The sequence below is a fragment of the Anopheles arabiensis genome, chromosome 3 (assembly GCF_016920715.1).
Source record: "Anopheles arabiensis isolate DONGOLA chromosome 3, AaraD3, whole genome shotgun sequence".
Lineage (NCBI taxonomy): Eukaryota > Metazoa > Arthropoda > Insecta > Diptera > Culicidae > Anopheles > Anopheles arabiensis.
This window is the reverse complement of record NC_053518.1, coordinates 86,126,803-86,612,062: the sequence shown is the minus strand read 5'-3', so window position 1 is coordinate 86,612,062 and position 485,260 is coordinate 86,126,803. Positions and strand designations below refer to the sequence as shown.

The following is a 485,260-nucleotide window of genomic DNA, read 5'->3' as shown; positions in this document are numbered from 1 at the left end:
TCCATTGAACAATATGATAAGCTAAAAGTACATGATTTTGACACAGCATCAGATTTGATGCTTCAGTGAGGAAAGATCATCAAAACTTTCACATATTTCTTTTTATTAGGTTGCACTCAAGGCTTTGTACCAGAAGTTGACAAATATAGTTCATTCACAATTTGCATAGCTTTAGGCGTCATTGCCGTAGGTTTTTGAAAAAGAATATAAATATATATCTGCAATATATTATTCCGTAATAATATCTGATTGCTTGAGATGAAATACCTTTTAGGAACAAATTAAGGCTTTATCCCTTTTACAAGAAAACAGATTCCCGTATATATAATGCTTTCAATGCATTTTCTGTATGTTTAATGGCTTATTATAATTAAATCATATCATTTACCAAAATGCATTGATCAAAATCCGAGCTCGACAAATAAAACATATTTACTAATAGAACAAAAAATATCATTGAACATGACCAGAAACCGATCATATTAGGTGTAGCAACGCATTTTGCATAACCACTAGGGGCAAAGCAGAAAACGCATGCGTCTATTTTCATTTCAATTATCTCAAGGCATCCATCCATTCAAATAGTAGTGTTGGAAACCATTAAACAATCATTAATTGTTTCTAATGATGAAAACTATTTCGCAGATGATGGACACGTGCGTTTCTTAAACGAATGTCCTGCTCCATAACCTGAGCGCCGAATGAACGTGGCGAAAATGGGCTGGGCGAAACAGCGTCCGGCAGGTTGCCTACCTTTTGCGCTGCGTGCAATGCGGATTGCCGGTAGCAAAGGCGCATGAGTTCAGCGGATAATTCAGGGCGTGTTGAGTTTTGCTGATCTAATTTCGTTATGCACCGTACAAAAAATGTATTCATTTGTTTTTTTTTATGAAATTATTTATTTGATCTTCAGGAATAAAACAAGTAATGGGAAAAATAAGACTATTCCAGGAATATATTCAGTTATTTCTATAAAATGTTTGCCTCATGTAGTTTTAGGAAACATTTAAAATCAATCAAATTCTTTTAATACGTATTCGACTATTCGACTGCATTTTACTTAAAAAGTCTCGAGACCCTATGTGGCTCGACATGACCGCGTTGGAGCAAAAAGAAGAACAACGTTTCAATAGCAGACCGCAAATGTAGAGGCAAAATAACACTCCATCCAATGACAAAATGTGTAACTTAATCAGCAAACGGATAATCACCCAATCCTCGCTGGAACCGTCACATGAAGTTTTAGCAATACGCATAAATAAATTAAAGCACCTAACGTTGATTAAACAACCGTCAAATGTTATCTACGATCGATGGTCGTTTGGTTGCTCTCCCAATCGATGTCATGTTAAACATCAATCGACACCACATTGACTGACGCAAAAAGGGAAGACGAAAAGACACGACAATAAATCAGGAAGTGGTCCAACCGACATTTACAAAAAAAAAGACAAACAAACCACTGTTTTACTGGTCGCCGGACAATTTACAACCAACACGTGCATGCAGGCGCGTAGTGCTTTGCAGCTACAAATCAACCAAAGTAACACCTTCTTACCGTACCGCGAAAGGAGGTACGTAGCATTATTCCTTCCCTTCAACGCCGTTCGCAGCGGCAACGGTAGCGACAAGACATTGAAAACCTTCCTGAACATTCGCAGCGAGCCTTTTGTCGGCGTGCGAGCGGGCCACTACACGAAGGCAATCCTGCATACGCAGCAGCAACGTTCGAGACGATGCAAAATGAAAAGACGTTCAGCATCCGAGCAGCCTGAGACAAAGTTCTCTCCGGTCGAACCTTCACCGAGCACCATTTCACTGTCCAGCGATGCAGAGAATACTCTCACTCGCTCTCTCTCTCTCTCTCCTCTCTCTTCCCTCACTTACAGCGAATGTAGATGACGGAGATCCTGAGGCAGGCGCAGACTTGAAGCGCAAGCGTAATGCGTTGATTACATTCGCGCGGCCCCAAAGCAATGCAATTATTCGTACGCCAAACAGCTTCAGAGCGATCGGGTGCCAAAGGCACGGGTAAACAATGCGCACACTAAACAAGCACACTATGTCGGTGAAGCAGATACACTACGAGGACAGGGGCAAAGCTTCGCCGAGAAGCTTTTCCTTCAGTGTAAGTCATTTCGAAGTGTTTCGTCATTTGCCAAGAGAACGAACATTCATTTAGTGTGCGAGAACGGCACCTGTCTGTTAGTTAATAAATTTTCAAAAATAACAGATGCACAATGCAGTAAGCAATTCCGCACCGTCCAAACCAACCCTGCGCACTGTTGGAGTGGGCATGTGTGTGTGTCCACGTATCCCGTAATGTTTTAATTACTGTGCGACCTTCTTTCGCTCCGAACCCAGCCACCCAAAGCGGATGAAGCGGCCAGCACGGCCTACAGTGCCGTATTGTTCCATTGACACAGACACACACACACACACACAGACGAGAGTGGGAAAGAGAGAGTGAACGAGCGAGCGAGTGGAGGAAGAGCGTAAGAAACACTTTTCCCGGCCCAGGTCGCACCAATCTCTCGGGGTGGTGCTGGCTTGACGATTACTCAATACTTGTTCGGGGATGATGTACGCTCTCGCGCACGCTGGTACGTGCGTGTGTACGTGAATACATATGCTCTTATGCTCTTCTCGAACAATCTTTAAACAGCCGAAAATTGCTCAAACAGCACAAAATAATGCACCAGAGCGCGCGTTAGTGTGTGAGGCAAGCCCGCAAATGGAACGCGTTCTATGCGATACGCCGGTTTTGCAGTGTCAACTATACAGTATTTCTTTTTTTACTAGACAATTTCTATAATTTAAAGGGAAACATAATCTAGAATTGTGTTAAGATCTTTACAAAACTAGCATTTTCTCAGAAGATACTCCAATGTATATTTGAGACAGTCATAAATAAAATGCCGGATACAAACTACTGTAGGTCAAGAACGTCATGGTCGAAGCTAGATTTGATCCATCGTCCAATCATATAGCAGGCCATACGTTTACCTCGGCACCATGCGGACACTGCGTGGAAGAGACGCTAATAATCCAATAAGATCACTAGAAACGAATACGAATCGTTTTTCGTTGTACCGTTATGATTCTAATTACGGACAGCTTTAAATTTCGGAAATTCGTCATGTTTTTGAATGAATTTCTTTATATGCCGTAGGTGTCCGTATTTCGAAGCAATACGGTAATCCAAACCCCTCAGTTTGAATTAATTGCCACAATCTAGCTGTGAGAATTTTCCTCAAAATAATTGAGAGAAAAAAACAGCAAACCTGTGATGCCTTTCTAAGTCTCAATTATACACAATGACCAGACAGACTAACAACGTGATAATGGATGTGTTGTTCTGGATAGTTCCAAACTAGATCCCTAAACTGGTAGTTATGATGCAAGAGAGCGCTAATCAGCTTACATTGAATAAATTGATACTTTGCGTGTAACTCAACTGATTACGGTCGAATTTGCTCTAACAATGCCGATAAGTTGATCCGGAAAAAGGTCATAAAATCATGCTGCTGTCACGTTGAATTTACGTTCGACTTCGATTGGTTTACTGATAGTGTAGAGTGCATTTGCGGAACAACAGTCGGACGGAAGCACAACTGTAAATACGTAGCACTATCTCTCCCGTCATCTTCCAGGAACTGCGCTAATATTAAGTTAGCAATCGTGCGCATTTCTCTCCTTGTTGACTCCATCCATCCGATACAGTTAATGGTTGAAATCACAGGACCGTTTTGGAGAATCATGCGCAACAAACAACAACGACAAAAAACCCCTCGAACATTGCGTTCTGGTACGGCTGTATTAAGAATCGTTTCTCACGGAAAGCAGACCGTTATTTGCTTTGTTAATAGCGTTTGCGTACGAAAAGCTCGAACCATTTGTTTGCTTTTCTCATTACGCGTTATTCTCGTTGGAGCGTTCTGCAAACCGAAACCAAATTATCCAAACAGGTACGGTGTGATTGGGAAATATTTGTAGAACCAAATTTATTAATTCCTTTTTCCGGGCTAGTGCACCTGTCCCCACAAACCACGGTAAGGTTCAGCCGTTTGCGTTCAGCAGACAACATCCCACCGTGGTAACCTAAGACAACTGAAATCCTCTCGACCGCGCAGCTATCGGCACCGTGCTTCGGGTACAGTGCGACCTTACTTTCAATTTTTCGAACGCCACCCACCGTCACCGCCACCGCCAGTTACGCACCATTCAACACTCATCACGGGCGCGCAAGGAATGCACGGGAACGTGGCGGAGGTCGAGTGTGCCCGTAGGAGCGAACCTATATCCACACACAGCTACCAGGGACAGCTGCAAATGGCTGTGCAGTAAAAGTGCACGAGAGTGCAAGTTCGATCGTACGATCGAGCGTCTTTTATTTCGTTGTTGTTGTTGTTGCTGCTGCTGAACCATGCACGATGGCCATTATTGCGGAAGTCTCACTTCTCACAGCTACAGCCACACAGCACAACAGATTAATGATTCTGAGCGATCTTTCTTTACTTGCGCAGCAACACCCCTGGCGATCGGCATGAAAAACGAGTTTTCTTCACAAACGTGAACACACACACACACACGTGGGCACAAGCCACACAAACATACCGATGTACATAGGTTGAGCATCATCTTCGGCAAGTGATTCCAGTTCGCGCATTAGCACAAACCCATTATATAATGCACGTGCGGGGCTCGCAAGTGCTCCACAAGAGAGCCGGTGAGTCGGTCGATTCGATTCCGTCGACGGAGACCAACGGGACCAAACGACCGAAGACAGAGAGATAGTGATCCTCGTCATCGGGGCTTGCCCTGCCGTCTCCGCTACCCATCTATCGCCATCCAATTGCGACGATCAGCATTTAAAGAGCCATTGCAGCAACCGTGCTGGCGATCATCAACCCGCCAACAACCGCTCTTCAAGCAGTTGGCTTAGGATCCGCGCGTGCTTCAACAGCATTCAGCATAATATCCGTACACCCATCGACACTTACCAATTCACTTACACTCTCTGCAATGCCCACCTGTACCTGCTCGCCCATCGTACCCGGTGTCATGTTTGGCCGCACCATTTATGCTGTGTGGCTCTTTCTCTTTCACTCACTCTCTGGTGGTCCCCGTACTGTACCGCTCACGATAAATAGACAGCGATGTGCGTTAGTGAGCTACTCGTGTGTCCCTACTCGCGGTAACGTGCAAATATTGACCCAATTCCGTCCTCGAGAAGTCTCGCGCGAGATGTCACACACGCCGTTCCTTCTTTGCTGCTTCTCTGAGGCTAGCTTAACTTGCAAACGCCAATCATGGGGAAAAGCCCCAACACACAAACCTACACAACACGCGGGTGTAGGAGGGAAAAACAAACCACTCCAACGATTCTGCTAACAAGCGCCAGCGCGCCGCTGCGATCGAAGGGGCAGAGAGGGTTCGTCGCTTAAATGTCGCTTTCGTCTCCAAAGCGACGCAATCTAATCGTTAGCAATCTCAACCAGCGGCTGGGAAAGGAAAAGAAAACAACCACCGAAACGAAAGTGAAAAGCAAACGTTTGTAACTTTTATCTGTTTAAAAATTCATTTTCTTTAACCATCCCTTCCCGCGACTCCTCGTCCATTTTACCCACCAGCGATGCGTAGACGTAGACGATCAGCATCAATGCTTTTTTCGGCTGTTGCAAGCAACATATGTTTCTGGTTGATACGCACAAACACACCCACACCGAGCGACTCCTCTCGCCAGCCAAAATTCATCCATTAAAGATGAACCGATCGTCCGATCCTGCACGGGGGCTGGCAAAAGCTCCAACCAGCTCAGTACGCAGTTCGCCCACCGCCAAACGAAATGCAGCACTACTCCACTACAGCTGCTGCGACCTGTCTCTCACTCTTTCTGCAGTGCTTTAAGTACAGTACCGAACTTCTGCTACCCACTTTCACAACCCCTTTTCCCTCTCCCACAGCCATACAGCCACACCACAACAATAGCCACGACAGTCGACAAAAGATGACCGCGATCCTGCCGTTAACGACGCCAACAACAGCAAAAAAATCACACACACACACAACCACACACCAGAGACGGTACTGGGTGCGGTGTTGATCGAGGAAGGGAAGTGTCCAAAAAAAACGACCCCCCAACCACCATGTCGCGCGACGTTTGCGGGCATCGTGTACCCCGATCGTGCGATCGACACAGTATTTGATTGACCAGCGGCCGCAACGGTCGCAACGCAAAGATTCGCACGCGGTTCCAGGTGACGAACCCCGCAACCGAAAGGTCCGCATCCGATCGATTTCGGAGGCACTTCAGTACGCGCGTACGCTCTCTCCCGCTCTCGCGTTGCTCCATTCGCTCTCGCTCGCGCTTTCTTTGCCGTGCCGTGCGGACCCACTCTATAGCCGGTCCGGGTCCAGTGTGGCAGCAGTGCCGTCCGGCTGACTGTAGTCGCCGTTTCAGTCTTTAGCCGATCGTCACCGATAGAGGATCAGCAGTCACAGCAGTGTCCCTGTTGGATGGTAGGTGGACGACGACGACGGTGCAGAACGCGGTGAAAACGTTCTGTCCAGCATGTGCAACAGTCTGGGGATGGGGGAGATCAAATTTGGTTGTGTCAAGTTTTACGTGACAGGAAATCGATTGGGACAGTGAATAGTGCATTACGGTGATTACGGTGGCGCGTGCATAATAGGACGATGGACATATTTGGGTTTTGGAAAGCGAAAAGAATACAGCTGAATTGGTTGCTGGAATAAGCGATGATAGCATTTCAAGTGTCTCTTAGTTTGTGTGTGGGATAAATATTTGCAAAATTTTCAAGCCAAAAGTCAAATTTAAAGCCACTAAAAGCTGCAGTGAAAACCGAGCATTGTAGGGATTTAATTTAAACGCTTTTTCCCTGTATTAAACAGCCCAGCTCGCAGCAAACAAGGAAGTGAGAAGATAATTTCAATCTTGTCGACCCTAGGCAGATCATATCCTATAATTGATACGTTCGATAATTATTGTCTCCCTACAGGGCAGCCAATAGTTCACCCTTCATATAAAGCCTTAATGGCCAATCATAATCGGCGCGACATGGTGTCATAATCCACAGCCCTCCCTTGCACGAGTCCACTTGTAACGATCAACTGCTTCCGCCACAGAGGCAAAGTTACACACGCGACACAGTAGTTGATTGTGGGGCCAGGTTCCACACGTGAAGCGATAATCATTCTCCACCTCCGAAGAGCTTTAATTAAAAAGAAAAGAAAAATAGATTTCAAGCTGGTTTGGGTGCGGAAAGTATCCGCAACAACCAGAACCAAGGGGTATGAAATTATTCCTTCCCAGGAGGACTTGTTTCGACTCGTCGTCGTCTTAAGGCTGTTGAGCAATAGCAATGGACACGGTACAGATGCCGTGCAAAATGTTGCTGTTATGTAAACACAAATAACGCTCGCTAGATGCAAAAGATTAGAGTTTCCACGTGAGATGTGATAGTTAGATTTCCAGCGCAGACTTCACGATGGTCTGGACGCTTTTTGCCCTTTTTCTCGGATCAATATCATAATATTTATTTAAGGCAATCACTCTTTTTAAACTTAACAGATAAAACATCTAAACTCTGTGACTGTTTTTTTCTCCCCCATCACAACAGAAAGTGCAGTTTACCAAAAAGAAGAACAACCGCTAAACCCAAGTGTTGCAAGTGAGCTCTGTGTGTGTGTGTGTTGAGTGTGACAGTGTGACAGTGTGACAGCGTGACGATGACGGTTTCCATGTACGACGATGAGCCGCTGGCACAGACCGGTGGCCAACCGGACCAGCCGACCCCGATGACGACCGGCAAGATCGACGAGCAGCTTACCGCCATCCAGCAGTTTTACGACAAATGTAACGTCTTCATTACGGGCGGAACCGGATTTCTCGGCAAGAGTGAGTATACGAGCTTTTTGCGCTCAACTTTATTTCGCGCATTAAAGGGCGCACTACGCCATCCTTGCCCAAATCGTATTGCCGATCGGCAAGCATTTTAATGCAATTGCGCAAAGGCACCACTTAAAGGATGCTCGTTGAGTGTTTCGTCAAGCGCGCGCGAGAAAGCGCGTGAACCCAACCCAATGCTGCGCGCGTACCTTTTGTTATGCAGCCCTGTTATGTTCCGGCTGACCTCATTGAGGTGGCCGACTTTGTAATTGACAATCTGCGCAACCTAACCTAGTGCGCACATGAAGCAGAAGCGGAGGAAGAAGCAGTGTACAAAAACATTACCGCGGGTTTCCGTTTGGCCGGGCGTCATATTTAATATAGATGTTTACTTAACACACCGCTGCATTACACCATACGAGAGAGTGAGTGTGTGTGTGTGTGCTTGTGTTTGGTGTTGTAAACGTCGCCCTAAGGGCGTTTGCTTTTATTTATTCTTTTGCCCGTTCGGGTGGGCTTTCCGTTTCGTGCGGGTGGGAAAACTACGAAAACGAACCCTCCGAATTGGACCTCCCGGAGGCGATTTAGTTGCGATTTTTGTTTTATCTAGCTTTGGTCCAAACCGTTGCATTACGCATGTGCAGGGCAAGAATGCACGACGGCCACACGACGTAATCGGTGACCCTTGGCCAAAGCGGCCAGCGGAGCGATCCTCCGCCCTCCACCTTTCACCCACATACGTGAGCAATATAACACTCACACTCGGCACGGCACGGTTCGGCGCATTGATCGTTCAATTGCACTAGCACGTTAAATTACGCATAAAACTCACCATCGACGGCTTGCAGCTAAACAGTCCTTGAAATGTTTTACCCTTTCTCTCTTTCCGTCTGTGTCCTTTTTTTTGCTGTACGCAATTTCGCCAAAAATAATGGCGTCCCGAGTATTGTCGTCTCTCTTCAACCGTCCAACCTTTAAATCTACCGTTCGTTCGCGCACCACCCGTTCACAGTGAACGTGTAAATTTTGTTTACATTTCACCGCCTTTTCCCATTTCCCATCCCCCTACCGGCACATCGACTGTAATGGTTTGACTCTGGGAACAAGCGACGAACTCGATGAGAGGTTTTTTTTCTGTGGGTTTTTTTGTAGCTGTTTATGAGGTTCAATATTTGTTTTTGGAAGATGACTAGACCGCTCCAGTCATACGATCGACGACAGATCATCATCGAAATCGTAAATCGTATCGTACTGCATTTGCTGTGCCTACTGCAGCCTAAAACTTGCGACCATTCAACAAACGAGTCGTTTCAAAAAGCTTACTTGAACCCTCTTATCGGTCATTATTACATACCAATGTATCCAGAAAAACGTTCCTCAAACCAAATCTCTCTCACACAACGCTCACTCTTGCTCTCCCCATGATCCTGACCCACTGGAACGGCTTGTGCGCGTACAATGTTATGTAAAACGCAAAATACCGCCCCACGCGGTGCATGTTTACCTTTGCGCGTCGGTATGATTTTTGCTTCATCTTCACCTTGACCGACAAACAGAATTTTCGACAAATACAGGGTGTGCGCGCGCGCGTAGAGGAAATAGTACAACTATCACTTTCCTTACAATGCTGCTACTTCAGCCAATTGGTAAGGCTGGCGCGCAGATGCTTTGGGTGATTTGGGTGTTTGCTTTTTTTTTCTGTGTGTCCAACTACCTTTCACCAACCCAGTGATAGTAGTATGTGTGTGGTATCGTTGCACACGAAAAAACGCAGTACAGGGCTATTGAACATTAACCGCGTGTTTACAGCAGTAATGGGCAGCTATAAGTATCTATAAGCTATTTATGCTCGTTGGCAGTCATACGCCACGTGACGCCCTTATCCAATACGCTTTCGTCAACAGACACACCAAGATAAATGAATCATCCCATAAAAGGTACAGTTAACGCTGGAACGCAAAACCGATCAAGCAAATTGTCAGCAATTTGTTAAATCTTGAGGTGAGGTGAGCGGACAAATCTGTGTTTCAGACGTCTTACAGACTTTGTCCCCTCACGTATAGACGTCATAACGACGTTTGCTTGTGGTAGTAGCCGTTGTACAGAATGTTCAAGAAGAATTCAATTTTTGGGAGGCATTTATACCCGAAAATCACCTTCAATTTGTTTCACCACCATCAATTAAACCGGGGAAATCAAACAGGGGAAAAGCACACGCGGTTTGCACCAATCTTTCATCCACCAAATTGGTATTTCCCTGTACGCCAAACGATACACTCATAAATTGGGTTTTTTCTGGCCACCGAGCTCCAAAATATTCCCCAAAATTTCCCCCGCCGATCGATAAACCTAATGACGACAGCAAACACAGGTGGAGTTTATGCAAATCCTTCACCTTGAGAACGATGACGTTCGGGCGGCCGGTCGCGTTGGTCAATAATATAATTCGCACTAGACTTTACGCACGCAGATGGTCGTTGGCGCGTGATTTCGATTCTGATCGTTGCTTTTTTTGTGTGTCCAGCTGCACGTTGTACGTCCACCGTTCTTCCCATTCTACTGTCTTCCTTCTGTGTGCTTGGCAGCCATGCTGGCACCAACGGGTTACGTGTACGTGTGTGTGTGTGTGTGCGTGCTCCTACCAGTCGCCCGATGTTCTCGTGAATGAGCTCTAATTGGCTGCATTGAGAGTGGGACAGCAACAGCTGAGTGGTACCGTTTAGCATATTGTTATGCAAAACAAAAACCGCGAAAACCAAGAAGTTCCTTTGCTCTTGTAGCCACACGAAAGACGTTTTGTTCTGTTGATTAGTATGTTAAACAATTTGTCGTTTTTTTTTCCTATTATGACGTCAGATGTGTTCAGACGGATTAAACGGAATAAATTGACAAAATAGCTCAGTACGAATTGACAGCTTTTCCTCGGCGCTGATCGAGTACTCATGGGCCTAAGATGCTTATGTCGCAACATACCGTACCAACTTTGTCCTCAGCTGTACTAACGGACACGAACGGAGGCGTACTGGCCACAAGCGAACGTAAATATGCATATAAATTCCAACGAAACATACCGTGCACCTCTCGCTACGCTCAGCAGCGTCCTGTGGTGTTCCAGCGTTCCCGTCCCGTGCAGCGTGCAGCGAGTGCAGCGTGTCGACTTCAAAACCTGGAACGAAAACCGAAAAAGGGTGTGGAAATTTGTAAAACGAAAAAAAGCAACAAAAAACTCCCCGACAGCCCGGTTTTCATTTCTGGTTTTCGCACAGTGGCACGATCTGCACAGCCAATTGACCGCACCGATTGAATTGAGCCACCGTCCCTGCCACTCGGTTCAAGAATTGTCACGGCACGGGCTTACTCGCTTCTCTAGGCGGTACGGGGCGATTGCAAACTGATTTCAAAGCTTCACCAAACACTCACCACACCACCAATCAGCTGTTTATTCTGCACCAGCACCGGAGCGGCTTGGGACCCGTCCAGAGCCGGAGTATGTTTTGAAAGGGGGGACCCGAGCTGCACCCGAGCTTTCACCGCAAATGAGTAAAGTTCATCCAAGTAGACCGAGGGACTGGCTGCTGCTACTACTACCTACGGGTATCAGGTTACATAATTTGCACCATGGTTACGGTAGGATGGCAGCATGCTGCAACCGCACGGAAGATTGGCGACACACAGATGCCGTGTGTGTGCATGTGTCTGTGTATGGGTGAGCAGGCGAAAAGGAGCCACACTACACTACACATACCCATTTTTGTCGGCACTTTCACACATGCACACACGCTGAACAAAACAGTGTTGTAGCGCCCGCGTACAACAAAGTACACGTGTACTCATATACGAAAGACTTCAATGCAGGGCACGAAAACGAACCCTTCATTATTGGTAACTCTTTTTTCAGTTTCCAATCCTCTTTTTATCACCCACAAAATATCTTTACCGCAAAAGTGAACATATTCTCCCTCTTTTCGTCCCACCAAACTGATCGCGGCACCGATCGGAGAGGATCAATTTTATTGTCGCAAAAGGGCGATTACGGGGTGGCCCCCCATTTATTAGATAATTGCCTTTCCAAACGGCCTTTCCACGTTCCAATTGGCACGACCATGCACGCCAAGCGAAAGAAGTGGTGTTTGAATCCGTTTAGTAGCGTTTCACATACAGGATAGTAAAGGGAGAAAGATTAATGCCCTTCAATAGCATAGAGCCCTCATGCGGTATTTCGCATCCTAGGCTTAGGTTAACAACCCGCTTTGCTCTTTTCTCTTTGCATCCGATCCGAGCCATCATGTAAAGATGTAGCTCATTATACTACACCCTACTTCTAGTTTGGTCTCTTCTGTTGATTGGTTTTATTGCCATTCCGATGGTAAATGATCGCAAAGGGATTTACATCCAATGATAGAGACTTTTCTCCAAAAAGAAAAACAAACTAGTAGAATCAACCCCAACTCAGCGGACTGGTGCTGCGGGTCGTGAATCATAAAAGCTCCCCCAGAAGCAGCAGCAGCAGCAAAGAAACGGCAAAACAAAAGCGCTCGGGGCACACACGTGGGCATTTTATCGGATGCCACCCCTAGATGCCAGTGTCCCCAGCATAGTTCCGGCTGGTTCGCGCGTTGTGTGTAACACATGATACTTTTGTTTGCAGAAAAGCTGGTGTCAGCAAGAAACGGCAAGCGAGAAACTATACAATATTAACTAGCCAAATAAATTCGCTGTTTAAAAAGCAAACCAGTTATTCAAATGAGAAGAAGAAAAAAAAAAAACAAAGAATGCCAAACTTGCCAAACCCGAAAGAAAGGGGACGCATCTCTCGGCGGGTGGGCAGACGCGTCTAGCCGCACGATCCCGAGCAGAAAGCTTATAATGATATGCCAATCGGTGCTCGGTGCTCGGAGAGCACACCTCCACCGGGGGAGGGTTGAAAACCCAAAAAAGTCCACAAAAGTCTTCCCAAACACCTGCACGTGGCCTCCCTCGGTGGCGGGATTCGGATACGGATGACCATGATTTTGGGAAGCTTTTGCTAGATCCTTCCCCAACTGTGCCTAGTTCAGGGTCAAGCGTGGAACGGCATTCGTGCTGGTTTTTGGTTCGACAAACGTTCGGCTCCTTACCGTCTGACGTTCGACCCGTATAGCGTTGTTATCGCTTCCTTGCGAACAAAAAAAAAAGCGTATGTTTCCCGATTCTCCCGATGCGACCCGAAATCTTCAACCCGTTTCTATAAGGTATCATCCTCGCCGTGAAACATGGCTGCGACTAGCGATCGCACTCCCAAGAGTGCGTGACGAAACCTGTTTCTTGTTTTGGGGGAGATGATGGTTTGATGTCTCCTTTTCTCTCTTTCTATCCCTCGGTCTTCCACCTATTTCACAATATATTCCGGTGTCCCTTAGCAACAGGAAGCGCGGACAGGCATCATCCGATTTGGGCAGCATCCGGTGCCGGTTTTTGAGGTGCTTCCAAAACAAAAAAAAAGATGTCCTCCGCTTGTAAATCTTTTTAAAACACGACGAATTCGACATAAAAAATAGGCGAGTTTCACACGAACAAGCTAATTTATCGCCTTTCAATGCTGGCCTTTCTTCTCGCCGTACGTTTTGGAGATGAAGAAGCTGCGATTATCTACTTTTACCCATGTTTCGTGGTAGCTGATCTGCATGAAACATGCAGCTATGCAAAAAAAGAAAGCATTTTCCATTTCCAACAAACTAAAGACTACTGAAGACACTAATATATTTCTCTCTCCTTCTCGCCCATCAATCTCCAGCACTCATCTACAAACTGCTGACCAGCTGCCCCGGGATCGAGAACATCTTTCTGCTGGTGCGAAGCAAGCGCGGCAAAGACATCTTTTCGCGGGTGGAAGAAATCTTCGACGATGCTGTAAGTAGGCGCGATGCATCTCCGCAACCCTAAATAAATACAAAAAAAAAAATACAAAAAAGAAAACCCTCCACAATTAATCGCCTACGGGGTTCGTCGCCTACTTTTCCCCCCATTTCGCAGATGTTTGACAAAATGAAGCAAGCCTGTCCGAAGTACGATCACAAAATTCGCGCCGTCGCGGGCGACTGCATGCAGCCGGGCCTGGGCATCAGTTCGTCCGATCGTGAAGTGCTGACGGAGAATGTATGTGTTCGGCCCACAGTGTGTGTGCTAATGCGGGGAAGACACAAACTTATGTGACGTTCTTTCTTCTTTTTTCCTACCCCCTCTCCCCCAAAAACAGGTCAACATTGTGTTTCATCTAGCCGCCACGGTGCGATTCGATGAGAAGATGAAGACGGCAATGCAGATCAACGTGAAGGCGTGCCGGGACGTGCTGGACCTCTGCCACGACATGAAGCACCTGAAGTCGGTCATCTACGTCTCGACCGCCTACACCCAGTGCCCGCAGAGTGTGGTCGACGAGCGGTTCTACGAGCCGCCGCTCGAGTCGGAAAAGATGATCCACCTGACCGACTGCGTCACCGATGGCATGATCGAAAAGATCACCCCGGTGTAAGTAGCTTCGTGACGCAATCGGGATCTGTTTTCTCCCAGCTGTCCTAATACGCCTTTACCCATCGTTATTCTTTCCTCCATCCCCCCCATATGCACAGACTGCTCGACAAATGGCCCAACACGTACACGTTCACGAAGGCGATCGCCGAGGATGTGGTGCGCAAAAACAGCCGCGGCATGCCGGTCGGAATGTTTCGGCCCGGGATTGGTAAGTTGTTTTGCTTGTTTGTTTAATTGCACACGCAGCAGCGGAAATTTTGCACAATCGCCCAAATGACGTACACCTTTATCACACAATCATCATTACGCGCCAATATGTTTGCAATCGGTGACATCGGTGAGATTGCAGCCACACACCTATGTTGATTGTAAACACTTCAACAAACAACTACTCCCTTAACAGACAACAGCCCTGTTCGAATATCCGCGTTCTGCTCGCGCTGCTCGTCGAGTCTCGGGGTTTGTCGTTTCGCCATCATGCGTAGATTAATCTAGCAGCTGCACTTGCACCAGCAGCAGCAACGATCGACCCCCCCCCCCCCCACACTCTAAATGCGCACCAGCAGGTGTGTCCTTCGTGTCGACGACCGATGGCCACTCGATGCTCATGCCCACGGACAGCACCACCGATTGTGTGTCTTTGCGCATTGCCAAAGGTCGCGCGATCACAGAAAGGCCGGCGAAATTGGCATGCAAAACCAGTCGCCGCGGACGCGAAGGAGACGCGACTTTGTTGCCGCCGCCACCGCCGCCGTCCGTTTGGCAAAGCGCGAGCGCCTGGGTATTAATCGCCAATCGAACTGGTTGGCTTCTGCTGCGTTGCGCCATTATGCATGGTTCGGGCGAGGCTAGAGCGGACACATTTCGACACATTAACACGGTGGGAGTTGCCGATAATGATTCTAACGGATGTGGCGCAAAACGAAGACAGGGCGTCCTTCTGGGGGGCAGGTTCTTGTGCAGGAATGTGCGTTGCATAACTAAGCCACTTTCTCCTGACGTAGAGTTGGTCAGTTATGTTACTCCACTCTCCGATAATGGTGATCGTGTCTTGATACAGAAATTAGCAAAGCTTACACCTGCTGCATTAGAATGTCTGGGGGTAGTACGCTGCAGGGTTTGTCCGATCCCTAAAAGCACGTGGTGTGAAAATTAACAACAAAGCGCGAGAATAGAATTAGCGTGCGTGCGTTCTGGCGAGTTGTTCTTAACTGCACGTGTACGCGGGCCGGGTTGGAATGCAAAAATCTGGGAAGGGCCACCGCAGCAGTGTTTGCATTTAATGATATCCCTGCAGAGCCTGCCATACGATCATACGATCATATCCCGCCAAGTGACTCACCGGGTTTGAGCTGTGCAGCACTTTCAAACCTTCAAGTGCTGCTGTTAAGTTGTCTTGAAGGCTACAGCACACAATAGGCGGCCAAACGCGAAAACACGTGACGTTCTAGTAAGCACACAGACGCACAGGCCTCGATCAACCTTGACGGTCGATGGTACTTACAATTCAAACAAGCAACAATCATCATCATCATCATCATCCTCCTCCTCTCGCGGTCAGCATCTTTCACCATCTCTGCCGTTAGAGATCACGTAGACGCGTACAAGCCACAACGCCTCCCCATACAAAAAAAAAGCTTGTGGCAGTGGCCACATCCGAAACCTGAACGTTGTTTTCGTTGCGCCGTTACCTGCTGCCCGCCTGCCATTGACATTGAAAACGGGCGCGGGAATGGTCGGGGTGAACGTGTCCCCAAAAAAACGCACAAACGCGGCCTCCTCCGAAGAGAGCCTGTTTTTCCTCCCGGTGCGTATGATGCAACCACATCTTCAGCGCAGCCGTTTGTTGATGCTGCTGGATTACCTCTGCCCCTGGGGCAGTGGCGGAAACCATACAGACTTTGGCGTTTAGTGAAGGATCGATAATTTGACGCGCGTTGCGTATTTTTGGGGGTGACTTTTTCGGAGGAAGTTGTTTAGTGCACTTTTGTGTCGGTGCGGGATTTACCCTGCGTACCATGTGTTTGAAGTACTGGTTATTACATCTGGCCTTACCAGCGACCCAGGGGGCGGGGAGTTGCCGTCCTAATTGTCGCAGCTGCCGCCGCCGCCGCCATATCCGCGCAGCGATGATTTATGACTGTTTGTCCAACGCGTTAGACGGTCTTCCGCGTCGACTTTTTTGTTTTTTTTTTCAGAGCCCACCGCAGTGTGCGTGCTCTATCATACCAAGGTTAGATCTCTAACGCTGACACTCCATGACCCCACCTCCTCTCCCCAAATCATTATAGGCGTGTACGCGCGAAGCCACAATTATCCTAACACTTGAGCTTTCCTTGAGAATGGCGCTCCTTGCAGCGAACAATTAGTCTGTCAGCGGTAACGCGCATTTCTTCAAATTGCAATCGAACGTCCCTGATCGAACGGTTGCTACCCCCTTCCTACTACCTAGTTTGCGGGACAGCAAACGCGGTGCTCTGCGCGGCAGATGCTAACGATTAAATTGACCGTCAATTTACGCCACCCGATGATCCGATGATCGGGTTTGCTCAAGGACGGCCTGTATTCGGCGCAGCGGCTAGCTCTCCATTTTTATGGGAAAGGTCACGGTCCGCGATGAGCATTGGGCTGAGCCGAGAGCATAACTGCTATCCTTGTAAAGCATATCTTCTGCGAGGGATGTTTTTTTTTTTTTTTTTGGTGTGTACAACAAATAAAGGCATTAAATGGCGGTGGCTGCTTTGCATACGTTTTGATTAGTAGTTTGAAATGCATTGAGTGTTGATTGGTTCCGGTTCGAACCGGTTGCGTCAATATGTTGGTCATTTATGCGCATAAAGATGTTGGTTTGATTCGTCGAGTTACGAAGAGTGATTAAACTGAGCAGAGGAATCCTGCTACAAGCTAGACTCAAAGCAGCAGCAAACGTTTACATTTTCGACCATCATCATGGACATCATCGACTCCAAGCAGCAGCAAACGTTTACATTTTCGTCCATCATCATGGTCAACCTGACTTTCTGCATTGCTTTCTTTGCCAGCTAAATAAACATCCGTTTATGTAGCGCTAGTATGAAGGAATTAGTACTACCTTTTGAGCCTTAGCAAAAGCTTACTGATAACAAAAAAAAAACAACTAACTTCATAACTAACCGACAGATCACGAAGCATTAGCCCCAAAAGAGTGTGGTCATCATCCGGGCGCAACTAGTGTGGGAATGATTTACATAAAAATCGTTCCCTAAACATTTCTACTCCCGAAATAACAAGTTTTTCTCACAAACCAGTTTTTTTTGAGGAACCGGATGAGGAACCCACCAGGTTTACACAGATAGCTGCGCTTATGAATGATTTTTAGCAGGCCTTGACCGACTACGGTTGGATTTTGTTAAAGAAGAAGAAGAAGAAGAAGAAGAAGAAGAAGAAGAAGAAGAAGAAGAAGAAGAAGAAGAAGAAGAAGAAGAAGAAGATGGAGAAGAAGAAGAAGAAGAAGAAGAAGAAGAAGAAGAAGAAGAAGAAGAAGAAGAAGAAGAAGAAGAAGAAGAAGAAGAAGAAAAAGAAGAAGAAGAAGAAGAAGAAGAAGAAGAAGAAGAAGAAGAAGAAGAAGAAGAAGAAGAATAAAAAAGGAAGAAGTGCAGAATTTTAGGAAATCTAATAGACCGGATTTGTGCAAAAGAAAGCTTCTTATTGATGCTCATTGGTTTGAAAACAAAAAGGAAATTGTTAAATCCCAATCTTCAATAATTGAAATTTTAATCCATATTTGATTATATCCCGGCTTTAAACACAAAGAAACATGGGAACAATCACACACATTATCTTGTGCTACAGCTCAACTACTGATGCAATGTTGCATCCTATCGGTTCTCGACTTATAAGATTAATGTGACGACTACTTCAACGAATATGCGCTGAAGTTGAATATCACGATTCTCGCCTAAAATGCATATCATATACCGATAATGTTGTAGAGATTGGTAGACAATTGATTTGAGATAGGGCAAATTATTCATCAAATCAGAACACTTGGCTCCAACAAACTCCCACTGGCTCCAAGAACCCGCGTAACTCAAGAAAAGACTGTATTTCTAAAAACATAACATCCAATATTTAAGCACAATTTTAAGTGAAAAGTTAAAAAAACACAACAATTCAGCAGGAAGAAATGATCGCAATGTATGGATTCAAGTAGACAAATTTGGTCACATGTCAAATTTAAAAACAAGACGATAATCCAGCTTCGTTAGATAAACAACATAATTACAAATCTGAAGAAGTACCTTTAATTTGAAGCGCAGGTGAATGATCTTTCAAAAAAAAAACTTGCCCGCCAGAATGTAAACAAAATCATAATCATCCCCAGTCACGCGAGCTTTTATATATAAAAAGAGAACAGATACACTAAAGGTGTCATGACATGCTTTAATGAAGACATTCAAAGCTATCTTCCAAACAAAAACAAAAAAATAGCATAACGATGTAAAAACCGCCTCCTAAGACTTTGGTTCCCATACCCCGTTGGCTACAACAACAACAACAACAACAAGTCTCACCACAGTAATCACCCACTTCACCCAGCGTACGCTACAAACACACCAAATCCTCCCCTCGTCCCTCAATCGCTCCCAACCGAACGACAGTTTCATTCATAAATGTTTACCACCGTTTGGAGGCTTTTTTTGTTGTTGTTTGCTTTTTGCTGCTTCGGTCATCTAAGAGAAGAAGGAAAAAAACCGCAAATCCAAGCGCCTCGGGCAAATCAAGTGTTTGGAATTGAAGAGTTGGGTGTACAACAACAAAAAATATATAACCCCTCCTCCCACCCATATATCGCTCATCGCACTAGTTAAACGATGGCAATTAATTACCACCAGTCGCAAAAATAGCACCTCCCCGCAGCACGATGATTAGTAGTATTGGGTAGGTTCGTTTACTACTATTGTCACGCATGACGGAACCGCCCTCATGCAAAGGAGCAGGGTGAGAAAATGGTATAAAACGGAGCGTTTGTACTGATCTGTTATTGTTCCACAAAGTGACGAACAGAAGCCCCAGCGCGACCGTGACTTTGCCATGCTCGATTAGCTACTTAATCCGGCGTGACTTTGAAGAATAAAAATCAAGCGCCGGCAACATGCAGCAGCCCTATAATAGCCCTATCGAGCAAAACATGCCTCGTGGCGCAGAGATGGGGCTTCATTTGAATACTGCCCTCATGTCGGTAGAATTGTTTCTAGGTTACCAGGAACTAAACGGCTTCACTTGTTTGCGACACTGTTTTGCTTCCCTGACGTCATTCGAGCAGCAATTAATTTCCTCCAAACAACCATGAAAAAGGGATTACTTTTTGTTGCTTTGCTTGCTTGCTTTCTTGTCGGGCACCGCCGCTAGAACTTTATGTTGACGGAAGTGTGAACTCCAGACCGACCGACCGTGTGCGGGGTACGTACCGGACGATGTCGCAAATATTTTCCCTCCGCAAAACGTGAAACAAATAACAGCCGGACACCCGGATATTAACGGAAAGTGTCCTAAAACAACGTCAAACAGCAATGGCGATTTAGCAAATTAAGGTGCGACGACTGGCCGAAGCTTTTCAAACATGACGCGATCGCCGTCACCATGTTGATCGTCACCTTTGGTGAAAACGGTGTCGATTGTTCGCTTCCGCAAACAGTGTCAGCCTTAGCCGGGTTGTTTAAGCTCTCAAACTCGTTACTTGGTGGGTTTGGTGTTTGATGGTTAAATGGCTTTTGATATTGTAATAACTGCAAACATCAAACCATCCTGCCAATGATCACCGCTGCCGTTCAATGCAGATCGCTCACACTCGTTTCTAGCGCATAATTCAGCCCATAAACCGGTAGTGATTACCCGGGCACGATCGAGATTATGTCCCGTAGTTGCCCAAGCCGACCGGTCACCGTAATAACGCGCAAATACACTCACACACGCATAGAGTTTGGCCAAAAATTACAGCATTTGCCAGCGTGCCAGCCCGGTGGACGCTTCGGACGCGCGGGTCACTGATATCACCATCACCAAAACCGATCTGCTGGCCGGGTCTGGCTTGCATCATGGTGCGCACGGCACTTGTCCCACGGCCGGTGCATATGTTTGATTATACAATCACTCGGTCGGGGTACCCGTAGCCTGTACCCGTCTTGTCGTCGTCAACCTGTCCCTGTCTGGTGTTGTCCGACCGACCGAAAGCGGTTGGCGCACTGTTTGTGCAGTGTGCTGCTGCTTCTGAGTGCGTTCCGAGCTGCACACACACACACACACACATACAGTCGAATGACACATTGTGCCCGGGCTGGTGGCTTCGAGATTGATTACCGCCGGCCATTGCGATGCGATTGCACACACTTTTGCTTAATTGTATTCCAGTTACATTTGGCACTATTTTTGTTTGTTGATGACTGGTGAGGTGTTAACCGAAACGTGAAACCCCGACCCTGAGCTGATAGTGTGAGTTTAGCAGCTTTGAAGCTATTGAAGGAATTATGCAAATTGGGTTTTATGTTTAAAAAATATCCAATAAATTACCACAGGCCATTTTGGATATGTGATGTATCATTTTGTATAAGCCGCGAAAGTTCAGCCACACATGTTTTTAACATTAACTGCTTTCTGAATTTAAATCCATCAGATCATATTCACGAATTCAATCTTTGAGGATGATTTCTTATAATAAAGCCAGAAAGGTCCATCCAAAAGATATGGAATTAGTAGCAACAACCTAAGGTCTAGGGTCAAAGGGCCAGGATACCTTTCGATGATTCACTACGGTGATTAAACCTTTTTGTCATGACAGTTTCAACTCGCCAAAAGAATAAATGTCCCGCGAAAGATCTGCAAAAATTACAGGGTTTTCCAACTTTTTGTATTTGCATCACAATAATGTTCCAGTTCTTCCACATGATTTTCAACACGTCTCAAGCTGTATTCAGTTTGACAGTTCTTTGTGATGTGTTAAAAATCAGGTGTAAGAACTGGAACAAAAACTGAAAAAAAAAACATCTTGGAGGAGGTGAATCTTGATGTGCACATTCGAAAGTGTCTTGGAAAATCCTGTAAGTTCTCTGAACTGCACAATAATTACGTCAGGAAAAATGTTGAGTTGCACAGGAGAGTTCAGATCTTTTTAAATCCTTTTTGATTTTTGGGATAATATTTAATCTGAACATTTCTTCAATAGTATCTGTTCCTAAAAATGGGTACAGTATACAAAAAAAAGGTTCAGTATCTTGTGGCCTCAATATGACCCAGACATTTAACCTAATTGAACCTACTAGACAACTTATACCAGACCGGTGTCGTTGGTATTCTCTTTCAATGCCCCCAAAATATCCCAAAATATCCCGTATAGGTGATTATGGGTGTCATTATGAGTGAACCAGTTAATGACACACAATAAACCCAACAAACAAAAAACACCGAAAAGTTCTACAAAAAGCATGTTAATGACAGCTCATCTCATGGATCTAAGTATAATGCAAAAAGTTAATGTCCCAATATCTAACAATGTCGCCAATAGATGACGAACATCATCAAGAGGATATGACCTACCATGATCTGTATCCAAACTGTGACTCAAGTCAAGTTCAAACGAAAGTCTTCCCGTTTTCACTGCAGAGTGAAGTCGAGGACACACCGTGTCTGCTTGATGTCTTGAACGAACTGTCTTGAACCCACAGGTGTGAAGTTTTTGAGCTGTTGCATTGGGCCATTTCTGCAGAGTATTCAGTTAAGTCCTCCGCCGACTAACCCAATTCCTCACATGATACATAACGACGACCTACCTTGATCCCGTAGCGCTGTTAACGGAATCGATTTATTGCAAACATTCTATTGATCAAAGATTTGATTTCGGGTGGCTTTGGTAGTAAAACAAACAAAAAATATATGGCAAATAATCCCACGCTAAGTCACCGGAATTAGGAAAGTAAGTCGTAAAACCTAAAACCGCAAGCGCAAATCCAGCGACCTTCGAAAGATTCGGCTGCCCGTTGGATGCCATTAGCAGCAACCAGCGGCGCTAGTTTCTACGACACAGCAGCCCACTCATCCAAGCATCCAAATCCATGTCAAGAGAGAAGAACACCTTCAACCGAACCACACGGCTTCGATCTACTATGGCCTCGGGAGCGTCCGCGCTACCGACCGGCCGGACCCGATTGGTGTCTCCTGAGCAAAACGGAAAAAAGTCAATATTGTACCAGCGCGTGTGTACCGAAAACCGGGGCGATAAATGAGCATCGTACATCGCAAGCAAACATGCCAAACCCCTCCCCCTGCAGCCGTGCATCCATTTTCACGAAGGACTCACGCGTGATGGCGATGACGGCCGGCGATAGCACACGCGGGTCGGTCAAGTGATTACGAACGCGCGTGTAACACACACCGCGGTGAGGTCGTTTGCCCACGATGTCCCCATCGATGTCCCCACTCGTCCAAGCTGTGAACCGGGCTGGCTGCACTAGGGAGCGTTGGGCAGATTTTGCACAACCGTTTGCCGTCCCTTTTGCGTGTGTCAATAATAGGCGACCAGTGTGGATGGTGACGCATCCATCGCCTGGCTGCTCCAAAGGCTGGGCCGCACAGGTGTCGCTCCCAACGTGTCACTCCCTTCCCAAACGGCCGGCCTTTTGCAGAGCTGAGGCCTGTGTGCACCAAGCAACAGCAAACAACAATACATACGCCCCGCCGAACGGTCGTTGCCGACTCGTCACATAAAAGGGGCCAAACGGCCCCATACACACAGACACTGTAAGGCGACGCATCGCAGTGTGCTTTGCTTTGGCTGGGTTTTGCAAGTGTCGCAATTTCGGCACCGTACGAGCGCGAACTAATTGGTATGTATCGATGGGTCGAGCCGGTCATTTCAACACGACGTCCGCCAATGCTTTGCTGGGGAGTCAGGCCCATGCTGCACGACACGACGCTGCCCTTCGAGCCGTTACGCGCTTCGTCCAGAATTGGACGTCCGATTGTGACGGTGACGACACGCAGTGGAGAAACTGCTGCTGGTGTGGATTTTGTTCATTCTTGCGGTTCCGCTGCAAAAAGAAAAGAAAGGAACCATGAATTGGAAAATTCTGCAACGGAACTTGGAATGTTCTCCAACGTGTTAGAACGGTTTTAAGTGTTTTTGTTACGGCCTTTTTTTGTGTGGTGAGGGATGGTTTTAGACTGCTTTTACCACCCCCGATGTAGACGGCCTCCGGTGGATGATGGTGAAGGTAACCGTATCGTCATCGCCTACTATCGCAAAACTGGTTCAGTAGGCAAATTTTGTTCCTCCATTCCACAAAATTCGGCCGTCCAAGCAGGCCGGCCGGGGAGTCGCCGATTTTTTTGCACCGTGCGATTCTCAACTCCCTCCACCAATGTCAACCGTCCGCCCCGGTTTTTGGCAACAGTTAAGCGCATGCGTTAACCTTGAGCAAAACCGTCTACCACCGGGACCGGAACGGCACCGAAGCCGAACCCAACATCCAGCAGCTTCTGCCGAGGATGGATGGAATATGTTTTTATGCATATGAAGCTGTCGTTATCGGGCGAAATTCGCACCACAGACGAAATGTCAAGTTTAACCGCAAAACGGGGTGCACAAGCGAGCGATTTGAAGGTTTTAGATGCGCATCAAGCATAATATGACCCACCATGATGGCCATGGTCGTGCGGGAAGAGACCCCGTGTGTAGTAGCGGATGAGCACACACACACACACACACTCCCACCTGAAAATCTAGCAAACAGCTCAGGGGCAGAGGGAAAGTAGGCACTGATATTGGCTCATTAGCTTCCCCGAGCACGTGACGGGCATAACTCACCACGTTAAGCCTGCAACGTGCATGTGCCCGAATCGGTCCCGGGTCGATCGGGCCAAACAATTGGTGCCACTGGATTGGAACCACGCGCGCACACCCCGCAGAATGGTGGCGGGCACGATTCTTTCAAGCGACACTATGGCGTATGCGCACGAGCTTCGTGCGCACGCCATGTGAAAGCGAAATTGGGCGAAATTTTTGGAAAGAGGAATTCTTCCCAATCGGGTTGTGGGTGTGACGACCTAGATAAAAAATGAACGATTGAAAATTGATTTTTCTTCTTTTTCTCCCTGCCAACAGTCATTGCCACCTACCAGGAGCCGGTGCCGGGATGGATCGACAACTTCTACGGCCCGACCGGGGTGATTGCCGGCGCCGGAACCGGTGTACTGCGGACGCTGCGGGCCGACCCGACCAAGGTCGCCAACATGGTTCCGGTCGATCTGTGCGTCAACGGTATCATCTCATCCGCCTGGGACATTGCCGAGCGGTTCCGAACGTAAGTAGTCCGGCCCGGTAGATCCAAGCCAAGCTTTGCTTGATCAACACTGAAAAAAAACTGGACACCAACTTCACTTTCAATTTTATATCTTTTTTCCAGCGAGATCCTGCCCGATCCGGAAATTCCAATCTACAACTTCTGCACCGAGCCGAACAATTGCATCACCTGGGGCGACTTTACGCACACCACGATCAAGTTTGGCTCGATGTACCCGACGATGAAGGCGATCTGGTACCTGTGCTACGCGAGCAACCCGAACATTGTGCTGCACTATCTGTCCATCATCTTCCTGCACTATGCGCCCGCCGTCGTCTGTGACATCATAGCGGTGCTGATTGGACGCAAACCGAGGTAAGTGTGAAGGGGCATAGGAGCGGGAATATCTGCGATGAGAGTGTGTGTTTAAAGGGTCTAAAGGGAACGCTGACAAATGGTCCACTGCCAGAGATATTCCGATGTGTATGCAAATGATGCGCGAACAACTTACGAAACGAACTCATCAACTCCACACCTTTTGCAGGCTGCTGCGAAGCTACAAGAAGATTCACCGCTTTATGGACGTGATCGAGTACTTCTCGATGCGCGAGTGGGAGTTCAAGATGGACAACATGAACGGGCTGTGGCGCAAGCTGTCGAGCGCGGACCAGAAGCTGTTCTTCTTCGACATGCGCCAGATCAACTGGGACTACTTCCTGGAGCAGTACTTCTGCGGCATCCGCCGGTACCTGCTGAACGATCCGATGGAAACCGTCCCGCAGGCGGTGGTGCGCTGGAATCGGTAAGCGAAAACGGTTTAGCGTACACACATATTTCTGGTTTCAATTCTAATGAGCTTTTTGTGCTCTGTTTGCAGCCTCTACTGGGTACATCAGGCCACGAAGGTGGTCGTGCTGCTGCTGCTCTACAAGCTGATCATGTCCGTTTGGGGTATGATGAGCTAAGCGGGCGGCACCATCGCTCAACCGTACAGTTTTTCTGGCTTTATATATATAGTATGTGTATGTACTACCTGCATAGAATGTAAGGTATTTCACCAGAAGGAAAGGGAAAGGAAGACAAAGCGACAGATATGCTATTTATGCTGCAACCACCGCGTTGCGTTGCACACACCGAGCTGGACAAGGACGAGCGAATGCTGCATTTGCAATGCATCAATTTGAAGTTGTACATTTAGCAGGACCTTGCGTGAAACGCAACTCAAGCGAGAGCCGCGCATACCGATTTCAAGCAGTTTCGGTAGAAGTTAAGATTAAGTTAAGACAGACATAGAAGCGTAAGAAACGGTGTGGTAGTACAGAGAATACGAGTACTCTTATCGCACGTCCACGGGCCCCGGCACAAACCAATCAATTTCAATCAAGTAGAACTCATCCACCACTAATACTCTAGAGCAGGGAAAGGGAATATGCTTTACCTTTTTTTCACATAAGAGTTGGTTTTGTTTTCTTTCTGCTACATACTACAGCTTGGTATACACAAACGTTATCTATATTGCATCGAGGCAGGGTTTATAGAACCATACACAGGATATGTACCACCATACACACAGTTCGCTAAGGGTTTACAGTAGCTTTTGTTGTTTGTGGTTGAGTTTTCTATTTTATTACCATTTTAGTAGTAGCAGTAGTAGTAGCGTTTGGATATGTGATTGGATTGGAATGACGGGATTGCGTAGTGCGAGATCGTACCGAACATAACTGACCGTTATTAATATTGGCCGAGTTTGGAGGTTTGCTAGTGTGTAAGCGAATCTTTGTACAAGTATGTGAAATGCAGGCGACTTTTACCAATAATCAAATAAAGTGCGTACAAAACATTAAAGCTTGATTTTGCTCTATCTCTCTCTCTCCTTTCTTAATTCTTTCTTAATGTATCTGTTTTTCTTTCTCTCTCTCTCTCTCTCTCTCTCTCTCTCTCTCTCTCTCTCTCTCTCTCTCTCTCTCTCTCTCTCTCACAACTCACTTCTGAACAACCGATCATCCGATGGGAAGACATCCAAGTAACATGATTGACGCAATACATCCAAGTAACGCAGTTCACATACAATTCATCCAAGCAACGTGGTCGTTCAACATTAACTCTTGAGTCGTTGAGTTGGTGAGATTTTCAGAGATATTCGGATCAATCAGAGATTTTCAAAGATCATAATCGAAACGTATAATGGATTCGTGTGATGCCGGGTCCCCTTTCGACAAGCTGCCTCCGGAGGTGAGTAACTACTTTTAAATCAATCCTAGGCAGTGTCAGCTCCAACTCTATTTCGCATTCCAGCTTATTTGCACCATATGCGATTATCTTGATTTGGAGGCGTTGAAGGCATTGTCTCTTACATGCCACCGGTTGGAGCAAATATGCGCGAACCAATGTGCTCATCGGTTTTTCTTGTGCATCCGCGAGAATAGACTGGCATATTATAACTATCAGCTGGGAACAATTGCCGAAAAGGTGGAAGAGGCAGCCATTTTGCTGAAGACTACAAAACGTCGCTACCGTCGGGTTCATCTCGATGTGCAGTACGAGCCTGAGGCCGATAGTATCGAGCATATGCAAGCTATACTCGACAAGCAGTTGTTGCAGCAACTGGCCGTGCTGAAGCTTGATCTACCGGCTTTATCGGGAAATTTGGCCGTACATCTGTCGGACGCGGTGGCCAAGATGGACTGCTTGCTGGAGCTAGACATCTGTTATCGACATCAGTTGACAAATGTCAATCTGCCTTTGTCCAGTGACTTGAACCTTATCAACCGTTCACTGCATAATCTGTCCCTAGACTACGTTTGGCCGGCCAGGATCGATTGCCCCAATATGCAGAGCCTTGCCGTTAAAGGGCCATTCGATATAGAGGCTATCGTAGGTAAGCAGTATGCGCTGCACGGTGTTCGGGAACCTTACTGGAAGCTGAAGCACATAAAAGAGCTGGTAATTACTAAACATTTACAGAGTAATCCGTTTCCCGATTCTTCGGCATTAGCTGCAAGCTATAGGGTACAGTTTTATCGACAGTTGAAACACCTTAAAAAATTGTACTACAACTTTAACGGCGCGTCAGATTGGATATTGCAGACCATTTGCGAATCTTGCGTCCAGCTGGAGCTCCTATATTTCCTAATGCTAGAAGTGGAAGACCGGAATTCGTTACGCTTCCTTTCGAATCTGACCAACCTACGAGAATTGAACATTTTAATCGCCAGAAACGTCATATCATTCGCTGACGTTCGCTTGCCCAATCTGAAAAGGCTTCTATTAGACTTTGTGGAAATTTACTGGCCCCCAGTCGAAGGATTTGATTCAATCGAATGGCTGAAGATCAAAGCCTTTCCTTGGCAGGAGAAGCAAATATGTGATCTTTTCGCTGGGCCCTTGAACCGTCTCCGCTTTTTATGGATCAAGCTATCAATAGATTTAGAGCTCTCGTGGTATAGAAACATATTTGCAGCGCTCACCAAACTGCCTGCGCTGAAAACGCTCGTACTGCACAATATGCCATCTTTGAATCACCTCAATGTAATGAAACCCTTACTGCAGTTAACTAAACTAACAGTTCAACTTTCTTTCGGCAGCGACGGAACGACTGTTCCGGTCGAGGTTCCAATACTGGTGCCCAACGTTGAAAGAATCAAAATTTGTGCAGACAAGGAGTTAGAAAAGGTGCGTTGGAATAAAAACGTTGCTTCAGTACCTAAAATATAACCAATCAACCTATTCCGGCAAAGGTTGGAAATGCAAAGGTTAAAGTCTAAAGTGAATTATTTTGTGCAATAGAGGCAAACTATCAGCAATTTCGTTTGGATTTCCCCGTATCGACTGGTGGGCCGAAATCGGTCTACCGAAAAAAGAAACGTTATAATGCGTTATATTTCATCCGATTTTTTTCATTACGGTGATTTTTCGGTGTGTCTGGAAGTGACCATAACCGCCAAAATAATCTGGCCATACTGGCCAGAACCATCGTTTGACAGTTCGTGTGGATGAAATACCGCAAAAATTGGCCACAATTTTTTTATATATGGACTTTTACGCAAACTATTCCAGATGTCGCCACTGTGGCGCTGGCAGACCGTCTACAGTAGGCGGAGTTTCTCGCCCGCGAAATTCCAGTTCGTGTGTTTATGGCCGAACATGGTTTTATGACCAAACACACTGTCAGCCAGATGTTTTAAACCCAATGTTTTCGCAAAACCACATCTACAGGAAATCACCCCTTGACGCTAGCCGAATGTAGCATAGCAATTCGTCTGATTTTACAGATACATTAACAATCCAAGCGTTAATAGGAGCGGAAATATAATGGAACCCTCCGATGCCGGATCCCCTTTCGACAAGCTGTCTCCAGAGGTAAGAATGCAGCTTTTAAATAATTCCTGGATAGTTTCATGGTTCCGTTTCACCTTTCAGCTCATTTTCTTCATTTTTGACCATCTGAATCTCGAATCATTGAAGGCAGTTTCACTAACATGCCACCGTTTGGAGGAAATGTTTGCCGACTACAGTGCACGTCGGTTTGTGCTGAGCAGCCGCAAGAAAACCAACCGAAAAGAAGATCTTCCGCCACTGAGAAACGTTTTAGAAACGATGGAAGAGGCAGTCACACTGCTGCAGCGTACAAAACGTTCCTACCGCCGCTTTCATCTCGACGTGAGGTGTCACCCTAAGCCAGGCAGTCTCGATGATGTGCAAGCTGCCCACGACAAGCTACTCGCGACGCGCTTGATACAGCAATTGGTTGTGCTGAAGCTAGATCTCGGGTATGAATTGCACAAAATTGCCGTAAAACTTTCGGGTGTGGTGACTAAGATGGAAAGTTTGCAAGTGTTGTACATCGGACATGAAGCTACGGATAATCCGTACCCGTTTAGTCAGCTGAGCCTTGTCAACCGTTCACTGCAAAAGCTGTTGCTGAGCAACGTTTGGCCCGGCAGGATCGATTGCCCCAAAATGGGGAGCCTGAACGTTTCGGTGTTAGAAATAGATCTGGGGTCCATCATTGGTAAGCAGTATGTACAGCACGGTGGCCAGGAACCGTACTGGAAGCTGAAGCAGCTGACAGAGCTGGTAATGCAGACACTATCGAAGCATCGCTCACTTTCCCTGCTCGTGAGAGCCAATTCAACGTATGGGAGTCAGTTTTATCGGCAGCTAACACAGCTTACGATATTACAAGTTCACCCTCTGTTGGTGACGGATGAGACGCTGCAAGCCATTGGCGAAACGTGCGTACAGCTGGAGCGCCTGTCGCTCTCGTATCTGCGCATGATAAACCCGGCATCCTTCCATCACCTCTCCAACCTAATGAACCTGCGACATTTGGCAATTAAGGACAGCAACAAAATGTTATCGTTCGCTGGCTTTCGCATGCCACTTCTGGAAAGACTTGAGTTGGGAGACGCCACCCAAATTGATTGGCCATCGTTGGCGCAGTTTGCATCGATAGAATGTCTCCTGATTAGATGTGATTCCTCACAGCTGAACGGACTGTGTGATCTGTTTGCAGAACGCATGCGCCGGCTACACACGCTATGGCTCAAGTGTTACTCCTATTCAGATCGGCCGCGTTATCGAGAGCTAGCTGCGGCACTTCCCAAACTGCCTGCGCTGGAAACGCTCGTGCTAGAAACTTCTGTATATTCGAACTGTTTTATTTTTCTCAAAACAATCGAACCGATGCTTCGGCTGACTCGACTAATTATATGCTCTTTTCCTTCTCGGCGGCATGACATTGGCCAACAGGTTGCAACACTGTTACCCAACGTTCCGAATATCGAAATTCGTGACTTACATGATGTGTACGAAGTAAGAAAAAGTTTGAAATTTGTAACGATGGATTAGATTTGTAACGATGGAGCTAAGGTTCCAATTGGAACCTTTGAGTGCCTTTAGTAGGTTTATTCAATATTAGTAGGCGTTAGTAGGCGGATTTAGAATATCAGGGGCGCTAAGCGGTACGACGAATGGAGGCCCCTATAGATGATGATAGAGCAAAAGGGAGGGTCAGAATATCGATCTACGGGGCCCCTACATCGACGGGCTCCAGACGGCCGCTTAGTCCGCCTACCGTTAGATCCGCCGCTTAACTTTATCTCTTTATCTTTATCTTTATTTAAACTTTATCTCTAATCAAAGCTCGTTAAACGATCACATATTTAAGCGCCATTAACAACTTACCAATCAATAACAACTGCTATATGAAACTATATCAACAATGTTACTTAACAATTATAAATATTGAATAATAATTACTCAATAAATAATTAATCTGAATTAAAAAATAGTAATAAAACCTCTTGAACAACATGATTGAAGATCCCACCCCATCCACCCCAACCCTTCCCCTTATCCTCTTTCCGACACCGCCTCAGAACCTACCATAATCACGTGCTGCCCTAATTTTTGTAAGGTTAGGAACGTAGGTAAGAAGTATTATTTAAGTATTTTAGAAGGTAGATAACTAAAAATGAATATGAATATGAATATTCTGTTCCAGACCTTGGTCAAGAAGATTACTCCTCGGCAGATGCTCCAAAAAACGGGACGATGATCTCGAGGTAGGAAATATCTTCCACTTTCTTTGCACAGTGTATTAACATTGGATATTGTTCAAGGACATTGAGCCTACCACTGATTCCTCAGTATATGGAGATTGTGCTAAAGGAGCTTGTTGAGCTGCTAGGGACCTATATATATAACGGACTTGAGCCATCGGTCGACTCGTGCCGTGAACAGAATGTGGCGCCATAACGCCCGGTCTTGTGCTGCAAATCTCCAACTGGAGACACCAATCCGGCGCAAGTCTGCTTCGAGTGATACAGGGGAAGGTATCTGAGGTGTTATCCCTCTGAGCTGAGCTTCTGACTTAGCTCCAGCAAGTGATCTACTCAGTACGTTATTGCTGGTTGATTCAGACGGACAGACATAGTCAATGCGGTTGATGACATTGGACAAGCGATTCCTGCTCTAATTGCGCCGCTCCCCGGATTCTGTCCCCGGATTCTGTGAGGTTTCTCATCACTCTGTTCACTTCTGTATCTATCCAACCGAGCTCAATTCGTTCTTTCGTGTTGTTTTTCCTTCTCTACCATCAAAAATGTACCTTAGCGTATGGAAACAATACTAGTACTTTTATTTTATCGCTATATTCCCATCACCGTGATTCGACGTTCTTGTCACTTTGCGCACGCTATCTTCCACGACCCACGGCACGACACAACCTTCGACCCCATTGGGCGCTGGGTGAAATATTGCATCAGTGCCGGCCCGTCCGACAGCGCCCGTTGCATAAATGCATAATTTAACGACCTCCTGCCCCGTACGCAATCTCTACTCTTGCTTGGCGCCAATCATCGGCAGATAGCGGTTGTGGTAGATAAGACCGCGGGCAAGCATTGCGCAGGACAGCACGCAGATCAGTCCCGGCGGCATGAACTTGCCCGAGCGGGCCCACCGCGACCCCATCATACCGGCCAGCACCAGGGCCGTGCCGATCTGCAGCAGGGGCCGGGGCGGCTCGTTCGACGACAGCAGCGCACCGTACCCGAGCAGTGCGCCGAAGGTAAGACCGGCTGCCAGCGAGGGGACGGAACCTGTACCACAAAACAAAAAAGGAGCAAAACAACAACAAACGTGGATGAAAATAAAGTCTTTCGGAGGATTGCGAAACATCTCCCCCCGACCGACCCTTCCACACAACAAACCTGCTTTCGCGTATCCGACAATGCCACCGGCGGCCACCGTTGCTGCGTAAGCGAATCCAAGAATATCGGCCGGCATTTTCACAGGTTAGAATTTGTTAAGCTTTACACACACAAAAAATCACTTGTTTTACGATGCGCAACTGCTGAGGGATCGTGTTTTTCGGGAGGTAGAAGACGGCATGTAAATAAACTTTCCGCACGATCCGGCTGTCACTAGCCGCGGCAAACGTCAACGTCAGCGGGACCGCGTTTGACAGCTGCCGAAGGGTGTGATTGGATTTGAATTGAACGCTTTCTTTCCGTTGCAAGCCCGTTGGCGTTGGCGATTCCTACGGATTATGTATTGTTTATCTACTGTTTATTATCTTTATTATCAATACATTATTGCCTGTGCTTTGTGGGTGTGCGAATAGAAGAATGGAACTCCAAGTTTTTTTGGTGGTTAACGTTTAGATACTCTATTCCTATATGTACGGCTATATTTTGTGTTTGCCTCTGCCTGGTTCGTATGTTCGCCTAAATGCACCATCGAGGCCCCCCTTCGGGCCCAGCATTTAATAAAGGGGAAATATTACACATACAATGGGGCCCGTTTTCTTTAAGGTGGCCTTATATGGTTTGTAACTGTTTTCCGATTGCTTAGGAGCTTTCTCCCATTCCTAACGATAGTGCGTGTGTGTGCGCGCGCGCTTGGCCAAACCGCGTGGTCGGAAGGGTGAGAATCGTTTTGCAAACACTCGTTCTGCTCCTCACTTTCCGCGGGGGCCACAAGGAACAATAAGAACAAGCGAGCTGGAAGAAGCGTTCAGTTAGTCCTAAATTGATGCTTTTTTGTTTTGTTTTGTTTCGTGTGTGTGTGTATTTGTTACTGGAAGAATTTACAGCTCTTCCGCCGCGCACTCGCTTAACCAGGTTTGACCACCCTACTGACTCTCTGATTCTGGTACCGACCGTGTGCCGGTAATAGTGTGCATGCCGTCCCCGTTCTGCACAGAGGATTTCTGCTGAAGAATGACTAGAATGTTTCAGAACGGAATACGATTGTGAAGGAATAGTTCGGTAATAGCGAGTGGGGTTAGATTAGCTAACGGTTGAAGTAAACCCTTACACTGTTGCGGAAAGCTTATCGTGCGGATTTGATAAACCAATCAATCAAACTGTGCTGACGATCGAAAGGGCCCAAAACAAAGCGGGATGAAATTTCACAAATGGAAAGACTTTTGCAAAAAGCTGAATAAACGACTAAGAACGATCTACAAAATCAACACTCTTCTACTCGCAAAAGGGACGGTGGTGTTTTCTCTCTGTGTATGTGTGTTTAATTCTTCTCCCTATAAGTTTACTCCCTGAATATAGTACTTCATTAGATAGCAGCTAACAGTTTAGCAAGGATACGAGATAGAGCTCACCGCAGCGTTGATTAGTTTGCATTTGTCCCTCCCCATTTTCGTCACCTCACTCCCGCCCAGTACTTCCACGCACACATATCGGGTTTTGCGGCACGAACAACGAAACGCCGACCCTCAGCACTGGCCAACAGTTTTCTTTATAACACTATCTACATGGATTTCGCTCTAGGTTAGGATAGTGAAATATACGTTTGGAAACACAACTAGCAACAACACTTATTGCTTGATTTTGGGCTGGATCGATAATGGTTTCATTTGTGACGGCGCTTAATGATGGCGCAAGGAGCACGAGCGATGAACAAAACGGAACCGTTTCTCTTCATATTTTTGTTTTGTTTTTTTTTACACACCGAGCACAATGGGAAACGGGATAGTTGGATGCAATCAATACACTTTACAATACAGTGCGTACGTGTCACTTGCTTATGTCTCTTAAAAGGATGCAAATGGTATGCAATACACACAGCGGCAATCGGTCAGCCGAGTGACCGAGATGCGTTTTGTGTCCTGTGACTTTACAAAGGTTCACTACAGGCTCGTTTCCACCGCGATCAATGGAATGAATTGTAATCTTTTGTTTCTGTACGCATAATACGCCCATCCTACTACGATCGACCGTTCTGTTTGGTGTGTATGGGGGTTTGTGTGTCTGACTTTTAAATGTTTCTTCATCTTGCCCTTAATCCTACACCCTACTCCTTCACAGTTTCAATATGTTTTGCTTCTTACATGCTAGTAATTTGTGTCTTTCATTTGTTCGTTTTCCTTCTCTTTTTTTGCCGAACACGTGCTCTAATTTTCCCTTTTTTGTCCCCGTTTGTATAGCGTACTTATTTCATCATCATTGGTATGGTTGGTGTGTCTGTGTGTGAACGGGGCATTGTTCTGTGCTTTATGTTTTTTTTCTATAAGCGTTTCCTGCCCACACTATTTGCTGCGTAATCTTCTTAACTCCCTATCTAAAGCCTTTCGGTTCTTGCGCACTCCCACACTCATGTTTAAAAAAAAACAGCACAGGAAAATGATTACCAAAATACTATAATTAATTCTACGATAGTGCGACCACCTGCTTGCCCTATCCCATCCGCCGTCTGCGTAAATAATGCACAAAACGAGGCGGAAAAATGCACCGACGAAAATGGACGAAACGGGGAAAGGAAAACTTTTAACTGCTTCGCTAAATCACCAACACACTTTCACCATCCAAACTCACTCAGCTATCACTGTTTTTTTGCGTAAAAAGCCAGAGAGAGAGAGGAGAATCGATGCAATCGATGGGTACTAGAGAATTTGCTCAACCGCCACCTTGGTTACCTTCACACTGCTGCACCACGGCCTTCGCCGGTCGCCTGCTGAACCATCAGTACAGTTTCGACTTGCTGCCACACTTTAGCATCGCGTTGATCGTTTCCGTCCGCAGCAGCGTGGCCAACTCGCGCTCCGCCGGGTTCCGGGCGGGCCGCCTGGTGCGGTTCCGGTTGCCGGTCGGCGGGCTCAACGGGCTGCTGTCCTGCTGCGTCTTCCTGTGCGTCCCCTTGCTCGCTGCCGACCCGAGCTCAGACGTACTGAAAGTTGTCGGGCCGCAGCAGTGGCTCGTGCTCGACGTGCTTGTCGAACTCGAAGAACTGCATCCAGTCGGTGCGCTGCGGCTGCACCAGCCCGAAGCAGCTGCACTCGAGAAAGTCGAACAGATTTTTCACCGGCCCACGGTTGAACGGGCTCTTGCCGCCCTTGGCCTGGAAGTGGCGGTAGCGGCCCCGGTTCAGCCGTTCGTTCGTCGTCATGCCCAGACAGACGACCTGGTAGCTCTGGCAGATGGTCAGCACGGTCACCCAGGACATGTGCAGCAGCGCGTTGCCCATCACCCAGCCGACCCACGGATTGCAGGAACCGATCGCTTGCAGTGCTGACCATAAACCTGAGGTGTAGAGGAAATATGTATTAGTTCAGTGGTGGGAACTCGGAAATAGACCTACTCGATTCCGATTCCGTGTTCGGAATCAATTCCGGAGCCGATTACGATGCTGGAATCGATTCCGATTACGGAGTTGACTTCGGAGTCGATTCCGGAGTTGACTCTGGAGCCGATTTCGATTCCGGAACCAATTCCTGAGGCATTTAAGGAGCCGATTCCGATTCGGAAGTTAATTCCGGAAAAAAAATCCGGAGCCGATTCCGGAACCCATTCCGGAGCCGATTCTGGAATTGATTCAGAATCAATTGCTGGATCGGAATCAGCTCCGAAATCAAAATCGGCTCTGGAATCGGAATCGAACAGGGAACCGCAATTTGCACCGGTAACGGAATTAAGTATGGATTCCAGAAATGGAATTAGCTCCGGAATGAGAATCAGTTCAAATAATCAAATAAAAGAATCAAATAAAAAGCCCCAGAAGCGAAATCAGTCCGGGAATCTCCATGAGAATGGATCGTTCACACGTAAATTTTGACTCTTTGCGATTATAAATACGTAGCATCATCGAATCCAAACGTTTCTTCTTATGGAGATGCAGAAACCGAATCCGATTTCGAACCCGATTCTGATTTCGGAGCTAATTCCGATTCCGGCGCCGAGTTCGATTCCGAAGCCAATTCCAATTCGTTTCCGATTCGGGTGCTAATTCCGGAGACGATTTCGGAACCCATTCTGCAGCCGATTCCGACCAAGGAACTGATTCCGGAATCGATTCCGACGAAAACTTCATCTTTTCCATCACTAAAATAATCATTTCTCCTTTTTTCCTTTGATTCTGTGCCCGAGACCCCCCCTTTACCCTCATCCATATTGATGGAGCACGTTTGCACGTAGAAATTGGAGCCGCCGTACAGCATCCAGCCGCACATGATCAGCAGCATCCACAGGAATCCCATAAAGTATTTGTGATTTTTCGCACCTGCAACGAAACGAATTACGTGTTACACAATGGTCGCAAGGGGAAGCGCAATGCGCTCCAATACACACCGATACAGTTGCCCACCCACGGGCAGTGATGGTCGAACCGGGCGACGCACCGATCGCACACGGAGCAGTGCTTCGAGCGTACCGGCCGCCGGACCAGACAGGCGGAGCAGAAAGCCGACGGTTCAAATCCGCTTGCACCACGCTCTGAAAGTTCAATGATGGTCTGGAAATGAAAAGAAAAGACAAACAAACCATTAATTGCCTATTTTTCGTACAATAAACCCTTCTTTTCCCAACGCACCCTAAACCGCTGCTCTTGTGTCGGCTGGATGACGCCCGGGTTGCCGCGCCACGACTTGAGAAAGCACACCCACAGCCCTGCACTGCACGCGAGGAACGCCAGCGAGGCGAGAAACGAAACCGTCGGCGCAATGTACGTCAGCCAGGTGACGTAGAACCACAGCTTCGTCGCCATGTAGACGCTCAGCGGCAGCAGCGCCATCAGATTCTCGTCGAACAGGTGCTGCCCGATCGTGTACGCCACGCTGTACAGGCAGGCGAGCAGGAATATTTTGATGATGATCTGCGTGTCGGCACAGAACACCAGCCCGACCAGGTAGAAGACGAGGAACGGCGTCGCGATCATGCTCCACCAGCGGAACCGCTTGTCGAGCGTCATGCGGACGAGCGGGTTGCGCCGGTGCGACTGCTGCGTGGCCTCCCGGATCCGGTCCGACACCTTCGTGCCGATCCAGATCGAGCCCAGGTGCGGCTGCAGCATCGTGAGCGGCGTGTCTCCCCGCAGGTTCGGCACCTCCATGTTCGCCTTGCCCTTCAGGACCAGCGTGCTGATGGCGGTCGCGTTGCGCGCCAGTATCGCCCAGTGCAGCGCCGTATTGCCGTGCGTGTGATCGGCCAGGCTTGGATTGGCGCCGAGCGTCAGCAGCAACCGGACCGGATCGAGGGCGGATATCTTCCACGCCGCCCACATCAGCGCCGTCATGCCGCCCCGGTCCTGCAGGTCCGGATTGACGCCCCGCGCTATGAAGTACGCCACCAGCGCCGTGTGGCCGAACTGTGCCGCCAGATGGATGCAGGAGCAGCCCTCCGCGTCGCGCAGGCTAGGGTCGGCACCGGCCGCCAGCAGCAGCACGACCGCCCCCAGATGGCCCTGCCGGGTGGCCCAGTGCAGCGGGGTCGCGTTCAGCTCGCCGCCCACCGCATCCACTATCGCGCCCTTGTCGAGAAAGTACTTGATGATGTCCTTGCGATTGTTGATGGCGGCCCAGTGCAGCAGCGTGACCGTTTCGCTGTCCGGCTGGTTCACATCCCAGCCCGCCTCGATCAGCTCCTTCACGCGCGCTATCGCCCCGTACTGGGTGGCCTTCACGATATCGAACCCGCTGTAGTCGTGCTCGACCGGGGCGACGGCCGTCTCGTGCGTGATCAGCCCGTCCCGGTCGTGGCGCTCCGGCTCGGAGCAACCGCCGGCGGCCGCCGCAGTGCAAGCGCTTTGGTACATGCTTCCACTCGCTTTAGGCGGTGGCGTGTTTTGGAGCCAAACGGAGCCCCTCCCGAGTCCACCCCGTACGTTGCAGTCCGGCCCACAGGGGAAGATGCTCTCTTTCTCTCTCTCGCTCTACCTATCGATGTTTGGGGATTAATCTAATCTCAGGCGGAAGGGCGCCCTAATTTATTTTCACGCTTGGCGTACTGTGGAAACCGCGCGATTAGATTCCGCACTGCACTGAACCGGAAAATGATATGTTCGTCCCAACACAACACAAGGGTTCGTCCTCTTCCTGCTGCTCCCCCGCAGTTCGAGGGTTGTTATCGCACGGAAGGATCACTTTTCGCGGCGGCCCCTCACTAATGTTCCGAAATTAAATTCATTCATCGCACTTTTTATCAATCCGCAGGTTTCGATTTTTTTCATCCTCTTCGTTATTGTGACAGTGGTGACAGTTGTGACAAGTTTGTGTTTTTTTCATTTGGGAAAGAAAAAGAAATAAAATGCAAGAGATTGATAAAAAGCAGCGGTTGGAACATCGCGTGGATGACAACAATATGCATGTTCTAAAGATTCCTTACCATTTTGTATAACAAATTCTACTTAAATTCCTGCACTATTTCGTCTGCTTAATTCCTACGCTGAATTTCTACGCTGGATTCCTACACTATTTCTACTCCGCACATTTACCACCGACAAACCGACGTGACACTTCGAACAAAATGAGCTTCAAAAGTTGTCTCCTTATTTCAAATGAAAATACGTTAAACACTAGCGCCATCTCTATAATGATTCGCTTACTACACTGACACAGAGAAGAAACTGCTAAATCCCCTTTTTGTTTTTCTTCGCAAATTCCAATGCGTATTGTTTTATGTACTTCTGACATCTTTTGCATTGATTTGGAAACTTATAAAATGATTTTCCTGGGTGTTTTGTCCAAGAATTCTCACAAAATCTTGCCTCACACTTCCTTCGCAATTTGTATTTAGAAAAGTTGTTTACATCGAAGCAGCAGTGAACAGAGCTTACTTTGACAGAAGTGATCGCCTCACTGGTAAATGACAGTACTTTCGTGTGGGACACTTTTGTAACGCCAGTTTCACGTCGGTTTGTCGGTGCATTTACTACCGGGTATGGTTTGTTGACTGGAACTGGAACTGGTTCAAGTATCGTTCCAAATAAGAATCCGGAACAGTTCCTGGTTCAGGTACTGTACCAGGAAGTAAATGAATTCGCGAGCTATTTTTGGATCGGTTTTGGGTTCTTAATCGGTTCCAGGGTAGCAATGGGTTCATGATTGGGTCCAGGACCGAGATGAACTCATGATAGGATCCAGGACCGATATGGGGCCATGATAAGGCTTCCAGGGCACTTATGGGTTTATGATAGGTTCTAGCACCGGTATGCATTCATGATTGGTTCTAGGGCTGGTATGGGTTCATGATTGGTTCCAGGGCCAGGACAGGTTCATGATAGGTCCCAGAGCAGGTATGGGTTCATGATCGGTTCCAGGGCCGCAATGGGCTCATGATAGGTTCCCAGACCTGAATGGGCCTATGATCAGTTTATGGTGTTAGGTCTCTTCAGGGGTCGTCACATGTACTTCATTTTAATTAATAACTGAGGCCTTTTGTTTCGGCGTACTTTGCAAAGTGAAGAAGATCTTTGAAATTTAGATGTGCAGCCCTCTAACCTTGTGAAATTAACTAGATTTTTTATAAAACTGACTTTTAACCAAAATCAAAGCAAAACATAATCTTCCGCTATTTTCCCAAATAATAAATACAAAAAATAATTGCGCGATTTGTAAAATATCCAAAACTTGTGCAACTTTTTTTAACACTCAAAGAGGCAGCAAAACAACCCACCGACAGCTGTCACACTCCGTTTCGATGACAATTCGATCGCGCGGAAAATACAACCCAAGCCCGCGCCGGTGTGTATGTGGGTCGTTGGATAAATATACGTTGTGTGGTTAAATTGTTGTAACCGTCGGCATTAATCAAGTAATTTCCTGTATCATTGCCGACCAGAGGCTGTCGGTTTGTGTTTTGTTTCGATTTTTTTTATTGAACCGTCGCGGTTGCTGCTGAAGTTCCTCGAACGTTGTGACTCGCAAGTCGGTGTGCTTCCGCATACTGTCTATGTCCCTCTGCCGCCGAAATGAACACCAAACGCAAACCATTCACCAAACCCAACGAAGCGGCATCGTCCAGTGGGCCGAAAAAGTTCCGGTAAGCATCAAACAGTCGATATTTCCACTTCGTTTTCACGTACACAACATAAAACTAACGTGCGCTTAACCTCTCTTGCCAACACAAGCGGTGGCGATGACGAGGAGGAAGAGTTCGAAAGCTACTTCGAGGCCGAGCTGGCCAACCTGGACGACGATGCCGACACGGCCCGCATCGGGCTGGGACCGGAGAGCGAAAACACCTGCGCGAAGTGGAGCCGCCCGGCACCGGCCCCGCTCGATCCGGCCAGGGATGCGCTCGTGTTCCAGCAGATCGACATCGACAACTACATCGGCCAGCCGATGGCCGGTATGCCCGGGGCACAGGTCGGTCCCGTGCCGGTGATGCGCATGTTCGGCGTAACGATGGAGGGCAACTCGGTGTGTGCGCACGTGCACGGCTTCCTACCCTACCTGTACGTGGCGGCGCCGCGCGGCTTCAGCAAGGCCCACCTGCAGGAGTTCCGGGCCGCCCTGGACAAGGCCGTCCTGCACGATATGCGCACGAACAAGGACAACGTGCAGGAGGCGGTGCTGGAGGTGGAGCTGGTCGAGCGGCAATCGATCATGGGCTACAACGGGGAGGATCTGTTCACGTTCATCCGCGTGACGGTGGCGCTGCCGAAGCTGCTGGCCGCCGTCAAGCGGCTGCTGGAGCGCGAGCAGCTGATGCCGTCGATGGACTTCCAGGACTGCCGGGTGTACGAGAGCAACATCGACTTCGACATCCGGTTCATGGTGGACACGGGGGTGGTCGGGTGCAGCTGGATCGAGCTGCCGGCGGGCAGCTGGACCGCACGGCGCAAGGGCGTCCAGCCCGTGCCGGAAACGCGCTGCCAGCTCGAGGTGGACGTTGCGTTCAACGCGTTCGTCGCGCACGATCCCGAGGGCGAGTGGGCCAAGGTGGCCCCGTTCCGCATCCTCAGCTTCGACATTGAGTGTGCGGGGCGGAAGGGCATCTTTCCCGAGCCGCAGCACGATCCGGTCATCCAGATCGCGAACATGGTGATCCGGCAGGGCGAACAGGAACCGTTCCTGCGCAACGTGTTCACGCTGAACACGTGCGCCCCGATCGTGGGGGCGCAGGTGCTGAGCCACAAGACGGAGCAGGAGCTGCTGGACCGGTGGGCGTGCTTTGTGCGCGAGCTCGACCCGGACATACTGACCGGGTACAACATCAACAACTTCGACGTGCCGTACCTGCTGAACCGCGCGAACCATCTGAAGGTGCGCAACTTTGAGTACCTGGGGCGCGTCACCAACATCCGGTCGGTGATCAAGGACACGGTGATACAGTCGAAGCAGATGGGGCGACGGGAGAACAAGTTCGTGAACTTCGAGGGCCGCGTACCGTTCGATCTGCTGTTTGTGCTGCTGCGCGACTACAAGCTGCGCTCGTACACGCTGAACGCGGTCAGCTACCACTTCCTGCAGGAGCAGAAGGAGGACGTGCATCACAGCATCATTACGGATCTGCAGAACGAGAGCGAGCAGACGCGGCGCCGGCTCGCGATGTACTGCCTGAAGGATGCGTACCTGCCGCTGCGCCTGCTGAACAAGCTGATGTGCATCGTGAACTACATGGAGATGGCGCGCGTGACGGGCGTACCGCTGGCCTGTCTGCTGACGCGCGGCCAGCAGATCAAGGTGATGAGCCAGCTGCTGCGCAAGTCGCGGGTCGCCGGCTACCTGATCCCGTCGTACCAGAGCTCCGGCTCGGAGGAGCAGTACGAGGGCGCGACCGTGATCGAGCCGAAGCGCGGCTACTACGCCAATCCCATCTCGACGCTTGACTTTGCCTCGCTGTACCCGAGCATCATGATGGCGCACAACCTCTGCTACACCACGCTGGTGCAGCCGAACATGAAGGACAAGCTGGGCCTGAGCCCGGACCAGCTAACGCACACGCCCGCCAACAACGTGTTCGTGAAGGCGTCGGTCCGGAAAGGCATCCTGCCGGAAATTCTCGAATCTCTCCTGGCGGCGCGCAAGCGCGCCAAAGCCGACCTGAAGGTGGAAACGGACCCGTTCAAGCGGAGCGTGCTGGACGGTCGCCAGCTGGCGCTGAAAATCTCCGCCAACTCCGTGTACGGCTTCACCGGCGCGCAGGTCGGCAAGCTGCCCTGCCTGGAAATTTCCGGCTCCGTCACGGCGTACGGTCGCACGATGATCGAGCAGACGAAGCAGGAGGTCGAGCAGCGGTACACGGTGGAGCACGGGTACGAGAACGATGCGGTCGTCATCTACGGCGACACCGACTCGGTGATGGTGAACTTTGGCGTGAAGACGCTCGAGCGCAGCATGGAGCTCGGCAAGGAGGCGGCCGACTACGTGAGCGCCAAGTTCGTCAAGCCGATCAAGCTCGAGTTCGAGAAGGTGTACTATCCGTACCTGCTGATCAACAAGAAGCGGTACGCCGGCCTGTACTTTACCCGCCCCGACCGGTACGACAAGATGGACTGCAAGGGCATCGAGACGGTGCGGCGCGACAACTCGCCGCTGGTGGCGAACCTGATGAACAGCTGCCTGCAGAAGCTGCTGATCGAGCGCAACCCGGACGGGGCGATCGAGTACGCGAAGCAAACGATCGCCGACCTGCTGTGCAACCGGATCGACATCTCGCAGCTGGTCATCACGAAGGAGCTGGCGAAGAGCGACTACGCCGCCAAGCAGGCGCACGTCGAGCTGGCGAACAAGATGAAGAAGCGCGACCCGGGCAACGCGCCCAAGCTGGGCGACCGGGTGCCGTACGTGCTGATAGCGGCGGCGAAAAACACGCCCGCCTACATGAAGGCGGAGGATCCGATCTACGTGCTGGAGAACTGTGTGCCGATCGACGCGAACTACTATCTCGAGAATCAGCTGTCCAAACCGTTGCTGCGCATTTTTGAGCCGATACTGGGCGAGAAGGCGGAATCGATCCTGCTGCGGGGCGATCACACGCGAACGCGGGCGGTGGTCACGTCGAAGGTGGGTGCGCTCGCGGCGTTTACGAAGAAGCGTGACGCTTGCCTGGGCTGCAAGGCACTGCTGGCCGTTGGGCAGGAGGGGAAAGCGCTGTGCCCGCACTGCACACCGAACGAGGCGTCACTGTATCAGGGCGAGCTGGCGGCCCAGCGTACGCTCGAGGAACGATTCTGTCGGCTGTGGACGGAGTGCCAGCGGTGCCAGGGGTCGCTGCACGAGGAGGTCATCTGTACGAGCCGCGATTGTCCGATATTTTACATGCGCACCAAGATCAAGATGGAGCTGGAGACGCAGGAGAAGCGGGTGGCTCGGTTCGGTGTACCGGCCTGGTAAAGATCTGAAGTGTTCGGGGGTTTAACAAAACATGTGTTCTTCTTCCCCCACATCTAAGCTATTAGATTAGTATCGATTAATAGGGTTTTCCAGGAGTTCTCATAACTGTGGGACACTTTATTGATTTTTCTTATGTGAAATGAACTTTATGTAATGGGAATTGGACTCTATAGCATCCTTGCTGGACAAATCCAACAGGAATTTCCAATGAGAAGTGCCATAGAGTCGAATTTCCATCATATGAAGTTCACTTCCCATTAGAAAGAGTCAGGGAAGTGTCTCACAAATATGAGAACCCTTGGAAAACACTGTAAGGCTATCGTTCGTTCGTTTGTTTGTTCAGCAGAAACGCAACTCCTGTTTCCAGCATTCACTTGTGAACTTAAATCCGTCTTGTATAATATTTGTTTAATGGTACATACTTTTTCTTTTTAAATATAAAATTAATGCTTTTCAATCTAAACGCGCGCGCGCGCTCATTTTCGTTCCGTTGTCCGTTCCGCTGCTGCCACCACCGTTAAACGCCGATTTTTGCCAATTCTAATGACTGACTGTGACTGGAAGGGGAGCAAAGGAAACTGGCAAATGGTGCTGATCCGGGATCGTCGTCCGGTAAAAGCATATTGCAAGAATGGTCTGAAGAGCAAGCGGCGATGATGCGCCTACTCCATTGTGAAGCGAACCGTGTTGCGCATATAAAGCGGGGATTTGCCCTCGCCTGTTGCTAGGGGAAACGAACAGGAAAGCATATTAACACCCAGCAGCATGGGACAAAAGGAAAGCTTTTTTCGTGGGTGTGTGTGGCTTGGAAAGCAATCGGTTGGGCTGTCCCATCTCTCGGTAATGTATATATGTATGCCATAGCGCGTATCTAATGTGTTTGTCGCGCATCGCGTCGTCTAAAGTAATCTTGCATAGAAAGGGATCCGAAGGTCGCTGGAAGGGGGCAAAGTGTAATAACCCCCAATCTCTAATCTACAACAGAAATTGCGCACTGCATCTTGCTCACGAAAAACTTACGAGCTACACACATCGTTCACACGCCGCACGCCACGAGGCCGTTGATGGCGAAACGCACCATCCTGCAGCGAACCGGCAGCGTCAGTGGGCAGGTAAGAATGATAATAGAGGGGAAGTGAAAGGAAACAGGGGGTTTGGGTAGCGTTTGGGGCGGAGGAAAAAATGGGAAAAAACGGGGTCCAGCTGCTGTTGCCGGAGCTATTTCCGCGCCTGTAACGCGTTCGACAGCCAGTCCATCGCCTGGTCGAGGCCTTCCCCTTTGGTGGCGGATGTTTTGAATATTTGGAACGTTCGGTTTTTCAGCGCTTCCAGCCCGAGCGCTTGGTGCACCTCCGCCACGCTCATGCACCCCTCCATGTCCTGCTTGTTGGCCAGCACGACCAGTATTGCTCCGGCAAGTTCGTCTTCCTGTAGAGTGGTTGGGGTGCAGGGAAAGGTGTGAAGAAAAAGTGTCCATTTCGGGCCTGGTGCAAAGGCTCTCGCCGTCCCGCACTTACCCTTAACATGTAGAGTAGCTCATCTTTTGATATGCCTATCCTATCCTTATCGGCGGAATCCACCACATAGATGATGGCGTCTGTGTTGCTGTAATAACAACGCCAATAGGGTCTAAAAGCGAAACAAAACAAAAAAACGTAAAATCGCCGTGTAAAATCCCATTTCCCTGCTTCGTGGCACCGCTTTTTACGCCCGCTTACCGTATGCTGGTCTGTCCGCCGAGGTCCCACACTTGGAATTTAAGGTTTTTGTACGTCACCTGCTCCACGTTGAAGCCGATCGTCGGTATTGTGGTCACGACCTCGCCCACCTGCAGCCGGTACAGTATCGTCGTCTTGCCGGCGCCGTCCAGCCCGAGTATCAGTATCCGCATCTCCCGGCTCCCCAGCAACCCCCGGAAGTAGCTGAACAGTCCGCCTGGCGGTTGGGAAAGTAAAGTGAGGGAAAGCGTCAACAAAACATGCCACAGAGGGAGCACAATATTGGGTCCACCATTGCACGGCGGGTGGGTGGAAACCTTATCAGACACCAGCATTCCCCCTCTCCCAGCCAACCAGCCACCGTGTCAGACGTACCCATTCTTAGCACTGCTGCTGCTGCTGCTGCTGCTGCTGTGTTTTTGTGCACACGTACGGTGTCAACACAGGACAACCGCAACCGCAAGGTGTAAGGGAGGAGGCAAGTAGGTGTCTCGGCACTTTCACAGCCCTGCTGCTCGATTGGGACCCAGTGGAAAACGATTCTTCAGCCTACAGTCTGTTACACGGTGCGGCACCCCTCAAAATGGTCCACAAAACACGCACGGGAATACACTACAAAAAAAAACCCGGACGGGTCAGACACAAATTTGCTGGCGAAAAAAAAAGTCTCATCCCCATACTTGACATCTGTACCTGTTTGACGTGTAAATGTCAGAGTTGCGGGCGCTGTCAAAACAGTTCGCGATGACAGTGGTGGCACCGGTGGTCATTTTGTTCTGGGAATCATTTTCTCAACACTCAACAGAAAATCTATTAAATTGTAAATTACAGAAAAAAGCAGTTTAAATCATTGAAGCCTGTGCATATTTAAAGCATTATAATTTTTAAAATATTTGCTGTATTATTATAGAGGTGTGTCAAATGAATCAGAACCACATAGTTCATTCAATTCACGTAAAAAAAAATGAATGAACTGGTCCCAAAGGAAAGTGTGATAGGATTATTTTGATACAACAAAACTAAGAAAAAAAATCCAATCGAAATGCCCACCTCTATTACAGACGCCCAGGTGGGAGCAGGTCCAAGTCCAGGCTAGTTTCGGGATCAGAACCAGGTGATAAAAGGTTCGGCATCAGGAGATGTGCTAGCATCGAGATAGGTTTTGGTCAGTTACTGGGATCACAAATAACATGGGATCAGTTCCAGGACCGGTGTGGGTTCAAGACCCGTTCCAAGACTGGTAGGAATAGGTATCAGTTCCTGGTTTAGGTTGAGATTCAATTGGAATCAGGAATGGAATGGGGCTAAATCAGTCCCGGGACCAATAAGTATTCAGGATCAGTCCCGAAATTAGTGTGGGTTAAACATTTGTTTTGGGTTGCCTGAATCTTTCGTTGAGATTCATTCATATGAATCTTCAGTGATGAGTGATTCGAGTCTCCAAGGATTCATAAATCTCGAAAGATTAATGAATCTCTAAGGATTCATGAATCTGGAATAAATGATATCCTTCGCGATTAATGAATCTCAAAGGACAAATGAATCTTCAAAGAATCATGAATCAAAAAGATTCATAAATCCATTCAAATTAATATATATCAAAGGATTCATGAATGTTTAGAGATGTATGATTTTCAAAACATTGAATTTGCGCTATCCCACCTAGCAACGTGCCCGGCGTGGGTTCAAGCCACACATGATCCGTCTCCCCGTAGCAAAACAAACTATCTGGCTGTGTGATACTTGCCAAGAAGCCTCGAAAGCCTGTATAGGCTGGCATGATGACCACGTTGGTTGCTACGCCAACAAGAAGAAAAATGAGAAGCTCACGCTCTTGGAGTTTTGGAGATGTGTAAATCCCTTGAGATTCATGAATCTTTGCAACTGAGATTAAGATTCAACGAATCATTTAAAAAAGTCATACAGATTCATGAATCTGAATCAGATTTACCCAACACTATTAAGAATCTGGTTAACTACCGGTATTGGCCCAGTATCTCTGACTGCCTTTATGTGCCCGTGTGTTTTCAGGGACTATGTTATTACTTATTAATATTATGTTTATTTATTGAAACAACCATCGTTGTTTTATTGTCGTCGTAAAGATCGTTTAACAGTATGTAAAAGCAATCAAATAAATGTAAAATCAAACAAACCATCTACATAAGGCACACTTGTTCGGTATCTCCTGCCAATTCCAGCCGCTTCAGGCGACCGTCTTCCAGCACAGCTCCTTAAACTTGCCCTCATCAATATCGTCGATGATGCGCACGTGGCCCGCGCCAGCACCGCGGTGATCCAGCACCATCTGACCGCGGGTAAGCGCACCGTGCAGCTCCACGTCAACCGTATAGCTGTGGGCCTTCAGCACACAGTCCGGTTGAATGAACGCCGCCACCAGGTACGCATCGCACGGCATCCAGTTTGGCCGCTGGCCGTACACTTTGCGCTCCACTGCGTTCAGTATCCGCAGCATCGGTTTGGTTTCATCCGCACCCAGCTCCTCCATTCGCCAGGCCAGCGGAACGGCGTGCCGCTGACACGTCTCCCACGGTACGATCGAGATCGGGCAGCAATCGCTCTGCAGCACAATATGGGCCGCCTCCGGATCGGTGTGGAAGTTGAACTCGGCCGACCACGTGATATTGCCGACTCCGTGCCGGTTGCCGCCCATGATGTAGAGATGGCTCGCCTGCTTCAGCAGCCCCGGCCGTAGCTTCATGGCCAGTGCCAAATTCGTCAGCGGACCGATAAAGATCAAATCGATGCTTCCTTTGTGCGCGTTCAGCAGACGCTGGATGGCAGTGACCGCGTGTTCCTCTTGCAGGGGAGTGCGGTTCACCTCGATCCCGAAGTCGATATCACCGAGCCCATTCTGGCCGTGGAAGTTGCCGTCGTATTTCGTTCCCCGCGGATGGACCAGCGGTTCGTGGGCACCCCGGTACACGGGCACATCCGTACGGCCCATCGCGGACAGCACGGTGAGCGTGTTTTCCACCACATTCTCCACGCCCGTATTGCCGTTCACGCACGTGATGGCGATCACCTCGTAGCCGTACGTCTTCTCACACTGCAGCAGCATCCACAGGGCCCATGCGTCGTCTGTACCGACATCCAGATCGATAATTACCTTCCTTGGTGCGGCCATGTTTACTGCTCTGCTCTAACTCTGCTCAAGCAACCGTAACGAACTGAAAGGGCCCCCAAAAAACGCAAATGTCCTCTCTCTCTGCTGTCCTATCTTTGATAAGCGCTCGCGCGTCCGGTGACTGATTCTGCAAGTTAAGACAAAAGTATGCCACACTTATAACGAATTGAGAAGAGCTTTAACAGGCTTGGGAGCAGATGGATTAGAAACAGCAAACATACCGTTGTTATCAAAATGAGCAAATTAGACCAACCGGCGTGTTGTAAAGTTGACCCTGAGCAAACAAGATTTATTCCGTGCTCTCGATTTTGTTATTGTACGCAAGCTGATAACAACCAAAACAACGGTTCACTTTGACAGCTGTAGATGTGCCTAGTGAGAAGAATCGCTCTGAAAAGGCGCAGGGCCACGAGAGTGACAAAATGCTGACAAATTTTCAAAACACAAAGATGTTATAATAGGGACGTCACACGAAGCGGTAGCTTTGGCGTAAATTGGATTTCACCGTAGCAATAGACGATGCGCAATCTCAGATTGCGCATATATTTATCTGTCAAACGGATCGGTTTGATATATTTATCTGTCAAAAAATATCTATATATCTCGGACATAAAATCTTGAAAATTTATGCGCAATCTTGGCGCAATCTGAAATTGTATGAAAATGACGTTTATGGCTCAGGGTTGGCTACGCGAAATGACATATGTTTTGATAAAACGAATATATGCGCAATCTGAGATTGCGCATCGTGTATTAATACGGTCAGCCATAATCTTTTGACAGGAAGTTTACGCTCTTCCATACAAATCAAGCGTCATCTTTTTGAGTTTTCCTATATATTACTGTCATCTCCCGGGAAACCGGTGAAACATTTCACAGTAAATGAAACATTTTACAGGCACGGACTATGGGCTGTATTAACTCAAATGCCTAAACAGTCCCTTTATAAGAATGTTTTGTTAAGGCATTTGAGGTAGTTGAGACTGCAGTAAGAAAATATAGCCCCAATTTCCCATTTGGCAAGCGATGGCAGGTCACCGAAACAATGTTATACCTAAGCTAACCTGCTGTCGCAACAAGTTGTTGTTGTTGGAATAGTTTAGAGAGGCTTTGTCTGCTGCGGAGTTCTTTCGCCTCTATATGTCGCAACAAGGATGGATATCTAGATAATAATCAACCAGAGGTCCTCTCGCGATCGGCTGAGTACTTTGATGAACTACTCAACGACCAATTTAACGAACAGCTAGAGGCTCCACTAGCAGATAGTGTCATGCTACTACCACCAAGCATAGAAGAAACACAAAATGCTATCCGCGAATCGATGAGGGATAGCGAACCGATGCCTTATGATTGGATGCCTTATGATTGGATGCCTTATGACCTCGCCATCATCTACCCCACATACAAGAAGGGAGACAAGTTGGACTGCAACAACTACATGGGTATTACGGTGTTGAATACCGCCTGTAAATTATTCTCGATGATCCTCCCTATTCAGGGTCGTCTTACCCCGCACGTCGAAGAGATAGTCGGAAACTATCAAAGAGGATTCCGAAATCGGAAAATCAACCACTGATTAGATCCTCACCATGCGGCAGATCTTGGAGAAGATGGCTGAATACAGACACAACACGTACCATCTCTTCATTGACTTCAAAGCCGTATATGATAGCATAGCCAGGGTAAAACTGTACGACGCTATGGGCTCTTTTGAAATACCGGCCAAACTGATAAGGCTAGTTAGACTGACATTGACCAACGTCAATGCCAGGCGAAGGTGGATGGAAGACTCTCAGGGGGTTGAGTTGGCTTGTCTGTCTCCTATTTAACTTGGCGCTAGAGAGGGCCATCCGCGACTTGAGGGTGGAGACTACTGGAACCTTCTTCTATAAGTCAACCCAGATCCTGACATATGCTGATGATTACAGACAACATTGGTCTGCGGCTCTACTATGTAGCAGAAGCCTCTCAAGGGATCGAGCAGGTAGCAGAGAACCTCGGATTGCAGATAAACGAGGCAAAGACGAAACTGTTGGTGGTAGCTGATAGCTGAGTTGCGCGCAAGGATGCTGGTTGCCAACCGATCATTATATCGCCTGAAAGTCGGACGCCGCTTCGGACGTAGCTACCTATATTGTACCGGTCCTCACATACGCCTCTGAGACATGTACACTGTTCAAATCTGACGAAACTCTCTTAGCCGCGTACGAGAGGAAGATGCTCAGAAGGATACTTGGCCCCGTATGTGTGGAAAGACAATGGAGGAGCCGCTATAACGTCGAGCTATACGAACTATGTACGGCGACCTCATCTGTCGTCAAGCATTTGTCATCTATCCTCATCTGTATCAAGCTCGCCAGGCTCCGGTTTGCTGGCCATGTTATGGCGTGGAAGCGTCCGCCATTAAGGCTGGAATCAAATCCAAGTGTCCGACAATGATTATCCTGTACTTGCTTATTTGTAGACTTTTCGTCCTTGCAATAGAAAACATCAGCAAAGTTCCTAAAATAAATAAATTAAATAAACGTCTCAGGAGCTTCTTCATGATTTATTGTCATGAGAGATTTTATAGCTAATATGGAAGTGTGCGAAAGTATGTAAAGTTTGTCTAGGCCATCTAAAATGATCTCCAAAGTCCGTAACAACTTTTGATTGCTATAAACGTTATCAACACATTCCACACAATTACTTTGCGGAGAAAAATAGAGTCATTGTATTTTAGTAATTTAGAGAGAAACGCACGTTTTCTCAGTTTGGATCGAGATCGCTAGGAGGATCGAGATCCAGACATGGGTTGCGATGAATTAGCATCCCAGGAGATGTTGATGAACTCCGAGGCACACATTAAGCTCGAAGAAGGTGTTTTAGAGAAGCTATTTCTCCTTCTAAGCTGAATTCTGTTCCAGTTACATCGTGGCTAATATTAGTGATCGTAAATCCTACATTTCTAGAGATGATCTAAGAGGTTTAAATCAATAAAGTCCAACAAGACTAGGAGAATGAAGAAAGTCCTTAGCGTTTCGGACATTACATTAATAAGTTGTATATTATTTTCCTAATAGCTGGTTAGTATGTTTTTATACTAAAATAATTTAATTCGTTAACTTCCCTTTCCTTCCCACTAACATGTGAGCGGAATAAAAAGGTTTGTTTATTATCAAATGTCTCACTTCTCGCTCCCCAGCAAAGCCTATCATTTTAGACACAATCCTCATCTGAACCACCATTTTCTACCTCTTTTTTAAGTTCTCTTTCTCTCTCTATGTGGACCGTTAACCACACAAATGGTTGCTTATCGATTATTTTACCAAGCATCGCTCGGTCGCTCGAGAACGCAGTGTGTAGCCACATTTCACGCGAGTCGTCATAAAACCTCATGCCTCATCATCTGCAGAAGTTGTCCCCGGTTTGGCGCGGGAAGGTTTGTCCTAAATTGGTGTGAATAATTTTTCAATAAAACTCGCCCAAGGCCACTAAGCACCGTTGCGTATTATCTTTCACTTCGATGCCCGATGCTCAACTCGACTGGGAAGAAGCTGGAAGCGTACGCAAAGCTGGTTGCTGTTTCGCGCCGTTTCGCAACCATACTTTCTTCGCGCGTGTTTTTTGAGAACGTGACGTGTGTTTGGAATGCGCATTCCACGTCCACGCACTACGGCCTGGTGACCGTTCGGCTTGTGTTTTGTGTCAGTCTACCCATGTTGTTCGTAATCAAGATACAATTTTCAGTCTTTCAGTAGTCTCTTAGTTTCCATTTCATCAGAGCAGCGAATAACAGGCTCTTTTGGAAATCGCAAACGCAACTTGAAGTACGATAGAATTCCAATCCTACTCTATTTATAGCTCGGACGCGCTCGTATGACATATCTCGTACCGTTCCTAGTCCACGCGCTGGGCAGATACTATTAATATCATCAATTTTTATCGCAGCATGACCAGGCGCAACCCTTACCATTCCGCAGCAACCGAAGCAGTTTCCTGTGCATAATAAATGAACATATTTGCACGAATCGGAATCAGCTTCCCGCTCCCTCTGTTTGCTCTCTCTCTCTCTCTCCTCCTCGAGCAAACGAGGGCCACCACCCCATATCACAGAGTCATATTTCAAAGCGCGCTCTAAACCACTCTCCGCTCCTTTTCCGTCCGTCGGGCACAATGGGCGAGGGCCAGCGCAACGACCAATTCCTCAACCGAAATGACATATTACTTTTCAGCGTTATTTTGGCATTATGATAATGTCCTTTCCCGGATCCTCGGAGCGCTGCTCTCGCGGTCGCCTCATCTTCGCCCCTGCGGTGGCCGCTTGCCCGGTTTGTGTTTTTTTTTTGCTTGGAATGTATCATTTTCAGCGCAAACCATCGAACTCGCGCACCTCGCCGCACACACGATTGACAGTTATCATTTTCTGTTGCGTTTTTTTTTCTCGTTGTGTTGTTGTGTCTTCGTTTTTAGCGTTTCGCCCTTTATAGCGTACGCACTGCACGAAGAAGAGGAAGCAGAAGTGGAAGAGGAAAAAGCGACACCAAAAAAAGACAATAACAAGACAGAAACAAAAAGGTTCAGGAAAAACAAGCGCAAACACAACCAAAGAGAGGGGGAGGGGGGGATGGAGAAGGTGGAGAGTAGTGGGGCGTCTGATCACCCGTCGATCGACGCCGGCTTCGATGCCTTTCTCCCGGAGCGATAAACAAAAAAAGAATGTATGGAAGGGTTGCCTTCAAGAACCGCCTTAGAATTTGGAGACCAAAGGGGGGGGGGGGGGGAAGAACACCACAACTGTGGCAGCTCTTGGCTCAGTCCCTTTTTCCAGGGCTGCCGCCTGTGGGGAGGAGGGGGTTCGTCGCTTTACCTTTCGGTCAAGGCAATGAACCTGTCCGAAAAGAGTGTACACCTCCCTTTCGCTCTCTTTCTCTCTCTCTCTCTCATTCCATCTCGCTCATTCTCGCAGGGGTCACACCGCGCCTCCTGCAAGATACGAAACCGTCAACCAAACAGCGGAGACTTCAACGAGCGAAATTGTCTCTGCCTACTGCGTGTTTGGTGTACGCTACACATTCATCAAACAACATTTCGGCAGCTCACCACACCACCGCACCATCCGAACAAAAAGCGGTAACCTCCTCTCCTTATCAGCGCGCCCCAAAGCCAGGAAGCAATTGCGGCAAACCGGCCACACTTTTTTGGCGCGTCCCCCCCACCCCGTCCCACCCAGGGTGGTGGGTGTCCCAGTTGCACAAAGTACGCTTCACGCACAGTCTTGGGGAGGCTTGAGCGCGAGAGAATGGAACCAATAGAAACCACTGACCAGAAACCTTGCGTTCCGTTCCCGGTTGGACATTGTGCTAATGCTGCTTTCGTGTCAGCCATCCATTCTCACCGTGTTCTCTCACTCTCTCCCTTACTATTTCTCACTGTCGCTCTCTCTCTCTTTCTCTGTGAGATCTTTCTCCTGCGCGAAGGCTCTCTTTCGAGTCTAGTTTTTTTGCTGTTTTGTTTCGCTGCTTGCGCCCCTTCTGGGATGCTGGGACAATACATGGTGCGCTGGTGTGTTTGGATGTTTTGAAGATGGTTGTGGTGCTTTTTTTTTTGTTTAAAAAAAAAAGGAACCCCGCCGTTCGACCGAGAGTTCAAACCAACGTTGGCGAGATTGTATTGAACACATATTAGGGATCGCACCAATACCAAGCACCAGCAACTGGAGAGTGATGCGGTGAGCGAGATGAAGCTGTAGTCAGAATCGTGTCGCGGTTTTGCGCTTATCTACAGGGTGTAGCAAAGGTAGATTATTTATGTTCGTGATCGGCCCTACGTTGTGATATTTTGTGTTGAAGTGCAGTGAAAAATGCTCAGGGTTTAAAGGTGACCGTTTGGCGTACGCGTCAGTATATTCCGAATCCTTTAACGACAATGGTTGACAATTTTGTTCTTAGCCTAACGGACCTAACACTAATACATAGACAATTCAAACGAACGCTAACGCTTCACCCAGTGAAAATACGCACACAATATGCTGGATGAACGTAGCCCTAGCTGTCAAAACGCAACAATAACAAAAAACGTAAACATACTCCTCGCCTTGATGTACCATCAACACTAACACTAACACTAACTCAGACCTGACATAAACCGCGTGGTTTTCTTTATACAACGACGAAGCGCGGTGCACAAACATTAAATCGACAAATACGGACATTTCGGTTACGTAGCTGCTGGCAACGTGTTATTTCCTCTCTCTTCTACTGGCAAAGGACATATTTTGGCTATCGGACGCTTAATTAAACCTTTTATCGTACGCAAGGTAACTACTCGCACCAGCCCGTCCGGACCGGGGTGCACCTCTATCACACGCGCTAACGGCCAACGGGTACTAGGCAGCAACTCGTCCATCAGGATAACCATTCGACCGGGTTGGATTTGATCTGCCTGCCTGGCAACGCGCGGGTCCTTTTGCAACTCCTGCAAGTACTCCTTTTGCCAGTGTTTCCAAAACTTCTGCACCAATAGCTGCAGCTTCGCCAAGTGCTCATGTGCATTAGTGTGTGCCATCGTCATATCAGGGTCCGGAAGTGCCGTTAATGAGGAGCCTATCAAAAAATGAGAAGGTGTTAGTGCGGCTAAATCATTGGGATCATCCGTAAGCGGTAAGAGAGGACGAGAGTTCATAGCTGCCTCGATCTGGTGCAGTACGGTGTAGTAACCCTCGAAGGAGAGCCGAGTACTTCCGAGGTGACGGAACAGATGACGTTTGGCCGTTTTCACCGCGGCTTCCCAAAGGCCGCCAAAGTGAGGAGCTCTCGGTGGAATCATGTGCCAAGAGATTCCCTGGTCCGCGCACGATGAAGCGATGGTACTCTGCGCAGCTTCACTCGTCAAAGTCGCAAAAAGCTCTCGTAGCTCATTCCTCGCTCCCTCGAAGTTTTTCCCATTGTCCGAATGGAGATGATCCGGAACACCTCTCCTCGCCGTAAACCTCCGTAGAGCCGCGAGAAAACCGTCAGTTGACAGGTCTCCCACTAGCTCCAAATGCACCGCCTTTGTTGCAAAGCACACGAAGACACACAGGTACGCTTTCAACGATGCTGCGCGCCTATGCGCAGGTTTTAGGTACAGGGGACCTGCATAATCGACCCCGGTAACAGCAAAGGGCCGGCTTGGTATAATTCGGGCAGCGGGCAGCTGGCCAGTATGCTGCTCTGCAAGAGTAGGATGGTACCGAATACATTTTATGCAGCTCCGAACTACGCTTTTGACCAACATTCTTCCGTTCAAAGGCCAAAACTTCTCTCGTATGACTGACAGCAGCAACCGTCCTCCTCCATGAAGAAGCATCTTGTGATCATGCTCAGCAATCAATCGAGCCAATGGATGACCCTTCGGCAGCAGTGCGGGATGTTTCGACTGATACGGCAGCTGTGACAAATTCAGTCGTCCACCAACCCGGATGATACCCTTTTCGTCCACAAACGGGGTGAGTCTTTTCAGCTCTGATTGTTTTCTGACCCTCTTTCCTCCTTGCAGATCGCGTAGCTCCTCAGCAAAAGACTCACGTTGGGCAAGGCGTGTTAAGGCATTAACTGCTGCTGCTCGCTCCCGAGCGCTGAGAACTTTACGAGATGAAACGTCCTTCAGTTGCGCATTCCCCTCGGAGGATCGTAAAACTCTTCTTCCTCTTAATAGCCTTAGATGAGGGAGCATGGCAATGAATCGCATGCAATAGCTGACAACGTTCACCAGGCGAGTATAAGATGACCAATACAGAAACAATTCGTTGTGGCATACGGTAACTGCCGAAATTAACTCCTTCCTCTCTTGCTCTGCCACTTCAGGAATGCTTTGTGGATTGGGCATGGGCCAAGCATCCTGCGAATGCTCAAGCCAAGCTGGTCCATGCCTCCACGCTCGACTGTTGTTGAACTCGGACACCTCCATCCCACGCGATACCAAATCAGCAGGGTTTTCGACTCCAGCTACGTGCCTCCACTTGGCACCACTAGTGAAATGCTGGATTTCCGCTACACGGTTTGCCACAAACGTTTTCCATGTGCTCGGTGGCGCCTTGATCCAATGCATGCAGATAGCTGAGTCGGTCCAAAAATATGATGCATTTACGGCCACATCAATGGCACCTTTTATGCGGTGATGCAAGTGCGCGGCTAGAACGCAGGCGCACAGCTCCAACCGAGCAATAGTCAGATTTTTCAACGGAGCAACTTTACTCTTCGACGCTAAAAGCATGACTCGAACTCGCCCAGCGTCTTCACACCGCACATATGTGCAAGCACCATAGGCTGCAGAAGATGCATCAGCAAAAGTGTGCAGCTCGATGTTTCGCGCCTCAGGAAGCAGTATGAATCTGTCCATTCGATATTGTGATAGAGATCGTATCTCCTTCTGAAATTGCTTCCACTTGCATACGATGTCTTCTGGCAACGATTCATCCCAATCACGTGACGACACCCATATCTCCTGCATAATCATCTTAGCACGGATGATTATCGGCGCTATCATCCCCAAAGGATCGTACATTTTTGCGATGGCAGATAACACAGATCGCTTGGTGATCACATCGTCGTCTGGCTGGCACACACCTTCAAACACCAGCCAATCACCTTGTGGAACCCAACTGATGCCAAGTGTCTTCACGGCTTCGTGAGAATCAAAGCTCATTTTGGTTGTGGTTCCAACCTGTGCCTCATCCAGCCCATGCAGCACATCAACACAGTTCGACGTCCATTTCCGCAGCTCAAATCCGCCCTTTTGTAGTAGCTCAGCCAATTCAGTTCGTAGGCAGGTGGCTTCCTCAACTGATTGGGCTCCACCGATGAAGTCGTCGACGTAAAAATTCTTTCGTAGAGCGGGGCCCGCTCGTGGGTATGCATTACCCTCATCATCAGCCAGCTGAATAAGAGCGCGCGTAGCGAGAAAGGATGAAGGTGCGAGACCATACGTTACAGTATTCAGCTGGTAGGTCTGCACCGGCTGCTGCGGCTCGAAGCGAAACAAGATTCGCACCAACGGTCGATCGTCAGGATGAAGAAGTATTTGGCGGTACATTTTTGCTATATCGCCAACTAATGCCACCTTATACGTGCGGAACCGCAAAAGCTGATCTAGCAAGTCGTCCTGCACCACTGGTCCCACGCACAAAGCATCATTCAACGAGTACCCGCTGGTGGTTTTAGAAGAACCGTCGAACACGACCCTGATTTTCGTTGTGGTGCTAGACTCCTTGAACACAGGATGATGTGGCAAATAATACGACTCAGCAGGTACTGCATCTCCATCCCGAACTAAACTCATGTGCCCGAGCTCAAGATACTCCTTCATAAACGCATGGTACTCTTCCTTCAACTTGGAATTTTTAGCGAACCTCCTCTCCAACAGATCATATCTTCGTACTGCGCTTACCTTGGAAGCACCCAGTCTGATTCCGAAATCGGGATGACGGGGTAAGCGTACGATATAACGCCCAGTCTCATTTCTCGCCGTTGTATCACGGAATATCTGCTCGCATCTTCGTTCCTCAGGCGAGTAGCCATCCTTCATCACTAATGAATCTGTCTTCCAGAATCGTTCGATGCTCTCTTCCAGCGACATCATACAGATAGCGTTTGAACTTGTTACCTGTGGTTCCGGGCATTGTAACGTAGCCGAACCAGCAACAATCCAACCAAACACACTATCAATCAACAGCGGCAACTCATCACCCAAATGAACTCTGGCTGCACTGGGGAAGAATGAATAGTAGTGCTTGACACCTATCACCAAATCAACCGGCTGCGATGTGTTGAATTCGGGATCAGCTAGCTCGAGGCCTTTTGGGATACACCAGTGACCGACACTTACAGTCTCAGAAGGCAAATTGGATGTCAGCTTGTCCATTACCAGGAACTGAACACCACAGCTGAATGGTTGCCTCTTGGAGCGTATCTCAGCAAACACTGATCCCCGAACGTCACGAGATATCTTTCCAGCTCCCGATATTTTAACGTTAGAAGGACACCGTTGTAGCTGCAGCAATTTGACAAGTTTCTCTGTCATGAGGTTGGGTTGAGAAGCACAGTCTAGCAAAGCGCGTACCGAATGCTCTTTACCATCAGCATCAACTATGCTCAAACGAACAGTGAGCAAAAACACTTCCTCCGATCGAATAGGATGCTTAGTAACGTTGAGCGACTGTGCTTGGTAACGATCATTCCTTCCTGTAGATTCTTGTCCTTCCGCATACACGAGTTTCGGTTCCGTACCGACTGCAGACGAACGATGCAAAAGAGAGTGATGTCTCTCACCACAGTGTTTGCACCGGGACGATGAAGCGCAGTTCCTTGCCAAATGACCTTTTCTTAAGCAATTATGGCAAACTTTCTTCTCAATAGCTATCTGAAAACGCTCAGACAGAGGAAGACGGCAAAACTTATAGCAACTGCTTAAGGCATGATCATGCTGGCAATGCGGGCACCTTTTGAACTGCTCGCCATGGTTGAGCAGGAAGAAAGGTGCTGTGGGGCTCGCCGTACAAAACTAGGATGAGTAGCTTCTCTCGTTGCCGGATGGTTCATAGAAATCGATTCTAATGTTCTCATTTTTCTTTGCAGGAACTCAATTAGCATGCTGTAGTTCGGGCTGCTGAGGGTGGAAGCATAATCTTCCCACGTCCGTAGCGTCTCATCGGGAAGCTTGATGCACAACACATATTCTAGCACGGTGCTCCATTGCGCTGTTGGTTCGCCAAGCTGATGCAGCATCTTAACGTGACGATCAAAATCGTCAACCAGCCTGTGCAACGATGCGTTCGATTCCTTGGTCACCTTGCCGATGTTGAACATTGCCTGTAGATGACGCTTCTTTTGTAGATACTCGTTGGCGTATCTGTCCACCAACGATTTCCAGGCAATGTTGTAGTTAGATGCACACAACGGAATCGATTCCAGCAACTTTGCAGCTTCACCCTTGAGCGCAGCTCGAAGATAATGGAACTTTTGGATAGTTAGCACCTCTTCGTTGCAGTGGATTAGTGCTTCAAAAGTGTCCCGAAATGTCGCCCATTGCATCTCATTGCCGTCAAATTCTGGAAGAGAAATGGTTGGCAGCCTCACTCCAGATGTAGCAATGGTCGATGAGGCGGGAATAGCATTATACGATGGCCGCGACAACGCTTGTAGGCTGGCCCTCGCGGCCATTAAGGCGTCCTCAGTCGTAGCGCGAAAATGGCTCTCCATTTCGCGCGCTTCGGGTGCTGCTCCATCCTCGATCAACTGCTGCACTGTATCGAACTCTGCTGCAACACGTTCGGTGTCGGAGATGAACAAGCCAAGCCTAAATTCATCCCGCTCAGGCACAAAATTATCAGCAAATGCTATAACTCGCTGAATTTTTTCTTCCAGGGTTCGCCGTCTGGACAGCAAATTTACAGCGTTAGCCATATCAGTCTCGTAATGGCAGATGGAACGATGGCGCTAAAAACACAGGACACTGAACACGAAACACAAATTCACAAATGTTCTGTCCGTGCGTATGATCAATTATCACACCAATCAAACAATTACACAATGTTCAACAATCAAGTCACAACACGCAACAAGCACTGGACAACGAATTTCGAAAGAAACTGTTCGTTGTCTATGGTCGGTGACGAAAAAACGTAAAGTCAACAGATTTTTACACGCAGCAAAATCACAAAAAACGAGCAACAATTCACTTCACAATACACCAATCCTGGTCACGGCACCAAATGTTCGTGATCGGCCCTACGTTGTGATATTTTGTGTTGAAGTGCAGTGAAAAATGCTCAGGGTTTAAAGGTGACCGTTTGGCGTACGCGTCAGTATATTCCGAATCCTTTAACGACAATGGTTGACAATTTTGTTCTTAGCCTAACGGACCTAACACTAATACATAGACAATTCAAACGAACGCTAACGCTTCACCCAGTGAAAATACGCACACAATATGCTGGATGAACGTAGCCCTAGCTGTCAAAACGCAACAATAACAAAAAACGTAAACAATTTATTTATTTATTTATTTTTATTTTATTAATTGCTCGGCCACGTTGGGTTACAGCAATAGTGCTTACTGACTATAGTATAACAATTATTCACGAAGGAGTTGGAAGGAGTTTATGGTACGGAAAAGGAGCGAAGACGGGATCGGTAGACAGGATAGGATATGTTGAAATCGAACAGATCATAAGTACTATTAAAAGACGACATAGCTCTTACAAAAGGCTCATTGCGAGCAAAACGTGTACGACATATAGGTAACTGGAGACGAAAACGATAACGTAAGGTGCGACAAGGTGCATACAAATGTAAGCGCGACAGAAGTGAAGGGGTATCAATCGTATTGAGCAATATGCCAGCGACGAAAGAAGCCTGAGCGACCGAGAAGCGGTGCTCCAACTTGGCAAGGCCTAATAAAGTGCATCTATCCTCATACGAAGGAAGCGGAATAGAGTGATGACCCAGCGACCTACGAAATACGATCCTTGTAAAACGTCTCTGGATCCTCTCAATCCTTTGGAGCAGAGATAGTTGGACAGGAGACCAGATGACACAGGCATATTCCAGTACGGAACGGACCCAACAACAATAAAGGGACTTAAGACAAAAGGGATCACGAATTTCAGTGGACATGCGACAAATATAACCAAGACTTTTGTTGGCCTTGTTGATGACATAGTCCGTGTGCTCCTTGAAAGAAAGACTCGGGTCAAAGAAGACGCCAAGATCCTTAGACAAGGACGCACGGGGAATAGGGGCATCACAGACACTATAAGCATGAGTTATACTTGTAGAAGATCGGAAGAAAGACAAGACAGAACATTTTTCAGGACACAGGACTAAACCGTTAGAAGCACACCATGTAGAGAATTTACAGAGCCAGGATTGAAGGACTAGACAATCAGCTGTAGAAGATACAGGAAGAAAAATTTTAACGTCATCCGCATATAGCAAGAAGCCGTTAGGAGGAAGGATCGAAGTACAGTCATTGAGGAAGAGAATGAACAGTAAGGGACTAAGGACACTACCTTGAGGGACTCCCGAAGAACTAAGAAAGCATTCAGAGAAAGAGCCACAGATTTTAACTGCATAAGAACGATTCTCAAGATAGGAGTTGAACCACGGCAATATAGAGCCACCGAAACCTAGTTTTCGAAGCTTAGCAACAAGTAATGATAGAGGTATACTGTCAAATGCCGCTTTGAAATCGGTATAGATAGTGTCTACTTGCTTACCACTAGACAGATAGTGATATAGAGAAGACAAAAAACACATTAGGTTGGTGGACACTGAGCGATTGGGCATAAAGCCGTGTTGTTCCGTAGAAATATAATTTTTTACACAAGGCATTACAGATAAATGGACAATTGACTCGAGGATTTTAGAACACGCACAAATAATAGAAATGCCTCTGTAGTTTGATGCATGCATGACTATAGGCCGAACTTATGAAGCAAATTTTAAAATATTATTTTTTTATATTAACATTTAATTAGTGAGTAATGAATAATTAAAATAAGACTTATTCAGGTGCAAATTGAATATTTTAATATAAGTGCAAAAATCAACATGCAAATCAATAAACTTCACACAAAACGAACAATTGTTGGTAAAAATAAATCAAAATAAACAAAAATTCCTAAAAAACGGAAACAAACACACACACACATACACAAGCCGCAAGAAAACGTAACGATAAAGGTAAAGAGCAAAAAAAGAAAAAAGAAAAACGGACCAGAGCAGAAAAGGGCAGATACAGCGTATCCTCGCTCCTCGCTCCTGGAATGTCTTACAAGTTGGTTGCTGTAAGCAAACCAAAAACAACAACAAAGAAAAGACTCGAGCCACGAGGTGAGCAAACGTGAAGGTAGGAGGAGGCCAAGGGAAAAGAAAGAACACCTTCTCAAAGGAGCAAAGAGAAAAGGTTAAGCCCTCCCGAAACAGCAACCGCAGCAAACCGGCCCTCAGAAGCGCGCAAGCCACTCAGCCGCTCAATGCTGTTGTGCTCTTTGCCTGGCTCAGAAAAGAATCTGCGATGATAAAACGAGAAATCATCGTACAAAACGCACACTCACTTACATCCGAGAGCCAAGAGCCAAAAGAAATGAGTGCGCACGTGTGTGAGAGAGAGAAAAAATGCGCGTAAAGTATGCTGATGCTGGCGTGTATTGATGAGCATACGCACCGAGCATAACATGATCGCAATATGCATGCTGAGCCGATCTCGCGCGACGTGAGTGCGCCCGCGCGCGCGCGCTCAGACACTCGCGCTCCATTCTACGCGTAGTCGCCCAGTTTGTGGCTCGGGCGAGCGCTCGCGTACAGTTCCCTTCGACGCGTCGTGCCAGTCGGGAGTGCGCGTTGCCTGTGCTGTTCGCGGCAGAGTTGCCCTTTTTCTTTCTTTCTCCCCCATCCTCATTTATCCCTCTGTGGGTGTATGTGTTCTAGAGTGAAGAAGTGAAGTGCAAATTTGTGTGAGAAATGAACTACGACAAACACTGAACGTGAAAGAATAAACAAAACATACCAGCGCATCCAGTGCCTTTGGTTTGTGTAAGTTGTGCTGATATTGTTTTAAGTGCAGTTTGTGTTGGAAGCTTTGAATTGAAAAAAAAGGTGATTTAAAGTATGTTTGAGAAAATTGTGTGAGATTCTGTGGGTTTATAAAGAGTGCTTTAAAAATGTTGCCAGCGACCCCGACCGTAGTAACACACACACACACACACACGGACACACACGGACACACTTCACGGTTCAGTGGCCCGTTTGGTGCCAGAACCTGTTGCAGATTTCGTTTTTGTTGCACTTTTTTGTTTTACAATTGTCAAATTGATGGTCGCCTACCTGCCCGCTCAACTCCTTTTCCTCTCGGATGGTCACATTCCTTTGACACTCGCATCCCGTTTGCTTGTTGTATTTTTTATATTTTTTTGGTTGATTTGTGATCTTCGGTTTTGTGTCCGGCCCTTACTGACAAGATAATGGTGATGTACAACAACACACTGTTTCGCTACCGGCAGCAAACGGCAAGAAAGATGTCTTTCCGATTGGCGACTGGAGAAGCTGTGGAATGTGTGTGTGTGTTTGTGACGAGTTGGCAACGTAAATGACATTTCGAATTCGCTGACAAACGGCCGAAGAGGCAGAAGTGCATCCTACAGCCTACTGTGACCTTTTATTGGTGGCGTCAATGGTCGTTGAATAAAATGTTTTAATTAATTGCCTCGTCTTCTATGCAAGCAAAATTTTCTAAAATACACTAAATTTTCTATGCTAATCATAATATCCTACTGAATGTTTAATTACATCAGCAGTTCTTAAATTTTTGTATATTTTTTAAAAAATGTTTTAAATATAATTGGTCATTATCCTCATTCAGCCTTCCGGCTTAAAAACAATCGCTGAAGCCCCACACAGAACCCCCCCAAATGTAGTGCATGTGTTTGATAAACAAATTCAAATAAACCCAGCGCGGCCCGAAACGACGACACAAACAAACAGTGAGCGAAGGCACGAACGTCTCGAGCGCGGGTTCGTTGCCTGCGCGCCCGCTCAAGTCTTTCGTCTAGCAGCGAGCGTTCTGCGATTTGCGCCGAGACTTCTCGGCGTTGGACGTTGCATATGCAACCAAATCGTGTGGAGGAGGGGTGGGAGAGGGGGTGGGGGAGGGGTTAGGTTACCACCATCAGGACCGTGTGTGTGTGTGTCGGTGTGTTTGTATACGTACTTTTGTGAGTGTTTCCCTTTGCCCATAAGGGCAAAAAACACGAATAATTGTGTGTATGTGCATGTTGACATTGGGTTCGTTTCTTCTTTGCCCGTTCGCTTCGTTTTGTTTGAGTGCACTGAAGGTTCAAACTTCGACCTGGTGTGTTAGTTCGCCCACCCAACGATCCTGATCCGGTGACGAAGGAGCACATACACCCGCAAACACACACACCGTGCGCTTCTTCGGATTTACCACGGACTGTGGTGGCAGGACAGAGGCTCAAATCAATTCTAATTTCAACTGCAAACATCAATTGCACAACCGCGGCGGAAGTTTCGTGTGTGGGAAAAAACACCCCATCAGCTCCTTTTGCCACCGTAACGAGCCGCCACGAATTAATGGCCACTTTAACGGCACAAGTGCACACTACACACACACAAACACTACCCTCCGTTGACATTTTCCGCGTGACATCGCTCGTGGATTCACGGCCCTTAATCAGCTGCGCTTAATCTGTTGTCTATGTGTCTTTTTTTTTATTCCACCTTGGTCTTCTCACAGCGTGAATAGCAAGCGAAGAAGTAAAAAGAAAACAAGCAATACTGTAACATTACAAGCTTTTCAGCACAGTGTGATTTGGTGTGCTCAGTGAACAGTGAATCAAGTGAACATACCTTACGGATCATTGGTAGGGGAAAACAAATCCAGTTTCTCTAAGCGATCTAGATGCCGTTGTGAAATATCGTTGTGCAGCAGCAGCAGCAGCAGCAGCGGCAGCAGCATCGTGAGTGACATCGTGTTTTGATCGCCATCAAGTGCTTGGTTGCCTAATCCCTGTTCAAAAAAGTGCGTAAGGAAAAGAAGAAGAAGAAGAAGAAAAACAACATAACCTGCAAATTTATTTCAACCGTGTGCTTTCTTTCCCAAGAGCCAGCGCGCGCCAGCCGCTCTCCACGGGCCAACATTTAATTGGCAACATTTATTACTCATTATTTTGTGCCTATTGCGTGTTAGTGTGCGTACGTGAGTTTAGTGTTTATGTGAGCCTGTTCTCTCGCTTCTTAGTGCGTGTATGTGTGTGTCTGTGTCCCATTCCCAGTCAGTGAGTGCTGAGAAAAAAAAACCCCGCGCGGCAGAGGTAAAGGTGTTAAAACATTTTCAACGCATTACGCAAAACGTTCATACGCGCCCATTCGGTTGTAGCAGCAGCAGCAATAGATCCCTTTTTTTTCAACCGTACCTCACACCTCAACCGTGCTCCTCCGGACGCGGGCACTGTGACCTAGAAGAGGAAACCCATTCGGCAGGGCAGGTTTAACAACGCGAAACAGGTAGGTCCCGGTAACCCGGGTTCGGTGGGATTAGTGGTGGGTTTTGGTGTTTAGATTTTCCTGCTTCTGACTCGCTGCCTCGTGATTCATTCCCGCGAGGTCCGTTTCATTGCGAGGGGCTTTTAAATGGATCAAGCGTATGGTAGAAACACAGCAGAGTAGCGACACTTTATGTTGCACTTAACAACACACATGGACAGTGCAACACGATCTCGGGTCTTGAATGTTACTTGTGCTTGTGCTGTTACATAAAATTTGCATCCCTCATTTGCAGACAGCATTTGTACCATGTCGACAGTACGTTTTCGTTTGCCATGTAAACGATCGGTTTCGAGCGATAAACGCGTGCGCACACAGGTTGATTGCTAGCTCTGCACTAATTATCGTACCGATCGTACACTATTACCCGATTTGCCGTTTCGAATCGATCGATACGCAGTCAATAATTGCCATCAAGTCGACGCTTTGTCGACGCTTATCTATTGAAGTCTACGATCTGATGTATAATAAAGTCGTACAAGGTTGACGTGATTTAGATGAGACAGAGTTCTTGAGGGGATTTGATGGTGGTTGAGTCATAAACACATGAACTGCTGCACTAATGATGCATTGCACGGACAGGCAGCTCTCTTTGTGCTACGAGTAAAATGGTCGCTTAGGAACGGTCACCGTTTGTGGAGTTCTTTAGCAACAGAGACGACCATTGATTGCCATTTTTTATTAGCTCCAGCGCTCATCCGCTGCACCGGAGTGGTCCGCATCGGCTCAAGTTGCAATACGCACGCCCCGCAATAGAGCACCATAGATCACCCCCCTCTTCGGGTGCTTTGCATCGGGTTCGATAAAATCTGCATACTTCACCGCTCCTGCCCCGATGACGGCGTACTGAGACGTACCGAAATCGTCCAAGCCTGTTGTGTGATGAGGAAAACGCAGAGGATGAATTAATGGAACTCGTTATAGACAGGAATGTCTGTATATGTGTGTGCCTGTGGGTGAATATCTGCCAAGCCCCCTTTGGGGAGGTTTGATGATAGTCAATGTATAAAGCTCGTGTTACACTCCACGTCCCTTTCGCGGGCCGGTGGTAATCTCTTGAAACATGAAAACCGCTCGTATAACTTTACGCCTTATAACACTCCTTTGAGGGTAGGAGGCTATGGCCATTCTTCTACTTATTACACCCAAAGAATGGCGGATGAGATGCTGGAACCGGTAGCTGGTTCATAAGAAAAAAGAAACAACCCCCCCACACTCTGGCTAAATTGAGAAATAAAGCCATCCTAATCCATTTAGTAGCCGGGGCCGAACTGTTCAAAACTGCGGGGCTTTTGGGGCGGCTGTCACACTGCTAAACACTGGTAGCACTGTTTTGGGACGTACACTCACCAGCAGTGGGAGATGAAAGCATGCCACGATCGCAGTTTCGTATTGATAGGATTAGCGTCCGGCGTTTTGAAATCGGTGTGTCTCCGTTCGGCAACACCCTGCCTGCCTTCAAACGGCTTATATCGCGCCGCGGCCGCGGAAGAACAAGCAAAGCGCAAATCGAACCGATCGCGATTGGACGACATCTTCTCGAGCAGGACTTCTTGATCACTAGAGAGTTTGATAAAGAGAGAGAGAGAGAGCGAGGCACAAAAAGAGGTTGAATCATTTCAACGATCGTCGTCTTCGTCGGCATGTAGACAAGCAGGCAGGGCAATTCCACACCGGCATTATATGTAAACGAGCTTTAATCGGATTTTCTCGGCTTCTCGGCGAAACTCGGGGGAGACTGCAGGGGGGGGGGGGGGTGACATACACGTTGGAAGGGGGGTGAAAGTTAGACGCGCGGAAGATGATTGGTTGTCCAATGATGTGCCGCTCCTTCCTAAGCGTCCCTTCGCTAAGAACTCCGCGCGCACACGCAACGCAACAGGGCCTCTCCAGGAAGAATGTCGTCGCCTCGTCGAGCTGACGATCGCTGCGCGCTCAACTTCGCTCGTTTTATTCTACATTAGATCTCGTTTCCGTTTGCATTCCGCTGTTGCGTTACAAATCCCCCCGTTTGCGCAAATGCGGTTTGCTGCTGCTGCACCAACGACCCGATGGTAAGACCTTTTGGGATGGGCAGAGAGGTACATGCCAGAGGTACTAATTACGTCGCGCTTTTGACCGCGTCCTGCCTACTTGCAGGAGCAAATCCAAAACACATCAGCGCAGCATCTCTGCATCTCGATAAAGGTAAGGAAAATCAATGCCTCCAGTCAATTACAGTGGTCGAGCGCGCGCCCGCGTACGGGTTTGGCGAGCCGTCCTCAGCGGTCCCAAGCGACCACTTTTTCCAACCGTACCGCTGGTGAAAGATTTGTGATAGCCTGGCGCGCGGGGTGGCAAGTTTATTGCCCGTGTGCCACTCTCCGAGGCAAATTAGATTGCTTCTACCCGCGGCACCGCTCCTCCAGCGCCAGGATGGTCGCCCTCGGGCCTGCCCGTTTCTGACGGCCGCAGACACGCACCTTTTCGTGCGTATCCAGTTGGAATCCAATGGCATCGCGGGGCGAACGCCATTAGACGAACCTGATCACGAACCGCCCTCCACCCTGATTCGTCGCTTCGGGAACGCGTGTTTGTGTGCGTGTGTGTGTGTGTGTTCGGCGTCCTAACCCTTAATGCTTGGTGGATTAAGCAGGGTGATTTGTTCACTTTGGCACACTCTCTTGGGCGCGAACCTTGGGTGGAGGATGAGCGCGATTTTTAATGTGACTCGTCAAATGTTTATACACGCGCTCCATCGGTTAAAACGTTTTGGTCTCTCTTGCTATCTGTTGTGCAAAAAAAACTGCTCGATTTCAACCCCCCCCCCCCTCTCCCCCCATTCCTGACAGGTTGATCTCTCTTTGGTGCTCTGCCACGGGAGTTGCGCTGCTTTCCAGTGCAATTAGACACGAATGCGAATGGCTCCGCGTGTAAGCTAAGAACCGTTGCCTAAAACACGCTCACAAACACACACACACACCGGCTACACTCGGTGTGATATTAAAAAGGTATTAAAAAGATGCTTGGCAACAGCTTCACGGAGTTCACCAGCAGTGTGAGTGTGTGTGTGTTCAGGCTGACACCATTTCCATTTCCGGCGCGATGTCAAGCTCCTCTGCATGACTTGTAGCTCTGGTTGCGTAAGAAGCGCACGCGCGTCCGATAATTTCTCGAATCTCCTTCTCCCTACTTGCTGGGGCAGTTTGCATCGGATCAGCTTAACAAGCGAGCGCCATATCATCATCAACGAGTGCGCTACATTATCCTCCTCCGTGTCTAACGAGCCGAGACGGACGGCTGAAGTCGTCGTGCAGGCATCGCAATGGTAACACACACACGCGCGCGTGGCACATTGTTTTGCTTCCAAAAGTGTAAAACCAAAAGCACCAAAAACGAGGAAACACTACTCCCGAACGCAATTTGCTCAATTTCCAAAAACCATGCGCCGCAAATGCAGCACATTTTGAACCCATTAAGTAACCGCACTTCGATGCTCGTTGGTGTGCGGGCACACACCGTTTCGGCGGAAGTGATTGCGTGATCCAGTTTTGGTTTGACGTGGAAAAAAGGTGTGCAGATGTAGTTTGTTTTTGGTATGGTTCTGCTATGTACATCATGCTCGTAGTGCTATTGTGTCACTGCTTAGGCGTTGGAACGTGTGTACAGTTTTGATGCAAAGAACTCGTCTTCATGGCATGGTACCTATTGGCAGAACTGAAGATCACACGCTGTGGCCCTCATTGAGGTAGGTTAATATGGGATTTTATTCATTTTTTGTACGCATTCATACCGGCTGGAAGTTGCACGCTAGCCTGTCGGGAACTTCTTGGAACTCAAAGCGCACGAGATACACTAACGGCACTCCCATAAGCCGAGTCATCAAGATCCCCCCAAATAGTGTCGGGACAAGTGCGTGACCTTGCAGGCTTTAGATCGTGAGATCAAAATCTTATATCTGGTCTAACGTCTGGCAGTAGTTTCACCTCTTCCAGACATGGCCTCACAGACACATCATCCTCCATTTAGGGCAGACAAGAGTACGGTGCGAGACGGGCACACATAAAACGGAAAGCCTCGTAGACGCTACGATTATTACATGCCTTTCAGTTAAACCCATGGCCATCTATCCTCAGCCAGTTACTGCAACATTGTATCTTCCACGAGTTGTAGTACCGTCGTGAGCTAATCATTGCGTCGTTAGTAACGCAACCTGAACCGAAACCCATATATGTAGACCTCTGTCGGCAGTAAATGCAGAATCGTCACCCAGCGCGATCCCTTCTTGATCGCACCTTTAGATTGGCATCCGTAGGCGTTGTCCGCATCCGGAATGGTTCGCATTCTTCCAGCGTCAGTCTCGGCGCGCGTGCACGCACACACAATGTAGAGAGAGAGTGAGGGCCCTCCAAGAACGCGATGACTGCTCTATCGTCATCCTAGGCCATTGGGCACGCGGAAATGGGATCTCATCGCTCCCCAAAGGGAGACGTGTCGCGATGGACGATTGAATTCATTTTCTCCACTCCGATCTCCACTTTTCATCCCCGGTCGGGATGCGCGGGGCACGCCACTGGATGCAACATTGTGATCGGGTTTGAATAAGAATTAATCAAATGCGCCCCGCAGCATACGTTAATAGAAGTGCGTGGTAATACACCCTTACACTGTCCGTCTGTGCTCCGGTGATGGTTGATAGGTGGAAAATGGGATGCGGAAAGTGGACGCAGTGAAGACGAGGCCCTAAGCTGAGATGGTCCGAGAGGAGGAGGAGGAGGAGGGGACCATTCTCCTTCCCTATACTCCCTTGTGTCTTCAACCATTTAGGCTTTGCGGGGGTGCTAACTGACTGTTTAATGCCACACTCAAGGGGTCCCTGCGAGCAAGCGGCTATAATCCCCTTATGATCCTAACTCATTAATAGACGATCTTGATAGATGGGCTGTTTAGGACCATCCGCTAATACGGTCGGTGTCCGAGCGGTCTGAGTGCTTTGTGTCTCTGTGTGTGTAAACTGTGTATGATTTACGGCCCAGTTGTTGGTGTTGTCTATCGGGGAAAATCATTGACCGTTTACATAGTGCAGGCGAGTAGATTTCCGGAGGTTTATTTAAATGCTCCTGTCGGACTCAAATGGTTCATTAATCATTGTGTCCCATGTGCCCTATTTCCCAGCTAAAATATGTGCCTAATCCTGCTTACGCGATAAGATGACATCACATTTGTAGGCAAAACAGGCAGTTTCAATTTACACGCCCTATTAAGATTCGGTCAATTCAATGCAGAATTGATTTAGGTGAGTTTAATCAACTGAACCTCTTCTTACCCTTGAATTCCTACTACAAATCTGATCAAGCGCATGTCGAAGAAATTATTCCAAATGAACTCCAATCGGAACGGTTTTCACTCCAACTGGAACAAGTTCAGTCCATTCGCTTCGATCCCATATGGAAGCGAGAAGTAAAACAAACGGCAGAAACGCAAGACTCATAGCTACGCACGTTGTAGTGGAAGACTCGTTGCAAATCATGAAGAGCGCAAGAAATGAATGCAACAAAACAAAAAAAAAACCAACAGTCAAAGACTTATCCGTCCCAATTGTGTACCGTGTCCGATCGGCGAACGAGAAGCGTAAGATAGCGCACAACCAAAGCCGCCCCGGGGAGGCTGTCGATCGTGCCCATCCAGCCCTTGCTTGGAGAGTCTTGACGGGGACGGAGCATACTATGCGAAATGCTTCGCATTCCTCACCATGTCCAGTGAGGTGATATTTCAATTCCCGACCCGACCCGTCCATCGCCATCTGGATGCATGCGCTCTGATTGATAAATCAAATGTGAGCACATCTTCGCTTCGATTTATCTTTTCTTTGATATCGGTCCCCTGTTTGCCTGCGACTGGCTCGCGATGTCTCTTCGTCATTGCCAACCACGGCGAGCCCGTGATAGATCTAAGCCCGTGTGCGTTGAATGATAGTGGCCGTGCGCGACTTGTCTGCATGTGCTTAATTACTTACGCCCGGGGGCGCGCAAAAATCGCGATTCCCCCGCAAGTTCGCCCAGTTTTGCAAAGATCTGCGAAACTGCGGCGAGAACGGCAGAACGATCGGTTGTCTAGTCTTCTGTCTCGGCGTCGGTTGCGCTTGTGCGTAAGATGCGTTCATGCGCGACGAATCAGACTCGCATGGAAGAGGCTGTGACGATGACTCAAAGGCGGGTGAGGGCACAACGACGGAGCAGGAAAGAATGTTTATCATGATGAATTAATCTTTAAGAGCATCGCTGGGCGGAAGTGACGTCTGTGTTGGTTTGCGTTCGGTCGGATTATTGCGTGAGTGATGTCGAGTGAAGTGGATAGATCCATAGAGAGCGTTCGATCGCGATCCAATCCAAACGATCCAAAAGGGGGCCGTTACGGTGGGTCCAAGACGAACGCATGTGCGGGATGAAACGTTACTCAAATGTCTGTTCCTGTCCTTCCATCCTCCCCAAACCGCGGCGGCCCGATCGATCTTATCCTCAATAAACTGCATTCGGTGCCACTCCGGTTCGGAATCGGATCGCACATCGATCGATCTCTGCTCTCGAGCCCGTCGTTGTGCCTCTTTTATTGGCCCCAGCCATCGACGACGATCCACGGACGTCGAGTGGCGTTTATGATAATAATAAAAAATTAAGAAAATCAAATCTTCCACATCTTTCTGATCGCTGAGTAGTGACCGTTTCCTTTCCGCGCGGAGACGATCTAATGGAGGACAGGGAGGTTTATGGGTTCCTTCGCTTGTGGGGGGGTTTCCCCAACCCCCGCATACCAACCCAATCAGAGGTATCGTTCACTTGTTTTGTTGAGGATTTTGTGCTGTTTTCTGTTGCCTTTTACAGACATTCAGAGAGTCGCGCGTGCGTGTGTGTGTGTATTTTTATGTTCCATTTTCTCAGACGGCGACGATGAAGGAATGTCAGATAGCACACACAGCCACACAAGCACTCTACTCTTTCACGCTCTGATGTGTCCAGCTTCGATTATCACTGAGTCATTTCTTGCGCTCTTGCGCAGTCTACGCAGACCTTCTTTATGCATCCCAGACACGCACGGGAAGCATATTTCTGGAGAAGAACAGAATGAAAAAAAAATGCAAACCCGCTGCTCCGTAGACCCTACCACATACTCCAGAGCAAATCATTGGGAGTTGGATGAAAAATAGATTTTAATCTCTTTTTAATTATGGTACGCATCGGGACGGGACGGGGCAGCCTTTTGGGCATAGAATGGGCCCTTCTTCCTGCTTGTTGTGCGCATGGTGCCGTGGGTTGCAACTGCAACTGCAACATTCTATTCCCTGCTCGCCCGATTTCCCAACAATGCGATTGCATGAATGCATTTCAACGTCCAACGAGAGCCCGCAGGAAGTTGGATTTGGCCAATCGGACGATGTAAACGTCACTCACGATCGTGTTTAAATTTGCATACCGGGCCCAAGCCCCTCCAAGGAGGGGCTGCGGAAGCACTTTCCAGTCAATGGCAACTAGATGACTGTATGCGTGTGTGTGTGTGTGTGGGTATCTACTTGAAGGGCACATCTATTTTGTACGCTGGGCGCCAGTAACGAGAATTCAAACACTCTCCTCCACATCGAGGTTCGAGAAAGGACGAGACACGGCCAAGAACACTCGGCGGCTCGAACGAGGTTCCGAGTGCATAATGATCATTCCCGAGAATGGACCCCCCCCCCCTCGTTCCCTTAGCCAAAGCAAATGGACCCCATACGAATGGGCATACCGTCGAATTGGACTAGAACCAGTTCATAAAATGCTATATTATGGGTGCTGCGCAGGGCACTTACATTGCACAGCCCCTGCCCAGATGGGGCTGGGAGCGTGTGGTGTGCTTCTATGATAAATACCCGCTTAAAGGTTCTTGCGCTTAAGTGAGTTGTATTTGCACAGCAAACGGCACGGTACTTCGTGCGGTAACTTCTTCGCTCGGAGGATCTCTGCCCATGGAATACCGGGTGCAGTGCGATCGTTTTCCTTTGGCGATGAGGCAGACACAGGGTATAGCAACGGGAGGAAAACAGGGAAACATAGCATGCGCAGACTTGCTACATGACGATACCAGTAGTTCTGACGGGAGTGATAAATTGTGAAAATTTACATGCACGATCGGAGCGGATTTGCCTCGGACGGCGGCTGCGGGATGGGCACGTCCCAGAACAAATTGCGTTGCCAGCTTAGGCAGTGAGTGTGCAAATACGATTCTTGAGCAAAGAGAGAGAGCGTAATACTGATGTTGGCATATTCTTGACGTTTGATTCATAGCGCCTGCGCCTTTCCGTATGTGTGTGTGTGTGGCATTGTTTGCTATTGTTTCGTGATATACTGATCAGTGCTTTAGAGTTCATTGGCTGACATCTTCCGAGCCACCACTAAACCCACCGTCCGTCAATTACCTTCAAATTGAATGCTCCAATGCTACGAGCTCACCAGAGCACATTAGACGTGCGAGCTGGCACGGAAAGTAAAAGTTTAAAACCCGCTACTTCACGGTGGCACAACCCATTAGCCGTGCATCAATCCGGGTGCTACCAAATATGTGGAGCAGCAGCAGCCCGTCCGTCTGTCTGAGCGCGGTACCATTATTGGGCCTGCGCTAATGTAGCTTTTCCTTTAGCGGAGTATGTGCCTCTGTGCCATGGGAGGATAATAGCGTTTGCGGCAGTGAAAGTACAACAGCAAACCACGAGTTACAGGTCGGAGCGATTAGTGAAGATCGGTGGCCATTTCTGCCGCTCGCCCGCATTTGTAAGGTGCCAGGTGCGCATGGCGGGCTCTGCACAGGTTCTTTATGGTGCGGAGGAAGGCGAGTCAGCTTAAACTGCCCGTACACTGCGTTAAGATGCATTTATCTTGGCGGTTTTTCTCCGCAGCACCCGCTTTGGCGATAAGCGTGAAATGGTTGCAGTACCGATCGATATCAGCTGATTGACAATAGATCGCTCTTGGTGCGCTCTTCTAGTTGACAGGCCGCGCTACCATAGTTTGCATCATTTCTAACGACCCAATAAACAGCTCGAGAGTCGTTGGAGAAATGCATGCCAAGAACCTTCCCGTCACTGCCAGTGACGCGATGGAAAGTGGTACATTTTAGTGGCGCCCGTATCCCTGCAGCGCCCCGGCGTTATCGACTTTCTTTTTTATTGCCTCACTCTGGCGGCCACGGTGCTAAACTTTCGATTGGCCGTGATTGCGCGAATGTGATGTGCCTGTCCCGTTAGCTCCCAGACCAGTGGTGTCCGGGTTTGCTGAGTAGCCGCCCGAAGATGCAGAAATTGACGCCCCAGAAATGGGAAGACTGTCTTTGGAAGAGTGCGGTGATTGGTGGGGGGAGGGAAGTGCGAAAAGAGGTTTGCAAAGTACGCGTCAAACCAGTGCAAACGCTCATTTGCATATCGATTGCCCACCGCAAGCAAATTGAAATCGCACTACTGCCCTCAGAGACGTTGGAAATGTTGCTGACATTCATCTATATCATCTATTTCCCCTTGCTCAGTCCATTCGAGCCTAAACGTCTAAGATATCATCTGCTTTCTAGCTTTGCTGGAGATACTGGCACACATCGCAGAGTAGCTGTCACTAATTTTGACAAACGGACGCAAAGCGAAAGTGTGCGTGTGTGTGACTGGGTTGTTTGGCTGTCTCGGGTCTGTCTCTTTACAGGGTTTACCAAGTCACTTTGCGATGTGAGCTGCACAATTCATCTCACTTGAGACGTATTTCTATTCTGACGTGCTACTTCATTTGGCCCGAAATAATTTTCTATTCCGCCGCATTCATTTTCATCCATTATATGAAGTCTTTTCACAGGGGACATATAATGGACAACATTCTAGCCGAAACATGGGTTATTAATTGAGTTATTAGCAGATTTGACAGAGCAGGTTCAACTGCTAATATCTCAACGATTAATCCATTTTTCGGCTAGAATGCTACAGCGGAGCAAAGATAAACTTCTATTCTTTGTTAAACAACATAGTTGTATCACAAATCAGCACTAAAAGCCCAAAAATTTATTTTTGAAAAAAATGTAAACATCGCGGACGGCTCCAGCTAACATCCCCTGTGAAAAGACTTCATATAATGGATGAAAATGAATGCGGCGGAATAGAAAATTATTTCGGGCCAAATGAAGTAGCACGTCAGAATAGAAATACGTCTCAAGTGAGATGAATTGTGCAGCTCACATCGCAAAGTGACTTGGTAAACCCTGTATGCTTGATCACCTTCTCAGGAGATCAGGACGATGAGAATTTGCCAGCAAATTCCCGAGAACACCCACAGTGGACTCATTTCACTCTACTCCCATCCCGTGTAGGAGGAGTTCACCGAGGGCGCTGCTGGGTCTTTGAACTCATTAAACTCTTCCCATTCCTGTGAGGGGTGGCCACAAAGCGCTACCCTTTATCGCTGCCTTAAAACAACAACCTCTGGGTCCTCTGTGAATGGTCCTGTTTGTTCCTTTTTCAGCCACCCGTACCGGCTAATGATTATCTCATTAGAGCACGAGCTGGACACCCACGCTGAGAGATGTGCACGAGAGCCGCGAATCGCAACGCTGTACGCTAAGAACGGCACGCTAAGAAGACCTGAAAGCAAAATACACAAAACGATCTTACAGGAAATGCTACAAATTTATTAATGAAAAAGGGATTTAATTAAGTCGTGCGACGGGACGATGCGTGTGCTACCTACAGATGTTGAGCGTTCTCCGTCTGCTGTGGGGCGTAATCTTTCACAATGTTATCGGTAAATATTGGAGCAAAACGAATGTCCCAATGCGTGTGGGTCGTCTCAAATTGGTACGAAAGGTTTTTAAATGTATCTTTCTTTCGCTCTCGCGCCGTCGATCGTTCGTTTTGTGCGTTGATAAGTTCATGAATAAATCCAAAGCTGTCTGCTTTGCCCATGCTCCAAAAATGCAATACTCTTTTCGTTAGAAAGCAGTTAACAGTAAGATCGACTGAGTCATCCCTGGAGGGAATCCTGCGCTGTGCGTGTTTTTTTGGCTTGTGCATGTTCTTCCATATAACCATATCAAGCGATCGGAGAAGAAACACCGAGACATGCTGTCAGCGCACCAACAAAAACAGACTGTTTACAGCAAGCATCAGGGCACAATCATAACAACAACAGCGAAAAAAAGTACCCCACAAGCGAGAGAGAGAGAGAGAGAGCGAGGGACACCGGCGAGGGCAGAATCAATGGGACACGGACGGAAATGGTGATGAAGATGATGTTGAATGTCCGTAGATGGAAAGCCGCAGCCAGCCGCACAACACAAGGCGCGGATCGGGGCGAGCGAACGAGCGAAAAATTGGCGTACGCCGGCCGGTTTCGGTACTCCCGGCTATCGCCATGAAGTTCGTAAATTTGTTCCATTTGGTGATGCCGACAGGACTGGCTGTGGCTGTGGCTGGGGTTACATACAGGGACAATCCCTTTTTCGGCGATCACAAACCAATCGCACGTCCCGACCGATGTCTCGGACAAGAGTCTGCCCAATATTGGAGCAATAAAGATGCGACGGAAAGAGGTAATACGTACGCTGGGACATTGTGATAATCAAGCAGCAAAAACAAAAAAAAAACATTGCTGGTTGGTCCAATTTTTGACGATGCGGCTGGATGCTCAGCCAAACCTTCCCCTAAACTAAACAGCATTTAAAGTGCCCCACGATTACTTAGGGGATGCGGGAAAACGATGGTTCGGCAGAGTCAGGGGGTTAAAACAAACTTCCCGTCCCGTATGTTTTGTCTACCTCGTAGGCTTGTTGTGCCACCATAATCCATCCTGTAGCCTGAGCGAAGGAAAACGCTCCAGGTGTCCGGCGTACCGGCGATGCAGGCTGCTTTTGTCCACTGAACCGCCCGTTGTTTGCTCGACGCTTTAACTTTACTTATCCACCATCATGTCAAAGTCCCTTTTTACCAGCCTCTCTCTCTCTCTCTCCCCCTGTGTGTGTGTGTAAATGCGACGCAACCTAAACGCTAAAGAGGCGACAGGGGAACAACCACCTCCTCCTGGAGCGGCATTGGAGAAGCAACAGCAAACAGCAAGAGTAGAAAAAAGTCGGGTGAAAAATATCGAACAAGTAAACAAAAGGAGCTAGACGAGGGAAGGGACCCCACCGTGGGCAGTGGGGGTTTGTGGAAAGTGTTTGTGGATGAAAAACATTGCACATCAGAACATCAGCGTCCGATTATTCATGGTCCACTGGGACGTAGAGTGGCCCAGGTGGACCTTTCAACTGGAGTTGCACGGCACGTCGTCCGCAGAGTTCGCGTTGAGCTAGGCGAGCTGGCGCAACACCGTGTGGGTGTCACTGACCATAAGAACCAAAAGTTGGAGCCTTAGTTCACGCTATCTGCCCGCTGATGATAACAATTTTTCTCCATTACCGTTCGTACCGGCCACGTACTGCATGCCGATTCGTTCCCGCGCAGCCCTGTGGTGGTGGTTGTTTATGGTTTGCGCGATGTGTTATTGACCTCAGCCGTCTACTAATGGACGGCGTGTTAGGTGGCGATAGCACGAGTGACTGTGGCGCGGAAATAAATTCAAAACACCACGGTTCAAAACGTGGTGTTGGCCATAATTTTTACTTCTCCACCGATAACGGTCAACTACCTTTGGGTGGGTACTGGGAGCTGGACTCCGTAACTTGTTGGAGTGCGAGTTACTTATGGTGGAATGGGTGATAAACGGCAGATTTATCAATAGTTCCTACAAATGTCTGAAGATTCTTGAAGTTCCGCCATATTCTGGCCAGTTTCCCAGACAAACTTGTACGCTATTTAAGTCCTAATGGCATTTTAAACCTTCTTCCCTTCAACAACTAATAATTGTCTGGTCACCCTGTTCAACAGGAGGCGGGCCAGGTCATTTGGATAGCAAATAATTAAAGCCCCTTGCGATGAGACTTTGCGGCCTACATTACCCATTTCCCATCGCCAATCGCCACGCGGAGGAGCCATTATTTCTATTGTTTTGTATCGGACGGGTACTTAGCGCTGAGAAAGCGCTTCCGTACTACCTCGCCTTCTTCTGGCACAGTGAGTTCTAGCAACGGCGACATCATTGTGGGACAGCTCACAGGAAAGGGGAGGAACAGAGTGCAACGAGCAAGTCTATGCATTACCAACTTGCAGCCTGCATCCAAGGGGTCTGCAATTATGCGCATCCAGCCTGCGAAGACCGTGAGCTACGCTGAACTCCCCCCCGATGGGATGGCGGCGTCCGGCATCTCCAGCGGCATGGTCAGCATCAGAAAGCGCACACAATGCAGCTCACCACGTGAGGGAGGGGGGGGGGACTTAACATAACTGTCTCTCGCTGGGTAAATAATAGTCGACACTCCAGCCAGCTTGTAGGGCTTCCCTCGCGCCCGCATTCTGGCGACCCAGCAAAGGAAGTCTTCGTAGGCCTCTCCGGTCTCGTAGGTACTTCAAAGGAAAAATGCATGGAATTGACTGTGGGGCGGTGGGTTGTTCGGGAAAATTAATTCTAGCCCGCACCCGCCCTTCCCTTCTCCCACGTTTTATTTCTCTCTATTTGATGTTCTTTCAACCACCGTAAATCGTTCCCTCTCCCAGTTGAGGGGATCACCCTTCCGGACATGGAACAATTTCCTACGGATAGTTGTGGTGCAGAATCGAACAAAAACACTAAACACACACGCCAGCAAAGCAGGCGTGGCATTTAATTAGCGTTGCATTAATGCGCAGTACCTCGAGGAGGACTCGTTCTGGTTGCGTGTCGCCCAGGAAACGGAGCGACCCCGGAGGGGGATGGGTAAGGTGTGCATATCATCGACAACTGAGCGTTGCGTGATACCGCTACAGAGTTTTCCTGCCAAAGGAGAATGGAGTCTAGGAAACCCACGCATAAGTAGGTCAGCCGGCTCGCCGCCAGTTCCAGATGACCAATCGCGGGCTTTATTCAAATCAGCAAATAGGCATTCCGGACGCCCGCAACTCTCAATGTCCGGCTTTTTTTTGGAGCCGTGCGTGAGATTACACAATATTTGGAAAGTGAAATGTACTCCGTCACGGAAAATTACATCCCTGAGGGGAGGTAAATCTGTTCCGAAATAGCCCGTGTGTCGTAAATAATTATGAACTGTATCGTATCATTCGCTGTACGCTTGAGAAGATGTTGAGATCGAAACATCCCAATAATTACAACCACTTCAGAGATTCGTTGTACCCTTCACTCTCTGCACACACAAAACCAAAAAAACTCGTTCCATAACAATTTTACCTCGATTGTTTTGAATGTCCCGTTCTTGCCGCATCCCATATAGAGCCTTCGAACATAGGAGGACGTCTCCGGGAACTTTCAAATGTGACGGCACAAGTCACTCGCGCAAGTAGTTACGCGAGAGGGTCTGCTCTGTCGCCCTTCCTTGCGCTCCCGAAGAGTGTCCAAAAGTGGACACAATCACTTTAATAATTTATTGACCGTAATTATTAACCGACTCCATGCTCGTTGCTTCGTTGCGTCTCTGCCGTGTCTTAAGAACAAAAGAGGGTCTGCTCCTGCAAAGCCTGAGCTCTGTGTGTTGTTTAATGAAAGTAAAAGAACAAAACACTTGCTCTACCCGTCTCTGGGAGTGATTTCATTATGCCGCTTCGCTTAAGCTTCTTTTTTTTCATACAGACCGTTACGGGGAGGAGGTAAACCTTGTCCTGTATTGCTGCCGGCAATTTGTAGCCACCATTCCGGTGCACGAACGATTTAAGAACAAGCTGAAGAAAGAAAAAAAAACCCATAGTTCGTCAATCGGAGAAGCGATCGGAACGGAGATGTTGGGTACAAAAGTAGAAGGGAATATAGCAGTTGTTGGTACAGCTCACATACAAACACACACACACACACAGATAAATTGGGCAGCTTTTGGAGGAGTTGCATGAATTGTTTGTTTGAATTTCGAAACTTTTATTTTGACTCTGGCCTGGCTGTCCCACTGACGCCTCCAGTCTCTTTTGTGGGACACTGGAGCATTCAAGGGGGCAGACATTTGGCAGACACATTACAACGCAAGGTACCGTTTCCTTCGCACAATTAAGGACCATGACTCGGTGCAAATATTGATGGCTATCGAACAAATGCGACGACTGCTACACCAAAGCTCTACTGTGCAGTGACTTCGACAACTACCTCCTCCCCCTAAGGACCAGCGGTTACAGTGATGAATATCCACAGCGTGGACTGAGTGGACGACTAGAAACAATATCCCCAAGCTCAGCAGGCCATTCCCGGGCGCAGGCTCCCACGCACCGTCAATAAATTACGATACAGTTAACTACTACGAGCCTACCGACGCTGCGGGCTACTGTGCACGAGTCGGTTTTTGCTAAATACCGCCAGCATCCATTATTCCATCGCGGCACAAGAATCGTTTAAAACGTGCCGTGGCATCAAGGCGTCCCTTGTTTCGTTGTGAATGGAACTGAGAAGCAATGGGGGACGTTGTATCTAAAAAGCCGATTACCCTGCGATAGAGCTATTAAGCAATTAGCTTATCGCGTGACCTTCCCTTACCGAGAATATGGTACGCTCGGGTTCGGGTTTGATCGTATGCAGCTTAGAATGTGGGTAAAGCCTTTGAAGCGGATTGGATTTTTGTAGTTCTTTAATCGGTGTTCCTATCGAACCAAGACAATCGCTACTGTTACTATGGATGTTAAGACTTTGAATCCAACAACCGGTTAAGAATTCACCATTCCCGGAAGCACGATCCGAAAGGCTTCCACCTACTATAAGACACACATCCAGCAGCACTCTCCACGTATGGCATTATGACACTGTGCATCATAAAAATCAAATGTTTACTGCTTCTTCCACCCCTCCCCCCCCCCACCATTAGCTCGTGCTGCATGATACACTGCCACTCATGGACATAAGGGTCATGCAACCATAAATAATGGACCCATGGCAAATCGGCGCAAACGAGCACGCAGCGGCGCACCCGAAATGGAAGCATCGGGAGAGCCGGGAAAATGAAACACCCCAAAATCTCGTACCTTGCTCAACCACCCTCGGTCTGTAGGATGCGTTCCTGCGCCCTGAATGCACTCTGCACTCTCGTCAGACAAGAAGTTGCTCCTTCTTTTGTGAGGAGCAAGGTTTTGAACAAAAAAAAGAAGAACATTGCGAAAAGGTATACACTGACATACACACAGAAGCACCACAAATCACCGTCGCCTTGTATTGCATCGCGCTGGTAACATCGGTTAGCCGCGTGTTGTGACCACCACCATCATCATCATCATCATCAACAGCAGCAACAGCAGCAAATAATGTAAATTCCGAAACGGTCATGCCTTCTTTTATCGAATTTCTCTTTCATTACATTTCCCGTAAGAATAACTGTATTTTTTGGCGAAGCCGGCAGTGCGGATGGTGTGCGTGCCCCTTCACTCGTTTTGTTCGCCAGTGTAGTAAGGCTTCGTCATGTGTTCGCATTCGCAGGATGGTTTTGCAGGAGCAAAGATCTTCCTTCTCTGGTTCCAATCTGCATGCGCGGGCTGGCATGAGGGCCTTCGACAAAAAGAATCCCCCCCCCCCCAAGGGAAACCTGAATACCTCCTGCAGCAGCAAACACGACGCTCTCGCTCTCTACGTCATCCAGCATCGCCCAGCCCAGCCCGTGATCGCGATACCCCCAAAAATGGCAACGCGCTGGGGATTCGTGGAATAAATCTGCTCACCGGGCGAAGAAGCACCAACCCGATCCCGGGAAACCCACACCACGCCGCTCGAAAGAGTCCAATTACGGGAGCTATATTGGGCTCCGGGATCGCTCGAGCAGCAGCTACCAGCAAGATCGAGTTTTGCCTCCGAAACTCCGAATCACGGGAACTGCTCACGTTACACCAACCGGACACGTGCTGGGCGTTGTAAGGAATTGTAAGGAGGCCCCTCAGCAGGCCAGCAGCAGTTTGCCGGTTCGTTCCGGTTTGCCATGTTCGTGGCGCGCGCGCCCGAGCGCTCGCTCGCCTCACCATTATCGATAGCAGGTCAGCCAGGCTCCCCGTCGACTACCGGGGACCTACTGACGAGTGACCATTGTACGTGGCTGTCAGACCACGCTTCCTTCACGTGAAAAAGGGAGGACGGGCGGGTTGAGAAACAGCACAACCCAAGTTTTGGAGCACCCGTGCGTTTTAAAATGGCTGACAACGGGCTCCTGGGCTTCTACCGGCTCCCACTCCCCAGAGCAGAGTTTAGCCTGCAGCGGTGAGGTATGGAGATGAGGCGGGATGGCTTAATTTATGATATTTATTCAGAAACAATGTTTTACTTTTCGCACCGAAACGGAACCAACCGAAACGACCGACTTCAGCCTCCAGAAGGAGCCCCCCCCCCGGCCACGGCCTCCCTTCGATCGACAAGCTCCTAAAAACGGTCAGTTAATCAAAGTGCCAACGTTATGGTGCGAATGGAATGAACATAATCGATTTAATGAGCCTTCCTTCCCTTGCGGTGGATTGATTGTGTTGACCGACCGTACGGTGCCTTTTTTTTTGTTGTTGCGAAATACCTTTTTAACGAGCAGATGTTGCACAGGCTCTGGTGTGGCGAGCAGTTTGGCTCTAATGGAATCCATATTTTTGTGGAGTGCCGTGTGTGAGAGTGCCAAAAAGTCTGCTAAATTGGTGCAGCCGGGAGATATACGGCTCCCGATAACGCGGTTGGTATTTCTACTCTAGATATATGTTAGTCCAAATGCGGGGGTTTTTCACTTCTGGGAGTTTGGAGGTCACACACCAAGCTACCGCCATGAGTAACAACAAGTTTGGACAAGCAAAAGCAGCATTTTTTGTGTCCGTGTGTCTGTGTGTGTTCTGTTGCATATTTAGTGCCTCAATCTTTTACGCCTAACCTACCGTGACTTGGGGCGCGTTAAATAGCATGCAATATTTTGACAGGCCTTATTCATGGGCCATCATTATTCTCCTTCTCCGGGGGGTGTTTGCAGGCACCACCCCGGTGCTGTATACAATGCAACTGGAACATTCAGAATCAGGCATTCGACTTTCAGTGGGCATTTGAAATCAGTGCTCTGCAGACTGAATATCCAGTAGGTTCTCAGGGTAGGTTATCTCCTCCTGTGGAGTTGGGGACTTCAAGTTTTTTATTCAATTAGGTGGGCCGCGTCCATAGAAAGTCATCTTAATAGCTAAGCCAAGAGTTGGAAGACTCCAAGCAACTCAAGCTTGGAGTATCAGAGAGCTACCAAGAAAATCTCCACTCGGAACGATTTATATAAATGTCTAACTTCTGCAGGTCCCTGTGCCGGTGACTCCCCAATGCCATCGATCTTTGTGATCTTCTAAGCACCTCCTTCCCAGAGGCGCCAGTTCCACCATGGAGTGTGTGTGTGTGTACACTCACCGTAACCCTCCAGCCATTGCGCTATTCACACCCATATCAGTACGCTTTAACTTCGTTTCCTTGTCCCCCACCAAAACCGTGTAAAAAGGTGGAACGCTCCACGGAAATCGAACTTCCAAGACTCACCCACAGAACACCCATCCCCTCCTATGTCTGTACAGCAGCAGCAGCAGCAATGGCTCTTCCTTCGCCAACCGAACCGAAGAAAGCTCACCACACAGCACGAGTTTTTGTGTTATGTATGTGTGGTGAGGTAGCGTCGGAAAACTTGTTTCATACCCTCGGGCATCGTCGTCTGCCACGCGGGATCTTCTCTTCCGCTTCACAGACAACAACAGCAACAACAGCAGCCGCACATCCCGCTCCGCAGGAATAGAAATATTTTCACTGACGAAACGTCCAAAGCCTTCCCAAACCACGCCACGCCGATGTGGCAAAGGCTCAATTCAAGTCCCTTCTGCACCACACCACAAAAAGGGGGTTGCGGATCTCGTCGATGGATCCGGTGGTGCGTATTTGTGTGCGGGTAGGGAGAGAGAGAGAGAGAGACTCCACGCCGGCTCCACAACTCGGCTATAGAAAACGCTTTTCTTCATTTACAACTCCCCCGGTAAGATTACGAATTTAGGTCGAACCTCGGAGCAGCAGCAGCAGCAGCAGCAGTAAAGATTTATTTCGATGTCGCTTTTTTTTGCCCCAATGGGTGGGGAAACCTCCCTATACATGCTACACACTCTCACCACCTCACATGGTGGTTGGGACTCGGCAGGAGCACGGGCACGGTGCTATTGGGATATAAATTTCTTCACCGTGCTGACAGGTATTTGTGCTGACTACTTTTCGGTGTCGTTTCTTCCTCCTCTAGCCTGGCTCGGTTGGTTTGAGATTTCAGGCTGCTTTTTTCCAGTTCGATTTTAACGTTTATCTATTGGGCTTTCGCTACACGAGAGCATTTAGCTACAGGGAGTTCCGCTGGGTACAACGATACCTGGTAAGGTTCAGCGGAATGACCTCAAATGTTCGGCGCTTTCCTAACCTTGACCCAATCGGTTCCGATGTGTGCAAACGGGTTTTTGGCTATATTATCTTGGGGGGAAAAGTTGCCACCTTGGGTCGGGAAATATTTGTCTCCTTAAGACCGGAGGCTAAACTCGTGACGATGGGAATATCTTCCTCGCCACTGCGTCCTCTATCTCTCTATTCCTCTCACTTCGTTTTCGTTAAATCGCTTGACCTTAATTATTGAGTAGGTCATTCCAAATCGCAACCCTTGCCCATTTTTGTAACCCATGGATACGTTCCTCGCTGTACATATGTGTGTGTGTGTGTATCGGTTTAAGGCGAGATATCTACAGGAACTGCAGGAATCGCTGACTCGGCGGACACGGTCACGGATTCAGGCATTGGTTACGGTTCCAGGCGTGCAGAAAGCGAGCCGCAAAACTGCATCATGCACAACGCATTTCTTTTATTCTCCAGCACTCTCTCACACACACACACACTCTTTCTTTCACTCGCTCACTTTCTGGCGGCGACCTCTCCCTCTCTGTCTCTCCGCAAACGCATTCCTCCGCACGAAATCTAGCTCCTAACGTAAAGCTCCTCAACAATGTGACTGCAAATTGCATTCACACTCGGCCTCATTTTGGACGCGAAGCGGCGCAACACTGCAACGGAGCGAGGGGGTCGGGAGTGGGTTGGATTGCAAACTTTTAGGAGCCCTCTCCTGTGGACCCCCCCCCCTGTGAGCGGTCGCTCGAAAATCCCCGCACAGGCGAATCCGAAAGGACGAGACACCGCCGGCTTAACGCTACTGCAGCATCGACTGCACAACAACTGACAGCGCCGTCCAGTGCGCGCGGGCCCAAAAGCGGAGCAGAGAATCGAAAGATCATTGCTTCTTGTGCGCTTTATCGGAGCCATTAATCATTTGCGCTTGGGCCCGCTTGCCGAAAGGATTGCTTGCTACTACTTCTTCTTCTTCTTGTTCTTCGTGGTGATCCGCTCAGCATGATCGACGCACTTCAGCGCAAAAGGCAGCAGCAGCCAGCAATCTTTACATCCCCGACCCTCGCACATTTTTGAGCACGCTGATGATTGTTTTATGTCGCGTTTTTTTTTTGTTGTTGTTGCTCCCTCGTGTCTTTCTCTTTATTGTTATTATTATGTGCGCATCGCAAAGACACACACACACAAACACACGTGCATGGACAGACACTTGTCCGGGGCGTACGCCTGTGACGATGAGTTTTGGAATTTCGGTTGCAAAACGAAAACTACCCTCCCAACAAAAATGTTCCCCCAGCACTTCTCGATCGTACGCCCGGCGGCACTAAACAGCACGGTCAGTTGAGTTGAGATGCTCCAGCTGGCACTCTCCAGTGATGGTTCTCGCATGGAAAAAGACATTCCCGAATAAGACGCGCACACTGCAAAACCTCCATACCGCCGCCGCTGACCGTTTGGAGAGCATCTGTGGGCATCTGTTTTCGCTGGTTCGCTGGTTTTTATTCGTTTTCTGTTTGTTTGTATGTGTCAAATTTTGCCAAAGCCCAAAGCGGTCCCGCCGGGAAGCAAAGCATTTTGCGCGAGATCGCCGTCCGCGCGCTCAAGTCCGCGAGGCGTAAACACGGTAGCCCTTTGCGGGGAAGCGCGCCTGTCAATTCGCGTGCTTAATGTACCACCGAACGTAATTTATGTTTATTAGCTTTTAAACGCTTCGCTCCCTCTCTCTCTCTCTCCGGTGCTGGTGCGATTTTGCGGTACGGAGAATGAGTTTAGCGTTAGAAAGGGAAGCAAAAGAGCCGGACGAAGCTGCAAGGGTTAAAGACAATGCGCTAAAGCAGATGGAGAGGGGCTAATCGGTTTTCGGACCGGAGGCGTTAATAAATTCTGTCTAATTTGTTCCCTTCTTTGTGCTACAAGTTTCTACATGGCAATTAATGAGTGAGTGAGTGTGAGTACGTATTTTATTTAAACAATTTGTTTTAAAATTGTTCATTTTTATTTTATGTTGGATGTAACGATTCGTAGTTTGGACAATTACGCCATAAAGGAATTTCAAGCTTTAATTTATAAAAAAAAAAAAAAAAAACATCAAATGGAAGAAAACCGATGCTGAGATTGAGCTTTCGTCACGTTTCTAAGCATCTTGAAACACCAAACAAGTCACTCATCTTAATGACATTTTTATCGATTTCTCAAAAATTTTTGTATGATTAGGACAAAAGCTCCTTTAGATTATTTGCAAGTACATTGACGAATTTATGTTATCGCCATCATTACATCATCGAGCTGAATGGTTTAAGAGTCGAGGATGTACTACATAAATATATCAATAATACTTTGAGTTGAAATACGAAAGTAGTTATTTGAACTACGCATCGATGTATTTCATCTCATGAATTTCCGACAAAGTTTTGATTAAGAATAATATTTTAAATTAAAAAGAATCCTCAACTCTGTACCAATCCTCTTCGTTTGGGGTATAGCGCCATTACTCAGCTCAGCAGCAGTTGATTGTCAAAGATAGAAATGGTTGATCTATTTTAATTTCACTAAATCGAGTACATCTGTGATTCACAGAGCCTCGAACGGGACTAAAACACTGTTACGCATACACAGTTGTTGCCATTACGTTGCCGATAATCAATCATTTGCCAGACCACTACCCTTCGTAAGCGTCCAAATCAACGTGCTAACTGTTCCACCAAACTTTAGGCAGTTTTGATCGATTTTTGATACGCCCGGATCCCGTTTCCCGCTCAAGAGTTGCAGTCCGCATATATCGGCAATCTGGTTGCCAGCCAGTAAGCCTTTCGCAGGCCACAAGATTGCCATTGATCGTTCACTCGCACCGGCCAAAGGAAAGCGTCCAAAGCGTCGATAAAGCTGTGATTGAGTGTGTCCGAGAAATATTACCGTTTCTCATCGCAACATGATTTAAAAACAATCAGTGTGAATTTTTGGTGCAAAAAATGAAAGAAACTTGGGAAAAATTTTTCGGGATCGATAAATAAACCAACCCAAAATGTCTGATGTACATCTTTAAACGTTGCGAGTGATCATTACTCTGCTGAGACTCGAGCACTCATTATCGTTACGATCATCTGCGATCTGTACACTCACACACACACACGCTGTACAGTTTGCGTGTTGTTTTTCAACATTTCATCTTTGATTTTGTGCGTTGTTTTTGTGTGTGAGCCATATTTTGACTGCTAATTTTCATGTTCCCTTTCAAGTGCATTCAATTTCGCATTCTCTCCCCCATTTTAGGACGCGTTTTACTCACCTTGGTATGCCCCGGCAGGCACACGGACGAAATAACTTTGTCAAAGCAGAAGTATACAGCATCATAAAATTAGACTAATTTGTTCGACTGAAATCGTTTCGCCCCGTTTTGCGGCGGGGGTTTGAGTTTACGTGTCTCGTTCGTTACTGAAAATTCGCACACACAAAAAAACACATTAAAATGACTGCCTTCGGGTTGGGTGTGCGTGTGTGTGTGTCCGTTGATGTGCGTGCGTGCCGTTGGAAATAAACGGTTGGCCGCAAGAATCAGTGAGTGAGGGAAAAATCAATCAGTCTCTGGATGGGTTAGGCAGACAGAGCGCGTGTGTTAGAGGCGATAGGTTCAAAGTCAACGCTTCAAGAACGTCTGAGCGATTTGGCAGCTGCGTGTGACGACGCTCCAAAGGAAAGCAAAAGAAGAGGGGAAAAAAAGGACAAGCAGATACTTCTTGCTTTGAGGGACCAGCAGCAGCAGAAGCCTTAGTGTCCGTTGGTGATGCTGGAATAGCGCTGTCTTAATGCCCGTGCCAAGCCCACCACAGTTCGACCGGGGCTTTCGTAGCGTGTCTCTGCCCCGAGGGGGTCATAAGTGTGTGCGTCTTTTTCCTCCTCTTCTTCGTCTTCTTTTTTTTCCTTGCCCGTAGTGCTGGTGAAGAGTAAAAATGTTAAAATATTTCAACTATGCGATGCGCAGGTTCCGAAACGCCGATCCTTTGCGAGACGCGCGTCGACGCTGACGACGGCCTGGTACGGGAGGATGAGGATCGCCCCGGGGCAACAGAATGTTTTGTACGTAGAAGGGAGGGAGAGAGAGAGAAAGCCAAGCTGGTCATTGCGAAAGGTAAAGCTTGTGTACGGCGCGGAATGGGAGATGAAAGGAATAGGAGAAATGGGACAATGGGGGGGACGCAGAATTTAAACACTCTTCGTGTGCGTACGCGCCAGTGCCGCCTTGTTCGGAAGAAAGCTTTAGAAGAAGAAAATTATTTTTAATTTTTCATATCTTTTAACACACACATTTTGTGCAAAATGTAAAGTTATTAAAAACAAAATATCTAATTGAAATTCTTAAACAAAAAACACTCAAAAATAATGCTTTCTTCCCACTACAAAACACACTCCCCAAGTAAGCATAGGTGGATAGGAGCGCATTCCATTCCACTTACTACACAAGAATCTTTCAATCACCTCGCCGGAGGGCATACAGTATTTTTTTTAATGGTCTGGACCTGGTCCTGGGCCGCAACTCGCTTCAGCTTCAGGACCGTTCAGGGGACCTGTCTGTGTGCGTTGTTTTGCAACGCTTTGCGCTTTTCGGAGCTTGCGATCTTTCACTGCCCTTCAACAAGTTTAGCAACATTTCTTCTGGGCTCGAGATTGGGGTTCATTCTAGCGCATGTTTTTTTTGTTTAATGCTACCTTTCGTTACTTTTTTTCGCGTGTGTTTTACTTCACATTACGTGCCCCCACAGAGATAATTCGTACTGTACCGTGGTTTCTACCCTTCCCGTCGTGAAAGGCAGTCGCTTTGACCGGCAAAAAAACCGTACCTGTTTCACCATTCTTCCGGGGGTGTTTGTTTGTTTGTTTACTCTCGATTTTATTACTTTTTTTTCTCTCACACACACACTTTGGCCGATGCTGCGCATCTACGACTTTAGCGCATTAGCTTCACGCCATCAGTAAAAGTTAATGCCAGCGTGAAAAATGCGCCATAGACTTACATCGGATGGCTTTTCACTTCTCCGCTAAAATCAATTAACGGAATGAGAGAGGGTTTTAAAAACAAAGCAAAGAAAAAAACAATCTTCCTCTAATTTCCCAACCCGATCGCTCATCACTTCCGTGATCTTGATCAAACACGGTGCAGCACGGTTATTGAGTGCACCAGTAAGTAAAAACGTAAACAAGCAAGCTATGCGTCTGTATGTGTGTGAAAACAATCAACACAGCAGCACCCCGATGGTCATATGGTCTAGTTTTGTTTGCTTTTTGTTTCGTTTCGATATTGTCTTGCACAAAATTCGTTAATGACCAAATTAAGGCGCATTCGTTTGTCCTCGATTTTTTGCTCCGTGTCGGACCGTGTGTCTGGACAGTGAAAGGAGCTCGAAACGGAAACTTCCAATTGATTTCCGCAATATGCGAGTGCTCCTCCGCGGCCACATATACGCACACCTGTGTGTTTCACTCTGCTCTTGTGTGTTCCCTTGTTGCTTAGCGTTGGAAAAGGTTCGACGCGGTTCGTGCGCTGTTGAGTGTTGAAAAAGGGAAATTTAGAGCAGAAGAAATCAAAATGCGTTACCGAAAAATGATTCCGTCTGGGAAAATGGCAGCACAAATTCGTTCTGCTTTTTTCGCTGTACGACGACGACGGTCAATGCCAGCTCTGTTTGGTCTGTTTCTAGCAGTAAAAGCATAAACACATATCGCGTAGCAATGCGTACCATATCGACATAAATTCAACCACAGCTTCCCCTTCCTTCTGGGCTTGCGGGGCAGCTCTAATAAAGTGGCCAACTTTATGTGAGATTTGCACAACGAGAAGAAAACAACTCCACAGCGCCTAATTCGGGGATGAATTAAGATACTCGCCAACTCGTACCCTTTAAACTATTAGGCAGATGTTGTGTGCCGCCGCTTAAGGTTGTTAACCGTGCTCTCTGTCTCAAACGGAACCTACCCGATCCGACGCTTCTTCCACCCGAGCGCCGATAAGCATCACAAGACGAAGGTGGTTGGTGTCGGTTGGATGGCTGGCTGGCTGCTCCGTTTTCTAGCCTTCCCAAATTTACTACCTCTATACAGTAGAAGAGGCGGGGGCGAGAAATTTGCATTTCCTTTTAGTCGCTTCGCTCATTAATAGATTCGTTTCGACTGTTTACACCCGCGGATGACCACAAAACCCCCTGTGTATAGAAAAGCTGTAGAAGAGGGTGGCATCCGAAACAATGTAGTTAAAATAAAATACGATACTTAAAACATTAGTTTATGAACCATTTTCAAGTGGATGAACAAAACCAACACATGTTCTGCTAGTGCGAAATTGTGTAGGTAAGAAGGAGGACAAATTTATGATGCTCTCTTAGTGGTCGCGGATTTTCATTTGCCAACTTACCGTGATTGCTGTTATGGGAGATTTGGGGGAGAGATTTAAAGCTGAAATCATTTTACCTCTTTTTTATTTCAGTTTTTGGAGAACCCACAAAGCGTAGGAATCGCAGTAATATGTTAATTGAATTTGTAGCCAGCTCCTCTGCTCTACCCCCTTTTTGGCCCGAGCAATTACAAATCTCAGGCTGTTTAACATCCCGGTTTGTGTTTGTGTTTCTACCGCACGTATACAGAGTGGGGTTTATCCCGAAAATTTCATCATCTTCAACCGTCCGTGATAGCTCCGCTTCCTGCACTGCTGGGAAAGAATGCTTTTTTTCACACCAACCTCACAGGCTAGGGACAAAACAGGGAACCCGGGAAGCATCCACCCGTGACGAAGTTGCCAGTGCGTTGTGTCGGAACGGTTGAGCAGCTAATTTATGGACCACCGCCGTTCCCGTATGCGTATGACGGCTGGGCGGGAACCTTTGTCGCACCTTTTTGATGGGAAAACGAGCTACAAGGTGTACAAGTGGCAAGCCGTAACAAGCGAACTTTGACTACGTTCCTAACCCGGTCTAACTACTCGTGAAGCCGTGTAATCGTTCTAATGAATATATTAATAACGCGCCCGAGAGAAAGAGAAAGAGAGAGAGAGTGAGAGAAAGAAGCGAACGACACAGATAAGCTCTAACCAGACTATTCGTCTGCGGGGCATCGAAAAGAGATACATAGAAAAAGAGCTTTACGCTCTAAAATATTCACACGCCCCACTACTTAAAACTCATCGCGGAGGGTGGTAGCGTTTCAATTTCGAGCTAAAATAAGTCATTTCACTTGATGCTACCGACGAAAAACGCCACAAAAAATTAGAGCAACCGGTGTTCGCGCAAAACGAAAGACTGCGCGTGCGCTGCGGGGCAAGCGACGAACCTGTGTGTTTGGCTGTTTCCGCAACCTGCCAGACGGGTTCAAAGGCTGTGCCCAGACGCAAGCTGTTTTCATTTAGGACAACACCCACTTCGCGTAATAATGGGGGTGAGAGCAGGCAAGGAAGGTTGTAACATTTTGATTGCTTAGTCCCTGGAAAGGGAGGTAGAGAGAGAGAGATAGGGAGGCAGAGGTCAGGATTTTTAGAAAGTGGCAGCCAGCCGTAAAAGACGGATCCACGGTTCGGGGGTGTTAATTTGCCGTAAATGTTTGAGCGCGCGTAATAATATGCGATCGATTCGGGCTACCGGGCAACACACCGCGACGACACACCACCGGCGCTGACCCGCCAAAACGCACGATGAGTGGGAAAGTTTGCAAACGGAGTTTGTGCTGCAGGGTTAGTTTTGTTTGCACGGCGAATAAAATGCCGAATATCGTAGCGTGGTGGTAGCAATCAAATGAATTTAAAGTGGAAAATTATTACCCATTGGCGGATCGATTATGGAGCTGCCACTGGCAGGTTAATAGTGCCAGTGTCCTTATTAAGATTTGACTGGCGATAATGCCACATCAATTGATTGTTTGCATATGGGGGCTTGAAAAAGGGGTTGAGGTGGTTAAATAAAATGTGTGTCTTACAAGGGTTAAAGCCGAACAACCAACGACTGATTTTGGTTTGTGTGAAGGTTGGCTGGAAAACCAGTGTCAAAGTATTTTTAAAAACACATAAGTCAAGTTGACACACTTCTTATTCTTCTATTTGACGTAATGTCGAAACTTGTTCAGTACCACCTAGCCGAATAGTAAGTTCTTGCTACGGGGGTCGGTCCAAATGAGGCTTGAACCCATGACGAGCATGTTATTGAGTCGTACAAATTGACGATTGTACCTTGGTACACTTCAAGTATGTTATCCAGTAATTTCCCATCGCTTGAAAGCAAGGGAAATTGTGCACAAGGTGGAAAATTGGGCGTTATATGGGAATTGACCAACAAGCGACGAACCCTGTTAATTCACTTTTTAATGAACTGCTCGTAGGGCATCCATCAAAAAATACTAAGAAATTCTGAAATTGAAAGTATTATTAATCCCGCTGTGTAGCCTAAACATTGAAGCTTCAGATTGTTGTCTAATCTACTCAATCGAGCAAGATCTTTGTCACAATTGTCACCATAAATCTTCTAAAAAACCACACGAACCTACTTATAGTCCATACATTTTCCAAAAAGGTTTTGACAAAATTTTGAAGTTACAGTCTATCATTACAGAAAGCTAGAATAAACCGATGGAATTCGATGAAAAATGAGTTTTCATTTCTTTTTTTCCAATTTGAATTGATTTGATGTTCCTAATCACTTCACCGTGACGTGTTGTGTTGTACCTTTCATTGACAAAAATGAATCCTCTTCACCGATTCATACCGTACTCCAATTTGGCATTGATTGATGTCTTTTGCAACGGCAAAAGGACCGCATGGCGAACCAATCTCCGCTCGTATGTTTTCAATGAATCTACGCATAACACCACCACTAACGATCGGTTTTTGTGTTGCCTCATCTCGTGCCCCATCGTACTTCGTGGTCGGTGCAGGGCTGGCAGCATCTCAGCACCAAAAACCTTCAACCACCCAACAGCAGCGACTCGTGCCCATCTAACAGCATCCAAACCCGCAAAACGTTAAAACGGTGCATCGATTGAAAGAGAAATTATCTTCACATTTCACGCGTGGCACGCGAGAGCGGAGAGGTTCGAGGTCAACGCATCAAGCACACCAGCCGTACGGAGCTCACGAGTGAAAGGCAGCCTATTTTTTTGCGTTTTTTACTTGTGGGCAAAACAAGGCCAATCGGGCCCAAAGCATTGGGCCGAGTGATGAAAAAAGCGAAGAAAGAACCAAAATAACAACAATCCTTCCCGCATTCCTCTTCGCACGCACGCAGGTCACGTCGGGTGGGCAGGAAGATCCATGTAGCCCATTCCTTATAAGTCACCCGTCGGCGGCAGTAAGGAAGAATACAAAAACGCTTAGTGTCTATCAAAGCAACCCACTCGGCGCGCGTTCAGAGCGTACACGAGGCCTCTGTCAATATAAATCGAGCAGGACCTGGAGGTCGTCCGGTGCTTCGGGACGCGTGCGTGATTTATTACCCCTGATCCTTTTCTCCACATGGAATGTACATGGACTGGACAAGAAAACGGGTTGTTGTGGCTAAACAGACCCCAAAACCATTTGTTCTACTTTGGTTTTTAGGGTTAGTTTCGTGTTTTTTTTTTCAGACACACTACAAAAAAATATTGAAAATATGCTCCTCCAACTCCAAGCGGAGGTCTTAAGAGCTTCCAACCTCCCTGAAACCCCTGCGTCAAAAGTCGTGTCAATTTGCGTACGAACGGGACGAGCTGTTCCAGGCCCCTAGAAGGCTTTGGAATTGTTCGGGAAGCTGCTGTACCTCGCCACGGAATTGTTTCGATTGCGCAACACACCGGTTCAACCTTCCCGGTGGCAAACTGGCCACTCTCTCTCTCTCTCTCTCTTTCTCAGATAACTCCTCGAGGGAGCACTTATTTTTTTGCATATCTTGCAGATTTTCACGCAAAGCCACTCCTATTCGCCACCCGACAGGAGACGACAGCTCGTTAAAAGCTTTAGTGCGCAACGGCGCAACCTTGGCCACCCTCGACACTCGTGCAGGGCGATTTCGTGCCTGCCCCTCCCCCATTCACCGCACACACACACGGATAGATCATTAGTAGGGTGGTTTTGGGGTTGAAATTTAAGTTGAAAATACACTGCGGTGGCCATGTCGTCACTGCTCTTACCCTCTCTGTGTGTCAACTGGGCTGACCTCTGAACACACTACTGATAGCATCCCAGGCATTTGGCATGACGGCTACCGCATTAGCCTTTCGCCATACGAGCTCACCCCTATTTGGGTATCGGGCTTGTGATCCACAGGCACACACCCAGCTGAGGCTCTGCCTACATGGACATCTACTGCATGTGACGCTTTCTTTCAATTAATTGCAAACCCGTCCTGGGGAAGCTTACGTGGTGGTAATTGAGCTATTACCGCATCGATGCGGTACGGCCAGGCCTGAGCCTTTTTAAGGTGGTAAGATGCATATTTCTGCCTCTTTTTTTTGCTGTAAATATCAATGCTGTGGCCATGTCATGTGGGGATAAAGGGAATAAAATGCATGCCAGGGTCAAGCTTGACAGTCGCAGCAAGGAATGTGCTTGCATGGCGTTATGCAAATGTAATCGATACGTCATAAAGGAATGCTGAAGGATGTTTTTTGTACGGCTTGGCGTTGGGTAAACCTTTTCGCCATAAAAGGAGTTTTTATTGTATTTTACGATATTTTTGTTTTTTTTTTTTATTGCAAGATTATAATGAACCATCAAACTCTCTCTGCCTGTCCAGGCCATATTCAGCTTCGCAAACGAAACGAGACAAATTTATGATTGCCTCACGCACAAGAACGTTTCTTCAATGCCAATTCGCTGCGCAAACAGCATAGCGATCTTTCTCAAAACGTTCCATAGCTCACCATCGCCACAAATCGATTCCCAACCATGTCGGGTACATCCTCGCATTTGCCGAATTTCATCATCGAACGTTACAAATACAACGTGAGCTTAAAGCCACATCACAAGAAGGTCTTCACACAACATCCACACAAACAAAATCAAAGCAACATAAAAACACCTTCCCTAAATCTCTCACCTCGTTCTGAATTCGATCCGGCACGGAACCATACTTCCGTTCGCGGTTCGCGTGTTTCTTGCAAGATCTTTTTCGTTTTTTTTTTGCTCCGTGTGCCAGGTGTACCGCGGCACGATCCCTTGCGGCACACGCGATCGGCGGGTTAGTGACAGTGAATCTAAAACAAAAGACCCTTTTCCGAAACCGGTTTGTAGGATATAATTTACACATCACAAGCGCAAGCGAACTGTACATTGTCCAAGCCCAAGGTATGCAGGGCCGTGCTCTTTGCTTTGAAAGCGGTAAGCTGCATGCAAGTAGCAGCAGGCAAGCAACAACCACAACAACAAAAAAACAGAATGTTCGAAGATTCCAAACTGACTTGGCTGCACCATTACACTCACCAACACACACACTCCAACGGGCAGGGTAAATCAAAGCATAAGCTTCAGGCCTGGCAGCATCATAAAATATGCAAGCGCGCTGCGCTCAGAGGAGCAAGGCGAACCGAAAGTGCGCGAGCGCGCGAAGGTGAAATAGCTGCGCGAGAGATACACACAGGAAGGTGCAAAAAATCACGGCACCACCTCCTTCGGGGGGGTTTTCTCTCGCGACCGGGGTACGCGATTCGCGATCACTGTCGTACATTCAGCTCTTGGAGAGGAGCACCCAAACAAAGACACACACACACACACACAAACGGTACGGGTAGGTTCTATGCTGCTGTGGTTGCGATGAATTGAATTTAAAAGGGGGTACAAACAAAGGGGTAAGACGAGATGGGGTGAGTCTTGATCAGAATGCTCGAATCGTTACGTGTTGGACCTTCATTTGTTTAGCATCGACAGTGGAGTTCAGGCTCTCCTGCCCAACCCCCCCCCCCCCCCCCCCTTCGATCACGTATTCGGTGCGCTACTCGTTTTTTGCCATTTAGTGGTCCCCTTCGCTGGCGGTTCGTTATTGTTTTCTTTTTAGATGGAGTATTTTTTGGGGTCAGGCAGCATAAAAATGTTAGAAGAAAGAGAAAAAGTTGGTGAATGTAACAAAAAGCTCGCGCGGATAACCCTTGCATGTTTCGGTCATTTTAGACAGACAAACCAAACAGTTTAAATAGTGCAGTTTAAACTTTGGTGTACAATTTATGTTTTGTATAGCTATGGAAACTTAGATTCTATTTCTGAGGAACTTGGATGAGGTAGAAAAGAAAAGCATTCAAATTAAAAAAAACTTGCGTAAGCAGCATCGATCGTTTCACACACAACAAATACTTGAATCCCAACTATGTTCCATACTCTGTCATGTTCTGATGCCAATTTGCATCTTTCTAATATAATTTACATGAAATTGCCATCAGTTATGAGCAGTATTGAAATGACAATAGTTAAACAAAATTAGATTAAATATATAAAACAAAATCGTTAATAACGATTGCATTCAAAAAAATGGACATATATTGTCGATATTTCATGGGTTTATATTCACCCGCACTAACGAACCGTTTATTGCACTCTCAATAAAAGTATCCTAAAAGTCAGTAGACAAAATTTGGCACCTCTATCTAACTCAGCCAATGAAATTTCAGCCTGTCAGCTGTTTGCATTGTATTGCAGTTTTCGAGCAGCTATCTTAGTCGGTATAATATACAGGTGGGCTTATCCCAAGGTGCATGAATTTAGAAGACTGATTTTTATCGATTCTGTTTCTGAATGAGGATTTTAAGAATGTTTTGTGCATTCGTCAAGCCTCCAGAAAGCCTGTTTGAGCAAAAGTTCTCACCCGTTCTGACAAAAAGTGGTGTTTAAATTTGGTTATCAAAAACATGCTGTGAGACCACCTGGACTATATGCACTTTGATTCTGGATTCCATCACCAGATCTCTTTAATGCACCTTGGGATAAAGGTAAACACCACCTTGTTTTGCCATTTTTCGAGGAGGTACTCGAATGCAATTCTTGCTTTGAGGCTAGAATTATCTAGACTGAAAATTGCAGGCTAGTTTTATGTGTGGTTTTGTATGGAGTGTTTACATGATTTCAGCCTCTAATTGTCAAACTTCATATAAAAAAGCTGACTGAAATCGTGAAGGGCCCCTTTAACAGAATATTGACAGATATTTAAAAATATTCCCACAATAAGAGTACATTTCTAAACCTTTAATGACGCAATACTGATCCATATGACGGTCAAAGCATGAAAATACCGAAAACAATCGAAAGTAAAGTATTTAAAATGACTTCATAATTCTAAGAAAAAAAAGTCATTGAACACTCAAGGGTTAAGTTTCAAACTGGCATAGAATTGGCATCAAAACACCAACCAGTCAAACACACATGCACTCTCTCACCTCACAACGTTGTATATGTTGTATGTTTCTACCACCGTGCCACTTGCTACGAAATAATAGAATGTAAAAAGCACCTGGCAAAAAACAAACAAAAACCCAATCCCCACGACTTCCAGAGCTTCGCTGCAGAAGCGGCGAGCAGCTTCAAACAATTAAAGTTTACTATTGAAATTAATTAAATTTAATTTCTCAACGGCGCACCACGGCGCACGGATCACCGATCACCTTGAGGTGGCTGACAGTAATTTGCGAAAGAAATAAATGGTACCATCGTTAAACCCATCCGGCACACAGCAACAGAAACAACGACTACAACAAAAAACCCTTTCGATCGAGCAGGAGGTTGCTTTAGCGCAGATTCTACCCAGGAATTCACATCAAATCGTCCCTACCGAGTGGCGCACAAAGGTGTTTTAATGGCTGTTTTGCCTGTCCCTGGTGCACGGCGGCCTCCTGGGCAATCAGCACAGGCAGAAGGGGTTTCCTAGCAACCGTCGCGAATGTCTTCCGCCGAGCTGGGAAGGTGAATTGGAAATTAATTCCCATTATGCTTAGATCGAAATTTAAATATTTGTTTGCTGCCTCGATCCGGGTTCGGTATCATGTTCTGTTTGCGCTGTCCAGCCACACTAATGCGTAAAGCACGCCAGGCCCGATTTCACGGGTATTATCCCGGCAGCGGTTCGGGTGATGGGGTGGGGAGGGGGAGCAGTGGGCAGCTTAAAATTGATTCCTTAAAAATCACCTTTATCAGATTATCGTTTTGCTCAGAGTTTTTTGAACACCCGCCATGGTGCTTGGTAACCGGCTTAAGCGCGCAAACAAAACGCTCCAGCGGCGGTCCCAGGTGACTGAACTTGACCAAAGCACCAAGAGCAGTTCTACACCGGGAGGGGGGGATGTGCTGTTTGTCTTAAGTTATTTGTCACCGTGTGGAGAAGTTTATAAATTCTCACCAAAATCAAACGAGCCAAACCAACCATCAATCGATTAATATCCCTTTTTGCCCGTTTTGCGCACAACGTGTACGATTGCGACCGTGGCAAGGAGGCTGCGCCGAAGAGGCTTTAATTAACATTGCCATCAATTTTACGAGCCACACACACACACACACACACACACACACACACACAGCCGGGGTGTGTTTTATAATTGCCCTGTCACAGCCCCAGGACGTGTTCGAGCATTCAGGTTATATTGAATTTAATATGCATCGAATATGTCACCACCAGCGTCGATCTTTCGAGAGGGTTGTGTCTGTGTTTTCTGTTTTTTTTTTTTTTTCTGGGGAAATCTTTCAACATTAAACCGTCCAGTCGTCGTGACCAGCTCGGGCCAAGAGATTCGAGAATGTTGTTGCGTAATGTTTGCCGTGCTTTATTGTACATTCTGACAGCATTCGCCTTCCCTCCTCCCGCGATCTTAGACAACATAAAGCCGCGTGGTGTGCACTTCAAAAATTAATACATTCATGTTATGCGTGCGGAGGGTTTTTTCCACATTTTTCATCTCGACGCTCTATCACTGACTCATGATCTTCATGGTTTCAAAAACAAAACAAAACCCACTTTCATTCACTGCACAGTGCTCATGGTGCTTGGCGTTGCGGGTCGTTGCGAGCGATACAAATCTGCTAAGGAATTTCAATCCAACTGTGTGCGCACACACACATGTACCCAGCAGAATGACGAAAAACGCTCGCAATCGGACACGCTTTGGGTGAGTTAATTGAAATTCATTTGTCAGCTGAGAGCACTAAATCGATCAGCTGGCTCTGTGTGTGTGCATGGTCGCCCTCTTTCCGGGCTTTGTGTTTGACTGCTGCTGCTGCTGGATGCCATCGAAAAGAAGGAAAACGGTGAAAAAGAGAGCATGCAATCTAACACAAGAACGACACGACGGATCGCTTCTTCCCTGAGAACAACGGACACACAGAGCGACGCGCGTATCAGTGCGGCCGTTGGCACGCGGCCCAAAATGCCCTGCCGCCCTTGCGATACATATCTTTCTCGCTCCGAACCGAAACCGATCAGAGCCGTGGATTATGCAGTGTTCTATGACAAATACGATCAGTGGTGTCTGCTCCATACCGCCGTGACGCGCGCGCGCGCTCGCTCTCATGCTTCTGCGGAATCTGCTTTTGTCGGCAGCGCACACGAGTCTCGAGCGAGTTGATTTATTGGTGGTTTTTTTTTGGCCTGGGAAGGGGAAAATATTTAGACCACCATTCGGCTGGCCGAGGGACAGCAAACGGACGCGTCGGCGGTTCGTTTGCTCCTTCTTTCTTCTCCTTCCAAATCTAATCTCTTTCAATCGCTACCAACTCCGGTGCTCCGGTTCTGATCCGGCACCGCGTATGCTGTCGATACGGGGACACACAAGGCTGCTTTGTTTGATTTCAGGCTGGTGCTGCGGCTGCCGCTACGCTTAGACGCTGAATCATACAGTTTTACGAAACGGTCGCACTGAACCGTGGCTGACGGGGTCACAAAACAATGGAAGGTCTTTTGCTTTGTTTTGTTTCCACCGTTTTTTTTTTCTCTTTAAACCGCAATCGACATGAGCACGAGATTGAACTGCAGAAGAAAAATGTTTAGACGACAAAACGTCACGCAATGTTACGACGAAAGACTTGAACGACGGAAAAGCGACGAACCCCCGAAAAAGATTTATTTCATCATAGTTTCTTTTTTTTTGCTGACTTGTTGCGTTCTTTGCGTAACACAGCAAATGATGGGTTTGATTTGAAACACTAAATGTTTGACAAATTGATTAATTGTGCTGTTTTGTTTTCTATCGTTCCAGGTACGTACGCTCCTGTACGAGGACCATCCACAGCAGGGCCCAAAATTCGAGCAGTTTGACAGTGAGTAGCTTTCGCTGGTGTACGAAAAATTAGCCACACATTTTAATGGTGTGAATTCATCACACCTTACTGACACAAAAATGGCTCGATCGCTCCCAGCATACAAGGAGAAAGATTCAGCCCAAGAGAACAGCAAGTACAAAAAAAAAATCCGGGACACGACAGGTATCCTGATGCTGGGCAAACGAACGAAACACAGCCCAGCCCCAGCGCCACCTCAATTTCACTGACGAACGCCACGCGGAAACCTGTTTCGGATGGGGAGACCCTCAGGGCACAGTGATTTGTTTTTATTGGCCGTTGTCCGTTCTTGTCCGATGGCGTTGGTCGTGCTTTTTAGAGGCCAACCGTTTTCCGTTTCGTTCGCGTGAACGTGCACACAAATAGGCAAACCGATCGGGGCGCGTTCGACTTTCGCGGCCGCCAGTGGGGCTCGCAGGGGCTCCAAAACTATCCTATAAACAACGCCGTTTTCGAAGCACACGCAAACAAACAACACTATCATTAGCACCGGGCCCAACCTGCGCGGTGGGACGAGATGCGGCTTATCTATTTCCTTTCCGACTTCCGTTGAGCCCGGGTCAAACCGAACCGCGGTCCTCCCCAAAACGGCGCCCGTCCGGTTAGCGCAGAACGCGATCGGTACCGGGCAGCAGTAAACGGGCAATGAAATTGATACCCTGCCACAAAATAGGATGTATTTTCCGAATCCCCTTTCGAAGAGCTTGAAAAAGGGCTCAATAAAACCTAAAACCCATTAGGCCAGATGAGAGAGAGATGGACAGATCCAGACATCCACACAACATCGGTTTGGAAAAAAGTAGAAGGGCGAGAAGGAATCGAACACTGCCGACGATCGAGGCAGAGGTGGCTGGAAGGTGGCAAGCGGTAAAATTTGGTTTTAATTTTCAGCTTGGACGGTTCCAAAGACCAAAAATCAAATCTATTCCTCCTAGGGCAGCATAACTACAATTAGCCTGCTTGGGAAGACGAACAGAATGTCTATAATGTTGATTTTTCCCTTCTTTTTTCCGTTCGCCTGCCTCAGCTATCCCATAACGTTTCCTTTACTTCGTTTTATCCGCCTGTCCCTCACTCAGCTTAAGCTGTCTGTGTGTTGACTGTGGTGTTCCATCCCGACGCTGCTCCATACCATCGTACGCCCGTTACCGCATCGGATTCGGAGCGTACCGGGAGCATAATTGGTGGAAACGTTTAATGACTGTTTTGTTTTGATCGAAAGTCTCGCGCACCACCACTCCCCACCGCCAGCAAACATGCTAACGAACACGAAGGTGGGATCGTATGGTACACGTACGAGGGCAAAGTAAACTGTTCGTTTCCTTCGGCACTTGGCCGCGCAGGCACTCTCCTGCTTTATGACACTCTTGTGCCTGTGATGAGAACGGGCTGCATGTTCGATTAAAATCACATTTTGAGCCCGGCGTTTGGACGGTTTGGATGTAAAGTTAAACAAGTGTCCGATTGTAATTAGGAAGATTGTGTTAATTTTGTAAGCATTATCAAGATGTGTTTCTACCAGCTAGGGCTGCGTTTTCAAAGAAAAAATTTGGGTAAATTTTGGGTTATTTTCTTCTGAAATTCTAATTTTTGATAAACATGAAAGAATTGATTACTCACCTTCATAATTACACTGTGAAAACTACACTGATTTTTTAAATTATCAGTACTATAAAACCATAAACATTAAAACTAATTAAATAAGCACCTAACTAAACCAGCAAATTTCCCTCAAATTGAAATTTTAAAAATAATTATAAAATCATAATAAATAGTTATTAAAAAATATCTAATTGGTGGACAGAAGAACTGAAGAAACTTTTAGTTTGATTTTAGATTTAAAATAATATCAAAACATACTTATAAATGATACTTTCAAATATAAATAGAGCATAAGAACTCATTTCAAGTAAGAAAAGGAATTTAAAATGAGTTTGTGGCTTGCATTAGGCAAGTTGCAGTTGCCTAAGCAAGACTTAATTGTCTTAAAGTACACAACTTAGCTTGATGAATGAATTTCGTTTTTTAATTTAATAATTGACTACATTGACTAAAATTTACAACCTTGCACAGTTCAAGATGGAATACTACAAACAATATAATAATCATTACAGCCAATTCTAGATTTAGCACGCCAACAAGTGACACAATGCGACTTTCACGCCTAACGTACTATTTTTCAATTTACATGCACTTTTAATAATACATCCCCTTTTTTGTCGCACAAATGGACATCGTTGGAAAACCTGCTCCTTATCCGTTGCTTAACGTCGCTCCGGCTCGTTCGAGCTTACGGCAATTTTCCGTTCATCCGCGTGGCGCGCATACACACGCGCCTATTCGCAAATGCAGACGGCAGCCGGCAGCAACAGCAGCGTGACCCAATTCCAGGGTCGAACCGTTTGGATTGGAGCACAACAAAAAAAAAACACACACCACAAAACAACAACAACACTCACCAGTAATCAGACGGCGCGGATCGTGGCGAAATGCGCACGGCCATCAAGAACCGGAGCGGTTAATGCCCGTGATGCGGGAAACGTGAACTTATAATTTAGCTCGGATTAATCGTCTCCCGGCTCGAGCACACCGCTCCCCCACTCTGGTGTCCGTGTGGTTAGTGTGTTTTGTCTCCCGAGGGGGGGTGTGCGATGCCGGGGTGATGTCGCAGTGATGTCAGGATAAATGGCGCCTAATAATCAGCAAAACAACCTATAATGGCTGGTGGAAGCCCCATCCCGTCCTTGTCTGGTCACAGGTGATCCGGTAAAAGTGCCTCAACACGACTTCCGTGAGCTGCGGGCGAGGCGTTTGATCGGTGTAATCGGTGGTGTACGCTCGCTCGCGCACTTTATGTACACCTTCTGGCGGTAAAGAGGGTAAAGTGCTGGAGCAGTGATACGGTAGAACGTATTGTTGGCGACTTGCCGCAGGAGAATGCATTTGTTTGTCCAATGCTTATGCAAATCGCTTGTAGGCAGCAGCATTCTTAAATCCTGAAGTAAATAAAGCTCTTACGGTTTTAAGCAAGAATAACCGGACTTTAATACACTTTGTGGATTATCGCCAACATTCTAACGTTTCTGTTAGAATAGACTTGAAGTAGACCTGCTTTTCTGAGTCGGTACGACATTTTGTGAGTTACCAGAGTGGTCGGCTTGGGTCCTCACTTCATTGATGTTCATTCCTTACGATTAAGGATATTCAATAAGAATTACAATATTCGTATAGGAGTTGATGCTCCGATTGTAGAAGATCCTACACAAAGTCAGTCAGTCTGATAGTAATTCAGAAAACTGGACTTATGAGCTTTTATGGTAATTTGTTGGAAGCTAACATATTGTTTAAGGCTCAATTAGGGCCTTTTGATTTCAGAATTGTATAACCCTATGCTTAACAGATGGTAATTTAATATGTCCCTGTTTGATATTATCTTCAATTCACTAACAAACAATTTCACTCATTCATTCATAAACATTCATGAAATTGTTCACAACATTATGAAATCTTCCAACAGATTTATCCACATTCCAATCATTAGGAGCAATCATTGTGTCGAAAATTATCCCAAAGCATCATACATTACCCGAAAATGACTGCTGACCCGCTGGCCAAATGTTAATGAGGTGATGCATCTTTTGTAATGCGATTGCTTTCGGCCCCTCCCATTTTACACTAACATCCTTTATTCGTCAACACCTCTGGCTAATATGGGTTAGTTGGAGCGATTACGTACGGGCTCCAATTTACATTTGAGCGCATTGTTCAAACCAAAATTTCCCAGAAAACCGTGCACAAATAGCACCGGCATTTCGGACGACTGACCAAAGGTAGCCCTTTGTACGTGCCACAAAAGAAAGAAAAAACTCCTTTGCCCCGGGGGGTTATATACATTTGGCACGCCATGCGCCACCGAACAGTGCATTCAAGTTTGCCGGAAAAACTATTCTTTTTTTTGTTTTGTTCCTCTTTTGCACACCATCAGGTGGTGACGTATCCGGTGCAGGCGAGGAGACACTTACACCTGTTGCCCGGAAGCTAAAAGTGCCATTATGTGGAATTTTGACTGCTGTCCCGGTGCACAATGTTGTTGCAAATGTGTAATTACAATGTGTGGTGCTGCATCCTGGAAAGGGAAGGGCATCGAAGCCAGCAACAACAAACATTAGACTGAGGTGGTTTTTGGTGAAATTAATTGGGGACAGGGACTGGGCGAGGCATTGTGAAATGGGAATAATTGCTACTATGAATATGTTTTAAACTTGTTCAAGCCATAAATGAATACCTCAACGTACCCATACATCTACATTCCAATAAAAACCAAATGCTTTCCCTTTATGATGTCAGACTATGACTTAAAACGATCACTTATCTGCTATTTAATATCTGTTTTGGTCACATTTAGTTACGGGTTGGTTGTTAAGATTGAGATTTCTCAATCCAAACACGTCAACTCAAGTGCACCGAAACCTTGCGACCGGGTTCTAAAGATTCCCCTCTTTTGAATTCCTATTGACCTTGGCTTTTGCGGTTTCGTGTTGAATTTTAGCAGCAACATGCGAACCTTCCATTCCAAAGCGAACGCTCACAACCAACGAAACTAATGACACCACAACGTGTCTTCTTCCGAAATCGGAAAAGTTGTACTTAATTGACGTTCCTTGCTGCTGCAGATGCTTCGAAGGCGGTTTCTAAACCCTGCACAACCCTGCAAGCTGCACAATGTGATGATGCTTTCGGGTAAGGGATGATTTAATAAAGCGTACTTTTCGAACCCGGCACAACCTCCTGTTTTTTTGTTGTTTTACACCTTTCGTTCACAGTTCGTTCTCACTTTTAGTCGATGGCCGATATGCGAGCGCAGTTAATTTGCTGCCCCATTCCAGCTGAAGTCATATGCCAGCGCTGCTCTTCCTTCTTTTTCCTAAACTTCGCTGCTTTGCTGTTAGAATGGCTCGGGCATGATTCATCATTAACATAAAAACATCATTTGCAACGCCATTTTTCTACCCATCCCCGGGGGCGCACCATGGACCTTGGTCCCGATCCCGGGGGGCCAGATGGCAGATGTCTTGCTGCAGAGGGCCTATGTCATTGCAGGTTGGTTGATTTTGTTCTGTTTCTCATCGCGACGGTGGGTTTCTAAGAACGAATTTTGGTTTCGTTCTATGGTTTTGGGTCTTATTTTCATTCATTTTTGAGCCGTCCGTTGCATCAAGCTTCCGAGGGAAAATATTATGTTTTTGGTAAACAAATTTTCCCCGACGCAACAACTACAGCTCATTTCAATCGTCTGTCCGCAACCGTCTCGAATCGTTCAGTGCTAGACAGTTGAGCGGCGTAGTAAAATAGCGAAAAAATGATATCATAAAATCTGTAATTAAACTTAATTAGGCGTGTAATGTTATTATTAATTTCTCACATTATACCGATGCGTCTAGCGTGTCTGCCCGCCATGTGGGAGCCAAAGCAATTTCTTCCTTTCTATCCACAGCAAATAGCAAAACTACGATGGAGAGTGTTTTCTCTCCCTTTTTGCTATCACCGCCAGTGCTCTCGGCTATCGCCGTCGTTTCCCCGTTCCCTCGTTTTTCAGACCCCCAAAAACCGATTGCTATCGGTAACCGGGCCTGATTCCAGACTCTCTATAGCGATCGGGTACGCTGGAGCTGGAGCCTCCTGCTGACAACACCCGCTGTGCTTTCGTTTCGTAGTTAAAAAGCTCGAGAATGGCCGTGGCTCGCAATCTGCGGGCGAATGACTTTCCTAACCCGTGGCGTCCCAAAACCTGTTCCGGTGCGCGTTCGAGATGACGCCCGTAGGAGACGCAGGCGCGCTGGGAACGGGGTGGTGTTTCTCGACTGTGTAATATCGATGCCCATTGATTGTGCGGCGCTGATAAAGTGCCAGGAATGTATGGTCTAAACAGATGTACAACAACCTGGGTTTGGTTGGTTAGGTGCGTCACGAGTAGGAAGTTGCACAGAGCTGAACTAACCTCGCAAGGAGTGCCGTAAAGGGTTTGCTTGGTTTGTTGGTGGAAAAATTAATCAAACCGCAATTGTTCTGTGGTTGAACGACGCAATGGCTTTTTCGTAGAATTGAGCTACCGAGTAATTTAATTCCTTAGAATAGTTCCATTCTAAGAGTGTTTACTCTTTATCTGTTTCATACATCTGTGTCTCGATATCAATGGTCTTGTGTATCTGTGATTTATTGGGGTTTAAATGTCCATCGTCCTGAGTAGTCCGATAGTCTCATGGCACAGGTGAACGGTCTTGCAAAGCCGGACATAGTTCCATTCTTATCATGGATAGATCACAACATCAAATGGAATTGGATCATTCCATCTTTGTGACAAGAGTTGGACATATCCTCTGACAAGAATAGGTAGAAGTCTCCTTAATTGTTGTCTTCTTCATTGCTTATTCTTATTCATTTGGCTATGGATATGGTCCTTTAAAGAGAAGAATAAGTAGAGGTGTCTCCTTAGTTGTTGTCTTCTCTTCTTCATTACTTAACAACAATCTATGGCTAACCAGATAGTAAAGTTATCATGCTTAAGGAGAACTACCAGGATGAGAACCAAAGTCATTCCAGCCTTGTAGAAAGACTGAAGAGTAGTAGGTAGAGCTAAATACAAATGCCTTCTGAAGCAACTGTAATGAACAACTGTACACATACAATGTATAGAGGACCGCCTTTGACTGAGCTGAGATTTGAATTCAAGACGTTTCAGATGATACGCTAAGCTTTATTCAACTGTGCTAAATACCCCAACCAACACGACACACTGAAGAACTCCAATAAAAGGTAGTTCCAGTAGCACAATATCCCATTTAAGCAAATTGCCGTAGTTCAACCACCATTAAATGAGTGTTGAGCAGAGTTTTTAAAATGAAATCTTACCAACCCCTCATCCGACGTATTTATCGCACTACACTTAATCTTAAATCGTTATCTTCCTGCTTAAGACTACTGCGCGTGTGTCGCACATCAATTTGCGCTGTCGCTTTAGCCCGCACATCCACCTCATCCACGCAGGCTCGTAATCATATCTCGCGACAATAAAGCCTCTGCACACGCGCGCACAATAAAGAGATACCGATCGTTTTGAAATGCTTCATCGGTGACATTTCTTCTGCAGTGCAAGGGTAGCCCAGCTGCAGCTATTTAAACTGTCTCGCCACACAGTTAAACGCCAACTTCAGTGAAGAAGGCAATGGACATGGTTTTGCTGCCCAGTTTCCGTTCTTCTAAAACGCCTCGACAAGCGTAATAGTTTGCATCAGCATCATCATCATCATCATCACTTTCCCGTGGATGTTGTACGTTGGAGGGATTGTTCTGCCCTCCCGTGTGCTATATTGCGGCCAATTGACTTTGTCCAACAATTTTGCAGTATCTGCAGTAACGCGGTGCAGCAGAGCGCTTCAATTTAATAACTTCCTCTCGGGCTGTTGTGTCCCCCCGCATCTTGTTGCAGCCTGCGGTGCCATTCACGGTGCCCTTCGACGGCTGCGAGGGCATCCCAGTTGGCGGCAGATCATTGCATGCAGACAACGGAAATGTCGTGAAGTCAAAATGTCAAAATCGTTATGGTTCAGTCAAGCGAAAGGATCGCGAAAAAGAAAGGCGAGCGTTGTGGTCGGGTTGTGAAGCAAATTATGAAGCTTAGATGATCGTTAATGTTGTAGGTTGTTATTAAATACTATTGTTATAGATGAGCCAATATTGCTTGAAATTTAAGCCTCACTCCAAGGATTGGTCTGCCAGAGTATTAATTACTTATTTCAAAACACTCCAGTATTTATTGGAGTTGAAGGAATTACTCAGAGCCGAATGGAATTCCATGCGCAAAAAGGATACGCTTCATCCGGAATGTCTGTTGCATACTGCAATTGACCTCTACTTAGTAGGCATTACTCTCAACACGTTCGACAGCGACCTATTCTATTTTCACCACCAATCCCTTGCTCGTTGCTCCTGCCGCGCTCGCACGGGCCAGCAACCAGAGTCCGTATCACAGCCGACGAAATCTGTCGCAACGAGTTCCGCTAAGCAGGGCAAGGTAATAAATAAACGGACCGATAAATTTATGGCTTTTCAATTGAACATGAAAGGCGATCCTATAATTTGAGCCTCGGCCTAGGCTCCCCCCAACAGTCCCGGGTGTGTAGGGACCGCGACTTGCACAAAGTGAACCTGATGCAATATTGCCGCCGCTCAGGCAATTTCAAAACGGCACGTTCCTCGCACGGGAATAGGCTATTGAGTTTCTCACTAAATGTGTGTGTGTGTGCTCAAGTCCCTGAGCCGACACGATAGAGGGTGGAATCATTCTGAAGGCCCGCAAGTCCACGAACGCGCCGAGTCTTTGCGCCGAGGAAATAGGAAAAGAGGCTGTATAATGCGAAATTCTGCACACAGTATGGACGGTAAGTCCAGTAAGTGAGCGACTGCGCAAAAGGTTCGCAATCGCTAGAGAGGCCGGCGAGAGACACACACACACACGGGACACACGGTGGGAGTTTTTAATCGAAATCTAATCGCAATCGCCACCACAAAATTGCAGCAAATTAATGGACCGTTCTGGTGCGCGTGCGCACAAACCTAAACGCCGGTTTCCCAGTTTTCCGGGCACGCAAACTCCCCACGGTCGATATTGAGCTTTGGGGAGCCTACCTAAGCCTCATTAAGCCGTTTGCTTTCAGGAGGGAATGTGTAATTAATATTGGTACACTCATTTGATACTAATTTTAAACGATTCAGGAACGTTATTTCATTGCTTTCTACACTGAAAGCTCATTTTAGCCTGTCCTCCTTACCTGTTGGCATCTTGTTAGAATCTTCCCCGTCCAGCGCAGCGTCCTCACTAATGGATGTGCGATAGAAGTTGGGAGATAAATTACGCGATGTAAATTGATTTATTGTCGGGAATGTCACGCTGCTAAACCTAATCCCTTCGCGCAGCGTAGGGTTTCGTTGTCTTCGCAGCCATGTCGTCGACTGCAGCGTGTTCTGCGTTGGTCGGTCGCGCGAAATCCTGACCGCTGGACGTGCTTTGGGCCTCGGGGGCCCAGGACGACGTGCTGACGTGCTGTACTCAGCGTGCGTTAGGTTCAAGCGGATTATAGCGGCCTGCCAGCCAGCCACTTCGCCTAGCAGGGAGATCGTGCACTGCAAGCGTCAAAAACACTTTAGACAAATCATAGCTTTGCGTGTTGTTATCCTCTTTTTTTGCAAAAAAGGGGTAAAAAATGACAACAACGACAAAATCTTGTCTTGGACACATGTTAACGACGCGACTCGCTACGGTGTCTATTTTTCCCTGTTTCCGTTGTCGTCCAATTATCCAGCGCGCAGGATTCGTGCAAGACATTTCTACGCCAAACGGTTCGCGCTGGTTTGGCATTAAAAAGTGGCAACCCCACGGTGGAGCACCCTGCCTTCTTCGCGCAGCAAAACATGATTTACATCTGATCTGACTTAACGAGAGCATGTCCGGCGGACGGGGTGGGGTTTTGTGGGGATTGCTTTTTCTCCTTTTTTGGGCGATGTGATGCGAAATTTACATTTTCAACCCGGGTTTCTACCACGGAACGCACCTCGGTCTCATCGTAGCGCCGAGAGTGACCACTGTCCCGGCCCACGGATGGACCGTTCGGCCCCATGTGGGTGCATGGGTGGTTTCCATAAATTTCCTACATCGCGCGCGCGTTTGTACCAATCGCCTCCACCGGCTGAGAATGGCTGTAAGGGGGAAGATTAGACATCTTCCTGCCCCAAGACGACATCTGCTTGGAGTTTCACTTTCTCCTTGTGCCCCATCGCTTGTCTGGGTGTTTCCATGTCCACTCCTCGTACGGTTGACCCTTTTACGAGTGCAAACTTCCTCGATCCTTTATCAATCCGGACTCGTTCGCGGTCGACCTTCATTACCATAACTTTCCGGTTGTGTTCGGAAGGGGGCTTCAACGGCTCAAACTTTCACCCGTCCCAAAAATATTGGTAAAAAAGGGCTCCTACAACGCGCCATCGATGGAAGAGACGGGAAACAAATCGATGTCGTTTTCAACGCTTTTCCAGCGACAACCTACCAAGACCTTCCCAAATACGACACAAATTCCGCACGCAGCCCTGTGTGGGATCGTCCACTTTGTGTGTGTGTGATTCGGTCGCTTAATTCGTCTGTTTTTACGGTTCACTGACGTTCGTGCTGTGGGCGAGTTGTGCGAGGGCATGTTCCCACTAGTACAAGAAACACACGGTAAGGCTTCTCTCTCGGACGTGGTAGACACATTCTAAGCTCTGTCCAAAAAAAAACCTCATTCTGAGCTGTTGCCATCGAAGAGGATGTTTGGGTAATGGCTGGAACGAATTCCGCACCCTGGAACAGGAACGCGACAAATTTGATCACGTTACGCTTGTTACACTTCGTTATTTTTCCTGCCCCCGTCAGCGTGATTTGCTCTTTGTTTTCCGCACAACGAGAATGGAACGATTTCCGTTCTGACACAAATTCAATTCCGGCACGGATACGCAACTACTTGAAAGGGGGTGTGAAGGTGCTTGATGAGGGTTCGTTCTTGTGTACTCGTTAGTAGTGGTTTAAGAATAAATGGTTTTTGTAGTTTATGCCAGTAAGTAATTTTAATTTTAGTTATTTCAACGATGTTTCAACTTATAGAGATTCCCATAGTGATTAAGCGTTCTTCCTTAATGAAGCAATATTTAAATTTGAAATAAACTAACCTCTTTCACGACTGGCCTCGTGGTACATTCGTCAACTCGTACGACTGATGACATATTGCTCCTTATGAGTTCAAGCCCCGAATCGACCGTGCCTCCATATGTAAGACAATCTTCTTATCCTACTATGAGTAATAAATAGTAGTAGTGGTACATCCAAACAATTGACCCGGTTGTGTTGTGCCAAAGAAGAAGAAGAAGAAGAAGAAGAAGAAGAAGAAGAAGAAGAAGAAGAGAGCCTCTCTTACTTCTACGTTGAGGTCAATATTTGAAGCCATTTTCGTTCCTTGCAACATTTAAAAAAAAACACGCTTTATGACACTGTGACGTTTGGCATTGCCATTTCACATCCGTGTGACAGCTGTCATAAAACACAAATTCCAATCCCGAATCCGATTTTCGTTTTGTGTTTGTAAACAGTTCCCCCCCCCCCCCAAAAAATAAAATAAAATAAAACAACAATTTCAGTAACAGCAGTTCGATTAGCCACTGTCCATAAATTCCGTCCCCGTGAGAAAAGGAAAGGTCGCAGAATGGAGTTTCCGTTTTCGTCACCTTAACCACACCACCACTCACCACTCACCGGTGGGTTTACTTCCTACGGTACATTATTTGGCAAATGTGTCATGTGTAAAAAGGCAGACGCAACACGCCTACATAAATTCCGACGCAATCAGCCAGCAATCCCTCCGCAGCGTTCGCGCGAGCGCGCACGCAACATTCCTTTAACAATTTTCCCCTACCGCGCGCGTCCCCGCTGACCGCGCGTCGCACGACTTTCTCCCAGCCCGTGCCGGCCTAAGAGTGCACGGACAGCAATAAAGATTCATATTTTATTGCACCATCTGGGACGGCGTAGCTTCCTTCGCTTTCTGCCTCCGATGCGGCCTGAAGCCAAGCGCAACCGGGATGCATCGGATTTATCAAAGGCATTATTGGAAGCTCGGTAAGGTACGGCAGAAAAGAAATTCCAACCATATTTATCATACTTCACCGCCGCCCATAAACCCGCACGGTCCAGTACGGGCAGCACTGAGGCAGCAAAAAGCAGCATGGAAAAAAATGAAGCCATACAAAAGAATGCTCTCGGAGGGAATGGGGGGGGACACAAAAAAATGCATCGGAATGACAACGACTTCACACCGCACGTGTGTCCATATTCATCAACATATATTTTATCCGCCCCATTCACGCACTCATAAAGTCGTCAGTCGTGTTCATATGTGTGGGGGGAGCTGGGGTAGCCGGAATGCATCCCGCGCGCTCGAATTCGCAGCGGAATTAATCTTTATCAAGCGAAATGTCACCCGAAAGGGCATAACATCCCGCTTTTAAAAGGGGTGCTGCACTGTAACATGAGTTAATAATTTAGATGACTATCAAAATTCATGCCAGCATAGACGTGGTGGTTGGGACGATTATTAGCATCAATTAAAACAGACAGACCATCAGCACGCATGAGAGCGCGCCGGCTGGTCGTTTGCGGAGGATGGAACGTTTCAAAACCCGAACCAATGGGCGCTGGGCGATGCCGGGACGCCGTTAATTATAATAATTACGTCCGGAAACCGTTCGGGAACCATATGGTTTGGGCAGCATCACAGCCCGCTCTGTCAGCTAATAACTAAACGGTTTAGAATCCGTTCGATCGTTTACACTTGCCCCTGATGTTACAACATCAGGAAAACAGGAAGGAAGAGTTTCATTTCGAAATAAACTTTCCCACCGCATCACCTCGCAGGCGACGTCTGGCCGCGTGATATGCGATCCTGGTTAACGATATTATTGGAATTATAGTAAGCCGTATTTGGGTTATGAGTAATTTAATCATAGTAACCTATGAATTTGTGTAGTTATAAGTTTTGGTATGAAATACAATTCATTCTGTTTCTAACCGTACACCAAGCTGGTTGACTTCACTACTTCCAATAGGTTATGGGCCCAGAACCCAGAAGCGTACAGTGATTGAAGCAGAATCTTTTCGCCGTTATTCCGAAGAAGTTTTAAGATGAACCCGAACTCCACCGGATCCTCAAGCGCTGCAGGTAGTAGCATTTCAACATCAAGTCTTCCTGGCATAGAACGACTCATCGGGAGAGAAAATTGGGAAACATGGAAGTTTGCCGTGCAAACGTTCCTGGAACTTGAAGATCTCTGGTGTGCAGTAAAGCCGAAGAAAAACGACGATGGAAGCTACGAATCCGTCGATACAGCAAAGGATCGAAAGGCACGAGCGAAAATCATCTTACTTCTTGAACCAGTGAACTACGTTCACGTGAAGGAAGCGACAACAGCGAAAGAAGTTTGGTCCAAACTAGAAAAGGCTTTCGATGACTCTGGCCTCACAAGACGAGTCGGATTGTTGCATAAATTAATCAAGACAGATCTAGAATCATGCGATTCTATGTCGGATTATGTTAATCGTATTGTATCAACGGCGCATCAACTGAATGGAATTGGTTTCCCGATTTCAGAGGAGTGGGTCGGAAATCTATTACTGGCTGGATTAACAGAACAGTATCGCCCAATGATCATGGCCCTTGAAAACTCCGGTATTGTCATCACTGGGGACATCATTAAAACGAAACTTCTACAAGAGGTTCCTCCCACATCAGTTGAACCTGCGTTTGCGGCAAGGACGAAGCACGTTAATGCTGGTAAGCAAACTAAAAAATCGAATACAGCTAAGGGACCGAAATGTCGAAAATGTTCGAAATTTGGCCATATAGCGAAGGATTGCTACAGCACGAAGGGAAACGATTCGTTCTGTGTAGTGCTTTCTACGTGTGGATCGAAGGAATACGGAAAATGGTATTTCGATTCCGGAGCAAGTGTCCACATGACGAACAATAGCGATTTTTTGATGCATGCGAAAACATCTGGTGGAACTGTGGTAGCAGCCAACGGGGAGAACATGCAAATCACCGCGAAGGGATCCTGCGTTTTGAAGCCTTCGTGCCAAAAAGGTGAAATTCCCGTTGATGACGTGCAGCTAATCCCGAATCTATCCGTGAACCTTTTATCGGTAAATCAAATTGTGAAAAAAGGCTACTCCGTTACGTTCACCAATGAAGGATGCGAAGTGGTTAACCGAAACGGCGATATCATTGCTACTGGTAGCCATGACAACGATCTGTTCAAGCTTGACGAACGTAAAGAAGGTGAAAACCGCGTTGACAGTTTCTTCAACAGGGAGCTTGGAACTATGGCATCAAAGGATGGGCCATCTTAACATCAACGGTGTCCGAAGCCTTGCAAATGGAATAGTGACTGGCGTCAATATTGTTGGAGATACCATGGCCGATTGCAAAGAATGTCCAATGGGCAAACATAGCCGTCATCCTTTTAGCAAGATAGGATCGCGGGCGGCTGAAATACTCGAATTGGTTCATTCTGACATTTGCGGGCCGATGGAAGTCAAATCTCTAGGAGGAAGCCGATATTATATTGTATTTGTGGATGACAAATCACGCCGGATGTGGACATATTTCTTGAAATCCAAGTCGGAAGCTGAGGTAAACAAAATTTTCCAGGATTTTCACAAGATGGTAGAACGGCAATCTGGACGAAAATTGAAGGTACTCAGAACAGACAATGGAAAAGAATATGTCAACACAGGGTTCACAAACTACTTAAAGAAGCACGGCATTGTTCATCAAACATCCAACGCATACACTCCGGAACAGAATGGCATGGCCGAACGAGCGAATAGGTCGATTGTGGAGCGTGCAAGGTGCATGTTACACATGGCGAAACTTTCTAAAAGTTTTTGGGCGGAAGCTGTGGCTGCTGCTGTGTACCTTCTGAATCGTTCTCCAACCAAAGGCCATAATGTTACTCCGCAGGAAGCGTGGTCTGGTAAGAAACCTAACTTGTCCCATATTCGGATCTTTGGTACTAGAGCGATGAAATTTATTCCGAAGCAATATCGCAAGAAGTGGGACGCTAAATCAGAAGAGTGCATTCTGACCGGTTTCGATGAGTTTACCAAAGGGTATAGATTGTACAACATCAGATCGAAGAAAGTAACAGTCAGTCGTGAAGTAAATTTCATTAATGAAGGTGTTGCTGTTCCTATCCAAGAAAAATCAAGCAGAAGGCATATGATTCTCCTTGAACATGAAGAGACAGTTTCTCTTTCACCGAACGCTACATCACAAATGGAGGCAGTTTTGAGTGAAAATGAGGACGAGGACAGCGACAGCGAATACTTCACGGACGCGAACAATGAAACTTCTGAAGATACCGATGGAACTACTAACGAATTTGACGAAACAGTGGTCGATAATGATGCAGCTGTGAACAGCGAACCTCTCGTTATACCAACTCAATCGCAAATCCTGAGGCGAAGCAGTCGGACGCGTAAAGTCCCAGAGAGGTATAATGATTCTATAATCCCACATGGCTCTGGTCTTTTCAGCAATGTTACCAGTTCAAAGATCATGAGCAACAATTCAAGCGAGGATCCAATCACACACCAGGATGCAATGTCGCGTAGCGATTCAGAACGTTGGAAAGTAGCGATGCAAGAAGAATATCAAGCGTTGATTGACAACAGCACATGGAGATTGACAACTCTTCCAGAAGGTAGGAAAGCAATCAAATGTAAATGGGTGTTTAAAACAAAACACGATGCGGCTGGAAAAGTCAACCGCTACAAGGCGCGCTTGGTGATAAAGGGATATTCTCAGCGAAAGGGGGTAGATTATAACGAAACATATTCACCCGTAGTTCGTCATAGTTCCCTGAGATATTTATTTGCACTAGCGGCCAGAAATAATCTCTTGGTGGATCAGATGGATGCGATAACTGCTTTTCTACAAGGAGATTTGGAAGAGGAGATATACATGGAGCAACCACCGTGTTTTGAGCAGCCTGGCAAGCAAAACATGGTATGTCGATTGAACAAAGCGTTGTACGGACTAAAACAATCAAGTCGTGTCTGGAATACGAAGCTAGATGCAGCACTGAAACAACTGGGTTTGGAACAATCGAAGTATGATCCATGTTTATATTTCTATAATGGCAATGGAAATATGCTGTTTGTAGCCATTTATGTGGACGATTTAATGATTTTTAGTAATAATGAAGAAATGAAGAATCAGCTGAAGACGAAATTGAGCAGCATGTTCCGGATGAAGGATTTGGGACCAGCTAAACATTGTTTAGGGATTCGTGTGAATTATTTAAATGACGGAATTGCACTTGACCAGGAAGCCTATATAGAAACTATCCTATCCCGGTTCAAAATGCAAGACTGCAAAGCTGTTGCTACTCCTATGAACTCTTCCATAAAGCTAACTAAGGAAATGTCGCCACAGACAGAAGAAGAAAAGGAAGAGATGTCAGCGGTGCCTTTTCAAGAGGCTGTAGGTTGCCTGATGTACCTAGCTCAATGCACCAGACCAGATATCCTGTTTGCAGTTAATCAGCTGAGCCGATACAACAATAATCCTGGATCGCGTCACTGGCAAGCTGTAAAACATCTTATGCGATATCTAAGAGGAACGGCATCGATGAAACTCAAATATTACAGAAAAGGTAACGAACAAATAACTGGATATTCAGATGCTGATTGGGCCGCTGATACAGAAGATAGGAAATCCACCAGTGGATATATTTTCTTGATGCAAGGAGGAGCGGTGTCATGGTGTTGCAAACGACAACCAACTGTTGCATTATCAACCTGCGAGGCGGAATACATGGCATTGTCAGCAGCGGTACAAGAAGCATCGTGGTGGAAAGGATTGTTAGAACAATTTGGTAAGAAGCAATCGATTCAGATATTTTGTGATAATCAGAGCACTATCTGTATTGCAAAAAATGGAGGATATACACCACGAACGAAGCATATCGATATAAGACATCATTACATCAGGGATGCTTTGGATCGAAATGTTGTGAATCTCCATTACATTAACACTGAAGAACAAGTTGCAGATGGTCTTACAAAAGCATTACAACGAATCAAACAAGAACGTAATCGACGATCTATGGGAATTACACAACAATCGGCTTAAGGAGGAGTATTGGAATTATAGTAAGCCGTATTTGGGTTATGAGTAATTTAATCATAGTAACCTATGAATTTGTGTAGTTATAAGTTTTGGTATGAAATACAATTCATTCTGTTTCTAACCGTACACCAAGCTGGTTGACTTCACTACTTCCAATAGATATCGAAAGCACACGCAACGCATCGACAAAGCAGGCCGCATTATTATAGAAACATAAGCTATCAATCCCTTTCGAAGCACTCCCTGAGATTCTTCGACTAGCAACTCCAACCTAACGGCAGTCCAGTGCGGAAGCAGTGTGTTTTTATGTGCGGAAAATGTTACCTTTTTTGTTCATCCCGAAGGCGGAAGAGAACGAACGGACCCCCCCCACACACAAACACCAGTTCACATCATTCTTTTCATTTCATGTGTGTGTTTTTGTTTTTTTATGAATGCCCTAATGCTCCATTATCACGGCATATCTGCACATAACATTTGGAGCTGGGGAGGTGGTTCAATAATTGTTTTGCACCCCAGGAAGGAAGGAAGTTTTGCACCATTTTTTGTTGTTGTTCATACACGCTTACGATTAAGGGGCAATCATGTTTATGATTCGGTTATGTTTACGCCTTTTGCTCGGTTTTGTTATGGAGTGCGATCGTTCTTTCCTTTTCTTTATTGTTTCGTTGAATTCACTGGTTTTGTTGATGCACAATTCATTGTTACCAGTTTTGCAAAGCATTTCCTTTTTTAATTTATTTTCCTTGTTGAATGCATTCGTGCTTTCTGTTGATTTTATTTTAGTTGTTTTTTTTTATTTCGGTTGAGTTTTTGATTTTGATGTTTTTTATCATTTGATTTAGACAATTTTTATGATTTTTAGCGTTCTTTTGTATGTCAAGCTTTTTCGAAGTTTTACTGTGACATTATTGTTAAAAAAGACATTTTATATTGAATGATTTAATTCTATTTGAGTTTATTGAACAGAAGTATTTTTAACACATAATTTAATTTAATTCACATTGGAGAACTTAAAGTGCAAATTTAAGAAATCTTACGTTGACGCTTGTTAAATGTCTGGCCATGAACTCATGTTTAGTTTAATAAAATTACAAAAAAATAGAAAACCACAATAACTGACTTTATGTGATACATATAAAAATCATAGTATTTTGTAACTTTTAAAAAGACAACTAAAATTTGATCTTTGAATCATAGATTCAATGTCAAAAAACTAATAATTTCAATTTTTGTATAACTTCAGGCGCTACGGGAACACTATCAAGGGCCACTGCAGAGCTAAGACCTTTCCCTCATAATTTATCACATCTAATCGAGCTTTTCAAACATCAACAAAATACTTTTTCCTGTAAAAACATATTTTTTTTAATTAAACAATTACAATTCCATCTTTACTACAATTTAAATCGACAGCAATCGAACGCCACACATCACGAATAAAAGATTAGTTGACCGGCCCTTTTACGGAAGCAAACCCGACCCGAACTCGAACTTCCTTCTCCGAGCTGATCGGAGCCCTTTCCCAGCCCCGGGTTGACGGTTTCCGATCGGGCCCTGTCCCATTAGTTCTTCAATTTCACCCTTCTTCCGTCGGTGCGGGAAAAGCCGCCCTTCATTAGAACGCACCCTAATATGGCACAAGCCCCAAGAACTACTTAATGACTATTTGGTGTTATTTCAATCGTGACCGGGCGCAACGTCACTAGCCCACTCTCCCGCCCTGAACTCAATGGTGCGAGAGCCCATGCACAACTCCCCACAACTGTTCTATAAATGGGAACGATGCTTGCGATGCGTTCCTTGGCCGACAGACAAGGTGGTACGATAAATTTTCCGATAACAGGTTTTTGCGGAAAGGAAGGGAGCGTGTGGACCGAGAGTGAGGCAGTTGTTTAAGCTTCCCTAATGAACCCACTTGATCATCGGCGAACCTAGTTTCGATCGAATGATGGGATGGATAGGAGAAACAAAACAAAAGCGGGCCAAAAATTCCCTCCTGGGGGCAGGCAACCCCAAGGGAGCGAGACACCCAATAAAAAGCACCACTAACAAGAGTCGTCTTACGCACCCGCGGATAGAATTTCCATTTCCTTCTTATCTAGCCTGCCGAGCTGGAACGCTATCACTCGTCCGGGAGCCCCAGCCCCAGCGTTCTGCCCCCATTGCTTGGCACGCATTTAAATATGAATAGCGCCAATACCGCGGGAGATACCGATCGGCATAAAACTGTATCGTCGCGACACACGCGTATGGCGGCGGCCTGCACAAATCGTCGCACTTAAAAAAACGCCATAAAATTCACCGTTCACAAGAAATGGTGCTGCCCGATGCTTCCGTCGGTCGGTAATTCTCACCCCTCAGCCGGTCCGAAAAAAAACCTGTTCGAGGCGCGATGCTAATGGGTATTGAAATTCGACCGAGCCTGGATTACTAATCGCTCGATGGCGGAGAAATTCTTCCCAACCGATACGGAAAGCCAGTGCGACAAAATGCAAAATGCTTCAAGTCAGTCAACGAAGTTCAAGTCAGGTAACGTACACTACTGTGATGATCAGCGGTGAATGTCAAACAGTTAGTGGATCATTTTTGGTGACATTTTTTGTAGCACTCCACTCTTGATCACTCACTTGATCATGACATTTTCTTTCTATGATTTCTATGGCAAGTATTCCCAAGCAACAAAATTGACCTTGATTTTTGTTTTGATGGAATGTTGGGTAGAACAATTAAACATTTCAGCGGAAAAGCATGCACATTTTGTTGCTTTGGACTACTCGCACGCACCATATATCTTCCATGACTATCGTGATGATCACCGACATAAAATGTCACGACCAAGTGACTGTCCAAGAGATGGTTGGACAAAATGTCAACAAGTGCGTGATGGTCACACCAACTGCGAGAGTCTCACCTCTGATTATCACAGTAGAACTCGAGACGCTGACGTGATTTTGTTTCAGTCAGGATTTTTTACGAATGCAGTGACATTTTGCAGAACTGATCACATTAAAAAAAATCATGACAAAGTGACTGACCAAGCGTTGGTTGCTAAAATGTCACTAAGCATGTATTGATCACACCAAATTTTTGAGCATCATCGCTGATTATCACATTTGAGTACGTGACGCTGACATGGATGTTGTTTCGGTTGTATATATTTATGACATTGACAGTGACATTTTGAGCACTGAAACAGATACGCCGTCATTGCGGTGATTTGCGCCTGTAAGGTAGGCTTTTGCCTTACACCTTCCAAGGGGAGGAACTGTCTATGGTTGTGAATTTGATTTTTTATTTATTTCTGTTATAATGTTTGCAATTTAGGAGTAAAGTTTTTCCCATCCTTATTTCCGTTCTTCAGCTTGCATTTCATTCAAAATTATCTGAAACAAGGGAGCAATCACATAAATTAGTACCAATTTGTGTCCGAGCACCAGCGATGCCCAACAGCAGAAGCCTTATTTTTATTTTTTATTCCCATCACTTTCGTTGTCTATAAATTGCTTTGCGTTTTTTTCCCTCTCAACACAAAATAATAAAAAAAAAGCTGAAATGGAGCAACAACTTCCCCTTTTATGCTTTATGCCACAGAGCTTAAGAAAATAAAAGAACCCTTTCAACCCCTTCGCGATGAAAACAGCTCAACTCGTTTGCTGCTTCGTAGCAGCACCAAGCAGCAGCAGCATCATCGTTCGTCGAACAAAATACGACCACATCCCTTTGGGGTATTTTAACCGTGCAGCAGTATCTGCGTGGAACAATTGCGCGTGAATCAAAACGAAGGTGTGTCACGCAATCGATCAAACGTTAATGATCCTCGCTGCCCGTTCTGTGCCCGTACGGTTTGTGCATTCCACTGACGTGCTTCGCCTGGAAGCCATCAAACACATCAAACCCCGTCGCTGACCCGTCGACGACAGTGAGCGCCCGTACGCAACGGGCCAGACAGGCTGGCGGAAGAATACTTATGCTCGCATAAATTATGCTCCCAAGCGAGCCGAGTGCACCGTCAGAACGTTTCGAAACGGGCCAGGGGGGTGATGCAGATGCAATAAGGGCTTCCCAATTTACCTTACGCTGGCTGGCTGACTGGCTGCCTGATTGCCTTTCCACGATGATGCGCGCCCCCAAAAGCAGACAACATAATTTTGTCAAAAAATGCTTTCTCCTTGTGCGCTCATCATCGCAGTTGCTTGTCGACCACAAACTCGATCGCTGAGAGCTGGAGCTGGTCCTGGAACTTGTTTTGAAACGCGCTGCTTCCCCGCTCGCTGGGCTTGTTTTTTTTTTTTTGGCAAGAGAATTTTCACGCTGCAGGACGCGCGCATTAGAATCCTGTACGACCGAGTTCCGTTTATGGAGATTTTCATCTCGCCAGCAAACGGTTCAACACAACAACATTAGGATGTTGCCGAATCGTGGTGTTTTTCGGCAAGGGACCGGTTTGTTCCTCATCACCACCTTTGCTTTCTCGCCCCAAACGCGCTTTCAGCGCGATCGGAATGATTACTTCGGTCCTCATGGCTTGCAAGGGGTGAATATTGTCCGAACTTTACATTCTTTGCCCGTTCACCGTTTCGTTCGCCCCAAAATGACCTTTGGGGCGATATATCCTTCCGCACTGTGGTGCAGTGCGGTCGTAATTGCCGCTGCTGCTGCTGCTGCTGCACAAGGTAGCAAGACACTTCTTCACCCTTCACACGGAGCAACTCGGTGCACTCGGCCGTTTTGGATAGGGAGCGTCCACTATCTAAGAGCGTAATCGAACTGATTCACCGGCAGCAGCAACAGGGCGCGTACAGCAAACCGGCCCCGGTTCACTCCACCCCTCCGGGTAGATGTACCCCGTTTGATAATCACCACGTATCTGTTGCCTGCATAATAAAATTAAACGCTGCCAGCGCATTCTGTCAAAGCACCCGGGTGTGCGCCGGGGCGAACAGAGCCGTCGGACCCGGCCAGCTGCCGTCGGGTGTCCTTCACCTTTCAACGGGAAGAATAGGGTGGGGGATACCGTGGTACGAACGCAATCGAACCTGCGTCTCAGCTCAGACAGCGAATGCAAAGGAAGTAAAGATGACTTTTCTCGATCGATCCCGAGCCCCAAACCCAGGGGCACACGCGTGTGTGTGTACGTTGAACTGTTGAACACTTCGCCCGAGGCCAGACGGTTATCGTGATTTTGAAACTCGATCATAAACAAAAAGTTCCTCCAGAAATCCAGACGGCAGACGGGTCACTGGAGAAGATGAGGCGGCAAGATTACGGTTGAGCTTTAGAAGAAGATTATAAGACAGTTTTCAAGTTACCCAGTTCTTAGGCGATACCATGATAATCGTTCTACAATCAAATTGTTTTACATAGCGTATCAGGCAACTTTCGAGCAAAGATAATAAATAAAATAAAGATGAAGACGAATGTGAAATCAACATTAAAAAGATCAAAATTTTGAAAAATTAACCATAATAGGAGGAAAACCTCTATGCGCTTATAGGAACAAGAAGCCACCACGCTGCAGTACGATCCAAGAAATTCCATCGGCTTAAGCAAGCTCACATTGCTGTTGTAGAGCTCCGTCGAAAAAGCTCAGTAGCGTTAGAAAAACAACGAAACTCTAACTTTGACGAAGCCTTTCGCCGTAGACTTTGCGCTTTCTTCGTTGGGTTTTTTGAATGTTCAACGGAAACTAGACCAGGCAGTTTAGGGGTTCGTTTTGGTTCGGGGTTCGGGTTTTACCTACCATTGATGTTATGACCAATACTCAAAATGAATATTTCGGTTGTTGAATATGATTGGAATACCGTTCAAGTTGATGAATTTTATAAATTTCTATGATGAAGAATATCACTTTAATTCTTGTTGTATAAAGGTTTTCACATTGGTTTTCTATCCGGAAACCAAACAAAACATTACTGTACAAATCCTTCATTAACAGTTATTTCTTACCTTTGGCAAAAAGGTTCGTCACTTGAACAAAGCTCTTGGCATGGTTTCCTTCGCAGAGCAAGCAATATTCGACAAAATGTCCAAAATTGTTTACGACCTTTCATCGGTTTTCAGAATCAAAAACAAAACCACTGTACCAAAGTGCTGATGTTTCTATTTCATGCATATTCAAAAAATCAGATCGCATTAAAACTTAAAAATATATAAACTCTTGCTAACAAATAAAGCATCCATGACCCACGCGTTTGTGTGTAATATTTATAGCCAGCGTGCTAATTGCAAACAGGCTCCTTCTGTCCATTGCAGCTGGATGGCTGTTTCACTGCCCAACAGTTCGCTGCCTTTTATTGAATCCAATCCGGACTGCAGTAAATAAAATTTCACTGACTTTCTACTCGTCCCTTAAATCACACTCCATCGCTTACCTTAACAAGCGCGCGTACGTCCTTCATATCAGTTCAAAGGTAGTATACAACCTCACCAATCATCATCATCCCCGTCACCTGAGCCGTCAACCTGAATCCGTTCTGTCGTGTCCCATTTTCTTCGTCCTTCTGCAACATAATGTACGGCCAAACCGCTCGCCTGCTCATCGTAAAACCATCGCAACAGGGACACACGGGCAAGGGAAACCGAACCGCCCTGCCCGAGCAAATGAAATGTGTCGTTACCGGGCACATTTATTTGCTCGATTGACCCTGCTCCTGACCGTCAGCAGCCCGGACTGGCCGAACCGGTCGACACGGGCGGCAACAGAAAAAAAACCACTGAACAAACCTGAATTATTCGGGTGGCTTTTTGGCAACTTTTGTTGGGTCCCCGTGTGTATAATTTATGTTCATGTTGCATTCGAATAAATTGATTTTTGTCCCTTCCTTTGTCCGCTGCCTCCGCCGTTTCGGGGGTTGCCGAAAAAAGGGCACAGACACAGATACATACACACGCGCGGAAAGTCCGCGACTTTCCGTCCCTCGGTGAGCCGGATGTTTGTGTATTGCTTTGTAAATTTACTCACCTCAATTTCAATCGTATTCTTATTTACGGTTTTTGTTTGTTTGTTAACGTTTGTTTATTCCTCTTCTGCCCACCCATCTGGGGATTGTTCCAATTTCAGGTCCACGCTGCAGTATCCCCGAGACAAGGAACTTCAACACCAGCGCGCCCCAAGTCCAGGTCAAGTTAAATTCTTTTGCACCCTTTTGCCAAAGTGTTCTTGAGTGGGTGCGGGTGTGTCTCCAGAAAAGGGCGGGAGTAGTGAAAGCGTCTGATTCCCGAAGACAAAACAACAGTACAAGTGGCCCTAATTTGGAGTAGTGCGCTGGTAAGAGAGCCTACACACGCACAAGCGAGCAAAACCACTGCCCAACCATTCCTGCCGGCATGGACACCCGGTGATAGTGGTAACAAAGGAGAGACAGAGAGAGAGAGCGCACGAGAGCGCATACGCAAACAGGCCAAAAACCATGTCACCGCTATGAGTCATACGACAGTATCTGCGAGCGTCATCCAGGCGGTCGGGTCGCCGGGTACGGCGGTGTCCACGCCGGGAGGACCTCCACCGGTCGCCGCCACGTCCGGTTCGGGCGGGAACGGGAACAACCATCACTGGACGTCGCACGCCGGCCGACACAGCTGGGATCCGGGCCGAATGGTCGGTGTGGAGCATCTGGCCGGTGCCCTCAGCCCGCTGTGCATCACCGACGCCAACCACGAGATCGTACGACCAAAGCCCAGGCGGTAAGTGTGCGCTATACCGTAGCCGGTTGCAGGTATATATGGTGTAAGGGGGGTTGCGTTCATGTTCAAAGATGCGCCTGGCGGGTAGGCAACCCGCACCACGTTTCAAACGGGTGAAACGCTACAAATGTTTAGCGCTTGTGCAAAAGCTCGCTCGGTTAGAGATTTGCGTAAGGTTAACATCGTTTGTAAAGTTAGTTTCATATTTGGTCAGTAGTTATAACGTTGATTTAAAATAAAGTAATGGCTGTTAAGTGTTTTCTCCACCACAACGCATTAATTTGCAAGTCCATAATGAAATGTGCTCAGTAAATGCTTCTAACGGAGCAATTTCAACAATCCAAGGTATTGAAGTGAGAAAATCATTTCAATTTCGATGCAATCGTTAAATATAGTTTGATTAGAAAAATCCTGTCAAATTATCCATCTACAGCAACTTCAACAATGTAGATGAATTGGACTAGGCATTCATCTAGGTAGAATTGTGGGGGTAGAGATTAAAGTTTTGAATAACAGTGTTTTGTAAAATAATTTAATAGCAACCTTTGCTAACACCATAGCCTCATTAGTTTGGTACTGTAAAAACAAACCGACCATTTGGACTCAAGCTGGAACGACCACTATGTCCCAAGTGAAACATTTTAGAATTTTTAACTTTAAAAACTTTATATTAAATTTTTTTTAATTCTTACGAAGACGGTCAAAATAGCACCGTTTTGACCAATTATTTTATTTCTTTATTTATTAATTTATGTATAAATCTTAGGTTAAGAAATATTCATGGCGTGCATTTAACATTGTATTTAATCTTTTTTCAATGGTCAAAAGTCATCTAATACGTGTTAATTTGCCAATATTGGAAGTGACCATTTCGCCCCACTTTCGGCTAAATACTTCAAATGAGGAGGTTCGTAAAATAGATTTTACGTATCCAACCCACATCTAACGAAAAAGACTATTGATCATTTCTTCTTAACAATATGTTATAGAATTTCCACGTTTATGAAAAATATAGGACGCCTGGTGTCCTTGCTTTAAAATTTCACTTTACATGCAGTCTACGATTATCGATTAGCAAATGGTTTTAAGAAAAAGAAAGATCAACAGCTTGCACAATTAAAAGCAATGTAGCAATGTAACAATGTAACAAATAATTATTTGATGGCAGACCTTACATAACCTGCTGCTATCATCAGGTGCCATCCAGCCCAAATGCATCTGCATGTTAAAACAACAAGCAATTAGCTAGCCTGAATCCATATGCACCATCAAACAGCCGCCCGAACATCCCATCGAATTAAATTTGACACACTTTTGGATTCTATCTCGCTTGTTTTAGTAGTGTAATTAATAGCCCGCTGCATTGTCCGGTAGCTGCAGCCGTTCTTGCTGTACACTTTAACTATTATGCAAGCAACAATTTCCTCCACTTGAGCTGCAGCTTGAGCCTTGGTACTGTTCTACTTCAACAGTTGCTCTAAACTGAATGGTTCTTGTAATAGCAGGGTATGCATCACGAACAGTGCACCACGGTTACGCGTCATCCTAGTTGCAGGTCCAACGTACTGACCTAGAATAATCCCGCCACAGCTGGACAGCCAGCACGTGCGCCCATTTGGCGCACCAGCTGATGCGTAGTAGAAGGATTCTGATAACCCTCGAACGCTGATGTTCTGCTAATAGCACATTGCGCACCGCGTAATATGTGACAATTACCCCGAAAAATCCGCCCGACACCGGCGACCGTTACGCGAAGAAAGCAAAAGCGTGCGCGAGTAAGCGACGAACCCTATCATTAACTTTCGCTCGCGAAAAGAGACAAGCACATGGGATGACGTTGCGCACACTGCCTGCGTTACCACCAGCTGGATGCGAATCGATGGCGAGCGCTAATTGTTGCGACAATGCGCTCTCAAGAACGGCCCGAAAGGAAAGTTTATTAAGCGCAATTAACCGGCAAGTGCGCGACCGGATTTGAGAATAAACTCCCACCACTCGGTAACAATTCGGTAACTTCGGTGCAAATTGAGCCTAAACGTAAAACGATACCGGTCGCAGTACACGGCTGTGGCGAACCAGTCCCAGCGATGAGCAACTGTCACGGCTCGGGCTAACAACTCGTCCCGGCTAATTAGTGTGATAGCACAGCACCAACAACAAAAGGCAGCTCCTGTCACCCATCGCTTGCGGGCGTCTATGGCTGCCATGGGATATGAAAGACGTTTCTCGTGAAACCCCGCAGCGGGGGGGGAGCGAAAGAAAATAATTAAACCCCAAACCGTCCCCAAGCGCGCCCACAAACACGAGAGCATGATAAACAATGCTGAGAGCCAGCGAGCGCGACTGGGAACAACTGCAGCAGCACCAAATGCAGTGCCAGTATTTCACTTTCGATTTTATTCCTTATCGCAAAGGGAAAAACTTGGATGGTGCTTTTTTTCTGCTTAAATTTTCCTGCTAGTGGGGTGGATTTTTCGGGTGGAAAAATTGTGCACAACTACATAACTCTAAAATTTTCACACAAAACCAAGATTGTATAACGGATGTGCTTTCTCTTTTTCGATTACGGTGCTGGGTTGCTTCCAGAAGCGCATCCCCCGGCGTGGGGAATTTTGAATTATCATAAACTTTGACAGGTCGACAAACATTGGTTTGACGGTTGATGGAGCGACCCCATTTGCCTTTTATTTTATGGAATGAAAAACTCTGCCTAAATTAAACCGAATTAGATGATGATCAAACAACGCGCAGCGTAATTGTAGCGCCGTTGATGCAAGCAAGCAGAGCAACAAAAAAGTTTGAGGTAAAATATATTCTTTCCTAAAATTGCCTCAAAGCCATCAAACCAGTCACCACCACGCAATTAAGGTGCCAGTTTGCATTAATAATGCGAAAAGTTTTGAGCCGTTCTGTAGCGAACTAAATGAGCGCGAGCTTTGGGCGCTCACAAATGGGACCGTTGCGTTGTTGATTTAATAGTACACTCAGAACCCCATTCCCCTTGGGACTTGACTGGATTCTTCCAGCCCATTTCAGGGTGTAATAAATGGTGTAGCTAAATTACGACTACAACTGCCGATTGTGCAATGAATAAAACATTCATCAACCGATCAACGCATTCGAAATGGGTCAGTAGCGTCGTTACTGCGCTGCTGTAGATGATTGTTTTACGACTTACCCCACGGGATATCCAGGGGGACAAAGCGGAGGTTCTGTTAATACCTCCCGTGACAGGGGGGATCATCCCTCAGGAACAGTTGGGCTGTGATAATGCGACGAGGAAGCTGTAAAATTAAAAGAATAATGCTTTAGAGCATAAGAACGTTGCTGCAAGTGAAATAAAATGCAACCAATTGCTATGTTTATTGCGCTTCCCAGAACGCTTCTACGTTCGCTTGAATACACTGACAAATTGTATGGTTTAATTTTGTTGTCCGTAATAGCTTTATGGTAAGAATATGCTGTTCTTTTACTGTTTATGATTCTGTGTCATGCTGTGTTTATGAGTGAGAAATAATAAAAAGCCTTCCACAAGACAACACTAAACAAACAGGAACAAAATTCATCTATCACTAATGCATAGAGAGAGGATGCAATGTTTTAGCTGAAATGGGGAGTAAAAGGCTCGAAAAGAGAAAAAGGAAGATTTGGAAGCTTCTCTAATTTTATGCACTTTTTGTAGCTTACCAGAATAATATGAGACAAATATTATACTATGAAAGTAATACTACAATACTCACTGTTACGACTTTAGGACTCTCTATGACATGAAGACGAAAGCTCCGATCAATGAAATGCCATGACAATGGTATTGTATAAAGAGGAAATTTAGTAAAATAAATTAACAATATAATCCACACTTCTCAATGAATTTTCCCAGATCGATTTACTGATAAATTATAGTCATAAATTAACCCGACTGTGCATGCTCACGTATTATTGTACTGCGTCACTGATCGGTATGTGCAGTTCTTGCGTTCAACGAATTTTTGACTTAATCCGCGATAGAAGCCTGAATTTGTCTCAACATATGATTATCATTGCTAGAAAATAAAGAAAAAGATAGAAATGATTGAGGGAAAGAAGCATGTTGGAAGCAATAAACAAGATGGAGAAGAAGAAGAAGAAGAAGAAGAAGAAGAAGAAGAAGAAGAAGAAGAAGAAGAAGAAGAAGAAGAAAAATAATAAGAAAAGGAGAAAGATAAGGGAGAAGATAAGGGAGAAGAAAAGGAAGAAGAACAAATCAAAAAAGAAGAAGAAAAGGAAGAAACAAAAGAAGAAGAAGATGAAGAAGAATAAAAAGAAAAAGAAGAAATAAGAAAAGAAGAAAAATAAGAAGAAAAAGAAAAGAAGAATAAATGACTCCAACAACTCGGCTGATTGCAATTGTTTAAGCGCTATTTCTGACGTAAAATTGAAAGGGCAAGATGCTTAGTAAACAATGATAATGTGATAGTTCTATCAATCACTTATCAAACTGGCAAAAAAAAATAAAGCAAAATGTGCGGCGTTTTAAGCTGACCTCTGAAAACTTTCTTCTATATCCTAGTGCAGTGCAATTCCAAAATAAACACAGCTGTCAAAGCGCCAACATCAAACGCTATCAACAACGTGGATCACTTCCTCCCACGTGAGCCAGCTATTCAGCACTGGGAGAGTGTCTTTCATCAGCCCCACGCCGATGCAGCCACCATATAATTTGTTGTTTGCAAATTGTTATGCTCCGATCTAAACAATGCATAACAAACTCGCGAATAAAAAAAACCCCGGGGGAGCATTCCATCATTCAACAAAAGAATCTCCCAAATCCGGTTCGGGCATTGAAGGTTTAGTTGCTGGTTTTTTTTCTGTACTTCACAAGACGATTTGTGTGACCTACCCGCACGCTGGAGGGACCACCAACATCCCGCCGGGTCGTCCACCAACTTAGTCGGAGAACAAAAAGCCCGCGATCAAAAATAATGAAACATTCACCGGCACACGCAAAACAAGCGAACCCATTTCACGCTCCTTTCAATGGCTAATTTTGTTATTACCGAAAAGTCAAAAACACAAGAAAAAACACGTCAACTTCTTACCTACCCTGAAAAGAAATTGCAACCAACGGATCCACCCATCATCATCATCGTCGGAGGCTGCACGCGTTACATCATGCGCGTCTCTCGTCGTGCTGAAGGGAGGAAAACGCGCAATGCCCTGGCGCTTTTGTTCGGCGGTCATCCCCTTTTTGCTCGCAGTACCAAGCAAACACAGCCCCCATAATACACAATACTAATTTAGTCTTTCCTACGCGAGGGCGCGCGCCGAAAGGAAAGTGAGAAAGTGTGGGAGTTTTGCGGATTCGAATCCATGCTTGCCCGATCGCCCCGGAACAGCGCCGGATTGGAGATGATGATGTCTCCCAAAGCAAACAACGCCTGTTGTACATTTTCCCGGCGCCTGCTGCAACTCTCATGCGCTGCCATAACCGCGTCACGTCACCCCCGAAGGTTTGCTGGTGCGCTTTTCCGCGCAGGGCGGGTGCTTTTCCCGACTCCCCACAAGGCTGTGATAAGCCTGCCTTCGCTTTATGCTCCATTGTGCAGCATTCTTGGCGTCGGTCGTGGATCACTTTCTTCCAACCGAAGACGCAGAGCATCGCTGCCCGCCGCCGCACCGTACTTACGCAATCGCTGAGAAATTGTGTATGTGTTTGCGCGCTTGCCTTGGGCGCGGCTGTTCAAGTCACGTGGGAATTTTCATCCAAACAAATCACAAAAAAAAAACGGGAGCGATTAATATAATCTACTATCTCTCGGAGATCGAGGGAAAAAATGAAAATGTTCCGATTGCGATCTACATTATCGCACAACCGAACGCGCACGCCTTCTTGTCTCTTCATTTCTCCCAAGCCAAAACCCTTGGTAAGGGAAGGGCGACCCCCGGAAGAGGATTTGCCACCATGGGCAATTCAAAACACACAAATCGATGTACTTCTCTTCTTTCCCATCCGGCTGTAACAGTTTATCCCATTCCAACACCTTTTAAATCCAGCACACACACACGCGCATGCGGTTGCTGCTGCTTTGCATTTGGCTCGTTTTCTCACTCTTCGTTTTAATTATTAGCCCGCCCCGCCGAAAACAAAAACCCTTTTGGCAGGAAGGGCGCACCAGGAAAAAAAAACAAGGCGCGTTTCCCTCATTCTGCCCCATTCTTCCGTATGCACAACAACAACTCACATTTGTAATGGAGTTGTTTTTCGCTTCCAAGCAGCGATTTGGAGCGCTATTTGTTGTCGGGTCTCATCCGTCTTTACCACTTTTCCTTTCGCACTGCTGCCTTTGTTGCCTTTGCGTTCGCTTCCAGCTCGGCCCGCGGTCTGGGGCGCACGTGCACGCGCGTACGGTGCGCGGAAGACACCGCCCGCCACAGCTAAGGGCACTATTTCATGCCTGTTGCCTGTGTGAGGAGTGTGTAAGGTCCGCATGTTTTTTGTTTTGCCACCCGGTTGTTTCCTTCCACCCCTTGCTGTCCCCGCATTTAATTGGAGCCTTCCGTTACGGTACGCGGGAGACCGTGATGCGTTCAATTAGCGCACCACCACTCGCCCCCAAAATGTGTATCTCTCCCACCAGCACACACCCAACGCTCACTTTCGTTTGCGGTGGAAAAACGCTTCATTTACATTTGACCATTAGTCGCTAGGGCTATGATTAATGGCAGTGGGGTGGTAGGCGGATTGGTTTTTCCTTTGCCGCTTTGTTCGATGTCTATTTGTTGCTGCAATGTTAGGGTTAGCACTGCTAACACTTTCATTCAAATGTTTTATTTGGATGGAGTCTCTATTAACGGTTGCTGGTTAAAAAGGGTAGAGAGTGAAAAAATATTTATTATTATCGATTAGAAAATTAAATCTTCAAAACAGCTGCCAATAAATCACTACAAGCTTGGATAACTGTGGATATCAAGATGATAAATGGTGTAGCTTTGTTCTTATTAATGCTGGTGACCACCAAACTATCCATTGAAATTAATAAATATGGCGATTTTATTAGCACTGTGTTCCGAACTGATGGGCCGGTCTGGTGGTACAGTCGTCAACTCGTACAACCTATCAACATGCCCGTCATGGGTTCAAGCTCCGAATGAACCGTGCACCCACATATCCTATGTGTACTCTTTAAGTCACTGAAAGTCCAGCCCACTAGCGGTACAGACAAGCCTTGACAGACAACGGTTGTCTTATGTTGTGCCAAAGGAGAAGAAAAAGAAGAAGAAGAAGAAGAAGAAGAAGAAGAAGAAGAAGAAGAAGAAGAAGAGTAAGAAGAAGAAGAAGAAGAAGAAGAAGAAGTGTGTCGTACTGCCATTTGAATTGATTTAATGATCTGCTTCATCAGCAATAAAGTCAGTCATATTTAGTCTTCCTATTAGACTATTAGTAGTACCACATAGTCATATAGTCCTTGCTGGAAGGGCTAGAGGGGGAACGAAACCATCCAGATTTGTAGGTGAGCATTACAAGTGTTTGATGATATGAGTATAACGATCATATTCCAAACATCTGTCAAACGCCACAATCAAAGAATGCTTTTCTACTATTGAACTTTCGTTTGCTCTATATTAGTATTTCAGTAATTTCCATTGCTTGTCAAGCTTCAGTCTTTTAGTTTTATTAGATTTTTTTTCCTAAGATATGAATCTCAAGATATTCATAAGTTCTAGCAGATACTAGATACAGCAGGTCAGATACGATCGCTTGTTGATAACTTGTTGAACAAAATTCAAATTGTTTTCGAGAACAAACATTAACTAAAAATCTATTGCAAGATACACAAGGAACTATCGTTCCTAATCGCAAAAATCGCAAACACCACCAAAACGTTACTGGATTTTAAATTCCTTTTCTTAAACAAAACTATGGCAATGCACTGCTGAGATATTTTTTGTATAATTTCGAGCCAGACCTTGGCGCAAGAGATGAGAAGGATCCGGATGAGAATTGAACAAAGACCCGCTATAACAGAACCAGACGCGACAACTATTGAACCATCTAGCCGTACCTCGAGTTGTGTAGCTATTAGTCTAAAAAAATGCTATAGATCACGACGATATCAATCAATTGTACTTTCGTACTCATACACTTTCGTCTCTTTGATGTGCTCAAATTCATAGAATTTTACACCAAAAAATTAAAAATATGATTGTGTATTTCTAACTGATAATGCATTTAAAGCAGCCATCATAACATCGTGCTTAACGACTGTGAAAACATAGATTGCTCAGTTGACAGCTCAGAACAACAAAAGTGTTCCTAAACCCAGGAAATGATTCAAAACTAGGTTTCCTCAAAATGTTTTACGGACCATAATGCATATCTGCCAAATCATACTTATTTGCCCCATCTCCATTACTAAAGAAACAAGATCAAAGTCCTTATCTAACCATGTTTACGCCACCGCCAAATGATACCGCTCCATCGCTTAACACATCAACGCGCTAACAACACCCTCGTTTTTTTTGCGGAAGCAAAGCGCCAAGAATCTGCCAACGAAATATGAGCCGCTTCCCTGTGAAGATGAGCAGCGATCGCTCTTTCGTAATAACAAACCATCTCCACCCTCTCGACGGCAAACAATAGACGTTCCGTACAAAAGATACTATTTCGCCGAAGTAGGAGGTAGTAGAGGGCGAATTTAATGCCACGACAATCGCACTTCCCCGCAGAAAACAGAACTACTCTCAGGATCACCAGGTTCCCGTTTCCGATTGCTGACGATCATCATCAACACCGCGCCATTCTCGGTGGCTCCACTTTTCGCGCGCACCACACCTTTACATACGTTTCCATTTCTAATTCGTAGTATCAACTGAGGAAAATCTTTGCCACTCTTGTCCCTCTGCGTTCTTCCTCTTTGTGTGATTGGTGTGATAACTTCGCTAACGAAGAAAAAGGGAGCAACCTCTCGCATGGGCGCTCTTTCTCTTGCTCTGCTTACACTCAACACCCCGACTACGCTACCCAGGCCCGATGATAGTGATTTGTGATCGCGATGATCTGGGAGCTACCCGGAGGCTCTGTTGTGCTGTACAAAACTGACGGAATTTACGCCCAGCCGCCTCAGGTGAGCTAATGAAGATCCGTGAGAAGAATGCGCCGCTCTCATCCTACCGCGATGCTCGCGCCTTGGATGGCTATCGGTGTGCTTCTCTAAGCATGCCGTCATCGGGGATCTAAAACAATAGAAATGAAAAGCACACCCGCCGTGAGTGGTTGCCACCAGCCAGAGGGTTGCACTTTCCAACCGAATACTCCCAGCCAGGAACGCTCGGGATGGGAGAAAGAGGTTGGAAGCTGACAAAGAAATGCAAACGTCGTTGCTGCTACTTCTACTCCGTAAACCGTCCCGACAGGCATTTGCGCTTCCCGCGACATAATTGTGGCGTTTAGGATAGAGACAATGTTGAGCCCATTCGTTGATTGTGTGATTGTTTTATTTGCTTTTCTTTTTCCCCACTCTGGGCAAGATGGGACGGTACAGTCGTACTCCTCCTGTACGGGGCAGGTAATACCATGTACGTGTGATTCTTTCGCACAGGTTGAATCGCCGTGTCGGAATAAGTTTCCTCAGTCTTGCAACCTTTCATTTGCAGAAAAAAAACGGAAAACGACACACACACATACACATAAGAAAGCGGAAAATGCACAACGATCTTATCGGTTCATCGGGTTTCGGGTTTGCGAATGGGTGAACTTCGTGACGTGGGTTACGGTACTTCGTGCACCGGTGTACATCTCTCGCCATGACTAATTGATCGTTGACAGCTTCATATAATGTCATATTTGCTTGACGCTGTCGTTTATTATCGGTAGTTTGGCTTTGATTACAGTGCGGCATACAAATAAACTTCACAGCAAAAAGAAAGCAACTGTGCTGTAGGATTGTGGAAGTGATATTTTAACCTTCTAATTCAGCTAGAAGTTTCTGGTGCTCTCTTCGAGTGCCGTTAGTGGGCAGTCAGTGTAAATTAGGACAGATCTGAAGTAGATATTTTATTCACTGAGGGGTTAAATGGATACATTTTCATGATTTTCTACAAAAATCCCCCCGTTACAAAAATGAATGAATAAATTGTAGAATTATCTAAGAAAGCTCCGTAGAAAAATATTTGAAAATATGTGGATTACATAATGGAACAATTGAGCTAAATAAAAACAAGCTATTAGACCTATCCACGAGTCATTCAATCTCAATATCAATTCAAGTCCAAAGGAAATATAATACTATCTTGTTGTGCCGTCAGCTGTTTGGGCTAATCTGTAGTTGATATTGACAATCAACATCATCTTCCAAAGGCGGTTCGATAGTGCCATTGCTAACGCGTATCAATACATAGCGAAGGTCATTAGTTCAAATCCATTCCAGGCCCTACCGCTTTACATGTATATTGGAATAGCTTACATGTATATTGGAAAATAGCTACAAGATAAAACCATTTAATGTTTCAACGTATGATTATATTGAAAGCATGTACAACACTTACACGCACACTATGTACAATCATATGATCATGTAACATTTACATCGATAGGCCAAAATCGTCTATAGCTTTTAGAGATGCACAGAAGCTAAACATGTATGCCACAAATCACAAACGCGCAAAGTAGGGTAACGTCTGACACACACCGAGACCACGTCATTGCGCATCCCTTTTTGATACACATTACCCCTTGTATTCGTGTTATTAACCCTAGCCCCCTTATACCTCTGGAGACTACAAGGCGCAAGGGTTAATTACGGTCGACATCGCATAATACACTCACACTTGCAGACCGTTTTTAACACAACCCTAAAAGACACCGTATGCGTCTCGGTACAATTGCACCAAAGAGATCGATCTTCTCCCACATCGTCCAGCGTGTATCGAGAGCGAGTGCGCGAGCGCGCCTCGATCATTATGCGTTTATTATGCCAAGCTCCACACAGCAGCCGATCGCCCCGCTCTAAGTATGGCCCGGGCCGGTGCGTAACGCTTCCATTGCTCGTCGCGCTTGCGTTATGAAATCGATGCCACAGACCTCGGCCGCTCGGCGCGATCTGGGGTAAAGAGTTCAGCCCGAGTGTGGGCAAAGCTGATCTTCCAAGATGCGAGAATGGGGAGCAGTGGAGACACGGCGGAGGATGCATTGCTAGCGCAAGTGCTGGGATGATAATTGCCATTTTTCACCATTTCACCGTACGCGGAATGTGTGTGTACGTACCGGGATATTGCGCACATGAGGTCCATCCGCGCGTTAAATGCTCGGGCAAAGAGTCGTGGTTGTTCTGGTTTTTTTTTTGTTGTGTGTTTTGTTTCTTACTGCTCCATTCGGAATTGTTCACCGAAATGAATGGACTCGCGACCGTCCGTGCAATGCTGCAATCGGGCCGGCGCATATTTCTTCTATCCGGTGCAACCAGTGCACCATGGTGCACATGGTTGCACCAGCGGCAAGAATCTATCGGACAGCCATGTGGAGCGTATGGAATTGATCCCATTTTTTGATGTTGTTGTTTCGCTTTGTCTTCTTTGGCTCGCGCAATTCACAGCCAAGCGCGAAGAAAGAAACAGTTGAATAATAGTTTCTCAATGAAAATGTTTCGTGGTATTCGTTGCATATGACAATTCATGTTTGCTTGCTTTGAGATCATAGAAATTTGAATGAAAACACGAAACATGCCCAATCTCATAACCGCTCCTCGCCCGTTTTCTTGTCGTTAATAAAATCAACCAATTCCCAACGACATCTCAACGACCTAACAAAACATGATTATTTTCCTTCCCTAGGCACACTCTGGCCCTGTCAGCTGTCCGTTCGGCAAAGCTATCAAACCGTACAAACGATCGCCTATTTATGCATATTCATAGCTCAATCGATTCCGCCACCTAATCGGTGAGCGTGAGCATGCTCAATTTGCATTTGAATTTCCCGTACATACAAATATTTGCTCCAATCTCGATTTTGCCATTCCAAAAAAAAAAACCCACCAACATCATCATCATCGGCAACAGCACTTGGACGCCCCATATCGCCAAGCTGGTGGTGCTCCCCTCGAAGCATGATTTTAATCGCACGTTTGCCGTTACACTTGCGATTATGTTTGGAATATTTTAAATAAAGCCCTGTCTACATTACATCCCGACTCAGAGGACCTGGATAGCCGTTCGAAATCAAAGGCTTTCATCTTTTGCACACGCAATGGGGGAGCGCACGAAGCGGCACAAACGCACACACACCCGCATGCAGAACACGATTCAGTAATCGGTCGAATTAAGATATAAATCTTTACGAAAAATCGAATCTAAAACGAACTTCGAACAGATCACGCTTTGTGCGGTGTGGGGACGTTGTTCGAGACTGACCGAGACCACCGAGACCATTCGAATGTCGCGTGAGATCGCTCTCTTTTTCTCCTGTTAGGGGTTATAGTTTGAGGTACGGTTTCAAAGGGACACTCGTTGTGCAGGTTCGGCTCCACGTCTCTCTCTCGTGTGTTGCCACCGGCATCGATGTATAGATGGAGATTATCTGATCATAAATCGGAAATATGGTCAGCAATGGCAGCCGCTGGGTTTTTGTTGGTGATGCTTGTCAAATCGTGAGCCTGTTTAGCCAAAAAATTGTACCCTGTGCGCGCATTGAGGGGAGAGGGTGAGTCTATGATGTCTTTATTTCGCAGAACAAGTCATACTATGACGTCAATTATGATGTGTTAATGGCGGTAAGGAATAATCTTCAAATTGAATTAATATTAATATATTAATTATTACGAAATGTGTTTAAAACCACAAAATAGACAAGTAAACAAAAGATAGCAAAATGAATCATACAATTATAGATGCTGTATTTTATAGTATGTGTGATAAAACAAGGACAAAATCTCATTTTACCTCATGTATTAGTATTAATATTTTCTACGTAAGTGTGGGGAAAAAAGGTCTACCCCTTGTCTTTTCATTAAATTTCTAACATTGATAAATAGGTGTTACTTAAAAAGCTTTCTGCTTTCTCAATCACGTACATCGAGCGCTCGCTCGGTACGAGATTTGAAATCATGTTATTTCGTTTGTTGTTCAATCCGACGGCTTGCCGACTGTACTACAGCCATCGTTTATGAATTGGTTGATGAAAAGCTAAATTTAAGCTATTCGAACGTACACTCCGAACAAGAGAGACCATTGCTTTTGTACAAAACATTACGTTTTCCTGTTATCATTTGAAAGTTACAACAATGGGTTTTTAATAAAATAAATGCAAAATTACCGAACCAAATCAAAATGGCAACACGAAAACAACTATTCAGCGCTGAATTCGAGCCAATTACGCCATAGCTTCCTAAACTTAAATCAGCAACAAGAATTTGAAATATTTCACTGCGATTATGATACAATCCTCCAGACCACGACACAAGAGAAAACAATCAATATGTCGCTAATATTTATTGCTCACAACTATTTCCGTTGAAATAGAAATTGATTTCCCCGTCTCGAACAGCAAGACAAGCATTTTGATTGGTACACCCACCTACACGACTTATCAAATCCACCTGTCATGTAAGACACTGCTGCCCAGAAAGGAAAGTAATTGCCCAACAGTGCACCCGCCATAAAAAAAAACCCCTAAAAGCCTCTGTACAACAAAATAATAGACCATAAAATAAACGCTAAGCGACTAACTCCTGCAGCAAGCAGCAGGAAAGTGGTTTTGACATTTTCTACATTTTTAATTCCAACCGCAAAAGTATTTTGCAGTTCGAGTTTCTTAAAAAATGCGTTCAAATTTGCAATTGCGGAAGTGCGGAAAAAAGGCATCCAGCACACTCTTGTTGCGTACCGTCATGCGCGACGCACGCCGAACGTCCGATTTGTTTTCAGTACCTTTGTACTGTACGGCTCCCCTCATTATTATCGGGTGACTTGCGGTAACGATTTCATCTATTTCGTACGTATCTATCTTCATTCAACCTCGCACTATCACTCTATTTGTTGTCTCGGTCGATGAACGGCAAGAAAGTGCACCGAAAACTGCCTCCCGCAGCTAGCGGCAAGGTGAAAGAAAGGTCCCCTTGAAGCACGGTCTGGGACCTGCTGCAGCAGTTGCTTTATACTGAGCTAATTAATTAACTTTTTAATATCTTCAACTTTTCCGAAACCTTTCAGAGAGTGAGAGAGAGTGAGAAAGAGAGACGGTAAAGCCAATGCACCCGAAACAATAGTGGACGGGGTTGGTGCGTGCAGCAGCAGCAGCAGGAAAACAATGGAACCGCGCGGTATGCTGTTGCGTGTCATCGGGCACAAAACCCTCGCAAGGGGCCATCAAGCACTCTTCTCATCGTGTAACATTGTTTTTTTCGTTCGTTGTTTGTCGCCTATCACCGATGAACTTTGCAGAAAGTTCACTTTCATCGTCGGTTGAGGCGGTGAAATTAGCTGGCAGAGTAGGGAAAAAAATAACACTCCAGCAGGACCGATCTGAAGGCGGCGCAACTAAATTAAATGTGGTTGTGTCAGTATTAACGAGCTTCGTTACGATCGTCGATGAGGCACGACTTCCAGCGAGAATTAAAGCAAGCAACGCTATCAGAACAGGAATGTCCAGCTCGTCTAGGATGAAGTTTGATGTGTCGATTACCCGAGCCCGAGCCTAAAACACCGAGAACTGGAAGAACTTGATGCGCTGGCAGCCGGGCCGGGATCGTTGGATCGTTTTCGGTTCTATTAGCCGCGTCTAACCAACCAACCCAGAACGATCCATCACGATCTGTGCCAGGGTTCTATCTCACCTAGCGGTTGTTTTATGATTGTAAACTCATCAAAACGGACCCCGCCCCGTTAAGTCGCCGATAGTTTCCTTCTGTACGCAAACGGTCATTACACACCGACAACTCCTGCTGCGCGCTGCTTTGGAGCCCCTGGACGAGAGACTTGGAAGACGATTTGGATCAAAAAATGAAATTTTTATTTTGCGACTTTTGCCCTCCCATTGCTTCTGCTTTGCCTTTGTCTTATGCTTGTCTTAGGATTTGAGATTTTTTCCATCTAGCATAAACGTACCCAGCATTCCAATGTTAGTGTCAATTTGAAACGTAGGCCATACTTGAGCAAATGGCAATAAAACACTTACAATAAGCTCCAGAGACTATGGGATTTTTCGTTCTGTGGAAGACTACGCAAGTAGAGAAGGTTTGAATGCTACTTGTCGCTTCAGAAAAATGACGCTTTGGTCTGCTATTTAACGGCATAGATTTTTTTAAAACATAACTTTACGACATTACGGTATATCTGGCACGAATTAGAACAGTTGAGCAACGGTTGAAAATATTGGCCACTAAACTAGGTTTATAAAGCAGAATCAGAACATTTCCAGCAAGCCATTAACTGCGTGCTGAGTTTGGTAAGAGTCACGAACGTAAGCCGTCATTTACGTTAGGATGACATTGACATCATTGGTTGAAGAAGTATGGTCACAACAAACCTTGAAATTGAATATTCGGAATGATCGTAACATCTTCAGCAAAATCATGAAATACATAATTTTTCTTGTTCTGGAGCCTCAAAAACTAAAGCTTCTACAACTCAAAACTTCAGAGGTACGCAAGGCTTCGATAACAAAATATAACGAAATATTGCACATTGAAGCACCCGGTGATCCTATATGGACATATGCCTTAGACATCCATCAAGAAGATACTCCAATCAGTATGGACTCTTACACAGGGATGTTTAATCGTTTGGCCAATAGATTTAGCGCCACAAACAGCCTCAAATATCATCCATAACTTCAGTCTAAGTGATACGTTAATATTACAAACAACTAGATATTTTTTCAGTTTTAATTACACAGATCATCCGGTAGAATCACTTATAACACTTTAATTATACATTTTCATTAATTTGGAACTGAACTTCCAAAAACTAATTTCTATACTTCAAATAGAGATTTTCACTGCCAAGCTCATTAAATTATGCTCATTCATATTTTAATAACATAGCATGGGAAAGTTATAAAAAGCACCAACTACTGCTCTTCTACCTGTGTTTGTTTTGTTGCGTACAAACGAAAAGCTCTGATTCAATTAATTCACATTTTCTGCCTGATGAATAGCTAAGTAGCGGCCTGCAATCATCTCCGTTTAATGAACCATACGCTACTGCCTTTTTCCTTAAACTTGCTTTCACTTTCAATTCATTAAAGCTGGCGAAGGAAGAGGCAAACTAACGAGCATTAGTGCCGAATTTAAAGAAATGGTTTGCGTTTTATCAAGTCGGGTCAAAAGATTTATTTGACGCTTGCTGGAACCCGCAAAGTATCTCATCTTGAAACAAAGCACAATTTTGTGGCCTATTCCACCTGCGTGGCTGATTCTAGCAAAGATTCTGCCTATCAGATCCTCCAACAGATTGACACACATCCTTATCTCGGCAAAGCCATCGACGGGCGTAAATCGTCCGAAGCCGAAGAGGAGACCCACATTCTGACAACTTCTACTTCCCCGCCCCATCTACGGAGCAACGGTGACATATCTAAGACCTGGGAAAACATCTTCCACCCCAACAGGCCAGCCATTCTTACAGGTGTGGGCGCATGGTGGGCCTGATGATTGCACGACTGTGAGTGTGCATTAGCAATTTTCTCCGGAAGTTCCAAATTCCGTTAATGATGCAACAATGGTTGAAGACGGTGGTTGAGAAGCTTCTCGGCCTGGGAAGCCCTAAGCCCCTCAGCGAAAAGCCAGTGGGCGTCTGAGAAATAGTCCGGCCAAGCAGCAAATGTCGACAAAACATTTGCCCACTTTCAGCCCCGCTCCGACCGACCGTTTTGCTCATCTCGGCATCTTCTCAGGTGGGAGATCTTATACCGAAATTGTAGGACCCGAACTAGATTCCAATTATTCTAACGGGTGGCCGGTTAGAGATGGCCCGGTTTGTTTTTTGGCGAGAAGACTCCCTTCTCTTAGGGCGTTGCTGTTTTTTTCTTTCTCTCTCTTTTCCGAGTGCGTTCCAGAAGTCTTTCTGGTGTTTCTGGACACGGTCAATCATATCGGACGTAACTCTTTTGTAAGTTATTTTTTGTCTCGGACACTCCGGAAGGTCCCATGAGTGCGCAAATGAAAAATAGGTTAATCAGTAATTACCGATGATGAAACCGGGCTTGTGATTGATGAGGAATTTGGGTTCGGGTAGGTTGAAAAAATCGTAGCTTTTTCCTTGTGATGTACTGAGATGACGCTTTTCACGATGATAATGGGCAATGATGTAATGGTTGCTTGGGCATTTTGTAAAGCTGCTGCTCGGCGAGCTTGATTCCAATCTGGAGCAATCCGATTGGTTACACGTTATTATTATTGCATTATTTGTAAGATTTTGGTTCAGTTTTTGGGGCATAGCTGTATAGCCTTGTTTAGATGTACAGAAAAGAGGAGTCCTCAATAAAAATGTTCTTTCCCAAGAGATCGGAAAGGAGAGCTCTACTGTAAATCCTTTCATTTTGGAGATTCAGTTTGAGTTGTCTAAAGTCCATCTTTTGGCACTCTTCACTGAGTCATCTCGGCATTAAAACATCATAAATATACAAAATCCAACAACTCCAAACGTTCATCAACTTCGCAACGCATCCATTTAACGCATGGTTTCGTTTGAAACGCGTACACTATTTCCTCATTTGCATTTAGCAAACGCTAATGGACTCGAGCTAATTTCGATCAATGAAAGTAAAACAGGGGGCACAGTAAACTGTGCACCGATACCTTCGTCGGAGGTAAAAGGTTTGCTCTCCTACCACGCACCGACCCCACGCCGAACGAATTGTCGATCAAAAATTTAAAACATTCGAAAGCCTCCTGCTCCATCTGCACCATTAGCACGGATCTTTGGGTTAAAGTTCGCATCGTTAAGGTGCCGTCGCATTCGCACAAACTCGCTCCCGATCGCACTGCACATGAAGCGATCTCCGAGATGAGGTTCCGAAAATCGTCGGGAAAATTCGCTCACTCCCAGACTCCCTAAGATCAGTCCCCGCTTCGTCTCCAATTCGCTTGAGCGGTTTCTTTTTTTTGCGCGCGGTCTGAGAAAACAGCACCCCAGACAGTGATCGCTGAGAGAAACCTCAGTCGGAAAACTCAAACGCTGAACTAACCGAACGCCGAGAAAAAAAAGAGAGCCCGCGCTGGTGCTGGCGCGAGAGCATAAACAAACAGCCATGGCCTGCGGTGCTGTGGCTGCAGCAATTTATTACAATTTCACCCTTTTTCCAGTTCGGTTGTGTCTGCGAACGTGGTTAGACCGCTCGCCAGTCACCACACATAATACGGAGGGGTTCAGGGCGTTAGGGCGCCTGTTAACGGTCGCCTCGGGCAAACTGGTTAACGAAACGGTTAGTGGTTTCGGAGAGCTCCGGACAGTGTTTGAGTGGAGTTTGGATATTCGTAGTAGTGCCTTGAAGAACATCACTACTTGGGGAATGTGATCAAAGCAGTGATCGTATATTTCAGTATGATAAGACAATCTATTCGGGAAGTTTCGGATACTGAAAATCAAAGAAGAGCTATTACCAACTGATTCGTGCCTCTCGGGGAGGTTACGTGAACTTCAGCGACGACCTCGCTGCTACGAGAAGTAACCACCGCATCTAAGTGTACACCTTCCGCGTGAAAAGTGCGCGGCGGTGGCTGTGGCTCCAAAATCGAATACTTCCTGTGGACGTACGTGATCGAGGTGTAGTTTGCGTCGCGTATAGTGATCGAGCTTACGCGAGACGGGGCTCCCGATCAAGCCTCCGCGTGTGTGTAGTTCAGTTACGTGACGCAGCGCTCGACATAGTAATATATGCGCGCAAAGACGCGCAAGACACGGCACGAAAAGCCAGTGGCCTGTGCGGCAAGTGTGAATGATAATTACGCGCGTTATACACGGCCCCCTTCGGAGCTTTGGAAAACTCCCCATACCGCACCAGCGAAATGAAAATGATTGTGCCCGTGATTGGGTTGTGGATGGTGTGTTTGGCCTGGGTGAAGGAAATCAAATTTTAATCACCCTCGTGCACTCTCGTGCGCACCCGCGTCCAGCTAAAATCATTCGTCGGTGCGTCGCCCGGGTCTGCGAAATCAAGACGTGATTTAAACTAAGCCCCCCTCATATGTTTCTCTGCGTGTGTGTGTCGTGTGTGTGTTTCTGTGTGATCCAATCCGAACGATCCGTGGTGAATGAAAACAGAAAATTATTTTGAAATCAAATTTCCATTTCCCCGTTCGGTCTAAAGGTGCGAGCGAAGTGCAAGCGTAAAGGCGACACCGGGCCAAAGAGTGTAGCCTCGAAAAGAAATGCCTTGATGCTATGGGCAATTGTTGGCAACGCCTGTTTTGAAGAACCTAATCTACAATCGATCGTGCAACGCATTCGCGGCAGCGGCCAAAGAACCGTATCGGGTGTGATCGGGAAATTAACTCGGGGTTTTGGGAGTGTGCCTAGGGGGCGTACTGGACTCAAAGTTTGAACCCCGTGAAGGTGCGATAGTGTTGCGCGGGAGTGTTCAAGATTAGTTTCTTTTGTTGATGGTGGGTTTTGAAGGTTTCCCCAAAAAGGGAAGGTGTTGAGCGTTGTATGTAAATTTTGACACCAAACGACAAGCGGCATACCATACCTTTACTACCATTGCGGGGGACATTCCGAATGGGAACAATCATCATCGTCGTGGGTTATTACATCTTGCGCACAGTTTGGAACCGATTCGGCACGATTGATCACCAGCGCGACCAGTGTCACACACCGCCGTTGGTGTTACGGACGGCAGCGCAAAAACTGTTCACCACGTGCGCAATGTCTCGTGGCGTAATCTATCGGCCGCAGCAGCAGCACCGTAGCGGAAGGACTTAATTGATGGGCCTTACGTATTCTCTTCCTTCCAACCGGGTGTCTCCCGTATTCGGTTCAACGTGCTCACGCCGCGAAGTGCAACGCGATCATTCCCGATCGATCGAGCTGAAGACCTGCCGCCTGCGTATACGGGCCCTTCGAGCGCGCGCTCGCTTCCGGACTAGTGGTCGATCGACCCGCTTCGAGATCGAGGCTGGTTGATTGAAGTATAATGTGTGTTTGACTGAAGTGTGTTTGCGTGATTTGTAGCTAACAACGAATGGTTTATTTTTCGCCCTTCCAGTGTCTGCGCAGCCACGGCGAAACCTAATCCCTTCGTGGCAGAAAGGAAAGAGATTTAGCGAGCACACAAAGTGAGAAGTGAGGTGAAGAATTTTTGCAGATTGTGTGCATGTGTGTGCATGAGTGCGTGTGTGTGTCTGTGCGTTCAGTCTGTCAGCATCAAATGTCAATTAGTTTTTCGCTCAGAATAGCTGACCGGAGAAAAGGAAATCCTCCCCTACTTGTGATCCAAACGTTCTCTACCAAGTTCGTCATCAGTTGTGCGATTCGCTCCGTGTGTTGCACTTGATCCTAGAATAGTGAAGCGTGACGTGTGAACAAAGTGACCATACACACCATACACACACACATACACACAAAAAGAAACACCAAAAACAACAAAGCCCCGAAACGCTTCGAGCAAAGTATCCCACCACAAGCCTGGAACTTCTGTGCTCTGGCCAGCACCCAGAACGAAAGTGAACGTAACGAGATACATCCGATCCGGGCTCGGATGTCGTCGGTCGACCGTTTGCCAGTGGTTTGCCAGTGGCAAGTGTGACGAGTCCCACCGGGAGCACCGATCATTCACCGTGTGGCAGACGTCAGAACGTCCAACTGGCCTGAAGCGACCAAAACCCGCTCTAATTGGATTCTGTGGGTGTGCGAACGTCCACGTACATCTTGGGACGGCCGTGTCTCGCGGCGGATGTGTGCCTTTTCGGGTACGTCATTGATTTATGTAGCGGGCTTTAGGCACCGTAACGGAGCACACGGCCAGCTCTGAACGAAACAAAATACGAACGAAAACGAACGGCTTCTGTCCATCACAGCGAGTGAGTGTGTGTGTGTGCCAGCGCCGAACAACCAACCAAACACAGACACCCATTTCGGGGATAACGCTTGATGATGAGATGTTTTATAACAAGGCCCTGTCAGCTGAAACATGGTGATAATTGGATTTGGCACACTGTTTTTTGCAATCTTACCCTGTCACACGGTTAGGCTTTGATGTATCAAGGCATTTGAGGCGTATTTTGGACGTGTTAGAACCAATTGGGGAATCGTTAGGACCACAACATTATAGCTATGGAGTTTTATGATGTTGACTTTCGTTTGGAAACTTTGCCAAACCAACTCTAAATTCAGAGATTCCTTACCAGCCGAAGGCTCTGATTCTGCTTGGAAAATCTGTTCCTTTTCCAAAATCCCTGAGATATTTGGACTATACAGAGATTCCTTACTAGACAACTTCTAAATTCTTGATATCGACATTACAGTGTCGCCTAGAAGTGGTTGGGCCTTGGAAAATATAGATCTTCTTCTTATTCTTCTTATTTGGCATAACATTCTTAGCTGATCAAGGGCACTCTTCTGAAGATCTTGTCTATTTTAATAACACCTATAGGATATAAAATCCTAATGTAGTTTCTCAGGTCTATGTGTCTATGTCTATGTGTCTATGTGACAAGTTGTTTCGTTAGGTTGCATGACTTAATGACTGAGCTAAGGGACCTCGGGAATAGTTATAGATACAAAATAGGAAGGCTATTACACCAAGCAGTTCACCTTTTCTGGGAGCCCTATTATTGCTCTATTTTGACCCAAATTATTCAGATATTTGGTTCAATTCAGATATTCCTTTCAAATTATTTACATAAACCATCCATTTATGACTAATTAACTTCCAATGTACTTGAGTTATATCTCTCATAGCTGTACAGCTTCCGGCTCATTGTTGCATAATTCGGCTTTATAGCATCAAATCCACATTCAACCAGAAGGAACGGTGGTAGTGTCTAGTCATCTCCTACATTATTGGCATAGTCCCTCCTCATCCAATTCCAATAAAACCAAAATTGCTAACAAATTGCCCTCGCAAAACATTGCCAAAAAAACACAAAAACAAAACAAATGATTTATTAACTGATTTGCGGCCTCGTTATCTCCTGCGATTGGGTAATACGATAATCTGCGCCCCCCTTCGATTTCCGGACACGGCCTTCCCGCACACTCCTCCGTGTAGTGATGTTGATCAATAAAATCAAACCCCCGGCGTATGTATAATAAAGCAGGCGGAGAAAAAACGGCAAACAGCAAAATGAAAACAACGCCCCGGGGGCAACATAACTATCGCCAGCTGTTTCCAGCTGCGTCGGTGGGCACGGGCCCAAAATGCATGCCCAGTGTGTTGTGCGGTAAACCTACCAAACCTACCTAACCGGGCTGCAAACTCCGCTCCGTATTTTAACCGTCCCGATACACCGAACGGTATCAATAAATTGGCCCACCACTGCCGATGAATTGTTTCGCTAATTTGACAAGCCGAGGAAGAGAGAGAAACAGACAACACACAAAAAATGCACGAAATTGAATAACGAGATTTGTAGTCAAAAAGGAGTTCTCTCCTTTGCGAAAAGGGATTCGGGATTAGAAGAAATCCTTTTACACCGCCCGCTTTATTGACTGATAATGATGCCGCGGGATGCTAAATTTGTTGCCCACCTTTTCAACAACCGACTTATTCGCAACACACAGCAAGAAATCAATAATATCTCCTCAGCCAACAATGTGCATGAAACGAGCACACACAGAGATCCCTGTTCCTCCCGCATCGCCACCACTACCACACTCTAATTAAGTGTAACAAATAGTATAATTTCGTACCTCCCGGTGCCATTTCATTCACTGTAGCATTGCATTGCAATAGGGAAAAAAGTGTGCCACGAATTCTCTTTTTCATTGCACCTCGGCTATTACTTAATCCACGCTCTGGCACAGATTGGCCAATGGTGTTTGTTTGAGTGGCCTTCGGTTCATGCTTTATTCCCGAGTCCTCACGGCTGTTGATCAATTTTCAAGCTCCAAGAGCATGGATCAATGAGCAGACCTAACTATGCTCGAACCACATCACAGACAGCAAAACCCAGTACCTCCCAGGATTAGTGATAGGGTTAGGGTTAGTGTGGCTAGTTTTTTCACGCTAACGGTTGTGGATTTGCGTGGTTTTGTATTTGTTGTGCTTTCCTGCATGTCATGGTTCTCTTTGGTGAAGGAGGGCGTCCATTTCTGCCTGCACTTGGACATCTCTTGGACAGCCAAACTCAACAAAATAGCTAGCTTCAAGCTGTGTAATCATAAATCGTTGCCCCAATCTAGTGCCCGTACCCCGTTTTTTACCCCGCAGTATACAAAAACATGAGTATTGCAGCTCGATTGGGAGAGTTTGCTGGGTCGCTTACCGAGGGGGCATTTCGCTACCGTACTACACGCCACGCTCTCCCCAGCAATCTGTATCTCCCCCAAACGGCGAGATGAGATCATGAAGTAGGGCTTGAACTGCTTGCAATATAAACTCCAGTTGGATCAACCGACCAGATGTGTTGTATCCACAGCTCTGCCAACTCCAACACTCTATGTCATTCGTTCGTGTGCAGTTTGACGGTGTTGTGCTCTCCGTCTCAATCCCATGGTAGCAAAATGGGAAACGTTTCTTGGGCTGACTTTTATTACCACCCCTTCCCCGGTTCGCCCCCATTGGAGGTGGTTATGGCCAGCATAATCGTATCATTTGCTCCAAACGATCGACTTCACAGTGCGCCATAGACTGAATATATTGAAAGGTGTGTGTGTGTGTGTTGTGCACCATTACAAAAGGAAATGCACATGTGCCCATGCACACACAGCACATGCAGAGAAGAGGGGCGACTGCTGCTGCTGCAGCCCGACGCAAATGTAATGCGCATGTTGCTGTCTACGGCATCCGCTGGACGGGGGCATCACGAGTGGCAAACGGCAACAACACCTAATGAAGCGATTTCTGACCACAAAAGCGTCTGACGCAGGCTGACAGGGCGTGCTCTGCCCATAACCGGGGGGCACAGATCTATCAACACGGAGCAGGGGGCAAGAAGTTGGTCTGCAAAATCAAAACTTATGGCACTATTAGTTTCAATTAGGCGACCTCCCTTCCGAGCGCGTACGCGCGTAATAAACGCGCCCAAATGGTTCCACGCCAGTCAAACGTTTTCCAAACGCTCCAAATGCTCTAATGGAGCGCCTAATCCCTGCCCATAGTGGTGGTTGGGGTAGGGTAAGGCAGGTAAAACAGAATATTTACAACTGCTCCCTGTGTCACCCTGTGTACAGGGGGTTGCATGTAAAAGGCTGTTTTCGGCTGGACTAATTTGTAGCTGCACTAATACTCTCCCCGCTCGTGGTGCTCGTTACACGTGGTTGGGTCGGGCGCATACGCAGCATTTCTTGTTTGCCGGTCGCGCAGATTATTATCGCGCGGTCGTGCGGGACGATTGATACAGGCGCAAACCCTGCGCGGACACAAATGGACGTGGTTAACGATATTACGAAACTGAGTGGTAGGTCCTGCATACCGGCGATGCGAAGATGCAGAGATAACGACCAAATGCATACGAAAGTTTGGTAATCTGTTGAAGGCAGCTGCTGACTGCTGACGATGTTAGAACCGAACAGAGGAGCTACTAACGTATGTGTGTTTGCGTGGAAGCAATGACATTCATAACATGATTATGATCACAATTCCGTTTGCCAAGACCGTCCCTTGTGGCTGGAAACAATTGCACATTAGAATTTATTTCAACTACGTTCATGGTTCGTGAGTAACCCGGCAGCGAGTCTGCCCGGCGACTCATCAAGCAATAACAAGTATTGACATAATGATGGCTTGTGCGCGACTCACTCGTTTGCGCTAATTAAGAAATAGCGATGCTATCTCGCCGAGTGAACGTGTTGTGTCGTCATCTTCTGGTTGCAAATTCCAGAATTGATAGACCAATTCGCTTAAATTGGTTGTGTAAGTGCACATAGGTCCGGATGACCATGTGGTCTAAGCGATAGGCGGGCTCGATTCTACATGGCGGTGGGAGATCGATTCTCAACCCAGCCGTTATACCGTATCAAGAATTTAACTTTATTCGGTTCCTTTGTGGTGGTGTTCATGTAAGTCTAAAAAGAGCATACATAAATCGGGAATGTCCAAATGAATATTAGTATGCTCAAACACTCTTCAAAGTTTCTAAAGAATTGCCTAACATCTACTTCCAACAAAACTCAATTATTGGTCCAGCCCCAGCTCTCTAGGTTCAGGGTCCATTATTTATCACTCACACTTCGTTTTGCCTGTGGCAGTGTCACAATCTGGCTAACAAACACGACAGGAAACACACCTGCGCGCATTCGCCACACGCTTTGGGGTGGTGTAATAAAGTCACTTCAAAATATTGCCGACGAAATAGTTCAGCTATCCCAAACAATCGTTTGCAGCGGCTGTCCACAAATCGGAACAAGTAAAACCTGACCTGACAAACGGTGGGGCCCCTTGATTTTATTGCTTTTCAAACTGCATGCAGCATGCGAAAAGACAAGTGTAGGATTTTGGAATCCAGCTTCTGGAGCTGGAAAGCAGGAAGTAGGGGAAGGCAAATCTAGACCAAACGCCACAACCAATCTTGGTATTGGGCAAAGATATCATGCCGAATTGACTCCACAGTTGGCCAGGCCCACACCAGTCATCAAGGGACAGCAGACTTCGTGCCTTCGTTCGTATTGTGTTTCGTTAGCTTGGTGTGTTGGTGTGTCTTAGGGGTGCTCTTACCTCTGCAACCAAAACTCACCTAGTCGTCATTAACGCCCATTTCTCTTGCTTTATGTTTCCCTCTCTTGCAACAAACGCCCGATTGTGCCGTGATCACCCAACAGACCTCATAAACAACGTCCACAATCATAACGCAATAATAAAACAAAAAACAAGCTCCGAGGTAGTGGTCTAGTGGCCTCATGCAATACCCGAACAGGGCCCACACCACGGAAAGGGTCGAGGACCGGCACAAATCAATCGCGTGCCGTGGTGTAGTCCAATCGCTCGAACGGACGCGCACCATCGTCTTGACGCACCTGCATTGCTTAATGCACTACACACCTCGTAACGGAAGAGGTTTCGCGAAGCTCTCACGCAGTACCGTCCCGCCCTCGCAATGATCTGTACGGACGACTGCACCTGCAGCCTGTGCCGGGAGTTGCGCGGCTACAAGCTGAAAGTGAAACCAAACAAAGCGACCGACCAGCGCCCCCCACCGTACGGAGCCGACGCCGGAAGCCACCAGCAGTCAAAGTACTGCAAAAACTCCAAACTAACGCGCAACGATAACTTCATTCTGCGACGACGCACCTCGAACGACTACCCGGCTCGTTCGCCGGACGGTCGGCAGGCGTCCCTCAGCGTTCTGCCAACGGGTGATGATGAAGATCCGTACGATCCAGAGCCTGGCTATACGCAACAGGTACAACAGCAGCAGCAGCAGCAGCAACAACACCACCAGGGACACCGGGATCCTCGGTACGGTCCCGGCCAGAACGGCAATCGCATGAAGAAGGCCCAAAGCTACAACGAAATACCGAGCGTAGGGAATGGTGGCGGCCGGCCCCGGTATCACCCGGCCGCCCTCAGCTCCAAGATGATCAAGAGCACCAACAACCTGACGGAAGAGGACGATTACTACAGCTATCTGCCACCGTCGCCGCCGCCCCCCGTCACGGCCGGCGGCCCACCGGTGAAGAACAAAATCGAAAAGCAGAAAGACCACAAAGTCATCATCTACTTCGGCGACTCGATCGCGCACCGGAAGAGCGAAAAGACGCGCCCGGCACCGCCACCGCCGACCGGTACGCCACCGCCGCCGAAGGTCAGCGAGCTGAACGTGTTTCACGCCCAGCGGCTGTGCGAGGAGACGGCCGAGATGCTGCAGCAGCGCAGCAGCGGCGGAAGCAGCAGCAGCGCCGGCAGCAGCAGCAACGGCAGCCGGCCAACCGTACGTGACGCGCTGGAAAAGAAACCCGAACCGGGCGGGGGTGGCAAGCCGGGGAAGGAGTTCATGCTGCAGCTCAAGTCCGTGCTGGAGGAAAAGAATCGCGGAGTGGCGTCGAGCGATGCGCCCGTGGGTGGCGTAACCGTACCGATCGGGCCGGACCAGGACGGGCCAGGTCGGGCGAGTGAAGAACCAAAGCACAAGCGTACGGCGCCACCACACACGCAGGTGGTGGAGATACGGCGCGTGGATAAGACGGTGGCGACGGCCGACGGTGTAACGGACGCGTCGCTGCCGTCGTTCGTCGAGAGCGTCATTAACGGTGTGATCAACATCAAGATCGAGGAAAGCTTCAAGGTGGCGTCGGACATTGTGCAGGCCGTGTTCGAGGATGGTGGACCCGACGGTGGTGCAGCGGAGTATGGTTACGACGATGATGACGTTGGCGATCCGTTCGATTGGAGCTTCGTGCAGAACTGGAGAGCACGGTACAGTGGTTTTTGCCAGCGATCGATTGCTAGATCATATGTCATATGAATAAGTTTGAAGTCTCTATTAGATATCTCGACGATCTTTCAAGAAGTTGTTACATTTGGAAATAGAGAAAAGGAATAGGAATTTCTCAATATTCTAATTGAACAAGATATTGGGTCCGTTGTTATCATATGTCATAAGAATAATTTTGAAGTTTCTATTGGACATCTCCAGGATCTTCCAGTAAATCCTTCACTTAGAATTTTACTACAAGAATAGGAATTTCTCATGATTCGCTTTAACATATGTGAACAAGACGATCAATTCTTTGATCGGTTTACCCGTGATCGCTTGCATGTCATGTCAACAACAGCTTTAAATAATCTTTTTGATATCTTTTAGGATCTACCAGTAGATTTTAGTATTTCAGAAAGGATTTCTGAATTCATTTAGGATTTCAGAATTGAAATGTATGTCTCACTTATCGTTACATTGGGTCCTTCTTCCAACGATCTTCACCCAGATACGATTCTATTTAGAATTGCAGCATACAAATAGGAATCTTACACTCTTGACGTCTACTTCTTTGATCATGACATGGGGTTCATTGGACGTCAAAGTGGTTTGTCAGAGGATCGCTTGCGATCAACAACATCTTCCAGGATATCCCAGTAGAACTTCCAGTAGAGTTACATCTACATCTTTGTAGATCTTTGAACAGTATATCTTTGAACATGACCGTAGGACCCTTGGATGCTTGAATAAGACTTTCTCTTTCAAAACGTCTCTAATACCGTTTTCTTCTCCTATTCCCCCACCAGACCTTCCGGTACGGCTGTAGCGAACGGGCAGGTAAGCTCACCGCCCAACACGTCCAGCAACCAGAGCAGCATCGGTCTCGCCAACAACCCGGCGCACAATGGTTCCAGCTCGGCCGCCGGCGGTGGAACCGGTACCGGAAGCGCCAGCAACTACCCGGCCAGCCCGAACGGCCTTTCGCCCGGGAACCACTACATAGCGTCATCGAACCCGGTCGCCTCTCCCGGGGCCCGCATCCAGAGCCCGGCAGTAGCAACGCCGGCTCCGCGCGTCTCGAAAGAGATCACACTACGACCGGCCAATGGGAATGGTGAGATGCGCAACTTTAGCCTCTCGCCAGTACACCAGCAGGGCGGAGGTTCAGGCGGACAGCAAAGTGCCGACCCGAACGATAGGAAGTATCACGCACTGCCGACAGGACAGCAGGCCGGCCCGGGGGGACAACAGCACGGGCAGCAGCATCCACTAGCGCACCATCAGCATCATTCCCAGCAGCAGCAGCAGCAGCAGCAACATCCCCAACATCATCAACAGCAGCAACATCATCAGCAGCAGCAGCCACATCAGCAGCAGTCAGGTCCGCACCGTTCGGTCGCAGGTCCGACCAAGCTGACCGTGCAAAGCTCACCAGTGAAGGCCCAACCGGCGATGGTGAGTGCCGGGCTGGACAAGTCTTCGGTAGCTTCCAACTCCAGCCACAACAACAACAACAACAACAGCAGCAACAACGAGCTGAACAGCAAACGAACCGCTAATGGTAACGTGATCAGCAGCGTCACCACCATCAACGAGCAGCTGAACGGAAACGGCAGCTCGAGCAGCAACAGTGGCAGCAACGTCAGCCACCTGAAGCAACACTTCTCCCAGAGTCATCACGCGGTGCCCGCGTCGTACCACCATCAGGGAATGTCCGGCTCGGGCGGCAGCAATGGTGCCGGGTCGGGCCAAACGCCCGGCACCCATCTGGCCAGTCCCGTCGCGAAGGGCGGCGCACCGTTGGGCATTACGCGAACGCACCACCACACCGGGACGCACGATTTCCGCGGCCTGCAGCGGGTGAACGAGTGCCACAGCTCGTCGGACGAGAACCGGTCGTCCGGGCACGCCAGCATGTCCGACACCGGGCACGGCAGCAGCTCGCCGGGCGGTGTCGGCCCGAACCGTGCCGGCGGTCCGCTCGGACCGCTGCCCGAGGACCGGCTGGCGGCGGGCGTTACCAACCGCAGTGCCCGATCGCGCGCCAGCTCGAACCATTCGCGGTCGCGGCACCGCGCCACGCCGGCCAAAATCCCGTGGGCCGGCGGCGGGCTGGAGGACATCAAGATGGCCATCCAGCAGCTGACGATGCGCTCGCACACGTCCACCTCGACGTACAGCAGCCTGAGCGCGGGCTCGGAAAGCTCGGAACCGGTGCGGCGGCTCGGCCGGTACAGCTCGCTCGAGACGGTCAACACGAACGTGACCAGCGCGGACGAGTTCGTGTGGGTCGATTCGCACAACCGGCTGGTGGAGCTGCAGCACCCCCCGTGGAGCCAGCACTGCGTGCTGCGCGTCATCCGCACGGGGCGCTGCCGGGAGTACGCGGAGCGCGTGTCGGTGGAGGCGGTGCCCCGGCTGGGCTACCTGCTGCAGCGCGCGCTCGTGCGGGTGGCGCGCGAGGTGCAGCGACTGTCCGGGTGTTTGGGCCTGTGCTCCAAGCACGAGGTGGCCGGTGCGTTCAAGATCGTCCTTTCGCCCGCGCTGTCCGACTCCTGCATCAAGGCGTGTTTGCGGGCGGCCGCAATGTTTGCCGTGCCGGGCGACAGTGCGCTGAAGCAGAGCAAATCGGCCCGGGCCGGGTTGCAGCTGCCGGTCGGACGGTTCCATCGCTGGATGGCCGACGCGCGGCTGGGCCGGTTCGTGCACGAGTACGCGGCGGTGTATCTGTGCGCCGGGCTGGAGAACCTGCTGGAGGAGATATTCCTGCAGTGCCTGCCGACGGATCCGGGCGCGGCCCTGACGGCGACCGGGCTGGAGCATGCGATCGCCGGGTCGGGCGACCTGTGGGGCTTGCTGCAGCCGTACGCCCATCTGAATGCGGGCCGCGTGGCGTCGGGCGCACTGACCATGCCCCGGTGGGCGAGCCAGTCGTCGATCAACTCGGGCGGTGGCGCGAACGCACTGGAGCCCTGCCTGCTGACTACGTGCGTGGGCAGCTTGAACGAGCTGAAGGATTTGGTCGGGCGGGCGCAGCAGCGCAGCCAGCACATACCGATCTCGCAGACCGCGTTCCGGGTGCTGTTTTACTTCATGCGCTGCTCGCAGCTGGAGCACAACGATGTGGGCGCGGCCACGAACGGCGCGGTCAACAACATCCAGGAGCTGTGCTACGAGCGGGCGTACGTGGTGCTGCCGCCGCTGGTCGAGTGGCTGCGGGTGTCTTCGGCGCACGCCGAGTACCGGCACGCGCTGCTGATCGACAAGGACGACATTATGCAGGCGGCCCGGTTGCTGCTGCCCGGGGTGGACTGTCCACCGCGGCTGATCGCGTCCGAGGAGGAGCTGCCGGCCAAACGGACGGTGGGACTGTCCGGTACGCAGAGCATCAGCTCGTCGAACCATTCGGGGCAAACGCAACCGCTGCACGGTTCGCTCACGTCCAACTCATCGACGTCGACGACGGGTAGTATTGTAAGTGAACTGAACATTGTATTTAAAAAAAACGCTTTCAATTTACAATTTCTCTTCTATTTGTTCCCTCCAGGAGGACTCGAGCGAGTGTGGACGGCGTGCGACGTACGCGCTAGCCTTCCGGCTAATGCTGACCGGCCGGCCGGAGCTGCTCATACAGGCGCTCTCGCTCGTACCGCCGACCACGCGGTACGACACGCTCAACCATCAGGGCATGAGTGCGCTCATGATAGCGGCGGTGCGCAACGACGAGACGGCGCTGCAGACGCTGCTGGACGCGGGGGCCGACCCGAACATCGAGGTGCCAGCCTCGGGCCACCCCAACTGTCCGGCCATCCATCCGGAGACGCAACACTGGACGGCGGTTACGTTTGCCGCGTGCAAGGGCAACTATCAGGCGCTGCGCATACTGCTCGATCGGGGCGCTCACGTGGAGGGCGGCGCACGGCTCAGCGAGGACAAGTGCACGCTGACGCCGCTCCAGGTGGCGAGCGGGTCGGGCATTGTGGAGGTGGTGGCACTGCTGCTTGCCCACGGAGCTCACGCGTTTCTGTCCACGCAGCAGAAGGATCTGCTGTGCTTCTCGGGCACGGCCCAGCGGGGCTGCTACAGGTAAGGGGTGGAATGAGCTGGTTTGCGAGAGGTAGAGTGGACCTGAGGGCGCTGAGCTTAGTGAGCTCGTGAGTGGATTTGAACTCTAACGGGCGAGTTGAGTTTTAAGCTTTTATTTATAATTTGAAAAGCTTCGTAAACTTATTTATAAAAAAAATCACGTCAATCACATGTTTTGGTTGAATCAATGGAGGGAACCTGATTGCTCTCAGCTTAGTGAGTGCTTGGACAAATTTGAGCTCTTAAGAGCGCATTGGCTTTTGAGTGAAGTACGCATGAAGCAAAGATAATTCAATCTACCTTTGAAGTGAGTTTTGAACAACCTCGCGCATTAATTTGATTTATTGAGTGAAGCGACACTGGTTGCTCTCAGCTCAATGAGTGCGAGAGCGGATTTGCGCTCATTCGTAGAGCAGAGTTGAGCTGGAGGACGAATTGCACTTTTATTCATAATTTAATCTGCTTCTTTTGTGTCAAAACAACCGGTAATCTTTTATATACATTACATTGAGTGAATGGAGCGAGTTAGTGAGCGCGTGAGCGGATTTTCACTCGAATGAGCGAATTGAGTTTTAAGCGAAGTGCACTTTTATTCATTTTTGACAAGGTTCTTACGCGATTTTGCAAAAAAAAATAGATAATCTTTTTAATATTTGTGCTTACATTAAATGCGTAAGTCAACCTTTGTCGCACTCATCTTGGCGAGCGCATGTACTAAAACGAGCTGAATTGAGCTTTGAACAAATTGTTCTTTTACTCTTAACTTAAAAAGTTGATGAAACTAATTTATAATGAAAAAACATACAGTCAATATATAGTTTGGTATGTTAAAATTGAGTGAGTGGACCGAATCTGGTTGCACTCTTCTTGGTGAGCTCTTGAGCCGAATTGTGCTCAGGAGAGCGAATTGCAATTCATAATTTAATAAGCTCACAGCTCTGTAATTAGACACAAACAGAGCGCCATAGGGCAGACTCATATCTAATTTGAGCACTCACCTCTAGCTTGTAACTCAGTAAACGTTCTCTTCTCTTCTGAAACTACGCTATTTGACTCATTCAATGCTCAAAACGCAACACTAAAACCTCATCAATTCTAAGATCATTGATCCCTAACGCTTCTCCTATTCGTACCTCTCATTTCAGTGCTATCTCTGTGTCGGCCGCCCACGGTCAGCGTGTAACGCTGCGGAAGCTCCTGTCCCATCCGCTGGCCCCGGGCAGCCGGGAGGTACTGTCGCTGGAGGAGATGCTTGCCGAAGGTGACGGTGGCAATACGCGCACCCAGCTCGACCGCCAGCCGGAGGCCCCACCGACCCTGAACAAAACCCAAATCAAAAGTCTTCAAGAGGCCATGTATCATAGTGCTGAAAATAATCATTTAGGTGTGTATCAGCATGCCTCAGAAGGGGGGGTCGTTTGATCGGATAGAGCTAGTTGATAACCGTTTGATTTCGCGAATCACCCATCACAGATATTACCATCGAGCTACGAGCGTTAGGCGTACCATGTACACTGCACTGCTGGATGCATGCCCTCGCGGCCGCACACGAGCTGCGCCTCGATGCCGTCATCGATCAGCTGCTGCAAGACTTCCTGCAGGTCTGCCCGGACGACTACAGTCAGCAGTTCGTGACCGAGTGTTTGCCGCTGCTGTTTAACATTTTCCGCTACAGCAAGGTGCGTGTCCCAAGAGCTAGGACCTGTGGCCGTTGACATATCGGAGATTGAAACAAAAAAAAACCGAATAAAACGTTTCCCTCTTTTGCAGAAGGAAGGCACCACGCTACTGTTGGCCGACATCTTCAGCACCTGTTTCGGCTGGGAACCGATCAAACAGATCAAGGAGCCGGTCCTGCAGCCCTCGAACGGATCGCGCATTGATCCCAAGTTCGTCAACAACCCTGAACTGAGCGATGTCACATTCCGGTAAGTAGCAAAGGACACCCCGTTTAACGTCTTGCCGACCCTTTACACGAACGCAATGTCTCTCGCCCTCTTACAGAGTGGAAAATCGCATCTTTTACGGGCACAAAATCGTTCTCGTCACCGCATCTCCGCGTCTGCAGAGTATGTTGAGCTCGAAGCTGAACGAAGGCACCGGCACACCGACCGTGCAGATCAACGACATCCGGTACCACATATTCGAGGTAGGTCAAGCATTGCTCGTTCGCTTAAAACACACGTTCCTTGAACCAATTTTCTTTAAAATTTGACTTGCAGTTGGTGATGCAGTTCCTGTACAGCGGTGGATGCAGCGCCCTCGATGTCGCTGCCGGCGATGTGCTGGAGCTGATGGCAGCGGCCAGCTTCTTTCAGCTGGAGGGGCTTTTGCGCTACACCGAAGCGCGCTGTGCCGAGATGATCGACATCGACAACGTGGTCGCCATGTACATACATGCCAAGGTAGGGTGGTCGATCTCCCCCAGTGCCTCCCGGAGGTTTTTTCGGCTTGACTAGCTTCACTCACGCCTATTGTATTCTACCACCACACCAGGTCTACAACGCACAGAAGCTAATGGAATTCTGCCAGGGTTTCCTGCTGCAGAACATGGTCGCCCTGCTGACGTACGACGACTCGGTGAAGCGGCTGCTGTTTGCGAAGAAAATTCCCAACCACGACGTGCTGACCGGCCTGCTGACCACGCTGCAGGCCCGCATCAAGGCGCGCCGCAACAGCACGGCCGCATCAGGCACGGGCGGTAGTAACGGGGGCCCTACCACACCGACCGGGGCCCCGGCACAGGCGAATCGACCGTCTGCAGCCATCGGAAAGTCCCCGAAGTAAGACGCGCACCTCTCTTTTTGTATCCATTTTATCCACCGTTCGGGGTTATGCGCCGAGACATGGACAATTAAATAAAACCATCCCCACCCCCCTTGCACACCGTCGCTCCAACCGTACCACAAAGTTACTAGACCCCTTGGAGCTTAACATACCCAGGGGGGGAGTGGGTGAGTGTTGCTATAATTGTAAGCGATTTACTACGCACGTGTACAGTACTATTCTACTGCTTAGTTAGCTACTACCCGACAGGCAAAGGATAGGTTATACCCAATCGAGAAGCAAACATAACATACACCGTTCAACAAAGCAAAAACAGTAGTTATTACGTACCTTACGACTTAAATATACATATAAAGTTAAACACCTCGGAGATTGAAACGTCTTTTGTTTGTGTGCAGCTAAGCGGGATTGCATTATTTTTACAAAGCGAATCCATAACGTCTCATATATTGATTATTAACGCAGCATACTTCCGAAAGTCTCTTCCGTCTATAAATTATATCACAAGGCTCAGTATCTACCAGGGAACTGATCCTTTTAGTCGCAAACATCTTGGTCGCAAATCAAATGCCCGTTAAATTCTTTGCCACAAATTTCATGGTGCCATTTAAGTTAAAAGGGTACGCCAAAAGAATCGATTAGGGCTAGCTCCGAGTTAGCTGGAATCGATTATGAAGTGGAAGTGGCAACGAAATCACAATCGACGTCGAAATCGGAGTCGCTTTCGGCATTTCCATAAGAATAGGCATTTGGGTTCAATGATGCTACGTATGGCTAGCCGGAAATAATCCAAATCTACCAGTAACCGATCAATTTTCATGGGGATTCCCGGATTGACCACGCTTCTGAAACTTCTTATTTTAATTCAAAAGCTGATTCTCATTCCAGAGCTTATTCTGATGCCAATTCTGATTCCATTTCCCGAGCAATTGGCGAGGTCGATTCCGATTCCGGAGCTGATTCCGACTCGACTCGAGCTGGTCTCAAAATTATTGGTCGCAAAACAAACCGCACTGGACAAGGGTGCTATTCGCCAAAACCAACAGTATACTTTAGAACAGTGCTTTGCAGCCTTTTCAGAATCGCGGACCACTTGGCTTTGAAAATGCATATTTGTGATGGGTAAAGCTGGCTAAAAAAGCTAAAAAAAAAAATCCCGGAGTCAACTCCAATCTGACTCTGATAATTTCGGAACCGACTCCGGAAGGTAGGTCCGCTCAGTATTATCCAGAGTTCGGAATCATTCGAAATCGTTCAGAGTTGTCGAGAGTTGTGTGGAGTCGTCCGGAGTCATCCGGAGTTGTTGGTATTCGGAGTTATCCGGAGTCGCCCGGAATCGGTTGGAGTCGGCCTCCGACACAAAGGTTTGGGTGGAAGATTTCACCCACAATCTCATGCAGCTTGGCCACATCCTTCTGCTTCACCTTCAAACCAAGAGCGGAAGGATTCGAACTCTGCGCTTAAATCAAACGTTGATGAATTCCAGACTGTTCTCCAGTTCGACTATTATATCGTCCTCCAAATCTTAGCAAAATTCTTCACAGCGACAGAGTAGGTGCTCTGTGGCTGTATCAGGTGTCTGTACCTTTTTTCTCACCAATCGCTGCTGCCACGGATGTGGTCCACTCTATCGATGCCGTGATGTCCGTTATTAACGTTGCTAGCAGCGCCAACGCGTACTGTTCCGATTTCGAGATTGTTAATTGACATCGGATTTTCCTTATCACCGTTGGTCTGTTGTGATCGCATGCCGGCAGAAGCTAATTTCCGGCGGCGAGTCTCTTTTTCCTCAAAGGATAGAATTCACAACAGCAGTGTGCCGCTACACAAACAAAACACATTTTGATTGTTTTGCTCCGCAACAGTTTTTGCCGATCAACAAGTGGTCAGCGCAGACATTCTGTCCTTTTTCTACAAGCAAGCCAACCCAAGGCTATAAACGAAACAACTCTTGACAGGCTTCGCTTCCGATTTGTAAACAAACACAATCGCTGAAACAACCGGGGCCGGTACGGCAAACAGCTGATCACAGGAACTGTGAAAGCCAATTTCGATTGAACTCTCCGAATATTTAGCATAGCTTAGCAAACGAGCCCCAGCCCATGCAAATGCCGAAGGAACAGGCAGGTACAATGGTTTCCTCTTCGTCCGAATGCCCCATCCACAGGCTTCCACCAGAGGTGAGTAATGTGTAAGCAAAGTGCAAACATCAACCCAGCGACTGGTTCCCACTAATCTCCATTCGCGTTTCAGCTTGTATTTAAAATTTTCGACTATCTTGATCTGCCGTCGTTAAAATCAGTCTCACTAACGTGCCACCGCTCGGAGCAGTTGTTTGCAGAGTACTGCCCGCGCCGGTGTATACTGTACATTGCCAAACGTCCGCACGTTCCCATCGTGGAGCATCTGAAGAAAGCTGCTAAAATGCTGCTGCGCACGAAACGCACCTACCGCTCGCTGCAACTGCACGTAGCAAAGCCTCGCGGCAACAAGAACATGCAGGCCGCACTCGGCCAGCTGCTGGAACCCCGGCTACTGCAGCAGCTGGTTGTGCTGCGGCTCGATCTGGCCCCGGATTCGCTCACCTTCGCCGCACAGCTGTCGGGTGCGGTGGCCCACATGGACCGCCTGCAGGAGCTAACGATCCGCTCAACGGTGGACTGTTTCAGCCCGCTACAGTTTAGCGAGCTGCGGCTTGCTAATCGTTCGCTGCACAAGCTGGTGCTGGGCCACGTTTGGCCGGGTGTGATCGATTGTCCCAATCTGCGGCTGCTGGAAGCTACCGCATCGCTGGATGTGGAAACGATCGTCGGCAAGCAGTACGCACAGCACGGTGGCCGGGAGCCGCACTGGAAGCTGAACCAGCTGGAGGAGCTCGTGATTGTGGAAGAGCTTTGCATGGCGCTCGACATGGAAAACCGGCCCGGTTACAAGGTGCACTTCTTTCGCCAGCTGACACAGCTGAAACGACTGCACTGTAACACCGGGTACATATCGGAGCGGATATTTCAGGCCATCGGCGAATCGTGCGTGCTGCTGGAGGATCTGTCCATCGCCAGCCTGCACCTGGTCGATCCGAGCTCGCTGCGCGTCCTAGCGAACCTGACCCGCCTGCGACAGTTGGCCATTTCGCACAGCTTCAAACCCATACCGTTGGCTACCGTCGTGTGTTTGCCCAGCCTGGAACGGCTGCTGCTAGGCAGGGTGGTAATCGACTGGCAAAAGCTGCCAAACGTTCAATCGCTCCAGTGGCTTAAGATCAAACCGTATGCGGAGGGGGTTCGACAGTTGTGCGATGCACTCACTGGACCGCTAAAACAGCTACACTCTCTGTGGATTGATTTTTGCTACGCCATGGATACGCCCACCAGGGAGGAAATACTCGCCGTGCTGCCCACGCTGCCTGCCCTGCAAACGCTCGTGCTGCAAAACGTCTACCAGCTACAGTTTTTAAAAGCAATGCCACCACTGGCCGGCCTGACGCGGCTAGTTGTGTTCACAGCGAGCGCATATGAATTCGAGGAAGATTACACGATCACAGCAGAAGTGCTTGCCCAGCTGGTACCAAACGCCCGGCGGGTCGAAATCGGTTCCAGCAAACCGTTACATGACAACGTCTTTACGCAACCGTATCAATTTTTCAAATCGAGGACCGCTTTCGGTTATCTTTTGCCTACCGATCACCATAGCAAGTGGGAGTTGCGCCAATACAACCATCGGTACATACTTCCCTTACGGTGAGGTAAAGAAGTGTCCAATATGTGGTGGGTGACAATTCAAAGTTCGTTACAATATAGATTGTACCTTTTTCCACAATGAACATTTGTTATGTTCATGTGCTGCCATGTCTAGAAAAATAGTTATTCAAATTTGTTCAACAAGCTTTAGGCGTCTGTCTTCCATCCATCCAGGAAGGTTGCAAGTCAGAAGATACAGGATTTTCCAAGTCACTTTTTAAGGTAAACATTTGTTTTTCGCAAAGTTATTCCACATTCCAACCCTGATGTTTCATTTTTTTTAATGATGTTTAATTTCCTAAAAATAATTTTTAATTTCCCAAGCATGATTTTCAACACGCCTCAAGCTGGACTGAGTTTGACAGTGCTTTGTGATGTGTTGAAAATCATGTATAAAAACTGAAATTTCATTATGAGGCAATTACACCACTTGACAGCTGTTGAAAAACATCTTGCTGGCGGTGAATAATTATGTGCACATTCGAAAGTGATTTGGAAAACCCGGTAATAGAGTATCTCGGGGAAAGTCTGTGTTTTTTTTTCTAAATTATTGTGATACAACGGCCTGATCAATTCTTACAGTATTTTCCCAGCAAATTTCCAATGTCAACAACATCTCACAACACTTGCGAGATGTTTTTCAGCAAACTGTCAAATATTGCATTTGCATCACAATAATGTTTCAGTTCTTCCACATGATTTTCAAAACATCTCAAGCTGGATAGAGTTTGACAGCTCTTTGTGATGTGTTGAATATCATGTGGACGAACCGAAATTTTATTATGAAGCAAATACACCATTTGATATCTGTTGAAAAACATCTTGGAGGAGGTGGTGAATTAATGATGTATACATTCGAAAGTGATTTGGAAACCCCTGTAATAATTCAATCGTAAGACAGGTACTGAACTCATTCAAAAAAATTGTAAAAATGCTTTTCGATATCATAAGGTAACCGCATACATTAAATTGCGTGATTTGTTGAGCTAGCAGGTAAGCTTCCCAGTACTAAACGATACAATCGACACTGGGAATCACTGTATACGATTATTTGACTAATAATTGTTCGCACGCTGGAAATGTGTTTCAAATTTTACAGTAAAAATTACCGATTAATGGTTTAAATATATAAACATTATCACGAAAACTGACCACACCGTTTAGCTAAGATAAGGTAAGGTAGGAAGGTTTATTTCTCTACTACGCTCCCGTACATTAGCGCATAAAAGGTGTACGTTATTGGACTCCTCCCTTCACACTGCTCCCTTTACCGTCTCGGTTCGATTAGATTGAATAAGATAAACGGATAAATATCGATATCATGCACGATACACGATAAAAGCACGTCCAAATAGCAAACGCTCGTGTGCAGTGCCGTGGACCGCGCGCGCGCGCGCGGGCGAGATTCGAGCAGCGTACCGGAATCTAGACTGCATTACTAAAAGGAGATGATTACATGTATGTCTTACGCATCGAAACCAACCAACAGGCCTACCTAAAAGTTCCTTCTTTAAGCCACATACTGCCGGTAGTGAACAGCATTAATAATGTGTGTGTGTATTTGTGTTTGCTACGTGATTCGCTAACGCGGTATACTTCTGCCTCTAACCTGTTTCGACGACTTTTTTTCTTCTCTTCATAAGTTAACTTTCAAAACTGAATAAACACAACGTCGCACGCGAGAAATACACATTAAAAGATATGTCAAAACAAAAAAAAGGATACGCCATCGCTCGACCATAATATCCTCGGGTAGCCCGGAGGACGAGCCCCCGTTACGAAATCCCACAATATCCCTCCCAAACAAACAAAACAAACTAAAAAGGAAAGCATTTTGCAGCATTCTTAGCTTTTCAGCTTCGAAACAATAATGCCGGTCACCACGAGGCCCAATATCACAGCGACGATCAGCAGGATCAGCACCTTGCGCCGGTACCGGTTTTGGTACTCGGCCGCCTTGACCAGCTCCTCCGCACCGCTCTCCACGTTGTCCACCGTTCGGCCGATCGAGTTTTCGATTGTGTCTACAGTAGCAAAAGTGTAAAAAGAAGGATTTTAGTAAAAAAAGAAAGGAACAATAACACCGCGTCCACGAATGTGCACCCTACCAATCACTTCGCTCTGCTGGGAGGTGATGTTGCTTAGCTCCTTCATGATATGGTTCACGTCCAGCACGTTCGCCTCAATCTCCCGGAAGCGCTGCTCCCGCTCGAGCAGCATGTCCTGCTCGAACTGGAGGCTCTGTTGCAGCTGCCGCTGCCGCTGCAGCTCCTGCTGCTGTTCGGCCGTGCCCGGTATGCCGGCGTCGTTCGCCAGATCGTCCGCCTGGGAAGCGTTCACCAGGAACACCTGCTTCATCTTGGCCGCTATACTCTGGGGGACAAAAACGAAAAAAAGGCGGGCGTTTGTTAGTAATCATTTTCATTTTTTCCCCGATATTTCGATAACCGTCGTGGCATTGGCAAATAATGTGTAAAACTCACCTGCTGGCTTTTGGAGTAAAACTCCACCACCTGCTTGAAGTCGGAGGTGAGCTTCTCGACCTGGAGCTTCTGCTGCTTGTCGCCGCCCCGCACGACCACCGTCAACCGCTGCAGGTCCTTGGTGGTGGTGCCTATCCGCTGATTCGTGCCGGTTTGTATATCATTGCTGGAACGAACGAAACGAACGGTTAAATTTCTCCATCATTTTAACCTGGACGGGGGCAGACAGGCTTACATCTTATCCCTTAGCGACTGATTGTCCTTGGCCGTGCCGATCGTCCGGTTAGCCTTCTCCAGAAACTGCCAGCTCTGCTTCACGAAGATTGTGTTCGCCGCAATCGATTCGCTCAGCGAGATGAACTCGGTCGGGCTGAACCCGCCAAAGTTTCCGTCCGAGCCGCTGCCGGTCGCTGCCGCCGACGCCGTACTGCTCATCGCACCGTAATCTCGTTGACCGATTCCTCGTGGCAGTCCGAGACCTTCCCTTGACATGGCTGACTTGCTGGCTGTCTCCGGGGACACTCCCGGTGCACTGTGTTTCGATGAAGAAAAGAGGGGAACTTTCTGCAGTGAGTTGCTAGCTAGACCACCAGCACCACGCTCTCAAAAAGCGCACTGAAACCTGGGGGGACGATTCTTCCGGCACCGTACGTAAGGCTGCCTGTTCCTGCTCCACCTTCTCCCGTGCGTCCGTTTGCGTCCGGCAGAGTGCGTGCGTGTGTTGAAGGCGAGAGCAGAATCGAAAGTGAAGAACAGATTGGGTTAAAGTGAGAGATAACACGCGCGTTCCACGGCGACACATTCCATCCTCATCGGACGGAAACGAACACACAGATGCGCCGCTGGCCGCTGGTGACTAATGCTCTCTCTTCCCGTGCACGGATGGATTATGATGCTTATCAAAAAGCAGCAAACGAGCGCACACACAGGCCTACACACACACACACAAAATTCGGGGTGAATTGTACGAAAGGTTACAATGTTGGTGTGTATGGAAACAGAAAAAAGCGGTTCCTTCTTTCGACACATTCGACAAACAAAAAAGGATGAATATTTGCCCCCATCAACCCGCAGAGCCGAAGCTGACGATTGGAATGGGAAGCCCTACGGGTGCTGCTCCCGATTCTCCTTTCGATCCGCTGCCCGTTGTCTCGCTCGATTTGATCGCGGCGCACCCTTCCACCACCACCACCACCACAAAGACACAACATAACTTACCTCACTCCCGTCGGGTGTGCGTGCGGTTGCGTCCTCTACTTGGACGAACGGTGTCCAACAGAGGCGCGCTCCTGCCCTTTTCTGCCTTTCCAGAGGAACGGTGGCCAGGAACACCAACAGCGAAAACGGAGTGCAAGCACAAAGCACAAGAAAACTGTCGCTCTGCTTGTGCTTGGTCGGCTGACGAACTACGCAAAATAAAGGAAACTGCAGCCCCTGCTCGAGGTCAGCCCGTTGACAGCGCTCGGGCACGGAAAACACAACAGCTGAGAGAGAAAGAGAGAGACAAAGGGCTTTTGACTAGTGATGGGAAAAATGAAGTTTACGTCGGAATCGATTCCGGCAAGCTTTCTGGAATCGATTCCGGAAAGTAGGTGCGAAATCGTTTTCCGAAATCGGCTCCGGATTTGGAGGCCAATTCCGATTCCGGAGCTGATTCCGGAGCTGATTCTGATTTCGTAGCCGCTTCCGAACCTGAAAACGATTCCAGAGCCGACTCCGGAGTTAACTTCTGGAATCGGATCCGGAATTGATTCCGAACAGGGAATCGGAATCGGGTAGGTCCGATTGCGAGCTCCCACCACTACTTTTGACAGCAGGGCAGCGGTTGAGCATCCCTGGCCAGGCCCCGAGTCATCTGTGCTGGGTGGAGCGGATGTTTTGTATTTTTCATCTGCACTGAAATGGACTTTTAAAAAATTGTTTTAAATTGTCTATATAAATATGTGTAATATAGATTTTTTTTTTTTAATTTACAAACAACCATGAAGGGCCGACACTCAACTGTCAAACATGCAAAACGTCGTAAATGTCAAAATTCGTCGTACTGGGCGAAAGGGCGCAAATCCCATGTAAACAAAACAATGGTGTAAATGCATGCGGAGAGCCGTTTTTCAACTCATGCGGCCGAGCTGAGTGAATATTTCACTTGCCGAATGCTAAAAAGATTTATAATATACCTAATAACAGAGTTTTCCTCGTGTGGAAAGTCAGGCAATTAAGAAGCAAAACTGGTTGGTGCGTTTTTTGTTCGTCCATAACGGGAGAAAGATAATAAAAATTGTAAATAATAATTTGATGTAACTATTACAACGCTAAATCATTTCTTCGCCGACATATGGAGCTTCGACCTTTTAGGAACAGCTTCCGGATCATATATACGCTGCTACCGAGTTTCTACCCAAAGATCTGGAAAACTATTCTGGAAAGCCAGAGGCTCAACTGAAAATGAATAGCAAATTACGTCAAAGACGCGGTAGATTTAATTTGAAGACTTCAAAATCACAAACGGAGCGGCACCGGACGCCAAGACACGATGGTAGGTCAAAGTATTAACATTAAATTCAAAATTGCTATATTTTTCGTGTTTTTAACACCATCATAGTTCAACAAATCTTTCTATTTCAAATTCACATAATTTGTCATTAAGAAATAATTATCTAGCGTAACCTCAGTATTTCACGTATCCTCCGTAACCCAGACGACGCGATCCCGCCAACTAACATTCAAAGCTGTCTTTAATTCCACGCTCTTCCACAATTTTCTGACCCGCTCTAATCCACCGAATGTCGCGCACTAGTTTCGCAAGCACCTCGTTGTTGTAGTACCGCTCGTACACCTTCTTACTGCAGCGATAAATAATAAGCCGCTCTAGCTGGGGCAAGGCTGGCAACGTTTTGAGGGTGCGTAGGTGAACAATGTTCTCCAGCACGAGCGTCTCCAGCCAATGCATCTGCAGCAGCTGGGCCAGTAGTTCTCGCGCTACGCGGGTGGTATGCACATCGATCCACAGGAAGCGCAGGTGGGCAAAAGTGCCACTGAGTGCGCGACAGATGGGCGCATCTATAACCGGTCCCGGTTTGATCTTCAGCCAGCTGATCGATCGCACGGAGGCGAGCGATGGCCAATCGATGGCCATACAACCGAGCAGAAGCTTCTCCAGCTTGGGCAGCTTAACGGACGCGAACGATAGTGGGTTACCGTTGAGGATCTTCCATATGCCAAACTGTCTCAGGTTGGGCAGGTTGGACAGGTAGCGCAATGCGTTTGGATCATCCATCTGCAAGTTGCCAATGGTGAATTCTTCGAGCTGAACGCACGACTCGCAGATAACTTGCAGCGTCTCCTGCGTTAAGGTGTGCCCGTACAGATATAGCCTTGTCACATTGCACAGCTGCCGGTAGAATCGCAAGATGGAGGAGCGTGTTGTCAAGTTGAACTTCAAATCATTCACTATTGAGAGTTCGGTCAGCTGGTCGATCTTCCAGTAGCATTCATGCCCAGTAAAATCTACACCTCGCTGCAACTTTCCACCGATGATGCTCTCCACGTGCAGCGATTCCGCAACATCCAGCTTCCACAAGTTGGCGCAATCAACCACGTACGGCGTAATGCCTTTGATCACCAGCTTCTGCAGCGTAGGGTTTACCAGGTGCATCGTGTAGCATTCCGTAGTGTGTGGTGTTCGTACGTTGAACGCTATGTACAGCTCTTGGAGATTTTCCATCTTTTGCACCGCACGCGATATATCGCTAGCATGCATCACCGGATCATTGCCCATGTCAAGCTTCAGCACGGTCAGCTGCTGTAGCAGGTGCGGTTTGAACAATCTGTTCAGAATTTTTAACTTGTAGATGACCGTGGCTAGCTCCAGGTGGAAGTCGATATGAACCGTACGGTAGACACGTTGCGTTTGCTCCAGCATTATGACCGCTACTTTCATTTTCTCTTCGCAAAGCAAATATTTCTCCATTCGCCGATCTTCGTAATTCATAAAAGCCACGTCCACGTCTAGGGTTATCTTTTCATCGATGCGCAGCACAAACCGGCGCGAACAGTACTGGAGAAAGAGACGCTCCCATCGATGGCATGTGAGAGACAGCGATTTAAGCGACTCTAGATCCAGACGGTCGAATATCATCTCTACAATCTGCGGAATGGAACGGTGTCGGTGAGCTCTCAAGCTGACATCGCCGATGCGAGAGCGATTTACCAGCAGCACATTACTTACCTCAATTGGAAGCCCATCCAACGGGCAGTACGATAAAGATGTATCCATTTCACTAATTTAAACGGTGTTAAGGCGAGTTGGGCTTCGGAATAGTAAGAAAAATGGCTTAAGATGCTTGCTCACAACGCCATCGGCCGCTACACCTTGAAATACTGCGGAAAGTCTTCAGTTCGAGAAAAAAAACACGAAGCTGTCAAAATGTTTAGCACGTATATTTCATTACTTGAAAGAATTGTGGAGGTGTGGCTTTTCCCTTCGCTACCCAAGCACAAAATCAGACCGCAAGTTCAAAGTGTTTTAACCCTGTCACTGCCAACCAAAAAAACATCATATTCCACAAGGTGGATTAAAAATATCAGGTGGTGGATAAGGGCCTTTGAGGGGTCGCCATAGTTGAGGGACTTTACGTCATTTTGAAACCGTTAAACATTGGTTTCCGCACACAAAGGTTAGCAAATATAACAGATTTCTTTGTTATTATGTGCATTTTTGTGTGTCTATAGATTTTTATCGAAAAAATGAGATATATTAACAAAAGATTTGATGATTTGTTTATGCACGAAATTTAAAATCATGTGAGTATGATTTCTAATATCACGTAAATTGTCCATGCGGCTCGTAGATAAAAAGGAATCAATGTGAAAATCGAAAAAAATAATGATTTCTTAGTTTTTATCATCAAAAATGTCGAAAACACAATGAAATATAGAAACAAATCACGGAATAACACAAAATAACAAACTTAAATCGATGTTTTAATGTTAAATAAGAGCACGCAAAGTCCAAACTATATTTTTAAAGAATATTTAATCGAAAAAATGGGATGGATAAATTATATGAACAAATTTAATAAATGTAAACAAAGTTTGAATCCTGGGGACCTGACATCAAGTGACGAATTGTCAAAATGCACTAGAGTCCACCACCTGATATTTTTAAATCCACCTTGTACAACCCTATATCTTTTGACTGGAAGTTTACGCTCTCCCATACAAATCTAGCGTAAACTTTTCGAGTTTACGCCTCGTGTGACGTCCGTATAAGCGTGAGTGAGTCGTCGCGTGTGTGTGTGACATTTGAGAACTCATTTTTTGCTCTTACCTGGAACCCGCATGTTCTACATTTTTCTGATTTTAAGCAACCAAAGTAGAACGGGAAGTAGAAGGCTACTTCATATTCTATTTCCCTTACTACTTTCGAGCGTTTTGAATCGCTTGGGCAAGGTGTGTTTATTAAGGAGGTGAATTGTTAGCGCGTTTTCCGGGCGCCATCATTGAGTATTGTTATGTCAAATCGCATACAATTTTCTATACCCCCCTCCAGCCTTCCCCGATTTTAATACCGGAGCCCCCAGTATTGTTATGTCAAGTCGTGAAATGTCAATTTGCTCTGAAGCACTTCACCTCCTAATATCCATACACCTTGCGCTTGGGGAAGCGGATCTGATCAATAATCAGCTGCAGCCAAAATTTGTTGCTTGGGCAGTGGACAAAGCAAACCTGGAACCGCTCATAGCGAAGAAAAGACACTCTTGCTCTGTTGTTGCAAGTGAAAGATATCCTGTAAACAGCGCAAGATTTTGACAGCTGTTTATTTCAAATCAAACAATCACACGGAGCACCGCGTAAAGTATTTCAGGAAATCCAGCCGATACGGCATAGTGAAATAATTATCAGCTCTACTCAACATTCTATTCAACTAAGTCGTTCCTTAGGATGAACCTTGAAACACGTAAAACTGATTCGCCTACTTTCAAATGCCTTATCGAAAGGCTACCACCAGAGGTAGGCAGCTGGTGCCAGTGTTTAAGCCAATTCATCAAACCCATTCTTCTCGTGTAATGGTGATTTCACCACTTCACTTCTATTCGTAGATTATGTACAATATCTTCGACTATCTGGACCATGAATCACGAAAGTCGGCATCCCTCGCATGTCGTCGTTGGGAGCAAATCTACTCCAACTATTTCACCAAACGACTTGTGCTGTGCAATTACCGCTGCAATGATCAATCCGATTTTATCCGGTACGGAGATCCTACCACCGGTGACCCGGCCAGTATGCTGAAGCACACGCAACGCCCTTACCGCAAGATGCATCTGAATTTGTTTTTCAAGGATGAACAATCCATTCTCGTTGACCGTAAAGTGTCTAATGCACTGGGCGAGCTGTTCCAGCCTCGCTGGCTGCAGCAGTTGGTCGTGCTAAAGCTGGGAATGGCTTTGTCCCCGGAAAGATTTACCGTACAACTATCGGATGCGGTGGCAAAGATGGACCATCTGCAGGAGCTGCGCCTTCATTTTATGCGAGAGGACAGCGATTGGCCACTGTTCAGCAAGCTGAAGCTGGTGAACGCTTCGCTCAATATGCTGGAGGTCCAAGACGTTTGGCCTGGTGTTATTGACTGCCCCAATCTGCGGTCCTTTAGTATTGGGTTCCCGCTGTACAACAATTGCAAACCGTATGTATTTCACCGAGGACAGGCACCGTTCTGGAATATGAAGCAGCTGAAGGAACTCACTATTTTTGATCGTTCTTTGAACTTTCATTTGGAATACAAGGACCTGTTCACGGGCATGGAACAGTTATGTAAGCTGATGCCTCAAATTGAAAGGTTGAACTGTTATGGTTTTGCGATATCGGAGAGGGAGCTGCGCATTATCTGCGAGTCATTTGTTCGTTTGGAGACCCTGATGCTGTGCTCCGTGAAAACGCATGGTGCGAATGTGTTTCACCATCTACGAAAATTGCCCAATCTGCGTAAGTTAGGGATTTTTGACATGTTTATGAGAGAATCGTTCGTTGTACGGTGTCGTTCGCCTCTTTTAGCTTGCCCATGCTCAAGAAGCTACTTCTAGGCAGGCTGCAGTACGACGCCCGAACGATGCCTAACCTTTTTATGCTGAGACGTCCAAGCATCAAGGGGCGGAGGATGACGAGAATGCCAGTTTTTGTTAATTTTGCTAAAAATTTCAACCGCCTGCAGCTCCTGGCGGTTGATTTACATCTAATTTATGAACCAGCGGCACTCCTGGCTGAATTGCGCCGAATTCCGGACCTGGAAACGCTCGTCCTAGATAACGTGAATTGTGTCGGCGACCTTCAAGACGTGCCATTCTTGCCACAGCTGAGGCGACTAGTTTTGTATTGTTGGGAAAATTTTGATCCCTCCATGCTAAAAGACAATTTTGCCGTACGGCTCCCGAATGTTAACTCAATCAAAGTTATTTTCAAATTTACGCCTGAGTGTGAAACTCGAAGCATTGGTCATGCTTGCCGCAGAATATGCGCATGCTGTCGCCCATGGTAGGAATTTAGTTCGTTTTGTCTTCAGAACTGAGAGTTTTTAGCTTAAGTTGGCTGACACACCAAGGTTGATTAGAACTTCATATGAAATAATAAAAAATGGGAATGTAGAAAAACGATGTTGCTAAAGAGTTATTCGTGACCGTTGGCGGTACCGGGCGATTTGTCTTATCTAGGTCGGTTCTCATTTTCAGCAACTGTGCGAAAGTTGCGTAAAAAAAACTCTTATAAGAAAATTCTTGTTTCATATTCGAATTGATCTAGTTTTGATTGCAAAAATTCAACTGTTCTTTGTTTTGTGAAATGTCGATACTTCGGAAAGCAACGAACAGACATACCTTCCCAAGCCTTTCAAGTAATCAGAAACAGTAAGTAAACGCAACGCTTTGACAGCTAGACGTTTTTTCAAATAAAACGACATTCAGCAGTATTCGAGGAATTCGCGGTCAATGGCATTGTGAAGGAAAACTAAATCCATCGCTCTGAATACCGCTTTTCCGGCATTGTAAAGGTTATCCAAGTGAGAAACGAAAGAAACCCGTTGAAATGGAATCATCCTCATCCTATTGCCCTTTTGATGGGCTTCCAACAGAGGTAAGCAATGCCTCAAGCCTGTAAATCTAAACAGAAACGTTCCATTGACACATCCATTTCGATTCGCAGATATTAAAAATGATATTCGACCGTCTTGATTTCGTATCGCTAAAATCAATCTCCGTCACGTGTCGCCGTTTCGAGCGACTCTTTACCGAGTGGTACGCGTGCCGGTTTACGCTGCGGATCGACGATGCAACACGCAACGCTGGGTGCGACGTATCGTATGACTACGTGAACGCTATCGAGAAAATGCATGCGGTCGTCGAAATTTTGGCCCACTCGCAACGCCCCTACCGCAAGGCACATCTGGATTTGCAGCAGACCTTGGTGACTTCTGTACAAAAGTATGCCGTACTGTGCAAGCTGCTCGAACCGCGCTGGCTGAGCCCGCTGACCGTGCTGAAGCTTGAACTGGGTCGGGAGTCGTGGATGTTCGCTGAAGATATTTCCGATGCCGTGCCTAAGATGGACTGTCTGCTGGAGCTGCACCTACGATTCACCGAGCTCGATCCGGGCACGAACGAGTGCAGCACACTGAAGCTGACCAATGCCTCACTTCAGAGGCTGGTGCTAAATCACGTCATACCCTACGTGGTGGACTGTTCCAACATGCGGAAGTTGGATATAGCGCACTGCACGGATGTGGATTCCACCATCGGCGTGCTGGGTGTGGCACAGAAGGTGGGAAGCTCTTGGTGGAGGCTTGAACCGGTTGAAGAGCTGTGCCTTGTCGACGATCTGAATTCGTTTTTCCGTCCAAACGTGTCGATGGAGTGGTTTTATCAGCAGATGCCGTACCTCAGGAAGCTACACTTCAACGGCTACACTCTGAGGGAAACGATGCTGCGCTTCATCTGCGGGTCGTGCGTTCAGCTGGAGGAATTGATCCTTAGCACCGTGCTGGTGGATACCCCGAACGTACTGTGCCACTTGTCGAAGCTGCCCCGTCTGCGAAGGTTTGGCATTTGCGAAATCATTGGCAGACGAGAGCCGCTGACGTTCGCCTCCGTTAGGCTGCCCAAGCTGGAGGAGCTTCTGCTAGGCAGACTGCCTCTTGACTGGCAATCGCTTGCCTCGGTGCAACCGATCAGCTGGCTAAAGATCAAGCTGGGATCGCAACAGGTAGCGCCAATATGTGAAGTGCTCTGCGGGCAGTTTGTCCAGCTACGCTTGCTGTGGATCGACTTCTACACCTTTCGTCACTATCGCGAACTTTTGGCCGAGTTGCCGAAGATGAACTCGCTGGAAACGCTCGTACTGGAGAATGTGGTTTATTTGTGCAGCCTTAAAGCGTTGCCACCCTTGCCACAGCTAAAGCGGCTTATTATCTATCGTTGTAGTAAGAAGGTGTACGAGCGCTTCCATAACAATGATGCACTGCTGGCTAACCTAGTACGCGACATTCAGTGGATCGGAGTGGGTATGAACACTTCGGACGAGCGCGGAATTACGGACACAATTGAACATAAGTTGCCAGAGCACAAATGTTACTAGCTAGAGCTGTTTTGGTGAAGATGTTGTGAAATAGGTCATAATAACGTGTAATGAAAAAGTCGCAGAATCCTATTTGGAAATTTATGGTTTAAAAATATTAACGCTTTTAGTTAAATAAGGCAAAATTGGAAAAAACTATGAAATATATAATTGGAATGAACAAAGCGACGCTACATTCGCTTAATCGTTTCCATACGCACCCGAAAACGCATTCGTGCTGCCGTAGTCATTGGGTGTGCCTTTGTTGGCGTTTGCGTCTTCATCATCTAGCTTCAAAGGGTCACATTCAAAGGGTGGACGGTCAAAAAGGTCCTTTAGCGCTTGATCGAACGGTACTTTGCGCATTGCAGGGCCAGCAGAATCTGATGAACCGTTTCAAATAGAAGCACAGACAATCTGCTCAGTTATTTCAAGTAATAAAAACGACGACGTAAACCAAACAAACCTTTTTGACAGGTTTATGTGTCAAACCAAACCGACGCCAGGAGCACCGGGAACAGTATTCCACGAATTGCGGTCAATTCACTCGGGCAAAGATTTCTCCACAGACTACACAACTAACCAAAATCACTGTGTGAGCCTTGAAAAGCTGCGATATGGATTCATCTGCTTCTCAATGCTTTTTCGAATGGTTACCGCCAGAGGTAAGCAGCTTTCTACATGTTTTGAAGTCGATTCATCACACTAAATCATCATAGAAACTACGATTAATTCGCCTCTTCATTTCGCGTTGTGTAGATTATGTGCATCATCTTCGATCATCTTGACCATCGATCACGAAAATCGGCATCCCTCGCATGTCGTCGTTGGGAGCAAATCTACTCAAATTATTGCACCAAACGATCCGCACTGTGCAATTATAAGATCATGCGTACCGGTTTGTTCAAGATAGGACAAAATATATGTAAAGACGCGACCAGTATGTTAAAGCACACTCAACGGCCGTACCGCAAGGTGGATCTTGATTTGTGTTTTCATGATCATTACTTTGGCCGGGTAGACGATAGAGTTACCGAAGTGCTAATTGAGTTGTTCAAGCCGCGCTGGTTGCAGCAGTTGGTCGTACTGAAGCTCGGAATGCGTGTGTATCCGGAGAAATTTACCGTAGAGCTATCGGATGCGGTGGCAAAGATGGACCATCTGCAAGAGCTGGACCTTAGTTTGATGAGATGCACCAAAGATTGGCCACTGTTCAGCCAGTTGAAAGTGAAGAACGCCACACTGGATAAGTTGAAGGTCCATGGCGTTTGGCCCGGTGTAATTGATTGTCCTAATCTGCGGGCGCTGGAGTTAGATTTTCCGTTGCATAACGAATACAAGCAATATTTACTGCATCAAAAAGAAGAACCTTGCTGGAGTATGAAGCAGCTACAAGAGCTCTGCATTCGTGGTGGTCTCACGTTCCGTGAACAAGAGGTTGTAGACCTGTCTACGGGCATGGAACAGTTTTGTAAGCCGATGCCTCAAATTAAAAGGTTATACTTTGATTACTTTATTGTATCGGAGAGGCTGCTGCGCATTATCTGCGAGTCGTTTGTCCACCTGGAAAGCCTGATGCTTCACATCTTGAAAATGGATGACTCGAACGCGTTGCGCCATCTAGAGAAACTGCCCAATCTGCGTGAGTTTGGTATTTGGGACATCGCTGGGAGCCACGCAATGTCGTTTGCTTCCGTCTGTTTGCCCAAGCTTGAAAAGCTGTTACTAGGCTGGTTGAAGTACGACTACGAGAGGATGCCTAAACTTCATCCGATGGGAAAGACTAGCTTCAGATGGAGGTTGATTAGGTCATCACCAGTGATTGACGATATTGATAAAAGTTTGAAGCATTTGCGGTTCTTATGGGTTGATTTACATCTTATTAATGATCATCTCTTGACTAAATTCTCCCAGATCTCAACGCTGGAAACGCTTGTCCTAGAGAACGTTGACCAGAAGGAAAGTGTACTGGCTGTGCCATTCTTGAAGCAGCTTAAGCGACTAGTATTGTATTGTTGTGAAGATTTCGATCCCTCTACGATCAAGGGAGATTTTGCAAAACGAGTGCCAAACGTAAAATCAATTAAAGTTATTTTCAAAACTCCGTCGTATGGCAAGCTGTGTATGGATTACAGTAATGAAGCAGTACAAAAGGTCAATTATTTTCCATCGCCCATGATAGAGTAAAGTTCAAAGCAAGTGCCTTTTTATTGAAATTGTGCATGTGATAAACTACCACTTGGTAATGCGAAATGAAGAATTTTAGAACTAAGAATGAAAGAATTAAAAAAAGAAAATACAGAAAAATTAGTTTATACTGTTTTCGATGATTCATTCGTATTTACGGAAACAGCGTGTATCACATCTGTGGGGTCAACTCTCTTTTGTAACATTGTTCATCTAAGCTCCATTGAACATCCCAGGTGTAGTGGCTAGTTGATTGATATGTTGTACTCAGTGTTTGTTCCGACTTTTCGATCTGTTCAAATAGATATAGTTTGTACCGATCTGAATCGTTCAATCCACACCTATGCGTATATCTAAGCTGCGAGTATTTCGATACTGTATTGTCCGGTATGCGCCGTTACTGCGTTCGTTCTTCTGTTCGCAGTCTGCGTCGGACGAGCTTGATCTCGTGTTGTACTGTGGAGTCTTTGCTTGGTGCAATAACAGAACGATGCAGGTTTGTTTAGAAAATCGTATCTGCTTGCAGGATATTTACGGCGCAACCCATTCCCGGTGGCATTCGTGGCACGTAACAAAGATGCAGAAGAAAAAAAATCGCCACGCATGACAACCGTCCGTTGATGTCATTCGTTCGGTAAAAGCAAACTCCAAGTGCTATACTTTTGCTTTTTTCCACACAGTTTTAAACATTTTACTACAATCAAAGATAATATTTCAACAGAATTTTATGCGTACTCGATCGGTATGTTGTTTTTAGAAGAAAAAAATACATATTTTTCCGCTTTATACCGATACAGTCTGTATGTATTTTTCTCCTGTTTGTGGCAGGAAAATTAGCTTCCTAACCGCTCCTACTAACTCACTGGCAATCGGCGAGAGCATGCAGTCTAGCGCAATAGATGATTATGGTCGGCATGGCAACGGTACCATGCTCGCGCGAGCGTACCAGATGGTTCGTGTTATGCTCTTGCCTCACTATGGTGCAAAGCGATGGGAAGCGGAGAATTGATTTAAAATGATAAAAATAAAGTAAATTCAAACTTCAATGACTAGCTTTTTAATCCCATTATGTGCAAGCACATGAAACATAATCAAATAGGTAATCTTTACGATTGAGTATGCTTACTATAAAGTGGAAATGCTTTGCGTAGAGCAATGAAGCAGATACTTAAAGATGAATGAAGAATGTCTGTTATCCCGATACTCTATAAAATTTAATTTATAGGATAATTTGCCGATTATTGCTCACTTAAGGGAACAGCCAAGGTATTTCATATGTTTGAGATGGATAAAACAAGAATAGTTGTGTTATCTGTGTGTTTAGTATACATCATTATTGTTTAAAAAAATAGTTTGTATGTTCTATTTTTGGGATAGAAATGATAAAAAATGTCAAAAAAAAAACTACTGATTTTTAACTCTAGTTAAAATTCCATTGTTGCACGCTTACAAAAACCAGTACGATTTGCTTCAAGTTCTGTATAAATTGCATTTATACCAATAAATTGAAACCGCCCAAAACTCAGAAATGTCAGAAGCAGAAATAGAAGAAATCAGAAATAGCAAAAAATAGTAAAAAAGAGCCCTGAAATGGATTTTTTTTTCTATCGAAAAGTGTTTAGGATAGTATGAAACGCTGTTACATTACAAGTTTGTCCTTGGTTCAAGCCGGAATTCCACTACATAGTAAGTGGTGGAATTCCACACATTTGGCGAATATTTGGATAAAGAACAATTTATACGGGTTGTGTAACAATTGGCCAATTTTCTCATTTCTTTTGTTAGGAAAGAAAACTAAACCGGAATCTTATTAGTTGGGGAACGTATCGACCTTTTCCAATTGGAGAAAAAAGAAGGCTAACCACATACTGAGTTTTTCTGCGCTGGTTTTTAAATACATTTTAAATAAGAAAAAATAGAGTGATAACAAATTAATCAATTATCAATTTACTTATTTGATTTTGTTTGACATATATTTTGCATTAAAAAAAAAGTTGTAGCAGAAAACTTATGCTTTATCTATCTTCGATGCTATGCTTTATCCGAGGTCCCTCCTTCACGTGGAATTCCTTAACATTTTTGAAAATGCATTTTATGCTATTAAATAAAATTTAAATATAATTGAAGAATTAGCATGAAACTACTAAAAATCGCCTCTCTCTCTCTCCCTCTTTCTTTCTCTCCCAAAAATGCAGATGCAATTTCTCTCTCACTCTCTTGTTTTCTCTCTCTCTCCCTCTCTCTTTTTGTGCGATCCAAGAGAAAAGCATTCCCGACAGACAAAGAGAACGAAATTTTCAGGCGAGGGGTAGGTAGAAACATGCGGTGGGGGTCCGGCCCGAAGTCGGATCCAAAGTCCGTTGTTTTGGGCTCGAAATTAAAAATGGCGGATGGAGCGCTACCACGGAGAGAATGCGCTCTCTTGCTTGCCTTTAAAATACACGAGGCGCTCTCGCTGTAAAGAACGCTCGCTCGCGCTGTTTCATCGTATTTTCCTCATACCCCTTCCTTCCCGTTTCTTTCGGCTTGCGCAGCGCTGAACTGGCACCCCCTTCCACTTGATTCCAGCGAATTGCGCTGCGCTGGACTGACACCCCCTCCCGCTCGTTTCTTTCGTAGCGCGCTGTGCGCTTCCCTTCATTCGGACTTGGTGCACCCGAATCAAAACAAAATCTTGAACACATCAAACTTGGTTTATATTTTATCACTTTTATTGCAAATAAAGGAGCATTTTCACACATAGCTTCACACAATCTTGCCACAAAATCACACAAATTCTTAATATAATAAAAATCGTCGTATTTCAAAGAGCCGTCTAACCGCGTGGATCCCGTTGTTGATGTTCGATACAGCAAAAATAAACATTGAAATAAAGCAGCGCAAATCACACATTTAAGATAAATGGTGAAAGAAAAGCGCAGCTTCATTTCAATGTGCACAACACTTCAACACTTAGCGAAACTTCGATCGCCCGGGACTTAGGCTAACACGTGCGCGGCCTTTCACGGCGAACGCTTGAGCTGAACTGACGATTTCGTGTGGTGGCAAGAAAGGGAGCACAGAGAACACTCGCTGCACTAGTGCGAGCGAGACACCGATACCCGCATGCCGCTGCAAGAAAACCAAACTGAGCGCGCAGGCTGAAAGAGAACGCACACATCCACACATGTGTAATTGTGTGAGTGCAAAAACTGTGTAGAAATCAAAACACGCTCGCGCCGCCGCGTAATTCCGCGTATTTCCAACCGTCTCCCCATGCTTCTACATGCCCTTCGCCTGAAAGTTGCACACTTTTTCATTCTCATTGCTAGTAGGGTTCTGCCCCACCGAAACCACAAAACCTCACCCTACTAGCAATGAGAATGAAAAAATGTATGACTTTCAGGCGAGGGGCACAGACGGTTGAAATTCGCGGAATTGCTCGGAGGCGCGAGCGTGTTTTGGTTTCTACACAGTTTTTGCACTCACACAATTACACATGAATGTGTGTTACCAGCCTGCGCGCTCAGTTTATTTCGCAGCGGCATGCGGTATCGGTGTCTCGCTCGCACTAGTGCAGCGAGTGTTCTGCCCCCTTCTTGCCACCACACGAAATCGTCAGTTCAGCTCAAGCGTTCGCGTTGTGCACATTGAAATGAAGCTGCGCTTTTCTTTCACCATTTATCTTAAATGTGTGATATGCGCTGCTTTATTTCAATGTTTTTTTTGCTGTTTTGAACATCAACTACGGGATCCACGCAGTTAGACGGCTATTTGAAATACGACGATTTTTTTATATAATGAATGTGTGTGGTTTGAAGCAAGATTGTGTGAAGCAATGTATTTAAATGTGCTTTTATTTGCAATAAATGTGATAAAATGTAAACCAAGTTTGATGTGTTCAAGTTTTTGTTTTGAGTCGGGTGCACCAAGTCCGAATGAAGCGCACAGCGCGCTACGAAAGAAACGAGGTGTCAGTCCAGCGCAGCGCAATTCGCTGGAATCAAGTGGAAGGGGTACCAGTTCAGCGCTGCGCAAGCCGAAAGAAACGGGAAGGAAGGGGTATGAGGAAAATACGATGAAACAGCGCGAGCGAGCGTTCTTTACAGCGAGAGCGCCTCGTGTATTTTAAAGGCAAGCAAGAGAGCGCATTCTCTCCGTGGTAGCGCTCCATTCGCCATTTTTAATTTCGAGCCCAAAACAACGGACTTTTGGATCCGTGTTTCTACCTACCCCTCGCCTGAAAATTTCGTTCTCTTTGTCTGTCGGGCGGGAACACCGCGAGCATCATCGCGCGAACTCCAACCGAACCACGATCGGGCTCTCGCCGCTCAGTATTTCCCAGCCAGCGGTGCAGCAAGCATACGTCCCGCCGTCGGTGGTGAACGCTGAAACGTGCGTCTCGTTTGCGTGTCTTTTGTGGAAAAGGAAGTGCGTGTTGGTAGAGGATGGTGGCCGGTTTTGTTGTCGGTTGAACATTCTAGTTGTATTTTTTGGTTTTTTTGGAAGTGTCTGTGTTGTGAATTAATAAAAAAAAGTCATTCAAAATAGGTAATGCAACATAAAGTGTCTAATATTTTTGATTAAAAACAAAATGAAGCTTTAACCGTTCAATCGTATGCTCCCTGTGCCTGATGGAATGCCCCTCGTACCGGGTGTGTGTGCGCACTGTATGTGCTGCGTTCCGAAATTAACGGTTTGCGTTTTCGCGTGGAGGAGCTGCGCATTTCCCGGATCGGCACACACGCGGGGGTATGATAAACCCCTCTCGCTGCTTCCTCCCTTCGCGAAAATGGACAGCCAAAGCAAAAGGGAAATAGTACAAACCTGCCAAGGTGCAGTGGACGGAGTGTGTGTGTGATTGTATGTACTTTGGTTGGTTTCGTGGTGCTTCGATTTCGTGTGTGGCGATTTATTCGAAGGTAAAATTGGATCGAACTTTTTTTTTTGGATATTTTTGCTGCGCTCATCGCGCTTGTACGCGCTGTGTCACTCCGAAGGCGGAATTTGTTTGTGCCATCACACACAATCGCTTGTACATTCCATGCCGGTTGAAGGAATTTCTCTTGAGGAAAGGAATTTTCCCTAATCGTTGCGATTGGGCAGCACGAAACACGATTAACGACGATAAGGCTTCAATGTCGACACTTCAATGTCGGAATTACCCGAGCTACTTGGTAGGCATGACTTATCCCTAAACCTACTTGCCCTTCAAGCAAATGCTTAAAAATCTGTTTAACCTCTGGCCTTGAAGGATCGACCAACCATCCACACCTCATCAATCGTAATCCGTGACCCGAAGCGTGCCCGCACAGAGTTGGGACACATTTTTTCTGGTCAATTTACGCGCTCTCAAGTAATGGGCAAGTTCGTTGGTAATCCCTGCTCCGGTCGGTTGTTTGGATGCACCTGAAATCGTACACAACAACTAACAACCGGGATTTTCGTGAATGAATACAGAAGCTCCACTGAACCGACCGACCGAAAATATGGCTTCGAAGAATCAGCGACCACCTAGAACGATCCAAGTAACCGCCGACTCCCCAGAATAGCCTCTGAGCGGTACACATTCAGAAAGAAACACTTCCCCGTCGTTCGTTGCCGTGGTGTGTGTGTTTGGTGGGCGTGATGGCGAGCGGAAGAAAGAAGACCTATCCGGCTTCCTTTTTTTATTATTTTGCTTTTCCCTGCCCCATTTCCGACAGGAAGCGAAAGAGGTGTGAGTGAGTGAGTGCGTGAAATTGCGAATGGAAGTGTGAAAATAGTAATAGCGTGTGTGTTGTGGGTGTAGGGGAAAGCGGGGCAAAATGGGCATGTGGGGCAAAATGGGCACCCTCTATTTAAGCATGTTTTGACTACAAAGATACTTTCCAATGCTCAAAATGTGTTCATTAGAGTGTTCTATAAACACCATGTAGTTTTCATAACCCTTACATAACAAATAACTAAGAAAAATGCAAAATAAGGTTTAGCAGCATATTGATGTAATTTTTGCCACTTCGAAAATAAGCTTAAACTAGTGACATAGGGATGCGTTGACGTTTTTCATGATATATTTTTAAAGATATGATATTTCTTTACAATTTGTCTGAAGAAAGCAAGGCGATTGAATGCGTATTTTTTAAAATATAACAAAAAATACAAAAATGCTTCACGTGGGGCAAAATGGGCAGTTACGCTTGGGGCAAAATGGCCAGATGCTTTTGACATACGGCGCTTGGTGAGGGTATGGTGTTGTATTTGTCGCCTCAAAATGATAACAGACACAGCTTCATAAGATTCGATTTTGTATATTTGAACGTTTAAAAACTGTTTTAATCTTGATAACATATTTTTGGAAGAATTTTAAGGGCTTTTCTGACCAGCAAATCAAAAGATAGAACGAAAAATACATTTCACGAAACGTGCGCAAAAGCATAGACCATTACCTAAGCGCAGTTGTTGTGGCCCAAATTGCCCCAGTGTTTTGACGTTTCACAGTTTGTTTACATATGTCCATTTTGCCCCAGGGCTATGCCCATTTTACCCCGCGTGTCAAAAAAGCTTCTCGTAAAACATCAACTTTTACTTTACATTATTTTCATCTATTTAAGTTGTTTTCGTTCTATGTGGCAATTTTAATCCATAGATAAATGGTGGAGGCATACAATAATGAAAGAAAAATTGTGTTTTGTGGCATATTCAAAGGGATATTCAGTAAACTGCTTAACATGCCCATTTTGCCCCGCTTTCCCCTACGTGTGTACATAAAAGTTTGGGTTCGAGTTTGTCCGGCAAGCTACTAAGGTTCCTGAGTGTTTTTTGTTGTTGTTTCTGGCAGGAATTAAAGTGTCAAGCTCCTAGTGTGTGTCTGGGTGTTTTCACGCTTACGCGCTACTTGGATGTGTAGTGAACGGGAAGGACCCGGTGCCTGGACATTGCTCTTCGACTAACAACGGTAAGTAAATTAGGCCTGCTGCAATGATTACGTAATTAGACGGACAAGTTCCTTGCGTGGTATCAGAATTATATCTTTGATCTTCCAAATCCTTATCAAGAAACTTTTTCAATTTTTCTCTACATCATATGCTCCAAAAGCTCATCTTTCATTTTTTGGGATGACTCCCAACATTGTATACACCTGTGAATTGGATTCGTTCCCACCACCTGTAACCTACACTGATGCCTCAAAGTTCGCCGGGGAATGCTTTGAAGAATGCTAACAACACACACACACAAAACTCCAATACCGTACCGTTTTCTTTATCCCCCCCATCAGTACAGGCTAGGACCGGGAAAACCGTTTCTCCAAGCAGGCGGCGGTGGTGTGTGCAATCGGTCATTTCCCGGTTTGCTTGCGGCCTTCGGGTATTTCTGGTGCTCCACAGTGCACCAGAAACTGTAGTTTCGGTGAGCGGTTCTCCCGTTCCATGAACCGAACAGCACGGGGCATCCCAACCATCCCGATACACACGTAGTACATCGTCAGATATCGGATCACATAGTGGCCCGTGTGTAAGCGCGGTTCAACCTTTCGGCTTGATGTTTGGCAAAAGAATGCGAACCGAAAGGGGTAGAGCAGCTACACTAATGGAGGGGTTTTTTTTGTATGTGTGTGGAGGAAATGGCAAAAAGATGCGCTTCTACATCTTTTCTGCTTTGCACGCGGTTGTTGCGCGATCGAAGGTGAATTTTCCCTCTATGTTATCTTCGTAGAACGGTTTGGCCGTGTTGATCGCTAACGCTTTACGTCATAAAATTTGGGAATGGGTTGCAAAACGGGGCAAGATGGTGTCCCGTAGGGGGCTGGCATTACTACAGGATACACTTAAACATACAGGGTTTCTCTAGCCAGCTCAACACCAACAATTCAATCCCGTGAAATACATTTCAACAATAACAATGGAAACTCGAATGATATGTCATTGGTTGCTTTGGATACGTTTGACAAACATTTGACAATATTGCATTGGGATTTTACGAATTTGAAATGAAGCTTACAGTGTTGAGTTGGCTAGAGAAACCCTGTAAAGACATATTGAACATTGTGTAGGTTTAACTTAAATAGTGTGTTTAAAAGACAAACAAAAACGGTTTAAACGATGATTATATCCTTTAAATGAAATACAAAACAAAATTTAAAGGCAACATTGGTAAATATTTGACCAAGGATGATTCAAGGGAATTTAATTAATAGACTTATGTAATAAAATAAGTGATAATCAATTGAAAACTAATTGAAATAATAAGCTATCTCTTAGAAATAATAGTGAAAGAGTATTAGTTAATGCGTATTCAAAGGGCGTATTCAAAGGGCGTTAATGCGTATTCATCACAATATCATGTGATGAACTTAAAATATTTGGCTTGGCTTTCGGCATATTTTGAATACTTCAATTATAATCTAAAGAATAAACTTTAAATGTCATTTTGACCTACTTTTTGATGTTTTGATTAAAAATAAAGCACCAGTTTTGGTTATTTCTCAATTTTTCTTGTGACTAATCTTACACTAAATTTAATCAAAATATTAGTTTTCTAGTTTCGTTGTCATTGTTGTGGCTCTCTGACACTTTTGCTGAAAGAATATGATATAATCCTACATTATAGTAACTACTTTAACCTTCATGTTTTGAATCAAAACCTTACCATGACCACTGTGCCCCAGAATGCCCCACAGCAAACGTTTGTACCCGCCGGGACTACATGCTGCACCCTTTTCGGTGGTTCAATTTTCGGCATTTCCTTCTCACAGCAGCGCACAACACAACCACTTTTTAGCTTCAGAGAAGGGGATACCGTTGTTGTTGTTTCTCCTTCTCGCTTCTCGAAGTTGTTCTACGTTGAGTGCGATTCTTTATATAAAGCTCATCAGCAAACACACGCGCAAACAACACGAGGGAACTATTCTTGCAGAGGGCCACAATCACTTCAGCTGCATGTGGATGGAAGAAGAAGATGTGTGCTAAGCAACCGAACTAATTGTGGGTCTATGGCCCAAACGCTGCTACCGGGCGGGCGGGACTATGAGGCGCCAAAAGCAACGGCAACGGCGATGCTGATGATGATGACGATCAAGGTTGATCAGAAGATGACCAGCAGCGCGTGTAAACTCAGTCAAAAGGCGGCTTGTGTTCCCACTGCTAATTGAAAAGCTCTTTACATGGGTTGTTGTGGTTCAAGATCGCAAAATCTTGAAGAATGCAAATGCGGGGAAATGTCTCCAGTTGTTTCCACGAGTGTCTAACACTAATTGTAGTGGGCAATCGTGTTTTGCGCTCAAGCACACGACGAACACACACTCACTCAGCAAAGGGATCGAAAGATCCCGCGCAGTGTGCGAGAAATTTGCACAGACAAGCCGCTGTATCACATTATGCTCTCTTCGAACCTCTCCCGTATGTACGGCTGGCAGAGAAGTTCGCCTTATGCTCCTATGCTTTGACCACAGACCCTTTTCCTTTACGAGCGAAACCTGTTTTTGTGTGTCTGCGTACCGCGGGACGTAACAATGTACGCTGGGAGGCGTATTGGTGCCTCCAGAAGTGCACCTACCACATAAACGTGTTTTGCTGCTCTTTGAAGAACCATCGCGAATGTTTCTTTTTTTTTTTGCGAACTCAGTTCCCCTCAGTACCTCTGTACCCTTTCGGAAGAGGAGAAAAGGGATACTGGGCTCTTCTGGCCCCGGATCGTGAAGGAAATTTGTCTGTACGTGTGTGAGTCTGTTAGTAGAGTAGAGTAATTGTTGTGCGTCGGTTTTGACCGAAAGATGTAGCGAATGCTGCTAAGACAGTAGCCGAAGCCCAAGCCCGACCGATTCGTAGCAGATGATCGGACTCTCGTACGGCTATTACGTACCCGGCACCAGTTGGCACCCTGCCGGAGGAGCTGCAGGGCGAGGAAGCTGCTAGCCACTGCCCTGATGCAGATGTCGTTTTGTGGAGAGGTTCGGGATCGGAATCGAGGTGCTTTCTGGTTTTGCGCCTCTAATTGTGTTACCGGTGTGTATGTGTGCGTGACTGTATGTGAAAAAACGTTTGCGTAACATCAGTCAGGTTGGTGTGAGGCGAGTCTGTTACTCCCAGAAGGGGGTTCATGCAGCTATTTGTAGCTCTCCTGACAAGACAAATTGTGCTCTTATTATATGAGTTTTATCGACGGTGGCTGGAGAAGTGTGCGGTGGTCTAGTGGATAGAAGCGCTGGCTTTTGCAGGGGCGGACAAGTCCTATTCCCATTCAGACTTCTGAGTTGCTTCATCTGAGCTTTGACATTCAAGTAGTTCCTGTGATCCTTGTGTGTAATACCAGTGTATTTTGCAGTTCATTGAACCAATAAGAATAAGGAGAAGTTCTACTGTTGTGTATCTGCTGCGAACGATCTTCAATGTTATGTGATGACTCCAATATATATAAATCATCTCGATGGTTTCTAATTACTTTAAATTTCAGCTTTTAAAGTAGCTTTTAGCGTGTGGTGCAATCTTCTTAATCTTAATCTTAATTCAACCCCTAAAATGCGCTTCATTATTTGTGCGATCTAAAGTAAATCGTGCTTAATCGAATCTTCGACTTGAAAAAGAGCATCCCAGCATCCCGCAGCAAAGCCTCCCCGGTGGGGGCCTCTTCATTTATCAGCTTCGATCTGGTGATGGTGATGGTGGCGGCTAGATCGAATCTACCGTTTGTGTGCGCAGATTACATTCCAAATTTAATTGAAGCTTTTTCTAACGCCTGTTGTGTGTACCTGCGTACCTTTGGTGGTGTGATGCGAATGTGAAGCCAAAAACCGGGAAAGAAAAATAGTAGAGAGAACAAGAGTAGGAGCCATGTGTGGTGTAAAACGGGGCAATGGGAATACGTTTGGGATGGAATGTGGTGCAAATTGGGCAACGATCAATCGGCACACAGCAGAGCAGCGCAGCTGTTTTGTGTGTGTTCGGGACAAAAGCTTACGCAATCCATTTTGGGAATAAGTCACTGAAAGGAGTGAGAAGCCGAGCTTCGAAACGAAATTGGTCACAACAACGTGAAGTTACCTGTGATGCTTTTAATAACGTGTCTAATCTCCCTCTCTCACACTCGCCTTGCAAGACAATTAATCCAGGGCTTCTAGGGCCAGTATTGAAAACGTCTTGGATAAGTCGTCCCACCTTGTCTGTGGCCTACATTGAGACATATACAAATGACCCACCTTTTGGACTGGAAAAAAACAACGAAGTTGCCGCCCTGCTACAAAATCTGCCCTAAAAGCATAAATGAACGCCTAACGCGGTGGGGGTATAAGTCACCGAGAGACAGCAAATGTTGTATTCCTCCCATAGCGTCGCGCCGTACTATTTCCGTCCATAATACCCTTAGCAAAGCAGTTATTTGATATGACTGCAACTCTCCCCTGTTCCTTGTTCCCTGTTGGAGTAAAGTGCGTTTCTGTGTATTTTTGTTATCCTCCACATTGACATAGACCGATTGAAATGAATGATAAAACGGAACCAACTACAAAAAACCGGTAGGAAACGGTCGTGTTTGTTTCGGAACTGGTTGGAAGAATTAAGCCGCTGATTTCGAGCACTTTTCGATCGCATCTTCCGAAAGTGAAATGGGGCTGATCACCACCCCCCCGGGGGTGGGCACGAGTTGTACTGATCTTCACCCCGTGAGTGGATTGCAATAATAAAAATCGAAAGCTCGCGCGCCTGATGTGCGATTATAAACGCATCAAATCGTTTGCATATTAAATAAAAAAATGGATTTCTTACTGCCCGACGACGTCATGCTGTGCGCGCGGACTGTGGTGCGAGAAAGATGATCTTCCGCCGCACAGGTTTCGTTTCTTTTCAAGGTTTCCAGGTCTTTTTTTTTGTTCGAAAGCAGAAAAATAAACGGTAGAAACGGTGGTCTTGAAATCTGGCGTGTGACGCTTGTTTTGTTGCTTTGTTGGACCACCGTTCAAGAACGTACGAATAGGCTTGCAGATCATGCACTTCTTGCTGCCTCTACTTCAACTTGATCTTTCGGCTCTTGGCTGGTGGGGCTGTTGTACCCCCACGAAAAGGCCAACCAAATCATCCATTTGCGAAGCCCATCTTTGAAGATGTGCACTGTACAGTGGTTGCGTTGTTTGGGATTTATCCACGCTTGCGGAGTGTACAATTTCGTCTCGTTTGGTCATGAGTCATTCACGTGCGTGTATTTTACATTATTGCCATTCAACTTGTACGCTCATTGCCTCGATTCGTTTTCTGAGACCAAGGTTTTTGCGCCTGTTGGGTCTGCTTGGTTGTGCCTTTAGAAGAGAGAGAGATGAATTTTGCAAATCGAGCCATTTTTTTATTGGATTTCGCATGTGTCTACGCTGAAAGACGCCTTTTTTTAACGCTCAAGGAGATACGAAGATGCCAAGTTTTACTCTCAAAAATGATACATTTTTACAAATTTCTGTTTGGGAATTTGTTCTCCAGGCGTTTTAAACATGGTTGGACTGAGCAAAGATAGCAAAATTTTAGGTTCTAAAGCAAAGCTCCAATCTTCATCCAAGGCTTTGTCCGTTTGGCTCCGTTCCAATCAAGGGTTTTATGGATTTCCTTCACTTGCCTGCGGGTTCTACAATCATCTCCATCATCATCATCATCGTCCACTGTTGATGACGGTGACAGCAAAACTGCCAAGGCACCGCAACTCGCACCATTTATTGCCGTTGGACAGCATCGTTGACCGACCTTGAGTCTTTCCTCCCTGACCGCTAATGGCGGAAGTTGAGTTTGCCAATCGGCGTCACACCGAATGCCATTTAATTTGTACACGACGCTGGCGCCATTTGCCGGTGCCATAAACACTGCCGGAGAATCTTTACGCGATGACCACGAAAAAAAGATTAATTTCTTTTCAACCCTTCTTCATGATTCGCACACGGTGGGTCGTGTTTGAAGGCTGAGAAACTGTAGAAGAGTTTTGTGCAAAAATGAAAAAGGGTGCGCCAGCGTGGAGCCGGCTGCGTTAGTTACTGCAACTTCCAGCAGCGAGTACCGAAAAGGCCATCGGGGAGTGTTTTTTTTTTACTGCAGCGCACAGTTTGCCAGATTTGCGTAACGGTTTGGGTTTTTTTGGGGTTAATAATGGAACGATGGCTATTACTAAACCTTTAGTTTGGCGGGGTTAACCTTCGGCCGGGGAAGCTCGTAATTGCATGGCAATTGCAATGGCCACAGTTTCGGTCGTCTTCAAAGTGTGAGATCTCAATCACAAACTAAACGCTTTTTTGTGTTATTTTGCTAACATAAAGGCACAGAAATGATGGCCAAAAGGCACCGACTGAAGTCTTCGAAGTAATGCACCAACGCTTCGCTTAAATCAATATTTTGCTCAAACATACACACACACACACTCATCGCCTGTGACTTCTTCCAAGCTGATGCTTTGCGCAAACTTTCTGTTTGCTAATCCTTCTCTGGGCCCCGACTTCTCTGCTCCAGTTTTTACCAAACCAGACGAGTGCACTTGAGAGCAAAACAACAACAACAAAAAAACCCTCCATTGTCGAATTGACAATGTTGAATTTAAAATCTGTGTGACCCTCGGTGGTCAGATCGGCCAAAGACGGCCGCGCCTGCCCGGTCACTTTCACCCGATTTCATCGCGGGCGCACTTAAAATTCCGCGTCAACGTCAACTTTTCAGATGACAGAGTACTCTTTCGCGCCAGACTGCACACGCGCATGGCGTCTGCGTCATGGTGTCAGATCAGGCCCGTACCTTAAAGAGGAGCAAAAAGAAAAAAGAAATAAAACAACGGCATGGTGGAACCACGGATCTGGAGAAAAATGAAAATGCCCTCCATGTCGTCGTTCCAGTTTGTGCAGAAAATTCGTTGCCCGAAAGCATCTGTATGCAGCACGAGCAACAAGCACGTTTTTAGTGTGGCTTTCACTTACCTCGGCGTAGACTTTCTTCGCCACACTCATTAGAATAACCCATCCTGGATCCTTCTCAAGTACTTTGTGTAGCTTTTTCTCTTCTTGTCAGCAGCTTGTTTGATAAACAAGCAGCGTACAATGCGCGGATGTGCGGACTATAAACCGAGAAGCCTATATTGAAACTGACCCCTCCGAACGTAAAGGGAACGACGTGGAACGTGGAACGACTAAGTAACAAGGGAGTGGTCTGCTTGTTGCTTCCTCGAGTGACCTCGTTCTGTCAGGCGAAGAGCCCCAACAGAGAGAGAGGGTCTTTTTCTGTTTTTGCAATGATACGTTGCCTTTGCATCACGGTCGTCGTGGTGCGATCTTGGAGATCACCGATACATCGATCGATAAGCAACTAGACGTAACTAATTGCCCATCAGATTTGTTCCGTGATCGTGTTGATAGCGTGGTGGCTTTACTCTCTGAAGTGTTTGATTGATTCACGATCACTAAAGCTCGACATCTCTGCACAGACGGAGACAGTGAGACGTTACTCTGCAGCCATTAGCTCCGTCGATGCACACGTCCCTCACTCGAAACTCGTTAACTCAATCATTGTGCGCTGCTTATGGACGCGCACGCATAGAGTGATCTGGGGCGGGGGGGCATCGTCAAAACAATAAACACTCACAACAAAAGCGACCAAATCGATCTTTCAACAGGCCTTCTTCCCCTGCCCAGCTATGATAAATTATTCCTCTCCCCCAGTATGTTGTGTGCACAGTGTGTCAGTAGCCCGCACGCGCGCTATCCTGCTGATCAGCCCCGGTCGCCATCTTATTTACATTCACAGCAGCACCCTACAGAAAGCCCCCACAGCCTGTGATGCTCGCCCGGTGTTTTGTTCGACACCTTTCAGTAACAATAAATCATCAACACACACAATCTCTTCTCTGTCTTCACCATTGTTTGGACAACTGCAATGAATCGCGTCTGCGTCTCTCGGTACAGCAAACATCGATCGGACCTGATCGTGTTGACCCAAATACAGTCGAAGGGTTCCGAATGGGAAGAGATGGCCCACAGCAACGCAACCCTGCAACGTGCTAACAACAACATTGTCACATGCATTTTGTTGATCTTCCAAATGATTCATTTTCGGTTAAAGCCTGATGAGCAAACTACTATTGCTACTACCGCTGCTGCTGCTGCTGCTGTAGGCTGTTTGGCTCGGTTGAGCTTAACTCCGTTTTGTAAATTATGCATCAGCAAACGGGTCGCTAACGACACACCACTGGCTTTATGAGTCACTAAACGGAGACGATGGTATCGATACATCATGCGTTCGTTAATCTCCTAAACCTGTTTTCAGGCTGTCGCTGTGTTGCCCGATCTTCAGCCCGATCCAGCTTCACGGGATCATTTGTTGGTAAAAGCAATCAATCCACAGTGCCGTAGAAACAAGGCATCTGTTGGATTTTTCGAAACATGTCAGTTGATGTCACTGAACATTGTGAGTCATCAAAATTAATCATGCCAAACTCCGGACTGGCAGATGACTTCTTCCTGTTTCTCCTGGATGAGTGTGTAGATTAGTTTGCAATATTAATCGCTGTGTATCATTGAAGCTTCTGGAAGTCATCTGCTGTACAGCAGGCGTCCAATTTCATGACAGTCGTCTTTCGCGTCGTACAAGTCGGGCGGACGCCGTACTAGGTCACAAAAGCGATACATTGTAGTTCACGCTTCCCGAACAAGCTTCGGCAGCAGCGTGTGCCCGCTGGCACAGTTAGTGCTCGTAAGGTCAGCCAGAGAAACTCCAGACAAAAAGTAAAGTAAACAAAAATCAGATAAACATGAAAACATTGTCATTAGTTCACGCCCGTAGACATGGTGAACGTGACGATGGACGTGTCTCTCCCCTATTCCCCATGGTAGACACAAAAACAAAAAGCACGACAAATCAGTTCGTGTGTGTGTGTGTGTGTTACTGGATCATGCCAGTTGCTTCACCGTCATAATTTATACCGCGAGGTTCGAATAGTGAGACACCTTGAACGAAGCACGAGCCTCCAGACACACTTCATAAATATAGAGCAGTGGGGCTTTGCCATTTTCTTTGTACCTTTTGGAGTACATCTCATCCGTGTTGTATGATGATATCTTGGGTTTGCTAGTACACCTTCCGCAACCTGGATGGAAATGGAGGCAAATTGGATCGCAAAACATGGGTAGTGTGTGTCGTTTTGCCTGGAGGAATAGATACTCAAGCGCCGCCGCTGTTCACCTCCACCAAAGCATGTGTTCTTTTCTACTGAAAATCGAGTATTCAGTGGCTCCATCGTGCGCGAAGCGTCAAATTACCCTCAGGCTCTTTCTTTCCAGAAGTTGCTGAACTTGAACTGCTTCCCGAAACTTGTGGGCTTGTAAAAGGAAGTAAGGTGATCCCAAACGGAAATGACAACAGACAAAAGCGCTTTCCAGCAGTTCCAGCGAATACGCTCGTTCCGGAACAAAGCTCCAGAATGCTCTTACTCCCAAGCTATGATATACGATCTGTGAAGTACTCGCTTATCGTAGCGTAAGTGATCTTTAACTTCTGCTCCGTTTGCCGGGGTGTAGGCACACGCTGATTGTAAGTCATCTCCATTTCCCTGTGCGCGTGATGTTTGCATCTCTCTGTCAAACACTGGGATTGGGTGCACTCACATCGTTAAGTTTGTATAATTTACCGCCAGCACACATGTGAAGGAAGCTTCCAAACGATTATTTTATTCCATAATCGCTTAGGAAAAAGGTAAGCCATTTATTCATTATATGCAAATGTGCACACCGAGCACACGATGTGGGAGGTTTCTACAAGGGGGTTTGTTTTGGTTGGGGCCTTACCAAACTCAGAACAGATTAGGGCCGATCGAGGGGTTGATCTTCGTCTTGAATTATGATCTAATCCCTACCTCAAAACGAAGGGTACGACGCAAACGCATCTGAAGCAGAAAGTTTGAGCTGTTGTGTGGTGCCCCGTTTTGGAGTGCAAGGGACTATGACATTTATATGGAACCTTGGTAAGAATAATTGGTTGCACATTTCGCTTTGCTGCGAGGGTTAATAATACAACGGGCAGTGGTTGCCTCCTCCTATCTTTGGTTACGTGCTTTCCACCCCGTTTGCAGCTTTAGCTATTACCGTGCTTCGTACTTAATACACCGTTGCAAAACTAAATTAGGGCAGCAGGGCTATGAGAGCTTTGAAACTGAACCTAATGTCCTAATGTCCACGTGCGCGCTGCGATACACATCAGAATTACGTCAGCCAGCTCGCAAGAAGGGAAGGAGCGGCTATAGTTGAGTCATTTGCGATGGTCCTCTTTTTTTTGGGCCATTTGCACGCATCCGTCGTCTTCGTCGCCGCCGCCGCCATCGTTTCCACCGTAAGAAATCTCAAAACGGGCCGGACGAAATCGGTTTTTTGGTTGGGCAAGCATTAAAACAACATCCCTCCGTCGCCCGGCTCTCTGTGTTTTGTCTCGCCAGCGTTTGTTCCAGCGCTAGCAAAAGGGTGAAGAAACTAAACGTTTTGCGCTGCTGGGTTGGTTTTGCTAAATAATGATGCAGCTTAAATGCGACGTGGCGTGACATTTGAAGCAACTACTGCTGTTTGTAATGGTAGAAGATTAGGTGTATTTTTTCGCAGAATGTGTTAGCCACGAGTTGCGCTGTGTGTTGCTTCGTTGCGGTGTTTAAAATATTAACCCTAAACTGAACGATTGAGTGATCTTTTTTCTTCTGAAACCTCAACATCACGCAACATGATCAACCATGACAGGGGAGAAGTGTGCTGCGCCTAATGAATTGCTGGTTAAATAGCTTTAAATTAACACCTGTCCGGTTCGATTTATCCTCACGCTTTCGCTGCAAATACCGGTAACCTACCTCAAGCGAGAAGAGCACACAGTCCGTTGGGCAATGAAGATTGCATTTATCATTCCGATGGCGGGCGAACTTAACCTGTCAGCCATAAAAACCATCTCAATTTCAGCCCGATATTCCGGTATATGGCGGTTAAGTGTGTTTCCGCTTGAAGGGTTCAAGTGAAGTCGAAGAATTCTCTTCGACACTCGACGTCGTCGTCGTCGTCGTCGTCCGGGAACTGACCTGTGTCAGTACGATCGTGGTCCGTTCTTGAAAACCCCCTTGCGTTGATTTATCGCATCCCGGTCCTGCAATTAGTCGGGTTCCGCTGTGCCGTGCTCGGCCTGCTCTGAATGTTTGAGCTTGCTGTTGTGATTGCTCGTACCAATGACCGTCCAACGACGGTGCGAAGGTCTCTCCTCGAGATCGGCGTCCGTGCTGTTTTTGCCGATCTTTCGCCGGCGAGGTTCTATTTTTGACAGGCCCTGGAAAGATGTCCAGTCCTCTCGGTTGGGTTTTATTGCAGTGCCAGAAATACGCTGAAAGATTTGCAACCTTCAGCACAACCCGATCGCTTCGATCGAGTTGAAGGCAAACCTCGAAAGAGGGGATGAAGATCATTTGATTCCGTAAAATAGTATCACTACATCTTGCCGAACCGACATCGACGAGCGATGGTCGCATCATGGTTTGGAGTGGTGGAGAGTCTCGACCCATCGCTTGACAGCTACCGGGTTCTCGTGTTGTTGGGAAATAATTTTAGAGCTGTCCGCAAATGGACCGCACCGCGACACAGCCAGCACGTGCACGAGAGAGTCACAGCAGGGTTTTTACGCAAAGTAGTAGCAACTTCTAGCCAAACTGCCACCAACGCACGCGTGTGTCTTGCAGTGAAGGAAGTATTTTTAGAAAGCGCATCCATTCGGGGAGAACGTTTTGGCTCGTGCGTTGGGGTTTGGCTTGCGTTTGTGCTTGTGCGTGTGGGATGCAAACAAGAGGGAGGAGTGTCATTGGATCCCGGCAGGCCCTCCAGATTCTTCTCGAGTTTTTGGAACCGGAAAAGACGGGAAGAATACGCGCTATAACTCATCTCGTCTATCTTTAAAGCTGCAGAGAAGGTAAAAGGGTGATGACACTTGATGGCAACGAAAGAGGAAGCTGTCATCCGTTTTGTCAGTAGAGTCGGAGTAGCTCCTGGGAACTTGGCAACCAGAGTGACTATCAACTCGGTAGAATTGCTCAATTTGATACACAGGGCAGCCCTTTTGTTTCTTCCGTGTCGGCCGACTCTTCTTCATCAAAGATTCACCCCTCATTAGGGACCCTGGCTGCTGGGTTGCTTTCATTAAGGTTAAATACCCGGTGCGCTTTAATGTGATTCCCTCATGTGCCTGATGGTTTGCTGGCTGGCGGTCAGCTTCTGGGAACGTTTCAGTTTATAGGTTAATGGTTAGATAGTTAGATAGGCACACTCATTAATACACACTAGCACTCGATGTGTAGACAGTTCCCTAACAGAACAGATCCCACCAGTTTGTATAGCAGCCGTTCACGTTGATGCCTCTCAAAGTGCATTGTTTTCACTATAAAAAAAAGTAGCTCCGATTGTGTCAACGCTTTCCACTCCTTACGCCGCTACTAATACCTTACGTTTTCACTAATTAAAACGTTAAATTTCCTGCCATCAAAAAGGGAGAGTGATGGGTTTTTGAAAAATGGCTGTGTGTGTATTTGTTTGTTTGGTAATTGGTGCGTTATTTTTTGTGTGAGTCGTGTCCTACCTTTTTTTTTTGTTGGCGGCGTTCAACGATCGTCCATTGGCTGTCAAAACGTGTTTACAAAAATATCGACACGTCCCATTTCCTACTGGGGCTATCTTTGTAGAAGCGCGCACGCACATTGCCTGTGGAACGCTGTTGATGGACGTTTCGTTGCCTGGGTTTTTTTCTGTTCAAAAAGGTTAGCGTTAAACAAATATCTATTTTTTACTACAAACCGAACGAAAAATCGGTGTCATAGCCTAGGGTCATACATTTTTTTTTGTCTTGAGTGTATTTGACATTAGGAAAATATACGATCAACAATTGATCGCTTAGGTCAGTGAATGGAAATCTTTTATGTTGTGATTTCCAATTCAAGTCTATTGCTTATCAAGAAGATGTTATTTAGTAAGTTTTTTTTTTCAAAATCAAGATTTATTTGTTGTCACATAGGTTTGATTCTGTTTTTTTTAATTAAAAAATTCTATTATTAATGAATTGTTCTAAAAACTCATAAAATTGTTTGCTTTTATTGATATTGATCTACGAGGGTCGAATAAAATGAATTAATATATTATATCAATATTTAGAATCAATCAAATGGAACACTTTTTAAAGATGGTTTTAATTGAAAATGACCTTCAGTTTCAACATACGATTGCTCAACCATAAACATTGTTGTTTGGCCCTTTAATATCACTTCCGTGTGAATGTATGTTTTGATACTTCTGAAAACAGCCCGGAAAAATATGCGGAAAGTGATAATGTTTGTTTTTCGCTTCCATGGCTAAAACGCATTTACAAAATTTATTATTCAGAATAAAATCCCTGATGATTTTGAACAAAATTCATAGACCAAATTACATTATCTTAAAAATGGATTTAAACTGAAAAGGTTGCTAACCACTGACTTTAGCGACAAACTGGATCAGTTTATATGTTTGAAACTTTCATATGATTAGTTTTTTTTAATACAAAATTAACCACATAATACTTTGCACAATAACATCAATCAATATAAAATACGCGATCGACAAGCGATACTGTTAGCGATCATCCAATCACCAATGCTACACTACCCCGTTAACTTCCTCGTCCGAAAAATGACTTTGTTTCGCTTCCCAACCAATGCAAAACATGCCATAAATTTAACACCATAAAAATTGAAAATCAAAATAAACAAATCGCAATCGGAAGCAGGAGTGGAGAAGTTGGCAAACATGTGGACACGATCGTCCGATCGCATTGGAATCGAGAATGGGATGAATTTTAATTTCCATCTCCCCACGGCTCATCGAAAATGTGGCGGACACCGAGCGCGTGTATTTGTTTATTTCCTTTCGCCTGTCTGCGCGTCTGGAAAATCGGACAAAACCTGCCAACCATCTGTACGCCGTGTGTGGCGTGGACATAAGCGAGGGGGGAAATAAACTTAATTTAGCACGCACAGTACGCGCGCACGAACACGCAACACACCACCATCGGCGGGTTGTTTCAGTTTCATTTCCTCGCTCAAACACACACACACACGCACGGCCCTCGTTTAATTACGGTTGATACTTGCGCTTTTCCGTCCATCCGTCCGGTATCATGCGTACTGTGAATTTTCACGTCATAGAGGAAAGAGAAAATAACGCACGAAATTGTCGGCATATTTGGAGATCTTTACCAGGTCTCGAGCGAAGGGTATCCCGGAACGTGGGCGCGGGCAGCTGGCAAACTGTGTGCGATAACATGTTTGCATTCCTGACAGACATATGACTCGATGGAAGGTGACCTCGAGCACTCCAGGTTCCTTGCCAGGGAAGCGGAACGGGAGGCATATGTGAGTTTTATGACAATTTCCTAAGGCACACAACAGACTGCCATCAAAATAGTTCCCCTGGAGTTTGTTTTGAGGGACGCTTTTATGGTGGTGTACTAGCATTGTGCGGGACAATAATAAGATAGCTTCCAGCAGGTCGGGCAGATATCGCACCGCTGATAGCTACTTTATGACATTCAACATCAGCACCAACAGCCGGGACAAGCCACGCTGGAATGTTATGTTGACATGGAAAATACACACATAAAAAGCTGTAGCTGGCACAACAAAACAATAGGCCGGAAGCTTTTCTCCCCTATTGATGTTGAAACGCAAACACTTCAGTCTATCTTTATCATCGATCAGAGACAGTGTGATCGATTTCAAAACTGCATTCGATGCAACCGACACTGTGCTCTCTCTAGTGCACAGCATCTCCAATCGAAGACGACGACGTGGAACGTTACCCGTTCGCTTCAAGACAACACCCTCTTGAGTTGAGTGTGTTTACCTACACACGCATGCATTACTGCAGAGCTAGAAGAAGCTCCACACCACCAAGAGCCTCAACACTTTTGGGGCACACGGGAGGTCTCCGATAACCGAAATCAACCTGCGTCCTCCGAAACTAAATAAACGAACGGGTTTGGTCGTTGGTCGGTCCCGCTTCTTCGCGATAAAGTGCTCGACACACTGATAAGATTGCAGGTCGGTGATTGCCGGCTGGTGGGGGCGCTTTTCCTGTTGAAGCAGAAGATAGTCGAATCAATCGATAAGTGGCAGGCGAAACCATCGGTTCAGTTATTTTTGCTCTGCATTCTTTGTTGGTACTCCAATTAGACTTTTGACGGGGCATGAATGCTGCTGCTGGTGTAGTGTGAGAAGAGTGATTTTATCGTTAAAAAGCAAACGGAGATACATCTTCCAGGCAATATCCTTGCAGAACAGATTTGATTCTGTGTTGGTGTTTGTGAGTGTTAAGGTGAGTTGTGACTTGTGACTGTGATGCTATATGAAAAACAAAAAAAAACTTCCCTGAAAGTGCATTCTTTATAAGACATTGCAATGACACATTCTACAAACAGACTGGAACGTTTGGAGCATCAAACGTCACGTAAAGTTGCGTCAAACCTCCCTGAAAAACTGCCTTAGATAACTGTTGGGAACCAAACTATACAAAAAAACTCACACAGAACTCCCATCCAAAAGATGACGCATCAAATATAGAACCGTCACACCGCGGAAGGACACTCTCCTTCTAAGGATGGCTGTCAGCAACCTTACTGCAAAAGTGGATGACTAACAATCGAACTGGTTGATGACTTTACGGTGCAAAAACAGCAAAAAGGGGTGTGTGTGTGTGGTTAGACTTTGAATGAACTGGAAGCAGGAAAGGTGTGAACGATGACTTCCAAGCTCCAATATATGTGTATGCATATTAATATTGGAATTGGTCATTCGTAACGACTTGATGTGATGAGTCACTTGATAGTGAGCGAATCCTGCCATGCAGCGCCTCGGAGTGTGTGGTGCAGGTGGTGGTGGTGAAAAGTAATACCCTTAAAACTGCCATCTATCTTCCCCATCTGACATCACTGACATCATCCATCCAGTGGCAAGGTCCAGTCGTTGAAGTTGGCAAGGTGTAACTCCCGGTAGTTTCCGTGTCAAAAGAATCCCTGTGTGGAGCGTGGCTAAGACCTGTTAGATTAACATTAACCAATGAAGGGGATGGGGTGGGATTTATTAACACCCACTCGCCCTCTGTATCCGCACTGGTACATGCGTCACAACACACACACTGTGGTAACCTTGTATGCACCGATTATGAAAGTACTTACTCGCGTGTGCTAACTTTTTTTCGCGATTTGTTTAACGATAGTCCCATTGAAATTAACTCAAAGGGTGACGGCGGAGGGGATATTTGAAACAGAAAGCACACAGACACCAACACCCGCCTAATACAATGCGCTCCTCGATTGCAGTTATCGCGAAAAACCCCGTTGTTGCTACTATCGGCTTTCGCGCTGATAATTATCTCAACCGTTTCGATGAAGTGTGTATGGCATGGCGTTTATGTGCATATTCGCCGCATCGAGCGTGCGATAGGGCTGCGGCCACTTCTTGAACGACGCAAGACTCTCCCGCTACTTCGTTCGGTTTCACTAATCCTAATGATTGATTTTGGCCGCAAATTTTGTAACGCCAGACTGCACAAACCTTCTGCCTTTAATGTGTGTCCGTCTCCTCCGATCGTGTGTTGTTTTTTTTTTGGCGGGGAGTGTTAATGTGTGTTTAGCAGGCTATCATTACAAGCGACATACAAGAGGGACGTTGTCTCTTATCTTGCGGAGTGGAGAGTTAGATTAACGATGTTAAACAACCCGATACAGCTGTGGTTTTGGACAGAAGACACGGGTAGCTAGGCCAATTAAATGCGGATTGGGTGAAAATTGGTGTTTTTTTTTGGAATATTAATGCCCGTACGATTGTCATCTTCCGAATTGGAGTTTGTGCTGATATATGGGAATTTCTCTAATTGAAGATCTTTGGGGTTGTTTTGGGAAAATGTTTTTAATTTATACATTTTGCGAAACACGCGCACACAAAAAAGCGTATAATATGCTCCAAGTTATCGCTTTTTTGTCCCTGACCGTGGCAATTATTTTTGTTTTGCGACCAATATCACACCATTACATTCCTTCCTATTTACTATTACACTTTCGTTTGAAGGGAATTGTAAAACTGCTGCTGGTCACAGTCACGGTGAGGAGCAACGGACCTCTCAAGGTCCGCCCGCAACCTCAGATGGTTCTGGTGGATGCTTCACTTCAAAGCCTGATTGCCTTCGTCGGAGGTTTATACGATCGTGGACGACCGGTGCAATGTGTGTGTGTCATCACCATCGTCTTTCGAACTCCTTAACCTCCTCCCTCTGCCCCATCCACAAGGGTTCAATAATACTTTTCCTGTCGGGGCAAACGATGCGATCGTAAAACAATTATTTATGACCATAAAACCCCCGCGCGCACGCTCCGCTCGCGTACGCCTTTGCGTGATACATATGATGTTGGAGCACAGTACCCAATCAAAACAGCTGGAATTGGAGGCAATCTTGATATCTAATGACAAACTAAATGTATGAAGTATGATGAGACAGTAAAACTTTGAACGGTCTGCGATTGGCGGAGGACAAACAGGCCAGACAAGTGTTGGATGGTGCCTCCTACCCCGGACAAGAGTCCATCCTCTTCCTAATTGACAAAAAAAAAACGTCAACGTGACAATCGTGTCACGTTGCCTTCTTATCGGTGCGTGTAAATCACGACAAACGAAGGAAGGAAGTGATCTAATTTCTGCGACGATCTAACTTCCACTTGGGAAATGGTACGCCACTCCGTACAGGATAAGAGTTATTGGGTGCAGTGTTCAGTCCCTTATCAACTCTCACTCTTCTCGCTGTCAGCTGCTAATTCCATTGCTGGTCGATTATCTCTAAAGGGTGTAATTTGTATCTACCTTTCCCTGGCCAAGGGACGCGTTTCATTGCCCACGAAAGGGAAATGCACCGGGTGGGTCAGCGCTTATCTCTTCCCAACCAAGCAAGTGTGCATCACTACTCCGATCATAAAACCATCACGACGGGGGAGATTTTGTCGAACCGTTTTTCTTTAACGCTGTTGTTTACGGTCTCCCCCTCGTCTTCTTCACCGCGTGAGGAGGGTGAGAAATGATTCAATAGCACCAACAACAAACCACCTCCCGGAACTATTAGATGCGCCTCGTTTGTCGAACACCACACGAGCGGCTCGAGCTGCTAAATAAAATGCATTTTACGCATCGCGAGATCACGCGATGAGATGACGATGGTGCAGCTGCAGGTTGATGGTGCAGCTACGCCAGTACAGAGTGAGCGTGTGGGTAATTATGGGAAAAAACGGGCGCCCTCTTATCGTGCAAGCGCTTTGCTTGTTGGAGTTTGTGTAGAGGTACTGTTTTTATCTCAAATTTGTTGGTGTTAGTTTATGATCAATCATTACGGGTTAACACCTTCAGTAGGTAAGCGTTTTGGGGTACGTCCTGGTAATAGAGATCATTTGGAATCGGTATAAAGATTCTGATGATCTTCTGATCTTCTGATGTGTGTCCCTTTTTTACTCTCTATCGTATAACTTACCAATTAGGATGCCCTCGTTAGCTACAATCCTATCGTATGCAATAAGGTTTCAACATCTCTGTGTCATTTCCTTTCCGAAACAAAACAAAAAGAATCAGGGTTGAGCAACCCATGGTTGACGACGTTGTTTTTTTTTAATCATGTGAAACATTAAATCGTTAATTAAAAATAAATCAGTTTTGATAAAAAAAAAAACAAACAAATGTATTTTAGCTGAAATACATGAAATTCGACTTACGCGGATCTTCGAGATACGTGGATAGGTTGCTCAACCCTGTATTGAACCTTCCATGTTTACGATTTGCCGTTCGCATAGTAAATAGTAAACAGCGCACTGATACACTTTACCATAGCAGCACTAAATGCATTGCTGTCTCACTTCTTCTTTTGATTCTGATCTTTTTTCACACACATTAAAGATTCACAAATTGACTTGCTCATCCACACAGCCGATCGGTAGCCGATCTGACTGGACGTTGCTCTTCTAACGTGTGCTTGTGCTGTAAAAAAAACCTTGTTCGGTGAACGATGCTACTGTGAGGATAATTTTCGTATTAAATCAAATCAGCGTGTAGTGGCAAATGCCGTGCTGTGATCATAAATTTATTCATCCTCAACGGGGGCCACACGGTGATCAATCAAAAAGCAGTGCAGAGAAATGGAGTAAGATGATCTGTGCACTTTACCTCTCTAACTTACAGTGTCTGCGTAACAGCCATAATAGCGTGCGTTTTGTTTGGGTATGAAAAATGACTGTGACCAGGTGTAATTACACCAACGGGGATATTGCAGCTAGGTGTGTCTCTTTTAAAAGGGATTGCGTCTATTAAGCTCATGATTACGGCGGTGGATTCATACAAAAACGGGAAACGTCAAAAAGCTGAATAATTATGCACTGGATGCTAACGTGACTACAATAAAAACCCCGTCTGGTGGAATGTCTGGTTAAGATGTATTGCCCATATAAGTGTGGTTGTGGGACAAACCCAACCACGGGTCATACCATCACCATAATAGTGTACAATTATGCTGAACTACACCCCGGAGAGATTATTTACAACATCGTCCATTAGAATTATTAAACCTTTTTGGACAATGACTGCTCGTTGGCGAAAGGAAAGTAGTAATAAGGTAATGCTAGTAGGTCGCATCCAAAAATTGCATGAAATTGTTAACAAAAAAACTGTTAGAAGGTTGCCCTAGTTTGGACCTACATTGCCTATTTTGAAATAGATGGCAATGCTTTCAACTAGAGCAAATCAACGTCTCCGTTGCGATATCTATAGCAAATCATCAAACGTCTTCAAGTGCTTTTTCAACACCTTCAACAGGCAGCGCTGATAAGAGCTGCGCGTGATCAGGTTTGACAAACACCACCGAAGTGGCGCACTTCACACACTTGTGAAATGAGCAATTGAGAAGCTTGGACTGATAAAGACTGACCGCCGCTGGGTGACAATCAAAAAGCCAATTTGGTGACATAATCGGTCCAGGATCGGCGCTGACTATGGCATCGATTGGAAGAGCGAGGAATGTCAGATCACGCTTCCAAAGTCTTATATTGGTTTATTAGTGGTAATCGAGATCCGAGTGATTGTTTCCATATCAAAGCTAAAACCCCCTTTTAGATATGATAAGGATTTCAAAGTAAGGAGTGTCCCGTTTACTGATTGGCTTTGTTTTATTTCGCTTCGTTTTGTTTCAGAACACTAAACTGCGGACGGTGGAAAGCAACCGAAATGGAGCGCGGACTACACGATCGCGATCGGGTAGGCCTGCAGGATCAGGTGCTACTGGAGGACTATCAAAGTGAGGACGCGTTCATCGATAACCTGCGCAAGCGCTTCCAGGAGAATCTTATCTATGTGAGTGTTTTAAGGCCACAAGAATGCTTTCTCCTCTGTGATAATCCGAGTTCGGGACGGGTGACGCCATCATAAATCATACGCTCGCTGCCGTCTCGGAGCTCGTCTACTGGTATCGATTTCCTTCCGGACGTTACGTTGGACTGTATGCATCGAACTGACCTGGATGGAGCGGGGGGAGTATGAACGACAAGCGAATTATGATCGAAACATGATACTTTAATCCTTCAGCTACTGTGTACGGTCGACGATTGGGGTTGCAAACCTGGAAATTGGGAAATGGTACGACGACCCTCCGACATTAGCGTTCAGTCCGGCCAAAAAGCCAACCGATCAAATTACTTTACAATACATTGTTTAAAGGGTTGCCTCTGACTGTCTGTCCCATATGCCGTATCTCGTATCACTGCTAATGCGTCTTTCTTTTTCGCTTTTCTACAGACCTACATTGGCCATGTCCTGATCTCGGTAAACCCGTACAAGGAGCTCCCAATCTACACCGAGAGTGACGTCAAAGAGTACCGGAAGCGACACTTTTTCGAGGCCCCGCCACATGTGTAAGTGTCAACGAACCCAAAAAAAAAACCCCTATTCTCTAGCGTACTCTCCTCGCGAGACGGTATGGCGTCGGGCGCGTTCCTTCCCTTGAAGGTTATTTAACTGCAAAAATAAACTCACAAGCGGTGCCGCGATCTCTTCTTATTCTTGTGTACTTCTACTTCCTACCAGCTTTGCGCTGAGCGACAATGCGTACCGCTCGCTGACAGAGGAGAACCGCGGCCAGTGTATTTTAATCTCGGGCGAAAGTGGTTCGGGCAAGACGGAAGCGTCGAAGAAGGTGCTACAGTTTATAGCGGCAGCCACCGGCCACACGCAAAATGTGGAGGGCGTGAAGGATAAGCTGCTGCAGAGCAACCCGGTGCTGGAGGCGTTCGGGAATGCAAAGACGAACAGGAATGACAACTCGTCCCGGTTCGGCAAGTACATGGACGTGCAGTTCGATTTTGCCGGCGTCCCGGAGGGCGGCAACATTCTGAACTATTTGCTGGAGAAATCGCGCGTCATCCATCAGAGCGGTGGGGAGCGAAACTTTCACATCTTCTACCAGCTGCTGGCCGGTGCGGATGACAATCTGTTGCGGGAGCTGCACCTGAAGAGGAATCTGGATACGTTCTACTATCTGAGCGATGGGGTAAGGACTAGGGATGGGTAGTTCTGATTCAGATTCATGAATCGGAATGAATTTTTGAACTGATTGAGTGAATCTGAACCTCGAAGTTTGAGATTACTGAATCTCCGAAGAATTACGATTTTTTGAATTCGAAGAAGATTTATAAATCTCTGAGGATGATTCTCTGAAGGTTTATTAATATGTGGCGAATTATGAATCTCTATGAGTCATGAATTGCTGGGGCTCATTGAATCTTTGGAGATTCACCAATCTTCAGAGATTTATGAACCATGTATCTTCCGAGATTTATGAGCCATCTATCTTCAGAGATTTATTGATCTCTAGAGATTCATGAATCTTTAGAGAATCAATTCAAGAGTGTAATAATACGAATGAATCGCATCGAAAGATTGCGAATCTAAGAACGATCTAAGAACTTAGATTAGATATGACCAAGAGCTGTTTTTTAATAATTTCGTAACCTTCCAACAGGCTAATGGAAATGTCCCGAACATCCGCGACGCGGACAACTTCCGCATGGTCCAGAGAGCGATGACGGTTATTGAAATTCCGGATCAGGAGCAACGACAGATTCTGGATATTGTGGCCGCAGTCCTTCATATGGGCAACGTCGGCTTCACGGAGGAGGAAGGCAAGGCGAAAATCCTGAAGCCGGAATCGGTCACAGCGATTGCAAAGGTGAAATGACCCTTTCTTCGAAGATGTCTAGCCACATATCTCTTAGGTACTAATTTCCAACGTTTTGGTTTTAGCTTTTGGGATGCAACGAAGAGCAACTAACGAGCGCCTTCACGCACCGTACGATCGAGGCACGGGGCGAGATAGTGACGAGCCCGCTGAACCGCGACCTTGCCATCTACGCGCGCGACGCACTGGCGAAGGCGGTGTACGATCGGCTCTTCACCTGGCTGGTGTCACGCATCAACACCTCGCTGCACGCGGCCGACCTGCCGAAGAAGAACAGCGTGATGGGCATACTGGACATTTACGGCTTTGAGATATTCAAGAAGAACAGCTTCGAACAGTTCTGCATCAACTTCTGCAACGAGAAGCTGCAGCAGCTGTTCATCGAGCTGACGCTGAAGCAGGAGCAGGAGGAGTACCTGCGCGAGGGCATCGAGTGGGTGCCGGTGGAGTACTTCGACAACAAGGTGATCTGCAACCTGATCGAGGAAAAGCACAAGGGCATCGTGGCGCTGATGGACGAGGAGTGTCTGCGGCCGGGCGATCCGACCGATCTGAGCTTCCTGGCGAAGATGAACGACAACCTGGGTTCGCATCCGCACTACATCTGTCACAGTCGCGCCTCGACGACGGTGCAGAAGACGATGGGCCGGGACGAGTTCCGGCTGGTGCACTATGCCGGCGACGTGACGTACAGTGTGCACGGCTTTCTGGACAAGAACAACGATCTGCTGTTCCGCGACCTGAAGGAAACGATGGCAGAGTGCAGCAACGGCATCATACGCAGCTGCTTCCCGGCGGCCGACATCGGCAGCAAGCGGCGCCCGGAGACGGCCGTGACGCAGTTCAAGAACTCGCTCAACAACCTGATGGACATACTGATGTGCAAGGAGCCGTCCTACATCCGGTGCATCAAGCCGAACGATCTGCAAACGCACAGCCAGTTCGATGTGGAGCTGGTGCGGCACCAGGTCAAGTATCTGGGGCTGATGGAGAATCTGCGCGTGCGGCGGGCCGGGTTCGCGTACCGCCGCACGTACGAGCTGTTCCTGCAGCGGTACAAGTGCTTGAGCCGGCAGACGTGGCCCCACTATCACGGCCCGGCCCAGGACGGCGTGCAGATACTGGCGAACGAGCTGGGCTACGGGAAGGACGACTATCGCATGGGCAAGACGAAGATTTTCATCCGCTTCCCGAAGACGCTGTTCGACACGGAGGATGCGTTCCAGGCGCGCAAGCACTATCTGGCCTCGATCATACAGGCCCGCTGGAAGGGACGCCGGCAGCGCAAGGCGTACCTCGAGATTCGGCGCAAGATTATCGTGGGGCAGACGTACATCCGGCGCTATCTGGCAGTGCAGATGCTGAAGCGGCGGCGCGACGCGACGGCCAAGATACGGTTCTTCATCAAGGGCTTCATCACGCGGCACGACGAACCGAACGAGTGCAACCGGTCGTTCATCCAGCTGACCAAGCGCCACTGGCTGCTGAAGCTGGCGAAAAGCTTGCCGACGTCGTTCATGAACCACACCTGGATAGCCGCACCGAAGCACTGCCAGGACGCATCGATACTGCTGCGCCAGATGCACAAGCTGCACCTTGCCCGGTGCTACCGGGTGGCGCTGAACGCGGAGAGGAAGCGCCAGCTCGACCTGAAGGTCCTGTCCGAGGCGGTGTTCAAGAACAGCAAGCGCAACTACCCGGAAAGCGTCGGGCCGTGGTTTGTGGACGATCGCATCGCGAAGCAGCACGCGACCCAAATCTCCAACTTTACCGTCACGCAGATGAACGGTGAAAAGCTGCATGTGAGTTGTGTTTGCTGCCACCTAAAATGGGAACGTTCATTTATTAAAATTTAAAATTCGCTTTTCCTTTCCCCCCAACCGCTTTGGCAGTACTCCACCCCGGTCGTGAAGTACGATCGGCGCGGCTACAAACCACGGGAACGGTTCTTCCTGCTGTCCAACAAGGCGGTCTATCTGCTGGACGGGAAAACGTACAAGCAGAAGCATCGGCTCCCGCTGGACAAGGTGGACTTTTGCATCACGAACGAGCGGGACGGCATCATGCTGATACGCATCCCGCTCGAGCTGAAGAAGGACAAGGGCGACCTGATACTGGACGTGCCGGACATCATCGAGTGCTGCATCTGGATCCTGGACGCGACCAAGAACCGCAGCATCATTAACATCGTCGATACGGGCTCGTACGTGTGAACACTCTGCCCTTCTGTCAATCAGGCGCAGCATTTGTTCGCGCTAATATTAATGTGAATTTCCCTTTTTTTTTTTGTTTCGCAGACTGTCCCACAACCTAGTCAGAGGCAAGACTGGCGTCATCGAAATACAGACGGGCCCGCAGCCGAGCATTACGCGGGCAAAGAGTGGCAATTTGTTGGTTGTAAGTATGCGCTTCAGCGTGCTTCTTGTCCCTGTCACACACACACACACACACACACTTACATTGTATCGCTTCATTCTATTTTGCAGATTGCTGGCCAATAATCGGGTGGGGAAATGGCAAGCTAACAGTTATTTAGATACGCCGTGCGCGCGTGCAAATCGCGTGCAAATGTGACAAACGCGCGCTACAAAACGGGAACAAAGTACGCTCATATACATGTATGGGATGAGGGAGCAAGTACGCCTCCTGGATCTGGACCAGCAGCGGAGAACTAAACCGTCCCGCTCCCAAAAGAAGGAAGAAAGAAAGCAAAGCGTGATGTGATTATTTTGCCGTTTTTCTTTCACAATCCAATGCGAGCAAAATGAAGCAAAAATCGTTGTTTTTTCGCGGCAAAAAAGGGATCAAATATTGTTTAAAAAAAAGAGTATCGAACTTTAAAAAAAGGGGTCGGTTTATCAGCGGCCCACCAAAATCATACACGCGCGCACCGCGGCCACTGTGCTGCGCTGGTGTCGGAAAATTCGCAACAAAAAAATGAAGGGGAACGAGTGCATAAAGAGGTGTTAAAAAAGGGATTTTTTTGCATGGGTTTATATATTTTAAAATTTAGAAAGCAAAAAAGAAAAAAAGCAGAACGCGGTCGTCGCCCTCGCGGAAAGCAGAGTGTGTGGCATGTGTGACACATTTCGCAAACAACGGACGTGTGTCGGTCGGCCGGTTTGAAAAGGGGGAAAAAGCAGGAGAAAAATGCAAAGCATACCATTCAAGAGCGCGCGTGTTTTGTTGTCCATGTAAAATAGAAAAGTGCCATTAGAATTAGGAGTTGCGTTCGCGTACCGGCAAAGAAGGGAAAGAAGTATTCAAGGGCGCAGAATGATAAGATAGCAAAAGGAAAGGATTGGAATTGTTCGAGTAGTGGACGGTTTTTTGTAACATTTAACCATTTTTACTTAAAGAACGAAAAAACATAATGAATAGAAAATGAAGCGGATGGCAAATGATTCCTATATTGCATTAGAGAGAGAGAAATAGTAAGAAAAGCGAGGAAAGAAACTGATGCACACAACACTTCTTAGTGGCCTTGCAGCAATGTGGCTTACGGTGAAATCCGATAAAATCGAACGAGAAATGTAGAATGATAGCGTTAAACAACATTATTAGTACTTAAATTTGCGGACCATTTGGCAGCTGCGAGCTGCGAGCGAGAAAAGCGTGTGCTGGAAGGAGTAGGAGGAGCAGTCTTTCTTTGTTTGTCCGGGTTGTTATCCACGTGTTATGAAGAATTTAGTTGTTTCTCTTATTTTGTATACCTCCTATACACATAGCCTTCACAGTAGTCTAACCGGGCGCGTACGAAGCGAACAAAATCTGCTGAAAATTTCCATGTATTTTCCCTGTTTTTTATTATTATTTTTATTACACTTTTTAAATTAAACAAAAAACATACATCACTTTTGTTTGCTTTTCCTTTTTCGCCTTCCGTGGCCTTATCCGAACGAAAAAAGGAATTTTGGTTTAAATTCGTGATCGTACGAAAAAGAAAGAGGGGGAAACGCGGCGAGTTTCTCGATGCGCTAATGTTAATGTAATGTTGTATGTAAAGTAAGGGAGTTAGACTCTCCTTCTCGCTCTGTGTTCGCGTCGCGTGCCCGCGTGCTTTATCCCTTCCTTCGGAAGGGTATTTATCTTACCGTAAAGGAAGTTCCTACCACACCCATGCGTCCCGTGGATAAGGTGTTGCCTTACCTAAACTGCCTTGCCAGTGCGCCTCCCGACAAGGATGCTGTGCCGCAAGTGCATCAGCGCGGCGCCGGGGCATCGCGTGCTGTAGAGGGGGAAAGATTGTTACCCCTCGCAATCCCTCAATGTGTGAGGGGTTATCAGCGATTCTCTCCGTGTTTTTTTTTTTTTTCAACGACGAGCGCACGAGCCAATAGAGGGTTTTTTCCCTTTTCGTTCCATTCCTTTTTTTTACGACCTCGGACGGACTAATAATGATGCCTCACGCGCTTTGCCGTGCTTTGGGAGGAAAAACCAATATTTCCTATCAATAAATTTTCTTTTTACGCGTATACGGGGCTTCGTCCCCCTTGCTATCTTTTTCCGTTTTTGTTTTTTTTGTCTGTTGATCGCGAGATGCCAGTCCCCAAATGGGAAACACACCAAGCGGCACAGCCTTTGCGGAAGGAAATGCTTGTCACCTCAGTAGGCTGCAGCCCAGGGCCGAACGCATTAGCAGCAGCAGCAGCAGTAGGCACTGGATGCGTTATGAACCATAACAACCATTAATTATAGCGTGTGTGTGTGTGTGTGTGTACGGCGGGGATGGGCTGTCCTTCCAGTTTTCGGGTTTTATTCCACCATCCCTTCACGATAAAGCAACTTCCCTTCCCTTTCGCGTTTTATTCATTTGTGCTCAAAACGCGCGGACCGTTTTTTGAAGGACATTGGGATTGTTCACACAAAGACCAACGTTTTTTTTTTAATAATTTCCATCCAGCAGCAGTACAAATTAGCCACTGGAAAAAAAAGCTGTGCCCGTGTGTGTGTGTGTGTGTGTGTGTGTGTGTGTGTGTGTGCTCGTGTGGTAATGTAATATTGCTCGTACGTGTGCAAAACAGCATTCCGTGTCCTCTTCTTTAACCAACACCAAGCGAAGCCGGCCTTTCAAGGGCTCGGAATCGGTTATTGTTTCACAATTGTTTTCGTTTCGGGTTTTCCCTACGAAGTAACAAACCAGTTCCAGTGTTTCACCCTGCAACACGGCGTGCACGATCCCAGCGTTTTTGGCCAGCGCAGCGTTAAGGTATGCGTTCAGGTTTTGCTTACAGTCTTCCGAGGGCGAGTCCTTCGGGGCAGCGCATCCGCTTTGTCATCAAGCGGTTTTCTTCTTCTTCTTCTTCTTCTTCCTTTCTTTCTTTCGTCGATAAACAAAGCAAACGAAGGGAAAGGATATTCCAAGGCACTATAGGCAGCAGCAGCAACAGCAGCAACAGCAACAATCAGCAGAACCTAACACGGAACGGAAACATGATGGATGATGGATACAGTTGATGAACCTGGGAAGACAAAGTACATACGTGTGTGCGTGTGTGTGTGTGGGGAAGAAAAATACACGAAAGTGTCTGGACAGACACGGGCAAAAAGGACATATTCTTGAATGGAGAAGTGCACCGGGTTGTACGGGGGTTGTAAAAAGCTGACAGAATGATCATTTTCGGTTTTCGGGTTCGGTGAAGCTTCACCCTCTCCCGGGAGCGATAAAACCCCGGGAGGCCCCGAGAAGAAGAAAGAAGAAGGTGTGAACGAAAGAGGAAAGCAGTAACCAAACACACACACAAGCACACATACCAAAGGTAAGCGACTTAATGTTTCATTATGGCCCTGTTTCCCATTGGTTTTAGTGTGGCCGCTTTCTTAAGCATTAATTATTATGGAACAAAAATCTGTGGAATCCGGTCCTACTGCTGGCTTCCTTCCCATTCCCAGTCGTGTGAAATGATGGCTGTAGGTTCGTGTGTGTTTGTGCCAACAACGATCCTAGAGCCTTCTAGGCTCAAAAGCTGTTTCAATATTTACAGTGCATCCTTCCTTTTGGGAGCGATTTTTATCTCGCTTGCACAAAACGTATCACATTACGCGCAGTCTGTGCATATCTTGCGCAAAGCGCATTTGGGTTGGCGGCCGCGATTGCGTATTGGATGTTTTTCTTTTTTGTACACAACATTTTTAAAACCTTTTTTCCATTATCATTACCGAAGAAAGATAAATGGATTCGATGCAAGGCATGAGTCGTTATCGTGTTGGTTGCAATCTCGAGAGAACGCCGTAGAATAAAAATGTTCTGTGACGTTGCTGCGCTAATGATAGAACGTGTTTACCCTACGTACAGTATGGATTGTAGTTTTTGTGTTTTACTGGAATAAAAAAAGCACCAGGGGGATGTAGCATGAAAATACTTAACACATTTGGGTAAAATTAATGATTCGACAGAGCGCTTAACATCATTCATCATTTTGCTCATTCATTCCATTTTGTTAGAGGCTCGATTGGTTGATTTTAAGGTTTCAATTATCATGTTTTGGTAAAGTTTTATCAAAGCAAAATTGTCTTCAGCACAACCGTTTGTTTAGTCAAATAGTTAATATTTTTCATCTGATTTTGTTTTCATTTTGGATGAAATAATTGTTGGTTTTAAAATCTTAAACGTTTTTACAGTTGATGTGCAACTATTACTTTATTTACAGAACCCAATAAGAAATCAAAATAAATATGAATTTCTGATAAATTATGAACAGCTTTTAATTAGAAATATCAGCTTCATTATTGCTATACAGTGTAGTATCACTGGTTGGATCTTTTTTAGTAGGGTACAGTGTTGCAAAAAGTCACTATCAATGTCATAAAAAATTCTGACTGAACCAAAATCCATGTTGGTATGTCCAATACATGCTAGGTCACATTTTGCTAGGTGTCACTGTCAATGTCATAATAAATTCTGACTGAAACAAAATCCATGTTGGTATGTCCAATACATGCTAGGTGACATTTTAGCAACCAATGCTTGGTCAGTCACTTTGGTATGACTTTTTTTTACTGTGATCAGATATGCAAAAAGTCACTGACATAGTCATGACAAGTGTTATAAACGGATACTGTTTTAAGTATCGCATTCTAGATTCACTACACTTCAATTAACAACACTGGTGATGACAAATTCCGACTGAAACGAAAGCATGTCACTGTGATAATCAGACGTGACAGTCAAACAGTTGGTGCGATCATCAGATGCTTGGTGACATTTTTGTAACCAACTCTTGGTCAGTCACTTAGTCGCCACATAGTCCCAAATTCCAATTGTAATTCCAGATTAAATTTTTATGGAAACACGTGGCAACTAATAAGCACATATTCTATAGATGGCAGGCAATCGAAGTTCAATCTGTGAGCAGTGGCAGATTAACACGAGTGGAGGCCCTAAGCGGCCACACTAACGTAGGCCTTTCTGAAGTGTGAATCGAGAAATTGTAAGAGGAATTCTAGAAATTAGAGTAGGATTGAAAAGCAATTATACTTGTGAACGGGGGCTGGGTCCCCTTTTTTGAGGTCCCACCTCGACCACGCGTCCGCTTAGTTTGCGTAGTGATTAATCCGCTTCTTCCTGTGAGATCAGACTGTAATACAATTATGTGAGACTTATGTGTACATTAAGCTAGCATGCATAAATAATGCTTCTTTCCATTTAATAAAAAAAATCATCATTCTCGTATAGTATTAATAACAAACGGGGTTCAAAATATTCAAAAGTTACTAAATATTAAAGTTACTTAAAAAAATGTTTTAATTTTCTTCTTCTTCTGGCTCAACAACCGTTGTCGGTCAAGGCCTGCCTGTACCACTACTTGTGGGCTTGGCTTTCAGTGACTTTTTGATTCTCCCCATAGCAGGATAGTCAGTCCTACGTATAGTGGCACGGTCCATTTGGGGCTTGAACCCATGACGGGCATGTTGTTAAATTGTACGAGTTGACTACTGTACCATGAGACCAGCTAGATTTTAATTTTATTTGATAAATAATTTCACGCTTTCGTAGAGCTAAAAATGAATTCTGAATTAAATGTTTAAACATATTGCAAAATTTAAATAGACCACTGCCTTTATGTTGCACGCGACATTTGCCAGAATTGCATTCCTTTTTTTAGAGTCTGAGCCTGCAAAAATTGATGTTGATTAGCATTTGAATACATCTATTTCTGAACTTGCAAACAACGTGCTCATTTAACTCATTTTACCTGCCTTTTGGATAATTGTACCACTTTTTAGTATTTTATAATGTCAAAGAAAAATAAATCACATTCACCAACATCGCGCTAAACCCAGCTGCCTACAAATGTAACAAAAACAATAACAAACTTCAGGCACCAGTACAAATAATTTCAACTCACAATCATCACACAACGGTCAGACCACCGCCTAACTAATGCCATTCAGCAGTGTGCGTCTGTCCATTCACAGGCAGCTCTAGCAGTGTGCGTACAACCGTCGTATGTATTGGTTTTTGTTCCACAAGGGTTGAAAGTGCGTCGCGAGCGGGGGTAGCAAAACGAGAGAGAAAGATCGAGAGGAAGAGCGAGAAAGCGAAAGAGCATGCTCCATCCAATCAGAAAGTAAGAGACGGCAACAAACCGCAACCGAGAGTCGACTGGCCCGCCCGTACGTGTGTGTGCGCGCGCGAGAGAGAGATTCCATCAAAACAAAAAAATCCTTCGACGCGGACGGACGTGCGTCCGCTTGTTCGCTCTCCCTGTGCAATTTCCCATTCAACACAGTGCAGTGTTCTGTGTGGCGCTCGCAGCCGGCAGCCCGTTAAGCAGCCTCCATCCAAGGGGCCCTTGGTGCGAGACTGTTTTTTAATTAAACAATCGCACAAAAGAAGGTGTGTGTTTGTGTTTAGGAGTGAAAAATTATCAAAAGTGGATTAAGTTTTGATTTTATGCAAAAATCGACAGCAACAAAATCATCCATCCAGTGCGCGTCGCATCGGCAGTGTGTTGTGCCCGTGAGTGAGCGGTAGAGCATCAATCAAAACCACCCCTCTCCTGTTGGTGGGGCTGGTGCTGCTGGTGCTGGTGTGTTTTGGGGGTGCCCCATTCTCCTTCTTCTCCTCCGCCGATGGTGCTGAAGTAAAAGCTAAACGGGAGTAAATTATCCAAATTGAATGGGGGCTGCCCGCGCGGCTGCTGCTGCTCGAAACGACGAATTTTCGTTGCGGGAACATCGTTGCTCTGGCTGGTGTGAATCAAATTAACGCCCTTCCCGGGGCCCCGGTGTGCTTTGATGTGTTTGTGTGCTGCATGCGTACGTGTTTGATGTGATAGAATATTCAAGAAGTTTAGAAGAAAATATTCCATTCCTGTGGTGCTCCCAAAAAAATAGCCAAACGCAAGACAACAGCTTCTGGGGCGTGCGTTCGATTCTTATCCATTTTTTTATTGTTTTGAGTTCGAAATTGAAGTGTCTGTGGCCTGCAGAAGCAAGCAAGAAGTATCTGTGGATATGTTCGTGTAACTCTGTGTGTGTGTTGCGTGTGCGGGTGTTGTGCAGAATCAAAAATCAAGGTGAATATGCTCCGTTTCCAAGATTAAGAGCGCAGAGGCAACGGTAGACGAGAGCAAAAGATACACAAAAAAAGAAGAAGAAAAAAAAAATCGGGAAACAAAAATGGCAGAAATATAAAACGCGCGCGCGGGGGATTAATATTCAAGTTGTCCTTCCTTCGCTTCTCCACCCAGGCAGAGGCGAGGGGGGTTTGCATTTCCTCGCCATCCATCCCTTGCAATACAGGCACGCATACACGCAAAATCAAACGGTGCGAGAGACGAGGGAGGATAAAATACCTCTCCCCCCTTTGCCACCATCATCACCACCGTTCGTCTTGGTTTGTTTTATTTTCCATTGAAAGTTTTGCTTCAGATGCGTAAGGAAGAAGTAAAGCAAAAAAAAAGCGCACATCCACACTCACACACGCACAGTGCACTGGGAAAGAAGAGCCAGTTTGGCAGCTTCGATTCGCGTTTCGCGATGTGTGAGCGAAATGGCAGTTCGCTCTCTCACTCGCACACGATTCGTTCTGCTCGCTCGCGCGCTCGTATTCTTTCTCGTTCTAGCTGCTTCTTTGTTTAAATTTTGTTGGCTGGGTCGTTTTTTTTCTTGTCCGCTCTTCTGCTCTTTCTCTCTCGTGTTGATGGTTGCGCTCTTCTCTCTCTCACACACTCTTGCTGCTGTGTTGCTTTCGCTCTAAAGTGCAAGTGTAGCGCAAGTCGAGAAATATCTCGCTCGGCAGTGCGTGTACATACAATGCACATCCGCGTCTTTCTCTGTGTATGTGTGTGTGTGCGCGCTTGTGTTGGGAAAAAAGTGTAAGTGTGTGTAAAGTGCATGCATCAAAGTGTAGCAAAGCCGAAAAAACACGGTGAATTATTTTGCATAAAAAAGAAACATGTATTGAGAACAAAAACTCTCATAAAAACGGAAGTTTAAAAAAATAATGATAATTATTGGAAAAAATCGATTCACAAAAAAAATCATAAAACAAAGAGAATACAAAATCCACGCACCTGGGAAATAGGGATGCCCCTGCAACCTTCCCTCCTTACCCTTCCACCGCACCTGGTTGCCTAAGAAACGCCTTTTGCCTCGACATTTTTGCGTCCCCTGGAACAACCGCACACGAGTTTGAAATATTCGCGAGCACGCACACACACACGCATCCAATTTCAATATTCCATATTGCTGCCATGTGTGCAGTTGTGTGTGTGTGCGTTTATTTCGCTTTAGAACGTTTGTTGCCGGGCTTTTTTTTCTGTGCAGCGGCGTTTCGCAGCCCTTCATACACCCCGGAACACGGTTCTTTGGCCCTCGACGGGTGCGCGAATATATACATGCGAGTGTGTGGTGCAAATAATCATAACGGAAGGTGTGTGTGTGTGTGCGTGTGAGCGGTACGGTGTAACGAGTGCGACATAAATCGTGTCTTCGACAGCATCGGTTTCCTGTGTGGCCGTGTGCTGTTTTTTTTTTGTTCAATGCTTACTGTGTGTTGTGTGTTGCTCGGTTCTCCTACATTTGTTTGTTCGTCTTCATACCCCGTTCATGTGTGTATTTTCTTTTCACCCCTTGGTTGTGTGGAACAGTAAGGACGACGCTTTTTTTTTTTTTTTGCTCATTCTGTCACTTTCCTTCACGTTTCCTTCTAATGTGCTGTATTTTTTTGTTTGCTGTTTTGTTTTCAAAAAAAAGGGGTTAGCATTTATGCGTGAATCTTCTTCGTTTCGTTTCACGTTTCGGTCCCCGTCCGCGTCCCTTCTGATTCGGCGATGGTGTGCGATTTTTGCAAAATAACATTTTACGAGCCTTCCGTCCAACTAGCCGGAAGGGGTAAAGGTTGCCCGCGGTGGTTGCCCAGGGGAACGAGAGCTTCTTGGCGTTCGCGTGCACGCGTGTGTGTGTGTGTGTATGCTAAGGAAAAGAAATGCGAAATTAAAGGTTGGGGGAGTGCAACTTTAGGGAACTCCTTTTTTCTCGTTCGAATTCGCGCAGAACTACAGAAAAATAGGCCCGGCAAGGAAAGACAAGTAAGCCGAAAGGTCTGTCCGTGTGTGTGTGTGTGTGTGTGGATCGTTTGCATACTGGAATGGGGAGTCGGAAATAGGGGTGAGATGGAAAAGGGGTGAGGAAATTTCGCGGAACTCCACTCCCTCCGATCATGTGTGTGTGTGTGTGTGTGTGTGTGTGTGTGTGTGTGTGTGTGTTTGAATTGTATTTTTTTGGAATAAAAATATCGTTTTTGTTCGTTTTCGGTTGAATTTTAAATGGATTGAAAAAGGAGAATTAAAAGAAACACACAATAAAGGGGTTGTAAAACAGAGCGGAAGGGGTGTATGCAAACACACGGGGGGACTGGCTGTTAGGGGTTGTGTACCGGGGGTGGTATTGATTGACAATATCGAGAAAATACATCGTTACTGATTGAGAAGCGAAAGGGTCTCGTTTAAAGCACGACGGTGGTGGTGTGAGTGAGAAGCAGCGAGTTAGAGCGAGAGAAGCAGTGAAAGAGAGAGGGGAGAGAGAGAAAACTGCCCTAGAATGAGCAGGATGGAAAGACGCATGGAAACGAGGAGGACGACAAAAACGGAAAAAGAGACAATTTAGAGATCTTCGATGAGTGTGTGTTAGTGTGTGTGTGTGTAAGAGCTAGAGAGAGAGAACGAGAAAGAGCAAGAGAGATCATTTTTTTGTTTCTTCGATACCTTATTTTAATGTTGTTCTTTTCCACACACCTCCTCTCCCATTGCCGGCCGCCCAAGCCGGTCTGTTTTCTCAATGCAAACGGATATTTTTCGATTGTTGTCTCATCGGGATCCCTCCCCTCACCCCGTTTCGTCGTCCTTGTGCCATACACCACCTCCGCCCTCGAACGACACCGGCTTGTTTCGCCTCCTCCTGGCTTTGTCAATTTATTCATTTTGAAAGATTTCTTCTCTGCGCTTTTGCTCTCTCCTCCCCTCCCTTATGGCCGGTTGCCTGTTTTTCCCCCCTTTGCGTTCTGAAAGTATGTATGTATCGTTAAAAAGTTTTACCTTACCCACAGCTTACTCCACCCCCGCTGGCCCGGTTTTTTTCTTTTTTTTTTTTAAATCGAGGGTTGATGGAAATGAAGGAGGATGGCGTACGAGCGGCGCAAAGAACGGCGAGAACGGGGGGAAAGTAGCGCGAGAAATGCGCGAGATGTGTGCTGCCCCCAGACTGGGCGGGCTGGCCGTGTTTGAGGGTGTGTGTCTGCTAGGGGTTTATTGACTGGATATTTTAATTTAAATTAGTTCTCCACACCTTCATGCTGATTTTCGGAGGAGCGCGCGCGTGATGTTGTAGGAAGCAATGAAAAAAACTGTGTTTAAGCGTGTGTGTGTGTGTGCATATGTTTGTGGGAGGGAAATTGGACAATCTCCCCCTTCCCCCCGGTCCCCAAATGACGTTCGAAATGACATCGTCTCTGCGGTGGTACGCGAGGGGATGTTTGTGGGAATTGATGCGTTAGTTTCTCTTCGCGCAAAGCTCGTGTGCTGGTGGTGGGGAGAGAAGAAACCGTTTTAAAATGAATATTTTATGCTCGGTGGGGTGGTAGGTTTTTAATCAGGGTTGGGAGATGGAAAAAACACACATTAGAAAACCCCCTTTCACAAAATAAAACGGAAGAGAGCTAATCGGTTCGAGGGGATGAAGACGATTAATGTGCATTTCAAGTTTGCGTTTGAATGTGTGTCTGTGTGTGGAATCTAATTTGTATTAAAAATTTAATGATTCAAAATATGTTTTTATTAAATCATATTAATGCTATAAATGGTGAGGATTTGAAGAAATTCCACTAAAAATTTGCACAGTTTTGTTGATCATCTGTCGGATGATCTTGAAGCGTAGTTGTTTTGGCCCTAATTTGGCTTAAAATCGGCAACGATGGATTCAATCTTTTACACTTCTGCATTTCAACAGATAACATCTTGAACAACATTCAAAATAAATACAATTTTGCACAAAAGGCAAAAAAATTGACTTCAAAGAAACATTTCCTATATTTGAAGGATCTAACTTCTCAAGGCAATATGAACTCTGGTCTTCCCAACATCGCTAAAGAAATACACAGGCTTAATAATATGCTCATTTGAAGTTTAGACCTGATCGCTCTGGAAAGTGAAAAGTCATGGTAATACTTTCAGGATGTGGCTTTACCTTTTCATTGTTCTTGAAGATTTGGAAGGAATTTGTTGGACACTACTGGACGAAGTCATTCACGCACACATACATTTTTTTCAACTCATATTAATTGCCACTTCAAGAAGATGTTCACAGATGTTAAAGAGGTCTTACTTCTTCAGATAGACGTTAGGTTTGAGATTCGCGTAAAGTACTATCCTCAACACATGTTGGATGCAATTAGCAAACCTCCAATTAACGTTATCCGCATGTCTCTGGGCGAGTATAAGGAAGTTGCATTCAGACTTCAGGTTTTTGTAAAAATCTCCTTCAACTTTAATAATTACGGATAAGATAAGATGTCTTCTGGATTGAGCTCAGTTCTTACGTTAACTGTTGTTGGGTGATTCTCACGGAAAGTAATCTGAACATTCTGAGCGTTCCAACGATGTATCAGAAGTGCGCGAGAATAGCGTGTAATCACGTCCGGCGGCACGAATCTATGTCACGACAACCAGTGGCACGGACATCATTATGGGTCGAACGCCACTTTCTCTCCTTCTCAAGGACGTCTGCGGATTATGTGCAATATTGGTCGTTTTGGTTAAAAGAGATCAACACGATCGAACGGAACAGAGTGTGCAATGCATTTGTAAGAGTGGAGCTGCAACTTAACTCTGGACAATATCATCCAAGGGTTCCAATGTCTTGTGAAATTGCTGAAGTCTTTCAGCTGGTTGTATCAGTTAGTTTAATGTACGGATGTGGCTTGGTAAAATCTCAAGTTTTGTTAGAACTTCAACTAAAGCATGGCAGCACGTGGACATTATTGGACATTAGGATTATTTTGACTCCAATCATCAAGTAGTAAGAACTTGCTTTACATCTTTGGAGCTCAAAACAGACTCTGATCATATGATTGCTTCAAATATACGAATATTGGGATACTAACATCAAATGTTTTGAAGATGATGTCATCTACTGGATGAGTAAATACAACCGATTAGGCCATTAACATAAACTACTAATAACCTTATTCCATGGAACCTTCCGAAGGTGTGCCATGAGAGCCACATGGTTGTAAATATGCGCACCCTCACTCTCAATGTGAAAAGTGAAGAAATTTTATAAATGACATCAAATTAAAAGTAAAAAAAAAAACACATCAAGATTCCCCGACACACATGGCTAGGGATGATGATTTTGTTTTCGGTTGAATTGTGCATGTGAACCGTGAACCGTCTGACACAATGCTGCACATCCGACCCTTCGTGTCCCGCCACGTGGGGGGAAACGTTAATGGCCGTTAAGGGCCGACGACGACTGGTGAGTGGGGGAGTAGAATTAAATTCCTCTTCACATGCCCATCCCCGCCTTTGGAGTACACACACACGCACCGTGATGTGACATTTGAAGGTAGCATATTCGCTTTACACGCTACCAATTATCTCCATCAACCACAACCCACTAACCCTTCCTGCTCGTGTGTCAGCCTGAGGGGAACCTCTGGGGGTAGATGGGATGGGTGGTATATAATTGTCTATGGCTGCCGTCCCATGCGTAGAAAAGACAGTCTTGCTCATTTGCGGTGCTTACTGCGTATGTACAGACACGCCACACTAACAACATTGTTGTTCTGTAATTTTGTACTGAAACAATCAAAATCATTCCTATGGGGGGAGGAAAGGAAAGACTAAAAAAATACAGATACAAATGCAATTCGATTTAATGTAGGGCCTCTCACCCAACTTCCACTTTGCCATTCTTTCCGTAGCAAATGGCATTTGTTTCTTTTAGCGTCGTTTCCACCTAACGGAACGACGACGATAAAATGACGATTACGATTGTTTTTAAATCATAAAACGAACCGCAACAGAAGCAGTTTGCTACTCCAGTCCGTCCAAGCAGCGGTGCATGACGCGCCACCGTGGGGAGGAAAGACAACTCTGGTGGCAGGGATAGGAGGTCAGAGAAGAAAAATTGATTATGCAGAATTGAAATTCTTTCTTCTGTGTGTTCTGTGGACGAACGGGGACCGAGCCTGGGGGCGATCACTGCTGCTCGCAAGGCTCTGGTGGCACTGTCAAGCGTGGTTAAATTATGATTCCATTGGTGTTCACCAGGAATGTCCGGCAAATTTTACGATGAGAAAAACAATCTTCTTGCCAGCTTATGCTAACCATGTTCGGCGTAAATCACTGCATCTAGGTGGAACCGGTAGCAAGCACAGTACCTTTAGGAGTAGCCGTAAGGGTTGTGTTTACTTTGACATCTGCTTGTGTGATGAACTTGGTTTTAATGTGAAGAATGACCTTCTTCCTGTGGCATCCTTTTTTTTTTGCATCGCTCAACAGGTTATTCTCACGTCAATTTAAATATAAATCAGAATTATATTTAATTCCTTTAAATGTTAAGCTTATGACATAAAACATCAAATAATAACTTACTACCAAATGATCCCGAAATTTTACTCGAAAGCCGGTAACAATTGTGACACTTGATATGATATGACTTTGGGATATGATCTAATGAAATTGTAATGGTTCTCTGTTAGAATGACAACATAAAGACGCGCATCGAACATTCCACTCCATTCGATAGCCTGTCGATGCATTGGCGAGGTAGTAGTCATGTACTTCAACTTGATGGTAATTTTGGGATTTCATCCGTTGAGTTCTTAGTCATGATTCGATTCATTATCACAATTGTAGCACAACAAATATCAACCATTTACAGGGGTTTTCAGCGTGTTTAGTTTAAATCACAAACAAGGCTTAGCAGTATCGCCTAATGTACCAAAAGTGTACCTGTTTTATCCGATCATATGTAAATCCTCTGTATCTTGCATGTCTATGCAGTAGCACTGAATTTGGGTATATTTTAGGACCCTTTATCTATTCTAGCTAGAAAGCTGAAAATTCAGTCTGTCAGCGGAACAATATGCCATCATCCGGGTTGTGCTTTCCATACCCAATTGACAGTTCCGCACTCCGCCATATTGGATTTCGACAAAAGTATACAAACAAAGATAAATTACAACATAGTTTTCTGTTTGAAAGGAACTATAATACTTTTCATACACTTTAAAAAGCCGATTCTAACAGTTTTTAACGTTTTTTTCAATAATTATGCTCCAGTATATCAACCATTACATACAATCATACATGAGCTAACCTCTTATTATGAGCCTGTAACGTACCGGCTACGCCTGGTAACAATCTTTAGTGAAGTAGCTTTGTTAATTTCATTTTATTTTTTGTATTTATAAGGGAGTTTTAACAAAAAAGATACATTTTGCTTAATAATTGCAAATTGGTTACAGAAACTCTTCAGCAATGTTTTAATTTATTTCGGAAATAGTGTAACCCTTCATCTTTAATGCTGCTCTATCCTTTCTTAAAACAATTCGTCGCAAATGCCTGAAGATCATGTTGCATCACAGCACCAAGCACCAGGTGAAACGGAAACAGATGTCAAAGAGATGGTTTTGCTGATATGTTACCAGCAAGATTGCAACATAAAGAACTAAAGACTGTACGTTGCGTCCTGTAACCCTGCTTGCGACGGGTGAACGTTTAGGCGAGAGGTAACGCTTTGGTCATAAATTAGCAACTAATTTGCAAAAATTATACCAAACCCCAAAGGAGAGGGACATTGCAGAAGCTAAACGATCGTTAGCAGAAAAAAGGTGTGAAACAAACAGCGCAAACGGTAGGAATCGTGTTACTTTGCCAGCTGCTGTTGCCAGCTGTGAAGGAGCTGTCTCGTTGTGGCCTTGTGTGTGCGTATAAAGAGTGCCACTTTCGTATTGAAATTAGAAAAAATGTATATTAAATAAATTTCAGTAGAAAAATCAAATCATTTAGTAGCAGCAGCAGCACCAAAAAAACCCTTAACGATGTCTGCTCGGTCAGCTTGTGCGCGACCGCCCTAAACAATTACCACATCCGGGGTATGGGGTAGGGTGTACGCTCTTCCGAAACCGAGGTAAATGAGGATGATGGGCTCTACTTCCCATTTCCCTCATGGCCACGTTATATGCTGGTGCGTACAGTTCCGTGGAACACGCACGATTCTCAAGTGCTTCCAGGGGCTTTTCACAACAAATCACAATACATACCCACAGCGTGTGTTTCGTCGGGTGCCAACCGGCATTGCTTGGTGGCTGTTCCTGGGGTTTAGTGAAAGGTCCAAACATTCAAATCACTTCCCCAGGGAGGGCGAAAAAAAACACATTCTCTAATCTTTAATTAACATCAATGCGTGGCAGCGCACGTTTAGTGACCATAGTGCAGAACGACACTACTGGACTAGAGAGAGAGAGAGAGAGAGAGAGAGAAAGAGGTGGAGCGCGAGAATGGGAGTGTTAATTATCATAATTTGATCAGTTAATGAACGACATCCGTTTTGTACTGGACCCGGGCAGAGCAGCATGGTGCGCTGAATATTAGAAGTGTTATTTCACACTTTGTACACGCAAGCGTGTGTGTATGTGTTGCAGTGTGACGAATGATGATGATGGTAGGAAGAGTGGACAAGCGAACAGCTTTTTGTGAGCTTGTTAAATCATAAACATAATTATCGCAACCAGAACGAGAGGGACGTGTTCCATTTTGAGACGAGTGATTTTCCAGTTGCGACGCTTGAAATATGTGGTTTATGGTTTAAGGTCCATTAAGTGATCGAGTGAATACTTCCAAGTGATCAAAATAGTTCCAGAAAAGCAATCTTTTATCTCCTTAACTAAACCAGTAACATCATCTCACGAAATGTCCAAATTTCGACCCATTTTACGACTCAATTTCGACGCCGAAGATTCTTCTACACTGAGTCGCAAACCGGGTCAATAGTCAGTTCCTTTTAAGCATTTTAGGCTCAACCGACAAACACGTGGTACAAGAAGTAGGCTCTTTTTTGTGCTAAATTGATATCCACATCCACAAGGATATTACTACAGGTTGGTCCATCCTGTGTACTTTGACAAATCTTCATGTGACAGCTAGTTTCATTCGAAGTTTCATACAAAGTCCTCAGCAAACATTTCACTCGCTATCGCTGCCAATCTCCATTGAATTCTCCATCCATCAAGAACTCACCTGTAGTCTATTTAGGCACCTTCTTGATGCACAACACATCCAAGTTTATCTTACGACATTTCTATATTCAGCTTCTAAAAGTAGATCTGATCCCAAGGATTGTGAAGTTGGAAGTAACAGAACGGAAGTCGAACTTTCGCATTGAACCATCGTAGCGGACCTTAAGTGATGGGTTTATGATGCGCTTTTGTGGAGACTATTGTAATGCATAAAAATAGAATGATGGAACGACATGGATATGAAAAATCAGTGGAAACCATCTTTACCGAAAATAATGTTCATAATGTTCTCATGTCAAATTTTATTACGCGCCATTAGTGTGTGGACAGTTGTTTATTGGACTAGTTTGCCGCGTATTTCTCGCGCTGACATCAAAAACATTTTGTAAAGGTCTGGGGAACGAAATGACAGTGGTTTTCATGCCATTTTTGGAATGTAAACTTTGCTATTCGCCACGTGCAAGATGTTACAGGATTTTCCGAGGCAATTTAGAATGTCAACAACATTTCTCATTGCTTGCAAGATGTTTTTCAACAGCTGTCAAATGTTGTATTTGCATCTCATTGATTAAATCAGTTTTTCCACATGCTTCTCAACAAATTCCAAACTAGATTGAGTTTGACAGTTCTTTGTGAGGTGTTGAAAATAATGTATAAGTACTGAAACTTTGTTGTGATGCCAATGTATGACAGCTGTAGAAAATCATCATATAGGCGGCTAATAATGATGTAAATCTGTAATCCATATCAATCTGATATTTCATTTCCATCCAATGCAACAAAATGTATCAAATATAATAATTTTGAAAATATTGTACAATTTTTCAACATTGTTTATGCTTGGGTTGAATATCAATAATTAATGTTTAGAGTTTAACAATTTTAGCATTTTTAATAAAATGTCCTTAATTTTATATTTTCTTCCAGCTTTTAGGTCAACATTTTCATCAACATCAACTACACCACGATTGAGTCATTAATAAACCCGCAAGACAAATTCGAGATTCACGCACGGATAACGCACACTGTTGAAGGAACGTGACACCGGAGAGAGACAGATACGATCAACATCGATCACACGATCGCATCACTCACAGCGAAGCAAAGCAGTCCGGAAATAAAGGGATAAAAGCGTCCTGCACTTCCTATCGACCGTTTCGGCTCGGAAGGTACGTCCAGCAAATATTAGAAAATTAATAAAACCTTTCCGCCCCTTCCGCTTCATCGAACATAAATTCCCATTTCCTAAAAGCGTCCTTTCGTGTACCCTCTAGGTGCTATAAATTTATTTTACGATCGTCACGGTGGAAGGTCTAGGCGTGCGCCCAGTGGTGTTGTTGCCGTTGCGGTTTAGATAGTGCGTATACCACATACTCACACGCACAGTTGACAGTTCGAAAGTAAACAAAACCACCCCCTCTGAGCAGACACATGCACACATACACCCACTATCTCACCTCGTTAAGGGCCCGAAACCAACAAACCATAAAAAGCATGCTAACCTCCTGTTGGGTCCTCACCATGTCCAACCAGCAAAATCCTTGCACACCATCCTTGCAACGAATCGAAGCAAAACGGATTTTTTGTGTATCTTTTTGTTTTGTTTTATCGGTCGCTTCCATGGTGTGTGTGTGCAGTTGTGGTGTGTATTTTATCGGTTTGCTGCTTTTGCTTTTCCTTTTTTTCAAGGGGTTTTGCCCTTTTTTCTATTCCTTTTGGCACTATCTTTGCCGTTTCACATCCTTGTTTTAACGTTTGCCTAACGTGTTTCCATCTGTCCTGTAACTATGCTTGTGTGAGTATTTGTATCTGTTTGCCAGTCCTCCCTTCGTTTGGTCCTTCCTGCCTTCCCAGTCCAGTACACACTTGCGTTCGGCCACAAATTTCGTTCGTCTGGTATTAGTTTTGTTGTTGTTTTTTGTGCCCTTTCGATACTTATCTCCCATCACTTTCCTTCGTCACTGTTTTGCTACGGAGGGCCGTTCGATCTCGATTTTCGGCTGCACTCCAAATGTATCTGGCCAGTAGTTTCTTCGTCGCTTTTTTTTTCTCTCTCTCTGTATATTCCCAGAGTTTTGTTGATTTGTCGATATCCTTTTTGGAGTCGCCGTCGTCGCCTCGTCCCCGGCCAATGCCAGTTTTCCTTTCGTTTGGTTGCTTGCTTAGGGGTTTTTTTTACTCATCTCTTACCTTCTGGCTTCGATTCACCGCGGTTTATACCACCATTCCATAATCGTGTTTTTGGTTGCTGATCGGAGGGTGGTGGTGGTGGTGGTGGAGTGTTGTTGTAACAAAGCGAAATGAAATATAATTTATGACCTGCCCGTTGTCATCGGAGTCGTTTGCGGAGGTGAGGTCGTCTCGGTATTCCCACCCGCTTTATCGGGGTTTCCCTGCTTCCACTCCACTTCCAAGTCCGTTCTTTCGGCACCATGCGGGAAGAATTTCGTACAGCGTGAAGAAGGGAACAGTGTGTTGTGTGTAGTGAAACGGTCGACTAATTGATTATTTGCTCACGAGACATACGGTGGAAACGCACAGGGACGCCCGGAGCAGTGGAGATTCCAGAGGATGGTGAAAGAGAAACGGTGGCCTCCGGAAGGTGACAGATGCGCTACCGGAGCGAAAAAGGGAATGTTCTTCCATCCAGTCAAAGGTCTAGCCTCCGGACGAACCTTACCTGGGCGGTCTTGGAGCATGGCAGTTCCGTTCAGTCATTAACTCAAGCGCGGTCATTAAAGATTGTCCTGGTAGGTTCGGTTTAAAACAACTGCACAGCGACAGTTGCTATTCGGCTGGTGTGTTGTCCCGTTGTTAAATTTAAGGTCCAAAAAAGTTTTGTGGGCACACATGGCGACCGGGACAACAGGTTGGACGTGTTTATTAGATATTGCAACTGTTTTACGGTCTGCCTATGTCTGCAACAAGATTGTTTCTTGAAGTCGAACGTAATCTTATGACAGTCATTAATGCATTAAAAAAAGCTCTGGTCATTTAATAAGTCTTTGGAGAATGTATTAAATAACAGCCATTGTGTGATATAGTACTTGATTGTAGCATTGTAGTTGTCTTCCAAAGTCTCATCTACGAATATCACAACTGAATAGCCCTATGAGCCTATTCCTCTTGCGGATGTCTACAAGAAGTTATGCTGAACTGCTCAGAATATTCAAAAAGAATCTTTCAAAATCATATATGAATACTCAAGCTATACCATTAGTTAGAGTCCTTGTAAATCGGAATTGCCTATCATAAATTTGATCTTGACTACAATAGATTATATGACCTACTCTATTCGCTCATTGATTTCTATTTCATAGAGTCATAAACTAGTCAGGTCTTAGTTTGATTCTGGAAAAGTTCAACAAAACCATAACCTCGTTTGCGCTCAATTTAAGCTTCAATAGCTACTCGTTCTACAAGTTTATGAGCCACTGACGAAAACGTTTTAGTTCTTTCCAATGCCAAGATATTCAAGATATTCGGAGCTTGTAGTTCGACAAGAATGTTTAGACTCTGGTATGTATTCTGGTTAGTTAGTATTCTGGTACTCTAGTATTCTGGTTAGTATTCCATACAATAAATCATATGACCTATTCTATTCGCTCATTGATTTCTATTTCTTAGAGTCGTAAACCAGTCAGGTCTTAGTTTGATTCTAGAAAAGTTCAAGAAAACCATTATCTCGTATAGGCTCAATGTAAGGTTCAATAGCTACTCGTTCTACAAGTTTATGAGTCACTGTCAAAGCTTCCTATGCCAAGATATTCAAGATATTCGGAGCTTGTAGCTCGACAAGAATGTTTAGACTCGCTGAAAGCATTGCCAGCAAGGAGGTCTCATACTCTGAACAATGTATGTAGGATATTCGTGGCTTTGGTCGTGTGTTCTTGAACTCCACTATATACATCTCTCCAATCAAAGAAATCTTAAGAGAATCATAACTCATAACTAATGTACTTGAACATCTAATAGATATGGCGGTTTGATACCAAGCAATAGAACCACAATTATATGTAAGGTCCATTTTCTGAAGTTGTTCAATCATGCTTTAAACAAAGAACTTTTAACAATATTGTAATTTTAACACCAAGATGTTTGTGGAAATATGGAAAAATAGCTACAAAAATACAAAAAATAACAAAAAGCTTATCTTGATATCTACAGAAACCAGAAATACGCGTCACGTAAAGGATGTAAAAATATTTCGTTTTGCTAACCCCCCAAAAAATGCTAATCTCAAGCAGCGTGATGATGTTACGTACGTGTTGGTTATATCATTTTAATACCTTCTCATAACATCCGGCTGTATATTAGAATCGAACCACCAAAAAACCTGCCTCTAATACTTCCACACATGTAAGCGTGTATGTGTGTTTATGTTCGGGTGGGTGGGTGGTTGGTGTGTGTGCGCAAAAAAAAACAAAATTTGAAAAATGGAAATAAATCATGCTGCGAAAGTATATTGAGCACGACACGCGGCGGGCGGGTTTGTGGTACGATGCAACACACATGTGAAGCTGTGCAAAGAAGCAAAATTTTCCTTCCGTTCCCGTTCATTTTGCCGGACGGAGTATGCATGTGTGTGTGTGCGTGTGTTTCTGTGTGCATGTGAAGGGATTTTCCTCTACTTTCCATACACCAGCAGCAACCGTCGCTGCTTGCTTTGATGGAAATTCAAGAAAGTGTGTTTGATTTCTTCTCTTACAATGTGCCTCCCTGTACACCCTTTCCTTCGCTGTTTTCCTTCCGTTGGGATAGCAACGGGCGGCGGCAGAGGTAGGGGTAGATTGGATGAAAAAAAAAAACGCTAAAAAGAGTAAGCAACAAAGAGAAAAAAAACTCCAAGAAAATTCCCTTATCACTTGAAGCGCGCGCGTTCAATTTATTGGCCAGCGGGGACAAAAGCGAGGAAAGCGAAGGGAAAGTCTGAAAAAGGAAAAACACACACACACACTCACACCAACACGCGAAGCAGAAGAGAGAGAAAAAAAATCAGCAAACGACAAAGCGAGATGAATGATGTTGCTTCTCGCTTCTCGCTTCGTTAGCATCCCGCGTCGATACGCTAACGAGCAGGAAAAGGACGTTGTCCTCTAATGGTGGCAATAGGAGAGGGTGAACGACGAGAGAAGTTGTTCGTGTAGATGCTGATTTTTCCTTTTTTTTATAGCGTTTTTCACCGGGGAGGAAAATGCAGAGAAAGTGGAAGGAAAGCGTGGGTCGGTTCTCTGTAATAAGATTGGCTCATTTTGGTGAAGCGACGAGCGACGGGGAAGCAGATTGCGCAGGGGACGATGGTTATGCCCTTTGCCAAGGATGCTGTGGCGGCGGCCAACGCCAAGCGGAGGAGGGCACACAGCGTACAAGCGAAGCTCGCGGAACGAAGGATAGTAGAGAGCGAAAGTAAATTTAAATTGGATACGAAATACTTGAAAGTTTCCATGACGGGTGAACGCGACGCGTTCGTGTCGTTTTTTTTTTCCTTCTACTATTTCGTGTCCTTTTTCTCCTCCTGCGGCACATTTGAATTGCAAGTGGGGTGAAGAAATCAGCAAGGAGAAAAAGAAAACTCGTATGGAAAATAAGATTTTTCCTCTCTTCCTTCTACTTGGCGTGAAGGAGGTGAAGAACTCAGGGAGGAAAAGAAAAGGATATTCGTGTATTCGCCAAGTCAAACGCACACACACACACATTCAAGGTGACACCCACTAACCCACCATCCCCTTTACAACGTGAATGTGATGGCCGACGTTAAGTACTGGTACGCTGTTGCCTCGAGCACACAGAGCCCGCCCGTCCGTGCGCCAAGAAGATTGTAAAGTGAAAAGCTCAAGCATTTCCGGGCAAGAAGTGGTTTTGCATCTATCTCGCCTCAGGTATGCAGCAGTAGTGGAGCTATTGAACTTGATCAGGTGTGTCAAAACGGGGGATTATTATTGATTTATTTATGTTTATAGTACGTGGTTGATATTGTACAGTGTGAGTTTAGGAGATATTTGGCTTTTAAGTTTGATTTAGGATCATTATTAAACAAATTCAGTAGAATCTAACCCGAATTTAGCTAACAGAGCTTCAAGTAGACGTGTCTAAGATTATAATAATATGCAGATAAGCTTGGGTAGGAAATTCTCAAATAATTTTGTTGTCATAGTTGAAGGATTTGATTTTCCAGGATTTTCAAAAAAAACTAATATTTCTTCTACCAATAATCTTCAAATCGGAATGATCAGTACGACGTGTATTCTGAAACGCGCTGTTTCCAAAATGGCTTTAGAATTAATTATGTTCCGCATCTATTAATCATGCCGTTGAGTCATACTCACTCTACCCGGCCACTCGGTGCCTCAAAGACACTCGAGCAGAGATTAAAAGACCGGCTGTGCTCTTTTCGGTTCTTTTTTTCTTGGCTTGTAAAAAGACTTTTTGTCGCGATGAGGACAAACGGCGGTAACAGCGACGACCAAGACGACGACGACGACGACGACGACGACCACTACCAAGACGCGGCGAAGGACACACTGTGCAGAGTCTGCGCAATCGCATCCTTTCGCCGGCGTTTCTGGGCAATGGGTACACTTGGAACATCATCGCGTAGTCGTTCGCTGCGTTTCGTACGTCTAATTACGACGACCTCGTCGGACGGGAAGCACGGAACTGATGCGAGATGCTCCTCCAAGTGTCTCAGCGCCTTATTATGGCAGTTGGTTTTAGTTCTAAGGAGAGTCTTAAGAGGTTCTCGAGGACTTATTAAGAACTTAATCAAAAGTAGCAAATTGGACTGTTTTGTTTGAAGTTCCTGCAAATCTTGAGGACGCAAAGTGACAGTTGTCCTGCTGTGTGTGTTGCTGTAGTGCCGTAGTGTGTGAGTGTGTATTGCCGTGCCGGGAACTGTGAAAAGAAAAAAAAAGTTTTGTGCGAATAACCGAAATGTTTTGTTCTCGATGGGTTTTAAATTCCTTTTCGGTCGTACTTCCAAAGCTACTATTACGCACGTGTGAAACGACACCGTTGTGCGTTTAATGGTAATTTGAAACACCGAAACTTCCCCAAAAAAGTTAGACAAATGACAGCGCCCGGCAGTGGAACAAAGTGATCGTTTAGGAGAAGCGTCGTAGGCCGAAAGAAGACGCCGACAGAAGTTGATTTCTCTGAAGACTCAAACCCCCCGTTGGAGGATACCCGATAGGAGTATACAACTGTGAAGAAGGTGAAGAAGATGAGAAACAACCACACACAAACACACGGATTTAATGCCGTCCCGGAGAGCCTCTGCCAAAGCGACGGCGGCCTGGAAGGTGGTCGATCTCTCGTCTTGCATTCTAATTACCCTTGGGGATGGTGAACTACGTTAAGAGGAGAGAAGCCTGTCGGAAGGCATCGAGAAAAGGTGTTAACCGTTAAGCGTGGTTCAGTGCTGTGCTACTCCAGCCTTAACCTCAGAAATCGCCTCGGAATGTGATTGTAATGAAACTTCATCAATATCAAAGCAGGCACTCTTCGAAACGGCCCAAAGGCCGTACGGTGCGGGTGTGGGTGCGCTCCTTCAACCCGCCGCTGATGGTGTTATGAGGCAGGGGATGGTTCGCCGTGATCTTTTGGAGTACCTTTCGTGGTGTGGGATTGAATTAGCTGATGAGGAGCTGACAGCAGCGGAAAGTGCGAAGAGTTCGGGGCGGTGGAGGTGAAGACAACATCACGCTAACCTTAATACCATGGCCACTTCTTCCCCTTCGCATACACCGACCACACGAAGATCTGGTTACGGGAATCATTTTTCAATTTCATCGCGCTAATGAATTAGTAAAACCAATAATCCGCGGTCTTCACCACCGCCCGAGAACGTTGGCTGTAGGAAATGGGCTCTCTCGGAAGGCTCGGATCGGATAAGCGCGGAAAGAGAAAAGGAGAAATATTATTTACCCTTTCCACGCGGGGCAAGGGTGGTACACATCCGTGTATGGCTTTAAATTGATGGTGTTGGTGTGCGCGCGCCCGTCGTGTTTGTCCGTGTTTGCTGCAGTTAACGCCGATGATGAGCGCTTTCTTTCACGACTTCACGAAAGACGGATTATAGTATGTACGGCCCTGGCATACGGAGTGAGGCACAATGAAGAAGAAGAAGAGGAGGCACTCGTACGCTGATTCTTTCTTCTTCCTTTTCAATGCCTGATTTGCTAGAGGTTGGAGGGACGGTTGGACGCTTGTTTGGAATTTAATGCTTCGGTTCTAACTGTGGTCTTCTGCTAGCCGTCGCTAGGTCGTCGCGCAAAGTGTTGGCAGGTCTCTACACCGTCTATATATTCTAGACCCGTTTGAGGAATCATTTCTTTGAGGAACCATATCCTCCAACCACTTGTAACCTTTGTCAAGCAACTTTCCAGCCAACCTAATCGCACCAGTGACAGCTGAATGTGTCTGCCGAAAGAGGTGCCTGCTTCGATTTGCGCAGCGCAGTGACAGACCGTTCACTTGGAGTAGAGTGGAAGAAGTTGGTCCGTTAATTCAACGCAATTCCTGACGCCCCTTTCTTCCCGTTTGATGTACATATCTTCTTCTTTCCTTCGCGATTTGGAACATTATTTATTTATCGAGCTGTTATCGGCGAGGTAGCCAATGTTGACATTGGGCATGTTACGGGGTTGGCAAAAACCTGGTACCAGATAGGCGTGCAAAATTGCGAGTCACATTTGGGGGACATTCGTCAAACTACACTAAAAATTTTGTAGTAAAGAATTCCTTGAACATCAGTTTGTCTCAAACATCGCGTGAACTACAATAAAGAGTTGTGTAGAGCTCACCAGCATGTTTATTTATGGCCTCACTGGGCAAGCGGCTTTGCTAGATCCTCTGAACACTTTTGCTCTTGTGGCCGGCCCCGGAGTTCGATGACTGTAATTTCCCTATCGCGATCGCCCGGACGGCCGGATTGGATTGGATTGTGGATGGGTGATGAACGTGTACCGTACGCGGGAACATATAAAATCCTCAATCATTACACACCATAATCGCCACTCGAGTGTGGTGGGAAGAGCAACAGAGAGCAAGAGAGAGAGAGAGAGAGGCCACAATTTCGTTGGATCAACATGGTTCTTATTTAGCGGGAAGATTACGTGGCCTCCTCCTTCCGACACCGTAGAAAGGGGTGAATGAATTAAAGCGACGGATCAAGCATTGCAACACACACACAATCTCACACATTACCCCCCTAACGAGAGGGAGAAGCCACAAGGAAGGGTGGTCTGTTCGATCCATTTTAATTCAATCTTTCACCCACTTTGGGCCTCGGCTGTGTATGTTCTATCTTGTGACGGGCGTAAGCTTAAACGGAATCATCGATGCAAACACGTTTAAATCATTTCAGTGCTCTCTTCTTCTCATGCCTGTTTTGGCCTATCATCTCCACCCTCACAAACAAAACGGGGTAATGGAAGGGTGGAGGATATCTTCTGGAGATGTATAAAGCCCTCCTCCCCAACAACTTGAAGTTGCTGGTGAACCTTGGATATTCATTATGAGGTCTTCCCTTCCCGAGGCACCAGCGGCATTGCATTTCACCCTCTTCGGGAAGGGTGAGGGTTCATTGGTGTGTTTGGTTTTGGATCGTGCGCATTGGTATTTCTTGATCTTTTACCACCTCGGGCACATCATCATCATCAACGCGTTGCGCTTGTGTGGGACCTTGGAGATTGGACATGGGGGACGACAACGACGAGTTTTGTTTAATGTCAGCACGAGTCCCTCATTATCGCAGGGGCTCAGTGTAAGGAACTCCAGTACTCTGGAATACGCAGCTTTAAAGATGGAACCTCGTGTCCGCAAGAGAAATCAGCCACACGAGGTGATGCCGCTTCTATTTGTCTATGCTATTAATATTTCCGTATGATTTATATACCACGGGTCCCATGTCTGAGGCGTTCGTTACGTCTTTCGTTTGCATATCGGTTCTTCTGGTTCGATTTTCCATCCCCTTCAACGTATTCCCCTCCGTCCGGTTCGGTGGCATCGGTTTACCAATTAGGTGTTGCTTTAATGGGTTTGCCAGGGGTTCGTCGCTTTCCTTTATCGCAACACACTTCCAACTGCTTTCCTCAAAGAATAAGTGAGAGAAAGAGAGGAAGGAATGGGAAGGGAGTAACATTCAATCGCACGACCCAAAAGGTGCTCCAAAACAGACCAACCCATTTATGTTGCGCACCTCTTCGGGAAGGAGCGAGTGTTTTTTTCAACACTCTCTCTCTCTCTCTTTCTCTCTCTCTCTCTCTCTCTCTCTCTCTCTCTCCAGCTTTCTGTTCCAAACATGCGCACGCATCGACGTAATGTGCGCAGTTTGTTTGATTTAGCACTATTTATTAACATCCCGCCGATCTTCCTCTTCCCCTGCCCGAATTGTGCCTACAACACATCTCAATGTTCCGATTTGCTTGAACTTTTTCCCACTTCTTCCCGCGTCGCTAACGTATGTTCTTCGTGTTTTTTTTTCTTTTAAAATTTTAGATAACGCTCGTCAACTAACGTTGCGCCGCGACGCTCAAGGATCCGAGTACATCCAAACAAATTAAACACCGTCCGACGCATACAACACAACACATCGAGCAAGCGCACCAGGCGGGGCGGCAGCGGTTCGAGCTTGTTCGCAAAGGGTCAGACTAATTTTTATTGAACCGGCCGGCGAAGGGATAGCTGCTGCTGCTGCGCACGATCGCTGTACAAACACTGGAAGGGGGGAAAACAGTCTTAAGGCTCAAATAAACGGCCACGACCGACCGGTACACGTCTGCTGGAAGCGCTTGCGCAAATAAGAGTCGTTGCACACCCAGCACCAAAACGACGACATTGGGTCGCAAAGCTGAGCAAAGTAATCGTTCGTGTTTGGTGGAGCCTTGGATCTTGGATCACATCCTCAGCAGTTCAGCAGGATCAACTTCAGAAGGATGCATTCAACACCAACCACTCTGGTGTAGCATGCCTGGCGAGCTCACAAAAGCTTTTGACTATTGCGCACGGTGTGTGCGACTCCGATGGCAGCACTTCTTCCGCAACGGCAACGCAGGAACGATGGCAACGATGGTCACGGCAATGGACGCAGCACCCTTCCAGCAATGAGGCGCAAACAACTGCACCACGGCGTCAGTAGTAGCATTAACATCGGCAGTAAACGAAACCGCAAGCGGAGCGGCAACTTCTACCACGACGAGAGCACGGACAAAGGCAATGGCCACCGGGAGCCACATCTTACTACACGAACTGTTGTTGTACGTTGTCGTCAGGCACAGCTGACCGGAAGCGATCACGTAGGAGCAGGCGTAGCACAGAGCTACTAGTGTGCAGGAAGAGCTCTGCACACCATTCTGTCCTTCCCCATTCCCCGAAGGGTGTTTTATGTGTGATACAAAAAGGAATTGTAATACGACGATCAACCACAGAGTGCAAAACAGAGAGAGAGAGAAAGAGAGAGAGAGAGAGAGAGAGAGAGAGAGAGCAAACACAACAAGAACGAGCAAGAAAGGCGGCGTTAAAGAATGACACAACCGAGCTACTATGTCAGCAAATATGCCGGTGAATTCTGCAAGCTGGTGGTGGAGGGCGACTTCAGCAAGATCAAGTCCAAGTTTAAGGAGTTTGTGCTGGACTACCAGACGCCGGAAGACCTGAACACCCCGCTGCACCTATCGATCATTGCGCAGCAGAATCGCAATGAGATTATCCAGTTCCTGGTCGAGTCCGGGGCGGACTGCGACCTGCGCAACTCGATGAACCTGACCGCGTCCGAGCTGGCCATCAACCTTAACTTCATGGACGTGACCAAGTTCATGCTGGCGGTCGAGTTTCGCAACCTGACCGACTACCGGTGCTTCTACCGGCTGATCAGGCGCGGCTCCGTGCCGCTGCTGCAGCTCTTTCTCGAGCTGAAATCGTTCGACATCCACCAGCAGATCGCGTACGTGTCGAGCGTGTGGCACGAGCTGTACGTGAAGAATGTGCCGCTGACGAAGAGCATGGAGAACTTCCTCGAGTACCAGCTGCAGAACTACAGCTACGCGTACCATCATCCGCCGGCGCAGCCGCGCCCCGACCGGCCCAAGTTCGACCGGGAGCTCGAGCAGCGGATCGAGCTGATCGTGGAGTACACGCGCTACCTGACCAAGCACTACGGCGGCACGGACAACCTGAACGACTACGACGACAAGTTCCTGCTCGCGATCAAGATCGTGTACGACAATCTGTTCTTCGTGCGGGAAAAGCGCGAGCTGGTCGGGTCGGTGCCGGTGGAGGAGATCTGCCGGCTGCTGGCCGTTTTTTTGGCCATCTTCAAGAAGGCACCGCACTACGAGGTGTACAAGCTGCTGCTGAACAAGCGCACCGTGCTGCAGTATCTCGGTGCGGTCAGCGACGAGCTGGAGCGGATCAAGGCCGAGCTGGCGGAGAACCGGGGCCGCGAGTCGACGCGCTGGTCGAACGAGCTGCTGCTGTATCTGCTCTGCTGCATACGGGACGCGGCGCCGGCCAAATCGACCAAGGCCATCAATGGGCTGTGGCGCAAGAAGTGCGTGCTGAAGAAGAAGCTCATCTACTACGTGAAGGGCCGGCTGCGGGCGAACCCGGAGCTGGCCGCCATCCAGGCGCGGTACGTGAACAATCTCACCAAGCCGGAGCTGGAGGTGCTGCGGCAGGAGCTGCGGGCGCCCGAGTTTGTGGAGCTGACGCGCGCGACCGGCCGCTGGAACCGGGTCACCTTCTGCCGGCTGCGCAAAACGTACGACCACGTGGCGCAGCTGTACGCGATCAAGAAGATACTGCGCTACCTGGACGGGATAGCGCGGATTCAGCTGCCCCAGTACCAGGTGTCGGGCGTGCTGGCGATCAAGCGCACGCTGCAGGTCATTGCGGAAACGGTGGCTAGCACGCGGTACGCGCCGGCGATCGCCCGCAAGCTGGACAGCGTGGTGCACAAGATATTGCCGCTCAATCTGGACGTGGACGTGCGGGACTTTTACCAGCCGAACGTGTCGCTTTACAAGGCGTGCTCGGACAGGGCGGAGAACGGCCGGCTGGTGCTGCCGTTCGCGGAGGTGCAGTGCAGTCTGAAGTCGGTGCGGCGCTACTTCGCGTACGTGCACGATCTGAAGATGCTCGAGGCGTACAAGTGCTATCTGGGGAACGTGCATCAGCTGAAGAACTGGCGGCAGGTGGCAAGCTACAATCAGTTCGTGGGCGACGCGAACCGGATGTACTTCGAGAACCACACGCTCGACGATCTGCACTTCGAGCTGGAGGACTGCATACGCGTGGTGGAGGAGCTGCAGGAAACGTTCAGCCAGCAGCAGGACGAGAAGCTGAGCGATCTGCTGCGTTGTGTTTACCGTCCGCTGGCCCAGCGGTACGAGACGCTCACGAAGGGGGACGGTGAGCGAGCGGCGCTCGCCTCGATCAGCGCCAACTTCAACACCGTGATGCAGCTGTGCGGGACGGAGATCGAGATGGCGAAGGTGCGCCGTATCGTGGGGTCCTTTTTGGCCGAAAGCTACCCCAAGTACGACATCTGCAGCGACGAGCAGCTGCTGCTGCTGAATCCGCTCATGCAGGAGCTGCTGCACCTGTTCACCAACTATCTGTACCAGTACCAGATGGACGAGCGCGTCACGAAGAACTTCGTCACGATGGTGGAGGTCCTGCACGTCGGGCGGTACATTGCCGTGGATCACTTTGTGCCGGAGCGCACGAAACCGTGCGACAGCCTGCTGCACCAGAACTACACGAACGACATACTGAAGAAGTTCAACCTGCAGAACCTGAGCTCGATCGAGTTTGCGGTGCTGCACGAGCAGCTGTCCCAGAGCTACTACGACAACTGCTACAACCTGGACAAGAAGTACGCGGTGCTGACGATGTTCTTCAAGTCCACGAACCGGCCGGTGAACGACGCGATCGTGAAGCGCAACAAGCGCATGGACCGGGAAGAGTTCCAGTCGTTTCTGGACGCGAAGCTGAAGTTGATTGGGCAGTTTTTGCCGTGCAGCGATTTCAACGAGGTGACGCAGTTCATCAACGAGGCGGCCCCGCACGTCGAGTACGCGCTGGAGCACTGTCTGCTCGAGCTGTGCGAGATACTGACCGATCTGGGCGTGTTCCAGGACAATCAGTACGTGCTGAAGCTGCAGTCGGCGAACGTGAGCGGGCGCAACCTGCACGACTACCTGCGGCAGGATGCGCTCGAGTACGATATGCTGACGCTGACGCACAGCACCAAGGTGAAGGTGTTCCTGAACGGGCTGATCTTCAAGAGCAACGAGTTTAAGCTGTACCAGCCGCCGACCAGCCAGCGGGCCAACCCGGACGAGCTGCTGGCGATCAACGAGAATCTGATCAACAACTACAAGATGCGCTGGAGCTGGGTGGAGCAGCAGGAGCGCTTGTTCAAGTCGGTGGAGACGATCGATCTGAAGCTGCTGCAGGCACTGACGCCCGACTATGCGGACATTCGCGGCATGCGGTTGGGCGTGCTGTGCGACGGCACACCGTCGACGGAGTACGAGATCATCGACCATACGATACGCAACAATCTGAAGCAGATGGTCGACTACCTGTCGGAGGAGCTGCAGGCGATCTCGTACGAGAAGAAGCAGTTCTTCCAGTACGTGCTGGTGCGCAGCTCGAACTCGCTGTTTATTGATGCGCACTTCAGCCTGACCACGGTGCAGGAGCGCCAGGCGACGATCCTGTTTATGGCGCTTTACTTCCGCGCGTACGACGTGTTTCTCGAGTGCGTGAAGCGGTTCGAGCTGACGGTGAACCTGGGCAAGATCGTCAAGTATCTGAACCTGGAGTTTATCGAGAAGATTGCGAAGCAGATGAAGGACATCAACTGGAACTGTCAGGATGGCAATGGGACGACCGTGCTGGATCAGTGCGTGCAGAAGGGCGATCTGGCGGCGATCAAGAAGCTGATCAAGCTGGGTGTTGACATCGCGTCCCAGACGTCGGATGGTACTTCGGCGCTGCACCGTGCCTGTAGCTTAGGGCACACGGACATTGCCAAGCTACTGGTGAAGCAGCAGGTCTCGCTTACTTCGCTCAGTGGCACCGACCGCTTGCCGCTGCACTACGCCATACAGTATCAGGAGAACGAGCTGCTGCCGGTGCTCTGTTGCGACGACATCGACATCAACTCGGACCGGCACCGGCTGGTGAGGCGAGCGATCGAGTACGGCAATCTGGAGGCGCTGAAATACCTCGTCGACACGCGGCAGGCAACGCTGACGTTCGTCGATCAGCAGCAAAACACGGTCCTGCATCTCTGTGCCACGTACGGGCGGTTGGCGATGTTGCGCTACCTGCTGGACGACCATTCGGCAACGATTGACGGCGAGGAGAGTCTGCTGAATCGACGAAATGGCGCTTCCAAAACCGTGCTGCACATTGCCGTTCAGCAACGGCACACCGCAATGGTGGCGCTGCTGCTGGAGCGTGGTGTCGACGCGAGCCCCGCCGACGATACGGGCCGGACGGCGTACGAATGGGCTGTCCAGGGGAACAGCTTGCGCATTGCGAAGGTGTTTGCGAAGCATCAGCGAACGCTCCGGTCGTCCGGTGCGATCGCCTCCCATCCGCTCACGATCGCGATCGAGCAGCGCAACGTGCGGATGTTGAAGTTTTTGCTGCGCAACGGTTGCAGCTTCACCAGCGAGTCGCTCTGCCTGATCAAGGCCGTCTACACGCGCTCGCTCGAGCTGGTACGCTACATCGTGGAGCTGTGCAAGCCGGCCCTGCAGTATCGCGACCCGTACGACAGCACACCGCTGCACGTGGCGATCGCGATCGAGTGTAACGAAATCGCGGCGTATCTGATCGAGTCCGGCGCGGACATCAATGCGATCAGCAAGTTTGGCGACACGCCGCTGCACGTGGCCGCCCGGCACGGCAACATTGTGGCGGCCCGGATGCTCATCCTGAAGTATGCCGCCGTGGACGAGCGGAACGCTTCCGGGCTGACCGCGCTCATGCAGGCGATGTACTCGCGCCAGCTCGACATTATGAAGCTGCTGATCGGGGCGGGCGCCAACATCGATCTGCTGAAGCTCCATCTGGCGGAGATCGAGCAGCTGGCGAAGCTGCCCACCATCCACATGTTTGTCGATCATTACGGGCTGCTCGAGTTCATGATCCTGCAGCTGCAGTACGATCCGAACGTGCGCGACGGCCGCAACCAGCAGAGCCTGCTGCACAAGGCGTGCTACGCGAACAATCTGCAGATCGTGCAGTTTCTAGTCGACTGGTGCCGGCTGCAGACGGAGCAGCAGGACGCGAACGGCCGCACGCCGCTGGCGATCGCGAACGAGTGCAAAAACTACGAGGTGGCCGAGTTTCTGCGCAGCAAGAAGAGGAAAAAGTCGCAGATCGCACCGCAGCGCTACTTCGATCCGGCGGGTATGATGTGAGTGCGAGGAGCCAGAGATAGCAGCAGCACCACCGCCAATCCAGTGTCGTCCAGTGACCTTTAGTAGAATGGAAATGTGTTCCCGTCGCTTTGCAGACGTGCGCTGTTCGGTGTTGCACGATTGAAGCCCCACAAAAAAGGGACTTCTTAATAATGCAATGGATATTGTCGGTGTTTGGAGCTGTATCTTCGATTGGAAGAGAGCGGTGGTGAGCCTCTGTCGATTAGCACTGTGTGCTGCACAGCAGAGGACTCGAGCGCACCGTGACGTGACGTAGCGCTGCAAACCGATGGCCATACACATTTCTGATATGCTCCAGTGAAAATGGTTTCCCTTTTCCTATTTTTTTTTTTTTGTTGGAAGGCTTCCCACAAACAAAAAGTTCCTCGCGTCCCGAATTTGTCTGCGTTTAGCTGGCTTGCGGTATGAAGAACACGATCATTGGGCGGGTTTATTTCGATCGAATGGTTCGAAGAAGAGCAGTATGCGTAGCATTTTTTTTTAGATGGAATATTTTATACTTCTTATCATTCCTGTCGTGTAGTACCACCTCACCCGTGGGGGCAGGGTTTCCCGTCTCATATTCTGGTCAGACTTTCGTAATCGAATTTTGGGACGCAACTAAACTCAGAAGCCAACCCACTTTGCTCTAGCTAAGCTTGAGTCTCGTATATCCTTGTTTTTAATGACAGTTTTCTTTCAATCTCAACAAAACCCCTAATAAGACATTTGGTCCCCCACCCCTGTATTTGCTGTTCTAGTCAGTGAGCTACTGTTGTTTTTTTGGATCTACATCCGACGATGGATCGGGGAAAAAAATCAAAAGAAAACACAGAATTGGATCATAGAAGCACAAACGGAGGAAGCAATAATTTTGAAAAAACACTAAAATTAAGCTTCGATTTGTTTGGTGAATTTTAAAACCACTACGTTTCCATTTCCTTTTTTTCTCTAAACGACACTGATGGTGCTGGGTGCCTGCTATTTTTAAAGTAAGAATGCAACATTGTAAGAAGTTTACAGCATGGTCAGCTAAAGCTCAAAATTGAGTAGAATATTCGGTCGCGAAAGCCAAACGAACGCAAACAAAAATAATCAATGAACAAAGGATTTCCTTCGTGATTTTAGATGCAAAAAGGAAAGTATGTGTGATTTTAGCCGTTTACTACTACTAACAACAAGAACAACAAATACTACATTCCTACTACCGATTGGAGGACAACGTGATGAGATCGACATGAAATGCGTATTTTAAAGAAGAAGAAGAAGAAGAAGAAGAAGGGAAAAGGGGACCGCACGTGTACAGACAAAGCCGGGGTCGCCCACAACAATCTATGCGTGTATTGTATTCGGAGGATAAAAGCTAGCCTAAACGACCATATGGTATTGTATGCGTGTGTTTAAGTAAACTGGATGTACTACTTCCTACCTTACTCTACTCTACTACCCTTTGGTGTCTGATTATAACATAGTGATTAGTGGTATTATGACGTTGAGTGCGGTTGAGGATGAATAGGAGCAGCAGGGACAGGATCCTTTGTTGGATGAAAAAGTGGGGGGACATACCGAGTGTATCGCCAAGACGTAAAATAGATGAGGAGCACGCGCAGTAACGATCAGCCCAGATCCAACTCTGTGGACATTTCTAGAAGTATAAGATAAAATCTTTTATTGTACCTTTCTAAGTAACGAAACCTCGCATATTCCTTCACCCGCGTGTGTGCGTGTCTGCTCGCCAATGGACATTGTCTGTTAAAGTGTGAGTGTGTACTGAGCCTGAGCCGGCGGCTGGGGAAACCGGACCCACGCTTAGTAGTAGGGTTTAGTAAGACGTGAAAAGAAACTAATAACCTCGCATTTATTACACGATTACAAAACTACCATTATAATATATACATATACACACGTTATATACACTCACAGGCAGACTGTATGAAGCATTGCTACATTCTGCATTGAGTGACGTAATAAGGTCCCCTTGAGTCTCCAGCGCAGAAGTATAAACATCAACCGAAGGCTCTTAGTACACACTCACACAACAAACGAACGCCCATTGCGGTAGACTGCACACGCGGGCAGAAGCAAATAAATAACTACTACTACTACTACTACTAAAACCCTTAGCCATTAAGAGAGCGGTAAGTGCAGCAAGCAAAACAAGAGAGAAAAACAAAACAAAATGCCAGTGCAGAAGAAGGGGAGAAAGTAAATTATTTATTAGGTAGACACTCGTTATGCATGCACCAAATTTAATATAATATATTAAATGGCAGTGCAGCAGAGTAACACCGTCACGCCACGGGTCGCGGCCACAGGCATTATTGGAGTAGGAAAATTTGGAGAGTAGTAGTAGCAAAAGAGGAGAAATAGAGGGGGAAAACAGAACAGCGCACAAAACTGCAGATGGAAAGGAAGAACGTGAGAGAAAAAAGAAAAAACGATGTTTTTAGTTTGGTTACGGCGCTATATGCTAGAACAAATGCTACGGATAATCCTACTACCCCCTTCCCGGTCATCCTCCGGAAATCCAAGGGGAGCGGGGGTTTCCGGACGGAGTGTGCAAAGGCAACGCTAAACCTCGCATGGTTTGTGAAACGTAATAAGAAACATATATATAAATATATAAAGAGTAGGAAGTTAAGTTAAGGAATATAACAACAACAACAAAAACACACAAAACAAAACACTGTGTCCTGTGTGAAAAACTCGCAAAACACGCAAAAGTCGCCATCCCTCGCATTAGTATATAAGGAAAAACATGAAGAAGAAGAAGAAGAAGAAGAAGAAGTAAAAACGTACTAAATATCTAAAAACACATAGCGTCAAGTGGTAAAACAGAAAACGAAAATGTGCAAAAACACCCGAATATCAAAACACGAAATGGTAAAAAACAAAACAAGAAAAACAAACCCAAACGAGATTTATATCTGTTCAATGTCTAAAATCGTTAGAATCAATCAAAGCAAGGAGTAGACAAGAGAGAGCGGCAAAATTAAGCTGCAAAACTGCAAGAAGCACCATTCCACCTCAACGGATAAAAAAGCCATTCCCCATTTTTGCAATCGATACAACTTCAGTGAAAAACATTTCAAACCAACTGTTGGTGTCAAAATTTTGTGTCAAACAAAAGCGAACAAAAACTTAAACGTTCATCTTTGTGTGTGTGTATGTAGTGTGTCTGTTTCCTTTTGCGTAGTTGATTGTAAAAGACTCTATTTAAATTCGTTAGTGCAAAACACACACACACCCCCCATTCCCGGAACGACTCGTCAAATGAAGTAGAACGACACTGCCTTATAGTGCGAGCAGTTCTGGGGACGGTTTTTGTGTATGGATTTTTCCTCTTTTGGGGATTAATGCTATTTTTCCCTTGCCACTCATTTGATGTTTAACGTAATCTTATTAACCATTCCATTGCCAACAGTTGTAACGCACAACGTGTTAGTTTTCGTACTTTTTTTTGTTTGTTTGTTTTTGGTATACGTTTGTACGGACCTCAGTTCCACGTACTATTCGGTAAGCGCGTGAAGTGTAGCAAATTCAATCCTATCTTCCAAAAGTACTATTACATTCCTAAAAAAACAAAACTCGTAGCAGTAAGCTAAGGTTAAACAAAAAAAGCTAAAGAAAGCAACAAACTCTGTTCTTTGTATACGCAAAAACGCATCCCCCATCTCCAGCAGGTTGCAAACATTTCAGGATTCAGGATCGGTTTTACTTTTCTTTATATCCTCACCAAACCTCGCATTTTAAAAAACAAACCGATGATGATATAGAGATAAAGTGAAACGTGTCTGTGTGTGTGTATGTGCAAACCTGAAAGGAATTATTTCTACTGCAATATGAACAAATACAAACATAAAAACGCCCAGTTTTTAGCACCACAGCTAAACACACAAACCCGATGTCAGATTATTTTGTTAACAAAATAAAATGAATTAATTTTTGGAGAAAAACCACCGGATGTACCGACGTTTAATGTTTGTATGATATCCGAAAAAATGTAAAACTTCTTACCAGTCGTCCTGGTGGGTGGGTCAATTCATAGGTACAGGTGCTTGATGTTTAATAATTATCTATCTCTATGACATGGCCCGGTCGACAATCATTCTCCAGAATGCTCGGTCCCTGGCTGAAGCCTCCCATCCATGCAGACACCCGATCTCCGTCAGGTCTCGTTTTACCTGGTCCAGCTATCGAGTTCGCTGTGCTCCCCTGCGCCTTATGCCGAGCTGGGGATTGCTGTCGAACACCTTCTTGGTAGGGCATGAGTCCGGCATCCTCATGACCTACCTCAGCCAGCGTATCCTGACAGCCTTCGCCATCGTCAGGATCAGCAAGCTCGTGATTCATCCAAACGCAAACCCTAAGATGGTTCGGAGGATGCGTCGCTCAAACACGCCCAGAGCGTTTGCGTCCTCCGCTCGAATGGTCCAGGACTCGTGTCCGTAGAGACCACCAGGTGAATCAATGTGCGATATATCTCACATTTCGTGCGGGCTCGAAGTCTGCGGGATCTCAGCAGTCGGTGAAGCCCATAGTAAGCACGATTCCCCTGAACAATGCGTCTCCAGATTTCGCTACTGATGCCGTTGTCCGAAGTAACGACCGTCCCGAGATAGCAAAACTCCTTTACTACCTCGAGATTATCGCCGTCAACTGATACACTGCTTCCCAGATGGTCGTTCAACAAATCTTGTGCCGCAGTTATGCCAGTTTTATCCGTTTTCCAGGCTTGACCACTGTCTGAGGATGTCTGATGTCTCAACACTGCCTCAGCCTTGTTCGGATGGCATCCGACAGCTCGAACGAAACTAAACCCTTGTCTTACTTTCTTTCTTTTTTCCGGTTTGGTCTGTTCAGTTTCTTAGCGGAGGTCCGATTAGGTCAAAATGATAGTGTACTGCGCCTTGAAATCGATACTTCAATTTGTGTAGTTTATCACGCAAAACTGGTCAACGAACTCACGATATGGCCGCAGAAAACACTGGCAATGTTTACTATGATGTTTACTTCAATTACTTATATTGTAGGGCAGTTTCGAAGAGAATGAACTCGACTTCCAGGTATAAGTCTGGTTCGATTTTCAGTTGAAAACAAACAAACATTGTGTGTTCAAATTCATGTGTTCGATTGTCGTTATTAATTTCGTTTATCATTCTTTTGCAGTAGAAAACAATTGCAAATTCAATTTTGCTGGCACTTTGAAAGACAGCATCCGGCAGCACAGCACAAGGGGGCGGAGCTACGTGCCACAAGCAAAACAAACGGCCGGAAGAAAATTGATCAGATTAGATTTATTTCAAGCAAAACAGCATTTTGAAAAACCAGTTCAAAGAGTAAAATATTTTATAATTTACATTTTAATTAACTTAATTTAGTGAATAAATGGATCATTGAACTGTATTATACATAAATAAAGCGTAAAAAGCTTTGAGATCCGATCCGAAGAACGGAACCGATGCGATAAACCAAACCAGCAACTGACGTGGAATTGTTTATTCGCGATGTGTTGTCATTTGCAAACAATGTCAACAAAGGAATTGTGAGCGATTTTTTCGTTTCGGGAAAGAACGCGTACGCGGCTTAGTTAGAGGCGAAATGTTTTTGAAGCATAATTAGTTAGTTCTAATAGTGTAGCTGGAAAAGGCTGAATATTGTTTGTTTATTCTACTTTGCGGTAGTTCACACGTTCACAACAAACACACACACACAAACAAATAGAAGCATCTCCAGCATCGTGCTAGCAAATCCCACTCGTGTCGGCTTATCGGTGCTACGTGTCGAATGGTTTACCCCTTTTACGTTGTAATTAAAGCACTTCCACCCCGATTACCATGCTGAAGGCAGTCATCTTGATCGGTGGCCCCGAGAAGGGTAAGTTCACGTGAAGCAAACCGGCATCGAAGCGCTCTTATTCACCGGCTCTTTGCCCCTCATTTACAGGAACGCGCTTTCGCCCGCTCTCGCTCGACACACCGAAGCCCCTGTTCCCGGTGGCCGGCAAGCCCATCATCCAGCACCATGTAGAGTCGTGCGTGCGCATCAAGGAGCTGAAGGAGATCCTCATCCTCGGCTTCTATCCGGCCACGCAGATGCAGCAGTTCGTGAGCAACATGCAGAACCTGTACGATGTGAACATTCGCTACCTGCAGGAGTTTACCGCGCTCGGGACGGCCGGCGGCATGTACCACTTCCGCGACCAGATCCGGTCAGGCAATCCGGGCGCGTTCTTCGTGCTGAACGGGGACGTGTGTGCCGATTTCCCGCTGCAGGAGCTGTACGACTTTCATCGCAGCAAGAACGAGAAGGCGCTGGTTTCGATCATGGGCACGGAAGCGACCCGCCAGCAGGCCGTCCACTACGGCTGCCTGGTGCTGGGCAAGGACGAGGAGGTGACGCACTACGTGGAAAAGCCCCGGTCGTACCTGTCCACGCTGATCAACTGCGGCGTGTACGTGTGCTCGATGGATATTTTCGCCAAAATGGGTGCGGTGTTTCACTCGAAGCAGCAGGACTACAGTATGCTGAACAATGGCAACGGCAAGGACAGTGGACACATACAGTGGGAGCAAGAAATTCTGACGCCGCTGGCAGGGACGGGGAAGCTGTATGCGCTTCCGGTCAACAACTGGTGGTCGCAGATTAAGACGGCTGGGTCGGCCATTTACGCCAATCGGCATTACTTGGCGCTGTACAAGAACGCACATCCGGAACGGTTGGCTAGTGCGGGGTTGAAGACGGAGAATGACAATGCAAATCTCGTTTGCAACATCGTACCGGACGTTCACATTCATCCGACTGCTTCGGTGCATCCAACGGCAACAGTGAGTAGTGGCGCTTTCTATCCAAAGGACGCATTTGTAACGTTTAATCTTGAAATGTTTCCTTTAAGCTCGGTCCTAACGTTTCCATCGGCCCAGGCGTGGTGATCGGTCCGGGAGTGCGCGTTCGCGAATCAATCATCCTCGAGAATGCCGTCATCAAAGATCACTCGCTAGTGCTTCACAGCATCGGTGAGTATAGAGTGCGGAAGCAAGATTAAATCAATATTAACCTTTTTTGCTTTTCCCCTTCTTTCTTGCAGTTGGTCGTGGTTCGCAGATAGGCATGTGGGCACGGGTCGAGGGCACACCGAGCGATCCCGATCCGAACAAACCGTTCGCCAAGATGGAAAATCCACCGCTGTTCAACACGGACGGCCGGCTAAACCCGTCCATCACGATACTGGGCTACGCCGTCAGTGTGCCTTCGGAGATGATCGTCCTGAACTCGATCGTACTGCCGCACAAAGAGCTGAGCCGTAGCTTTAAGAATGAAATCATCCTGTAACGGGTAGTAAAGTGAAACGTGAGGAAAGTGAAAATCGGAGGAAAACCCGCAATAGAAATGAAAAGAAATGGCACGTTAGAAGTACGGGTAGAGCAATATAAATCCCTTGCCACAAATGAAACAATCGACCAGGTTGAAGACGTACAATCGATGACTAGCAAATGGCAATTGCCAGAGTTGTTTTGTTGCGATAACACATTTTTTTTTAAATTTTTGTCAAAAATTGCCACTTCTAAGTTTTATACTACCGATAGAGGGAACAATAGAATAGAGAAACGCCAAAGCGCAGGTGAAACGTTGCCATTAACAAGTGTGAGGATAAGGAAGACCCGTCAAATTGGCATAAATCGAATGGAAAAGCTCGTGATACAATAAACATGTTTTTTTACTGGGATCTTAACAAACTTGAATAAAACCTTTACCTTATTATACCATATTTAGCTTTTTTATATTTTATACATTTTAGCAAATAATTTGCTTTGGGCGTTTTTGTAAAATAAAACCAAGAAAGAAAATAAATTAGGCAACACCTGGAGAATGTAATTTTGTCTAAAAAAATGTAAAATGAAAACAAAAAAAAACTAAAAAGATGACAAATGTAGTAAAAAAAAGAAAGAAAAGCAAAAAAGAAAAACTGAGCTACAAAATCAGGATTGGAATGCAGTGGAAGCTTTTTATCCCTATTCCAGGCAATCGGCTACATGGGTAGCCAAATCGATTTCTTTTGCTTATTTCTCTGACAAAAGGAATCCGATTGGCTTGAATTTGGAATCTATATGTAAACCACAGCCATTTTTCTCTGAATTTTTTTCGTAGAGTTTTTTTGAGTATAATAACTATGTTTTTTTTAGAATTAATGTTGGCAATACCCCTATTCCAGGAAACCGGGCTACCCGGGTAGCCAGCGACTTTGGAGACTTTTATCTTTTAAAAGCATCTTTTATTTATGGATGCAATATTCTGATGAAAATTAAATAAACTGATACAGTTTCTATAGCATATATTGGTTCCACTCGCGGCCGTTTCTATGTTATAGCATTTCAAAGTTGAAAGGATTTTGTTGCAAACAGTTACAAAACGTAAAAAACCATTTATTAAATTATAAACATTTTCATTACGAAATGGCTCTTATAGTTTTGAGAACTGTATATTAAACGTCTAACATTTTTTCAGATTTTTTATATGACTCATAAAAAAGATAAAGGAGTTTCAATTTGAATAAAAACTATTACAACACACCTGCCCTCATGATGTTATAAAACGCGTGATTGCAACATATGTAAAACTTCATTAAATGGTCCCTATTGATAAGTTTTGTTGAATAAACGTAGTAAAGAGACGGAATTTAAACAATGTGTGTGAATTTTCTCTGACTTTAGTGTCTTCTTACCAGGACGGATCATAATGTAACAGTTTTTATTTCAATCGAAACTCCTTTATCTTTTTAACTATTCCTAGAAGTTTTTTACAATTTTTATCAGAATAATGCATCGTATAATTATTGCATTATTGCATTTTTTTATTGTACTGACAGGGTAAACCAAAACTAAAAAGAAGACAGATGTTATCAAAAAAGGAAGAAAAAGCTTAAAAAGAAAAATTGAGCTACAAAATCAGTACTGGAATGCACTGGAAGTCTTTTAAAAAGAGACTTCCAGTCGATGCACCAAAAGTAGCTCAAACTTTCCTAAACTGAGCTACCATTCTCCCCGTAGGGTATGCACTGTGCACACTAAACGTTAAGCATAGGCGACCATGGACATAATTTTCTTTTCAAAATTCCACCAAAAATCCGTTATAAGTTAGATTGAATTTAACAATTTAAAGCAAACCATTTGCAAGTCACAATAGAATTCACATTAATTTATAGCACAATCTTTTTCATCCTTCTTCACGCAAAAACTTTTCCAACAGTGCGCCAACCACAATCACACACACACTTGCACACACGTGGAATCGCACGGGCAAAGGTAGCGCGCACGCACTCACGCACGCATTCGTACACCGACCACGCATACATCGCAGCACTCAGTGGAAGTGAGCCCGCTGCTGCTGCCGCCAGGTGCCGTTGTGTGGCACTGTAGTGTGCTTGCAATAGAAGCTGCCCGTCTGTGCTCGAGTGTAGACGTGCTTTTCGTACGCTTGCGCCCAACTTTCGCCTCTCAACCTGTTGCGCGTTCGCCGATAGAGTACTGATTCGTGCCTTCTGCCGCGTTCCACAGTTGATTGTGGCCATCGTGCGCCGTTCCAGTGAATAGTGAAAAAACAATTTAAGTAAAGGTGAAGCAAAAAAGTGCACGGTGCGTGTGTGTGAGGTGTAGTAAAAAGGTGCGCGAGTGTGTTGCTGCTGCCGCCGCATCCTTTTCCAGCAACAGGACAGGAGCAATACAGGATTCCATCACACTGCGCCTGTGTGTGTCGCTCTCTTTCTCTTGCAGTGCGCCGAATACTGACCTCCTTTTGCGCCGTACAGTGTTTTTGATATCCTTGTTGTGTGTTGAGCCCGCAGTTCACTTTGGAAAATCGTGTGTCTCGTGCTGTTGGCTGCATGTGCCGTGAAGCGGAAAACAGTGAAACATCGGCTCGTTGTGTGTGTATGTGTGGGGGAAAATTGGAGTGTATTTCCACCAATTTCGTATCAAAAGTGCGCAAATTGCGGAGTTTTTTGAACGTGTTAACTGATTAAACTACTTTAATAAGAACATAAAGGTGAGTAAAGTGAAAAGAGTTGAACCCCAGTATGTTGAATGGGGAAATTAACAATTCCAAACGGAGAGAAGAGGGGTTTTTTTTACTTCAAACCAACACTACACACCTTTTGCCACATCAAAGGTGGCTTGTGTGTGTTTATTTTCTTTGCTTCACACGCACACATCATCGCTCACCTGCTCGCTGACGTATTTCGTGATTGTGGATGCGCGTGAGCTCTAGACAGATGGTAAATGGGAAAGGTGTTAGCAACACTATTCAAAAACTACGATTTTCCCTCTTTAAAACTAAAAATTAAAGAGCGGCAAAACATTAGGACACTCCCGTCGGTTTTGTGCAAAACTGTCCAAACCACACACTCCAAAAAGAAAAGCCAAAGTGTGTGCGTGCGTGCGCGATTGTTTTGCTTTCCGAAATTTATCGTGTGTGACAGTTGGTTGAGTTTGTGTGCGTTTGTTTCACCGTGTCTCACCGAGCCAGGGCCAATGGTTTTACCTGGAGTGCTGTTCTCACCACCTGTGTGCGTGTGTGTGTGTGTGTGTTCTCACCTGGAACGGTTTCTCACCTGTAGAAGAAGCGCCGAGTTTTGCTGCCTTTTATCACGAGTTGTCGTGAAATTTCCCATTTTTTAAGTGAATTTTAACACACTTAAACCTATTCTGTGTGTGTTGTTCTTTGTTCGGAGGGATTTGGATGCAAAACAATTAAGCAAAACCGCCTTCATTAAAAGCCACTTTACGTGCGCGGCGCGCTGCACACGGTCTTTCGTTTGTGTGTGTTGGTGAGATCGTGCCTCACACCCCGAGCTCACCGATATGAGCGAGTCTGTGGCAGGCCTACCTGGATCGATTGATTTTGGTGGCACACACAGGTAGCGACACGCAAGCTCCGGGCACACGCACACAATCACAAACGCACGGCCATTGAGTTTTCTTGGCCCTTGAGGCAACATAAAAATGCAGCTTATGCTAGGTGTGTGTGATGATGGGAAAAAAGGTGATGATGGTGGTGTGTGCACCTGCAGCAGCAACAGGCTTTACACAGCAATGTTGGCGTCGCTGCGTCAGTGTGCGTGAGCGGGCGATAAAACGGGCAGACGCAACCTTACCTCATTTACACACAGCACAGGAGACTCCTCTTTCTCCTGTGTGGAAGTGGAAGTCAAAAAAAGAGGGTCCAAAGAGGGAATGCAGCTTTTATGATAGCACCTGTTGCGGGGAGGGTAAGAGAGAAGGAGAGAGAGAGACACACAGAACGAAGCGATTAGCGTCTCGCCCTAGCACTATTCTTTCACTCATCCCGCGCAACCCCTTTTCTTCTTCTTTGTAGGTTAGAGGGACGGTGCACCTGCACCACCGGTGGTGCTGCTGGTGAAATTATGCTTTCGCGCTCTAAAGAGAAAGAGAGGGGGAAAAAAGGACAAAAATTGCAATTTTCGTCAGAACACGATCGTCACCAAAACGGTCAGTCCCGTTTATCGGTGGAAGAAATGAAGTAACACCAACTCTGAACTGAAGTCTGAACTCTTTCACGAGACGACGAAGGGCTGGGTGATGATGACGAAACAATTAGCACACATTAACGAAATTCGGTCTAATTTCGGGGCCGAACGAAATTGTGTCGTGTCTATGCGACGGTCTACCAGGGAGAGCAGCAGCGTGCGCACTAGAGACCGTTTGCTTTTGCAGCACAACTTCCTTCGGCGACGATTTGTTCTGCCTAATGGTAGCATTAATTTGTATTCCCTTTCAATCAATTCTACAGACACTTAAAGGCATTTTTATTGCACTCAAAAGCCCCTTAAACGGTAAACAACCCCCTCCCCCTGGGCATGCCTTAAGATGGGAGTAGGTTGGTGTGTGGTTTTTAAAATTCAAACCCCTCGTTACGGCACAGCACACTCTGTCATACGCCAAAATGATTCAGCAAGTTTTGTGATGTTTGGCTTTATATGATTTGTGTGATGCATGAGGAAGAAGGTAGCAGACTTTGAAGGTCCGGCGTGTTTGTGTGTCCGGATTGTGCAATCGGCATTAGAAGGGATATGGCGCGCGTTATTGTTCGTAACTGCTGCGTAAGTCTCGATTTTTAAATTAACGTTGGACAAACAACAATTTAATGCTTTTTCTTTGTAGGAATGTGTGCATTTGTGTGATGCCGGTTTTACCTAATTAATTTGCAGCATTTGGAATCGATCGATCGGAATTTCATCACAAAATCACACACACACACACTTGGGTGGGAAAGCTTCATGTATCTCACACCCCTGCGAGATCAATTAGCGCTAGTTTGATTTCGTCGAATGCGCGACAATTCTCCACGAATAGTTTAGACAATCAATCGACCTAACGTCAAGGGGTACCTAGAAGAAGAAAAAAAGAAGAAAAGCCCATGTGAGTGATTTAGGACCAAATTAAATTCCATTCCCCATGGACAACTTAATTCCATTATTTTAGTGGAACAAGATCGTATGCGCTGCAGGTGTTGGAAAAGAACTTCGGCACTTTTGTTTGGATTTCTGTTTTCGATTTGTGTGTCACCATGTATCACACGTTGTGTCCTTGCCCATGTGCCGTGAGATGTCCGGATTTTCTATCCTGGGCTGCGCGATCGGCAGTACACTGTTTTGCATATGGAAATGCCGATAGCATATGATACTTGGCTTTCAGTTCCTCTTCAGTAGGCATCTTTTTTTTTTTAAAGGAATTGTTGATAGTTTACAGAGGTTGATATGATGGAGTCGAATGTAACTTTGGTAAAGGAACGATATGCTGTAAGTCGTACATTTGGACTCATTTTTAGCATGTGGCCCTCGAGAGCCTGTATTGGAGCCCGCAATGATTATGTTAAAATATATAGTCTATTCTTGTGACTAACATAATCAAAATTTTTAGGGTTGAAAAACAAAAAACGAGCTTTTATAGAAATAGGCAAAAAATTGATATATTCAGTTAGTATTTGATTATAAAAAAACAAATAACAAGAATAAGCTAACGGCGAAAAATCTGTTGCGTCCTTTCATTAGTTTTAAATTTTAAATAGCTCACTATTTTTTAATTCACTTCTGAGGACATTTAAGATGCTTGTTTGTTTGTTTTTCTCCTCCGATCGGACGGTTCCGTATTTAGGCTAAACAAACAAGAGCCCCGTTTTTATAGGAGAAGCACATTCACAACACTCTCTTTCGAATTAATTTGGATCTTGCTTTGAGGAGATTAATTTTCTAAATTAATTCCACGCCCTTTGGAAGCGTTTTCGCTTCCCTTTGATCTCTCGTGGCAGATGTCCCAAGTAGGTAAAAACAGATAGCACTCAAGCTGAGGAACCGTTTTAAAATGGATAAGATGGAAAGAATTTCTTTGGAAGATTAAATGAGCCTTTTAGCGAAATATTAAATATTCTATAATTTTAGCAGTTTTTAGAGGAGAACCCAGGAGCAAAGTTTAAATGTATTAATTCCCAGATGGAGTGACAACTCCCGGTCATAGATCCCGCCGTTTTAAGGCCGTCTGTGAGGAAGTAGAACACCCTTGCTGCTGATCATTTTCGTACAATATTCAAAAAAAAAAAAAAAAAACGCACGCACACCCGTACAGGTGAAAGTCTCTGTCGGAGCTGTTGTTGTTGTTGTTGGTTGCCATGGATACAACGCAGCGCTTATGGAATGTTGTAAAGGAGTGGGGCGGAAATGTCTTCTCGGTAGTCGTTTGGGACGACTTGTTTTGATTCCGCGATCTGCTCTCTCTCTCCCTACCTCCTCCTCAACCCACAGTCCACTTAGCGCAACAGGTGACACAAAGTTGCTGTGCGAATGGGTGGCGGGAATGTTAGCCCAGGACAGCGTGCGGTGGTCCCAAAGGTGTAGAAATGGGGTGTCTCTCTGTGTGTGGAATGCAAAACAGCCATGATAAACGAGCCATGGTTGTTCAGTGGAGAGCATAAAGAACTGTGCGTGTGTGTGCGTGTGTGTGTCTGTGTTTGCACAGGGGTGGCAACATTTTTTTTTGGGGGAGAGAGAGTGAACAACAAAAGTTTGCATTTGCCAGGGGAGGTCAGAAGCAAGTGTTTTCGTCAAACACAGATTTTTGGGGTGCTGTTGCTGTCGAGGGGTTGAATTTTCCCACACTTTTTACTATGGGGTTAGTATGTGTGTTTGTGCAATCAGTCAACACAATGTTGTTGCACATATGTGTGCATATTAATATTTCCTCCCCTTTTTAGATTATTACACTACGATAAGTCACCCACAAACTGTCATAAGTTACTAGAGTGTAAGAACCTGTTTTCGGGTGCGGATTTGAACACACGAGCTGCCGTATGGCAAACCGACGACTTTGTCACAGCACCGTTGGGATGGCTTCCCAGCCTCGACGCTAATGTCCCATTTGTTGCGGACGCTAACAATCCAACGACATGTTTCTAATGATCAAATATCAATAACTCCTAACCAAACCAGCCCTCCGCTCTGCTATCTTTTGTAACGGTTGCAGCAAACGCCGTTATATGGTGGCTTAATACAGGCAGCTCTGAAAAGAACATCTTTTATGCTTATTTGCATCCGGTTTGTGCGATGCGGCTCGACCTGAAATCCAGTGGCTTTGGGTTTGAATCAGTTCAATTTCAGTTCGATCCGTTGATGATAATAAATCTATTTTGCTTTGCTTTGTAGAACAACAGGTTTGAAGATAACCTAATCTGCAATAGGATTTGGGGGCAAGAAAAACAACCTGTTAATAGAATACAGATCAAGGACAAGGCAAAGACGGAGCAGCACGATCGGTTTCGTGCACTGATATGGGAAAATGGAGTGAGAAGATAATCCACCACACACACACGCACACGGGGCCGGCAACGAAACGGATAACGAATCTCGGAAAACGGCAAACGGGTTAGGACAGACAAATTTAATCAAGTGTAATTAATTGGTATGGCGTGCCGCTGTGTCGTGCATGCGAGCACAGAAAACCGGATGTGTTCGTCCTTCCCACCCGATTCGCCTATATGAATCGTGTGTGTCGTCTGCCGATTAGCTAAATGCATATTTCTTGCTTGCTGCTCTGCTGCACCGTATGTGTCGCTTACTGTTATTTCGGTTGGATTAATGATGGTGGTGGATTTAGAGCCATTAATCTGCTGCACCAGTAGTGTCACTTGCGGGAGCGTCTAATTAAATTGGATGGATTTATTGCTGTTATTGGATGGATCTTTAAAAAAAATGTTTTAAAATTGTATGTGCGCGCATTGAAGTCTCTTTTGAATGATTTTATTTACTAAATTTACTAATTGTTTACTTAAAACGTAAAAAATAGTGTTCAACACAGACTACAAAAACATAGAACGAAATCCAATTATTATGGGATAAAATAAGGTTCGTCTTCTCCTGGTGACACTCAAAAGACTTGTCAGTGCGCGTAAGCAACGAACCCCCTTCTGTTTTGGTTCTTGACTTTTCTCGACCAATCGGTGATCATCATCGGGTCGACCCACTTGACTTACGGTCGGATCGGTTTATTGCTTAGAGGTTAGAGTGCGCGCCCTGCTGTACACGCGCAGCATATTTCCACGCCCGCCTGTCGAAGGTCGTCGGTACGCGCGTGCGTCTACGACGGATTCGATTCGATACACCACTGTCCCTTTCGCGCTCTCTATTTAAAGATTGATTTTATCATCATGTTTTCCCTTTTCCACTGCACACACACATACACGCAGTCAAGTTGGAGAATTAATTGAAAAAAAAAAAATGCAATCGCAGTGAAACTACGCGCGCGCTCGCACGGGTGCGTTTGATTAGAAACGTAAGCACGCCAAAGGGAGGAATCAATTAGCTTTATGAGCCCTCATTGCTCTCTCTCTCTCTTTTTCTCACACACATACATTTTTGATTCGGACTCTCGCGATGACTGGATGGAATACGATCCACTGCGGTTGTTTGTATCTGTGTGTGTGTGAAAGAGGGGTTGACACCCCCCCCCTCTCGCAGGGTAGAAGAAGATGTGTTTGGTCAACGCGCGAGCAACAACCCCCTTTGGGTGTGTGTGCGCGCGTTTTGGCGTCATTTTTGCGAGGTGACACCTGTCCAGTGGACGTCGTCGTCTCCGCTTTGGGTGGTTTGTTGATTTACTACGCGTCTCTGTGTGTGTGTGTGGGTCCGATCGAGACCGAAAATGGCGACGATGAACTCTTACTCGATCGGTTGTTGTCCATTAAGAGTTTTTTTTGGGGGGGTTTAGCATTTTTCCTTGCTTCTTGATTTTGTTTGGTCGGCATTCCAAAGTGATCATCCTCCTAATAAAACCTGTTCTACGCACTCTGTTGGAGTTGGGATTCAGTTGGGGGATCGATGTTGGACTAGAATTCGATTTAGAATTCGGGAGCTTAATATGTGGGAAACGGTACTGTTGGGGGTCGACCCTGGGCGTTCTGGGCGGTTAAGGTCCAGCCTAGAATGTGTTCGGTCGTTCTGTGGACGCCAGAAAATGCGCGTGTGTCTAGCTCTTCCGCGCGTCATCCTCCGTGACACGTGTACACGGGTTTGACTCGTTCAGCTTGATTCCTTCCCTCTTTGCTCACCTCTCTACCGTCGGCTTGATGTTGCTTTGTGTAAGGAGAAGGAATGAAGATGATGATGACGATGGCGATGTGGTGACTCCAGCGTACGCTCGAACCGGTCGCTGGTAAGTCCGGTTTGTGGACATTCCGTTCCGTGTGTGTGTGTGTGCCACCACCCTCGGTGGTGGCGTGTGATGAATACTTTGATGGGGAGGATGCTCGTGTAGCCCGAACGTCTCTACCGATGATGGTGCTGCTGCTGTTTCTCTGCAGCATTCATTCAATTCCCTTCCCTTTGCGGTTGTGTTGTAATTCATTCTTTGGGCGAGAAACCCTTTTTTGAGCGCCAGAGGCAGAGACAATCCAGCGGCGCAGCAGAGGAATCCCTTGCGTGTGTGGAGTCTTGGCAGAAAGTGCGCCAACTGCTTGTTGCTGCGATTTGTACTGATGATGCAGTTGTGGAGAAGGTAGAGGAAGCAGTAAAGGAGAGAAGAGAGGGTTGGTTAATCGAGAGAAATGGAAAGAAGTCGAAACGCGTGTTGAAAAAAAAAAATGCTTTTTGTTTTTCGGCATCGCACGATGCTTTTTTTTTGTTTCATTTTTTATTTGGTACGTTTTGTTGCTCCTTTGCTCGTTGCGCGCTTACGTTTATTTAATTTCTCTTCTCTGCTGCTCGCTTCCTATTGGCGGCGGTGTTGGTCACTGGGGTAGGGTAGCACTATGGGCTGATGGTATGCTAGAAAACGACGAAAAAATAGATACAAGCAAATCTCTAACATCTAAATATCATTGCTAGGAGTGGTATATTATGATTTTTAAAGTGTTTTTCATTCCTAACTAATGAGAATTTTACATTTGGTTTAACACAAATTTAATCTTTTGTTAATTTTGAAACGTCTAATGGCAAATTTCTGCTTCAATGAGCTGATAATTTGCTGTTTAATTATGTGCATGGAGTGAATAGAGTGAATGGAGCATACTGACCATGTCCAGGCTCACGTTTATTTGTCATGAAATAGTGTTTTTTTTTTTTTTATTTAAGCACTGTAATTTACTGCACTTACATATAATTGTTCTTTAGTACAAGAAAAAGCATTGTTTGAAATTGCTAAAACAAATGTTAATAATATTTTTGTTAGATATTAAGGTCTGTTACGACTTACGAGGTCTGTTAAGACGAATTACGTAGTTATAGTTGAAAATTGAAATGAACATTGACATCATTTTGAGTTGTTTTTATATGTGGAATCAGCACATGATATCTGAATAACTCCTTCCGCAGAGTCATAATTAAACATGATAAATAAGTAAAATTAACGAAAATGTTTTGTGAAAAAAATGTGTTTACAGCGGCACGGTATGCTTGGAAAATTCCCCTTTTCGGTCGCAACACTCCATTGTGTGATTGCAAATTTCCACAGTATGCTTGCAACATTCCACTATCGATTTGTCACTATCGAACATTCCGCTAAGCGTCAGGGGTCCTTTTTAGTTTGCGGAGCCGCATACCTTCGCAAAGAACGATGTTGAGGGCCAGTTTTTCCGTTGTTTTTAGCTAGTGCGAACGTTTAAATCTCGTTTTTGTGAGAAAATGCTAACAGAATATACAAAACCTTTATAGCTTTCCATTATTGAAGCTTAGTCTAGCGTCTCGAAGCGTCTCGAAAAAAAAACAACTACAAAATTTTCTATACAAATAGTCACAATAATTAAATATTTACTTGAACCTTTACAAAGTCATCGCATTTAGTTTGGAGACCTCTGCCCGAAGTTATTAAACTATTCCATTACATGATTCAAACTCTTCATTTTCTTCAATTCTTATCAAGGTCTTACAGGGTTTTTCGAGTCAATTTACAACGTTTTTTTTAAGAGCTGGTAAATGTTGTATTTGCATCACAATAATGATTCGGTTCTTCAGCATGATTTTCAACACGTCTCAAGCTGGATTGAGTTTGACAGTTGTTTGTGGTGTGTTGAAAATCCAGGTGTAAGAACTGAAATTTTATTTTAATGCAAATTTGCCATTTGACAGCTGTTGAAAAACATCTTGGAGGTGGTGAATAATGATGTGAATATTCGGAAGTGACATTGGAAAATCCTGTAAAGGTCTAAAAGGCTCTTCGTAATGATTCTTCGGCTTGTTGTAGAGGAAGTTTGAAGTGCACATGACTATTTTTTTACGCTCTTTTCATATTTTTGCATTTCTATGATCCGAACTCAAGACTAAAGTTGGCGTCAGAATAGGTAATGAAATCCTCGTCCTCCGTGATACCCGAACACTTTGCAGCGAACGAAAAGGGCACCCCCAAAAGCAACCACCCCTGCACCAGGAAATACACAACAGCAGCGGGGTGTGCTGCGCGCGCTATTTTTCTGTCCATTTTTCCACCGTCTCGCACGCACATTGGCGCTGGTCTTACACCGGTGGCGCGGCAATCAACACCACTTCCCCGTATATCGTATGATACGAGTGACGTGATATCCACGTCCGCACTCGGGGTCCATTCCGAATCGGTTTTGGTTGGCTACATTTTCGCCAGCACCACCACCACCGTCTTCATTGCCGCCGCCACCACATCGTTTTTCGCTGCCGCAAAGGAGAGAAAGTTTCCCAACCGACACGCACCTGAAGAAGTTATGCACACAAACACACACACACACACACATGGAGCCACGCACTTACAAATGCACAAACACACACACGCTCACACATACACATACACATAGTTAGGGTGGTGTTAGTAGTGGCCGTTGCTGTTGTTGTTGATGATGATGATGGCGTTTGGCTTTCGGAGCTTAATTTCCCTGGACTTCTTCCCTTCGCTCTGACACGCAAGCTCGCACACAAGGCCCGCGGGTTGGCCGCCACCACCACCACCGGTACCGATCGGTGATCGCTCTGGACATCTTCTTCGTTTCGGGTCGAGGAAGATGACTCTGTTTTTTTTTTGGTTCTATCCTCCGCGCCCGGTTCGTTGTTTCTTCTGTGTGTTTTGTCCGTACGGGAACGCGCTGGTAACAGTTAGCACATCGACCGAGCATCCTTTTATTCCATTCTTTACCATATTGCTGTTGGTTTGTTGCTGTTTTCCTTCATTCTTCCTGCACAATGATGCTGTCGAGAAAGAGTGGACAATTTCGGTTTCCCACTTTTTTTGTCTGTCCTTTCACGATGGCATATAATGCCGTTAGGTTTGAAGATGTGTTGCAAAAATATTTCCTCTTCTTTTCCCTTTTTTTTGCGCGCTGAAAAATTACAACTCAGGGAAAAGCAGTTTTGGCTTTTGTTTGTATTTTTGTACTGGAATTTTGATCGGCATTTTGTATGTGTGTGATATGATCGCAATGTCTCCGCAATGGTGTGTTGTGCTCTGCAATTAATGTAACATTTTGTTTTATCTTTCCTTTTCCTTCACAAGCAAGATGTTCTTGCAGTTGGGCTTTCTTTGCTTCACTCAGGAATTTTATCATTTTCATCCGTTTTAATGCTGTGATTTTATTTTATTTTTATTTACAGTGTGACGCTACCATTCGTAAATTTTGATATCCAGAGAGACAGAGAGAGAGCGAGAGTCTCTCGAAGCAAGAATAACTGGTGTAAAACTAACAATATAAATAGTTCTGAGTACCTTTTGTGAAGAGGTATTGAACAGAAAACATTCCAAAAACTACTTCCAAGGAAATGAAGTAACGATTAGCTTGCCAAGAGCTCCGGCTGCATATCCAACGGTCATGCTTTACCACACATCCGAGGAACTTTTGTGCGCAAGAACATTCGCTATTGTGCGTTAGTGCGTTAGAGTCCTTTCCTTTTTCAACATCTCCCCATGATTATGCTGTTTATTTGTGTATAAAGTGTGTGTCTGTGTGTGTGTTTGAAAGTTCCGTTTGTGGACCATCCCGCTTACTTTGTGCTGGTTCGCAAAGATCCCTATCTAACCAAGTAAAAAGTGTGCTACAGAAACAAAACAGTGAAGTGAGTTAGTTTTGGGAGAAAACATCAGCTTCCACCTTCCAAGTTGCGTCATAAAACTATCCTCCCCTCACTGCTCACTGCCAAGAATTTGGCAACCGTGTAGACATCAAAGACGAACCTCAAGGCAAAACGGCTCCCGAGAAGTAGTAATACGCTCTCTTCTGTGTATTTGCACGACGTAACCGCCTTTTAGGATATGCTCGCCCAAAGCAACATCCAGCAGCAGCAGCAGCTGCTGCCCGCGGCAATCGTCGCCAGCAGCCCGGCCGCCACAACCACCACCGCTAGCAGCACCACCGTCAGCACCGGCAGCCCCAGTGCCGCCGCCGTGATTCCGGGCGACGGCACGAAGCCGCAGCAGCAGCAGCAGCAGCAGATGCTACTTCCGGGGCATGTGGTGGTGCTGCATGTGACGACATGCGGCCAGAGCGGGGCCGGGCTCGGCTCGGACGAGAAGGAGGTCGTGCTGCTGATTTACGTAATCATCGACGTGCAGACAAATAATGTAAGTACACGCGGAACAACACAACCAACGCCTAAAATTAGCAAACGCAGGGGGGAAGGGGGAGAAAGAGGAAGGAGAGGAACTTCCATCAGGCAACGAAAATCTACGTTGATCCGCGACGAAATCATTTGCTCTCCCCTACCCTTTGGTTTTGGGGTGGAGATGTGTGTTTGATTGCTCTTTTGGCTGTGTAGTGTGTGATCTTCACCCCGATGATCACTGTTTACACACGCGGAGGGGCGGGTTCCTGCCAACATGGGCAACACAGGAGTCCGCGCCGGCAACCTTGACGTGTTCAACCCGAACGCGAGTTGCAGAGATATTGACGATGTTGTAGGATGGGCATATTGGGACATATTGGATGTTCGTACATTTGGAATACGTCCAGACAATTATTTTGTTGTTGCTGTTGAATTCAACGCAACAAGCTTCTGGAATTGGTGAAGGTCACGGACACTCCTTCATTTAGTTGTTAGCACCTTGCCATTAGCCAAGCAACACGGGAGGAGGATGTCTTTCTGTTGGGATATGCGGTGTGTCCAGTGAGAATAAGTTTCACATAGGACGCTAGAATAATAGTTCCCGGAAATGGGAGAACCAATAGCGTCTATTGCTATTGCTTCTGCGGAAACTTAGATCAAATGAGCATACAGTTAAATTAGCTAGTGGGATTTACCCAGACATTCCTCGTTGATTTTCCGCTTGTGAAGTTAATTGTTTATGTAACAATACAACCCAAATAGATCCGAATCCAATATTGGATACAGAAAGGTAGATCTCAAATTCATTTAAATTAGTCTTATTCACACTATCATAAGATATACATGGTCTAATAGTGAGTCCATGTAAATCCTCATTTGAGTCAACATTATTTGCACAAATTGTTTTAAAGAGACTTCAAAGTATCCTATATGTACTGAAGCTTAATCATGATAGTGTCAGCATATTTTAGATTCAAAATTCTAAACATTGGATCCCTTTTAAACTCCTCAATTTTTTGAATTCTCCTTCTTTGGGATTAAAGTGGTAGCGGCATCTAGATATTTCCATGTAATATGTTTGTTGGACTCAATCGACCATTAGTTAATTGTTCAACTCTAAGTGACAAGAAGATCGGCGAATATTTACTTTTAAAACAACAACTGGTTACTTCAGATGTTGTGTCAGAGCATCAGGAATTCCCAAATAATTTTGGAAGATTCAAGAATGCTTGTTGAAGAATCAATAAACAATTCCTCTACCATCATTTCTTCTGACATGTGAAAAGACGACTAATGATGTTCTTAGATTGAAGAAGCACAAAGAACCCTGGAACTTCAATAGCTCCTAATTTCTGTAAAACATTCCTTCAAGCGTTGAATAATGATATTCACAATAATATCTAAATCAATGACTCTAAACCAGGGCAATTTTTTGTGTTCTTTATCGCCAAATAACGGACCTCAGTACAAAATCCCTTGTTTGAAACATTCCATAGCACACTTCTACTATCTTCAGTTCCTTGCCGATACAATAGATTTCCATGTGGAGAAGAGATTAAAGAAATGCGTGTTTATTTTGCAACAACCAACAGTTACGTATCGATCACTGTCCCCGTACACTGGCGAACCGTTTCGTGGCTACAGTTCGAAGTTCGAATCCGACCGGAAATCGTGCGGCTCGCGAGGTACAGTTTTAATTCCTTTTACGCGTTCGCGTAGGGTTTTTGTGTGTACTTGGCGCGTATTGCCCGAGATGTAATCTTCCGCTGGATGGAAAGGGTACTCTTCCTACCGTTGGTGATCTAGTTTCGACTGCAATCGTACCCAAAAATTGGCTCCCATTGTCATTTTCGACGGGGAGGTTTTTTCGGTACGCGCCGGTTTGATTATTTTACGTTTGGATTAGCTCTTCTCTACGTGCCAGCAGGGAGCGCGAACCGGCTTTGGGATGAATCACGAGAAAAAAAAATCTAGTTTTATATTTGATTTACTGTTTTCTCGATCCTTTTATTGCTGTAAGCGCCACAAACACGACGCCGCTGGTCTTTTGAATAGAAGGTGTCGATGGTGCTGCTGTTGGAAGTGTTTGATCGTAGCCGAACTCTTCTCTCCCGCTGGTAGGAGGAGCTGGAGGTACGATCGATCAATCTATCGGTAAAAGTAGAAAAACAAAAGAAAGAGCCTGACTGTTTGTTCAACCATCGGGGAGAGACGGATCCGATAGGGGGGGTTGAGGACACACCGTGAAGCATCTTTTCTTTTCATTGACGAGCGGATTTTGGCCCCGATCTCGACCGTCTTTGGAATCACCCGCTGCTGGAGCAGGTCGACTCCGCTTCGTCTCAATTCCCAATCCGCTCACTTCGTTTGATGCGTATTATCTAGTCTTTTCTGGTTTTGAGTTGAAAATGAATTCGTTACAGAACATAGAGCGCCGCTGCTAGTCAGTGTGTGTGTGGTGCGTGCGGAGGTCATTTAAAGCAATAAATTATTTTGATGCACAGCAAGATTGAATTGTTAGCCACTCTAATACCTGCATGTGTATTACTCGGGGCAGCTTTCGAGTCTTGTGTGTGTGTATGCTTGTTTTTTACCGTTTGGTTTTGCAACAAAACAGAAGAAAAACCGGACAGCGGTAATCGGGAGGATGGCCGATTAAGTTCAGTGATAAATGGTGCATTTATGTGTATGGTGCCGACGAGATATGACGACGGCTTGCACTGCTAGGCATCCATCGTTCATTAGCTTTAGATTATGGCGGCTTGAAAGGTGAACGGTGGGGTTGTTTTTTATATCTATTGTTTGCCAAGCTAGGGTTGGAATTTGGATTTGCTTTGTTTTTGTAATTTTATGCTGATTGAACGTTGCTTGATTGATTTTGATTTTTATTCTGATGTAGTATATGTAGTGTTATATGGAACAATAAGATTGAAAACTCTTTGGCGAACATTAAAAGAGGACTATCTCGAACTATTGGCACTGATGTTCAGTAATATCAGTAGCGTTCTGTAAAATGTCGATCCATTGGAATCTTGTAGGCAGGAGCACATGCTTCTTCAGAATATGACTTGGAGAACATTCATAGAAAAAGAATTAGTTGTATCAGAGAACCTGAGAAGACAAACAATCCAAAACGGCACTGGACGTAGCTTTTTTTAGTAAAGAACTTGCTGGAATTGGATGTTGAAATTAGAAATCACTAGATGTGTTCCTCCAGAGTCGATAGACATACATATCATATTGTGAATTCAAAATTATTGGAGTGTTCTATCCTTTTGGAAAAGAAATTCTTGTTAGGATTTGTTAGGCTTTGCTGGAGATGTTAATACCTCATTCTGAATCTTGTTTTTCGTTCCTTTCTTGATATTCACGTGCACGCAAGAATTTAGTGAATTGTGCTGTGGTGTGTCGTTCTCTATTTTCGACAAGCTTTTAGCAGCATTTAATGCATTGTCCAACAATGAAGTTATTTTTCAACTTGCTTCTGTTTCCTCAGTACATTCTTGATATTCAATATCATGTTGAACAACCTTTTTAAAGACTGGTTAATCCTTAGTTGTCGGGTCGTACAGTATTATTCATCATCTTTTTCAGTTATTTCAGAACTGATACACTGATGCTAGGAACATCTCTATTCTTCTTCAATAGAGTCCAGTGGCCTAATATCTTGTTAAGATCTAAGACTTAGAATCTGATAAATGGAATATCATCATCATCAGTATCACAGAGTTTTATAAATAGTAATGTAATTTTCAAATGTATTGGAAGAAATTCTTGTGGGGAAAAAATACTCCAAGATTGCTTCTTCAAACAAAAACGTAATGCTTTAGATCATGCAGATGGTACTATAAATAAAGAACCGTAAGAAACACTACAGGATATTGAACCGATCGGAATAATGCATATCCTAGTGGATGGGCTTTTCAATTTCCTGCCCTCCTTCATTCGATCGCGTTCGACTTCCGTTGCGATAAAAAGAGGTCAACTCGGTGCAGTGGCTTAGTGCAACACGCTGCACGCAGTCTGACATTTGTTTTATCACACGGTTCCGATCGATCGTATGCGAGACAGAGAGGGTAGGGTCACTTCCGGTCGGGAATAAGAACCGTTCAGGCCGGACCGAGAACAAAGCGCTGACTTGTCCTTATATTCTTAGAACTCCCGGGCGGATCTTCAGGTTATTTTAAGAAGATGAGAAACGGTTTTAGCTGCGCTCATTCGCTTTCCTTTTTTATCATAAAAAGTATCATAAATTGTTTCGAACACAAAAGAAGCGCTCCGAAAGATGCATCAAAAACTGGGGTACAAGATAAGGCTGGAAAGCTAAGCTCCTTGCTTTCCGTTTATGTTCTTTGCGTCGTTTGTGCGCGTTACCCGTTCAGAATATGTCCCGGACGAGCACCGAGAACCCCGGAGGGCAGTCGTTTGCTCTTTCCTCGTGCGTGTTAAAGTTGGTTGCGTCATGTAAAATTCATGATCACCATCACCGCATCGTCCGCTGTGTGTCGTCCGTCGTCGTTTCGCTGTCGTCGGCGGGGTCGGGAACTATCGTCGCTGACCCCCTGCAACGTACGTACGCGGGGACGGTCGCACTCGACTGTCGCACACCGTACGGTGTACTTTGCCGAACCACTCTTCTTCCGCGCTCTAGTTTGAGGTCAGCAAGCTCCCTGTACTTGGAATGCCTTCGAACGCTAGCACGCAATGGCCTAAAAGAGAGACACATTACAAAGCCATTTGTGTGCAACAAAGAATGATGTGTTACTTCACGTTCGGAAGCATTTTGTGGTGCTAGCTTTGAGGACAGGAATCGACACGGAATCTTTGGACGGCTTTTGTTGCATAAAATCTTCCCCCTTGCGCGCGGGAGTGGTGCATCGTTCAGTGCATCGGTCAGCAAAGTTTTGAGGGAGCGTTTTATTCCCTCAAAAGTGAGACATCAAAATATGTGCATAATGATTTCACTTTCCTCTGTCTCCCCCTTCCGACTAGTTGCCGCCTGGTCGTGTTGCGGTTTGCGCTTCCGTTTTCAGAGCACCTTCAGAAACTGCTCCTGGGGCCTAAAAAAGAAAAAAAAAACACCCATCGGTGGTTGTGTTCTCCCCCTTCTCCCGCTGCTTTTGCATCGACATATCAGAGGTGGTAAGGGGGTTCGGCTGAATGCTGAAGCCACCGAAAAGGAAATTACCGTTTGACACCAAGGTCAAGTTGTCGCACCACGGTGTGTTGTGTGGTGGAAAAGTTCTACACTACGCCGGCGCGGCTGGGTGATGAACCGGTGAACGCGCGCTCTGGACTTAATCGTATGTAGATTTATGATTTCCATCGCGCCGCGCGTTTATCGTGCACTCGTGCGAACTTTCCGGTCGTAGGTTGCCTTTTTTTTTTGGTGTGGTCACTGTCGGTGGTGGACACAAAGATTTGAAAAGAGAGCGCTGATGGCGGTTCCCCAGAACCGTGCAACACATTCAGAAGTTTAAACCTCAAGGGAGTCGGGGTGAAAAGCCTTTCAAACAAGTAAGCTGATGGGACAGATAATGACTCTTTATGCTGTGTGATAAGTGGAATTTTTCAATGGTATGAATGTAATATCGTTTGTTGTCTGATCGATTTCATAACATGTTCTTTTGATGAAGTAATCATCGAATTTGATTTCCATAGCTTTTGCTTTTGATAGCTTCAGTTTTGTTGAATCTCTGCATCATTTCAATTGTATAGATTTCTATGACTGAAAACTACTTATTTCAATTGATTTTAACTCTCTTCTGGAAACTCTACAATACGGCTCCAGCTAATGATCACGCTGTGACGCTAAAGTATTATATTTTTATCTTGTGATGAAACAATGATTCTCATGTTTTATTCTCAATGATTGGAAAAGCAAACATTCATTCCAAAATAACAATATTTGTTTAAAATTTATCTTGCTTCTAATTATCCCATCATTATTCGTTAAAATAAAAGGGGGTTAAATTATCTTGCTTTTAATTATCCCATCATTATTCGTTAAAATGATTAAAAAAATGATTCTTCAAATTATGAGTAAAAATTGAAAGAATAATATATTTTCGACTGCAAAACTGTTAAAATAGATATTTGCATTTACGTCATTAACTAATATAAGTAGTTGTACTAGAGTTTAACTACACCGCTTCGTTCGTCAAGCTATTTTTGATAATAATCGCTCCATGCTCTTTCCACTTCCGCGAGCGAGTAAATCAACATTTTTCGATCATATTTCATCCGCCGCCTCTCAGACGTGTGCGCCACTAAAGCGCCAACTTTGGCGGACAGTGGGAAGCTATGATTGGGCGATAATGGTTTCGTATCCGTAGCGTTTTTGTAGTAGTTTCGCAAATCTCTCCAGCCCTGCTGGCTCATCCAATTTGGGTTCAGTTTTAACTACTGCCAAAAACATCACTTGAACGGCGTGATAAAACTTCATTTAAGAAACGGTAAATCCTTGCCATTTTCTCCAGCCCTGTGTGTGCCGTGTGTGTTCCCCTCCACACATGTGCGATTAAGAGTGCACAACTTTTGAAGGAGGAAGTACATCATCTAAATCGCTCATGCCCCCCGACGGGGGTCATGTTGGGTGTACAGTTTTGACCAGTTTGCCACCAATGCCGGTCAGGCTGGCGGCGCCCGTTTAGCTTAGTTGAACTCCGCTTCGAAAACTCCTCGCTCTCGACACTCGCCGATATATGTACGCGTTGAATAACGGATGATGAAACGATTTCGGCTGCTGCTTGTGTATGATGATGGGAATGGGTTGATAAGCGCTGCCGCAAGTCACTGGTGTAGGATGTGCTTTTCGAGTGCTTTGGCCGTTTTTTTTCTTCTTCATCGTTGCTTCTCTCCTCACAGGGGTTTATCTTATCGTGTGCATATTTCCTGATACTATTTTCATCTTTCAGCTAGCGGTGTCGGTGGGTTTTTGTGTGTTTTTTTTACTTCTCTTTTCAATGTATGTGCATCGGATAGAGAAAGAGCGAGCATAGCTTACAGCTTGCGTGACTTTCGTCCATAAGTTTGTAGATTTTCATAATAAACTCTGACACGACAGGTTGATGTGTGTTGCACGAAAAGGTGTGCACTTCATTTGGAAATGCTTATCATTTTAACTTTTAAAACATCATTCAGATGCATCTTTCCGAAGCATAGATGCAGCAGCAAAATGACATACGGACTAAAAATCCAATTAAATCTTAACTAAAACGCACTGCAGATGTCATTCCAGGTGTCTTTTCCAGGTCCAGGTTACATTTTCATGAAATGAATTTGTTCCGTAGAAAAATGATAAGAAGGTAAAGCTTTAAATTAGCTCCACGGACGTCAACTGTGTGTCGTGCCACCATTGTGTCATGAAAATCCCTTATCACTGCTTTCTAAGGCCTCTTTTTATACGTAAAGAAAGCAAAGCAAATGAGTAAATCATTAGCAAACTTACCTACTTACCTCTCTACACCGATTGCTATTGCTACTATTGGCGTCTGTGTCTCTGACCCCTCACCCTCTTTTGCAGTGTAGTGTGTCTGCGATTAGAATATAGATATTGAATATTTATAATGGCTTTCTTTTTAACAATGCAAAGCACTGGAAATGATTACATTTCAAAGCATCCCGACTCATTAAGTGACTCTTGTGTTTAAGTATTTAGCTCACGTGGCGTAGGCTTTTGGCTATCTTTTCGCCTGTTTGCCTGATGTGTGTTTGACGCGCCATAGTGGATCGGAATGAACAGTTTCTAGCCACGGTTCAGCAAAGTCTTGGAGGCAATACATTTGGAGCTGAAAATAAGGCACACATAGCACTGTAATGGATTTCACTCGGAAGGATGTGTGCGGATGTGTGTGTTGTTAAATCCGGAACGAAACAAAAAAAAAAGCTAGACAACTATTTGGAGCTAATTGCTAGACTTACTCTGTTCTGCTGGTTCCGCAGCCAAGCCTCCAAACCGGTGCGCTGTCGACGAACTCTAAAGGCACACACTTTATGTTTGCTAGCGCTAGAGAAAACGCACGAAAGCATAAAGACACCAATTAGTTGCGAAAGTTTGCACATTGACTAGCGGCATGGGTTGGTTGGGTGTTCCGTGCTAGAACACTGTGCGTCGTCGGGTATGTGTAGAACAGGTTCTGCACCTTCTGGCAGTATGCAGTGTCGTAGAATTATCTACGTGTGTCCTCCGGAAATAGGAGTTCCGGGGAGAGGCTAGCAAAAAGCCTCTAGACGTCATAGGAACCCGCGAACCCCTTAATGCTTATCTCGGCAGGCAACAGTACAACAGTGTGTAGTGTTTTGTGGAGCGCAAACCACAACTCCGTAGGCTCCGTAACTGCTAACCGCTAATTCCAAGTCATTGTGGAATAGATGGCGTATCCCCCATGCCAGTCTAAAACGCTTCAGCTCCCGGTAATCAATCTTTCGGATGGGTTTTGCTACCATCTACTATGGGGATGGCTCTTTTTGTAATGTTCGGTTGATCTTTAGGTGTAAAGTAACGAACGCCAGTGTCTGTGCGGAGGTAACGGCAGTGGATGGATAATGATAGCCATTGGTATTATAGCATACATGAAGGCACTGCTGTGTGCTCTCCTATATTTGTGGTCGTGCATCTCTCGCTTAAAGCGAATAAGAAGTAGCACAAGCTTGGGTAATTACCAACTCTGCAAGTCTGAATCTTACATTTCAGGCAAGAAGACACTCTGACACATTGTATGGAGGAATGGTCAGAGCACAACTTCATGAAACAGACATAAGAAATAAAGTATTGTCCATGTGATGGAGCCCCCAAAGAAGAACACAATTTCACACAGATGCAGATGATGAAGAAGAAGCTCCAACATTCCTGAGATGATGCTGTTGTGTGCCTTCCTCTGTGCGATTGCCTGCCAAGCTTGGACAAGCTTCAGGTTGCACTTTCCCAGCTCCATCCCAGATCCGATGTCGGTGGTGAAATCGGAAGTCATGGAAAGCCGTATTGATGTCAACAGGTTGATGCAGCTCTAGCTCTGTGTGTGCACTTTCGCCCAGTGTTTACCCGGTAGAGCACTCCTTGTCTAGGATTTGCGAAAGATAAACGGCCGTTTCGATTTATGCTGAACACTTGACCTTATTTCGTGCGGAAGATGAACCGAAACCACAGACTTCTCCTCTCCAGGAGTATTCTAGGACATGGGAGACTTCCCGGGTCTGATGATGGTTTCTGATACGTGCGTATCTTTGTTGTGGAATTTCTTTGCATAAAGTTTCTAATTTCATCGACATTGATTTCAACCTCAATGTGTGTGTGACACCAATGTGTGGTGATGTGAGGTTTTATCGTATTGCGTCTTATATTTGGACTCCCACTTCGGCTGGTAGCAGATTGAACGGAAATTGATTTTTGGTGGCTGTTAATAAATCGTTTTGCTGTTTAATCAGGCACTGCAAATGATTGACAGGTTATGGCGAAAAAAAAAAAACAGCGCTGGGAATTAGAGGACAATATGGATGAGAGAAAATGAGGGGAAACCCAAGGTTGGTTAATTAATTTTTCCTGAAATTAAATTTTGATACTGCCTCACGTTTTTGTTTCGTTTTTCGGTTGAACCCGATAAAACAGACATCCGGTGACTTTACACTTTTCCATCGCGAAAGAAACTGCATGCTCTCTCTCTTTCATTTCTCTTCCAGCTTCTCTGCTTTGTCCTCTTCAATGTGACCTTGTGTTTGTTTGTGTATTGCGGTTTTGAACACTTCTAGATTAAGAGCTCCCCGTACCTTGGGAAACTTCTCCAAAAACGCACACACAGAGCACGTGCAATTTTCTTCGGCTGATTTGTAGGCATCCCTTCCCTTTCGCTGCCCGGCGGCTTCCAAAAAAGATGCTAATCATGCTGAATGGAAAACACAGTTTTGCAGCGTCGTTTTCATTAACCGTCGTTGCCTTTGGCGTCACCAGACGGAGGCGCACACCTGACGAACGCGGCCATAAAAACGATTTACAGCCCGTTCCGGACATTAGTGTCGCTCATTTAAATGTGTCTGGACGCATCAGGGCAGCGGGCAGGTACCGATCTGCTCGGGTGACGCGGCCACAGCACTGTCCCCTCGCAGAGTGCATTATTACGAGACAGAGAGAGCGGTGGTTGATGTGTAGACAAATGAGAACGAAAAAAATAAGTCCTAATGCTACCAACGCAAGGAAGGCAAATGAAGTCATCCCCGCAAATGGCGCACACTGGCAAGGACACTTCATTAAAGTGCGATTAATCCCTGGCGGCCTCCTCCGACGTGTTCTGGATGGCATTAAAGAGGGGACTGGTGTTTTTTTCGGACATTTGGTCACCTGCACTGCCGCCTGGTCATGGAGGTTGAGGGTCGGTCGCGTCATTGGTTGCGGTTTTTGTTGACGCCACAACCGTAAATGATGCAAAATTATCCACGGAGTGGTATACGCGCCGAAATTACGAACACACGACGGCACTGGTTCATTACCATACGACGTCGGAGTATGACGTTGATGAAGGTGATGCGAAGATCCAGAGCGGGTATCTAAGGTTTGTTTTGGCGGGTTGGGTTTGCTTCTGGGGGTTGTGACGACAATTTGAAAGGGTTTTTTTGTGGATGGTTTTAGGTTATTCTTCAAATTGATTTATGTAAAATCAGATGTATTATTTCATTCATTACAACGATTACCTTACGACAAAGAACGGTGTTACCGTGTTTGCTTTTGCGGTTAACATTATTTGATCTGTGCTCCTTGTTTCCTGTACCATTTGTTATTTGTCATTTTCCTCTCTTGAGCTTCTATCTTTTTATTAATGTCATGCGCTCTTGAAATTGAAATTGAAACATTTTCATTCGTTTTGTATAGTTTTTCTATTTCTGTCAATTTTATATTTATTTTAATTGAGTTCTTAAAGTTTTTATTGATTTATTGATAATTTGAATAATCGTTGGAATAAATAATACAATCAAATCTAAACAGAAAATAAGAAAATCGCAAATCTGCAGCTCGCAACACACCAAAGATTGTTAATTAACTAACGCCATCATCGGCGTTTGTGGTAGAATCGAATTGATTAAAGATTTAGTAAAAAGAACACACAAAAAAGACAAAAAGAAACAAACGCCACAGGTGGTCGTCTCCTTACACGAACCAAAAGAGAAGGAGCAGAATGTTGCCCCACATGCTTCTAGCAGCTACTGCAATTATCGTTTTAGCAAAGAGCAGAAAGATAGGTCTAATTGCAAAGGCAACTGGTGGACCCGCCAGTCGGTTTGCTCAAATTTTGAGGGGGAAGGGGCGTGTGGAAAATTGAATTTTCTCCCCCCGCTAATGATTGAATTCAATTTTCAGCAATTAATGCCGCCATTGTTGCGGGTAAAATCACTTTCGCTGCGCGGGTCCAAACGGAGGCGGAGGACGAGTTACATCACTTTTATTTATAAATACGTCGCCAATCATGCCGCTCAGCGCTCGTTAATCGCGATGGGGTCATGGGCAAAGAAAGAAGCTCAAATCGGGTTTTTTCTATTTAAAAATACTTTAAAGTACCGTTTGAGTTTATTATTTTGAGACTTTAGAGATGTTTACTCGGTACGTATATAAGGGTTCACATTTGTTTGTGCTGAAGGGCAACGCAAGAATTTATTGGATAAGCAACGTTCCCTTCTCGGCAAACGGCAAGCCCGCTGTTGCAAGGTTCTAGCGTGTGTCTGTGCTTCGTTTCCATGCCGTGGCGTTCGGTTCTAAAACTTCAACTTTAAGCTTGAGTGCGCTCTTGAGCGAGGTGGTACTTATTTGCCGGACCTTAAAGTTTACTTTTCGAGCGGAGGAAGCAACGCCACGGCAAAAAAAAAAAAAACACAAACACACACACATATTCGTGTATGGGTATCGATTCCATCGTGTGTGCTCGCCCCTAATGGTATGAGGATGAAAAAAAAAACAAAAATCACACAACTGTGTAATATGCGGTATTGGCGTGTATGTATTGGGGATGATGGTTGGTGGCTCCCCAGTTTGGGCGCGCAAGGTTTGTACAGAATCGCGAACGTAACGACGCTGCGCGTGAGAACGAGGAAAGAGGGCCACCATGACCATCATTTCATGCAACATTGCCACCGTTTGTGTATGCAAAGAAGGGGAAGCAGGAGGGGCCTCTCCACAGTTTAAGCTACTAAGGGCTAGGGTTTCGTTTTTGCTTGATAACGAACCGGAGAAGGGGTCGAGGGGGATACCGAAGGGCGATAAGCACAATTAGCAATGCACTGAAAGCGTTGGAGTGCGTTTTTGTTGTTGTTGTTCTTTTTCAAATCATTTGTGCAACTGTGCTTAGGGGCCAGGTGCTGAAGTAGTAGTATATTAGCGGTGTTAATTGCGCCGTGGTGCCGTGACCAGGATAAGTAGCCAAATAAACGCTGCAGAGGCGTGCGGAGAGCTGTTGGTGTGGTGTGGAGTGAGAACACGCGAGGGTAGAACCTACGATGCATTTGTGAAGAATGGTTAGGAATGATTGGAATTTCAAATCGTCGAGGGGCGGGATGTTACACGTTATAGCTTATCGTACAGCTATGCCGTAGCTGAAATCCGATCTGCCGTTGAAAGTGAAATTGGAGAGACCGGTGCCAATGCCGTCGTCGACACTGAGCCGTTGTGGATGCATTCCTGCCGAGGACGCTTGCTAATGTTGCATTCATGCTGCCAATTTGCTTCCCTTTCGTGTTTAACCCCCGTGCAACCCACCTGCGTTGCCGTATTGCTGCTGCACTAGCTGACGACACAGCCCTCCACAGTGTCGGTATTTCCGTCTTGCATTGCTTTTGCTGTCTTCTCTATTGAGCTTAGTGGGGGATGGGTTGTTTTTAACCCCTTACCGCCGTCGGATACTATTTCTTTCCTGCTTCCGGGAAGTTTTCGTGCTCGCAGTAGGGCGAGATGAGCAATACACCCATAAGTTGCGTTGTAAATCAAAGTGGATCAAAACAACGAATGGAATCTGATCGTATGAAGGGGTTCGGGTGGCCGACGCGCTATCTATCGGAGTAACTTACTGTCGTAATTTTGGTTGAAGGAATTTGGCTCTGCATTACGAATTTATTTGTTTTGTAGCCTTAGCTACCCTATATTTTTTCCGCTCCATTTAATTGGTGGGTTTAAAAAGTAGAATAGCAGAAATATATTAAACTAGGTAGATAAGGTTTTAGTTTCAATTTTATTTTAATATTCCCAGATTTAATTTCCGAGTCAAATTATTGCCAACATATGAATCATATGCCGCCATTGTTGAATACTTTTGTCTTTTTGTCCAATTTTAATAAATATTTTTCATTTGTTTTGTTTGAAGTTTTGTTAAATATATGTTAAATGTATTGCCCGAAATATCCGGTAAGCTTGAGGAATGTTAATTAAGAAATTCTGCGATCCTCTTCGTGTTTTACCGCTTTAAAGATACAAACCCACCTTTGATCATTGATCTGTAGCGAAGAATCACTGACCGTAACATAACCTTCAAATATATTTACAACAACGAATGAATGATGTCATTGTTGTACGATTTTTTTTATTGATTACTCTTTTGAGTTAATTTGAATAAAAAAAAAAAAGAATGACAAGAGAAGAGAGCAATTTCCGTTGAATTAAAGTAGGCAAGTAGGTGGATAAAGCTCTTTGCTCTAAAATTTTAATCATAAAAATGAGCCAGACTTGAAAACGGAATAAAATTCAGATTTAATTCTTAAGGTAATATTTGCTCCTTTTCGCATTCGTCGATATTTGGGGTGCAAAGAAATGTTTAGTAATTTCCAGTTATTATCTCAGTTGTTATTTGATTTGAGTTTGTTTTGAGAGGCCCTCTCCAGCTTAAAGTCTTCACTTTGAGCACAACGAAAGAGCACTTTGCGATTCGTGTATATTTACCAAATAATAATTTAAAAATTGTGTCCAACGGAGATAATGCAACTGTGCTGTGTTACAGCAAGCACACACAAACACATAAGCACTGTTTCCAGCAAATCCAGTTGCACTAGCTGCCTGATTCATTTGCGCTGTGGACCAATGGTGATAGTGCCGGCCGCCAACCGATCATATTACGTGTTGCGCCTGCTCGTCCAATCAGGCAGCACAAATCATGTTTAATCCGTCAATTTACTCCCGCCGAGCGGGGGATGGGGTGGGAGAGTAATAGCAACAAATGTTCCCATCCACCACCATTCGCCCACCATACCCCTACAGACACACATGCGCACACTTCTAGACACAGCATCAATCAGTGAAAGCGAACGCAACGCAACCCGAAACCGTCTCAGAACTTCTCATTGCACACGCTGAGGTGTATGCGCATGACGGACGTTCTGAACGCGCTCTTAGTTGTTCTATTGCTCTCTTTTGCTCTCTTTCTCTCTTTTGTGTCGGTTGATGTGTAGTTGTTTTTTCTTCTTCAAATGGCGCTCTCCGTCATTTCTAGACACGACCGTTTGTGCACTTGACGGCACCGCTAGAGGATGCAACGCGTGGCAAGCGCGCGAGGAGGGATTTGGGTGATTTGAACGATCGCGTGTGCACGAACCCACCGAGTTGAACCTGTTTGCCGCATGCGAAAAGCATTTCTGGGACGATAAAAAGTGCGCGCGCAGTACTACCTGTAGGTGGTCATTTGTTCTTAACGTTTTTGTTGAGGCTTTGGAAGCAATGTTGAGAAATAATATTGAACATATTTTCTTCACTATTTTGTTGATGATTTAAAGACAAAGCATCATTTTCATTGCAATTTATCAAAAAAATTGAAACAATTGATGAGGTCTGACAAGCAAGAATAGCAAGATCATAAGTTCAGGCCCTCGTTAGTACCTTCTCGGCCATGTAGCGGATGGGCAAGAACTACACCGCACTGTGGACTGTTGGGGTATATGCATCTCTAATCTAGCACTGGAAGGTTACACCGTGTGTGACCTTAGACCTCGAATTATTCCACACCAGTTTGTGAATGCAGATGCGCGCGCATTTGCGTTGCGCTGATTTATCGCATCAACCACAAGTGCGCGGGAAGCGCCGCGTCAGCATGTGCGTATACGCTAGTGATTGCGGGATGTGGACGGTGGTTGGTAATGGATGGTTGTCTACTGACTACAACTAGCAATTTATTTTGTACTTGGCAGCGTGCCGATTGGCTGTTGCTGTTTGAGGATGTGTGCGAAATCATTGATTGGTGTTTTTGCGAGCTCTAGTGGGAACGAGTTTGCATTTGTTTCGAATCCCAACTTGTGCTAAGAGACAGTTTGATACACATTTCCTTGCCCCCTATTATTTGGTTCGAATGTTATGAAAGAATTACAAACCTTTTGGAAGAGAAAATCATAATCCCTTTAAATTAAAACAAAACCATCGAAATCATACATCGATTTTCCACTTCAATTTTGAACGGAAATCAGTTTAGTGTTGGGGGCTTTTAGCCGCCATTGCATGCTTAATGAATTGCCACCATCGATTACCGAAATGTCTGTGGTGTGTTGCCCACATTTAGTGCTATAAGGGTTGGGTGTGTGGCACTCGCTTTGTGTGCAGGTGTTTCTATATTACACTGTTGCGGCGGACCTAGTTGAAATCGATCGACACAGCACTGTGTGTGTGTGTGTGCGAAGGGAAGGGAAATTCGTATTTGCTTCGGTGTGGCGATTTCACGGTTGATGCAATTTTTCCCTCCCGCAGCCTCGGGCACCAGCAGCTCGACCGTGTACCGTGCGTTCGGTCCTAAAATTCAAACCGTATCATATTCGACTCATAATTGCAACCGTGTACAAACACTCCATCACAACTCACACACACAGAGATAACCTCTTATACCAACAACAACGCCTGGGCGTTAGGTGAGTGGCAGCTTTCCGATGCAGTTCGTAGCGAATGCGCGCAAGGTTGGCGTCCAAAAAGGAAAACACAAAGTGTATAATCGCTACACCCCCCTCCCACCGACCATCTAAAACACGATCGCTAGACCAAGCAGGGGGGTGATGTTGGTGGCTTTGCGGTGGAAGAGGAAGGTGTTACAGCCGTGTGTGCAGGGCGTGGGGGTTTGCTGGAGAAGAAATTGAAATTTCATGGAAAAATCGACTGAAAAATCGATGAAAATTTTTCTGCTACTGCTGCTGGTAGTGGTGGTTGTGGTGGTGCATTTTCCTTCCCTTTTGGGTTATTTCACTTCACATGGTTTGTTGTGTGTGCATTTTTTTTTCTTGCCTTCCCCATATCTGTTGTGTAATGTTGTTTTGGTTTGTGCGTGCGTTTGTGTGATTTTTGGCACAGTTTAATAAGAAAAAAGCGAAGGGGGCACGTGATTGTTGAATCAAGGTGGAAGTCTTAAATGGGTTGGTCTTGCCCGTTTTTTTGGCTCCTTTACATGACAGGAAACGATGGCGATTATTTCCATCTGCTTGCTCGGCGGGCATTTTCTTCAATTTGCCTATCTTTCTCCAGTATGGATGCAATTTTCCGATGGCTTACCTCCTGTTTTTTTGCTTCTTTTCCTTTCCATCGAGTGCGAGATTACGAACGCAATGGCGATTCGATTTCATCTCGTTACTTTTCGTTCGTTTGGGATTAATTGGCGCATTATTGGGCGCTAGTGGGGCGTAGAAATTGGCTTTTTTCTTCCTTTGTTGAGCCGTCAAGATGCTACTTTAGAGGAGATCCCTTTGCATCGATCCACCGGTGTGATGTTGTGTGACATAAGCGAACCGTGCCAGCGGCCGGGGCCTTGTCTTTTTCTACCGCTGCGCAGCCGAACGCGCGATAAGAGGATGGAAACAGATCCGGATGACTACAAGATGTTCAATTTCCGCAAGATGCCGCCGAAATGGCTACAAATTGCTTACAGTGCAGTAAGAGTGTTGTGTGTGTTTGTTTGTGTGTACTTGAACGTGGATGTTATGAGTTGGGTTAAATTATCTACTTTTGTTTTGCTATTATTTTCTATTCATTCGCACTTTTGTTGTTTGGTTATAGCAAAGGAGGTAGAAAGTAAGCGTGTGATTGAATGCGACTCGTTGGACAAGATGCATAATGAAGGATATTTAATTATTCGTTTGTGTTTTTTGCGTTTTTTGGTCGTATTTTTGCGGATATTGAATTCATTGGTTGTTGAACAGAGTTTTATAAAATAATTAACAACAGTTAATGTTCAATTACTTTTAAAATAATAAATTTTATTGCAAATATTCTAACAAATATTCAAATATTCTAGTCCCTATTATATGTCATATTAAATGCCTAAGTTGAAGTGTGCCATTTTGTAACTAGTTTTAACCGCAGCAAATTATTAATGTACTTATGTTCTGTCTATATTTGCTCCATATTTTATATCACACAACAGCTGTCACACAATGTATTGACATCAGAAAAAAATGTCACTTCTTACCCATGATTTTCAACACATCACAAAGAGCTGTCAATCTGCTACGTCTTGAAAATTATATGGAAGAACTGAAATATTTATTGTGATGCAAATGCAATATTTCACATCTGTTGAAAAACATCTCGCAAACAATGAAGTATGTTGTTGACATTGGAAATTGACTTGGAAAACCCTCGGATTAATGGTATAATATTGCGTTAGAGTTTGCATCCCTAGACACAAGGATGACCTCACTATAAGCATATTGGTGTAAGTTGTGTTCTCGATAGAAACTAGTTCTTGTCTCAAAGCTTCAAGGTTTCCGTTGTCTTTCATATGCGCTCAAACTAGTCTGATTTAAATTTATTTTCAATCACGATTATGAATTCACTCCAAATTATTCAATTCTCCGTCTGGCCTTAAGGATTGTTAATCGTAATCGTCATGTCGTAATAGAACTTTAGATCCTAGTACATGTTTTTTCTATTTTTCATTGCCGTAATTTTTCATCTATTTGACAACATTTTCCATTGTCGGCAAGAAACGACCGTGCAGCATACAAAGCAGGCTGACACGATGAATAATAACACCACGTGCTACCGTTCGCTTACAATCACTTTTTAATTCTGTGCCGCCGCCACCACATCCAGTTTCTTCGAGCACAAAACAAATAGAAACATACACACAACTTTCCAATGTGCCCACAAACCGGGGTAAATGATGAAAAAATGGTTAATTTGCCTATTTTGTGTTGCTTCTCTCGTGTGTGTACCATTCACCATGAATGGCATTTTCGTCGTTGCATTCGTTACTGGTGCTTGGAAGGAGAAGGTCTCCGTCGTTGTGCCACCCACCCCTCTCGACACGTGTAAAGGATTAAAAATTGTGGCCTTTTTGGGGTGCAACCAGGGTGCACACAACAATGGTGCCCCCCCCAAATCAAAGCGCCCAATCATCGTCCATTCGACGGGCCACAATTGTTTGAGCCGAGAGGTTTGTGTCTACACCCTCCGGAGGCTGGAAAGACGGTGATGTTGATAAAATAAATAATACCTGCCCAGAGACCGCGCGGTACCAATTTATCATCTTAATAGGTACAGAGCTGTTGCTGCCACAGGCCGTCTCAATTGGGGAAGATTTAAAGCTGTCTTTGAATTCTTCCTCGAGGCTGTCAATACACAGACAGAGAGAGAGAGAAAGACCGCGGTGGCGGCGGTCTGGCTCAGTTACGGGAATGATTTAATAATCTATTTTAAATGGAGATTGCATGGTTCGTAAACGGTTCGGAGGACTCTATTATGTTGGTGCACATCCCCCCTGGCTCTCGTAGGATGGCGCAGCGAGTTGCGAACGAAGTAGCGCCACACTTTTTGCTCCCGGGGGAGGCACTAAATTTGCGCCCATTTGATAGCCCACTAATGTTTGACGCCTCTGGCACTCTGGCACCAGAAACCGGCTGTGCTGTGTGTGTGTTTCGCTCGGTTATGGAAAGCTAAATTAGCGATAATGGGAAAATTGCTGCAGCGCACATTGAACCGGTAGCGCTCTCGGTCCCTGCTTGTGTTTGGGTCATTTTCCTTTGCTCCTGCGGAGCTCGATGGCACCAATGGGATGGTGTTGCACTACCAGAAAACATCTTCGCTGGAATGATGTAGCTTATCGAGGACAAGAAACAATTAAAGGCACACACAAACTCGTGGTCTCTGTTTCTGCTTATGAGCTACTTCCCTTGGGGGGTGAGCCTCCTTGAAGGGCCGATGCCACGTGCCAAGGACGGAGCGAACGCGCTCGCGCTACTAGCACTAATTTCATTTTCGTTTGCCTGCACGCTTCATATTTCCCTCCTGCCAGCGAGCGATCTGTCATCGGCATCAAGCTAGCACTGCAACATAATGTCGTATCCTAGTTTGTGTCCGTTTTTTTTCTTCTCAACCCCCGGGGGGGTGGCTGCTGTGTTTGAGTGGTAAATCGTTTATTTCTCGAAACCACACGTGTGCAGATCGAGCGGGGAACAGAGAGCGAGAGTACTGCTGCAAGGAGGGAAAAGCGGTGTTGCAGATTATCCGTAACATCTCTGTTTGATGCGGTTTGCGTAACTGCTGGTGTGCACGCGCCGCCACCCCACACCAGTCAGCTGAGGAGAGAGAGTGTTTTGTTGTGGTGTGTGATGTGTGTGGACGGCGAACCTCTAGCCGGAAGGTAGTCGAGAGGATGGTGGTGGAGTTTTGTAAGAGGTCCAATAGCGCACACACACACATTGATTGATCCGTTGCAGCAGCCATTTTTCAGATGCATGGTAAGACAGGTAATGCGTCTAACAAAAGGTAAATCAGACGCAAGAGGCAAAAAGTACGACCATGAGGGAAAAGGACCATACCATGAAGCTTATAAGAGGGATACAACGATAATAGCCAGCTGTTTTATATTAAATTTGACACTTGGGGACTGAAATGATAGTCAAACACTCCATACTAAACAATACACAAAATCTCGCAAATGATTTAAATTGCTAACATAACGTAACTGTCAAATTGATAGAAATCCGGATGATGTTTGTTTGTTCCACTAATAGGATAAAAATTTAAGCTCACTGGGGCCCTTCACGATTCTAGTAAGTTTTTTGTTTGGAGTTTGACAGTTGGAGGTTGAACTCATGTAAACACTCCATACAAAACCACACGCAAAACTAGCCTGCAATTTTCAGTATAAATTATTCTAGTCTCAATGCTAGAATTAGATTCCTACCTTGGAGTACTTGCTCGAAAAATGGCAAAACAAGATAGTGTTTACATTTATCCCAAGGTGCATTAATGAGATCTGGTAATGGAATCCAGAATCAAAGTGTATTTAGTCCAGGTGGTCTCATAGCATGTATTTTATAACTCAATTCGAGCATCTCTTTTTGACAGGACGGGTGAAAACTTGTGCTCAAACAGGCTTTCTGGATGCTTGACGTATACACAAAATACTCTTAAAATCGTTATTGAGAAGCAGAAGCGATACAAATCCGCCTTCTAAATTCATACACCTTGGGATAAGCTCACTTCTATATTATACCCCCTTAGATAGCTGCTCGAAAACTGCTGCTATACAATGCAAACAGCTGACAGGCTGAAATTTCAGCCTACGAACTTAAAACGAAAAGGGCCCCTTTGGCTTGAAATAAAAAAACCCGGCGAGTGTTATTTATTGAGAAAACATGCACTATAAGTTTCAATTTATTGTGTGATCTAGCAAAAGTTGGTGTGCTTTTTTGCTGAGTGTTGGTAATTATTCATTGTTTCCAACAAATATTTAAAATCTAAAGATGTAATATCTGCAGTAGAAATGGTTTCAAATAGTTGAAGTGTATAATGTCCTTCGATGTCGTATCTACTGCTCTATAATTTTTATCAGCATTTTGCTAGTTTCGACAAAAACCTAGCCTGATGGATCTTAAGGTGTTTGTTTTACATTTTTTTAAAGTCATTAAGCCAGTTCAACAGTTTACATGACTTGTATCAGAAATTGCTGCTCAATTTTGGTATTCTTTTCCATTATTGTGTTTTTCCGCTTATCAATCAACCTCAAACTTTACAATCTTTAAAGACAAATCAAATCTAATAACTTTTTAGACAATGTTGTTAGATTATATGCCCTTCATTACTTTAACTTTTTGAAATTGTTAAAAGTCTGTGTAAGTGATTTGAAAACATTTTCTTCAATATAAACATTCAAATGTGTAAATTGCGCATTTGGTGTAAAAAAAACTCATCTTACAATAAGAGATGTACATTCAGTAGCGCAGCCGATTTTGTTGATGTTTGATTGCATCACTATTGTGCCTCTTGGAGCATACATATACACACACGCACGGACGCACACATCACCCAGAGGGTTGTCGATAAGAAAGCATATTGCTGCTGCAGCTTCGGTGTGTATGCATCGCGGCAAGTAGATGTGGCCTGCCAGCAGCAGCAGCATACTTCTTTTCATCGCAATTTGCTGCTGCAACTTTCCACGCTCGTCCGCGTACTATGCGAGCGCAGCCCGCAGTGAAAGCAACGCGGACGAGTGTGAACGAGAGAGGAGCTTTGGATTGCATCAGAGGAACGACGAATCGAAAAAAAACGCCAGTGCGGAATTGAGCCATAAAGCGGCCAAATATGAAAATGATTTTAATCGACAGCCAATTGGCCTTACGCTTACTACCGACAATGTTCGCCTTGTGCGCGAAGAGCTGAGCAGAGTGGTAGCCCCGCTGTTGTGTGCAGTTGTTATTGCTGTATGAATGTTTATTTCCCTCCGTAGGGCGGGAGGTTCTCTCTTAGTGGGGTACCACCGCGAAACAGCAAAACGATTCCAGCGAATGCGAGCTTTACGACGAGATTCTTGTAAATGTTGTGTAATTAGTAGATAATATTCTTAGCCCGTAACTACTTCGCATGAGGCACATGAGAGCGCACTATTTAAAGATTTCGATGAGTTCCTGTACGCGCGGTGGATAAGATATAATCATAACTTTGGATGAATGTCGTGTGTGTGTGCTTGCAACCGGTGATAATGACGTACCGGAAGTGGGTGGTAGTTTCAACCTGCAATTTGAAATCTCAACCATATAACCGACTGAATGCTTGTAACGGACGTCAGAGAGGGAAGAGAGTGCTGTGTCGCGCACGATGCTGGAACTGTCATCGACACGAGCCTGCAAGTGTAGCTGGTGGTTGGTTGGTGGTTCTTAGGTTGTTTGGTATGGTTTCGCCTGAAAATGGATGTATTTGATTGTCGCAAAGGAGGACGAGAAGAGGGTAGGATAGGGCAATGATTATTTCGTTTCGAGCTGATCGAGATCATTTCTGCTGATTGAACGTGTACGGACGTGGTTGCAATTAAGAGTGCTACCACCCCTTTATGGTATCTGGCAATGTGCAACAATTAAATCATATTATTGCTTGTATGATCCATGCAATGAAGTATGACGCTTTTCAAAATTTTGCTGTCGTTACCTGTGTGCTGTGTTAATTTGGATATTCTATGACTTAAACGATCTCAATCTCAATGTGGAGGATGTTAGATGATGATTTATGGAGTAAAAACACAAAATAGAAAATTAGAGGACGAATAAAAGGGGAGAATTCTTGCAATGATCAACAGAAGATTACTTCACTATCCTCGCTCCACGTTCTTTGCCCGTTCGTCTTCGTCTTAAGACAGCTTTGGCGTTGCTTAGTGCGCCGTAGTTCCAGTATTTCTGGTTTATTTGTTTGTTGTGCGAGTACTTCAGGATTTTTTTTGTGTATGTTGCTGTAGCAGCACCTCGGCTTCTCCCTCCGCCGGATAGCTTCCTCAAATACTTTATCGCTACGGCTGAACGCCTCCAGGAGTGGAAATACATCTTTTTAGCATCTCCAACGGGCGCTGCTGCTGTTGCTTTTCAAGTGGTCAAGTCTTCAAAACGCCACGGCTGGAGGAGATTTACTTTGTGCAAAACAAAATAAAAAAAACGCTGCTGCAGGTACTTCAAAAGCCTCTCATACCACCTGTGCGCTCTTCTTAGACGGTAAGGTGCAGTCTCTCTCTTTCTCTTCTCTGCACGCAGGTCGACAGGCTTTGGGGCGAGCCACGGCGCAGGTACGACGTGCAATTATCTTCACACGACACAGTTTTCCTACGGGGCTCTTTTTTTTTTGAGGGCTTTGGTGCTCGCTGAAGAGCGCGAGCCGTAGCCGTACTTTACCGATGGAGAATGGGGCTTGTGTTGTGTTTTTTAGGTTTCGTTGCACGAACGCACATGCACACATATCGCATGTCATCGCGTCCGCGAAAAAGGGCTGGCGATGATGGGGTGGCGTGCTTCGCCACAACTCGCCTCTCCCCAATCCCGAGGTCGCTTAGAACGAGCTCTGAAGAGAGAGATACTAAGTGTAAGATTTGTTTATGTTGCATTTCGGAAGATGGACTCACCCTTCACTCTGTCTCTATCGCTCGCTCTCTCTGTGATGTCTGTTGCATTTGGGCTTGATAATGCTCGCATCATTAGCATCGAATGGAGGCGCGCGCGCGCGGCGTATCATGATCGGTGTTAGAAGGGGCAGCATGCGATGGTTGCACCCGTCGACTAATGGATGCACAAATAATGATTTAAACTGACGTCCGCCAAACCGCTGGGGTTGAAAACAAAAAAAAAAACATATACAACGCAATGCAAATGTGTGTATGGGTACAGATGCATTGTAGTCGGGGGTTGATTGTTGCTGACCGTAGCACAGCACTGTTCATCCTCTTGATGGGAACCTTCCGGAAAATATCTTCCAAATGCGTTTTAGAATCGAGAGGATGCTGTGTGCTAATGTGACCATTAGACAAATACCGACTCGCGTGTGGGACAGTCGTGTGTCTGTGCTACTAAGAGGTGAAGGTTTTACTTCTCCGCATGCTTAAACACCATCTGGGGATGACGAACACCGAGGGAAGAAGATTCTCTTCACGATTTGTTCGCGCGTGGATGGCTCTCGTTATTCGCCACTCGCAACACAACCCCGAACAATGTTTGCCGTCATCGATTTCGCGATGTCAAGAGACCATTTAGACTGTGCAGGCGCGACTTGAAAAGCCATCTCGTCCAGTACAGTCGCCGAGGGTTCGTCGCTTTTGTGCTGTTCATGTCTCTTGTTGGCGGGTAAGAGATTTCAACGCGTGGTTAGCACACGCAAAGGCACGAAACACAACTGGTGGACGTTTAGGGAATGGTTTAGGAAGAATTTGAATGGAAAGGAGAGTTTATTTCAAGAACTTTTTGAATAGGGAATGAAGAACTCTATAGGTTTAATGAACAAAATGAGCGAAAATGCTACTCCTGGACGAAGATACTCTTGTTAAGAATTGTCAATTGTATTTCCGTTTTTCTCTCCTGGGAAATGGTAAGCATTCCGTTACAGGGGCGCCAAGTACTTGGCCGGTAACGGATCGTTCGACTAATTGCTAAGGTGAGTGCTGCTGCGAATGTGTGGCGGGGGACAGCTCGAGAGAACATACCCATTACGATGACCCTTCCGATCCAATGTACCGGTTGAATGAATGAACCGAAGGGTTGCCCCCGTGACGAAGAGGTGTCAGATTATTAGGTGTGCAGCATCACACCTCAGCTAAGCCGGGCGCAATTGGCAGGCAGCGCCCCTGTATCGTGAACAACACAGCGCTCCGTTCTATCTTGTGTCCTCAGCCGGTTTGCGATTGATGTATAATTACGAGCAAATTGCCAGCGAGTTCTGGGTACCGTGTGCCGCAAGGTCACACTGTCGTCGGGGTGAAGAAAAGGTCGAACTGCTGCTGCTAGTGATAGAGTTGAAGAGGAGGTGGGGAAGGAATGTTATAGAAAGAATGCCGTTTCTTTGGAGGAGTTGCACGAGCGGCAAAGTTGAATCTTTTTCAATGAGACGTTATGGAGGAAATGTGTGGGACAAGTGTGAGTGTGGGGTACTGCTATGGCCATAATATTTGAGAGTCAGATATGAGGGAGAAAAACTGTGTGGAACAAAAGGTTAGACACGTTAGCTGCTATGTTGAAATGTTAAAAAAGATATAAATTTGTAAAACAGATTTTTAAAAAATCTAAAAATAGGTCAACCTAAATAGGTATTAAAAAACTCACTGAACGATGATGTGCTTACTTCCTATGTTGTAATGGAACTAGTGCAACTGCGGTTTTTGATCATCAGCATCAATCTGCATACAGAACCACACACAAGGAGGAAAAAAAACCAATGAAAAAAACGAAGAAATGATGGCATTATTATTTTCTTGATTATACTTTTTTCCTCTGTCTGTTATCGTTGTTTTTTTGTTTTCATGCATGGTTGTGTATGTGTATGTAATAATAATCTTTGAAGTTGGAAGTTTTTCTCTATATTTCGATCATGCAACGGGTTGCTCAGCTGTACAGAACACAGGAATAAGATAGGGAAAAAAACTGCAATGTGTTGTTTGATCATCATCGGTCGTCATCATGATTGCAGTATGTGCACCCTCTCAGGTACTGTGCGCCGCGTTGAGGACAGCGGGAGTTTATTTTCAAGATTCATCATTTTTAATAGGAAAGTGACCGTTTTGCTTGGCGCGCTCTGCTAGTGCATGTGTTGGGGTTGTGATTTTTTTTATTGCGATTGGGGATTTTTTGCCTGTTTCCTCCTCTCCACTGTCGTAGATCGATAGAGTTTCTGGAACGACGAGATATAAACAGAACCAGAGTTGGCAAGGAATAGTAAAAAAAAACACACACACAATTGCAATGATTACGCGTACAACCGGAAGACACGTTTTGTGTGGTCGCTCGATACACAAGCGATGGCAAAGCTAATCAGTGACCTACGGTTGAACAATCTTGTGGGGAAGCGTGCTTTACTCACCCCAGTTCGACGTCGCCACTGTGCAATGGCGCGATATGCATTTTGATTGGCTTTGAGATTAAACTTTCTTGCGTCGATATTTGTGTGTCTGTATGCACTTTTTTGCCTACACTCATCTTCTCTGTGCAATGAGATACATTTTTTTCCTCATTGCCTCTTCTGCGAGATGATGTTGCATAAAACGGGAGCAAAGGGGTGGCCTCCGTCTGTGCAAGCTAATCACTAAAAGGTAATTACCATCCTAACTATCGGGAGCATTATATATTGGGGCGCTCAAAGCTACTATACCGACCGCCTTCCTCCGCCTTTGGTAATTACGTGATCATCGTCTTCGATGAGAGACAGATGGAGACGGTCCGATAGGAACGCCGGCTGCACACACGTGCGTGGCCTTTGCTGTGCTGCGGAAAAGACCGAAGGTTAACGTGTTTGATTTTTTGTTGCTGGTGTCCCTATCGTTAATCGGAATTACTGATAGAGGTTGTATTGAAGTGTCAAAATAGAGAACGAAAGCAAAAAATTGGCTCTTTTTTGTTGGCAACGCAATAATAATCAATGCACCACGTAGTATGCAACTGCAAAATGGGGTAAAAAATAAGGAAGCTTAACGCTTGTCTGCTGCCCAGATGACACCGATTGACAAGGAAGCAAGCAGGGATTAATTGTTCGGGAAATCATAGCACGCGGGAAGCGTGACTTTTAACGGCATTTTGGAGACGGAGACGAAGCAAAAGGGAGCGACGAGAACGTACTGCCTCCTCAATGCAAAGATGAAGATGCTCATTTTCCAGCCACCACCAGTGGAGTTGGAGCCCCATAATCAAGTGCGTTTGTGTGTGTGGTGCACTCTTATTACACGGAGGGCGGCAGCTGCGGTGGGGAGACAAACGTCAATTAGAGTGTGTCGGGGCCTCTTCTGTGAGGCGCCTTTAAGAAGGAGAAGAAGGTGTGCATGGTTTGGTTCCACTTTTGGTGCGCGAAGCCGTTTCGCGTTAGCTCCCCTGAAGACATGGGAGTAAAAAAACACACGAATCGAAGAGGATGCTCTAATGTCTTTTTAACAATATCCATACGGAGGCGTTGAAGATGCGCGTCAGTTAATCATAATTAAAGTCGGTGTGTGTGTGCGCCTCAAATTCGGATGAAACTGGGCTTGAAATGTGCGGAGAGTTTATAATGTAATAAGGATAGGATAAAAAAAACAGACAGAATTAGACTTCCGCTTTTCGTTTTTGGGACCTCATAAACAAGGAACTACAACTATGAAGCTTCACGACGTTTTTAAATACCAAATGAATAAAATAAAGTTGTCGTCGAGATGAATACATTAAAAATCTCCATCAATGTTAATGTTCCGGCTACCAGGCTTCTTCATTATCGAAAAGAAATTACTGGACAATTCAGTGGTTCTTACAGAATTTCATAATAGTTTAGCGAAACTATCAGGTCTCATCGAGATCTATTGTTTAGACCAGGGGTCTCCAAACTACGGCCCGCGGGCCGCATGCGGCCCTCAAGAGCTTATAATGCGGCCCACGATGACTTTGCCAGAGTTAAAATAAATATTACGTTATTTTGACTTTTACAAATAAAATTGTATTTTTACTTTTCTTAGACAAAAATCAAACTTTAGTAACACGAAGCTGTACAAGTATCGTTAGTATATTGTTATAAAAACGAGATTTAAACGTTCACTCATCAGTTAAAGGTAGCGTCAAATGGCCCTCAACATAGTTATTTTTGAACCAATGCGGCCCGCGAGCTGAAAAGTTTGGAGGCCCCTGGTTTAGACTACAATATATCAATTCCAGCATCTCTGTAAGTTTGTTGGTATTAATAAACACTCTGATTCCTTGATAATTCAAATTTATTATTGAATTTTTAAGGTCCTAAATCTTCAATGATTGCTATACAATATGCAGAAAGCACTGCCTGAAGAAAGTATTAATTAAAGTAAAGGCTCGTTAATGTGGTTGGTTCAAATGAAGCGTCAATTTAAAACATCATCAATCTCCAAGGATTAAAACTATAATTAACCCTTTAGTTATGCGTTCCTCTACACATAAGCATCAACAAATTCCGTAAGCGGCGGCAATCAGTACGGGAAATATTAATGCAACTATTTAGCAGTGGTGTACGGTAACTGCAGGCTACATCCGCAGCGAATGCCACTTGATGTCATCGGATGTCATAGGGCGGCTGGCCCTAACATTCTACCAAGCTAATCTTGTGCTGAGCTTTATTGGACACGTGCGAGCGCTACCGGGAGTGCTTTATTTCCCGCGGAAAGGGTTTGCGTGTGCGCCAGTGTACCAGTGGCGCAGGAGGTCAAGTAATACGGGACCTGCTATTAGAACTGACTAAAAGAGTAATTCACCAACCGACGGGGTCAGCTGTTAAAAGCTTTGGAAATCATTTGTGGCCTCGTAAGCGAATGCAAAGGGAATGCAGATAATCCACATCAAAGGCGTAGAAACAAAGGGGAGGTGAAGATGTTTTTTCAATCTTCAATGGGATGCACTTCTCTCTCATCAGTCAATGACGACCGTGCTCGCGGGGAATAACATAATAGCACATCGTGTTCTACGATTCTGTCGCTGTTGGGATTAGTGTGTCAGAAGACGCGACGACCTTGTCGGAGGCTTTCGTGCCCAAGTTAACGATGAAGTTCTACCACGAGAAGGCATTGTTTTTGTGTGTCTTGCGTGTTTTTGATTTCCTGAAAAAACATTACATTGAAAGTTTGTTCCAAAACAAAGCAAATTTTGTTTCGTCTGGCACGTTGTGGCATGTTGTGGTTACTTGGTATCATCTTGGAAGTCTCCTAGCACATATTCTAACACAACTAACAAGTGGGCTTGCTTTTGCGCACAACAATAGGTCGTAAACAAGGTATTGCTATTTTGTATCTGGAGAGTCGCGGAATGAGCTCTCAAGATAATCTGGCGCTACCACTTGTTTTGTGGCTGATTTCCATCTTTATCTTCCACCGCGCATCTACAGCTAATAAGAGATGGCGAGTATAATGTGTGTTCACGCTGCAAGATCATCTTTTGGAGGAGCAATTTGAAAGTTTCTTATTAACTGTGTAGGCATAATAACGTGAACGGGCAGACAGCCGTCGATGTCAGTATCATCTTTAGATAAGCTGGTAGGAAGTGTCAAAGCGTGAAATGTTAATCATTAGTGATGGGTTTGCTAGCACCTGATGGATTGGCGTTTACATCAGCCTAGCGTAACGTTTTTACAAGTCAAAACTAATCCTATTACCCTAATGTGAAGTGCCCCTATTGTGTATACAGATCAGAGGTCGGGACAGTAAAATGTAACTCAAAGGAATGGGAGTCTTTATGGTAAAATTGAAATGCTCTATTATGTGCCATTCATCATCCATCGGCAACGTCTGGGAGCCTTTCATCTCGTACCAATCGAATTGTGGTCGTAAAATTGGCAGTAAAGCAACCTTGAAGGCTATAAAGTTTTCCAATAAAACTAGCGTGTAAAACCGCGTTAACAAAACATGTCCGGACACGTATAAAACCGTTGCGCGACATAATGGTTTATTCATGATACATGATGCTGCTAATAGTTTCATTGCAAATTATACATATAAATTTACGTGTGAGAAAATGAGGTGTGAATTTATTGCAGCGCGTCGTGTAGTTCATCGATTGGTGAAGGCCGGTCGGCAAGTTTTTAATTAATTTTTTACAAATCATAACCGTTTTCAATTAGAATGTTGTTTTTGTGTGTGCTTTTATGAAGTAATGCCTTCAACCGAAACAATACGAGGTACTACTGATGTTTTAAAATAGAAACAAATAAGTTATCAATTTTAATAACCTGCATTGAAGACTTTGGGCTGTACATTGGATTGCGTGCGGGCATACATTCTATATCAATATCGTGAGAATCTTCCACTTTTCCCGTTCAAAAAGCGTACACGAATTCAAATGCAAATGTTTTAACGCCCTTTGCACATCGATTGAATAGCCCAGAACAGTTTTATACGGTTTCGCGGGCGTTTGTGTTCACGTAGATTGATTCCAAAGCTCTCCCTGTCGCTCCTTTGTCTAGGCGTCATTCTTCACCGCATAGTTGCTGGAGACATTGGGGGAAGATCATTCCGTAATATTTACATTCTTTATAGTGGTTACACAACTACCCCAAGGTATGCCAACTGCGGTGCGCGGTGTTGCGTCTATGTGACTTTGGAACTTTGTAAATCAACAAGACATCTACGAAACATTGTATTTTACAGCGCGCTTTTCTTCGTATTTTTTTCCACATTCCTGCACGGTAGACATTGTTGAGGTGGGAAGTTGCGATTAGTTTTACCATCGCGAGATTTTTGCGATCAATGTCTGGCCGGATTGGGGAACGGAGGAGGGCTTAGTGTGCAGTGGGAGATGTCAATCAAAGCGAATTATGGAAGTATACTTTGTAAGAAATAGCGCAGAACGAAGAATTGACTAATCAAAAACTGAATACTCATGCTTACATTAAAAAGCAGCGTTACTCGTTGTGTAATGCAATTTCCTTCATTGATAGATCCGAATCCCTTCTCAAGCATCCGTTGCGTGCGTAAGCTGCTTCTTCTCATCAATAGATAGAGCTCACATGATTAGCATATGATGTGCAAGGGAGGGCAAGGGAAGAATCGTTCAAACGCTTCCCCCTGGCAATGGGCCGTTATCTCTTACAGCTCATTTTTTTCCCAACAGTGTGATTTGATGGCTTTCCGTGTTTCCCGTCTTATCGTTGCAGATAATTGGCGTAAAGCAGTATCTAGTCCGGCCGAGGAATTCGACATTCCGCACCGAGTCAGCACCGGGCGGCAGCTCGATCGGTGCCAGCAACAGTCTTACCGGCAGCAACAGCAACATCAGCATCACCAGTAGCACCAACAGTACGGCCAGCGGGTGTCCCGCCGGCATTAACACGCCGTCCGCGGCGCTGGACGGCAACAGCACGACGGCGATTGCGACCATCCCGGGCGGTGCTGCGTCCCCGGGTGCCGCACCGTCGCCACCGGAATGTGCAATAACGCAGGAGATCCCGGCAATCGAGTCGCTGGTGCAGACGAACGGGCGTCCCCTCGAGGAAGTGATCCAACAGGTAAGTGTCGTTTCGTAGTAAGTGTGCTCCAGAAACGAGTGAGGCAGGCCTGGCAGGCTCGAAGACATTTAAGACATTTGCGACAGAAGCTCTGCTGCTGGGAGGCTTCTCCAGAATTGACAGATTGAACTGCACACGCGATCTTCGCAAAATCATGCAAACGCCGAGTCCTCGAGATAAGTAATGCGAGCCTGATTAGTGTGCGTTTGTGCTACTACTCTATCAATTCCGAACAAAACTGGCGTAAAAAAGTTGCAATTATGCCTAATCCTCCCCCCCTATAGAGACGTCCAAGAGCGAACGCACCGCGGTAAGCTTTTCCGCTGCACTTTGGACCCAACATTGGCATCGAGTTTTCCCCTGTTTGAGCACTGCGCGTGCAACTTTCACAATCCTATCCCCCCCTCGCCGCCTTTTTCTTGGAGGTGCCGCGCACGTCTAAAGCCGCACTTACGCGACAGGTTTCCATTTTGTTTAAGTAGTCATTTTTTCTGCCTTTCTTTCCCTCTCCTAAATTCATTTAAACTACCACACCACCTGAATGTCCGATTACATGGCTTGTTTCTGCTCTTGTCAAACGAGCCCTACGGGGCGGGTGGTGTGTGGCCCTTGTGGCGCACGTCATTTGGGGAACAATTTGCATCCATTTTCCGCTGCGCTGACAGTGCAGCATCCCGTTAGTGTGTGTGGTTGTAGCCGGTTTTTCGGGATCAATGCAGTCAATCCGGGCTCTGCATATGTTGCGGTCGCGATTCTAATGCGTTGCTTTCGGGAGCCTAGAGCATCTCACCCTGGAGCTTGCCGTCTTTGACAGCCTGGAAGGTACGGGTTTAGCAGGTGTCCAGTAGGCAAAATTGCAAACGCAAGGTGATACCCCGTATGCCGACAAAACTGGTTAGATTTCCTGCTTGGTCGCGAATATTGAAGGCAAAATTAAACACGTTCGAACGAATCGGCAGGTGGGAATAGTACAGGCTCTCCTCAACTCCTTTTGGACACAATTTATTTCCTGGTTTGGGCTGGAAATTCTAGACTGGAACTTCACCATCCAACTTCCTATATCATTGCGCGCGTGTGTGTCATCATGAGTTATCAGATATTCCGCTAATCTGATGTCTAATGAACGTGATGCAATTACGGCATCGTTCGGAAAGGATTGTTCTCATGCAGTAAATTTCAGACAACCAGATCCAACCGCCGCTACATCCAGCTATATCGTGTTTGATCCAACCGGCCCGGATGAATTGCTCAATGTCATCATTCAGAAGTGCTCCGAGTAATCTCTCTTCAAACGCATTCAATCTTGATTGCCGCACGCGCCTAACATGCGTACCGCAAATGGGCAGATCAAGTAGATCCTGGCACAAACTGACTTGAGCTTTAAGTGCGTGTGATTAATTTTTCCGTTCGTCGTTGCTAGTTGAAAAAGGGAAAATCCGTCCGAACGAGTACTTTGAATTCGTGTCAATGGACGATCGCGTTGGAGTAATGCAGATCGTGTTTGAAGCTTGATTTCTCGCTCGATCCATCGAACGCACCTCACGTACTATTTCGTATCTGTCGCACATCGTGCACCTGTCCGGTCTGGTTTGTGTCAACTCAGAGTTGTGTCGCTCCTCAGCTAGCTGTGTGTTTGATACGGATTTGCTGATTTTATTATTATTTAATCGACTAAACGACACAACGTCATAGCCAATGATGACAGAGGGGTGGACCTGCGTCTGTTGTGTGTGCGGGGCTACATCTTGTTTTCTTTGCGCATGCATATGAGCAATAGAAGTAAATGGAGGAAGGGTTTAGCACAGTGCTCTCTCGGCACAGTGCTTGGAACGAGTGCAACTAGGTCTCTCAATTAATCTAGTTTGAAAACTCGTTCCTTGTGGGATGCTGCTGATGTGCGGCGCAGGTTGTGTGCGGAACCTATAGCATTCCTAGAGGGGCCGCTGGCCCGTGATCGATAGGTAGTGGCGATATCGCGACGGCACCTAGTTGCAGTTGCTGTCCCTGTGATGAAAGACAACGGAGCGAGGAAAAATGGGAGCGCAGAAACGGCAAGGTGTACTACACGGGTCATTTTAAATTCATTGAGATCAACTTCAGTTTGTCTCTCGCATGGTTGATTTTCTTGTGCTTGCCTTCCTGTGGAATGGTTGGATGGGACATTTGCCGCTTGACTGGCGTCATTACATACTCGTCGCATCGATTTGTGTCGACTTTCCTGTACAGGAAGTGTTGTCAGCAGCACAGCATCAGCGAGATGGAGTATCATAATGACAATTTGCATACATTGTAACAAGGTCGTTTATAAATAGTTGTGTTGAGAGAACATGTATTGGATTCAATGGAACATGGAAGTATGCAATGGAAATATTCAAATACAATGCAAATCGTTACTTCATAGCGAAAGTTGGAACATCAAGGTATCGAATAATTCTGGGGTTTTGGACATTGTACTAAAATTGTCTTGATTTAATTTCTCTCCTATGTCAACGTTGGTGGCTTTGTCTAGAATTCTAGGGATTACTTTCTCTCCGAAGTAACTAATTCTTCATGCTTTTTTTAAAGATAAGATATGCTAGTTTGCCTCGGACATATAACATGTCAATGGGTTTGCTTAGTGTGTGAAGTACTCTCCGATCTAATGACTTTATAAAATCCTCAGACGTCATTGTGACAATAACAATATTGTTTGGGGAAAACTGTAGAGTGTTACTTGGGAAAACCAGCTTAGATATCTTTTTCAGAGTTTGAAAGAAGCGTGTCGTAGCGTTCGTTGGGTATGTCATCAAGGGTACAAGGACATCGGATGTTCCATGGTGTGCAGCTACGAACAGATCGTTCTGATCGTAGTGTTTAAAGACTTTGGGTAATTTGGGATATTTTTGGAAACCTCAATGGTTTCTGTTGTACGTCATCTTGATTCACTGTAAACTTCAGTCGTTTCAATTCTACTCCTTAGTGTTCTAGGAATAGTTGCAGTGTTTGAGTCGTATTTTGGAATTCAAAACTTCGAAGTTGACTTTTTCCACGAAAGAAAGTCGACTTCAGAGCTGACATATGTAATCTGGCTCCAGCGAATAAAGAACATTTAAGTTCAACTCCCTACAAAACCCCGCTTTTAAGTGTTTTCACTCTCAGCGGGTAGTTATTTCTTATCCTAAGACACAACAAAATAGCTTTAAAAAACGAACCAGGAAAACACTGGAGCATTTAGGCGGGGCTTACTGCACACCTCGTTTAGTTTTCGATCGCATACAATAAGCCAGCGGAGTGGAAATTCATCGATCACTAATCACTTTTTCCACCCCGTTCCGTAAGGTAAGGGAACACAACCTGCCTGTTCGCGTCCATCACCACCGTTGTTCGAAATAATACCCATTCGTGCACATCACAACCTCTACCGTCCGATGATGATGATGATGGGCGAACCGAAGAAACCATTACGTTTTTCTAACAAAACCCCTCCCCGTGCCCAGCGTTCCGGTATCTCCGCTGTGGAGTTGCGGCCTTTTCAATGTGGAACGCCGCCACGAATGATGGGCAAACCGAATGCAATTGATGGATACCGTCCCGGTTACGGTTCGAGGATTCACCCAAACACCACGAAATCCCCCCACAATTGCCTTCAGGAGGAAGCTATAGCAGCAGCAGCAGCAGCTCCGAATAGACGGCTTTTAACCATCGCTAGTAACCATCGCACCGTCCCATAGCACCCGCTTAGCCCGTTCGTGCTCCCCCTGTGTCTTGTTCGGTGCTACTGCCACTGCTGGAGCTTTGCTGCTGCTGGTGGTACACAACCCAATCAATCCTTGGCTTAATTTATGATTTATCCGATCCGCCGAGCCGAGAGAGGGCAAAGGTGTTGCCGCGCGAGAAATCACAACAACACACGCGCGGCGGCTCGGCCTGGCCCTGCGCCTGTGCAGCAGGGCGTTAATTAATGCTCATTAAGATGCCAGCCTTTGGCCTCTTTGGGCGCGGGCGAGGGGATTCTTTGAGTATAGTTAGGTTCGCGTTCGCGTGTATGTGTGCGTGCATGCGTGGCTCTGTTCACCTGTTGGCTGTGGGCTTTCCGACGCCCTACTGATTGCTGTGCTCTTTTTCTCATTTGTCTGTTCATCTAGCACTGTTGCTCGATGTCGATATATTGCTTCGGCTTCGGGAGAGTAATTTCAAAAGATATGCAAGCGCAAATGGCTGATTTTATAACAAATTGGTAACAAATGTGTGCAAAGAGGGGAAGGAACAGGGTTATGCCCTAACAAAACTGTGTGCATGTGTGCCTATTCTCCCCTGAAAGGTATGCAAGGTGCGTGGCATCTGTTGGAAATTATGATTCCAATTACCTGGCAAATGGCAAACCACCCAATCCATAAGTAGAACAAACGTACAAAGATCATTGGTATTTCACATGCGCGCACATAAATGAGCGTGCTGCGTCGTCTGTTGGAGGTTGCTTTTACCACCAACCGGTGTTTGATTGTGTACCTCCTGATTTTGCGAGCCACCACACTAGACACCTGCAACTGGTGTGAGGCTGTGTTGTAGTTACGAGAAAATTGGTGACCCCACACACACACCGGAGGAGACCAAGACCTTTCACCGGGCAAGTCGCGCAAGTCCCCATAAGATATCGATCAAAATATGCGCGCGCAATGGTGCTTATAATTCTAGTGATTTGCGCACGGGTCTGAGCGACGAGCCTCTCAATTCGCATACGCCGCCCCATCCCTTTGGCGCAATATTCCCTCAGAGGCGTGACCTTCCAGCTGCAACGCGCTGCTCCGGTGCTCTGCCTCCAAGAAAGATTGCTTGCCGGCGTCAGTGTGGTGAGGCCAGTGCAAATGTCATCGTGCATCCGAGTGAAGACCGATTGCACACTTTTTTGAGAGGGGGTTCGTTTGGCATCGCTCGTTGTAGTCTTTTGTGATAGATCTGAAATGCTGTAAATCCCTTTTTTGCTGTTCGCTCTGTGGTGTGTATTCGCGTAAATTCTGATAATTATTGACACGATGTGTGTCATGCATTGAACAAGCAGATCCAGTTTTTTTTTGAATTTATTTTTAGTCGTCACCAATGTTACCTTGGCAATGATATGCTGTGCCAGTGTTTGGCCTTTGCAACGACCTCTCAGTAAGAGTACTACCACTCAAAACATTCATCTCTCGCCTTGGCACGATACTCGACTGTTCCAGTTACTTGAAGCTGGTTGGTGTTGGGTTGGGCGTCCCTTTTATTCGCGCACAGGATTTCGTCCTCTTCTTCCTCCCCTTTTGGAGCTAATTGATGGATTTGGCTTGTCGCTCGGGATACATCTTAATGTCCATTTCCCGATGCCCTTCGCCAAGGGTAGAACCACTACATAATTGAGCAGCAGCACAGGTTGTCGGTGTGCACGAAACTGTTGCAAAAGTGAAAGGTAATTTCTCGAGGACTTTCCTTTCTCTTGATCTTCAGGTGGTGGCAGGTAGTTGGCAGCCGCTATTGTTGTTTTGGTTAATTTTTAACGCCTTGAATAGAATGGGCATGCTTCTTCCAGGTCGTTTATTTTGGGACAATCGGTTCCGGCCATTTAAGGCGCTGCTGCGCTGACCTGAAGCAAATTCGATTATGTTGTCTTATTGGTGTGTGGTTTTTGAGGTGAAAAGTTTATCTCACGGGGGGGTGTAGAGCTCATGGTCACCACTTTGACCGATGACCGATAAAGCTTGAAATGTTTTGTACAATTAATTAAATTTACATAACGTAGAGTGTGAAGAGTGTCCTCTATCAAATAGTGCGGAAATGCCATCCTGGTTTTTTTCGTTCCCTCGGTAATGATACATCTCTAAAAACGCTGCGTTTTTTGTATTCCATCTATTTCCACCACTGCAATCCACTGGCGCATTAACGATTGTAGCTCGGTTGTTAAGTGCTCGTTATGCACGCGAGGGGCTCCTTTTTTCTCCTGGCTTAGCTTCATCCTAGCTTTGACGACCGGAAATTCCTCATCTTCGTGTACCGCGCGTGGAGGAGAGATCTTAACGATGGTGAAACACGAGTACTACGCGTCACTCATAAAAACTAGATCGCTTTAGGCACTTTTACGGAATCTGCATGCCTGGAGGGATGTCTTAAGCCGGCCGGAGCGTCGCCTGAGGTGTAAAAAAGGTCTCCAGGGGACAAAAAAAAAAAGACAGAAAAACATGAGCCAAAGAAAGCGAAAATGGTGTTTATCCAAACACATTACGGTCGTTGCGAGGTATTATGTGTCTTAGTTTTTTCATGTAATGGATAATTGTTTAGCATAGTTTTTGTGTGTGTGTGTCCCTATGGCACGGAATAGATGTAAAATGTATGCCTAAAAGGGAAATAAATTCCCCATCAAGCGGTAAAGGAATGCATTTCACTCTTCTCCGGTTAAAAGGGGTTGTAAAAAGAGGTTTAATTAATTTACAGTTTCATGCCGTCATTCAACTGCACAAAAATCCACTAAAAAAGAGCATTGAAATTAAAATAGCGAACGAAACGACGTGCTCTACTTTGGGCTAGTACGCAAAAAAGCATGTCTGTCCTTTCAATGGTCTGGTAAATGCAATGTAAAGTATTACCATTATCTCTTGCACCACACAATCATTCGCCTTCGCACAGTGCCACAGATCAGAGCGTTGTTTATTTGTGTTCCGTTCGTGTACGGAACACCGAGCAAGGTTCCGCGATCACACAAGGCGCGATCATCATGACGCTGATCGCTATGAAGACAGTAATTTTCGATAATCTCTCAGGAAAAATGCTGCCCTACCGGGTACAGTAGCTAAACCGACGCGGAAAGCTGCCAACCAACCAATCTGCCCCGAAGGGTGGCGCTCGCCCATCTTCGAGAACAACTTTTACAAATACGGTTCGGTTCTATTCACCGCCGCCGCTGCGGTATGATCCGCGTTAGCGGCATACTTAGTTGGCATACGCTACAATTGTTACGAGATCCGGTCGTCCTTAGTGCCCGGGATAAAAACGATCTGAAGCGATGCTGGTGGATGTGTTCGCACGGAGAAGTAAAGAGACTCCTTCCTTGCTACTGCACGAGGGGGGAAGTACTCTCCATCTCACGATGCCCTAGGACCATTTCGTAATAATATAGTGCCGGCCGTGTGGCGCGCAAGGTAATGACAGGAAGAGCTTAGTTTAATTAATTGGCACGTGCGCCAACCACTGCAACAACGGTGTGGCGCTGATGAGGGCAAGATTAGCTGTCTAATGAAGCACAGCACACGTTTGCGCGTTTGTTGCATCAATGTATGTTTGTCCGTGTTTGGAGATGAAATGATAATAAGATATTTAAAGTAAAGGTATGATGTTGTTGAAAGGAGTGAAAGTGCTCTTCTATGTGTTTGTAGAAAGATCTAACTATTTATCGGGTTCAGTCTAGATTCGATCGTAGGTTCTGCAGTGTCATGTTTCATGCACTTGCACTCGGGTCTATTTGACGTCACTTACAATGAGATGTGTTTTTCCAATTTAAAACACTTTGAGCCTAAAAAGGGTTATTTTATGAATCCTTATGTTCGAAAGCTCTTTTTGGGTTTAACTTTGTCATTTCTTCTAGAAACAAAATATATATTTTAGAGTATTTCTTAAAAAGTTTTATTTATGTATATACTATGCTTTAATTGCTTATTTATTTGCTTTTCTAAATCCACTATCGCATTATTTTGACGTGATGAATAAGATGTGGCTATGGATTTCCCATCTTTCGCGCTGGCAGATTATTTGCCGATCAAAATAGCAAATCAAAGTCTTGATTCACCTACCTTCAGGTGAGCTTGGAATTAGCAATTCGAAATTCAGATCCTCCACTGCCTTGAAATCTTTCATTTGCCTATCTCCTGTCCAACTCGAAACCTAATTTGGATTTTGTCTTGTATGTTTTTTTGTCCCCTCTATGGACGGATTCATCCACAGGAGAAGTTAAGCGAACAATTAGCTGGTAGAGGTTGTATCAGTGTCGTTTCGTTCGTTGATTCCTCTCCCCAAGGATGTAATGGCACTGCTCGGTTGCTCCCCAGTGTGCGCATGGGGGAATTAGGTTGCAAAGATATGCGGATACGCTTTAGCTAACCAGAGGAACTTAAAAGGAAAGTCCCAAATCTGTGTCATGTTTACCGATGTTTGCGAGACACTGGGGGACAACCTTCATTAGCATGCTCCGTCAATTATGGAATAGGCTACGTAATTCACAACCTCACAATGGGAGGCTGTTGTTGTTGTTGTTGTTCAACGGGCGATATGTTAAGCGAGAGCCAATAAAAACACAGGAAACGTGGCAGTTCCTTCAGATGGTGCCTTTGGCACAGCAACAGCATCCTCGCGAGGGAACGCAACAAAGCTAAGCTTCGTAAAGGGCAATGCTAAACGATGGGTTTGTACAAATATTGATGAATAAAATGTGCAACATTTGTCACCCTGCGAAAAGTGCATTCCTTAAATATTGGTGGCCGGCGTCCTCGTATTTGAAGTTTCCTTGCTGTAAGAGCGCCATGTGTACAAGTGGTGTAATTGGTAAATGGTGTAGAGGAGGGCGTTAGTGGTGGAAATGTAGCGATGCAATTAATTTCTTACTGCTACACGCAACAACTCGAGAAAAGGACCATCAACGTGTTGTTCGCCGCACTGAAATGTAGGCTTTGAGACATTTTTGTGTACTTTGTGTAGACAAATCCAAACTGCAAGCTACCGTCCGCCCCGTCACACTCTTCACTTGTTGATATAACGATGTTTTAAAGTGACAAAATAACTGACATCAACCACAGCAAAAACTGAATAGTGAATAGCAATTATTGTGAAGATTTTGTAGCCGCTCTACGACGATATATTCATGGTTTGTTGGCTCACTGTGTGCCTTCTCCTCACTCTGCACTTTTGTTTAGTTTTATAGTACCTCCGTCATGTAACAGACGTTTAGCTTGTGCCCGAAGAAAAACTTACAAAAAAGAAATGGATGCCTGTTTAGCGTCCGTGTGTATTTTAAGACGCGGAAAGTCCGCGCAAAACGACTCCGAGCGGGACAAATGGGTCTTTCGGAGGTACTCTGTGGGTTTTTCATGATGTGATGGTCACTGGCTGCTGTGTTTCATGTGTTTGAGAGGGAAGTCATTTTTTCGTTATAAACTTTAACATTTTTTAACCAGTGGTTTGGAACTTGGTTTCACAATTCTTTCGTTCATCTATTTCTTCCCCTCTGTGTGTGTGTGTGTGCGTGTTTGCATGAAACTCGTAAAACTTTCATCAACGTCACTTTTCTCCTTCGGTTTCTTTTAACCGGCTAATGCGTGATTGGCGTAGGCCAGGTAGGAGAGTCGCGACAATAAATCACTCTGATAGTTATGTTGACAGTTTTTTTTTGTAGGGATCTCCGAACACCAAAGTCTCTAAAATTAGACCCAATTTGGAGCACGGTCGTCGTTGCGTGTGTTCTATCTCAAGTGGTGGTGGTGGTGGTGCTGCCGTAAATGATCTACTTCTTCGGATTGCACGCCAAAACACGCTCCACTTGGCAAGATGAAGAAAGCTTGGTGGTGGACGGTCTTGCTTTGTAGAGTAAGAAGGGCTTTCATTGACGTGGACATCGGGGAAGCTTGATGACTTGAAGTAACACAAACTGTCTGTACCTCCATTTCATAAACGTAACGTGACACTCGCTCAAACGGAAGTTATGAATCTGACAAAGTGGCTTGTAAAGGAGGACCTCTGGCTGCTTGTAACACAGAGGACCTTTGCTTTTAATTAGCTCGATAAATGGATGTGTAACAAGAGTTTGACTTTCAGCGGGCCTGTATACCTCGTGACGCTTGTGACGACACACTGGCACAAAAAGTACTACGCAGGTCTAGAAACATGTGTGGAGGTTACTTCGCAGTGTTAAAAGTTGTGCATAATGTTGTTTTTCTCTGGACGGTCTTGTAGCAGCAGCAGCAGCAGCAGCAACAGCTACAAGTCATGACGCAAAGTGGCAAGTTTTGGATTAGAGTCATCGTGACGGCAGCTCCACGCCGTTTCTGCTTTCCTGCTCGAAAGCAAGTGTGTGACGATTGTGTTGTATCATTGTCTGAAATCGCTTTGTCATAGTGGCGAAAATGCTAATCAACCAATTCAAGTACATCCGTCACAACGGTGTGTGCCTTTTTAGATCGAAACTGCTGGAAGTTTGGGTTCTTGTGATGTACTTATGCTTTGACCGTTCTTTGAAGCACTATGCACTTAAAAAATAAAGATTTTGGAGCAAGAGTACAACTGCTTCATGAAATCATGGTACATTACATTCAACTTTGTCAGAGCAACTGTATTGTTTAATCGATTCTTGATATCACTTTCAGGTCTTGTTCCTTTTTGATAAGACATTGTTTTGTGAAATACGCGTCGAGACGACCACACGCGTTGGTGTTAGTCCCTTGTAAGACTCGGCAGTGTAATCGATAAGAGCTCCTGCCGTCTTCTTGCCCTCTCCTTTTTCCCCTTTTCAACTGATCGTCACCCATCGCAAGGAGGTAATAAATATCTCAAATCTCCCGCAATAACACACCAACCATAATCGCTTTACGGAACGGGGCGGTTTGATAAAACGTCAAAACATGCTCTCCACCATACTATGCCATGCCCAACGTCTGTAGGAATGCTTTTGAAGTGGAGAAGATGATTATATGGACGTTTCCCTTGACTCCCAGCAAGGTTACTTGCAATTTTTGCCGGCAGGGGCCACTCCGATTGCGCGCTGCACGTCAGGGCAGGTGTCGAACAATGGTTCGAAGATAAACGTTCGTACCCGCCGTTGCATCTACATCGGCGTGGCGGCGGCGGTGGGATGGTGCGCATGAGTGTCCCGCTGTGAAGTGTGTCGCTTGATGTGATATGTGTGGAGCCTTGCGCTCGCTGCCAAGAGCAGGGCACAAAGTTCAAGTAAATCCGCAATTCTCGATAGCATTCCGGCGTCGCCGCGGGTGGCGACGTAAGCAGAGAAATGTGCATCCGATTCGTCGTCATCTTCGGAATCGGGATGGTCAAAGGTTTAGACGGTGGGTGACGTAGGGTGGCATCCCCCCAGTGTGTACACCTGCAGCGGTGCGCTCGCCTGCTTAAGGCTTATCTGTTTTAGCACCGTGTTCCTCACCCACGGTTCTTATCGGTTTATTGTGTATGCTCAGCATTGTTGTTGTTGTTGTTGTTGTTGCTTGTCTCTTCAGAATTGCTTGTCTCCGTGAAATGGACGCTGGTGGACGATAAGAAGGAGTGTAGCGCAAGAATTGTTCGCAACTAATCCTCATGCTTTTTCTCTTCCTTTCTCTTTCCTTCTTCCTCTTTACAGTTTGATGAGTACACCAAGTCGCTCAACCTGGACCCGCACTGTGCCAGCTTTCGGCTAGTCACCGACGGGCAGCTGCCACTCCGGCAGTGTCTCCATCCCGAAGCGAGTGCCAAAGTCATCGACCTGCCCCAGTACTATTGGCGGTTTTGTGACCTGCGGAAGGAGTTTGTCCGCTTCCGGGCCGGCGATCTGTCCCGCGCGCTCGTCCCCGTGGCCGAGGCGCAAAAGCTCCAGTCGATGCCGAGTCTGCCGCCAACGCCGGCCTCGGTTGCGGAAATTATTAAAGGTAAGGGAGAGAAGGAGAGAGGAGGGTTTCGAAGCGTGCTAAGGTTGTACAATTCGTCTGGAATAGCCAGCAAAACCTAAACACCTAAACTGGTTGTAGGCTCCAAAACACCACACCTACATACAAGATTTAGAGACGATTGCGATAAGGGTAACGCCATAAATTGATGTCCACACACAGTCCCTAAACGCGTTCTCAGTGTGTGTACCACGGTGGAGCAATTACGATGAGCAAGCGGTTCCTGGATCGGCGCATTAGGTTAGGGCGTACCAAGTGTGTTATCACATAAATCATAAGCGTTAGGACGTTAGGGCTAGTACCATTCTACGGTGACACTTCGGTGTATAGAACAGGACGCCATAGGTGATGTTGATTGAGGGTGAGCTACTGGAAATTGATGGAGTCTATTACCATGTCAATCACTTACTCGTGAATGTGGCGTTTACAAGAATGTGCCATGTATCAACTGTTGGAGCGCCAGTCGATAAGATTAAGAAGTATGCACTTTTGCGTACCTGCTGCTAAACCTCTCGAGTAGCTTATCTTGATGATAATAGCTACATGTGAAGCTTATGTTTGTGAGTCACTTGAACGTGAATGACTTTGAACATTTTTATACAGATAAAAGTGTAGTATAGCAGCAGCTCCAAGAAGAAGTTGCTGTCGGTTAGTGTAGTCGCACCTCTCCCTGTAGCGTGTGCATGTACCCGGCAATGACATCTGTGTGAGCTCTGGAATCATTTTTTGGGCGCTATTGACAACGACCCAGACAGCAAGCTGTCAGGTTGCTTTCGTTTTTGCCGAAGGTAGATTTATTTGTCTATAAATAATAAATAATTGTTTTTCTTTACGATTCCGAACATGAAGGGGCTGAAAAAAACATGGTCCGATTGTACCGTATCCCCTTCTCCACCTGTTTTTGTTGTTGGTGCTTTCCTGAAGCAACAATTGTCGCACACACAAAAAAGAAAGCAATTTTTTGGCATATGTCAAAACTGACACAAACCATCGACAAGTGGGCTCCGCTTTGTTTCGTTTGCGGGAATAATGCTTCAATCCAGCTCAAATCTTCACTCTTGCCGCTCCCCCTCCTGGCTGTGGGCCAATTGATTGATGGACTTATTGAGTTGAGTGTGAGCCCAAAGTAATTTGCGCACACCGAAATATGCCGCTGGCCTCATTTGCGTGTAGCGATCGTCGCACGTGTGCTTTTGTTTTTTTATTCGGTTTGAACAATCTTTTTATCTGAAAATTGGCCTGCGCAAGAAGGGCAAAGGACATTTGGTCTTACCAAAATTGCTATTGCTTATCGGTGAACCCAAATTGAACCTTTTTTGTTACGGGCTTTTGTTGGTGGTGCTGTCAAACAGCGCTTTAATTGGATTTGTTCACATCCTAAAAACGCGCGTATGAGGATGTCCTTCGTGCAGTGTTTTGAACCCCGCGGGCTTAATATGTTACGAGTTTTGAAGGTGTCAACAACAAAAAATTGGGAAATTATATTAAAAATCATCGTTAGTGCGCCTACGAGTAGTGTGTTCTGAAATGTCTTACGGAAGTTTCTTATCGATGGACGTTCGTTGGGTTCAGTCGTATCGATTAGAAGTTTTCGCTTGTGTATGTGTGTGTCTGTGTACCTGATACATTGCGCTAGAACCCTTCAAACAAAGGAACAAAAAAAAAGGACATTAAGCTTGACAAAAAGCAAATGGCATTAAAGCTATGTACAGCGCGTGTGGCGTCATTTGTTTGGTTCACGGTTACGTACTTCACTCGACAACGAAACACAACGAGCTCCTCGGCAGCAGCAGCAGCAGTAGCAGCAGCAAGGAGTCAATGGCGATGTTTCGCGCAAGTGTGAAACAAATGATCGTTTTTCTTCCCGTTGTCTGTTGTGCGCGTCGTCGTGGACATAGTCCGACGTGATCGTTATTACAAGACCACGATGGTGATTCGTTACTGACGATTACCTTGATGTGGTTGTACGAAGTATGTTTTGGCGGTGGTATAAACAAAAAAATGACATTAATATGCGCAACCCATAATCGCCTAAATTTGACGCCGCCGTTTCACTTAAGATCACGTCTGGCCGGTGTCGTTTTGAGCCTGGACAGCAATTGCGATTGTACTTGCCAAACGCAGATAATTGCATGCTAAAAGAAAATTAAAATCAATTTGTTCGCAAATTTGTAGTTTATATTATGTGTAAACTTAGCTACAAAAATAAAAACAATCTGAATCATCTTAAAATCATTTAAAGTCAACAAGCACGACGGTGTAACTTTTCACGATCAGAATATTTTCAAACCCGTTCTTGCGTAGTGTAGTTCTCGAGCTTCCCGCTTGTGTGAGCGCTAGTTTCAACACCGGCCACTTGGCAGCGCAATGGCGCTAGTGTGCTAAGCGCACAACGGTCATATAGAATGAATCTGCGCGGTCAACTTTTGTCCATCTTTTACTACTTTTATACATTTGTTTGGATAAAATTGTGCCACTTTATGTTGAATAACACATTAAGTTTGTTAACGTCAATAATTTAATTTTCACAACAATTTGCTAAATAGCTTTTTCCATTCGATTTTAACCATTTTGTCTGATATATTTCGAGCTTAAATGGATTTTTTGTTATAAAATGAAATATGGTTAGTGTAATAAAATTAGCATATTGCTTCACTAACCTTACAAAACGTTTGGCTTCTACAAGTGTGCTGGATCGACAGAGTAGTGAGTACAGTGTTGAGCAAACGATCTATTCTGTCGCCATAAGAGATGAGCTTCTTTCCTTTCGCGCAATGCACTTTCGCTGTTTGCGCGCGACCGGAGCGGAGTTCGAACGCGCAATGTTTACAATTATGTTGCACCAACACACTCGCTTGCATCAATGCTTACAGCAGGCACACGCCATCTACGGATCTGACCGTACTAGGCGTGCGCGCGCGCATGTGTGTGTGGTGGATGCATACTGATGCACTGCCGTCTAGGGATTAATCGGTCGTAAAATGGGCTAAACAAACGAGCGGATTGTTGCAGTCGTGTCCGGCCTTGGTGTGATGTACGGTGTCCAGCAGTGCAGCACTCAGCTGACCGACATGAGTAAATGCATCCATACCCGAACCGAACGGAATGCCAGCAGCTTGCTAGGGTGAAGATATCTTAGAAGAAGAAGGTCTTAAAGAGCGGAGAGGGTGCATGGTGCGTACCGCATTACCATCATCGGGTGACACACTGGAAATGCATTACCACTCACGTCGCTCCTCTCGCGGGGGGAAAGGGCGCTCAATGTGCACTCGATTAGGTAGCGATTAAAGAAGATTGTAACATACCTAAACTAACCCCTGAAGGTATGATGACTCAAAGAAATAAACGTAGACTTAAACCGATTGAGCATTACGATTCAATCTTTTGATCTGTACCATAAAGAATCATTTTGCTCCAAAAACGTTTAAATTTGCCAAACAGTAATAAATCATATCTTACAAAAATGCAACTACATGTGAAGGGTTAACTGCATGCAATTGCTACAAACTCTCGGACAGCCAGCGAAACCGGATCATTTCCTATTGGTATCACATTTGTCTCGCATGCTGCCTTCTTTGGGCGAGCCTCCCTCGTGTCAACGGACGACGACGACGGGCACCCTAATCCGTTCCACCATTGGGCCCAGCGTCAAGGGGGGGAAAAGCCGACAAGTGGCTGCCGCTTTCCCTCACTTCCTTCACTGGCAGTAATTTTTCGACAGACGTTTCAAACGTTTTGTACCTTTCTTCCTTCTCTTTTACGCTATTTCTGCTCCCGGCGGTAATTACGCACGCACACACAAACAGGCGCTGATTTTGGTGCGTTGTGGTGTTGTGGTGGTACGACCCAAAGCAAAGAGCATAAAGTGCGCTGCGTTTTTTTAAAGTGCCTCCGCTCCTCGCGATCAATTTGTCAGCCGGTGGTGCGATGCAAAACCGAACCGGCGCGAACAACGAATGGTCGGTGACAGACACACCACGGACGAATGTGGCTCGATTGCGCTCGGTGGCGGCGTATTAGGTACGTTAATGGCATCCACGCGTAATGCAATCATGTGTGCACCTTGTGATTTGACGCTGGCTGTGTGTGTGTGTGTGTGTGGGGCTACCCGATTTGGAACATAATTTTCTAGCATCATATTGTCCGAGAGAACCGGTGCCCGGGTAAAAATGAGTTTATAGATGGAGACGGGGCCCGTTTTAGGACAGAAATTACACGCTGACGAGTGTTTCATGTTGCGTTGGGCGCTGTTTGAGTGGGTTTTAATGTATAATTCTATGAGCTTTACACTAATTTGTATGATTCACGTGCTCTATTGTGCCTTCTCCGTTTGCAGATCTGGACCTGCCAGCCTGTCAGGATAATAATGAATTCTACGTCAAGGAGGCACGCGACATGGTGACGATCGTGAAACATCTCATCTCACTAGGTAAGGTTTAAAAAGATAGTTTTCGACAACGTTTTTATTCATATTTTCCCTTTCAAATTCTTTCATTGTAGGACACAAATTTGAAGCAAACGAAATCATAAACCTTAATCTGGAGCCGGGCATATGGTGAGTGTAAATGGGCGACCCAGATTGACCTTTGCTTTCCCAGACACACTGCTGCGTTTTCACACGATGCGCTTTTCCCAGAGAGCGCCAGAACAGAAAAACCAGATTCGTTTGGTGATGTATTGTACGAGCCAATTGGGGGGGCAACCCTCCTATTTTTCACTCATTCAAACCAGATGAATTGTGGAAGAATGTTGTGATGGACCCGGTTCCACAAGCGATCGCAGCTTGTTTTGATGAAAAACTGTCGCTTTATGGCAAATATTTACCAAATAAGATAGGAATAGTACCTCTGAAGTGGTGTCGGCGTTGTTTCATTCGTTTTCAATGTAGTGATAAATGTGATACGAACAGCCACTCCAATGACTCAAATGCCATTGAGGCAAAAGGAATTCGAGGTCATTGCGTACTTTTGCGAAGAGTGTTGTGTGATTTGAACAATCGCGCACTTCTCCTATCTGCTATCGGAAATAGTAAACAGTTATCGAACGGTAGGGGAAGTATCTTTACCTTGGTCATTTCAACTATTTTCTAGTCCACAAAGATTTATGACATCTCTCCATGTATCAAACGATTAGAATATGTATAGAGCAAACGGTTGAATCTGTTTCCTTGTTCCCGTTGCAGAACACATTTGTAAATGAATAGAAACATTTCATTTCGTCTGCGGAACGATGTGCAGACATTTTCATTTGATATGTGGTGCTGTGCTGCTTCTGCGCCAACCCAACACGCTCCGCCAAGCGGCAAACGCTTATCGCGGGCAAGCATTAGCGGGAGAGCAAGTATGAGAGGCGGGCGGCTTTTCCCGTGTGCCGTATTGTAAATTTAAGCAAAGCGTTAAAGTAAGGGAATGGGCAAAGATCCGAAAATTAATTGACCCATAAATGTTAATTTTATTCCTCCCCACTCTATCACCCCAACAGCTGGTGGGCTTTTTCACCCTGCCATTTGCCTGTTATTTGTGCCGTTTTGCTAAAACCTCGGCTAAAGTTGCCGTTTGCTGAATTAAATGATAAACTCGTAGTTCAAAACATTAATTCCAACAATCGCAGTGTAGTGGGGTGAACGTTTTTGCACAGCTTTGCAAGCGTTTCGCTACATCTTCTCTCATGTCGGGTGCGGTTGAGTTAATGCACTTATCTTGTATCGGGAGCCTCTGGTGGAGGTATCCTATCGGATCGGCAGTGTCATGTAGCGTAAGAAAAGCAACTAATTATGTTATAAATATGCAAACATTCGACAGAATCTATGGCATGGTAAATTTGGACAGACTACGAACCTTTACCACCACCGCGTGGAACGTTTTTCAGCATTGTAGCATTGCTGTTCAACTGTTTTCGCTACCATTTGCATCAGTTAGGCTGAGCAAAACGGTTTCACTTGTACTTTTTTGTTTGTCCGTTGGTTGGTGTGCTTATTTAGGTTGTAGAAAATTAGAGTGAAGGCAGAACCCTGTAAATGATTAGCGTGTGCAAGCAAGCATGCATACTAATGCTTACTGACACACTCAAATACACGCGCACACACACACGCACACATGACTGACAAACACAGTCAGCGTAAAATGGTAAAAATGGGTTTCTAAGAGTCGTTAATCGTTTCCGACATGGTGTAGAACAAATTGCAGTGATGAGGTTTACCTGGTAAGTTGTGCCTGCGGGATTGATGATGGCTCATTAAGGGGAGAGCCGTAGAGAGCAATAGGTTGAGGAACAAGGGTACACACCAATAAACATGGTTCAGGCCATGCAGAGATACAGAGATGTGTTTTGGCAGAAAGAAGAAAAATCAAAACAAAATCAAAAAAAAAAAAAAACACGAAACTGTGGTTCTTTTTGTCATTAAATCAGTTGCATTATGGTGTGCACCAATATATGGTCAATAAGGTTGACATTTATATTGTTGCGATAATGTCAAAGGCGCGCGTGACGTGGTGCTGTTTTATTTTAATGCCTTTTTTTACCAATGCTTAATCGATGCAAAACCAATTGCAATTGCAACGGAGATTATTATGCAATGTGTCAGCAAATGAATGAAAACAAATAAAGAAATGCGTAAAGAAAGATAAGCACATAACAAATTACCGCGCGTCTACCTCCTCCTCCGCCAGCACAACCACTCAGCATTTATCTTTGACCTTCAGCAAAATGCTGTTTCGTGGCGGGTAAAAATAAAGCGTGCTGCCTGTATCCTTATCGCAGTAATCTGCTTAAACCGTAATCGTTTTGCCCTGTGGGAGGAGGAGGATCAGGAGCAGTAGGTATGATAAATCGTAATTTATTGCTCGATTTAATTCTGTGCTCGTTGCACTACTTGCAGCAGCAGCAGCGGCGTGTAATAATGATTTAGCATAATGCAAAAGTCCTTGGCAAAGACTCGCTCCGCTTGTGGTGCGCACCTGAAGGCGAGAGAATATAAGTGTGCATTATTATATTCCCATTTTCATCCCCCCCCCCCCTACTAATCTCCGTTTGATTGCTCACTCATTGAACACACAGTGATGTGATCGTGCTTATCATCGGTTCGTTCAGGCCCGCCTCACACTCGGAGCGATCTTGCGCTCTCTTCTACAAACGATGGAGGACACATCGGACTCCACAGGGGGGTTTTCTCTTCCCCTAACAAGCATAGGAAAGGGTTTTCCAGCTCCACAACGATCGTTCGATCTGTTCTCTGCTGCATGTGTTTGGTGTGCTCACGCGAGAGAGCTGTTTGATCGGAAATTATTCAAAGCGACAGCTAATACCCTCGTCCCGCTGCAGCTGTGCCCGTGTGTGTGTGGTGGGTTTCGGGTGTACGACATGCGACCCCCGGGTGGTGTAGTCTCGTCACCCGTCTCCCTTCGTCAATCAGTTTGCCCGCATTCCTCTCCCTCGACCCCGGGAGGGCTCTCACCAGCCGCTCGCTCAGACTCGCACACTCTGGCTGGTCTCAGTGCAGCGTTTGAAGTACTTGTCGTTGGGAAAATGATACGACCCTCCAGTACCTCGTTGAATGCGCGATAGGGCGAACCGACCGAGCATAAGGAGCGCGCGCGTGTGTGCACAGTGTGTGTGTTTTTTTTGCCGCGATCCGCATGGTCGGAGCAAGACGTTTTGTGCTTGATCCTTCGTAAAGAATCCGACGCGAACGTATCCTGCCGTAGTGTTGTGACTGGAACCTAGGTTTGTTGTTTTGTTCTTCCAATTGGTTGTGTTGCCTGACAGAACAAGAACACGGGGAATGGAAGACGTGAACTGTGAGAAGAGTGAGCCGATCGTACGTGACTCGAGTGAGGTTTTTTTTTCGGTTGAGCGACAGTGCGCACTCTGCTTAAAGTCTGAGGAATCTCGGCTTCTTAAACTCTGGGAGCCCTGGAGTATGAGCACACATTGTCACTTCATTACTTCGTCTCGGGTAATTCATTGGCACGTCATTGCTTGGCGTTGGTGACGCCTAGATCCATAACTTAATACATGCCCCTGTTTTTGCGCGTGTTGACGACCCTTACTGTTGCGATTTGATGCCACCATCGGGTGGGTAATTCGATGACCGGAGTCGTCACCGGCGGGTTCTCTACTGCCTCCTATCCCTTCGCTTCTCGTCGTCGTCGGTTTAATGACTTCCTCGAGTTGACTCTCTCGAGTTCAGTTGAGGTAGTCAAACGAACGAAGGCACAGTCACCGGGCGGGGTCATAGTCGTGAGTGTGTGTGCAGTTTTTAATGAGTTTGACTGTTTGTGTCGGGGGTGTGTGGGGTACGGAAGTTTCGGTGCAAAGCAAAAGGTGGTTGCAAAAACAACGAAAAAAAAAAGCACGTTGCATCGAACGGTGTCGTCGACTTCGGATTCGGAGCTCAGCTTGCAACTGGAGGAGTGTGTACGTTTGCAAAAATACACTTTTTGCCACTCGGAACCAATAGTTCAGTGTACTTTGGGCCGGAGTTCGCCTGGAGGTGTTCCAGTTCGAGGGCAAGTCTACAAGAATTTCTGTAGGTACACAGGATGGCGTCAAAATAGGGTACAGTCTCGACCACCGGGTGACAGGCTGTCCGGTCTCTGTACCGCTCAAAGATCAATTTGGTCAGGGGGTCAGTTTGTGTCTGTAAAGAGGCGGCAGCATCAGAAGCCTTCGTGGCGAGGCTGCCACCCGTCGCCGACAGTGTAATGAGGGCTTATCGACGTGGCATAATAACCCAAACGAGGCACCGAGTGAGACAGAGAGAGAGAGACCACCGTGCCCTGTGTAAGCAATCTTGCTAACGCCACTTGACTTGGCGTGTTGTTGCGTTGGTGCCGTGTTTCTTCCGAGTGTGTCTCGCGCGTATATAGGGCTACAAGGAAGGGCCCGCCGGTGTGTTGTGTGGAGTCGTAATAGAGTCGCCGAAGGGTGGGTTGGTTTGGCACGTTGTGTTGGACGGCGGGGACTTCTTCGATTGCGCGCTGTGCTCTTGTGCCCACATCGGTGCTGCTGATTAGCTTCCGTCGATCGCGGTGCGCGGTATTAATCGCGGTATTACATGCGATAGAGCGATGATGACGCGATGGAGGGAAAAGGGAGAGATAGCAAGCGTGCGAGTGAAGTTGTTGGTACATGCACACAAATCTTTCGGCATGCTGAGTGGCACGTCCGAAGTGTGTGAACACAGGGGTGTCTCCGTTTCTGTGAAGGAAGCAGTGAACAAGTGGTGCGTGTGTGCCTTTGCGTTGGTTTAGCGCGCAAGGGAATGCTTTTCACCGTTCGATTCTTACTTTTACCCGGCTTTTCTTAGGTTCTAATCTGCTATAAATAGAGTGTACAAAAGAGTGTGCCTGTGTTGGTGTGGCCTACCGGCGGCCTGATAAGAGATTAAACCCCCCGACAGCAATCAATCGCTGTGTGCTGTGTTCTGGTGTTTGTTAGTGTGACTTGGGGTCTTAAAAATGTGCTAGAAGCTTGAAAATACGGGTCGACTCTGCAACATATAAAAAAGGGGAAAATCAATTACACCTGCGTGTGCTACTGCTGCTCCTATCGAACTGGAACGGATTACGCGGGCATCGATAGGGGATGCGATTGCACCAACACACTGGCAGCGAATCGCCCTGTATTAGCCATCTTTATTGGCTGTAAAGCTTGGTGCGCTGTGCCGTGTTTGTGATAAGCAGAACCCCCTGGGTAAGCATTACTGGCGGATTTCATATAGGGGTATACCACAAGAGGTGTCGTTTGGGAGTGGTGGGTACTACTGGGGTTGATGGATTGGACAAGTTGCACATGCTGAGGTGGCCTTCCTTCTGCAAAATTGTACCTGCGGTTTGCAAATGTGTCGTGGTTGTCATTAGCCACTAGACTCTAGAAGTTGATTCAGAATTGAAGTTGAAATTTCGTGAAGGTCTCTGGACATTCACAGCATTTGATACTAATGAACCAACTATCGAGAATCACGATGATGGAGGAGATGTACCAAAAACTGGAACCACGTAAACCTCAGTTTGAGACGGTAAAGAGACGGTAACTAAGAGGGGGAATATGCTATTAATTATACCAGCACCTAATGCCAGTTCGTGCGCGTGTCTGTCTCTGTGTGCGCATGAAGAATCAATTTTCCTTCAACCCCTGCTGATCAGACGTTCTCCTTGTCTCAGATAGTGAATCTACACTGGATCTCGACTTCGGAAAGCTAAGTCGTCGTCGCCGTCATCGTCGAGTGGTTCTGATCTGTTGGACGATCAATTTGTCACATCTCGGGTGGAGGCAATGAGGGCGTTCTATCTGCTAGGTGACGACCTGTTCGACTAAAGCTGTCTTTGGAGTGAGAAACGCTACATATTCTTTTACGTTGAGGAATGAGTCTGAAGTATGAGAAAGGTTGATGTGGGAAACAAGTACTAACATACATTTTAAGAAGCTCTAACTTGTTTAATGTCTTACACACTGTCACCACACTAGGTTACCGAGTGATATGCCTTAAAAAATTGCATTGAATATTGAGCCAATATGTAACTACATTGTGCACACAACAAAAAAAGTAAAATGCGCTGATATGGGAGAGAAATCATTTCAATCTTGCACCCCGATCAGCGACGTGTCTGGTTGCTGACGGGAGACAGCCTTACTTTTCCTGCCCAGCGCGCTATATCGTTAAAACTGGTAGTTAACTGCTGTGTTGTGCTACACTGTACAAGGCCTGATAAAACACATACAATGTGGTTTTGTTACTTACCACCACCCTGTGTGTGTGCCGTTCGTGCCATTTTCGCATTTACTCCTCTCCCGCTCGTAACCGTGTGGCTTGCGCTGGCGCTGGTTTTGGTTAGTTTGTGGGAAAAAGTCGCGCACTTTTGTATGTTGGTAGGGTAATTTTGTTGCGCATTGAAGCGATTTGAGGATAAAACGTCATTTTTGTTACCGCCTTTTTTTGTTTAGACTAAACTCTAGCTTCATTTAAACGGGGCACACGAACTACACTGTAAAATAAGTGACCGAAGCTTGTGAGACGGAAGGGGGATGATGATAATCAGTGCGCCGGAAGACAAGCTCTCTAACGACCGCATTTAAAACAAGCATATCGATACCACAAATCGCTAATTTTTCACTGTGGTTTTTGATGTTTTTTTTCTCGTACATGCGAGATGAGTTGCAGAGAGAGAAGAGATGGAACCGCGCCAGAAGAGTGAGCAGGGAGGGTGGATTTATTTTCACCCTTTTGCAGGGGCTTTTCGTTACCGGTTCGATGGGCGACATACAACACGTCATATTGCATGACACAGAAGCCTCGGTCATGCTGCGGGATCGGTACAGAATCTGGGTTGTTGTTTGTCATCGTACATTGGAGTTGAAGGGGGGGTATTCGTAATGGTATGGCTTCAGCTGGGGCTGAAGAAGTATGGGTGTATCGGGAGATGGTGTTGAACAGAAACACTGAAACCGCTCAAGATATACATCGGATGGAATCTGTTCAAACAAATCTATAATGAGCGTTATCGTCGAATAGAGGATTCAGAGGATTTGCGTTCCAGAGTTCGGTTGTTATTGGGATTGGTAGCTGGGTTTGATTGTTACACGTGTGTTTACCTATTCTTTGTTCCACTAGGCTGACACGCAAATGACCCTGAGAGTGTGTTAAAATTGGAAGGCCTGAAAATCAGGTTCAATTGTATACATTTCGCTTATATTCGATTTGAAATAGCGGAATTTTTAAAGATCTGTTTTTTGTTTAACATAACTGACATAAAATCCAAGAGTCTTATTAGCATTTTAACTGACCTCGAAAGTGGTCGCCATATAGTGCCGTGGCTAAAGTAAGGGGCTGGCGTATCGTGCGTTGTTGGTTCGAACCTTAATGATATCTATCTTATGAACACTTTTTAGATACCTTGTTTCTTAGAACAATACTATTGTATTCTTTGGTTTTAACTGCTATGTTTTAATTTGTTCAACTCTCGTTTCATAAAATGTACTACCCGCTTATAAACTTTAATTGCTGTATATTTCTAATTGTTCTTCAACGACTTTTCTTCCCGCAGCTCGATTGATGACGAAATCGATGGAACGTGTATAGTGCGTGCACGTGGACTGCCGTGGCAGAGCAGCGATCAGGACATTGCCAAGTTCTTCCGTGGACTGAATGTGGCCAAGTGAGTATAACCAACCGTTTTCCGACAAAGCTTTTGTTTTGTAACGCCCCTTTTGTCTCTCGTAGAAGTATGCAATTCTACCCCTAGCATTCTCTAATGGCCACAACAATTCACCGTAAAAATCGATGAATGTTCACCGTACTAGCTATACAATAGCTTTACCATTCGTTTTTAGTTTATTACTCAGCAGCAAATTCCACAAAAAAATAAACATTTTGTGTCTTCCTTACCGCGTTGATGCAACAAGTTGGGATCGATCAACTTGAAACCGTACCTCGGCTACGAAAAGCGCAATCTCTATAGCGCCAGTAGGTAGCAGCTTGGAACACTTTCGAACGGGGGATCTCCGTCCGGGCGGTCCTTGTCAGCTGTTTCGTAGTGTGTACGATTGTGGAAGAAAAACAATTGATAAATCGATGACCTATTCGACATTGGTCGAGGAAGAAATCGACGGTTTGGCTGGGATCCTGTCGATCTTGCCAGGTTTCGCATGCGTTGTTGATAGTGCAGTTTGAAAAGCTGACATAGTAACTCTGGACTCTGGAAAGCAGCCCAAAAAATAGAGCAACTTTTTAGTAATTGTTTACCCTAGGTACCATCTCAACTGGTGCCGGTCGATTTACAGTTCGAAGAAGTAAATATCACACTTCATTTTGATTTGCATATTGCGACCCCTTTTAATTGATGTTTAAAAGAATTTGTTGCTGGAAAGCACCGATGATTAATAACTGTGTCACTGGCGACTGTGCGCTCTGTTATTGCCACCGCGATCGACCTTTGGAGTGTGTGTGTTGCCGTAAACTAACCCATCTTCCGTCTACTTTTTCCTCTTTCTCCTCGTGCAGGGGTGGTGTAGCTCTTTGTTTATCACCGCAAGGACGCCGCAACGGCGAAGCATTGGTACGGTTCGTGTCACAGGAACATCGCGATATGGCGCTCAAGCGGCACAAGCATCACATTGGCAATCGCTACATCGAGGTAAGTGTGAATTGCCTGGTCCGTACATTCTTGAGAGCCTCTTAACTAACCGTCCGTTTTCGCATCGCGCAGGTGTATCGAGCCAACGGGGAGGACTTTCTGGCCGTGGCCGGTGGTGCATCCAACGAAGCGCAAGCCTTCCTGTCGAAGGGCGCACAGGTAATCATCCGGATGCGTGGATTACCCTACGATTGCACTGCCAAGCAGGTGGTAAGTAACGAGCAAACGGTCCGGTGTTCGCTTCCCCAATTTGCTTAACATCTCTTTCTCCCCCCCCCCACTCAATAGCTTGATTTCTTCGCCAACGGTGAGAACAGTTGCAACGTGCTGGACGGTGCCGATGGCATCCTTTTCGTGAAGAAACCGGACGGCCGAGCGACCGGGGATGCGTTCGTACTGTTCGAGCAGGACTCGGATGCCTCGAAAGCACTGTCGAAGCATCGGGAATCGATCGGGCAGCGTTACATCGAGCTGTTCCGCTCGACGACGGCCGAAGTGCAGCAGGTTTGTACAGCAAATAGCGCGCAATTGCTTCTCTTACTCTTGCAATGCGAATAACTATGTTTAACAAAACTAACGTCCTTTAATGCTAACAACACTTTGAATTGTTGGACGGACGAAACAGACGCAAAGTGGGTAAGAAAGTAGAATCATGTTTAACAGCATTAGGTACATCTTTGGTTTCTGTGTGTCGTGTGTTTGCGCAACAAAAAAAAGTCCAACAAATCGGCTTACATTACTCATAAACGTTGTGAAACACCCTCCACAGGTGCTGAACCGGTCCATGGATCCGAAGACGTACGAGCCACCGCAACCGCCACTGATCGCACAGTTACCACAGATGCAGCTGCTGCCCCAGCACGTCATTACCAGCGGTGTCGAGAAGAACTGCATCCGGTTACGCGGGCTGCCGTACGAGGCGAAGGTGGAGCACATACTCCACTTCCTGGACGACTTTGCTAACCACATCATCTACCAGGGCGTACACTTGGTGTACAACGCGCAGGTAAGTCTGTGTGTGTGTGATTCCTGCAGTGCAAGGGGAAAATCTTCAGTTGCTCCAGAGCAGAACCTCGTTTGTTGGCGGATTATTGGCAATGGTTTCCTTCCTGCTTCCCAGGGCCAGTTTAACGGTGAAGCCTTCATCCAGATGGACTCGGAGACGGCCGCGTACCAGTCGGCCCAGCAGAAGCACCACAAGAACATGATGTTCGGCAAGAAGCAGCGCTACATCGAGGTGTTCCAGTGCTCCGGCGAGGACATGAACATGGTGCTGAACGGGGGCTTCCAGCAACCGGGCAGCCTCTCGAAACCGTCCCTGCTCTCACCGGGTATGTTACCGACAGCGGCCACACAGCCACCGACACAATCCCCGCAGACGCTCTCACTCTCCCAACTTTCGCTACCGATTCCGCCGCCGCTCGCCCTCTCGGTGCCGCCGCCCAGCCATCAGCTGCTGGCGCAGCAGCAAGCACAGTACATTGCGCAGCAGAACCTGCTCGCCCGGCAGGCGGCCGCCGCCGCCCAGCACCAGCAGCAACAGCAGCAACACCACCACCACCCGCACCACCACCACCATCACCACCAGGAGCAGTTGATGCTGCAAAACCTGGGCATGTACATGGGCGGGCCGGCGACCAGTGTTGCCACCTCGCTGAGCGTATCGCACGGCGCGGGCGGAGCAATGGCCGCTACACCGACCTACGTGACAGCGGGCGGAGGTGGTGGTGCTGCTACTGCTGCCCTTTCGTCCTCGGTGACGGGGGCCGCCAGTGCCGGTGGGCTGGCTGCCTACGGGCACAGCCCTGCCACAGCGGCAGGACTAGCAGCGGCCGGGCTGGGCGCTACTTCGGCAGCGTCCGGTGCCGCGGCAGCTGCCGGCGGTTTGCCGCCCCATCTGGCCGCCGCACATCCGGGCGCCCAGTACGCACCGCTCTACTTCATGCACCGCCACGCCGCCATGCTCGGCTCGAACGGCGGGGGCATACCGATGAGTTTGATGGCACCGTCCCATGCCGCGGCGGCAGCGGCACAGCATGCCGCCGCCTACAGCCAGCTGCATCACTTTGGTGCGGGCGGCCAGGTGGGTGCCGGTTCGGGTGCGTCCAGCTCGCTGGCGCACCACGGATCGGCCGCCCTGATGCACCATCCCTCGCAGCACCATGCGATGCAGGCGATGGCAGCGGCAGCCGCCTCGCAGTCGGCCGCCGCCGCCGCCGGCATGCTTCCGTCCAAGCGGTCGTACGACAGCGCGTTCCGGGGCGACCAGTCGGCGCTGGGAAGCGGTGCCGGCAGCAAACGGCCGTTCCACGGTACGCCGGCGCAGGGGACGGCTGCTGCTGCGGCGGCGGCCGCTGCCGCTGCTGCACTGTACGCTCCCTACTACCATCCGCATATATGAGCGGATATAGAGGAGTACGTTGCGTGACACATTTTGCGATGTAAACTTCGCACAGCCTGGAAATATTCGCATCAGATGCACACAGACACAGGCAGCTTTACAATTTTGCTAGCGTTTTTTATATGAGATGTACAAGGATAGGCTCAAACTTATTGTGTCAGCTGACTTTTTTGACCCGTGGCCTGTGTCACCACCAGGGGTCCGGGAGGAGTGCCTTTACACACCACCACGCCGTACCATTTATTTTTTAAAACATACTTACCGTCACTGAAAGTACTTATATTGGTAAAATAATGAATTATCTACCAAGCGCGTTGAGTTGATTGTGTTGAAGAGTTTCGCGAAGACGACATGTGCTTGCTGCTGGTTGCCGGCTGTAGGTTGAGCCTTGTTTTTTGGCGGCTGTGTTTCCTTATTTCTTTCAATATACAACAGGACAATAATTTTCTTCACTCCCCAACGAGCACTCATTATGTTCCTCTCTTTTGTGTGTGTGTGTGCGCTCGTCCCCACCGTTCCTTTTCTGTTGTTGTACCCTCTTTTTTCTCTCTTCACTTTAACGCCCAATTTCATTTCCATTTCTGTTTCTGGTATTTCTTTGCCCGTTTCGTTTGCTCTTCTTAAATTGCTTGTTACCTTTTAAGGAAAGATGTTTGGAATGTATGGAAATGGTGGGAGGATGATGGTTTTTTTCGGTGACAAGGGCGATGCGCTGGTGTGTGTGTGTAGAGAAAGAGAGAGAGCGTATGTAAGCGTTGAGGAAGCTTTCCTTTTTATACTTTATCCCCACAAAAGGGGAACCGATTCACCCGAATATCCCATCTTTCCTTTCCTTTACACAATCACACGTACACTCCATCCACTAAAGGACGCATTGAATAGATTTATAAGTACGACCACACATACCTTCTTCACACTCTTGATCTTCCCTCCATCCTTGCTCTCCCAAACACACACACACACACAAACACAACAAAATCGGGACTGCAATATAGAGACCGTGTTCTGTAAAGTACTCTAATAGGCTAATCGCATTGTGTATTTGTGAGCCGTGGTGTGGTGTGCGTTATAAACATGTGTTGGTAGCGAAACGGCTGGGAAAGATAGCGGAGATGAGCAGGAGGAGGAGGAGGATGATGCGATGGGATGATGATGGGTAGGAGAAAATTCAAACGGTGTTGGGTCGTGGCAGTTTGCGTACCACCAGAGGAGTACGCGTTTTCTTTTTCTGTTTAACATTACCACCTCTTACCAACCACTCCCTCCCCCCACCCCCACTGTATGTGTGCGTTTATGTTTGTTGTGTGTGTGTATGTAGCGGGAGGAAAGCGGTACACGATCGATCACACTATTATAGAGCAATGTGTAAAACAAATAATGGGCTTTTTTTTAGTAGTAAGCTGCAGGAGTAGGAGCAGGAGCTTCTTAAAACCAGACAAAAAGGGAACGTCGTTGTGTGTAATGTGTAGTGTATGTAGTATGCAAGTATGGGGACGGCCCGGGTTCGGTCGCTCTTGTTCGACGGAGGAAGGAGGGAGGTGTGTTTGTGCATCTCTGCTGACTCTTAATCCATGCTCACAGTCCGTTCCGCTTTGTTTAACATTTAATGGAAAAACAAGCACAAACAGTTAATTATTTTCCTTAATTCATTTGCGGTGCAAAGTTAACAAGTGTTTTTGGAACATTTATTCTAAATTTTGCAATTACTTTCCATGTTTAACGTACCATTCCCGTAAAGAATTATTTGGCGTGACGCTTCTTTCGTTCCATAAAGCTGTAAGAAGAAGGACAGAGTATATAACTGCATTACGCTGTGATCGCTTTCCACACCTTTCTTAATATGTTCCAAAACGGGGAATTGGGTGTGTGGCACCCAATCAAATAACTCATTGTCCCTGAAACAAAACAAGCAAAACAGCTACAGCAACAAACAAAAAAGATGTCGACAAGAAGGTGTAGTAGTAGTAGTGCTAGCAATCATAATCATAATTTTAATAATAATACATTCCATTAATCGTAAACAAGCGCGGGGGAGCGATCGCGCGCGCGCGCGTCCAGAAAGAGGCAGATGGAAGGGCTTGCAAAATGATGATGATGGCAACTTGCGGATGGCATCCGTTATATATATACATTTTTTGTTTGTTTAATCATTTACTATTCATATATCATATGTTATAGCAACTAACAACGCACACACCACGTGCAGGTTCGATTCCTTTCTTAAAACGTCCATTAGGCATGCTAATTTACTTCTGTTTTTTTTTTTGTTAGTGATTAAGTGAAACATTTTTAAAAACTCGATTTACACACAACACCTTATATCCCCCCCGGAAGGCAAACTTATCTGTTGTTGTACTTTTAGTGTAACACCTGGCTATAACTATAATAGTTAAAATATTATTTAGTATGGTAGCTTTTATCGGCAATTATCATTCAATTGAGTGTATGTATGTATGTGTGTGTGAGTGTGCTGGATTCCATGTTTAAAAAAATGGTTTCATTGTTTGTTGCAATAGTGGTTTGATGTTGTTTTTTTTTAAATTAATTTATAAATGATTCAAAAAAAAAAAGATGAAAAGTCGATGTAATAGGAATCCGAGGAGAGGTTTGTTCTTTTGGTAATTGGATGAGGACATAGGCGCTTCTTCTCGGTTCATAACATTATTTGATGATTTTTGTTTAGCACTTTCACTTTAATATGCCTAACTTTAAATGTTTCATTTTAGCAATATAAATCCTTTTTTTTACTTACCACAAAACGAAGCAACAGTTATTAGCACACAATTGCTCGGGATATGCTATAAATGCTAATAGAAACACGGGTAATATCGTCGTTCTAAACGGGTCGGTTTTCCGTCATGCACACATACATACAATCACACCAACACACACACACACTGAGCTTAATCAAACACCTATTCACGGCTAAAAAAGCGAATAAGGGAAAAGGTATTGAAGCAAAGGAAAATCTAAATCAAGTGCACGAAAACGCTAAAACAAACAAAACAGGTCAAGAAAGGTAATATCTGCTAGCAATTATTATAAAACAGTGGCTCACTCATGTGCGGAAAATAGACGGAAATAATTTAATATATATATACATATACAAACATGGTGGTAACCGCGTTGAGATGATGGAATACACACGATTAATATAGCGTATCTCTCTCTATCTCTCTCTTTAGGCTTAAGATCATCGACAATAATATAAGCGAGATTTTGTTTCTTACCTTTATTTGTCTGGTAACAGCTCCCTAATGGTCGTTTTTGATGAACTCTTCGTTACTACCATTTAATTGTAGGCTTTACTTCTTTCTTTCCCTTTTCTTCTCTGTTTTTTTTCCATTTCTCTTGTATTTTTCCACCTTCATCTCTCAATTCGGGTTACGTTCTCTTATTGTTAAGCATATTCATGTGTTACACACACGGTACGTGTTTGGTGTCTGGGATCGTTTTATTTGTAGTTATTTATATATTGTTTTAGTTTACAATTATATTATTGGTGAAGCTAGCTCTATTTGGTTTGTGTTGGGTATTGGGTTTCAAATGTTGCATTCATTTATTGCGATTTCATTTACCATTTTTGTGTCTTTCTGAAAGCTCCAAATTTGATTTATTTCTTAATTGTTTTTTATTGCTTTTGAGCTTTCCGTAGTATGTTTTAGGAAAATTATCCTTTATTGAATGATATTTTTGTGTCCTTGTTTTTCATGCTACAAACAAATCGATCACTTTCTTTCGCACATGAATATGTTTAGATATTAGGAGCAACAACCTTCGAATCGGTTGAGATCGTTTCATGTCAAATTTTCTTCTCTTCCTTTTCTATGTTTTTATTTTGTTTACTTCCCTGGTAGGGTTTGTTTTGTCCGAAACTGTTGTTGGATGTTTAATATTCGTGTTTCTTTTCTCTTGCTGCTTTCTCTATCGTCCTTGTTTACCACTTTAACTACTAGCTCTCTGGCTGGCTTTAATCTTTTGGCTGTCTCTCGTGAGGGTTCGCTGGTTGGTTGTGTCGTCCTGTACGATGAAAGAATTAAGCTAAGCTGCGGCACAACAATAACCCACGGTTTAACACACACGGTTCCACACACACATCTACACCCAAATTTTGTGCAAATTTTGAGCCATTAAATTTCAATTCTAAAGCATCGTTTAGGGAGGTAACGCTTCGAAACGAGCTTGACGTTAGGCTTTTTAAAAATGGATACAGCACGCTAACTTTCTTTAGTATCTCTTTTGAACGGCCTATATTGTAGAGTTTTGTAGTTCATGGTTGAAAAAATATGTCAAAATGCATGGCCAATTAATGATGCCGGGTGTGCGTGGATGTGTTTTACGATGTGTCTATGTTGTGTTTCTTTTCACCAATGTTTTCTTTTCTATGCTGTCACGGTGTGCTCTCTCTTACGGTGCTCATTTGTATACGTCTTTTAGCTCCACTAGTACGCTTCAAATGCGGTTGGTGCTGTCGGCTGTGCGCTCGATCGTGTTGTCCAGCGCACGCGGCGTGACGCAGGACCTCTTACTAAGCAAACAACCGCGGTGGATAATATATGGGGTCTGGTGTATGGGTACCATCAACGCTCTAGACTCTTGTGTAATAAAATTAAAACAAAAGCACGCATTTCATACAACGCCAAACAACCAAACATGTGTGAAACACGACGCTGGGCTGTGTTGGAAGGTAGTAGTAGTGGTGCCGCCAGGTGTAACGGCTGGTTTGGCTGTGTGTAACATAACATCGCAACGTCATGTGGATGTCTGCTCTAACCCCCTTATCCACCTTGCGGGAAAAGGACCCTGTAGGTCGTTCATCTGCACTGCCGTGAGCTCGCTGTGGTGTTATCGATCGCAATGCTGGTGGAGATTACTGTGTAGTGTTTTGTCACGTCCTGCTCATCTGCTAGGGAAGCTACGAGATCCTTTCTATATGTCCCCTCTAATCTGCGATCGGCGATCGGGGTTTTCTCATAGTCCTTCTCTGTCTGTGTGTGTGTGCGTGGTGTCCGGATGACGTAGCTGGCTGGAAGGATGATAGTGTAAAAAAGCGCGCACACACACAGACACAAATACATGCCTGTATACTGTAGCAAAAGCTCTCCATCCAACAACCGGCATCTTACCCATTTGGTGGACGGCGAACCTGTTCTTGTTGTTGTCGTTGTCGTTGATGTGATCGTTGCCTCTCGTGGTCGTGGGCCTCTCACTCTCTCTCTGTCTGGGCTAGTGCTGCACTAGTGGAAAATGCTGCTGTTGGCGTGCTATAATTACTACCCCCTTTTACCTTACATATTATTCGTTGGTGGTTTTGTGGTGGGTACACAACACTGTGTTGAGACGGAGCCGGGGCATTACTTAAGCTCATTAAAAAGCAAAACAAAAAAATGGTAATCATATCTCCTCCCCCTTTATTTTGCATTTCTTATACGGTGAGTGTTACGAAATCAGTTTATTTTATATGTTAATTTAGTTGTTTTCCATCGCTAACCCATCTCTGTCACACCACTTGTCTGTTAATTTTTTTCATTTTTTTGTTATTTTATTTGGCTTACTAACATTTGCTTTCTTTTGGCGTATTTTATTGTTTGTCTTAAGTTTTTTTCATTTTTCTTTTGTTTAGTTTCATGTTTAGCACCAATTTTATGCCGTTTGCGTATTTCTTACATTTGTTTTTGTTGCTATCTTTTTCGTTGTTGTATCTTAAGGCATGTGTTCTATGTTTTATTTTTTTTTCTTTCTAAATTTTATGTTTTGTGTTGTAGTTATTCGGACATTTCAGTTTGCGTCAACTTTGGACATTTTAGTTACCAAAACTTTGGTTGCGAGATATTAAATTATAAAATTAGGCTGATAAATAATGGTAACAAATAGCAAAACTTCATGAAATAATGGTCGACCTAATCGTACACATAAAAAAACACTAACTCGGTGCTTATTAACCAATAAAAAGGAAGAAGACCAAAGCAGAAAGTAACAATCGATCATGCAAATGTTAGCAGAATCAGCTGCTGCTAGACCAGTAAATGACGACAATATCGACCAATCCTTTGCCGACCAATTACAGTATAGTTTTTCGTCTTCTCTGTTTCCTGTTTTATGATTTTGTTAGATTTTATTCTGTTACCCTTTAAGTTTTCCCGTTTGTTTATTTTCTTTCCCGTAACACACGTTTGTTAACGTTTAGCATTACGTTAGTGTGATAGTTACCGTGCAAGAGCCCCATTTAACGTATGGCCAAATGTTTGTTTCTCGTTCTCCCGCCAGGCGGTACAATCGTAGGCGCACCGTTCGGCGGTTACGCTCCGTTCGGCCATCCGCCGTCAGCAGTGCTGCCGCCGCCCAGGCACGCCGCCTTCTACCCGCAACCGATTCTCTACTGGGGCTACCCGAGCCCGCCGGTTTCGCCTACGACGTACTACAGTGCGGCCCCGCCCGGTGCGCCGCACCATCTCGGACCACCGCCGGGCCATCAAGCGGCAGGCATTCCCGCCCACAGTCACGCACAGCCTACAATGGTAGGTGTTTTGCGTTGAAATGTGCAATAATAAATAATAAAAAGAGAGACTCATTTTCATTTTCTCTTCTCATTTTCACGGTCAGCTTGCGCTCAGCCCCGATCAGCGAAGCCCGCAGCGGAGCGCTAATCAAACCGTTTCGCTCGTAACACTGCCCCCGAGAGCGGCCGCGGGCACTGCGGGCAGCCCTTCCAGCGGTGAATCGTCCTCATCCTCTCCACCGCTGCTGTCGCCCACCGGCTCCTCCATTGCCACGTCGGGCGGCGGCTGCTCCAGCTCCGGCTCGGTGACGAGCGTGTCGTCTGGCACGGCTCAGCGGCACGGCGCCGGCACGATCCGCACTTCACCACCGCCAACCACTCCGCTACTCAGCCTACCGCTTGCCGCGTCTCAGCCGCTAGCGATCCCAGCGGCGGTCACTACCCCGACAGCTGGTGGGCTTGCCGGTGCGTACCCCGGCTCACAGCTCTCCCCGATACAAGCGATGGCACCGCCGCCACCACCGTCGGTTCACTTTCCGCACGCTTCCCTGATGGGAACGGCCAGTCCGCCGGGCACTGCCGCCGGTACGGCATTCTACGACCCCCATCCGCACCTATCCCACCACCACCATCATCCTTCCCACCATCACCATCATCATCACCATCATCATCCGCACCATGCGCCCCATCTGACGCACCATCATCATGATAAGCTGGTAACGACGGCTCCCAGCATTCTGACACCATCGCTCATCCCGAACCAGTACGTGGAGCTGTTTATAGTTTAAGTATTGGCAGGGCAATAACATTCCTACTCGAACTCGAAACAAACTACCTACAACAACAACAAAATGCAGCAAAAACCATTCCGGTTGGTTGAAGACGCGTTAAGAGGACGCGCACATAGCAATGTTAGATTTTATTCGCATTACTCGAAGAGACGTCGCAAAACAACGGATGTCGTTAATGTTTTTGATCGGCGCTGCGAGAAAAGAATCGGCTTTACAACCCGTTTATTAGAATATAAACCGAGAGAGATACACCTATATTGCTTTCGGCCAATGTGCAGCGGAGTTGTAAAGGCGCTTCATTCCCTTCGAGCAGCTCGATCATTATCCTAACCAAGACAAGCAAATCAAAGTTAGTAAGGTAAGCTTAGTGAGGACAACTGTCCCTGTAGGGTGTACATTTTAAGCTAGAATCTGAAGAGAGGGACACAAAACACAGAGACAACCGTGTCAACCGAGTACTCTACCAGACAGTCGTTATATACAAAACAAAAGAGCTGTATTTAATTCCTAAAGATGCGGGTGCATCAACTGCAACAGCACCTGCAACCAATTGCTCAGTACCGACGCTCAATGCTAGGGAGAATGAATTAGAGGAAAACAGAAGGCTGATTGGGTGTTTGAGACGTGAATAGTAGAAATTTGAAAAGGGGAATCGCGATATATTATATTGCACATGGTGCAATAATGAGGACAGCTTTGCTGGAAAGGAATGCTAACCATATCGCGTGAGATGTGTAAAGGAAATGCCGTGTTCGGCCAAGGGCTGAACGGATCAGATATTTTGTAATTTATTTGTTAATGTTTTTTTTTCTTCCTTTCGTCATGTGTGTTTTGTGCGTTTGTGTTATTTTTGAAATCTTTTTTTTATCGAGAGTATATATGTTTATTTTTAGTTTGTTGTCTAGGTTGTTCCATATTACCATTTGTTAGAAAATGTTGCCTTTTCCCACGTCCCCATTACCACCATTCCGCTTGAACGTTGTTATATTCGTCATGTTTATTGTTCTTCCTATTCTCATTTGTCACATGCGTAACCGTATTTAATCTGCCTAGAGCTACCCATTGGGATATTATCACACACATAAAGAAAGCTAAGACGAAACGTTGTATGCGAGATAGTACCGACAGCTCTTGTTAGCGTGTTAAAAGAAGATATTGAGTTTTTGTTGTAGCGTACTGCAAAACTTCACTTTTACGAACAAACCACAAAGTTTTCATGTGTTGCAAGTTGGATAATGTTGTGTGGTGAAGGCAAAGTAGAGCCTTGTTTTTATCATACCATGTTGACCAATTTCAAGGAGCCTTCTTTTTCGTGTTATTGGCTCCAGAGTTGTTAGTTGGCGTAGAAACAACAACCCCTTTAGCGTTGTTCATTAGATTATATTCAGTGCAATCAGCGATCGACCGACCAGCGATCGAGCTCGTGTTACTTACCAAGCACCAAGTTGCGTATGAGTTAATGATATTTTCCACCTCCCCACAACGAGTGTGGTGTGTTGTAATGTATAAATGTAGTTATTATTTTTCAATTTTTATCATCATTTTGTAAAAAAAAATCAACAAAAAACCAACTCACGTTTACAAGCGTTATCTTCCAATCGTTCCTTTTGTAAACGAGAACGGTAGTCAGCACCATCCTAAGCGAATGGCAACGAGAGAGCATTTATCGATATTGTTAGCCAACTTGTTTTGCCCTTACTTAAATGTTATCACTTTACCATCAAAGCGCACGATATACTGCCGGCACGATAGATATGGCACGCTGGCCGATGGATAGTTAAAAACTTAAAAAAAAACAGCAGGAATATGCTGCCGCTGCAGTCTCTGAACAATCTCTACCTTTTTGTAATCATTTGCTCAATTCAAGTTCCAGAGGTGGTATCGAGTTTCTGCGGCATTCTGCTGCAATAAGCAATAATGGGGGAAGCCATTTGAATGGGGAGCAAAAGAGAGAACGAGAGAATGAAATAATAAAAAAATAACCCGAAACCAATATAATCCTTGCGTGATAAGCAGAAACGATTAGGATTTCAAAGTGTTCAAAATGAAGAATGTTAGGTAGGGATGCAAAATGGCTCGATGCGTTAGGCAAGATCAGTAGAAGACGAAGAAGAAAAAACACACGTAGGATCGGGCTTCAATGTGCATTCCATAGATTAGGCGACTATTTAGTTGAAAATTTCAATAAACTAACCATTGCAAAGTAAATTGAGAGTTTTGAGTTGATTTGGAAAATTTGGGACAATTTTGTTGTTGATAATATCACATATCAATGCTATCTGAGACTTTTTGACGAAACATTGGAATATGCAGTCCTGTGTATCAATCTGTGCCTATTCCACATAATTTCACATTAAGTCTCTTTTCTGGTATCATTTGATAATTTATTTGGATGAGCGATTCTTTCTCCATAAATAAATCATGGATTGAAATATTGCTTCTTGGCGTAATCAGCATTCGCATAGATCTATTCAATTTTGTTGCCGAGGTAAGCTGTTCATCGCATTATGTATTTTAGGACTTTTTGATGGCTCTTTCTATGATTTGCTTATAACCTTCATGGTTCAGATTTGGTAGTTGGAATTGTAATTTGCCTATCAAAACCAATTCAGCTAGCTTTATGCCATTCGAATTCTTGAATCTAATGTAATAACGCGCAGGGAATCTGAAATGAAATTTGTTTAATTTTTTTCTGTTTGAGCCACTTAAACGCTTGTTAACACGTTGAAAGCATGCCTGTTTTTGTTCAGCCTCGCTTTTAATTGAAAATGGGCTTTTAGTTACGTTTGTTTTAGCTCTCTGACAATGAATTTCCTCTCCGTGCAGAATCTACATAGGGCAATCCGAATTAATATTTTGAGCCATGACAACTTCTGCTAAATGCGCTTTGACATATCGATTCCAATTCGATCTACCAAATCTAATAGCACCATTAAAAAACAAAATATACAATTGACTTAAAATTACAGGGGTGTTTTACATAAAAATCTGAGATATGCGCTAAATCGCTCGATTATACTATTCACTAGGGAAATTCCATTGAATCGTACATAAAAATGGAACTTAAACTCACCCATATTGCCAAGTTCTGAAGACAACATTCTTACTTTTATCGCAAAACCGGAAAAGAACAGCAACCTGAATTACAAATCTAAACCGCTCCCGTTAAGCATCACTATCGGGCTTAGTTTGCTATTTGGGAATGTCCATTTTTGCTCTTTGGTTCAGTTGTTTACCTTTTGAACTCCTGAACCCCACCGCCTAGTAAACACGGCCAGAACTGTCAAACAGCCGATTTGCCGATTTTCGTACGTCCAGATTGACAAAACTTTTGCTGTTTTGTATTTCGTGCTGACTCGAAATGATATTTTAGTGTTTTACTCACTTTCCTGCGTGCCAATAGTTAGTGCAGTGTAGATACTTAACGTTAAGGCTGTCTTGTGTGTGTGTGCGTGTGCTTTGTGTGGGGCCTGTTGAGTGGCAAATCATTGTGCTGTGTTTTGTTGTTGGCTGTGAATAGGACGGGGAAAGAAATGGAAAACATTGCAAACATGGATACGCTCTGCCGCGTCTGCTCCAGTGCTGGTTCGCACAGCATTTTCGGCCGCATACCGGCCTACTGCCACGAGCACTATCGCGAGTACGCCCGCTGGAAGCAGCCCATCTTTATGCTGATTGCTGAGGTGACTGGCGTTGAGGTAGGGACGCGATGATTGTTTACGTCCGCATATGAATTGACGCGAATAATTGAGACCCATCTTTGCATTTTAGATTACGGAAAACGATGGCCTACCGAAGCGCATCTGCGTGCTGTGCATTTCGTACCTCAAGCACGCGTACACCTTCCGGCGGCAAGCGATCGACAACATTGCGGGACTGCTGACGGCCAAGTACCTATCGAATCTCCGGCCGGAAAGCAAAAAGTCCGCCCTGGACAGTGAGCAGCAGCATGTGATAGGCCGGGACGACATCATACCGACCGGCGACGGTACGGGCTACCGCTCGGTCAACCTTGCCAACGCGCCCAGTACGCGCAGCGCGGCGAAACAAACCACCAAAAAGCCCCCGGCCATGATGCATCGGTTCGTGGCCAAACCACCGAACAACAATGCGGAGGAGGAGCTGGACAATGTGTTCGGCGAGCTGGACGAACCTACGAGCAGCGGGCTGTTCGGGTACCGGGAGAAGGAGTTCATCGAGGACGACGTGATGGAGCTGGACGGGTTGCAGGAGCACGGCGTCACATTTACGCTGCCGGAGGACTACAAGGAGAAGAAATGCTTCGCCTGCCGGAAGCGGTTCATGTTCTCGGAAACGTACTCGCAGCACCTGACCGAGTGTCTGCTGTACAAGCTGACCGAGGCGATCCGGGCCCTGTACCACATCATGTACCTGCGCGAGCAGAGCGCCATCTCGGCGTTTGAGTTTATCCGGCGGGCCGTGTTTACGGTGCGCAAGTGCTACAGGCTGGTACTGTCGTACGACGGTGAGCTGGACGAGGACGAGACGGCCGGCGAGCCGACGGACGGGCCGATGACGGACGACGGTGAGCCGGCAGTGTCCGCGATCGATGCGAAGGGGCACGACGGCTCACTGGGGGCATTTTTAACCCGTCAGACTTACGGAACGATCGAGCTCGATTCATTGAGCGACAGCGGGTCTGGCGGGTCGCCCAAGGACAAACCGTCGCTGGTGGACACGTTCCGCTTTGGGGCGGGCATGAACAACGCACTGTCGGTGGGGAGTGTGATGGGCACGCAGCCCATCATACTGCGCCCGCCGGACTCGTTCGTGTCGCACACGAACGTAGACATTATCAAGAACCGGCTGATCAAGTCGGGCGCCGAAGAGGTGAACGAGAGCAATGTGAACGATCGCTACAAAACGATCAAGTGCAAGCAGTGCGAGGCACGGTTCTGTACCATCTCGCATCTGGATGAGCACACGATCAAGGTACACCAGCGGCCGGTGAGGAACAATCCGTTTGGTTTGTAGGGAGTGGAAGTGTTATCGGGCTTTGACATAGGAGCTAGTAAGGCAACAACAGTGAGGGATAATGACTGAAACTCGAGTTTGGCAACGAATTTTGCAAAGCCCACCTTTTGCAGTACTTTTTTACCTTTCTAAAAGCATTCGCAAAGGAAGTGAAGGACAAAAGAAGCCTTTTATTTTTTTCTTATGCTTTTAAATTTGAATTTGACGATTTGTTTATGTTTATTTTTAACTTTTTAAACAAACTGACGCTGCCTAATGCCGGGTATTTAGCGCACTTGGCTTCATTCACGTTAGTTACCGGTGTATTAATTTAATTTCTGTCGAATTTCACATCACATTTATTGTCATTTTCGTTTCCGCTTGGTGGCCATAGTTTCGTTTTTTAGTTGTTGTCTTCCCCCCTTTTTTTCTCTCGCCTCACAAAGTAGTTTTTCTCCATTAAACTCATACTCAAAATAGACTGAATATCTTCTTATCATACGCATACGAGTCGTTCATTGTACATGCAGCATTGAAGGAAGGATGTAAGGGAACTGATACCATACCTTAGAAGGATAAAACATTACTCACTTAACAGGCACACACCGACACCGCACAAACTTAACACGAACGACGAATGGGAAGTTCAGGGAATTCCGGATGTAGTATCATTATTTAGCTAGGATATGGATGAGCAAGAGGAACGCTCTTGTGTGTAATTGAATTGAATCGAGTGGATTGATGATTGATGAGAAAAGTATTTAAAAATAATCCTATTAAAATAATTTTTCTAAACAAATTGATTTACCAATTTCGTCTATGATTAAAATATATTGAAAGAAATTTTATAAATTGCCAGCTTTAAAACATGTCTTTTCATTCAATTCAAAACCGTATTAAAATCTCCACTAAATGCTCTTTTAAAGAGGCATTTTTCGTTAGTGTTGCTTCAAAAAAAAGGATCCAAAACGGATCTTCTGGAATGGCATGTTGGATGGCGTGAAGCAAGCAACCAAATTCCACAACCAACCGCCGCACCAAACACGTCCAAACAGTTTCTAATTCACTGGCGAAACGCGTCAACGCCAATCGTTGTTTTGTGAGAGTGAAGTGACACACAAAAAAACCGATTCACCACACCATTGGACGCCACATCGAACCCGTGTCCCGTTGTGAGGAGAGTAGCGTAGTAGTAGTGGTGCCAACATTCTTCTGTGTCTTCCTACCATTATTCGCGTTTTTTTTTGTTAGTCGTAATTTAAATACACATAAAGACAAAAAAAAGCGAGCTAAAACAAGCGCTGCCTCCTGCGACCCATTTTGGGAACGCTCAACACAAAAAGGTTTTCTTTGTTTTATCCGGCTAGAACCTTTCCTCTCCCTTATTCGTTGTCTAGTATCTATTTTTTTTCTATGTGTTCTATTTTGTTACCTTTGCGTGTCCTTCGTCCTTCGGTATCCTTCGTCTTCTGATTATGGTAGGAAAATGAAATTTTAAAAGTTGCAATATTCACGCGTCGAGGGTGGCGCCTATGCTTCCGCTTTTCCGGGAATGTTACAATTAATTTGCCACTAGCATTTTGTTTATTTTATTGAGTGTTTTTTTTCTTCATTTGCTCTGTTTTAATAAGACCTTGAGCAAACTGTGTAGCTAAAATTAAAAGGACTCCTTTTTCATCTTAAATATATTAACTTTTTGGCATAGAGTCTTTAGGAAAAAAGGGAAATATTACAACACATTCATTTGAGCTAGTATGTGAAATCCTTACATAATGAAAATATAAATAAGAAGTCCCTAAATGTATTAGCAATCATATTGAACTACCTATTCGGGATAATCTGGTGATCTATTGGACCCTGTACGGTTCAATGGACGTACAGTTGTTTCGCTTACGGGTCATAACCCCTCTGTTATATGCACCGTAAGCTTGTCATAAAAAATAGAACAAACTAAACCTCAATGAAAAAACTTTGGAAATAAATATCGTCCATAAAAAAGTTTAAAAAACCCTATGAAACTAACGAACTTAATTAATGAAAAGATTAAAAACTGAAGAACTAATGGCTGGAAGTACTGTAGAAAACATGTTTTGAATAACTAATAAGATAAGGAAATTAAAGGACTGAAACTATCTTATAGGTGAACGCACTGCAGCACTATTGAGCTATTCAAATAATAACATTAATAAATAAAGCACTAATACACTTAAATACTACTGTATTTTTGACATATGTAAAATGCTTACTAACAAAAATGAAATAAAAATACTAAATAACTATTAAGCTTAATAATTGAAAAACTAAAGATATACTACTAGAACAAGAGAAGTAATAAATAAACGAATTTAACAACCAAAGAACTAAATAATTGAAGAACCGTAAGAACTAAAAAGCTAAAGGGCCAAAGAACTAAGGAACTAAAGAACTAAGGAACTAAGGAACTAAGCAACTAAGGAACTAAGGAACTAAAAAACTAAGGGACTAAGGAACTAAAGAGCTAAAGAGCTAAAGAGCTTAAGAGCTGCAGAACTAGAGAGCTAAAGAACTACAAAACTATAGAACTACACAACTAAAGAACTAAAGAGCTAAGGAACTAAGGAACTAAAGAATTGAAGAACTAAAGAGCTTAAGAGCGAAGTAACTAAAGAACTAAAGAACTAAAGAACTAAAGAACTAAAGAACTAAAGAACTAAAGAACTGAAGAGCTATAGAACTAAAGAACTAAGGAACTAAATAACTAAAGAATTGAAGAGCTAAAGAACTAAAGAACTAAAGAACTAGAGAACTGAAGAACTAAAGAACTAAAGGACTAGAGAACTAAAGAACTAAATTTAAAATTTAAAGCTCCTGCTTTACAATTCCTTGCTAACCCATTCCGGATGAAACTTTACCACACAGTAAAGAGAACATGCCAGCCAGCTGCATCCGGCACGGATGGGATGTTCCGTGTGCACATTTCTATTACCAACTTTTACTTCCTGACTACAGACGTCAAAACGTCCCACTGCCAAAGCCGTTGTGTTTGCACACCTGCACATCAAAAAACCCCCCCGGGTCGAACATACCCATCGCAGCTGTTCGCTACCATTCGTGCAACGAGTGGTAAGGCAGTGAAACCAAGCAATGACTCTATGTTTTCATTAGTGGCCCCGTATGGTGGGGTGGTGGTGGGGTTTTTTGTTGTTGATGTTTACTTATGTAACACAAACTAGATTATTTCTCGCTTTGTTCGCATTCCCGATGTGAGTGTGGTGCGGGGGGTCGATGATGGTGGTTGGTGTAAAATGGAGTGAAAGGGATTGTAGCTTTATTTGAGCTGTGTCTTCATAATTCTTCGTTCGACGAGGGGTAGACAAGGATTGGGGAAAGAAAACATGGAGCTTAATTATTGTACTACATGGGAATTGATTGAAGTTGACAGGGTTGTCAACAACACGTGTCACGAGTCATTCGGGTTGCTAAGAAATGATGATTTTGTTGCGTTAGATAACGTTACGTTACGTTGCGTTAGATAACGTTATTTGTAATTTATGGGTTAAAACTAGTGTTCTCTTATGCAAGAAGCTCTATCCTCTGTTTGCCCATCCACTGTGAGCAGTTTTAATGCACCGGTTCGTGGGGAAATCTCTGCCAAGGAAAGATACTCTCCTCACCACGCATATCCAATGGGACTTTCAACTGGTCAGCGTGAGTCGGTAGTAATTAGTGCCCAATTCTGCTGAAAATGGTCACCACAACGGATCTCCCCAGTGACCGTGGTTCATAAGCCGTATCTACAACTCCCGCACGCTGCTACTGTGGCGAATGGAAATTATACTCACATTTGTGGTTTTTGTGGTATGCTTCTCAGGCACAGCATTCGCTTCGTGGTGGTGGTGGTGTTGGTAAATAGATGCACATTTCGGTCAGTCACTGTCCAGTGGCTTGTTTCGGGAAAGGCAGGGGGGAAGGTGGCACTGCAAAGATGCACTTTGTTCTGTGGTTTCGTCGTGGACAGTACAGTCCATGTACCAGTCGAGAGACAGACAGGCGGAGTAAACACAGCACAGACCACACGAACTTTCGCATTTTTCGTCAAGTAGCAGCTACACTGTGTGTGTGTGTATGTGTGGTCGTCGAGAGAGGAAAGACACAAACCGTGCTACTTGGTGGTGACCATTTCTTTCCATTTTGGTGAACATTCCGAGATGGTTAAGTGTGTAACGCGACGTTGGAATGTTTTGTTTAATGTGCTTGCTAGCATTTTTCCCCTTCGAAAGGAATTATCTGTTAACTGTCGAATGGTATGGGAATCGAAATGGCATAGAAATTATTTGGAAAGTAGTGAAAGAGTATAAAATAAGCATTAAGCTTACATTTTATAGGAGTATTGTTACAAAAAATCGTAACACCATCAAGTTGGCATTGCAATGTCCTTAAAGCAAGATTGAATTATGATCAAATAATTCAAGAATTTTGAAAGAGAACGGGTCGATGCAAATCCACTTGCTAGATTGCTATATTCATCTCGCTTTAGATTGTTTCATGAAAAAATATTTACGAATTAATAGTTAAAGCGGATAGCGAATCAATGCCTTCTGATTGAAATCTCGTCATCATCTACCCCATATACAAGAAAAGAGACAGGTTGGGGTATTACGGTGTTGAATACCGACAATAAAATATTCTCACTGATCCTTCAGGATCGTCTTGTCCCGCACGTCGAAGAGATAATCGGAAACTATCAAAGAGGATTCCGAAACGGAAAATCAACCACTGATCAGATCTTCACCATGCGGCAAATCCTGGGGAAGATGGCTGAATATAGAAACGACACATACCATGCCTTCATTGACTTCAAAACGGCATGTGATAGCATAGCCAGGGTAAAACTATACGACGCTATGAGCTCTTTTGGAATCCCGGCCTATCTGATAAGGCTAGTAAGAATGACTATGACCAACGTCACATGCCAGGTGAGGGTGGATGGCAAACTCTCAGGGCCTTTTGCTACCACCAAAGGTCTGCGCCAGGGGGACGGGCTTGCCTGTCTGCTATTCACCTTGGCGCTAGAGAGAGCCATCCGTGACTCGAGGGTGGAGACTACGGGAACCATCTTCTATAAGTCAACCCAGATCCTGGCATACGCTGATGATGTAGACATCATTGGTCTGCGGCTCTCCTATGTAGCAGAAGCCTACCAAGGGATCGAGCAGCCTGCAAAGAACCTCGGATTGCAGATAAACGAGTCAAAGACGAAACTGATTTTGGTAGCTGGTAGCTGAGTTGCGCGCAAGGACACTGGCTGCCACCCGATCATTCTACAGCCTGAAAGGTACGCATCGGACGTAGCTACCTTTATAGTACCTGTCCTCACATAAGCCTCTGAGACATGGACACTGTTCAAATGTGACGGAACTCTCTTAGCCGCGTTCGAGAGGAAGATGTTCAGAAGGACACTTGGCCCCGTATGTGTGGAAGGACAATGGAGGAGCCGCTATAATGACGAGCTATACGAGATGTACGGCGACCTCACTGTCGTACAGGGTAACAAGCTCGCCAGGCTCCGGTGGACTGAGATAACGGACTGGCAGACGAAGGCGCGAGACCGTGAGCGGTTTCGGACACTCCTTCTGACAGGCAGGCCAAAACAGCAAAGCGGTTGTAGCGCCGGATAAGTAGGTAAGTAATTTAAAGTGGAAAAGTAAACAAATTTTCAGCAAAACAACAGTTCTAAAAACAATAGTCGTTATATGTTTATTTGTTTCATATAGATATTGAAAATGCCCAACATTGATAAGAACCGACTTTTTTTTAATAAAAAAATCGCCTTACTAACAGAAAACTGCAATTTTCTAACTGAATACATTAAACATGTCAATAACAAAATGTTAAAAAAGTGTAATCATATTAAATTAAGACAATGATTGCGTTTACCGCGCATTTTTTGGGAAAGATTTATCGTTTTCCATTTCTTCTTGGTATTGGAACGGGTGCCCTATGGGACGGTGGCTTTGATTGTAAGCGATATATTCGCTGGATGGATATTTGCAAAAAAAAAAAAACAAAAAGCTGACTTCAAAGTGGAACAAAGCGAAGCGGCGGCGTTGGTAGTTAGTGCTTTACCTTGCCCACCGGTGCGCTCGAAAGCCCGCATCGTTCGATAAGTGGATTAAAATTGATCCTGCACTTTCTCAACGCCCTGACCTCGGTGCCGGGGCCGGGTAATGGAAAAAGAAACGGACCACTAGTGCCCTGGTTGGATGAGCGTAATGGAGAAATGTGTTAAAAAAAAGAATATTTACTCAGCATGTGCTGCATTGCGTTTGGGATGATTTTTTAAAGTGCGAACGGGTGACAAGGTTCAGGGTAACATATTGAGTGGTTGAATTCAGCACTTTTGCATTAAAGTATTATCCACCGTTTTAAGCGATGACTAGATTAAAAAAACGGATTTTTTATGGATTGGTTTTTATGGAACCACGCCAAAAATTGAATATTTGCTAAAAGTTAATGAAAAATACTATAAATACGCACCAGTAAAGCCAAAGTGCACCAACAGCATAAACCATTGCTCACTGCAAGGTACGTCGCAAACGAATGACTAGGGAAAGAATTAACTCTCCACTGGGATCGGTTCGAAAAGGAAACACAATGGTGCTTATTCGTTCGATAATAGAAAGCGATATCTTATGGTCCATTCCTGCAAACCCGTACCATGCAATTGATTGCATTCGAGATGAAACCAAACCAAAACATACAAAAAAAGAACGTGCCAAACAGGATAGAAACCATCCGGAATGGGGCAGTAATGAGCTTCGCCCTTTGTTTCACTGTGCAGTTTCACGTTCCGCACGATTGGTCACCGATAATGAGGTTTGGGTGGTAAAAATGTGGTCTACTGTCTAATGAAGAAGCGGATGGACTCACAGCCAATCTCGTGCCCCGATCAGCAGCGTGCTACTCCGTGCACGGTCAGACAGTTCCAATTGGATGTTCAATTCGGGGGAAAAATGAAGGTAAACGATGAGTAATGAGTTTCGTGGGAATTGCGATAGTTCTGGAGGGCAACGAACGAAATGAAAGATCTATCAATAATGGGGCGTTTATTTTCTGGCTCAGTTGTCGCCGTAAATTGGAGAGAATGAAAGAAAGGAAGCAAAACAGTATCAAAAGAATCCCTTTTACTACGTAATAAAAGCGCGCGGTTCTATTAGAAAAGGTGCTTTGTTCGGTGTCTTAATTTACCACCAACTACTAGTGCTCGATTATACGGTCGTCTTTGGTCGTTGCTTTTGCTCATTTTCATTCACAACTCTTCTGGAAGACTTTCTCTCTACGAACACAAAAAAAATAACACACACACACGCCTTGAGTAGCTCTATTTGAAAAGGTAACGGTTATTAACCAACACCATAAAGACATACAAACAAAGGTGCCGTAAAGAAAGCAGCTCCACATTGAGTTACCGCTATCATTGCCTTTGTGTTGTTTCCTCTCTCTCATACAAAAAAGGCACTAATTAGAAAACTTGCTCAGCTTGTTTCGTTCGTTCCGTGTAGGGGCTTTGCTATACCTTGCGGCATATTTGGCGATACATGTGTGCGTGTGTGTACATGTGTTGTATGGTTTGTTGCATCCGCCCAAAAGCAGCGTCGGGTGCCAAACGTCATCCCGCCGGAAAAGGGTGGCACCAACACTAACTACCATTTGCGAGCTCCCTTTTTTGCTGCATGTAAGCGTGATCAACGCCCTTGAATCCAATGCGATCTACTGACAGTGGGTAAGTTGTGAACAGTCTGTGGTTATAATTATTTATTACTGATCTTTAAAAAAAAGTATAAATATTTGTGGTATTAATCAAAAGTAAAACAATAAAACAATATATTCTTGATAGACCAATCAGATTTATTTGATTAGTACTACATTAAGTTCAAGTTGTATTGAAAGCTCACGAAGCTTCCCATTTCCACCAAAGATTAGGCGCCTCCATACATAACTCTCATAATAATTAAGATCGTTGTAGCTATTTTTTTTTTAAATTATTTCTTCTTGTAGCTTTCACACACCTAGAAGATTTAAGAATCCTAAAAATATATATCTTTAAATTGATAGAACGTTTAGATTGATTTGATTAGTATCACACTGAGTTCATGTTTCGTTGAAAGCTCTTAAAGCTTCCCATTTCCACCAAGAACTAGGCGTCTCCATTTGTTAGGAATACAGTCTGAATTCAACAATTGAACGCTTTTTAGTTAAACGGTCGAGCGTTGTCTGGCAGTTCAATTAAAAAGCGTGCACTTGTATTAGAATCCTGGATTTTGAAATTTTCTCAGAATCCGTATGGTCTTTTGAGAAAAATTAAAAAAAAAACTTTGGCAAAACGTACCAACTAAAAAGCCAGTAAGTTTAGGCTGTATTCATAAGTCTCAACATATGTAATTAGGTTGTTGTTGTTGTTAATGAATCTTTAGTTGAAATTTTGTTTGGCCATTGTTATGCTCATATTTTTAAAATATAAAACTGTTATGTACATGAATGTTTATGTTAAAAATCAGTAAAAAAAAATGCATCAATCAATAAGCATTACATGTGATGAAAAAGTAACACTTGAAAGCTGATAATTTGATAAGTTTATTATATTTTATCAATTTTGTTAAATTTTCTAAAGCAATTTGATTGATTTCTCGAAATTTGACCACCCTTTTCCCCAAGGTACCATGGTGACTGGCGTTGACGCCTGCTTAAACAAGAAAGAAGCTTACGATACAATGCACCGAAACAGAGCGATAGAGCGAGCGCGAGAAAGCTGACTCGTTGACAAAGCAACAGAAAAGCACCTCGTAAGGTGCCGCTTTTTAGCTCATTTGTGCAAAAAGGGAACTGACTGCAGCAGTGTTCGTTGTAGAAAGGAGGGAAGAAAGAGACAAAAAACAGTACGGCAAAGCAAGCTGCCTGCCTAGTACCGTACACAGGAAGCAATGGAAGGTATCATCCCGCTTTTCGTGTGGCGCCGGGATGGGAATCATAAAGGAAACAACCTCGACAGGGTATGGGACTTTATCTGGGAGCGCTTGGGCTGGGATGATGCAACAGCTAATAAAGAGCTGCACTTGGCGCCGTCGGAGGTCTGCGGGTAAGCGAAAGCTTCTTGCAATCTTGAGGAAAAGTCGGTACGGTGTAAGCGAGAGAGCGAGAGAGAGAGAGAGAGAGAGAGGAAGAAAGAGACATGGCTCGTATAAATAACAGCGTTATGAGTGCATTAGAGGAAAAAAGGAGTTGCACTGAATGTGTCTTCAAGGGATCAAAAGCTAGCAGCAGCAAAAGCAAGTAAAAAGGCAAAATGGTAGCATTTTCACGGTATTAGCAACAACTGACTGGTGGTTGGTTGGAAGAAAAAAAAAACCTGCATAGCTACATTGTTAGACGCCTCCAGCCCGAATAAGAAAGGAAACTGCTTGCCAGTAGGTCGTAGAATGTGTAAAAGCTCGTACAGTGGTGGGGTAAAATACTGTTTACTGCTGGTTGGTTTCACCCGCGGTCGCTACAAAGAATGGTGCTTGGGTATTTTTGTGTGTAAAAAAAAAACAATTTACTTTTGTGGACTTACATTCCTATCCCAGTTTAAGGAAAATTGCTATTTTGGGCCGATCTTCTTTAATAACAAAAAGGTGTAATTGATATGAAATATAAAGTAGATAACATGCTTCAATAAAAAGTAAAGAAACAAACAAACAGATAATAAGTGAAGAACGAGCAAGAGTTGAACAAAATAGTGGAAAATTGAGCAATGAAAAAAAAATGAATGTTTAAAAAAAACTCTTTAACATATTAAAGGGTTTCCTTCAGGAAAATGAATAAAATTAATAGAAAGTTTTTTATATTTCCTTTCAAGTTAAACTATTTCCTTTAAACTACATTTCCTTACGTTTTTCATTCAGAGTTCTTTGCAACTTAAATGTATCTTGAATCTTTTCGCTTCATTCATTCATTCTTGCTTGATAATGTTACAAAAAACACACACTATTTCCTGTTACTTAGCAACGCAACGCTTCATATTGTAAACTAAAATTTAATTATGTTCGCCTGCGTTCCCTGCTCACAAGTCAACGAGCATACAGTTTTTTCCGCCCTTAAACAACATAGCAACATTCCGTTCGCTCGTGTAAGTTCATACACACTCCACACAGGGGAAGCGTTGACCCAGTTTAATCTTGTGCAGTTCTACAGAGTGTCAGTTGAAGTTGTTACTTACCCGTCCGCGCCTTCTTCCCGCGCCCGGAGCTCCCCTAGACTACATCGTGTTTGAAAATGGTGCGACTCCTGATGAGTACAACAAACATACGCCCGACACGCTACGGCTTGTGTTTTCGTACGGAGCGCTTTTTTCACTGCGCTTCGCAGGAGATGATATTAGCACCATCGCGCACGAGTGCGAGGAATGCGTGATGGCGCCGGCAAGGATGGAAGATATATTAAATTCCTTCCGTCTCGAGATGACATCAGTATTTTATGCTTGTTTGCCATCTGGCTTTTGGGTGAGGGACGTGTGTGTGGGTGTGTCTGAATACGCTGATAGCGTCGTGCTTTGGAATTTGGCGTCGCCGTGCCAGTTTTAAAGCACGTAAAGTGTGAAATCGTCCCGGCTTAGCCAACGGTGTTTTAGAGTGTCTGTGCGGGAGAATAAGAGATAACAAGAAGGCCCGAGGGTGTGTGATAGGCGAAAGAGGAACGAAAAGCTGGACAGCTTTTTAGTGAGTCTTATCAACAAATTACGATGGTAAGTAATGAGGAAAAAGGGGGGGAGGAAAGGCTCGCAGAAATATTTGCATTTTATTGACGCGCATTTCCATCACTGCCACTGAGGGTTTCAGCTCGAAACCCCCTACTCTCTTTAATGACGTGTCTAGAAAAATGCGAAAAATGTGCATTAAAAGTGTACAACCTACCAGGCGTCTCCATTTCGGTCGGTTTTAAGGTGGTTTAATATCTAAAAATATTTAAAATTAACATTCAAGCGTGATTTATTATTTCAAAATTACAAAATTCAATATTTTATAGTGCATAAAATAAAAAAAAACTTGAAGAATAATTTGTCATGTTACAGCTATTACCCCATTTGATTCATCCGATCGAAAAAATCCCTCACTCGGCTCAGCTCACGCTTACGGTACGACTCCGACTGACGAAAGCTTACACACTCCGCTCGATGCTTGTGTTCGTGTAACCAGCACGCCGCAAAGTACTCCGCAAAGATTCGATGCGAAAATTGGGGCACATCATCCCGCACTCCTAGTACGATTCCTGTCTTCTCATTGCTTTCAGCTAGCTTTTGAAGACATCGAGCGACCTCTAGCTGTTCCTTGTTCGACAGCAACGTAGCTCTGTCGTCCTTGTCGAACATCACTACCAGCGCTAATAGTAAATGTCTACGCTTCAACTGTTGGCGAGCTTCCTCGTTTTTAATAATCTGCGCTGCATTATACGTAACAGTGTCGGTTAGGCCAGTTTTACCAATTTGTAGTATTTGCATCTTTCTGTCAACAAATTCTGCAATCATTCGTAATTGATCGTTGTTAGTTGGGTTGAAGATTTCGCGTGAAACTGTACGTTGTTCAAAATTTACATGCTGTCTAACTGCAGGCAATAGCATTCTTGCTCCCATGTGAAGAAACAGAGGAATATACTTCAGTTCACCAATACTTTCCATTAGGCGATCGTTCAAAATCGCTACAATCGTTAAACGATCCCTTTCCTCGCACCGTTTGTAAGCTTCAAGTTCGCTAGTCAAATAATTGTGCACAAATCGTAATTCATCGCGCATTGCAAACGGTTCTAGCTGGTGTATTTTACAACTGGGAAAAGCTTGCTCTATCTCAGCTTTGAAATCGTACGGTCTGGAGGAAAGGTAAAGCTTTCCAATGCCATCCACATCTGCGAGCCGTGACAAGAACTTCATTGCAAGCTGCTTATAATGTGGAGCAATCTCATCAAACCCATCCAGCAGGAGTAGAAGCTGTTTTTGATTAAACTTATCTGCAAACAATCGCAACTCTAGCAGCTCTTCTACGGCTAGTTTGGATGAGCTAGTTTGATCTTTATCGAGCACAACTTTACCTTCTGAGATTGTAAACAGGCGGGCGGCTTCATCTGCCCGCTCTCTTATGCTATCGGTATCTCTTACTGATTGTGCGTTAACATTGCTCACACACAGTGTCAAATGGATAAGCCGGTACAGGATTCTCACGATGGCTGTGTCATCCATCCTGCTGGGGTCGGCGGCCGTCTTAAGGCGAGCAAAATCGGCACTATAGCTCAAAGCGATCATGCGTATGACAAACGGCGATGGATTATTATTCGATAGATGAGATGCTAGTGCAATAAAGAAGGTGGATTTTCCGTACCCAGCGTCATCTAGGATTATGTGCACTTTCGCTTCATTGTTGGGCTTTAGCTCTTCAGGAAAGCAGTGAGCGTCGCTAGGCAAGTTAATGGCAGAGTTTAAGTGCGTTAAACCGGTTGAAGTCCTTAATGAAAATCTATTAAACGGTATTACTTGAAGATCTGATGGATACTCTAATTCGATCCTTTCTTCTTGCAATCCAGGTTTACTGCTAGGCTCTCCATAAGATGCAATAGAACGAGGAATATACCATTTGCTAATGTTTTCAAAGCTCTTCTTATTGCAATATTCATTCCTTTGCTCATCCGTTTCGCTACACCTTTCCAACACTCCACACAAAAAACTTAATGTATCATCGTCTCGCACAGCCTTATTGAAAGTGATAGTTGTTCCAAAAATCGTGAAATGTTTATGCAGTTTTAACAACCGTTCGTTTGCTTCCTCCGTAAGATCACGAACGAAGAAACGATCTGCGTTTAAATTGTCCTCGGTTAGTTGTTGAATAAGAATGGACTTAATTTTGTATTTACTTGAATGTCTCTGGACTGCACGAATATCTTCTGGTGCTGGTTGACCATAAATGACAAAAATGTAACGTGATGTGAGATCAACATCAAAGAAGAACTCCATCACATCACGAACGATCTCACGAATGTTTCCTTTCACTTGGCTTGATGAAGCGTTTACAAATATACAATCATACTGTTCGAGGGCTGAAGCTTGTGCAATAATCATTGAACTGACATTAACGTTGTGTTTGGTAAAAAAGCAATGAACATCAAGCGACGAACTGTCACAAATGAATCGATAGAGCGAAGAGTCTTTCAGACGATCTTCCTGTAATTCGATAAATGGATATTCATTGCGCACTGATTGAAAGTGTTCTTGTGTCAGTACTCGCAGCATGTTGAAGCTTTCGTTCGCATTTACTTCGATGTACTTTTCTTTGAGCTGCTTCAGCGTGATCGTGCTCGATCCTTCCCCTCGGAGTGCTTCCAGCAGCAGGGTTTGCAGATTTTCAAATGTTCCCTTTCGATCGCGCACCCAGCTGGGCATCAGTTCGTGAGCGTCGCTTAGCAGATTCGATTCGCTTTTCGATCCACACACCAACAGGAACTCGTCACAAAATTGGTGGATTATTCGATCGATTTGCTCAAAGCAAAACTGATCCACGGAGCCAGGGTTTGTAGCGGCGTTGGGGAAATCAATGGAGGCGTTTGAAATCGTTAACTGTATCGCTTCTTCTTTGGGCCTATTTTGAGGCAGCTTTCCATACTCCCGCTCAACGATGATGCGAAGCCTTCCCATGGGCGTGGCATCGTGTGCTGTCCAAAACTCACGCTTGAATCTGAACACGTTCGACGTGACCCGTTCCACCGACATTGCAATTAAGTTATGGTACAAACGAATGAGTGTGTCGTTTGAATTGATTTCCTCACCAGTTTTGGCGTGAGTCGCGAGCAGTTTGCCAAGCTTTTCCAAACTGACTCTTCGCAGATCTTTAAACAGTGCGGTGAACTTGCCTTCTTGCTTGAAGGAATAGCATGTAGCGTTAATCAAATCACAAAATGATAGAATGTCACTCACATCATAGTGTCGCCGGGTGAAATATTGCATCATCTTATCATCGATCGTTGCATTGGTGCAGAGTAAGTACGCATGCGAACCACTGGAAGCGGGCCGATAGTGGTCCAGATACGATCGAAAGTACATTGGAATGGAGAACGGAGTGCTGGAGGCCTTTTTCGTGAAGAAATCTCCTTCCGTGAGTGGTTTCGTGTTTTCCGAGGAGAGTTTATGCTTGGCCTGGATGTAAATGGTACCTTTCGGGGTGGTGGATGACGCGTAGCGGATCACTATGTCATCAAACTTGCCCGCCTCACAGTCTTCCATGGTGATGCTGAGGTGGGGCAGCGTTCCTTTACGATGAAGATTGTACGAGTGCAGCAGTATCACCATTCCGAGCCGTAGATGGTAGAACATCCCGTGATAGGAAGAGCTAACGCTCTGGCTGGCTGTTGCATTTGGGACATTTTCAGTGTCTAATTTTGTCTTTTTTGCTGGTGGTTCCATGTTGATATTGCTGGGGTTAAAACCTTAAATTAAAATGATAAATGACATAATAAGATGATATTTTACATTGTTTACATACCAATGATCTAACAACATATGACTTTCTCGCTTTTTTTAAAAAAGATTATACATATTTCTTCATATCCAGATGCTGCAGTTCTTGCTAGAGGAAAGAGTTTTAAATCTATAAAATTGATTTGAATTATTTTATATTTATTTGATAATAATTGGAAGTGAATTTAAATGAAAGTAAAATAATTAAGTAAATTATGAGACATTGTTTATTATATGAGATTTAAACATAGTTATTTGAATTTTCTCGAATAATTTAATTGCTTTTTTGAAAATATATTCACAATCGCAATGTATTTTTTATTGAAGTAAACAAAAAAATAAAGAAAATGTAGAACGTTACTACCGAATTCATAGACATATTTGAGATTTCTAAAAATGATTTTAATATTTTAGTAATGAACAGCTAGCTTTGCTACTGGTGTGCCGTAATGCCCTGTTAACCTCCATAGAGTTATGCAGTTAACCCTGCCGACAACAACGGCTTATGATTGTTTTGTTTGCATTGCACTGACTGTTGATAAATTTGGTTCCAAAAATTCGTAAGCAAGTAGTGGTAATCGTAGCTAACGTACACGCACACTGCGAGTGTACCATGTTGACGTTGAGAGCGCAATGCGTATCACTTATACTACTGAACATGCTCAGGCGTCAAGAGTTAAATATCACTTTATTCACATAATGAACGAAAGTCCAAATCACTGTCAAAGTCAATTAAAATATGCGTTCCAGTTCCAGTGATTGAAAGCATTATTTTAACAAGCTGCCCCTGATAAACTCACTCGCTTTAAACACATCACAAATCACTTACATTACAGCATTAGCGCAAGCCGGTAGCGGCAAAAGACGTACGTTCGTGCGTATGGGTAACAAGCGACTGGGTGAGTGCCTACGACACGCGCACGATTGATTGCGACTCTCACATTATTGAACCAGCGCTTAGCGCGCTGCCATAGTGTGGGTTAATGTTGATAAGGCAACATTCGTTAGCTATATGTGTATTTTGAGTCGCACTTTTGTCAAACAACGACCTAAGGTAAAGGGTGGTTTATTACGAATAATGAAAAGAAAAAACTAAACACACTACAACAATTAAATGGAAAATTATTTTAAAGCTCTCCCGGTGTGTTAGCTTAATACGTTTATTTCATAATCCCACCACATTGGAAATTAGACAGCCAGTTTCGCTCCGCTCGGCTCTTAGTGCCTGCTCGCCGCCCTGGTTTAAGCTATTTACATCCAAATTTATTGTTCGTACAACTTTAAGCGGATTAGTATATAATTTCGCTGCACAATTTTCGGGCCAGGGAGGGATTATTAATTTCTGCTGCACACGCGCTACATACACCGATGTGCGTCTGTTACGTCCTCTAGAATATACGCCCAGCGCACAGCCTCCCAGTTAGGCGGGCCTATCAGCTTTCACGGGTATGAGGTACAAACCGGTTGCATCCAAAATTGTGGTCGATCTAATGGCGCGGGAAACGGGGGAAAACGTTTTGCGGCAAGTTTGGCCAACCACTTCAAAATTAATAATCGGATTTTGTGGAAAATGGAAGAAACTCGATCACTGGTACGTGGCAGAAACGCAACGCAGCCGGGAGGAGAGAATTTTTGGGTGTAAATTTTGCTGCCGAAAGCTGTTGTGGTGGTTTGTTTGCGGTAACACGTTCCAGGACGAAATGTTGTAAATCATAGTTTACTTTGCAAAACATTCTAAGCAGTGTTGTTTAAATATTAATATTTATAGTGGAATACTTTGGTAAATGAAGCTTAACAGAGAAACGAATGCTCTCGAGCTTTGCCGCAATACACGAGTTGTTGGAAGAAACTTTCCAATGGAAAAAGATCGTCTTACAATTGCTGTAATCGCATCACCGACCAACCGGATCGGTCCGAAACGGCACCGGCCCTTGCCGAAAGCTTGGAAGCGAAAAGTTTGTCTCGCTGCAGCGGAACTACCGACACTCGAACCGACGCTGGAAGCAACTGGGCCAGCTGGCTGAAGTAATTTCCGCCGTTCTGCGCATTACGCTGCACAACTTTGGCCAGTGGAGCGTTCGAATTAGTTTTGACGAGTTTCGGCAAGGGGAGGGGCGAGGATCTCCTTCACTACTTTGTGGATGTGGAGGTACGGACAGTGATAAGAATTCTAATCCAATTGATGGTTGGTGAAACGGTTCACCATGGGTTTTGGGTCGGGAGGGATGAATTTTGGTGCAAGTTTATCCCGTTTTCTGTGAAGAGCGTCTAAAGTTTGGCTCATTCCCGGTGGAAATGAAGAATGCGAGTATCGTTGATTAATGGCTTTTGAAATAGATAGAGTAGGGCGGTGAAAGAGAAGTTTATTTTCGATTGGCTATAGAAAGTAGTTAAGCAGAGCGTGTTGTTTTGCAAGATCAACTACTACGATGATGGTTTGTAGGTTAGTAAACTGTTGAAGTTAAGGGAATGTCTTCAAGAGCTAATAAATGTTTCTTTTAAATTACATGATATGGTTTATTAAGTTTCATCGTCAGGAATTGTTCAGAAAATTCAAAAGTTATAATAACCCATAAAACGGTTCATTATTACTCTCATATTGTCAAAAGTTGTGCATAGCTTCAGGCGTTTTGTTGTTGAAAATGTTAATGTAGTCAATTACAGGGTTTTCCACGATGTATTGGTTAGTTTCCACGATGTATTGGTTAGTTCCCATGATTTTTTGGTGCGTTGCCACGATTTTTTGATCGTATCCCATTGATTTTTGATTCTTTCCCATGATGTAATGGTATTTTCCGATTGGATATCAATACAATTGGACCAAACATTCTGGGAAACGGCCAAAAAATCGTGGGAACGCACCAAATAAATATGGGAACCCACCAAAAATTTATGGGAACCAACCAATAAATCGTGGGAAACCCTGTATTGATGAACATGAACATGAACATCCAACAGTGAGATTTTAAAAAAGGGGTTAAAAAGAGGTTTGGATAATATTTTCAACATGAATAATGAAAACTAAGTAATGCAAATCAACTTTATTCATATTGCTCAGAACAACATCACATACACTTTTAGCAATAATAAATCCAAATAATGGCCCGTTTGAAATGTCAGCTTTTATCAGTGGAAATACCCTATAATCGGGTTATTTTGTGCTACACAAAGAGCTCATGAAGAATTTTTAAATCGAATTAACGACTTATCCTTCGAAGCCTATCATTAGATTCAGCAAAACCAATAAATCGTCTGTTTTTTATTTATTTTAAAATTATTTAATGCCAAATATTTTAATTAAGGCCGAAAATTCAGGACAGCTGTAATGATTTATTTAACTCTACTATTTTAACACTTCCCGACTATAACGACAGCTGGTCTGTTCTTGACTAAGCCATTATGACCCTTGATATGATGTTCATATATTATGGCCAATTATTTATTCATTTCTTTATCAACAAGACATTCCGATATGGCTGAATTTCTATTCATCTAGGAATAATTCTTATATATATGTTTGAGTTTATTGTTTCATTGGTGATGAATGCCCGGGTTTTGTGCCTTCAACTGCCAATGATTTGTTATTACTTCGATATGCTGACAAATTTATTAGCAAAATAGTATTTATATTTATTGGAAACATTAGATCATGCTTTGATAATATTAATTGTTTGACCAGTGACCTCAGTTATAACGATTTTTTAGATTTTTTTCCTAGTGGTTTCGCAACTTTTTCTTCAACCATATAACTCTATCGTTAATAACTATTGAACACAAGCACGTACATCCTAATTCCTTGCAATGGAAACTTATCTTCACTGCAAGCTTCTCAGTGTTGTTAAAGTTTCTATTAGAAATGGAATTAGAATCATCTGCAAAATTCAAAGAAATATCTCAAAAATTCAATGAAACATCACATAGACTACTAGAGTCTATAAAGACGTCCGATTGATTAAAACTTTCTCCCATCGTCCAACGACGATCCACTGTGCATTGTAGATTGCTTGTTGCACTTGTCCACTACCCCTTTTGCTTGTTCAAAAGCTGCCACAATAAATCATCCCAACAAACAACGGTTACTACACATCCTGAGCCTGATTCAGCGCAAATTTTAATTGGGAAATATGAAACACCGCCCCGTGCACACCGTACACACCGGCTGGCAGTACATCATTGCTGGAGCCAAAGGAGATGGCTGCAGGCTAGAGCCATCGAACCGAAAACTTAATGTCGGACGAGGGAGCAAAAAACGAAATGAAGGGCATGGTTGGTTGCAGGCAAATTGCGTAAAGCATTACCGCCCGTACGCACCCCGAATGTCCCGGAGGGGAATGTTCGAATGCTAATGAAGAGTGCAGGGAGAAGATTGTTTCTGTGTGTATGTGTGTGAAAGGTAGGTCGGTAGGCCCATTCGGAGGGACCCGGGGGCGAAATGAGCTGGACGCGCCGTTGGGCAATCTGTGATATAATGTTCCCGTTTCACGTATCGGAATGCAAATTGTATCAGCGTGTAAGCTCCATAATTGAATTTTATGAGATACTGGTCGCTGGCACTGATGCTGATGATGCTGATGATGAGCACGATGATGTCGGAGGGAAAAGCGATTTTCGACGCTGAATGCCATCGCGTACAGCGGGGGAAAGGAAAATGTCAAGCGGCGATTCCAGCTGCTTAATGATCGTTCCGGGTTGTCCGAAGGGTGCAATCCTGGAATGGGAATGCAAATTGCGAGGCAGCAGTGCAGGTGATACGCAATGCAATGGGAAATTTGTTATGCGTTTCCGGCGGTGCAAGCTTTAAGCTGCATTTAAAATGTAATCGAGAATTAAGCCATACTTTCCGGGGTGAGTGTGAATAAAAGGCCAAACTCTGAAAAGTGTGGTGCTGCATTTAACTGACTCAAAAACTGAATGAAAGTTTCAATAGAAAAGTACGATTCCAACCCGAATGCAGACAGGGTCATCACGAGGAGGCTAACCTCTCTAGAGTACACGTGTACACTAATTGTGGTTTTATGGATCGACTTTCCGACCCGAACCGACTCGAATTGCTCGTAAAGCAGCACCGTTCGGGTGCTACGAGATTGGCTTTTAATTCCATACAAGGGGCCAACCACTCGAAAGGAGAGCAATTCGTCGAACCACCGGAGAGGAGGATGCCGTTTCGAGGTAGCGTATACCTTTCTCTTCGACACACACACCATCGGACGCCCGTTTGGGGGGTTGGGGAAAGGTAAATACAGTAGTAAAAATTTAAGTAACTACCTGGAACAGATTTTATGGCACACGATTTGGGGAAATTTATGCGTCTCGCGTTAATATAAACAACTTTATCATAAAGTGCAAACAACCTTACGTTGTTGCCGTTGTTGGTCTCCTCGCCCATCGTACGTCGTTCATCGCTTCCGGTTTGCTGGGGGTAATGGGGAGGGCTCTTTTGAGGCCGGTTTCTTTTTTTTTTGTGACTCGCAGGAGGGTCGACCAGGTTTAAAGGCACAGCAATTTGCAGCAGGATCAAAGATCATAAATGCTACCAACGGTCTGGGTCTGGGTGTTTGTGGAGCACCTTTTTCGGAAGGATCGTTTACCTATTTGCTCGGGTCTCGAGGGGATTTTAGAGCACTGGCACTGGCACTCAGCTCATCCATTTCGTACGATAAATGAGTGTGTTGCTGGGCAATAAACAAGCTATTGCAATTGCTTTACTTGGAATGGTTCATCGGGTGGTCTATTTAACAGTGAGGAACCTTATTGTGTGGGCAAGTAATTAGTAGATAATAAGTTGTATAAAAGCAAACGTGTGTAGTGAAGTTATGCGAACCAGGTTTATTTAATATTTAAGAGAGCAATAAACAGCGCAGATGTTCGTTTGATTAGTTTCTTTTATAATTATTCATTATTCATTATTATCCTTTCATAATTTTAGAGAAAAAATACTTTTAACATTCGTTTAAAACGCTCCAAAAAATACCGAAAGGAAGAGAAAAAGGAGAGATTTAAGAGAATGAACCTTTTAAAACGCCTAAAGGTATGCAATTTTACATTTTTCTAATAAACGTTTAGTTGGTGAGGTGCAAACAGTTATTAAGCAAACTTGTTAAAATTTTATAATTTAAACATTAACCACACTAAAAGTCATGTTAAAATGTAATCAATAAATCTTTTCCAACGCTAGATCCGTTATTTAAATCCAGCAAACAGCTATCAAGGCGAGATCATTGTTTTATTTGAACGTTAAATGAACAGATGAAAACATTTGTAAAAAAGCTCGGTTTTCAGCTGTTCAGTACAACAAACAACAAAAACTTCTTCTTCTTCTTTCTTATTCTTCTTCTTCTTCTTCTTCTTCTTCTTCTTCTTCTTCTTCTTCTTCTTCTTCTTCTTCTTCTTCTTCTTCTTCTTCTTCTTCTTCTTCTTCTTCTTCTTCTTCTTCTTCTTCTTCTTCGTCTTCTTCTTCTTCCTTCTTCTTTTTCTTTCTTCTTCTTCTTCTTTTTCTTCTTTTGCCTCAACAACCGTTGTCAACAGTCAATGCCTGCCTGTACCACTTGTGGGCTTGGCTTTCAGTGACTAATTACACATACTAATTATACAAAATTCATCAATTTATTAGTATATGTATGATTTTTGTGAAATATTCCTGAAGACTACGCTTCTGGAAGTGTATTAGGTAGATTTAAGGTTGAAAATGATATGGTAAGAATAAGACATATTTTTTGCTACAAAATGTGCTCTCTTGTCAAGCATTGGGTGTAAAAACACATTGTGCGCTACAACAGACTACGCACGTGACGTGAATGGACCAAAACCCATCGAGCCTTCAGAAGCATTCGCTTTTTTCTGGTATTCCCGCCCCAAAATGACAGCAAATTATATCGCTTTGCTAAGACGCTTCTGACGTGCCGAAGGCGCCTAAAAGTAGTCTCGGCTAATGGTGAGTAGTTTCTGCACAGTTCTTCATCCTGCCACACACACACACACACACACACACACACTTACTGGCACGCGTTTAAACATACTTTCCCGATCGAAGTCCCACTTCTCATTGATTGCCGTATGCCGGATGGTTTCGTTTCCGTTTTGTGGCCCCATTTACCCGTGTTGGGCATGGTGCAGCGGGTCGAGCTGTGGCTTTTATTTCCTACCATTCATCAGCCCGCACAGCACTCGAGTTGTCTTTCGTCGGTGGACGGGTTCGACGTCTTTCCCGGGGAACGCCGAACGTTTGAGTAGCCTTCCAATAAACGATATCCACTTACGTTCGCCGTTTTCCACTACGGGGCCCGACGTTCCGATTCCCATGCGGCATATGGGGCACAAGTGTGTGTGTGTATAAGTGTGGGGGAAAAAGGAAGGACTCCAGGTTGGGCCGGAGTACCGGAGTGTTATTATTTGCACGCCTCAGCCCGAGCGATAATGGTATCTCGTAATTCTTTGCTGATGTTGTTTGCATAATTTGATGTTGCCCGTTATTTTGGGGGGTGGTGTATTTTTCCTCGCGTCCGGTTTGTTTGTGTGAGGCTGGTTCGTTCGATGGCGGAATGGTTCGGGATGTGTGTGGTACAAATGGTACACTTCTAGCGTTTATTGGGTGCTAATGATGCGAGCGGAACGGTGTGGCATATGTTACCCTGGAGAGTTGTTTGAAGGCATCAATGAGTGAAGGGACTGTGACTGTGTGCAAGGGGAATTTCGTTGAGTTATTTAGTCAAACAACCTAATTTTAGAGCGGAATAGGTATATTTTCCTATTGAATTACCTTTTACCCCTCTTTGTTCATCTATTTCAAACACAAAACACGTGTACAGCGGGACCGTCAAACGAAACATGGCACCAAACGTCAGCTTAATGTCATTGGCGTATTATTTCCTTGCCAACCAAATTAAGCCTCTAATTCTACAGCCGATTGAAACGTTGCACAATGTACTAAGGGCATTGATGTGCTCAAAAAGCTTTCGCCTCGTTGCAGAACCCTCTCTCACAGGTCGCTCCCAAACCACCCCCGACCAACTTCCGCACCAGGAACATGCGCACGTGCTGGCGCGCTCGAAGCGCACCAGCCTGCTAGACGCGCCGAACGAGGAGCAGTGTAGTGTCGGCAGTGACAGCAGTTTATCAGTTATTCACATCATGTCGCATTACATTCAACAACATTTCACTTCTGCCATTGCCAGGCCTTTTGGTTGCTGCTGCCGGCAATGGAAGCCCTTGAAAACCCTCTCCCCGGCCCACGTGGGCATGCAGGCAGGCAGGCAGGGGTGTATCATTTCAATTGGATAATTTGTATAATCACTCCAATCAGGGAGGCTTGATTGCAGAAGCAGCAGAAGTAGCAGGCAGAAGCCCACTGCCGAGCCGAGTCGGCTCTGTTTTTGTAGTCGCTGCTGAAATGTAGGACACTTAATGAACTGACAGCTCGTGCTCTGCCAGCTGTCCTATCCGCTCCTATCCGAGCCGAAAGATTATGGAACCGGTGGAAAGCCGGTGAAAGCGGAAAGCCGTACGCTTACGGATGGGGAATGGGCTTTTGCTTGGAGTGCTGCACTCGAGGCGAATAGGGGGGACATTACGTCGGCACACGGAGGCACTGAGGGTTAAGTTGACGTCGGTGACAGTTTTGCATTCGTTATCCATAATGATAACGTTGCACAACTAATTAGGCTTAAGCATACACGGCGTAAGCAGAGTGCTGGTGAAGCGGAAGATCCCCCCCCTGCATGTCAACAATCCACGGGGCACGGCGGCAATGGGCTGCAAATGGTAAAGGGTGAGAACGTGCAAAATTATCCTTTCGCTTCAGTACGCTTGATGGGCTTGCCGGTAGCATATGTAGCACGGACGCATCGCATCCCATCCAGGCTCGGTTGGGGCGGAATTAGCAAGACATTCGCTTCCAATTATGTCGCTTTTGGGGGGGTTTTACGACAAGCCGCGACTTAGATCGGTGCTGAATGATGATTGATGAGTGGCCCAGACCCAGACACCGTTGTTTGTCGGTGCTGCTGATAAGCAATATGTCTATGATAGCGGCTTCGATAAGGGTAGGTAGTCGGGCAGGGGGGCATTATCGGAACGCGAACAACGTGGATTAGAGTGATGAAATTTGTTTCAAGATAATCGAATATGTACACCATGACATGTTGGATAGGTCGGTGGTTAATGTTAAAAATGTAATTCGTCATTCGACGGATATCCTTTTAACAGTTAACTGACCGTTTGATCGTAGACATAGTCTGTCCAAGTCGTCAAAGATGATTATCAACATCAATTTTAATTAGCACTGTTTTCTAAACTTTTTGGAAGCTGATTTTGACTTTAAGGGTCCTAAAATGTTAGGACTTAGATATTTTTAAGCTTTGGAGTGTCCAAATCATCGTTAGTTTTATCAGAAGTTCAGTAGGTACAACATAGATATAAGGTCTAGAGACCTGTTTTATCAAGTCTAACTAATGCATATGTGGAAGTTATTGAACATCAGAACCCAATTTCGATTAGCTCTTATTTTGAATGACAGAGTGAAATGGTTTTGCATTACCTAAAGTAAGGCTTTGCGGCACAAAAAAGTCCATTTTAGCGTCCGGAATATTATGCCAAACCAACCAATGCTTTAGTATGCTTGATAAGCGTTCGATAGAACGGGAACGACCAGTATTGCAACACTCAAAACTAGCTGAACAAACTCTCCAAAAACGCTTTACCAACTGTTATACACTGCACACACACACACACACACACACACACACACACACACACACACACACACACACACACACACACACACACACACACACACACACACACACACACACACACACACACACACACACACACACACACACACACACACACACACACACACACACACACACACACACACACACACACACACACACACACACACACACACACACACGCGCGCGCACACACACACACATACACACACACACACACACACACACACACACACACACACACACACACACACACACACACACACACACGATAACGTCGCACACAAAGTAACAAAACACCACGCTGTTATCACTTTAACAATACTGTTTTTATTCGACCAAAACTACAGCCCCAGCAGCTTCATGCGACCGGCTTTTTCGGCACCTGTTGCTTCAGCTGTGCGATACGCTCCGCCAGCCGGGTCAGGGCTTCCTTCTTGATCGCTTCCCGGTGGGCCGTGTTCATGCGCGTCGCATCGATCTTGCTCTTGAACGCTTCCACCGCCTGGCGGAACTGTTCCAGTCGCTCCTTGGTGAGGGCACTGTCCTTCGCGAGCGCAGCAAAGTCGACCGTTAGGGGGGCCTTCGGGATGGTGACGCCTTTCGGTGCGGCAACTTGTTCGTCGGCAAGCGAGCAGACGGCAGCAACGAGCAGCAGCAACAGCACTGGGACGGCTTTCATCGTTGTGCTTGTGGATGGATTGATTGCACTGCGTAATGGGTGTATTTTAGCGATTTCTCTCCCGTTTGTCTGATTAAGAAGTTACATTGGTCCTGCAGCAGGGTATTTATAAACCGTTCCCGAGTCGGGTTCAGCATTTTACTAGCAATATCTTATCCATGGTATGCAATAAAACTGTTTCACACACTGGAAGTTAGGAAATGAAGCATACACAGATTAGATTAGCTGTCGGTGCTGAGACCTCGTTATTGAGACCTTCATGATGCAAGCATTCCAGTTTGGCTTGTAATAAAGCACCACGTCATTGTTTGGCGGATTTAGGTGGCTTCCGGATTGGCGGTCGGCCTCTTATCAATGAACAAATTGCGTGTTATTGATTTAAAAAAACATGATACATAGTTTAAAATATTTTTTTCAAATTCCATCTGAAGAGACATGGTATTAACCGAGGTCATTTGCTTAATGATTGCTTTAGCGCTCACGAGTGCAATAAATACAACGTCCCTGAGGACAGCTAATCCAACCAGCTGTAATCTATACCGATCGATCGGGGAATATGTCATTCATGTCATTCCCCGCTGCCCCCAAAAAAGCCACACGGATCTACAGGTGAGATTAGAGACAACCAGCTGTACCAACTTGTAATGTATAAATCCGCTCAAAGCTTCGTGCCCCAAATCGACACGTTTGAGCGTTCATTTTACAGAGAAAAATATACAGGGTTTCCCACGATTTATTGGTTGGTTCCCATCAATTTTTGGTGGGTTCCCATATTTTTTTGGTGCGTTCCCACGATTTTTTGGTCGTTTCCCAGAATTTGTTGGTCCAATTGTATTGATATCCAATTGGAAAATACCAATAAAATATGGGAACGAACCAAAAATCTATAGGATACGACCAAAAAATCGTGGGAACGCACCAATAAATCATGGGAACTGACCAATAAATCGTGGGAAACCCTGTAACCCGAACCACACCAACTGTTACCACCGATCGAAGGACAATCATAAAACATGGATTACACTTGTTAGGGCTAACGATTGCATCCTCCATCAAGCCGGCACAATCGGTTGGCAGCTGGCCGAGCACAAGGGCATACGTGTATGCCGATGCGCCGGCTCTGGGTTGGGTTGGAGCAAGCCCACTCTCCGGCACTGCAGTTTTGCGGTTTTTGGCATATGCGCTATAGCGCGCTGGGAATTTGGGAAATTGGGCTGCAGCACGTGCTGCCCGAGAGAAAGAATGAAAAGCGGGAAAACTAGGTGCAAATAGCGATGATTTACCCAACTGTGGTTTGGTTTGTGGGTCATGTTTGAAGAGTGAAATTGAATGTTTGAGAAATGACGACGCTTAAAAGGGTGAAGCAAGGACAGTGGGATGATATTAACACAGTGCAGTTTGCTGGGAAGTTTAATGTGAATTAGAGCATTCAATAAAGAGATTGAGATGAAGCTTAAATCCTTTAAAGAATGCTTAAATAAATCCACATGAAACAAAGCAGAAACTCATTTAAGTCTTACTATAACATGAACCTTTCCCGCAAAAAATAGAACAACGAACTGCAAACCCTAAAGCATTGCAGTACCTGGACGACGAGTACGACAATGACGACATTCGACATTCAGCTAATCCGCTGCCACATCACAAAACACAACACACACGCAAACGGTACATCCCTTGTGTCCTCTTTTGTCTGCTGAAAAGAGCCGGCCCCCGTGTTAAAACCCTCCCTTAAGTCCACGTTTGACAACTCCATCCCTCAAGGCATCGCACGGCTCCATTCCGGCAGGCCAAAGTGCTTGGCAAACTGTCAATTTAGAGAACGGTTGTTACCGACCCGATTTCTTTTGGCCCAAGTTCATACCTTGCTTTTTCTTCTTATTACTCTCTTCTTTCATGTTGTTTTCCTATTTTTCATGTACCAGTCGTTCAGGTCGTTTAGCAACCGTCTGTAGGATGGGCCATTGTACAGCCCCGGTGGAGCGGTTTAAAACGCGAACCTCTAAATGCTAATTGGGAAGGGTTTTTTGGCTTTTAAGGTTGTTGTTTTGCACGTCACGAGATTTGCCCAGGCCATACGTTTTTCGGATGTTGAATGGTGTTGGTTGTTGGAAGGATTTGGGGTGGATTAATTTCGGTTTGCTTGTTTTTTAATCCAGCACACCTTCTAGGCTCCTCGGTTTGGGTTGATCTTTTTGTTTGATTACTATTTGTTTTGCACAGAGATGTCACCGAAAAACACCGCTTGTGCAACTAATAGTCCTAGTTTAAAGTATAGTATGAAACATATCGAGGGTATAATTAATATTGTAATATAAGTTGCCATAAGTATTCATGAGAGCGATGTAAATCCTCAATTGGACACTGTCATTTATGTACGCGCCTTTTTAGTTATGAATCGGGCATAGTAGGGAATAAAAGAGGCCTAAAAGGATTTTTGGTCGCAAAAGTCTTGGTCGCAAAATTCATATTTCATATTTATTAATTTTCGAAGTATTTATATGTTCTATTAGTTATAATATTGTAGTGAGCACTGATTTTACAACAATTAATTGACAGAAGGCAGAAGACCGAAGACTGAAGAACCGAAGGCGGAAGAACTGAAGGCGGAAGAATTAAAGGCTGAAGACTTAAGGTGAAACGCTGAAGATGTTGTGCCAAAGCAACGATCCTAAGCAGAATGGTTCTTTATTGTGACACTTCATACGTTCGCACAGTTGACATGATTATGGTCATAATTCGTTTGTATAATTTGACACTATGGTCATGCCAGAGGTCAAATTTGCCCGATTTTACAATATTAAGCTCTATACGAAGTACAATAATGATTCATTCAATTCATTAACGTATCTGAATTGTTTTTCTAAACTGCTAAATGTGAGCATCCTTTCAGCCTTACAACTAACATCGTTCGTAAAACCGCTGAAGCAGTTAAAAAGCGGATTCTAAAACTTTCCATTTTCAGGCGAGAAATTTGCTCCTATAAGAACATTCTTCATCACGATCGTTCGTTCCACCAGCATCCCAGTGACATGTTTGACGCACTGTATAAGGGAAGGGGGTATATAAAACCCTGTTCCACAATTCCGTTTGATGCAGCATCGCCCGAGTGTGGAAAGTTTTCCTCCTTTTCCTCCCTCGCAAAAGAGTTAGCGTGTGAAGGGCGCTGCACTGTGGCGCAGTAGTTCTTTCGGGCACACCCGTCCGTGTCCGTGCGTTCAAACACAGATGGCATACAGCTGTTCCGAATCACACACACACACATACACACACACACATACACACACACACACACACACACACACACACACCCACACACACGGGCAACAAATTACAGCATAAAGTTTTCCGTAAATCCCTCCCGCACCGTGCTGCTGTTGTTACCTTTTGCAGCAAAGTGAAGCGCAGCGGCAGATAAAATGTAGCTCGGATGAAGTTTGGTGACATGCGCTAGCGATAAAGTTGGCACACGGTACAGTTGTGCTTTATTTATGTGTTCGTAGTAACAGCATAAAAGAACAGGGAAAAAAGAGAAGAAGTCACAGTCAGTATGTAAGTAATTGTCAAGCGAAATTCAACCTTGTTGTGTGATACAAATCAGAACGGATGGACGACGACGAGCGGGTGAACTTGGGAATGAAATAAAAGTTTAAGGTTTTTCCTTTGGCATCCGACGTTCCGAGCTGGCAGGGATGAGAAAGAGTTAGAGTGTGAAAATCAATCAACTTGAGTGACACTTACGTGTGACAATGGCGCAAGATGGGGGCGTTGATAAACAGTCAGGTTAGTGGATCAAGGGTTGAGAAAGTCACTGAGTTTTGAAGAAGTTCTCTTAGGGTATGCATTTAATGTTTTGGTTTCAAAGGACCATGGAGTACTTTTTGTTACAAGAAGGCTGTAAATAAGCATTTTTTGCCGTTTCATTCTTATCTATCAAATTGAAGAACTTTGCAGACTAGCTTAAACACGTGACTTCTTGGAACAAACCAGAATCGCTCGATCGTGATTCCAGTAAAGGTGTAACACTCCTTTAGGGCAGTTATTCCCCGAACATCGCAGCAGACGCTCCCTCGTAATGGTCACGTTCGCTTGACTACGTCTAGCGTTTTAGCTTTATGGCTGTCAAATAAGAGCCCTATCATATCCTTTCCGCTTGGCATAAGAAACTCTCCACTTAAACTATCCTCAATTTTAAAGCGACACGTAGCACTGCTCATTCTTTAATTGATCACGTGCCACTTTTCCTAAGATTCTCCTGTCTCTGTGTCATTTCTCCTCCATCTGCTCTGCTCTTACTGGTCTCCCGTTTGGCACACTTAACGGCTACTTAAATGAAGTTTTTAAGTGATTAACGCGAGCGGACCGAGCAAAGCAGGAAGATGGTATGCAAATTAGCTTTCTTGCATGCACACGATTGCAGCGATTTTTATGAGTAGTTCGTGTCTGGAGATAATTAGCTATCGATTAACAATTGAACGGTGACGCTGAGAGTACACCGTACACCGTAAATGAGATGTAAAGTGATCCTCAATACACACTCACACACACACACATTCACTTGCAAGGTGTAGCATATTAAGTGACATAAAGTAGGGATTAAAGTGGTTATTGAGAAATATTTTCACTGGCTTAGGGTCGCTTACCACCAGAGCTATATAGTCCACATTTTAATCTAAATTCAGTGCTGCATTAATACGGTCCGAAATGTTTCCATTCCTAAACCACCTCGAAAACGAGCGGGCAAATCGATCGGAAACGATAAGAATAAACAACGCAATAAAGATAATGTTACTTGATCCGATTAAATTCTATCCACTTGCTCGAAGGGCTAGCCCTCCAGGCACGGTGACCGGGGCGGGATATCTGTCCCGCCAGGCTCGGTGTGCCCCGGGCGATTTGGATAATCAAATTGTTGTCCATAAATATCCATTAGTGGTGTTACGTCGGGGGGGAATGAGAGATACTTCTAAGCTTCGAATTAAGCCAAATTATAGCACCTGCACTGTGCGTGTGCTGCGTGGTTCAGTGTTCGAATCGGACTGCTTACCAAGGAAGTATCGATGAGAGAGGTTACAAACAGGGTTGAGAACCAATCTTAATGAATTTTAGTAAAGAAGATATTAACCGGATATCAGAAATTCTTGAAATTTTAAACTGTTTAACATGATACTTCAAGATAATTTCTTAAATGTGTGTTGCTCCTGAAATGAGTATTTTGTCTGCTTAAATACGATTCAATTCTTTTTTGTACTTTCATTTAAAAGTATTGTTAATTGACAGTTAAACAAAAGAAAATGATTTAACACATAGCCCACATAGAGATCACATAGAGCCCACATAACACATCGAGTAAATTAAACTAACAGCATTCGCTCATGCAAAAATTTCTTTTATAAACCAATTAGAGTTAATAAGTAATGTTTAAGTTCATAAAGAAAATCATAAATCAATAAATAAAAATTATAATAAAATGCTAATTTTGAAACTTCATTTTAAAAGTGTATAAAGTGAACCGATTTATGAATATGATAAATTAACCACATTCTCTTGCAATTCTTCCCTCCAGGTCTCCCTCGCCTACACAAACATTCGTGCACAGTAGCGTTCCCGAGCGTGCATTGTCTTGGTTTAAAAAATAATAACGTCTTTGTTTACCCAGCGCCTAGAGCTTCCCACAATGCCCGCCAGGACAAATTGGTCCAATTATTAATGAGCGCAGGCATAATTCATACCGCCCAACAGTTCATCTTCCCCGCTTGACCTGGTCGCTTTAGCGGCATTATCTCAATTATTCAATCGCTTCCCATTGGCTTCCGGTGTGCTGTGTACTGCTCCATGGGCATCCAATTATTGCATCATCAAGAGCAGGCAGCAGCAGCAGCGCCGGGCGTCTTGGAGTCGTTGCGTCGAGGACGACTTTTGCTGCGAAGAGGGAGAGAAAGAAAGAAACAAAAAGGAAACAAACACTTCACAAAGTGGTGGGGCTGCGGTGCGGGGATAGAAAAACAAAGCGCAGCGGAAACTGTAGACCGCGCGGACCGAACCCAGCCAAACGTAAACATTAAGATGCGTCTAATTTTGTTATGATAAATTATGGTAATATTTCAAGCTGCAGGCACTCTCCCTGCCAGTGCCATGCTCAGTGCGTGTGTGTGTGTGGGTGCGCACTGGGTCCACGTGGCGTGGGGTTCATTACTTTGCGCTTAAGTGGATTTCTTTCTTTCTCGCTGTATAGCTCACTAACAGAAAGTGCCCTAGTTCATTACATTTTACAGGGCTTGCGATGTAGGCTGCATAATTTGTTGTTTCACGTACTGTGTTTTGATAAGCGTCTCCTATTTGTATGGTTTTAAAATATGGTTAGGTTGAATTATATTTTTAAGGCATTAAAATATGATACTCTATTCGCAAATTGCATTAGTTAACCCTATATTAAGTAACGTTAGGCGTTAGACTTCTCCCCACTTCTATGGCAGATGCTTGAACTGAAAATCAAGATGCAAAACACGAGAATTGCTTAAAGTATCTTATTAAAGAGGGAATTGCTTTTCACATCTTCATGGTGCAAAACAAGATACCACAGTTCAGTTCCATTCCAACTCGTTTTACGACAGCACTATCTAAGTAATTGTCACCACTATTTGGAACTGACCTACATACTCACACACACGCACACGCACACTGAAAGCACTCTTGAAGGACCAGCCTACACAACAAGCACGACCAGCCGAGCCCAACCCACCCTAGAAAGGATTCTCACCCTAGCGGGGACAGATTTATCACCTCGACAGGGCATCGTTTTGGTTAGTCCTTCTGTTGTGACCCACTCGCACACACACACACAGAAATACTTTGTCGTACGGAATGTGGTTCTCGTTTCATAATCGTTAGTGTCGTAGCGTTCACTACAACTCGCTTCCTACACACCGCATTCTCTTTAGCATACGTCACGTAGGTTAGATTTGAGGTTAAACCTGTCGTTGAAACCAAGCTCCCGGTGGATCTCCCCGAAATGGTCATAGAAAGGGGTATCTGTCAGTCAGCAGTAGTAGTAGCTTGTGGGAATCTTTTCATGCGCTGCTACTGTTTTCACCCAGGTTAAGAATGCAATATGCCGAAGGACTTGGACTGGTTGGTATGAACTTGCTGCGGCAATACTTCATGAGGTTTTGTGTCTGAAAAAGTAAAGAGTTGAAGTAATGGAGTTGTTTCGCTTCGGGATGTGGGTCAAGAGTAGATTTGAATGTGAATATTGTTGTTAGCGATGCGCTTTGGGCCGAATAGTGAATGTTTTTGTTAAGTTTCTATAAGAGCGATGGGAAACTAGTAACAGACAAATTGTAGCTCAAAGTATGAATTTCCACAGAACAGAACATTTCCGCGGGTTCACATTTTCCCGGAGGCAAGTACATACTATGCTCAAGAATGAAGTCACCGAACAGTAATCGTATACTCACGAAAAAAGAAGATCACAGAGCGCACCATCAAGATTTGATCATGACATTTTCTGCTGACGATAGAAATTAGTATACTGCCAGGCGAAAAAAACAAACCGAGATCAAATGAAATGCTCGTAATCGAACGACATGTAAAAGTCTGTGATCCCATGTTACGACCCGATTGAGCTGCTGCCAAGCAAGTAGCGTTGAAACGGGGACGATTTCAACGCTCCAGAGCAAATGAGCAAACATGCATGCGTCTGTAGTCTGTAGGATGCGCTGCTGGATTGTATGTGCTTGCCGTAGATGCAGGAAGGCAATCAAATGAGGTCATCTGGTTTTAGATTTCACCCGGTAAGCAGTGTCATGTTACTTTTTACTGTTTTCAGTTAAAGCAGCTCGCTGAAGCACAAACACATTCGTTTGGTTACGTTAGATGGTTTGAAAATGATGCCGAAAGCCAATTGGTGTAGCATGTACGGGGAAGAAACGTAACCATATGGAAGGTCGGAAAAACGGGTTTGAAATGTCAGTTCTGTGAAATTTATGTTGTTATCGGTTCGGTGCTTAATTACAACCGTTCTGTTGTATTTGCTTCCTGCACTTTTTCTGACAGTGTGTATAGCAAAGCACTTTACTAGCTGGATCGTTTCCAATAAGAATCTAATGGTTGGAGTAATGTATACGTAGGAAAACAAAGGATGAACAAGTTCTGTTAAGAGAACTGCCATATATGCAATAACAAGATGATTAAGCTTCAATATTAGAAATAAATGTCTAAAAAATGGAGAGTTTTAGTTTTGGGCCAAATAGGAACATGTTCTTCGCATTAGGCTCAATGTCAGAATCATAGCAAGAAAAAAAAATAGGTCAATGAAGTATTGAATGTCAATCATTAAAAGATATCAAAGATATTGAGATGCATAAAAACTTGACACCGGATTCATTGTGATACGTCCGTAAATGACGTACAAATTACTGAGCAGAGAATAGGACTAAAACCTTAAACCAGGACGTTAACCAGAAACTCGAATCGTTTTGACCTTCGCTCTGGAACCGATATTGAAGTGTTGTTCTAGATACCTTAGCATTTAGATATAATTAAGTTATATTTTTGTATTTTAAGGGTTTTTTTTACCATGGTGCCATTTTAGGTGCACAAATCAGGTATGCTCTTGTAGTAGGTATAGTCATAAAATTAGTAAAAAACGGGACATTCTAAAAAAATCGGGATATTTTTGACTGCTCGTATTGTTTTCACCGAAATTAGAAACGGATATAAATTTCCTGTACATAGTTTACCAAACAATGGCATAAGTTCAGATATGCGAACTTGAAAAAACGGAATGAAAAAGAAACACGAAGCAGTTAAGGGCAGAAATTTAGTTTTTCGTATAATTGTATTGTTCGATATTAAAAAAAATGGTTGTAGTTGGGAAGATAAAACATATTGCACCTGATATATGTTAAAATATTCATTTAATTACCTCTTTGACACTTTAAATTCATTACAACACATAATTAACAATATAAATTATACCACTATTGGTACATCTACCATGTTATATTATAAGTTGATTATGTATTTTGAGATTGATCCAAGAAAAAGTTACAAATCAACTCTGTCTGGATATATAGTAAAGTTTTATTGTTCTTTTTTTGCTAAATTATACGAAAAATCCTTCTTTCCAGCTGAATCGAAAGCTGTAAAACGCTCTCAACATTCCTTCCTGCCTTCAGGACGGCTTAAAACGCATTGCCATTCGAAAGTCAGATACGCCGTAAGGTGATATTTATGTCCTCGTTCAACTGTCTGATAACAAATGCGACGTGTCGTCGCATCGAGACACACGATGCTCCATTGTGTAACATCCCACACCCATGGGAAGGTTAAAGTTACCCTGTTTCTTTCTTTTTTTTTCAGGCTCACATCCACCGTACAAGCTAAACGTTTACCACTGCGAATGGGTGTAATGTCTCCGTATAGTTTAGTAAAGCTCCACCAAAGCTCGTTGGGAGGAAAGGTAGGAAAGAAAATTGCCATTTCACAGAGGACAGGTTGACCTGTCCCCTATCCACCCAACCCTTTGTCATACCGAGCTCTTTCTCTCTCTCTCTCTCGTGAGGGTATTGTTTGCTTATCATTTATTTATTCAACCATTTTAGCTTACGAAGCTTGCGTACGGGGGAGTGGGTGCAGGTTTCTGTACACTGGGCTGAAGCGTAGGCTTACAGTGTCACTGTACAAGAGCTTGTTGCTTGTGTTTTTGTCTGTGCTGCTTCCAACTCAGGCTCCGCCAACACATCCGATCGTATCAGGAAGGAAAAGTGCAATTTTGCATCGTGTTGATGCACGATTGCCACCGAGCGCAGGGCTGGCAGTCAACCGGTTGGCTTGATTCTGTCAGTTCCTGCTGCACGGTTAAAGGAGGCTAATGGGAAGTGAATGGTGTGCACCATTTGTGCGCTGCCGTGTCACTGGGTGGCTTTGGGTGATTTTTCCAGACAGGCAGAAATATGGGTTACTGATGAGTTGAGGGTAGAAATGGGGATACAAAAAAATACTTTCATAAACTTTTGTTTAGAATTGTTTCGAAAATCAGTTTTTGAGAGGATATTTAAACTTTCATAATTTAAAACTCACTTGCGTGTCCCAAAGTGTACTTCAAATCTCTAAGCTACCCTGGGCTAGGCACATCACAAGCCACTAATAAAGCTATCAGATGAAATATTAGACCCATCCTTCTCAATATACCAGTCGTGCTCGTGCACAGTCTCCCGGGATCAATATGTACCTCACATCCCAGGCCGGGGGGAGTTGAAAGTCAGACTATCTCTGTTGTAGCTTTAATTTATGCTTCACTTAACAGGGTCTAATGTGCAAAACTTTTCGGGGTCGATCATTAGCATTTTGGGGTTCGATGTCGTTACGTACCCGTGCATGCCATGAACTTCGCCCCGTATGATTGCGATTGGGTAAAAATTAATTCCACCGAAACTTTTACCATATTCGAAAAGTGCTTCACATCTGGCAGCAACCGGCCTCAGCATCCCATGGCATGTGTCTTGTGTCGTACAAGGCACAGGTCTATCTAACCGTAAGCAATTAAGCGAAAGTTTTTCGATTTTCACTCCGCTTCGGTTCAGCTGGAGGGAAGATCGGTCGTTTGAATTGCGGTCGAAAGTGCAGCTGTGTTTTTTTTTTGTCGGGGCCTTTGCACGGCTTGATGCCGAGCAGGTTGTGTGATGGTTGCTTTTTTATTATAATACACGTGACATGGTTCGCTTCTTCCAGGAGGCTTATATGTGGGTGTGTGGCAAATTAGCAATGCAAATCGTTCCCGTCACAGATGCTGCTTGCAGGATGATTTAATTATCGCTTTCAAGATGAGGAAATTAATTTGAGGAAAAAATATGCTGCGAAGTAAATTGAAAGCTCAAAAAGGTGAGTTTTACGCATAAAAATAGATTTTTTCCGTTTAATTTTAAAAATCATTTCCATTCCCTTAAAAATCCTATCTTGTATGGTATGGTACAATTTTCAAATCAATTGAAATTCCTCCCCCGCAGAAGCTTCATGTAAACGTAATTCAACATAGAGTAAAGCCAAAGGGTGCATTGTATCGCCATTAGGCACCAGGGAAGCGCATACAGTGGCAAGGTTCGGTATTCGTCGTCCATCTTGGCGGCGCCGTAGCTGCTCCGATACATACGTAATGCAATTTTAAGGAAGCACATTCTACAGCGAAGCGGTTCGGCAAGAAGGTTAGGCATGGGTTCGTGCAGTGTGCAACTAAATCAACTACAGCTCGCCAGCAAACGTGCTAGGAATAATGTCTTGTCCCGACAGGGCGGAGGAACGCTCGGTACATACAGAAGTGTACAATGGTTTGATTGTTTTTCCAATTGGCACTGGTAATAGTTTTACTCAATTTCGGGGTGCGATAATAGCTTAAGTAAAATGGATAAATATTTATTTACAGGCAGCTCAAAATCTTGGAAGCAGTTGGGTCGTATAGACAGATGTTTTTTGTTACAAATTATAAATTCTGTTGGAATTAGCATTCTTATTGGGATGCCATCTGTATGGCGAGTAAATTTTTATTCAGGGCAAATTGCATACCTTTAGGCGCTTTTCGAAAGATGAGCGTACTCAGCGTCAAGTGCAGGGCTAAACATCTTGCCCCTCATTTCTGGACGCATTTGTTACAAAACACTTTCTATCTTGATGAGTTAATACGTCACAAACAGTCTTAAGTCTAGATCGACTGCAGTTGTTGCGCTCCACCAATCACCAAAATGTTAACATGATCAGCACAGGAGAGAAGTTTAGTAACAACAACAGAGCGTTGCCCAGTAAAAGAGAAATAAAAACAACAAAGTACGAACCTTTTTTTACACGCGGAGAGCATCAGCAATTATTTTCGAAGCTGCTAGCGTGGTGAAAACAGCCATTAACAAACACTCTACTAGACACTACGTAATCCTCCGCAAAAAACCATCAAGTCAACTTAATAGATTACTAAACTTCATAACATTTTTTGAGCGTTTCGTGCTGTTTATTTTTGTTTGCTGATGAAACTTTTCTTGGAAAAACGCTTGAGACTTTTGTTTGGGAGTTGTTGGAAAAGTGATAGTTTCGAGAACGAGTTTTCAGCTGGGTTTCGTTTGAAGTGATTTCCTTTTCTTTTAAAATAACGTGCAAACAAGCTACTGTGAAGTAATAAATTGGTAAAGTGTTTTGAATATTCAATACAACGCGGATATTGATCGCTTTCTTCCATTTCTCCGCCTTGTTAGGATAGTCCAACTCACTGCTTTGATCTTTCCCTTCCTCCCACTGTTCGCAAAGTGATCCACCAGTAAATCGTTCATTCAACCGGTCAAATGTTTCATTATCGACCGCATTTGGGCTTCCGATAATGAGATACAGCAGCCGCTTTTTTTGTGCTGGCTTAATTTTCTTTGCTTTGCTAACGCGCGAACGCCAAAACGCGACAACAATCTAATTTATGCTCGAACGCGATAATCATATTCAATCCGTCTTTTGTCGCCGTAATTACATCACGAGCTTTTCCACCGATAGCTCCCGGTCTCCCTTTTGCCCCTTGGGGTGTTTTCAAGTGGAGTGAAGATGCTGGGACGAAGCTGCGTCGTCGCAATTACAAATTTTTGGTCGTGATGGGAATGTTAAAACTGAAAGCTTGAGACGCTCTCCCGCTCGCTTGCTACTACCCTTCGGTTCCGGCTAAATTCCATCAATTTTCCAACGCGATAACAAGATCGCTGCTTCAGGCGCTGCTGCCCAGCACAGCGATGTCATGGCAGTGGCTTGAGGATCCAAGGGACGCCATAAACAAAACAGGCAAAGGCACCAGGTACGCCAGGATGCTGGGAAACTGGCAGCGATCGTTTGTTGGAGCAAAAGTTAGTTTAATTGGATGTTTCGATGTTTTGACACTGGCACTGAGCTTATTAATTTGTTTAGCAACAATTCCTCCCGGACCACCCGTACTCTACCTTTTTGCATTTTAATTTGACTAAGAGGAAAAGTTGCTTGCTTTGAGACATTTTCCAACCGGCAGGCTGGCGGTTTTCTTGTTTCGGAGTTTGAAGCCATGCTTGATGCCGGATGCAAAAGTTTGTGCCTCGAGATGGCTTTTTAGCAAATGGACGACGTGGACTACCTTGGAAATCTATCTTTAGAAAGCTCGATACTAATGGCCGAAGAGAAACGACAGGCGCTTGGCTTAATTCTACTAATTGGCTGCGAGGAGCCTTTTTAGGCAACAGCTCTACTTTATAGAACATTTTTTCACCTTAAAACTTACTCTCAAAGAATACTTTCAATCAAAAGCTTCCCGTGGAGTGCTCGCAACAGTGCGAGAAATGTGATGCGACATCTGGACAGTGTTAAATAGCGTGAGCGACTGAATGAATCGAAAAGAAGGGAAGCTCTTCACACCGCGTGTAAGCGGATTAAACTGTACTTAGCAAATGTCTGCGTCGACGTGTCAGGGCCGTCATACGGTGCGGACTATAGTCGGAAAGTAATAAAGATTTACCATCAGCACACTAGCTGCCCGCGTCATAACTCATTTCCTCGTGTGCATGTGCACTGTTAAGCCGTGGTCGTTACAGTTTGTGAGGTATGAACTTTTTGATTCATGTCTCCGAATGGGAAAGAGAGTGTTATTTTTTCTTCCCGTTTTAGGTTCTACAATAGTAAAAAGTACTTTCTAGGGATTAGATTTGAATCGTGTTGAAGCAAATGTTTGCTGTAGATGGTTCTTCCTTTTAAAGGTGGTTGAAGTTTGCTGTTCTTTGAAGCGTTGTGGCTGAATAATTGAATAATCTTGAATAAATTGTGAAGGTAACAGGCATATTTTATTATTGGAGTTGATTCATCTCGCCGTCGAGTTAATGAATTTTTTAGTAGATTTGTATGAAAAAATTCACTTGAGAGTTCATTTTCTCGACTCAAATCGAATTGAGAACAGAAAAAGAAAAGCTTGATAGACACCTTAAAAATTCCGATGCGGTTTACAATCTCTCAGTAAAGGAGGATGAGAATAATACGGGTGCGAAAAATTAATTCTTGTGTATGAAATGTTACAAACAATACAGTGGCGGCTGCCAAAAGTCGAATTTTTATCTACTTTCTGACTTTGCGGCATCCTCGACAGTTTCTCAGACCGAAAGTATCGGTAAACATTTTTCGCACATCGTTGAGCACTCTCTTCAGCTGCAAACAAATTAAGCCAATGTCTAAACACATCTCATAAAACCATGCATGAATATATGAAAAAGTATGAAATTTATACGGTCCAATGAATGTCGTACAGTTTCCATTCCTTAACAGAATGGTCATATAGCCATCATTGGTCAATATGGTTCTGGAATCGTTTTATTTCAGTAATTAGTGGTTAAATGACTTTTTTGGTTGGTAGTCTGATTGAAAAAATTGAATAATCTTGGTCAAGTGCTCTATAGTAGAAATAAAATAGTAGAGTACTTTTGAAGAGGTTATACTAGTTATTCCTTATTTTAAGGTAATTAAATCCATTCAACGTATCACGGATATTGAAAATTTGAAGATTTTGAATTAGGAATATTAAATCTATTCATGTTATTATTATTTATTTAATGGAATTTTCTAAATTTAGAGCTCTTTCTTGTTACTTTTTGAAATACAGGGTTTCCCACGATTTATTGGTTATGGGATTATGGGATTGGTTATGGTAAAAAATTATGGGAACTCATCAAAAATTAATGTGAACCAAAAAATAAATCGTGGGAAACCCTGTAAGATGCTATCAGTAGTTCAAAACAAGATAAAAACTCTCTTTCAATAAAGTTATTATGCTTACTAATAATAACCTTGTGTAAGGGCTCAGGATTTGAAGTTTCCTTTGCAGTTTTGATATGTTTTATGATGTCTAGACGATTCTTATCGAGCAACGGCGCACACAAAACATTCAAATGAATAGTTTCATTTACGTGACTTTGCCTATCAAGCTCATTGATTTATGGGTAATATTCAGAAGTACTTGGTTGCTTTTACGAAGCAGTGACAAATGATCAGAGAAATCTCCCATGTACTTGGATAACAATTATTTGCTCAATTCATACCTAACCACGCCATTATTCTACCGCTTCGTCTTCCGCGCACGGTATCGAAAATGAACTGCATTTAATTCTACTCTACTTGTTAATTTGGTGGCACCTCATATCATGGTGCACCGTTACTGCTCCACTATGCTAACGATATACCGCCATCACTTCGCCAACATTCACCATCCGTCGAGTATTTATTTCCAATTTGTTTCAACGCAAACACTCGGCGCAGCTCGGTCGGTGAAGCGTTCCATTGTCACCTTGTATCGTGAAGTGAGGCTCACGGTCTTCTGCATCTGTGCATTCGCTCCCTCCCCTCCCCGGAGGGATTAATACAATTCTATCATTATGTTGTAAAATAGTGCACAACGACCGTACATGGCAGCACGTTCCCGGGTGCAGTGATGGAAACCTTCAAAAAGCATTATCTCTCAACCACGTACGCTTTGCGCCACTGCCAACACATCCACCGTCACGCATCCCGTGGGTCTTGTTGCACGGTTGTATTTGTTTCTCATTTTGTGGCGGACGAACTTTCGTTCGTTTCGTTCGTTCGTTGAGACAACGGGTATCCCGTTTAAGCGCACTACTGGAACAGGCACCTTCCCTTAGCTGCACGCCTCGGATCGTACAAAACGCGCAAAAGTTGCTCTTGTGGTGGTTGCGCAGCACAACCTCTTGAAAATTGTATGCATGGGAATATTTTCATAATCGTAAATTTGAAGCCATGCGACGGTACCGGAACCCATGCCTTCCAAACAGCAATTGAATGGATAATTATTCCTTCGCAGCAAGCTATTGAGCGCCATGGTAGCCACAACGGGCGGCGAAACAATACCAATTCCTCGTAGGAAGATGTTGCTTGCGCTGCTTTGTGGTTCAAAGTTTATGAGCAGAACGAGCTGCGATATGGTACTGCTTTCTTCTGTGAAACGTGTGCAGAGGAACTACATGATATCAAATTATACTTTACGACTCATTTGCTTGGCGAACGTTTGCAAATTTTCAGGAAGCAAAAAGCTAGTCCACAGTGAAAATCAATTTAACGGCAGCGCAGTGAATCAAATCGACTGCTGCGGAAAGGCTGAAACGTGCCCAAATGGTTTATCGACAGTTTTATTATACCCGTGACACGGCAGCATTTCCCTACTTTCTGCAGATAATAAAAAAACATTCCTCCAACTGCAAACTCCATCATCCGGGCCTAATCATGACCATGCATAAATTATGTGAATCTTGTTTCGTTTTCCCCGATTTTCTTGATGGGATTGATTTTCCAGTGGGAGGAGAAGGATCGGTTTTGAATTGGAATTCGTCAGCTCGCTTCCACTCGAAGCTGTCACTCGCATCTCGCAACTGTCAATGCGTCTGTGCCTTTTCGCATTCGTCAGTAGATGGAGCAAACTTCAAACGTTGGTTCAGGGTAGACAGCAACGCACTTCAGTAAGCAACTGTTGATAAAAAGACTCTTCAGAGCGTTTCGGAGGTTTGGAATGGGTTGAAATGCGTTGAACCGAAACAGTTGTGACAGACGGCCTTACCATTTTGATCAATTTCGAGCTTTTGCACGGAGAAATGGTGAAGAATGGGATGAGATTGTAATTTCATGGCTCAAGGCGAATCGCATCCCGCGAATGCAAAGGAAGCAGAGCAAAAGGGTTTGCTTCGCCGAAGAGCCGGAAGCGGGCCAAATGTCGCGAATCAATCAATGTATTACCACGCGATTTGTAATCAGTGAATGTAACGAAGCAAAAAGTCGAGAATTTTGAAGGAGAAATACATAGAAACGTCTGTCAAGCCGGCTGACAGATCAGAGTTTGGCAGTTTAATAATTTGCTCCATCCTGCATTGACAGGGTTCAAACAGCCACAAACAAACCCCACTACAATATGTGTACTTTTTACACACACTTTGTGCTCAATGCCGCAGTGTAATTGATTTATCGTAAATTGTTTTGTTGCAACATCAAAACATGTAATTTCCCAGCGAACCAGCCGCGGGGCTCTCACTGTGCACATTGAGAGCGAATAATTGAATTATCCGTTGCACCGCTGCTGCTGCTGCTGCGCTTAAGTATGCTTTTGTGCCATCGGTTGTTGCTATCGCCATTTCACCCCCTTCTACCAGTGCCAGTGTTTGCCGTTTTGGTTTTGCGAGCCACCGGTCATTGAAGTGCAGCAAGCCGGCAAAGGCAAAACAAAAACGCACCCAGACAGAGAGTGCAATTTCCGATAAAGCAAACCGATGGCCGAGCGGGATGGGATGGAACAGGAAGTGTCTTAATTAAATTTTAGCGCTGCACACCTCCAACTCTACATTGTGCTACAGCGGAAGTGGACAGCGGGAGCGAAAGAAACCCCTACCATAATTGTAGGGGTGTGAAAAATGTGAGCTTTGTGTGAATGTTTCTTTTCTATACCAAGGGGGTGTTTTGTTTGTTTGCCCAACCAACCAGATGGCATGGTGGGACAGGAAATAAGCAACTTGCTGTTGACTGTTTTTTGTTCTTGCCTTTATATTTCATATCTTACAGAAGTGCAAAAACTCAATTAAAAGGGGTAGGTTGAGAAAATATTCATGAAACTATTATCTCGCAGGCGGTTACTTACGTGAGACAACGGGGTTTGCCTTCATTCCACTGCAACATTAGTGAACCATAATGTTGGCATCTAAACTGTTTCGTGAGCAGCAATTTAATTTTAACTAGCTTTTTTGTGTGTTTGTGCTTTACTGCATTTCGTAAATTCTACGTAATTGCGTCTTTTTACCATTTGTGGATGTTTGGTTACGTCGCGATAAATAGATAATGATATACAAAAGATGGAAACAGAGATTCTTGACTATTTTAATGTATTTTGTTCATTTTGCAAGGTATTCGATAGGCCATTGCAAATTTCAGAACATTTGGTTTCCTCATAGTCTTACTTGGGTGCAAACATTGGTCATTGCAAATTCACTAGAATAAATATGTAATACTGACTTTTGATAGGATTTAGTATTATGCCAATCTATCGGAGCCATTGCTTGTTAATATGCATCGTAACACTTGAGCAACGGTACCAAGTTTACCTAAGTGTTGTTTACTGCAAATTGTTAAAAATTAAATGTAATGCACACTCCCTGTTAGAAATATTTCATTTATTTACTTAGTTATGTACACATGCGCTACGCGCTATGATACAGGTGCTGAGTAAGAAAACGGTCGCAAGCGAGCCATCGATGTTACTCCACGCGCGGAGTCAAGTTCCAACGGGAACTCCACTGGAAGCAGGTTCCCACGACCAGGTGTGGTGTCGTATGCTCAGACGGACCGAGGCAACATGATCATCATAAACGTGGACGACAACGTGACCGGCAAACCTGGCAGCACCGAAAACACCAGCCTAGCTAAATACCACCGAATCCAGAAGTTAGCTTTAGTCTTAGTTTAGCAGTTCGCAAATAAAGATCCCCAGTAATATTTTTTAAAACTTACTCCGGGTTATCGTAAACATAATTACTTATTTATTTGTAGGTTTTTTTAAATTTATTTAATTTATTTATCTACCAATAATTATATGCACAATTACTGTTTACATAACAGCTTTAATTATACCAATATCTAAATTTAACATAACTTTGACACATTAAAGCTCAGAACAAAGACCAACAATTCACCGCCTAAATGAAAATTAAAAGGAAAAGTAAATAAACGAAATTTTCTAAGAGCTTTCCAAGGCTCTTTCGAAAGTGCACATTATCATCCACCACCTACAAGATGTTCTGCAACACCTATCATATATTGTATTGACATCACAATAAAATTTCGGTCATTATACATGATTTTCAACACATCACAAAAAACTGTCAAACTTAATCCAGCTTCAGACGTGTTGAAAATTATGTAGATGAATTGATATTTAATTGTGATGAAAATATAACATTCAACATCTGTTGAAAGACATATTACAAGCAATGAAAAGTGATGTTAACATTGACTCGGAAAACCCTGTAAGAGCTTTGCTACCGAAGATTGTATCTTAAATATGTCCTAGTCTGATTCATTGTCAAATTCAAGTAAGTAAGTATATGTAACAGGTTGGCTGATAAGTCCCCGGTCTGACACATAGATGGCGCCGCTAGTATTAAATGCCTTTTTTTATATAGTACCAACCTTCAAATGATTCGTGTCAAAATTTGACGTCTGTATGTCAATTAGTTTGTGAGACAGAGCGTCTTTTGTCAAGCAACTTTTGTGTTGTGTTCTTCCACCAAGACAACGCACCGTGCCACAAGTCATTGAGAACGATGGCAAAAATTCATGAATTGGGATTCGAATTGCTTCCCCACCCACCGTATTCTCCAGATCTGGCCCCCAGCAACTTTTTCTTGTTCTCAGACCTCAAAAGGAAGCCCCAAAAGGAAAAAATCCTGTCCCTCAACATTCTCTAGGTAGTGGTAAAGTTAATACTAGCTAGGAGAGACGAAATGAACGATGATTCCTCTATTACGAATAGCAGGGACATTTTGTCTTAGGCCCAGTGTATAGGACAAATGGGCAAATAAATGAAAATAAACAAATAAATAAATTAATAAAAAAATAATTAAACAAATAAAGTATTGATTTCAGTACCATGAGTGGGTTTGGTTATTAGTAAGTTAGTGCTATAATGTTATTATTCGTTGCAGAAACCCATTAAATGATCTGTTTTTTCCTGACAAGCATGTAAGATGATATTATTTGTTATGAAATGTTCCTCAAACATATATACGATTTAAATGTTAACCTGATCAATGTATGAAATAATTTAAATCGTTGAAACGTAAAATATTGTCAATCGAGCTGTGATTTTTGGAGAAAAGAAAATCCCCCAAGCTTGTCACAAACAAATGCAGCTGTTTGTACGAAAGCTTCACAACACCTTAATTGTATCGTTCCAAAGTACTGATTCCCACGTTCGAAAAGCAGCTTTTCGCCACTATTTGAATTTGCAAAACATCATAATTGGTTGCGAAATCCACCAAGTTTGCTCAATTTGTCTTCATTTGTGTGTGGCATTTCGCTTGGCAACCGGAGCGCCGCAAGAAACCCATGGAGACGCCAGGTGGCTCACGATTCGCGGGAAAACGAAAACGCTTTCTTATTAAGCGAACGGCATGCTCCTGCTACCCGTGCTGCCGACATTCCCCCTTCTTTGATTCGCCTCGGTAAAGTGGTTTGCCAGCTCGTGTAAGATTCCATTTTGGCAATGATTTGCGTTAACGTTTTTCGTTCTATCAGCACCATCTATCAAATAAAAAAATTGGCCGTCTCGTTCCGTTTCTTTACGAGGCTTTCCTCCGTGTGGCGTATTTCTTTTCAGAATATTTTGTAATATAAACGTCGGCCGCGGGGCCAGCCTGGTAAGGCTTTTGTCGCGAATGGCAGAACCCGAATGGCATTGTACGGTTGGTAGCCATTCCCTTTTTTTTTGGGGGGCGGGGCGAAAGTGAAATACATTTTTATTATACCTTTGTTAACCATTTTTAACCATTGTGTGTGGTCGTTGCGAAGAGTGTGGGACCACCGGGGGGGGGGGGGGGCGAAGGTCAAATTCTTCTTGTTGAAATTGGCCTTCGGTAACAAATTCGTGTAGGCACGTTCGCTGTAGACGTCTTGTGTAGTGGCTTCAATGGGACGGTTTCATTGTTACCCGCGTGACATTGTACATTTTTATCAGCCCCATTCTTATTCATTTGAGTGACACCGGGAATGGAATGGGATAATTTGATAAGAACGGGATGAAAAATTATGGCGCTGGACTTTTCACTCTACCGGACACCAAAAAAAAAGCTTAATTTTACAAACTAAGAGCACTTTAAGGCGCAACAAAAATCATCACAAGTTTAAATTGTGGAAAATAGCCTAAACCTCTTTCTCTCTCTCTCTCTCTCTCTCTCTCTCTCTCTCTGTTCGGTAAAACAGAAACGCCAAACAACACCTGCTTCAACAACTCCCTAAAGGACACTTATGAATAATTCAGCACACTTCAAGCGAACGGGCGGAAGCGGATTATAGTCACGGGCAAAGTTTGACCGTGTGACACTGCGCCGGCCTGTCTAAGCCTCGAAGGAAAACAAAGGAGGAGAATGTACAGAAAAAAGATTAAAATTATCACTTCATTTCATTTGATTCAGTTTTCATGTTCATGGTTTTTGTTGAACAGGGCAGTAACAGATTGTTTATGTGAAGAAGGGAACGAACATGTGAAGTGGAAGTGTTAAATGGTTTTAAGGGTGCGATGATAATGCAACACTTTTGACTGGGTTCTACATTTATATAAGTGTTTTAAAAATTGTATGCCATATTTAATTTTATTTTATATCTCATGCTTTGTGCGGAAGCAAAGAATCCTCAAACATGATTAATATCGCTTCATCAAATGCAATTATCTACCCATCAAGCGTATTTTACGGCACTTCCATTTCGCTGCATTGGTGCAGATGTTTTATGCCTACCTTTACAGTTTCCCGCCCTCAAATTTCGCAATCCATAGTGCACGCGGCAGGGATAAGCAATTTTTCATATCGCCTCCATTTGCCAGTGCCGTCTCTTTGACCCGAGAAACACACCCGCCAGGCCCAGGGCACTAACGATGATGATAATCCTTTCCGCAAGTTTTTTTTTGGCCCGTTTTCCGATTACTTTCTGTGCCAACGAAAAAACGATGCAGTGCGAGGTGAAAGTATAGAAAACGATCCATTCTACAGGCGGAATTGATTGAAGAGATCAGTACAAGATTGGAAGATGTTGATGATGGTGGGTTGATGGCGGTGGCCCTCGATGGAAGAGTGTGCTGGGGCGCACCGGGAATGAAGGGGGAGATGAAATTGTGATATGAAACGTGATGAGATTATCGGGAAGCAATCAGGGGAAAAATCGCTTTGCGTGCTTACTAACCCCGAAATATTGGGGCACGGAAGGCTTTCGCGCTGACGCAGAGCAAATTTATAGGCAGCAGAGGGTGTGTGCACGCATGTATGTGTGTGCTAAATTATACGCCGAAACAGCTCCGCTAAAGGCAAAAAGGTGCGGATGCAGCGTAGCGATCACTGAGCAAACATTTGAAGTTAGTTTACAGTGGGCAAAAAACGCGACCTATGGTACGGGCAAATAGTAAATGAATACTATAAGCTGCGTGGTTGGACTCGCGAAAAAACAACAACATTGTCATTTTAGAGCATCGTTTCGAATGCTATTTATGTTGCACGCTTGTTTGTTTGTTTGCTATAACGGCAAACAGGGCTGGAAAGGATTGAGCATACCCTACAACGCCGGAGTGCCGAACAATGTTCCAGAACAGAGTAGCCGCCATTATTTGCCAATTTGAAATGGAAAACATTGAACATTCTCCATGCGTTCGCCGTATTTGCTGCATAGTGTACAATGTTTCCGTTATCGTGTTCATGCTGTATTGCTTTTGTTTGTTTCTTTTCATGGAACATTGCTGGTTCAGCCAGCTGGAAGTGAAGCAATAAAGTTGAGATAAAATAATTATCGGCCCCGGTGCGTCTGTTATGCCACGGTAATGTAGATAAACAAGTGCATTTGCATGGCACATAGTTGGATTGGTTTTTTTGTTTTTGTCTAGTTGAGTTTGATTGAGCTAAGCGATTGCTATATTGGATGATTACGATGCATTTGTTTATGTTCGTTTTACACTGAATGATTTTTACAGTGTACTTGTGCTGTATTGATTTGTGAGAGTGGTATGGTTTAGTTTGTAATGGAATATAATTGAATAGAAAGTTCAATTAGTATGTATAAGAAAATATAAAACTATGCTGCAATGTTATAATTGCAGAAAAGAATACGAGGTCAAGGAAACAAGCCAGAAGAATTGGTACAAATTATTAAAAACATAAAAGTGCACAAAAAAACAAGATAAATAATGATAAAGGAATGAGGACATCAAATATAACAAAGAACAAGGCAAAACGCTATGCAATATACAAAAACAGACTATGAAAATTTCCTCCATAAAGCAATAAAATATGTGTAAAACATAAAAACAACGATAAACTCAAAGATCTTAAAACTCGAATTTTTGAGAATTAAAAATAAATGGGAAAAAAAAACAATGGACTGAAATAGCAAGCCAGAAAAATATCAGAAGAAACTTGTTACCTTAAACCGATCCAATCTATTGCATAATTCCAATTGGAAAATGATAAGTAACTTCATCAATATTTTGGTTTCTAATACGATAAAAAGTGTCTCCAATAATTTGTTTATTAAACTTTAGACAGGTGAAGGTTGTAATCTGATGCCTCAGTTTGAATGATTCAATTGTATCACCGGGCAAAGGTTTCGTGGTACAGTCGTCAACTCGTGGAACCTAACAACTTATTAGTTAAAATTATTTGTTATACAAAAAACGATTCATAGCATTTTATAGCCTTGCTTAAGGTGCAACAAAGTTATTGATTTGAAAAATGAACAAAAAATAGCTCTTTTTCACAATTTGGAGCCATGCTGGTTCAAATATTAGTAATTCCAGTACAGAAAATCCCACCATCCTTTCTACCAGACACAGGTCATCCGTGAACATCACAGAAACTCCTCAGAACAACAGTTAAACCTTACACTGAAGTCACTGATCCTTCTGATTCCTCAAACAAAAACCCACACGAAATACGACCGATATTTACCATCGTTCGAGCCAGCGAACACTTGGCAACCGTTACGAGCTACTTGCTCGCAACACCTTTGCCAATAAGAGCCCGTTCCCGCCCCGGCCCGATTGCCCGTGCGTGGTCACGCACGGCAATCGAGCGAATGGATTTCCGGTGCGATCAGGCACATCGGACACTGTTTGATTGCTTTCAATCTCACCGAACCGTACGACGCGACACAAAGTTATGCCAAAATTAGAAACGGTCACCATCATCGCCGGTCGATGCGATGGTGTGTGTAGCCGGAAGCGGAAATCCCCGTTGCCCAAGCATTGCACCGAGCGCTCTCTGCAGCCAGTGGCGCCTCAACGTGGTGGCAGCTTAGTGCGAGTGAGATCGTGATTCGTTTGCTTGAGCTTGGCCGCCTGCTCGTGTGCATCATGCTCACGTACGTAACGCCCGATGTTGGCCAATGCCAATAAAACGGTTGACCGAGCAGGGAATCGTTTGGCAGGGTGGGGGAGAAGCTGTAAAAGAAAGCCAAAAAAGAAGTGAACTAGCAGTTGTCTGTACTAGTAGAAAACTGGCAACCAATCAGTTCGAACAAATGGTAAAGTGCTTGGTTAGCTTTGTTTGGTTAGTTTGAAGGTAAATGGCGCTGAGTGGGTGAAAAAAATGCGTCAGCATTTTCGATTTCAGTTGAGGTGAAACAGTTTGAGTAATCGATTAAACTTAAAACATTTTAATGGCCTTGTTTGCTTTAATTTCTGCGTATATAGATATCGGCTCGTAAAATGGCAAATAAAATACAAATTGGTTTCTACGAAGCCATATTATCGTAAATCGCAGAAACAGTAACAATAGCATAACTTTGCATGTTAAATCCCCACCGCAGCGAACAGTTGACTGCGTATCGTCCTAGAAAACTCGAACGTAATGAAGTGCTTGTAGCAACAAGGGAACATGCTATTCAAACTAACAACCTGATCCCTGGCAGGCCACTTTACAGCACAATGGATGTGTGTTATGCTATCGATGGCCGAACGCTTCGAGCGAAGAGCATAAAGTTTAAACAGTGTGCTCCGGGAAAATCTAGCCCGTGGCTGAAACGAGAATGGCCGTGTAAATTAGTTTCGCTTTCGGCTCGGTTCCATTTGGGGGAAGGGATTAGGTTGAAGCTGGGGAGCGTTTTGTTAGTTTATTAGTGTTACATTTATTACAACGATATCATGTTGTTGAACAGGCGATGCATTGTATTTGGATTCCTATAATTATGCTTTAAACATGATAATGATACTTCGATAGCATTAGTAATGCGTAAACGATACTGTTGTTTTTGAAACATTAAAAATTACATTAATAGTTTAAAAAAAGAAAGCTTTTCGTTACAATGTTTGCATCCAGTTTGATTTGAAAGATGTGAAATACGAAAAGTGCTACTTAAATATTAAGGCAACATACTTGTTTCTTTTTTGGCATTTTGGCGTATAACATCTACATAAAGGTGGAACTTCTATAGACGTCTAACATTGAACAAATCTCGGATCATAACAACAGCATTAATGTCGGTCATTCTATAGCCTGAGGAAGCAGTTTAGCTCAAAGAACACCTGTCATGACGGACGAAGCAGAGACTACATCATGTCTTTGTAGTAGCAGTATTGACATACGCCTTCGAGGCACGGGATGTATGCAAATCTGACCTTATGAAACCTTAAGGAGAGTGTGCCAGAGGAAGGTGTGAGGAAAGATCTTGATCTTGGCTCCGTAGATAAGTAAGGACAATGGAGGAACCAGTATGAAACAACGAACTCCTTGCTTCTATATAAAGTCATTTTAGACCCTCCACAAGGACAGAAGTTGAGGTGGCAAGATTGTGTAGAGACGTCCACCATCAAGACCACGATAACGGATTGACAGATGAAGCCTCGTAGCCGTGAACGGTTTCGGCTATCCTGCAACAGACTAAGGCCGTAAAGTGCTTGTAACATTGCGCGTAAGTAATTAAGCAAATAAGTAACTACAGAAAGCATTCTCTAACTAGGGTTTGTTTACTTTTCAGGTAACTTAGAATATTCGCTCACTGGGAGAGATTTTCAGCTGTCAAACGAATCCAGATGCTTACCGAAGATGATCCTGGTATAATGTTTTCATCTGTATTTGTGTAGCATTATAATTGAGTTTCTGAGTGACCCAAGTTTGATAATTCAAAAAACTGATTTTGCAAAAACAAACATCATCTCCTAAAGATGGTCTGTCAATTCGCTGTATCTTGTATCCTTCATTTGTTTCTGGATGTTCTGTATTTGACGTTAAAGTGATTTTTAACTGGAATTGTTACCTGTTAGTGAATATCCAGGTAAAAAGCATGTCAGTTAAAAAGCATCTAATTAGCGAACACCTACTGTATGTGGAAGAACAATGTAAGAGACGCATAAGAACAGATAGGTAGGCTCAAGTTTAAGCGTGTAGATGGCAGACCATGCGGCCATGCGTGCAGTTGTAACGTTGGATACATAAGTAAGTAGTTTAGTAGGTAATTAAGTAATTTAACGACGTTCGCGTAACTACAGTTGTGCTTTAAATTGTTGATATACTCTCAGTTTTTGTTGCAAATATCTTAGGTAGTTCATAAATTAGATTCAATATTTTGTTGCCATAGGATAAATTAGCTTTCTGCGCATCGTTAAACTTTTAAAATGTAATACAATTATACTTTGTCAGTCATATTTTGCTCAATATGTTCACAAACACGATGATCCCTAGTCGAAAAAAATGATTATGTGGAAAACCTAACGTTTTAAGTAAGTAAGTAAGGAGAGTATTTGGTCTTCTTAGGATAAATTATGAATATAATCTGTGTTTGACTATTTCAGATCCATAAAGCTAACAAAAATAACAGTTAAATCTAATTCAGAGGTACTGTTAACATGGTTGCTATTTATGTCTGTATTTTTAATGCAAAAGTATTCAATCAGAATGTTTATGAGCTAAATTGTAGAGCTTCATTACAACCGCTTGATTAATGGTTGAACTTCACTTTTTTTTACTCTAGAGATTGCGTGAGTGAACTTTCCAACGCAATGGTTTTGTATTTTATTAAATGAATATCCCATCAATTGCTTTATGGTCAGTCCCGATAACCTTTCGCACTAACCACACCTAATCAACGAAATGCACTCTCGGTACTATCGCTCCAACTAGCGCCACATTCATTTGCCTCGCTTGTCCTCCTTTTACTTTGCACATTGTACATGTTTGTGCAGCGATAATCGCGCGGAGATTTATGTGTTGTGACATCTGCTGTATTGTTCGCAACCGCAAAACGGTCATCGCACAATCCGATCAGAAAGCTTAGCGATGGCCCAGTCACCCATTGGCCGCTGCGCAAAGTGATCCATTTTTTATGCACATCCGATGCAACTGAGCTCTAACTGGTGGTGGTCTGCGGTTTTGTTTGGAGGAGGAAAAAAGGATATTGTAAGGATTGCTGGAAAAATCGATTTTCGATGTCGTAATGGTGGGACATGTGTTGCATGTGATTGACAGGTGAAAGGTCAGTGTTTTGATATGTTTTGTGTAGAGAGTGTTTTCGAGTATGAGTAGTTAGTTGGCGCGAGGAGCTTTTAGTGATACAAATGGGTCAAGTCACAATCAAATGATTGATGACTAAAGTATAATATAGTTAATTGGAATTTCATGATGATATATGGATGCTGAACACGCGATACACGCCACTTTACAAGCGAACCTTCTTTGCTGGTAAACCATAACCATATCCCGATGCACATTACAATCACACACCGCCTCGTTTAAAATGGCCGCGACCGCCGCCTCCGAAACCGACTCGATTTAATGTAAAATGTTAATTGATGAATTATTTATTTTCAATTAAACGGATAATTAAATTGTTCTCCGTGCAGCAATCATTGTCGAAGTCGAGTGGGTCGGAAAAGTGGGAACGGGAGCGAGCAATGGAGGAGGATAATCGAAAAAGGGATACTTTTTCCCGCACAAAGGGACGGTGGATATTTTTTTGTCCATTTTTCCCATTCACACAAAGCGCTCGACTTTAGCGCTCGAGTGAGATAGCCCAACATCGAATGTTGCGCGGGTTTCGCTCGATAGTGGTTGGTGGGATTTTCCCTTCGGCGAAAAAAGGTAAATCGATCGATAGCGTCGAAAATTTTCAACCGAACCGAATCCCATACAACCGAATGCTTTATCATCACTTCATTAAATATTAATCACAAACCAACCGGTTGTTGATACAGCTGACTTTTAGAGCGCAATCGGAGCTTTTGACTGAGGGGGAATAAGAATGGGCTCATTCAGCCGGATGATATGCAATCCGCTTGACAAATTCGGTCCATTTGGGGGGCTGTCGTATGGGTTTTTGGGAGGGCGCAAACAGTGCGCGCAAGGAATGCATTTTACCTCGACATGGATTGAGGCAGCAATTGAATTCGCCTTCCTACAAAATGCACACAAACGCTCAATAAAAAGCACTTTAAAGCCTGCGAAGCACTTTAAAATATTAATGAGAGTTTGTTGTTTTTTTGTGTGGTGTCGCTTCACATCACTTAGCTAAGCCCTTCGGGAACGACGTCATCCACCATTTATTGGAGTGTAATGAAAAGCCCCAGAGAGAGAGAGAAAAAAAGAGGAAAGCATAATGGAACCTGGTTTTAAACTTGTTTTTGTTTCCCTCTCTCTCTCTCTCTCTCTCTCTCTCTCTCTCTCTCTCTCTCTCTCTGTCTCTCAAAGACCGATCATCACAAAGTGGAAAAGGATTAATAACCTATGAAAGTTTACGGTCGCGTGAACATAAACAGATTAATGCTGGCCACGTACTGGCTAGTTGGGGAGGGGAGAGGGTGGATTTACATTGCCCGAGCGCGTGATTCTGGGGATTCTGTTTTTTTTCCACCCAACACACTCTATTTCACTTCACAAGTGCACACACTACACTGCACCGCTTGCACAAAACAAAATTTACATTTATCAAAAAGCAAAAGTAGATTGAACAATGTGCTTTGTTTTTCCGCCTCCTCTTCCACTCTCGCTATCTCCCATCATTCGCTTGTTTTGTTGCTAGCACAGCTAAACCATTTTAGCGAACCAACCATACACAACACGCTGCACAAACCCCATTTTAGTGCAGTTTTTTACCCAGCCGCTTGACATGGAAAAATATTTTTAGCAGCTGCAGCAGCTTGGGGGGGAGGGAAACAGAGCATAGGAAACACAGTGCAAGGGAACCACACAAAGCAGCACAGCCGTGTGCCGTCGCTCCGTTTTGTTTATCAGCCCTCTTGGGCTCGACTACATGCCGGTCTGCTGCAAACTTTGTGAAGTGAAAATATTCCCACAAATGGAACTGTCAACGTTTTGGGTTTTATTTTTTGTTTATATTATTTTTCCCACCACGCACCGGGTTCCGGGAGCTTTTTCTGTTTTTTTCTTTCTTTTCTGTGCCTGTGCTTTGAAATTTTCCCAACGAGTGGCCAGCCAGCCACAAGGATAGTGCGGGAGCGGGTGGATGGCTTGTTGTTTATTCTCGAAACGCAGCCGCACGAAGACAATCGTTGTGAATGGACTGGCAGCTCATTTTATGCTGCCGTCTTACCCGGACGCTCTCTGCGCACGTTTTTCTTTCTTTGTGCTGCTACTGTGTCCATTGGCGGGGGGGAGTGGAAAACGCATTACCAAGTGAGTGCCGAGAGGGTCTCGCACGTTCCGAGAAGAGAGAAATGAAAAAGGAATACTAGCATAAACAATTCATGCATTATTTATTTCCGCTTACATTGACTCCGCTCGCCCTGACCGGTGCCTGAAGGGCTGGACTGCTGCTGCTGCTGTTACACTCTCAAGACCCTCCGGTGAGAGACGTTGCGCAAGAAACGGTATTCTAGCGACCGACAGAAGGATGGAGCGCAAGTGGAGGTGTTGATGCGTCTTCGGAGAGGAGCTAGTGAAGGGGCCCTGTTGGGAAAATTATTCGATCGTTTCGTTATCTATCAGTGGAGTTCGTTTCGGTAAATATGCTTTATCGGGTAAGCTTTCGCTTTATTGCGTCGAGCTTGTTTGAGGTGCCGGTGTGAGCGATCGCTTTCCAATGAAGAGTGGGACACGTGAGAAATGTTTGCGTAAACGTATACGTGGTGGTATACTTTGCAAAAGGTATTATTCACTTCAGTCAGTTTCGAGAGGGTTTTGAGAATTATTCATCACACACCTACAGCGTATCGTTTATCTAGAATGTATTTTTAATATATTTTTCAAGCACTTCTTCCATTTTATATAGTGATTTGTTCAAGTTGTTTAATAAGAATCAGAAAGTTTGCTGCGTAATAATATTCAGCCGTAAAGGCTGACACCCTGTTTCGAACCTCCGCTCTACTTACGGCGGATTTTTCCAAAGTCTTGCCTCTCTTAACGGGAAACGAGTTTCCGAATAAGATCAATGCTTACCATAAGATTGCGGAGAGCATTAAGTACAATTGCACTAGAATCCTAATATGAGTTCATTGGTTTTTTGGGGTATTCTGGTCGGGAGCCTACTGCTCCTCTAGCGAGGGACAGAAATTCTCATACAATTCTCATTTAGTCATTCATTTTTCCAAGTAGAGTTTATAGTCAATGGGATTTCTGGATGAGCTAAATAGATGTAATGCGTGTTGCCTGAATTTGGTATCAACCAAATTGATCCTGTTGGTCAGTGCTCCTCAACCTTTTAAGGATCGTGGACCACTTAGCTTTCAAAATACCTTTGCAGCGGCCCACATTCATTAAGGACATAGATTTTGTAGACTGAGCTCAATGTTTTTGATCGAAAATATGCTTAAATCTTATTCTAGATGTACCTATCAAACATTTAATTTTGATTTTGGTGCAAAAATTGCAATACATGTATTGTAATAAGCTTTTCGATAAAAAATCAATTATTTCGCAGGTGGTCCGCGGAATACTGGTTGAAGACCAGTGGTGTAGGTGGCAACAATCATTTTTGCGTATTTTAGTTCCAGATTTAGCTCAATAGTTATTTATCTCTTGGCATAAGAAATGTAACGAATATTAATGATCTCAAAACATTAGTATAGGTTTTGAATATTAAGCATTTTTAAATTAACAAAAACTGTATTGCTTGACTGGTTTCTGTCTTCCTAAAGTATGTCGCTAAACTTTTCAAAGCACAGCGTATTTAAAGAAATAAAATAAAACCTTGTTGCTTACTCCTTTCCTAGCCAGGTTTTGATGCGTTCATCATATTATGTTATGCAGATGTATGAAACATTCTCGTTTACTTCACAATTATGAAGTGTTATGTACTTGGGTTTACTACTTTAAAATAAAAAAATGTATAATTGAAGAAAGATATTTCACAGATATACAAGCGGTTAGATAAAAACCAACAACCAGCGATGATAGAAAGCACTAATCTTGTTTGGAATCTGTCTTACATTTCAACGTTACACTTTATGCAGTATACTCCCTTGCGCAACCCAGCCGCATACATCATACGCAATTTTGCACCCCAAATCCCAAATCCACATCTTCACACCATCAGCCCATTATCGTTCCAGCATCGTTTCGAAAACCTTTTTTGGCCTTTTGCAGCCAATTTCCCACCGGGCTGCGTCCGGGTGTGCTTTGCGCGTTCGCACGTGAGATAATTTTTACTTCAACAATGCTCGCCCGCTCGCTCGCTGCGGGAATACACCGATCCTAAGCGAACCGATAGCGAAAAGAAAACGAATCGCTCAACCCGATGGAGCATGGTGTTGGGGGAGGTAGGAAGAAGAAACATGTATCCCAATTCTCACGCGGCCCAAAGAAAACCGTTTCCAATCGCGAAACGATCTCGCACCGAACGGAAAGGGCCTTTCTTGCTGGCTGGCTGGCTGGCGCCGTGAGATGTGATTTATAACTTCATTGAATTTTCATATCGTTGAAAATTATTCAAGAAATTTATTCACCTTTTCCCTCGAGATAGATGGTGGAACGGTTTAGCCGGGTCGCGGTGGAGCCTGTACGGTTGTAACTACGCTTGTTGTTACTAGTGCGCCTGTGAGCGATGGCTCGAAACATCGACACACCCGGGTGGATTTGCACCAGGGAGGGATATGAGTTGCCCAAGGAGCGGGTCTTGCCAAGAAAAAAAAAAAGGTTGTTCGACCGGTAACGAGCTGCTAACGGTAATAAGCTCTGGGTAAGAACCTCACCTTTCTCGGTAAGTCATTTCAATCATGCAAGATGGATGAACTCGCTTGAGATTTGTAGCGCCTCGTGCTCGTTAAAGTAGCTCGCAGCGATATTGTGTGCTGTACTGCTCCATGTGTGTGTGTGCGTGGGTGTGCGTTAGCACAGCTCAGCTCAGGCGACGTGCCATTCTTTCACCTCCACGAAACGGAAAGCAGAATGTTGATTTGTTCTTTGTTGGGCTTGGGGTGATGGGTATTTGCAGATGGTTTTGTGTGTCACATCGTCACTGGATAACGCATAGCGGAAAATATTAATTTGAATACAAATTTCTTTGTCACATCCTTGAACAAGGTGTCAGCTCTGGAACACGTACGCGTGTAGCACTTTTATCAAACATTTTTTTCCACCCATAACTCAAACGGCTCCTCGCCCTCCCTCTCCTAAAGGTATCGAGAAGTAAGGTAAGCGCCGAAACGGATCTCAAAAATAAATCAGATACCGTTATCGATTTACATTTAATCTCGTTAGAAAGGTTCACGTGCACGTGTCCTCCCGGGTGTGTATTGGGGCTGGAAGGAGCAGACGCAGAGTTACAACTTTTCCGCAACCGCCTCCGGGACACAGTGCGCACGGTATAAAGTGGTGAATGCTTTTGCGCTTTGCCATTGTGCCAACGTGGCGGGTGGCTTTTGCTGAAATTGGATACGGGGTTTTTTCCCGGAAGAGCAGCTTTCACCTGAACGAGAACGAGAGCTGCTCGCTCCAGGCTGCGTGGTGGCCGGTGTGCGAGTGTGATGTATTTTTAAAACGGTATTCCAATTCATTGTGCTCGGGACGGTTTTATTTTGTTCCTTTCGAAGAAGCGTGTGCCCTCCGTTTTGACAAAGCTCATAAAGTTTAATTGTAGTTGGTGTGTGAAGAAAGTTATCTGTGTCGCACGCAAAGCGTAAGTCACACGTTTTGATCACATCTAATGCATTTGGGGGAATGGTTTTGGGATGAACATGTTTAAAGAATTCTTAATGGTCGAAGGTCACGCGCATAGTTGATAACAGTTTTTAGTTGATCTTTGACTGAATTTAGCAGAACTATAGAGTACAATTCAAGCAAGCACTTGACCGAGGGTCATCGCTTTGGAAATTGGCATGTAAAATAGAATTCCCCAGGCTTGAGTAAAGCATAATCAGGAGTGAAAGTGGATTATGTAGCTGTTATGTATCTGCTAAGGATCCACTGTTATCAAATAAAAAAGAACCATCTTCTAATGGCTTCAAGTATCCAATAAGAATGCGTGAATAATTTAAGTTCAGTCACAAGTAATGACAGCTGTTGAAAACCATCTTGCAAGTTTTGAATAATGCTGCAAGTTCACACTGAAAACAGAGCTGGAAAACAGTGTACTGATGGGTTTAGTTGACAATAATCCACCAACTTTGACAATTTTGGAGCCGAATCCGGAAAGTAGATTCATCCAGCACTATCCGGGATCATTCGGAATCGTCTGGAGCTGTCCGGAATCGCCCAATTTTTTCTGGAGTCGGAGTCGTCCGAAGTCGTGTGGAGTTGTCCGGAGTCGCCCAAATTTACCTGAAATTGGAGTCGTTCGGAGTTGGAGTCGGAGTCGACTGGAGTCGTCAGGAGTCGTTCAAACTTGTCCGAAGTCGTCCAGAGTCGTACGGAGTCGACGTTCGAAACAAATGAAATGAAATCCCTAGTCACAAACAGAACGCACCTGAAGGCTCCGGTTGACTCCGAACGACTCCCGAAGACTTTGGACGACTCCGTGCAACTCCAGACGACTCCGTATGATTCCAGACGACTCCGGATGACTCTGACTATGGGTGAAACTAGATGCTTCCATTTTGCTGGAGTTGAAATCGGACTAACAATAGTCAAATTGGAGTTTTGGGTGCGCTCCAGAGAGCATATTGCTATCACCGAAAAAAAGATGAAAATATATTTCTGTTGAGGAACTGCCTTAAAATTCGATTGTATTTGACGAAAGGTTGTGTTCAAAAAGGATTATTACAGGTTAGTTACAGCACTCGGTAGTTTCAGTTAGTTTATAAGTATAAGTTGATTGCTGTATAGAATCACTATGAATATAAAAACACAATAAAAGCTAGATTTAGTAACATCAAAACTAAAATAATTCAAACTCTTAAACCCGTTCCATTGCAGAAATATCATTTCACTATTTTATTGGTGACTAATAGTGACTAACTAACGCTTTTCAATGAATGAAAGATACTGCTAAAGCCAACTACTACAGTAGCAAAATGAATAAAGTTGCATTGCACCATTGATTCTCATAAACCGGAGCAAAGAAAGTGCCTTTCCGCGGAAGTAAATGCGATGGCAAGAAACTTAATTTAAGTTTAATGAGACTTCTTGCAGTTAGCTTCGGGAAAGGTAAAAGCGAAGGAAAAAAAGAGAACAAAATAAAAAAAGGCAAAGGAAAAGATCCCAATGCCAAAAGACAAGATTCGCCTTTGCCAACTCGCCGGACGCTTGCTGACTACTGCAAGACTGCACAAGCTCCCTCAGGCTGGGGGGTTTGCCTCCCTCCTGAGCCATCCAAGCTAGCCAGCTCGTGTGCCAGTTTTATAAGCTGTTGTAAAAGATAGCCATTAGCCATCGGTTCGCCAACGTCCTCACCGATACACAATGGCCGGTATACGGTTAGCGCTAGATTTGCTGCTGCTGCTGCTATTTGTTTCTGCGAGGGTAATTAAACTCCGTGGATTGCACAGGGTAGACGCAGGACAGATGGATATCGAGTGCACTATCGTGTTGTTTTACCTCCCGCGGCCGCCTTTGTCTTTGGGAGGGGAAAGATTAATCCCATGGCCCGCCACCGCTGGCGGGGCTAATATGAAGCGGGAGCCGCAATTCGTTCGGAAACGCAAACAGTGCGCGTGATATTGCGCTTGCACTTAATAGTAACGATAGCATCGTTGACCACAGTATTGAATGCGAGAGTAAATTGTCGCTCGTTAGTGGAAGCGTGATCTGAAGCAACGACGCTTCAAAGCGGGAAGACGTTTCAATCTGGAGTCGTGTTTTTGTGTTGCTCTTTGTATTTTGTAAGTATTACAGCAACGGAGACAAACGGTACCGTGTACAGGAAAGGAAGACGAAATTGTGCTTTTAATCTCAATTCACTTGGAACGACTGGCTCCAGTTGCTGTGCAGTGCCATATTAAAAAATATCAAACAGATCACTTCTCTCCAACCCTCCCCCTCAAAAAGAAGCTTAAGCTTAACGACAACGTTTTGCGTCACGGAAGACTGATGAATAAGACGATTTGGGGACACTGTTGGGGATCTCCTGGTGGGCTAGCATGCCAGCGTCTTCCCAGGGTTGCGAAAGGATTAACTTTATCCGTTGTAAAATCCCACTTTTACTTGGCTGCACAGCAGCCGGACCGCATCGTTCGCTGCCTTCGGAAAAGGATTATTGGGCTGGAAGTTTTACGCTCGTGCGCTAACTGTTTTGGGGGAATCGCAGCGATTGTCGTGCCTTATTTTGGCCACCGTAGACGCGGTTGAGCGGGTTCGTTATTGAAATTGGATAATCCGAACGCCGTTGGGTTTGGGTTTGGAAGCGGGTTTGAAGGCATCAGATAAATCCTTTCTTTATTGGAAATGATGCTGTGTTTCGTGAAGGTTAAATTCGCAAATATAATAATGACCCTTAAGTACTGTAATGTATAGGAAGTTTGAATGAAATTAGGACCTCAAAACCGACAGTGACTTTTATTACGATTTAATTAAATTAACACATAAACAACTGGCACTGGCTCTTTTACCCAAACGAAAGAAGACATTAGCGCCTACATCAGTTTAAAATAAGCTAATCCTAATTAATGAACATTGCTTTCAACATTTACCGGGACAACTGCTCCTCTTCGAACTGAACGGAATGCTTACTTTCCCTTTTTGCAAGAGGCCTTTTAGCAGAAATCTCCCAAAGCAAGTCCAATCTTGACACGTCGTCAAAGTCATTTATCTTCGTCGTGCTGATGTGTCGCCTTGATCAACGTTTAGCCTCCCAGGGTTTTGGGCTCGATAATCGATGAGTGGAATCGAAGTGGGTGTGATTTTTCTTTCCTTCTTGTTTGTTGTTTATATGCGCGTAGCTGCGGGGTGTGGAAAGCGATGGTGCAGAGATTAATCGACCATGAAAGAGCGATAAAGATGGAACCTTTTTTCCAAGCGCCTAAGAGCGAGTGAAGGAAGGACGAGGGTGAGGTATTTCATCATTTAGCTTAAATGAAGCGTAAAGCTTTGCGTTGGCATATTTTTTTGATGATTATATTTTCTTGGAGGCATAAGAATTTAGAAAATAATAAATATCTATGTTTCAGTAATTTTGGCTAAAAATTGTATCCAGGTTGTTAAAGCTTGCAGTTATAACTTGTTCTTTTAATAAGCTCTTGAAAACTATGCTATTATTTGTTCAATGTGAACCAATTAACAGCTAAGCGGAACATTATCCCTGAGAGCTTCCTGATTGCTAATTTCTAATTCATAGTTTTCGTTGTACGGTCGTTGCCTATTCATCAACGCCGTGTCGCAACATCAAACATCACCATGCTTTTAAAAGCATAAACACATGTTATCCAGTGGTTCGTTAATCAGACGCCAATCATGTTGCGATTGTGTTGCGAACCCATTCCGGGCGGGCCACCATCTGGACGCGTGGACCCGTTCGCAAATACTTAACCTCCATCTAATTAACGAACATTTGTCGTCACTAGAATCTACCCAGGTTCTGCCCGGTTCGAAGGATGCGGTCGGAGTCGTTAGCCATGCCTGAATGGGCTTAATTAACCCTCTAGCCGTAGCCTCTGGCTGTAGCATAACACTCCCCAGCGGGAACGGGAGCTGAAAGCGGACGTTTGTTAGAAAGGGAGGATAATGCGTTTAATTAACCTCAACAAACGGTAGCGGCATCGTTTTCATCAAATAGAAACAATGCCCAGAACCCAGAACCGATCAAATGTGTCATCATCGAACAGTCAGCAGGATTTTTGGTCGGCTCGTTTGCTGATTGTGTGCCCGTTTCGTGTGCCTGTGTGACGATAACGACATTCGTGGTACCGAACACAACACCAGCATCGTTTGTTCGGGTAGTTTTGGATGATTGGTAGTCAGACCGGGGGTGGAAAAGCAGACGCTTAGAACAAAGGAAAATGCTGATTAGTCGTTGGTCGTTGGATGGCTTGGTTTTTTGTTGGTTTGGTGTGCTTTTTGATGGAGAAGCGAACGAGTAATTACCATTAGCACTGTTCGATTTGTCAAAGCATGGTAATCGAATGTGTGTGTGTTGATTAAACTTTGTTACATTTTGTGCAAAGTGATGCCTATGGTTGATGAGCAACGTTTCAGTTAGGTTTTAGTTAAGTGTACGAACAGTATTTGAATACATTTGTTTCAATGATACGTATAGAATGAAAACAATTGAATGTTGCAACGAAAATATGTTATGGATATGGTATGTTCTTGAAACATGAAACGAAACTATTGATTTTTATTCAGGAGGAAAACGAAACTATTGATCATGCTTTAAATCAAACAAGATTTTAAGAGAAGTTTATATGAATATCATTCTATATTATAGTTTAATGCATTTAGGAAGAGTATGTTCTTACCTACCGTATTTTAGTATGTATAACTACCTCCTTTTAGGCTTAAACTTACCAAAATTAAGGAAACAATTGACCTCACAGGTTCTTTTGGCACGATATCAGCTTTGTGCCAAGTAAACAGCAGCAATGTTTACAAAACAACGATTGACAGCTCGAATAGATATCCGTAAACCCTGCAGATGGCGCCATAGGTTTAAGAGAAAGGGACAATTCGATACAGTTATGAGACCACTGGATTGCCGAAATGATGACGAATTAGAGGAAAGTTGAGAAACGGTCACTAACAAAGTTTAAATATAGTAAAGCAGATCAGCTGGACAGGGACAGGGCGCCATCGCAACTTGCGGTTAGTTGCAAACCAAAATCGAGAAAAGGGAGACCAATTTTTGAATCGATCGGAATCTTTTCTTCTTTCTTTATTTTTATTTAAATTGATAATTCAAGATCACGCCTCATTTGTCCTTATCTATTATAAAATTTAAATGATTCTGACATCTTTTAATTTCCACTGTTATAAAATGAAGCGGAAAAATAACTAAATGCTAAACATGTTGGTTGTATTTAAGCTGCTGTCAAAAAATAAGTCACTTTACTGCACGACTCCTCACAGCACAACACGGAGCGCAACATAACAAATGATAGCTGTCAAACATTTGAAAGACTACTCTTTATTGCTGATATCATGTTGAATATCGTTAATAGGCCGCTTATTACTTGTTGAAAAGCTACCAACCTACTGCGATGACCGACAGTCAATTAAACGTTTTATATCCTTTCTAAAGCGTTTTGTGAAGCGTTTCGTAGCTGTCAGTTGTTATGTTATAACGTCAGGACTCCACACAGCATAACACGGAGCGCAACATAACAACTGACAGCTGCTAAACGCTTCATAAAACGCTTTATTGCCGGTACCATGTTTTGAATATCCTTAGTAGGCCGCTCATTTTTTGTTTGAAAAGCTACCAACCTACTGCGATGACCGATAGTTAATGAAACGCTTAACCTCCTTTCGCAAGCGTTTTCTCAAGCGTTTGGCAGCTGTCAGTTGTTATGTTGCGCTCCGTGTTATGCTCTGTGGAGTCCTGGCGTAACACGGAGCATAGTGTTACCGCTTGGCCACATGAGGTGAAATATACAGCGAAACGAACTATTTGACAGGTGAAATATCTGACGGATAAAGAATCATAGCAAGCAGCTCACAGGCAATGTAAACAAATAACGTGTACAAAATCGTCATCAAATCCATTAAATAACTTCAATATCGAGTACTTCGTCAATTTTGAGTCAACAATTTATACTTTCTTGCAATTATGGAATGTTCTGCTTAAGAAGATATTCTTTTTATATGAATTTCGAAAGCGGATGTTGTGTCTCCGCCAACCCTTTAGCTGTACCTGTCAGATATTTCGCCTGTCAAATAGTTCATTTCGCTGTATATTTCACCTCATATAGCCTCGCGGTTATGCTGTGCGGAGTCGTACGGTTGAACTGTCAGTTCGTTTGTAAGAAAACTTCTGTCTTGTCTTGGGAGTCATATTTTCTCTCTCACCAATTTCTAACGCCAATGTCAACAAGTCGTTGGAACTATGCTATTTTACTGTTGTAAGGTTCAAACAATCAATGTGAAGTAAAAGGAGGCGCCTAGTAGGTTACTACGTAGGAACTAAAGTTCGAATGTTATTACAGAGTTGCTTAAGACAACAAGACTTTGGTATGGACATGTTGACTCACTGTTTATTGACTGCATTTTTCCCAAAACCAGTTTGTTTTATTGTTTTCATTTAACACTTTAAGCGCCGCGTCATATGAAATCGCATGACGGCTTTGTTCACCGCTCAGCTCTGTATCTGACGCTCACCAATTCTCTTGATAACGAATGAGGTAGGAAAGAGAGAACGAGAACGACATGTGCTACGCCGCTTATCGAAATGAAACAAAGGGTGATAATAGTCGCACGAACAATTGTCGCTCTCATCGCTCTCTTGTCATGCGCTACGTGCTCACTCGCAAACTGTGACGTCAGGCCGGCGGTCAAAGTGTTAATATATATAAAATGTTTTAATGGAGACGCCTGATACTTCATTTAGCGAAGGCTTGCATGAGGATTTAAAATCTACTTATCTTAAAATTAAATCTAATTACATTCAGAAGTAAGCATGCGATCATACTCACCAGAACCTGCAGAAGCAAAGAATGTACATAGAAAGACAAAAGTCATCATTTCAAAGCCAGCCCAGGAAATAAATCAATCGGTATGGAAATTATAACAACATTTATTTCATTCTCTCCCGCCATGCATCATTGCATCTTCCACGTGCTACAATCGTTATACTCATAAACAACGCGCCTCGCAATCAAACCGAGCTGCAGCCCTCGATACATACATAATTACACTTATACATCATTATTGACGACATCGTTTGATTTGAAATTTGCCAACCACGTGGGAATCTACCGAATCAATTCGCTTGCTGCCGTAGCTTTCCCTTTCGCTTTCTCACAATCCTCTCCCCCATCCACCTGTGTTGGGCGCTGCACCTTCCTATCTTGCTGTATCGTTGGGGCTTTGTATATAAATTCCTTTAGAAAAAATAGTCTCTCTTCTAGCGATTGATGCGAGACGCTACATACTCCCTTCAGTAACGCTTAATGGTAGTTCGCTTTTTCAAAGGGGGCGCAGAAGAATGACACTTATCCCTAGGCGGCCAAAGCATTGAGTATTTAAGATGATTTACACATATCCGTTTAGCGGGCTAGAGCATGAGTAGTAGGGAGTATTAGTTAGTGTGCGAAATATAATCGTTTCAAATCAAAATGCGTTCCTGATGCATGTTTCTATTGTTACACTCTTTCTGTTTTGCAAACGAAGCATTCTTATCTCTGTTTCACTCTCTCTCCCTCTCTTTGTATCTCTACGCTAGCAAACTTGACACTCTCAACAGCCTATTTCACCTGTTTTCATTAATTTCCTGGGGTCTATCTGCATGTCTATTTCCGCTCACTAGCAACTATGCTGGACTTCTTCTACACAAAAAAGCTAAGCTATTTAGTTATGAAGCGCCTCCAGTTTTTTTTTGTCTGCTGTAGTCTATCTCTTTGGTGTGCAAAAATTGTATTCAGTTCCTGGCTTGGTGCTTGGCTTGGCTTGCCTCTGGTTTCGTACGGGGTCGTGTACGAGAAACCAGCCAAAGGGAGCATCCGATGCTGACAGCCCTGAAGTCCTTGGCCTGGGTTGCGATTGTATTGTGATTAGGCATTTTGGGGGGAGTGTGTACGTATGTTGCGGAAGCAGAGGAGTTTAGTATAAATGTTAATTAAAAGTAAGAGAATCGAGAGAACACAAGTTCAACTATTCAATATACTACCAGTAATGACACCATTAGGCTAAAAAAAATAATACTTTAATGTTTTTGATGATGTAATATCAACCGAACTCGGTCGGCTGAAAACCAAACACAATTCCAAATTTCCGATCAGTAAAGCATTGCGCTTGAATTAGGACACCTACTGCACCTACAATTCCTCCGATTTTTGTTTTAGGTTTGTTAGCATTCAGTCACCATTATTCTCTACACCGGGTGCGCTTGCAAGGGCGCGTCCGTGCAACTAGACAACTATTTGTTATGGACGTTAAATACTGGCAGGACGTTAATGTTCATCGTGTTACATTTTGATTTCGAATGGTTTTTGTTTGTTTGTTTGTTTGTTTGTTTGATGTTTGTTTAGCTTCTTATTTGTTTCTTCATTTTACATTGTATGCTTTCTTAGCTTTACCTATTTTACTGCTCATTTGCTCAGAGCAAACATAATGAATTTAAATAGTGAGATAGATAAAAAAATAGCTCATACACAATTTCGTGAAATTTGAATAAAGTGAACATTGAATGTTATTTAAAATATAAAAAAGTCTTAAATAAGCATTACCTTAAGAGAACCCCAAAGAACTACTTTAACAATTAAATGATATGACAAGAATGATATGAAAAAAAAAAAAATCTGCAACGATTACACGCACGGTAAGGGATACGGAAACGGTATTACGTATGACTGGGCTGGGCTTTCACGTGTTCAGCCCTCACCGCTCAGGAAAGCAAGAGTGCAGAAAAGCATCAACCTGTACACCTGTACGCTCGGGTTTACCTTTCGAGCCGGGTTGGTTGGGTGTGTTTTATATTATATTGTATGTAAATTTAGTTCCACTTACATTCGATTGCGCCTATCAAGCAAAGTTTCCTATGTACAAAAAGCGACCAGTACAAAAATACGTTTTCCTACCATAATTCAGCATCAAAACTGCTCCAGCTTTCCCGCCTACATCGTTCGGTTCACTTCCGTGCTTTATAGGAATGATTATACACTAAACGGCTCACACACACACTCGTACGACCTATTAAGTAGTGTGTGTGTGCGTTTGTTTTTGTTCGCGCGACTTATTTACTCCCATTCGGCAACGACCAGCAACGAACGCTTGCGTGAACGCACATTTTTCGATTGTTAAAGTTGATTGATTTCTATCTTCCAGCGAGCGGTGTTTGTTTTCGCTCGCCGCTTCGGCACGACACGGCTTCGGGGTTGTGCCACACAAAAATACCTTTACTATTTATATCCTTCGCAAGCAAAATCCAAAACGCGATTCAAAAATAAATAAAAATTCGCCGGATGGATACGCACGGTACGCCGGGTCCAACCGTCGCGGTTTGGGCGCGTTTTGCGAATTTGTTTGTTGATTTATTTCGCTCTATTTTTGCATATTTTGCAAAATCGTACCGTTTTCCGTTCCATGCGTTTTGTGTTTGATTTATGCGTTTGATTTCTGTGGTTTTGTGTTATGTGTGGTTTAGGTTTTAAATATTTTGCTCTGTCAGTATTTTCTTTCCACATTTTTTTGTCCTCTTTTTCTGTTTAGAAGATTCAGTTTGCGAATGATTGTTTGATTTTTCTTTCAAATTTTTATGCCAAAAGTATCAAGTAATTGATTTGTTTCACGTGTTTTGTTATTTCTGTTAGACATTTTCAGATCTTTCTCACCACTTCTTGTATGTGTTTTTCATCTCTTTTGTGTTGCGTGTTATATTTATTGATTGTAGTAATACTGTTTGGAGTAAAAAAAGGTGTTTTTTTTTGCTTTTTAAAAGCATAGCTCATGTTTAACACCACCGTCGCAGCTCATTACACTGACTTATGCAAGCCTGCTGGAGACTATATCGCATTAACCTTTGTATCATACGTTCATATCTAAATTTATATTATCATCGAACGCTACCTAGAAGCACACGTCATCCGTCCATCTTACACCATCGGCTGTATCGCTTGCAAGCCGATGTGTTATTACCTCGAAACAAAATGTATATATATATAGCTTCCCTAGGCTCTCCGAAACGAGGGACGAAAACTTTGAACCAAAAACGCTCTCACGTAATCGCCATTTTTCCCGTCCCATCCCTCCCCCTGCGCCTGCACGGTTATCATCGGTTGAAGAGGAAATCGATGTAGGTGTGTTGTGTTTTGTTGTTATTCTTACCACCACCACCACCACCACCACCTCCACCCTGTCCACCGATTCCGCCCACACCGAACGCACCGCCGTGGTGACCGTCGTGCTCGTTCGACGGCCAGCAGCGCCGTATGACGGCAAAGTGGGTGGTTTGATATTGGTTCGTCCTTTCGCAGCCCCGCTCGAGCGTGCCCGTGAGACAGTAGCCCATGTTATAGTCGGCCAGGCTGATGTTGGACGACAGATAGAGCTAGCGATAGGGAAAGAGAGAGAGAAAAGGACCACGGCGTACGGGTTGTAGTAATTTAATTTCAGCTACTGCTTCTCAAACAACGAAATAAAAAGGAAGAAACGTCGAATCGGAGTGTATCGTAGCACGAAAACAGGGACCTTTGCAAATATTATTCCCCCTCTCCTAACCCCGACACGATAGGAAAGTCAAACAAAAGCAACGAAAAACAATGGCAAACGAAATGGATGCTATAATAGTGCTCTAAACTAATAAAGCATCATTATTGCAGACATTGTTTCACGGGTTTAGTTTGTTTGCCGGTTTAGGGTGTTGTGTTGTCGTTAGATACTGGAGCTAGAAGTTGGAGTGGGTAGAATGAAGCTATGGTCTTTACCTTAAAGTCGGGATCGGGAACGCGTCGTTTGAAGGTACCGACTATTAGGAGAGCTCCATCGCCCACGACGATCATGCGGCCTTGTGTTGATTGTCTGTGGAAGCGAAAGAAAAACAAGGAAGGCTATTAGTAAAGTTATAGAAAAGATTATTTACGCTGTTCTATTCAAGAATATAAAAATATGTTTAATACCCAAATAGCCAGCACGAACTCTATAGCTGATTTGAAGATTTGTTTAACTAAAAATCGTCCCGATGGCGTTCTTTGTGGCTGATTAAGAGAAAGGCAGGTACTTTGCAGAGCTATGGCGCTTTCTAACAAGCACTTAGTACTCCATAGAAACTGACGGCTGGTTAGCCTGATGTGTATGGTTCATGATGGAACTTGAAGGCTTGTTATGAAGGTGTACTGAACTTGGCGAAAATTTATAGCTTTTTAATGCATGACATCGGTGCAAGGGAGCTCTTGTCAAAGTTGATGCCAAAGACTGACGTCGTCATTCACATCTTAGCTTATTCAAACGTTAGATTAGTTATTTGAAGAAGGATATCAGGTAAATGATTGTGATTGTTACTGCACAATTATGTGAAATCATGGGAAATTTAGGGAAATTTTGGATATAAAAATTTAAATGCACATAAACATAACAAATCGTGTTAATTTTTCAATGATGACGCTTCGCTTGAAAATTGATCGCAAAGTGTAATAATCCCTTGCTATGCAGAATGAAGAAGCTGCTTAGGCGCTATTTAGAAGGCCTAACTGGAACTTTGATGCTGTTTAAATACTGCAAAAGGCGAATTCAAGCGATCCTTAGCGTGCCAAAATTGGCTGCTTAAGCAAATTTAGCTATTTGAGCAGTCAGTACAAAGGCAGTTCCTAAACTAAGAGGCAGGAATTAGTTATTTATTTGAATAATAGAGCTGTAAGCAATTGTTTATCATTTTATTAAGAATCGAATTTAATCTTGATGCTTTGTGATGCTCTGAAGCTGAAATTAAAGTAAAGCTCTGAAGCAGCTCCCATTAAATAATTTGAAAGTAAAGTATTTTTATATATTTTGTTAAATCAAGTGTACTGGAATTCATTAATATTGCGTCCCTTCTGTCCAACTGGAGTGGCTTATCATAAATTCCACACTCTTTTAACATCCTCCTAAATCAAACATTGATAGAAGAGGCACTTTAAACATCCAGCAAAGAAAAAAAAAAAACTCCTCATCAAAAGTAGAGTGACCAAAAGTACACACTCCACGCTGACAACCTGCAGTGTCCGTCCGCAGGCAACAGAAACGATGAATACTCCCAACGAGAATCTACTTTATTGCCCGTCCTGGGGCAGTCAATTCAGCAAGCAGCGACCAAGTCACGCGAAGAAGCGCGAGTATCTCATAATGATGACGAATCTGCAAAGCGCGCCACATTTCATTGGAATTCACGCAAAAAGCACTCGTCTCGTCTCATCGTGAACAGACCCGGCATCGCTTAATATAAGCGACAAGTCGACAAGTTTTCGCGGGTGTGGGTTTTGCGTTTTGATTTCCTAACCCACCCCGCTGTCACACCTTGCGCAACGCCCCAAGCAGCCTTAAGGCACCAACCACAAAACTGGGCAAACAACAGTCTCTGCAACCAGAGCGAATCAGAACGTCCGCCTGCTTGAAAGATGTGACCAAATCTTTCCTCTTCCTCTTTACAGTCTCTGGAAGCAAAAGAACCGAGATAAGCTGCGTCTGTTGCCATCGCGAGTCAGCGAGTGGGCAGCCGCTGGTGCGGAAGGAAGACTCTAGTGGCGGGCGGATTTCCAAGTGACTTGGTTTAATTTGTGAATGTTTTGCGCAGAATTATGACATAATTTCACAACCGCCCCGCCCGCTGTGTCTCGGTAACTCTTGGGGTTTACTCTTAGCTGTGGGCGCAAGTGGATCGTGCCAGTTGTTAATTCCCTTTTCGAGTAAAAGGAGCAAAGTGAAAAGTGAATGAAAATCTCACCCCCAAAATGTTAAGCTTTTCTGTTGGCGACTTTTTCCGTCGTGCGTTTGGGTGCTTTTTGCCGGGGCGCTTTTTTGGCGCTGCGTTGTGTTGTGCGAACGAGCAACGAGAGGGGCCCGTTTTGGCTGGATTTAAATTAGGCGGTTTACCACTTCTGGAGTGCAGGGTCCCCACCCTCTCCAAAGGGCCGGTGGCTAATGAGATGCTATATTAAATTACTTGGTAAATTTAGTGTGCTCTCCTTTTTAAGACGCGCTCTGGCGTCGCTTAAGAATGGGCACAGTGCCGTCCTTATTGTGTGGCGTCCTGCTTCGTATCGTACTGTATCGTTCGCCTGTGTTGGCAAGTGTGTTTAACTCAGCGTTGAGGGATTTGTTGAATGGGAAGACGAAGACGAAAAGCCTACTAAGGTGTAAGCGGTAGAACAGGGTCGAGAGAAGGCCTGCTGTTTGCTGCTGTGTGTTGCCAACGCTACTGGCTGCTTCGCTGGGAGTGAAATTAAAACGGACACTCGATCTAATGGCTGTTGACGGGGGCGGGCAATGGCTTTTCGGGGCTTTTAGGAATAAAAGCGCGATATTAGCTGGAGAAGGCTACGAAACGAAAATAAAATTATCTAGCAGTATCACTTCCGCTTGAAGGTAATTAAAACAGAAGGGGTACATTTATTGTTGCTGGTGGAGCTTTGCTTCAGTTTCAGGTGGATTGGATTTTATTTTAATTCTAGCGAAAGATGCCTAAATATACTTAACATATTCAAATAAAAATATTAACAAATAGTCGTTTAAATTAGGTAGCTGAATGACCAGACCTAGCTGAATTATATTATATATTATACTAGCTGGCCCGACAAACTTAGTTATTCAACAAAAAAAAACAAATATTCCATTATTGCTTTGTTACTTGGGATTGTTGTATCGTGCCCGTATCCCCTCAGGATCCGATCATCGAGTGTAAACCGCCAGGAAACCTAACACCAAGTGTCAAAGTGCTGTATACAACACAACAACAATCCTTCTCTTTGTATGGAAGTTAGAAAATCTTTTTTAAATTAAGTTTAGTGTAACATCTGAACGATTTTTAAGTCTTAAAACCTATTCTCATACCACCATAAGGTGTGTGCCAAGTTTCGTTGAAAATGATCCAGCCGTTTCGGAGTTTGCTCGCGACAAACACCGTGACACGAGATTTTTATATATATAGATTTATTGAAAGAGTAAATAATTTGTGGCATTGTGTCCTCAGCATACGCAACTTTTGTCTAATGATTTATGACATATCATTAAAAATTTTATTACGTTTTGGAGTATTTCAAATTGGAATATTAAAAAAAAAGATGATAATTAAAGGTATAATGAAATAAATTAAATTAATAAAAATAAAATATACCCGTAAACTTAGGTGCCAAAAAATTAAAAATTTAGATTGAAATGGTCAATATTTGTAAGATTTTCATTTAACAAAAAATCGAATAAATACAAAATATAACTCTTAAATCTAAAATCTAATATATAATTTTATCACATTCGAATGAAATAATTAATGCTTCGTTTCCTTAATTTTACGATACTCTGTTAAACAATTTCCACTATTCTTTTGAATAGGTAACTTGAGTCGTACAGTCTTACAACAGCGTAATTACTTTCTTGAAGAATAAACCCTCGCCAATAGAAGACGAAGGTGGCTCTTAAATTTTCTTACCAATCCGTATCAAAACTTTGTTCACGCAAGCACACAAACACATACACACACACGCGCTTCGATTCTTGCTCATAAAGATGCTCTCACCACATAATCCTGTCGAAAGCCGTTTTGCCGTGCTCGATTAACTTCTGCCCGGTTTTGCGCAAAAGTGAAGATTGAGAATAATTATTAAGATTAGCCCCGTGGGTGAAGAAGGCATGTAGTTCCTACCCCCATATACCTCCCTCCCCCTTGGTTCGTTGAAGATTAATGCTTCAACTTTTGGCGAAACTTTATTCATCCTTCGAGAGCATTCCAAGAGATTGATTAGCTCGGCAGTCGATCAGTGGATATTGGAGATTGGAGGAATGAGATGAGATGGGAAAAGGGCAGACGCTTGCCGATCGAAATCCAACATAAACAACCGAAAGCTCGGAGGAACTATTAGCCGAATCGAGGCTAGGTGGTGAGGTCTTCTCACTATAAATTTAAGTAATCCGCTTCGAGAGAAAGTCTCTTTGGGGCATCATCCACTTCATCCGTTTGATAAATCCCTCCATTTTCCCAGCACATCCATAAATAAGTTCAACCCGCAATGGTTCCGATGAGACGCACGCGTGTATGTGTGTGTGTGTTGAAATGTTTTGATTATGAAATCAGAACCTTCTAGGAATCGTACACACAAACCACAGCGAGAGCGAATGCAGATGGCCGTGCGAAGCTCGAGTCGATAAAGCTGTCCAGGAGTGAATTGAAAAACCTTTCGATTTTATACACATTCAGGAAATGGAAACCTTGCCGCTTGCCAATTGACCTATTGAGCATTGACATTATCAGAGTGCAGAGCTTTCAGGCGTTTTCGCAAGCGGGGGAAAGTCGGACACGAATAAAAAAAAGCTCACCCACACGAGGCATGTCAGCTCCCGGGGGTATAATTTTCATCGCCCGACAGCAAAAACACACATAAAAGTCATCGTTTGCTCGAAGGGGGATGTGTGTGAGCGAGGAAAAAAATAATACAAACGAGATCAAATGCGCGTCCTGAAAGGAGACACACACACACTCTCACGCATAAAAAAGGACACCCACCACGTGCACAATATAAAAAGAACGGAGCAGGAGAAAGAAAGAGAAAGATACTAGGGAAAAAGGAGCTTTCCATCCGTTTGGTCGATTGCAAGAAAAAGGGCAGCGCTGGTTGTGTTGCTTGCTTTCTTTGTTTGGTCCACTTCCAATAACGTTTTATTTGCACGGAAGGCGGCGTGTGCTTTTGGTTTTGTGCCGCTCGAATGGACTACGCGTTTGGTCCGTGTGGCCCTTTTTTCCCTCCAAAACGGCAACCAAATTGAAGCGAACGATCGAACCCCACCAAACAAAAAAACCCGGGTACCCAGCAGCATCGAAAGAGAAAGAGCAATCGAACGAAACGGGAAGGCAAAAGAAAGCTTGCTGGGGGAGGAGTGGGGAAATAAATATCTCACAGCTCCCTGGCGGCCGATGACGGCCGATGACGGGCCACCGCCACTACATCCACCCGGCGGTGAAGAAGAGGGCGCGAGCCGATGTGTTTCCTTCGGTCGTGGCTTTGATGGTTGGTGGCCTGAGGGGGCTCGACACTGTGGATAGAATTTTTCACACAAATACTCACACGCATACACCCACAAAGGCAAGGTTTCCATTTGCTCGTTCGGAGGGAAGCCTATTCTAACCCCAAAAAAAAAAAAAACCTAGCAAAACGTACGACTCGTGACGTCCCATCAGTTTGCTTTCGTTTCGATCGTTTCTTTTCAATTATTGTTATTGTCTTGTTTATGGGGGCCAGCACTGGGTAGCATTTGGGTTCGGCCCGTTTCGGCCGGAGGTCTTCAGCTTTTACAACCATGTCGAATTTTATGATACACCCTCTTGCTGCTGCTTGCTTGGAATGTCGAGGCGGCCCTAGTGCGATTCGTCATGTGTGTCTCGTGGGAACGAGCGATTTGAAACACTGCAGTAAAGGGTTATTTCGTTTTTGCTAGTTGGATCCAATTGGAAAAAAGCGAGACCAATGCTTACAAGATTATTTCTTTTGCTTCTGGGCTATCAAGCAATGACGATTGAAATGTATGTGTGCGTGTGAGTGTTCTCTATGCTTAAAGGAATGTAGTTATGGCTGAAGACAAAGCTTCTGAAGAAGTAATGCCGGCCAAAGTAAATCGACACGTCGTCTCACATGAACGGGGGGAGGTTTGTAACTGATTTGCTACAACACTAAGTGTAGACAAACACTCACACACGCAAAAGGGCACCGGAACAGGGAGGGTGGTAAATTAATTAAATATTTCTTCATCTAAATTTCGAAGCCTTGGCCGCCATCGCCCTGCCCGACAAACAGGACGTTTTAATTAAACGAATTGACACTTTCGTAATTATTTTCTGCTCGCACTTTACAAACTTCAGCGGGCTGCGGGGGCGAACGAAGCAGCTGGAAAGCTTCTTACACAGGCCGGAAAAGTACATGGCAAGCGCTGGGAAATTGTGGTTCCACCCGGTCGGGTTGTCAGTGTTCATCAGTGCTGAGGTTAAATCCGTTGTCACCACCACCGTCAACGCTCGGCGGTGGCTTTTCGAACGGAGCGAGCTTTGGTTTGCGATGGAAAGCTTAGAAAAAAGATGGGGCGAAAGATTTTTCTCTTTATCTTGCAATGGAGAGAGTTAAGAAAGTGACAATAGCCTGAGTCTGTGCGCTGCGTTGGCGTTGGAAGATAATCAAGTAAATGTAAATTTTATTTCATACGAGCGTAATGGGACCGTTGAGGGAGGGAGATTAGCGCGAGGCCGACGTTCTGGGACGGGGCATGTTTGTTGCCAACGGCGGGTTTGTTGCTCGGAGTGTGGCTCTGTTTGATTAATGAAAGCGGCGGAGAGGTGTTTTGCGCCGTCAACCCGGCTGTCGAAGCCGAATGGATGGAAGTAAATTAAATGACAGCCTATAATCATCAATCTGGTGTAACGATGCGAGATGCAATGAAGTGACTAGGAAGTGTAGAAAGAACAAGGAGTGTGAACAATTGAAATCAGCTAATGAAACAGCAGTAACATATTGCCTTCGCGGGCTCGGTTTAATGGGGCAATGTAAGAAACTGATGTGTTTTTGCAAGGAATAAAGTTGAACAAGTGATTTGATTGAAAATGTGGTAAGTGTTATGTTTTATTTATTTTTTACTTTTTAACACTTAACACAACTTGAAGCTACAAATATCCAGTTAAAGCTGTTTTTCGTGCATTTCAAAATGCATTACATTTTAGCAACAAGCAATGTGTTGCTCGCAATGAGCAACGCAGCAGAGGCAAGTTTATTCATCTCGAGGTCCTAAATTGGGGAGTGGACGAGGGGTCCCTAATAATCCCCCAAAATGTATGAAGAGTGAAATGTGTTAACATCCAAGCACAGATTCATTCCAAGCGGTTTCCTCTTATAGGAAAATCCGCCTCGGGTTGGCAGTACAGCTGTTTTCTTTTGCGTGTAATAATATTATTTTTTCTGCTTATTTAAAATATTTTTTCAAATATATACATATGCTCGGAAAATAAACAATATGGATGTATCCTTTTTAATCAATGTGAGAGTTCTAACATTTATTTGATGGTTTACTCAATTTATACATGGCTTACCATGTTAAAAAAAATTCTTCAAATATTTCCTTTATTTTTCCACGCTTTTTTCCACGCGGCGTTACTCAGACTTTTTAGTTTACGTTACTCAGACTTTATCGATTTCCAATGGGATGGTTCCAATGAATCTTGGGCAGGATCCAACAACATATGAAAAACGGTCAATAAACAGTGAGACGAACCCAAAAACTCATTGGAATTTGTGTATCTTTTTTGAAGAACAAATAATGATAACAGAATGTGAAATTCTTGCATCCATAATTTAAATTACTCTTCTGTTTTGTTTGACCGAAAACATTATTAAAGAGAAATACAAATCCAGCATCATTGTAAATTGACAACAAATGTAAATTGATAGCAAAAAGAATCCCCTACCTCAGTGAAAAAAGTGTGTTTGACAGATATGTTCCTATCAGAATATGCCGTGTCTGTACGCGGCTATTTCATTGTCCTTTTTCCAATAGATCGAAAAACGGAGCAATTTCACTCAAACCAAATTGCGAAAACCACACCACGTTTAATTTAAATTAACAGCGTCCACCATCAAACGACAAAATGCGAAACCCACCGCTAATAATGACTCAATAAAAGTCTGAGGTCAGCCTGCCGTAGAAAGCCTCCAAAGATCCTCCACCGCAGCCCGAACAATGAACAGAACAGAACGTCCCTAATCAGACCGGTCTCGCCACGGCTTCAAACAATGAAAGGATTATGTGGCGCGTAATTAAATCGGCACAGCAAATTAAAACTTTCCCCACGTGCCTACGGCAGAAAACGGGCAGAGTGATAAAAAATAAGAATTCAAGCAACGAAAACCCCTCCCATCCACGGGAAGCATGCTCCTGTTCCAGCCGGAACTCGTGCGACGACGACCATGAAACTAATTACCCGAAGGAGCCTTGTTGTGTCGTCGGAGCGTCGCAAACGCTCCGGAGAAGCACTTGGTTTGGCCCAAAATAGGGAACGTTTTACGATACCGGGTTGGAGTAGTTTTTAGCCGAAGGACGAACCACGGAAACCACTCAAAGCTATTGCACTTCAACGCTTCCGTGTCGTGTCTTTAGCGAGAAGAAAGCGTCCTATTTTCTTGTCCAGTTTTATTGCATCTGGCTTGCTTTTGAGTCGAGCAAAAAAGGACAAACAATTTACTTCTGACTGTATTTAAGGCGATGGATGCGTTGCTTGATTTGACCTTAGTTTCGGTCCTTTTTTAAGGGGTCCACAGCGTTGAAAGGAAGTCAACAAAAACAGTCGCGGGTCAGCAAGTCAAATCCATTAAGGGAAAGGGCTTTTGGGCCCGAAGACTGCACAAATTCCTTTGTCTGAGCTTGGGGTTTTGCAAAGTGTCCTTTAAAATGTTTACACTTTTAATGCATTCCAAGCGTCCCTTTCTGCATTGTTGTGCAAAAGCAAACCTCATTTACTATGCCCCGGCGCACCCAGAAAGCCTCGAGGAGGCAGAAAAATGTACACCGCAAAAAGGATAATTATCTCGCATTACATAAACAACTACGGCCCACGGAGTGGAAGCTTTTTCGCAAAGTTAACTGGGTGGAAAAATTGGCATTCCGTGCGGGTTCCACCATCCGAGTGAACGTGAAAGTTAGCGCGCATAATGAGACGAGTTTTAGCGTGGCAAAGCTGTGACTTTTGCTGGCTCGCTCGCGTAACCAACCGGCACGCGCGGCAAAATGGCAACAAGCTACGCAAACAAACGTGCATTCGGGCTCGAAATTCTGGTCCGTTGGTGAACAAATTTAACTTTCCCCTTCGTGGAGATGGAAAGTTTGTCTACACACGGCGGTACAGGTTTTTTTTTTGCATATAAAAACAAAACGAGAGATTGAGGAAAAGAGTTAAACCCCACGACCACAGGAAGACAAATTTCCCGATCGACAAATAAACCCAATCACTGCCCCTTGGGGGCGGGAGAGATTTTCTTAAAGATAATCCGCATCCCTTCCCGGAAAGGTGTAATCGATGACTTTCCCGGGTACGGAAAGGGAAGGAAGTTGGGTTGCTTTCCTTTTTTTTTCTCCTGGCCGTAGGGGAGAAAAATATGGAAATCAGAAACGATTTGTCATTTTGCATCGTATTATGTGGGGACTATCCGAGTTGAGCCCTTTCCGCTGTGCCCATGGCCATGCGTGTCGTGTGTGTGTGTATGTGTGTCGTTATTGTGCGGACAGTCTGGCCGATCCTTGAGCCACCAGCACCAGCCAGTCTGGTGCCCACGGGGCGCGTTATTGAATATTGAAGGAAAATATTAATCATCTTCCGCAAACAGACGCGAGGCAGTGTGTGCATGAGTGTGTTAGGAGGTTGTAAATCTTTGAGGCGGAACTAGAGCAACGAGATAGTGAAGAAAAAATATGGACACATTGGCCATATTGTGTGTTGGATTAGACGGTGGGTCGTGTAAGAAAAAGCCGGACCGCTTGGAATAACAAATCACGTGTCTTTTGTTAAGCATTTCGAGCCAAAAGGACCCGAGATGGATGACCCGTTAGCAATTTAAAAGAGTTCAGATATATAGTACAATAAAAGATCTATTGAGCTATTATTCTTATCGCAAAAAGCACTGCCCGCTGCAGTATGCAAAAGGGCCCTTTCGCTTCACAGCCACCTGCCTTAAGCAATGGCTGAAGCAACACTTCACGCTGCAACTCTCTGCAAAAGGGAAAACGAATCCTTTGTAGACAAAAGGCGAGTTTTTGTCCGTGAAATATGTTTCCTTAGACGCGTCCGAGCACATTCAAGCTCGTACAATCGGACGTCCGGTCCGGCACGTGATACCGGAAAGCATCTTCGTCAAGTGCTGTGCAAACACCCAGCACCTCGGAGCCGCTGCTGAGAGGGCAATTTGTGACAAGTGCGACAGACGGAAACCCAACATAACCGGACACGAGCACACACAGACACACACACACCTTCAAGCAAGCAGTGTTTGTTGTGGGGCAGGAGCCGGATTGGGTCTCTTGCTGGTGCTGCACGAAAGGGCTTCGAATCAAAGGAATGACAAAACTGTGACAAAAGTGAAGGAAACATAGCTTCACAGCTTGCTCTCGGAGTGGACGGGAACGTCTCGTGACTGCAAGCGTGTCAGTGTTGCTGTATGTATTTGATGTTTTATTTCATTTTCTGGTTCTTCTATGGCAGTGGAAGGGCGAATGTTGTCTGTGAAAAGAATAGCATTGGAGACAGCGAGAGATAGCTCTGCTTTTTTATACTGCAAATAATCTTGAAAGTGACTGCTCTAATAATGAGTTTTTTCACTTCTCGTTCAATTATAGAAACATCTAAATGAGCCGTTGAGATACAAATCTAGTTCATATCTTATTGCCGAAAGTAGATGTAGATCCTCAAGTTCAATATGATAACGAAATTGATGAGTCAACAAGATTACTCTTTAGCAAATCCATGAAGCGTTGCTTGACCACTGGATTAACTGTGTTCAAAGTTCGTTCAATTTACGCTCGTTTGTTCAATTCGAGGCTCACAAAAATACTGTGATGGGATTGAACTATTGGTAGAAGGTAAGGTCGTCGTCATTCAAAAAGAATCAGTGTATTAATGCTACCAGATCTAATGTTAAATAATTACGTTTATCTCACATCTTATTGCTTATAATTGCGAGAGACTTTTATCAAAGTGTAGGAGCATTAAAAGAATTCTTCTCTTCTAGTAAAACGACTGCGACTGTATTCCAGTATGCTTAGAAAGTGACGGGTAGATAACGCATTGCTATAATTTTAATATGCCATCAGCAACTATACTTCCACCCAATAATTGATAATGAATGATGTTTTGTCCAACTTATCTACAAAGTTGTTTAAAGTATACAGCTTTTCCATCAGCATTACCCTTTAATAAGGTATTGTTTCGTGTTGGAGGAGCTGAAGAGAAGCTATCTGCTCGATGATATCAATTATCCTTCAATCTTTTCCTAGGAAAACGGACAAATACAGGCTGATTCCTGAAATTGTTTCCAGCAAGCTGTTGAGAACCGTTCCAAGAAACAAACCGAATCACAAGCAGACAGGCACGTGTCGACTCAAATTTGGAATATTTAAATGAATGAATCCTAGATAGGCTTCAGTTTTCAGCTCCAAAATTCAATGAAATATAATCTTATCCTCGATAACCAATTCAAGACCCAACGTATCGTTAAGTTAGCAGCGGAATTGGATAAATAATCGATATTCTAACATCACATAAACAAGCTATGCAGATGAACGAATTATGATTTCCAATGCAAAACAAATACAAACACATCAAGCACTTCAGGCACGGGCATCACATCCCCGGGCACGTAAAACATAGTTATACATTAAGGATAGCAACTAGTTGCTCGCTCCTATCTGTCTCTCTCTCTCTCTCTCTCACACACATCAATAATATTCGCAACAAAAATAATCACAATGTTTCATTCCATCCGTGAATCAACTTATTTTCAACTACAGAATAAATTGAGCGATGGTGTGCTGCACGGGCAGGCCCTGGCAGGCTGCATGCAAATGCGTTACGCTCCACCCACTCACCGCACACACCGGCGCGACTCAATGCCATCTTGCCAACTTGTTCGAATGCAAACCCGGAAACCTGTGTGTGCACCCCAGCGTACCCAGCACGTACAATGTTTCCTGTTTCGTTAAACCCCACACCGTTTCCGCTTCGTGCGACGGAAATTGTGGCAAAAAGTGTAGTAAAAAAACACACACAGACACATAACAACTCCCGACTAGCTTTCCATATTCATGAGAACCGCCACGGAACCGACCCATGTTCCGTGCGCGCAGTTCAATAATTTATTGACATCACTACTACTACCGTGGACGGAAGAGGAAATGTGAACCGTCCCCTCTGTCAGTGGGTAAACAAAGTTAACAGACTGTGCTCGGTTGCAATTGTTCTACTTACTTCCGCGAACCGGCGACCTCCTCCACGATGCAGCGATTCCTTCGCCACCGGCAGGGCGCTATCGTCCAGTAGCTGGAGGCTGCGCTGCGGGCCCATCCTTCCTCCGGGTACAGCAGGACCTGTGACGAGTGTTTAAGATTCACATCAGATACGGCGCATTAGCCTGGATTAGCGCGCGAGACGTCGATGGGTAATGAGAGGGACAGGGGAAAAAAACAAAAAACACTACCCCAACTAGAGAGAAAGAGACTAAAGAGAACTACCCCAACAACTTTATACACTAAATGATTCGTACGGATTTAATGAAGCCTTAGGAAAGCGGGACAACGAATGGAAAATTTCGACTCTTGCTAGCTGCTGGGTTGTTAATCCGGACAAGATTCCGGTGATAATGACGATACGTTGGGTAAAGTGAATTAGATCGTCCGGCGTTAGGTTAGGAACGCTTTCGAAACCAACGCTTTGGTCCCATCTATGGGTGACACAGCAAGATTTTATCGTGTTGATGAAATTAAATGGGAGTGTGGAAGAGTAAAATAAAAAAACCAGGGATGTAAAAGAAGATTAACACAGTAATACACTTTCTGGGCGTTAATTAATTGATAAACTTCTGGAAGTTTTTTTTGCGCTCTAGGGTTCTCAGATGAAACAGTATGAGTTTAATAAACAAATGAAAGCAAATTTTAAGAAGCTTTTCCCCCTCTTTAAATTATACAACAAACTTGAAGCCCGTGCACACAAAACCCTACACCTACCTTGTTCGGGTAGCCGTTGTATCGGAGCAGCTTCTTGCAGCACTTGCCACGGCTCTCGAAGTAGATTTCGGACGGCGGTCGGGCCGGTGCCCGGTTGAGCACGCAGCAACCGACGTGGGTGGGTGAGGCCGGTGGGTGAAAGAACGCCGACGCGAACGTTCGGTCGCTACCCTTGTCGATGGTGGCGATGTTGGATGCCTTAAAGTCCATCATCAACATCGGGATGGATGCTGAAACAGAAACACGTAAAAGCAAATATTAACAAAATGGTGAAGCTGGTACAAAATTATAAGAAAACATTCAATATAAGAACGGTTGTAATAGGTTAAATAAGCTGATGGCAGGTTTTGTTTGTCTTTTTTTCTCTTTTTCTCATGCACACATATGGCTGGTGAAAATTGCATAGATTATCTTCATGTAACCATGCTGTACATCGCACACCAACACTACTACCCACACGGGAGTTGACTCTGCCCGGCCAGTGGACTGTAACATGTGGTGCTGCAAAGGAAGACAGCCCACGAAAGGCACACACACACACTCACACAAACACCCACACAGATGCGCTCTCGAACATGGCTGTTTAAAAGATAATTTAAATAAGTGATGTCCTGGCAGTGCTGCACATGTTTGCTTACTACGGTGTGTTGTCTTGTTTCTCATTACTTGTAGGAGGCGAGCTGTCGAGCGAAGGATTGAAAGTTCACGAGCAGTGGGTGGAAGACGATTTGCCAGGATATTATCATATATTTAAAGAGCGGTTTCTCTGATAGAGCAAAGTAGGGTATTTGGGAAAGTTTGTGAAATAAATATTTAAGTTGAGATTTATTTTTGAAAAACACATCTCAAACTTCTGCAAATACCAATGAATTAGGCCGAAAAAACTCCATTAGAGCTAAAGCCTCTATAAAATATTCCAATAACAATGCAGATCTTAGTTTGTGAATCATGTTATTGTATAAATTGGATTTGTTTCAATAAACAATATTCAGAAGATGATATCCGAATTTTTTTTATAATTAATGTCTTTTTTTTCTATTTATTGTATATAAATAAACTAAAGTTATCAACATTAATTATCATTCTTAAGCGTGTAACATTTCAGCATTATTTTACTGACTTTTTAAAGCTTCAAATGACATGTTCAAATGACGTTATATTGTGTTTGAAGTAGCTGTTTACACAATTTCTGCAAAAAGAAATCACCGATTAATGTTGTAATGAGTTTATTTTAAACTCAATTCTAAACAGGAAAATAAACGCAATGAAAACCAACTCAACGTGTTGTAATATGGCTCCACTTGGGCAGCAATACTGCATCGATGCAGTAAATAAATGACTCTCACCATCATGTCAAAGCCTTTCTCCAGATGAAAGCTTCCATGCAACTACAAACATCGTGTAAGTAATCAGTATGAATAGATCTCTATAAGTTATCAGAAGAAGAACCTCTTTTTCAAGTTGAAGAACAATTTTATTCACGACTGAAGAAAAACGATTCGTAAATGCGGAGCTGTCGCCCAGCCAGACAGATATTATGATTTAATTACCATAATTATGCGCCATTACATATCCCAATGAAGCTCTTTGCATCCATCAGAACGTTCTCGCACCGCCAGCCGCACCAGCAGCAACGACATCAGCAGCAAATGAAGTGATAATGATGAATGCATTAGCCTTGCTCCGCAGCGGCCCAGAAGAGCATGGGAGCAAAATTGGCTGGTAAATAATTATCAGTCATTTGTCATTAGCGTCGCAAGCGACTGCGACTGCGACAAAAAGTGGTTGTGAGACAGCGGGGTCTCCTTTAAGCGGTTGCAGCCTGAGGTTGCAAATTGTTCTTATCGTTTGAGTTGCGTTGGAGTTCATAGCGTAGTAGATTAAAGAGATTGTAGGAATAAAAGCGGAGCAACGGGTTGATCCTTTTTTTAGATTTCAATTAAAAATTGGATGTTAATTAAAACGCATTCTCGGAATGACTTTTATCTGCCTTTTCCAAATCTAATTGAAGTTGAATTGAGCTCAAGACGATGGTTTTGAAAAGCAAAAGTGGAAAAAAATGCTCCTCACTGCTTGAAAGCAGGAATAGAAAATTATTAGGAAGCGCATTGCCAATTTATACACTCAGCGGGGAACAACCCAACCATTTCAATTTCAATAAACACTCCAACGGTTGATTGGAACGTAAAAGCAAACCCAGAAGCATACCATGGGTAAACCAAAAAAAAAAAACAAAAGTCAGCACAAGATCGCACTGGCTAGAATATACCTGAGCTACCTGATAGAACCAAATGCAAAGCAGTAAATGCAAAAGGTTCGTGCAAAAGACAAGAGTGAAAGCGAAAGAGCACTTCCGACATTGCATTGGGCGTTCGTTGGTTCGATGTCGTTTCTATTTGGTTCTGCTTTTGCGTTAACGAAGATTTTAATTAAAATTTTCTTTGCACCTTCGCACGAGTGCAAATTTGTGGTGAAGAGAACCTTAAAAAAGGAGAAAAATTCGTACTCTTCCGAGTTAAAGTAGAAATTAAATAGATTGCATAAGCATAGAAGTGTAAGAAAAAACGCGAGTAACACTGTTGATGGATGTTTAATTGAAAAGTTGATTGTTCAATTTAAAGAGTTTACGCTTTTTCAATTTTTGGTGTTTTATGTGGAAAACAAAAAGAATATAAAAAGATGTTCTAGAATTTAAGCTCCAATTTGCAAACGACGAAAGGCTTGATGCTCATGCTGTTTTTCACAGTACATCTGCTCTTCGTAAAGAACTACTTTGCGTAACTGGTTTCGGTTTGGTTCTTTCTTTAGGAACGACCCTCTCCCATCTACTTCCTCCCAACTGTACTGGTACTGAAAGCAAAACCCTTCCCAACCAAACAAACGGCTTAATCGAAAAAGTTCACCCCGAAAGAATCTGCAAACCAGGCAAAAGGCAAACTCCGAGAAGAAAGCTAGCCTCATCCCTGCCCACGTCAAAAACCGACCAGGAAACCAACCATTGCACCAGTCAACAATTCGAACTCTCGTTTAGTTCAGGAAGCCCAAACTCATCCTCGTTTAAGGGTCAAAGCAGAGCCCGCTAGTTGTCTGTATGTAAATGCTGTATGTGTTTGTGTGTGTTGGTCTATCTGTGTGTTCCCAACCTCAATACGACCTCATCCCAAAACCGTAACAAGGAGCAACTTTCAGCCTACAGGCGGTGGGATCGGCTTTAAGTATCTTCCAGTTGAAATGAAACGAAAAGCAACCGAATGTTCGCTTTTTCCGCTCTTCTTTGTAAACGGTGCTCTACTCGCTTTTGGTGCGCTGGCTCTGCTCTGTGTTCCCGAGAAACCTTGGAACTAGTTGTGGCCTCAGACATTGTATACCCGGCCTTCCAGCATCCTTCCCCCATCCCGGGTGGAGTGGTCAACGTACTATAATGCTTTGCTTTCGCTTCAGCAGCTGGTCCTCAGCGTTGGGAGTGGTTTCTCGGCAGCAGATGGATTGACTTTTAAGCTTTTCTCCGCTTCAGCTGTTGGGCAAACAAGTGGGGCAAAAACCGAACCGGAGTCTCTGGTTCGGTGTTTCATTTCCTAACTTTTGTGCAAGCCGATTTTGCACTTCGGTTCCAAAAATAGACTGTGCAAAGCTATACGCAATAGGAGCGGCAACGAGAAGCTGAGGGGTATTTGAGGGTAAAACTTGTTTAAAAGTGAGTCTGCACGCTGTTGGGCTTTGTTAGGGAAGGCCGAAACTGTAAATGTAACCATTTTTACATTGAGGTTGAAATCTAATCTGATGCCTATTGGAGTTTGAAGGTAAGAAGCATATGACTTTTGTACCCAGTCTTTAACCACATACCGGTATTTTTATGAGAGCAAATAGCTCTAAACAATGTGTTTAAAATGGTAATTAATGCATCACCTAGGATAAGGTAAACACTCCTCCATGAGAGTAAAAACAACTTCACTATAGAAGATATTAGCAAAGCTATTTCGTAATTTTTGAATTGCATCATTTTTATTAAATTTTATTAACTTTAGCTGGAAATGAATTTTATACATTTTACATCTTCATATTTTGATTTTGAAACGGTTACAAAAGTGCATTTCAATAATAAGTGAAAGAATAAAGACGTTACGTTGCAATTCATACACTAATAGAGCACCAAAACATGACCCTGCATCAACTATAGGAACATATTGAAACTCCAAAGCAAACAAGTAATCGGTAAGTAAACCCCACTTTCGGGAAACAATCGTTTCATAAAATATGGGTGAAAAACTAACGTTAAGCTAGAGTTCAAGCTCTACTCCTTGAAAAATCGCACCCAACAAGCACAATCAATCGATGAACCATTTAATCCTCGGTAAAGACTTTCCAACGATCCAGCGATATCTTTAAACAGCACACCTTCATCAGCAATCAGCCCTTCCCCAACGATGGCCCCAATGGATATAAACCCGACGTCATCATTAATATTGTTTAATGTGTTGTTCTCGCCGGACGGCTTCCGTCTGCCATCGTACGGGATCGCTAGCGTCTAGATTACAAAGTCCACACACAAACACACACACACACACACGCCAGCCTGCAGTTTCCTCCCTGCAACATAGACACATGAATTATGACCGACAGATCAGCTATTATTTTCCATCACATGTCTTCATCGTGACAATGCTTTCACACCACACCGCCGCTAGATGCGCATCGTTCCTGTGTGCTTGGGAGATAATTTATAGGGCCGGCAAACGTGCGGCGGTGTGCGGTAGAGGCGTAGATGGTTAGGTGCGTGTAAATGACTGCGAGCGACTACGATGAAACATCCTGTAGGCACATCTTAATGCATGTGTATGTTCGCTACCGGGTCGATAAATTTCACCCTGTGCAAACTCATAAAACGCTTCGTCGGTTCGATTGTTCACCGTAACGTTCGTTTTCATCGACCGGATCGCGCGTTGTCCATGGAGAGAGCTTACGGTGTAATAAACACGTGATGTATTAAGGTACAAAATTACGCTGTAATATGTTGAACATTGGACGACGAACAGAGGTATTATTGTACTGGAAGTGAACGAGAATGAGATTCTTTAATATACGATAAATATTTACTATAACAACAATGTTAAGATGTGAGCCTCCTACTAGGCAAAACCTACTCAGGCATGTAGTCTTCCGAACATAAATTCAATTTGCCAAGCCTAATTGATTTTACTGGAGCATCGTACTGTACACCAGCATGGACCGGAAGTGGCTTGAAGCCCATCCCAACTCCTACGCGTTATAATTGACTTACGTAGCAAAAATACCTTCTCATCGACAAAATTAGCTGACAAGGGCCCGACTTGCGCAAAGTTGATCCACCGCCCGGTGGCCTTCTGGCACAAAACTTCATCCCGAGCTGGAAGCGTTGAGTATATTTTCCATGTAGCTGTAACTTTCCTCCCTTTCCCATCAACCCATCGTAATACATGGGGGGACGGGGTCGTCCTGTTGTCGATAATAGCCGATAAGCGACCTCAGCCTCAGTGGTCTCAGTCGCCTGACGAAGGTTCGATCGCCTGCGGTTTTTGCGTAAAACTTTTGCGACACAAAATCTTATGCTTCGTTCGTATGGTGAAGGGAGACGGGTGCGCACTTGGCAGCAGGAAAAGCTTCATCCGGTGTCGCTTATAGGGGCAAGTAATATCCGATTTGGAGGGGGGCTGTTAGTGGGGCAACTTTTTGCGCTGGACAGTGAAATAATTTCCGGACCTTGGTGGGGTTTATGGGGCAAGAGGATGAAGGTTCTGGATGTGGAATGTATAAATATTGATCGATTTGCGGAATGAATCAAATCGCCAATTAGGGTAGTTTGAGGGTTGCCTTTGGCGTGGAGCTTTAATCGGGCAACTCTAGTTGTGGTTGAAGGTTTGTGGGATTTGGTTGTTGTGAGATTATTGCCAGATTTAACTCTCATAGTGTAATTCCAGTTGAAGGTTAATGTTCTTGAGGTTTGATAGGCTAAAACACTTCTGAAGTTCAAGTCATTCATTGTCAATGATTTGAATCATGCAAGACATCCTGATGGACAACTATTCAGCGATCAGCAAAGTACGGCTCGCGAGCCGCATGCACTTTGATTTCGAGATGGCGGCTCTTAACCGTTCATATTCCCCTCATTGAACTTTCACAAATTTATACTCTTGTTGTATCTGTTTAGCTCTTCACATGGAATTCTACGAACATGTTTGTAGAAATTAGCTCTTTTGGTCGTAAAGTTTGCTGACCACTGCTCTGGAAGCTCAAAACTAAGGAATGGTTATGGCCGTTGGACAAGAAGTGACTTACGGTGTTTTGTCTCAATATTAAAGTAAATTTTGAAATGCATTTTATTAGTATTAATCTAGGCCAGTGCATCCAAATATGTTTTGAGAAATTTCAAATTAATTAATGTTGTTGAATTTGAGTGTGCAGTACATACATTTGAACATATCCAACAGATTTTTCAACAGTTTCCTATTTTAATTTAGAGTTGTATGAAACTCTGGGAAAGCATTATTGTCCTTCGGTCAAAGAAATACATTTTTTTAGCCTTTATAATAGCCACCTTTCACACCAACTACATACATTTCAGGGAACTATTGCAGGTTGGTAATATCCACAAAAAACGCAATGTCGTGCTGACAATTGCAGCACTACAGCGGAAAAGGTTCACCAGCAAGGAAATGGATGCAACCAAAACGATAACGTTGAAAATAATTGCCTCTCTCGTGGATTTTTATGTGTGTGTGTGTGTGTGTGTGTGTGTGTGTGTGCAATGTCAAACGATTGCACAGGGATTGAAGTTGGCCAGTAGACCACCACCACGGGTCTAGCTTTCCCATTTTGGAACACAGCGCTGCAATATACCAGCCAAAGCCAATGGGAAAGTCACCAGATTTAAAAATAACATATTACAGCTATCCTGTTCGAGCTGTGGTGCGGGGCTAGACGTGCGCAAAGAACCTGCCCTGTTCTGAGGTGTTCTATTTTTATGGAGCTTTCATCGAGGGCGAGGGAAGTTTACTTTCGTTCGCTCGTTTCGCAATCGTTCAAACAGCTGAAAGTAATCTGGTGTGGAAGAATATTGACTTTACGCTTCGGTTGGTGTGCCGTTTCGGTCAGTCACACTTTGCAGAACTCACCGGGATGAAACTCACCGGGAAGCATCGTGAGAAGGTCACAAATTGTGGCACACTTGCAAGAACGAGAGACAATTTATCCACCTATCACGTTTAATCGTTTTTATTGCAGTCCGTATTTGTCAGCATAAGGTAAAGTTTAAAGCACCAGCTGTTGAAGTTGAGTTAAAGGGAGTGGCACAAAAAAGGGGTTCAATGCATCTTTAAGAAGCGCAAAATATTTAAAACAGCAATGATGTTCAACGCTGTTGAAGGATGCGCCAGGGTGTACCAGGAATAAATGTCCAAAAGTGATCCTAATGACTCTTATGTTTCAACTAGACACCTGATGTTATTCGGGTAAATTGGGCCCCTTTTATGCAACGAACATAAGCTCTCCATCAGTGCATCCATGTCCGAACGAACTTCCAGCAAACTCCTGCCCCAAACGACCCCAATGTGATCGGGTGTCCAGTTACAGCGATACCAACTATGTACACTCGACAAAAAGTTCTTTGTGTGCCAGTGCGGCCGGTTTATCTCGCGTTGACTCCTACTGGTTGGACTGGTCGACATGTCAGCGCCGCGTGACAGCCGGTGCTTGGGAACCCGGTGACAGCGGGCGCTGGAAGCTAATGCTCGATGTACATCGGACCACCACCCAATGTCAGCATCAATGTCTCCTGTCCCTGGAAGGCTGTGAACCGTCCGCTGTGTTGTGCTCAAGGGCGCTACATCTACCGGACATCCCTTAATCAAATTATTCATTATCATTTGCTTGCGGGTTCGCTTTCAACGGTCATATCGTTCTGATGACGGGCCATGGCCCAGGTGACGCTGTTTCGGCTGGGAAACAACACGAATGGTGCACACCTTGCTACATTCGTCCACCACATCCTACTCCCCAACATCATTGTGCAAAGAAATGGACGATCTCCTATCTGGAGGATATTCGTGTGGGTAAAGGGCAGACACCATTATAAAGCCGTCCATGGAAACCAAACTCAACCCACTGCACACAGTGGCGGAGTATGAAAGATTCTAATTGCTGGCAAAACAGGACATTCCACCGGTTACTGGGACGAAAAGCTGAAAGCGTCCGAAAGCGAGCGAGTTGTGGTTGTGTTCACCGGTGATAAGCTGTCCCACCGACCGGCTAAAATCGTGGGTTGAGTTTGTCGATTCCACTGAGAGTAGTCGGAAGGATGTGGGACACTGCGCAAGCCGGACGAATGCAGTTTGCTCCCGAGGGTCCTTTTAAAATATCGTTGGGTACGGGTAAAATTTGATTCGTGCCCGTTATCCCGTGTCGTGTGAATGGAGTGTCGCGTGGGAAGCAACGTCTGTGGTCCTTTACATGATCATTACTAGCGTCACTGTTATGAGATGTTGTCAACGTGGCCCATTACAAAAGCGCTATCTCTCGAGCACGCTTCAAGTGGGATATGTGTCTGTGTTTGTGTTTTGTGAGGTTAGTATTATAACAGGATACAACTAGACTGAAAGAGATTTGAGTTCGCTTTAGAAGAGAAAGAGATTCGACCATTTGCATTCTTTGAAGCATGAACCTTTCCTACACCTTTTTTTATTTATTTCATTTGAGTAGAAACGCTTAATGTTTCATGTAGTAGTTCATACTAAAGAATATGCAAGTCATAGGTACTACTATGTGATGAAATGTTTCAACACATAGGCCAAACTAAACATATTATATATCGAATCTAAGCGCATTTATGTAGTTGTTCGTTAACAACTTTATTTAAATCTTTTATTCCCCTCTCTCGGGTCAAAGGTCAGCAACGACAACTGAGTATGAAGGCTGAGTTGCGCGCTGAAACTGTCATTGTACATCGTGAGAAAGCAGTGCATCTGAAAGAACCTGTAACGACGGACAAAGCTGGGACTTTTGTCGCACCTTTACCAGTGCCAGTACTCACACTCACGCCTCTGAGACTCTGTCTATAACCAACAAAACCATGATGGCATGAAAGCGTCCACCATTAAGTCCGGGATAATGGATTGCCAGACGAAAGGCGTGAAACCGTGTACGGTTTCGAATATTCTGGTAGTCTATTTTGAGTTGTTACTTTACTCATCTGTAACACTTCTAAAAAGTGAAACTTTTTGAAGAAAGTATCCGCTTATAATGGCTCAAAGTTGGGTTCAAATTGCTTGAAATAAAATTGTTTCACCAGTACTCAGTATTCAACATGTTTGCCCAAAATTCTCATTTGGTAAAGCCCAGGTTATAGCTCCAGTGAAATTGAACGTGAAATTTGGTGTTTTTTTGTGCTACATATCATTCAATATTAATCCGAATATGGCGTATTTTACATCAAAAGAAAATAGATTAAATTTTCCAACTATTTGAACTATAAAATACATTGAAATAATGAATTAAATGCAATTGTGATTCCCCGTTTTTTTCCTTCTTCTATTTGGCGTAACGTCCTACGCGGACATGCCGGCCTATACAGGCTTTCGAGACTTAATTCATTACCTGCTTCGGGGGGACGGTTTATTCTGGGCTTGAACCCATGACGGGCATGTTATTGAGTCATTCGAGTTGACGACTGTACCACGGGACCGGCTCCCCACTTTTTCCACTGTGAACAAATAATGGTTATCGAGGAATACCATGGCAATGCATATCCTTTCTGTTGGTGTATGATAAGCCATATTTTGATGAACATTGAATTAAAAATAGCAAAAAGCGATTTTTTTACCTTTCAGGCAAGGTTCAATTCGACCTTAAGGTAGAGTTTGTTTCCGCGGTTTTGAAGCATATTTTTGTTAATCAAAAAAGCATCAACCTCTTCTTCGTACAGATAAACGCCCTCGCACCAGTCCCATATGTGAACGAGTGTCACGCAACATTAATCATTTTACCCAACGGCCATATTGAATCGAAATCATTTCCATTGCACATAATTTCATTTCTTTCGAATCGAATTTCGAACGAGCAATCGCACCGAGCTAAAATAACATTTCAAAACATTGAATTATTTCTTCGTTCCTCGGTAGCGCGAGTGTATCGGAACATGAATTCACTTAATGTTGGCAAATGTAATTTGTTGGCGGATTGGAATTTAACATTTAAAAAAGAGGCTTTGCAGCCGAAACAGCTGCAATAAAAAAAAATCCTATTTCAGACAGCACACGTTATCGCTGCGCCTTTATCAACCTATCGCCCTTTAAAGGATCGTTCGCGTTCCTCGCTCTCCCTAACAGGGTGCCGTCAACAGCCATCCGTTGCTAGCTAAAGGTGAACTGTTTGTGTCACAGCAAGGGATGGGACAGAAAAACGACAGCTAACAGTGACACGATTACAACGGTGCGGTAAATACCGGTGCGGTGGATAAATGGGGAATCGGAGGAAGCAAAGTTCGACAGACGGACGGAGACAGACCAGATCCGACCATTGCCTACTGTTGGTTGGAAATTTCGCCCCGACCGCCCCGGACGAGCTGGATTTAGCTCACCAAAAAGTGAAATAACACTGGCACGAATCTTCTCGGAAAACGGCAAAACAAGCCGCCTACCTTTGGCAAGCGAACTTGATACACGGTCAAATACTCGGGGAAAATGGGTAGACGTCCGACGAAGGACAGGTCGGTGTTGGTTTCCTATCGAAGGAAAACTAATTTTAAATTTCGTCCCAATAGAGTCGGCCCGCCAAATGAATGGTATCTTGTCTGTTTGTGTTTCTGTGTGTGTGTGTGTGTGTGTGTGGGGGGGGGGATTACTTTTGCTCCTTGTCACAGGCCAGTAGTTGAGGCGCATGGTTTGCGTTTCTCTTTCGCAAGCGCATCGTCGTCGTTTGGGGAAGGATTTTGCCAGGTTTCTGGCACGTTTATAAATAGCGAAACAAAGCCACCTTCATGATGATGTTTTTCAATCGCTTTTCTTTTCGGGCTTTTTTTTTTCTCTTGTCTTCCTTTTTTTCTGTGTGTTGAGACCCCCATTCCGGACAACTTTCCCGCTGGATTACATTCATTTTCTGTTAATAAAAGTCTCCCATTTTGGAGGCGGTATATTTGTATGCTCTCCCTGTCTCGCTCTGTCTCGTTGTCGTTTTATGCTCCACTGTCTTCTCCCATTCCATCAGATGTGAACTTGGGCGGCAAAGCGAAGAATAAATAAACTCAACATTCAGAGTTGTTTTGTTGCTGCTGCCTAGCTCATCCCATGCTATCGAAAGCCCTAAGTAAACGGAACAGTGCTCTGCTAACGAAACGGCTCCCTTTTCCCATCCAACAACAAACAGCAAAAAAGCTAGAATTTCACTAATCTAAATTCCTTTCCAAAATTACGCCTCAGTACGGTGCGCAGTGTAAAAACAAAACAAAACAAAGCGCAGAGCCCGTAAAACCAAGGTGATCGTGTGCGTTGAAGCGCCCGGAATCCTTCGCGTATCCAAAGTAGGTCTGCAGTGAAACCGACAAACTTTTTTTTGGGCTCCCTCGCCAGCATTCCCACACACCTCCGGCTTTTTTTTCGGGGGGAAGTTGGGGCGTGCTGGAATTTGGGATGAATTGACTGAACTTTGTGTATTTTTTTTGTGTGTGTAAGTAAGCACAGGACAGTTTACTGGACCTTGAAGCGGATACAACTTCTTTTTTTCTATCTTCTATTTTCCCTTTATTTAGTTACCCCTCAAGGAAGATTAAGCAAAAGGTGAAGATCAAGAAATATGACCTCCAACCGGTCGAAACCTTTTGGAAGGTTGGAAGAGAAACGATGCCCTCCCGATGCGACTAACCTGCAGGGAAGAGGATCAAAAAAGTTCAGCAACAAAAAAAGTGTCAAACGGAAATGGCAAGCTGTCAAAACGAATTTTCTGGGCACCTTTTTAAACATTTACAGTGGAAACAATAAACTGTATGACAGGTGGGCGTTTAGACTTTTTAACATTTTTTTAAAGGATCTGCAGCCTGGGAATGAAAATATGTTGATGGAATAATCATCTCGTGAATCTTCGTTAAAGTGTTAATTTTTTAGAAAATAAAAAAAAAGATACTTAACTTTAATTATACCATTGTTCTCATTTCTCTTTACAATGCACCGAGTTTGTAAAGCTTATTCATCTGTTTTTCAAGCTTCATTTTGATTTTGTTTGATTGCTTTTTTACTTTATAGATGAGGACAAGAGCTCATAATTTCTTCAATATGTTTATTTATTTATTTGCTTAGTTTTCATTATATGTGTAAACCCAAAAAGTAATATAATAAAATTCATTCAATTAGTTTTGATTTCATCGTTTCAAAATAGAGACAAAAATGCAATTTGCATAATGAAACATTAGCTATTTAATTAATTAAATAAAATTTTGATTTCAATTGTCATTTAAAGTTGTATCCGGATTTATTTCAAACTATTTGTGAAAATTAGATATATTTAATGAAATCAAGGAAGACACTTCTATTTTCAACACGAGTAATTCCTACAGTAATACTATTTTGCTACACCAATTTAGATTATGCTTCACACATGTCGTTTTTAACCCTTATGTTGTCCAAACAAACCAATAGAACTTACCTTTAATTCAATCCGACCTCCCGTCGCATTCAAACGCAGGTGAAACTTTTACTAGCTAGGCCGTTTTCGTTTGCTTGGAGTTTGTCAACATTATAGCATTTTTTTTCCAACCACTCTCAAAATAACGTTTTCCACTTCACTTCACCTGTGTCGCTTCACAAACTCATGCTTGTGGTTTATTTTTCACTTGGCACTATTGGTGCTTTATTTAAAGAGAAGGAAAAGCGGAAACATTCGTCATGAACTCAAACAATTTAAGCCGCATTTGCAGTACGCAAAACACTCAACAACGCATCCTAACGCCGTGCAGGAAGTAATGTTACACCGCCAGCTCAACGGCTCTTTGCGCCTTAAAGTAAGCTACACGCTGCTGCCCTTCCGTTAGTTGGTGGAGATTTTCATAAAACTTTTCCTATTCCCCTTGCTTTTATGTTTATCCACCACACTACCGTACAAATTTTAAGCTCAGCTCACACAAACCTACACACACACACATGCTGAAATACACACCAACACACACTTGTTAAAGTACTAACGTTACCGAGATTCATGGAAAACTTTATCCCGCCGCGCCCGTAAACTTCAACCGAACAGAGGGAATTGATATGCTACCGGCATTTCCTAACTCCAAACGCGGGACGAGCACATGCAGCGCGCGTATACGCACACACACACACACGCGCGTCACAACTGCTGCTGCAACACTACCACACCCACAAAGAGCACCAATACGTGCAGCGTTCGCGTTCCCTCTGGCCTGCTTTGATGAGCAAACAGCGGTGCGTACGATGCAAACATCGCTTGAAAGGACCGCACACGGCAGCGACAGTAAAGCAAAGGGAACATTTAACGCGAAGGGTGGAAAACTCACAATCCTAGGTCGTCGAGTCGTGGGCCCATCGTGCAGAAAAAGGGAAGGTGGTGAAAGTGCGCGGGAAAGAAAATCAACCGATGAAAACAAATACTCGCGCGCGCCCGGTACACGAAAACCCGTGCGCACGTGTGTTTGTGGCGAAGAAATAGGGAGTGTTGCGAAAGACCCTTCCCGGCCGAACGGAAGGCGGTCTTCCTCGCCAAACACAATTTCACCACCCCCGCTTATCTCACCCACTACGAAGAGGGTGAGGGTTGTTTTTTTATGTTGTTATTTTACAATATTTTGGTCCCCTACTTGTTCTCCTAGCGCGTAGCGCGGCTCAAGATGGTCCGATAAAAAGACGTTAGCGGCAGCTGTGCTCGTTTCCTTCCCGGAGGGAGATTCGCGTAACGCTAGACAACGCGGCTAACGGTTGGTTGGGGAATTCCCAGAGCTACCTTCATCACTTCTGTCCCGATACTGTCCCGATATCGACACTGCAGTGGCCCAGATAAGGTTAGGCAGCTGCTTCGGCTGCTGCGGATACGAATCCGGAATGATTTATGGTACGCTCAGCCATCCCACCTCCCCGGTCGGAGTACGCTGATACGTATGCTGATTTTCTCCGAAAATCAGAATTCCATTCCGGTGCTGCTGTGTTGTGTGAAAAATGAAGGCCAATCCTTCGCGGCGTTCTTTGTTGAAGCGCGCGAACCCGTGAATGGGGAAACGATCCACTTCACAACATACTCACACACACTGTTGCAAGTTGAAGGAGCCTATTCAACTGTATCGTCAATAAAACGTAAAGAATGTAAGAAAACCCCTTTTTTGTGGTCCTGTGAAATTTTACCCAACTGCTGGATGCGACCGTCGCCGGATGCAACGCTCTTCTTCTACGGGGAAATGGTGAAAACGGTCCCAGTTTCGAATTTCCCGAATCATAACTCCGGCAGGCGAAAGGATTACAACCACCACCGGAAAACCCACTGGACGCTGGACTTCGCTTACATGTCTGCATCCCTTGGAACGCACACCAACACATCCTTTACCGTGGGGAGGCATATCTTTTACGCTGACCGTACCACACAGAACACAATGTCAGGTCCTGTTTTGTCCCGCTGTTCGATGTCTATTTTTGGTGCCTATCTTCCTAGTTCCCTTACTCACACACACACACACTTGCTTGCCACCCTTTGCCACAAAACTTACTGCACACTGGCACATTGAATACCGACACCCCGGTTACGCACGCCACACGCCACGAAAATGCGCCACGAGCGGGAAAACACCGACCGAACCGACTCGCTTACGTTCTACCGGACAACTGATGGCACGAGCCACACGATGGTGCCTGTTCTCGCCAAGGATGATGCCGAGCCGTGCGCCGTGCCGAAGACGTGGGATTCTAAACGGGGAAGTAAAAGGAAACCGAACGCGTGCCAGCAGCAGCAGCAGCAGCCGCCAGCGAGGCTGTCAGTTTGAATGAAGTGAGTTTTGTTCGCCTTTTTTTGTGCTGTGTGTACGTGTGCTTGTTGTTTCTAATGTTTGGCGCATGCGCTGTCCGCTGTGGACGTAACATTCCCCTACAAACGTATTACATTACGTGTCTGCTTACTATGAGTGTTGTGGCGGTTTCGGACGTTGAAAGAAGCGACGCACTGGCTTCCTTTTGAAGGATTCTTTAATTTGCGCCTAAAGTTATGCACGGGGAATAAAATTCTAAGAAGTGCGGCCTTTGAAAGGGAAATAACCATTCAATAATTAAAGAAAAAAACAAATCAAATAAGTTTTTTTTGTATTCTTCACATAAAATTGTCCTTGGAGGCCGATAGAATGTACAGAAATCAGAATTGCTTTTCTTCAATGACTCAACTCACACTCCAACTTCAGCAGCACAGTCAAGCATTATTATGACTTTTAAACGATTATTTTCATTGCTTCATTGCAGTCCCCTTTGCTGAGCTCGGCCTCGGCCACTTCAAGAATGTCCTATCCAGAAGCTATTATGGTCTTATACCGCTTTGAAGCCGTCGTGAGCAAAAACGAACGGCCATGGGGACGGCTATGACGTGACCTTTAGTTCAGCGAATGCTGGCACATGCTTGTGCCAAACCCTCTGCAAGGGATTAAATATGGATTGGTAGGAAAGTGGGTTCGTGTAACAAAGCGTTTTCATTTCCCTCTTGGGCCAGAACGGCATGACGCAATGTTGGAGTACGGGAACAAAAAAGGTTGACAACGTAGAATGAAAACTATACAAAATGACAGTTATTTGATTTTAAAAAACAAATCAATTTGATATTATACATTGTCAGGGATAACTTTAACGAACTGTATTGAATTTTTCTTATTGTTTTAGATGTTTTTCTCAAGCATGTGCTTGAACTACCTTTAGGATCATAAAACCATTCACCACCAAGATTATCAACATCCTTTTCTACTTTCGTACCAGGGTCGTCTATTCCAACAACACACGTCACATCACTCTCGATCGATTCGAGCACTCTCAACACCGTCCGGCCTCGAACACCGCCATCCGAAAAACATGAAACAACCGCGTAAAGTGCGTAGAAGGGCGACACTTTCGGCGTCCCTTTTGGGCGTGCGTTGTGTTTGGTCGGGCCTCGCGGAATGAAATTTCACGCTGCCTGGCGCGAGAGGGGCGCGCGCACGCTGCACGGTGACTGTGACGCTATAATAATAAACCGCAATCAGCATAAATCTTGTAACGTCACCGTAACTCTTGATGGTGTCGTTGTGGCCGCTAGTCACTCCTTTTTGTCGGTCTTTTCTTCCCCCTCCCCCGTTTCCCTGGACTCCCTGGAGAGTTGTTTGTGAAGATGAAATCCTTCGTCTTGCTGGTCTGCCTGGGGCAGACCACACGCCCGAGCACAATCATCAAACGAAAAGGTATTGGACGGTGCTCGAATAGGACGGCGGTAGCGTTCCGCGTGCCACGCGAGGTTTGCGAGTGAAAGTCGAATTCGAATGAAGAATAAATAAATATTAATCCAGTAATCTAATCAAACCACGCAATAAGCTGACCGGTTTGATCGATGGTTTCAGTAAATCGAACTGCGCTGATAGGATTGCGGATTATGAGTTATGGGGCGGCGAGCACGAGGTGAACGATGCGTACTCGGTACGCACTGGGCCCGAGCTAATCACGTTACCACCCGCTGGGAAGGGAAACGACCCGGTAGTACATGGATGTACTGAACGGGCTGAGCGGGGGCGAAACAGACAAGACGAACGTTCTGGAGGAGGAAAACGCGATGAAGTTTATTTGATTGGATGTTACTAGGAGGGGGAATTGGTGATGCTGAATCCTCACACGGTTCGAACGAATTATCTTTACTCATGAAATGAAACAGAGTTGTTAGAATCGAAGCAATGTTACGTGCTGTTTGTAATGAAATGAACCGATCATCTGTCATGGTTGGTGTGGTTTATTGATTTTGCTTCAACTGAACTGGTACGGATGCTCCTTTCGTGCATACAAGGTCTTTCTGCGTAGCATAATAGCTTTTTGCCGAATAATAGAGTTATTGTATGGTGTTTTGCGTATCAGAATATATTCAGAATGCAAAATATGAGGCCCTCATCTTTGTATATATACTAACTCTTTCTGTAAATATTCCGTCATTGGTTTTTTTGGCATGTTAGGCATTTTAGGCAGGCAATAGGCATGTTATAAGTTGAGCACATCGAAACTTGTACTGAGTACTTTTGCTTTTAACTGACCTCAAAATCTAGATGTAATAATTGTTTCACACTACAAAAATACCTAAATTTTTAGCAGGACGTATACTTACTTAGAATTGTGAAGTTAAATTTCACCTTTTATGTATTGCACGGTTGCGTCATTGGGTAACAAAATTATTATTTATAATGTTTCTTTAGCCTTTTCTTTCCCGAAATTATCATTTGGCTAAACTGGATACATTATAATTTATGTAAGCTCCTAATATGGAAACTTTTGTATGAAATAGTGTGGTTCTATGAATGATACTGATTTATGATGGAGGAACACCCTATTAAAAGTCATTGTTTGTTGATGGGAATTTATGCTAAGTTCATGATGCTGCAGTTGAAATATCTTGTCAGAAGTAGTTTGTCAGGTTTAAAAAAGGTAATTTTTAATTACAAGAACAGGAACATTTCAGGGCGCTACGAACATTTGAGACAACTAGACGCCATGATCGGTGAATATTCTGAACAAACACACCAAGAAAACTCTTGAAATGATCCGAAAGGACAATAACTGGGTTCCAAATGAACTGACAAGCTGAGATGACTACGACCGCCATATGTACACATATGTGCAAATGATCCTACGGAACCTTTAAAAGAGTACTAAGAAAAACTTAAAAAGGGCTGTTCTATCCCACTAGCTGTATAACCTATTACTATAACCTATAACATTGCTCATTCAAATTGCTGTTCTGTGCTGGTCGACTCAACATGCTCTGGCAGACCGGCGAAGTGTTGCAATGTGTGGAGAAACTCAAAGCATTAAACGATCAAAAAGACTACGATTTTATTAATATTGAGTCTGATTGCTTGGTGATTATTTGAAAGTGATCTTGAGTTAATGATCATGAACACATGAAACTTCTCCTTAAATTATGAATTTTACCGTCAAAACGAATGTAAATCGATTCGTTGAATGAAATACATCCCTTTTGGTAGTTGTATTTAGTATTAATTTTTTAAATTTAAAACGAATCACATACATGTAACATATTCAACCATTTTCTAGAACACTGCCAACTATTCTAGCTATGAAAGAAACCATCCCTTAAAGTATACGCTCGAGCGCTCCTGCCCATCTTACGGCACAAGTTAAATTTAATGAATTTATTACCCAATAAAAGGGTCATCTTTCCTCACGATCTATGCTACCGCTTCGTTCTGCTCCATCCAAACATTCCCATTTCTATCTCAAATTGGAAAAGGGCGGGAGGACTTTGTCTATTTTACCCTTATCAAACTTGAAGACACTCTGACCTTCGGTGCCAGTTTCTTGTCTACCAATTTTCAACGGAGGTACAGAAAAAGGTACAGACAATTTCAAGAAGGAAGCATCCAAACAAACCTCTCTTGGTACTATTTACCATTTTCCCTCCCACGTTGTATGCTGTCTTCAACGCTTCGAGAATCAGCTCCATGTGTATCCATGTGTATGTGTGCACGAAGCTTTAGATAAATTTACATTTGAATAAGTTATGCTCATGCATTGCCCGTTGCCAGTGTTTCTGCGTAAACACCCGTGTCTGCACTGCACTGTTTCGCATTTTTCTCCACTCCAAACGTTGCGAAGCCTTTTGGATGTGTTTTTTTCCCAAGAACGGACGAGAGGAGTCCTTTTCCCCCACACTGCAATGCTATTGGAGATGTAGAAAAATAGCGGTAACGAAGAAAAAAAAGGTCACTGCCACACACATGTCCATGCGACAGTGTACAGGGTTGTGCCGTCGCTTCTTCAACATTTCATACACGGCTCATGTATCCTGGCTCGTCCAAACCGTCTTCCGACGAATTGCAGCTTGGCTGCACCAAAGTGGATCTGCTTTGTCGCCAATCTTCTCTGCAGCTAGCGTTTCTGTTTTCTTTCTGCATCCTCCCTTCCAGCTGCATTATTTTCTAAACCATTTTCTTCGCTATGTGCTTCTTCAATACATTTTTCACATTGCACATAAATCATACTGGCCGGAGTGCCGTTGGCTTTTTGGGGGCGCTTGTCCTGCCGCCGGTCGGTCGCGCCAGTTTTGCGTCCTGAAGATGATGATGATGATGATGATACTGATGGGACAGCAAGGGTTCGATACGAGCCGTGTTTATCCGACCTCTTATGTATCCTTCCGGTGCTTCCGGGATATTGCAGGCCTCAACAACTGTGACGTCAAATATGCGCAAATACGCTCCCGTGCTCAATATTTCATCCGGTCCAGGTGCTTCCGATGATACTGTTTATGGGTTAGCAGTATTTTTTTCCTCACGAGTATCCCAAGGATGGTTTTAGTATTGTTTCCATACTTCAGCAAAGCCGTCAAAGGTGGCATTATTCAAACGGTACGACAAATGTAGGTCAACAACAAACCCGAGTCCGTCGATCGTTGGTTTCAAGTGCCGGTCGGTGTGCTGTTTTGCGGGAGGCATCGGTCTAATGTCGGTGAAGTGATAAATCGCTCCGCACTGTCAGCGTGCGCGCGCGCTGCAGGGAAGCGTTATTGTGTACGAAAGCAGGCAGCGAGCGGCACATTTGTCAGGTGTTATTGATGAAAGGGATTTGAAATAAATTCTACTAAACTAATTTACGGCGCTTGCTTTCCCAGGCGGGTACACGGTGCGTGATGCTGAGGCATTGTAGCGTGTGGATTTTGATTATGATCGCAAGCGATACTCTCGGGTAGATGCACCATTTTGAGATGAGTGTACTAAGGAAAAGAACATTACATTTTACTTCAATACATTTAAGTGATAGAAAACAATTTAAAACTCCGCAGTTTAGGTAAGAGGTCATGATAGAGATAGGCTTCTTCTCGATCTGGTAGGTGTGAGAGCTAGAGAGTAAGTGAAGAATGGAGTTTTGGGAATCATCTTCAATGGGTCACCGACCTATGTAGCTCCTATGAAGTTAAGGCCTACTAATGGAAGCTTCGAATGCAAAGAACCTAAAATTGCAGATACATGGGACAAAGACCAAGCCGACGAAGCAGTTCATTTTAAAGTACTTGTCTCGACGGAAGAAGCTGGACCTAAGTCACACCAGTTCTCATATAAATCTCTTTAACATGAATACTGTATGATGAAATCCAAAATTTGACTCCACATTTTTACATCTGAATAATATCATGTTTTTTATAGCCAACAACCTATATTTTCAGCCTATCACTCGAATAATATTCATCATACGGGTTGTACCCGTTGGACAATTCATATTGAATTCCACTACATTGCATTTCATCATTTTTGTACAAACAAAGATGTATTTTAAAATAGTTTTGATTTCTTTTTTCTGTTTTTATAGGTTATAGTCCTTTTTATGAATGTTAAAATAACATTCCAAACAAATATTAAAATTTCTTGACTTATATTTGTGCTTTAAAATCAATCCTTCATGAGCCTGCCGTGGATCAACGTTAGTTTACATTTTTTTTGTTGGGAATGTGATTTGTATGAATATTTTTTAGCCGTCAAATGTCAAACTCCGTATAAAATAGCTGGCTAGCATAGTAAAAACACCCATAGATAGAATCAAGGGACGAAAGCTCGAATTACCAAAAGCGAACTTGATAAGCAATTTGAACAGTCGCAAATTCGCACGATTTGACAGCATTCCCGTCGTGAGTTGAAATCTCATAAGTACCGCCCCCCCTGTAGCAAAGACGTCTAGCTGTATGGTACTGATTGAAGTTTCAAAAGCATGTATAGGCCGGCATATCCCCGAATATCGTTTAAGCCAAACAGAAGATAATACTTCAAGCATTGATTCGTCTGATCCGGAACTTTGGTGAGTCCAATGAGGTCCAATGAACACTAATCTATTCCAAACTAAACACACCTTAAGGTAGTACATTCATTAGTTAAGATCTCTGGGCCTTCATGCATCTCAATTTGAACGAAGCTAATAAAAGAAAGTTAATCCCTTTCACAGCTCTTCAAACAGTATTCTATTTCGCAGTTTTTAGCACGTCATTTGACAAATATCATTTATTTAAAAAGAAAAAAGATAAAGAATAGTGAAAAAGTAGCGTTATAGCGTTGAATTCGCCATCCCCTACCAAACGGAAGCATTCATCTCTGCTTGCCCCACACCCCATTGAACGCAACAGATGATCGAAACACGTCAGCTTTAATGTTCATCGCATCGCAAACGACCAACCTACAGCGACCGTATGTTTTGCGGCCTTATCTTTCCAGAAACATATTTCCGACCTGTCCAACCTGCCCCAAACGCTCCCGGAGCACAGCCATCCTGCCCAAAACAAGTATCTGTGTGAGTAGAAAATACCATTCTCCGTAGGGGCGCATCCAAATAGTCTCTATTTCATGTCGCTACCACCCCGAGGCCGACGGGCACGAAGCCTACACACATCAGCATCATGTGAGCTATTCTGCTCGTCACCCTCACCAGTCATGATCGTCATCATCAGCACCATCGTCATCGTTGTGATTACCAGTCGCATTTGGGCCCAGCCGGCCCAGGACCATTAAAATGACATTACAAATAATTTAATACTCCCAGTGGCAATAAAACCCGGCGCTGCCCCCATCTAACGCAAACACCTCCACACACAAACACACACACACTGTTACAAAACACACACAAGAACAACTGTATCTTTGTGTGTGACCCATTGGGAGCTTTTTTTGTACTCCGTGTGTGGCTTTTTGCTGAGGTCGGTACGATGTTGGGTGGCGCGCTTGGTGGTGGTCCCAGCGAGCGAACGACCTACATTTGATACATTACAGCTTCACGGGTTTCGCCAGTTTGACTTTGAATGAAATTTTCATCAGCCTAATGCGCAATCGGAAAATCATGCTACGTTTGTGTTTGGTGAAGCGCTTAAAATAAGCAGCGCATGGGTTCAGAGCTTTGCCGAAATGCTTTTATCGAAATTAACTCGTAATCCATCAGTTCCGCAATGGATGACGGCTAAATTTAGAACTGAATGTGTTAGCTAGTCAAAATAGTATGCCCAAAAACCAAGCTCCCATTCTGGTATGCGGTATTTCATTTCCTTGCCATTCAATTCGTTCACACAAATCCACAAAATAGCTCATCGATTGCCGAAAGTTTGAATATAAATTAAAGCGCCCGAAGCATTGCTCCATCGCACACACACACACACACATATCTCATCAACTCACCTGCCGTTGGCATCTCGGTGCCGCTGGAGTGGAGCGGGACGGGAAGATTAAAGGCAGACCGTGGATAAATGAACGCTTGCCGGCACAAACTTCACCTTCACCTGGAGGCGTTGTGGCTGGCGCTGAAGTTGAATCGATTGCAATCAAACTTTCTCGCCGGAAGTCGGAATCGTCGAAGAGCCAGCCAGCAAAATAAAACGCGCACCGGCCGATGATGGCGATGGTTGGTCCAGTTTTGTAGAGAATCTGTCCCCTCCCACTCCCACCACCATTGCCTTCTTCTGGGCCATTTTGTTTGATCCTCTTTCCCCGGTGGGATTTCTCCGGGGTGAGAAATCGTGTCAAACAAATGAAGGAAACAAATAGGAGGTCAAAGTAGAGCACGTGGGCAAAAGCTCCCCTTCTGGGAGGCAGAGTGGGGAGAGAGCGAGCGAGAAGGTCAAGCACACCTGGGAGGAAATCCGGATTCCAAACGAACCGAAATTAAACTTCACTTCATGCGAAAGAATTTGTGATTTCGTTGGCGTGGTCCAGCGAGAATTGTTGTTTGGCGAGCTTACTGGAGCTTTTATTTTCTCTTTACGGATGCAGTTCTTTAAATCAAGCTGAAAAACTTTTGTAGCAGAAGGTAGCACAATGTGTTTGCAATGAAGTTGCAAACTTGTGCTGTGAAAAGAATCGTAAAACATAGTTTCAGATTGAAACTTTGCTATAAATTAATTCTTTAAATTGTTTGATGCTCAAATTACTCCTTTTATCCAAACTATTTTTCAATAATAATGCTATTTTTTATAGTAAAATGTACAGGAATATTATATGTTTTAAAAGCAATAATTTTAACAACCCAATTATCAAAAACAAACATGAAAAGATGGTATTAAAGCCAACATATAAACAATTCATGCAAAATTATCAGCACTATCATATATACATTTATTAAAAGATGTTGTGACCAAAACAAGAGAATGGAAATGAAAAATAAAGAAATATATAGATAAAAGAAAAGTAAGTGGTATTGGAACATTTTTTACAACCTGAAGCTGTTTGCAGTGAAGCAAACCCTGAAAAAAGAAAAAAAAGGAACCTAATTTGCTTTTAGAACTATTTTATGTGACAAATGTACTGCAGTCTCTTAATAAAGGAAATGTTTGTACTAAGAATACAAGAAAAAAGACATATTTCTGAGATTTATACTACAATACTAATTCAGTGTCTCACAAAGATTGCTAAAAATAGCCTAAAACATTTCGCATTCCGCAAATCTTTTGAACACATATCTTTTTTACCTTGAAAACAACCCCAAAACATATTGGTTCTGTTTTCACAGTTACATCGTTTGAGAGCTTTTTTTCTTCCAACAAATTATCCCTTTTTCGTTCAACTAGAGCTTCAAAGAGCTTTTCAAGACAGGAACGAAAGAAAAGAGGCAAAGCAGTGCGAGGCAACTGCTTAAGGAAAGGATTTTGCATCGCTTAGCACACACAGCACGCTGAGCGAAAGTTTCCGAAAATGTTTAATCGAAAAAGTTTATGACAAGAAGCAATATGCAAAGCGCTCGATTCGCACATCGTACGGCGGATGGGGGATGGTGGGAATCTGAAGCAAGGAAGGAAGGAAACTTCCATCCCCCGTGAACAGATCGTCTGTTTTTCAGCCTCACTCTTAACGCCCCTTGCTGAATGATATTCGTACCCGGTGGTCGTTAGCAGTTGAGCAGTTTATAAATGTGATGGAGCGACGGTGGAGCAGGGAAACTCATTCACTGTCTTATGTAAATGTGGCGAAGCTTCTTTTCAAACAGTTCACACTTCTTACGCGCGAGAGCTCGTCCCTTTTCGCAATGCTGACGCTTTCGGGGGAGCGATTTACTTCCGCAAAGCGTGTGTTTTTTGCGTGTCGTTTAGTTTTACCTTCAAAACGAGGCGTTTTTTTCTGCTTCTCACTCTCCCGATAAACTACTTCCAAACTGCAGCAAAGAAACTCCAGACCAAAAAAAAAAAGCGTGCAAAGGAGGAAAAATATGAATTGGAATGCGATGCGATGCAGTTGGAGCGTTATACTTCTGGCAAGTACGGGCTGAGGGGGAATTTCACCGTCAAACTTTCAACCGCACCGAAACTGTCATAGCAGCAGCAGCAGCAGCAGCAGCAGTGGTAGTAGGGGGGGAAAAAATTTGCCTTCTTTTCGCGCCAGTTTATGATGACTGTGAAGTTGATGAAGTTGCTGGGAATGCTGATTAGTGGTGGACCGTACCGCGGTTCTCGAAGAAGACCGGCAAGGATAGTTTTCATCGTATCATAAATTGCGAGACTATAAAGACGGTAAAGGCACTGATGGTTGGTTGTTAGAGAGGATAGTACTGTCTTGAGTAGCGTATTTAAGGACGTTTGATGTGCGGTGAAGCAAAGTACAGCTTATTATTATCTTTCAATTATTAAGATGTTCTGTATCTGCTAAAATGAATATAGTCAAGTGTGTCGTTTTGTTAAAAAATGGAAGATGTTGCATTGAGTTACGCTTACGCATTTACGCATTTTTAGCATTGTTACTCAGCAAAACGTTTTGTGAATACGGTCAAATAGGAAGCTCATACTAACACTAATATACGATATTTCATCTTCAAAGAATTAAGTGTAAAAATAGACAACATGCAAGAACATTGGGAGACCTAATGGTGTATAGTTCCTTCAAGCCCTTGCTTCTTACATCACACCGCTTTCAGATAGGTTAAATAAACGCTCTTCATCAAGGAAACCCTTTAAAGGATTTTCTGATATTTGAATTTGACAATTTGGAATTAGAAGGTGGTATCAAGTCCTTATATGTGAGAAGCGATTAATGGATAGAATCAATGATCTATGAAACTTAACATATTTTTATAACTCTAGAGATATTTTCTTATAAGCGACTGGTCCAATTCTACTATAAAACTGAATTCTTGGAAATCCAACTGTGAACCTATTCCATTGCAAATTTTAAGCATCTAAATACCCATTTGTAAGAAAATATATTATTATGTCTAGACCGTCAGACATCATAATATATTTTCTTACAAATGGGTATTTAGATGCTTAAAATTTGCAATGGAATAGGTTCAGGTTCTAATCATGCATTTGATTATCAGAAAAATGCTATAAAAATCGCTCTAAAACTGCATCAGCATTGCAATACCCAACACAGCAAAGGCTGTGATTTATTGCTCTACAATGCCAATCGAATGATATAACCTCAATAAAAACCCCAAAAGCTGCATATGCATTTTTCACATGCATCTCATTTGATTCATTGCAATTGACGACAGCGGCACCGTTCCAATGGCCCCAAGAGCGTCACTAAATCATGAACCCACCGAGAAGGAATGTGCAATTTGGCAACAACCATAGCGCACCACACACACACACCACCGTAGGCAAATTCTACATGCTTCGATCCAAACGTCCAAAATGTGAGCATAGTGTAAGCCTTTTGCTAAAACGATTATTTGCATCCGTGTTGTGGTCCAAGAAAAATACCCTTAAATCGAGGAATGCACCCCAATTTCGAAGAGCTATAGCACTATAGACATACATGCTGTCAGCTGGTCGCAGCCCTTTGTGGTGACGTTTGAGAACGAAAGAAGTGATGCAACTGAGCACTTTGCAGCGGACGATGAAAAGCTTCGATTACAGTAACCGTGCAGCACACAGATACTGCCGCGAGCTGTGTAGCCGATTTGTCACTCAATCGAATTAGTTTCACTCACCGACCAACGGAATCTGATTGCAGAGGATGTCCTTTTGCAGTGAAAATCATTCTTTGTGATAAAAGCATACCCGCCATTCGATCGCAATCGAACTTTTCGGCACACAAAGTGCAAAGTAACATTTAAGTTGCTGCTTCCACCCGGTAGTGAGCAGGCACAAAAGGCACAAAAATAAGCTTTCAAACACCCATGCAACCATGGAGGTGGAATGTCGGAAACCTCAAATGAACAAATTACACATACCTCACTCGTCAGTGTCAGGGCGAATGTCGGACAGTTTGTGAAGTTCCGTAGCTCCTTCTTTCTCTGTGTCTGTGTGAACGTTTTGCAGCAACGCTAGAACAAACCAAGAGGCTGCCGGCTCCAAAGCGACCAACATAAATCCAATAACCATAGCACTAAAATTGGATTCCTGCAGTGTTGCGGTGCAAAGGAAATGAAATGTTTTCAATATCCTTTCAAGTTTGCTGTGGGCTTGTGCTCCTGTTCCGTTCGACGTTTCGTCACCACGGGAAGATGCGAGGAAATTGAGAGAAGGAAACTGAACGCTTGCATTTCGTTCACTCTTTTTCCTGCGCTTCACTCTATTCGGGGGAGAGAGTAAAGGTACTGGCACCAGCCGTTTGGTACGGTTTTACCCCCGCAAAGCTGAAAAGTGAAACGGTAGGTTGCATATTATTTTTACCTCTTTACCTTCCCCACACTAACTTTGGTTGAGTTGAGTCCCTGGTTTACGATGGAATGCCGCACTGCGGTGAGATGAAGTAGCGTGTTCCAACTCAACTGCAGAGGTGCTCGATTTGAGTGACCAGACATCAAGAGGTTGAAGTCACCTCTGCTTAACTGCTCAGCCGTATGCCGTGGTTGTGATTTTGTTCTTGTTCTATCCAATGCTTGTTCCCGTTTGCCGAATCAATTAATGTGTGCGCTGTCTCCGGGATTCGATAGGGCTTTGCTTAATGATCTGCTTTACAGTGAAGATATCAAAGAGTGAGCTGGAAGTGGATTTTTGAATGCTTTTAATAATTTTTCAAAGGGTTCGAGATGAAAACCTCCACCGCTGTCGGTGCTGTAAATGATTTATAAATCAAACAGCTTGTGCGTCACAACAGCGTGCCAGCGCTGTTCTTCAAACAGAAAGCAACCACAAACCGAATAATAAAATACATCAAACTTGCCCAAGGGGAGCAACCGAACCCCTCCGGAAATGGAAACAAAACCACCCAGGATTACTTGCTTAACCGCTGTTAGCTTTTGTTGGTTGGGGGGGGGGGGGGAGGATACAAAAAATCAGGGGAGAAGGGAGGGGGGCGGTACAAAATCACAAATCTGTTGAATTAATTTGTGACTTTGGTTTTCCCTTTTGAATTTAATCATAATTTCTCTCCCCTGTTTTAGCACTTTGCAAGGCTGAACGAAGGTGTGGTGGGCAGGAGGCAGCGAGGAAGCATTATTCGCCACGGAAACGTAACAAACTTTCCTTCTACACCGATGCTTTCTGGTACCGATCACGAATAAAGACGTTTCCAAGATTTCAGAGAACCCATACCGTATCCTAGTCACGGCACCAACACCAGCCGAAGTCGAGGAGAAATAATTTCCATCCAAACACTGGCAGGCTAATGAGATGCGAAATTAAATTATTCTGTAAATTTCGCACACCACCACTGTGCGAAAGGGGACTGGTTCGCTGGTGGTGGTGGTGGTGGCTTTTGGGCCAGGAAACGGAAGTTAAAAATCGTCTCAAAAGATGGTAGTGGGCACAAAGGAATAACGCGCTGTAATTTCGCATGAATTTTGTGCACTTCCGAAGGTGTTTGTTAATTTATTCAAAGCAAGCATTTGTGCGTATTCCCCAAACAAAGAAGTTCAATTACATGTTTTGGGAAGGTGAAATTAATAATTTGGTTAATTTGTATGACAACCTTTTGGAGCGCGAATGTCTTTTGAACACCGTAAACGTATCCATTGCTGGTGGTTTAAAATTACGCACTACTTGTGCAGTGCGAACAAACCAAATTTCACCGCAAAACCCCGCGTTTTTGCGCAAGTACCGAAACGTGATAAGCAAGCAATGCGCGTACCGGTGGAAAATATTTCACTAAATTGCTCCCATTCACCTTCGGGCCCGTCCCAAGACGGACGCCCTATGAACCCCGAGGGTCGACTGGGCAAACGCTAACAAACCTCAGCCACCGGTGGCGAAGAATTTGAATAAATTTATGACCAAAGCGTGATTGTACCATTCACCCTCCAACCTCCACGCCTGAGGCTAATCGACCGAACCCGGTTTCCGATGGACACAGTTTGGCGGTTCCGTACGGCACCGAAAACACTGTGACAACCTTAATGGAGGGAAAGGAAGGAAACATCAGCAACGGTACTCGGGACGCATTATCAATCCGTGTCGGCAAGCGGCACTCCAGGAGGTTGGTAAAGTTTGGCGTAACTTTGCTGGAAAACAATACCCTAACAACACACTTTGAAATCAAGCCCTGCTTGAAGTTACCAATACCCCGTTGTCTTCATCGTACGCTGCACGGAAGGTGTGTGAGATGGCGTGGTGAGAATGGAAAGATTCTGGCTTTCACTAGAATTTACATTTTGATTGGAAGTATAATCCATTTTGCTTGGCCGTTCGTTCCCTACCCTGGCCGCATCGGTTTGCTGGCTTGTAATCCTTCCATTAGGAACCGATTCGGTGGCAAAACTTATGTTCGGGTGCGATTCTGATTTCAATGAGCAGAAGAAGAAACGATGGTTTGCGGGTGGAAAATGAATGATGCTTCACAGAATCGATTCTATTTGCTGTTTGTTGTCTGTGGTTATGCCGGTGAAACTCTTTACAAATATTGAGATAGAATGAATGTTACACAAACATGCCGATTTGATTTTCATAAAGAATGAGCAGGTTTTGTCATATCTTTGTATAATATATCTGTTAATGTTGCATTTTCTTTGGAAACCTGTTGAAACTATGTGACAAGCGTTACTGCATTCCAGAAGAGTTGGCAAATGCAATCAAGTTTGCATTAAAAAATAGGGACAAAAATGGTAGATTTTTATGGAGTTATTTTCATTCGCATCAATGAAACATTAATTGCTCTTTGAATAATAGTATCCAATGAGTCAGCAGCCCCAATTTTACTTTAACAAATACGCTTTTTTTCAAAAAGACTTATGTTGCAGATAGTACGGTCACATTATCACACTGATACCATTCCAGTCTTTGCTTTCTTCGTGCTTCACAATCACAATAAACAACCTTTGACTCTTTGCAGTCGTGTTCGCTGATATGAATTACTTGCACACAAATCAATTTTCAGGGGCTTTCAAGTGATCGAAGATAACCGCTGTGAACTACCGAATGCTTTTTTTTTATTAACACCATTCTTCGTTTTAGAAAAGATATACATTTTTGTACGCAAAAAGCTGTTTTATACTATAAACAGTTACAAGAGAGCAAAATCTCTACTTCTGCTAATCAGGAATTTCTGCGCTTCGGATCGTATGTGCTTCATAGATCATAGGTTGGCGTCCACTGGAATATAACACCAGGGGATCACCCGTGCATGTTGTTATACTGTTGGCATTATTTGTATAAAAATCGCCGTATTTGTATAAATTCAATCAATTAGTCAGTCAATCACAAGGACGGCCGTTACGTTAAGCTGAGCTTATGTCTGTGTTTCGTACGTCTGTTAATGGTCTTTCCTAAGAGAGGCGATTAAAGTTTATTTGTACAAATGCGATTGTGATGCTTGTTACTTTGTGTGACTTTATGGGTTAATTTGAGATTTAATAAATTATCTTGTTGGTCTTCAAAAAACATGATCAAGAACTAATGCGCTACACACAGTTGATTTTTACAATAAGGGCGATCATTCAAAATGCATACAGTTACGAATCTTGAAGAAAGGCTCATGAATACTGAAGGCTCTGAGTTCACAACAGTGTTTTTATTTATGAATGTTAATTAACGATCATAAATCATGTGCAAACTTGACACATATGAGCTTTGATAGTTGTTTTATTGATTGGTAGATGAATGAACCTTTCCTACATCATGTTGCGCAGAAGGTTTTGCAAATAGTTGATAGTTGACTGATAGGACAGAAGACAGAGAGCGAAAACGATGCGATTACGTTCACCAAGGTAGGGCAGCTTCATTGCGCGGGCACCCAATAGAACGGTTTATCACCTCTCATCTCTTTCTTACTTCAATTGAACTCACTTCCTTCATCTCACTATGGCAACCGCACGCGATGTGGGACAAGCGACAACAAGTGGCACAATTTTTGAAGTTTATACATTAAAATTATATTGCAAGCTGTATTTTTTCCGAAACATCTAATACATTTATCACACATGTGCTACCGAAATCCTTTTTTGATATCGCTTTTTCTATGGAAGGGCTAATGTTAAGTATAACAAACTTGACGCCTATCCGTATGCTTTTGAGCGCTGTGCGCAATTATCGGTCAATGTTTTGTTTTCACACAGCTTTCGCTTTTAACATATTCTACTGACAGTGCCGGCACTAATGAACGTTGCAAAAGTAGATCATCACGTTACCCCGCTGTATGCACTGTGCAGTGCAATATAGAAGGGTGTGTTGTGCACACCGTGCTCACAGTATCACTTAACCCTTCATCCAACAGACTGACGGCAATCATTGGTTTTAAAGCAATATAAAGCGATGGAACATCTTCAGTTAGCATCAGTTGATCATAGTTTCCTGTGGAATTAAGATGTTACTGTGTCTGTTAATATTGGTGAGCGTTGCAGTTCCATCTACTCTGTCTACATCAGACTTGCCGATACCAACAGGTATTCCCTACAGGGCACGAATGCTACCGTACGAGAGAACATCTGTAGACGGTAAGGCACGAGGCGTGCGTCCTGAGTACAACAAATCGTGATTTTGTGTCTGATGCTCTGTTATCTTGTCTGGTCTTGCAGATTGCGAGTTGCGATATTTTAGAAGTGTTTACCCGGATCAGTTCATTTCATCCGGATCGCCAGCATTTCCTGGTGAGTTTGCTCACATAACGGCTATCGGTTGGACACAGCCAGACGGTACCGTTCAGTGGAAGTGCGGGGGATCGTTGATATGGGAGAGCTATATTCTCACTGCAGCACACTGCTACGCCGATCCGGACACGTAGGTCATACTACCACAACCAAAAACACACGACAGTAAAAGTCCGCCTTGTTGTGCAGAAATCTTCCACCGGATGTAATTCGAATAGGTGATCTCAATCTCTTTGACGCTGACGATGATGAATTTGTACAGGAGAGGAAAATCGTACAAATGATACGACACCCGCTGCACAATGCATCCACCGTTTACTATGACCTTGCGCTGTTGAAGCTGGATAAAAAAGTTATGTGAGTCATTTGAAAGTTGTGTTTTAAAGCGTCATTTGACACTGAAATATGCATCCCTACACTGTAAGCCAAAGCGAAGGAGTTATCCCAACCTGTCTGTGGTTGGACGACAGCATACCGTTCTCAACGCTTGAGGTTGCTGGATGGGGTCAAACCGGATTTGGTGAGTGAAAACAATATGTTACTCTTAATCATAGGCAGCACAACTTTTATAAATCTGCCTGTGAATAAATCTCCGATATTTTGTAAATACTATACTTCGATGTGAGTCATACTGTTAGTTTATTTAGAATCGCTTTGCGTCCCAGTGATAAGTTCTTTGATGCTTTTGATGCAGGTAAGGAGAAGTCAAATATGCTTCTGAAAGCAGAGCTGAAATTGATGACAAATACAGATTGTGCAAAGTATAACAATAAACGCACTCAACGTCGACTGGGTAGTGACCTAGCTGATCACCAACTGTGCGCCTGGGATGAGGTAATGGACACATGCCCGGTGAGTAGAAGCAATTGAAGTGTGTTCGTGTCCTTTGTAGCGTAACAATATTTGCTTTGAAAACTCTTGCCAGGGAGATTCTGGAGGACCGCTACATTATAATCTGTACTATAAGCACACGAAAATTCCGTTTCTTGTTGGGGTAACGTCGTTTGGTAAGGCGTGCGCAGTTTCGCAGCCCGGTGTGTACGTAAAGGTTGCTAAATTCAAACAATGGATAATAGAAACGCTACAAGAGCAAGGTGAACAAGTGACGGCCTTCATGTTCGAGCCGCTGGCCTGCGCTTCAAGAAATTCCTATACGCGAGCAACATTTGATCGAAAATTCGATGAAAGGATGTATGTCACGAGTGTTCAAATGCTGTGGCCGCATCAACCACCTCCCGACGCATGTGCTGGTATTCTAGCAGAACCTGATGCAGTTGTAACATTGGCGCAATGTGTCACCTTCAATGGGTAAATGGAGTTCACTAGTAGCCCAACATATTTAGTTATGAAAAGTAAAAAAACCTGGCTATTTCTAGGACTTATCCATCCCGTGTGAAGTTGTTTGATTCGGAAGTGATTGATATAACGGAAATTATTGTGCATCCAAACTACACAAAACAAGCGGACCGCATCTACAACAATATTGCAGTTCTTAAGCTTAAGACCTTCTCACACTTTCGCCCACAGTGCATACTCTATGGTTTTAGCGATTATAATAAGTATCAATTGCCTGGTTTCACCCCGGTTTCACATGGCAACAATCACCTTGAAGGTAACTATATCAAGTCTGCAAGAAAGTTTACTGTTTCTTATCAAACTATTCTCCGTTTTCAGTTATTCGCAACGATGATCCAGCGCTTGTGAAGGTCATGTTATATGAAAATCAGACGTGCAATCTGACTTCCCGAGGCCTTCAAGACGATCATTTTTGTTTTGGAAACAAAGAGTTTCTTGTTCCGGGTGCGTGCAATCTAGTTCTGGGTGGTGCAATTTATAATTTGGTAGAGCAGCAACCGTATGGATTGCATCTTTTTGGGCGTGATTGTGTATTCGGAGAACCTTCGGTGGGTTTACGGCTTGGATTCTACAAACCATGGTTGGAGTCAATCTTTCTGCCTAAGAAAAGCAATGGAGAAACTTCCCACACTTCTGATGTACTGACTTTCATTGACACAGACCTGTTTAGAGGTTATCGATGCAGCTACTCAAATGGAGACGTGGGTATATGCGTGCCGGTTACCGACTGCTCTTCTATACTATATGTGGAAAAGATGCAAAGGAGAGTTATTTTTTGCAGAAGCACTGGGGTGATCTGTTGCCCAAGCAAGCTTCTGACAAGACACCCATCTGAAATAGAGACAGAATTTAACGATTGTGAAGCACGATACCAACACTTGAGGAAGGAGCGAGGGGATAAATGGAAAGCAGATAAGTCGCTTCAGTATTCACACACGGTAGGTAGCATCTAGAACGGTGTTGAGGTGTGTGATCGAAGTATTTCTAACACTCCTTCACAGGCTTCGATAGGATGGCATCAAGAGACAGGTTTGAAGTTCGAATGCTTGGGATATCTCATCAGCACCCGCGGTGTAGTAACGGCCGCATCATGTTTGCAGAAGCAACCTACCGATCCAACGATTGTACGTCTGGGCGAGCAAGGATGGAACAGTGAGCAGGCTAATCTCAGTTATGGACTGATTGAAGTCACAGCTATCCATCCATTGTATGATGAATCATCGTTAGAGCACGACATTGCGGTGATAAAGCTAAAGGAAGCCATCACACCACACGTACACTTGTTTCCGGCGTGCTTGTGGCAAAATACAACCCATTTACCAGTGACACAAATCATACTAAATAATGGTGAGTTGGAGCTAAAAATGTTACAAAATGTACGTGATCTTATATAAAAAAGTGTTTGTTTTCAGAGTCTGGTGAGTTTGAAGACATACATCCGTTGTACAAAACGGACTGCGAAAAACGGTTAAATCTCTCAATAACCAAACCGGAAATAGTTTGCATGAATGTTGATTATGAACCCTGTACGTTAACAAATCGAGTGTATCTTGAGTATTCATTCCTGAATTGCCTTAAGATACATCAGGATAAGGTTACAACTGTTGTTAGCAACCGTCATTGCTACCAAGCAGGCAATCCAATAGTATGGAGAGAAGAATACGAAACCGAAGAGCCAACAGATTATCTGGTTAGCTTATACAGTCATGGGGACTGCAATGCCCAAATCTCCTTGCGCATTGTTCGACGTGTTGCGTTCTATGTTGAATGGTTTGCCAAAGTGCTCAAATAAAAAGAGATAACAATAGAACTGTTTTGGCTTATTTAAATGTTTTAAGTGAACGATTTGATGATTTAAACTTCTCCATTCTCCATAACCATAACCGAAGTTCTCCCTTAACCATAACCGTAACTATCTATATTTGTTAAATATTATAGTCTGGTTTGTGTTTCTAAAATAGAGCGGATTTATAGGAAAACTATCTGCTCATAACTATAAAATAATTTCCTTCATCAACACCGCCAGGTGAGCGTCCGGTGATGGTCGCTTCATTAATTACTCCCCTAGACTTTCGAACCTATGTTTCCTTACGTCAGTCACTGAGAAATACAGTTTGAGTTGATTTAAACTTTTGGCTCCAAATGTCATACCGACAAAATAAACCCGAAAATGCTTACGTGTTTGCCATTTCATAATGAGATTGAACTTGAGCCAACCGTAACCATCCCGCTGTTGGTTGCTAGATAGAAACATTGAAAAGTTTTACCCTCATTAACTGCATGTAAGCTGGGATGTATTTTGTCCCTTTCGCTGCTACCTCCTTTCCCATACCCATGTCCAAGCGTGCATTTGCGTGTTATGCTCGCTTCTCAATAAAGGAGATTTTCGACCACACGAACACGCGCACCATAGGCGACCCCAGCAGAGAAACGGGGGAGTTTGCCACTGAGCAACACTACTATGTTTTTTGTTGGAGGATAATATTATTTCATTTCTCGCTAGACTTGGCTTTGACTGCAGGGCTGCTCTGGAGGGGGCAGGTTTTTTGCTGAAGTGGCCGCTTAAAAACTTTTCCTAGTAAACCCAGCGCCTGTAACGGTGCCGTTGTCGTAAAACTTTTTCAATTTTGGAGCAAATGAGCACCCGTACAAGGGGCATCATCATCATCATCATCATCATCATCACCAGCAACAACCAAACTCGCAGCGGTTGTGTGTGCTGTATTTGGGCCGCATTAGTTTACGTGCTTGCCTGGTGCTCCACCATCCACCATCAAATCATGGCCGGGTCTGGAACTCAACATTGATAACTGGGTTGTGCTTTTTTTTGTGCGCTTGATGCAAAGTTTACTAAATTGACCATAGCGTGAGCTCGTGTAACATAAGGCTTTTAGGTAACAGCTTAAATCAACTGTTTCCTATTGGCTTCGTTTAGCAAAAGGCATGCATCATCGCAAAATGGAAGCTTAATTGTTGTTTCATTTGCATTGGGGATTGGTGTATTTTTTTAATCTAGATTTTTGTTAATGTATGATATTTATTGATAAAACTTTAACACGTTACAATCGTGGTTTCATTCAACCACATCCTCAAGCATGGCATCACAACGATAATACTATCGTTACTGAAATACGCTTCCGTTGATTTATTCACCCATACTCTAAACTGGTCACGTAGTATGACTTCCTACCGAAAAGAGGCATCAAGAAAATTGAAAGTCTTACTAGCGCCATTCGCTTACAGAAGACACTGCAACGCACTCGAGCCTCCACCGGCTACGCTGAGAGCGAAAACGAGCGTCCCGCAAAACGGAAGACGAAGTTAGTGCTTCAGGCAAAAATGTCATAAAAATGCAATCTGAATGCAAATGAGCCGTGGGCCGCTCTCGGTGCCCGCACCGTACCGGAAGCACGGTTCGATGCGATGATGAGTTTCCTGTGAGGTGTGAAAACCAATTTCGAGACGCTTCGTGACATGTACCGAAAGGAAGGAAGTGACCTATTTCGTGTGCGGAATAGAAGTGCACGGGGGGAGGGTCAGGCAAGGAAGCACCGATCGAACCTATTGCCTATTGCGAGCGAGAGATGGAGAATGGGAAGTTTTATGAAACAACGTTTAGGCAAACCATTACATTCAATTGCAGCGGGTGTAAAAGTTTTGCTAGAAATGGAAATCTGTAAAGGCATTTTCTGGGAGGGACTGTCCTACAGAATTGGTTGAAACGGTAGTAATAAATATATTTCCTTGATTTCACATTCTTTTCTGTGTGTAAAAAATGTTTGAAAATTATTTTTCCTGTCTGAACTGTACAACTTACAAAATATCTAGTTTAAGTTCTAGGAAGAGATTCTTAGTTCTTCAATAAAATTAAGAATTAATAAGAATTGAATTTATATTTTTAGCTTTCAGGGTTTTCCACGATTCATTGGACCCATGATTTTTAGATCGAATCCCATAGATTTTAGGTTCGTTCCCATAATTTATTGGTATTTTCCGATTGGATATCAATACAATTGGACCAACAAATTCTGGGAAATATGAAAATATGAAAACCCGCCAAAAATTGATGGGAACCAACCAATAAATCGTGGAAAATCCTGTATAATAGATCCGAATAATTTGGAAGATCAGTTTTTCATCACTTGTGAGTATGAAGTTGGCTAGGTTTGAACGAAGAGTTTGAGCTAATATAAACATCAAGAAACATTAAAACCAAATTGATAAGGAAATGTGTCGTGGCTAGTTATATGAACGAAAGAGAGAAACACTTTGCTTTTGAACTGAAAATAGTAGAAAAGCAGTAGACATTTTGACATCTTGACATCAGTAGATAGTAAGACATCTTGATTTTTTCGTATAAAAGTACTATTTCTACAGCATCCTAACTACCAACGTAGCACGAAAACATAATATTTGAATAAAGCAGCTATAACGATCCCAGCTAACTTTTCTAACCCAGCTCGGTTTCAGTACTGGTCACATCAAGCATCATACAGAGCCCCCCGTCTGAAAACTCATCTAAAAATGATTTGTAACTAAATTGGAAACACCGAGCAAACGGGTTGGTATCCCCAAAATTTTAATTACCGTAACCCAAACCACGTCAACTAGTCGGGGACATCTTCCCGATTGCCATGCCATGATGGATCACAACACACAAGCGGTAACAGATTGTTTGACTGCATCATCGCATCGCTCGTAGCTCGTCGTTTTGGACGGCGAGAGCCTTTCGGGATGAGATAAACTCCCTCCAAAACTTCCCCAAAACCGCGCCGTGTCGGCCATGTGTCACCGAAAGTTGCATAAATTATTCATCGTGCAGTCGCATAAATCTCTTACCGAAAACTATGAATTGCTAAGCTAAATGCCGGCGAAGAAGGCACCGCACTGTAAAGCTTTCCTTTGCGTTGCTTTCAAGGGCATCTTGTGTCATCCGCGTTTTCAAAATTACACACTTTTGCGTCTTAAAATGCATGAGCTCTTGCCGTAAAAATATTCAAATTAAATATTTCCTTCTGCCTCGTGCTTCAGAACGGCGCAAGACAGCTTTCGAGCAGGTTGACAGCTTTCGTCCAATAAAGTGAGATTGCACATGGATTTACTTCACCCATTATGCGGTACGCGCGGAGTGCAGCACGCACGCACCAGGCCAAGGAAGAAGTGATAGTCATCTTATGCCACGACCCATTTATCTTCAAGATGTGACACTCGACCGAAGTCTAACCGGCTTTGGGCACATACTTTGGGGCAAGGGGCTGAGTGGCACAAAATGAGATCGTTATTCTTCGCCCCATTATTCACAGCAGGTGAACCGAACCAACCACTCAATATTGAGTCGGTCGCATGACGTGATGCGTTCCGTCGGTGTCCTATGACGGACACGGAACTGCACCGCCACCAGTGCTGGTGGCATTTTTTGGAGGGCGAGAACTGAACAAAGGATCACAAATCAACCGCTGCAACGCTTCCGGTGACAACCGGCTGAGCGGGGAAGAGCAATGAACGAAGGAGAGCGGCAGTGCGACAACCCGAAAAACGAAATCCCCCGGGTGAATTTATTATGCCTTTTCTTCGATAAGACGCTCGTAAGATATTCTTCTCACTTTTTCCCGAGCGACCCCAAAGCGTACCGAATCTTGCCTCGGAGGACCGCAACCGACCGGTCCACGCCAGGTGTGAATAGATTTCCACTTTTTCCAGAACACGACACGGTACTTGATGCTGGTGCCACCCAGGGCAAGAAACGAGGAAAGGAAAGAAATGGACGGAATATAAGACATAATAGCTATCAGATGATGATAATTTATGTGTGTGTGCGATCTATACTCACACATACACACACACTCTAGCTACACATTCCACGGCAACGATATCACCTTTCACGGAAGATAAATGATGATATCCCGTAATATAAGCGACCGTACGAGCGTAATGTCCCTCGCACACTCCACTGAGTGGCAATGGGTTGGTTTTTGGGAGGCAGCGAGCGAATTCCTTTATCTTAAGCCCATTACTCGGCCCGATTCGACGTGCGAAGGTGAATGAGAAGAAGGTTGTTAATGTAGGGAAATTGTTTCACAACCATCGTTAAATGTTAATCTAGCAACGAGGTGAATAATTTACGACTTATATAGGAAGCTTAAAGATGGGTTGTACACCACCATACTGTTGGTTGCTTGGAAGGTTATTCCATCGTATCGCTAAAGCATTTTAAAGCTTCTTTTGTTTGCTGGTGTAAAATGTCATGCACTCATGGGAGTTGTTATTATATTCTTATTGGTATTTTGTATTTCACATTCGAAAAACCTCAATAATAACCCACTACTACTTCGCTATTCGCTGGCTTTATCACTGTTGCACTTTAATCCTATCCACTTTAACACGTGATCCTATCCACTCCATGTGCTCCACATTGACCGACAAGAAAACCCTCTACAGGCGTATTGCACACCAACCCCCTCCAGCACCCACCTGGAGCCGGCTGGAGCGGAACCGGGAAGAACCTATGGCAATGGCAGTGGAAAACAATTTCAAAAATAATCTTGTTTGTGTTTGTGTAAGCAAATAAAGGAGAAACTGGCCACGGCCCCTGTTTGGTAGTGAGACACATTTTGTGGGAAAGCAGCAGAGAAACAGCGCCGTAGGTGAGAGCTGGGTTGAAGGGGTTGATGGAAAAGCATAACAAAAGGCGGAAAATTGGAGCGTAACAAGGTTAGCGCAAGCAATCACCGGCCACCGGTTTTTTATTGCTTTGTTTTGTCCCTGTTCTGGGCGGTTCTTGGCAGGAGCGTAGCATCTTTCGCTGCTTTGTAAGCATACAGGTGCTTGAGGAGCTCGAGCGAAAAGCAGCTTAGGTAAGCGTTGGGTGTGTTGCGATCGATTTGTTTACAAATTTAATTGTAATGCTCGTCGATTGACGATGGGTTGATATATTTTTCCTTTAACTTGTTGCGTTTTAATGAAAAAAGAAATTTTTTGAAGCTTGCATGGAGCATAAAAACTGTTACGGTTTAAAACGCTAGCTTACGAATTGTTCGTTCTTTTCTCAAGCACACACTTGAGAAACCGTTTGCAAATGCCACCGACGCAATGCAGTGCAATTAATTTTAATTGGCTGCATGCTTTCACGCTTTCACCGGTGGCTGGTGGTATGTTTGTGGTCTAATGTGCTAACGAAAACTGTACAAAATGCAAATAAAATAAACGAAGAAGGGTACGCATTTGGAGGAAATTCGCAACAAGCTTTTTCCTTACAAATAAGGAAACAAAAACTGTTTTTAATGCAGCTAAAGGTTTGTTGATAAAACAAGGCAAGCAAAAAAGATTCAAAAACCCTTAATGTAGGTTTTTTTCTAATATTTTTTAAGCATTTATTAATTTAAAAAATACAATAATCTAAGAGAATTGATATTCTAAAAGTACGATGTAAGAGATTCATTTTACAAAAAAATCAAATTAGAAAGGGTTTTTTGGAGAGTAATTTCAGTTTTTCTGTATTTATCATTCAAATTTAAAAATTTGCCATAGTTAAATAAAAAACAATTTTCAAACTTGATTCAAACAAAACTACACAAATGATCATAACTAACCCTGATCGTGTTGGGATAAAGTTTAACCACTAAAGCTCTCACTCAAGATTCGTCTCATTTCTTCCACGCATCCCTGTGCCAAAATCCCTCTGCGACACCCTGCGGCAAATTTCGGCACTTCACGCCGGCTAATCTACGACTAGCGCACCAGCAAAAACGAGCTGTTCCTTTTCACCCCAGCCGGCTACTGAAGCTCCTTGCCTAGACATGCCGTGCACATATGAGAAACTGCTTCCTGTTGTTGATTTCCCGGTCGTCGTCGTCGTCGTTGTTTGTTTCTCATTTCCCCCGGGCAGTTTTTCTCACGCTTGGTGTTCATACATATATTTTTGTACCTTTATTTTGTGAGTTATGAAAAACACTTCCCAGCAGATGGGAAATGCGTAGCAAGGCATGTGCGGGGCAGAGCAATATGGACAACATTCTATCTTTCGTCAAAATGTATCTTCACCATCGTGCGAAGACAAGTTTCGCCTCGTCGTCGTCGTCATCGTCATACTCGTCCTATGCAAACTTGGTGTGATGAATTGAAACGGTTCCTACGACAGATAGGGCCTTGTTCTGAATGTGTGAGTGTACATTTTTTGTTACTTCCGTTTTGAAGGAAAACTTGTTTTGCCTCCCCAACACACAGCATGATGAAGATGCGCCGTGCGAGAACATGAAAGGGGAAAAAGTATATATATATATTTATCGCTGTGGGCTGTCAAAGTTTTTCTCTTTGCCTCGTGTCTTTTGTTGCCAATCATGGGAAAAATAAACTTGAGCAACCTCAAATTTGTTTCCTGATGACCTGTGAGACCAAAGAGAAGAACACGGCTTTGCTTTGTGGCGTTCATTTTAAGCAATTCACCTCCAACTATCATATTTAAATGGCTCCACTTGATGAAATGGTAGAGCTTTTTCAGAGCTTTTTCTTTCACAGAAAAAAAAGTTCACTGCACTCTCTTCCATCTACTCCACACTTCAAATAAAATCATATAAAACAATCAAACTCTCAACGAGGCTTCAATAAAGGGCAGCACAGATGTTGCCGGTTTCTCCATCAACCTCACTACACCAATCAACCATCCACCAACTGTGGGAAGTGTGGATGCGAAAAACGCCCTTTCAAAAGGTACCACCACCTACCACACACACAGGCTCCCCTTCACTTGTCACACCCTGAACGGATCATACCGCATGCGAGCTAAATGTTTTCCCATTAAAGGCTCGCCCTTTTATTGATGCATTTAATTTAATGGGGTTCAGAGTGGTAACAAAAAATTATCCACCCATTTAGCTCGACAGACTGGAGTTGGAATGGGGTTCCAAGCTCGCCAAGAAAGCTACATTGATGACGAGAATGAAAAAAGGTGGCGAAGGAAAGGGAAGGATGGTACACATATTGCTTGGAAGTAAAACCAGGCACAACATATGGCTACATAATTTAGCTGCCACATAACCGTTTGCAGCTATCGTTAGAAGTTTAATCGATCTTGAGTGTATTACATTAATAATGTTTCGGTTGATACAAGAGCTGCACGAGATGTTGCTCGATCTGCTGGATTTACTTCGCGAAATTTGTTCGATAATTCACAGCAGTGTTTCGTATGGTCAAAGACATTGCCATCGGAGTCGATTATCGCTTGACTCAATCATTTCTGCAATGGTATGTTATGAAAAATTCTGTAAACTGTGAATTATCCTTATCAGTGATAATTGAATTGAAACGATTTCTTTAAAGACATTTCAAGACTTCCTTGAATGCATATTTTCTGTATAATAAGAAATAAAAAGCTTTGTTTTTTAAATAATAAAAATTGCCCAAATCCATAATTAAAAATTGTTTTCACTTTCAGCTACTAATGTTCAGTCCTCCGTGCCATTCCCTTAATTTGGTTCGAATAGATTAATCGCACTTCTGCTCTGTACCTATTTTGTAAATATTCAGTTTAATAAAGTAAAAAAACAGTCTTTTTTTACCACTCAACAAAAGAAATCTTGCAAGAGCGCATGGCTTCGTTATTTAAGATTTATTGCTTAAACAGCAGATTCGTGAACAAACCATAACGCATAAATCAAAAGCCGCACATAGTAAAGGACAGCAAATGTTGTCTTATCAACGCACACTGTGTCGAAAGTCAGCTTAGCTACAATGTTACACGTCGTGCGCGTGTAGATAGTGTTCATTCACTTTCAGTTCTTACATACACGCATCGTCTTGCAAACCTTATACCGCTATCGGCTTGCGCAAAACTCATGCGGTCTAGAAACGGAACAGCTTTGTCTGCGGCAAGAAGCGCGGAGTGTGGTAAAGTTTGAATTAGTTCAGCTCAAACGCAAAGCCTGATTGAAATAATCTTTTTTAGTTTGATTTTAATAATTTCGTAAAATAATTTAACGAGTGATTTGCAGAACTTTCATTGGCTACATAGTTTTTTCTAAAGAATATAGTTTTTTTTAATAATTTCGGATCTAGTATTTAATTAAGATAAGTTACGTGTTACAGTACATAAGTATTCATCTTTGTTGTGTGCGTCCTACTATTTTGTTCGGTTCACCACAACGTTTGTCTTTAGATTTTGAAATAAATTTTATCAATAGGGTACTGCAGAGTATGGCCAAAGATAGATAAAACGTGTAAGATAAACAATGATAAACCGTCGTTGACTGCAGGGTGTACGGAACAGGTGTAATAGCACGGTGCACTGTGGACCAAACCATGCAACAAAGTGTACTGTTTATCAAACCCGCTCAAAAGATTTTTCTTTCAGCTTTTTCCTTTTGGTTGCATTTAGCCGTTTAACCTTTCCTCCTTTACGTTTCAGTTTTTGTAACATTCTTTGTAAGTATTGTAAATTACTTTATAGAATTCTAAACCGTATCACTAATTTTATTTTTACTCCTTGAGGTAACGAATAGACAGCATGGATCCTGCAGCAAAAAAGCCAAAAGGATCGATCGTATCTGGACCACTATCGGCCCGCTTCCAGTGGTTCGCATGCGTACTTACTCTGCACCAATGCAACGATTGATGATAAGATGATGCAATATTTCACCCGGCGACACTATGATGTGAGTGATATTCTATCATTTTGTGATTTGATTAACGCTACATGCTATTCCTTCAAGCGAGAAGGCAAGTTCACCGCACTGTTTAAAGATCTGCGAAGAGTCAGTTTGGAAAAGCTTGGCAAACTGCTCGCGACTCACGCCAAAACTGGTGAGGAAATCAACTCAAACGACACACTCATTCGTTTGTACCATAACTTAATTGCAATGTCGGTGGAACGGGTCACGTCGAGCGTGTTCAGATTCAAGCGTGAGTTTTGGACAGCACACGATGCCACGCCCATGGGAAGGCTTCGGATCATCGTTGAGCGAGAGTACGGAAAGCTGCCTCAAGATAAGCCCAAAGAAGAAGCGATACAGTTAACGATTTCAAACGCTTTCATTGATATCCCTAACACCGCTGCAAACACTGGCTCTGTGGATCAGTTTTGCTTTGAGCAAATCGATCGAATAATCCACCAATTTTGTGACGAGTTCCTGTTGGTGTGTGGATCGAAAAGCGAATCGAATCTGCTAAGCGACGCTCACGAACTGATGCCCAGCTGGGTGCGCGATCGAAAGGGAACATTTGAAAATCTGCAAACCCTGCTGCTGGAAGCACTCCGAGGGGAAGGATCGAGCACGATCACGATGAAGCAGCTCAAAGAAAAGTACATCGTAGTAAATGCGAACGAAAGCTTCAACATGCTGCGAGTACTGACACAAGAACACTTTCAATCAGTGCGCAATGAATATCCATTTATCGAATTACAGCAAAATCGTCTGAAAGACTCTTCGCTCTATCGATTTATCGGTAATAGCTCGTCGCTTGATGTTCATTGCTTTTTTACCAAACACAACGTTAATGTCAGTTCAATAATTATTGCACAAGCTTCAGCCCTCCAACAGTATGATTGTATATTTGTAAACGGTTCATCAAGCCAAGTGAAAGGAAACATTCGTGAGATCCTTCGTGATGTGATGGAGTTCTTATTTGATGTTGATCGCACATCACGTTACATTTTTGTGATCTTTGGTCAAATAGAACAAGACGAACTTAAATTCATCCAGGAGCTTACACATAAATACAAAGTGAAATCTATTCTAATTCAACAACTATTTCATAACAATTTATATGAAGATCGTTTCTTCGTTCGTGATCTTACTGAAGCAGCAGCGGTACAAGTGCTACGACAACAGGGTCATTTCAAGATATATGGAACAACAATTGCTTTCAATAAGGTCGTTGGGGAAGATGATACACTAGGCTTTTTGTGTGATGTTTTGGAAAGATTTAACCAAAACTTGAAATCGAAGAATGAATACTGCAACAGGAAGTGCTACGAAAGTATCAGCAGATGGTATATTCCACGCACCATGATACCATACAAAAAGTATAAAGGATCATCCCAGACTTACCAAGACCTGTTCTATGTAACGCCAAAAATCGCAGGTACCGTTATACCTTTTCAAAACCTAGAATTCATGCAGCCTAACTCACCATCAATAATTAAATCCTACATAACATCTCAAGATGGCTTCAAACACATTGCCAATGCGATGGAGCAAGATGAGTACACGAAAGTTTGCCTCATCCTAGACGAGGCCGGATATGGAAAGTCCACCTTTTTCATTGCATTAGCATTTCACCTATCGAACGATAATCCGGCGGCGTTTGTCATACGCATGATCGCATTGAATTATAGCACCGATTTTGCACGCCTGAAGACGATCGATCCGACCACGATGGATGACACAACGATCGTTAGGATCTTCTTTCGGCTCTTCTATTTAACATTGTTCGTGGCAAATGTAAACAGTCGATCGATAAAACAGAACGATCTGATTCGAGAGCAAGCTGATCAAATCGCTGGACATTTTACGATCTGGAATGGTCAAGTTACACTCGATGCGGACAACACACGACAGGAGCAGCAGATGACGGTAGAACAGAGGCTAGTGCTGCGGTTGTTTGCAGAGAAATTTAACCAAAGACAATTTCTCCTTTTGCTGGATGGTTTTGATGAAATTGCTCCCCACTATAAAACCTTTGTGATGCAGTACTTCGCAAGGCTGGCAAGTCTGGAAGGCATTCGTAGACTGTACCTTTCCTCCAGACCGTACGACTTTGTTGATGAAATGAAACACATATTCATAGCTTGCAAACTGTTCCACCTGGAAGAGTTCACCGTGCGCGATCGAATATGCTTCTTGCACAACTTCTTCATGGCGGAAATGCTTGAGTTTAGCGAATGCAACGAGCGTGATCGCTTACTCCTGTTGGCGGTATTGGACATGCAGGTGGTGCATAAAATGAGGGATGCCATATCAATACCCCTCTTTTTGTACATGGGCTCGATAACGCTGGCTCTGCTGGTTCGAAAATGTGTAAATTTTTCCGATGAAACCCTGTCGCTGGAAATATTTGATAGATGGAACTTCAGTAAGTTACAAATGATCCAAAATTTTGTAGAAAGAAAGCTTAAAATTCTGGACATCGATAAGACAGGCGCCACGGACGCGGTCTCGTTCAACGCAGCACAGATTCAGATCACCGACGAAGTAAATTACACGCTGTTGCAGCGGCATTTCCTGCTAGCCGTGTGGGTTATATTCGATAAAGCGATTCGAGCTCAGCTGCTATCCGGCCATGAGCTGCAGGAAGCCAGCCAGTACATAGAATACCTTGCGGAAGCGAAAGAAAAGGCGGGCATCATTATGGGCGTGCAGGATGACGTTCCCATGTTCAAGCATCGCATGTTTGCCGAATACTTTGCTGCTTGTTGGCTGCGCCAAAACCGAGATCGAGTAAAGCAGCTCAGCTACTTTCGATCCCGATCGTACTGGATTAAGGAAACGTTTCAAATACGAGACTTTTTCGACCGGCTGGTGCTAGAGGAAAGTCCAGGCTGTGAGTTACACATGGCTATAATCAACCGTTGGGAAGCGCAGATTACTCAAATACTTGCCAAAAACCCTTCCGCTATGATGGCGAAAGATGCTTTAGGCCGAATACCGTTACATTTGGCCGCAACTCGCGCTCTTTCTCTTCACATGTTCGGGAAAAGTTTAAAAAATTTCAATGAATTTATCAACGTGAAAGACGACCTCTATCAATGGCGTGCCATAGATTATGCGTTGATCAGTGAAAGTGATTGGCCATATTTGATGGAAAAAAATGCAACCATCCATATTGATACCTTGCTACAGCAAATATCATTTAACACCCTCGACCGAGTATTGCACGATCTGTGCTTTTATAAAAATAAACTTGTATTTGAAGAAAAGCAAGAGATTGCCGATCAGCTAGTTCTTGCTGTGGTGACGTATCTTCTCAACGAAAAACAGCTCGACATCTACACACGCCAGACAGAGCTAAACGACCAAACTGTGATAGAATTTTGCACCAGGCATAATATGGTCGATGCGTTAAAACAATTCGAATCACACACGAACAATCGCAAACAGGTTCCGTCGGAAGAGTACGATCGATTGTTTAATATTGCAGTAGAGCATAATGCTTGTGATGTTACTGATTACTACATCACCGAGTGCAACGCCGTTTTTCCAGGTACGGTTCGGGCCAAAGAGAAACTGATTTTCTTTGTGAAATATTATATTGAAAACAATAAACTCAGCTCATTCCGAGTGTTCTTTCAACTGTTATGCTCACAACTCGATATAACCAGGTGCACGCTCGAAGACAGCGAAATGGAGGAAGAAGATACGCTCGATCAACCCAAATACAACAAAGTACCAGAACAGTTCGATACAGATTTTGACAATACATGTTGCGCACATATATCAGAGGCGGCAGATTTGTCACTGCCTGAGTATAATGAGGATGATAGCACGCACGAAGGATACGTAATCGAAACACTTCTTGCCCGAGCAGTGTATGCGGGAAATGTGCGCATGGTTCGAGAGATTGTGCAAAAGACGCAGACGACCATTAACAACAGGCTTATTTTGACGATCATGAGATTGCTGCCTTTCGGCGGCGGGCGGACTCTAACACATGAGAGATCGGTTCCGGGCTTCCGCTATCTGCTGGACCATTCGGCCGACCTGTACAGTATCGATGAGCAAGGTCGCAATCTGCTGCATACCACCGCCCAGTATGGCTGTATCTATATGGTTCAGTGTTTGCTGCTCAAAGGATTTGATTTGAGAGAGAGAAATGCTGTGAACGGGTGGGACGCATTAAATTATGCTGCAGCTTGCAGTGCATTCCGCACAGAGCTTATTGCCCCGTTCCTTACAAATCAAAGCGATCAGCCGCAACCTGGTAGCTCGAAATCATCATGATCAATTTGTGCCGAATGGGAACATTTTGTTGGGTGTTTTTATGCTGCTCCTATGAAAAAGAGAGAAATATATTGTTTCGTTAAAATTATACGACTACACGTTTAAATTGTAATGTTTTGTATACAAATGAAAGCAAAAATTTAATAAATGTGTAAATAATGTATGAACATGTGTACGCATATTTGTTATTTATTAAAATCAGTATAATAGAAATTATAATGTGAAAATGTTGATTGACTTCAGAAGTCTCTGCACCTGCCTTTTTACATGAGTCGTCATGGGATCTTATACGTTTGTCACACTTTCTTGACTTTTTTGCATGAGAAGTGATGCTTTTGACGAGCTGGTGATAATACTGTCTACTTCTTCTTCTTCTTCTATATGGCATAACTTTGAATGAGCTTGTAAATGTCCCCATACCCAAGGTAAAGCCTCTAAGCTCCAACGTTTTCAGAATGGGAAACACCTTCCGGATTTCCATGATCGCCTGGACGATCAAATACCAGGTTTCAGCAATTCGCTTCGAACAGCTCGTCGGCTCAACAAATGAATCCAGTTGAATTGTATCATAGTGCCAAAAGTATCAGAAACACTGAAAATTTTTACAAAATTACAAACAATTTGGCAGCTTTCTGAAGAAAGCTTATTAACGGCTTTTGCTAGGAAATGAGAAATTATTTTTCATGCATATGTTGTTATAAAAAATTTGTAAAGAAAAGGGAATATAATATTAACTCTAGCTTAGAATGTTTGAAGCTAATGCATTGTAAAAACAAGCGAATAAAAAACAATTTTTGATATAAGTTAATGTTGTACAATTCATTGAAAGCAATCTTTTTCCTCCTCGGTATCACAAAGCACACTAGTCTCCATATGTCAAAGCGTATAGTCAGTCATAATCCCTTGCCAATGAATGCTGAACGTATTCAAGCCAAACTCTTCCGCATTCATCGTACACAATCGAGCGCAAGCGTAAAGAAAGCAAGGGACGTGGAAAGACATCTTTTTCAGCGTTTGCACAACTGTTATCCTAGCCGTGCGGGAGTCTTTTTCTGTCCATTTGCTAAATCTGTATTTTTTACTTCCATTCACTGTAGCGCTCGCCAAATATGATAATCAACCCCCGGATTGCCTTACCTTCTCGGCTGTAGCAGCAGCAACGGCAGCCGCAGTGTGTCGTTCGACACCGGTTCTGGGTTTCAATATTGAATTAAATCGTATCGAAGATGGTTTCATCCTGTTAACGATCGTATCCCCGTAAACGTTTCGTTATATTCATATGTATTGAAGCAGACGAGTTTAAAGAAGGTTTGAAATCTAATACACAAAACGGAGCGAAAAAACCTCTATTCAATCGGTAGCCTTTTCCTCTGTTCATGATCCATACACTGCTATTTCCTCGCTCCCAGCACCAAGAACGAAGCGGAAATATTTACGCTTTCGTTGCGGTTCGCCTTTCTTACTTCACCATTCCATCATTCAGTGACTCTTGGATCGCTGTAGACGACTATCCCGTGCTTTTTTGCCGCACTGCTCGCTTGCGTGATTCGAGAATGGTTCACGCCGTCCCGCACCAAAGTCCCACAGCCATACTAATTCCTCGGTCAACCGAACCGTGTTGCGTGATTTTCGACCGAACAAACTATTTCCTTACGCTGCGGAATTCTCCTTCCACGCTTGCTTTCAATGATTGAAATTCCAATTCCACCCGTTTGACAGTCGCGAGCGTATAACCTTCGGCGGTTGTCAGGGTGTGTCCTTGTCTGGGGCGTGTAAAATCGATCGAACGTCTTCAATCGATGCGGAACTTCTGCTAAAGCGATAACCTTCTGGGGGAGTTCTTGGAGTTTTACTTGCCCGCTTTCAGTGACTTTGGCGAATGGTAGAATGCTGTGTGCTTTTGAAATGAGAAAACGATGATAGCAAAGAAGACTCTTTCACCGTAAGGTAAGTCAAATCTCGCTAGTCAAAAAGCTAACTTACTTGAACTCTTTTTTTTATATTCTAAGAAGAGGAACCGATTGATGCAGCTCGCATGTGCACATGCTGACGGGATCCTTCCAGCAATCGGACAATTGAGAGCGCTTGAGATCAAAAGGGCAATATTGAGGCAATGCAATCAAAGTTTTGGTAAAAAAAAGTCTTTTAAGGAAGGACGATGATGACACAGGGAATCGGGAACTGCTCAAGTGTAGTCGAATACGTCGAGCGTATACATTATACAACTATATATATGGGCTTTTATTTGTCGGAGTTGTAAGGGGCCTAGAACAGGGTTCTAATGCAATATACGATTCATGAGTGGCGATAGTTTAGGAACCGAAATGCTAAAATGAGATCTGTCAATCGCAAGTTATCGAATTTATGAGCAATAATCTCTGGATTGGATGTCAGAATAACACGAACCAAACTATTGGTGAGCATTTTCAAAGGGATTCAGGGTGAACTGATACTCAAAAATATTAACAATATTCAAAATCTCTAAAATATTGTGAAAAAAAAAACAAAGTATTTACACACAGCTGCAAATTCATAAGCTGCAAATTTCATTGTAAAATTGCACTACTTCCGAAACCGGAAAACCGTCACGGTATAAGAGGAATCCAATAATTCATTTCCTTCATCCTTCTATTTACGTAAACCCAGCGCAACAAAACCGTCACTATAAAGAGATAAAAATTTACAACACTTGCGTGCGGTTTCGGTATGCATAAAATGGTGGCGCTTGCCTCGCACTGAACCTGAAACGGTGGCAATTTGCAAGTGGCATAAAAATTATTGCTCTCAATGGTTTGTTAAAAAACCGACCAACGTAAAACAGCGAAAACATCACTCACACTCGACAATAAACCACTTCGGCGCAGCAAAGGCTGTAAAACTTCCATCGCTCCATTTGTGCATTTCAATTGCTCTGTGTTTTGTTCTCTTTCCAGTTTTCTCTCTCTCTCTCTCTCTCTCTCTCTCTCTCTCTCTCTTTCTCTCTCTCTTCTCCTTTCAGATATTTTATTTTTGGTTTTAGAAGAGATAAAGAAACGATGTTGATTTTTTCTTTTTTATGGCGTGATGCGGAAGTATGTTTTTAAGACGATTTTATAAAACTCGAACCACGTTCCGGGTGATTTCGGAGTATTCCGTTTATGGTTCTTGATAAAAAAAGGATAGTAAAGAGAAGAAACTAAGAAACATTGTTTGGAATGAGTTTTGAATGAAAATCAAATGGTTTGTTTTGCTCAAACAATTCAAGCAAAATCGTACTACACACTTTAGCAAATATCGCTTTAGTTAACAGAAAATCGCCACAGCCACATACGCTTTTCTCAAATTTCTCGAATGTATTTTTTAAATTTCACAATTGCTGATAATCAGCATTACGTAGAACCGGTAACGGTTAATAGAATAATTGATATATTGGTTGGGATTATTGTGTTTACCTGCTTTCTACCATATTTACTACATCATATTAACTACTACCATATTTACTACATCGCATTTGCTAAAATTATTTTTTTTCCGAAATTTCTCGAAAAATGGCAGAAAGGATCAACCGAGACCGCAACTTGGTTCATAAATATATCAATAAACCATTCCTTTTGCTACAAATACACTCTTATCCATGAAATATAAACATGTGTTAGCTCACATCAAAAAATGTTTCCACCCATTTCTAGTAGTAAAACAAACGAGATTTTTAGAATAAGAGAGCGAAAAAGATAGAGTGAGAGAAATAGAGATAGAGAGAGAGAGAGATAGCAAAAAAAGCTGTATCGATGATACTGCAACCGATATGCTACCGACCTCAGGTATATACCTTCGCTTTCTTCTCCCTCCGACCGACACGGACGACGGAAAAACTCGTCAATCGTCACTATGACAAGTGCCACTTACCATCAAACTTTTCACCAACGAGCAGTAGTTGTTTTCCATCCCCTCCATGTCCTCAATACTCAATGTTCTAGATTGGCGCCAGAGTTCTGAACCGGATACAGAATCGTGCGGGTGTCGTTGGGGGTCCGCTCACTACGAGCTTCGATCCGCTTGCGATCGGCAAAATGGGACACAAATGGTACGAACAACGAGCGACATTGTTTGTGTACAGCTTTATTTCTTCTTTTTTGTAAAGTATACACACACATTCACACAGAATCCTGCTGGCGACACAGATATGCAACAGAGTTTTCGTTTTGGGTTGGAAGGCAAGCATGAGGTTAGTTTGGAGAACTGCCTCCGCTCGGTGCAATATGGTTTAAAAACTTTTCCATCATCGAAGCACATTCGAATCGATAAGTGAATCCGTAGAAGGCAGAGGCTCCTAACACGTCGATCAGGTTAAGGGAGTGTAAGCAAACGACTCAACCAAAGCAGCATAAGCTCATTTTGCTCCCGACGACCAAGCAGTTGGTTGAGTTTCGGAACATGTTTGCCTCCGAATGCAAAAGCGGAAACAACAAACCCGGAAGTAACAAACACTCTTAACATGTGAGTGTGCGTGTGTGTGGTTGTGTGTATGTAGTGCTCTGTTTCTGAAGTGCTGTCGTTCTAGTTTTTACGACAGATTGCTGTAGTACTACGCTTTCCAATTCGTGGTAAGTGTCATCGGTAAGTGTACGGGTGTACTTGGTACCGTATCGCATGTGATTCAACTTTCCCTCCCCTATTCAAGGCCCATGGCTTATGTATCGAGATTTCAGCCTGCCGGGGTATCTTTTTTTACCAGCTCCTATTTCACGACGAACAGTTTCTTGTTTCTTTTGCTTGTCATTTGCTCTCGTAAAGTTTTTCCTTACTACTGCTTTAGGTCTGTCTGTATCCTGATTTTTTTGTTTTGTTTTACATTTTGCGCCACGACAGATGCATAAAACGTGATCGTGAAGTGGGACACACACACACACACAAAAAAGGAAACGGACGACCGAGCCAACTAGCTTTACTTCGATGAAGCGGAAGAATGGTTTATCAAAAGTTTACCACAGCGCACAAAGGAAGAAGGGAAGGGCCGATGGCTCAAGTTGAAGGTTAGGGCCGATTACTTCTCTTTCCTCCACCGATGGGAGAGTGCAAAGGGCTGAAGGATTCGTTTAATGCGACACTTTAATGCAGAGATTCTCGGTCGGTTTGGTTTGGTTCTTGGGCCGTCTGCAGTCACTGGCTTTGTCTTTGAACGGCCTACCCTAGGACCCAGGACCGTGATGGCGTAATTTTTTTTTATTCTATTGGTAGAACTTTTCCTTGTCAGTGTTTTGTTATTCCAAGCACTTTTGTGCTTCGGTTTTGTTGGTTCGTTGGAGCAACTTTCAACTTGGAGGTCTTATAATCCACCGGACCATTATAATCAGTCAGAAACTGGTCGTGGAAACTTTTGTGACAGGTAGAACGACGAACGACCGACCTATGCATCGTTCAAGGTGATTGAAAGGTCGATTCGTTCTGATTGCGGTCATGATTATCGAGCAGTTTTATAAGATTGAAAAGAGGGTGTAAGTTTCTTTAAAAGCCCTTAAAATGTTATTGAAATGGGGGGTAGAGAGATGTTCATAACATTCAATAACTCTTTTTGAAAAGATCATAATATGTATTACAAAACTATCAATTTAAACTTAAGGAACATTAGAACTAAATTTGTGTGTGTACATGCAAGAATACAAATTGAAGATGGTATATCTTCCTCTATTTACCATATATAGATCTTTACATTTATTTTTCATCCTGAACTTTAGCCTTCTTCTTTGGCACAACAGCCGTTGTCGGTCAGTGACTTCTTTCAGTGACTTATTTATATTATAGCAGGATAGTGAGTCCTACATATGGGGACAAGGTCCATTCAGGGCTTGAGCTCATGACGGACATGTTGTTAAGTTGTTCGAGTTGACGACTGTACTACCAGACCTGCCCGAGCTTTAGTACTTTTCCAGAAATAATGATGAATTTGAGTGTTCAAATGAAATTAGAGCTCCGATGATGATTCATTGTTCAAATTGGAATTAAGATAAGACTCTCGAAATAGCATTCTAGCCGGCCAAATCTTTAACTGAGCGGGCAAAGACTCATAAATCTTCCATCGAGTCCTCGACCTCCGCTCAATATACCCTAAATCTCAGTTGTCATTCACTCTCTCTCTCTCTCCAATAACGCTTTCACGACACGTAGTTGCCGTATGTAATTGGTGACTCATTCATCAGCGAGACATAATAAATCTCGCATTAATTCACCCTCCAAGCAAGTAAGCTACCACAGATTCGGTGATTTGCCAACGGTTCAACAGTGCCCCTGGATGACGATGACTCGGTAAGCTCCTACCAGCAGCTGCTATACTTATCACCAAACCAATTCCAGCACCTCTTGGCCTTTGATTGGCTCCCAGCTCGCTATTAGAGGCTTTAGGCAGTCCGATAAGATACTCTTCCGTTCCGTTGCGCTATCGAATCGATAAAAAAGGCACGAACGCTCCAGTGCGTCGAGCTAAAAACGCCCCAGTCCCAGTGTAACAGCGTAAACGTCGTGCATTAGAGCGCTACATTATGAGATCGTTCGTGTTATTGGCAGTGCTGGTTGGAGTTGTTGGCCTTTGCCAAGTGGTGGTACAAGCCTCCGGACACCCTCACCATGCCGGCGGTGCGGGTGCATCGCTGTCGGGCAGCTTCATGCAGCTGGACGAAGTGAAGGCACTGCACCCGAAGCATCTGCAATTACTCAAGCGCGCGGTGAAAGCGTTCGAGGGTACCATCGACCAATCGAAGCTCGATCCGGCCGGCAAGGAGGCGGTAAAGCGGATGGCGCTGGAGCAGTTTATGGGCCGGCTGGCTGAAAAGAAACGCAAAGCACCCGGTCACTAGGGCAGCGCAAGTGGTGGAACGAACAAACGAGCACTGGTATATAGGCCGGCTTTAAGTGTCGTTTAAAGTAAGCATCGGCGCTTTTGCGCTGGAAGAGCTTTGTGAAACGTGAAACAAAATCAATTGCAAAAGTGTTTGAAGTAAGAGGCGGTGAAAAATTGAACCTTTTTTCAATAAAAGGAACATTCAAAGAGCTTACATCCAAACCAAAGCGTTTTAATTTATGTTAAGTGAAGTTACGTTGAAGATATATATCACCAGAGTGGCCAGATTATTTTTGCGGTTTTCGGTAGGCGCATCCAAATTTTATCGGTAGTTTTCGGTAGGAGTTTAAGATTTTTTCGGTAGTATTCGGTAGGCTTTGAAGTGTTGAGCGGGGGGGGGGGGGGGTTGTCGGAGATAGAAACTAATCTGTCCCATGAAGAGCAGCACGAGAAAATAACATCTTTTATTTATCTAAAGGAGATAGTTTAGATTTAGTTCATAGCGGTCACGTGAGGCCTTTCTGAAGTGTCGATCTGAAAATTCGACTAGGGAATTTTATCCATCAAATCGTTGAGACGCTCTAGCAGCAATTGAATGCGACATCGAAGATGAAAAATATATGGGATTTTACATGTTCGATGTGATAACCCACAAATCGAACAAGTGAAGTCCTATACATTTTTCATGTTTGATGTCGTGTTCTATTGCTGCTAGAGCGCTGGGTTACATTATCTGTCAAATTGCATATAAAATTTTATCAGCGCGTTCGACTTCATGAAGTGCAGACACAGGCCTTAGTTGTCTCTGTTGATCTTTTGGTTCTAGTTGCTAGTGATTTCCATATAGAGTTTTATACATTAAGTGATTTCGGAAATGGTTATATGACTTTTTGGTTAGTATTACGAAAAAATCTGTGATTTTCGGTAGGATAAATGAAAAATCGGTAGTTTTAGGGGGATCATCTGTGAATCGGTAGGCATATCAAAAATCGGTAGGAATACAGATAAATCGGTATTTCTGGTCACTCTGTATATCACTAGCTCAATTTTCTTTCAAATTTGTATTCTTTTGTACATATAAGGTTGATTATAAGGAAATAGTCGAATTTCGTTATTTTTCTGCAGCTCTTACTCGCTTATTTTAATCACTTTTTAGGTTTGCTTGTTTTTTCTTCAGGCAATCATCACTCGTAGATTTGTTTTTCGTTTTTAGTTTTGCATTATATTTTTTACATTTTTTACATTATGAATTTTTTTAATGCTTATTATTAATTTTTATTTAATTAATTTATTAATTAAATTAATTTAATTTAAAAAATTCGATTTTTTATCCTCTTTCACCATTCTTAATTCTTTAATCTCTAGGCTTAAAATGATTTGTAACTTTTTTTTTTCTCTAGCACATTTTTTATTCATATTGTTATCATTTTCGTTATTAAAACTCGCCTGTGTAAATTCAAATTTTCGATGTAGTTTGTGGATTTCATTAGAAGTACATTTTGATTGTGTTAACACCGTCAGTAGTAACATGATGGATTTAGTTTTATATTTATGAAGAGTGAGGCATGTTTTTCCATAAATTAAGTCAATTTTAAAAGTGCAAAACAATTGTCCAATATCATTTTCTTTCTAGTTCTTATTTTTTAATGCGCTGCATCCGACATATTTTCACATCATACTGCTTTCGCTCTTGTAAAAGTTGAAAACGACACTCTAACTCTCCAGCAGCAAACTTCATCTACGTTCAAAGGCAACTGAGAACGGCGAAATCTTGCCAACGAAAGTCAAAGGTAGGCCAAAAACTAGTCATCCTTCGTAATTGCGGGTCGCTCTTGTGGTTACGCTTGTGAACCGAATCACCATGCATGCCATCCGTGTGCCCCAGAAACGCGCTATCCCCAGTCACTTACATCCCATAGAGCCATACAGTCGTGCAGCGCCGTTCGCCAAACAATCTGCAACCAAGTTTTGGTGCATGGTAACCCGAAAACTAGCGAGTAAATGTCGAAAACTTCCCGCGCGACACAGTGTCATTCGGCAAATGATTTATGTGTTCGGCAAATGCTGCAAATTCGCCTTTCACTGCACTTTCCAAAGCTCAGGTTTGCTGATGGAATGAATTAAAAACGGAAAATGCCCTCAAACACACACACACGCGGCTAGCTGGAAAGTGAAACGACAACTTGAACGATAGCGAACGGTTCGATTGAGCTCAAGCGCACTGAAGGACGTGAATGGCGTTCAGCGTAAACTACACCCGTGCAAGATTGCCTTGCCACAGTCATTTACCCGACTCAGCCACGAAGGGATGATAGTTCCAAGCATATTGTCCCAGTGACAGGGACCGTTTTCGTCTACAGCGGTATCATGCGTCGGCACAGCAGACACTTTCCGATTTGGTAGGCAAAATGGCTTATTGTTTCTTGTTCCGCGCTCGTTTTCAACTGTCACGCGCTTGCACGCCGTGTTACCCGTGACCGCATTTGATCGTTTCGTTTCGTGCTGACGAAGAAGCTGGCCGTGAGCTAATGACGCTGTACGAAAGTGTCGGGAATTTCTGGTTACGCCACAGCCTCCGGGAGGAGAGCCCACACGCTTGAAGTGATAAATTTTACGCACCGAACCACAGCGGCACAGGGTGAGGGTGAGTTTCATTTTTACGTCAGTTTGAACGCGGGTGCGCGAGAATTAACGAGTGAGGTCATTTTGGTGGCTTTTTCGCATGGTATACCATTTCGCACTAACCGCTCCGCTGTCCTCCGCTGCTCGATGGAGGCGGACGGGTTTCGCAATAAGGACGGGAAGAATATTTATGGACACGAGCAATCCCCGGCGATCGTTGGTGGGTTCGGTTCCAGGCAGCATTTTGGTGCTGTCATTTCTGCTGACACACACGCTTCCGGTTGGCCTCGAATCGTGACAGATGAGTGATGAAAATGAGTGACAGTGTTGGCAATGCGGTGTGGATGGGTTTCCATCCGTGTTTGTGTCGTTGGACGTTAACAATGGCTACAATTTGGGGTGGGCTGCTGGATTCGGTGGAAATGGTATTGAAAGCGTTAAAGGTTTCACGCTGATGGTGTGGTGCATTTTTTGAAGCACATGAACGGAATGGTTATGTGAGTTCGCATTTTTTACCTCGTAAATGCTATAACCACAACTATTACAAGAATCAATTGTGGTAAGATGATAGCTTGTTAGAATATGTTTGACCTCTTCAGAATAAAAGAATAAAGATATTATCGATTTATATGGTTGACCTGTTGTTTGTATGGAGTTTCCATAATTTCCTGACATTCATCTTGTTTTTAATGGCTTTGGTAATATTCTGTTACTGGCTATGCGGCTTATTAATTTTACCTGCTGGCAATGAAGTACTAGGAGCAATAGAAGTGTGTATGGACTTCAATGGGGCATGATGTCACGATAAACAAATAAACAAAACAATTGTAGGATTTGTCCTTCGAACTTAAATTACTTCGGCAAATTTAAATATATCGGAATTCATTGAAGAGGAAACTAGAGAACTAAATTGTAATAGATTATTGTCTGTGAGAACGCTGTTAATCATTGATTATTATAGGAATACTACAAAATTTGAAGATAGATTTGATGTACGCCTTGATGGCCTTACGGATAAATTCGCCAATTCACGTTGCAGCATTTTGGTTCAATTAACATATTAACCTTAATATGAAACATGAGCTCAAAACTGTCCTGCATTTAAATCAAAACATCTTTGCAATATCATGATTTTTTTACTGCGTGTCGAATTATTGTCAATTTAAAAGAATGATCTCATATATTGTCATTAGAGTCATACATAAGAGTTATTAGACAGATAAGCTTCTTAAGTATCTTTGAATTAGCTTCAATCTAATACATTATAGTAATATTTTCTTTGCCTTAATTGGTTGTGATTGTCTAACCTTGTACATTATCAAGGAGGATTGCGAGGACAAGTAATTGAGTTTGAAAATAAATTGAACAATTGCTTACAGAATTCTTGCTTTTGTTGCTATTGGACTCTCAACACTGACACACTTGACACTCGTGATACACCAAATTCAAAGTTAGACTAACGTAATTGTGTATTAATGATCAAAGCCTGTTTGAGGTATACAAATGTGCATTAGGTATTAATTACCTAAGGAATTTGAGATGAATGTCAAATGATTAAATGCCACTTCCAGCAATTATTGTTGTAGCGGTAATGCCTTAAGACTATATGACTTTTTCTGTAGTTTATATGCTACAGAAATGATCAAAACTGAGCATTTTTCTACTGATATCGCTTAAAACACTAATTCAGTTGCACTACGAGCGATCGAGTGTCCCAGTTTTTATACCCCACACCTAGCACAGCATACATTTATCTCCTAAATCTTCCTACAGTGACAAACTGCTTTTAAATTGCTCCCACGAATGTTCCACGGAATTAAAACGAGCTTATCTTGCACGAATGTGCCTAGGCAGCTAGGCAAGAGGAGCAGAAAAAAACCCAATTTAACGCTCAGTGTAGCTTCTTCAACACCAATAAAGTGTCTTTCTTTACTCCTTTGCACCATTTGGGTCTCAAGCACGGCCCGGCCTAGAGAGGGTCCGTGAAGTGAAGATTAGATTTTTCTGCCACTATGAAACTATTCTTCGGTTGTGTTCTTCGCAAAAGCATAAAGAAAGAGCTGGCCACACCGGGGTTACGGTTGCGAGATTGCTGCAATAATACGAATGCAGTGTTTAACGGGTCAGAAAATGGAGCACATTTTTCACACTCTCAAAACCGTTTTTTTTTTGTTTTCAAACCAATAAAAAGAAAACCGAACATAACGTACGGATAGGTATAAAATAGAACAGAAGCTCGGTAGTGGACCGACACGCTTTTGGACCGGGACCGGGACGAAATAAATGTCGAGGTAATTCCATTCGATTAACGAACGCCGGAAGCCCGACAGACCCAGCGCGGGGGATATCGAGATAAGATAATAATTGTACACGTACGAAACGGAGAGAGCAGAGCAGAGATGAAATTGATCGGGCCGGAATAAATTGGGTAATCAGCTCTGTGTCATTGATATATTGGACGATAGTATCAATAATCTTGCGCGATGCTTTTTGTCTTTATTATTGGTAACAGTTTTTGCGTCGTTTTTTACCTATTTTCGTATGATTTACTTGCCTTACAGCTCTGCTGGTTTTTGTACCTTAACAAGAACATATTTTTATTTTTTGTTTCAAATTTTGTTTTTTTTTTGTAATAAGCAAAATCGGTTTTGTAAACACAAAACCCAAACAAGAAACATTGTTGCGTTTTAACAAAAAAAACCGCATTTTTTCACCAAAACCGATTGCAATCACAGCTTCTCGCCTTCAGAAAATAAACATTCCCACAAATAGAATGTTCTGGTTGCGCAAACAAACTCAACGCAGACGTGCCGGCGCGCGAACCAACATCCTTAAGGCATTGTGTGTGTGTGGGTGTGTCTTGCCATCTTTTCCGGCACAAATCACGTCCCAGTGCAGAAGCATCAGCGTATCAGAAATCGCGAAACATTTCGCGCACAATTTGTGCTGAATATTTCATCCACATCCACGCGGCGCATCCAGCCCGTCGACAACAGCTGCCCGTCCTCGCTGCGTTAAACCCCGATGGCAACGGATTTATTCACTACCCAGTCGGTCGATCAGTTGCTCCGATGCTCCAAGCGGCAGGAGGGAACCAGCACGACCTGTCGACTTCAAAAGCGGTTCGTTTCTTTTTCCTCCTACGGAGACTGTGTCACGCTGTGTGATAGTGTTCGGCGTACAGAAGGTGAATGCTGCCCCTGCGTCGTTCGCCAAGCGGGCAGCCAATTCAATGGCAAATCTCTTTATGTCACATATTGAATCTACTGCATACGCTCCCGGCGAATGGAGGGTGAATGGGCGTGCGCGAGCGAGCAGACTTTGTGGTGAATATTTTATGCGGCGAATGAAAAATTTATGGGTAAATGGAGCGGCCTTAGCGCTCCTGTCGATGACTTGTTGAAGGCTTTTTTGGTGTGCACCTGAGAGAGAGAGAAAAAGACATCCTTTAGAGCCTGAAAAGAGTGTAACCAATTTAACATGCTATCATTGCGTCAATTATGCTTCGGAACTGGTGCTTTGATTTTCAGTGATCGTTGTCATGAGAGGCAGTTTAAATTTAACACAATCGTACCATAAAGGCTTTCTTTATTTGTTAAACACAACGATACAAACCAAGTATTTTACAAAGAGTTAGACTGTTGGTGGCTGAAATCATGTCAACCCTCCTTACAAAACCTCATAACTAGCCTCAGATTTTATCGGCCTAGATTAGCCTGAAAAATATGTGAACAAATGCCAGTAAACGTCACAGTATCGATCAGGTGGGCTCATAAACGATTGATTATTTTTGCTGAGCAGCTTACATACTTTGCCAAGAAAGGTTAAAAACTATTTGAATCGATATCTCAATGCAACAAAAAGTACTTTAATCCATGTCTAACAGAAAAAGTAAGCAAAAATCTATGTTAAAATGCATCTTTGTACACTCCAATAAAGCAGAGCGTAATTTTAAATAAATAAGCCCGAATGATGCATATTGTTCCAGCGACAGGCTGAAATTTCCGCTTGCTGGCTTGAAACAGAAAACAGGTCATTATTTAAAAAAAAAGTATCAGCTTTAACTGTTGCATAAACTGTTTAAACAAAATTAAAGTAATACTTCAAGTAAAGTATTACGTCCGTCGTATGTTCAACATTTGCCTAGGAATTTTATGAGTACTTTAGTGGTAATAATCTCCTTTAAGAATAAATACATGATTTTTTCTAACTTTGAACTATAAAAATCATCCAGATTCTTTGCTTTCAAATATTACTTCAGTTTGCTACCACATCTTATAAGACTCTCAAGGCACGTCAACATTTGTATATTCTTCCTCGAGGCCTTTAAAGCTTTCTCCCCTAACCACATACTTTAACGCAGAAAATCAAATTGACCTCACCAGCAAAAAAGACACAAACTCTCACACTGCCAACGCAACGAACCATCTGTCCTGACGTAAAAAAAAGTGCCCAAGCCGAGTTCTCTCTTCGGGGATGCACGCTTCCCCGAGTTCCCTGATTCTTACACGCCCGGCGACCTCTTACTGGCTTAGAATGATGTAATTCCATTTTATGGGACGCTTTATTGCGGTTAGATTCGGGGCACTAGATATGAACAATGTCTTTGTTTCCGCTCGGGGAACAAGGCGGGGGGGGCCCGGCTAGTCGGCGGGCAAAGGTTCTTTGTGGCAGAGAAATTGCAAGAAAGTTACCGAAGCTTCCTTGTTTTCCCCCTGGGGGAGGAAGGTGGCTTTTTTTCTGTTTTCATTGTACATTTTCCTAAAATTCCCTCTTTTGTGCAGAATTAGGCGCCTCTTGGGATGTGGTGCATGATGGTTTATGACGGAGGATGGTTTGTGATAGAAGTGTAAGACATATTAGAACATTCCCATGACAGTGGCAAACTAAAGTATGTTAAGGAAAAAGTAATCTTTTATTCATAGTTTCTCATCATTTATTTCATATTATTGGACAAAAATATTTAAAGGTTCTACGGTTCAAAGCCCAATTCAAGTAGGAAAAACATAAAATTTACAACCCACTCTAACCTTCTATATTCTTTTTCTTTCGATTGACTCTCTACTTCTCATTCCCCTTCACCAAAACGCATCACTCTGCCCTCCTATCGCGCATCTAACATCGTTTTCAATCCGTTCGACATTTTCACTCAACCTTCGTACGAGCAATTTCCGCTAATCACGACAACATCCGCCGTCGACTCGCCGTGCTCTCTCCGCAGCGGGTGGCCAAATTTCCGTGAACATCCTTTTGTACAGCACGTGTAACGCCACTCGAAAGACAACAACATGTCTGCAGCATTTCCGCCCCGTTTAGTTGCCCCCGCGTTGATGCTGCTTCACCCGTCATTTGCTCCCAAACACTTACGCATCCAACTGGAAGTTGGAAGACGAAAGAGGGATAAAATGGACGCGCTAGTGGGTGAATAAAGATACACAAAAACATAAACATAGTAACAGAAAGAAAAAGTAGAATGATGTATACGTGTTCTTCTTGGCCACCGCCACTTTACCACTACCATCTCCACCTTCCGGCTATCAGTTCCGGCGAACGCTTCATTAAACCTTTTTCCACCAAATCATCGGACCCCCCGGACGAGTGAATTAATGGTGCGTTGTCGCTGTCGTTCGCGTTTCCCCGAGAGGAGAGGGCAGCGAAAGTTAACACTGGTTGACTGGTGGGGTGGAAAAAATCATCGTCGCATATCCATCAATTTTTGGCCTCGCGTTTTTACGAAGGATTGTAACGAGAAAGAAAACGAACAACGCGCACGCTTTCAGTCGCCTCTTTCCTGTGCTTCCCTGCTTCCCAGCCAAAGTAAACCATCGATTTTGGGTGAGTGATATTTTCCGTTCAGTGTCTTCGGTAGTCAAGCGAGGGCAACGAACAGGACTGCGCAACAACAAAACAAACTCGATTCGATTATTCATCTTCATCACGCACGTCACGGGGCCGCCTCATCGTTCACGCTGACACGTACGCGTAATTTTGCTCGTAATTTCCATGTACGCCCGTGGTGCGCAGTGCTGCCGCAGCCCGTGTGTGAGCGGGGAGTATGGAAAACTGGTGTCCCAGTTCTCCACTCTTCGCTAGAGGCTTCTCACAGATGCTGTGCCTTTAGGAGTGAACAGTTTGTTTTTTGTCTGCTTTGTCGAAAAGAAATAGTCCCGAAGCGAAAACAAAAACACACTCATATGCGAGCGAAACTGGAACGTGAAAAGCTAGTGGCAAGTTTTGTGAGTTATTGCAACGAAACGACTGCAGCAATGGCCCGACGACGACGACAGCGATGAATGTTGCGCGAGAATGGGTTGCTGTCCGTCCGTGCTGGAACACAAATATCGTTTTGACGATAAATTAACTTCCTCTAGCGAGTGTGTGCGAAACGTGTTCGGAAACCATACAGCAAAGGAAAGCAAAGGAAGATATGACTATGAGGAAAAAGAGCCCACACACGTCAGAAACATGACGATATGCTTGTAAGCGCTGGTCATTAAAGTAAATGGGGAGGCTTTTTCGGTGCTTTATCTTGTGAAAGGTGATCCGATTGAATGATGGAAAATGGTTTGCTGTTGTTTAGGGTAAGCGGTTAGAAAGAAAGGAAAGAAATGTATGATATTTGTTTTTATTTTTTTGTAAAGGCTTTAGCGTAGGTTGAGATTTATTTTTTAGCCCGTATTTACTTTGCTTTGGCGTGACAATAATTAAATTGTTTTACTCCAAATAATTGTTTTATTATTTTCCTCCAAATAAATTGTACAAATGAATTTAAATTTACATTTTAATTGCAGTTTGCATATTGACGTAGAATTTGTACATTTTATGATCTTTTTATAATGTGCATGAAGAAGTCTAACAATAGAGCACCAATATTGCGAATCTTAACATTTGAGCATCTTTTAGTGCGGTAGGATTACGCTGAAATACATGACAAAATTGAAAAATCAATTGATGAACGCAATAGTACACAAATAGTTCTGTTTCATATTGATACTTTCATTTACCCTGTTATTGACTATTATGATGTAACTATACTGATGTACCAGAGCAGCTCTGCTTTGCAACTCTGATTGTACAACCAAAATCAATGAATAAGTGAGTGTTGAAGTAAAATTTAAATTAAAGCATTTATGATCCTTTTCCAACCGTTTAACGTCAACTATAAAACATCTTTATATGATTAAATTTAATGAAAAATACACCATTATAACACCTTAAGACAACCAAGTTACAATAAAAGTTGCAGTCAGTGACTGACTGATAAAATCTGAATGATACAAAATTCATGTCAGCGTCACGTACTCAATGGTGATGAGCAAAGGTGATGTTCAAAACGATTGGTGTGATCAATGACATGTTTGCGAACATCGCATGGTCAGCATCTATTTCATGACTTTTTATTACTGTGACCAGTTCTGAAAAATGGCATTGGCATAGCATGACAAATTCCATGTCATTGAAACAAAATCATGTCAGCGTCACAATCTCTACTGTGATGCTCAAAAGTGAAACTGAGACAGTTGATGCGACCATCACATGCTCGGTGACATTTTGTGCAACCAACTCTTGGTCAGTCAGTCGGCCGTGACATTTTCTGTCGTGATCATCACGACCATCATGGGTGATATGCGCTGTTATTCCCTTTCTTCTTCTTCTTTGGCACAACAACCGCTGTCGGTCAAGGCCTGCCCCTGTACCCACTAGTGAAGTGAGGTTGGCTTTCAGTGACTTGAACCCATGACGGGCATATTGTTACGACGTACGAGTTGATGACTGTACCACCAGACCGGCGTTATTCCCTTAACTGATGATGTATGTCTACTTCAGCTCTACTCGGGCATACATCACCTTCAGAGCTTTCGATGACACACGTTTGATACAGTACAGTATAAACAGAGCTGTGTCAGGAAAGAAGTCAAATAACCCTTAACCTACGATTTGCAATTATTCCAGAATGTGGAATGCTTTGTAGTTCTCTCATCATTTCAAGCTTCTAGCACATACAATGTAATGGAGAATTCGAAGGTGCATTTAATTATCTATATCACATACAGCTCTATGAAGCCTTCTGTATAACCTCAATCGACAATTGTGACATTAACATAAATATACATGTGACCTAGTGTTGCTCTATTCGTTCATAACTCTTTTCCAGACTAAATTAATTAGGACATTAAGATTTTGTTTGTATTCTGGACTGCTTGAGTGTTAAAACAATACGTAAGTTAACATTCCTGTTAAATAAAATACTTAAGTAATGAAAAGATCCCAATACCTTCATAAGTTTTCCATCATTCCTCAATACTTTGCGCCGAATACCGTATAAAACTTCGAAATCAACTTATTTTTCCTAATACCTCAAAATAAGGTTGCATCGATAAGCGACCTTGCTGCATCAATGTCTTCAATTGCTATTGTTTTTCTACTCCATTTCTTTCGCCACTGACATGACACATAATGCGACACATGACGACAAATGAACAAAAACACTTTGAATTAATTCTCACCCAAAACAACAATCAATCTTTCTTGTGCCCTCTCTTACCCCAAACCTACAACCACCACCTACGATTGTGCTAGCAAATAGACTACTAACCCAACCGCCCCCCCACCCCCCCCCCCCCCCCCAATTCCAACATGCATAATCCGGGGGGCACGGGGCAAAACCAACTAATGAAAAAGAATCGTCATCATCATCGTTGCTGTTGCTCCGCTTCCTGGAGCAAATTATGCAGCAGCAGAAGAAGAAGAATAAACACCAACACCGGAGACAGACGGACGGCGTCAACGAAGAATTACGACGTGTCGTTATGTCTTCCGGCCGTGTGGGAAAATCGCACCGATCAAAAGCACTCCCTTTCCACTTTCACCGGCACCCCGTACGTACGTACGTTAACAGTGTGTTAGACCGAAGCCTTTCCTGCAGGAAAAAGGTACTTGAAGGGAATGAGAATAAGCAAAAAAAACTCACACACACATTTCCACAGCCAACCTCACATATGTCGACTTCACTGCAGCATCACGTCATCCGGAAGGCACCGATGGCAAGCGATTGAGCAGCGGCAGCGGCAGCGGCCGTGTCTGTGTGAGTGCTGGTAAGAAAAATCTCCAAACCAAACTTCCCTCCCCCTTCTGCACCCCACGGGAGTGCGACATCACTTGCGGGAGAGGCGTTGGTTTAATGAATGAATCGAAATAAAAGCCAAAAAGGCAGCACACGACCGGGTCCCTTGCGCCACACAGCGAACGACGGCGACATACTTCCTCGTACGTGTGGTTTTCGTTCTTCTTCCTTCGGCATTCGTGTTGCCATCGGCAAAAGCCTCTGAAGTGCTCGCTGACGTTAGAGGGGCGATGGTAATGCCTCCCGGGGAAAACATAAAAACACACAGCCAGCCAGCCGGCCCCTGAAGTCCCAATCACGAAGCCACGAAGGATGTGGTGCGAGCGTGAGGCAACAAAAAAAAAAACAGTATGACTATGAAAACTATCTTCACCGCGCGCAGTTTGAGAAGACAACTTTTTACGACCGCAACAGATGTGATCGGCTCAAATAGAAAAATGAAGGAACCAGTGTGTGTGTGTGTGTGTGTGTGTGAAGAGCAATCAGCAGACAGAAGAAACACTGGGAACCATGTCCTAGGTCCCGGTGTTAGTACACAACACACCACCAACAAACACTTGCAATCATCTATTCCGGTCACGTGTGAGTCAAATGATTTAGAGCGCGCAAGAGAGAGAGAGAGAGGTAGGGAGGGATACAAGCACACTGACACACACACACACACACACACACAGAAGGACAAACCACGGTAGCGGCAAAAAGCAGTGAAATAAAAACGATCGTTTCCTACTGAGGAAAGACAGAAGTGGCAAAAACCACCAAAAACGGCATTGCCACCCAGTTTTGATGCCGATGGAATTTGAATGAGTGCCGTGGTTTCCGGCTTCTTTACCATTTTCCCTCATCCACTGAAATGGCTGCAGTTTTAAGGAATTCAAATTTATTACCATCCTTGGTTGGGCTTAGTTTCGGAGTTTTGCTTCAATGAGACTCATGAGCCAGATGAGCAGCAGGTGAGCGAGCACCTGTATCATCGCAAAACCGTCACGGAACTACGACGGGGCGCCACGGCTACTCAATCTCAACGGTCCTCCTCTTTAATCCTGACCCACTTTAAATGCAGATCTTTGGGAATTAGTCACACGCCGTGATTGAATAGCGAATGCAGAATTTTGTACAACCACACACACTCACACATGCAGGGGAATGTATGCATTCATGGACACGCATCGATCACATCCATTAGAGCGTGCATGCAGAACTGGAGCTTGCGAGCGCTTCACCAGGCAAAACTAATCAATCCTGGCACGTGTGCAATGTTTGTACAGTATCACAAGGCTCACGGCACAGACGGGTACGCGGAAGGAGCTGGCAGAATGGCAGAATAGTGTTGTCCTGTACTCGATTAAAATCTCCAATCCAGCCGAACCTCGATACTATCGTGCTACGGTGCACAAATCAAACATGGAAACTGATTGTTTCATCCCTGCTAAGCGATGTATTTACAAGCCTGTCAATAATGAACGCTGAACATGCACTCTCTTTCTGTGCATTTTAATTTCATCAAAACTACATTTACATAACACTGTGCGTGCTGTGGGGTAAAAACACCAACGCCTCTCTTCTTTGAGCGTGTGGCGCATCGATGCAAACGCCCAACCACCGGGTGGATTATTCACAGCCGGAAGCTTTGGGAAATGACACGAAAACAGGATTTGCTCGTGCTTGCTCATGCATTCATGCATCAGTTTTGTCGCACTGCACTGCACATTCGAAAGGTGCTGCAAGTTTTGTGTTTTGGCACATCGGTACTAGCGTAGTCCTAGACACAGCAACACGTTTTCATGACGTATGGTCCGGAAGGACACTTCATACTTGAAACTCGGTGTACACTAGGTGGCAATAAAATGATACACCATCAAATAATTGACTTTAAAGTTGAATGATAGTGTTCTGTAGACTATTGTGGTAGCTGGTGCCAATATAAGTTACCAACAAAAACGTTATTAATTTTTTTTTTATTCAGAAAGAACACTGCAAAAAATTAATCTTATTAGTATTGTCACTACATTAGTATTGTCTACTTACGGAATAGAAAGTGTCGGTTGCGTAGCGATGCTAGATTGGTAAAAGATGCGCACAAAGAAGTAGTATCAGAAAGGAAACAAATCAAATGGAAATAATTGTCTTTCGAGATTTACTACGTTACTCAAACAAGCCTCCAAAACTGTACTATTTGAGTATTTTATACGCAAAATGATAGCGATGAGATAACTATGGATGAAACCGTTGCCAACTGTGTCTGTTAAGCATCAATTTGTATGGTGGCTTATAGTTTAAAAAATGATTTAAATATAAACATCATACATTGCATTTTTCAAGAAAAGATGAAGTAAATTAAGAGTATATTTCAAATACATTTAAATATTGCTGCTCACGAAGGAATAAATGGAGCCGCCTGGTACTTCACAGTACAAAACTATGTCCTTTTGAGCGTGGATGGTATTTTTTTACATTTAAATTACTTTAAAAAAACAACTCCAGTGCTTTTAAAACTTAGCTGCGTCGAGGGCGGATCCTACTACAAGTTAAATAACATAATATCAATAGTTAAATGGTGTGAACATAAGAAAAATTCAATACTGCACTTTGGGCATCGCGTTCTGGTACAAAAATTATGAATTTGAACCATAATTGAAAGATATTTTCAGAATCTTTCTCCTAATGAATCTTATATGATTCCTATGATCTCCAATATATGATCTCCAATTGATACCTTTATCGCCCAAGTAAATGTTTCTAAAGAATCAAATGTTTTTCAGAACCATAAATAAAAGCCCATTTTCTCTTGTTGAATATGTAATTTAACTCTTTAGAGAAAGGAAGGTTGTGTATCTACACTTAATAACGATTTACTACATAGAAACATTACAATCAAATTTCCCTACACAAAACTAAGCCGAGCGGACATGAATTTCATTTCAGATTTCCTTACCCTATGCAACCCTGTGTGTTTCACCTGCGACAATTTAATTATCCGACACAGAATAAATCATCACCTCAGCATCTCATCTCGAGCCGTGCACCGAGCTTGTCTTCGATTTCGTTCGATTGGATTTGTTCGAGCTAAAGCACCGACCGATCATACCGGTACCGATATCTCAGCCATGCCTGCTGAAGCTTGCACAACTCAATCACACTCTCACAAACAGATCCGTTTAAGATTGTGTAGAACAAATTGAAATGAGTATTGATTTTGCATCACTTTACACCATTGCGTTAGCAGCAGAGAACGATAGGCAGCAAGGCGGGCGGTGGTAGCTCAAACAAGAGACGACTGCATCGTACGGGAAAGCCGTTGCACTGCTCCACATTTAATGGCCGCAGGCTAACGGGAAGTGGGAAAACATTCATCAACGGAATGTTCGAAATGGGATCAAAGTGTGCGTCGGTACGGCGTGAGATTGCAAAGTGCAAGAAGGGAAGCTTTGTCTGGTGTTTATTTTCCATTGTAGATTGTATTTTCTTTCCATTATTTGCTTTGTTCTCCATGCATAAAATGTTCAAGTTTACACTATAAAACCTCAGATTGCGTGCGTACGTAATTTATCGCTTTATGTAACACAC

General features: G+C 44.7%; 24 protein-coding genes across 45 annotated transcripts; 14 read left to right on the top strand and 10 right to left on the bottom strand.

Moving 5' to 3' along the window:
* Positions 1–6,205: 6,205 nt before the first annotated feature.
* On the top strand, positions 6,206–26,580 carry LOC120902473 (fatty acyl-CoA reductase wat). The gene is made up of 10 exons (XM_040311232.1): positions 6,206–6,522; positions 7,644–7,921; positions 13,686–13,801; positions 13,925–14,047; positions 14,148–14,419; positions 14,521–14,630; positions 24,558–24,756; positions 24,859–25,110; positions 25,280–25,537; positions 25,613–26,580. The coding sequence occupies exons 2-10, from the start codon at positions 7,753–7,755 to the stop codon at positions 25,698–25,700; spliced, it is 1,587 nt and encodes a 528-aa protein (XP_040167166.1). The 5' UTR covers positions 6,206–6,522; positions 7,644–7,752; the 3' UTR covers positions 25,701–26,580.
* A 238-nt stretch (positions 26,581–26,818) lies between these two features.
* LOC120903822 lies at positions 26,819–31,005 on the top strand. 3 transcript variants are annotated; one of them, XM_040313462.1, is made up of 4 exons: positions 26,819–26,967; positions 27,031–27,613; positions 27,700–29,094; positions 29,155–31,005. In XM_040313462.1, the coding sequence occupies exons 3-4, from the start codon at positions 29,047–29,049 to the stop codon at positions 30,583–30,585; spliced, it is 1,479 nt and encodes a 492-aa protein (XP_040169396.1). In that variant the 5' UTR covers positions 26,819–26,967; positions 27,031–27,613; positions 27,700–29,046; the 3' UTR covers positions 30,586–31,005. The 3 variants fall into 3 exon arrangements, with proteins under 3 accessions (XP_040169396.1, XP_040169395.1, XP_040169394.1); XM_040313461.1 differs by having other exon boundaries at positions 27,031–27,678; positions 27,809–29,094; XM_040313460.1 differs by having other exon boundaries at positions 27,031–29,094.
* Positions 31,006–31,847: 842 nt separating this feature from the next.
* LOC120904180 (transmembrane protein 14 homolog) lies at positions 31,848–32,667 on the bottom strand. Its single transcript, XM_040314000.1, has 2 exons — positions 32,448–32,667; positions 31,848–32,336 (listed from the first exon to the last, which is right to left on the bottom strand). Exons 1-2 carry the CDS (start codon positions 32,521–32,523, stop codon positions 32,074–32,076), a joined length of 339 nt encoding a protein of 112 aa, XP_040169934.1. The 5' UTR covers positions 32,524–32,667; the 3' UTR covers positions 31,848–32,073.
* Positions 32,668–32,788: 121 nt separating this feature from the next.
* On the bottom strand, positions 32,789–38,901 carry LOC120902225 (palmitoyltransferase Hip14). Its single transcript, XM_040310793.1, has 5 exons — positions 38,850–38,901; positions 37,060–38,697; positions 36,819–36,981; positions 36,631–36,750; positions 32,789–35,774 (listed from the first exon to the last, which is right to left on the bottom strand). The coding sequence occupies exons 2-5, from the start codon at positions 38,278–38,280 to the stop codon at positions 35,413–35,415; spliced, it is 1,866 nt and encodes a 621-aa protein (XP_040166727.1). The 5' UTR covers positions 38,281–38,697; positions 38,850–38,901; the 3' UTR covers positions 32,789–35,412.
* A 1,267-nt stretch (positions 38,902–40,168) lies between these two features.
* LOC120902132 (DNA polymerase delta catalytic subunit) lies at positions 40,169–44,267 on the top strand. Its single transcript, XM_040310663.1, has 2 exons — positions 40,169–40,505; positions 40,594–44,267. The coding sequence occupies exons 1-2, from the start codon at positions 40,435–40,437 to the stop codon at positions 43,802–43,804; spliced, it is 3,282 nt and encodes a 1,093-aa protein (XP_040166597.1). The 5' UTR covers positions 40,169–40,434; the 3' UTR covers positions 43,805–44,267.
* On the bottom strand, positions 44,174–46,227 carry LOC120902133 (ADP-ribosylation factor-like protein 1). Its single transcript, XM_040310664.1, has 4 exons — positions 45,898–46,227; positions 45,523–45,739; positions 45,322–45,433; positions 44,174–45,232 (listed from the first exon to the last, which is right to left on the bottom strand). The coding sequence occupies exons 1-4, from the start codon at positions 45,899–45,901 to the stop codon at positions 45,023–45,025; spliced, it is 543 nt and encodes a 180-aa protein (XP_040166598.1). The 5' UTR covers positions 45,902–46,227; the 3' UTR covers positions 44,174–45,022.
* Positions 46,228–47,564: 1,337 nt separating this feature from the next.
* Positions 47,565–49,025, bottom strand: LOC120903923 (inosine-uridine preferring nucleoside hydrolase-like). The gene is made up of 2 exons (XM_040313596.1): positions 48,892–49,025; positions 47,565–48,797 (listed from the first exon to the last, which is right to left on the bottom strand). The coding sequence occupies exon 2, from the start codon at positions 48,668–48,670 to the stop codon at positions 47,729–47,731; it is 942 nt and encodes a 313-aa protein (XP_040169530.1). The 5' UTR covers positions 48,671–48,797; positions 48,892–49,025; the 3' UTR covers positions 47,565–47,728.
* A 7,870-nt stretch (positions 49,026–56,895) lies between these two features.
* On the bottom strand, positions 56,896–57,997 carry LOC120901224. Its single transcript, XM_040308928.1, has 2 exons — positions 57,086–57,997; positions 56,896–56,958 (listed from the first exon to the last, which is right to left on the bottom strand). The coding sequence occupies exons 1-2, from the start codon at positions 57,995–57,997 to the stop codon at positions 56,896–56,898; spliced, it is 975 nt and encodes a 324-aa protein (XP_040164862.1).
* Positions 57,998–59,097: 1,100 nt separating this feature from the next.
* Positions 59,098–60,093, bottom strand: LOC120901223. The gene has a single exon (XM_040308927.1). It carries the CDS (start codon positions 60,091–60,093, stop codon positions 59,098–59,100), a length of 996 nt encoding a protein of 331 aa, XP_040164861.1.
* A 2,867-nt stretch (positions 60,094–62,960) lies between these two features.
* Positions 62,961–160,628, top strand: LOC120902340 (ankyrin repeat and BTB/POZ domain-containing protein 2). 5 transcript variants are annotated; one of them, XM_040311025.1, is made up of 12 exons: positions 62,961–63,225; positions 64,943–65,227; positions 65,310–65,712; positions 125,278–125,900; positions 154,192–156,859; positions 156,933–157,471; positions 158,617–158,855; positions 158,945–159,150; positions 159,242–159,399; positions 159,476–159,620; positions 159,694–159,876; positions 159,968–160,628. In XM_040311025.1, the coding sequence occupies exons 4-12, from the start codon at positions 125,638–125,640 to the stop codon at positions 160,256–160,258; spliced, it is 4,692 nt and encodes a 1,563-aa protein (XP_040166959.1). In that variant the 5' UTR covers positions 62,961–63,225; positions 64,943–65,227; positions 65,310–65,712; positions 125,278–125,637; the 3' UTR covers positions 160,259–160,628. The 5 variants fall into 5 exon arrangements, with proteins under 5 accessions (XP_040166959.1, XP_040166955.1, XP_040166957.1 ...); XM_040311021.1 differs by having other exon boundaries at positions 64,943–65,712; XM_040311023.1 differs by having other exon boundaries at positions 62,961–63,288; positions 64,943–65,712.
* LOC120901222 lies at positions 114,168–115,429 on the top strand. Its single transcript, XM_040308926.1, has one exon. It carries the CDS (start codon positions 114,206–114,208, stop codon positions 115,427–115,429), a length of 1,224 nt encoding a protein of 407 aa, XP_040164860.1. The 5' UTR covers positions 114,168–114,205.
* A 1,612-nt stretch (positions 160,629–162,240) lies between the features above and the next one.
* On the top strand, positions 162,241–165,146 carry LOC120902612. The gene is made up of 2 exons (XM_040311476.1): positions 162,241–162,438; positions 162,512–165,146. The coding sequence occupies exons 1-2, from the start codon at positions 162,361–162,363 to the stop codon at positions 163,997–163,999; spliced, it is 1,566 nt and encodes a 521-aa protein (XP_040167410.1). The 5' UTR covers positions 162,241–162,360; the 3' UTR covers positions 164,000–165,146.
* A 14-nt stretch (positions 165,147–165,160) lies between these two features.
* LOC120902613 (syntaxin-12) lies at positions 165,161–167,930 on the bottom strand. Of its 2 annotated transcripts, XM_040311478.1 has the most exons (6): positions 167,697–167,930; positions 167,101–167,154; positions 166,714–167,010; positions 166,479–166,644; positions 166,104–166,368; positions 165,161–166,019 (listed from the first exon to the last, which is right to left on the bottom strand). In XM_040311478.1, exons 3-6 carry the CDS (start codon positions 166,968–166,970, stop codon positions 165,841–165,843), a joined length of 867 nt encoding a protein of 288 aa, XP_040167412.1. In that variant the 5' UTR covers positions 166,971–167,010; positions 167,101–167,154; positions 167,697–167,930; the 3' UTR covers positions 165,161–165,840. The 2 variants fall into 2 exon arrangements, with proteins under 2 accessions (XP_040167412.1, XP_040167411.1); XM_040311477.1 differs by lacking the exon at positions 167,101–167,154.
* A 1,097-nt stretch (positions 167,931–169,027) lies between these two features.
* On the bottom strand, positions 169,028–170,970 carry LOC120901664. The gene is made up of 2 exons (XM_040309788.1): positions 170,707–170,970; positions 169,028–170,625 (listed from the first exon to the last, which is right to left on the bottom strand). The coding sequence occupies exons 1-2, from the start codon at positions 170,752–170,754 to the stop codon at positions 169,195–169,197; spliced, it is 1,479 nt and encodes a 492-aa protein (XP_040165722.1). The 5' UTR covers positions 170,755–170,970; the 3' UTR covers positions 169,028–169,194.
* Positions 170,971–172,095: 1,125 nt separating this feature from the next.
* Positions 172,096–174,321, top strand: LOC120904108. 2 transcript variants are annotated; one of them, XM_040313873.1, is made up of 3 exons: positions 172,096–172,490; positions 172,580–173,465; positions 173,535–174,321. In XM_040313873.1, exons 1-3 carry the CDS (start codon positions 172,422–172,424, stop codon positions 173,561–173,563), a joined length of 984 nt encoding a protein of 327 aa, XP_040169807.1. In that variant the 5' UTR covers positions 172,096–172,421; the 3' UTR covers positions 173,564–174,321. The 2 variants fall into 2 exon arrangements, with proteins under 2 accessions (XP_040169807.1, XP_040169806.1); XM_040313872.1 differs by having other exon boundaries at positions 172,580–174,321.
* Positions 174,322–174,366: 45 nt separating this feature from the next.
* On the top strand, positions 174,367–178,199 carry LOC120904107. The gene is made up of 3 exons (XM_040313871.1): positions 174,367–174,605; positions 174,675–176,746; positions 176,841–178,199. Exons 1-2 carry the CDS (start codon positions 174,558–174,560, stop codon positions 176,100–176,102), a joined length of 1,476 nt encoding a protein of 491 aa, XP_040169805.1. The 5' UTR covers positions 174,367–174,557; the 3' UTR covers positions 176,103–176,746; positions 176,841–178,199.
* Positions 178,200–182,589: 4,390 nt separating this feature from the next.
* LOC120900612 (unconventional myosin IC) lies at positions 182,590–211,376 on the top strand. 5 transcript variants are annotated; one of them, XM_040307867.1, is made up of 10 exons: positions 182,590–182,798; positions 185,068–185,184; positions 205,484–205,643; positions 206,085–206,200; positions 206,373–206,835; positions 207,307–207,513; positions 207,588–209,324; positions 209,415–209,725; positions 209,820–209,919; positions 210,009–211,376. In XM_040307867.1, the coding sequence occupies exons 3-10, from the start codon at positions 205,518–205,520 to the stop codon at positions 210,021–210,023; spliced, it is 3,075 nt and encodes a 1,024-aa protein (XP_040163801.1). In that variant the 5' UTR covers positions 182,590–182,798; positions 185,068–185,184; positions 205,484–205,517; the 3' UTR covers positions 210,024–211,376. The 5 variants fall into 5 exon arrangements, with proteins under 5 accessions (XP_040163801.1, XP_040163802.1, XP_040163800.1 ...); XM_040307868.1 differs by lacking the exon at positions 182,590–182,798 and having other exon boundaries at positions 184,989–185,184; XM_040307866.1 differs by lacking the exons at positions 182,590–182,798; positions 185,068–185,184 and adding an exon at positions 200,358–200,583.
* Positions 211,377–212,223: 847 nt separating this feature from the next.
* Positions 212,224–246,321, top strand: LOC120901510. Of its 4 annotated transcripts, XM_040309522.1 has the most exons (4): positions 212,224–212,731; positions 212,862–213,281; positions 227,198–227,439; positions 236,768–246,321. In XM_040309522.1, the coding sequence occupies exon 4, from the start codon at positions 237,793–237,795 to the stop codon at positions 242,707–242,709; it is 4,917 nt and encodes a 1,638-aa protein (XP_040165456.1). In that variant the 5' UTR covers positions 212,224–212,731; positions 212,862–213,281; positions 227,198–227,439; positions 236,768–237,792; the 3' UTR covers positions 242,710–246,321. The 4 variants fall into 4 exon arrangements, with proteins under 4 accessions (XP_040165456.1, XP_040165457.1, XP_040165454.1 ...); XM_040309523.1 differs by lacking the exons at positions 212,224–212,731; positions 212,862–213,281 and adding an exon at positions 216,192–216,361; XM_040309520.1 differs by lacking the exons at positions 212,224–212,731; positions 212,862–213,281 and adding an exon at positions 216,192–217,043.
* A 1,903-nt stretch (positions 246,322–248,224) lies between these two features.
* On the top strand, positions 248,225–250,477 carry LOC120903357 (mannose-1-phosphate guanyltransferase alpha). The gene is made up of 4 exons (XM_040312751.1): positions 248,225–248,586; positions 248,656–249,536; positions 249,605–249,725; positions 249,797–250,477. The coding sequence occupies exons 1-4, from the start codon at positions 248,547–248,549 to the stop codon at positions 250,039–250,041; spliced, it is 1,287 nt and encodes a 428-aa protein (XP_040168685.1). The 5' UTR covers positions 248,225–248,546; the 3' UTR covers positions 250,042–250,477.
* A 1,594-nt stretch (positions 250,478–252,071) lies between these two features.
* On the top strand, positions 252,072–331,315 carry LOC120905027 (RNA-binding protein fusilli). Of its 2 annotated transcripts, XM_040315646.1 has the most exons (14): positions 252,091–252,750; positions 262,820–263,783; positions 294,291–294,641; positions 305,980–306,265; positions 310,620–310,712; positions 310,784–310,838; positions 318,328–318,438; positions 319,284–319,416; positions 319,489–319,626; positions 319,705–319,920; positions 320,186–320,422; positions 320,537–320,747; positions 328,085–328,335; positions 328,421–331,315. In XM_040315646.1, exons 2-14 carry the CDS (start codon positions 263,475–263,477, stop codon positions 329,102–329,104), a joined length of 3,075 nt encoding a protein of 1,024 aa, XP_040171580.1. In that variant the 5' UTR covers positions 252,091–252,750; positions 262,820–263,474; the 3' UTR covers positions 329,105–331,315. The 2 variants fall into 2 exon arrangements, with proteins under 2 accessions (XP_040171579.1, XP_040171580.1); XM_040315645.1 differs by lacking the exons at positions 328,085–328,335; positions 328,421–331,315 and having other exon boundaries at positions 252,072–252,750; positions 320,537–325,926.
* A 1,090-nt stretch (positions 331,316–332,405) lies between these two features.
* Positions 332,406–334,884, top strand: LOC120903900. Its single transcript, XM_040313567.1, has 2 exons — positions 332,406–332,805; positions 332,879–334,884. Exons 1-2 carry the CDS (start codon positions 332,641–332,643, stop codon positions 334,100–334,102), a joined length of 1,389 nt encoding a protein of 462 aa, XP_040169501.1. The 5' UTR covers positions 332,406–332,640; the 3' UTR covers positions 334,103–334,884.
* A 10,204-nt stretch (positions 334,885–345,088) lies between these two features.
* LOC120904238 lies at positions 345,089–349,507 on the bottom strand. Of its 2 annotated transcripts, none has more exons than XM_040314081.1 (2): positions 349,420–349,507; positions 345,089–348,559 (listed from the first exon to the last, which is right to left on the bottom strand). In XM_040314081.1, exon 2 carries the CDS (start codon positions 348,534–348,536, stop codon positions 345,171–345,173), a length of 3,366 nt encoding a protein of 1,121 aa, XP_040170015.1. In that variant the 5' UTR covers positions 348,537–348,559; positions 349,420–349,507; the 3' UTR covers positions 345,089–345,170. The 2 variants fall into 2 exon arrangements, with proteins under 2 accessions (XP_040170015.1, XP_040170016.1); XM_040314082.1 differs by lacking the exon at positions 349,420–349,507 and adding an exon at positions 348,616–348,684.
* Positions 349,508–398,802: 49,295 nt separating this feature from the next.
* On the bottom strand, positions 398,803–430,534 carry LOC120902954. Of its 4 annotated transcripts, none has more exons than XM_040312055.1 (6): positions 430,362–430,534; positions 428,336–428,537; positions 415,673–415,902; positions 414,918–415,036; positions 402,670–402,763; positions 398,803–402,293 (listed from the first exon to the last, which is right to left on the bottom strand). In XM_040312055.1, the coding sequence occupies exons 3-6, from the start codon at positions 415,889–415,891 to the stop codon at positions 402,015–402,017; spliced, it is 711 nt and encodes a 236-aa protein (XP_040167989.1). In that variant the 5' UTR covers positions 415,892–415,902; positions 428,336–428,537; positions 430,362–430,534; the 3' UTR covers positions 398,803–402,014. The 4 variants fall into 4 exon arrangements, with proteins under 4 accessions (XP_040167989.1, XP_040167988.1, XP_040167990.1 ...); XM_040312054.1 differs by having other exon boundaries at positions 430,404–430,534; XM_040312056.1 differs by having other exon boundaries at positions 430,430–430,518.
* Positions 430,535–446,433: 15,899 nt separating this feature from the next.
* Positions 446,434–450,013, top strand: LOC120903679. 2 transcript variants are annotated; one of them, XM_040313245.1, is made up of 11 exons: positions 446,434–446,694; positions 446,776–446,847; positions 446,953–446,977; positions 447,037–447,204; positions 447,273–447,367; positions 447,542–447,699; positions 447,773–448,155; positions 448,224–448,459; positions 448,522–449,141; positions 449,205–449,550; positions 449,616–450,013. In XM_040313245.1, exons 1-11 carry the CDS (start codon positions 446,565–446,567, stop codon positions 449,993–449,995), a joined length of 2,613 nt encoding a protein of 870 aa, XP_040169179.1. In that variant the 5' UTR covers positions 446,434–446,564; the 3' UTR covers positions 449,996–450,013. The 2 variants fall into 2 exon arrangements, with proteins under 2 accessions (XP_040169179.1, XP_040169177.1); XM_040313243.1 differs by having other exon boundaries at positions 446,435–446,694; positions 446,776–446,977.
* Positions 450,014–485,260: the final 35,247 nt, after the last annotated feature.

Coding starts and splice junctions, on each gene's coding strand:
- LOC120902473 (XM_040311232.1), top strand. CDS start 7,753: ATGACGGTTTCCATGTACGACGATGAGCCGCTGGCACAGACCGGTGGC. Junction 13,802..13,924: donor AAGAAATCTTCGACGATGCT/GTAAGTAGGCGC, acceptor CCCATTTCGCAG/ATGTTTGACAAAATGAAGCA. Junction 14,048..14,147: donor GTGAAGTGCTGACGGAGAAT/GTATGTGTTCGG, acceptor CCCCAAAAACAG/GTCAACATTGTGTTTCATCT.
- LOC120903822 (XM_040313462.1), top strand. CDS start 29,047: ATGGAACCCTCCGATGCCGGATCCCCTTTCGACAAGCTGTCTCCAGAG. Junction 29,095..29,154: donor TCGACAAGCTGTCTCCAGAG/GTAAGAATGCAG, acceptor TTCACCTTTCAG/CTCATTTTCTTCATTTTTGA.
- LOC120904180 (XM_040314000.1), bottom strand. CDS start 32,523: ATGCCGGCCGATATTCTTGGATTCGCTTACGCAGCAACGGTGGCCGCC. Junction 32,337..32,447: donor TGTCGGATACGCGAAAGCAG/GTTTGTTGTGTG, acceptor TTTGTGGTACAG/GTTCCGTCCCCTCGCTGGCA.
- LOC120902225 (XM_040310793.1), bottom strand. CDS start 38,280: ATGTACCAAAGCGCTTGCACTGCGGCGGCCGCCGGCGGTTGCTCCGAG. Junction 36,982..37,059: donor CACAAGAGCAGCGGTTTAGG/GTGCGTTGGGAA, acceptor TTTCATTTCCAG/ACCATCATTGAACTTTCAGA. Junction 35,775..36,630: donor CTCCATCAATATGGATGAGG/GTAAAGGGGGGG, acceptor TCTACACCTCAG/GTTTATGGTCAGCACTGCAA.
- LOC120902132 (XM_040310663.1), top strand. CDS start 40,435: ATGAACACCAAACGCAAACCATTCACCAAACCCAACGAAGCGGCATCG. Junction 40,506..40,593: donor AGTGGGCCGAAAAAGTTCCG/GTAAGCATCAAA, acceptor TGCCAACACAAG/CGGTGGCGATGACGAGGAGG.
- LOC120902133 (XM_040310664.1), bottom strand. Junction 45,434..45,522: donor GGCGGACAGACCAGCATACG/GTAAGCGGGCGT, acceptor TTTCGCTTTTAG/ACCCTATTGGCGTTGTTATT. Junction 45,233..45,321: donor AGCTACTCTACATGTTAAGG/GTAAGTGCGGGA, acceptor ACCACTCTACAG/GAAGACGAACTTGCCGGAGC.
- LOC120903923 (XM_040313596.1), bottom strand. CDS start 48,670: ATGGCCGCACCAAGGAAGGTAATTATCGATCTGGATGTCGGTACAGAC.
- LOC120901224 (XM_040308928.1), bottom strand. CDS start 57,997: ATGAAGGAGTATCTTGAGCTCGGGCACATGAGTTTAGTTCGGGATGGA. Junction 56,959..57,085: donor AATCGTTGCCAGAAGACATC/GTATGCAAGTGG, acceptor CATCTTCTGCAG/CCTATGGTGCTTGCACATAT.
- LOC120901223 (XM_040308927.1), bottom strand. CDS start 60,093: ATGGCTAACGCTGTAAATTTGCTGTCCAGACGGCGAACCCTGGAAGAA.
- LOC120901222 (XM_040308926.1), top strand. CDS start 114,206: ATGAACCCGAACTCCACCGGATCCTCAAGCGCTGCAGGTAGTAGCATT.
- LOC120902340 (XM_040311020.1), top strand. CDS start 152,066: ATGATCTGTACGGACGACTGCACCTGCAGCCTGTGCCGGGAGTTGCGC. Junction 157,472..158,616: donor GCCCAGCGGGGCTGCTACAG/GTAAGGGGTGGA, acceptor CTCTCATTTCAG/TGCTATCTCTGTGTCGGCCG. Junction 159,400..159,475: donor CTGAGCGATGTCACATTCCG/GTAAGTAGCAAA, acceptor GCCCTCTTACAG/AGTGGAAAATCGCATCTTTT.
- LOC120902612 (XM_040311476.1), top strand. CDS start 162,361: ATGCAAATGCCGAAGGAACAGGCAGGTACAATGGTTTCCTCTTCGTCC. Junction 162,439..162,511: donor TCCACAGGCTTCCACCAGAG/GTGAGTAATGTG, acceptor TTCGCGTTTCAG/CTTGTATTTAAAATTTTCGA.
- LOC120902613 (XM_040311478.1), bottom strand. CDS start 166,970: ATGTCAAGGGAAGGTCTCGGACTGCCACGAGGAATCGGTCAACGAGAT. Junction 166,645..166,713: donor CAGTCGCTAAGGGATAAGAT/GTAAGCCTGTCT, acceptor CGTTCGTTCCAG/CAATGATATACAAACCGGCA. Junction 166,369..166,478: donor TTTACTCCAAAAGCCAGCAG/GTGAGTTTTACA, acceptor TTTGTCCCCCAG/AGTATAGCGGCCAAGATGAA.
- LOC120901664 (XM_040309788.1), bottom strand. CDS start 170,754: ATGGATACATCTTTATCGTACTGCCCGTTGGATGGGCTTCCAATTGAG. Junction 170,626..170,706: donor TGGATGGGCTTCCAATTGAG/GTAAGTAATGTG, acceptor TCCATTCCGCAG/ATTGTAGAGATGATATTCGA.
- LOC120904108 (XM_040313872.1), top strand. CDS start 172,422: ATGAACCTTGAAACACGTAAAACTGATTCGCCTACTTTCAAATGCCTT. Junction 172,491..172,579: donor TCGAAAGGCTACCACCAGAG/GTAGGCAGCTGG, acceptor TTCTATTCGTAG/ATTATGTACAATATCTTCGA.
- LOC120904107 (XM_040313871.1), top strand. CDS start 174,558: ATGGAATCATCCTCATCCTATTGCCCTTTTGATGGGCTTCCAACAGAG. Junction 174,606..174,674: donor TTGATGGGCTTCCAACAGAG/GTAAGCAATGCC, acceptor TTCGATTCGCAG/ATATTAAAAATGATATTCGA.
- LOC120900612 (XM_040307865.1), top strand. Junction 205,644..206,084: donor TCCAGGAGAATCTTATCTAT/GTGAGTGTTTTA, acceptor GCTTTTCTACAG/ACCTACATTGGCCATGTCCT. Junction 207,514..207,587: donor CGGTCACAGCGATTGCAAAG/GTGAAATGACCC, acceptor TTTTGGTTTTAG/CTTTTGGGATGCAACGAAGA.
- LOC120901510 (XM_040309522.1), top strand. CDS start 237,793: ATGACACAACCGAGCTACTATGTCAGCAAATATGCCGGTGAATTCTGC.
- LOC120903357 (XM_040312751.1), top strand. CDS start 248,547: ATGCTGAAGGCAGTCATCTTGATCGGTGGCCCCGAGAAGG. Junction 248,587..248,655: donor GATCGGTGGCCCCGAGAAGG/GTAAGTTCACGT, acceptor CCTCATTTACAG/GAACGCGCTTTCGCCCGCTC. Junction 249,537..249,604: donor CGGTGCATCCAACGGCAACA/GTGAGTAGTGGC, acceptor GTTTCCTTTAAG/CTCGGTCCTAACGTTTCCAT.
- LOC120905027 (XM_040315645.1), top strand. CDS start 263,475: ATGCTCGCCCAAAGCAACATCCAGCAGCAGCAGCAGCTGCTGCCCGCG. Junction 310,839..318,327: donor AATCTGGAGCCGGGCATATG/GTGAGTGTAAAT, acceptor TTCTTCCCGCAG/CTCGATTGATGACGAAATCG. Junction 319,627..319,704: donor ATTGCACTGCCAAGCAGGTG/GTAAGTAACGAG, acceptor CCCACTCAATAG/CTTGATTTCTTCGCCAACGG.
- LOC120903900 (XM_040313567.1), top strand. CDS start 332,641: ATGGAAAACATTGCAAACATGGATACGCTCTGCCGCGTCTGCTCCAGT. Junction 332,806..332,878: donor CTGAGGTGACTGGCGTTGAG/GTAGGGACGCGA, acceptor TTTGCATTTTAG/ATTACGGAAAACGATGGCCT.
- LOC120904238 (XM_040314081.1), bottom strand. CDS start 348,536: ATGGAACCACCAGCAAAAAAGACAAAATTAGACACTGAAAATGTCCCA.
- LOC120902954 (XM_040312055.1), bottom strand. CDS start 415,891: ATGTTGATGATGGACTTTAAGGCATCCAACATCGCCACCATCGACAAG. Junction 415,037..415,672: donor ACAACGGCTACCCGAACAAG/GTAGGTGTAGGG, acceptor CACTCGTCACAG/GTCCTGCTGTACCCGGAGGA. Junction 402,764..414,917: donor GAGGTCGCCGGTTCGCGGAA/GTAAGTAGAACA, acceptor TCGCTTCCACAG/ACAATCAACACAAGGCCGCA.
- LOC120903679 (XM_040313243.1), top strand. CDS start 446,565: ATGTTACTGTGTCTGTTAATATTGGTGAGCGTTGCAGTTCCATCTACT. Junction 449,142..449,204: donor CGCTTCAGTATTCACACACG/GTAGGTAGCATC, acceptor ACTCCTTCACAG/GCTTCGATAGGATGGCATCA. Junction 449,551..449,615: donor ACAAATCATACTAAATAATG/GTGAGTTGGAGC, acceptor GTTTGTTTTCAG/AGTCTGGTGAGTTTGAAGAC.